Source organism: Mesocricetus auratus, unplaced genomic scaffold, assembly GCF_017639785.1.
Source record: "Mesocricetus auratus isolate SY011 unplaced genomic scaffold, BCM_Maur_2.0 Super-Scaffold_100029, whole genome shotgun sequence".
NCBI lineage: Eukaryota > Metazoa > Chordata > Mammalia > Rodentia > Cricetidae > Mesocricetus > Mesocricetus auratus.
The window spans coordinates 17,191,747-17,768,462 of record NW_024429210.1 but is presented as its reverse complement, the minus strand read 5'-3'; the positions used below and the strand labels follow the sequence as shown (position 1 = coordinate 17,768,462).

General features: G+C 38.1%; 2 pseudogenes; one reads left to right on the top strand and one right to left on the bottom strand.

Moving 5' to 3' along the window:
• Positions 1 to 135,856: 135,856 nt before the first annotated feature.
• LOC101825826 lies at positions 135,857 to 136,275 on the top strand (annotated as a pseudogene).
• A 125,886-nt stretch (positions 136,276 to 262,161) lies between these two features.
• On the bottom strand, positions 262,162 to 262,238 carry LOC121134717 (annotated as a pseudogene).
• Positions 262,239 to 576,716: the final 314,478 nt, after the last annotated feature.

Genomic DNA, 576,716 nt, shown 5'->3' with positions numbered 1-576,716 from the left:
AAGGTAACCACGTTCATAAAAGAAACATTACTAAAACTGAAATCACACATAAAACCCCACACACACAGTGGGAGACTTCAAAAAGCCACTCTCACCACTGGACAGGATTATCAGACAAAAACTTAACAAAGAAACTAACAGAAATTATGATCCAATTAGGATTAACATTCCATCCAAACACAAAAAATATACCTTCTTCTAAGTGCCACATGCTAGAGCAATAAGACAGAAAAGGTGATCAAGGGGATACAAATTGGAAAATAAGAAGTTAAATTTTCACTATTTGCAGATGATATGATAGTTTACATAAGTGTCCCGGAAAACTACATATGAACCCCACAGCTGATAAACACCTTCAGTAAAGTGGCAGGATGCAAGGTTAACTCAAAAACTTCAGTAGCCCTATTATATGAAGACAATAAATGGACTAAGAAAGAATTCAGAAAAATATCACCAATTACAATTGCCAAAAATGGCATTAAATATCTTGGGATAATGCTAACCAAATAAATCAAATACCTGTGTAGCAAGAACTTTGAGTCTTTAAAGAAAGAAATTAAAGAAGATACCAGAAAATGGAAAAATCTCCTATGTACTAAGAAAGGTAGGATCAATATAGTAAAAATGGCAATATTGCCAAAAGCAATCTACAAATTCAGTTCAATCCCCATCAAAATACCAGCACAATTCTTCACAAACATTGAAAGAGCAATATTCAACATATACAAAAAACCAAAAAACCCAGGATAGCCAAAACGGCTCTGTACAATAAAGGAATTTCCAGAGGCATCACCATCCCTGACTTCAATCTCTATTATAGAGCTATAGTACTGAAGACAGTTTGTTATTGGCACAAAAATAGACATGTAGAACAATGGAATCAAACTGAAAACCCTGATATTAACCACCCACCTACAGACCCTTGATTTTTGACAAAGAAGCTTCTTCAACAAATGGTGCTGAGATAACTGGATGCTGACATGAAGAAGACTGAAGATAGATCCTTGTCTATTTCCATGTACAAAACTTAAGTCCAAATGGATCAAAGACCTCAACATGAACTCAGCCACACTGAATCTCTTAGAAGAGAAAGTGGGAGTTACTCTTGAATGAATTGGTACAGGAGACTGCTACATGAGTATAACACCAGTGGCATAGACACTGATATTGAAAATTAATAAAAGGAACATTTTGAAACTGAGAAGCAAAGGACATAGTCTTCAAGACAAAAAGAGAGTCCACAGAATGGGAAAAGATATTCACTGACCCCATATCTGACAGAGGGCTGATCTCCAAAATTTACAAAGACCTCAAGGAGCAAGGCTCCAAAACACCAAAGAAGCCAGTTAAAACGTGGGGTGAAGAGGAAGGTCAATGCAATATGGAATATAATATAGTTATTTACCAGAGAGAGAACTTACACACAAGATGAAAGGTCAGAAGCGTGACAGGCTTCCAAAGAGAGAGACAGAGTACTTTTCTTTTCCTGTGCTAATCTCCCTATGCCTACCTTTTTGGGTAGATACTTTTTTGGCGTTAACCCCTACAGTATGGTATAGAACTAAACAGAGAATTCTCAATATAGAAGTCTAAAATGACTGAGAGACACTTAATAAAGTGCTCAACATCCCTAGCCTTCAGGAAAATTCAAATCAAAACAACTCAGAGATACCATTGTACTTCTTGTCAGAATGGTTAAAATAAAAAATTCCTATGACAGTTTATGCTGGAGTGATATGGAGAAAGGGAAATACTCCTCCACTGCAGGTGGGAGTGCAAACTCATACAACTACTTTAGAAATCAGTTTGGAAATTCCTCAGGAAAATGGGAATCATTCTACCACAAGATCTATCAATTCTACTCTTAGGTATATTCCCAAAATGTGCACATTCATACAACAAGGACATCTGTTTCACTATGCTCACAGCAGCATTATTTATAATAGCCAGAACCTGGAAGCAGCCTAGCTGCCCCTCAACTGAAGAGTGGATAGAGAAAACATGGTATATTTGCACAATGGAGTACTACTCAGCAGAAAAAAACAATGGAATCTTGAAATTTGGAGGTAAATGAATGGCACTAGAAGAAACCATCCTGAGTGAGGTAACCTAGTCACAAAAAGACAACCATGATATGTACTGACTCATCTATTGGTTTTAGACTTGGAGCAGGGGATTGCCAGCCTACAATCCCACTACCAGAGAGTCTGGTAAACATGGAATACCCTAAGACAGATATGCATTGTACCCAGAAGAAGGGGAATGGAACAGAATCTCCTGAGTGGATTGGAAGCATGGGGGGAGGGGAGAGGGATCTGGTAGAAATAGAGAAAAGAGCAAGGGAGATGAGGATGTAGAGGAGCAACAAATCTGAGTAGGGAAAGAATAGAGAGCAGGATGAGAGATACCATAATAGAGGGAGTCATTATAAGTTTTAGGAAGATTTGACAATAGTGAGATTTCCAGAGTCCTACAAGGATGACTCCAAGTAACTATCTAAGCAATAGGGGAGAGGGTACCTTAAATGCCCTTCCCAGATAATGAAATTGATGACTATCTTATATGCCATGCTACAGCCTTCATCCAGTAGCTGATGAAACAGAGGCAGACACCCACAGCTAAACACTGAACTGATCTTGTGGAAGCCAGTTGCAAAGAGGGATGAGTAATGAGCAAAGGGTTCAAGATCAAGCGGATGAAACCCACAGAAACAGCTGATCTGAAAAATTGTGTGTTCATGGACCTCAGACTGTTGACTGATAGGACAGCATGGGACTGATCCACACCCCCTAAATATGTATGTCAGTCAGGAGGGCTCAGCAATCTATGGGGCCTGGGATAGTGGACCAATATGAATGGACTTTTGGACCCCATTCCACATGGAGGGATGTTCTCTCAACCAAAACATGTTGGGGAGGGCCTGGGCCCTGCCTGGGATGATGTAACAGACTTTGGTGATCCCTCATGGAGGGCCTACTATCCCTGGGGATTGGAGTGAGTATAGGGTGGGGGGATTGGTGTGGTTGGTGTGGGACTCGAGAGGAGGAAATGAAAAGGGAGATGTCATTGACATGTGAAGCAAGCTCATTTCTAGTTTAAATAAATAGTAAATAATAAAATTAATAAATAAACCAACAAAAACTGTAGTGTATAATTAAATACAGATTATAGATAGTCACCTATAATAATAAACCTGGAGCTATGTTAGGTTTTCTAGATATGCAGGCATATATTTCAAATGGATAAGTATTCTTCAAAACCTTTCAAAGACCTACAGAATATGGCATTTAAATGGGTTTACTAGAGTGTCTTGACAATGAGACAAACCTGGTCCTGACAACACCACTTACATCAAAGAGGAAGAATGGAATCAAAGAAACTTGTTGTGACATTTGCCTTCTTCATGTTATGGATGGCAGTTTGGACAAGAAACTGCTCTTGCACTTCAGGAAGCATGACCATCCCTGACTTCAAGCTGTACTATGCAGCTATAGTAATGAAAACAGTTTGGTATTGGCACAAAAACACACTTGTATACCAAGAGAATCGAATTAAAGACCCGGATATTAACCCACACACCTTGGAACACCTAATCTTTGACAAAGAAGGTAAAACTATACAATGAAAAAAAGAAAGCATCTTCAACTAATGGTGCTGGCATAACTGGATGTGGACATGTAGAAGATTATAGATAGACCATATCTATCACCATGCACAAAACTTAAGCCCAAATGGATCAAAGACCTCAACATAAATCTTGCCACACTGAACCTCTTAGAAGGGACCCCTGAACAAATTGGCACAGGAGACCACTTCTTGAGCATAACACCAGTAGCACAGTCACTGAGATTGACAATTAATAAATGGGACCTCCAGAAACTGAGAAGCTTCTGTAAGGTAAAACAGTCAAGAAGAATAATCGGCAGCCCACAGACAGAAGGCTGATCTCCAAAATAAACAAAGAACTCAAGAAGCTAGCCACCAAAACACCAAATAATTCCATTACAATGTAGGGTGCAGAACTAAACAGAATTCTTAATAAAGAAATCTAAAATGGCTGAAAGACACTCAAAATCCTTAGCCATCAGTGAAATGCAAATCAAAACTACTCTGAGATACCATCTTACACCCATTAGAATGGACAAAATCAAAAACATCAAAGACAATTTATGCTGGAGAGGATGTGGAGAAAGGGGGACACTTCTCCATTGAGGGTTGGTGTATACACTAGTACAGCCACTTTGGAAAACAGTATGGTGGTTTCTCTGGAAAATGGGAACCAGTGTACTTAATTCCAGCTATTCTACTCTTAGGCATATACCCAATGGATGCACATTCATACAACAAGGACATCTACTCAGATATGTTCATATCATCATTATTTGTAATAGCTGGAACCTGGAAGCAACCTAGATGTTCCCAGCTGAAGAATGGACACAGAAAATGTGGTACATTTACACAGTGGAGTACGACTCAGTGGAAAACCAAACAATGGAATATTGAATTTTGTAGGCAACCATCCTAAGTGAGGTAACCCAGTCACAGAAAGACAAACATAGTATGTACTCACTTATATATGGATATTAGATATAGAGCAAAGAATTATCAAGCTACAACCCACACATCCAGTGAAGCAAGGAAAAAAGGAGGAGAGTAAGAGAGACATGCATGGTCCCCCAGTGACGGAGGAAAGACAAGAGACCCTGAATAAATTGGGAGCATGCATAGAAGAAAGAGAAGAGGACAAGAGTAGCAGGGGAGGAGAACATGAGAGATCAGGAAGATTGAGTGTGGAGAGGAATAGAGAAAAACAAGAAAAGAGACACATCAAGAGAGGGAGCCACTATTGGTTGAAAGAGAAATCTGGCACTAAGGAGTTGTACAGAGATTCACAAGAATGACCCCAGGTAGGAACCTAAGCAATAGTGGAGGTGCTATCTTAAATGCACCTTTCCATATAATGAGAATCTTGACTACCTTAAATACCATCCTAGAGCTTTCATCCAGTAGCTGACGGAAGCTGAAGCACAGATCCACAGCTAAGCACTGAGTCAAACTCCTGGAATTCAGCTTCAGAGAAGGAGGACTGACCAACAAAGTGGTCAAGAACATACTGGGAAAACCTGAAGTCACAGCTTACCTATGAAAATGGGATCTCAATGGACACCAGTCTGACAGCTGGGGAATCAATATAGGACCAAACCAGGCCCCCAAAATGTGGGTGTAAGCTAGGAGCTCTGGACAGTCTATGGAACCTCTGGCAGTGGAACCAGGATATATTCCTAATGAATGAATGGGGTTCAGGAGCCCATTTCCCATGGAGGGATACTCTCTTAGCCTAGATACACAGGGGAGTGCCTAGGCCCTGGCCCAAATGGTTTGACAGATTTTGATCCCTCATGAAACTCCTCACCCTCCCTGGGGAGTGGATGGCAGATTTGATTTGATTTGGGGGCTGATGGGGGGCATGGGAGGGTGGGAGGGAGAGGGAACTTGGATTGATATGTAAAATGAGATCATTTCTAATTTAAATACAATTCATAAAAGAAAATAAAAAGAAACTGCTCTTGCTTGGACTGTTTGAAAGCATGCTGTCCAAACTGGACAAGCAGGTTACTAAGAAAAGTGACTACTGAATTTGCCAAGGGACAGGATGGTCTTTATCAAAATATCTGCCAGACATCCTGAGCCTACAGGTTGAAGAGGGATGCCCCAACATTACAGAGGAACTTTGATGACTGTCGAAGCAGTGAGATGTCTCTGTCAATTCTAGAGTTTGTATGTTATCCTTTTGGCATCTCTGATGTAGTTGAAGATAATTATGGTTGTGATTTCCTTAGTTATGATAAAAGATAAGCTATATATAAACTTTATACTCACAAAGATAGGATAGATGATAGAATATATTCTTTAAATTTTGCCAAATATTAATGGAAAAAATATTGTTAACTATACTCCTTGCTTGATAAACATTTTGTCATATGTAATTTTAGTATGTTAAAACCTTCCTTTTTATTTAGACAGAAAACAGGAGGTGATGGGGGAATAATTTTTTGCATGCTCTGAATATATGTTTATCTCATTGGCTGATGAATAAAACTGTTTCAATGGACAGGCAGGATGTAACCAGGCAAGAAATATAGATGGGGCTACCAGATTACAAGAATTCTGGGAAGAGGAACTGAGAGAGTGAGTCATGGCAGAGATACCATGTAATTGCCAAAGAAGCAAGAGGTTTGGGCATAACTAGTAAGGCAATACCATGTGGAAATACATAGATTAAAAGAAATGTGATAATAATTAAGAGAGAGATAGCCAATAGGAGACCTGAGCCATTAACCAAACACATTATAATTAATATAAGCCTCTGTGTGTGTTTTTTGGGACTAAACTGCAGTCCCACCAGGCAGGACACAAATTTCCATCCACACCTTTCCATTGGTGAGAGGAGGGTGTTAAGGTATCCTACTATTAATGTGAGAGGTTTATTTTGTGATTTAAGCTTTAGTATTATTTCCTGAACAAAATGGGTGCCCTTGAGTTTGAGTCATTGATGTCAAGAATTGAAAGATCATCTTGGTGAATTTTTCTTTGATGATTACAAAGTGTCCTTTTCTGTTTCTTTTGATTAATTTTAATTGAATTCTATTTTCTTAGGTATTGGAATGGCTACACCAGCTTATTTGTTAGGTTCATTGCTTTCAAAATTTTTTACAACTCTTTATTCAGAGGTAATGTCTACCTTCAGTGTTGAGGTATGTTTCTTTTATGCAGAAGGATGGATTCTGTCTTCAAATCCATTCTGTTAGTCTGTGTCGTTTTTGGAGAATTGAGTCCATTGACATTGAGAGATATCAATAACCAATGATTGTTAATTCTTCTTATTTTGTTGTTGGTTGCAGTGTGTTTGTGTGTGTGTGTTGTGTGTGTGTTGTGTGTGTGTGTGTGTGTGCTTCCCTTCTATTGGTTCTGCTGCTGTGGGACTATTTATTTTATATATTTTCCTGATGTAGTTGACTTGTGGGGACTGGAGTTTTCCTTTTAGTATCTTCTGTAGAGTTGGATTTGTACATAGCTATTGCTTAAATTTGACCATATCATTGAATATTGTCTTTTCTCCGTCTTTGATCATTGAAAATTTTGAGGGCTATAGTAGTCTGTGCTGGAATTTCTGGTCTGTTAGGGCCTTCATGACATCTGTCCAGGCCCTTCTGACTTTGGGAGTCTCCATTGAGAAGTCAGCTATAATTATAGCAAATCTGCCTTTATGTGCTACTTGAAGTTGTTCCCTTGCAATTTTTAATATTCTTTCCTTTTACTCTATGTTTAGTGTTTTCATTAATAGGTGGTTAAGGAACTTTCTTTTCTGGTCTAATCTATTTGCTGTTTTTTAAGATTCTTGTGCTTTTATATGTATGTCCTTCTTTAGGTTATCAAAATTTTCTTCTTTTCTTCTATTATTTTGTTAAAAATATTTTCTGGGCCTTTGAGATGGGATTCTTCTCCTATTCTTATTCTTATTGTTTTGTTTTATAAGAATATTTTTTGAATATGAGAAATTTGCCTGTATGTAGGTAAGCATATCTAAAGTGTGTAGTACCTACCATGGAGGCTAAAACACAGCACTGGATCTCCTACAACTAGAGCACATGCAATTATGGACAATTTTTTTAATTTAGGAAACAAACCTAGGTCCTCTGGAAGATAAAAAAGTGCCCCTAATTGCCAATTCATCTCCCCACCTCCAATTTTTGATTCCTTAATCTTAGCCATTTTGACAAAGGTAAGACAAAATAGTGACCATGGGATTCTCAACCACAGGTGGAATATCTGTATCACACAAACTCTTTCTCCATGGCTCAGTGACATCTGTGTCAGATAGGAAAATGCTGTACAAATGTTGTAAGCAGAGGTTAGGAAGAATAAAACAAAACAGCATCTTCTGGACAAGATAGGACCATTAAACTTCTGAACTCACAGCAAATGAGATTACATGCTCAAAGCCTACAGAAGATCAAGACAGTCACCATTCTAGCATTATGGAAAATGATTCATAAGCCCTCATACCTAACTAATGACAGTTTATGGGTTCTGAGGAGAAAAGTCAGGGTTTTTAAAGGGTATGGCACCTTGTAGCTTGATAATGCTCCAGTGGATAACTCCACACCCAGGAATTTGAATACAGAGAACAGCATGAATTTTGGGGATGGGTTATTAAAAAGAGGAAGGGAAGTAAAATTGGGTTGAGGTTAGGAGGAGGAATTTGGGTGAATATAACCAAAATACACTATAAGTAATACTCAAAGAATAAAATATTTTAAAGATAATATTAAAATATATCTACCTAGTTTTCCTGGGGTTGTAGACTGTAGCTTTGTTATCCTTTACTTTACAGCTAAGAAGAGGACCCAAAGAGGGATTCATGGATTTTCCTGGAAGGGTAAATAGATGAGATCCCCTAGGTAAACTAGATAAATTGCAGGTGGCGGTGGGAGTTGAGGGATCAGAACAAGTGGATCTGGTTGGGCAGATTGGGGGCATTACAGAGGGAGAGAATAATGAAAGAGTTATCTTGGGGGGTGGCATTTTGGGGTTAATAAGAAACCTGTTGCCACAGAAACTCCCATGAAACTACAAGAATGACCCTAGTTAAGATTTCTAGCAATAGTAGAGAGGGAGCCTGAACTGACCTTCTGCTATAATCAGATTGGTAACTACCTCAAATGTCATCAGATAGCCTTCATCCAGTAACTGGTGGAAGCAGAAGCAGGAATCCACAACCAAGCACTGGACCAAGCTGTAGGAGTCCTACTGAAGAAAGGGAGATAGGATCATACTAACCAGGGGGTCAAGGTCATGACAAGGGACATCACAGAGACAGCTTATAGACTCTGGGCAGACACCAAGGGACCCTGAATGGGACCAACCAAGGCCCTCTGCATGTGGGTGACAGCTTTATAGCTTGGTCTATTTGTGGGTCTCCTAGAAGTGAGATCAGGACCTATTCTTGGCTCTTGATCTGGCTGTTTAGCACCTGTTTTCCATGCTAAGCTGCCTTAAACAGTCTTGATGCAGTGGGAGGATATTAGTACTGACTCAACTTTATGTCCATGCTTTGTTAACTCCCATGGGAGGCCTGGCCCTTTCTGAATGGAAAAGGAAAAGGAAAGGATGGAGGTAGAAGGGAGGTAGGGGGAGGAATAGTAGGAGAGGAAGGAGGAGAACCTGTGGCCTGTATGTAAAATAAATGAAAAAATAATATAAAAATGAAGTAAAATAGTTTTATAATATACTTTCTAAAAAATGACCCACATTGCCCATAACTTTAATTTGAAAGGCCAGTGACTGTACTACTGCATAAAAATTATACAGTATCAAGCAAGTCAAAATTCTGGCATACATGTGGTAGTTGATCTTCAGGTCTCATTTTTCACTCAGGAGTTATTAGCAGTTTATATTTGCTATGTAAGGAAAAATTACACTTTATTGAGGATATGACCTCAATACTCAAGTGAATGGCTATACACACACACACACACACACACACACACACACACACACACATGCACACATGCTCATGCACATGTAGCTCTAGAGCATATCATAAAAATGACATAAATTTAGCAGGAAGGTACATTCCAAGCAGTATAGAGGTAGTTGAGGTGGGAAATATGATCTTATTTTGTTATTATCATGTATGAATAAAGAAAACTACAAATAAATTAATTTTGAAAAATTTTTCTTCACATTATTTGTACACAGTCTCTGGAGAGCAAGGAGTGTTGTGAAAACATTCATTGTTCAGTGTTCTGTTAAGTTTTTTTAAGGTAATTAGCTTATGAGCATCTATCTATGTTCAAGTCTGAATTGGTTAAGTTCCATGATGCTAGCTAATGACAATTTGTTTCCCTCCCACCCTGTCCATCATGTCTGCATGGCTTTCACATCTCATTTTTATAAAACTGTGATTCTGATCTTGGCTCTACCCCCACCAGAAGAGGTAAGCACTGGGCCTTCCCCTGCCCCTATTCACTGGAGCTGCTTGACCAGGGCTCATTGTCCTGCCCTCCTCACCACATACCCAGGAACCTGTAAACAACCCCAAACCATCCAACACTGCATCTTCCACCATTGAACTCTTGGTCCAGCTCTCCATCACCACAACAGGTGAGTGCCAGGTGTTCTCCTGCCCACTCTCTCCCCTCATTAGAGGCCCTTGACCAGGGCATATCAACCTATACCTCAAATTGAATCTCTAGAGACCTGGAGACAGTCCGAAATCATCCATGTTGCATCTGCATCAATTGGAGACTTGACCCCACACCAACCCTGAGGGGTGAGTACTGGTCTTCTCCTGCCCACCTCCCACCCCTCCTAGGAGACTCTTGACTTTGGTATGTTGCCCTCCCAACCACCAAATCCCAAGAGACTTGAGGGCAATACCAAACCATCCAGCACTACATCTGCTCCCATCTTAGCCTTAGCACAGCCCCCACTGGAAGAGAACTGCATCTCCCACCATTGGAGTCTTGCCCTTGCCCCAACTGCAAGAGGAAGATCAACCATCTAAGCCACAGTCCTCATTTATACCAATTGGAGGAGAAGAGATCCTATGGACAGGCACCCCTGTACCCACTGGAGAAATAGGAGGGTGCATGACAGTGTAAGAACACATTAAACAGTAATATGGCACAACCAGAGTCTAGGGGTTCTGCACAAGCAAGACGTGAACACCCCAACACTTATGAAGGAGAAGAAAATGACCTTAAAAATAACTTTATGAAGATGATAGAGGTGCTTAAAGAAATGGAGGAAAAGACAAACAAAAATGGAAGAAATGGAGGAAAAGTTGAACCAAAAAATGCAAGAAATCACCAAATCTCTTAAAGAAAGGAAAGCAAAGGAAAAACAATCAAAAGGTGAAGGAAAAAATTCAACAGTTCCAGACTTGAAAACTGAAATAGAGGAAATAAAGAAAACACAAACCGAGGGACTATGGGTAAATAGAAAATATGGTAAACAATCATAGGTGTCAGGAGTTCCAGAACCAGGATCCAGGCACCCTGGGAGTGGCTGCTCATCCTCGGCCCAAACACTGCTGTCTCTAGGCACACATGGACTCTGCTTTTGGTAAGTTCACCACCACTTTGCTCGGCAAGGCACAATTCCTGCCGCCCCTACCACTGCTCACAGCTGAGGATCAGCACCTTCTACCTGCCGGTAAGGTTACATGGTCTTCCAAGATTTCTCTTACAGCCATGTGTTCCTTTAATGATAGCCTGCAGAATTTGGTCTGAATAAAAATCCACTGGTTATAAACTTAAATGCTTTATACAATGGTGACTGACATTATAATGCAGGACATTAAGAATTTTCTTGTTTTTTGTATGCATGGAATGTTAGAAAGGGTTGAGTACCTACCTGGAAGGTACTTTCTACCCACGATGATGATTATCAGTTTGATAATCCATGTAATGTTTCAAAAATAGGGTGAAAAATGTCAAACTTATACAGATCATATGGTCATCACAAAATGGTTATGAAATCCTAGTACAAAGAATTCAGAAAATGCAAAATTCCTTGCAGGATAGTAAGGAAGGTTTGGTAAAAAATATATATTCAGAATATTCAAAATGATAATGTGGATCTAACAAACAAGTTTAAAGAGATGGAACATAAACTTGAATTACTTTCAGGAAAAATGTGTTCCATATCTATTGATTCAACAGGCAGAATAGAAAAAGTCGTATATAATGTTGAAACATTTAACCAAAAACTGTTCTGTGTTTGATGATTTCAATAGCAAACTACAAAGACTGGAACATAAGATTGAAATGCTAACAGAAAAGATTTGTTCCATGTCTGAGAGCAATGACAAACTAGCTGATAGAACATTATTTCTGGAAGGCAATTTACATGATATTAAGGTACTTTCTAGGGATGTGCATATTAAATATATGGAATCACATATACATAATTAATGCAAAAAAATGAACATTTCCATGAAGTCCTTGGAAAATTATTTGGCACATGAACTTCAAGAGCTCAGAGAAACAATGATAAATACATTTGCAGGTCTCAGAAGACATTCAATCCGATACTTCAGAATCAGACATACAGGCAACAGGTCAGGACAGAGGTTTCTCTACACCTCTCAGATGCTGGGAAGGCCTCCCTAAGGTTGTTATGCCCTATCCTATGGTCTTCCCAGTATCTGTAACTGAAAAACCAGAAATGAAAAAAGCACCCAAATGGTTTTGTTACTTATCAATGGGAACCTATAAGATGAAGGACCTAAGGGAATCAAGGATGCCATTTTTTCATATGGTCTTCATTCTCCCTATGTCAGAGAGCTACTGACCTCAAGGGCCACTGCAAATAGAGTAACCCCCAGAGGTTGGAGCCAATTGGCTTCAACAGTGCTCGAAAATTCATGTCAAATTCAATGGAGAGATTTATGGAGGCAAGAGGTGAAAACCCTAGAGATTCAGGGATTAAAGAATATCTATGAAGCATCCCAAGACAAGATTCTTGGGGAGGGTGCTTATGCTGACCCACAGGTTCAGGTCGCATATGATGAGCACATGTTGTCTTTATGCTGTACAGCCGCTTTGACTGCTTTAAAATAAGGTTTATGAAACAGGAGAGACAGTGAAACCCTATACCAAAGTAGTACAGGGTCCAAGGGGAAGGTTCGCTAAATTTTTAGAAAGATTGGCCAGAGTAATATAAGTACAAGTAACAAATCCAGAATCTAGGCAAATCCTTATAGAATCTTTGGCATATGAGAATGCAAATCCACAATGCAAGCAGGTACTTTGGCAATTAAAAATGAAATCAGCACCATTGGAGGAATGGGTACTATATACAAATAACCTTGAATACAAAAGTCAGGATAGAGGAGCTTTGGTAGGTGAAGCAATTTCTACAGGTTTGAGGAGGCACCAGGAAGCCAAATGCCTTACCTGTGATGATATAGAGGCCTTAGTAGGGGAGGCAATCTCCAATAATTTCAACACACATAAAGATACTAAGTGCTTTAACTGTGGTAGAATAGGACCTCTGAGTAGGAACTGTAGACAAAACATTCCTAGAAATAATGCTTCTACCAGGAATGCTTTGGAATAAGACCTCAACTTTCTGGTTCTCTGCAGGAGGTGTGGCAAAGACAGACACTGTACCAAGGAATGCTGTTCGACCACAGACAGGCAAGGTAAACCCTTACAGCTGGGAAATGGGTCTAGGGGCCTCTTGAAGGCCCCAAGATCTAAGGTATTGTGGTCTTTTCCAGTAACATTGGAGGACAGCCTCTCCCAGGACTATAAAAATATCCACTGCCCATTGTAAATAATACGGTGTTGGATAATACATTAGCTACAGAGGATGAATCAAATATATCAGGAGGAAATACAAAAAATATATTTTGGCAAACTTCTATACAAGATCATAGACCCAAGTTAGCAGTTAAAGTAAATAATATGATGATTAATGGCAGTTTAGACACTGGCGCTCACATCACTATCATAAATAAGAAGTCTTGGCCCTTGAGATAACCTCTAAAAGAGGTTAACATTCAATTTGTAGGGATTGAAACACTATCTCAAGTTAAACAAAGCACTAGATGTATTGACTTTATTGGGCCAGAAGGACAGAGAGGAAGGTTAAAGCCATATGTTGCAGATATTGCTATAAATCTCTGGTGTCGTGATCTATTATAGCAATGGAATATGCAGATTAACAATCCTCCTGTATCAGATATGAACTATAGACAAGCTCTTGGTGATAGAAAGAATATTGTAAGGCATTACAGAAAACAGATGCCAAACATACAGGCTGTACAGAAACAGGATGCTAGTGCCAAACCTACAGAGCAATGAAAGCTCTACCCTTAAAATGGCTAACACATAAACCTGTCTCAGTAGGTCAATCAAGTGACTATGACCTCTGAAAAGTTAGAGGCTTTGGAGAATTTAGTTCAGGGACAGCTAGACCCTGGATATATTGAGTAATCAACTGGTGCATGGAATTAACCTGCTTTTGTTATCAAGAAGAAGTCGGGTAAATGGAGAATGGTTACTGATCTTAGAGCCATCAATAAGGTAATTCAGCCTATGGGCTCTCTACAACCTGGGATGCCACCAACTTCTCTAATACCTAAGGATTTGCCAATTATACTTATAGATTTAAAAGATTGCTTCTTCACTATACCATGACAAGAAAAAGACAGAGAAAAGTTCGCCTTCACAAAACCTACCTATAATAATTCCTAGCTGGTATGGGTAGTCCAGTGGAAGGTTTTGCCTCAAGGTATGTTAAATAGCCTGACTTTGTCTCAATAGTTTGTGCATAAATCTCTGGATATAATTCATATTATATGACATATTACTGATTCAAATAAAGATACTTAGAAAAAGGTGTTTGAAGCTTCAAACATCTTTTCCAAAGTATTCTTATTTGAATCAGACAGTAATATGTCATCCATATAATGATATATGGATGAACTGCCCCGTATCATCAAATCCACCTGACAAGCCCCATCCTGAAACCAGCTTGGAACTACCTCGCTCCACACATCTCCAGACCAAGGAACTGATACAGTGCACCTTCTAAAATCTGACCAGAGCTTCAGTCGAGAGCTTCTTGGATATCTGTATCAACATAAACAAAATAGCAATCTTACCCAAGGCAACCTATAGATTCAAATGCAATCCCTATCAAAATCTCAGCCCAATTCTTCACAGACCTTGAAAGAACAATACTCAACTTTATATGAAAAAAACCCTGGATAGGAAGTGATTTTACACATCTGTATGCACTGACCACTCCTGTGTGGGTGTGTTCACGGGTATGTAGAGTGTTAGGTGGTAAACAGAGTTAGGGGGAGGGGACTCTCTCTGAGTTTCGGTTTCTACCTGGAGAGCAGCTGTGACCTTTCGTTCTCAGATTTCTTGGTGTTCAAGTAAGTGATTTCTTTTTCAATAAATATCTTCTTTTGTGTAGTTTAATATTTCTGCATTATTTGGTGTGAGCCCTCAAATCTTGGGCTCAGTGAGGCAAGCCCCAGGGTGCCAAAGTGTCCTGAAAAGTGGCTGTGCTGCTGTTTCATCTTTCTGTGCACTCAGCTATGGAGTGATTCTATCACCTCCCCTCCCTGCTGTGCTAGGAAGTCTTGCTGCTCAGTCTTGAGGAGTTTAACTTTTGCTGGTAGGGCACAATTCACTGGTAAGCCAGGCACATTTGCGATGCGCTGCTAGTGCTATGCCCTCCCTCTCTCCAACCTGCAACTAAGCACCTCTAGTTCACACCCCGCTCCTGTCTCTCAGCCTGCAGGCCTGAGTGTGCTTCCTCTGCTTGTGCAGAACCACACAGTTCACCAGGAAGCCAGGCCGTGTGGCTTGCATTCCTTGTTCTGCCTGCAAATATTTACGGCTGTTTTCTAGGCAAGAGTCTCCCAATCTTCATAGGCTTTTGCCTTCACAAATCTGTTTGTTAATTTTCCCTACAAGCTGTTTAGACTCTTTCAGTTGATACTTGAAAAAATACTGAGGTTTCACGGAGGAGCTGTGCTTGGCGGCTCACCTGTGCCACCTGCCTGCCAAGCATATTCATTGCAGGTAAACATCCTTTGCTCAACTGGAGATCATTGGAGGTAAAATTTTGCATTCTGGTAGTTAAGTTTGTGATAAGATTCCCTACTCTATACCATGGCAGATAATCTTATGATGCAGAATGTTAGAGATCTTATTGCTTATTACATGAATGACATCATGGGAGAGGATTATAACATCCCACAAATATATTTATGTCTAATGCTAACAATTAGCTTCATAATCAACAAAATATCCTGGAAGAGAGGACTTGATCATAGGTCAGAAGGCAGGGAAGTTATGCAAACAAGTGGTAAATTAGAGACAAAAATTCAAAATCTTCATGTCAATGGGGAAGTTGTACAAATGATTCAAAACTTAGAGTAAAAAAATCAGGATCTTCAGGAAAACGGGGACTTAGTCACCAAAATGGATAATTTGGAATTTAATCAGAACAATCTTCTAGACACATTTAATTCAATGTCCACTGAATTTATGGATAATATAGAGTCCAGCCAGGAGGAACTTATCAAATCAGCAGGGACAATTCACTATGTGTCTGAAGACAGTGATTATCTAGCAGACAGGATAATATTTGTAGAAGGCAAAATAGGATACTTTTAGAGCATGGTGTGAAAGGCTTGGAATCACACTTAACTGGCCTGTCCAAGGAATATATCAACTCATTGGAACAATTTTTGATGCAGGAAATCCAAGCCCTCAGAAATGACATGGTCACAAAACTGCAATCTTTAGAAGATTCACCATCTGAAACATGAGACACTGAGGTACTAGCCACTAGGCCACCAGGCAATGAATTAAGTATACCTACTAGATACATAGAAGACCTTCCTAAGTTGGCCTTTCTAGTAACTGTGACAGAAAGACCAGCATCATGGAGGAATTAAACTGGTTCTAACACTCACCAGTGGGAAACCATTCCAGTGAAAGATATGAAAGAAATTAAGCAAGCTATCATAGCTTACAGGGTTCACAGCCCCTATGTGAAGGAACTCTTGAATTCTTGGGTAAGAATAAATAAGATCATGTCCACAGATTGGGATAATTTAGAATCAGCTCTACTGGACCATTCTTCCCAAATACAATGGAAGGCCCTGGAACTTCAAAGCTTGAATCAAGGTTTTGAGGCTTACTAAGATAAGATTCTTGGTGAAGGGGAATATACTGATTCACAGATGCAAGCTGGTTTTGATGAGCATACACTTTCTTTATGTCATACAGCAGTGCTAAACGTGTTGGATAAAGTTCATGAACCAGCAGAAAAAGTTGAACAATATTCAAAAGTGGTACAGGGTCCAAGAGAAAGGTTCTCTGAATTCTTACAAAGATTATCCAGAACACTAGACTTACATGTAACTGATTAAATTACTAGGCAACTTCTTATAGAATCTTTAGCTTGTGAGAATGCAAACCCACAATATAAACAGATACTGTGGTCATTAAAGATCAGATCAGCACTACTGGAAGAATGGGTCTTGTATATTGCTGACATTGATTATAACAGTCAAGAAAAACGAATATGGGTTGGAGAGGCAATTTCTAAAGGCTTAATGAGGCATCAAGATGATAGAGAAGTTTAAAAAGATATCCAGATACTAGATGTTTTAACTGTAGTAGAATAGGGCATTTGAGTAAGAACTGTAGACAAAGCATACCTAGAAATAATGTTTCTCCCAAGAATGCTTCAAACAGAATGCCTCAGTCTTCTGGTTTGTGTAGGAGATGTAGTAAGGGCAAACAATGGACCAATGAATGTAGGTCAATCACATACAAACAAGGTAACCCTCTACAATCTGGGAACTCCTCAAGGGGCCTCTCGAATGCCCCCATATCAAGAGTGGTCCAGACATTCCCAGTCACTGTAGAGGAAGATATCCCTCAGGACAATTAGAAGATCCACTGCCTACTGTAAAGACTAATGGCACTGTGGATGACAGATTAGCTAATTAGGAGGAACCAGTTGAAACCAGAGGAAACAAAAAACATATTTTGGGAAACTTCTGTTCAGAATCACATACCCAAATTACCAGTTAAAATGAATAATAAGGTATTTTCTGGGTTTCTGAACAATACTGCTGATTTCACCACAATAACTAAAAATTGACCTTCAATTTGGCCTTTAAAAGAAGTAAATGTTGAAATTTTAGGAATCTGGACACTATCTCAGGTGAAACAAAGTACAAGATGGATATAATGTTTTGGTCCAGAAGGACAGAGAGGAAGATTGAGGGCATATGTCATAGGTAATGCTGTGAATCTCTGGGATCATGATTTCTTACAGCAATGGAACAACTAGATTAACATTCCTCCTGTGTCAGATATGAATCATAAGCAAGCTGTTAGTGGTAGAAAGAATATTGTAAGGCACTATGGTAAACTGTTGCATAATATACAGGCTGTACAGTTACAGGATGCTAGTGTTATACCTACAGAGGAACAAAAACATTACCTTTAAAATGGTGAACAGATAAACCTGTCTGAGCAGGGCAATGGCCTTTGGCCTCTGAGAAGTTAGAGGCTTTGGAAAAGTTAGTTTAGGAACAGTTAACTGCTAGACATATTGAAAAATCAAGTAGTCTTTGGAATTACCCACTATTTGTTATCAAAGAATTCTGGTTAATGGAGGATTGTTACTGATCTGAGAGCTATCTACAAGGTAATTCAGCCTATGAGCTCTCTACAGCCTGGGATGCCACTACCTTCTCTAATACCTAAAGAATGGCCAATTGTAGTTAAAGATTTAAAAGATTGCTTCTTCACTATACCTTTAAAAGAAAAAGATAGGGAAAAATTCACCTTCTCAGTGCCTACTTATAACAATTCTCAACCTGTACAGAGATTTCCGTGGAAGGTGTTGCCACAAGAAATGTTAAATAGTGTGATCTTGTGCCAGTATTTTGTGCATAAACCCTTGGAAAATTTTAACCAATTTCCACAATCAATAACTTATCATTATATGGATGACATATTGCTGTCTGATTAAAAAAAAGGTACATTGGAAAATATGTTTGAGGCAGTAAAGGAAACTTTACCTGGCTGGGGATTACAAATTGCTCCAGAAAAACTACAAAGAGGAGATTCTAGTAGTTATTTAGGTTATAAAATAGTCTTACTGAAAATTAGACCGCAAAAGGTACAGATCATAAGAGATTATTACCAGATACTTAATTACCCTCACTAACTACTAGAAGTAATTTATCAACTACAGATAATTATTGGAGTAGAAGGGCATGATTTAAAACACCTGAAAATGGCCCTAAAAAGAGACAAGGACTTAAATAGTCCTAGAATATTATCAGCTGAGGCTCAAAAAGATTTTGAATTTTAGAACAAAGAATATTGGAAGCAAATGTGTACAGTGTGGACCCAAAACTGGACTACATTATAGTTATTTTACCATGTAGAGAGTACCCCTCTGGACTATTAATGCAGAGGGAAGACATAATACTAGAATGGGTATTTCTGCCACATAAACAGAATAAAAAACTGAAGACATATATAGAAAAGATCTCTAATTTGAAATGGAAAGTTAAGTTTAGGCTTCATCAACTAACTGGGAAGGACCCAGCAGAGAATGAGGAAATTTCCTCCTTATGGAAGGATAATGAATATTGGCAAAGGGCTTGCAGTGACTTTTTGGTAAAAATCAGTAACAATTATGCCAAAACAGAGCGAATCAAATTAATAAAGAAAACAATTTGGATTCTTCCACATATTGTAAGAAAAACGCCTATTTCTGGAGTTCTTACTACATTGACACAAATAAATCAGGTAAGACAGGTTATAAATCAGCAAATATAAGTAAAGTAGTTCAAAGCCCTTAAAACTCTGTGCAAAAGTGAGAGTTGTAAACCATTCTCATTGTACTCAATATAGTTACAGATTCTCTATATGCAGAGAGTGTTATCTTACACATTGTTCCTGATGATACAGAATTAAACTCATTGTTGGGGAAGTCCTGTGCATTTGTCAATAAAGCACTGTCTGGCCTATAGGGAATCTAGATAGGAGGGACTCAGAGTCCAGGAGTACCCTGGGAAGGAGAAACACAATGAATTCAAGATGCAACCACCTTGGGGTAGGAAGCCCGGAACGTCTCCGGTAAGAGAAATACATAGATTAACAATTATGGGGTAAATACTTAAGGCAGAGCTAGCCAGTAAGAAACAAGCAAGGCCAACAGCTTCATAATTAATATAGCCTCCTGTGTGTTTATTTGGGACTGATGTGGCTCTGGAACCAGGCTGGCGAGAAGGCTTCTCTCAAGGAAAAGGCTTCTCTTTACAGAATGGTTGTCAGAAGCGGGATTGAATTTCCACATAGAATGACAAAAGCTTTAAAGGAATTTTAGAAATAGAAGAACGGAGAGAAGCACAGATTTTTGGTAGCAGCATTTTCTCAGGCGAGCTCTGTTTTACTAGCAGCAAGCAGAGACTCGAGGCTTGATTAAGGCAGTCTTCCTGACTCGGCACACACACACACAGAAAAAAAAACCAGCAAGGTTCTTTTAAGAGACTCTACTAACAATTGAAAAGTTATTCATACAGTTGCAAGTGGCAGTGACCACATCTCTGAGCCTGCAGCTTTTTCTGGATGTCAGACTGAGACAGTATGCTGGAATCACACTTATGCCCGCCATCTTGAAAAAAACTTCAGTTTAAACGGCCGCGGTTTTAACAGATAAGACACATGGCCAGAAAAACATAAAGATTTACAGTAAAATCAGACTTGGATAAAGAAAAACCTCTAAAGGTTTACAGTGTACTTAAAAATATACGTGAGATTGAGAGAGAAAGTGAAGCGGCAAAGTGGTAAATAGAAAAGCCGGCGTTGTGGTGGAGCATGCAGGTAGGAATTGCTTCAGAGGTAGAGGCAGGTGGATTTCCAAAGAGAAACCCTGTCTCAGAGAAAAATAAATAAAAGTAAAATAAATAAAGTAATAATAGATAAATAAATAAGCCACGTAAAGATGGAAAATACACAGAGAGTCTAGATACTGTACCCTATTGTGTGTTTTTCGGTTTTTTCATTGCTAAGGAAGGAACAAATGCTAAAGTACACTTGATTATAAATGCTGCTGAATTAATTCAACTTATATCTTTTGAAAATGCCTTGACTTCAAAATTTAAGTATAAGGATATGTTACTTGGGAAAGGAGATTTTACTTATGTTTCTACAGAAAATGAAAAGATGAGGATTCCTTCCAGGCTTCTGTGGTTTGACGAACCGAGACCCCCGGAAGCAGTGGATCAGATGTTCCAACAATTAAAACAGCTGAGATGATGGAGCTTTATAGACCACGAAAATAAGGACTTATACAGGTTTCTGAGTTTTGTCATGATCTCCATGGCATGAACAGCGCCCCATTTCAGCACGAAGCAGTTTGGAATGAGCGACGTCCTAATTCCAATCTTGTTTATAAATCTTTATTTTCATTTAAATGGGGTTGTTTATAATTGGCTAATAATCACAGCCAATTTTTTAATGGTAAAAAAGGGAATTATGGTATAGGTATTGTTTTTCATTTATTGAGACAAAATCAAGGTCAATTTTGTGATGCTTATATTTCTCCTCTTGATTAAGTATTGTGCTTATACTGATCTTTTAAAACATAATGCATAATTGAATACAGACTATAGATATTTACTTATAATAGTCAGAACTTATAGTTAGGTAAGTTAGGTTTTCTAGATATATAGAGATGTATTTGAGACAGATAGATAGTCTTCAAACCTCTCAAAGACCTTCAGAAAATGGCATTTAAAATGGTTTATGGTTTTTCTTGACAATGAGAAATGTCTGCTCCTGGCAGCACCAATTATGTCTGAGAGGAAGATGGGCATCGAAGAAACTTGTTATGGAGTTTGCTTTCAACATGGCAAGGTTAGCCATTTGGGAAAGAGCCTGGACCGCTTGACTGTTGCTGTATAATCTGGATATGCAGGACCCACAGGAAAATGACTGCAGAACTCAAATAGTCCTTCAGGGTTTCTGCTTCATGAAAGAGTCTATGAGACTTTCTGCAGGACACAGAAAAATGACTGACAGACTGCTGATGCAGATGGACAGTTTGAAATTTCCTGCTTTGCTGAGAAGTGTTCCAGACACACTGTGGCCTATGGGCTGAAGATGGATGCCCCAACGTTACAGAGGAACTTCGGTTGACTGTCCAGGCAGTAAGATATCTCTGTCATTCCTAGTGTTTATATATTATCCTTCTGTGGTCTTTGATGGTGTTGGAGACAGATAGTTATAATTATAGTTTTCCTTAGTTATGATAAAAGATAAGCTACATATAGAACTTTAGACTCACAAGGATGGTATGGATGATATTTTCTTTAAATCTTGCTAAATGTTGATAGACAAAGTATTGTAACTGTATTCTTACTTGATAACTGTTCTGTTATATATGATTTGACTATGTTAAAGTTAAGACCTTTATTTTTATTTAAACAGAAAAGAGGAGATGTTGGGGAAGTCCTGTGCATTTGTCAATAAAGCACTGTCTGGCCTATAGGGAATCTAGATATGAGGGACTCGGAGTCCAGGAGTACTCTGGGAAGGAGAAACACAAGGAATTCAAGATGTAACCACCATGGGGTAGGAAGCCCGGAACGTCTCCAGTAAGAGAAATACATAGATTAACAATTATGGGGTAAATACTTAAGTCAGAGCTAGCCAGTAAGAAACAAGCAAGGCCAACAGCTTCATAATTAATATAGCCTCCTGTGTGTTTATTTGGGACTGATGCGGCTCTGGAACCAGGCTGGCGAGAAGGCTTCTCCCAAGGAAAAGGCTTCTCTTTACATCTCATAGTTTTTACAATTGCAGGAAACCATCAGAAATAGAACTCATCCTATATATATATAACACACATCAGATCACATATGTTTCTGCCAAGTCTTCTAGCACAAGGCAATGATGAGATTGATCCTTTATTAATAGGAAGTGTGTTGGAAACTTGAGAATTTCATAAGAAACACCATGTTAACAGCAAAGGTTTAAAGAAGGATTTTTCTATCACTTGGCAACAAGCCAAGGAAATGGGAGGAAACTGCCTCACCTGTTCATTCTGTAATCAAACTCTGTTAACAGTAGGCAGAAATCCCAAAGATGTTAGAAGAAATGAAATTTGGCAGATAGATGTATTTCACTCAACATACTTAGCCATCCAGGAAATGTAAATCAAAACAGCTCTGAGATACTGTCTTACACATGTCAGAATGGCTAAGTCAAAAACACTGTTGGAACTGGGCTGTGCCATTGAGGCTTCCATCCTGGCAGAGTTGGAAGGAGTCAAGGTACTGTAGTTTCCTGCTCCACCCCCGGAACTAGGACTAGACCAGCTGCAGGTGCTTGTTGACTGCCACTGGGGCTTCCATCCCAGAGGCAGGAACAAATTCACCCCAGCATGCTAGTCTCCTACTCCACCCATGTGACTAAGACTATCAGGGCCTGTCTCCAGGCCACAGTCCTGTGCCTGGGGTATAGCACTGTGGCTCCCATCCATTACAGATGGATCCAAAGCACCCCGGCATCCTAGTCCATTTCTCCACCCACAAGACCAGGAAGTAGAGAGTTACCACAAGAGTGAACTTGCCTACACCCATCAGAAGGAAACCTTGGTCCCACACCCATCAGGAGAGGAAGATCCACCCTCTGGAACCCACTGCAAGAAAGGATGGGAATGAGACAATATAAAAACACAAGGAACAACAGAAAAACCAATATGACACCGCCAGAGTCCAAAGACCCTACACCAACAAGACTGGAAAACCTCAACACAAATGAACCAGAAGAGAATGACATAAAAAATGACTTCATGGAAATTATAGAGGCCATCAAAGATGATATAAGAAAATCCCTTAAAGAGATGGAAGAAAAAAACAATCCAAAAAATTCAAGAAATGGAGCAAAAGACAAACCAAAAATTGCAAGAAACAATTCAAACAGTGCAAGAGCTGAAATCTAAAATAGAACAAAAAACCACAGTCAGAAGGAATGCTGGAAATAGAAAAACTAGGAAAATGGTCAGGAACTACAAATGTAAGCCTTACCAACAGAATACAAGGGATGGAAGAGAGAATTTCTGATGTTCAAAATACACTGGGAGAATTAGATTCAACGACCAAAGAAAACTTTAAATCCAACAACCCTTACACAAAAATATCCAGGAATTATGGGACTCTGTGAAAAGATCAAATCTAAGAATAATAGGTATAGAAGAAGGTGAAGAAATCCACCTCAAGGGGCCAGAAAACATATTCAACAAAATCAGAGAAGAAAACATTCCCAACCTAAAGAAAGACATGCCAATGAAGGTGCATCAAGCTTACAGAACACCAAATAGAGTGGACCCCCCAAAAATCCCCTTGACACATAATAATCAAGACCCTAAGCATATACAATAAAGAAACAATATTAAGAGCAGCTAGGGAAAAAGGCCAAGTTACATACAAAGGCAAACCCTTCAGAATTATACCTGACTTCTCCATGAAAACTATGAAAGCCAGAAGGTAATGGACAGATATTCTACCAACATTAAGAGACAACGGATGCCAACCAAGACTGCTATAACTAGGAAAGCTTTCAATCAATATAGACAAATAACAAAACCAGACTAAAACAATATATATCCACTAATCCAGCCTTACAGAATATTCTGGAGGGAAAACTCTTACCCAAGGAGGTTAACTACAATCAGAAAAACACAGGCAATAGATAATCCCACTCTACTAACAGGCAAAAAAGTGGTGGAAATCCAATACAATTCCACTACCAACAACCATTCCAAAACAAACAAGAATGAACTATCAATGGTCATTAATTTCCCTCAATGTTAACGGTCCTTACTCTCCCATAAAACGACACAGATTAACAGAATGGATTGGAAGACAGAATCCATCCTTCTGCTGCATACAGGAAACACATCTCAGCTTCAAAGACAGATGTTATTTCAGAATTAAGGGTTGGGAAAAGATTTTCCAATCAAATGGACCCAAGAAACAAGTGGAGGTATCAATCCTAATATCTGACAAATTAGACTTTAAACTAAAATCAATCAAAAGAGATGAAGGAGGCCACTTCATGCATATCACAGAAGAAATTAACCAAGATGAAGTCCCAATTTCCCAATTCTGAACATCTATGCCACAAATACAAAGCCATCCACCTTCATAAAATAACATTTCTAAAACTCAAAGCCTATATAAAACCTCACACACTTGTAGTGGGAGAATTCAACACCCCACTTTCACCACTAGACAGGGCCAAAAGACAGAAACTTTACAAGGATACGAAGGACCTAATAGATGTTATATCCCCGTTGGGTTTAAAAGACATGTATAGAACACTCCATCCAAACAGAAAATATATACCTTCTTCTCAGCTCCACATAGAACCTTTTCAAAAATCAACCACATACTTGGCAACATAGCAAAGTGCAACAAGTACAAAAAATTGGAATGACTCGATGTATATTATCAGATCGTCGTGCCTTAAAGTTATAATTCAACAATAACACAAATCACAGAAACCCTGAAAACTCATGGAAATTGAATAATACACAATTGCACCACTCTTGGGTCAAAGATGAAATAAAAAAAGAAATTAAAGACTTCCCAGAATTCAATGAGAAAGAAGACACAACATATCCAAGCTTATGGAACACTTTGAGAGCAGTGCTAAGAGGAAAGTTCATAGCACTAGGTGCCCACATGAAGGAACTGGAGAATACTCACACTAGAGAATTAACAGCACAACTGAAAGCTCTAGAACAAAAGGAAGCAAACTCACCCCAGAGGAGCAGATGCCAAGAAATATTTAAATTGTGGGCTGAAATCAATAAAGTAGACACTAGGAAAACCATACAAAGAATCAATGTAACAAAGAGTTGGTACTTTGAGAAAATCAACAAAATACACAAACCTTTATCCAAACTTACCAAATGGCAGAGTATGAACATGCAAATTAACAAAATCAGAAATGAAAATGGAGACATAACAATGGACAGTGAGGAAGTCCAGAGAATCATCAGGTCATATTTTGAAAAGCTATACTCCACAAAATTCAAAAATTTAAAGGAAATGGACAATTTTATGGATAGATATCATTTACCAAAATTAAATCAAGAGCAGGTAAGCAATTTAAATAGTCCTATAACACCTAAGGAAATAGAAACAGTCATCAAAAGTCTCCCAATAAAAAAAGCCCAGTCCCAGATAGCTTCAGTGAAGAATTTTACCAGAAATTCAAAGAACATGTTATACTAATTCGCCTCAAAGTATTCAATGCAATAGAAGAAGAAGGATCTTTGCCAAAATCTTTTTATGAGGCTTCAACTACATTGATACCCAAGCCAGACAAAGACACAACTAAGAAATAGAACTTCAGACCAATATCGCTCATGAACATTGATGCAAAAATACTCAATAAAATACTAGCAAATTGGATGCAAGAACACATCAGAAAACTCATCCACCATGATCAAGTAGGCTTCATTCCAAGGATGCAAGGATGAATCAACATACGAAGATCCACCAATGTAATCCACCATATAAATAAGCTCAGAAACAAAAATCACATGATCATCTCACTGGATGTTGAAAAAGCCTTTAATAAAATCTAACACCCCTTCATGATAAAGGCCTTGGAGAAATCTTGGATAACAGGAACATACATAAACATCATAAAAGCTATATACAGCAAACCAACAGCAAACTTCGAACTGAATGGAGAGAAATTCAAGGCAATTCCTCTAAGATCAGGAAAAAGGCAAGGTTGTCCCCTCTCCCCATACCTTTCAATACTATTTTGGAAGTTCTAGCTAGAGCAATAAGACATCCAAAGGAGATCAAGGGGTTACAAATTGCAAAAGAAGAAGTAACACTTTCTCTATTTGCAGATTATATGATAGTTTACATAAGTGACTCAGAAAATTCTACCAAGGAGATCCTATAGCTGATAAACACCTTCAGCAAAGTGGAAGGATACAAGATCAACTCAAAAAAAAAACAGTAACCCTACTATATACAGACGATAAAAGGACTGAGAAAGAAATCACAGCAACATCACCCTTTACAATTGCCGCAAACAACATAAAATACCTGGGGGTAATGCTAACCAAACAAGTGAAAGACCTGTTTTGGAAGATCTTTGTGTCTATAAAGAAAGAAATTAAAGACACAAGGAAATGGAAAGATCTCCCATGCTCTTGGGTAGACAGGATCAATGAAGTAAAAATGGCAATCCTGCCAAAAGCAATCTGCAGACTCAATGAAATCCCCATCAAAATCCCAGCACAATTCTTCAAATACCTTGAAAAAACAATAATCAACTTTATATGCAACAAAAAACCCAGGATAGCCAAGACAACCCTGCTCAACAAAGTAACGTCAGGAGGTATCACCTTCCCTGACTTCAAGCTGTATTACAGAGCTATAGTCCTGAAAACAGCTTGGTATTGGCAAAAACATAGACAGGCAGACCAATGGAATTGAAGTGAAAGCCCTCAGATTAATCCAAAAACCGATGAATACCTGATTTTTGACAAAGAATCTAAAATTATATAATGGAAATATGATAGAATCTTCAACAAATGGTGCTGGCATAACTGGATATTGTCATGTAGAAGACTGCAGATAGATACATGTCTGTTGCCATGCACAAAACTTAAGTCTAAGTGGATCAAAGACCTCAACATAAATCCAGCCACACTGAACCTGTTAGAAGAGAAAGTGGAAGGTACCCTTGAACGAATTGGTACAGGAGACTGCTTCCATATCATAACACCAGTAGCACAAACACTGAGATTGATAATTTATAAATGGGACCTCCTGAAACTGAGGAGCTTCTGTAAGGCAAAGGACACAGTCAGCAAGACAAAAAGACACCCCACATATTAGAAAAAGATATTCACTAACCTCATATCTGACAGAGGGCTGATCCCCAAAATTTACAAAAAATCAAGAAACTAGTCTCGAAAACACCAAAGGATCCAATTAAAAAGTGGGGGACTGAACTAAAAAGACAATTCTCAATAGAGGAGTATAAAATGGCAGAGAGACACTTGAGAAAGTGTTCAAAATTATTAGCCATTAGGGAAATGTAAATCAAAGCAACTCTGAGATATCTTACTCCTGTCAGAATGACTAAAATCAAAAACACCAACTACAATTTATGATGGAGAGGATGTGGTAAAAGGGGAACACTCCTCTACTGCTGGTGGGAGTGCCAACTCATACAGCCACTTGGGAAATCAGTATGGAGAGTCCTCAGAAAAATGGGAATAAATCTACCACAAGACCCAGCAACTCCACTCTTAGGCATATATCCAAAAGATACCCATTCACACAACAAGGATGTCTTTTCTACTATGTTCATAGCAGCATTATATGTAAATAGCTAGATCCTGGAAGCAACCTAGATGCCCCACAACTGAGAGTGGAGAGAGAAAATGTGTTACCTTTACACAATCGAGTACTATTGAGTGGAAAACAATGGAATCTTGAAATTTGCAGGCAAATGGATGGCACAAGAGGAAACCATCCTGAGTGAGGTAACCCATACACAAAAAGACAAACATGGTATTTACTCACTCATATATGGATTTTAGATATGGATCAGGGTAGTCTCAGCCTATAATCCCAGTGCCAGTGAGTCTGGGAATCAGGGAGGTTCCCATGAGAGATGCATGATAGTCCAGAGAAGTGGTATGAGGCAAGATCTCCTGAGCAGATTTGGAACATTGGGGGAGGTGAGAGGAAGCCAGGAAAAAGAGGGGAGAAGAAGATATTGGATAGCAGAAATATTGAGTGGAGGTAAGAATAGAGGAGAGCAGGATGGGAGATACCATAATAGATTGAGTCATTATAGGCTTCAGGAGAGAGCTGACACTAGTGACATCTCCAGAAATCTACAAGGATAACACCACCTGGTAAACTAAACAATATTGGAGAGACTCCATTAAATGTCCCTCCTTGATGATAAGGTTGATTACTACCTTATATGCCATTCTAGAACCTTTATCCAGTGACTGATGGAAGTAGAGACAGATACCCACAGCTAAACACTTAACTGAACTCCTGGAACCTAGTGACAGAGATGGAGCAAAGAGGTCAAGACCATGATGGTGAAACCCACCAAGACAGCTGAGCAGATAAGGGGGAGCTCTTGAATCAAATCCCAGAATGGTGCCTGAGAGGCCAACAGGGGACTGATCCAGACTCCATGAATGTAGTCTCAGTGAGGAGGCCACAGAAATCACTGGGACCTTGGGTAGTAGATCAGTGTTTACCGTGGTTTATGAATGATGTTTGCAAGACCATTCCAAACAGAGGGATGCTCTCTCAGCCTGGGCACATGGGGAAGGATCTAGGTCCAGCCCTGGATGAAAGACTTTAGAGACCTCCCAAAGGAGGGCCTCACCCACCCTGGGGAATGATGTAGGGATGGGGTGGGGGGCTGGGGCGGCTGGTGGAGGGACAAGGGAGGAGGCTTGGGGGAGGGAGCTGGGATTGACAAGTGAAGCATTCATGTTTCTAATTTAAATAAAAACATTACAAAAAATACCACCAATGACAGTTTATACTGGAGAGGATGTGGAGAAAGGAGACTATTTCTCCATTGCTGGTGGGAACACAAGCTTGTACAGCCATTTTAGAAATCAGTATGACAGTCTTTCAGGAAAGTTTAAAAGGCCTGGTCTTAAAGGCCTATTGCATGTAGATGTTTGTAAATCATTCCATAGGGTGCTTTCTTTATGATCCAGTCACATTGTGGAACTAAAATTGAATAATTAATAGTATATTATCTTCTTTCTAGCACACTGAAAATTTGATTTCTTCATATTTCCCTTTAGATAAAAGAGGGACAAATAATGGAATCCATGTCTCCAAGCCCAACAAATAGATTGTTCTCAAAGATTCAGCTACTGACATTGACTCAATACTGACAGGGGTCCATAGCTCTGAGCAAGTTTATCTACAGCACTCCCATATTGCTACAATTATAGATTCACTATATTGTATGCACATCACAGCAAAAATGGGATAACACTTCTGCCTGACCTGCTAAATCCTCATGGTGACTCTCACAGCCATAGCCTACATTTAGAAGATACCGAATCTTTTTATGATTTTGAAATCAGTCCTCTGTTAGATGTAGGGCTGGAGAAGATCTGTTTCCAGGCTATAGGTTGCTGATTTGTTTTCTGTGTCCTTTGCCTTACAGAAGCTTCTCAGTTTCAGGATGTCCCATTTATTAATTGTCAATCTCAGTATCTGTGCTACTGGTATCAGTAAGTAGTCTCCTGTAACAGTAACAGAGGGCTGGTCTCCAAAATACACACAGAACTCAAGAAGCTATTCAATAAATCATCGAAAATCCAGGTAAAAATGGGGTACAGATCTAAATAGAGAATTCTCAACAGAGGAATCTCAAATGGACAAATGGCACTTAAGACATTTCTCAACATCCTTAGCCATCAGGGAAATTCAAGTCAAACAACTCTGAGACACCATCTTACACCTATCACAATGGCTAAATCAAAAGTACTTATAACATCTAGTGCTGGAAAGGACATGGAAAATGGGGAACACTCCTCCATTGCTGGTGAGAATGGCACTTGAACAATCACTTTGGAAGTCAGTTTGGCAGTTTTTCAGAAAAATGGGAATCAGTGTTCCTCAATACTCAGCAATTCCACTTTTTGGCATATACCCAAAGAATACACATTCATACCACAAACACATCTGTTCTACTATCTTCATAGCAGCATTATTTGTTATAGCCAGAACCTAAAAGCAACTTACATGCCCCTGAACTGAAGAATGGATAAAGAAAATGTGTAAATTTAAACAATGGAGTACCACTCATTGGTAAAAATCAATGACATCTTAAAATTCACAGGCAAATGGATGGAACTAGAAGAAACCCTTCTGTGTGAGGTAATGCAGAGACAGAAAGGAAAACATGATATGTACTCACTCGTAAGTGGATATTAGATATAGAGCAAAAGATAACCAGCCTAAAATCCACAACCCCAGATAAGCTAGGAAACAAGGAGGACCCTAAGAGTTTGACCCCAAAGAAGGGCAAGATCTCCTGAGTAAATTGGGAACAGAACTGGGAGGGAGGTAGAATAAACAGTAGGGGAGAAGGGGAGGGGGAGGACAGCATGAGGGATTTGGAAGGTCTAGTTGGGGGAAGAACAGAGGAGAGCAAGGAAAGAGATACCTTAATAGAGGAGCCCTTATGGGCTTAACGAGAAACCTGGCACTAAGGAAATCTCCAGGAATTCACAAGGATGACTCTAGCTAATATTCTAAGCAATAGTGGAGAGGCTACCTTAAATGCCCTTCCCCTATAATGAGATTGAAAACTAATTTAATGCCATTCTAGAGCCTTCATTCAGTACCCGATGGAAGCAGAAGCAGAGACTCAGAGTTAAGCATTGAACTGAACTCCTGGAATCCAGTTGTAGAGAGGGAGCAATGAGGAGCAAAGAGTTAAAGACCATGGAAACAGATAATCTGAGGAAGTGGGAGGTCACTCACCCCAGTCTGACAGCTGGGGAACCAGCATAAGACCAAATCAGGCCCCCTGGATGTGGGTGTTAGTTGGAGGGCCTGTAGTAGTGAAACCAATATTTATTGCTAGTGCCAGAATATGCTTTGGGAGCCCATTCCCTCTGGAGGGATACTCTTTCAGCCGGGAAACATGGAGAAGGGCTTATGTTCTGTCACAAAATGTGTGACAGACTTTGATGATCACCCATGGGAGACCTCACCTTTCCCAAGGAGTGTAGAGGGGGTGGGATGGGAGTATGATGGGGAGAATGAGAGGATGGAGGGAAGAGGGAACTTTGATGGTGTGTAAAGTAAGATTGCTTTTAATTTAAATAAAATCTATTCTTCTGATGTGTGAATCAACAGTGAAACTCAATTACGCAAGCTGCCTATAACATGAACAGAGCTAACATTCTTTGTGTTCCATTAGCCACTGCTCACTGCGAGCTGGCATTGCACAAGGGAGCATCTGTCCATTCCCACAAGGTGTACCTTGAAAATCAGAAAGTTAAATCAAATTTTTAGTGACAAAGTTGTAAACTCAAAAGGAATACAAGGATGCTTTTGAATTAAAAAATTTCTTACTATTATTGCTTTTTCTAGTGATCCAAACAGTTAATATGTGTGAAATATTCTGTATAACTAGAAAATTAAACACACACACACATTTTCCCCAAGTCTTCAACATAATATCAGTGTATTATGGTGTTGGCTGTCTAAATATTACAAGAAAATATCCTAAAGTATCTGAAATCATTATTAATAATCCATTTACAAAAGTTCTTTTCCACTTCATTTTCATGAGGAATATACACTAAATCCCAACGGATACCTGAAACTGTAAGTGTAAATACCTTCTCTATGTATTTTATCTATAGTCAACTATGATGTAATTTAACTTTTAAAATGGGTGCAACAAGAAATGAACTCTAATTATATTTATATTTTGTAATATATACTTAATTAGTATAGTCTTTCTTTAGAGACAAAACAAACATATTTTTGCGCTGTACTTATCCACAGGTAACAATTTCTAGAGACCAATCTATAGATAATGGGGAAGGGGTTATTGCACCCCAGAGCCCATATTGAAAGTGTTTACTAAATACCACTCTTGTCAGAAAGGGTAAAAATGAGAAGCAGAAATCTCCTTCATGGAATATTCACTGTAGTGGTGACAGATGCAATAAGGGAGCAAAATATTTCATATACTATCACACTATTAAATGTTTGCTGAACATGCATATATCCAAATATTTAGAAAGTGTCATAAGATTTAATGTTTAATATATACAAACTTAAATGTTGAGATTTATCTTAACTCATTTGAAATAATTTAGAGTGTTTATGATTAACATAAAACTAAGGTAATGCCATCATCAAACGATAGTGATAACAACCTTAGTCTGTTATGACACTTAGGCCACTTCTGTTAACTCACACTCCATAGGGATGTGAAACTCAAGTGGTCCTCTCCCTTTGTCATGCTGAGACTCAGAGGGATAAAGTGATTTGCTTATTTTCAGGACAGGGTGTGGGACACATGCAATACTTAGGCATAGTGAGGTACACATGTATGGCAGGAAGGCTGGCTGTGACAACAGCACAAATGGAGACATACAGGGTTAAAGAATTCAGATTCAAAATGCATGAAACCAAAACTACTCTAAAAGAGCCTCCTAACGCCAACTTACATTTTCTCTCTACAATACATCCTCTCATCACATATTCTTGAGAAGTATTTTTGGAGGATAGATTTCTATTTCTGCAAGTGTGTTCTTCTTTGTTACATACATTCTTCCTCTTTTAATTCATGGAGAATATCTTGTGAATGTTCTATTTCGTAGTCCTTTCATTTTGTCTAAAGATTACCTTATCTCTCTTCCCAAATAAATTTCCCTTTAATGACAATCTGTATATGTCTTCAACCTCATTATTGAGGCTGTAAACATATATTCCATCTTTTCTGTCTCCCCCATTTTTATTCTCCCTTTACAGAGAACAACAAGTTGCCAGCAGTTATTTTCATTTGATAGTATATTCCCATTAACATCACTCCAAAGTTAAACTAAAATCTCAGCACTTTGTGTTCTGTAGGTTTTAGTAATCACAGGCTTAATTTAAATTATTCATTTAATATATCACTCCCAAAAATTCCCACCAAGTTACCATGATGAAGAATGAAACTGCTGATGTATCAGTGACATTTCAGTTTCTCTTTTATTTTTATCACAAGGGTAGGTGACTTGTCAGACTTATTTATAGGCCTTATGACTAGACTATAGATGACTCATAGTATTTACTCCTGTCTTAGCAGGTGATCTCTGCCTAATGGGTTTTACTTCTCCCTAGTAAACTGTGGACGGGAAATATGATTACATCAGAGAAGATTACAGTACCTCCCATCTTTCTTGACAAATAGTATTAACTCTGTCCACTGCTAGTTTTAATGAATCAAGCTCCCATATGAAAGAACTACATGGCAAGGTGGTCTCTGGTTCAGAGTTTATATTTCCCAACAATTCTACCTAACTACATGAAGAGATGAGAGTCCTCTCGGTGCTCATATCAGATTACAAGTAGCAGATTCTTCCCCACTGAAGATTCAAATAAGACCTCAGCTCCAGCCAATTCCCCGAAGAATCTTGTGTGAGATAACTAAGGCAAAATGTTCAACTAAATTACACTGTGATTTCAAACCACAGGAATTATTGGAAAGTAAACATGTATTTCTTTATTTCATTTCTTTCGAGAAAGGGATTTTCTGTGTAATAATCCTAGCTGTCCTGGAACTAGCTCTGAAAACCCATCTGACGTCAGACTCACAGAGATCCTCCTGCATCTTCCTCCTGAGTCCCGAGATTAAAGGAATGTGCCATCACTGCCAGTTTAGCATGTAATTCTTAAGGCTGAAAAGTTTATGGTAATTTGGTACTCACTAATATATAATCATTAATTCTTGGTAATTAAGAAACACTTGTCAATTGAATAAAATATTTTGTTTCATTATAAGTCAAAGTGTATGTGTGTATACACAATTAAAATGTTTCTAAGTTTAGCTTAAGAATAATCCTTCCATTTCAAGGCATTTTTTTCAGTGTTTGGGGAATTTTTAAAAAAGGAATTAAGGAAAATAAGACTTTAAGTTATTGCTTTTGAAGTTTGCTTGTTTTTTGATGGCTAAAAACTCTGATGCCATTTAAAGTGTTTAATTAAATGTGTGATGTGTGATTTATGTATTCACAAAATAGTTAATTAAACCCATGTCTGTAGATATAACATGAACACTTCTTTTATTTTCTCAGAGAAATTTTGAAGTTCCAAAATCATTTTTGCTGTAATTCTTGAAGAGAATGCTTAATTAAATTTGTAATGCTTAATTAAATTTGTAATGTTTAAAATATCCTTACTACCATCAGCACAGTGTATCACCATTCATAAAGAAAAATAACCTTATAATTGAAATGTTCCTAATACATATTGAAATTTAATTCTATAGAAGTTACCTTGCTTGGAGAAGCTTATTGTCAGTAGATATATCTTAATATTTCATATTTCCCATTAAATATTTAAAATTCACAATTCTCTGAGTAGAAAAAAAGAATTCTCAGTAATCTCAATGTCTACAAAATATAGTAGTTTATATGATAAGTATTTTGTTGTAAGTATTAAAGGGTCATATTGGGGGCAATATATATATTTTTTTGTTTTTTTTGTTTTTTTTTTAATTTTATTTTCCAGTTTAAATTTAGATAAAAATCAAGGTTGCTTCACAAGTCAGTTCCAGGTCCCTCTCCCATTCCCTCCCTTCCTCCCGTGCCCTCCCCCCCCGTTATCCCCTCATTTCTCCAGGGAGGGTGAGGCCCTCCATGGGAGTGTCCATAGTGTGTCATTTCATATAGGGCAGGGCCTAGACCCTTTCCCTATATTATTATATTATTATATTATATTATTATAGGGAAATATATTAATGAAGGTGGAAGGTACAGTTTTTTGTTTGTGTTAGATATTTGTATAAATTTTGAAATACTGTTAAATGCTGGCCCCTTTAATACTTGGCAAGTTGCTTGCATTTGTCACTGTTCTATTGCTATGAAGCAACACCAGGACCAAGAGTACTAAAGAAAGCATTAAATTGGTGTCTGGTTACCAGTTTCAGAGGGTAAGTTCACTATAATCATTGCAGGGAATGTGCTGGCATGACAGCAAGCATGGTGCTGCAGAAGGAGCTGAGAGCTACAACCTGATCTGTAGGAAGCAGGCAGAAAAATAGACAGAACAGGCCTGACTGGGGTTTTGGAAATTCCAAAGCCCAATCCAAGTGGCACATCTTTTCCTAGTCAACAAGCCACACCTCCTCATCCTTCCCAACAATTCAACTGGAAGCTGAGCATGCAAATATATGATGGGTGGTGTGGTGTGTGTGTGTGTGTGCATGTGGTGTGTGTGTGTGGTATGTACATATGTGTGTGTGCACACATGTGTGGTTTGTTTTTGTGTGCACAAGAGTGTATGCTATATGTTTGAGCAAGGGTGTGATGTGTGTACATGTGTGGTGCTTGTGGTATGAGTGGGTGTGGTGTGTATGTGTGCATGTATGTGGTGCATGTGTCTAGTGTGTGTGTGTGTGTGGTGTGTGTACCTGTGTGGTGTGGTGTGTGTACCTGTGTGGTGTGGTGTGTGTACCTGTGTGGTATGGTGTGTGTGTTTGTTTGTTTTACTGAATTCAACACATTTTACCCCATCTGATTTCATGTCTTCACATCTCATCATTATAACATGAGAGTTTATGACTGATCACTACGAACAGGAAACAATATTAAACTGCATGACTATGCTTTAAAATGTCATTTTAGATCTAAGATCTAATTCATATTGCTCTGACAAAATATCTGGCAGAAAATCTCAAGGGAGAAATCATTTATTCTCCTCGTGGTTTTAGGTCATGACAGTCCATCATGAACAGGAACCTTTGGGCGGCCTCCTCGGGAACCTTACTTTTAGTTGGGTTTACCTGCTAAACCACCTTCAAAATAATGCTACCAGTTGATGACCAGCTAGCTGTACAGACAGAAGGAATAAGAAACAAATATACAAATAAGGGCCTTTATATTTATTTTTTGATGGGGAACCACTTAACAAAACCAAGCCAAAAAAACAGGAGATGAAAAGTTAATTCAAGGAGCTGGTGAAGTTCATTTTATGTTCTTGAAAGTGGCAGTCATAAATCAAGTCACACTGAACCTCTTAGAAGAGAAAGTGGAAGGAACCCTTGAATGAATTGGCACAGGAGACCTCTTCCTGAGCATAACACCAATAGCACAGATACTGAGATTGACAATTAATAAATGGGACCTCCTGAAACTGAGAAGCTTCTGTAACACAGAGGACACAGTCACCAAGACTAAACGGCAGTCCAAAGAATGGGAAAAGACCTTCCCCAATCCCACATCAGACAGAGGTCTGTTTTACAAAATATGCATAGAACTCATGAATCTAGTCACCAAAACACCAAATAATTCAACTAAAAAGTGGGGTACAGAACAGAGAATTCTCAATAGAGGAATCTAAACTGCCTGAAAGACACTTAAGAAATTGCTCAATATCCTTAGACATCAACAAAATGCAAATGAAAACAACTCTGAGATACCATCTTATACTTGTTAGAATGGATAAAATCACAAGCACCAATGACTGATTATGCTGGAGAAGATGCAGAGAAAGGGGAACTCTTCTCCGTTGCTAGTGGGAGTGCAGACATGTACAGCCACTTTCGAAATCAGTATGGCCATTTCTTCAGAAAATGGGAACCAGTCTATCACAAAGTCCAGCAATTTCACTTTTAGGCATCTACACAAAGAATGCACATTCATACAACAAGGACATCTGTTCAGCTATGTTCATAGCAGAATTATTTGTCATAGCCAGAACATGTATCCATTACACAGTGAAGTACTACTCAGCAGGAAAAACAAAAACAATGGAATCATGAAATTTGCAGGCAAATTAATTGAAGTAGAAGAAACCATCTTAAGTGAGGTGATTCACTCACGGAAAGACAAACATGGTCATATATAGTTATTACACATAGAGAAAGGGATAAACAACCTATAATCCATACCTCCAGAGAAGCTAGGAAACAAGGATGACCCTAAAAGAGGCATATATGGTCCCCCAGTGAAGCAGAAAATAACAAGAGGCCCATCACAATTCGGGAGCATTGGGGGAGGTGGAGGGAGGTAGGGGAAACAGGAGGGGAGAAGAGGTGGCAGGAGAACACATGGAATAAGGAAGATTGATTGGGGAGAGGAACAGAGGAAAGAAAAAAAGCGACAAATCAATAGAGGGAGCCATTATAGGTTTAACGAGAAATCTGGATCTAGGAAATTGTACAGAGATCCACAAGGATGACTCCAACTAGGACCTTAAGCAATAGTGGAGAGGCTACCTTAAATGTCCTTCCCCTGCAATGAGAATAATGACTACCTTAAATACCATCCTAGAGCCTTCGTCTAGTAGCTGCTGGAAGCATAACCAGAGAATCACAGCCAGGCACTGAGCCAAACTCCGGGACTCCAGTTTCAGAGACAGAGGACTGATGAACAAAGGAGACAAGACCATGCTGGAAAAACCCACAGAAACAGCTGACCTGAGCAAGTGGGAACTCATGGATCCCAGTCTGACAGCTGAGAAACCAACATAGGACCAAATCAGGATCCTCTGAATGTGTGTGATAGCTAGGAGCACTGGGCAGTCTATGCAGCCTCTGGCAGTGGAACCAGGATGTATCCCTAGTGCATGTATAGAATTAGGGACCTATTGCTCATGGAGTGATACTCTCTTAGCATAGATACACAGGGCACAGGGGAGGGTCTAGGCCCTTCCCCAAATGACTTGACAGGTTTTGATGATCCCTCTTGAATGACCTCACCTTCCCTGAGGATTGGAAGGGGGATGAGGGTGTTGGTGGGGCACATGGGAGGGTGGAAAGTAGAGGGAACTGGGATTGATATATAAAATAAAACTGTTTCTAATTTAAATAAAATGCAGAAAAGGAATATATGTATATTCCATGTATCCCAGAATAATGTCAAACTTGCAATGCTTTTAGTGATGTCTTTGAATTTGTGATGACAATTTAAAAGCAGAGCCCCTTCTTCCATGGAAATTGCAAAGAGTTCTTTGTTCCCCTAGATATTTGGTCATAGAAATCCGTATTCCTCTTAGGAGATATCCAAAAATCGTTTTTCACTTAGACTCCACTGTCAACTTGAATGACAGGCATATAAACAAATCTTGGGTGTGTTAAACCTGAAGGGGAAATAATTTATTAACATTGTTTCCTCCACCATGGATCACATTTAAATGTTCCAGCAAACAGGTGGCCCTACAGGTTTTCTGTGAGGGCTATTTGAAATGCAGGTATGATGCTCAGCTAAACAAAGTAGACATGAAATTTCAGCAGATGTCAGAGAATTGAAAGAGGTGGCACACTTAGAATAGGTCACTCTGAAAGAACAGAGAAGTCCCAAGATTACAGGTTTCTCAGAAGTCTTTCAGAGCACACTTTCTCTTTTAAAGCAGTCAAGGATGGAGGCAAGAAGCCAAGAGGTTTTTGAACTTGCATGTGAGAGCTTCAGGCAAGGACATTTGGGGAACACTGTCTTAGAGCTGTGTTACTTAGTGCCAGTGAAGGGGATGGACTGGGATTCTGATGTACAGAGTAGAGAATGATGTAATTGGCGTGGATATCATAATGGCAAGTGGGTAGTCTCAAGAATAAGGATCTGTGAGACAAGCTAAGAAGTTTGGCAGTGTCAGGGATGAAATAAATTAAGAATAGACTATAGTGAGCACTTTAAAGTGGAGGAGTAAACAAAGTGACACCGGAAACTTAAGTAGAAAATATCCTTCCAATTCCTAGATCAAAATCATTTTGCAAACATGGAATTCATTGATCTTAAGGACACCCAAAGTCTTCAAAATCGCAAGGAAACTTCTTAAATGTATTTCCTGTTTTGTTCCCTAAAAGGATATGTGATGTTTCCCAGGCTATAGTGCCCTGGGAATGGGGTTAACATGGATACTTAAAGATGGTTCAATGTGATATTTTAGCTTACACTGACATCAGGGTATTTAGATTATCTCAAACAGTGCCATTGCCCTCCATTTATAGAAGTGTATGGAAAACAAGTTACAGAATGGCCATAACAGCTTCCTCACTTCTTCTTGCCTGAAGTGTGTTTCAGTCATTGGATTTTATGATTTTATGGCTTTTTTTAGAGAAGTAAAAATATGAAATCACAATGTCGAGGAAGATTTTACACTAGAATAACAAGATAAACTGCTAGATAGTGATTTCTAGACATGACAGGAAGCCACATCAATGAAATCGTGACAACATATTGCCTAAACAACACCTGCACAATGACCATACCACTTAACATGGCATCAGGTATGGGATAAATTTCATGAAGTCCCACACCTAGATGAAGAGCTGAATAAGGTACGATCCATTTCCTCAAGGGAAGAACTCACCAAAAGGTAAGGCAATCCCAAGTTCTCAGGCTTAAACAATGTACATGAGCAACATTAAATGGGCTCAGTTGATTTCATTAATATATGCATGAAATTTGTTGTATAGATGCATATATTATATATGTATATATATGTTTATGTGTTTCTGTACATGTTTATATGTATTTAGCACCCATGTCCTGCTATTCCAAATTCTTCCTGCCACGGCATCATTTTTATTTCTAAATTTCAGGTGCATGCCAACATATATGGGAGAAATCTCACAAAGCTATGCCTCTAGGTAAGAGTTGTCAACATACTGAGAGAGGGAGAATCAGTCTTTTCCAATAACAAGCCTCCTGATAGGTAATCCAATTCCATATGATCATGCCCAAACATATAGACATATGAATAATACCAAAGGAACTCAGAAGACAATATGTACATATATATATATATACACATGCATGTATCAATAAGAAAAAAAGAAGTCATAAATTTGAAATAGAGTGGGGCACAAGAGGATCTGGAGATATGAAGATGGAGGAGTGGAACTGATATGAATACAGTACTCATGTATTAAATACTCAAAAACAATTTCAAATTTAAAAAAGGCAATTGTAATTCAGTTTCCCAGTATCAGAGACAGATTCTTTTCATTATTATTATTGATCTCTATTTATTTTTAAAGTTTTCAGTGTGTGGCAACAATCTTTTTACTTTTTCTCTCTTTTTAAATCTAAATCAGAAACAATCTTGTTTTACGTAGCAATCCCAGCTCCTTCTCCCTCCCATCCTCCCATTTCCCATACTGACCCACATCCCCTTTTTGTTCCCCAGGAAGGGTGAGACCTTCCATGGAGGATCTTCAAATTCTGTCATATCATTTGGAGCAGGGACTAGGCCCTCCCCTGTGTGTCTAGCTGAGAGAGTATCCCTCTAAGTGGAATGGGCTCCCAAAGTTCATTCCTATACTAGGGATAAATACTGATCCACTACCAGAGACCCATAGATTACCCAGGCCTTATAACTGAAACCCACGTACAAGGGACCTGGATTGGTTCTATGCTGGTTTCCCAGCTATCAGTATGGGGTTCATGAGCTCCCTCTTGTTCAGGTCAGCTGTTTCTGTGGGTTTCCCCAGCGTGGTCTTGACCTCTTTGCTAATCACTCCTCCATCTCTGTAATGGACTCCAAGAGTGCAGCTTGGTGCTTAACTGTGGTGTCTGCCTCTGCTTCAATCAGGTACTGGATGAAGGCTCTAGGAAGGCATATAAGGTAGTTACCAATCTCATTATTGCTTAGATTGTTAGTTGGGATCATCCTTGTAATTCTCTGGACATTTCCCTAGTGCCAGATTTGTCTTTAAACCAATAATAGCTTCCTCTATTAAGATAACTCTTTTTTTTTGCTCTCCTCTATTTTCCCCAAATCAAACTTCCTGCTCCCTCATGTCCTCCTCCCCTCTCCTCTTCTCCCCTTCTCTTTCTCCTAACTCCCTCTCCTCTCCCTCCATACTCCCAATTTTCTCAGGAGACCTTATGCCTTTCCCCTTCTTCAGGGGACAATGTATGTCTCTCTTAGGGTTCTCCTTGTTTCCTAGCTTCTCTGGTGGTATGGATTGTAGGCTGGTAATACTTTGGTGTATGTCTAATATCCATATATGAGTGAGTAAATAGCATGTTTGCTCCTGTCAGAATGACTAAAATCAAAAACACCAATGACAGTTTATGCTGGAGAGGATGTGAAGAAAGGGGAACACTCCTCCATTGCTGGTCTGAGCGCAAACTTGTAAAGCCACTTGGGAAATCAGTAAGGTGGTTCTTCAGAAAAATGGATACCAGTCTACCTCAAGATCCAGTAATTTCAATCTTAGGCATACTCCCAAAGAATGCACATTCATATAACAAGGACATCTGTTCAACTATGTTCATAGCAGCATTATTTGTAATATCCAGAACCTGGAAGCAACAAGATGCCCCTCAGCTGAAGAGTGGATAGAGAAAATACAGTACATTTACACAATGGAGTACTACTCAGTGGCAAGAAACAATGACATCTTGAAATTCACAGGCGAAAGGATGGAATTGGAAGAAACCATCCTAAGTGAGGCAATCCTGTCCCAAAATACAGCATTTTAATCACAGCTATATTGGGTCAAAGAAGACCTGCTGTGCTGGGTGCTAGGAGGTGACTAGCACTGTGATACATTCTCTCCTAGACATTTAGTCCCTTCACTATCTTTGTTAGTCTTTATTTCGTTTCCTACCGATTCTATTGCTTTTTTTGTTCTTTTTTATCACCAATGTACTAATGTTTTTGGATTCATATGAAGAATGCTGCCTGACTCAGTTTCATACAATCTGTTTCTTATACCTGCCCTGGTCTCTTAGCCTTTATCTGAATGGGGATGGAAGAACATTCTTTCAGTCTCCCTTGGATTTGTTCCATGAAGCTTTATCCACCCCTGTAATCATTTGTTTCATTATTTTGCTATTGATTTTTAGCACATGTGTATCATTGTAGTCCTTCATTGATTTATAGTGGTATGCTAACTCACTCATGAGCTCCTTGAGAGATATGTCTCATGCTTCTTTCGATCCCTAAATTCAAAAAAATGGCCTCTGAGATGCCATGCAATTATGACATTTTGAAATGAGCTAATGGGTTAAACAAATTGGAGATTAACACTATGGTAATGTTTAACAATTTGTGCAAATGCTGAAGCAGTTTCTAAGAGCTGAAGGTTTGTACTGCACAGGTGCTTCTCACATAATTATATGTAAACACACAATGTCTAAAAATAACTTATTTTTAAAAGAAACAGTTTTATCTATATAGTTAGAGATATTCTACCTAACTCTCTCTTGTCTGTGTATAGCATCCCTTTAAGGATATGAAAAAGAACAGGCCAGGGTCATTGACGAAGCAATAGAACATCAGATTATATGTTCCATGTCAAAACACTATATTCTTTGGAGAGATGATTTTTATTGCTTGAGTGGGGAAGTGAGCTTGCATTGTTCTTTTGTTTGGGTCCAGTGTGCTTTGCTTCTGGCAGAAACTATGGTGTTATAATGGTCTCACTGCAACACTAAAACTAGAAATAGCAACTGTAAGAAATGACGTTATTCTTCCCAGTAACTAAGATGACAATAAAGAAATTTCATTTGTTGCTCCAGTACTAGGAAGTGCATGTCAACTATGAATTTGTGAGCACATTAATTTATTCAGAGACATACTCTAATACATCATTCTTCTTCCACTTCCATATTTACCAAGACATCATTCCCATTCTGGTTTGTAGGTGTTGCCTCTTTTCATCTATGCCGCAGGCCACTTTACTAGTCCATACTATTATTACATAACTACCACCTCCATCCTATGTAGTGAGAGTAATGTCTGCCCATATCCAAAGCTTAAATAGCTATCAACACATTGTGTTTTTATCACTTTCAAAGTGCCTTTCAGTTTTTGCTTAGTTTAGCCTCTAGGCTTCTCTCTCCAAAAATCTCCAAAACCATCACCAAATATAGGGTTCAAAAATTTAGTTTTGTTTCTGTGTTCTAGAAAGTAGTTATGTTCAGAAAAGATACAATAATAATCTTATACACAACTGGGGACAATATTAGCATCTTATTATGTTTCTAACATGAATTATTATTTATTCACGGGCAAAAACAAAGATAGAAAAATCACTCTTAGTTTGTTCAATTTAATCTCTCCTGCCTTATCCAAATTACTAAAGTTAGAATTTTCATGTCTTTATTGCTACAGTTTGAGACAATACATTATATCTGAATGTATCTATGCTCTGTTTGTCCAGAGCATTATCTGGGATGAACTGCATCTCTTTGAAGGCTCTATTATTTACTTGATGTATCATTACTCCAGATTTTCTCACTTCCTTGTAGGGTAGATGCCCAATTTTTTCCATTCTTAGTTTGATATAAAATGCCACACAATTATTCTTGGGCATCATGTTCAATCCTTATCCTGAAAAGGAAGAAAAATATTCATTAATGATGTGATTATGACCATCTTCTTTAACTTTATCAGTTCATTTGCAATTTCCCATTCAATCAAACTACTTAGAAGATATTATAAATAGATGGAGCTTGATAATTACCCAATATGAAAACTTCATAAATTTATATCATTTTGAAAAGATCATGTAAGTTTAGCAAAACAAATCTGAAAGTTGCTTATGGAGAGCTACAGAATTTTTGTATGTATTTCCCATTTTTTAGTGTCTAAAAGGACAGCACACTTGATGCAGAAAAGAATAACTATTCATTAATATAAGGAAATACATTACCTAAATATTTTTAATGGATGACTTACCAAGCAATTACTATAGATTCACAGGTGTATGTGATTTCTAAGCTGTTATCAAGTAAAAAAATAAAAATCAAAAGAAAAATTTAATACATTTGTAAAAGCAATCTAACTTGCCCTGTTTTCCACACTTTGCATTTATCTGAAGAAATGGCAGATTTCTGTAAGTTCCAAGGATAAATATTGCCCCTGGAGAATGATCAAATACAGATTTAGCTTCATTGTTTGAGTTTTTGTAGAGATCCTGATGTAACCGTCTCACAGTGCCTATTCTGCCCATAATGCTTTAGACTCAATACAAGTAATAGAATGAGAGGATGAAGACATGGTTTCTGAATTGGCAAACTTCAGTGACAAAGAGAGAAATATATACCCCCTCACTGAAGACATACTAATTTTATGTGTACATGCCTCCATAGTTCAATTTTCCACCACGACAGCAGATAAACACATGACTTCACCTACTTATGAAGTACAAAGAGGTTTAATCTCACTCATAGGCTTGGAAGTTGAAGGACTTATATAGGGATCTACATTAATTTGGTTATTTGGCAGGGTAGTAGAAGACAGGAGTACATTTTGAAACAAATGATTGTATTTTGACATGGAATGGAAAGATGAACCTCAGGCTGGAGAGATGGCTCACTGGTTAAGAGGACTGGATACTCTTCCAGAGGTCCTAAATTCAACTCCCAGTTTCTACATACTAACTCATAACCATCTATAATGGGATCTGTCCCCTCTTCTGTAATGCAAGCATACATGCAGACAGAGCACTGAAACATAACAAATAAATATTGAAAAATGAAGATCCTATTTTTCTATATAATATATACATTTTTTGTTGTTTTATTTTGCTTTGTTTTAAGATGAACCTTTTCTGATAGTCAAACTTTGAGGTGAAGGCAGCCATTCTGGTCTTGTATTTGTTTTCAAGACAGGGTATCTGTTTGAAAAAGTTCTGGCTATTGTGGAACTCATTCTGTAGACCAGGATGGCCTACCAACTCACAGAGATAACCTGTCACTGCCTCCCAAATGTAGGGTTTAAATGCATGTACCACCACCGAACAGTCTGGGTCTTGCATTTTGAAGAGGTCTCAGAAGCCTTCTCTGTGACTATTTTCAGGAGTTACCCATGATCCTGATTCTCTGTCTCTGACCTGGCTGGATTCCAGTACCGATATCTCTATTGACGCTTGATATAACACTTCCTTAAACATGGTTCCCGTAATTTTAAATGCCATTTCTCCTAGTCTAATATGCCCATATGGATCTGTGAAATAATTAAATTACCTTAAAGAATTTCCAACATAACTCTAATTACTTTTCACACCACTTGCTTGAATTAATAAATACACAGCCTTATCTCACATGCCATAGACAAGCTTCAATACTGTACATATAGTCAATTTTTGGAGAAGCACTATCACAGAAAATATTTACTGTACAAGGAAAATTAATTGTTATGGTTTGTGAACATTTCAAAGACTTGAAAATGATTTTAATTTGTATAAATATATATATTTTTATCTCATTTCATTATTTATGGCAGTGAGACTTAACCACAGTATTCAAGGATTTTAGCACTGCACCACATCCCCAACTCAGATAACTGTTAATGATAGTTTAATATCATACCACAATGAGATATTACCTATATAAGTATAAAACAAATGATGAAACAGCATAAGATACTTAATAATCATTGTATATTATTACAAGATTGCAGTGTAATACAACTACCCCATGTTGATGATAAGGGAAGCAAGGCTACAAGGTCTGTTCTTGGCTTTGTGATCTCATTTCCAAGCACAATATGTGTATTATTTATACCAGTCACATAAAACACATTTATTGCTCTAAGAACTGCATTTTACATGGCTTATTACTAGTCAAAAGTGAGTTTTAATGCCCCATAACACAAATAAAGCACTTTAAGGTGCATTTATCATGGTGCAGTATAGCACAGAAATCCTATCACCAAGTATACTTTTTCTACTCAATTAGAATCAAATCTGGAAGTAAGAAACTGAAGAAAAACTCTTAAAAGTACAAATCAAAACATATATGGTGAACAAGGTTTTAAACTTTATAAGAATCAATTTGAATTAAATTGGATACTGTCAAGAGAAAGAAAATATGGATTCAGGGCCAGTAATGTGATATGTCTAAGATACATTGCCATATTACCTGTGGATACATTTTAATTAATTATATCAGTCTAATAAAGTAAAACACCACGAAACACAGCAACATTTATAACCATGTTCATGGGTAGTTCCCTCATAATAGGCTTTTCATAAAATATAACATTTAACTGATAAATCTAGCAAATTTTCTAGAAACACATCTTCTGAGTTATTGGGGAGTCACAACATTAAATATGTAAGGGAAAATAACACCTAACTAGAACTAGCAAAAAGTATTCATTAACAATAATGGCATTTATTTTGACCTTTTCTATACTGGATAGCATATGGTCATGGATAAAAATATTATATATTTTAGGTCTTTTTAAAGTGATTTGGATAGCAGATAACAGCCTCAAAGTAAAAAATGGTTCCCAGGCATCATCATAATTAGTCTAGGATGATAATAATTTTACACTCTTAGTTCAATTTTGTGGACCTTTTCTTCTTTATTTTTATATACATTTGTCAATTTTATTATTTGCTAAATATACAAGAGAAAGGTACTTTTAAATGATTACACTAATCATTTCTTTCTTTTAAGACAAGGTAATAGGCAAGAATTTTCTTCCAGGCATGCTTATCCATAGTCAGTTACATATATTATTTAAGACAGGTTTATGCCAGATGGGTGCATGAGATAGGGTGCACATTGTTAGACAGACTCTGTGGAGAGTTTGGAAATGCAGCTTGAGACTCTGAAGCTCACCCAGCTCTCTGCTGATCTAGTCAGCCTGAGACCAGATTTGTAGCATTGAGACCTTTTCTGCTTGAATGATTGTGCTAATCTATCTGATATTTCTGCTTTAGGATTCCCACATTCACAGTGGGGAAATAATAGGGAAGCTGAAGTATATTGATTAATATGACTAATCGTTTGAGTCTACAGAGTGGAGACAGCCTACAGATTGAGAGAAAAGTTATTGCCAGCTATATACCTGGAAGGACTGATTGTCTAGAACTTGTAAAGAACTCCAAAAATTAAATAGTACTCCTAACACATCAACTAATAAACAAATGGGCAAGTGCATTTGGCAGTTCTACGAAATACAGGTAGCTAATAAATATTTTACAGTGCTCAGCAACCTTAACCATCAAAAAAGCAAATTAAACCTATGATTGGATTCTATCTCAGCTTAGTAAGAGGGTGAGAAACTAAGGAGACAAATAACAGCAAATGCTGACAAAGACGTGAGCAACAAAATGTTTATACATTATAATTATACGTGGTATGATTGTAATAGAAAGAAGAATGGAAGTTGCTCAAAAAACTAAAACTACAATGGTAACCCAGCTATAACACTCTTGACTATAAACATAAAGGAACCTCAGCAGTACAAAATATAAGTTTTGAATATCATTATTTATTGTTGCATGATTCAAAATAACCAAGGAATGAAACCAGTGGCAGTTTTACATTTTTAGTTGATAATCAAGATATAATTTACTTGCTCTACACTTCACCCATTTAAACTGGTACCTTTGACATAATCTGAATTCTACAATTATCACCTCAATACTTTTAGACAAGTTTTATCATCCCTAGACCCAAAACTCAACTGTTAGTATCATTCACAGAAATTTGATATTTCTTCACAATAATACAATTTGCAGAAAGTGGATGGAACTGGAGCAGATTATGTTCTGCAAAACAAGTCAGACTCAGAAAGACAAATAATGCAAGATTTATATGCATACTACACAAATGTTTTCATGACACAAAGGAACCAGATAATATATGGGGGGAGGAAGAGACCTGAAGAAAAGGAGGGGTAGGAAAGGGGAGAGTTTAATAGGGAAATTAAACACAAACTATCTTCTGCTTTACCTCAGATATGAAGTCTATACATGCCATGAAAACAAAAGGACTATTGGAGGGAAAATAAGAACAATCAAGTGTGGGGGACAGAGATAAAGAATGAGAGTGAAGGGAAAATATGACCAAGATACAGTGATGTTTATGAAGGTGTCATAATTGAAGCCTATTGTATTGCATAAGTAGCTACTAAAAAATACAATGCTTCTGGTATCGGGTGGCCTGCCTGTGTTTGACTTTCAGCTTTCTCACATACTTACCTGTAAGTTGTCATATTTTTCTAAAACTTATTAGTCTGTTTTTAAAGGTATTTTATTATATGCTCCTGTATCATGGGATTGTTAGGGGATAATATAAATAAATTCCTTGGCTGCTAGTTGGTATTAGTAAATACCAAAAATATTAGAAATTATAATTCATATTAAAATTCCATGAATTTGATTAGACTTCAAGAAGTTAGGGAATGTGGCACCCCAGTTTGAAAAACATACATTTTCAAAGATTTCTTTTAACTTATGCGTATATGAGTGCAAGCCCCTATAGAAGACAAAAGGGGGCATCAGAGCCATGGGGGTAGGAGTTATTGGTGCTTGGGGCTTTATCTAAGTGAGTGCTGGGAACTGAACAGTTAAGTATTTTTACCTGCTGAACCAAATTTGCAGTCCTTGTTATAAGGATACCTCATTTTTATAGATTGAAATGTCAATATACACACAAGTCAAACTTCTCTTAGATCAATAGGCAGGACATATTTAATAACCATGATGGGTCCTATCCAAATGAAAACTTGAAGGGCTAGAGACAACTAAAACAAAGATATTAACTTCTGCAGACTAATTCAAGAAATAAATCGAGCATCTCCCACAGTGTTTAATAAATCTGTAGAGGTCAGTGAGTATAATTATATATTTTTTCAAAATAATTATGTAATTTTGGAATCAGTTTTAGTTAAATGAAGTTTTAAAGTGCAAAGAGAAATTGGCATACTTCAGAGAGATAGATAACATCATATTTTGATGCCTGACACATCTTTTGTTCATCTTGGGCTGGTTGCCTATCACTGCCTGTCTCATATAATGAAAAGACGTGTATTTTAATTCTGTTTTACCACTTTATTCTCTGAAGATAGGTTGATCTCTTAGTCCATATCTTGATGATTTCATCACTATAAAGTAGCATTTTTTTCCTGCAAGCATTAAAGAGAGTTTTGGGTGTTGATTTAAATAGTTTTATTATTTTGACTTCGTAATTATAATAACTGCTCAGAAGAAGATTAAAGCTATGACTAATCTGAGTATTTCTGCAGTCAGTGTCTTCCATGGTGTCAGAGTGAGGACTCCCTGTCTCTACATGCTTAAGTGCTAAAAAACTGAGAAAGTGAGCAGCAGTTATCGACTTTGTGCAAGCCAATTTGCTAGTCATATGTATGAAAACATGATTTCCTTTGACATAAACATAAAGCTCCCTGTATCACTGCAAAATATGGTGATGTCCAGAAAAATCTTGAAAAATAAATTAAAATCATTATAGTGCAGATAAAAAATATCTATGAATCTTTCCAAAGAACTTTCTCATAACTTGAATTGGAATGACTACTGTCTTGATCTATGTCTTTTTTTTGCCTCTTTCACACAAAAGGACATTAAAATGTAAGTATGAGTAGATACAAAGACCTTCTTAATACATTTGATCCTCAACACTTTATTAGATATGGGCTTTTGATAACAGACTTGTATATCTTATTAGGAAATACATCTCAAATTTTCAACTTAATCAAGGTGTATATTCACATCAACAGAGTGACTCTCATAATTAGAAAACCAGTTTTGCAGACACAATGTATCAGCTCAAGGAGAAGTATGAAAGACATTTAATTCTGTGAAAGGTCTGTTAAGTGAGCTCTACAGGAAAGTATTTGGGAGTTTTCAGATGGACTTTGAGGATATTTCCTGAATGCCTGTATCTTAGGGTGTGTAGATCATGTGCCCTAACCAGCATTTGTTTTTTGTGGAACACTGAGGAACACGAAGAAAGCTTTATTTGTGTGTTTATTCATGTATTCTTAGTACTGGTTCACAAAAATGGAAAAACCTTGGCCCCTGGATAGGCAGCATAGCACCTCCCTAAGTCTATTCAAAGAAAAAAGGCAATTTGAATTTTAGAGGACTGAAAGGCATTCTTGTCTCCATGATTAAGCTATTTCTTAACTTAGAAATCTTTGGTTTTTAAACATGTGCTATGATATATTCTACATAGAAATGCCGGTGAGGATCAGCATCCGCTTACATTTTTCTAGGAGAATTCCGAGGTGTCTGGAATCTCAGGTTGTGGTCTGCCTGGGATAAAGCACTATTACTATATAATGTTTACTCATTCTTAAAGAGCAAAATTAGAGGATGGACTCATTCTTGCATGTGTATTTCTGTGTTTCTGTGCTTTGTGTGTCTCTAAAACCATGGAATTCTTAGAAAAACATTAATCGAACATAAAAATAAAGCGTAAACGAGGGATATTTTTGGAAATTTTAATTAAAATGGGATTTGGGAAAATTTTGCAATTCACTATTCTGATATATATGTACATAGTGTGTGTGTGTGTGTGTGTGTGTGTGTGTGTGTGATTTTTTTTTATTTGAGTCATAGGAAGACTCTGGGGTGTTTGAGTGGGCATGATAATCAGCCTCACTAGATGCCTGAATTCTAGTAAACATAGACAGAAATGTTCTCTACTGACAAATCACTTTCATTTGCTATCTCAGTGCTGAAGGAGGAAAGACTAAAAGTTACCAAGTGAATATGAAAAATGTCATTTTTGTAAGTACACAAGAAAACATTGTTTTATGGCATAATGATTTTCTGTTGAAGAAGGTAACCATCCCCTAAAAAGAAAAACTGGCATATATGAATGTTTGCTGTGGGCAGAGCTTGAAAGTTGTTCAATTTAGGAAAAAATCCCTACCATTAATAGTAAAATTGTTCCATACAGCTTCACCAGGTTTTAGAATCTAGCATGGGTCCAATTTGAGCTAATATTAGTACAAGGACCCCCACAGTTCATTGTCAGACTGCTTTACACAGTTCAGGGGAGCAGATGCATAATTTGACTTAAACTAGAATCTGGCTTTGACCCAAAATAATTCTGTCACACAAAAAATGGTTTGATAGTCTTTCTCTGCCCTATATTTGTTCAGTGGTGATAACTTGTCCCTTTGGAACTATCAGTGGAATGACTGGGCTCTGAAGACTGACTCTGTTAGTGTTTCCTGTTATAAGGCATCCAATCCTCTGGAAAGCAGAAACATTGCCCACAGCAGATCCCAAGATGAAATATTAAAAGTAGTCATAACTCACAATCTCAAGTTTCAGTATTAAGAAACCACATTGTAATTTCTAGGATGCTGTGTTTGTAAAATATTACTCACACATATGAAGGTCTTATGCCTGTGCAGGAGTATAAAACGCTCCTGCACGAGGCATTGCCTTGAAGAAATGAAGGAAAGGTCACATTGTTCCCTCTGACAGAGAAGACTCTGGGGTTTTGTTGACTTTCACTGCTTTGGTTGCATAACTGCTAAAAGCAAGACTGGGACTTTCTTATTCTTTTCACACTTGAGAATTGCAGGATGAACTTCATGTGGCAGTTGGGACTAAAATGTGTTGTCATCCACCAGCCTTAGACTGAGTCAGACATTTCTCCAACATGCACATTTCATTTCTGAACACTGAGTAGATTTGGAAAAAGCAGTTGTTCTTAAAAAAGTTCATCAAAATTCAAAGTTGTTAATAAAGGAGATATTTCAAATGAAGGGAAGCTAGGGATAATCAGGTTTTCTATTCTTCCCCAATATGTAAAAGAGTTGGGACTTTCAGTTATTAGGAAAAAAATGTGTTAGGTGAACATCCCTGGGAGGCCTGCTCTTTTTTTTTTTCATTTTTGAAGGAAAATCAAGGTGGAATGTTTGAAAGAAGAATAAAAGTTTTAAAAAATTGTGATTTATCATTAAAATGTTTATCTTTTATTTAAGGACAGAGCTTTACTATGTAACTCCATTGCCCCAAGATATGTAGTCCCACTGTTTTATCCCCATCCCCACTACTATGAGGACCAGCTGGTGCCATTTTATTTAACTTATATATTATATTTGAAGTTAAAGATGAGAACTAAAGCACTGTCTAAATATTATATGCAGGAACCTTAGAGATTCACATTAAAAACAGAAGTAAAGGATTTTATTGGTATATGCCTATAAATATTGAATTTTGACCTTTTGAATAATTGACAAAAAAGCTACTATTTTAACACACTTGTGGTTGGAGTTTGCTGCTGTCACATATTTTGCAAATGCTTTGTTGTAACAGGAAAGAATTTTTCATTCATTCTGTTCTTGTGCTCCAGTTATAGATCAAGATCAAAAGAGCACTTTATCAAGTGACCACGGCCTCTCTTATCACAGTTAAGATTAATTTCTTACTAATTAAGAGGGAACCAGGCCTAAGAACCTGTTTATCAAACAGTAGACATCAGGCTGCCCTGCCTAATCCATGTACACTTCTACAGTTGCAAGTCTGCTTTCCTCCAGACTTGAGAGAAAAGCAAGGGTGGTGAGAAATGTGCTGATGCAAATCGTGGTGTGGTAAAGTGAGTACTAAAGTCACTGTTGTGAAAATGTTGGTACTTGAAGCTCACTGGTCACTGTTTCTCAAAAATGCGATCTGTTTGCCTAACAGAGCCACCACTCCTTTCTACTAAACCTTAGAGTGTTAGATATCGGTAAATCTACACTGATGTTTGTCTGTTCCTCATTTAATCCTGAGTCGTTTGAGTACTTCTGCTCGAAGATGGTTACACCATCATCACCATGGTCAAAATTATACTATCAAAAGCTTATTGGGGGTTTATTTCCTGCAGAACCTCATGCTCTGTAGGCTTTATCTCCCTTAATTTTTATGGTAGTTATGTAAACTAGGATGACAGAAGCTATTGAAAGAAGAAGTAAGCATAAAAACTGAAGTACTCCCATGATCACAAGAGTTACTAAGGCCCAGAAATGCGCCCTCTTTTGTCTGGCTGCAGGCTTTCATTTTCAGTACTCTGTATATTCATAATTTGCTTTCTTAGTAGACTCTAAAACAAGATGAATGGTAAATGTAAGAGGAATTATATCACTAATTTAGATACATAATAGATATCTTAAAAAGTTTAATTTCATGTACTTTGTTGTATTATTGGAGACTTTGATGTTAGTCATGTGTCATGTGTTACAAGAAAAGAACATGGAGCTTACATGAGTCCAGCAGGCACTTTCATAAACCTTTTGGAGAAGTTGAAACTGAGGCAGGAAAATGGCAAGCAAAGAACAGGGAAAATAATGCTAGTTCCAAATTTAGAGTTCTCATTAATATGCTTCCATTCATCTTTTCTGCAAGTTAAAATACCTGGTGTGTTACTCTACCATAGGACCAGATGCTCTCCAACTGTCAATAGTTCACATCAGGCAACTTGCAGCGTGCCAAAGAAGACCTAGCAGAAGATGACTCAAATGATTTGAAATAGTCATAGGCCATGCAACACAGTTCTGATTTATCTTTCTCTGTGTAACTTCCCTTTCTCTGAGGACTGTATGATCTCATAATATACATGACACCATGAGCTACTGTTCATTAGGAGACATCAATCATGCCTCCATGGAATTTTCAGAGCCAGGTTTCTACATCAGGAAAATTGAAGCCAAAATTGAATTTTGTAACTGTCAGTTATCTTTTTTCCCTCAAAATATGTTTTTATTTAAATTAAAAACATGAATGCTTCACATGTCAATCCCAGGACCCTCTCCAACTCCTCCTCCCTAGTCCCTCCACCAGCCTCCCCAGCCCCCACCGCATCCCGACATCATTACCCAGAGATGGTGAGGCCCTCCTTGGGGGGATTGCAAAAGTCTGTCATTTCATCCAGGGCAGGACCTAGGCCCTTCCACATGTGTCCAGGCTGAGAGACCATCCCTCTATTTGGAATGGGCTCCCAAAGATCATTCATACACCATGGTAAACACTGATTTACTACCCAAGGCCCCAGTGATTTCTGTGGCCTCCTCACTGGCAGTAAATTCATGGAGTCTAGATCAGTCCCCTGTTGGCTTCTCAGGCATCAGTCTGGGATTCAAGAGCTCCCCCTTATCCGGTCAGATGTCGGTGGGTTTCACCATCATGGTCTTGACCCCTTTGCTCATCACTCCTTCATCTCTGTCACTAGGTACCAGGAGTTCATTTCAGTGTTTAGCTGTGGTTATCTGTCTCTGCTTCCATCAGTCACTGGATGAAGGTTCTAGGATGGCATATAGGGTAGTCATCAACCTAATCATCAAGAAGGGGTATTTATGTAGTCTTTCCACTAGTGCTTAGTTTGCCAGTTGGTGTTATCCTTGTAGCTCTCTGGAGATCTCACTAGTGTCACCTCTCTCCTCAAGCCTATAATAACTCCATCTATTATGGTATCTCTCATCCTGCTCTCCTCTATTCTTACCTTGACTCAACCTTCCTGCTCCTCCACACCTTCTCCCATCCTCTTATCACCCTCTCTTTTTCCTTATTCTCTCTCTCCTCCCCCGATATTCCCAATCTACTCAGGAGATCTTGCCACTTTCCACCTCTCTGGGGTATCATGCATCTCTCTTGGGAAACTCCCTATTTCCCAGACTCACTGGCACTGGGATTGTAGGCTGACACTCCCCTGATCCATATCTAAAATCCATATATGAGTGAGTAAATACCATGTTTGTCTTTTTGTGTCTGGGTTACCTCACTCAGGGCAGAGCCCAGGCCCAGGCAGGTCATTTGGAAATGGGCCCTGGTTTACCTGGACCTGTGAGTGTAGCAGGAGGCTAGGGAGCATTGGCCCCTGCTGCTGGGATGGATGAGGCAGTGAACTGTTATCTTGATTTTCTAAAAAGTGCATTGTGTTTTCTCTGTGGTTCTCACTAGTGTCACACTGGAGTCTCATGATCAGAAATCTTTGTGAAATGCTATGCAATATGCCATGTCTTTTGTAATATTACAGTGTCTAATTTAATACATTAAAAGTCAGTGTACATCAACTCTATCTTGGAAAATCACAGATTTCATAAGAATATTTATCACAGTCACTCTGGCTCCCATAATTCTGGATACCCATGCCCTCCTGTGTACTGTGTTGTAGTACTCTTTTCTCTCACTACTCAGTATCCTTTGGAATTAGGATCCAACAAATTCTATAAGGGAATAATTTTGTTGATATCTGGATGTGAGGTTGTAGTATTTATTGGGGTGCAGTAGTTTCTCCTTCATCTTTTCTATCATGTTGTTTATTGGAAGAGGTTGTTTTTTCAGCTTTTCATGCTTATCATTATGCTTTGTTATATAAGAAGATTCCTTGAAGTAGCTGTCCCTCTGGCATCATCAGGTAAACAGGCCAGCTTCCCGGCCTGTGTTCCAGAGCCTGCAGATCGCCTGGGAACTGCACAGAGCTCCCAATCCCGGAGGGAGCCAAGCACCCCAGACTCCAGATCTTCTCTCCCACCAAAGAGACCAGGAAACTACAGGAGCCAGGGAGACCAGGGGAGTAGCAGTTCCGGATCAGGTACAACAGGACACAGCATAGGGTCCAGGGGACCAGGTAGGAGGCTAAGTGCCCCAGATTCCTGTTCTTCTTCTCTACCCATGGACCAGCATTTGGACAAGGCATAGAAGAACCACCAGATTACTGGACTTACTAGCACCCACCAAAAGGGAACTCTGGTCTCCAGACCAGGAAGGGGCTCTTTCTGCACCCACTAGAAGGAGAGATGGGAAAGAGACAATACAAAAACACAGTCAGCAACAGAAAAACAAATATGACACCGCCAGATTCTAGAGACTCCAACCAGCAAGACCCCAATATTCCAACGCGAAGGAAGCAGAAGAGAACGACCTTAAAAGCACTTTCATGAAAATGATAGAGGCCCTAAAAGAGGATATTGGAAAATCCCTCAAAGAAATGGAAGAAAAAACAAACCAAAAAATGCAAGAAATGGAAGAAAAAACAAACCAAAAAATGCAAGAATTGGAAGAAAAAACAAACCAAAAAAGGCACGAAATGGAAGAAGAAATGAAGCAAAAAATGCAAGAAATGGAAGAAAAAGCAAAGCAAAAAATGCAAGAATTAGAAGAAGAAACATACCAAATACCATACCATAAGGCAGGAAATGGAAGAAGAAACAAAGCAAAAAATGCAAGAAGTAGTAGAAAAAACAAAGCAAAAAATGAAAAAAATGGAGGAAGAAACAAACCAAAAAAGGCAGGAAATGGAAGAAGAAACAAAGCACAAAATCCATGAAATGGAACAAAAAGCAAACCAAAAAATGCAAGAAATGGAAGAAAGAACAAACCAAAAAATTCATAAAAGGCAACAAACGGACGAACAGATAAACAGAAAATTGCAAGAAGCAATGCAAACGCTGCAAGGGTTGAAAACTGAAATAGAGTCACTAAAAAAAACACAATCTGAAGAAAGGCAGAAAATAGAAAAGCTGGACAAACAGTCAGGCACTACCAATACAAGCATTACCAACAGAATAGAAGAGATGGAAGAGAGAATCACAAGTGTTGAAGATACATTAGGAGAAATGGATTTATCAACCAAAGAAACCTTAAATCCAACAAATCCTTAACACAAAACATCCAGGAATTATGGGACACCATGAAAAGACCAAACCTAAGAATAATAGGTATAGAAGAAGGAGAAGAAATCCACCTCAAAGGGGCAGAAGGCATATTCAACAAAATCATAGAAGAAAACTTTCCCAACCTTAAGAAAGACATGCCAATGAAGGTACAAGAAGCCTACAGAACACCAAATAGAGTGGACCACAAAAAAAATCCCCTCGCCACATAATAATCAAGACCCCAAACATACAGAATAAAGAAAGAATATTAAGAGCAGCTAAGGAAAAAGGTCAAGTAACATATAAAGGCAGACCTATCAGAATTACACCTGATTTCTCCATGGAAACTCTGAAAGCCAGAAGGTCCTGGATAGATATTCTACATACACTAAGAGACCATGGATGCCAGCCCAGACTACTATACCCGGCAAAGCTCTCAATCACTATAGACGGAGAAAACAAGATATTCCATGACAAAACTAGATTCAACCAATATGTGTCCACTAACCCAGCCCTAAGAAAATTTTGGAAGGAAAACTCCAACCCAAGGAAGCTAACTACAACCAGAAAAACATAAGCATTAGAGAATCCCTCTCTACCAACAGCCAAAAGAACAAAGGGGTGAAATTCCACCCATAATTCCACCAACAACAACCATCGCAAATCGAAGAAGGATGAGCAATCAATGGTCATTAATATCCCTCAATATTAACGGCCTTAACTCACCCATAAAAAGACACAGACTAGCAGAATGTATTCAAAGACAGAACCCTTCCTTCTGCTGCATACAAGAAACACACCTCACCCTCAAAGACAGACATTACTTGAGAGTTAAAGGTTGGGAAAAAATTTTTCAATCAAATGGACCCAAGAAACAAGCAGGGGTAGCAATCCTAATATCTAACAAACTAGACTTTAAAATAAAATCAATCAAAAGAGATGAAGGAGGTCATTACATACTCATCACAGGTGAAACCCACCAAGATGAAGTTTCTATTCTGAACATCTATGCCCCCAATACAAAGGCATCCACATTCGTTAAAGAAACATTATTAGAACTTAAATCTCATCTAAAGCCCCACACAGTTATAGTGGGAGATTTCAACACACCACTCTCACCACTAGACAAGAATACCAAACAGAAACTCAACAAAGAAGCAAAGGGTCTAATAGAAGTAATGACCAAACTGGGATTAACAGATATCTATAGAACATTTCATCCACATAAAAAAGAATATACCTTCTTCTCACCACCACATGGAACCTTCTCAAAACTCGACCACATACTTGGCAACATATCAAACCTCAGCAGCTACAAAAAAATTGGAATAACTCCATGCATCATATCAGACCACCATGCCTTAAATTAGAATTCAACAACAACACAAATTGCAGAAAACCTACAAACTCATGGAAATTGAATAATGCTCAACTGCACCATCCCTGGCTCAAAGAGGAAATAAAAAAAGAAATTAAAGACTTCCTCGAATTCAATGAGAATGAAGACACAACATACCCAAACCTATGGGACACTTTGAAAGCAGTGCTACGGGGGAAGTTCATAGCACTAAGTGCTCACATGAAGAAACAGGAAAACAGTTATACCAGAGAATTAACATCACAGCTAAAAGCTCTAGAACACAAAGAAGCAAACTCCCCAGGAGGAGTAGACGCCAGGAAATAATCAAATTGAGGGCTGAAATCAACAAAGTAGAAACCAGGAAAACAATACAAAGAATCAATCTAACGAAGAGTTGGTTCTTTGAGAAAATCAACAAGATAGACAAACCTTTGTCCAAACTTACCAAACAGCAGAGAGTGAACACGCAAATTAACAAAATCAGAAATGAAAAGGGGGACATAACAACAGACTCTGAGGAAATCCAGAGAATCATTAGGTCATACTTTGAAAACCTGTACTCCACAAAATTCGAAAATTTAAAGGAAATGGATGACTTCCTGGACAGCTATCATTTGCCAAAACTAAATCAAGAACAGATAAGCAATTTAAATAGACCTATAACCCCTATGGAAATAGAAGCTGTCATCAAAAGTCTCCCAACCAAAAAAAGTCCAGGTCCAGATGGCCTCAGTACAGAATTCTACCACAAATTCAAAGAACAGCTTATACCAATTCTTCTCAAAGTGTTCCACACAATAGAAGCAGAAGGGTCTTTGCCAAACTCTTTCTATGAGGCTTCAATAACCTTGATCCCCAAGCCACACAAAGATACAACCAAGAAAGGGAACTTCAGACCAATATCCCTCATGAACATTGATGCAAAAATACTCAATAAAATACTGGCAAATCGGATCCAAGAACACATCAAAACAATCATTCACCACGATCAAGTAGGTTTCATCCCAGGGATGCAGGGATGGTTCAACATACAAAAATCCATCAACGTAATCCACCATATAAACAAGCTGAAAAACAAAAATCACATGATCATCTCACTAGATGCTGAAAAAGCCTTTGACAAAATCCAACACCCCTTCATGATAAAGGTCTTGGAGAGATCTGGCATAACAGGGACATACTTAAACATAATAAAAGCCATATACAGTAAACCAACAGCCAACATCAAACTAAATGGACAGAAACTCAACGCAATTCCTCTAAAATCAGGAACAAAACAAGGCTGTCCACTCTCTCCATACCTTTTCAACATGGTACTTGAAGTTCTAGCTATAGCCATACGACAACAAAGGGGGATCAAGGGGATACAAATTGGGAAGGAAGAAGTCAAACTTTCACTGTTTGCAGACGATATGATAGTTTACATCAATGACCCAAAGAACTCTACCAGGGAACTCTTACAGCTGATTAACACCTTCAGCAAAGTGGCAGGCTACAAGGTCAACTCAAGAAAGTCAGTAGCCCTACTATATACAGATGAAAAAAGGGCTGAAAGAGAAATCAGAGAAACATCACCCTTTACAATTGCCACAAACAACATAAAATACCTTGGGGTAACGCTAACCAAACAAGTGAAAGACCTGTATCGTAAGAACTTTGAATCTTTAAAGAAAGAAATTAAAGAAGCCCTCAGAAAATGGAAAGATCTCCCATGCTCTTGGATAGGTAGGATCAATGTAGTAAAAATGGCAATCCTGCCAAAAGCAATCTACAGATTCAATGCTATCCCCATTAAAATCCCAGCACAATTCTTCACAGACCTTGAAGGAACAATAATCAATTTTGTATGGAAAAACAAAAGACCCAGGATAGCCAAAACAACCCTGTTCAACAAGGCAACATCCGGAGGCATCACTATCCCTGACCTCAAGCTCTATTATAGAGCTATAGTCCTGAAAACAGCTTGGTATTGGCACAAAAATAGACAGGCAGACCAATGGAATCGAATTGAAAATCCGGGTATTAACCCACACACGTACGAACATCTGATCTTTGACAAAGAAGCTAAAAATATACAATGGAATAAAGAAAGCATCTTCAACAAATGGTGCTGGCATAATTGGAGGCTGGCATGTAGAAAAATGCGGATCGATCCATGTCTATCGCCATGCACAAAACTTAAGTCCAAATGGATCAAAGACCTCAACATAAATCCAGCCACACTGAACCTCTTAGAAGAGAAAGTGGGTGGTACCCTTGAACGAATTGGTACAGGAGACAGCTTCCTGAACATAACACCAGTAGCACAGACAGTGAGATCAACAATTAATAAATGGGACCTCCTGAAACTGAGAAGCTTCTGTAAGGCAAAGGACACAGTCAGCAAGACAAAAAGGCAGCCCACAGAATGGGAAAAAATATTCACTAATCCCACATCTGACAGAGGGTTGATCTCCAAAATTTACAAAGAACTCAAGAAGCAAGTCTCCAAAACAGCAAAGGACCCAATTAAGAAGTGGGCTGCAGAACTAAATAGAGAGTTTTCAATAGAGGAGTCTAAAATGGCTGAGAGGCACTTGGGAAAGTGCTCAACATCCTTAGCCATCCGGGAAATGCAAATCAAAGCAACTCTGAGATACCATCTCACTCCTGTCCGAATGGCTAAAATCAAAAACACCAATGACAATTTATGCTGGAGAGGATGTGGTGAAAGGGGGACACTCCTCCATTGCTGGTGGGAGTGCCAACTGGTTCAGCCACTTTGGAAATCAGTGTGGAGATTCCTCAGAAAAATGGGAATAAACGTACCACAAGATCCAGCAACTGCACTCTTAGGCATATATCCAAAAGATGCCCATTCATATAACAAAGATGTCTGTTCCACTATGTTCATAGCAGCTTTATTTGTAATAGCCAGAACTTGGAAGCAACCTAGATGTCCCTCACCCGAAGAATGGATAGAGAAAATGTGGTACATCTACACAAGGGAGTACTATTCAGCAGAAAAAAATAATGGAATCATGAGATTCGCAGGCAAATGGATGACACTAGAAGAAACCATCCTGAGTGAGGTAACCCAGTCACAAAAAGAGAAACATGGCATGTACTCTCTCATATATGGATTTTAGACATAGATCTGGGGAGTGCCAGCCTACAATCCTATTGCCAGAGAGTCTGGGAAACAGAAACTTCATTTACTGGCTGGTTAAGTACTGAGCTGAGCTCAAGAAAGCCAGTATCAGAGAGGGAGGACTGATGATCAAAGGGATTAAGACTGGGCTGGTTGAACCCCCAGAAACAGCTGACCAGACAAAGGTTAACTCTTGAATCCCAGGCATCAGCCTGGGAATCCAGCATGGGACTGATCAAGACCCCCTGAATCTGGGTGTCAGTGAAGAGGCCTAGGTAATCTATTGAGCCTTGGACAGCAGATCAGTACCCATCCCAAGTATACACACGGTCTCTGGACTCCCATAGAACAATGTGAGGTGCACTCTCACCCTGAACTCTTGGGGAAGGGTCTAGGCCCTGCCCTATATGAAATGACAGACTATGGACACCCCCATGGAGGGCCTCACCCTCCCTGGGGGAATGAGGGGATAACGGGGGGGGATGGGGGGGAGGGCACGGGAGGAGGGGAGGGAAAGGGAGAGGGACCTCGTACTGACTTGTGAAGCAACCTTGTTTCTTATCTAAATTTAAAATGGAAAATAAAAAAAATTAATAAAAAAAATTTGAACACAAAAAAAAATTAGCAAGACCCAACTAAATTATAAGCACACAGATTCCATCTCACTCCAGTCAGAATGACTTATCAGGGAACAACAGCCATAAATGCCAGTGGAGATATGGAGAAAGGGGACCCCTATTCACCCTTGATACAGCTGCTGTGGAATAGAGTACGGAAGTTCCTGAAAGAAAGTAGCACTGCCCTGTGAGCCAGCCACCCCACTGCCGGTGTCTGAGCGAATCTGAGACAAGCACATCACAGTGACATTCACAGTGCCCACAGACAAGCTGATAGACAAAGAGGACACTGAAATGGGGGAGGAGCTCTAGATGGATGGGAGAGGCTACAAGAGAGGATGAGGAGGGGAGCAGAAACAACACTAAGACGGGTGACCTTGATTTATACATACTTAAGTATATCTATACGTAAGTACACACATGTACAAATGCACTTGAAAGCAAAGGGGGGTACTTAGGGGAGGTTGGAAAAAAAAAAAGAAGATTCCTTAATGTATACAGTGCCAAAGACAAGACTGCATTTCTGTGTAGATGATAGTTAAGGCAGGGATGCATGAACATTTAAAGGAAGATCTGGAAGATGTATAGGAACTAATATGAAGAGATACTATTCACTGTGTGATCGTTATCAAATGTTGTATTTAAAAGATGGCCTGGTTGTGATGAAAAGCAAATCTAAGTAAAAATTCAAAGTAATGAAATGTTAATACCTAGAACAGAAAACTCAATAAGAACTGCTTCCAGATAAAATTCTGTGTGATGCTTTTTAAATTCTGGGATGACATACCTAATATTAACATTTATAAAATGTCATGATGAATGCTTAATTTGTAGGGATAAGAATACATGAATTTTTATATTGTATAATGTATAGATTGACAACATTTTAGAAGTCATGTTATAAATGGATGACTGGGATTCACTGAGATTTAACTAGGAAACAAGAAAAATTATATTTTCTCGCATGTTTACATAATGTCAGATATATTATAATAGGAATTTAAGCTGTTTATGCATGATATGGAATAACCAAATGAGAAAAATAAAGAAAATTAACCAATCATTGTTGAATATGTAAACATCCAGATGTCTGGCACTGAATAGATAAAACATCTGGCTCCTGAACTGAAAATTTACTTTAAATAGACAAGTTCAAATAGCATTATTTAATGCATATTTCCATTTTTTTCTTTCCCGAAATAACATGTGTATAATTCCTACAAAAGAAATGTAATACAGAATAGGGAAAACATTCTAATTATCAGTAGTTACATGTGAGCAATTCACAAGTCACTCTGGAGATTAATATTTCAATGACAGTAGATACAGCAAAGCACAGTAGGGTCTACACAATAATCCTTTAGCCAACAGAAATGATGAAGTGCTGCACAAGGGATGAGGTGTCGCATGGAAGACAGGTTGTACTTGTGGGGGGAAATGCAATTCATTATCAAGATTTTGAAAATCTACTTTATGAAAATGGAAAGACACATAGGACATGATTGCAGAGGTATAAATGAAGTAAAAGCAATCTGATTTCGTTCTATTGAGAGTGATGAGTGGCAATTGAGCAGTTTCCAGATGTTTTTCAGTTCCTTATGGAACAGGTAAGTATTGGCATCTCTATTTAGTATAAGAAAGGAGGCCCGATGGTGGTGACACATCTTTCATCCTAGCACTTGGCAGCAGAGGCAAGTGGATCTTTGTGAGTTCTAGGCCAACCTAGTCGGCAAAGTGAGTTCCAAGACAGCCAAGACTGTTAAACACAGAAACAAAAGGAGAAATATCATTACTTATGTGGGTGAATATGATGAATTTAACTCTTGTTATTCATGTGAAAGACATATGAAAGAAGGAAGACATATGGAAGACTATGAAAGAAGGAAAATGGTGTCAAAAGTGAAGTCATTTTGCAGTTGTCGAAATTTAAAGAAGAAAAAGGAGAAAGACAATATTTTTTTTAATTTTATTTTCCAGTTTAAATTTAGATAAGAAACAATGTTGCTTCACAAGTCAGTTCCAGGTCCCTCTCCCATTCCCTCCCTTCCTCCCGTGCCCCCCCCCGTTATCCCCTCATTTCTCCAGGAAGGGTGAGGCCCTCCATGGGGGTGTGCATAGTGTGTCATTTCATATAGGGCAGGGCCTAGACCCTTCCCCAAGAGTTCAGGGTGAGAGTGCACCTCACATTGTTGGATGGGAGTCCAAAGTCCGTGTGTATACTTGGGATGGGTACTGATCTGCTGCCCAATGCTCAATAGATTCCCTAGGCCTCTTCACTGACACCCAGATTCAGGGGGTCTTGATCAGTCCCATGCTGGCTTTCCAGGCTAATGCCTGGGATTCAAGGGTTAACCTTTGTCTGGTCAGCTGTTTCTGGGGGTTAAACCAGCCCAGTCTTATTCCCTTTGATCATCAGTCCTCCCTCTCTGTTACTGGCTTTCTTGAGTTCAGCTCAGTACTTAACCAAGGGAGTCTGCCCCTTCTTCGATCAGCCACTAAATAAAGTTTCTGTTTCCCGGACTCTCTGGCCATAGGATTGTAGGCTGGCACTCCCCAGATCTATGTCTAAAATCCATATATGAGAGAGTACATGCCATGTTTCTCTTTTTGTGACTGGGTTACCTCACTCAGGATGGTTTCTTCTAGTGTCATCCATTTGCCTGCGAATCTCATGATTCCATTATTTTTTTTTCTGCTGAATAGTACTCCATTGTGTAGATGTACCACATTTTCTCTATCCACTCTTCAGGTGAGGGACATCTAGGTTGCTTCCACGTTCTGGCAATTACAAATAAAGCTGCTATGAACATACTGGAACAGACATCTTTGTTGTATGAATGGGCATCTTTTGGATATATGCCTAAGAGTGGAGTTGCTGGGTCTTGTGGTAGGTTTATTCCCATTTTTCTGAGGAATCTCCACACTGATTTCCAAAGTGGCTGAACCAGTTGGCACTCCCACCAGCAATGGAGGAGTGTCCCCTTTCACCACATCCTCTCCAGCATAAATTGTCATTGGTGTTTTTGATTTTAGCCATTCTGACAGGGGTGAGATGGTATCTCAGAGTTGTTTTGATTTGCATTTCCCGGATGGCTAAGGATGTTGAGCACTTTCTCAAGTGCCTCTCAGCCATTTTAGACTCCTCTATTGAAAACTCTCTATTTAGTTCTGCAGCCCACTTTTTAATAGGGTCCTTTGGTGTTTTGGAGACTTGCTTCTTGAGTTCTTTGTAAATTTTGGAGATCAACCCTCTGTCAAATGTGGAATTAGTGAATATTTTTTCCCATTCTGTGGGCTGCCTTTTTGTCTTGCTGACTGTGTCCTTTGCCTTACAGAAGCTTCTCAGTTTCAGGAGGTCCCATTTATTAATTGTTGATCTTACTGCCTGTGCTACTGGTGTTATGTTCAGGAAGCTGTCTCCTGTACCAATTCGTTCAAGGGTACCACCCACTTTCTCTTCTAAGAGGTTCAGTGTGGCTGGATTTATGTTGAGGTCTTTGATCCATTTGGACTTAAGTTTTGTGCATGGCGATAGACATGGGTCGATCTGCATTCTTCTACATGCCAGTCTCCAATTAAGCCAGCACCATTTGTTGAAGATGCTTTCTTTATTCCATTGTATATTTTTAGCTTCTTTGTCAAAGATCAGATGTTCATACGTGTGTGGGTTAATACCCGGATTTTCAATTCGATTCCATTGGTCTGCCTGTCTATTTTTGTGCCAATACCAAGCTGTTTTCAGGACTATAGCTCTATAATAGAGCTTGAGGTCAGGGATGGTGATGCCTCCGGACGTTGCCTTGTTGAACAGGGTTGTTTTGGCTATCCTAGGTCTTTTGTTTTTCCATACAAAATTGATTATTGTTCTTTCAAGGTCTGTGAAGAACTGTGCTGGGATTTTAATGGGGATTGCATTGAATCTGTAGATTGCTTTTGGCAGGATTGCCATTTTTACTACATTGATCCTACCTATCCAAGAGCATGGGAGGTCTTTCCATTTTCTGAGGGCTTCTTTAATTTCTTTCTTTAAAGATTCAAAGTTCTTACAATACAGGTCTTTCACTTGTTTGGTTAGCATTACCCCAAGGTATTTTATGTTGTTTGTGGCAATTGTAAAGGGTGATGTGTCTCTGAATTCTTTTTCAGCCCTTTTATCATCTGTATATAGTAGGGCTACTGATTTTCTTGAGTTGACCTTGTAGCCTGCCACTTTGCTGAAGGTGTTAATCAGCTGTAAGAGTTCCCTGGTAGAGTTCTTTGGGTCATTGATGTAAACTATCATATCATCTGCAAACAGTGAAAGTTTGACCTCTTCCTTCCCAATTTGTATCCCCTTGATCCCCCTTTGTTGTCCTATGGCAATAGTTAGAACTTCAAGTACCATGTTGAAAAGGTATGGAGAGAGTGGACAGCCTTGTTTTGTTCCTGATTTTAGAGGAATTGCGTTGAGTTTCTGTCCATTTAGTTTGATGTTTGCTGTTGGTTTACTGTATATAGCTTTTATTATGTTTAAGTATGTCCCTGTTATGCCAGATCTCTCCAAGACCTTTATCATGAAGGGGTGTTGGATTTTGTCAAAGGCTTTTTCAGCATCTAGTGAGATGATCATGTGATTTTTGTTTTTCAGCTTGTTTATATGGTGGATTACGTTGATGGATTTCGTATGTTGAACCATCCCTGCATCCCTGGGATGAAACCTACTTGATCGTGGCGAATGATTGTTTTGATGTGTTCTTGGGTCCGATTTGCCAGTATTTTATTGAGTATTTTTGCATCAATGTTTATGAGGGATATTGGTCTGAAGTTCTCTTTCTTAGTTGTATCTTTGTGTGTCTTGGAGATTAAGGTTATTGAAGCCTCATAGAAAGAGTTTGGCAAAGACCCTTCTGCTTCTATTGTGTGGAACACTTTGAGAAGAATTGGTATAAGCTGTTCTTTGAATTTTTGGTAGAATTCTGCACTGAGGGCATCAGGACATGGACTTTTTTTGGTTGGGAGACTTTTGATGACTGCTTCTATTTCCATAGAGGTTATAGGTCTATTTAAATTGCTTATCTGTTCTTGATTTAGTTTTGGCAAGTGATAGCTATCCATGAAGTCATCCATTTCCTTTAAATTTTCGAATTTTGTGGAGTACAGGTTTTCAAAGTATGACCTAATGATTCTCTGGATTTCCTCAGAGTCTGTTGATATGTTCCCCTTTTCATTTCTGATTTTGTTAATTTGCGTGTTCACTCCCTGCTGTTTGGTAAGTTTGGACAAAGGTTTGTCTATCTTGTTGATTTTCTCAAAGAACCAACTCTTCGTTGCATTGATTCTTTGTATTGTTTTCCTGGTTTATACTTTATTGATTTCAGCCTTCAAGTTGATTATTTCCTGGCGTCTACTCCTCCTGGGTGAGTTTGCTTCTTTGTGTTCTAGAGCTTTCAGCTATGATGTTAATTCTCTGGTATTACTGTTCTCCTGTTTCTTCATGTGAGCACTTAGTGCTATGAACTTCCCCCGTAGCACTGCTTTCAAAGTGTCGCATAGGTTTGGGTATGTTGTGTCTTCATTCTCATCGAATTCGAGGAAGTCCTTAATTTCTTTTTTATTTCCTCTTTGACCCAGGGATAGTGCAGTTGTGCATTATTCAATTTCCATGAGTTTGTAGGTTTTCTGCAATTTGTGTTGTTGTTGAATTCTAATTTTAAAGCATGGTGGTCTGATAAGATGCATGGAGTTATTCCAATTTTTTTTGTAGCTGCTGAAGTTTGAAATGTTGCCAAGTATGTGGTCGATTTTTGAGAAGGTTCCATGTGGTGGTGAGAAGAAGGTATATTCTTTTTTATGTGGATGAAATGTTCTATAGATATCTGTTAATCCCAGTTGGGTCATTACTTCTATTAGACCCCTTGCTTCTTTGTTGAGTTTCTGTCTGGTATTCCTGTCTAGTGGTGAGAGTGGTGTGTTGAAATCTCCCACTATAACTGTGTGGGGCTTTAGATGAGATTTAAGTTCTAATAATGTTTCATTAACGAATGTGGATGCCTTTGTATTTGGGGCATAGATGTTCAGGATAGACACCTCATCTTGGTGGGTTTCACCTGTGATGAGTATGTAATGACCTCCTTCATCTCTTTTGATTGATTTTATTTTAAAGTCTAGTTTGTTAGATATTAGGATTGCTACCCCTGCTTGTGTCTTGGGTCCATTTGATTGAAAAAAATTTTTCCCAACCTTTAACTCTCAGGTAATGTCTGTCTTTGAGGGTGAGGTGTGTTTCTTGTATGCAGCATAAGGAAGGGTTCTGTCTTCGAATCCATTCTGCTAGTCTGTGTCTTTTTATGGTTGAGGTAAGGCCATTAATATTGAGGGATATTAATGACCATTGATTGCTCATCCTTCTTCGATTTGCAGTGGTTGTTGTTGGTGGAATTATGGGTGGAATTTCACCCCTTTGTTCTTTTGGCTGTTGGTATAGAGGATTCTCTAATGCCTATGTTTTTCTGGTTGTAGTTAGCTTCCTTGGGTTGGAGTTTTCCTTCCAAAATTTTCTGTAGGGCTGGGATAGTGGACACATATTGCTTGAATCTAGTTTTGTCATGGAATATCTTGTTTTCTCCATCTATAGTGATTGAGAGCTTTGCCGGCTATAGTAGTCTGGGCTGTCATCCATGGTCTCTTAGTGTAGGTAGAATATCTATCCAGGACCTTCTGGCTTTCAGAGTTTCCATGGAGAAATCAGGTTTAATTCTGATAGGTCTGCCTTTATGTTACTTGACATTTTTCCTTAGCTGCTCTTAATATTCTTTCTTTATTCTATATGTTTGGGGTCTTGATTATTATGTGGCGAGGGGATTTTTTTTTGTGGTCCACTCTATTTGGTGTTCTGTAGGCTTCTTGTACCTTCATTGGCATGTCTTTCTTAAGGTTGGGAAAGCTTTCTTCTATGATTTTGTTGAATATGCCTTCTGCCCCTTTGACGTGGATTTCTTCTCCTTCTTCTATACCTATTATTCTTAGGTTTGGTCTTTTCATGGTGTCCCATATTTCCTGGATGTTTTGTATTAAGGATTTGTTGGATTTAAGGTTTTATTTGGTTGATAAATCCATTTCTCCTAGTGTATCTTCAACACTTGAGATTCTCTCTTCCATCTCTTCTATTCTGTTGGTAATGCTTGTATCGGTAGTGCCTGACTGTTCGTCCAGCTTTTCTATTTTCTGCCTTTCTTCAGATTGTGTTTTTTTTAATGTCTCTATATCAGTTTTCAACCCTTGCAGTGTTTGCATTGCTTCTTGCAATTTTCTGTTTATCTTTTTGTCCATTTGTTGCCTTTTATGAATTTTTTGTTTTGTTCTTTCTTCGATTTCTTGCATTTTTTGGTTTGCTTTTTGTTCCATTTCTCACATTTTGTGCTTTGTTTCTTCTTCCATTTTCTGCCTTTTTTTTGTTTCTTCTTCCATTTTTTTTGCATTTTTTGCTTTGTTTTTTCTACCATTTTTTGCATTTTTTGCTTTGTTTCTTCTTCCACTTCCTGCCTTTTTTTGGTATGTTTCTTCTTCCAATTCTTGCATTTTTTGCTTTGTTTTTCTTCCATTTCTTGCTTCGTTTCTTCTTCCATTTCCTGCCTTTTTTGGTTTGTTTTCTCTTCCATTTCTTGCATGTTTTCGTTTGTTTTTTCTTCCATTTCTTTGAGGGATTTTCCTATATCCTCTTTTAGCGCCTCTATCATTTTCATGAAAATGCTTTTAAGGTCATTCTCTTCTGCTTCTTTCGCATTGGAATGTTGGGGTCTTCCTGGTGTGGAGTCTCTAGAATCTGGCGGTGTCATATTTGTTTTTCTGTTTCTGAGTTTGTTTTTGCATTGTCTCTTTCCCATCTCTTCTTCTAGTGGGTGCAGAAAGTGCCCCTTACTGGTCTGGGGACCAGAGTTCCCTTTTGGTTGGTGCTAGCAAGTCCAATAATCTGGTGATTCTTCTATTCCTTGTCCAAATGCTGGTCCCGTGGGTGGAGAAGAAGAACAGGAATCTGGGGCGCTTAGCCTCCTACCTGGTCCCCTGGACCCTATGCTGGGTCCTGTTGTACCTGATCCGGAACAGCTACTCCCCTGGTCTCCCTGGCTCCTCTGGTTTCCTGGTCTCGTTGGTGGGAGAGAAGACCTGGTGTCTGGGGTGCTTGGCTCCAGCTGGGATTGGGAGCTCTGTGCAGTTCCCAGGCGATCTGCTGGTACTGGAACACAGGCCAGGAAGCCGGCCTGTTTACCTGATGCTGCCGGAGGAACAGCCGCTTCCCTGGACTCTCAGCCTCCTCTGTTTTCCTGGTCTCGTTGGTGGGAGAGAAGACCTGGAGTCTGGGGTGCTTGGCTCCCACTGGGATTGGGAGCTCTGTGCAGTTCCCAGGCGACCTGCTGGTTTTACGAGACAAGGTTTCTCTGTATTGTTTTGGAGGCTGTCAGTCTAGCCTGGCCTCGAACTCACAGAGATCCACCTGCCTCTGCCTCCCGAGTGCTGGGATTAAAGGCGTGTGCCACCACCACCCGGTGAGAAAGACAATATTAACACTTACTATGTTCATGTATATTCCCTCCAATCCTATGCTCTCAGACCTTTATCATGAAGGTGTCTTAGATTTGGTTTTGCCTGCCCCTATTTAGACAATCATGTGTTTTTATCTCTAAGTTATAATGAGCACAAATAAATGATTTAATGATGAATGTCAAAATTTTTGAAAAATAGGAAGAAACCAAACCCAAACCATGTAAAAATCAAGAAATAATAAAATTCAAGCATAAATTTGGGAAATACAAAAAAGCAACAACAATGCAATGAAAAGAATCAATATATAACTCACTGAAATAAAGAGATGACCAAAATTAGCTGAATTAGAAGTGAAAGGGGTGCATTTCAACAGACACCAAAGAAATTCAGAATATCATCAGGGAATATTTTTAAAAGCCTGTACTCCATTATGTTGGGAAATATAAAAGGATAAATATCTTGATTTATATAAACTACTGAAGTTAAAACAAGAAGATGACAACAACCTAAATAGACTCATGATAAATGAGGAGATTAAAACACGAATAAAAAGACTTCAAACTAAAATGATCAGGGCCAGATACATTCACACGAGAATTTTACAAATCTTTCATAGAAATACAACTAAATGAAATTTAAAGTAAACCAAAATGGTACAAATAGGAAAAGAGGCAGTCAAATTATCCTCATTTTCAGATGATATGTTATTACACATAAGATATCCCAAATATTCCACCAGAAAACTTGTAGAAACAACAGAAAATCAACAATGTATAAAATCAAATTACAAAAATAATTTACCTTTCTATAGACTATCAGAAAACACACTAAGTAATACTTCTTGGACACATTCTTTTTTTACAACATCATAAAAGACAATAAAATATCTTAGAATAAACCCAAACAAAAATGTGAAAATACAACTTTAAATCTCTAAAAAAAAGAGGTGGGAATAACACTAGAAAATGGAAATGATCATCTTGACTATTCTTTACATGAATAAACAAATACTAAAATGCATATAGAGTCAAAAACGATTCCATATACCCAAAGCAATACTTAGCAAAAAGAATTAACCTGGAGGAATTACCATTCCAGACTTCAAGATATTGCATACAGTTATACTAATAAAAACAATATGGGCCGGGTGGTGGTGGCGCATGCCTTTATTCCCAGCACTCGGGAGGCAGAGGCAGGCGGATCTCTGTGCATTCGAGGCTAGGCTGGACCGATAGCCTCAGAAACAATACAGAGAAACCCTGTCTCATAAAAACAAAAAAAAACCAAAACAAAACAATATGGGTCTTGCACAAAATAGACATGAATCAAATTCAAGACCTGAACATGAATACATGTAATGACAGGCATCTGATAATCAACAAAGAGGCAAAAATCATATCCCAGGGACAACATAGCATTTTCAAAAATTGGTGCTTAGAAACTTGGATGTGCATATGTAGAAGAATAAAATCAGACCTACCTCTAACACCCAAAGGAAGTAGCTTAAAGGCTTCAATTTATAACCTGAGAAAATAAAAATACTGGAAGAAAGCATAAGTAGAACCTACATACATGTTTTAGGTATAGAAAAGAACTTTCTGAATAGAAATCCATTTGAATATGGATTAAGACCAACAAGTGTAGCAGTAGGACCTTGTAACACTAAAAGTATCTGTATATGAAACGAAATAATCAATGAAGTGAAGGACAAAAATCCTACAGAATAGGAATGGATCTTTGCCATCTATAACTCTGATAGAGGACCAATGTATAATATACAAAGAACTCAAAAAATACAAACTGCCAAGAAAACTAGTGACCCAATTAAGAAATAGGGTTAAAATCACTAGAGTTCTCAATTGTAGAAACAAAAATGGATAAGATGGACTTCAAAAATTGTTTATCATCCTTAATAATTAGGTAAGTACAAAGGAAAACAACTTTGAGTTTTCAGCTTCCCAAGTAAGAATGGCTAAAATCCAATCCACAAAACAGCTGACAACAAATGCTGGTGAGATCAGTGGAAAAGGGGAATCCTTATTCATCATTGATAGGATTTAAAACTGGTTGAACCATTGTGGTGATATGTTGCAGAATCCTCAAAATCCAAAAATGTATCTATCATATGACCCAGCTATACAAATCCTTGGCTGTGCCTAAGGAAATTGACATTCTGCTATATAGTTTCTCAGTCCTGTTTATTGCTACCTAATTGAAACAGTCAGGAAATGGAAACAAACAAAATGTCCTCAACACATGAATGGATAATGAAAATGTTGTTCATATACTTCATGGAATATTTTGCAGCTGTAAAGAAAAATAAAACTGTGAAATTAGCAGGTAAAAAGGATGGATCTAGAAAGAGTATGGAGTAAGGTACCCAAACTCAGAAACATTTATCTCTCATCTCATGTTCCTAACTCCAAACCTTCTTCATATACAACATTCAGTAATTCCAGCAACCAGGGAAGTGTAAAAGGAATACGGGGAGGGAAACAGTAGGATAGAGGTGATATGAAATAGGAAATAGAAAAATGCAAAGGTCCTCCAGCTAGGGAAGATAACTGAAAGAGAAGGAGGGACAAATAATACCAAGGTTGTTTAACAAAGCCTAATTTATATTAACCTAAAACCATACTTGACAGATATAGCTTAATGTGAGCACACACACACACACACACACACACACACACACACACACTAAAGAAAATTAGGTCACCAAGGCTGACAATGCTCCCTAGAAACATAGACCAATAAAAACTCTACTATCAAGTATTAGAAATTTTCTTTAGTGTGACTGGTTAGAGTAATTCAACTGAGCTACCAAAACAATATAGAATATAGCATCTGCTTGCTTGCTTCTCAGAATTCATGGTAAACTACAATTGCTGAAAGTACAGCATACTTAGGACACATGACTCTGGTTGTTCAATCTGGATTTAAACTAAAACCCTCCTTTCTGCATTCTAACTCCCATGTCACCAGAAAATATTATGCATTCTGTCAAGGGAGAGAAGCTATCAATAGGTCCACCTACCTGTGACATCTATAAACCACAGCAATGACAAGTATGATCAGATTTCTATAAAGGTTCGGGAAATGGCACTCAGATATTGGTGGTAAACAATAGCATTCTAATTATACTTGAGTTCTATTCAAACCTTGCCTTGAATTAGATACCTAGTCAACATCCCAGGGATAGGGTAGTTAGGTATCTTAGATGAGAATTTATGACTACCATTTTGATAGACTGGTGTAATATCTAATTACCTTCTGAATCTTATCTTTTTACCCAGTGTAAGTGAGTATCAGTCCCTATCAAAGAAGCTTATGTTTACAGTAACTGGAGACTATTAAGAAAAACCACAACTGGACACAATGTAGAGATCAGTGAATTGTGGGTGATTTCAGCCTTAACTTATACATCTAAAGAACAGCTCCTGTATCTATGCCTAGGGGAACATCACAGAAGAGGAGGTGGAAAGACTGGAAAAGCAAGAGGATCAGGAAATATTGTGTGAAACAGTCCCTTCTAGAAAAATCTGTATAATCAAGTCCTGAACAATGGCTGTTATCATTAGACATGCTAACTCTGAAGGAGGTGGGAATTTCATAAGACCATAGGCCTGGGCAAAGAACTACAAGTAAATAATGACTACAGATAGAGGATAGCAGCCTTTCCCAGGTATGAGTCCATGATTTGGTTGAACAATACAGAGTGGTAGGAACTGAAACCACATACAAACAACACAAAAATAATAGAGAGATACACAATCAATAATTTAAGAAGATAAAGGAGAAAAGAAGGATACAAAGATCTGAAAGGCAAACAAAATATATTAAGTATAATAAACTCTTTTCAAGTTAATGTAACTGTTAACTGTTTTATCAAGAAAGAAAACACCATTGTCATTAAACATGTCACAGTAGATTCAATATTGTGTCTATAAAGGTTGGGGATAACAGCAGGGGTTGAGAGGTCTTACCAAAACTAATAATGTCATAAGGAAACCTATTTGTTAACTGAGTTTTAAGACGAAAGGCTTTAAAAATAAAACAAGAGGAGTTTAAACCAAAGTGTTCAGCATAGATGGGTAACACTGTTCCCCAAAGTCATAGATTATTGAATCAAAACTTTTCTATGACCTGTTGGTCAGAGAGAATTCAATAGCTCCCAAATAATGAAACTGTAGCTATTATTCTTTGTTGCCTGTCAGAACTGGTTGATAAGACCCCTATTGGTGAAGACGGTACACACTTCCATTTAGTTATAGGACACTAAGGAATTCAGTGGGGACTGAGCTATAAGTCTCCTCCTTAATAACTAATTTTCACAGTGTCAGAAAAAGCAAGGAAAGGTAGAAGACAGTACAGAAGAAAAAAATCACCGTTTATCTTACTATATGCTGTAGACCCTGCATGCTATAACACTAACTTGCCCTACAAGATGGTCCTAGTGGTAGAATAGTGGCACAATCAATATGTTCCAGGTGGACTTGACGGCCCTACCACTGTTAGGAAATCATGAATGGCATTGTAAACATAGTCAAAACTCCATGAATGGGAAGTTCATAGATTCTAGAGAAGAATTTACTACTGATGCTTGTTAATTAACCTGTTACAAAACTGATTTCTAAACATCTAGCTACCAATTGATTGGTGCTGGCCTTAGCTGTGGGCAAAGAAGTGTCATTTTCAGTATGCAGTAGCTTATGAAGAGACTCACAGTTGGTCAAAATGCTAAGAATAAGTTGTTGGGTACTTGGTCCCAAGTGGGGCATCTATGTTATCCCTGCAATGTCAAGAGAACATCTCAGAAGAGGAGATAAAGACAAAGCCCCGAACCAAACAACCAACAAACACCCCTTCCCCCCGCCAAGAGTCAGAGAATAGAAAATGTTATCCTATAAATATGGCATATCGTTTTTATTACAGAACTCCCAAAAGCTTTGATTAACCTGCACAAGATTGGCCTATCTACATTCCATTCTGGAGTTCTATCCTGCACGAGATTGGCCTAACCACATTCTATCCTGAGGCTTTATCCTGCCTTAGGAGATAAATACAACTAATGCTTACCCAGAGAGAGTGAAAGTCCTTAGTGGCATAACTACAGGTAAAGTGTTCTTGCTCAAGTAAATAATACCCATCCAACCTCACTTCTTGGATCCCAGGTAAATGAATCCAAGTCAAACAAAAAACATGCAAGTGAAAGGGAGGCTTGTTAGGACAAGTTCAGCAGGAGTGGAAGGAGACATGGGAGTGGAAGGGGACATAGGAGCATAAGGGGGCATAGGAGAAGTTATTGAGATAGCAAGTATGATAAGTTCATTCGTAAGCATGGAATTGTGAAAGAATAAATTGAAAAGAACTGTATTTAAATCATGAAAATTAACACAAATGTACAACAAAAAGATAAAACAATGAAATATTTCTGGAAAATCCTTAAACCACACATGTATACACACACTTGGGTGAAAGAACAAATCAGAGATAGAGATAATTTATAAGTGAATACAATTTAAAATAGCAGCAGAATACTTGGGAAACACATGACATCAGATACAACAACAAAGATGCTAAGCCTCACTGGGCAGTGGTTATGGATGCCTTTAATCCCAGCACTTGTGAGGCAGAGGCAGGTAGATCTATCTGTGGGAAGATACACCAGTATAGCTACAGAATGAGTTCCAGGATAGAAAAGTCAACACAATGAAACACTATCTTGCAAAAAATAATAAGTTAATTCTCACTATAGAGATTCAGAACTCATTTTCACGGTTTGAGGACAAAAGAGCAAACACAGATAAATTTAAGCAGGAGAAGGGCAACAAAAAAGATGACCAAGATAATGGCAAAATTAGATAGACTATACAATGGTGAAGAAATAAAAAAAGCAATGAAACAGAAAGCTGAATATGTGATAAGCCACTAGCTGGATTAACAAGGAAAGGGAGAAAAGATGTGCTCCTAATATCAGGAGTGAGCCTAAAATGCCACATACTCAAAAATGTTTTAAATAATAAAACAGAAAAATCAAAAGATACAAACTACAAAAGTCTCATTCTAGGAATTGATGGTTAAACAGTCCTGTAAATACAAGAGGTTTTGATCTGCGTAAAAAACATTCCCAAATGAAAACTTCCACTCCAAGATTTTGCAGATGAGGTCTACAAATTTCATGCCAACTTCCCCTTCCACCTTTTACTCTGTAGAAAAGATTATCAAGAAAACAGAAGCAAAGACTTTACATAAGACCAAAGACATGCCAACATCCTTCAGAGCTAAGACCTAAAATGTCCACATGTGTATTGATGTCTTCTCCTTGTTCACATAACACTTCTATTTAAGCAAATCAATTTAACTACAGACACAAATATACATATACATATATATGTTTGTGTGTGTGAGTGTATGTGCACGAGTCTGTGTGTAGTTAAACTTGATTTACTTAAAACTATATACATTTTAACTGAGGTTGATAATAGAAAGTCTTCAATATACAAAATTCTGGCAGTATAAACTACTGCACTGAATCTAAATAAAACATCATGACCATATGGCTATATTAGAACTACTTCACAACATTTAACACTTGGTAATGATAATAAATACTCTCTGCAATGGCAGTAAAACCTTCTTCAAGTTTATGAGGATAATGCAAAAATGTTGAAAGCAAAGACTATGCTTAATAGAGTGTGTTGTTTTTCAGTAAGATTGACATTTCAAGTATCTGTCTTCAACCAGTTTGTAACGAACTATAGAAATGATCCCTGAAAGTATAGTCTTTCAACCAGTTTGTATTCAATATTGTACTGACAGTTTGACAAGTGATAAAAATCAAGAAAAGCAAGTAAAACACAAAAATTGAAAGAGGAGAGTTGAATTGTTTTTATTTGCGTATGGCATGATTACCCATGTGGGAAACCTGAAATGCCTATGGAAAAAAGACAGTAAAATTTAGTAAGTTTAGCCAGGTTTCAGAAGTTAAAGGCTATACAAATATTAATAGAGAGAATTGGTTTAAATTATGTGTTTTACAATGCCAAGGCAAGCAGAAATGGGAATTTGAAGATAAATTTATATTAAGTAGTTTAAAATATGAAATCTCTAGGGATGAATTGGGTAAAAAAATCCCTGAATATTAAAAGTATAAAATATCATTAGTATAGTGAAGAGATAAGTGATGGAGAGCAGACCTGAGTTCTCAGTCCCCAGTCTCTTAACACTCATATAATATTGCTTCTGCTACTATAGTGTGCAAATTCACTGTAATCCAAACCCCTCTAAAATTTTGATAGGATTGTCGGGTTAATCTTATATAAAACACAAATAGAATAGACAAAACTTAGGCAGCATATTCTTACCTAACACTATTCACAGACAGGATGCAGTAATGATAGTATGATTTACGCACAAAGACAGACATGAAAGATAAGCTTCAGCATAGTATAACAAAACAGGGTAGAAAACCTGAATGTAAATGACTGATTCAATATTTGCAAATGTGCCACAGCAGTTTATTGCAGAAAACAATGGTCTGTTAGTTCTCTATGTATGGAATGTTGAGCAGCCATTCAGAATGACAACTCAATCCATCATTCCACTCCACCAAGCTTCAGAATAGTCTTACACTTTAAAGCTAAAGCTATGGGACTCCAAGATTAAATGAGAGATGTTTTCACAAAGATTTAAGCAAAGCCCATGGAAAATTAGATTTTATAAAGATTTTCTTTGTTCTCTGAAAGGCACTATCAGAATGAGAAGACTCAACTTTTAGGGAAGATGTTAACAACAAAACATGAATTCGACAAGAGGTTTTCTTCTACATATCTTACAGAACCTTTTGAACTTAATTAGAAGCACATTGAGTGTGCCGGAAGATACAGCTCAAAGGTTAAGAGCACTGACTGCTCCGCCAGAGGTCTTGAGTTCAGTTCCCAGCAATCACATGGTGGTTCACAGCCATCTATAATGAGGTTTGGTTCCTTCTTCTGGCCTACAGGCATACATGGATACAGAATGTTGTACACATAATAAATAGAAACACATTGAGAACAACAGAAGAAGCATCTTACTAGTAAGGGGGTGGTAAATGGTAAGTGAAAATATACTCCATATTAATCAGTGCAGAAACAACAGTGCTCAGCCCTCTGAAGTGACCAAAATTCGGAAGATTTATTCTTTGCAACTGTGCTATGGAAGATGTGACACAGCTGGTTCCCCTCACACACAACTGTAAATGTGCCAAATGGTTTAAAAACCAATTTAAGAGTTTCTGGAAAAGGTAAGCACACAAATTGTCAAATAATCCTATGTTCATTATGCAGTAAAATGAATATAATCCACTTAGATAAACAGTGCACATCAATGGTTTTGTCACCTTTATTTTTACTGACAACCAATACAACTTACATAAATGTCTAGTAACTGGTTATCAAGTAAATTATGAGTGGACTCTGCCATGTGACTCAATTATTTTATTGCTAATATTTGGATATGCTGCTTTTGATTTTTTGTATGATGACACACTATTTATAAAGAGCCATCCTCTATTATGTCAGAATTATAAACTATTTATTCTGTCTCATTGCATCAAATACTATGGGGCAATGATAACAAGAACAACACTGGTGCTATGTCTTACCTCCAATCACTTCAGTGGGAATAAGTCTGGTATTCTTGTGGTTCTTGCACTAAAATGCGTGCACACACACACACACACACACACACATACACACACACACACACATACACACATCCCGACCCGCGGACGTCAACCAGGAGTAGGAGACCTAAGGAATTGGGATGGAAACAAGAGATACAAAAGAAAGATCACAAGACAGGTATCTGATCAAGTGGCAATTTTTATTTTTCTTAGGCCAGCTAATACACTTGGCAGAGCAGGAAAACGGGGATGGGGGTGAGGGGGTGAGAGGGTTGATTTGCGTATCAGGTATGTATGTAGCAGGGTATTGTTTAAGTACATAGAGCAGGATATTGGCAAAGTAAAAAGTTCAGGAGGGAGAGTAATTGTTGGGCTAATGGCCGTTGCCTAGGTGATTGTTAGGGTTGGCTGAATTTGGACAAGCTTTCTGGGTGATGGTGTTCCTGTGTTCTACCTTTGTGGTTTCTCTTCTGAGTACCCCCCAGAAGTCTCCTTTGTTAGAGCTATAAGCCAATTACATAAATCTTTAGACTTTAGAAAGTACAAGTTTGGCTCCAAAGGATCAAGGTACCTGAGGTGCTCCCAACACACACATAAGCACACACACACATACACACACCCACACCCACACCCACACACACAAACACACACACACACGGAGAGAGGAGGCAGAGAGAGTTATGTGAGTTAGATTATACATATTTAAGGATTAAATACTGAAAGATACAAGAGAAAGAAAACACAAGTCAGACATAGAAGAAACACCATCAAAACAACTGATTTGTCGCCTGAAAAGCCAGAATAGCCTGGAGTAAAAATGTCAAAATTCTAAGACTATGACTGACAAAATACCCTACTACACAGAAAACTACTTGCCATTCTTGAAGCAGGATGAAAAACTTTCCATGATGCAAATAGCCTAAAATTTTCTTTTCCTTGATTACTTTTTCCTCAGATTTTTAAAATTTAAATTAGAAACAAGCTTGTTTTACATGGCAATCCCAGTTTCCTCTCCTTCCACTCCTCCCCTGCCTCCCACCATCCCCTTTCTGCTGGGGGGGGGGAGGGAGTTGAGGTTTTCCATGGGGGAACCTTCAAAGTCTGTAATATCATCTGGAGAAGGGCATAGGTCCTCCCCTATCTGTCTAGGCTGAGAGAGAATCCAAAAATTCATTCCTATACTAGGGACAAATATTGATTCACTGCTAGAGACCTCATTACTAACATCCATGATCAGGGGTCTGGGTCAGTCCTATGCTGGTTTGCCAGTTACCAGTCTGGGGTCAATGAGCTCCCCATGTTCAGGTCAGCTGTTTCTGTGGGGTTCCCCAGCCTGGTCTTGACCCCTTTGCTCATCATTCCTCCATTTCTACAAATGGATTCCAGAGGCGCAGTTCAGTGTTTAGCTGTGGGTTTCTGCTTCTCCTTCCATCAGTTACTGGGTGAAGGCTCTAGGATGCCATATAAGGTAGTCATCAATCTCATTGTCTCGGAGAAGGGCATTTATGGTAGTCTCTCCAGAATTGCTTAGATTATTAGTTGGTGTCATCCTTGTAGATCTCTGGACATTTCCCTAGTGCCAGATTTCCCTTTCCTGCTATAATGGCTCCATCTATTAAGGTATCTCTTCTTTCACTTTCCTCTATTTTTCCCCTGACTCAACCCTCCTGCTTCCTCATGTCTTCCTCACCCATCCTCTTCTCCTCTTCTCTTTCTCATAACTCCCTGTCCACTCGCCCCATGTTCCCAATTTGCTCAGGAGATCTTGTCCTTTTCTTCTTATCCAGGGGACCATGAATGTCTCTCTTAGGGTTTTCCTTGTTTCCTAGCTTTTCTGGCAGTGTGGATTGTAGGCTGGCAATCCTTTGCTCTATGTCTAAAATCCATATACGAATGAGTACATACCATGTTGTCTTTTTGTGACTGGGTTATCTCACTCAGGAAGGTTTCTTCTAGTTCTAAACATTTGCCTGAAAATTTCAACATTCTAATGTTTATTTTCTACTGAATAGTACTCTATTATGTAAATGTACATTTTCTCCATCTATTCTTCAGATGAAGGGCATCTAGGTTGCTTCCAGGTTCTGGCTATTATAAATAATACTGTTATGAACATAGTTGCGCATGTGCATCTTTTAGGTATATGCAATCCCACAAGCAGTGGAGTAGTGTTTTCCTTTCTTAACATCATCTCTAGCAGAAACTGTCATTGGTATTTTTATTTTAGCCATTCTGACAGGAGGAAGATGGTATCTCAGAATTGTTTTGAATTGAATTTTGCTGATGACTAAGGATGTTGAACACTTTTTAAAGTGTCTACCACCTCAATCCTCTATTGAGATGTTGAACACTTTTTAAAGTGTCTACCATCTCAATCCTCTATTGAGAATTCTCTTAGTTCTGTACCTTACTTTTTAATTGGATTATTTGGTGTTTGGGTGACTAGCTTCTTGAATTCTTTGTAAATTTTGTAAATCAACCCTATGTCTGATGTGGGGTTGGTAAATATCTTTTCCCATTCTGTGTGCTGCAGTTTTTTATTGTTGACTGTGTCCTTTGCCTTACAGAAACTTCTGAGTTTCAGGAGGTCCTGTTTAGCAATTGTCAATCTTAGTGTCTGTACTACTGGTGTTATTTTCAGGAAGCAGTCTCTTGTAACAATTTGTTCAAGGGTACCTCCCACTAGCTCTCCTAAGACGTTCAGTGTGACTGGATTTATGCTGATGTCTGTGATCCATTTGGACTTAGGTTTTGTGTATGGCAATAGATATAGGTCTATCTGCAGTTTTCCAGTTGTGTCAGCACCATTTGTTGAAGATGCTTCCTCTTCTCCACTTTACAATTTTAGCTTCTTTGTCAAAAACCAGGTATTTATAGGTATGTGGGTTAATACCAGGATTTTAATTCGAGTCCATTGGTCTAGTTGTCTATTTTTTTGCCAATCCCAAGCTGTTTTCAAAACTATAGCTCTATAATAGAGCTTGAAGTTAGTGATGGTTATGCCTCAAGAAGTACCTGGAAACAATATGAAACTGAATGGAGGAATAAACATAGCTAAGAGACTCTGAGGGGAAACAAGCTATAGTTAATTAGTGAAAAATGCATCAAAATAAGAATGCCATCCGTTAAAATTATTGCAACCTACCCATAATTTTCAATAATAATGTTAAATATTGACAGCATCAACTCAACAATTAAGAAACACAAGGTAACAAAATGGATTAAGAAACACATTTTTTCTACCTATTGTCTATAAGAAACTCATCATAGTTTTAAAGAGGGGCAACTGTAAATTAAAAAGAGAAAAAGTATTCCAAGCAAATGTGATTAAGAAGCAACCAAATGTGGCTCTTCTAATATCTGATAAAATAGACTTCAAACTAAAATGAACCAGAAGAGACAAATAAGGTAATTTCATCCTAATCAAGTGATAAGTTAATCAGAAAAAACCACAATACTAAACATATATGCACCACAAGTTGATAAATCTTATTTCATAAAATGCATGCAAATGAAATTAAAGACAAGTTAAAACAAACTTAATAATATTATGCTATTTCAACACCCTGCTTTTTCCAACAGATGGATTATCAGGACAAATAAATGCAGAAATCTAATAACTAATTGACTACCTTAAATGGACTAAACAGACAGCTATCGAACCATTGTACCCAAGTACTTAGGAACTTACACTCTACCTAGCTGGAAATTCAACTCTTAGGCATATAACCAAAGGATGCATATTCATACAACAAGGACATCTGTTCCACTATGTTCATAGCAGTATTATTTGTAATAGTCAGAACCTGGAAGCAACCTAGATGCCCCTCAACTGAAGAGTGGGTACAGAAAATATGGTACATTTACACAACAGAGTAGAATAGTGAAAGTTTGACCACTTCCTTTCCAATTTGTATCCCCTTGATCTCCATTTGTTGCCTTATGGCTCTAGCTAGAACTTCAAGTAAAATATTGAAGAGCTATGGAAAGAGTGGACAGCCTGGTCTTGTTCCTGATTTTAGTGGAATCTCCTTGAGTTTCTGTCCATTTAGTTTGATGGTGGCTGTTGGTTTACTGTATATAGCTTTTATTAAGTTTAGATATGTTCCTGTTATCCAGGTTCTCTCCAAGACCTTTACCATGAAGGGGTGTTGGATTTTGTCAAAGTCTTTTCTTAGCATCTAGTGAGATGATAATGTGATTTTTGTTTCTCAACTTGTCTAAATGGTGGATTACACTGATGAATTTTCATATGTTGAACCATCCATGCATCCCTGGAATGAAGCATGGTGGATGAGTTTTCTGATGTGTTCTTGGATCCTATTTTCCAGTATTTTATTGAATATTTTTGCATCAATATTCATGAGGGATATTGGCCTGAAGTTGTATTTCTTAGTTGTGTCTTTGTGTGGCTTGGGGATCAAGGTTATTGAAGCCTCGTAGAAAGAGTTTGGCTAAGACCCTTCTGCTTCTATTGCATGGAATCCTTTCAGAAGAATTAGTATAATCTGTTCCTTGAATTTCTGGTAGAATTCTGCATTGAGGCCATCTGGACCTGGGCTTTTTTTGGTTGGGAGACCACTGATCACTGCTTCTATTTCCATAGGGGTTATAGGTCTACTTAAATTGCATATCATTCTTGATCTAATTTTGGAAAGTGAAAGCTATCCAGAAAATTTTCCATTTCCTTTAAGTTTTCAAATTTTGTGGAGTACAGATTTTCAAAGTATGACCTGATTATTTTCTGAATATCCTCAGTGTCTGTTGTTATGCCCCCCTTTCATTTATGATTTTGTTAATTTGCATGTTCACATTTTGGTGTTCCATAAGTTTGGATAAAGGTTTGTCAATCCTGTTGATTTTCTCAAAAAAACCAACTTTCCGTTGCATTGATTCTTTGTATTGTTTTCCTAGTTTCTACTTTTTTAACATTTTTTTATTTTAAATAGCTTGTTTTACATGTCAATCCCAGTTCCCTCTCCCTCCCCTCCTCCCGAATTCAGACCTCTATTTGATTATTTCCTGGCATCTACTCCTCCTGGGGAAGTTTGCTTTTTTTGTGTTCTAGAGCTTTCAGCTGTGCTGTTAATTCTCTAGTATAACTATTCTCCAGTTTGTTCATGTGGACACTTAGTGCTATAAACTTCCCTAGTAGCACTGCTTTCAAAGTGTCCCATAAGTTTGGGTATGTTCTGTCTTTATTCTCATTGAATGCTAGGAAGTCTTTAATTTCTTTTTTATTTTTGTTTCTTCTTTGACCCAGGAATGTTGCAATTGTACATTATTCAATTTGATCAGGGCAGCACCTAGTCCCTCCCTCATGTGTCCAGGCTGAGAGAGAATCACTCAATGTGGAATGGGTTACCAAAATCCATTTGTATGCCAGGGATAAGGAGTGATCTACTCCCTGAGGCCCCATAGATTTCTGAGGCCTCCTTGTTGACTCCCAAATTTAGAGGGTCTGGAACAGCCCCATGCTGGCCTCTCAGCCATCAGTCTGGGGACTAAGAGTTCCCCCTTGTTCAGGTCACCTGTCTCGGTGGGTTTCACCAGAAAGGTCCTGACCACTTTGCTCATCACTCCTCCCTTTCTACATCTGGATTCTAGGAGTTCAGTTCAGTGTTTGGTTGCTGGTATATGCTTGTACCAAACTCTTTTTTTCTAGATTACAATTACCTTGGTACCCAAGCCACACATAGACACAACTTAAAAAGAGAACTACAGACCAATGTCCTTCCTGAACATTGATGTAAAAATACTCAATAAAATACTGTCAAATCAGATCCAAGAACACATGAGAAAACTCCTCCACCATGATCAAGTAGGCTTCATCCCAGGGATGCAGGGATGGTTCAAAATAAAAAAAAATCCATCAATGTAATCTACCATGTACACAAACTGAAAAAGGAAAAGCACATTATCATCTCACTAGATGCCCAAAAAGCCTTTGACAAATCCAACACCCCTTCATAATAAAGGTCTTAGAGAGATCAGGGATAACAGGAATATACCTAAGCATAACAAAAGCAATATACAGAAACCAATAGCCAACATCAAACTTAATGGAGAGAAATTCAATACTATTCTTCTAAAATCAGGAACAAAACAAGGCTGTCCACTCTTTCCATATCTTCAATATGGTATCTAAAGTTCTAAGTAGAGCAAAAAGACAACAAAGGAGATCAAGAGGATACAAATTGGAAATGAAGAAGTTAATCTTTCAGTATTTGCAGATGATGTGACATTTTATATAAGTAACTGAAAAACTCTACCAGGCAAGCCCTATGGCTGATAAACAGCTTCATCAAAGTGGCAGAACACAAGATTAACACACACACACACACACACACACACACACACACACACACACACTAAATAAATAGTAGCCCTACAATATACAGATGATAAATGTGCTGAGAAAGAATTTTCAGAAACATCTCTACTTATAATACCCACAGTCAATATAAAATATCTTGGGGGGTAATGCTAACCAAACAAGTGAAATACCTGTATAACAAGAACCACGAGTCTTTAAAGAAAAAATCAGATCAATATTCAGATTCAATGCAATCCCCATCAAAATAGTAGTACAATTTTTCATAGGCCTTGAAAGAACAATACTTAATTTTATATGGAAAACAAAAGACCCAGGATAGCCAAAATAATCCTATACAATAAAGGAACTTCCAGAGGCATCATCACCCCTAACTTCAAGCTCTATTATACAGTATATCCCCCCAAAAGCTTGGTATTGACATAAAATATATAGGTGGACCATGGAATAAAATTAAGAACACCAATATTTACCTCCCCACACACGTAGGAACATCTGATTTTTGACAAAGAAGCTAAAATTATACAATGGAAAAACGTAAGCATCTTCAACAAATGGTGTTGGCATAAGTAGATGATGGTGTGTAGAAGACTGCAGATGGGTCCATATGTATCATATCTATTGCCATGCACAAAACTAAAGTCCAAATGGATCAAAGATCTCAACATAAATCCAACCACACTGAACTTCTTAGGAGAGAAAGTGGGAGGTACCCTTGAATTAATTGGTACGGGAGACCACTTCCTGAGCATGACACCAGTGGCACAGACACTGAGATGAACAATTAATAAATGGGACCTCCTGAACCTGAGAAGCTTTTGCAAGGCAAAGAACACAGTCAACAAGACAAAATGGCAGGCCACTGAGCAGGAACAATACTCATCAACCGCCCATCTGGCAGAGGGCTGATCTACAAAATATACAAAGAATTCAAAAGCAAGTTATCAAAACATCAAATAATCCAATTAAAAAGTGGGGTACAAAACTAATTAGAGAATTCTCAATAGTGGAGGGTAAAATGGCCAAGAGACACTTGAGAAAGTGCTCAACATTATTAGACATAAGGGACATGCAAATCAAAACAACTCTGAGATACCATTTCACTCCTGTCAGAATGGCTAACATCAAAAGCACCAATGACAGTTTATGCTGGGAGAGGATGTGAAAAAAGGGAAACACTCCTCCACTGTTGTTGGGAGTGCAATTTCATGCAGTCACTTTGGAAACCAGTATGATCATTTCCTCAGGTAAATGGCAAAGAGTTTACATTACAGCATTACAGCAATTCTACTCTTAGGCATATACCCAAAGTTTCATAAATCAAGGACATCTGTACATCTATGTTCATAGCAGCATTACTTGTAATAGCCTGAATATGGAAGCAACCTAAATGGTCCTCAACTGAAGAATGGATAAAGAAAATGTGGTACATTTACCAAATGGAGTACTACTCAGTGGAAAAAAATAACCATGGAATCTTGAAATTCAAAGGCAAATAGATAGAACTAGAAGAAACCATCCTGAGTGAGGTATCCCAGTCACAAAAAGACAAACATGGCATGTACTCCCTCATATATGGATATTAGACATAGAACAAAGAGTTGCCAGCCTATAATCCACACTATCACAGAAGCTAAGAAGCAAGGAGGGCCCTAAGAGAGACATATATGGTCCCCTGGAGAAGGAGAAAGGGAAGAGATCTCCTGAGCAAATTGGGAGCATAGTGGGAATTAAGGGAAACAGAAGGGGAAAGGAGGAGGGGAGAAGAGGACATGAGAGAGGGGGAACATTAAGTCAGGGGAAAAATGCTTGAAAGCAAGAAAAGAGGTACCATAATAGAGAGAGCCATTATAGGTTTAAAGAAAAATCTGTCAATATCGAAGTGTCCAGAGATCTACATGGATGACTCCAACTAACAATCTAAGCAGTTGTGGAGAGGCCACCTTAAATAGCCTTACCCTATAATGAAATTGATGACTACCTTATATGCCACCCTAGAGCCTTCATTCAGTACCTGATGGAAGGAGAAGCAGATGCCCACAGCTAAACACTGAAATGAACTCCTGGAAACCAGTTGCAGAGAGGGAGGAGTGATGAGCAAACGGTCAAGACCAGGCTGGGGAAACTCACAGAAACACTTGACCTCAAGAAGGGGTAGCTCATAGACCCTACAATGGTAACTGGGAAAGCAGCATAGGACCAACCCAGACCCCTGAATGTAGGCGTCAGTTAGGAGGACTGTGCAGTCTATAGGGCCTCTGCCAGTGGATCAGTATTCATCCTTAGTGTATGAATGGACTTTGGGAAACCATTCCACCTAGCAGGATACTCCATCAGCCTAAACACACTGGGGAGGGACTAGGCTCTGCTCCAAATGATATGACAGACTTCATCGATCTCCCATGGAAGGACTCATCTTCCCTGGGGATCAGAAAGTGGATGGGATAGGAAGTCAGTGGGGGGCAGCAGAGGAGGGGAGGGAGAGGAAGCTGGGATTGACATGTAAAACAGGATTGTTTCTAATTTAAATTAAAAAATAGTAAATAATATAAAGATGGTGAAAATTCACAGGAATATTCTAAGATCTTGTCTTCTATTAATATATCATCACTTTATCAAAGCAGAAAAGTTGTCATCCATTATGGGAATTCCTGAATTTCTACTAATTTTAAAAGTCATTTTAACATTACCTATATCTTTTAAAATGGTAAGGGTTTTGCCAGCATGTACAAGTCTGTCTTTTTATTTTCTGGTGTATTGTTGAGGAGCATCAGACTTGCTGTTCATACAATCTGCCTTCTCTACCTTTGTAAATTATTCTGAACAGCTGTACTATTCTTAATGTACTTCCAGCCAGTTGGCCTTGGTGTGGGCAGCATTTTAGTAAGTATATATGCCAATCTTCTCCTAAAAATATCTTTATCATTTATTTTGTGCTATAAAAATGACCACACATCCATGAAAGGGGGGTTGCAATAAAATACAAGAAGACAGAAAATGTAGATAACAGGGACTGATGAGATGGAAATGCACAATGTGAATTCAGGAAATCCATAAAAATAAAAAGATTTAAAAAGCTAAAATCATGATTACAGCATCAAAGCAAAGAATTAAAGAAGGTTTAATAAGCAACATAACAAATAGGTTGAGAAAGTAAAACAAAGGAATGAACAAAAGGAACATATGCCCAATAGTAACGGGACACTCATTATGTAACCTATTTTGATCACTGACTTAGATGTTTTTGTTAGCAAATGTAAGTTTCAGACATTTACGTATGAGCACATGTGAATTATGGAAAATAGACTACCTTTTGAGATTTTCATGCCATACCCCCCATACATTTTAGCCACTATGAGGGTTAGAAATCAGCAGGGAGGGTGGGCCTTTGGGAATATGTATGTGGGCTTCTCTTGAGTGTGCTTATTGAAGTGAGGTCAACCCACTGTATGTTTCATCATTCCCCAGGTAGTTCCTGGACTCTACATGAAGGGAGAATGGAAGGTAAGCTCTAGGGTACATAAACTCATTCCTTTCTGTTCCTCTTTACTGATGCAGGTACACTGGCAACTCAAGCTCTTGCTGCTGTGGCTTCCCCAGCTATACTGGACTCTGACTGGGAAATGTGAGTCCAAAAACCTTCTCTCCACAATTTGCTTTTCTCTAGGTATTTAAGCACAGCAACCTGAATAGAAACTGGTACCTTCTTTGGATCCCAAATTGTCTCCCTCTTTTCAAATAGTCTTCATATATTAATGTGTTATTTAAAAGAAGATTTATAGTTTAATGAGATTTGTTTAATTTTAATTATGGTTGTTTATGAGCACATTTGAGGTACTATTTACAGGAATATAAACAACTGATCAGTGACTATACCATGGAAGAAAATTTGTTACTCTCCCAGCAAATCTCATGGACTGTCACCAGCCCTTCCCTATCCTAGGACAGAGTGATGATGAGCCCAGTATTGCACAGGTCTCATGCAGGTCACCACACTTGTTGTGAGTTGGAGAGAGGAATGGCCATTGTCTGCCTAAAGAATAGTGTTTCACAATACTCATTGAAGTGTCATGAAATACTTTGATATTCCTTATTCCAGCTCTTGGTACTCTGTCTGGATATTCTACAATGTGCTTTGAGCCTGGGAGAGGGTGACATAATTATTCTCTTAGTGATAAACATTCAATGACTCTGTGATCTTCATGCTTTTGCCACTTTCAAGTCTATGGTAACTGCACACAGATAGAAAAACAAGATCCTTGACCAAGGCAGACAGCAGCACTAACCTGTGAGCATATAAAAACCTTAGGTAGCAATTTAATAGACACATTCTGTTTACCAAAGCAATGGCAGGGACCTCTCCAGTAGAATCCTTGACTTACCCGTGTATGGGCTTTTGACCAGATTTGTAATACCAGGCATGACATTTTTTTCCTCCCCTGTGGAAGAGGCCTCAAATCAAAACATAAAGGAGTTCATTTCATTAACCCCATAATCATTATGGCATTATTACATCAATGGGAAAATTTGGTTTGGCAGATCTGTAAGTGAGGCTATCAGTGACAATTTCCCACAAACAGCCTGTGTAGCACCTATCAAAGCAGTCAGGCATGGATCCTGGCTGGAATCCTACAATCAGTTCCAACTAATTTCTCTACATCTTGCAACTGAAGTAAGTGATATACTCAGCAACAGGATCTTACCATCTACTTATTGTGTATAAGAAACAGCAGAAGGAATGACACCTAATTTTATGGGGATATAAGGTGCCTCATTGGAGCATAGCACAACAGCCCTGGCAGGGGGATGGTATTTGATAACCTATGGGATCTGAGAGCACACTTACAACATGCAGGTGTGCCTTCATTTCAACTGTTTTTTATCATTTTTTATTTTAATTTTAAATAACTTGTTTTACATGTCAATCCCAGTTCCCTCTCCCTCCCCTCCTCCCGCACTCCCCTTCACCCCCTCCCTCCCACCCTATTGCCAAATCCTTCCACATAGGGGATATCTAGAGTCTGTCATTTTACTCTTGGTAGGGTCCAGGCACTCCCCTAAGAGTCCAGGCTGAGAGAGCATCTCTCTTTGTGCTATAGGCACACGAAGACAGTTTGTATACCAGGGATAGACACTGATCCACAGCTCAGGGCCCCATAGGTTGCCCAGGCCTTCTCACTGACACTCACATTTGGGGGATCCAGATCAGTCCCATGCTGGCCTCCCCGCTGTCGGTCTGGGGTCCAAGAGCTCTCGCCTGTTCAGATCAGCTGTCTCTGCTGGTTTTGCCAGCCCATTCTTTGCTAATTTGCTCATCACTCCTCTCTCTCTGTCACTGGGTTCCTTGGGTTCAGTTCAGTGATTAATTGTGTGTTTGCCTCTGCTTCCATCAGTCACAGGATGAAGGCTCCAGGATGGTTATAGACATCAAGTTCATTATCATGAATGGGCATTCGAGGTGGTCCCTACACTATTGCTTAGCTTTCCAATTGGTGTTAACCCTTTAGATAACTCGAGGTCCCTCTGGTGCCTGATCTGTCTTCAATCCTATGATTCCCTCTTCCCCCTATTCTACCCCCACCCCCTCAACTTCCTGTTCCCCCATGACCAACTCTCTTCCTCTTCACCCCCTCTCTTCTTCCCAGGTCCCACTCCCCCCACCCCTCGACGTGTTCCCCATCCATTCAGAGGATCTTGTCTCCATCCTCTTCTCTTGGGTACCATGCATATATGCATATCTTTTAGGTTTTTCCTGTTTCCCAGACTCTCTATCTGTGGATGTGCAGACTGGCACTATCCTGATCCATGTCTAAAATCCATATATGAGTGAGTACATACCATGTTTGTCTTTTTGTGACTGGGTTACCTCACTCAGGATGGTTTCTTCCAGTGCTATCCATTTCCCTGCAAATTTCAAGATTCCATTGTTTTTTTCTGCTGAGTAATACTCCATCGTGTAAATGTACCACATTTTCTCTATCCACTCTTCAGTTGAGGGGCATCTAGGTTGCTTCCAGGTTCTGGCTATTACAAACAATGCTGCTATGAACATAGTGGAGCAGATGCCCTTGTTGTATGAACCTGCCTCATTTGGATAAATGCCTAAGAGTGGAATTGCTGGGTCTAGTGGAAGATTAATTCCCATTTTCCTGAGGAATCTCCATACTGATTTTCAAAGAGGCTGTATCTTTGGAACTCCCACCAGCAGTGGAGGAGTGTTTCTCTCTCTCCATATCCTCTCCAGCATAAATTGTCTTCGGTGTTTTTGATTCTAGCCATTCTGACAGGAGTAAGATGGTATCTCAGAGTTGTTTTGATTTGCATTTCCCTGATGGCTAAGGATGTTCAGCACTTTCTTAAGTGTCTCTTGGCCATTTTAGCCTCCTCTACTGAGAATTCTCTATTTAGCTCTGTACCCCACCTTTTAAGTGGATCCTTTGGTGTTTTGGAGACTTGTTCTTGAGTTCTTTGTAAATTTTGGAGATTAGCCCTCTGTCAGATGTAGGGATAGTGAATATCTTTTCCCATTCTGTGGCCTGCCTTTTTGTCTTTTTGACTGTGTCCTTTGCCTTACAGAAGCTTTTTAGTTTCAGAAGGTCCCATTTGTTAATTGTCGATCTCAGTGCCTGTGCCACTGGTGTTATGTTTAGGAAGTGGTCTCCTATACCAACTCGTTGAAGAGTATCTCCCACTTTCTCTTCTAAAAGTTTCAGTGTGGCTGGATTTATGTTGAGATCTTTGATCCATTTGGACTTAAGTTTTGTACAAGGCGATAAACATGGATCTATCTGCAGTCTTCTGCATACCAGTACCCAGTTATGCCAGCACCATTTGTTGAAGATGCTTTCTTTTTTCCATTGTACAGTTTTAGCTTCTTTGTCAAAAATCAAGTGTTCATAGGTGTGTGGGTTAAAATTAGGGCTTTTGATTCAGTTCCATTGGTCTACCTGCCTATTTTTGTGCCAATACCAAGCTGTTTTCAGCACTATAGCTCTATAATGGAGCTTGAAGTCAGGTATGTTGATGCCTCCTGAAGTTCCTTTATTGTATAGGGATGTTTTGGCTATCCTGGGCCTTTTGTTTTTCCATATAAAGTTGATTAATGTTCTTTCCAGGTCCTTGAAGAATTGTGATGGAATTTTGATAGGGATTGCATTGAATCTATAGACTGCTTTTGGCAAGATTGCCATTTTTATTATGTTGATCCTACCAATCCAAGAGCATGGGGGATCTTTCCATTTTCTGGTATCTTCTTTGATTTCTTTCTTTAAAGACACAAAGTTCTTGATATACAGGTCTTTCACTTACTTGGTTAACATTATCTCCAGATATTTGATGCTGTTTTTGGCTATTGTAAAAGGTGATGTTTCTCTGATTTCTTTCTCAGTCACTTCATCATCTGTATATAATAGGGCCACTGATTTTTTTGAGTTTACCTTGTATCCTGCCACATTGCGGAAGGTGTTTATCAGCTCTAGGAATAACTTGCGGAGTTTTTTGGGTCACTTATGTAAACTATCATATCATCTGCAAATAGTGAAAGTTTGACTTCTTCTTTTCCTATTTGTATCCCCTTTGTCTCCTTTTGTTGTCTTATTGCTGTAGCTAGAAATTCAAGTACAATATTGAAGAGATATGGAGAGAGTGGACAGCCTTGTCTTGTTCCTGATTTTAGAGGAATTGCTTTGAGTTTCTCTCCATGTAGTTTGATGTTAGCTGTTGGTTTACTGTATATTGCTTTTATTATATTCAGGTACGTTCCTGTTATCCCTGATCTCTCTAGGACCTTTATCATGAAGGGGTACTGGATTTTGTCAAAGGCTTTTTCAGCATCTAGTAAGATGATCATGTGGTTTTTCTTTCGCAAATTGTTAATATGGTGGATTACATTCATAGATTTTCTAATGTTGAACCATCCCTGCATTCCTGGAATGAAGCCTACTTGATCATGGTGGATGATTTTTCTGATGTGTTCTTGAATCCGGTTTGTGAATATTTTATTGAGTAATTTTGCATCAATGTTCATGAGGGAAATTGGTCTATAGTTCTCTTTCTTAGTTGTGTCTTTGTGTGGCCTGGGTATCAAGGTAATTGTAGCCTCGTAGAAAGAGTTTGGCAGTAAGCCTCCTGCTTCTATTGTGTGGAATACTTTGAGGAGTATTGGAATTAGCTCTTCTTTGAATTTCTGGTAGAATTCTGCACTGAAGCCATCTGGGCCTGGGCTTTTATTTGTTTGGGAGACTTTTGATGACTGCTTCTATTTCATTTGGGGTTATAGGTCTGTTTAGATTGTTTATCTGTTCTTGATTTAGTTTTGGCAAGTGATATCTTTCCAGGAAATTGTCCATTTCCTTTAAATTTTCAAATTTTGTGGAGTACAGATTTTCAAAGTATGCCCTGATGATTCTCTTGATTTCCTCAGAGTCCGTTGTTATGTCCCCTTTTTCATCCCTGATTTTGTTAATTAGAATGCTTTCTCTCTGTCTTTTGACTAGTTTGGACAGAGGTTTGTCTATTTTGTTGATTTTCTCAAAGAACCAACTCTTTGTTTCATTGATTCGTCTCAGTGTTTTCCTGGTTTCTACTTGATTGATTTCAGCCCTCAATTTGATTATTTCCTGGCATCTGCTCCTCCTGGGAGAGTTTGCTTCTTTTTGTTCTAGAACATTCAGCTGTGCTATTAATTCTCTAGTATGACTGTTCTCCAGTTTTTTCATGTGGTCACTTAATGCTATAAACTTTCCTCTCAGCACTGCTTTCAAAGTGTCCCATAAGTTTGTGTATGTTGTGTCTTCATTCTCATTGAAATCGAGGAAGTCTTTAATTTCTTTTTTTTTATTTATTCCTTTACCCAGGGATGGTGCAATTGTGCATTGCTCAATCTCCATGAGTTTGTAGGGTTTCTGCGATTTGTGTTATTGTTGAATTCTAATGTTAATGCATGGTGGTCTGATAAGATGCAGGGGGTTATTCCAATTTTTTTGTATCTGTGGAGATTTGCTATGTTTCCTATTATGTGGTCAATTTTAAAGAAGGTTCCATGTGGTGCTGAGAAGAAGTTATATCCCTTTGTATTTGGGTGGAATGTTCTATAGATGTCTGCTAAACCCAGTTGGGTCATAACTTCTATTAGTTCTTTTGTTTCTTTGTTAAGTTTCTGTCTGGAGGTCCTGTCTAGCGGTGAGAGCAGAGTGTTGAAGTCTCCTACTATTAGTGTGTGAGATTTTATGTGCATTCGTTTCTTTCACGAATGTAGGTGCCTTTGTATTTGGGGCGTAGATGTTTAAAATTGAGATTTTGTCTTGAAGTATTTTTCATTTGATGAATATGAAGTTCCACTACTTCATCTCTTTTGATTGATTTTAATTTGAAGTCTAATTTGTTAGATATTAGGATTGCTACCACCGCTTGTTTCTTGGGACCGTTTGATTGGAAGATCTTTTCCCAACCCTTTACTCTGAGATAACGTCTGTCTTTGATGTTGAGATGTGTTTATTGTATGCAGCAGAAGGAAGGGTTCTGTCTTCATATCCATTCTGCTAGTCTGTGTCTTTTTATAGGCAAGTTGAGGCCGTTGACATTGAGGGATATTAATGACCATTGATTGGTGATCCTTGTTTGTGCTTGATTTATTGTTAGTGAAGTTATTTTGTGAAGTTTCTACTCCCTTTTTCTTTTAGTGTTTTGTAAAGTGTGATTATATATTGCCTATGTCTTTGTGAATGTAGTTATCTTCCTTGGCTCTAGGTTTTCCTTCTAGCATTTTCTGTAGAGCTGGATTCATGGATACGTATTGTTTAAATCTGGCTTTGTCATGGAATATTTTGTTTTCTCCATCTATGGTAATTGAGAGCTTTGCTGGATATAGTAGTCTGGGCTGGCATCCTTGTTCCCTTAGCGTTTGTAGGACATCTGACCAGGATCTTCTGGCTTTCATCATTTCCATTGAGAAGTCAGGTGTAATTCGGATAGGTCTGCCTTTGTATGTCACTTGGCCTTTTTCTTTAGCTGCTCTTAATATTTTCTCTTTACTCTGTAGGTTTGATGTTTTGATTATTATATGGCGAGGTGACTTCTTTTTCTGGTCAAGCCTATTTGGTGTTCTGTAAGATTCTTGTACTTTCATAGGCATATCTTTCTTTAGGTTAGGGAAGTTTTCTTCTATGATTTTGTTGAATATGTTTTCTGTACCTTTAAGTTGAATTTCCTCACCTTCTTCTATACCTATTATTCTCAGGTTTGGCTTCTTCACGGTGTCTCATATTTCCTGGATATTTTGTGTTAAGGATTTGTTGGTTTTGAGATTTTCTTTGGTTGACGACTCTATATCCTCTAATGAGTCTTCAACTCCTGAGATTCTCTCTTCTATCTCTTGTATTCTATTGGTGATACTTGCATCTGTAGTTCCATATCGTTTACCGAGCTTTTCTATTTCCAGCATCCCTTCATTCTGTGTTTTCTTTATCGTTTCTATTTCAGCTTTCAATCCTTCAACTGTTTGAGCTGTTTCCTTAATTTTTTTGGTTGTTTTTTCTTGGTGCTCTTTAGATTCTTTGAAAGATTTGTTTATTTCTTGAATTTTTCCCCCCATTTCATGGATTTTTTTGTTTGTTTTTTCTTCTATTTCTTTAAGGGATTTCCTCGTTTCTTCTTTGAGGGTCTCCATCATCTTCATGAAGTAATTTTTAAGGTCTGTCTCCTCTTCTTCATCTATATAGTGCTTTTCGGGTCTTGCTGGTGTTGGATCCCTGGATTCTGGTGGGGTCATGTTGGTGTTTCTATTGCTGAGTGATCTCTTATTCTGTCTTCTTCCCATCTCTTCTTCCAGTGGGTGCTGGTGGGGTCTTTCAGTCTCCACTAGTCTCCTTCCTTCCTGCAGCTGAAGCTGGGGATGCGGAAGCTGGACTCGCTGGGGTTGGGGTCTTGGAGGGGCTGATGTCTTTCCTGACGCTGGACTTGCTGGGGTTGGGGTCTTGGAGGGGTTGATGTCTTTCCTGAAGCTGGACTCGCTGGGGTTGGGGTCTTGGAGGGGCTGATGTCTTTCCTGAAGCTGGACTCGCTGGGGTTGGGGTCCTGGAGGGGCTGATGTCTTTCCTGTGTGGGCGGGTCTTCTGGATGCTGGGAGCGGCCCGGAAGATCAAGGGGGATGGGTGATGGGCGGGCTGTCCCCGCCGGAGACCCAATTTCACCTGAAGCTGGACTCGCTGGGGTTTGGGTCTTGGAGGGGCTCCATTTCAACTGTTTTTTAAATTATATTCCTACTTATGTACCTAATGGTATTTAAAATAATATTCATAAATGGTTATGATATGTCTGAATCTAAGCTATTCCTCCTATATATCTTCCACTTTCTCCTTTATACACCCCAGCTTTCTCCCCCAAGTTTATGTGCTCCATGCCAATATCCTGTACTGTTATTTTGAATCTACAGGACACCTCTGGTGGACTTATGGAATGAAGGTATTCCTTAGCTAATAAAAAGTCTTATAGAGTTACTGGGGAAGGCAACAGAGCTTCCCATCCCAGCCAGAGCAAAGCACCCCAGAATCCAGATCTTCTCTTTCACCAATGAGACCAGAAAACCAGCAGATCCAGGTAAACAAGGCTCCCACATCCTGGCATGCATTCCAGTCACTGGGGAGGGTCACAGAGATTCCCATCCAGGCAGGAGCCAGGCACCGCAGACCCCAGGTTTTCTCTTCCACCAAGGAGACTAGGGGACCCGCTGGTCTGGGGGGACCAGATAAAACAGGCCCTCCATCCAGGCCTGCATTCCATTACCTGGGGATTGCCTGGGAACTGCCACAGAGCTTCCCATCCTGGTGGGAGCCAAGCACCTCAGATTCCAGGTCTTTTCTTCCATCAACAAGACCAGGAAACCTGCAGATCCAGGTAAATAAGGCCCAGCATCCCAGTGTGCCTTCCAGTGACTGGGAAGGCCACAGAACTTCCCACTCAGGCAGGAGCAAAACACCTCAGATCCCAGGTCTTCTCTTCCACCAATGAGACTAGGGGACCAGGTAAAACAGGCCCTGCATCCAGGCCTGGATTCCAGTGCCTGGGGATGGCCTGGGAAATGCCACAGAGCTTCCCATCCCGGTGGGAGACACACACCCCAGATCCCAAGACTTCTCTTCCACCAAAGGGACCAGGGGACCAGGTGGGAGGTTAGGCACCCCAGATTCCTGGTCTTCTTTTCCGCCAATGGGACCAGAACTAGGATGAGGAATAGAAGAACTACCAGATTATTGGACTTGCGGGCACCCACCAAAAGGGAACACTGGTCCCCTAACCACCAGACCAGTAAGGGGCTGTTTCTGCACCTACTAGAAGAAGAGATGGGAAAGAGACAATACAAAACACACTCAGCAAAATAAAAGCAAATATGACACCGCCAGATTCTAGCGACTCTGCACCAGCAAGACTCCAATATTCCAACGCAAATGAAGCAGAAGAAAATGACCTTAAAACAACTTCATGAAAATAGAGGCCCTAAAATAGGATATAGGAAATTCCCTCAAAGAAATGGATGAAAAAACAACCAAAAATGCAAGAAATGGAAGAAAAAACAAAGCAAAAATGCAAATAAAGGAAGAAAAAACAAACCAAAAAATGCAAGAAATGGAAGAAAAATAAACCAAAAAATACAAGAAATGGAAGAAAGAACAAATAAAAAATTCATAAAATGCAAAAAATGGATGAAAAGAAAAACTGAAAATTGCAAGAAACAATTCAAACAGTGCAAGGGTTGAAAACTGAAATAGAGACAATAAAAAAACGCAATCTGAAGAAAGGCTGGAAACAGAAAAGCTGGGCAAACAGTCAGGTATTACTGATACAAGCATTACCAACAGAATACAAGAGATGGAAGAGAGAATCTCAGGTGGTAAAGATACACTAGGAGAAATAGATTCATCAACCAAAGAAAATCTTAAGTCTAGCAAATCCTTAATACAAATCATTCAGGAAATATGGGACACCATGAAAAGACCAAACCTTAGAATAATAGGTATAAAAGTAGTTGAAGAAAACCATCCCAAAGAGGCAGAAAACATATTCAACAAAATAATAGAAGAAAACTTTCCCAAACAAAAGAAAGACATGCCAATGAAGGTACAAGAAGCTTACAGAACATCTAATAGAGTGGATCACAAAAAAGGCCCCTCACCATATAATAATTAAGAAACCAAATATACGGAATAAAGAAAGAATAGTGAGAGCACCTAGTAAAAAGGCCAAGTAACATATAAAGGCAAACTTATCAGAATTACACCTGATTTCTCCATGGAAACTCTAAAAGCCAGAAGGTCCTGGATAGATATTCCACAAACACTAAGAGACCATGGATGCCAGCCCAGGCTACTATATCAGGCAAAGCTCTCAATAAGTACAGATACAGAAAAAATATATTCCATGACAAAACTAGATTCAAGCAATACATATCCACTAAACCATCCCTACAGAAGGTCCTGGGAGGAAAACTCTAACCCAAGGATGTTAACTACAACGAGAAAAACATAGGCATTAGATAATACCACTTTACCAACAGTCAAAAGAAAAAAAGGGTGGGATTCCACACATAATTCCACCAACAACAACCATTCCAAATCAAAGAAGAATGTTCAATCAATGGTCATTAATATCCCTGAATATTAATGGCCTTAACTCACCCATAAAAAGACACAGGCTAACAGAATGGATTCGAAAACAGAACCCATCCTTCTGCTGCATACAGGAAACACACTTCACCCTCAAAAACAGACATTACCTGAGAGTTAAAGGTTGGGAAAATATTTTCTAATCAAATGGACCCAAGAAACATGCAGGGGTAGCAATCCTAATATCTAACAAATTAGATTTTAAAATAAAATCAATCAAAAGAGATGAAGGAGGTCATTACATACTCATCACAGGAGAAATCCACCAAGATGAAGTTTCTATTCTGAACATCATTGCCCCAAATACAAAGACATCTACCTTTGTAAAAGAAACATTACTAAAACTCAAATCACATATAAAGACCCACACACTTACAGTGGGAGATTTCAACACACCACTCTCACCACTAGACAGGTATACCAGACAGAAACTCAACAAAGAAGCAAAGGGTCTAATAGAAGTAATGACCCAACTGGGATGAACAGACATTTATAGAACATTTCATCCACATAAAAAAGAATATAACTTCTTCTGACCATCACATGGAACCTTCTCAAAAATCGACCACATACTTGGCAATGTATCAAACCTCAGCAGCTACAAAAAAATTGGAATAACTCCATGCATCTTATCAGACCACAATGTGTTAAAATTAAAATTCAACAACAACACAAATTGCAGAAACCCTACAAACTCATGGAAATTGAATAAAGCACAACTATTCCATTCCTGGGTCAAAGAACCAATAAAAAAGGAATTAAAGACTCCCTAGAATTCAATTAGAATGAAGACACAACATACCCAAACCTCTGGGATACTTTGAAAGCAGTGCTATGGAGGAAGTTCATAGAGTTGGTTCTTTGAGAAAATCAACAAGATAGAAAAAACTTTGTCCAAACTTACCAAACAGATTGTGAACATGCAAATTAACAAAATCAGAAATGAAAAGGGGGACATAACAACAGACCCTGAAGAAATTCAGAGAATCATCAGGTCATACTTTGAAAACCTGTACTTCAAAAATTCGAAGATTTAAAGGAAATGGATGATTTTCTAGATCGCTTTCACTTGCCAAAATTAAATCAAGAACAGATAATCAATTTAAATAGACCTATAACCCTTATGGAAATAGAAGCAGTCATCAAAAGTCTCCTAACCATAAAAAGCCCAGGTCCAGATGGCTTCAATGCAGAATTCTACCAGAAATTCAAAGGACAGCTTATACCAATTGTGCTCAAAGTATTCCATACAATAGGAGCAGAAGGGTCTTTGCTAAACTTTTTCTACGAGGCTCCAATAACCTCGATCCCCTAGCCATAAAAAGACACAACTAAGAAAGAGAACTACAAACCAATATCCCTCATGAACACTGATGCAAAAATAGTCAACAAAATACTAGCAAATAGGATCCAAGAACACATCAAAACAATCCGTCACCATGATCAAGTAGTTTTTATCCCAGGGATGCAGGGATGGTTTAGCATACTAAAATCCATCAATGTAATCCCCATATAAACAAGCTGAAAAACAAAAATCACACATGATCATATCACCAGATGCTGAAAAACCTTTGACAAAATCCAACACCCCTTCATGATAAAGGACTTGGAGAGATCTGGGATAACAGGAATCTACAAATATAATAAAAGTTATATACAGCAAACCAAGAGACACCATCAAACTAAGTGGACATAAATTCAACACAATTCTGCTAAAGTCAGGAACAAGACAAGGCTGACCTCTCTCTCCATACTTTTTCAATATTATACTTGAATTTCTAGCTAGAGTCATAAGACAACAAAAGGAGATCAAGGGGACACAAATTGGAAAGGAAGAGTTTAAACTTTCATTATTTGCAGATGATATAATAGGTTACATAAATGACACAAAGAACTCTACAAGGGAACTCTTACAGCTGATTAACACCATCAGCAAAGTGGCAGGCTACAAGATCAACTTAAGGAAATCAGTAGCCCTACTATATACAGATGATAAAAGGGCTGAGAAAGAAATCAGAGAAACACCACCCTTTACAATTGCCACAATCCACATAAAATACCTTGGGGTAATGCGAACCAAACAGTGAGAGACCTGTATTACAAGAACTTTCAGCCCTTAAAGAAAGAAATTAAAGATGCCCTCTGAAAATGAAAAGATATCCCATGCTCTTGAATAGGTAGGGTCAATGTAGTAAAAATGGTAATCCCGCCAAAAGTAATCTACAGATTCAATGTAATTCCCATTAAAATACCAGCATAATTCTTCACAGACATTGAAAGAACAATAATCAATTTTGTATGAAAAAACAAAAGCCCCAGGACAGCCTAAACAACCCTGTTCGACAAGGCAACATCCGGAGGCATCACCATCCCTGACTTCAAGCTGTGTTATAGAGCTATACTCCTGAAAACAGCTTGGTATTGGCACAAAAAATAGACATGTCGACCCTGGGAATCAAATTGAAAACTGTGATATTAACCCACACATGCATGATCCTTTGACAAAAAAGCTAAAAATATACAATGGAAAAATGAAAGCATATTCAACAAATGGTGCTGGCATAACTGGGTAATGGTATGCAAAAGATTGCAGATAGATCCATGTTTATTGCCTTGTACAAAACTTAAGTCCAAATGGATCAAAGACCTTAACATAAATCCAGCCACAATGAACCTCTTAGAAGAAAAAGTGGGTGGTACCCTTGAACGAATTGGTACAGGAGACAGCTTCTTGAAATAAAAACAGTAGCACAGACAGTGAGATCAACAATTAATAAATGGGGCCTCCTGAAACTGAGAAGCTTCTGTAAGGCAAAGCACACAGTCAACAAGACAAAAAGGCAGCCCACAGAATGGGAAAATATATTCACTAACCCCACATCTGACAGAGAACTGATCTCCAAAATTTACAAAGAACTTAAAAAGCAAGTCTCCAAAACACCAAAAGATCCAATTAAAATGTGGTCTACAGAACTAAATAGAGAATTCTCAATAGAGGAGTCTAAAATGGCTGAGAGTCACTTGAGAAAGTGCTCAACATCCTTAACCATCTGAGAAATGCAAATCAAAACAACTCTGAGATACCATCTCACTCCTGTCAAAATCAAAAACACCAAAGCCAATTTATGCTGGAGAGGATGTGGAGAAAGGGGAACACTCCTCCACTGCTGGTGGGAATACCAACTTGTACAGCCACTTTGGAAATCAGTATGGAGATTCCTCAGAAAAATGGGAATAAACCTACCACAAGACCCAGAAACTCCATTCTTAGGCATATATCCAAAAGATGCCCATTCATACAACAAGGATATCTGTTCCACTATGTTTATAGCAGCATTATTTGTAATAGCCAGAACTTGTAAGCAACCTTGATGCCCCTCAACCGAAGAGTGGATAGAGAAAATGTGGTACATTTACACAATGGAGTACTATTCAGCAGAAAAAAAAACAATGGAGTCCTGAGATTTTCATGCAAATGGATGGTACTAGAAGAAACCATCCTGAGCCAGGTAACCCACTCACAAAAAGAGAAACATGGCATGTACTCTCTCATATATGGATTTTAAACATAGATCTCGGGAGTGCCAGCCTACAATCCCACAGCCAGAGAGTCTGGGAAACAGAACCTTCATTCTGTTGCTGATGGAAGCAGAGGCAGCCTCTGAAGGCTAAACACTGAGCTGAACACAAGAAATCCAGTGACAGAGACGGGGGACTGATAAACAAAGGGATTTAAACTGGGCTGGTTTAACCCCCAGAAACAGCTGACCTGACAAGGGTTAGCCCTTCAATCCCAGACTTATGCCTGGGAAATCAGCATGGGATTGAATGTGGGTGTCAGTGAGGAGGCTTAGGTAATCTATTGAGCCTTGGGTAGTAGATCAGTATTTATCCCGGGTATACAAATGGACTTTGGACTCCTACCCAACATTGAGAGATGCACTCTAACCCTGAACTCTTTGGGGATAGTCTAGGCCCTGCCCTGGATGAAATGACAGACTATGGACACCCCCATGGAGGGCCTCATCCTCCCTGGGGAAATGAGGAGATATTGGGGGGGGGTTGGTGTGAGGGCACAGGAGGAGGGGAAGGAAAGGGAGAGGGACCTGGAATTGATATGTGAAGCAACCTTGTTTGTAATTTAAATTTAAATTAAAAAATTATGTATATATACATATATATATAGTCTTCTATTTGTCAATCTATAGCTTATAGGAGAATGATGATGCTCTGATTTGAATAACCCCAAGCTAATTAAGCTCATATCTCTGTAATATATTTTAGCTTACATGTATACATATATATCTTAGAAAATAATTTATTTCTGTGTATTTTTTCAAGTTTGCAAGCTTCATAATTGTTAGTTATCTTTCCACTCCCTTCCCTTCTCTTTTGAGTCTCCATCCCTCTTTTCTCTTCATATCATCTGTGTTCTATTCTCCCTTCTCTAGTTCCCCATCTCCACCATTGGTTTCTTTATGAAGCTTTATAAGTGACCATGCTCTCCTGGATAGCCCCACACATAGAAATGTATGGATTTTACAAATTGGTGTTGGTGTCTTACTTTAAAAAATCAAAAGAAAACAGGAAGTTGTGGGATAAGTGGAGTAGGGCATGCATATAGGAAGAGTAATTGTACTTTCATCTTCTGACAATGTCAAACATAGATTTCTACGAGTCTAAACCAATTCTCCGTTAAAAATAATAAATCCAAGCTTAGTCCTAGGGACTGCCACTACAGATCTCATCCCTGCAGGAGCCAACACACCCTATCATCTTAGTCCCTTTCTCTACCTAGGAGACTAGGTAAACCTAGGCCAGTTTATGGGCTGCATTCCTGTGCCCTGCAGGTCTGTTTCCTATTTGCATTCCTATGCCCTGAGACCTGGGAACTGCCATTGTGGTTCCCACCCCAGTGGGGGCCAATGCACCCTGAAGACTGCCAGTGTCCTAGTCCCTTTCTCCACCTCCACGATTAGGTAAACCTGGGACTATCTCCATGCTGCCTTCATGTGACTGGGGACTTCCACTGCTTTTTCCACGCTGTCAGTTCCAGCCCACCCTGAGACTGCCAGCATCCTAGACTTGTTCTCCACCAGAAAGAAACTTAACAAAGAAACAAAGGAACTAACAGAAGTTATGACACAATTTGGTTTAACATACATCTATAAATCCAAACACAAAAGAATACGCCTTTTTCTTAGCACCAACTGGAACCTTCTCTAAAATTGACCACATAGTTGTCAACATAGCAAACCTCAACAGATAAAAAAAATTGGAATGCCCTCCTGTATCTACAGATTCAATGCAGTGCCAATCAAAATATCAGCCCAATTCTTCACAGAACGTGAAAGCACAATACTCAACTTTATAATGAAAAACAAAAGAATCAGGATAGGCATAACAACAAACAGTAAAGGAAATTCTGGAGAGATCACCATCCCTGACTTCAAGCTCTTTTATGGAGATATAATCCTGAAAACAGCTTGGTATTGGCACAAAAGTAGACAGGTAGACCAGTGGAATCAAATTGAAAACCCTGATATTAACCCATACACCTATGAACACCTGATTTTTGATACAGAATCTAAAATTAATTACACAAAGGTAAAAAGAAAGCATCTTCAGCAAATGGTACTGGCATACCTAGATGATGGTGTGTAGAAGATCGTAGATGCATCCATATCGATTGCCATGCACATAACATAATTTAAATGGATCAAAGACCTCAGCATATTTCCTACAACACTGAACCTCTTAGGAGAGAAAGTAGTAGGTACCATTGAAAGAATTGGTACATGAGAGACGGTTTCCTGAACATAACACCAGTAGCATAGACACTGAGATCAACAATTAATAAATGGGACTGAGAAGCTTTTGTAAGGCAAAAGACACAGTCAACAACTCAAAATGACAGACCACATCCTTAGCCATCAGGGTAATGCACATCAAAACCATTCTGAGATACCATCTTGCTCCTGTCAGAATGGCTAAAAAAAAAAAAAAAAAAAAAACACCAATGACAGTTTATGCTGGAGAGGACATGGAGAAAGGAGGACATTCTTCTACTGCCAGTTGGAGTGCAAACTTGTACAGCCATTTTAGAAATCAGTATTGTGGTTCCTCAGGAAAATGGAAATCAGTCTACTTCAAGATACATCAATTCTACTCTTAGGCATATACCCAAAAGACGCACTTGAATACATCAAGGACATCTATTCAACTAAGCTTACAGCAACATTATTTGTTATAGCCAGAAACTGGAAGCAGCCTAGATGCCCCTCAACTAAAGAATGGATAGAGAAAATGTGGTATATTTACACAATGTTTTTCTACTCAGCAGAAAAAATAGTGGAATCTTGAAATTCACAGATAAATGAATAGAACTAGAAGAAACCATCCTGAGTGAGGTAACCCAGTCACAAAAAGACAAACATGGTATGTACTCACTCATATATGGACATAGAACAAAGGATTACCATCCTACAATCCACACTGTCAGAGAAGCTAGGAAACAAGGAGGACCTTAAGAGAGACATACATAGTCCTCTGGAGAAGGGGAAAGGGATAAGATTTCCTGAGCTATTTAGGAGAATAGTGGGAGTGGAGAGTGACTTAGGAGAAAGAGAAGGGGAGAAGAGGTGACCGGAGGAAGACATGAGTGAGCTGGAAGCTTGAGTTGGGGGAATAATAGAGGAGAGCAAGAATAGAGATACATTAATAGAGGGAGCTATTATAGGTTTAAAGAGAAACCTGGCATTAGGGAAATGTACATAGATCTACAAGGATGACCTCATCTATGAATATAAGCTACAGTGGAGAGGCTGCCTTAAATGACCTTCCCATATATTGAGACTGATGACTAACCTGTATGTTATCGTAGAGCCTTCATCCAGTAGCTGATGGAAGCTGAAGCAGAAACCCACAGTTAAGCACTGAGAGGAACTTCTGGAATCCTGTTGTAGAGAGGGAGGAGCGAAGAGCATAGGGGTCAAGGCTATGCTGAGGAAACCTACCGAAATATTTGATCTGAACAAGGATGAATGTGGTTGTCAGCCCCGAGGCCTGGGTAGTCTATGGAGCCTCTGGTAGTGGATCAGTATTATTCCTGTTGTATGAATGAACTTTGGGAAGCCATTCCTTGTAGATCGATACTCTGTCAGCCTAGACACACAGTGAAGGGCCTGGACCTGTCCCAATGATGTGATAGGCTTTGATGATCACCTACTGAAGGCCTCACCCTCCCTGTGGAGCAGAAGGGGGTGGAATGGAGGATTTGTGAAGGGTATTGGAGAATGGGAGGGAAACTGGAATTGATATGCAAAATTAAATTATTTCTAATTTAAATTAAAAACTCTGGAAAAAAAGAAAAAGAAAAATATATGTTAAATGTCTTTTACACATAAAAATATTTTTTTGCATACAAAACTTGGTGGGCTTCATGTAGCCTTCATCTAAAAGCTAGCCTTTACTCAAGAATTTCCAATTTCTAATGTAGTATACCTTAAATTTATTTCTGAAATCTAGACCTATAGGATAGTAGTTGGGGATTTCAAAACTAAAAGAGGTTTCCACTTTGCAGCTCACCTTGTTCTGTATATATTATTGTATCACCTTACATTCCTGACTAGACTAGACATGTCGATCAATTCGATTGCTGTATCACATGTTTAATGCATAGCTCTAGCCATTTTCTTTGTTATATTAAGGCATTTAACTTTCCTATCTTGTAGCAAGGTCACATCTGACTTAAATAGATATTGACCCAATTGCATGGCACATTTAAGAAAAACATTTTTATCATTCTGTTATACTTTTTTTTTACTCTATAAAAGACATTACAGTACACATATAAATGATTTGAAGGTTCCATTGCTTTGATTTTATTGTCTTGGCCATGCTGTGTCTCAGGGTTTATGTGGTTGCATCACCTAACTTGGCATGAAAGCTGCTCCTTTTGTTTCCAAAGGAATCTCCTAGGTCACAAAGTAGAAGTCAATTATAATATACAAGTCGTGCTCCCAGGATAGAACTTAATGAGAACACTATTACCTAAATGTTCTGCTTCTGAAGAATATGTATAAATAAGATTTATACAAATCATGCTTTCTAGCTTAAAATTTAAATATTTTCAGCATATTGTTTTAACAATTTAGGATTGAGATACTAAATATATGATTGAACCTTTAAGATATTTGCATTGAATTGGTGTGGCTATAAAGAAATGAACATGGAAAGCACAGAATGATATTTGTCAAATTGAACTTGACCTCTTGTGTTTATTTTTATTTACATGCAAATGGATTAACAGTTGTGTTTTCAAGGAGAAAACATAAGAAGTTTAACACAAAAATCAAGTACCTAAAAATGTCAAATATTTTCTTTTTCCATTATAATATTTTGAATATAAAATAATTGTACAAATGTTAGCCCTAGGTTCATTTTGATGTGTTCTGAAGAATGATAGGGCTATAGTGTTTTACATTATTTGACATGATGTACTGAAGACCTTACTGTGAAATTTTGTAATCATTAGTGTGTGATAGGTAATAAAAATAATCATCCTATTGTATGCCTTTGTATAATAATGACCTTTGCTTGTGGTTTTGCTTTTCTTCTGAAAAGAAAAGTGATCTTAATTTTTCTCCTTCTTAATTAGCCTGGCTTTTAACACTCATCTGGTCCACAATTATGATCTTCACATCAAAATTATTTTCATTTGTTCATTACTGATATCTGCAATGAGTATGATAAAATTACAAGAATGATAAAAGACATTTTAACCTTCCATTTTGAAATTATTATATATTCACAATTTACTGAAAAGCTGTTAAGATAGTACAGGTCTCCCATAATTCCTCATTATCAAAACTAAGACATTGACAGCTCCTGTGAAACAATCAGTATGACAGTTTCTCAGAAAATCCATCGACCTTAAGACCCAGCAATACCACTTTTGGTCATATACCCAAAGGATGCACACTCACACCACAAGGACATTTGTTCAACTCTGCTCATAGCAGCATTATTTGTAATAGCCAGAACTTGAAAACAACCTAGATGCTCCTCAACTAAAGAATGGATAAGGAAAATGTGGTACATTTACACAATGGAGTATTACTTAGCAGCAAAAACAATGACATCTTGAAACTTGCAGGCAAATGGACAGAACTACAAAAAGCCATCCTGAGTGAGGTAACCCAGACCCAGAAAGAGAAATATAATATATACTCACTGCTAAGTGGATATTAGACACAAAGCAAAGGACAACCGGACTACAGGCCACAACTACAGAGAAGCTAGGTCACAAAGAGGATTCTCAGAAAGACATACATCTATTTACCTAGGAAGGGGAAAAAGACAAGTTCTCCTGAGTAAACTCAGAGTGTGGTGGGCAGAAGGAAGGATGGAAGGGAAGTGGGGAAAATGTGTAGATCAATAAAAATGATAAAAAATAATATTTCTATACCAGCATCATTCTCAATTGCATTCAAAATGCTTATCCTCAAGCACAAAGATAAGTTTAGCTCATTCTTCATATCAAAGAGGCTCCTCTTTGAAGAACATGAGGAACATATATATCACAATCCTGTAACAAGGCTCAAGAAACGTGACAGAGGAGGAGCTGAAAAGAATAACAGCCAAAGGATTATGAAGTCCGCTTTGTGATTTGCGTCTCCTGGAGATAATAGGGAAGCTACACCCAAGATACTTAAAAAAATGCCTGCCTAATAATACCTAGCAATGACAAAATTGATAGAGATGATAATATGTAAAAAAGAAACATCAAGAGGTCCCTGCCCCAGGCAAAGAACTCCAGGAAGCTAATAATTTCAGTAAGAGAATCATCCCCAGAGTTGATCCTCTCCCAAGTTGTTATCAAATATGGTGTGAGAGCCCTGAAATCTTTTACGGTTAAATGACACAAATTAGACTCAGCAGGTTATATTTATATATTTAAGTTTGTGCATGTGTGAATAATACAGAATATAAAGGTAATGACATGAAGTAAGAGGTTATGAGAGGGGCTCAAGGGAGGTTGGAGGGAAGAAAGAGGAGAGACATATTGTAGTTATAATTTAATTATTTAAAATATTTCATCACAGTTTTTCTTTTACTATGTTTCATGAGTTGATGATTAACTTATGAAAACACTGATATTCTTTATAGCTTGTGCCATTTATCTTGTAGATAATGAATAAATATTGGTCTGTCCCTGCTACTTATTAAAAATTCAGATGGATACTGCTTTTCAAACTTGAATGAACTATGGGGTGTTGTCAAAATGGGTAAGTAACCACTTTCACATGTACACACACTCATACACACATCCGTACCAACAGAGGAGGGGGGGAGACAAAGAAAAACTTGCACATGTAAATGTGTAAATAAAAAGGAATAAAGAAAGGAAGGAATGAAGGAAGAAATTATACAAAATTCCAGGCTTGATATTATGTATTTTGAGTAAGAGTAACATAGTTGTGGTATAAAATGTGAAATCTGTTTCCTAGCCTCTGCAATATTATTCAATCACCTCCTTCATCATCTCCTGGCCATAAACTCCTCCATACTCATTATCATTTACATAAGCCCAGTGAAATTAATAAATTCATTCTCAACCTGGAGCTATGACATAAATGCATAAAGACTATAATTCTATTAAATATTACAGAAACATGGCATTCTTTTAAGCTGTGTGAATTTTTTTTTTTTTTTTTGGTTTTACGATACAGGGTTTCTCTGTATTGTTTTGGAAGCTGTCAGTCCAGCCTGGTCTCGAACTTACAGAGATCCGCCTGTCTCTGCCTCCCGAGTGCTGGGATTAAAGGTGTGCGCCACCACCGCGCGGCGCTGTGTGAATATTTATAATGCCTTCACTTCTTCACTGTTGTGTTGAGTAAGCAAGCCTATCTTATCTGTCAAGCTAATCAACCATCATATTATTTTTGAGGCCATTACATGATCAATAGACTCCCATGTAGATTGTTGCATTTCTTGCAAGAAATACAGGAAGCCATGAATTTTTATAAATAAAAATTTTAAATATATGTTTTCCCTACAGATTAAGTTAGAGTTCACAAGACTAGTTTGGCATATTTGTTTCTGCCAGCATTGGGAATTAAAATACATCCTCACCATTTTATTATACTTATGGGCAAGTGTTTTCTTTTCATTTCAGTTAGTCTATTGTATCTTTGATTCTACAGCAGGTGACCTCCTGCAGACAGCTCAGATAACAATATTATGGAACTTCAAAATGATATGCATATTCCCACTCCGTTCTTATATTTATTTTTCTAATTTGCAACATAAAGCCTTCTGTTCCCTGAATTTGCTTTGTGTGATCTTAGGATTTTTTTAATGTGACTTGCCTATTAAGTATATCTGAATGGATTCTATTTCTTTTCTTGTGAAATCTTAATCATTATTCAATATTGTACTCACTATTAGTAATGAACCTTGGTGTGCATATGCCATGTTTCTGTGTCATATAAACTAGTCTTTTAGGCATAGGTTCACAACAACATAATTACATGAGCTGTGTTGTTGGAAGTCAGGCTCCAACACAGACAGATATTCATGTATAATGAGTTCATGAAAGATAAGTTTAAAATGATATCTGTAAGGTAATGACAGATTCTGTTACCTGTTGGAGAGAAGCATGTTGATAATATTTTCCATCATCCCATTTGTACGCTCCATATCAGAGTCAGCATTTAAGATGTAAAAGGCGCCTTCTCCAGATTTAATTTCACTCCCCAGGCATTTAAAAATTATGACATCCAGCTTTCGTTGTGAAAATATATTTCACAGCATTATTTGTTCAGACCGAATCATTGTTTTGAATAAATTTTTTACTTACTTGCCCCTAAAGCAGCCATTAATTTTTTCCAGAAGTATAAGGGCATAATCTGAGACTTGAAGAGTTCTTAGACTGAAAATCACTGGGGCCATTGAATAAATTACTCTCTAAGGTAACTTCTGAATGACTGATTATTATAGTCAATGTTTTACTGACTGTCTCCTAAACAACAATGGGCTCTTATGTCTTTACAATATATTGAATATGGCAGGTCTGAGCTGATCTGAGGAGCATCAGTAATAACAAAAATGTTCTCATTTTTCTGGGTTCCAATGAACAAATCTTAGTAACAGCCTAGTGCGTTATAGATGACTATTTGTAAGAGTAAAAGCTGACTAAGTAGAACCCAAGAAGACCCAGTTGCATGGATGAGGGGACTTAGGCTAGAAGAGAAGTTTCTCAGTTGCCTTTTCTAGAGCCTTCTCTCTCTTCTCTGCCTTCTCCCATTTAGCCTCCATGTTTGTTCAGTTTTTTTTTTGTTTTTTGTTTTTTTTTGGTTTTACAAGACAGGGTTTCTCTGTATTGCTTTGGAGGCTGTCGGTCCAGCCTGGTCTCGAACTCACAGAGATCCGCCTGCCTCTGCCTCCCAAGTGCTGGGATTAAAGGCATGCGCCACCACCGCCTGGCATTTGTTCAGTTTTTTATGTGCTTAATACCCTTCTTTTGTGGTTGAATTAGTATATTAGCTTTGGCTTCATAAAATATATCATGAAAAGATGCTGTGTGGATCAGTAGTTAAGATTGTTTGGAGAGAGACAATTTAAGATCAAATATGACTCTGTTACCCTTTCTACTCTGAGCAAGTTCAGGACTTTACTGAATTACTTCCTTCTTCAGGTCACTAAGTTGACTTAGTCAAAGAAGCATGGGACAATGAAACAAATTAATACTTCAGTGGGTTGTCACATACTTTATAGGTATTATGGGTATAATGAACACTGGGCAGTACATACATCTTTTAGATTGCTATGTTGACTTCTGAGAAGAAGAGAATTTTAAGACAGTAACAGTTAAGTCATTTGATGTTCATTCATTTAAGCAACACTTGGAAGTAGAAACATTATCAAGAGAGATGTCTTTCTTGGTGCCTCTGACATAAATAATCAGTTTGCAAGTCCTTGAGATTAAACCCACCCTCAATAAGGTGATTTAACTTTATATATCATGTGATTCTCATAATCCACGTGATCTATGAAAAGTTACTCTCACATATTTTTAAAGAAAGCATCACATACATTAATGTTAGGCTTTGAGAACCAGGAAACGCCATCCCCAAAAGCATTTAAACTGATTAGCAGTCATTCTCCTCATGGTAACTGTGTAGAACTTTGAGGACGATACTTCACCACTCATTTTATAACTGACTTCCTGCTGCTTTAAATCCAGGTGGTTTTAAGTCCCAAATTTATAAGGGAAACAATTGTTTGCAAGAAACACCATATATGCAGAATCTTTGTCCGTATCTTAGGAGCCCTTATAGTGCTTGACAGGCTCCTTCCAGCACAGAGGTTGTTCTGGTTGACCATTTACAATGATGTTAGAAGGGATTGTGAGCAATTTACACATCAAAGTTCTTATGTCAGGAATGGTTGTTGAGAAATAAAACCACTGTTAACATTAGATTCATGAAACTTCTTCAGGGACAGAATTACAATTTTAAAAACACACAGGCCATTTGACAGAACACCAGAAAGTATTAACTCAGAAGGAAACACAAGTGAGGACAGACAGAAGCCACAAAGCACAGGAAAGTAACAGTGTGCAACTTTTTGTATAAATATTCTCTAAATACAAAATGAAAAGAAACAAAAACTCCATTAACCATTTGCTACTCCATAACTGTTGTCATAAATAGGAGAAAATAGCAGGGAAGCCATTTTTTAGTATATAAGCACTTTTAATTTGGCAAATATTTTTTCACACCAGATCTAAGGCCAGTTACAGGATTGTGGCTTTGCTTTCAAATTATTGTCACTTTTTATTATACTTTTAAACCCATTTGTATGCCATTGCCACTTCTAACCTATGTCCAGGTGTAGAATAAAGGGGAGGGATAATTCTTACAGTCAGACGGGCACCTTATACTCACTCAAGTCATTTCTGTATATTGCTAGCAAGAAACTTACTGAGTAACTTCAGCAAGAATACTGCTGGTATCATATTTCCCTTGTATCTCCTGGAATTCCCCACACTTATCTTGGTACCACTTAGACATTTTCTATCCTTTACTGCAACCTTTGTATTAGTGTGGTAGAAAATTATTTTAAGATGTGTTACATTAGTTTGTGCTGTGGAATATTTGTTAATAATGCAAAGATGTGCTGCATTCTTTTATGCTGCATTTGCTTAACTCTATGAAGCTGTATGGCTTTGCCTGTCAAAAACACCTGATTAGTCTAATAAAAAGCCTAACAGACAAGAGCAAGGCAGGACAAAGATGAGTGGGACTGTAAGACAAAGAGAATAAGCAGGAGAAATGTGGGGAGAGAAGACTGAGGAGTGAGAAAAGGAGGAGGGGAAGATACCAGATGGCAGCCACCCAGCTACACAACTAGCAATGGAGTAAGAAAGAAAGGTAAATAGAGTAGAGAAAGATAAAAGCCCAGAGGCAGAAGACAGATGGGATAATTTAAGTTAAGAAAAGCTGGCTAGAAACAAGTAAAGGCCAGGTATTCATAAGTAAGAACTAGCCTCTGTGTATATATTTGTGAGCTAGGTGGCAGGACCCCAAAGAGCCAAAGAGTAAAAAAAAAAACTATTACATATTAGCTACAGGTACATTGCCATTTGTTCTTGTATTCATGGCACAAGTTTCTCTTTTACTACATTATCTCTTCCATAGTGAACCTCTTCTTTGCTATATTTTAATAAATATGATTTTCTGTTTAAAATCATCATCTCAATGCATAGTGGTACTATGAATGTGCTGCTTATGTAGCCTCTTTCTTCCCTCTGATAATTCAGAGGTTCTCATAGCTATTTCCCTTTATATTTATCCTCGGATTGTTTTTATATGACTTCTCTTGTTTGAACTTGAGAATCTTGCCAGTGGCCATGTTAGAGGAATAGCAGTTGACTTCACGGGATTAGTGCCCCAGGAAACAAAACTCTGATGGGTGAATCTCTGTTGGGCAAGGCCCTGAAAGCCTCAGCTCCAGAATGTTTCTTGCTACTGCTGTGTCTTTGCCTGTTTGCCACTGCAATTCTTCTCTGGTATCTGATATGACGTGAATGGGTTTGGGGATAATCCCCATTGCCCTTAATGCAAAATTATCCTCCTGAAAATACCACATTCTCCTTTACATTTTTTCCTCTGAAGTGAAGACAATTTCTGCCTAAATTGTACTGTTAACTGAAGCAATGATTTTTTTTACAATAGTAGTGTTGCTTTACATAGGATTTTGATGATTGAAGGTTTTTAATAAATATAGAAAGGAGTTATGAAAGAGATTGGTTTAGTGGAAAATTAACGTAGATGAAGGTAAGATAAAATGTTGTCTCTGTTTCAGATAAATCAGAGGCTCCAGAAGCTAAAAATAAAACAAGGAAGTGTCTCACAACTAGAACACATGAGTTTCTATTGAGGATTCATGTAGACAGTGGCTTAGGTTGATGATTAAGAAAAACACCTGAGTCCCAGTAGCCCAGATAGCTTAAATTCTTTTAACCTCAATGTTGGGGATGTATGCACTGATTTGGGGATGCATCATAGTTCAAACAAAGCTTTGAAAATAATGTTAGACTAAGATGTTTTGTCAAATATCTTTGAGGTTAAATACCCAAGAATCCAATCTAAAATTTTAGAAAGACACATAGCTGAGTGATAGAGTCATTAAAATTAGAGATAAAAAAGCAGCCCAACTATTGTTAGCTGACGTTCCTTTATTACTAGGATGGGATGATGGCTAATTCGTTATGCCCATTTCTTCCCTAAACTTCCTTGTGTAAACCACTGTTGATGAGTGGGTATGCACACTCAGGATTTAAAAATAAAAATTACTGATTTTTTCATATTTTAAAATTTTAGATTTGTGATTCTTCTAAGATTTTGTATAAGATTACCTTTTGAGTTAAATAATAAAATGATTGCTTCTTTCTTTCTAACAACAAATTGCAGCCTGCCAGCAAAACAACTGGCTGAGAAAAAGACCTTGCACACACTGTTAATCTATAACAAGTTGCTTGGACATGTGGGTTCTTGGAACAACATGTGTTTCAACTGTAATACGTAAAATGTTAAATAATATAAGGGATATGGAAAAGATGCTGTATTTTTACTTGTATTCATTGTAATCACTCACCTGAAAAATAGAATATGACCACATTTTAATTTTTGCATTGCTTGAAAGATCTACTGGGGTATATAAGCTATAAGAGAAAAAAATAAAGTTAGTTAGAAGAAGAACCTCAAGAATGAGAGAGTTAGAAGGAAAACATCAAGAATGAGAGAAGGAATACATCAGGAAAGATGTAGAGCAAAAATAAAGAGAAAGAGAATAAATAAAAACCATCAAGAGAGTTGTGTCTTTTCCCTTACTTCTTCAGATAAAAAAAGTGTTAGTACCTTAGTATTCCAACTCCATGGAACCTCAACAAGCCCTGCACTGCTGGAGGTTGGTCATCAGATCATCATTAGAATCTTCAGGAAGAAGGAACACTTTCCTTTCAATGAAATTTTATGCATGTATGCATATGTATATGTATATGTATGCAAACCAAATACTTTCTGTATATAAAAGTATTAATCACACTATCTATAAGTAATAAGAAAATGATTGATATTGAATTTTATGGCCATTTAATTAGCATAGAATATTTTGGTTGTTTTGTGCCAAATCTGTATGTCTATACCCATTTGTTTAATGCTACTGGCAAACCAACTGCAAATAACCTAAATATTAAACAGCATCATCATGTATGTTGTAAGTAACATGAGAATGAAACAAAGAAACTATATGTCAACCCATTACCTATTTGTCAATGGTGACTATGATGTTGCAGATAGGATCCTAGTGTTTAAATAATGTTTAAATATTGGAACATTATCTGAACTATCTGCATTGTTTACATTGTTGTAGATTTAAAAGTATGTACACATTTATAATGTATTATAATTTCTAAAATTTAGAGTAGAAGACATATGCATCAGGCTTTTTCCTTTTGGGGGGATTACCAGCCTGTTCCCAATCATGGCATAGAGACTTATTACTAGCTTTGAATGCTTGGCCTAGCTTAGGCATGTTTCTGGTCAGCTCTTTTAACTTAAATTAACCGGTTTCTCTCTACCTTTTGCCTCCATGCTTTTTGCCTTTTCTTTCTTGATTGCTGTCTCTATGTCTGTCTGTCTGACAGCTACCTGGCTTCTGGACCTTGGAATCTCCCCTGTTCTCTCCTCCTCTAATTGTTCCTTCTTTTCTTATTCATCCTATATTTTACCTTCCATTTATTCTCTCTGCCTGGAAACAGTACCAACATTTCCTCTTGAGCAGACCAATCAGGTGCCTCAGGCAGTCAAGGTGAAACAATGCAACACATCTTTTCATAATTAAACAAATGTAGCATAAGCAAAAGTAACACATCTTTTCCCAGTTAAAATAATATTCATCAACATATGTTTAACTAGTTAAGTTTTATTGACATTAATTTTAACTACATTTGACACAGTTGACATTCAAACAACAAATTAAGCCTTGATTTTCAGATTCATGAAGTCACATGATTCTCACAGTGTCCAATTTATTACTACTATGGAACTGAGATACATACTCCTATAATGATATACATGCACAAAGCTATTTCTACCAAAGTTATTCAAGTGACAAAAATTACCTTGGCCATATAATAATAATTCAAGTTTTGAATTTCACTTTTTTTCTCACAGAATGACTATAATTATATTCATATGCTTCATGTTTAATATTAGTACACCGAAAAGTCAGTTTTCATAATCTATAGAAACATAAGCACTAATTCAGTGAACCTGTGGGAACCAGCTGCAGCACAACAGGTGTGCTCCTTCTGTTTTCCTCACGTTGCAACTTGTGCTGTATACTCTATTCTAAACATGAAGGATTTTGTCTATTGCTATCTGATGCCTAAGATCCAGTACGGAAGGAATACATAAAAAGTTTGAGACAATGGAAGGACATTCAACATTATAAATAGAAGTGATTATAGATGAAATTTGAGCACTTCTTTTACAGAGATAGCCTAAGATTACAGGTTAACATAATGGAAACACAAGTAAAAGTTGCTTGTCAAATCTTGAGGACTCATGTTCCTGATGGAGTTTAATTTTTTTATAAAATAATCTGTCTTGGATGGGTACCTATTCCTTCTGATGAATTACTGGCTATTTTTAAATTTTGAGAGAAAGAAGTCCTTGCCTTCAGCTGAGTACCCACTAGTGAGAGCACCAATACAGATGATCACCATCATAAAACAAAACCAAAGCACATGATTTCTGAACACAGATTAGTAGGGATGGCAGGAAGCTGACTCGGTTGTGGATGAGATAAGAAAGGGTGTAGATGACAGTAATTAAAATGCATTATATACATGCATCAAATTGTTAGAAAACAAATATAATTAACACAATTTTAAACATTCAAAAATTTGTAGTAAATGTCTGCTAGTATCTATTGTGAGGCAGACTCTGGAACATTCCTTAGGGAGTGAAGTCACCTTCACAAGTTTCCTAAGCAGGACTATATAGCCACCCTCATTTTAGAACTCAAAAGACAAACTTCAGAAACATTATTCAAATTAGAGAGTGATGAGCACAGACCAAGTGGGATAAACTGAGCCAAAGGCCTGTTTCCATCATTGTCTTTTGCACTTCATGAGTTAAAAGAGATTTTCTATTTGTCAATTAATTTTGATTTTTAATGTTTAGGAAACAATCTTCATATGTCCTCAGTTTGCCTTTTTCCTGCAAAACCTAAAAGCATTTACCATCTGGCTCCTTGAGAAAAAAAAAGTGTCATCTTCAGGAGACCCAATCATTGGGCTGCAGCTAACACTCCTGAGTTTTTATTATGATTTACAATCAGCTGTGACTCAGCTTGGTGACTGTGATTTGAGGCATGTGATTGGAAAGGGACTGTAGGGTACATCATTGGTGTAGAGAGGAAATTCAGGCAACTTGTGTCTTTTATTGCTTCTGCTGCTCCTTGTAAATGATATCCACTAGACAGTATGTGTCTGTATCTTCTCATTTTACTTTCTAGGATAAACTGATGACATCCCTCCCATTCTTTTTAGTTTTTTTTAATTTTTAAATTTAAATATTTAAATTAGAAACAAGGTTGCTTCACATGTGAATCCCAGATCCTTCTTCTCCCTTTCCATCTTCTCCTCCCACACCAACTCCCCCAATACACCCTCCTTTACCCCAAGAGGGTGAGGCCCTCCATGGGGGTGTCCATAGTCTGTCATTTAATTCAGGGCTGGGCCTAGACCCTCCATCAAGAGTCCAGGGTTAGAGTACATCTCCCATTGTGGGATGGGCACCCAAAATCCATTTGTATGACAGGGATAAATACTGATATAATACTCAAGGCCCTATAGATTGCCTAGGCATCCTCACTGATACCCATACTCAGGGTGTCTTGATCAGTCACATGCTGGATTCCCAGTCATCAGTCTAAGATTCAAGAGATACCCCTTGTTCAGGGCAGCTGTTTCTAGGAGCAAAACCAGTGGAGTCTTAATCCCCTTTGTTCATCAGTCCTCCCTTTCTGTCAATGGGTTCCTTAAGTTCATCTCAGTGTTTAGCTGTGGGAGTCTGCCTCTGCTTCCATCAGTCATTAGATAAAAGTTGCATTTTCCAGACTTTCTGGACATGGGATTTCGGGCTGGCACTCCCCAGATCTTTGGCTAAAATCCACATATGAGAGAGTACATACCATGTTTGTCTTTTTGTGAATGGGTTACCTCAATCAGGATGGTTACTTATAGTGCCTTCGGTTTGCCTGGAAATTTCAGGATTACATTGTATTTTTCTTCTGACTAGTACTCCATTGTGTAAATGTACCACATATTCATTACCCACTATTCACTTGAGGGGCATCTAGGTTGCTTCCAACTTCTAGCTGTTACAAATAATGCTGCTATGAACATAGTGGAACAGATGCCCTTGTTGTTTGAATGTGCATCTTTTGGATATATGCCTAAGAGTGGAATAGCTGAGTCATGTGGTAGGCTGATTCCTATTTTTCTGAGGAATCTCCATACTGATTTCCAAAGCGGCTGTACGAGATGGCACACCCACCAGCAGTGGAGGAGTGTTCCCCTTTCTCCACATCCTCTCCAGCATAAACTGTCATTGGTGATTTGATTTTAGCTATTCTGACAGGAGTAAGATGGTATCTCAGAGTTCTTTTGAGTTGCATTCTCCTAATGGCTAGGGATGTTGAGCGCTTTCTCAAGTGCTTCTCGGCCACTTTATACTCCTCTATTGAGAATTTTCTATTTCGTTCATTTCTTCACTTTTTAATTGGATCCTTTGATGTTTTGGAGACCTGCTTCTTGAGTTCTTTGTTAATTTGGAACATCAGTCCTCTGTCAGATGTGGACTTAGTGAATATCTTTTCCCATTCTGTGGGCTGCCATTTTGTCTTATTGACCATGTCCCTTGGCTTACAGAAGCTGCTCAGTTTCAGGAGGCCCATGTATTAATTGCTGACCTCAGTGTCTGTGCTACTGGTGTTATGTTCAGGAAGCAATCTCCTGTACCAATTTGTTGAAGGGTACCACCCACGTTCTCTTCTAAGAGGTTCAGTGTGGCTGGATTTATGTTGAGGTCTTTGATCCATTTGGACTTACGTTTTGTGCCTGGTGATAGACATGGATCTTTCTTCAGTCTTGTACATGCCAGTATCCAGTTATGCCAGCATTGTTGAAGATGTTCTCTTTTTTCCATTGTATAATTTTAGCTTTGTCGAAGATCATATATGTATGGGTTAATAGCAGGGTATTCAATTCAATTCCATTGGTCTTCCTGTCTATTTTTGTGCCAATACCAAACTGTTTTAAGGACTACAGCTCTATAATAGATCTTGAAGTCAGGGATGGTAATGCCTCCAGATGTTGCTTTGTTGAATAAGGTTGTTTTGGCAATCCTGGGTCTTTTGTTTTTCCGTACAAAGTTGATTACTGTTCTTTCAAGTTCTGTGAACAATTGTGCTGGTATTATAATGGTGATTGCATTGAATCTGTAGATTGCTTTTGGCAGGATTTCCATCTTTACTACATTGATCCTACCTATCCAAGAGCATGGGAGATCTTTACATTTTCTGAGGGCTTCTTTAATTCCTTTCTTTAAAGACTCAAAGTTCTTGTGATACAGGTCTTTCACTTGTTTGTTTAGCATTACCCCCGTATTTTATGTTGTTTGTGGCAATTTTAAAGGGTACAGTTTCTCTCATTTCCTTCTCAGCCATTTTATCATGTGTATATAGCAGGACTACTAATTTTCTTGAGTTGATCTAGTATTCTGCCACTTTGCTGAAAGTATTTATCAGAAGTAGGAGTTCCTGGTAGAGTTTTTGGATCATTTATATAAACTATCATATCATCTACAAATAGTGAATATTAGACCTCTTTCTTTCAAAATTGTATCCCCTTGATCTCCTTTTGTTGTCATATTGCTCTAGCTAGAACTTCAAGAACAATATTTAAAGGGGATGGAGAGAGTGGACAGCCTTGTATTTTCCTGATTTTAGTGGAATAGCCTTGAGTTTCTGTCCATTTATTTGATGTTGGCTGTTGGTTTGCTATATATAGCTTTTATCATGTTTAGGTATCTGTTATCCCAGATCTCTCCAACCCCTTTATCATGAAGGGGTGTTGGATTTTGTCAAACGCTTTTTCAGCATCCAGTGAGGTAATCATGTGATTTTTGTTTCTCATCTTGTTTATATGGTGGATTATATGCATGGATTTTTGTATGTTGGACCATTCCTGCATCCCTAGGATGAAGACTACTTGATCATGGTGGATAAGTTTTCTGATGTGTTCTTGGATAAAATTTGTCAGTATTTTTTTAGTATTTTTGCATCAATGTTCATAAGGGATATTGGTCTGAATTTCTCTTTATTAGTTGTGTCTTTGTGTGGCTTGGGGATCAAGGTTATTGAAGCCTTGTAGACACAGTTTGGCAAAGACCCTTCTACTTCTATTTTGTGGAATAATTTCAGAAGAATTGTTATAAGCTGTTCTTTTAATTACTGGCAGAATTCTGTAGTGAGTCCATCTGGACCAGGGCTTTTTTTGTTGGGAGACTTTTGATGACTGCTTCTATTTCCATAGGGGTTATAAGTCTATTTAAATTGCTTATCTGTTCTTGGATTTAATTTTGGCAAGTGTATTTATCCAGAAAATTGTCCATTTCCTTTAAATTTTCGAATTTTGTGGAGTACAGCTTTTCAAAGCATGACCTGTTGATTATCTGGATTATGTCAGTGTCAGTTGTTATGTCCTCTTTTTCATTTTTGAATATTTTCATCCGGAGTATATTATGAATACTACTTTAATTGAATGTTACTAGTAATTTCATATTGAGACAAAAGACAGGGATATGTTTACATAAATATAAGAATTTTTAATTAAGTGCTGTTAGAAACTTTCTTAGAAGCCATAATATGCTGATGTCTGATTTCAGTCCATCGTGGAGAAAATGGCATGCAGTATTCCTTACATATCAGGAGACATACTGTTTTACCTTGTTGTTATGCTTTGTTTTAATCAAATAACTTGTGCTTATGAGAACAGGGATCTAGAAGAAGTAGTTTAGATAAATGTTGTCCTCCACCACAAGCACTTCCTGCATTATCTTTCTGTACCAGTTGATGATAGACAGAGCACCGTCCCTTCCAATGTACTTATAAATGCACTGGCCATTCCCCTTTTTCATTCTAGTTTCCATTCAAACCCCAGCCTTCTGAGTGTTCTTGACATTGTATCATTTTTTCTCCTTCCAACAGACATTTATTTTGAAAGCTTTATTTATTTTATTCATTTTCATATTTGTGAAGCTGCTTGAGTATATGTGTGTCATGTACATGCTGTGGCCAGAGAGGCCAGAAAACACTACTGGATTCCTTAAAACCGGCATTGCAGATGGGTTTGAGCTGCCACGTGTGTACTACAAACTTAACTTGGTTTCTCTGTGGGAACAGAATGTGCTCTTTAAGTGTTGCACCATCTCTCCAGACACCTACATATTTTGTAAGTACATAATTTTCCAATTGACAGATCATTCCACACAGTCCTGGTTATCCTGGAACTCATTCTGTAGATTAAAGTGACCTGGAGTTCACAGAGATCTGTCTGCCTCTGCTTCCTCAGTGTGGGGATTAAAAGCATGAACTCCAGGCCCAGATACCTTTGTTGCTCTTGGTTTCCTTGTCTTGTGTACACTTAATTTGTTTGATCTAATCAACCAGCTTTTCCTGAATCTCCATGTCCCAAACACAGTGGTGAGTTTCTGCTAACTCAGATTTCAGAATTCCTGTGTGAGCCACAGTCTTCTCAGACCTTGCATCGAGGTGTCAATTATTTTGACAACTCATCCCATTGTTCAATCACAGTAAAAATTGTCACCTGAAACAGACATCACTAATTTTTAAGTCTGTTTTACATTCTGCTCATGGACTAATTGAAATGGATTTGGGTGGGTTCCTTTTCTTTCTTTCTTTCTTTCTTTCTTTCTTTCATTCTTTCTCTTAAGTAAGCAGTCTTCAAATAAGAGAAAGTTACTGAATTCTCTAAATAAAGAATTGCCTTACCTGCTCTAACAACCTCTGGCATTCCTGTCCCTACGTCTATGTAGTAAAAATCAGCTTCCCTGATTTACCACAGGTCCTAATGAAAAGAGCAATATGCTGTGCACATCAATTTCTATTAAGCATAGATATTGTGTCACAGAGAAAGTGGAAATCTAATAGATACTGGTTGTTACTATCTCTTGGCAGCATAGCCCCAGACCATCAAATTTGTTCCCTGTGTCACAGAGTTAGGATGGGCTGGGGTCGGCCTGAGGAGGTGTTGCTCACATTTGCAGAACTCATGCTTCCTAACCAAGTTGCCCTTTTCAAGAACAAGGTTGCCGAGTGATTTGGTGTTTTAATCAGTTATAAATAGTATCAAATTCATACTGGAAAAATAAGTGAAAATAACTGTATGTTTGGTAATAAATCCATTAAGATTTTTCTTTGTTTTATGAGAGAATGCCATACTCCATTGTGCTACAATTTGCTATCTCTATTTATCATTCTGTTTCAGATTGAATCAAGTGAGAGACAAGATTCTCACCACCAAACTTCAATATAGCTACCAAGAAACCACCACACCCACAGATTTTATGTGGCAGCTAGTTAAGTTCTAAGTGTTACCTTTACTGTTCCAAAGGTTTTACTTCTGTCTCTTTGTAGAGATAGCAGATTTCTAAATGATAAAAGCTAGGACTGTACCCCCACTTTTTAATTGGATCCTTTGGTGTTTTGGAGATTTGCTTCTTGAGTTCTTTGTAAATTTTGGAAATCAGCCCTGTCAGATGGGGGGTTGGTGAAGATCTTTTCACACTCTGTGGACTGTCTTTTTGTCTTGTTGGTTATGTCCTTTGCCTTACAGAAGCTTCTCAGTTTCAGGTGGTTCCATTTATTAATTGTCGATCTCAGGGTCTGTGCTACTGGTGTTATGTTCTGGAAGCAGTCTCTCCTGTACCAGTTTCTTCAAAGGTACCTTGTGGCTGGATTTATGTTGAGTTCTTTGACTCATTTGGACTTAAATTTTGTGCATGGCGATAGACATGGAACTATTTGCAGTCTTCTACATACCAGCATCCAGTTATGCCAGCACCATTTGTTGAAGATGCTTTCTTTTTTTCCATTGTATAATTTTAGCTTCTTTGTCAAAAATCAGGTGTTTGTAGGTGTGTGAGTTAATATCAGGGTATTTAATTCCATGTCATTCATCTACCTATCTATTTTTTAGCCAATACTAAGCTTTTTTCAGGACTATAGCCCTATAATAGAGCTTGAAGTCAGGGATGGTGATGCCTTAGGATATTTCTTTGTTGAACAGAGTTGTTTTGGTTATCCTTAGTCTTTTGTTTCTCCATATAAAGTTAATAATTGTTCTTTCAAGATTCGTGAAGAATTATGCTTAGATTTTGAGGGGGATTGCATTGAATATATAGATTGCTTTTGGCAAGATTGCCACTTTTATTTTTTTGATCATACCTAGACAGGAGCATGGGAGATCTTTCCATTTTCTGGTATTTTCTTTAGCTTCTATAGATAACTTTCAATAGAGGAGTCTAAAAAGGCTGATAGACACTTAATAAAGTGCTCAACATCCTTAACCATTAGGGAAATGCAAATCAAAACAACTCTGAGATACCATCTTAATCCTGTCAGAATACCTAAAATCAAAAACAGCTTATGCTGGAGAGGATGTGGAGAAAGGGGAACATTCCTCCATTGCTGGTGGGAGTGCAAACTCATACAGGCACTTTGGAAGTCAGTATGGAGATTCCTCAGAAAAATGGGAATCGGTCTAACACAAGACCCAGCAATTCCACTCTTAGGCATATATCCAAAAGATGCACATTCAAACAACAATGCCGTCTGATCCCTATGTTCATAGCAGCATTATTTATAATATCTGAAACCTGAAAGCAACCTAGATGTCCCTCAACTGAAGAATGGATAGAGAAAATATGGTACTTTTACACAATTGAGTACCATTCAGCGGGAAAAAAAACAATGGAATCTTGAAATTTGCAGGCAAATGGATGACACTAGAAGAAAACATCCTGAGTGAGGTAACCCAGTAACAAAAAGACAAACATGGATCAAGGGAGTGCCAGCCTACATTCCCACTGCCAGAGAACCTGGGACACAGGGAGGACCCCAAGTAAAATATACATTGTATCCCAGTAAAGGGGAATGTGACAGGATCTCCTGAGCAGATTGGCAGCATGGGGAAGGGAGAGGGAGGTGGGGAATAGAGAGGGGTGAAGAGGAGGTGAGAGGAAGACATTGGGGAGCATTAAGTTTGAGTCAGGGAAGAATAGAGCAGAGCAGGATGAGAGACATCATAATAGAGGGTATCATTATAAGTTTGAGGAGACATCTGCACTGGTGAGATTTCCAGAGATCTACAAGGATGTCACCAACTGGTAATCTAAGCAATAGTGGAGCGGCTACCTTAAATACCCTTCCCTGATAATGAGTTTGAGGACTATCTCATATGCCATCCTAGAGCCTTCTTCCAGTGGCTGATGAAAGCAGGGCAGACTCCCAAAACTAAACACTGAACTGAACTCCTGGAACCCAGTTGCAGAGAGGGAGGAGTGATAAGCAAAGGGATCAAGACTGGGCTAGGTGACCTGAACAAGGAGGAGCTCTTGGACGCCAGACTTCTGGCTGAGAGGCCAGCATGGTACTGATTCAGACCCCCCTAAATTTGGGTGTCAGTAAGGAGGCCTTGGCTATCTATGGGGTCTTTGGTATTAGATCAGTATTTATCCCTGGCATACAAATGAACTTTGGGAGCCCATTGCACATCAAAGGATGCTCTCTCAGTCTGGACTCTTGGTTGAGGGCCTAGGTGCGCCCTGGATGAAATGACAGACTCTGGAGATCCCCCATGTAGGGCCTCACCCTCCACTGGGGAGATGAGTGGGAATTGGGTGCAGGGTTGTTGTAGCTTGGTGGGGGAGGAAGGGAGGGAGAGGGAACTGGGAATGACATGTGAAGCAAGCTTGTTTATAATTTAAATAAAAAAATATTAAAAAGCAGCTAGGAAGCAGAGACAGATACTCAAGGTAAACACTAAACTGACCCCCTGGAACCCAAAGACAGAGATGGAGGAGCAAAGAGGTCAAGACCATGATGATGAAACCCCCAAAGACAGCTGACTGGAGAAGGGGGGAGCTCTTGAACTCCAGACTGATGGCTAAGAGGCCAACAGGGGACTGATCCAGACTCTATGAATGTAGTGTCAGTGAAGAGGCCTCTGAAATCTCTGGGGACTTGGATAGTAGATTAGTGTTCACCATGGCATACAAATGAAATTTGGGAGCCCATTCCATATGGAAGGATGTTCTCTCAGCCTGGACACATGGGGAAGGGGCTAGGTCCTGCCCTGGATAAAATGATAGACTCTGGAGATAGACCCAAGGAGGGCCTCATCCTCCCTGGGGAATGATGTGGGGATTGGCCTGGGGGCAGGGAACAGGCTGGTGGACGCACAAGGGGAGGGGAGCTGGGATTGACATTTGAAGCATTCATGTTTCTAATTTAAATAAAAAACAAACAAAAAAACAAAAACAAAAAGCAGCTAGGACTGTTCAGTATAGTTGTACCTGTTCAAACAGTTGTTCAATATTGAAATCACACTGCATGTTAAATGAAATCAATTTTCAGAGCAAACTAAATTCCTGAATGAGGTTGAGTATCTTCTCAGAGGAGGGGAAAGCCTGAGGAAAGTTGTGTATATAAGCACATTCTGAGGAAAGTAGCTGTATTGTCTGTAGAGGAGTTGTGCCGTGATGATGTAATCATCTTTTTTCAAGTGATTTAAAAGTAAAATGCGTTTAAAGAAAGTTCAAATATGTAGGAGAGTAGACAGATTTTGAAAATTCAATGGCTTTCATCTGATATCCAGTTGGTAGTAACATTTTAAAATGTCTAAATTGACTTTCTTCCCTCCCCATTAGGAGGCTCCCTTTCCCATTTTCCTGATGATATTACTTGTACCCCGCTGTCTCGTCTTTATTGCTCTCCAGATTCCTTTTCCTGACAATGGTCCTATTTTACTTCCTTGGTTTCTGTAGTTACTACAGGCTACGTACTCACAGCTGAAAATTTGGAACTAGGAGCCTCCAATAAGAGAGAACATAAACACTTGTCTTTCTGAGATTGTACCACCTCATGTTCAACATTTTTATGATCATTCATCATTTGTAAGACATTTAGATCATTTTTATTCCATAGCTATTGTGAATAGTGCAGCAATGAACATGGCTGAGCAAGTACCAGTGTTGGAGGAGGCTGATTTTTTGGGGAAAAAATCAAGGAGTTGCTAAATCTGGCTCTTAACGGTAGATATATTTTTAGCTTTTTGAAAATTTTCCACATCTATTTCATAATCACTGTACCCATTTGAAATCTCACATTATAAACCCCAATGTGAAAATAGGTCCACTTTCCCATATCCACTGACATCATTTGTTTTCAATTGTTTCATTGGTATTGGCCATTCTGACAAGAGTAAGATGAAATCTAAATTGTCTACATTTGCATTTCCCTAGTTACTAGGTATGATGAACATTTTTTGATAAATATCTTAGACAATATATATTATTCTTTCAATAACTCTGTATTCAGGTCTCAAGCTTTATTTTCTGAATGGATCAATTGTTTGACTATTTGTTTTTTGAATTCATTGTATTTTCTGAACAACAAATCTCTGCCAGATGTACAGCTGGTAAATATTCTTTCCCATTCTGTAGGCTTCTTCTTTACCTGTTGAATTGCCTTCTGCTTGGGTTTTTTCCTGTTAATAAGCATTTCAGTTTTATTAATTTTCATTTTTCAATTGTTGACCTTAAATCTTGGGCAAATGGAGTCACATTCAGGAAGTCATTTCCTACTCCTAGATGATATTAGTTGCTGCCTGTGTTTTCTTCTAGGTGCTAGAATCTAGAAGTTTTAGGGCTTTTTAATCTTGTCTCATTTCTTCTGTGTGGTGATATCAGTTTTTTCCAGCATTATTTGTTGAAGATGGTTTCTAAGGTATCTGATATGGGAAATGGGAATGGGGGTACTTCTGGGGGTGGTAAATAGAAGAAGGTAGGATGAGAATAAAGGGAAATAGAATAGGAGTGATTTCATGGGGGCTGAGAAAAGAGGCTACTTTAGAGGGATGTCATTCTGCATGCTGTGAATATCTGTTTTGGCCAATGGACTTGCAGAACATAGCCAGATAGGAAGTATAGGAGGGAGTACCAGACTAGGAGAATTCTGGGAACAGGAACGAGAGGGTAAGTCACCAAGGAGACACCATGTAGCTTCTAGAAAGATAGGATGCCTGGGCATTTTCCAGTTAGCCAAGACCACATAAAGATACATAGTTTAATAGAAATGGGTTAATAATTAAGAGAGAGCTAGCCAATAAGAAGCCTGAGCCATCTGCCAAACAGTTTATAATTAATAAAAGCATCTGTGTGTTTATTTGGGACTAAACAGCTGTGGGACTTGGCAGGACTGAAACTTCCATCCACAGTGATCTCAAATGGGGGGTCAGAGAAAAGAGGCTACTTGAGGAAGGAGGAGGCAGGTACATACAGAAGAAGGAAGGTAGAAAAATAATAACATGGATGGTTAAATATCAGATATTTACATTATCATTCATTACAGTAGCAAATTTAGTAATGAAGTGGCAATGAAATAATGCTATGGTTGGGTGTCACCATAAAATGAGGAAATGTACTAAAGTGTGTCAGCATTAGGAAGGGTGAGAACCAGTGGGTCTAAAGCCAAGTGAATACAGAATTTTTCTCAATGTCCTCAAACTAGTAGAAAGTCATGAAGTTGAAGTGGGAATGTCTACAAATCAATTATTACGTTTTAGCTAGCCCGTTGATGGACAGATTCCACTTGCAAGTTACAAGATGGACAGATTCCACTTGCAAGTTACAAAATACTTAGCATTGTGCATTCTTGTCAGACACATGCTATTCTCTACTAAAATAGCAAACTTTAACTTTTTCTACCACAAATGGGTTCACTTTCTCCATTCCTATTCTTCTGCAGAAGTCTACTTAGACAGATTTTAATTATTAATTTCATTTTATTTTATATAAAGCCTTTTTATATTTATGTCTATTTTGTGGTTATTTGTAAAGAAAATGGAAGAATGAACAATAGTAAACAGTATTCTCTCTCTCTCTCTCTTTCTCTTTCTTTCTGTCTCTCTGTCTCTCTCTCTCTCTCTTTCAGAAAGACAGGATTTCTCTGTAACTTTTGAACCTGTCCTGAAACTTGTTCTATAGACCAGACTAGCCTCAAACTCAAAGGGTTCTGCCTGGCTCTGCCTTCCAAGTGCTAAGATTAATAGTGTGTACCACCACTACCCAGTTTAATAGAGAACAGTATTAATTAATAAAATGTTATATTATTTTATTTTTTATTTAAATTAAAAAAATTTTTACGTACCAATCTCAGTTCCCTCTCCTTCCAGGCCTCCCACTTCCCCCATCAGTTCTCCCTTCACTTCTCAGAGAGGATGAAGCCTCTCATAGGGGATCATCAACGTCTGTCACATCATTTGGGGCAGGACGGAGAACATCCCTTCCCCCGTATCTATAGTGAGAGAGTATCCCTCCATAGGGAATGGAATCCAAAAAGACAGTTCATGTGCTAGGGATAAATACTGTTTCTGCTGCCCCACAGACTGTCCAAGTCCCCCAACTCATACCCACATGCAGGGTGCTTGGTTCAGTCTTATGCTGTGAGTCTGGAGTCCATGAGCTCCCACTTGCTCAGGTCAGGTGTTTCTGTGGGTTTCCCCAACATCGTCTTAACCCGTTTGCTCATCACTCCTCCCTTTCTACAACTGGACTCTAGGAGCTTGGTTCAGTGCTTAACTGTGAATCTCTGCTTCTGCTTCCATCAGCTCCTGGATAAAGACTCTAGGATGGCATTTAAGGTAGTCATCAATCTCATTATAGGGGAAGGCATTTAAGATAACCTCTCCGCTGTTGCTTGGATTCTTAGTTGGGGTCATCCTTGTGGAATTCTGGGAATTTTCCTAGTGTCAGTTTTTCATTAGGCCCATAATGGCTCCCTCTATCAATGTATCTCTTTCCTTGCTCTCCTCTGTATTTCCCCCAACTTGACCTTCCTTATCCCTCATATTCCCCTCCCCCTCCCCTTCTCAAATCCTCTCTCTCCTACCTACATCCCTACATCCCTATGGTTTAATGTGACCATAATTGTAATTACTATATAAGATATAGACATTATAAAATATTAATATTCACAAACACAAGATGCTCCATAATTTTAAAACCATTTTGTTAACATATTATTATGTAATATAACTAGTGACCTAGTAAATACCTGTTATATGTTTGTGGTAGGTTAAGAACACAGAGATAAGATCTCTTACAGCTTCCCTTGATCCCCCATTCCTTTGTTTCATTCAACAATACACAAAGTACTCTGTCCCTGGAAATCTGCTCATCATTCCTGTCCAGCAATCAGACAGTCAATAGTTATTCTCCACCCTATACTACATTTCCAGTTCTCCAGTCTCATCACCGGCCCCTTACTAGAATACTTTCAGTGAGATGTCTTGCCTCTCTCCCTTCATTCACCATAGATAGCACAGCAGATCCAGGTTTCCTCCCTCCTGCAGGCTGTCTCATATCCCTGCTCTTTTAGCCCATCACCACATTCATTCACCTCAGTTTCCAGTATTTAGAAGCAAGTTGTACTTGAGAACCCAAGGATCACATCTGACACAGACTCACAAGTACCCTTATCTGACCACCAGCATCTACAGCATGCCCCTAAAGATTCAAAGAATGCAATAGACAACAGCAAAAACCCTCCCAACGAACACAATAACAGATATTAACACTGAGAATTACAATCACTCTGAACCCAGATGCTAAAATCGTAGTGTAAAAACACAACCAATAACAGTCTGGATACTTCATTAGAACCCAGCAACCCTACAACAGCAGGCCTTAGGTAATGCAATCTCGTTGAAACACAAGAAAAGGACTTCAAATTAGCTATTATGAATATGTTCCTTAAAGGTGGTATTAATGAATCCATTGATATAATGCATAAAAACAGAAACAAATAATGAATAACACGAAGAAAACTATTGTAGACATGAAAATAGAAAGAGAATCATAAAAGCAAATAAACCAAATAAGTGAAGAAAAACTGGAAATGAAAAATTTAGGAACTTGAACAGGAAGCTCAGAGGCAAACCCTGTATTCACCAATAGGATACAAGAGAGAAAGAAAAATCTCAGGCACTAAAGACAAAATAGAAGAAATAGGTACCTTGCACAAAGAAATGTGAAATCAAAAAGAAAAAAACTGTAGAAACAAAACATACAGAAACTGTGAAAAATCAAAGTGTTCAAATAATGGGACTGGAAGAAGGTGAAGAAGCCCAAATGAAGGCACAGAAATTGTTTTCAGCAAAATCATAGAAGAAAGTTGTCCTCAACTAAAGAATGGGTTGTCTATCAAGGTGAAATATATAGAACACTTAATAGGCTGAACAAGAAAATAAATTTCCCTTGGTACCTAATTAAAACATCAAATAACAAAACAAAATAAGAATATTAGAAGATACACGGGGAAATGGTTATAAATAACACCCAAAAACAATAGATGCCAAGAAATAATCAAACTCAGGGCTTAAATCAATAAAATGCAAAGAAACAACAATAGAAACAATGAAACAAAGAAAAAATGAAACAAATTCTTTATTATTTGAGAATATCAACAATATTGACAAACCTTCCACCACCTTAAGCAATAGGCAGAGAAACAAGATCCAAATTAACAAAATTAGAGACAAAAGGGGAGATGTAACAATAGATGAGAAGGAAATCCAAAGAATCCTAAGACATACTTTAAAATCCTGTATTCCACAGAAATAAAAGATCTAAAAGAAATGGATTATTTAATATATCTATATGTGTGTGTGTTTGTGCATGTGTGTGTGTGTGTGTGTGTATGTATGTGTGTTTCAGACTTACCAAATTTAAATCTAGATCAGATAATCAATTTAAAAAGACCTATAACCTCTAGTGAAATAGAAACAGTAATTAATAGTCTCTAAACGAAAAAGCCCAGGTTTTAGATCAGAAGTCTACCAGACTTTCAAAGAAGAGTAAATGCCAAAGTTTCTCATGTTATTCCATAAAATAAAAGGAGAAGGAATGTTGCTTTATTTGTTTTACAAGTCCACAGTTTTCAAGATTTCTAAGCCTTTTAAGGACTCAACAAAGAAAGAGACCAATTTCTCTTAAGCACACATGTAAAGATTCTTAATAAAATTCTTGTAAACCAAATCCAACAACAAAACCAAAAGATAATCCAATGCAATGAAGTAGGCCCCATCCCTGAGATGCACGGATAGTTTAATACACATAAATTGATAAATGTAATCCACCACATGAACACACTGAAAAACAAGCATACATGAACATCTGGGTAGATGCAGAGAAGCTCTATTACAAGATCAAACGCTGATTTTTGATAAAAAGCCCTGAAGAAATTAGGTATACAAGGGATACAGCTGAACATAATAAAGACAGTTTTCAGAAGTCTTTAGCCAGCAACAACTTAAATGGAGTGAAACTAAAGCTGCCTCTCTATCTCCATACCTATTAAATGCTGTACCTCAACTTAGCTAGAGCAAGACCACAACTGAAGGAGATGAAGTGGATGCAAATAGGCAAAGAATGAGGCAAAGCTTCCTTAATACAGGTAACACTGTATACAAGAGCTACCCTAAAATTTCAACAGGGAACTTCCAGAGACAATAGACACTTTCAGCAGTACCTAGATACAAAATTAGTACATAAAATCAGTAAGCCTCCTCCAGATAAACGGAAAATTGATTGAGAAAGAAATCAGGGTACCAACAATTTTCCCAACAGCCTCAAATAATATAAAATATCTTGGGTTAGCACTAAACAAGTGAAAGAGCTGTGTGATAAAAATTTAAGACAGTGAAGAAAGAAGTTGAAGAATATGTGAAAAGGTGGAAAGGATAGCTGCAGCTGAGTTGGAAGCTTGGTTTTTTCATTAGAAATACACAGTGATGTCTTCAGGGCTCCGGCACTTACTTCTAGCCACAGCAAACTGGGCATGGAGTAGTGGGTGTGTGGGGTGTAGATGTATAGCTGTAATAATGCCTGCATGGTAAAACTACAGGAATAGAATCTAGCAGGACCCTGTCAATGTGCCCTGGAAAGTGTTTTCTTGTGTTGATGTTTGAGATCTTCCACAATAAATACCTGAGAAAAATGGTCCATTCATCACGCCTGGATTTCTGCCCAGGAGTTTCACCTCTGTAATCATCCCCTGGTTTCTTCTTCCCTGTGGGACAGAGAAGACTCACTGCTTCAGGTACCAAAGTCTTCTTCTCTATAGGACTGCTAACTCAAAACAGGCAGTTTCAGTGTGGATCCCCTTCTAAACAGAAAATAACCCACTTACCTCATAAGGAGAGAACACTTGCCTTAGTAACTTCATCTCACTTTTACAAGTGCCTTAGCACTCCTTAGGCATCCTAAGCCATTCTGAACCAACACATCAGTTTTAACAGTAGCCACCTATCCTCCAAACTGTTGCCTAGCTCTTGGAGGCTTTCCTCCATTTGCAATCACTTTTTTGGCCCTTGTCATCTGCCTCTGCCTCCCTTTCAACTCTGTTCTCAGCTTCAAGGCTTTCTAATCCCTGAAACACACAAGATTCCTCTCAGACAAAGCCAGCAGTTAAGCGGACTTCTCTATGGTTTTACCTTTTTACTTATCAGGCACCTACAATCTGCTCTATTGTGCTAGCTTCATCCTACTTTTCATTAGAATTAGTGATATCATATGTCTTTCTTGATTATAAGAACTTCCCATCTCTTTTTATTACTCTGTACTCACCCCTCCATTTTTCAGACTGACTCTGTACATGAAATCGGGGCTGACCTTGAACCCACAATACCCTTAAGTCTCTTCAGCACACTACTATGCTTCATTCCATATATATTTTCACAGGCTGGATTAGTAAGAACTCTTCCTGTTAATCCCACCAGTGAGAATAAAACCACCATTACATTTAAAAGCCAATTTTAAAGCAAACTTTAATTAAATACTGGCAAGGTTGATGGATTCTCCACAAGGTCCATGTCTGGTTTCCCAGAAAAATGTCCCCAAGTCACAGTCATGTTTTGCAGGACCTTAAAAAGGCAGAATCCAAAATGCACTGCATTTATCATGAGGTACAATCAGGGGCAAGCATGCTTCCTGACATATTTCCTGTCCATGTACCTCCTACCCACATGTGACCAAACACATGCAGTACACATAGGTCAAAAAACCTTGTTTTGGGGAGGGAAAACTTGTGGCTTGTTATCTCCCATAAACATTAGCCTCCAGCATTTTAGAACTATCTGTCCTTGAGCAAGAGGCTTGCAGATCAGAGGCATTTTTGTTTCATGGATCTCTTAGACATAGTAGTTAAACCTTAAAATGTAAGTTTGGCTCTTACACATAGATGTAGAATCTGGCTAAGGTTGCAAATGATCATATATTTATTACCTTCTGTGTGCATTTACAAAACCACATTCTTCTGGGGGAATCAGTCCACTAACAGCACACAGCTTCCTTTGATGTGCTTAGGGTATGAAGGACACCTTTGCAAATGAGGAATCTGAAGCTCAGGAGGAGCTTGTATCTGGGTACAACAACCAGGTAGTGACTGCCATCAGTGGCAGTGCCCTTCCAGATATCAGAGTGGGCTTAGCATGTGTGGCTCCACAGGACAAATGACAGCATCCAGCTGAGGATTCTAAGGTTTGGAGAGTTGAAGATAGTGAAAGGTCCAGACCTTCACCCAGGCCCCTGCTTTGGCAGCCATGACAAGTAGAAAAGACCTAGCAAGATGTAGGCTCCTGACTCAGCAACATGTGCTGAGCCCCTGACATTACCCCAGTCACTAGGAAGCCAGATACCCTTAATGCGGCAAGGAACCAATCAGAAGTTAGCTGGCGGCTCTGGATGTGCTTTACTGGTAATAGTGGAACGCAGAGCATAGCAACCACCCTGGGCTGGCCTCTTGGCGTAGCAACCTTTTTGCAGCTGCAGCTGACCAATCAACACAGGACAGATTGCACAGGCTCAGAGGTGCACCAATCCTGAGACTGTTGCTATATAACTAGAGGACCCCCAGACAATCCCCTTGCTCTACCCCAATATATTCCCTGCCCCACTCTGCTCAAGGTCCCCTCCTACTCTGCCCGCTGTATTGAATAGATGGAGGACCCAAGTTATTTCCAGTTAGCTCATTAATTATAAAGACTCTTTATTTTTACATCAGATATGGTCTCATGGTGGTTTTGGAGGTTCAGAGTCTTGGCACAATAGGCACAGCAGTAACTATATAAAAGGACAGGTAGAGTTAGAAATTAGTCTGCATCTTCTGGCTTCACCTAATTTAGCAAATAGAAAGCTTCTTTAGATGAACTCACAAGGGGAAACTAGGAGTATCTCACACTCTTAAGGCATCCATATATCACCCTGGTTTCCAAAGCAGTTGGTAAATCTGGCACAAACTGAGTGTTCCCTTGTCTTGAACATTTAGCTACCTACTCATAACCCACAGGTTCATCATGCAGCCTGGATATAACCAGTGGTTTCTTGTGTTACACTTGGCTACTGTGCAGGGAATCTCTCAGACTGAAGCAGCATTGATAGTTGTAGTTTAAATGTAGAAATAAGAAGTGGGTGGGAGTGTGCAGCCAGCCCATGAGGAACAGGACCCAGTATTGCTGGATACATGAGCCTTATTGCACCTTTCATCTACACCTTTCTGATTAGGGATCAATGGGAGTGCAGATGTTAATTTCTTCCCTGACCTGGTTTGTACTAATTTCATGCAGATATCATGCGTTTAATTATCAGGTAGATTTAGGATATAATTCTTCACCATCCAAGTATGAAAGATCATTCTGAGACAAGCATGGAAGATCAAAAACAGCAGTATGAATGTGGAGGCAGGAGGGTTGAGAGTTCAAGCTCATCCCTGGCTTCATAGACATTTTAGACAAGCCTGCGTTCCTTCCTTGCCTTCACTGGAATAACTGAATGTAACTTGGAAGCATAAACAAAATAAAACCCTTTCTTTAATAAAACAAAAAGTAGATATATGGACATTCCAACTTGAGCCTATAAGAATGACTCCCACATAGAAGGGTGGTGAGAAGAAGGGCCTTTCTGCCATCAGTGAAGTGATGGCCTGAGACTACACCATCAACATTCACAAGAGCATTCATCCATGGCCAGAGACTACACCAGCAGCATTCACAAGAGCATCCATGGCATGGGCTTCAAGTAGCATGCTCCTCAGGCACACAAAGAAATCTAAAAATTTGCCTTGAAGGGGATGGGGACTTCAGATGTGCACATTGATACCAGGCTCAATAAAGCCATATGGACGAAAGGAATAAGGAAAGTTCTTTACCATATCTGTGTGCATTTTTCCAGAAAACATAATGAGAATGAGGACTCATCAAACAAGCTATTTACATTGGTAACTCACCTGCCTGTTACCACATTCAAAACTATTCACACAGTCAATGTGGATGAGAACTAACCTGCTGATTGACAAATATAGTTGGAGAACTGCCCTCCCCAATAGATAAATATGAAGATAGATCTCCCATGATCATAGTTCAGTAGGATTGACATAGTAAACATGTTCATTGCTGCTTTATTCATAAAAGTCAGAAATAGGAAACAGACTAGATGTGCATCAATGGGTGAATGGTAAAAGAAAATGTAGTACAGATACCCAATGGTATATTGCTCAAATATCAAAAGAATGAAATCATAGATGGGCAGGTGTGGTTCGCATCTTTAGTCCCAGTACTTGGGAGTCAGAGGCAGGCAGATTTATGGGTTCAAGGACAGATTTGTCTACATAGTGAGTTCCAGGACAGCCAGTGATATACAGAGAAACCCTGTTTCAAATAAATATGTAATTCAAAAGTTAATGGATGAAGCTAGAAAAAAAGTCATTCTGAGTGATGTAACCCAAACCCAAAGTGCAAATATGGTGTATATTTCCTTGTATGTGGATGTTTTCAGTTAAGTCTTCAATAAGCAGGTTCCAATCTATATAACCCCAGGGATCAGATATAGAGTAAGGGACTAGGGAAAAGTGTTGGATCACCCTAGGTAGCAGAAATAGAATAGATGGTTACGGATGGAGGGACTGGAACAGGTTGATCAAATGGGGAAGGTGGGTGTGTGTGCCACAGGCACTGCAGGGAGACACAGCTATAACTAAAGGCCAGTTGAGAGGTTGTATGGAAATCTAATACATTAGAAGCTTACTAAATCACACACATATATGGAAGTGATCTAAAAGGAATTACCAAAAAATGGGGGAGATGGAGCCCCAACTGGACATGTCTTGTCAGTAAATAAAACCTTCCTTTCTAGGAGTGGCTTGCATCTAGTAGGGTTGTTGGTCCCATGGGAACCTCCAAACAACCCAGTTTATTGCTAAGGCTATTGGTTCCTCTCAACAAACAGATGGTAAAGCCTTATTGCTGAAATCAACATTTACACAACTCGTTAAACATAGTTGAGCTGATGCTTACCTAGGGCCTTCACCCCTACTGAGTATTCATGGTACTGGAAGGTATTTTGCAAACTAGAAGGTATTTTGTATACTACCAAAGGATAAAGGTAAATACCAATCCATTTGCAAATCCTTCAGTCTACAATTTTGGTGACTTGACTGCAAGATATGCTAATGCAAGAACAGTACAAAGCCTGTAGGATTAATTGTTGTAATTTAAGAAAAGTGACTTGAGAGAGAAAGACACCATGTAACAGAGTTCAAGCAGACTTTTTGTTGGGGATGGGGGCTAGGGGTTGCAAAAAGGGGAAATGGGAGGGGGAAGAGCAGCCTCTAGGAACAAGACCAGCAGGAGAGAGGAAAGAGGAGCAGAGAGAGGGAAAGAGACAGAGACAGAGAGAAAGAGACAGAGAGAGGGAGACAGATAGAGAGAGAAAAAAAGAAAGAGGATAAGAGGATGGGATGTAGGCAGGGCCCTTTTAAAAGGGAACATACTGAATATGTACAGGTGGTGCTCTTAGTGGCTGTAGCTTAGAGTGTACCCTGTCAGTACCCCAAGGACAGACCGGAACAGATGCCTGAATACTAACACTAACTGATGAATATTTGATTGGATTTAAGGTTTATTCCATGACATGGAACCCATCCTCAACACTGCTCAAATGGGTCAGAACCTAAGACCAGATGGTGAGGGATTTAGAAGAAAAACAAATACTACTGTGGTTCTAAATGATTCCTAATAAATAAAAGGACTCCTAAAAACTTCCTGCTACACCAAGAACCAAGATCAGTGCCTTGCACAGCCATCATAAAAGAAGCTTCCTCCAGCAGTAGATGGGAACAAATTACAAAGACCCACAGTCAGACAATATGCAGAGTAGTCATCAGTCCTAAAGGGGATGTCTTGAAAAATCCCTCCCCATAGAGCTCAGGGAACAACATGGAAGAGAAGGGAGAAAGATTGTAAGTGCCTAAGGGGATGGAAGAAAATAAGCACAGAAGGCCTTCTGAACATAGTAGGACCGATCTGCATATGAACTTGCAGAGGCTATGACAGCATTCATAGGGCCTGCAAAAGTCTAAAACAGATGGGTCCTAGCACTGAGACCGGTAGAGGACACAATCCCAAGCCATCTCCTATGAATAGCTGCTTGAAATTAATTTTCTTCAGTGGACTTATACTTAGTATACAAAGCACTCTTAAGGCCAGGACCATGCCAAGCAGCAAATGAGAAACACAAATGAACTCAATGGTACTTTTGGGAGGTTCTTTATCACATAGTTCTTCCTCAGGCACTGTTTTTATTAACCTTAAAGGTCCTTGCATATATAGTATGGTGTCCTGTTTTGTGGTTTTATGTGATTTTTGTTTATGTGAATATGAGTTTATCTGAGACTAGATGTGTGTGTTAAGCTTTTTAATTGACTCTTTTTCATGTGTTTTCTTCTGTTTTGTCCTATTTTATTTGTTTTATTTTTATCCAGGATCGTTGTCATCATCATCATCATCACCATCACTGTTTTAGTTGCCTACTTGTACCCTAATATGAAAGAGAAAGAAATGGTATGGATTTTGGCAGGTGGGAAAGTAGGAGGATATGGAACAAGTTTGGAGAAGGAAATCATAATAATAATATGCTGTATTAAAATTCCATTTTCAATTAAAAATCCAAATTCTGTCATTGAAATATTCCAAACACTCCAAAATTGTGTTGTTTTTTGAGACAGGGTTCTCTGTGTAACCCTGGATATCCTGGAACTCACTCTGTAGACCAGACTGGCCTCTGTCTCCAGAGTGCTGGAAGTAAGGCATGTGTCATCACTGACTGGCTTAAAATATCAAATTTAAAAATAAATTTAACCTTATTTTGTCATCAATAAAAAGGAAATGAGAGAGCTATAGAGATGGCTAAATTCTATCTGTGGACATACTATATACTCATTGTCCAAGCAAGAGAGATTGGCTCATGAGAAATAGTAAATGGGTCTGTGCTTAGACCTGTGTATGGTAGGGAGGATCACAATATCAGGCAAAAGGTCAGTCATGTAAAGACTATTCTAAACACAAAGACCAGAGCAAATGCCACACTCTCATAAACAGAATTGCGAGAGATGGATAAAGGCCTGTGAATGACTCTCCTGAGAACAGGGCATTGCTACTTCCTCTCTGAGAACCAGTAGTGTGGAAGGAGGGAATGCCACACAATGAGAAAGCATTAGAGCTTAAAGGGCTTAGCAGAGAGTATGCACATGGATTTCACAGATAAGGTGAGAGCAGCATTTACCTTAGAATTTGCTGAAATCTGTTTTCTATTCCTTCAGGCAGTCCCATATCACAATTTCAGTTGGATGATGACCAAACAAATATGCGTGTATTTCAAATATTCTTGTCTTCAATAATTGCTTGTCTGAAATGCTATTTTAGCATTTGTATTTTCATTTGCTAAGTCTGTCAGTTACAGGTAAGGGCTATTGCCCCTGACTGTTAACATTGTTAATGGTACCATTAAAGAGCCAGTAACTGCCAGAGTGTGTTCTAATGTCTGGAATGAAGCTAAAGTGGCCATTTACTAGACTTGTGCTTGGCTATATCACTTATATGCCCTGAACCTTCAATTCTTCTGAATATGATGTAATTAAATGCATTCAGTGAAAGTAGTATTCACCCTAAACTCAGTAAGCACATGTGCTGATTACAGAGATCTCAGATATTTTCTACAGAATGTTCTGATTTTACAGAATGTAAGCCATGTGCAAGAGGTAAAGTGACTTTTCTAAAAATCAGAAATTCTACTTGTGAAGTCCAGTGTGTGTAATGTGGGTATCTCATTGTGACAACCTGTTTGTAGAAACTGGGTACCTACTTTCTCCATTCAGTGCTTTGTTCCTTTTCACTGTCTTCTAATACTATTGGAACAGTGTGTTTTTTGTCATTCTAGACTCTTTTTATAAGCAATAGAAATAAACTTCTTATTTATTTTCATTCACAGTGTTCCTGGAAAAATATTTGAGTTCTAGCATGCCAACTATCCAGAGTTGAAATCTTTCTGGAAACTACAACTTATGAATAAAAGTAAAATTATATATATTAGTAGTCAATTCTAGATGTATAAAAACCTGGTCCTATAGGAAACCAACTGTAGGTATCTTAGGCAGGCAAATATGCTTAGATTCACCATAAAGAGCCTCATTCAACTTACTGTTGGCAATTCAGGGTAGATGTACAACTTTCATGTTGCTGCTGTCTGCCTTATAGGAAACAGATTCTGTATTGTAAAGCAATTGATATTCCTGCTAATATTTGTACCTGCTTTGTCATAATGGCAGTGGCAGGCAGATACTACCAGATGTTAGGGAACTTCTTCCTACCCTTTTAATAAAGGGTTAAGTGGGGAATGGAGAAAAATGTGACAGCATTACTGTCCAGACAATAGTTAAAAGAGGAGGGGATGATTTGAAAGAGAAAGAAAGCCATGAATAACATCTAAGATCTGAGAATACTTCAGAGTCTCTTCCTGGGAGACATGAGCCTTTTTGCTTTTTATATAAAAACCATTGCCTATATTGTACTGGCCTCATAAAACTTGACCAATTTTAGGAGAACTTCAGCTTAAATTGAAATATATAGCCTCTGGTAGTGCAAATGATTCATGGAAGTTGAGTTTATTTTTATCTTGCTAAATGCTGCATTATATATGTAAATGAAATTTAGTTTGAGAAATTTATAATGCAAGTTCTTTAAAAGATATGTAAAGCTTTTAATCCAACATATTATTTTGGAAATAAAAGAATGCTTCCTCCTGTGTCCCTTATTGTTTGCTCAAATTATGTATTCCTTATACAAATACCATGCATAAACTCACAAAGACTCAACACAGCACAGAAATTTATTTCTTACTGAATAGTATTAATAAAAACTCAATTCCCTTATATTCTTTGGCATGTGACAAGTTGTTTCTGTAACAGAAATTTGGCATCTGGTTTTCATCTGAACTGCCCTTTAGTGATAGTTTTTAGTTCGTTGTAATTATGTACAGCTTTTGAAATTTCATAAAGCTTTCTTTACTCGATAAGCATCAGGAGAATTGATCTCAATCTACAGGTTTTATCTGTGTCTTCTTTTAAAGTGTCATACCAAGTTATAGTCACTATTAAGGGCTTGTTCTTCTGAACCCAATTATCTCATTGTAAAGAGAGAATATATTGCTAAGCTACACTGAAAAAAAAACATTTGGGGAGAGTTGGATAAGTATAGCTGGTGGGGCTAGTTTCATTGATCACTGTATGGGAATAAGTTCACCTGTAGGGAAGTTTATTCCCTTAGAGGAAAAATAATGGTGCATACACACATTCATAAAAGCAACACAACAAAATTGTGTCTATGTGAATAGACTTGAACTTATATACAGAAAAATCAGATTTTATCTGAAACAGAGTTTGCGCCTATTGGTTAAATGTGTGAATCACTATACCGAGTAACTGATGAGAAGTCTCAGTGATGAAACTGGTCTTGCATTTCTTCTAAATTAGCTTGATGCCTTGGAGGTTCTTTGTACCTTTAGTGGGTAGGTTATGTTTGTAGTTAGAAAATTAGCACTGAGAAGCACGCAGCATTGAGCGTGCTTGCAAGGGACTAAGGCATTACTTCCTGTGAAAATACAAAGTGAATATTTATGCTGGTTATTTATTGTTGTGGAGAACTGTTGTCTTTCTCTTACTTCTTTGCTCCTCCCCTGTCGCATGATAAATAAAAGACCCAGAGACAGATATTTAGGTGCATGCTTCAAGCTGAAGATCAGAGAAGCAAAACAGTCAAGCCACTAACTCTTACCTCTACCTCAGGCTGAAATGGCTGAGCCTGTCACCACAAATCCTGAGGAGCTAAAGTGTCTCTATTCCTGTCTCCTCCATTTATTCCTTTCTCTGCAAAGTCATATTACTGCTATCTCCACATCTCTAGTGTAGGATTAAAGGCATGTGATCCCAAGTGCTAGGATCAAAGGCATGAGCTCTCTTACTCTTCACTCTTGTGTAGGTCAGGGTGTCCTTGAACTCAGAGAAATCCATCTTCCTGTCTCCCAAGTTCTGGTATTAAAGGTGTATGCCAACATTGGCTAGTTTCTATAGCTAACTGCTTTGCTATTTTGACTGCTTTGATATTTTGATCTCCAGTGGTTTTAAACTAACAATATATCATCACACTCTCCACATTAAAAATGTTTTTCAGACTTATTTTATGTGTATCGATATTTTGCCTGCATGAATGTCTGTGTAAATTTTTGTACAATACATGCAGAAGACAGTGGAGTTCACTGTATCTCCTGAAATGTGTCTCCTGGGAATAAAACCTGCCCTGTGAAAGAGCAGTCAATGCTCTTAACTACTTTAACATCTCTCCTGCCCCAACTCACATTTTCACCAGACACTTCACAAAACCATTCTGAGGAATACTGTCTTAATCCAGTTCCATATCTCCAAAATCACCGAAATAAGTTGTCAGTAATTTCTTCTCATTACACTGAATACAATAATAGGCAAATTTTCTCAAAAAACAGAAAAGCATTCCTTACAGCATTTTTGCCATACCGAAGTGAAATAATTTTTGCTTTTAATATAAATAGCCTTTAGAGGATCCCATGGAGAATTCCTAAGTTTCATGGAGAGCTGAGTTTTAAATTGCATAACACAAAACTCAAGAGCAGTACTCTCTGCAAACTGACATGACAGTATTAGGAGTTCATTTGAATCTGGCTCTGACCTCAGAAGAATCTGGGTTCTGTAGACATAAAAGAACATTTCTAACATGAGAATCACAAACATGTGTGGGATGATCATGAAATGATGCTCTAAGTTTTATCTTAAAAGGATATAAAAAACGTGAAACCCAAACATAATTCCACCACCAACAACCATTCCAAATCAAAGAAGAATGAGCAATCAATGGTCATTAATATCCCTCAATATTAATGGCCTTAACTTACCCATAAAAAGACACAGGCTAACAGAATGGATTCAAAGACAGAACCCATCCTTCTGCTGCATGCAAGAAACACATCTCAGCCTCAAAGACAAATATTACCTCAGTGTTAAAGGTTTGGAAAAGATTTTCCAATCAAATAAACCCAAGAAACAAGTGGGGATAGCAATCCTAATATCTAATAAAATAGACTTTAAAATAAAATTAATCAAAAGAGATAAAGGAGGTCATTACATACTCATCACAGGAGAAATCCACCAAGATGAAGTTTCAATTCTGAAAATCTATGCCCCAAATACAAAGGCATCCATGTTCGTGAAAATAATTACTAAAACTCAAATCACATATAAAGCCCCACACACTTATAGTGGGAGACTTCAATACCTTACACTCACCACTAGACAAGAATACCAGACAGAAACTTAACAAAGAAGCAAAGGGTCTAATAGAGGGTATGACTCAATTGGGATTAACATATATCTATAGAACATTCCATCCACATAAAAAGAATATAACATCTTCTCACCACCACATGGAACAGTCTCAAAAATCGAACACATACTTGGCAACATATCAAACCTCAGAAGGTACAAAAAATTAGAATAACTCCATGCATCATATCAGACCACCATGCATTGAAATTTAGAATTCAACAACAACACAAATTGCAGAAACCCTACAAACTCATGGAAATTTAATAATGAAACATTGCACCATTACTGGGTCAAAGAAGAAATAAAAAATAAATTAAAGACTTCCTAGAATTCAATGAGAATGAAGACACAACATACCCAAAACTATGTGACACTTTGTAAGCAGTGCTATGGGGGAAATTCATAGCACTAAGTGCCCACATGAAGAAACTGCAGAATAGTTATACTAGAGAATTAACAGCACAGCTGAAAGCTCTAGAACACAAAGAAGCAAACTACCCCAGGAGGAGTAGACGCCAGGAAATAATCAAACTGCTGGCTGAAAACAATAAAGTAGAAACTAGGAAAACAATACAAAGAATCAATGCAACGAACGGTTGGTTCTTTGAGAAAATCAACAAGATAGACCAACCTTTATCCAAACTTACCAAACAGCAGAGTGTGAACATGCAAATTAAAAAAATCAGAAATGAAAAGGGAGACATAACAGCAGACTCTGAGGAAATTCAGAGAATCATCAGGTCATACTTTGAAAACCTGTACTCCACAAAATTGAAAAGTTTAAAGGAAATGTAAAATTTTCTGGACAGCTATCACTTGCCAAAATTATATCAAGAACAGATAAGCAATTTAAATAGACCTATAACCCCTATGGATATAGAAGCACTCATCAGAGGTCTCCCAACCAAAAAAAGGCCGAGTCCAGATGGCCTCATTGCAGAATTCTACCAGAAATTCAAAGAGCAGTTAATACCAATTCTCAAAGTAATCCACATAATAGAAGTAGATGGGTCTTTGCAAAACTCAATAACCCTGATCCCAAGCTGCACAAAGACATAACTAAGAAAGAGAACTTCAGACCAATATGCTTCATGAACATTGATGCAAAAATGCTCATTAAAATATTGGCAAATTGGACTGAGCTGAACTCAAGAAAGCCAGTAACAGAGAGGGAGGACTGATATCCAAAGGGATTAAGACTGGGCTGGTTTAACCCCCAGAAACAGCTGACCTGAAAAAAAGTTAACTCTTGAATCCCATGCATCAGCCTGGGAATCCAGCATGGGACTGATCAAGACCCCCTGAATGTGGGTGTCAGTGAGGAGGCCTAGGTAATCTATTGAGCCTTGGGCAGCAGATCAGTACTCATCCTAAGTATACACATGGACTTTGGACTCCCTTCCAACAATGTGAGATGCACTCTCACCCTGAACTCTTGGGGGAGGGCTAGGCCCTGCCCTGGATGAAATGACAGACTATTGACACCCCAATGGAGGGCCTCACCTTCCCTGGGGAAATGAGGGTATAATGGGGGGGGGTAGGGGGAGGGCACGGGAGGAGGGGAGGGAAAGGGAGAGGGCCCTGGAACTGACTTGTAAAGCAACCTTGTTTCTAATCTAAATGTAAACTTAAAAATAAAAAAGAATAATAAAAAATACTGGCAAATTGGATCCAAGAACACACCAAAACAATCATTCACCATGATCAAGTAGGTTTCATCCCAGGGATGCAGGGATGGTTCAACATATGAAAATCCATCATTTTAATCCACTATATAGACAAGCAGAGAAACAATAATCACATGATCATCTCATTAGATGCTAAAAAAGCCTTTGACAAAATCCATCACCCCTTCATGATAAAGATCTTGGAGAGATCTGGGACAACAGGAGCATACCTAAAGTTAATAAAAGCTGTATACAGCAAACCAAGAGCCAGCATCAAACTAAATGGACAGACATTCAACACAATTCTGCTAAAATCAGGAACAAGACAAGGCTGTCCACTCTCTCCATAGCTGTTCAATATTGTACTTGAAGTTCTAGCCAGAGCCATAGGACAACAAAAGGAGATCAAGGGGATAAAAATAGAAAGGAAGAGGTCAATGTTTCACTATTTGCAGATGATATGATAGTTTACAAAAATGATGTAAAGAACTCTACCAAGGAATTCTTACAGTGGGTAACACCTTCAGCAAAGTGTCAGGCTACAAGAACAACTCAAGAAAATCAGTAGCCCTACTATATACAGATGATAAAAGGGCTGAGAAAGAAATCAGAGAAATACCACCTTTTACAACTGTCACAAACAACATAAAATACCATGGGGTAATGCTAACCAACCAAGTGAAAGACCTGTATCGCAAGAACTTTGAGTCTTTAAAGAAAGAAATTAAAGAAGCCCTCAGAAAATGGAAAGATCTTCCATGCTCTTGGATAGGTAGGATCATTGTAGTAAAAATGGTAATACTGCCAAAAGCAGTCTACAGATTCAATGCAATCCCCATTAAAATACCAGCACAATACTTCACAGACCTTGAAAGAACAATACTCAATTTTGTATGGAAAAACAAAAGACCCAGGATAGGCAAAACAACCTTTCTCAACAAAGCAACATCTGGAGGCATCACCGTCCCTGACTGACTTCAATCTCTATTATAGAGCTGTAGTCCTGAAAACAGGTTGGTATTGGCAAAAAAATAGACAGGTAGACCAATGTAATCGAATTGAACACCATGATATTAACCCATATATATATGAAGAACATCTGATGTTAGACAAAGAAGCTAAAATATACAATAAAGCATCTTCAACAAATGGTGCTGGCATAGCTGGATGCTGGCATGTAGAAGAATACGGATAGATCCGTGTCTATTGCCATGCACAAAACTTAAGTCCAAATGGATCAAAAACTTCAACATAAATCCAGCCACACTGAATCTCTTAGAAGAGAAAGTTGGTGGTACTGTTGAATGAATTGGTACAGGTGACAGCTTCCTGAATATAACACCAATAGCATAGACAGTGAGGTCAACAATTAATAAACAGGACATCCTGAAACTGAGAAGCTTCTGTCAGGCAAAGGACACAGTGAGCAAGACAAAAAGGCAGCCCACAGAATGGGAAAATATGTTCACTAAGCCCACATCTGAAAGAAGGCTGATCTGCAAAATTTACAAACAACTCAAGAAGCAAGTCTCCAAAACACCAAAGGATCCAATTAAAAAGTGGTCTACAGAACTAAATAGAGAATTCTCAATAGAGGAGTCTAAAATGGCTGAGAGTCACTTGAGAAAGTGCTCAACATCCTTAGGCATCCAGGAAATACAAATCAAAACAACTCTGAGATATGACTCCTGACAGAATGGCCAAAATCAAAAACACCAATGACAGTTTATTCTGGAGAGGATGTCGCGAAAGGGGAACACTCCTCCACTGCTGGTGGGAGTGCCAACTCATACATCCATGTTGAAAATCAGTAGAGATTCCTCAGAAAAATTGGAATAAACCTACCACAAGACCCAGCAACTCCACTCTTAGGCATATATCAAGAAGATTCATACAACAAGGATGCCTGTTCCACTATGTTCATAGCACCATCATTTCTAATAGCCATAACTTGGAAGCAACCTAGATGCCCCTCAACCAAAGAGTGGATAGAGAAAATGTGGTACATTTATACAATGGAGTACTATCAGTAGAAAAAAATAATGGAATCCTGAAATTTGCAGGCAAATGGATGGCACTAGAAGAAACCATCCTGAGTGAGGTAATCCAGACACAGAAATAGAAACATGGCATGTGCTCTCTCATATATGGATTTTAGACATAGATCTGGGTAGTGCCAACCTCAATCCCATGACCAGAGATTCTGGGAAACAGAACCTTCCATCAATGGCTGATGGAAGCAGAGGCAGACTTCCACAGCTAAACACTTAGCTGAACTCAAGGAATCCAGTTACAGAGAGGGAGGAATGATGAGCAAAGAGGTTAAGACTGGGCTGGTTTAACCCCCAGAAACAACTGATCTGACAAGGGTTAGCTCCTGAATCCCAGACTGATGGCTGGGATTTCAGCATGGGACTGATCAAGACCCTCTGAATGTGGGTGTCAGTGAGGATGCCTAGGTAATCTATTGAGACTTGGGTAGTAGATCAGTATTTACCCAGGTATACAAATGGACTTTGGGTGCCCATCCAACAATGAGAGATGTACTGTCACCCTGGACTCCCATGGGAGGGTCTATGTCCTGCCCTGGATGAAATGACAGGCTATGGATACCCCCATGGGCCTTCCCTGATGTATAGTTGATATGTTCAATGACTTACCATTGGAGAAAACTAATTTTCCCCTTTACTGTCAGGTATCAAAATTACAAATAGCTTTTGCAAAGAGGAGAAAATTTGTGTTTATTTCCTCTTCCCATTGCTGGGACATTTTGGAATGAACTTGTGCAAGTCAAATGTATGCCTTCATAGTCTCTCTGAGTTCATATGTTATTCAATGTTTTTGTGTGTGGAAGATGTTCTTTTGTAGGTATCCACTACTGCAGGCTTTTACACCTGCCTCCTTTACTACATAGCTCTCTGAGCCTTGAAGGGAGAACTTCAGTGAAAACATTCCATTTAGGACTGTGTGCTCCAGAATTACTTATTCTGTGAATAGTGTCCTGTTGTGGATCTCTGCAAGAAAGACACTCTGATGAAGGCTGAGTATGTTATTAGAAGTCATTTTATTGCAATGTTCCTTGAGCACAGTGGTTCTTAACCTCCTTGATCCTGTAACCCTTTCATACAGTTTCTCATGTTGTGGTGACTCCAGTCCATAAAATTATTTTGTTGTTACTTCATAACTGTAATTTGATACTGTTATTAATTATAATGTATATAGCTGTAGACTGAAGTTTCTGTCCCACCTTGTCCCACGGCCATTTAGTACCAAATAAACACACAGAGGCTTATATTAGTCACAAACTGGCTGATGAACCAAGATTCTTATTATTAACCCCTTTCTATTAGTCTATGTACCTCCACATTGGTGGGAAAAAGCATAGTGCAAGAGATATAAACTATGAGTTGGAAAAACCAAATACTTATAAATGTATGGCAATGTGATTCCACCATGATGAAAAAATACCAGAAAAACTCAAATTGGGGTAAAATGAAAACCCAACATTGATATGAATTAGATTCTAAAACGGTAATTATTTAGCATACATGAAAGTATGTTTTCATTTTCACGTTAGAAGCCTATAATTGTAGAAAAGACTATTCTTATGGCTCGTTTGTTTAGTTTACTGGTGTCCTCTTTTTATTCTGGCTAATCCCAGACCCATCAGCTATCCTGAAGAACTCGGAATGCTGTTTTTGGAGCCTCCGATGCACCTCATATCTGCTTCCCAAGTTTATTTCTCATAGGACAACTTTCCTACTATTGCATGTACAATAAATTTCATTCCAGAGGAGTCTGCACAGAGAAGCTTCCACACCCCACAATCTGTCCATTCATTCGCTAGAACACATACATACTGTAAGTTGCTGCCAGCACACTGAAAGTGAACTCATAGCCCAAAGTTTCCAAACTGAACTTGAATGGAGGTCAGAGGTATCAGTAATCATCTCCAAACTTGGAAATAATTGGCAAATGGATTCCAAATGGATCACCATCTAGCTTACTGCAACCATATAAAATGGTAACAGAGAGTAGACTATACATTTTAGAGTGCTAGTTTTTACATAAGGACATCAAGTACTAACATTGCAGAACCTTTCTCTGACATTTTAGAAGAATTTGCTCATTATTCAAGTAAAAACATGAAGTCTGAACTCTGATTGGGAGGCAAGGGAGATTTAGGAGTAGGGATAATAATTTAATTAATAAGACAAGTCAGATGTGGAAACTTGGTCCTTTTACCCCAACACTTGGAAAGTAGAGGGAGATGGGAAATCTCTGAGTTCCAGACTGGCCTTGGCTACACAATGAGTGCTTGTCAATAAACAAACAAGCAGAAAAAACAAACAAAACAGAAAAACAAACAAAAACCAAAAATAAATTAACAGAATTCTAGTCAGTGACCATGAAACGAAGGAAACCCTGTTTAACAGTTTGAACAGATGGACATGTTTCAGTTCATATGCTATGTGGTTATTTTGAGACTAAAATTGTCAGAGACTGTGAAACTAAAGTTGTATCCTACTTAGAGTGAAACTCTTTATGGTGAAGGAGCATAGTCATGTTTTACAAAAGTCTATAAATAAATCATTATTTAGTACTTATAAAATCAACACAGTAGGGTGGGTATATTTATTTCAGAGAGCATACTAAGTGAGGGATTTTTAAACACTGGTACTATTACGTACTATTAGTAATAACAAAGTCTTCTAAAAATTTTACTCACATTTTCTCTTTAGTTTCACAGTGATGATGTGAAAATAATCTTATCATTTTTACTTAGAAAAGTGGAAATCTGTTATTGGCCTGTGGGATATGCTTGGATCACATGCTTTGCTTCAGGGAGAAAGATATACACTGTTGGATAGGAATGACTGCCTTATGTGTTCTGTGACAGGATTGCACTTGCTACTGGATAGTTAGGCAAAAGTGTTTCATCATCAATTTCTATGATTTTATGGTACTAAAATCTGAAATTTCAATACAAATCTGGGAAATGCTAAAGAGACTAAAACCCAATGAGGGATTACTGTTGACAGTAAGTACAAGAAAGCATATGATATCTGGGGCTAACACACCACATGGCTGCTTCATCTGCAAGATTCATTTCATGTCAGGAAAGTTGTCCAAGTGAAAGCAGCCAATTTCAAATCTGAAAGCCATGCAAAGGCCAAACCCCCAGTGCAATATTATCTCATTAAGCAGAACTGTTTCTGTAAACTAACCATCTTTTACAAGATAAAATTATGTATTTTTCTCTAAATATAAAATTGATAACATTCGAAACAGCTGTCGGTGCACAGTCAGCTTATGTGATGATATGCTTCTTCAGTATGGGGTAATTGTTGGAAAAACAGGAATTAACACTAGTTAATACTAATTACTCATCTTCTTCTTACTTTTTAAAATTTATTTGCCCTCGCCAATATGCAGTGATGAAGTTAAACAATTGCTCAAATACTGAAGAATGTTGTAAGCTCGGCCTTAACATGGACTATTGTTACATGAAAAAAAAAAGATCCATAGACTGATAATTAGGGTTCAAGCTTCAAGCTGAAGATCAGAAAATCAAGGCAGTTGGCCATTAGCTCTTAATGCTACCTATGCTCAGACCAAAGAGGAGATCCTCAGACTGCTCCCAACTTTGCTGCTCCTCAGATTCACTCAGACTGTTATGCTTTCCTCAAAGTGGCTAGAGGGTTAACTCTCAAACTGAATGCCTCTAACTTTTATACCTCTCAAATCCTGAGATTCAAGTAGGTAGCCCAGAGTGGTCTTGGACTCAGAGATCCCTCTACCTCTTAATCCTGAATCCTAGGATGAAAGGTGTGTACCATCTTCATCTAGAGAAAAAACCATGGGAATGCTTAGACTTATAAGAAATGGGTTAGTAATTAAGATGGAGCTAGGCAATAGAAAACCCTAGTCACAAGCCACCAGAATAATAATTAATATAGTGTCTGTGTGTTATTTGGGGGGCTCAGAGGTAGATGAGGAGAATGTCTTTCAGACTCTTACATGAAATAGGAACTGCTCAGGACTGTCCCATCAAGTTCAGCAGTCACTTTCTTGTAGGTCCTGCATGTCCACTTTATACAGCATACTGTCAAATGGTCTAGGCAAAAGTGGTTTCTTGCACAAGTGGCTAGTCTCATCATATTGAAAACAAACTCCATAATTAGTTTCTTTGATGCCCATTCTCCTCTCAGACTTAATTGGTGTTGCCAGGAGCAGTTGTGTCTCACTGTTGTGAAAGACCCTAAACCATTTTAAATTCCATGTTGAGTAGGTCTTTGAAAGATTTGAAGCCTAACCATCTCAAATATATCTCTGTATATCTAGAAAACCTAACTAACATAACTATAAGTTTTGACTATTATTATACATAATGAAGACTTAATTATACATTTCATTTTTAAGTGAGCTGTATAAACACAATACCTAAAGAAGAGGAGATATACACATGTAACATAATTGTCCTTAAATTTGTATCAATAAATGAAAATCCATTCGAATACAAAGTATTCATTTCTATATCAGATGACAGTATGGACAACAACAGAATTCTCACCCAAACAATCAAACAGCTCCCAGGATAGCCCTAATAATTTTTTGGTGGCGGTTTCCATTTATTAATTGTTTCTATGGAACCAAAAATTTAAAAATATAGCATAAAATTTGAGATACAATAACACTCTTGATTCATAACCTCAGAAATCACAGCTTCATGTCTTTTTTCCTCAAATACAGATAAACATTAGAAAAATACAAATGAAAGTTGAAAATTTTTACTGTGCTATATAGAAACAAAAGTCTCTTGGGGGCATGAATACACCAAACCAGCCAGTGTGTCCCAGCACTCTTTTAGGAGGTAAATGTCTCATTAAACAATAGCTGACTCATGCTCCCCAAGTAGAAGCTACTGGTTTTAAAAAGCAAGATGGACAGAATGGGTTCATATTAACCTTTTGGCAGAATGAAAATATTGTACAGAATTTCCACTTGAGCCTACCAACCCTAGAAATCAAGTCTTGCTAGACCATGGTATATTCTCATCTATAGGGGGTTTGATAGAAATAGGACAAAAGTAGGGGAGATCAGGGTGCCCAACCAAAGAGATTCCACAAGTTTCTCTTTCTTTTCATAGATAGATACACACATTCAATGTTTAGGGAAATTTCTTACATAGGAAGTCTTGGGAAGATAATTTGGTATCCAGAAGTGGGTTGTATTGATTTGTTATGATCATTTGTCAAAAGTTATTTTATTCATTTAAAGAAAATAACAATGAGAACAAAATACATTGAAGATTATTCCCATCCTCTTATGTTGATGTCTCAGATTTAAGTGGGGCACTTCAAACACTCCTTCTTAATAAGAAATCCTTGTATTATGTCATCTATCCAATTTATTAATACAAAAAAATTTCTGAGTATACTAAACAGTAGGGTTCTCCTTTCCATTCCCTCCATTCCTCCTTCCCAGCCCCTCTCTTTGTTTCCTTGCCTCTCTCCCTCCAAAAAACTATGCTTAGTTTTAATTTCATTTTTATAGGAAGTCTCACTATGTAGCCTTTGTTGACTTAGAACTTACTATGTAGACCAGGTTGTACACAAACTCAGATCTGCCTGCTTATTCCTCCTTGATGCTGGAATTAAAGCCAGGTGATACCACACCTGAGTGTTTTAGTTAATTTTTTAAATGCAAAAGGAAGAAAACCAGAAATTATAACAAAAATACATTTTATGCACAAGTTATGACCATAAGAAACTTTTATGTTGTGTCGTAGATCTTATTATGTGTGGATCTGGGGTAACTTTTCTTTCATAGGGAGAGAAACCCTTTACTGTGTAGTTTGCTAATAACTATATTCTAGATGATGTGCTCATGATCTCCTTCTCTGTATATTTGTTGGTGTATAGAAGAATTATTGACACATGCAAATTGATTCTGTGTCCTGCTGCACTGCTGAATTTGTTTATAGTTTCTAGAAATTTTCTCATAGAAAATTTGGCCTACATAGGGATCATGTGATAGCATGGATACATTTTTGTTTATCTGATGATATTTTTTGTTTTCCTTTAGAAACAAAATAGTTTAAGATGAATTCTCAGAATTTATTTCCTACTGTTGATTGTCTAAACCACTGGAATTGAATTGCAAGTCCTTAACATCTCCCTATTGGCACTCGTGGAATTAGGAATGTTTTCCACAGTGTGAGGCTGTATTTGCATTGCCCATTAGCTTTGATTTTCATTTTCATCTATTGCTGTTTGGGGGATATTGATTTCCCTAATTCAAGATGGCTACAGTTCTGTTAGTCCTAAATCTTTAGGTGCGGTTTGTCTTGTGTATGATGAGCTGGGGAGCATGGAAAACCTATCAGTCTATGTCTCTTGGAGACAGAGCATTCATATTGGCATGAGGCAAGGATCGGATGGCTAATCTATGCAGGAAAATCAGCTAATGTGTTCCTTCTGTCCTTCCCAGAGTAAGTCAGCTAAATGTAAGTGTGCTTACTGAGATTCAGGATACATGTCAAATGTGTCTTATTAGCCTCTGGATAATGGCACAAGGAAGGAAGGTGGAGCACACTCTCCAAAATATATCACTTGGCTTAAGGACCTCTTTGGATTGAGGTCATTTGATAACCAAGAAGTCATTAAGGGCATTGTGAGTTTTCTGAAAACAAATAAAAAATTATATTGAATATTTTTCACTACCACGAGAAGAAGGCAGGAATGTGTCAGTGGGGAACCATGCAGAGGATGGTGCATAAATAATTCCTGTTCATTCTGTTTATTCTTTAGCCTCCACACACACTTTAGATACTTTCTAAACAACTGCCTCTCTTTGTTCTACCTTATAGGAAAACATTTAGGTTACCCACTGTTGGAGAGGTGGGCAGAGTCACAAGGCTTAATTTAAATTGGTATGTTTTCTTCTGCTAATCTGCTTCGCATAAATTTAATTCTGAGATTCAGTTGAAAACCCTAAAATGATATCAGTAAGAGTTTCATTACAAAAACAAAGTAAAACATGTTTTTTCCTTTTCTTATCAAGACCAGATTTTATTCCAGGTCATAGCTTTCTTCCTGGGTTTTCTTTCTTGAGGTTGTTTCGCAGAGTTTTAAGGGTGTGTTGGTGTTCTGGAGACTTGCTTCTTGAGTTCTTGTAAATTTTGGAGATCAGCCCTCTATCATATGTGGGGTTTGTGAATATCTTTTCCTATTCTGTGGGCTGTTGTTTTGTCTTCTTGACTGTGTCCTTTGCCCTGCAGAAGCTCCTCAGTTTCAGAGGTCCTATTTATTAATTGTCATTCTCAGTGTATGTGCTACGGATGTTATGTTCAGCAAGTGGTCTCCTATACCAATTTGTTCAAGGATACTTCCCAATTTCTCCTCTAAGTGACTCCATGTGGCTGGATTGATGTTGATGTCTTTGTTCCATTTGGATTTAAGTTTTGTTCATGGTGATATATATGGATCTATCAGCTGTCTCTTACATGCCAGTATCCAGTTACTCCAGCACCTTTTTTTTAAGATGCTTTCTTTTTTCAATTGTATAGTTTTAGCTTGTTTGTCAAAGATCAGGTGTTCAAAGGTGTGTGGGTTGATATAAGGGTCTTCAATTCGATTCCATTGGTGTACCTGTCTGTTTTTGTGCCAATACCAAGCCATTTTCAGGACTACAGCTCTATAATAGAGCTCTAAGTCAGGGATGCTGATGCCTCCGGAAGTTCCTTTATTGTACAGGGTTCCCTTGGCTATCCTGGGTCTTTTGTTTTTCCATATAAAGATTAGGATTGTTCTTTTGAGGTTGGTGAAAAATTATGCTGGTATTTTAATAGGGATTGCATTGCTTTTGGTAAGATTGCCATTTTTACTATGTTGATCCTACCTATCCAAGAGCATGGGAGATCTTTCCATTTTTTGTTATCTTCTTTAATTTCTTCCTTTAAAGACTCAAAGTTCTTGTTTTATAAAATGATTTATCTGTGATTTTAAAACTTTTTTTCATCAAGAAAATATAATAGGAACAGCAGTGTTGACACCCTCATAGAGGTCAAGACCAGTAAAATATGTCCTCATATTTTAAGTTGTTTGCATGTGTATTGCAAGTTTGGCTGTCAGCAGCAAACAGAGAATCTTACTAAATCAAATGTTGCCTTTACACAACCATTTTTTAGTTTTACCCCCCCAAACCAAATAAAATTGTGTATTCGTTTTAAATTTGTTATTAGTTTTGTTGTGTCTAGAAATATATTCAAGTACGGATTTTAAATCTATGGATTACTGAACAACAAAGTTTGTCATTTATCTTAAAAATGTAATAAGCATGAAATAGGGAACATGTTGAAAGAGGAAATGGTAAGATGTGCGGTGGGGAAGAGAAAAGAAATAAGAACATATCCTTAACAGGCATTTTTATTAAAAGAAATATTTCTGAAGATGGAAAGAGTGATTTGTCATAAGCACATGGGAGTTACCAGATTTTATCTAATATTAAAAACCATGACATGTCTGATATGGTGTCAGTATTCTGAGGTAATATTAGCTGATGACATTTCTCTGCCACCACCACTTTTACATTTAACATCAAGTCTTTGTCATCATACACCTTCAGAATCCAAGATTTATTGATATGGTGTTAATCAAAAATGCCTTGTTTTCTGAGTCATCACATTACCTTTATGTCGGAAACCCTTTGAAGAGACTATTAGTGCTGAACTGACTATGAAGGTTCAGCATGTGGACAAAGTTGCTTTTGTGAGTCGGGTTAGGTTATTTGGAGCATTAATGCTGCTAGAGTGAGTTCTATGTCAAGAAGCTTCACCTGAAAGGAGAGTTAATGGGAAGAGTCTATGCAAATCGGCAAATACATCAAGAAATGGTTCTTCCATTTTTCCAATGGCATTGCATTTCTTATATTGTATGAATAAAGTAAACATGAATTTATTTTTAAAGTAACATTGTAATTATTGTTTTCCATATTCTAACACTTGAAAAATTAAAACATTAAAATTAAAATACCTTTTCAGATGTAAGATGCCACCCACTGAAGGCAATCTTTATTCTGTGGTTCACAGTGACTAGAGTCTTTCTATCCTTGGAATACAGAGATAATAGAGAGCAGCATCCTTCAATGTGGCTGGTCCTGTTGCCCTTCAACAGCCCTTGTTTCCTCAACAATAGCGGTGCCTATTATTTAGTAGTTTCTATGCTCACAAAGGCATGTTAGAATTCTATGTATAACTTTCATTTAGATTTTTCATCATTATTCCTAAAGATGTAGTCATGCCCCTAGCTTTACTTTCCCCAACTTCGACATCTGTCAGTACCAGTATCCCACACTAAGTCCTGTTTCTAATGTTTGGTATAATGTGAAGTAATGGTGAAGAAAATATAACAAGTATTGGAGGTGCTGGGCATTGCAAGGCTCAGCGACATGATAGGATTTGGCACTGAGATGTTGGGAATAGCGATAGGGAAAGAAGAGGAGTCGAAGCAAAGGCCACTAAAGACCAAGAGAAAAATACAGTTCAACTACTGGCCAACATCTCAGCATTTTCATGTCACATTAGAAGCACAAAACTGTGAATCTGAAAAGTATCAAGCCTGAGGAAGGCCAGTTTCAATCTTGGTAGTATACTGGCAAATGTGAGAATACCAAGTCTGGTCTCATTCCCAGTTGGACCAGGATTTAGCTTTGTCTTCACATTTTACATCTTCAATAAATTCTAATGTAAGGCCAAGAATAAGAATTACATTTATTAGTGAGTAACAGAATTTTGAAAGCATAAGCAGTAAAAGGAAGGTTCAGTGATTATATTTATTATAATGTAGGATTGAAGCCATCTTTAAGGTGTGTCTCCCAGATGCCAGACCCAGGTCTGAAAAGTTATATTTCCATTAAAAATCACAGAATACCATTTTGTGCCACTTGATATTTCATACATGTATAGAATATATTTTATCATATTTATAACCAACCAACCCTCTCCACTCCTCCAAATCTCTCTCAACATGTTCTTATATCCATCCCTCCAACTTCTTATCATTTTTATCCATAAAAAAAAACACTAAGTCTAATTAGTGCTGCTAATATGTTCAAAAATGTAGGACCACTTACAGGAGCATGGACAACCTACCAAAAATCTTAGCCCGGAGAAAAAGAATTACTCTCTTATTAGATAACTAAGCCTCAATTTCCCTGACAGTCTGCCTAGACTGATAGTAAGGGCATGTGCAGTAGACGTTTCCTGACAGCAAGCCTGGGTCTGCCAGAGGGCCTTGAAAACAGCAGCTGAGTCTGAGTAGAGATGACGTAGACCTATGGACAGCACTCATATCACCTCAGCAGTTGTCAGATTAGTGGATGTCCTGAAACAAAATGAGATTGTTTCAACTTGTTTCTGCTATCTGTGTCATTGGTTCTGCACCTACTTTCCCCCACACTCAAGGGACACCCACAACACTTCCTGCCCTGCAACATGGAGCCCAACATGAATATTGAGTCCTCCTGGATTGCTGCCATTGCTTCAGTAATTTTTGAGCCACCATTTTTGCTCTAGTGATGTAATCTTGCATTTGCCTTGTACTTCTTCCAACAGATCCCTTCTTGCTGGAGGTGATGAATAGTGACCCCCTGATGAGTGTTTTTCAGTGAGTAGGCTCCTGTGTGTTGAGTGTTCCTTTGGTCATGCTGTGGGACCCTGTTACTTCTTTTCCATGTTTGTCTTTGTTTGTCTCATGAAAGTGATAGAAGACATGGATTATTTATCCTGGTCCACCCAGCATTTCAACACAAGAGTTGACCCATCAGAAAATGGGCTCAAGGTCAAACTCCTGACAGTCAACCCCTGTCCAAAGTTACAATGTGGGCAGGTGGCCATGACTTAAAACACCACAGAAGTCCCCCACTAAGCACAAGAAATTTGGGTAGACACAAACACGTTCCTTATTGTTCATCAAGCTTTGTTGCTTTGGAACATCTCCCAAATATCTCATTGTAAAGAGGCTCATACAGGGTCCTCAAGTCCCTTTTAAGGAGCCAAGGGCTTTGGATCAGAACTGCAGACATGGGAAAAGTTTTGACAGAGTCCATGGTTTTAGTGTCTTGCATCTCTCCAGAGAATATGTCAGACCCTGATCTCTGGATGCAGATTTTTTTCTGGCTAGGAAGAGAGAAGTAAGCTTGGGAGTGACCCCTCAGTTATCCTTTATTCCTATCTTGCTGGTAATAATTGATAGCTTAAGATCCTTCATGACAGAAGAAGTGTTTAAGACCTGCAATGAACACTGTCAGGAACTATGCAATGTCAATTTATATCACCTCCATTCTACCAATGTCTGCTATCTCCTCTAACTCAGATAATGAGGAAAAGGCTTCAGGGAAAGAGAAAGGAAAAGAAAGGGGAAGGGAAAATGAAGAAAATTGCAGAGGAAAGTAAGGAGAGGAAAGAAGAAAATAAGTCCCCCAGGTCCATGTCATTATACCCCTCTGCTCCTCCTGTACTGTGGGCGGCTATGCATCCCCCACTGTATCCATTGGGGGACCTACCATGCCATTTGCCCATCACAGCAAACACTTTGGCAGTCTCTCAACACATCTCAGCTGTGATCCAGAGATATTTGTCCTCCTATGGACCAAGGAGCCTTGCCCAAAGAAACTATGGATGGGTGACATGTATTTGTATTACCGTGGCTCTTTATGAAGCTGTTTGCTGAGGATTTGTGCATCCTTGTCCCACTACCCCCCATTCTTTTGCTCATGGCTGTTGATTCCCTGCATACCCAGTTTTGTTTACTTCTAATGTAAATCTGGAGTTGCCTTTCATGGACATACTAACTACACATAGATAGCTGGAAGATATATGGTCCATGGAAGAGATACTCTGCTTTACTATAAATGTATCCTCTCTCAGTCCCTGTGTCAAATCATATAAATAATCATGGGAGACTTTCATGGCAACCTCACTAATGGAACCACGTTGGACTTGGAGCTTCTTTCCCCACTTACCAATTACAAACACCCATTAGTTCATTCAGTAATACCCCGGCCTCCTCAATGTTCAGTGGTGTCTGGACTGCCCACTTATATAGGGCTCCCCATCCCTTGGGGAAAATGCTAACCTGTTTCCTCCTCTAGATTTGCAGCTTATCCAGTATGACCTGATAACTTCCAGCTTGGTGTGTGGAAGCTCATTACACTTGATTTCTTTTACCTTACTGCACATATCTGCAGAGCTCCAAAACATTGTCAATCTGACTCTATCATGGGCAATTGGGACTCATGTGGGACATGTAGTTGTTTTGATTTAGGCCCTTTAACACCCTGTAAATGGTGGTAGACTTTTTAATGGGACCTACCTCCACGAAAAATATAATGGTCAATGGACTGGAAGGAGTGCTGTAATGTGACACAAAGACCAAATTAACTGGAAAGCCACCCCAGTTTGTGTCCAACTACCCTGCTTTCTAGTAAGCAATGCTTCTAACATAAATGATACCCTCACTTGCTCCCTAACAGCCTGCTGGCTGGGATACTCAGAGTCATTCAATGAGAGAACCAGCAGCCATCTGGGTACCCATTGTCAACACTATCCACTTCCATGCCATTACCAGTATGGTTCAAATACAATTAAAGGAGGTGTGCAGGACAAAAAGAGACCTTGGAATCATGGTTGCTGTCATTATGGCCATTATTTTGGAAGTGGGAGGGATGGTGGCTGGAATAGAATAACTAAAACAAAGGGCAACCATGGTAGAAACTTTAAACTAAGTCTGCCGGGGCTCTATATTCTCAAGAGATAATTAATCAACATCTTTATCAGGATATATATATATCATATGTATGATATATATACATATATATATATATATATATAGAGAGAGAGAGAGAGAGAGAGAGATCTCAAATTGACCTTTTGGCTGAAGAATTGACTCTGATAAAGAGATGACATAGACCTATGGACAGCAACCACATCACATCTGCAGATGCCTGCTCAGTGGATCCCTCCCCACTGGCAGGGTGGGAGGTATATAAAGCTTACTCCTTCCTGAAACGAATTGAACTTGTTGTTTTGGCTTGTTCATGGTATCTGTGCCATTGGTTCTGCACCTAATTTCCCCCGCCTCCAAGGGATACCCACTGGAACTCGGCAACACTATCCCATATTATTCATCACCTGCCAATAATTAATTACATAGGGGTGAATCTTATACAGGGCTTTATATTCTCCCTCTTCTATCCATAATGTAATGTTGACTGTCTTGATCTTGTACAGGTGAAAAGTGTTGTCTGTTCAGGAATGTTTTTCATGTCCAGTAGATACTGATAATTCAACAGTCTTCCCCAACCTCTGACACTTACAATCTTTCCACCATCTTTTCCCCTATGTTCCTTAGGTCTTGGAAAAGGGAGATGTAATGTGGATGCCTGTTTAGGCATGAGTACTACACAATCACTTACTCAGTTCTTTGACCATCTGTGAATCTGCATTAACCATGCTCATGGCAAAAAAGCATTCTCTGATTAAAGCAGATAGCTTCACAAATATCTAAGAATAAAGGTAAATATTTGCAAGGAAATTTGATATTATGTCTACTGAGCACATTAATAGTAGATTCTCCTTGTGATTTATAATGACACCAGACACAAGTTCCTGGCCTGGTTTAAAGTATGAACCATGTGTTCCCTCCTATAGAGCAGGCATTATATGTAATAAAAAGCAGTTAGTCATTCCTGTAGTGTTGTACCAATGAGGATATTTTGTCAGACCAGTCATTACTGTAGTTAACATTATTCATTACCCTGATGGAATTTTTTACCCAGAAGCCTGAATTATACCAGTCAGCACAGTGTAAGCTGGCCATCAAGGAGGAAGGTTCCAGTTCAGTAGTGTCTTGTTTAGGTGTTCCTTTGACAAAGTGTGTGGTATCTTCAGGTGTAGGGTCTTACCATAAAGTTCTATTGGGAAAACAGGAGCAATGGAAATTGCTTGAGTTGTCTGGTGAGTTGGGGTGACCCTCTTGATCAATGCTGCAAAGAAAGATATGTCACACCTGGCACTGCAATTTCTAATAATCTATGACTTCTTGGAGGAGTATTATTCTTCTCATAGGGTATCTCTACTAAAAAAATGTTACTATCATAGGTTTACTCATGGTATACAACCACTGGTTTCCATATGGCCTTTTCAAATTCCTTAGCCTCTCTATACGTAGGGCTGGCAAAACCAGCAGAGACAGCTGATCCGAACAGGGATAGCTCTTGGACCCCAGAGCGACAGCTGGGAGGCCAGCATGGGACCTATCCAGACCCCATGAATGTGAGAGTCAGTGAGGAGCCCTGGGCTACCTATGGGGTCCTGGGCAGTGGATCAGTGTTTATCGCTTGAATACTAACAGACATCGTGTGTCCATAACACAAAGAGGGTTGCTCTCTCTGCCTGGACTCTTAGGGAAGTGCCTGGACCCTACCCTGAGTGAAATGATAGACTCTAGATATCCCCTATGGGGAATGAATTGGCAATAGGGTGGGAGGATGGGGGAGATGGTAGGTGGGTGCGGGAGGAGGGGAGGGAGAGGGAACTGGGATTGACATGTAAAACAAGCTATTTAAAATTAAAATTAAAAAAAGAAAAAAAAGAAAAAATTAAGTTTGTTGAAAACAAATAAATTTTTAATATTAATGGCTTTTTTTCCAGTGCAACCAAGGTTGGAGTAGCAGTGAAGAAGATAATATGGCATTGAAGTCCAAAATATATATTCTCTTGCTCTTCTAAGAAAAAAAGGTGAAACCATTTGCTAAAAATCAAAGTACTCCCAGAAAACTGAATGGAAATGTGGCATTCATTGTGTAGAGTCTTGAGATATATCTATATTTTTATCTCTTTATTGGGTATCTACATTAGTTTGACAATGCAAAGCAATGCATAGAACTCTCTATGCTGTGTCTTCTAAGTGCCTATGAGCACTGATTTAACGATCACTAGTTTCTTAGAGAAAACTCAGCCAATGTGGTACCTAATATTATTTACAGATAGAAAATACCTCACTAAATGACATCACTAGTAACTTAGGATACATTGTGTATATCCTTTCAATTAATCTTTAATTGTAGAAAAATCATTAAACAGTTTTTTCACATTTTGATCTTAAATGAATTTTTAAAAAGAAAATTTCTATTTAAAATTACATTGATGGGTACATTATTGGTGTCAGACATGCACCAATTCAGTAATATGCTATTTTTATTGTAGCAATAATCCTAAATTTTCTCAATGTATTCTGGTCTTTATATTAGAATAATGCATAAAAACATCAACAACACTTCATTTATTATAAACTTTATTTGATATAATTTTCCATATTTATGAGTTAACATGTGAAATTTCTACACATGTATAAATTACTTATTGGTCAAATCATTATATAATGATTACTATCTTCCTTCACATTCATTATTATTCAAAACAGGAATCATATTTAAGATACATGTTCTAAGGCTCGTTGCCCAAAAATCAGATTCAGAAACCCAGGGTTAGGAATCAGGAGTTTATGTTTTAGAAAGTTTCCCAGGTGAGTCTCTCATGCTAGTAGCCTGAGAATATTGATGGCAGTGTTATGAAAATAGGTCTAGAACAATGGTTCTCAACCTCTGGGTAGTGACCATTTTGAGGAATAAGGATTCTTTGAAAGGTCCTATAAGACCACAAGAAAAGACAGATATTTACATTACAATTCAAAATAGTAGCAAAATTAGAGTTATGAAGTAACAATTGAAATAGTTTGTGGTTGGGGATCAGTATAACATGAAGAATTTTATTAAAGGGTAATAGCATTAGGAAGGTTGAGAACCACTGATTTAGAAGAGAAAGAGCAACCAGAGTGTGAAGACTTCTGAAGAGCACTAGAGCTATACAAAATCTCAATATTCTCAGTGTATGTTATTGGAAGGAAATGTTGACAACATTTTACAAATAAAAAGGAGATTCATTCAACTGGGCAGACAAAAGGTGTATATGAGGGAATCTCTTGGGTATTATAGGACTGGAGAGATGACTCAATGGTTAAGAGAAGATATTATTCTTCTAAAGGGCCTGAAATTGGTTCCCAGAATATAAGTACTGCCGTAATTCCTGTCCTAGTTTATCTAACACCCTCTTCTTTCCTTCATGAGAACCTGCAACACACACACACATACACACACACACACACACACACACACACACGGGGAGTGGAGACTGAAGAATTTTTTAAAAATTGAAATAATAATGAATATCAAGATAGAGAACTGTTGATTTTATCTGCTTTGAGAATATGATTTGTCTGCATCTGTCTTGGTACCGTGGAGATTGCCAAGAGTGTGGACACTTTTATATTTGCTCCTCCAGATGTGGAGTTTCTAGTTGGGGTTATCAATGGGCGTCCTGCACATATTATGGCAGAAGGGGAGAGTGAGAATTCGCCATCTGTGTCCAGACATATTGCCATAGCTCCATTGAAAGCAGCCATTTCTCTATAAAACTCATTGTCAGGTTCTGTGGTATCATCTAAAGGTGGTAATCACATAATATCTTTGTGATGCCAACTCAAGGTTAACTATAACACCTTTAGTATTCCTATACAACCCTCCTTCAGGTATATAAATATTGAAGTGCCCATGAATTACATTAGTATAACTATGTCACTTGTTTCTTCTTTGGCTCAGCTGGACCAACCACCAAATATCACATGTCCAAATCAGAAACAAAGATGAGGTTATCAAATATGACAAACTCTTTTTGCTTTGAATCCTGTGTTCTATTTCTCTGCTCCAACCTCTGCTAACTTTTAATCTAGGAAGTCCTTTTTAAAATCATACTTTATATGCAAATTTTGCAAAGTTGTCTTAAATGTTTATTTGCAACTAAGCTTGTTTCCTATGATACTGTCTCATGATGCCATCACTGTAGATGTCCATCTTAGAAGTAACTTTCTTACATACCCTTCATTATGGGTATTTCTCATAGAAGTCTATATTGCTCTGCAAACTATGATGAGTTCATGTTCATGACATCTGTCCTCTGTAGTTTTTAAATATTTTTGTTTAAAATATGAGAATAAGATACAGTTATATTAGAAAATTTCAATGCTCTTAAAACTTCATACCTATTCATTTTACCAAGTAAACCAATGCTCATATAAATCTGAAAAACTCTAGGTTAATGGTACTTAGTTTATCTGTTCATAGCTTGGTCACTTATAAAACATATGCTATAATAACAGGGGTAGAAACCTACCATTAAAGAAACTGTCAATGATAAGTCAAGCTCAGAGGAAAAGAATCAGGAAGATTTGACCACTATACATCAGTGCTAGAGTACATGCAATGATTCTCGGCTACTATCTAGTAGAAAGTAGACAAAGACTATTAGTACCTCTACTACCCTTTGCTTGTAGCCCTGGGGTACCAATCATACATCAACAAATATCTATATAAATGAAGTATTACTCTTTTGAGAATTACAACACCAGAGAATTTTAAGAGGTAAGTCTAGGATTTACTATGCAAAGTTAATAGGTTTTCATTTGTTGCAAGATAACCTTCTTGCAAATGTAGTAATGATTTTCTGAATGAATTCACTGGACTAGAGGAAGAAAAAAAGCACAAGCAACAACCAAAAAACATATTTACCCCAAATATTTAGTGATAGAATAACTATTAAGAACAGTTACTTAAGAGTCTGTTCACTAATTCTGTTTTTCCTTTCCAAGTCATGTAACATTGGCTTCAATGTATTTACACCCTGAAGCTTGGAGTCAGAGAGGTTTACGTAGGTGAGTGGCCACATATCATGCTGAAATCTATCTCACTATCGCTCATATTTCCCATTTCATTTACTCAGACCCCACTCCATTTCGGGTATTATTACCTCCTTGCATGGAGCAAAAAGGGAGTTTTTTACTTACACAAAGGACTGATATCAGTGAAATTTCTCTAGATTCGTGCTGCCCCATGCTAAGAAATCACACACTAAGCTGCCCTTCTCAAAGTCATAACAAATCCAGGGGCAATCTTTCTGCCTTGGTCCAAGTGCCTTGGTGAAGGAAAAGAAAATCAATCACATCCATTCTGTATTTCAATATTAGCCCCTCTTCCTATGGTTTCAGTCTTGAAGAGAAAAGTATCAACCCTCTTCCCACATATTTACTAATACTTGAAATTATGTTGTTAAAGGTGTAAATTTAACAGTTAACAAAGTTGTTGGCTGTGCAAGTTTGGTGACCCAATTTCCATGCCTGGAACTCACATAAAGGTGGATTAAGATAACTGATTCCATCAGTTGTCCTGCTACTTCCACACCCACAGCAGGGAATGAAAATGTACTTCCCCCAACATTATGTGCATGTATGCATGTGTACAAAGACATGCGCTCAAACATGCATGCATTCATGCAGACACACATATACATAAACACTAACAGTAAACATAAATGGAAAGAGATAAAAATTCCCTCTATGTGTTAATCATAAATTTCATTATCTAAAGCTATCAAATGATGGTTGAGAATGGATATTTAGAGGGTATGGGTGGAAGACCCTGCATGAATACACGGACATGAGTAGAGAACAGACTTCTATATTCAAATGTCCCTTCCTTCCACCTGAATTTCAACTAACACTATTGCATTTTGTTAGTTGTTGAAGGCATCTTAAGTAAAAAGTACAATAAAAACGGTTTTTGACTAGGCCATATAAGCATTTTTATCTTTGCTAACAATCTTTCAGTGTATACACATATTCAGAACTAGCAAGAATTTATGGATTTTAGATTTGTCATTATTCATATAACATGTGTGTGTTCCCTTTTCAATGAGCTAAAGCAATGCATTCACTCAGCATCATCCTGGCATTAAGATTTAGGGACACTTGGGAAGCAAACACTAACAATATTACTTTGAACCCACTACCTTTCAGGAAGTTCAGACAAGGGACATTTATTAGGCACTTCACATTTTGTGCCTCCCCCCTAGTGGCAAATGACAGAAACAACATATTTTTAACCATCTCATTTTGTAGATACTGGAAAAAGATAAATTGAAAATAGTTCTTGGTTTACAGGCATCTGTTATCAATTCAGAAATACCCTGGTATAAATGGAAAACATATAGTAAAGATAGACATTCAGTAGGCAAGGGAGAACCAAAAACTCTAACTCATGAATAGTAGAATGGAAATAGCATAGTGAAAGCCAGACTTTATAACAGTATTTGCATTTGGGAACTCACATAAGGTGAAAGGATAGATGGTTTCTGTTAAACAGGAAGAACACAGCCAGATATTTCTCTTGGCTGTTTTCTTTGGAGTATACAAGACCATTGCCTAATGGTTAGCTTTTCTGAGACCTTTCCAGTGCCACTATCCAGTGACAACTCTGAGGAAAGGTTATTTTTCAATATGAAGGAACCCATTCTTTTCTATAAGTTCCTCACCTAAAATCTCTAGTGGAAATTTTAATAAGATTACATCTTAAATCAACTCAGATTAAGGGACACCTGTCTCCAGTCTCTGGGATTTCCAAGGATATTGAGAGCTGGACCAATCCAAGCTTCTGTCAGAGATCCTGATGAAATAACAAAAAGAACTTAGTCTGTGTCTGAGGCCAGGAGCAGGCTTGATGAGGCCAGTCAGAGGCTGGAGCCAGAGCCTTGAAGGAATTAAGGTTTCAGTTCCTGGGCACAGTCTTTCCCCTGAAGATACTAGTTCTCTCCCTCAGGAACTGTCATTGAAGATCAACCTACTGGTTAATGTTACAAGGAGAAAGTTAGGAGAAAATTATATAGCTGAAACTTTCCCCGAGTCTTTTTCCAAAGACCTTTACAAAAGACAGGTATGGCCCACTTCTGGGCCAGCTGACTGTACCAGGGGTCTACCACTGTGGCTTCCATCCCAGCTGTGGGAGCCAACACACCCCACCATCCTCATCTTATGCTCTACAAACAGGACTAGGTAAATCAGGCCCAAGAATAGGCTGCTTGCCTGTGCTTGGGGTCTGCCACTATGGCTTCCATCCCAGCAGAGGGAGTTAATGCACCCCACCATCCTAGTCTACTGCTCCATCCACAAGACTAAATCAACCAGGGCCAGTATCCAGGCTGCCCTCCTGTGTCTGGGGTCTACCACAAGGGCTTCCATCCATCCCTGTGGGATACAAAGTACACCAGTATCCTAGTCTACTTCTCCAACCATGAGGCCAGGCAGAGGAGAGCTACCAGAGAATTGGACTTGCCTACACCCACCTGATGGACACCTAGTCCTGTGCCCAACATCAGAGGAAGAGTCTCATTCTGCACCCACTGGAAGAAGGAATGGCAAGGAGGCAATATAAAAACACACACAGCAACAGAAAGATCAGTCTGACACTGCCAAAGTCTAGAGACCTTACTCCAACAAGACCTGAGCATCCCAATGCAAATGAAGCAGAAGAGAATGACATTAAATACAACTTCACAAAAATGACAGATAATACGAGAAAATCCCTTAAAGAGATGGAAGAAAAAACAAACCAAAAAAAATGCAAGGAATGGAGGAAAAGGCAAAGCAAAAATTGCAAGAAACAATTTAAACAGTGCAAGGGCTGAAATAGAAATGATAAAAAGCACAGTCCAAAGGAATGCTGGAAATAAAAAGCTGGGCAAATGGTCAGGTACTACAGATACAAGCATAACCAACAGACAGAATACAATAGATGGAAGACAGAATCTCAGGTGTTGAAGATACACTAGGGGAAATAGATTCATCGACCAAAGAAAATATTAATTCCAACAAATCCCTAACAAAAAATATCCAGGAAATATGGGACACCCTGAAAAGACCAAACCTAAGTGTAATAGGTATAGAAGAAGGTGAAGAAACCCACCTAAAAGGTGCAGAAAATATATTCAACAAAATCATAGAAGAAAACTTTACGAACCTAAAGAAAGATATTCCAATGAAGGTGCAAGAAGCTTACAGAACACCAAATAAGGTGGACCACAAAAAAAATAGTTCCCTTGACACATAATGATCAAGACCCCAAACACATATAATAAAGAAAGAATATTAAGAGCAGCTAAGGAAAAATGCCAAGTAACATATAAAGGCAAACCTATCAGAATTACACCTGACTTCTCTATGGAAACTCTGAAAGCCTGAAGGTCCTGGATAGATATTCTACCAACAGTAAGAGACCACGGATGCCAGCACAGACTACTATACCGAGCACAGCTCTCGGTCAATATAGGCAGAGAAAGCAAGATATTTCTTGACAAAACCTGACTTACGAAATACATATCCACTAACCCAGGCCTACAGAAAGGAAGGAAAACTCCACCACACCGAAATTAACTACAGCCAGAAAAACATAGGCAATAGATAATCCCACTTTACCAATGGGCAAAAGAAATAACAGGTGGAAATCCAATACAATTCCAACAACAACAACCATTTCAAAACAAACAAGAATGAGCAATCAATGGTCATTAATATCCTTCATTATTAATGGACCTAACTCGCCCACAAAAAGACACAGGCTAACAGAATGGATTTGAAGACAGAATGCATCTTTCTGATGCATACAAGAAACACACCTCAGCTTCATAGACAGATGCTACTTCAAAGTTAATGGTTGGGAATATATTTTCCAACCAAATGGACCCAAGAAACTAGTGGGAGTAGCAATCCTAATATATAACAACTTAGACTTTAAACTAAAATCAATTAAAAGAGATGAAGGATGTCATTTCATACTCCTCACAGGAGAAATCCACCAAGATGAAGTCTCAATTCTGAACATCTATGCCCCAAATACAAAGGCATCCACTTTCGCAAAAGAAACATTACTAAAACTCAAATCACATATAAAACCTCACACAGTTATAGTGGAAGACTTTAACACCCCCCTCACCATTAGACAGGACTACTAGACAGAAACTTAACAAGGAAACAAAGGAACTAATAGAAATTCTGACCCAATTGGGTCTAACAGTTATCTATAGAACATTCCATACAAACACAAAAGAATATAATTTCTTTTCAGCACCATATGGAACCTTCTCAAAAATGGTGCGCATACTTGGCAACATAGCAAACCTAATCAGGTACAAAAAATTGTAGTAACTCTGTGTATCTTATCAGACCACCATGCTTAAATTTAGAATTCAACAACAAAACAAATTGCAGAAACCCTGCAAACTCATAAAAATTGAATAACGTGCAATTGCACCATTCCTGGGTCAAAGAAGAAATAAAAAAAGAAGTTAATGTCTTCCTAGAATTCAGTGAGAATGAAGACACAACATACCCAAACCTTTGGAATACTTTGAAAGCAAGGCTAAGAGGAAAGTTCATAGCACTAAGCACCCATGTGAAGAAACTGAAGAACACTCACACTAGAGAATTACCAGCACAACTGAAATCTCTAGAACAAAAGGAAGCAAACCCAGCCCAGTGGAGCAGATGTCAGGAAATAATTAAATTGAGGCTGAAATCAATAAAGTAGAAACTAGGAAAACTATACAAAGAATCAACGTAACAAAGAGTTCGTTCTTTGAGAAAATCAACAAAATAGACAAACCTTTATCCAAATTTACCGAACAGCAGAGTATGAACATGCAAAATTAACAAAATCAGAAATAAAAAGGGGGACATAACAATGGACAGTGAGGAAATCCAGAGAATCATCATGTCATATTTTGAAAACCTATACTCCAAAAATTTGAAAATTTAAAGGAAATGGACAGTTTTGTGGGTAGATATCATTTACCAAAATTAAATCAAGAACAGATAAACAATTTAAATAGTCCTATAACACTCAAGGAAACAAAAGCAGTCATCAGAAGTCTCCCAACCAAAAAAAAAAGCACTGGGCCAGATGGCCTTAGTGATGAATTTTAATAGAAATTCAAACAACAGATTATACCAATTATCCTCAAAATATTCCACACAATAGAATCAGAAGGGTCTTTTCCAAACCCTTTTTACCAGGCTTCAATAACGTTGATACCTAAGCGACACAAAGACACAACTAAGAAAGAGAACTTCAGGCCAATATCCCTCATGAAAATTGATGCAAAAATATTCAATGAAACACTGGCATTGAATACAAGAACACATAAGTAAAATCATCCACCATAATCAAGTAGGTCTCTTCTCAGGGATACAGGCATTGTTCAACATATGAAAAATCCATCAATGTAATCCACCATATAAAAATCTGAGAAAAAAAACACATGATCACCTCACTAGATGCAGAAAAAGCCTTTCGCAAAATCCAACACCCCTTCATGATAAAGGTCTTGGAGATATATGGAATAACAGAAACATGCCTAAATAAGATGAAAGCTATTTACAGCAAACCAACAGCCAGCACCAAATTAAATGGAGAGAAACTCCAAAAGGCATTTCCTCTAAAATCAAGAACAAGACAAGGCTGTCCCTTCTCCCCATACCTCTTCAATATTGTACTTGAAGTTCTAGCTAGAACAATAAGACAACAAAAGGAGATCAACGGGATACAAATTGGAAAGGAAGATGTAAAACTTTCACTATTTGTAGATGATATGATATAAATGATCCAAAAACTCTACCAGGGAACACAGCGCTGATACACACCTTCAGAAAAGAGGTAGGACACAAGATCAACTCAAGAAAATCAGTAGCCCTACCCTATACAGACGATAAAAGGGCTGAGAAAGAAATCAGAAAAATATCACTCATTACAATTGCCATAAACAACATAAAATATATTGGGGTAATACTAGCCAAAGAGTAAAAAGACCTATATCAGAAAAAATTTGAGTCATTAAAGTAGGAAATTAAAGAAGACACCAGAAAAGGGATAGATCTCGCATGATCTTGGGTAGGTAGGATCAATGTAGTAAACATGGCAATCCTGCCAAAAGCAATCTATAGACTCAATGCAATCCCAGCTCAATTCTTAACAGACCTTGAAAGAACAATTCTCAACATTTTATTGAAAAACAAAAGACCCAGGATAGCCGAGACAACACTGTTCAACAAAGCAACGTCTGGAGGCATTACCATCCCTGATTTCAAGTTCTACTACAGAGCTATAGTCCTGAAAATAGCTTGGTATTGGCGCAAAAATAGACAGGTAGACCAATGGAATCAAATTGAACACACTGATATTAACCCACACACCTACGAACACCTTTGTGATTTTTCACAAAGAAGCTAAAATTATACAACGGAAAAAAGATACCATCTTCAACAAATGGTGCTGGCATAACTGGATATTGGCATGTAGAAGACTGCAGATAGATCCATGTATAACACCATGCACAAAATTAAGACTAAATGGATCAAAGAACTCAACATAAATCCAGCCACACTGAACCTCTAGAAGAGAAAATTGGAGGTACACTTGAACGAATTGGTACAAGAGACCACTTCCTGAACATAACACCAGTACCACAGACACTTAGATGGACAATTAATAAAAGGGACCTCCTGAAACTGAGAAGCTTCTGTAAGGCAAAGGATACAGTCAATAAGACAAAAACACCGCCCACAGAATGGGAAAATTTATTCACTAACCCCACATCTGACAGAGGGCTTGTCTCCAATATTTACAAAGAACTCATAAACAAGTCTCCAAAACACCAAAGGATCCAATTAAAAATTGGGCTGTAGAAATAAATAGAAAATTCTCAATAGAGGAGTCTAAAATGGGTGAGAGGCACTTTAAAAAGTGCTCAACATCCTTAGCAATTACGGAAATGAAAATCAAAACAGCTCTGAGATACCATTTTACTCTTGTCAAAATGGCTACAATCAAAAACACCAATGGCAGCTTATGGTGGAGAGGATTTGGAGAAAGGGCAACACTCCTCCACTGCTGGTGGGAGTGCCGACTTGTACAGCCAATTTAGAAATCAGTATGGAGATTCCTCAGGAAAATGGGACTCAGTCTACCACAAGACCTAGTAATTACACTCTTAGGCATATCTCAAAAGACGCCCATTCATACAACAAGGATGTCTGTTCTACTATGTTCATAGCAGCACTACTTGTAATAGCCAGATCCTGGAAGCAACCTAGATGCCCCACAACTGAAGAGTGGATAGGGAAAATGTGGTACATTTACACAATGGAGTGCTAGTCATCAGAAATAATCAAAACAAAACAATGGAATCTTGAATTTGCGGGCAAATGGATGGCACTAGAAGAAACCATTCTGTTTGAGGTAACCCAGCCACAAAAAGACAAACATGATATGTACTCACTCATATATGGATTTTAGACATGGATCAGGGGAGTGCTACCCTATAATCCCATTGCCAGTGAGTCTGGGAAACAGGGAGTTTCCCACGATAGATATACAAGATATCCCAGAGAAGGAGAAAGAATCAAGATCTCATGAGCCAATTCTAGCATGGGGGGAAGGGAGAGGGAATCAGGAGAAAAAGAGGGGGAGAAGAGGAGAGAAAAGTAAGATATGGGGCAACAGTAAGTTTGAATCAGGGGAAGAATGGAGACCAGGATGAGAGATACTATAATAGAGGAAGTCCTTATGGGTGAGGAAAGAGCTAACACTAATGGGATTTCCAGAGATCTACAAGGATGATACCAACTGGCAAAGTAAATCTTATGAACCTGACGGAACATAACACGGGTAGACTCATATGATTTATATAAAGTGCATACTGTTTAGCCCAATTCTCATTGCTGTGAAAATCTAATGATTGTTCTACATATACTGGTTGCTCTTTCAGCTAAGCCTATATTTTGGAAGACAGTTGCGGCAAAATCCACTCTTCAAAAATCTTACCTCAAATTCTAAGGATATTTAGGCAATATTTTTTAAATAAATGTACCTGTAAATTTATAATTTGATAAGTAACTACACTGATTCTCAGCCTGGCTTTGTTTAGCCAATCATAATACGAATCATAATACGATAGTTTTATCCATAGCATCGTGATTTTCTCTTAAATATTACACTGGCTGATCCAAACATTCACTGTGTTTGATATGGTTGAAAGAATGGCTTCTGATTAAAAACAATTTGGCCTGACACATAATTTGCTGTGTGTATATATATTTTATTTAAAGAGTTCACACACACACACACACACACATATATATATATGTATATATATATATATATATAGAGAGAGAGAGAGGGGGGGGAGAGAGAGAGAGAGTCTCGGATTGTGATCTTAGAAAACAATCCTTATTGGAGGCAGGTGGAAAATCTTTGTAGACACTTGTTTACAAATATTTATACCAAACTGTAACAACTCATTAAGATTTGCCTTTGATAATGTATTCCCTTGTTTACATTTTGAAAGGCATAAGGGGTTAGCCTGTTTGCAGTTGTTACTTACTATCCTTCTTCCAGAATTCTGCCTGCTATAAAATTCCCACCTTTACCAGTGCTTACTTACCTAATTCTGTCCTTTTGAAGTTAGAGCACTCTGCCCCAAAGCCCAGCTATGACCTGACAGGTAGCTAAGCAAAGCTGTTTGTGGAGGTCTCTAAAGGAGCTGGAACACTTAGGCTAGGATGCCTATGTTGAGTATGAAAAGGCAACTATAGTGCTCCACAAAGCCAGGGTAGGGAGAAAACGGGAGTAAGCAGAAGGCTACTAGCGGGTAGTCAAACATTTCATGTGCAATAAAGCGGAGGCTTTTATAGAGCTTGAGAGGAAAAGCTGTTTCTTCACAGTCAAGTTTTTCAAATCAAGTGTGTTGTGCTGACCTGCTATTGTATGTTCTGTAGCCCTGGAGTTTCTGCGCATGGATATGAGAGAGCTTTCTAAAGTGCTACCTCTCCTATGCTCCAGTATGCTTGCCACCATTGCTCTCCTTAGATACTCTGGATCTTCTTCTCTACCCTTAAGCTTCTTTGATGCTATTCCTCTTGGGTGCATGAAACTCCTGAATCCTAAGCAACAACTTGCTGCCCCACTTTGACTTTAATGCCGTCTTGCAGGGGTGAGGAAAAGCTGCAATTTGTGTCTCCTGATATTTTTAAGAATTGTGGCATGAAATAACTCTTCCTGTGTTTATGCACATGAGTCCAGTAGATACAGAAGATAGACTGGCAAGGCAAAAACATTAAAGCTAAATAACTGGCCTCATTCATACAGAGGTAAGTGACAGACTATGTTTAAGGGCTGGGAATGTTGCCCAGTGTTAGAGAGCTTGCCAAGCCTGTGAGAGACTGTGAACTCACCACCTCCCCACAAAAAAAGATTATATTTAAGACCATATTTATAATTTCAATCTTGTGCCTTTATATGCAGTAACTGACAGGCACTTGGCTTCCTTCTGTTAACATTCAATTATTGTCTGAAATCACTTGCTAACTGTCCTACTTATATATATTTGACTTTTGTCCTAAGACTGAGCATCTGAGGGTCAAACATTGTCAGAGCACTTTGTCTCCCAAGTCACATGGAATAATACTGAGAAAATGATAGGTTATCAGAATAAGCTATTGGATTTTCTAAACTTTGTCATTGAGGAAATAATATGCTATGTCAAAGACAAAAGACTGTAACATCAGAAGAACACATAGATTCCCAAAATATTGTTCACTGCATGGAAGAGCTTGGGCACACTGCTTAATCTAAGCCTTTGTGTCTTAACCTCTAAAATGGATATAGTAAATAATTTAAATAGTGGGGTGATTAAGATAATTGAACAGCACAATCTAGGAAAAGTGTTGAGAACACAAAATGGCAGCAACAAGTATTCTAACTAGCAGTATCTTTTAATCAAATTGCAGAAATCTCATGGCTCATACTCTTTTTTCGTTTTGTTGAGTTGATTACTGTAAAGACCATGGACAAGTAGTCACTTCAGGGCTGGTCTACCTACATCATCACCATCTGTTCTGCTTGGCTGATATTTTGATGATATATTCAGTTCATTACATTTAGACATACTAAGAGTATGCCCTGTCTGAGTGATGTGGACCATGACAACCAAGTGTATTCATTTTTGGGAGTGAAAATTTCATTCTCAAGTAGTTGGGCTAGTTTCAGAGCTTCTTCATAGGCCACCACAAGCAATACCCAGACATCTAAGTAATCTCAAGCTCTGAGCCCTGAGCCTTCATTATTTGAAAAGCTCACTCATTCCCACAGTGCAGTAAACCAGTCTGCAATGTCCTCTTTCTTAAGAACTGGCATTTCTTACCTCTCTTATGAGCAACTGTATAAAATGCATTTGCCTGTTAGTGGGACCAACAGGAATCAATTGCACCAATTCATTCTAACTCTGAAAACTTAACACCACTTGTCCTGGCTAGCGTTATGTCAACTTGTCCCAAGCTAGAGTCATCGGAGAGCAGGGAGCTCCAATTAAGAAAATGTCCTCCGGCTAGGCAGTGGTGGTGCATGACTTTAATCCCAGCACTCAGGATGCAGAGACAGGCAGATCTCTGTGAGTTTGAGACCAGCTTGTTCTACAAGAGCTAGTTCCAGGATAGCCTCCAAAGCCACAGAGAAACCCTGTCTCGAAAAACCAAAACCAAAACAAACAAACAGAACAAAAACACCCAAACAACAACGACAAAAAAGAAAATGTCTCCATAAGATTGGGATGTAGGCAACCCATAGGATATTTTTTTAAATTAATAATTGATAGAAAAGGTTCCAGTCATTGTGGGTGGCACCATTCCTGAGCTGGTGGTCCTAGCTTATATAAGAAAGCAGGTTGAGAAAGCCATGAAGAGCAAGCCAGTAAGCAGCCTCCCTCCATGGCTTCTGTATTAGCTCCTGCCTCCAGGTTCCTTCGTGTTCAAGTTCTCTCCTGCCTTCCTTTGATAATGGACTATGCAGTAGGAGTATATGCCAAATAAGACTTTTCCTCCCCAAGTTATGTTTGGTCATAGTGTTTTACCACAGCAATAGAACCCCTGAGGAAGACACCACTTATCATGGCAGAGTCTTAAAACAAAAGTAGACGCATCCACCACAATAAGAATATCTACATACATATGAAATCAGTGATAAAATTTCCTCAGATCCTCTGTCATTGTTATTAGTAGTGTTACTTGACAGTTATCTTCAGAATTTTGCCTGCATCTCCTGTTGGTCTCTCAATGATAAGTACTGGCCTGTAAACCCTAGGCAGCAAAGCTTTTCTTGGACTCCTCCTTCCATGGTTGTATCATGTTTGATACAGGTATGAGATGGGGCCACCTGCCAGTTGAAGAAATATATTTAAGAAACTGACTACATTTCAACATTTATCTTTCAGCTCCAGCTATAACTTTTTTCTGTATAAAATAAAAGACTGTGTTATGCAGCTGACAGAGTGAGTATAATGCGCTTTGTTTGCTGACAGAAATAAAATGTGCCTTGTCATAGGTGTTGCTATCACACATTATGTGCTTCTGTTGGGGAACATGGGCACCCTGGTGTGATGTGTTGTAGATATTAAAATATTGATATGATCACCCTAATTGGCAGGATATTGGGGACTCTATGAGACCTATACAAGATTTCCATAAAGATGGGCTTAGTCGCTGTCCGTCCTCATCATTCTTTGTAATTCGCATATATCCAAAAACATGCTTTCCTATTCAGATCCATCCAGACTGGAGAGAAAGGAAGAAGGAAGAAGGAAGGAACTGTTCCTGGGATGTGGCTGTGGTTGTATTTTACTCTCAGACTACCAAATCCTTTTGTCATTTGTACTACATGTCCTTCAATAGCAGCTTGCTGCTTCCCCCAGCAGGCTGCCTGTCTGGTGGGTGAAGGGCTGCCCAGCATTAGCTCCTGGGAAGGAAAAATTCAGCCATTTCAGCTGCACAGGCAGAATTTGTGCTCTGATATTATTTTCAGTTCAGAGCACACTTTCCAGTAATCAAGTTGACAGCCTTCCTCAAGTCACATTCCGATCAGAAAACTGTTCTGTTTCTGAGGAGCCAGTGAATACTGATGCTTGCAGTGGTAAATTGCCAATTATCTTGCTGCAGGTTTGCAGTTTTGTTTTTGTTCTTTCACTGTTTACTTATGATTACAATCTTTAAGGCGGTCTGCACTGTTATCATTTTAAGGCCAAAATAGAATTTTTCCGTTTAATCACAGAATGTTACTTGGGCAGCCTACATTCAACACTGATGGGGAAGTCCTGTGTATATGCCAATAAAACACTGTTGTCCAATAGAGAAGCAAGATAGGTGGGACTAGGAGTCAAATAGGACTCTGGGAAGGAGAAAAACTGGGAGCCACCATGTAACTGCCATAGGGGTAAGAAGTCTGGACCCTATTCTCCGGTAAGAGAAATACTTAGATTAACAATTATAGAGTAAATACTTAAGTCAGAGCTACCCAGTAAGAAACAAGCAAGCCCAACAGCTTCATAATTAATATAGCATCCTTTGTGTTCATTTGGGACCGATGCGCCTCTGGAACCAGGCTGGCGGGAAGGCTTCTCTATACACTACACTAATACTGTAGCATGGTATTTTACTTTTTAGATAAAAATCTGTTTATTGAGGCATTATTTCAATTGAGACAATGTTACACATATGTATGGTGTACCCTATCATGTTCTGAAATGAAAGTTTTAGACCATATTCTCCCACTATGGAAGCTCCAGCAAGCTTGGTTCAGCCACCTTTTACCCCAGTATGCTAACTAAAGAATAGTGGCTAAAAGCAGATAAATGAAATGTGACCAATGGCATGTGCTTTAGGTTTCTTTCTTTCATCCTTCTAGTCTTTCCTTATTTTGTTGTTGTTTTGATTTTGGTTTTTGTTGAGACAGGGTTTGTATAGCACTGGCTGTTCCTGGAAGTCTCTCTGTAGAGCAAGCTTGCCTCAGCCTCACAGAGATCCCTCCGCATCTGCCTCTGGAGGAGTGCTAGGATGAAAGGCTCTATGCTCCCTAAGCTTTAGGTTTAAATACAGCTTAATTGTACCATCCTTCCTTTCCTGTCAGCTAAGCACAGCTCACAGGATCTTAGATTTCCAAGTGTGCTTCAGTTATCCTAATTTGACCATGAAACATCCATTTTAAGTATTGCATTTTTTCATAAAATATATTTTTATTATAATCTCTCCCCTCTCCCAACTCCTTTTAGATCCGTCCTATCTACTTACCCACTAAAATGCATGCTCTCTCCCTTTCTCTCTCCCTTTCTCTCTGTCAAAACAACAAAGAAATCAGGATCCACTCTTGCAGACATAGCAGGCAGGCACTGTTTAACTTTACCCTTACATACTCATGAGGCAATCTAAACAATAGGAAGACAGTTAACAAATGATTTGGAACAACAACAGGGTAAATGGAGACAGTAGCAAGCTTCTATCCCTAAAATCTAAGGTAACATTAAGTTTTGGTCAGTGTCTTAATCCACAGCTTTGAATGGGGATAAGGTAGTTTAGACAGAAAGAAACTGTTTAATTGATGTAGAATCAAACAGCAACCCATCTCAAATTGGAGGAGAAGAAACAAAATGGAGGCTGAGTTGCCAGGCTTTTATTCCACTCTAAGTTAGGTTATCAGGCACAAGTGAGAGGTCAACAAGAGGTCTGTTTGTTTGATCACTGTAGCTTCTTTGTGCTTACTGCATTTCAGTGCATATGCACCACAGGCATACTGTTTATTATCAGTTCCCAGATATGCATATCTGGTTGCTCACTTCTCTCACCCACTTACTGAAAACACTCAGAATCCTATCTTCAAGCTTTATAAAATGTGCAGTGCAAACGTATGTTATTCATTGTCCTACCATGATGTAGATGCAAGTATAACTTTAGTGGGAAGATTTCAATGTTGCATCTCACAAAAGTGCCTCCAAGCAAACAAAGGAGGAAAATATTAATTAAGATGTATTTGGAATGTTAATATAGAGTATTAAACTGATAGTTCCATGGGGGTAGGGTCTGGAACAGCCTGAAATGCAAGCTTCTCATATTAGCACATTAGCATATTATGGTCAATTGTTCTAGGCAGTTCAATAAGCACACCCAGATTTTATTGTGTGGTATCTGACATTTTTGAACAACAGGCAGAAGCCATGCTTGGCTGAAGCCGTTTGATATGGACTGACAAGAGAAGCAAAGCTGGTTGAGGGTATGAAGAAAGACAATGAAAGAGCTACAGGGAGCTACAAACACCTGGGTAAAAGGGAGTGTTCAATGAGAGTTTACAAAGAATTTTATGCCATTTAATAGCAGTCTAGGTACATGGACAAAAGAAGATAGCAAGTCTACCCATTCTCAGGGCCAGACTGCTGTTATTTGGGGTGACCCTATGACAAATCTCCCACAGGCACTCTGTTTATATGTGTCTGTAAACCTTCAGTCTTTTCATAAACCCACAAGTCTCGAAGGGAGTAACAAGTACTTGGTGCCACTTTCTTATTTCAGCTTGAAAGGCTGAAGCATCTGAAAAGCTAAATGACAGCTAAATAGCAACCAACTGCTGTATATTCCAACAACCCAATGGGCATGGAAAGACAGGGTTTCAGGTCATGAGAGACACACAACTCGAAGTATTGATTAAAATTTGCTTTATTTTTTTCAAGTTTTGGAAAGAGACATACTACAAAGGACCATGATGGGTTGCAGTGAACCTAGTTGTCCTTCCTTTGTAATCCTAGTAATATGCTTATTCTATAAAAATGAAGATTGATTTTCAATTAAAGAGGAGGATGTGGTTCCTGTTATTACCTCAGTGAAATGCACAAAGACAAGTCATATTTACTGAATTTGTCTGATTGTCTGAGGAGATTTTATTGAGGGAAAGTTTTTGAGTTCAGTTATTTTCTTCTGAATCCTATCTATTCTCTCAAAATTTCTTCAGGGGGTGTGACAATTAATTAGGTGAAGGTTCATTTCTAGAGAGGATCTGAAAGGCAATAAAGTTACTTTTAAGGTAGGATGTAGCTTAAGGGGATTTTTCTACATGTGGTGATTGATAATGACTGCTATCATTTAAATGACAACTGTAAAAAGTTCTCATATTTAAATGACAATTGACAGCCTGAGGAACACAAGTTGGATCCCTGTGTCTTTCCTCAGAAGTTTCAACTTAAAGAGATCAAATAATTCTGACTGAAGGCCATATAAAAGTGGATAGCTAAGGTGGGAAATAGTCTGATCTTAGGCTCTATGCAGAAGATGAATTCCATAGATATAATATGAAATGTACAAAACAATGGATTTAACAGCAGAAGGACTTGACAATAGTTACAAGTGCATTTGCCAGAGTTTCGAAATATTGCCTACTTTAGTTTAAGTGACAGATAAGTGAAAAGCTAAGTATTTGATATCAACAACTTTTCACTTAGATGAAAATGACATTAAATTATTTTACAAAGATCCTTTCTATGGCTGTGAAAAACTATAGCCCTTTGGGTTGATCCTAGTCTTTGTAATACACTTTCTTTTCTTGATTGCTCAGGTAGTAAACATCTATGAATTTATCTTGTCCCTGCTGAACTTGAAGAAAAAAGAATAGACATTTTGATACTTATTACATCTTCTTTTCCCTGGGCCTTCTGACCTTTCAGAAATGGAAATGCCAATCGGATTAAATATTTTACCTAGTACGTCTAGCACAGGGGCCTGTGCTTAAGGAGAGATGACAAAATGAGTAAGACAAGGTGGAAAGTAGAGACAGGGAAATCCTCTTGTCTATTAGCTATCACTACCTACATATTTCATATCACCTTAAATGCTCCTCATCTCAGACAAATTTAAAGCATCCTTTTCTAGAACTCACATGGGCAATGTCATTCCTTCTTTCTTCCCCCACACTTTATCACCATTCACTCAGCAATGCCTGTCAAACAAGTTTCCTCTAAATTGTCAGTTTTTACTCTCCCATTGAAACTGATTGTTTATGTTCCTGGACAACTTAGTGACCAAACAATTCCAGGATGTTTGTGTACCAGTGCATCATTGGTAACTAGTTTTTTTTCTTAAGAAGATTTTCTTTTATACTGGGGTAGCCCTCTTAGTATTTGAAAAGTAAAATTTTTCACAGTGAAAGTTTAAAGAATATGGCATGTAACAATAACATGATTCATAGAATGCTTCTTTTGCTCCCTGAGGCTGTGTGTAGACTGTTGGATTTATTCTTACAACCATCAAACAAGTAAGCACATTCCAGTTGTACTTTAAGGTTAACAACATTTAAAAATTTACCTTAATAGGCTAAAATGTTTGGTGATTTATAGAAACATCATTTTAAAAGAATTCTGAGTTGGAAAAGTAAATTTTTTGGAGCTTATAAGCTAATTATAATGAACTGAGTAATTGAAAGTTAATTTGAACACAAAATGAAACAACTTCTGTTAAATCATAGGTTATCTTGGACAGCATCATTATAAATGCTATATCTGCCAATTATGGAGATGGTCTGATGATAGTTTGTAGAATATTTTACTAAACTTCTGTCACAATAAGAGTGTTTCCAACATTTTTGTTCAATCAATAAGGCTTGAAGATAAGTTATAAGCTATTATATACATCAGAAGTGATTGGGGACTCTCTCTGAGAGTAACATTATGTGACAGGGTGAAACTACATATTAGAGCTTCATGAAGATACAGTGACAAAAATCTGGTGTTAAAAGGAACAGTTTAAGGGAGTTCTGGAAACTTAAGTCAGAGGAACTAGGAAAGCATTGATGCTGAAATCATCTAAGACAGCACTGATTCCAGGAGACACACTGGGATAACCACAATGCCAGTCATTGGAGACTAAGAATGCAATAGTTGTGTGTTATTTGCTGTGTTTTTTATGATTACTTTCCTGTGTTCAAGCAATTAGAATTTCTCTTAGATCTATCCTTGATCTATGTCTATATCATTTTCAGTCCTTACTTCACCATCAGTATCTACTTAAGGAAAGACTAGCATGCATATAAAAACATGTCATAGCACGTGTGTAACTTTCAGAATAAAACTTGTGGGAACTCTTTATCCCCTCTCACCTTGTGGTTCACAGGATCAAACTCAGGTTTTCAGGCGTGTAGGCAAGCACTCTACCCACCAGGCTGTGTTATCAGGCTTAGCACGGATTTTTGTTAATAGGACATTTATATTTTAATTCAATTTTTAACTTAATTCCCAATAATTCAATTATGTCTTCAAACAAAACACACATCTTAAACTATCCATATGACAGAAATCTGGGAATGACTTAGCTGGGGCATATACACTTACTCACTTAGATAGCTACTGTCAATATTGAGTTTCTTTTTAATTTAAATTTCATGCTACTTGTTTTTTTTTTCAAATCTTGAAAGGGGAATCTGGTAGTAATACCAAATTTCTACATAAGGTAAAAAGTGAAGAGTGAAAGACAATCCAATTGCCACATTCTACTGAGATAGATGCAAGGAAGAAACCCTGCTATCAAAAAAAGACATTTCTAAGAATATGAACTTTAGAAGAAAGGAATCAAGAAGTCAATCTAAAATCTGTCTATCACTATAAGAATTGATGATTATTTTATTGTAATTTAATTATTTGTCATATCTCCTTCAAGTGAACACATTAACATAGGTTAATGAGGGTTTGTTACCATTATCGACTTTCAGTACATGCTCTCATTAATGAGTTGTTTTATTTAGCATTTTAAGGTCTTAGTTCTAAGTGCAATAAAAGCTATCAAAGAAAAGAGTAACAAGTTAGTAAATCAGATTAAAAAAAACAAACAAAAACGTCAAGCAAGCAAAGAAATACAACACAATGTGAAGCAGAAGTGACAGACCCTTTTCTGGTCTCTACTGCCTCTGGAGACACACTCAGCATATGTACATTGCTGGTAAATATGGGTTTGGGAGAATATTTACTATCTACATTCTGAATAAGTAAATTTTCTAACTATAACAGTACTTACAGAACCATCTATGACATAGGTCCAACCTCCAGTTTATCCACAAACTTGTCTCTACTAAGAAAACTTAATCCACAGGAGAGCAGAAGCAAAAACAGGTCTCATAAATAAAAGGATCTTATGATTAGATATTTAATCAAACAGAAATATAGGTTACTTTCTGAGCATTTAACTTCAGAATGTCTGTACCATGGGAGAATGTTTTGTGATTGAGGAGAATTGTGGGAGAAAAAGCAAATGCTTTGGCATTTCTTTAACATTTACTTTATGATTTGGCTCTCATAAAAATCTTCAAGGTTGTAAACTTCAAAATTTTTGTTTGTGTTTGGTATATTAAGTCAGTAACATGAACAAATCAAGTCATAAGAACTTGAGGGAGAACTTTGGCTGGAATGTAAAATGAAGTTAAAAAGTAAACAAATTTAATTAAAAACGAAAGAAATTGAAAATTGGTTCTGTTGATTCAGGAGACTGCTTGCATTCCTCATCCTGTCTGTGTCATCTTCATGGTTCAGGTATGATTACTTCGAGAATGTCTTCTAAGTTTCTCCAAATGAAGGAGGGTCCAGAGGGCCATTGCAGATGGCATTAATTCACTTTCTAAGTTTTTTTTTCGGTGTTACCATAGTGCTAACAGTTACTGTGCTAAATTTGCTGTTTGGCTGACATGAGAGGATGGTGATGCTGCTTCTCTCCCCTTTGTTTGGGCAAAAGTCATGGCTGCTGCAGATGGCACTCTCTTGATGTTCCTTCAACCATTATTAATTCCCGGCTACAGATTTTGCTATAATTTATAGTGACAGAAACACTCTCAGTTAAGTATTGGAAACAATGGACAATAATAATATGTCACACCAGACATTGTTCTCTTCATGATTTGATATTGAAATATCAAGCTGTGATATTTACTGGATTCATTCAAATATGTACTTGTGAGATGACATCCACTGATGCTAATTAAGATTGTAAACAAAAAGTCAAGTTATATCACTTTTCACTGATGCTAACAAATGAGACTAGGTACAAATGAAATCTGAGATCTTCAATATCAACACCAGACTTTATTCACTCATAATTCTATGTTCTGGTAAACAAAGTTTTTATTAAGAGTGACAAAATGTACAAGCACCCTTTGCCTACTACATGAAGCACTTGCAAAACCAGTCTTGTTTCTTCTTGAAGGCTAGAACCTTCAATGGTTTTTGAGAGGATGTTTCACCACAAAATTAGGTTTATACAAATTGAACAAAGACAGAATGGCTGACAGAGCCACAACATTGGAGCGAACATGTCCTAGTCTTCCCTTGAACTTGCCACACAAATCCACAAGCAGCAGGATTGTTTGTGGGAGAAAATTCCTGCCAGACCTTTGATTTACCCTGGCAAACTTTTGTTTCTGGACAGGATGGTGAGGAAAAAACTGCCGTCTTGGAAGTTAACAATCTTTATTATATGGTTTGGCCCCTCTATATCTAGGTGCCTATCAAGGAGTCTACCCAATGTCTGGTCCCTATTAACTCTCTTAGTTTTTACACTTACTAAAAGCTTTTCATTCATCCTTTGTCTAGTGTGGCTTGCAATTTAGACTGACCTTCTTCTACCCCACTTCCCTCAGAAGTAGATAAAATGTATCACGTTGGCCTCACACTAGTTTACATCATTTATAATCTATCTAGGAAATAATTTAATGATAGTATTTAAAAAGAAGTATGCTAATGATATTTGTTATCATTTTTTATTTTAATTTTAAATAGCTTGTTTTACATGTCAATCCCAGTTCCCTCTCCCTCCCCTCCTCCCGCACTCCCCTTCCCCCCCACCCTCCCACCCTATTGCCAAATCCTTCCATATAGGGGATATCTAGAGTCTGTCATTTCACTCTGGGTAGGGTCCAGGCACTCCCCTAAGAGTCCAGGCTGAGAGAGCATCCCTCTTTGTGCTATAGGCACACGATGACTGTTTGTATTCCAGGGATAGACACTGATCCACAGCTCAGGGCCCCATAGGTTGCCCAGGCCTTCTCGCTGACACTCACATTTGGGGGGTCCAGATCAGTCCCATGCTGGCCTCCCCACTGTCGGTCTGGGGTCCAAGAACTCTCCCCTGTTCAGATCAGCTGTCTCTGCTGGTTTAAAGTTTAACATTATACTAATTTATTCTGATGCAAATCCTGTATTTGTAGGAAGGTATCCATTTTGTCGCAACAATAAGGTGAATATGGATAAAAATTTAAAAATCATTGATGTACAGGATGGCTGCTTTGTGAATGACAAGAAAATCAGCTCAATGCCAAATTTCTTCTTTCTAAGTAGTTTCTTGGCTTCATAATGCTATTAAACACCCAAAAAGACGAAATGTGACTTCTATGATGACAAAAGAAGGGAACAATATTAATGAGATATAGATGAGTGTTTACAAAGATGCTTCACGTGCTCTTCTCTGTCTTCACTGGGAAGTATTGTACTCCACGGAGAGCTGTGCTTTGTGCTTTCATTATAAAGTGTGGACCTTAGGCTAAGTCTGAGACTGTAGAAATATAGTATAATCACCTATTAACATTAATAAAACTATCCTGTATGGTCTTCATCGTACAAAAGAAATAGAAAGACACATGTGGCTTTGAAAACGAAGTCTCCAGAGAGAAAGATTTCAGGAAAATGAGCACCTACTAAACATCATAAGGAACAGTGTTAGATGCTATATTTAATAACACTTGGAAATAGATATGCTCGCATATATAGAATTTTTAAAAGTATTCTAATATATTCTGAAAAGTGAATGATGTGGGGTAAGAGCATGTACTGTAGCTTCAGATGAAATTTGTTCTTAGTCCAGCTCTGCTTCTTTTTTATATATTCTTTTCATTTTAAAATTTAAATTAGAAAAAAGGTTGCTTCACATGTCAATTCCAGATCCCTCTCCCTTTCCCTCCCCTCCTCCTGTGCCCTCCCACCAACCCCCACAATATCCCCTCATTTCCCCAGGGAGAGTGAGGCCCTCCATGGGAATGTTCATAGTCTGTCATTTTCATTCAGGGCAGGGCCTAGACCCTCTCTCAAGGGTCCAGGACCAGAGTGCATCTCTCATTGTTCGGAGTCCAAAGTCCATTTGTATACCCGAGATAAATACTGATCTATTACCCAAGGCTCAATAGATTACTTAGGCCTCCTCACTGACAACAATCCCATGCTGAATTCCCATGCTGAATTCCCAGGCATCAGTCTAGGACTCAAGAGCTAACCCTTGTCAGGTCAGCTGTTTCTGGGGGTAAAACCAGCCCAGTCTTAATGCCTTTGGTCATCAGTCTTCCTCTCTGTCACTGGATTTCTTGAGTTCAGCTCAGTGCTTAGGCATGGGAGTCTGCCTCTGCTTCCATCAGGCACTGAATGAAGTTTTTGTTTCCCAGACTCTCTGGCCATGGGTTTGTAGGCTGGTACTCTCCAAATCTATGTCTAAAATCCATATATGAGAGACTCCATGCCATGTTTCTCTTTTGGGGACTGGGTTACCTCACTCAGGATGGTTTCTACTAGTACAATCCATTTGCCTTCACATATCAGGGTTCCATTGTTTTTTTCTGCTGAATAGTACTCCATTGTGTAAATGTACCACATTTTCTCTATGCACTCTTTGGTTGAGAGGCATCTAGGTTGCTTCCAAGTTCTGGCTATTACAAATAATGCTGCTATGAACATAGTGGAACAGATGTCCTTGTTATATGAATGGGTATATTTTAGATATATGCCTAACAGTGGAGTTGCTGGTTCATTTGGTAGGTTTATTTGCATTTTTCTGAGGAATCTCCATACTGATTTCCAAATCAGCAGTAGAGGAGTGTTACCCTTTCACCGTAACCTCTCCAGCATAAATTGTCGTTGGTGCTTTTGATTTTAGCCATTCTGACAGGAATAAGATGGTATCTCAGAGATACTTTGATTTGCATTTCCCAGATGGCTAAGGATGTTGAACACTTTCTCAAGTGCCTCTCAGACATTTTAGAGTCCTCTATTGAGAATTCTCTATTTAGTCCTTTAGCCCACTTTTTAATTGGATCGTTTGGTGTTTTGGACACTTGCTTCTTGAGTTCTTTGTAAATTTTGGAGATCAGCCCTTTGTCAGATGTGGGGTTAGTGAATATCCTTAACCATTCTGTGGGCTGCCTTTTTGTCTTGCTGACTGTGTCCTTTGACTTACAGAAGCTTCTCAGTTTCAGGAGGTCCCATTCATTAATTGTTGATCTCAGTGTCTGTGCTACTGGTGTTATGTTCAGGAAGCTGTCTCGTTCAAGGGTACCACCCACTTTCTCTTCTAAGAGGTTCAGTGTGTTTGGATTTATTTTGAAGTCTTTGATCCATTTGGACTTAAGTTTGTGCATGGCGATAGATATGGATCTATCTGCATTCTTCCACATGCCAGCATCCAGTTATGCCAACACCATTTGTTAAAGATGCTTTCTTTTTCCATTGTATATTTTTAACTTCTTTGTCGAAGATCAGATGTTCATACATGTATGGGTTAATATCAGGCTGTTCAATTCGATTACATTGGTCTACCTGTCTATTTTTGTTCCAATACCAACTTTTTTCAACACTAGATCTCTATAATAGAGCTTGAGGTCGGGGATGGTGATGCCTCCAGATGTTGCATTATTGAGTAAGGTTGTTTTGCCTATCCTGGGTCTTTTGTTTTTCCATACAAAATTGAATATTGTTCTTTCAAGGTCTGTGAAGAATTGTGCTGGTGTTTTAATGGGGGATTGCATTGCATCTGTAGATTGCTTTTGGAAGGATTGCCATTTTTACTTCATTGATCCTATCCATCCAAGAGCATGGGTGGTCTTTCCATTTTCTGAGGGCTTCTTTAATTTCTTTCTTTAAAGACTCAAAGTTCTTGTGATGCAAGTCCTTCACTTGTTTGGTTAGCGTTACCCCAAGGTATTTTATGTTGTTTGTGGCAATTGTAAAGGGTGATGTTTCTCTGATTTCTTTCTCAGCCCTTTTATCATCTGTATATATTTAGAAAATTTAACAAGGAAATGAACAATTTTCTGGATAGCTATCATTGCCAAAATTAAATCAAGAACAGATAAGCAATTTAAATATATCTATAACCCCAATGGAAATAGAAGCCATTATCAAAAGTCTCCCAACCGAAAAAAACCCAGGTCTAGATGGCATCAGTGCAGAATTCTACCAGAAATTCAAAGAACAGCTTATACCAATTCTTCCCAAATTATTCCATGCAATAGAAGCAGAAGGGTCTTTGCCAAACTCTTTCTACAAGGCTTTAATAACCTTGATCCCCAATCCACACAAAGACACAACTAAGAAAGAGAATTTCAGACCAATATTCCTCATGAACCTTGATGCAAAAATACCTAATAAAATACTGGCAAATCAGATCCAAGAACACATCAAAACTTTCATTCACCACCATCTAGTAGGTTTCATCCCAGGGATGCATTGATGGTTCAACATCAATGTAATCCACCATATAAACAAGCTGAAAAACAAAAATCACATGATGATTTCACTAGATGCTGTAAAAGCATTTGAAAAAATCCAACACCCCTTCATGATAAAGGTCTTGGAGAGATCTGGGATAACAGGAACATACCTAAACCTCATAAATGCTATATACAGCAAACCAACAGCCAACATCATACTAAATGGACAGACACTCAACGCAATTCCTCTAAAATCAGGAACAAGACAAGGCTGTCCACTCTCTCCATAGCTTTTCAATATTGTACTTGAAGTTCTAGCCAGAGCCATACGATAACAAAAGGAGAATACAAATTGGAAAGGAAGATGTAAAACTTTCACTCTTTGCAGATGATATGATAGTTTACATAAATGACCCAACAAACTCTACCAGGGAACTCTTACACATGGTTAACACCTTATGAAAGTGGCAGGCTGCAAGATCAACTCAAGAAAACCAGCTCTGCTTCTTATGACAGAGACTGACAGTACATCTGTGTCTGGTATGTTAGTATTTTCACTTGCAAAGGAATGATAATTCATGCTATTCAGAGATGTTTTGAGTTCTGCCTTAGTTATTTTTCTATTGCTGTAATAAAACATTGTAATCAATGTATCTCACAAAGAAAGCACTTAATTAGGGCTCAACATTTCATGGCGTTAGTGCCCATGGCCATCATGGAAGGTAGCAGGGAAACCAACAGGCAAGCTTGGTACTAGAGCAGTACCTGAGACCTCAAGACTTGAGACACATCTCTGAGGGAGATAGTGAGAACTTGGAATGGTGGATGCTGAATCTTCAAACCTTGTCCTAGTGAGATATCTCCTTCAACAAGACCTCACATTCTAATCATTCCAAATTAGTTTATCCACACAAGGACCTGTAGAAGCCATTTTCATATATTGAATCAAAAGTGTCAAGTTAAAAGGATGCTAGGCTTTCAGAGAAGTGGTGTTCACAAAGTATATACACAATAAATTTGTGCTTTCTGTTATTTTTATTTTGCAGAAGTGGGCACTGAGCCACCCAGTACTAGTTTGAATGACACATAAGTAAGATAAGGGGTTTTGTTCATGATACTACACAGCTGGGTTCATCATGTGTGGTTTGGAATCTAAACATATACCATAAAGAACATTATTGCAAATCTATGCCAAGGATATATATTCTGTAACACAAACACAAACACACACACACACACACACACATACGTTAGAAAGGAAAACTTGTTCCTTTACTAGAAATACATTGTATTGTCTTTCTACATGGGGTCATTTCCTTCACACTTTAATTCTTTTCCATAAATGTAATGGCAATAGCAATTAAACTTTCATTCAATTTTAAATGAACAAAAGTCAGACAATTATAAATATCTTAATCTTGGACTGCAAATATAATCTACACTGTTTGAATTTGTCTTTATTTATGAATGGAAAGCTGTAACTCTGGTCTCATAGCAGCTGATGTATGTGCTGACCACTGCTCTAGAGGGAGCTATATATAGTATAAAACACTATTAAACCTCATTTAGGAAGATTATATTATAAAATGTTAATTGTGATATAAACTCTCAAAATTTGTGAAAGTGAGAACATAGTGATACTTAATACAATAAATACCACCTTTTCAGCCACAACAGGAAAGGGCATGAGAAGGAGTAGAACCTCAAGGTCATTTTCTTATTTCCTGGCAGTATAAATGATAATAGTAAGACTTAGAATGTTGATGGTAAAGATGCGATATCATATGTCATGTAGCTAGTTCCTCATAAATAATCATGCTGTGGTCTTCTCTGTGTGGTTCATATGTACATCACTCTTCAAAAACAAGAATTTCTTTGGAAATATATTATTCTGGGTAGTAGTAATAAGAGATGTCCATAGATAACTCCTTGACCTGAAACAGATACATGAATGCAATAAACACAAAATTCGAATCCATCAGATAATATAAGTTTTTGTTGTTATTGTTGTTGTTTAGTTTAAATTGTTGTTTATTCCTTAATAATTTCCTGTAGTGTGTCTTCTTAAAATTACAAAGACTCACTTTTGTCTATATCAACAATGTAGATAGAACTCACTCATCCATTATTTCAGCCCATTATGGATCCATGCTTGCATCTCCCAACTAGCAGAATTAGATAAGACTTTAAATGGAGTAGCAGCGTGTCTGCATGCCATACAGTAATCTTATGTCATCAAAACTTTTCATTGCTTTGCGTATTTGCTAACAACAAAACAAATTGGTGACTGAGATAAATCAAGAGATGGTGTAATTATAGAAAACTGAAGAATACTTGATTATAAAACCAAATCACAACTTCCGTAACCTGTATTTTTAACCTATGATTCTTAATTGGAAAATCTACCTTCTTCTGACTTTCTTTACAAAAGTTAGATATCAGTTTCAGACTGGACTAAAACAAAAATACTAGAATAGATGGAGAACTTAGAGTGACACTTCAAAAGTCTTTTGTTAAGTAGTCATATTTAAGTTTTTTATTGGAATGAGTTACAGGAGATGTGAAATCACTTGGTGGATTAATGACAATCTTCCATTAAGGATGGGATGTGACTTGATCTAGCTCCACTCCCAGCTCTCAAATGTACAGTAACTGTTTTTGACAACCTAGTATATAGTTAATACTTCTTTTAAAATCCAGTCCACCATTTCATGCAATTAAAACACCTTTCTTTCAGGGTTCTCTTACCTGTTCCATCTCAGCAAAATACTGTTAGTTTCAAGAAATGAAACTGGAAACAGGAGCTGATTCAAAAACTGTGGATGGGTACTTCTTACTGGCTTTGGCCTCATGACTTGCTCAAGTTGTACTCTTACAACACCCAGAATCACCTGCTCAGAGGTTTCAGTATCCACAGTGATCTGGGCCCTCCCACATCAATAAACAATCAAAAAAATACACTACAGGTTTTCCCACAGGCTGATCTGGTGGAAGAATTTTCTCAATGACTATAGCTTCTGCCAAGTTGACATAAGACATCAGGCAAGACAGTTTTATTGCTTTTAGCCTGTTCTGAGGCAGTAATCATACTGAGGATCATGTGCTAGAAAACTTGAGGCCTACTCATAGCCAGGAAAATAGAGAGGATTGGCAAGGCCCACTATCTACTTCAAAGGCATGCTCCTACATGACTCCATGCCTTCCAGTTAGCCTACCCTCATTTATTTACTTATTTATTTATTTTTTTTATTTGTATATCTATCTATTTTATTTTTTATTTATTACATTATATTTGTTTCATTACCTGAGATTTTCATGTGTGCTGCATATTTTGGTCATGTTCGCCTCCATTTCCCTCTTAACTCCTGGTAGATCCACCCCTCATCTCCTACCACCTAATGTACTTTCCTTTCCTTTCTTTTTACATTGTGATATATTTACAACATTTTTCCTTTCCATCTCCCCCATTTAAACCATCCTTGCTTTCTTTCAAATAAATGGCCACTTTTTTATTAATTGCTACATGTATTCAGTAATCTTACATGATAAATTATCCACAACTTCCCAACTGGACCACGGTAGAGATCATACCTTTAGTAAATATGCCTTGTGCAGAAGCATAGTCAGAAGATTGCAACTCAAATGCTTTATTTTTAATGCAATAATTCTCATGATACTGAACATTAAAAACACTACTTTTATTATGACTTTATAAAGGTGATTAAAAATCAAGGTTGAAGGAAGAATGAAGTAAGTGACTTGCAAAGAGTCCCAGTACCAGGGAGAGAATTTTGGATAGTTTTTTTCATATTTAATAAACCAGATATGATCAGAAACATGATGCAGCTAGTCACAAGGAATCCACAGTGAAGAAACTAACAAAAGACAGGGACTGGGTCCAGGTTATGAAACCTCATGGCCTATTCTTAGCTGCTTCCTCCATGAAGGCTTTGTCCTCTAAATGTTTGACAGCTTTCCAAATCATCAGTACCAGTTGCTGAACAAGAATTCTAACACATGTGTCTATGGGGGGCATTGTCGTACAACCATCTTACAAAGAACTTCTTTTTAAGTTAGCAGGAATTACTGTGGAAACTGGTTAAGATGCTGAGAATAAGAAGCACTCTATGCAAGGAATGATAAATATCCTCCTCTAAAGGCCAGACTATATATGGAACGGTAGGGAGAAAGAGCATAACATCAAAGTAGGAGTGGCGTATTGAGCAGCTAATCCCCTGAACTGCAGCTTTTCCTCATAGAGGATTGACTGTCCTGAGGCTCAAGAAATTGCATGGGATGTATAAGCTATAAACTGTAAGACTTCTCTCACCCTGACTTGAGATTGTACAAGGACTAAAATGGGATGCTCCTCAGTGAAGTGCTTTCATGGAAGTTGGGCAGGAAACTCCAGTGGTATAATTTGCATGAGATGACATCCATGTAACACTGGACTTCTCAGAAGTTCACCTGCTTGAGTTACCCACTCATCTGTGAGGATGCTTAAAAAACACACTGCTTCGCCAAGAATTATTTCTAACAAATATCATTACCATCTCTATTTGGAACAGCTAGGCAATTCTGTGCTTCACTCACTCAGGGGAAGTCATGTTACTATCTTGCTTATAACTGATATATTTAGGGCCTGCTGTAGACCACTAAAGAGAGTAGCTACTTGTATGCTCGTGTCATTTACTAATACAAGTCTTTACAAAATTGCTCTCTGTCTTACATATTGCATCAGCAACCCATATTCATATTCAGTTTCTCAGGCAATGCTAATCAAAGGATTTAGGATTAACTTCTCTGCCTTTGATCTTATAGGTAGGCTATGGTTGCTCTCTTTGATATTATTCCCACATCCTGTCTTTGTCTGAATATGCCTTTGTATGATTAGAAGTTATTTCCCCAGGAATGGAGTTTAAATGCCAACATACAAAGTAAAAGCTATAGTACACAATATTCCAAGTTGTATTAGAACAGAAAAGCTTCCCAAGTAAGAAAGAACCTAAGGCAATGAATGAAAAGCTTGTTTCAAGGAGTTTAGATCTTAGAAAAAAAGATAAAGAGAACTAAGTCAAAGTTTAAGACTGAGGAAGTAGAAGAACTTCAGAGACATATGTAAGAATAAACCTGGAGAACAGGACATCTGAGGTCAGCGAGATGGTGTCACAGGAAAGCTCAATTGTTTTAAAAGTGACACAATCTTCTAAACCATTTGCTTTTGTTTATGAAAAGTAGATGTATGTGGGTGCACATACATATGTTTACAGGAGTGCATATGCATATGTGTGTGCATGAGTACAGAAGCATGTTGTGAATTTGTACATGTGCTCACACATGTGTTTAGGGGTCCATGATATTTAATTGTTCATTTAATAATGGGTTGTACATGTGTGCTCGTGTATGTGCATGTGTGCTCACCCAGGTATGCTTAGGAGTTATTTACTTCATTCTTTAAAAAATATCCATATTTGGGAAGGGTAGGTGGTTTGATGTATACCGGTCTTATTGCACAAATGCAGGATCCATGTTAAGCCAGATGTAGCAATGTGGGTCTGTAAGCTCACTGAGTCTGTGGTGAGATGGAGGCAAAAAGAAACGAATTTGGGGAGGCTCATGGGCCACCTAGCTTGTTGAACATAGCAGGGAATATACTATACAACAGACAGAGGTTCCAACACCAACACCCGATTTTGTCCTCTGACCACTAAATGTGCACTGTGACACATGCACATCCATAGTTATACTCACATGCATGCTCACACCCATCCTCACACCCAAGAGCACAGTGCATATGCACACGCACACTACGCGAGCGCGTGCCACTAGAAACACATACGACACTTTCTATTCATCCACACACTCATTTATCACAAGGAATGTCAAGCAAAGGACTTTCATTTACTCTTGCGGGTGTGACACACAGACACTAATTAAGTAATCACACAAACTTAATCATTCTTAAGACCATCATTAAAAATTCATGAAAGGCATTTACAAGGGAAAAACAATACAGGAGGTAGAGTTAAAATTCAAAACTTTAATCACCTAAAAGATGTGAGACATGGTTAAAGGAATCAGAAAAGAACACAGATATAAGGCATATTTGAACCAGTGTCCTTGTTGTATGGCAAGGAACAAGTACACAAGTGCACAGGTTATCAGAGGCCAATGGCACAGAAATTGATATTAAGTGATGTCAGCTAATCCTTATAGGATGATTAATGTGACCTCAATGCCACAAAATTACGCTGTGTAGTGTAACGGTGAGGTAGTTTCACACACATACGCACACATTATTACTTGCATTATAATTTTGTGATGTACATATAGACACTTACACATAGTATAAATGAATTTATATTATTCCAAAGGCAAATTTAATGACAAACATAGTGCACAATGTGCATAATGACAAACTATTATGCACATAGTTCAATAAAATAATATGATTTCTTCTCATTTACTTAAGCCTCAAATTGTCAATAAAGGTCAGGCCTCCTGTTCAAAAGTAGTCTTCCTGTATATAATGGACTCCACAGATTTTGGTGTGCTTTTATTTGCTCACAGTTTAGTGGGTTTGGGGGTGAAGGAATTATTTTGCTTTCTTGGTCTTGGGGGATTACTGAATTGGGCTTTTGTTTGTTTTTTTGAGAAACAACTTAAATTTGGGTGCATAAGGGGTAGATATTGAAGGACTTAGATCAGTGCCTTCTTCAGCCATCATCAGAGAAGCATCCTTGTGGAGCAGATGGGACTGTATATAGAGACTCACAGCTAGACATTACTTAGAGAGTGAGAGACCTTGGAATACTTAGCAGTAAATCAGTTGTCTCTATCAAATCTCAGGGAACCCCAAAAAGGAGGAGGCAGAAAATGTGTATGAGCCAGAGGGATGAAGGATACCAAGTAAACCAGACCTCTATATCAACATGAGTAAATCACATATGAACTTACAAAAACTGAAGCAACATGCATAGGGCTATCACTGGTCTACACTAGTTCCTCTGCATATGTATTATGGCTTTTAATTTAGTATTTTTATAGGATTACTGAGTGTGCAAAAAAGTGGGTCTCTGCTTCTTGTGCCTTTTCTTGGGATATTTTTCCTCTGTTGGTTTGTCCAAGTTTGATGTGATAGGTTTTTTTGTTGTTTTGTTTCATCTTATTATATTTATTTTGTTCTATTTTTAGAAAAATGAATGGATGGATGAGTGAATGAATGAAAACCTAGTCACTAGGGTAAAGACTAACAATTAAACACCTATTAAGAGAGGAAAAATCAGTATTCTTCACTAGAGTAAACTGGATATATCAAACTCTCCTGGGAAGGACTTGTGCTCAGGAGTAGTTGACCAACATATGATGGAATCCATAGATTATTTGATATGTCATTTTATTTGACTACAGCTTGGAGGTTATATTTTGGGGGATGCTTCTTTATGTTTTCTTGGTTTTGGGGGGTATTGATTTATAGAGTTTATTTTTTTGAAAAAAAATTCTGGTGAGGGGAAGAATAAGATTAAAATATATATAAATTTAAAATATATTTTAAATAACAATAAAGAAAAATACTATTAAGCACATGTTCCCACACTTCTGTGGGAAATATCTGGTAGTCCACAATAAAGAAAAATGTTAATGATCATTATTGGTAAGTGTCTTTATTGAATTGAAAGCATTACAGTTTTTTCTGCTCAGTTGAAATTTTAGTGAGAGCAGTGAATTTTATCAATTTCAGTGATTCTATAAAATGTATTTGTAAATCATAAAGTAAGTCTACAATTATATAAGCTCATTCATACAATGAAATACTTTAAATTATTTTCTAATGTTAAAACAATAATAGCATATAGAAAGAAATTCCACTAAACTATGAAACAAAAGCACAATTTTTGAGAGTAAAATGATGGCCTCAGAGGCTAGGACAGAGGGGATTATGAAGGGATGCAGACAGGTGATCAATAAATACCTAGTTCTAAGGGACAGTTCTTCTGTCCTAGTGTAGAGTTCTGTGACTTTGACAATGAACTAAGCATTTCAAGAATTTCATATATATAATCTCCTTCTTCGATTTAATGTTTAATGTGTGTGGTAATGAATATGCTTACACTCAGTTAAACATCATAGGATGTTTACAGGTATAGGGACACTGCATAAGATCATGAGGCCATTGAGAATACAAGATTAAGAAACACATTTCCAAATTTTATTTGAACAAACCAAAGAAAAGGAAGCCTAATAATGTTTTCTTTGTTAGACAAAGGTTTCTGTTTTAGATACTTCTAAATATGAATTGTTAAGCATACATATCCCAATAAAGGGTAGAGAAAGATAAAAGATTTCTCTAGGTAAATTTCATAATTAGCTGAAAGGCCAGCGGGGAAAATTCCTTATCCATTGCCATATTATTACAAGTTAAAAACAAAAGACGTCAGTGTGACTAGAAATCAAAGTTATGATAGCAAAGATTAAGAAAAGATAAACTTGTGGGTCCTATAGGGCAGCTGGAAGGAAGCCTCAGGTGCTGCACTTTGGGTGCAGAATAATGCAGTCACTTTGGAAACACTTTCTCAGTTTCTTGAGAGTAAAAACATATATTTGTTGTATGAATTCAATTTCCATATAGTGTTTCAAAAGAAATGTAAGTAGGTCTTTTACAGGTGCTGTACAAAGAATGCTTAAAACAGCCTCATTCATACTAGTCAAAAGCCAGAGCTCACATGATTCTATTATTAGTTAGTTGTGCATTTATACATATAAAATTGCTTAGATTTAGAATGAAATAATTGATTGGTACATGTTTATATCTAAGAAATACTGTGTTGTATAAAGGAAGCCAAAATCAAAAATAAATCTGTTGGCATGGAACTCTACAGCAAGCAAATACACCTGCATTTTTAGGAACAGCTTTTTATTTCAAATGTAGTGACTGAGTAGCAAGAGTCACCTGAGAATGTTCTGTACTGATGGAATGTTTTGTGGTTTGTTATTCACTTGCTAAAACACACTAAATAAAATAGCCAAGACTCTCCATTTCCCTATGTGTAACTTACATGCATCCTTATATGCAAACCAGTGAAAGTTTCAACTTTAATGTAAAAAAACAGAAAACCTGAGAGAACCCAGAGTGGTTAAATAGAAAAAACAAGGGGAAATTCTAGTGATAAATATACAATTTACATTTTATAAAGGAAATAAATAAATCAGTGTAGAATATTCAAGCTGAAATAAATGAATGTGGGATAATTAATCAAACCAGAAGCTAACATTAAACGGAGATAATGACAAGGTAAAGCAATTGTACTTCTAGTTTTTTTCAGGCTGAGGTCCTCACTCACACTAACTCACTGTTTCACTCAAACCGTTCAGGGTGCAAATTTAGCATAGTGACGTTTTAAGACAGACAAAAGTCCCTTAGAAATGAGCTGTGGGTGAAAAATCAGATCATCCAAGGCCACAAGGACAAAGCATAACAGAGGGACAATATGAGCTCTGGTAATTTGTCTCTCTCTAAAGTCTATGGTTTTAATGTATTTTACATTGATTGCTTTGCTTTCTATATCTAAGTGAAAACAAAATATAAAATCTTAAACTTAATTGACACTTTTATGCATAAATGAACAGGAATCCTATGCAATCTGAAACAAATTAAATTCAACAAATAGAAAAAACTTACTATGAAATTTTAGCCTATGTATTTTTAACATATTTCTATAAATTTTCATTTGTGAAACAATTTATACTCAGTGTAATGAGTGATTGCTGCAGATTTCTAGAACCCACTTACCAACCAGACAAAATAGTGTAATTTCTCTAGTTTCAGCATGTTCCTGCCCTGTCAAGGAGATGGGAGACAGGGGCAGGAGAATTGCTGAAACCAAGGATCAACAGATCTTCATTAAGAAGCAGTAAACAAGAAGATACTATTTCAAACAAGGTGGAAGGCAAAGGTTGACAGCAGAGATTCCACACAAGCTTCATGTCATGCGAGTACCTTTTCTCTCATACACAAACACAGATATTGCACTCACACAAGTGCATGTATGTGCACATACACACACACACACACGCATGCATTGATGCACACAAGTACACATGACCATATATGTGAACATACACAAATTAATGGAGAAAATTTTAGTTTCACTAATATTATTTCCAGATACCTGAAATGTGTAAATATTACCTGACTTGTTACTTAAAAGAGGAGCCAAACTTTCAAGCCTGATAAAGAAGAAAACAGCAACAAAAAATTGATAGAACAATATCAGTAAGAGTCATTAATTGAAAAATATTAAAGCAAATAGTAAATTATAATCAAATTACAATCCTGCATTTGAAAATAAAATTTGTTGTATCACGAACAGATTAAGTATTCTCTGGTACTATAAAGTATAAAATATCACCTTGGAATGCCAATGTAACATTAGAAAGTCTGTAAGTGACATTTTAATGAGTTTATGTATAGAAAAGCAAAGCATGTAATTATATTGAGAGAGTATTTTATAAAATTCCTGGATTTGAAAAATACATCTACTTAAATTATACATAAAGTGAATTTTCCTTTTTATAACAGAGTAAATACACAAAAGAAATGGTAAGCACTTTCAAAGTATTAACATCCCCAAAATATTATCCACTCATATCAAGATTACTTTATTACTATTCCCATTAAGGTATTATTCTATTCTAGTCATGGTAGCATACAAGATATAAGATAAATGAGGTAATAAAAATTATCTTTATTGTCTCTGTCTCTCTGTCTCTGTCTCTCTGTCTGTGTGTATGTGTGTATGTGTGTGTGTGTGTGTGTGTGTGTGTGTGTGCACGCGTGCCCCACATAAACAAAGGTATACTTAGAGGCTCACTAAGGGTGTTGGCTCTCTTGAAGCTAGGCAAGTTGTGAGCCTCCATATTTGGAGAACAAAACTCACTTGGGATCTCTGAAAGAACAAGTCCTCTTAGCCATTAAGCTAGATAATCAGTGCCCAAGATAAGTAAATAGCAACAAATTTTAGTCAGTGAATAGCCATGAAAGGAATAAAATTATTGTTTTTATCATTTCTCTGTTTTATGTAGAGATAATATGTTGATAAACCATTAAAATAAAAAGTAAAGAATTCCAGATAGCCAAAAACTGAATGAGTTCGACTTCTTAATTTAATTTTTCTGGGAACTATGACACTAGCTAGATAGTATCAGAAAAAAAAGCTACAAGTTAAAGGCAAAAAATGGGATTTTTACAGTGACCAGCTTTATTTGCATAAAAATTGTGATAGCATGTTACAAAACTCAATATTTGGTAACAACTAATACATTTAACAAAAGAAGAATGGACATAAAGTTGTATGGCATGAGAAACTCATCACCAAGCTGCCTAGGAAGAAAAGTAATCAATAGTCATACACAGCAGTGACACCAAGAACCCCAATATGAACAGCATGTAATTGTATCCCTAAAGGTATGATAGCAGCATTTGTGTGTTGGATACAATCAATAGCTTCCCAGCTATACTTAAGACCTACTCAGAAGGAGATTAGATTCATGCCTGGTACAATCAACCTAACCAGTTCTTGAAGGTTGGTGAGACCATGCAATCTAGTGAAGTTACTACTGCCAGTTTTCAAAGTCAATATTCTTTCTAATCACATCCTATTTACTTATACCCACAGATAAGCTTTTCAGTGCTGAAGATAGATACCACTACAGAATTCTACAACCGTTTAAAGTGTAGAGAACAAATGGCTATGGAATGTTCAAGTCCATCAAATAGATCTATTTAAACATTGTTCCTACATCATTGTAGAAGAGGGGTAAAAAGTTTGTAAAATCAGAAAACTGGGTCATCTACTGTGAGAATACACACACACACATACATAAATACATACATACATACATATTGAGAGAGAAACAGGGCATGAATTTGAGATAGAGTGGGGGGAATGCAGGAGAGTTTAGAGAAATGAAAGGGAGGGATATTGATGGAAATATGATATTCATATATAAAATTTTAGAAATGAATATATTACCCTTAAATTACTCTTAGGGAGCTATTGTATGAAGTAGGTAGGTAATTTCTGAATTATTCACTCAGAACTGCTGTGTGCACACAGTAAGTTAAATTACAGCACAATTTATAATATAGCATTTATAATACATTGAATGCAAAATCTTTTTAAACAATAGAGCTTAACTGTGGTGGAGACGGGGCTTTGGTGGTGACATAGCCATTGATGCAGGTGGTCAAATGTGCAATGGTGTGTAGTAACTGGGGAAACAAGTGGATTTCTATAGTAATTCCATATATACTTTACAATCCTGTGGTATGCTATACACACACGTTTAATGGTTGTACATTGCAATGTTACACAATGTGACTTTTATACAGTATATTTTATGTTGCCCATAAAATACAGGAGTGTAAGGGAAAGATGTAAGATGGTAGCATTTTTCTCTTTTCTTGGGTACTGACTTAATCCCATGATTGTTGAAATCTACCATCTATTAAATACAGAGACAACTGTACTTACAGGAATTCCCAACATCTGGGACACAATCAATAAATACAGTGTGTGTTTTTAATTCCCTTTATATTACAACAATTTAAACAAATTCTATGAGAGGAAAACTCTCTATATCCTGAAGTGTTGAAATGTATCCCAGTAAAATTAACCTATTATATAAAAAGTTACTAACAGAATAATGTATCTATATTGTAGTGTAAGAAGGGTCCAGGTGGGTGGCTCAGTGAGAATAGGTACCTCCTTTTGAGCCTAATGGCTTTCGACCTACACTCAAGACTCACATGGTAGAAGGAGAGAACTGAATGCTACAGATTGCCCGATGACAATGGCGCCATGGCATCAGGACATGCACTAGCTTTTATTTATCAGTTTTAGTGGTAATCACATCATGAGTTTTGTTCTTATCCTGCCAGAAATATTGCAGAATGCCTTAAAGGAATATTTTGTTACTTGTTTTATCTTTATTTTTTGATGACAATGTAATTACATCATGTGCCCCTGTGGATAGGTCCTGCATAACAGTGGAAGAGCCAATTGGGTCCAGATCAATGAGTGGGATCTGTGTTGAAATCGTATTAAATTGTAGAAGTAAGTTCAAAATGCTCATGAGTGAATTAAGTTTCCATTTGAAAATATAAGCAAAGGTATACAAAAATGCAATGGTGTTACAGTGTTTGGAGGAGTCTGGAATAAAACAAAGAATTAGACTCTTCCAGCATGTGATACAGGATGCCGTGTCTAACTTTGGTAGATATTGCTTCTGGCTGATTTTTCTTGTGGAGTCACTTATGTCTGCATGGGACTTGACATTTTTGGTAATGTTTATCAAGGTATGAAAGTGGAAAGAAAATATGATTAAAAGTATTTTTAACAATATGAACAGTTTACATGCAAATAACTTGGTGTAATCTTTATTCTAAGGAGAGGAAAGAGAAAATAGTTAGAAGTTGTGAGTAACAGGTGTGCATCAAATGTTAGTACTCATTAAGTGTGTTAATATTGTGGTTACTTGCAGTTATGGCCATGTCTCTTCTAGAAGTCATTCAGCTCTTCCTGAGACATCTCTACCCACATGTGCTTTATTCCTCTTTCAAACAATATCACAAACCATTTGAATTCTGTTTTATTTTTACCATTTTACTTTATTCTGATAACCAAGCTCAGCAAAAACCTCAGTATGTGGTTGTACTTACTATAACTTTAATCTTCCCATCTATATTAAAATGCTTATTAACAAACGGCTAGAGTCAAAGCAATGCACTTTTATTTAATAAGATGAGCAGATGTGAGATTTCTTACAAGAAAGATATTTCTGTGGCTTACTATCAGAAATTGTGAAAATTAATTCGAAATGGCAATATACTGAATGTGAGAATCACTTTTCCGATATTTTTACCTTTTATCATTATATAATTTGATGGTTTGATGGTCTTTCTTGTTTTCACCAGAATATTACCTCTGAGAGGAGAACCAATGCAATAACACATGGAAGGAGGAAGCAAATATGTGTAGGTAAATTAAGTTGTTTAAGATCTTACACCAGTGTGGCTGGCAACAGTAGCTAGAGCTGAATAGACTGTGATGATGAGGCAGTGTAGGAGTTATGTCATGTAAAACTTGAAATTTGTTCTAAGAAGTTTGATCTTGATTCTAATCATAGTAAGAAGACATTACGGTGTGTGTGTGTGTGTGTGTGTGTGTGTGTTTGTGCTGTGTACATGAATATGAATTCATGTTTATATGGGTGCATGTATATAGATGCATGTGTATATGTATACATGTGCACATAGTGTCCAGAAACCAAACTTGAGGGTGGCTCCTCAAGAAATTTGCTAGTTAAATATTTTGTCAAATTAACATATGCAAGAATCATTTTGAATATGGAACCACATCTGAAAAATAAATGTCTTTATGAAATTGAGCTGTAGGAAAGTCCATAGGATACTTTCCTTATTAATGGTTGACATGGAATGGCCAAGTATTGTGGGTGGTGATACTATCCTTGGCACATGGTTCTGGGTTGTATAAGAAAATAAACTGTTTAAGATATGAGATGAAATTCAGAAAGTCACAGTCCTCCATGCCCTCTGCATCAGGTCCTGACTGCAGGTTCTGGCCTTGAGTTGGTGCCCTAACTTTCCTTGATGATGGACCATGATGTAGAAATGTAAGGGAAGGAAATCCTTTCCTTTTAAACCTCTTTTGGTCCTGGTGCTTTATCACAGCAATAGAACCTTTAACTAAGACAAGAGTCATTCACCTTGTCTTTTAAGACAGATTTTTGGTGCACCAGTGAAGCCCTGAGTAAACATGTAAACACAGATAAGTCTTGAGTGAATGTGTATTATTGATACAGGCATAGCCATGTCAAGGACCCAAAGCCTCAGACCCACAGAAGTGGCAAAGAGGGATGGTGAATCCTTCCTTTGGTCCCAATGAGAATGTTAAGAGTCTATGAAAGTCTGAGTATTTAGGAATTATTGATCAGTGTGGCCAAAACTAGCAACTACAGCTTCCAATTCTGAATTTCCAAACCTGAGATTGCTAGTGCTCAGATATCTCCTACTAAAACTAGTTAATTCCTTCTGCGGAGTTGCATAGTAATATCACTGATTTCTGGGTTGTTGGAGTAATGGCACAGGCCACTTGATCCCAGACTTCTGTACATGTCTATGTGTCTTGTCTTAACTTTATTACTAGGACATCTGTCTGCATGGTTCTCCCCCCTCCACTTAAGAGGATGGGGTTTTAAAAGAAAACATCAAGTACAAATTTCAGTGACTGTGAAAGGCAGGTCCAGGTTAAAAAAATGACAAGGATGCATTGAACATTTCCTAAGTCAAAAACATACACTGTACTAAGAGTGAGTGTTCAGAAGTATTGAGCACCACTGAAATGTTCAGGGACTACATGAATGTGAAATGCAGCTTCGTGTTGACCTTGTGTGGAGAGCTCAGATGGCGGCTGAAAGAGGCTGTTTCTGCCCACATGAGAGCATAAAGACACTCATTTTACACTTCAGGATTGGCAGGAGGAAATTCAGGCATCTGTGGAGGGTTACAGAAAGTTTACTGACTTTCTAGGGCAAGTGTGATGACACAATTTGTGACCATGGGAAAAAAATCCAAGGAAAGGGAGATAGAAATCCCAAAAGGAACCACTGACCGGCACTGGTGTTATATTAAATTTCCCGTGTTTTTGCTTACTAAACCTAGGTTTCCATAACAACCAAGTTTAGACGCTTTGTTAAATGAACAGGTCAATAAAATTATAGCCACCTGTCATACTGTTCTTACCAGTCAGGTTAAGAAGACTATTTTTTGTTTAAGAGTCTAATGAAATTTTGTAAAAACTTTCATTGCTTCCATAGAAGTGCTTAGAAGTTATTTTCCAAGTCGAAACATACACTGTACTAAGAGTGAATGTTCAGCAGTATTGAGCACCACTGAAATGTTCAGGGACAACATGAGTGTGAAATGCAGCTTCGTGTTGACCTTGTAACAAGTAGTACAGTATATAGGAGTAACTGAACTTTGGGTAGTGTATTAATATGAATTTTAGTAACAGAGAACACATTATATCCTGTTTGAGAACAAAATGTCCTACATCTGATGGCTTCACCAATGAAACAGAAGGACTAGAGAGATGGCTGAGTTACAAAACTGTGCACCATGCAAGCATGAGGATTGATTATGATTGCCAGAACCCATCTATAAAAGCTGCGTGTTAGGAATGAGCCTGTATCCTCATAGCCAGGGAAGTGAACTCAGGTAGAACCTCAGAATTCAGTCTGGTGAGTTCCTGCCAATAGGACACCCTGCCTCAAAAACCCAGGTAGAGAGCTCTGGAGGAACCCTACCTGATGTTGACTTTCATATGCATATACACATATGTCCACAGACATGAAAACAGATATTCCCACCATATACACACAGAAAAAGTATATCAAATAGTAGTCACAACCAAAATAGCTTTTAAGCCTTATATTACATTTATATATTGATTATTAATGAAGACAGTGAAAAACTAAACTGAGAATATAAATTGTTTTTAAATTTACAGAAAATATTTACTACATTGATGTTCATCTTGTTACTAATTACTACAAATATTTTACTGATAAAATGGGTATTGGCAAAGTAGCTTTGGGTAATGAGGATGCAAATGTACAAACTGCTCTGTAACCTGGTCAAGTCAATAAACCATAAGCGACTGTTCCATGTTTTAAGAAGTACCAGTTACACTGCATCCACAATTCATGTACCAAGTATTTGGGAAGAATACTAAATGGTTCTGTCTTTGATTTTAAGGAAAACATGTAAATAAACTGTGAGTCTAGTATTTAACTTGTGGTCCCAAAAATATCTTATAGAGTGTAGCTGACTGGGTCCCTCTGCCATCTCTGTCCCCAAATAACACACAAGACACTGTATTAATCATGAATCTATTGGTAATTTGCTATGGTTTCCTAATGACTAGCTCTGACTTAATTATTAAGCCATAATTACTAATATATTTCTATAAGCTCTTATCTTACCAAGAACGCAGCCTCATGTGTCCTCTATTTCCAGGATCACATGGCGACTCTCTACTCTTGACTACATTACGCAGAATCCTCCTCAACTCCTAGTCCCACCTATCTTGCTTCCCTATTGGCCAACAGTGCTTTATTTATTAACCAATGAGACAACATATACACAGAAGGACTTCCCCCATCAATAGAGATCTTTTATGGTTTCTAGCTCTCATGTTCTTTGAAGTGAAAATGAAAAGTTCAGTTGTCTCAATTTAATTTTTATTCTCTGAGAAAATGTAAACAGAATCTGCACACTTCAGAAATCACAGGCCATCAGTGAATTATAGAACTGAGAAAAAATGAAAGTCTAGTTATTCGTTGAATATTTATTATAGTTCAGGCATGCTTTGATTAAGCTGTGCTTATTTCATGGAAAGATAACACAAGTTCAGATTTCTCTGAGATCCTGATTAGCGTTGATCATTTGTTTTGAACGTTATAAGTATTTGCAAATGTTAATTTATGACAAAACAAGTGAAATTATTCACTTATGAAAATGTATTATTTGTCAAAATTTTTCATTAAAAGTCAATGCATCTCACTTCAGAAAGTAAAATTCTGTGTTTCTCAGAGAACCAAAAATTTGACCAATGAGAGACTTTAGTGTTTTAGAAAACTAATTAGAAAAAGGTTTCTCTGCCTTAGGAGGACTGTGAAGATAGTCAGGCAGTCATCATAACACTTCTCCAATTCACTATTTCAACAGTTTTATATGGTGCTGTCTCTAACAGGAAGCATTCACAATGTGCCGTGAGGTTTTGCTCTCTGTGCGTCCTTCTGATTCCTTCTGTCTCTGTATCTCTTTCTCTCTCTGTCTTCCCCACATAAACTCAACTCTAGTGTTTTTGGGCCTGTCAGGAGTGTGTCAGTGTAAGAGCATGTGATGTAGCAAATTCTCTTGCCTGTTGATGAGGGGGGAATAGAGAGTGAGGGGATCAGAGATCCATAGTCCCCTTTCCAAGCCATTACCACAGTCATCTCAAACTCCTTGCTATGCTTCATCCTGTAAAGTTGTTCTTCACTACCCACAGTAACCCCAAGCTTGGGGAATATGTTTGTAATTCATGGGCATTTGGGAGACAGTCCAGGTTCAAAACAGAGCATCTTTCATGACTTTTCACCCTTCATTCTCAGTAGTTTCTTGTGACAGATAATGGTAAGCTTGTTTTCTACTCAAATGTGTTGTATGTAAAAAGACCCTCTTTCCTCATAATCAGAATACTTTATTACATATGACTTAGGTTTTGAAACTCCAGTATCATATCTATAGCAACACCCTTTATTGTAAATAAAGCAACTATCTCTTCATTGCTTTACAACCTCCCTATGCCATTAACCTCTTTCATTTATTCTATACCATTTCAGTATTTGAAATATGTATTTACTTTTCTTGGTTTTCCTCTTCTCTCATAATCTTCACAGGTACAACGTCTAAATGTGCCTCCTGAGTCTAGGACAGAGATTAGAGACAATTTTTAAGTCACCAAATACATAAAATTTAATGAATAATATAATAGATTTGGTTCTGCACAAAATTTTAGAACATTTCGTCAGTATAGAAAGGAACCATGTATCATTTGACAACCCCTATTTCCCATTCTCCTAGCCTGCCTAAATCCTGGCCTGTCTTTATGAACCAGAGATTGATTGATTTTGGAAATCTGTTCTTCCTAAAATCATATAATATGTGATATTGGTATTTGTGTGACAGGTCCTTTCATTTAGAAAATATTTACACACACACACACACGAGGGGGGCATTCCTTTTTATGGTTGAAAATTACAGTTGTATAGGAATATTACATCTCATTTATCCACTAATCAGTTTATAGACTATTTTTTCCTCACTGCAGGCTAGCAAATAAAATTGTGTATTATGTAATTATACAGAAGGCTTTAAGTTTTCCATTGTCATATGCTACTTTACGTACTTTAGAGTATATGTAATGCTGGACTCAGTGTAAGATATGTGATCAATCATTTGAGTGTCCACTTACTACTTTCATAGACACAGCATCATTTTACAAACTAAGCAGTAGAATGGAGCGGTCCAACTTTCCACATCCTCAAGAACAATTTTTAACATAAATGATTTTATGAGAAACATCATAGGAACTGTGAAAAAAACATTTTTTGCTATAAAGCAAAACTGTTTATTTGGGCAAAAATTAATACTAAAATCCTGAATATTCAATCAAATCTTTGGAATTTTTTCTTTTTTTAAGTTTTAAAATTCAGTGCCGTAAGTGCAGGAAATAACTTGAACATTATTTTTTTTCAGAATAAACCCATTAAGAGAATGGCATTACTTATGGCATATTACATGGTATTAAAACAGATCTCAATTTGGTCATGGGAAGAGAAAGTTTAATGTGGTAAAAATCTTTAAATCTAAAAGGTATAGAGAAAGCAGTATACTTGGGGAAAGACTTCAGATGGTGGCACAAACCTGCAATCCTAACAAACCTTGGCAATCAGATGTTGTCAGTCTCCTCTGCATAGTGATCTTAAGGCCATCAAGAGCTAAATAAGACCCTACCTTTAAAAGCAAATACAAGCAAATTCAAACAAGAACAACCAACAGAGAAGAACTGTCTTCTGTAATTTGTGCCTTGTGATGTGAGCTTCTATAAAGACTGAGGCAGGAAAATCTTAAGTTTGAGGCCTGTTGATGAATTCAATGCCAGGTGAGGAATTTCTCCCTAGTCTCAAAATGGGCAAGAAAGATCTGCGGCCATAGTTTTGTGGTAGTTGTACTTGCTAAATTTGTGCTACAACAACTGTAACTGGCTCCTAGATATTGCACAAAGAAAACAAAGAACAAGGAACATTAAAAGTTTAATCTCCCTTAAAAGAAGAAACATGATTGAAAAGCATTCTATTTAGTCACCTTTTTCTTTCCATTCTGGCCTTAGTAGTTATGGGGAGACTTAGTTTCTAATGAGAGCAAAGGGTACAGATATTCACAACTGTGATATATTCTGAGGTGCTAGGACACACATATGTGCAGAAGGATTTCAATATTCTATAGACAGACTATAATAAGGATCATTTTTAGAGTAATATAAAAAGAAATTTAATCTAATGAAGATTGGATAATATTAATAACAATTTCTAGAGAACAATAAATTGCCAAGTTCTTCTTTTACAATTGATATATACCAAAAGCAGCTCATGAAATTTAGATAATGTATAAGGCAATACATACTCTCTTCTCTCTTTATATGGCAATGAATATAAAGAATTCCTAAATAAACAGTTTACTGAGTAGCAAAATGCTTTTAGCAGCCATAAAAAAGTGTGGTTTTCCGCAAAATGCAATGTTGTATGACAATAATACTCACCAAATATAAGCACAGGAAAACATCACATATTATTCACTCACAAACATCTTAATATTCTATTATCTTTGGACTGAGTTTTGGGAATAGAAGAACAGATTAACTATTGTAGATGTGACATTCTGCATTTTGGTCTTATCTATATACGTAATAAATGCAATCTTCCAATTCCACTTATCTTCATTCTCAACTCCATCCCAGCTATCCTTACTTTATTGAGCTGATTCTAGATAATTAGAAAGAAAATTAAATCAGATGACAAATGAATGTGAATGTGTTTTTCATGAAAAAAAAACCAGTGATGAGACTGGTGAAGAAGAAAGGACATATACCTGAACAGAATCCTGGTAAGTAGAGAAAGAATGATTCAGCCAGAAAAATTAAGGTAGTGTTGAAGTTTCCCACTAAAAGTGTGTGGGGCAGTATATGAGATTTGAGTTTTAGTAAGTTTCTTTTATGAATGTGGTTGCCTTTGTATTTGGGACATAGATGTTCAGGATAGATACTTCATCTTGGTGGATTTCCCTGTGATGAGTATGTAATGACCTCCTTCATCTCTTTTGATTGATTTTATTTTAAAGTCTAATTTATTAGATATTAAAATTGCTACCTCTGCTTGTTTCTTGGGTCCATGTGATTGCAAAATTTTTTCCCAACCTTTAACTCTCAGGTAATGTCTGTCTTTGAGGGTGAGGTGTGTTTCTCATATGCAGGAGAAGGATGGGTTCTGTCTTCAAATCCATTCTGCTAGCCTGTGTCTTTTTATGGGTGAGTTAAGGCAGTTAATGTTGAGGGATATTAATGACCATTGATTGCTCATTCTTCTTTGATTTGGAATGGTTGATAGTGATGGAATTATGTGTGGAATTTCACCCCTTTGTTCTTTTGGCTGTTGGTAGAGAGGGACTGTCCAATGCCTATGTTTTTCTGGTTGTAGTTAACTTCCTTGGGTTGGAGTTTTCCTTCCAAAACTTTCTGTAGGGCTAGGTTAGTGGAAAAGTATTGCTTGAATATGGTTTTGTCATGGAATATCTTTTTTTCTCCATCTATAGTGAATGAGAGTTTTGCTGGGTATAGTAGTCTGGACCAGCATCCATGGTCTCTTGGTATTAGTAGAATATCTATCCAGGACCTTTTGGCTTTCAGAGTTTCCATGGAGAAATCTCGTGTGATTCCGATAGGTTTGCATTTGTATGTTACTTGACCTTTTTCCTTTGCTGCTCACAATATTCTTTCTTTATTCGGTATGTTCTGGGTTTATACTATTATGTGGCAAGGGGATTTCCTTTTGTGGTCTACTCTATTTGATGTTCGGTAGGCTTCTTGTATTTTCACTGGCATGTCTTTCTTTAAGTTGGGAAAGTGTTCTTCTATGATTTTGTTAAATATGTTTTCTGCCCCTTTGAGGTGGTTTTCTTCACCTTCTTCTATACCTATTATTCTTAGGTTTGGTCTTTTCATAGTATCTTATATTTCCTGGATATTTTGTGTTAGAGATTTGTTGAACTATTTAGGGCTGAAATCAATAAAGCAGACTAGTAAAACAATACAGAAAAATCAATGTAATGAAGAGTTGGTTCTTTGAGAAAATCAACAAGATAGACAAACCTTTATGCAAACTTACCAAACGAATATGAACATGCAAATTAACAAAATCAGAAAAAAAGGGGGATATAACAATGGACACTGAGGAAATCGGAAAATCATCAGGATACTTTGAAAACCTGTACTCCACACAATTTGAAATTTTAAAAGAAATGGACAATTTTCTGCACTTGCCAAAATTAAATCAAGAACAGATAAGCAATTTAAATAGACCTATAACCTCTAAGGAAATAGAAGCAGTCAGAAATTCTTCCAACTAAAAAAATCCCAGACCCAGATGACCTCAGTGCAGAATTCTACCAGAAATTCAAAGAACAGCTTATACCAATTCTTCTGAAAGTATTCCACACAATGGAAGCAGAAGGGTCTTTGCCAAACTCTTTCTATGAAGCTTCAATAACCCTGATATCCAAACCACACAAAGACACAACTAAGAAAGAGAACTTCAGACAAATATTCGGCATGAACTTTGATGCAAAAATACTCAATAAAATACTGGCAAATCAAATCCAAGTACATATCAGAAAACTCATCTACCATGATCAAGTAGGCTTCCTGCCAGGCATGCAGGGTTAGTTCAACATATCCATCAATGTAATCCACCATATAAGCAAGCTAAGAAACAAAAATCACATGATCATCTCACTGGATGCTGAAAAAGCCTTTGAAAAAATCCAACATTCCCTCATGATAGAAGTTTTGGAGAGGTCTGGGATAACAGGAACTTATCTCAACATAATAAAAGCTATATACAGCAAACCAACAGCCAACATCAAACTAAATGGACAGAAACTCAATGTAATTCCTCTAAGATCAGGAACAAACTACCAATACAAGCATTACCAACAGTATGGAAGAGATGGAAGAGAGAATCTAAAGTGTTGAAGACACATTAGGAGAAATGGATTCATCAACCAAAGAAAACCTTAAGTCCAACAAATCCCTAACACAAAACATCCAGGAAATATGGGACACCATGAAAAGACCAAACCTAAGAATAATAGGTATAGAAGAAGAAGAAAACCACATCAAAGGGGCAGAAAACATATTCAACAAAATCATAGAAGAAAACTTTCGCAACCTTAAGAAAGACATGCCAATGAAGGTACAAGAAGCTTACAGAACACCAAATAGAGTGGACCACAAAAAAGTCCCCTCGCCACATAATAAGCAAGACCCCAAATATACAGAATAAAGAAAGAATATTAAGAGCAGCTAAGGAAAAAGTAACATATAAAGGCAGACCTATCAGAATTACACCTGACTTCTCCATGGAAACTCTGAAAGTCAAAAGGTCCTGGATAGATATTCTAACAACATTAAGAGACTATGGATGCCAGCCCAGACTACTATACCTAGCAAACCTCTCAATCACTATAGACGGAGAAAACAAGATATTCCACGACAAAGCTAGATTCAAGCAATATGTATCCACTAACCCAGCCCTAAAGAAAATTTTGGAAAGAAAACTCCAACCCAAGGAAGCTAACTACAACCAGAAAAACATAGGCATTAGAGAATCCCTCTCTACCAACATCCAAAAGAACAAAGGGGTGAAATTCCACACATAATTCCACCAACAACAACCATTGCAAATTGAAGAAGGATGAGCAATCAATGGTCATTAATATCCCTCAACATTAATGGCCTTAACTTCCCCATAAAAAGACACAGGCTAGCAGAATGGATTTGAAAACAGAACCCTTCCTTCTGCTCCATACAAGAAACACACCTCACCCTCAAAGACAGATATTACCTGAGAGTTAAAGGATGGAAAATTTTTGCAATCAAATGGACCCAAGAAACAAGCAGGGGTAGCAATCCTAATACCTAACAAACTAGGCTTTAAACTAAAATCAATCAAAAGAGATGAAGGAGGTCATTACATACTCATCACAGGTGAAATCCACCAAGATGAAGTGTCTATCCTGAACATCTATACCCCAAACAAAAAGGCATCCACATTAGTAAAAGAAACATTATTAGAACTTAACTCACATCTAAAGACACACACAGTTATAGTGGGAGATTTCAACACACCACTCTCACCACTAGACAGGAATACCAGACAGAAACTCAACAAAGAAGCAAAGGGTCTAATAGAAGTAATGACCCAAGTGGGATTAACAGACATCTATAGAACATTTCATCCACATAAAAAAGAATATACCTTCTTCTCACAACCACATGGAACCTTCTGAAAAATTGACCACATACTTGACAACATATCAAACCTCAGTAGCTACAAAAATATTGGAATAACTCGTTGCATCTTTTCAGACTGCCATGCTTTAAAATTAGAATTCAACAACAACACAAACTGCAGAAAACCTACAAACTCATGGAAATTGAATAATGCTCAACTGCACCATTCCTGGGTCAAAGAAGAAATAAAAAAAGAAATTAATGACTTCCTCGAATTCAATGAGAATGAAGACACAACATACCCAAACTTTTGGGACACTTTGAAAGCAGTGCTATGGGGGAAGCTCATAGCTCTAAGTGCCCACATGAAGAAACTGGAGAACAGTTATAGTAGAGAATTAACAGCACAGCTGAAAGCTCTAGAACACAAAGAAGCAAACTCCCCCAGGAGCCATAGATGCCAGGAAATAATCAAATTGAGGGCTGAAATCAATAAAGTAGAAACTAGGAAAACAACACAAAGAATAAATGAAACAAAGAGTTGGTTCTTTGAGAAAATCAACATGATAGACAAACCTTTGTCCAAACTTACCAAACAGCAGAGAGTGAACATGCAAATTGAGAAAATCAGAAATGAAAAGGGGAACATAACAACAGACTCTGAGGAAATCCAGAGAATCATCAGGTCATACTTTGAAAACCTGTACTCCACAAAATTCGAAAATTTAAAGGAAATGGACAACTTCCTGGATAGCTATCACTTGCCAAAACTAAATCAAGAACAGATAAGCAATTTAAATAGAACTATAACCTCTATGGAAATAGAAGCAGTCATCAAAAGTCTCCCAACCAAAAAAAGTCCAGGTCCAGATGGCCTCAGTGCAGAATTCTACCGGAAATTCAAAGGACAGCTTATACCAATTCTTCTCAAAGTATTCCACACAATCTATGCCGAAGGGTCTTTGCCAAACTCTTCCTATGAGGCTTCAATAACCTTGATCCCCAAGCCACACAAAGACACAACTAAGAAAGGGAACTTCAGACCAATATCCCTCATGAACATTGATGCAAAAATACTCAATAAAATACTGGCAAATTGGATCCAAGAACAAATCAAAACAATCATTCACCACGATCAAATAGGTTTCATCCCAGGGATGCAGGGATGGATCAACATACGAAAATCCATCAACGTAATCCACCATATAAACAAGCTGAAAAACAAAAATCACATGATCATCTCACTAGATGCTGAAAAAGTCTTTGACAAAATCCAACACCTCTTCATGATAAAGGTCTTGGAGAGATCTGGGATAACAGGGACATACTTAAACATAATAAAAGCTATATACAGTAAACCAACAGCCAACATCAAACTAAATGGACAGAAACTCAATGCAATTCCTCTAAAATCAGGAACAAAACAATGCTGTCCACTCTCTCCATACCTTTTCAACATGGTACTTGAAGTTCTAGCCATTACCATTCGACAACAAAGGGGGATTAAGGGGATAAAAATTGGGAAGGAAGAGGTCAAACTTTCACTGTTTGCAGATGATATGATAGTTTACATCAATGATCCAAAGAATTCTACCAGGGAACATTTACAGCTGATTAACACCTTCAGCAAAGTGGCAGGCTACAAGATCAACTCAAGAAAATCAGTAGCCCTACTATATACAGATGATAAAAGGTTTGAAAAAGAAATCAGAGAAACATCACCCTTTACAATTGCCACAAACTACATAAAATACCTTGGCATATATTCAAAAGATGCACATTCATACAACAAGGATGTGTGTTCTTGGATGTTCATAGCAGCATTATTTGTAATAGCCAGTACTTGGTAACAACCTAGATGCCCCTCAACCAAAGAGTGGATAGAGAAAATGTGGTACATTTACACAATGGAGTACTATTCAGCAGAAAAAAACAATGGAATCCTGAGATTTGCAGTCAAATGGATGACACCAGAAGAAACCATCCTGAGTGAGGTAACCCAGTCACAAAAAGAGAAACATGACATGTACTCTTTCATATATGGATTTTAGACATATATCTGGGGAGTACCAGCCTACAATCCCATGGCCAGAGTGTCTGGGAAACAAAAACTTCATTCAGTGGCTGATGGAAGAAGAGGCAGACTCCCTCGGTTAAGTAATGAGCTGAATTCAAGAAAACCAGTAACAGAGAGGGAGGACTGATGACCAAAGGGATTAAGACTGGGCTGGTTTAACCCCCAGAAACAGCTGACCTGACAAAGGTTAACTCTTGAATCCCAGGCATCAGCCTGGGAATCCAGCATGGGACTAATCAAGACCCCCTGAATGGGGGTGTCAGTGAGGAGGCCTAGGTAATCTATTGAGTCTTGGGCAGCAGATCAGTACTCCTCCCGAGTATACACACTGACTTTGGACTCCCTTCCAACACTGCGAGGTGCACTCTCACCCTGAACTCTTGGGGGAGGGTCTAGGCCCTGCCCTGTATGAAATGACAGACTATGGACACCCCCATGGAAGGCCTCACCCTCCCTGCAGAAATGAAGGTATAATGGGGGGGTTGGGGTGAGGGCACGGGAGTAGGGGAAGGAAAGGGAGAGGGACCTGGAACTGACTTGTAAAGCAACCTTGTTTCTTATCTAAATTTAAACTGAAAAATAAATTAAAACAAAAAGATTTCATAACAATCTGAGGCCTTTAGTTTTAACTTTCTGTGTTTTAAGGTTCACTAAAACTGTTATGGATTTAATGTTTTAAAAGGAGCTGAGTACCGGTTTGTAGGACAATACAAATTACTAGTTCTTATAGTTGGAAGATATGAGTGTGCTGCCCGCTTACTTCTGTATCTGTTGCTATATAACTGTTGTATGACCTTAGAAAGCACATATATGCATACATGTGTTGCTTATTCAATTAATATACTTAATAATACAATATATATTCAGAAAATTTTAATATTAAACAAATTAGTTTTATTTGATATTTTGAAAATTGTTGGTTTTTCAAGACAGGGTTTCTCTGTATACCCTGGATATCCTGGAACTATCTCTGTAGACCAAGTTGGCCTCAAACTCACAGAGATTTGCCTGCCTGGGATTAAGAGTGTGCATTGACCACTGCCTGGCTAATGTATTTATTTATTTGTTTGTTATATATACGGTGTTCTGACTGCATAGATGCCTGCACACCAGAAGAGGCCACCACATCTCATTACAGATGGTTGTGTTCCAAAATATAGTTGTTGGGAATTAAAATCAGGACCTCTCGAAGAGCAGCCAGTGCCCTAACCCTCTGAGTCATCTCTCCATCAAAAATGAAAGTCACTTCCTCTGATTCTTCAGCCATGCTGACTGATAACTTTGCTACATGTACTTTGGATACTCTCTACATGAAAACAAGGCCATCATTGCTAAAATACATCTCATCAGACATTCATCCATTAAACTTTTTTCTTATACATTTTGAAATATACAGTATATTATCATCATCATCTATAGTAAGTTTATTGTGGGATAATGAACCAGGCCTCTTACCCTGTGTTAATGCCACAAATTCACCATTGACCAGCGTCCACATGGCCCTTAGTCCCCAAGTTTCTGGTAACCACTTGAGGTGGTTTGACTAAAAATGGCCCCCAAAGGCTTCCGTATATTTGAATGCTTGGTCATCAGGGAATGGCACTACTTGAGAGGGATTAGAAGGTGTGGCCTACTTTGAGTAGGTGTTGCCTTTTGGGAAGAAGTGTTTCACTAAGAGTGGAGTTTGAGCTTGCAAAAGTCTTCCTGCTGCCTGTGGATCCAGATGTGGAACTCTCACCTACCCTCCAGGACCCTGCCTGCTTCCTGCCATGATGATAAGGGACTAAATTGAACTTTAAACCAGTCCCAGTTAAATGTCTTCCTTCGTAAGAGTTGCCATGGTCATGGTGTTTCTTCAGAGCAACAGAACACTAATACACCACCATCCTACCCTCAATTTCTATGAGATCACCTTCTTAATATTCCACATATGGGTGAGATAATATAGTGCTTATCATTTTGTGACTGGCTTATTTCATTTAGATTAATGATCTCCAATTATGTCAGCTTAGTTGCAAATGTTATGACTTCATCCTTTTTTATTTGTGTGTGTGTGTCTGAGTTTGGGTGTGATAACCTGTGTAGCCAGTACAACCTTAGGCATCTCCATGAATACTGCTCATCTCCTTTGAGACCAGGTGTGGGGACAACAGACCTTGACCAGAGACCCACTTCCCCATCAGCCTGGGAGTAGTCAGCTGTAAGACAATGTTTACTAAAAAAAATGTTTACTAAAAACAATACAGTCCCTGGGGCAATAAGTTCCTGAAAAGGGCTCGCCGACTGGAACGCCCTGACCTGAACCTTTTCCAAAGACCCACCCACTGCCGCCTCTGGTATATAGTAACCAGCCAGGGTAGGAATAAAGGAGAGACTTCTTGAGGAGCCTTCTGGAAGCCACCGACGGGTCTCTATGTCATCAATCCCGATGATACCCTCGCCACATTCTCAGATACAGGCTGCACAACGGGCAGGTGTGGATCAATGTAGTAAAAATGCAATCTTACCAAAAGCAATATATAGATTTATTGCAATGTCCATTAAAATCACAGCACAATTCTTCACAGACCTTGAAACAACAATAATCAACTTTGTATGGGAAAACAAAAGACCCAGGATAGCCAAAACAACCTTACTCAACAAAGCAACACCTGGAGCCATCGCCATCCCTGACTGCAAACTCTATTATAGACTTGTAATCCTGAAAACAGTTTGGTATTGGCACGAAAATAGACAGTAGACCAATGAAATTGAATTGAACACCCTGATATTAACCCATACATGTATGAACATCTGATTTTCAACAAACAAGCTAAAGATATACAATGGAAAAAAGAAAGCTTCTTCAACAAATAGTGCTGGCATAACTGGATGCTGGCATGTAGAAAAATGTGCTTAGATCCATGTGCATCTCCATGCACAAAACTTAAGTCTAAATGGATCAAAGTCCTCAAAATAAATCCAGCCACACTGAACCTGTTAGAAGAGAAAGTGGGAGGTACCCTTGAACGAATTGGTACAGGAGTTAGGTTCCTGAGTATAACCTCAGTAGCACAGACACTGAGATCAACAATTAATAAATGGGACCTCCTGAAACTGAGAAGCTTCTGTAAGGCAAAGGACACAGTCAGCAAGACAAAAGACAACCCACAGATTGGGAAAAGATATTCACTACCTCTACATCTGATATCCAAAATTTACAAAGAACTCAAGAAGCAAGTCTCCAAAACACCAAAGGATCTAATCAAAACAATGTTGTATAGAACTAAATAGAGAATCCTCTATAGAGGAGACTAAAATGGCTGAGAGACACTTGATAAAGTGCTCAACATTCCTAGCCATGCAGGAAATGCAAATCAAAACAACTCTGAGATACCATCTAACTCCTGTCAGAATGGCTAAATTCAAAAACCCCAATGAGAGTCTATGCTGGAGAGGATGTGTGGAGTGGGGAACACTCCTCCACTGCTGCTGGGAGTGCCAACTTGTACAGTCACTTTGGGAATCAGTATGGAGTTTCCTCAGGAAAATGGAATCAGTCTACCATAAGAACCAGCAACTCCACTCTTAGGCATATACCCAAAAGATACAGTTTCATACAACAAGGATATCTTTTCCACTACATTCATAGCAGCATTATTTGTAATAGCCAGAACCTGGAAGCAACCTAGGTGCCCCTCAACTGAAGAGTAGATAGAGAAAATGTGGTACATTTACACAATGGAGTACTATTCAGCAGAAAAAAAAAAAACAATGGAAACTTGAAATTAGCAGGCAAATGGATGGCACTAGAAGAACCCATCCTGAGTGAGGTAACCTGATAGTGTAGTCCCGTGTATATGTCAATAAAACACTGTTGACCAATAGGGAAGCAAGATAGGTGGGACTAGGAGTCCAGGAGGACTCTGGGTAGGAGAAACACAGGGAGTCAAGATGTAACCGCCAGAGGGGTAAGAAGCCCGGACCTTTTTCTTCAGTAAGAGAAATACTTAGATTGGCAGTTATGGGGTAAATACTTAAGTCAGAGATAGCCAGTAAGAAACAAATAAGGCCAACAGCTTCGTAATTAATACAGTGTCTTCTGTGTTATTTGGGGACTACAACTTGGCAGAGCCCAGGTAACTGGTGGGGAAAAACCAAAGCGGCTGGCAAGGAAAAGTCTTCACTCTACAAACCCAGTCACAAAAAGAGAAACATGGTATGTACTCACTCATTTATGTATTTTAGACATGAATCAGGGGAGTGCCAGCCTACAATCCCACCGCCAGAGAGTGTAGGAAACAGAACCTTCATCCAGCGACTGATAAAAGTATAGGCAGATACCCACAGACAAACACTGACCTGAACTCCTGGAATCCAGTGTCAGAAAGAGAGAACTGATGGGCAAAGGAGTTAAGAGTGCGTTCTTTTAACCCACAGAAACTGTTGACATGAACAAGGGGGAGCTCTTGGACTCCAGATTGACGGCTGTGTGGAAAGCATGGGACTGACCTAGACCCCCTGAATGTGGGTGTCAGTGAGGAGGCCTAGTTAATCTATGGGGCCTTGGGTAGTATTTACCCCTGGCGTACAACTAGACTTTGAGTGTCCATGCCACATTATGGGAGGCTCTCTCAGCCAGGACTCTTGGGGGGAGGGCCTAGACCCTGCCCTGACTGAAATGACAGTTACTGGAGATCCACCATGGAGGTCCTCACCCTCCTTGGTAAACAGAGTGGAGATTGGGTGGGGGACTGGGTGACTTGCTAGGGAGGGTGGGGAATGAGGGGAGGGAGAGGGAGATGGGATTGACATGTGAAACAAGATTGTTTCTAATATAAAGAAAAAAAAAGAAAAATTTAAGGTAGGAGTAAGATTGAAACACATAAGGAACATCAAGATTACCAGTGGAGCTAAAAGAATTGATAGAAGATGAAAGTGGGTGGGGGGCAAGTGCCCTAGGATTGTTTGAAACTGATAGGTGACAGAGCATATTAGGCTGCAGTAAAAGTGATTTACCAAAACCCATTTGAAAATTGTTACTTTTTTATTAGAGTATAGGAAATAGACCAATGACAAGAATATGCAGGGCAGCACAAGAAAAGTTAGCATTTCAAGATGGCCTATATGTTGTGGGGTGATATTATTATTATTTTTAATGGTATGTCAAAAAATGAAGACAGGATTCCCATGCTTAATCTTTCCTGGGAGGAAAATGGACACTTTCCCATGTATAACCTCATTAAAATAGTAACTCAGGACATGATAAATTATGCTAGAGGTAATACCCAACAGCTGTTTTCTATTGCTCAAATTATAATCATTGCAAATTTTATGGTTCATTATTGCCTCAGAATAATAAGTAGCAAACGTGTGTTACTTATTTAGGTAAGTAGGCACCTTATAGGAATCTCATTTGTTCTTTCATGGTCAATGCATTAGCAGGAGATATAGGAATACCTATGCCAAGGCCACAGAGAATCTTGTACATCTTTCTTAAATGATGCAGACATTTGATCATGTCCCAGACCACTATTAGTGTTCTGGCAACAGAAATGAATTAAAGCAGAGCAAAATGACCAGTGACTTAGTAAGTAGAAAACATTTCATAGTACATGCAACTGTGCTTCTCTTTCAATTAATAATATAATTAATTTTAAATATTAAGATTGTTAGAGAAATTCTCATGTTCACAAACTCCATTGTTCATAGATTTTAATGAAGCAGAGTTCTGCTATTAATGAACTTGAGACTGAGAAAGTTGTGTGACATCCAGGGAAGTTTCCTTAAGCAATGTTACTAAAAAAAGAAGAAATAGTCTTTCTGCTTCTGGACATTTCTAGAACTTATGCTGACTACCGTATTATTTTGAAGGTAAAATTTAGAGCAAGGAAAGAAATATGAATTATACATTCTAGCACTCAAGCTGTCCTCTCTCAGTTCAGTGGAAAATGAAATTCCACATGGTTCTCTTCCTGAAGTATTATTGATATTATTGCAGTAAGACTCAGCATTACATAGGTGGTGTCTACTTTGTTGAGTGGGATGTTGGGAAACATAGACCAGTGTCTATTCATCACCCATGGTAATGCCATCTACTTAGAGGGGTGACAGAGTAAAATGTTCATTATCTAGGACTTTGCAGTTAAGTTTTCAGACCTGTGATCTGTGCTATGATTTATCCAGTCTCCCCAATTTGTCTGGTTTTATAATGACATCAGCTAGGGCACATCAATTGTCTCTAGCCTTTGCACCAATAGAAGGCATGAATCTTTATGGTTAATATGACTAAATATAATGAAGACCAAATACTGATAGTAAGCAAAAGGTTATCCAGTATAAAGTGATCAACTGTATACATATGAGAATTACTAAATGGGCTCAGACAGTTTTATTAATATATTCATATGTACATATCTATACATATATAATATGTGTTTATATATTTAAGTGTGTGTATTCAAATTTAAAGAGGTCATGAATTTGAGAGTGAGTGAAGTGGGGATATGGGAGAGACTGGTAGTATGAAATAGATGTGGGAATGCTGTAATTTTATTTTAATTAAGATTAAAGAATAATATTAAATGAGCTGGCTGGTAGTGGCACATGCCTTTAATCACAGGAATCAGGAGGCAGAGTCAGTCTGATCTCTGAGTTCCAAGTTAGCCTGGTCTCCAAAGTGATTTCCAGGACAGCCAGAGCTGCGTAGGAAAAAAAAGCAAAAATCAAAATGTCTAATTTAAAATGTAAGTTTTATTAGTCAAGGTTCTGTGTGGAACAGAATTGATAGACTCTATCTGTCTGTCTACCTATTTATCATCTATTTATCTATCTATATGCAATTTATTAGAATAATTTACAGGCTGTGTTCCAGTTAATCCAACAATTGCTCTCTACCAACAGAAAGTCTAAGAATTCAGTAGCTGTTCTGTCCATGAGGCTGGGTATCTCAGGTGGTCTTCAATATATTCTGGAATCCCAAAGAAGTAGACAGTAATGCCCATGAAGGAATGAACAAGCCAGTGCTAGCAAGAGCAAGTAATCAAAGAGAGAGCTTCTCTCTTCCATATTCTTTACATAGGCTGTCACCAGAAGGTATGACTCAGAACAGTGGTGGATCTTCCCACCTTAAAAGATTCAGCTTAAACATGGATCTTCTTACTTTAAATAATTTAGTTAAGGTTAAATTATCTAGGTCTATCCAGTGGTTTGGGTACATACTCACGTTGACAAGCAAGAATAGCCACCACAACTCTTCCCCTTGTCAGCTTGACACACAATCATATCTCCTTTTGTCATGCTTAACGTCCAAATTAAAACAGTGACCAGATTATAATTACACCTAACATGATATAATAACCTTATGACTGCAAACACATTATAAATTTTATAGCAGGTGGCAATGTCCCTTGAGGGACATTTTAATATCTCAAACTTAAATATGATAACCAATGATATTCTGTTAATTGATGTTACACCACATAACAAAACTGAGGAAAAAAACACAAAAATCTGTACATGTCATGTCACATATCTTGTCACATCGTCTAAGAAGCTATTTGTAACCACCTTGCTACTACTGCCCATTCTGTAATTTCTTTATACTTGGCAGGTACATCAGCAGGTTTTGGATCTTTTCCTGGAACAGTGGTTCATAGCTTCATTCTTAAAGGGTCTGTGCCATTTTTCATCTTTCCTGTATTAGTCTGTTGTACTTTTCCATTGACTCTAATAGTAGGATATTGTAGCACCAATAGACACTCTAAAGCAGTGTTTTTCAACCTTTCTAATGCTATAAATCTTTGATACAATGCCTCATGTGGTAAGCCACAAACACAAAATTATTTTCATAGCTATTTCATAACTATAATTTTCTGCTACTATTATGAATTATCTGTGTCTTCTAATAGTCTTAGGTGCCTCCTGTGATATGACCATTTAATGACCAAAGGGGTCATAACCCACAGGTTGAGAATCACTGCTCCAAAGGATCTTTTGTAATCCAGACATGATTTTTCTTAGCCCCATTGTGGAGAAGCAATCCAATTTCCTCTTGATAATCTGGATCAATCACCCCCCTTATCACTGTTTTTACTTTCTTAAACTGTTAGCATAAAGGCATCAGAATGTCAAAGTAGCCAATACAAAGTCTGAGCTTCCAGCTAATGGAATGTTTGTTATGTTAGGATCGTTCTTACCACTAGAACCAAAATATGTAGGCAGGCAGAAATTGTTGCTTCCAGGGCAGGAAGTGACAATTTTCCTAGTGGGTCACCCGGGGTGATAGTGAGTGGAAATGTTCAGTTTTCCATACCTTGATTCCTAGACTTGTGGATCTTGGCTATGCAGGAAACCATACCATTTGTTAACCACTGATTCAAAGTATACACTATTTTACGAAGAATTCTGGCACAGCCTTCATGCCTGATGTTGATACAGGATATCCTTTTTATGCTGCTAATATGTGTTGCTTTTATTGATTGATAAATAAAGATGATTTGGCCAATGACCAGGCAGAATAGAACCAGGTTGAAATCCAAAGATATGGTAAGAAAGAAGGTAGAGTCCAGGAGATGCCATTTAGCTCCTGGAGAAATGAGATGTGAGATAACAATTTACAAGCCTCATGGTAAAATATAGACTAATAGAAATGGTTTGTAATATGACTGGTCACTAATATGACTGAGTCATTGGCCAAAATATTACAATTAATATTAAGTCTCTGAATGTTTGATTATGAGAGCTAATCAGTAATATTACTGAGCCACTGGCAAAAATATCATAATTAATATTAAGCCTTTGAGTGTTTTTTGGGGAACTGGTGGTTGGGAGGGAAACCTGCTTTTATATATGATACCAACAAGGGTCACTTACATCCACCTAATGCCTAAAAATATCTAAAAAGTGGTTCTAAATGCAGCGAACATATCTGCACTGTTCTTCGTAGTCTCACAGTCACTTACAGGGCACGAATCAGACACGTGCACCATTTGAGCACAGCATGGCGGATTCTAATCACAGTACAGAGAAGCTCCAAGACACAAATGGTATATGGCAGATTTAGCTTTTACTCATACAGACAAAAGAAAAGGTTTATGGATGGTGATCTACAAACTGGTGGTGCATAGACCAGAGCTAGAATGGCAAGCATGGCTCCCAGAACTGGTGGTAAACATGGTATAGTGCCAGTAGCCAACACCACTGGTTATGTTCTAGCCAGATTTGTTTACCATTTTAAAAACTGTCATGGTCAGAAAAGGATTACAGACACAATAAGAACAGATTAAGAAAGCAAAGGCCTCTAAATGTGTCACAATGTGTTTGATAAATGTGCATGGGTTTGGGGAGAGAGGATATAAGATAAATAGAATCATAGATAAAAAATTTAAGGATAATAAACTGATGTCCTTAAAGGACAAATAAAATATATATATGAACATGTGAAGAGAGAAATACAGAGTGTGGATTATGTATACTATTATGTTTTATTTAATTGCACAGAGATATTTGATTGTGGGGACTACTAAGTTAACCAACATATATATTTTAATGGTATCTTAACTTCACAATATTAGACTAAGGATATGTTGCTTTGATGTTTGTGGGAATTGCTAAATGAAACCAACATAAAATTATATTTACTTCAGAATTGGGACCTAAGGATATGTTGTTTTGGAAAAGAGGTTCTGTTTTTATTTCCACAAAAGATATAAACTTGTACATTCCCTCCAGGCTAACATGGTTTGATCAAGCAAGACCCCCTGAAATGATGGCACAAGGGATCCAACATCCATGACACTTTCAGTACTGGTGGCTGAGATGGATCAAACACAAAAAGTATCCCAATAGTTGACCATAGTTCTAAATTTCCTCAAGATCCCCATAATATTTCCAATTGCCCCAATCAGCAGGAAGTAGTCTCAAAACTATGCCCAAATTAACAAGTATTATTCATAAATGCTTGTTTTCATTTAAAATAGATTATTTAAAAAATGGTTCGTGATCTCAATCAATATCTTTCTAAAGAAAAAAATGGATATGATATAGAAAAGAATGTTCTACTTTGGTAGGGATTTTGGTTTATTGATATATGTGAGGTCAATTTTGTTATATTATATGTATATTTCTACTCTTATTTTTGATACTATGTTTATGCAGCTTGTTTAAAACATATTATATAGTTAAGAAACACAAATTAATAGTCATCTCTAATAGTCAAACTTACAACCATGTTAGGTTTTATAGATATGCAGAGATATATTTCAACCACTTCAATGACCAATAGGATATGGAATTTAAAATGTTTTAACAACTTTGACTTTTCATGACACTGAGACATGTCTGGTCCTGGCAACACCAATCTACTTCAGTGAAGATGATGGGCATTGAAGATACTCCATAAGGAGTTTGTTTTCTTTATGGAAAAAGCTAACCATGTGGGCAAAGAAACTGCTCTTTCCTAGACTGCTTGACAGTATGTTGTATAAACTGAATATGCAAGATACACATAAAAGTGATAACTGACCCGACTAAAACAAGATAAGACAGATTCTTATGATTCTTGCTTAGTGGAAGAATCTGTCAGATATTCTGCAAGATGCAGAAGAAAGAAACTGACCAACTTTGCAAGTATTTGGCGGAACAGATCTTCAAATTTCCCAAAGATGGATGTCCCAACATAACAGAAAAACTTTGGTTCTCTGTCCATGCAGCCAAATACCTTTGTCATTTCTAAAGTTTTGGAATTTGCTAGCAATGTGCTTGCTACTGACTTAGGTAATATTAAATCCATTTAGGATCTTTGATGAAGTTGAAGACTAGATAATCATAGATTTCTTTAGTTATAATAAAGATTAAAGTAGATACAAAACTTCAGACTCACAAGGATAGGATAGATGATAGAGTATTTTCTTTAATTTTGCCAAATAAAATGGACTAAATATTGTAACTGTAATTCTTACTTGATAACTGTTTTTGTTATATGTAATTTTTACTGTGTTAGAGTTAAAAACTTCCTTTATAATTAGACAGAAAAAAGGAGGTGATACGTGAAGTCCTTCTGTATTCTGCAAATATGTGTTGCTTTTATTTGTTGATAAACAAAGCTGATTTGGCCAATGGCCAGACAAAATAAAGCCAGGTGGTAAATCCAAACAAAAATATGGAAAGATGACAGTATCAGGGAGATGCCCTGTAGCTGCCAGAGAAGCAAGATGTAAGGTAACAAGCCACCATCCTTTCAGTAAAATATACACTAAAAGAAATGTATTAATTTGATTATGAGAGCTAATAAGTAATATACCTGAGCCATTGGCCAAACAATTATAAGTAGTATTAAGCCTCTCAGGGTTTTTCCAGAACTGATGGCCAGAAGAAACACCTCCATTTACATGCTGTCACCTAAGTGGCCCTATAACTGTGTCTTCAAAATGTCATTTCTTCTTTCTATCAAGCCTGCTGCTTCAGGAAGGTGGGGAGCATGATAGGACCAGTGGAATCCATAATAGTTGGCCCACTGTCTTAATTCCCTGGCTGTAAAATGAGTTCTTTGGTCACAAGTAATACTGTGTGGAATACCATGGTGGTGGAAAAAGCATACTGTAATTACACTCACGGTATTTTGCCAGAAGCATTACATGCAGGAAAGATAAATCCATAACTAGAATAAGTATCTACTCTGTTAAAGACAAAAGTGTTAACACTTTCCACAAAGGAAATGGTACAATGCAGTTTATCTGCCACCTTATCACTGTCATATCGTTCTTTGGAGTGGTATCATATCTGGGATTCAGTATTGGTTTCTGCTTTTGGCAAAACAGCAAGTCTCTGCTGTTGGCACTCAGCAGTAGCTGTAACTATGTCAGCCTTACTGCATTTAAGTTCATGTGGTTAAGCCCATGTATAACCATAATGTTTGTATTCATGGCCACTTTGTTCATGGGTCCTTTGGGCAGTGACAGTGATAGCCAGGGAAAGAGGCTAACTGTCTACATAATGTGGCATCCTTTCTAGTTGATTATTGAACCCCTTGCTGAAGTTATCTTTTGATGAGCATTTACATGGAAAAAGGATATCTTCTCATTGTTTGCCCATTTGCAGATATTTATCCACATACTTCTTTCCAGATGGCTTTGTCATAAATTTTCTATTTATGCTTTTTCCAAGTCCTTGACCATACAGCCAGCCCACTGGTGACAGACCATGGGTCAGTGAACAATCATGTATCTGACCAATTTTCCTTCTACCAAATTGTAATACACATGTATTGCCACAGTTCTACCTACTGTAATGATATCCTTTGCTGATGTTCTTTCTGATCTGTCACTAAAAAGGAGTTGTAATACTTAAGCTTTTCATTTCTGGGTGGTGCCTGTAAAACATGCAGAACCATCAATAAACCAGGGCCTGTCTTTTTCTTCTTTAGTCAACAAATCATAAGACACACCAATGAGTGATGTAGGATGTCTTTCTGTATGCTGTGAACATGTGTTGCATTCATTGGTAGAGAAATAAATCTACTTTGACCTATGGCAAGGCAGAATTGAACCGCAGGGGACTCAAAACAGAGACACAGGAGAAGAAAGGAAGAGTACGAGAAATACCAGTACTGGCCCAAGGAGCATCTTGACAGAGCACCACTGGTAAGTCATGGGTCATGTGGTGATACAAAGATTAATAGAAATGGGTTAATTGAAATGTAAGAGCTAGCTATAACAAACCATAGCTATTGGCTAATTATTTATAATTAAATGAAGTCTCTGAGCGATTATTAAATTAAAAATAGCTGTGGGGCCAGGCAGGACTTCAGGTTACACTTAAGGATATAGGTACATACTTAAGAACAAGACATTATTATAATGATAGTAGAAATAACAGGCATTTCGGGCAATTTCTTCATGTAACTTTCTTGTGCCTTCAAGAAATGCTTTAATCCCTCTTGTGAAATTGTATTGTCTTTGATCCACTATTTTCTCTGATAGAGGCAATGGCTTCCATTTAAGTTTTCCAAGCATAATAGCTCTCACTCCACAGGTGAGGAAATCAACACCAGAGATCTGCTAATTCACAAGTATAATCTTTCTTAATTATGCATTCTGAAACTTGGGGAACGAAACTGAACCTAAACGTCTATTAATTTTTTGACGTTTATAATCCCCTACTTTAATCAGAGTGCCACAATGCTTTATGGAATGTACCAGAATCTATGCCAATTCTGAACCAGTATACAATAGACCCTGAAAAGTCTGTTTTTTTTCCCTTTGCCCACTGTACAGTTAATCTTGTAAAAGATCCATAGGTCCTTCTGAGCAAGGACTGGAGAAAGGATAACAGTAAAACTCTTAGGTATTCTATCACAGTCTTTCCTCAGGGGAATCTGGCCATCCTTTCATTCAAGGGTTTTGGGTCTCAAAACTGGCTCAAGTCTGGAAATTGGTTCATGATCTGAGATTCCTTTTTGGCATGATCAAATAGAAAGGTTTTTCATTTGTTTGAAAATTGTTCTAGTTACACAGATCAAATAGACATACAATAGGCTTCTCATCTATTTCATGCTTGAAAACCCATAATGATTAATAGATGCATACCATAAAATTTACTTTGCCTGTGCTGACCATTACATGTGAGGCCATTATGAACTTTCATTTGTATATACTGCACATTAAAATATCTATGGTGACCTTGTCTCTGAAGATTTGGTGCTGTCACCTGACCTTTGCTACTTTGGGGCTCAATAAAATTTACATTCAATTCATCCACCTAAGCAGCAGCATCCTTAACACTAAGGTCTGGCACAAGAGAAAGGGCAGCAACAAAACTCTTCAGATGTGCTGACATGTCTTCTGGGTTCCCATGGTGGAGGATTAGATGTTATGTAGTGTTCCTATTTTAACTACCTTAAAGTTAAAACCTTAAAGTCCCTTTTTCAACACTAAGCAAGTGGATATCAGGTACCTCCAACTCTTTTTTAGTAGGCCATCTTTTGGTAAATGTTTCAGTCAACCATTCAAATCAACTTATGACACCTTTATTTTGACTGAGTATGCTTTCATGTTAAAAATAGAATCTCTACTCAGAGGGTTCCTATCAATAAACTCAGCCAATTTTATGTTTCTTTCATCATTATACCACACCATTAAAATTCATTCTCAGGCTTCTGCTTGAATGAATTATCAAATTAATTAAGTTCTTTTATGGTGAAGCACACCTCCTTATGTACAATACTTCCTACATCCTCACCAGGAGTCTGCTTTTCCTTAAATCTAGTATATAGGTCTTGAGGCAGCTATTTTTCGGCCTTGAGTGACATTGGTATTGTCTTGTTTTGATTGTCCTTCAGAAAAAAAGTAACTGATGTTGTAGCAGGCAATGAAGGGTTAATTACCTCAGTCAAACATTAAAAAGACAATATTTCAGGGGATTGGAGTGTGGGTACACCTTTGGCTGAGGATAGAGACACTGCTTCCTCAGGTGAGGTAGACCTTTGAAAATATGAGGATACAAAGTTCTCAACTTCACTGGGGTCTTCCCCCACATTCCCATCCCAAGTTACAGCATCCCATTCGTTACCAATCAATGGTTTTGCTTTAAATGCTGACAAGATCTGAGGCTGGGATTTGAATTTTCTTTGTAATTCATCCAACATTATACTGAAGGCTTAGGTTAATTTTTTCAGGGATAGGGGTTAGCTCCCTGATGGCTGGCCTGATTCTATTTCAGGGCAAACTTAGCAACCTTTAGATTGGTTATGCACATCTGGAACTGATCAGTTTTATCACTACAGTCATTGTCCTTCACTACAGTTTGAGATGGTGAAAGTTGGCTAGTTTCCTCACCAAAATCATTCTTTTCCTTCAAAATTTATCCATAGATGCTAGGAACAACCAAGCAGCATCATCGTCTTCCTCATTTTGTATCACATATTATCAAAGGAATTATATACAGAGTCACCAAATCATTTGCTCCTTATAATAGTTGAATCAGAATAATACACTAGTCTCTGTAAGTTCATAAAATAGTACACATGGGCTTTCACTACTCTCTGAACTTCTAGGAGAGTCTTGAGTAAATGAAGGGGCTTCAGTAACAGTAGGCATTGCCAAATTGGAAAGCCTATTCCCAATACTTAAAAAAATTAATCTGCATGCTTCTCTTGCTCCAGAACCACTTCTGCTTACAAAATCTGTATTAGTCACAGTTCTCTAGAGGAACATAACTATTGGCATGAATCTATATAGAGGTATAGAAAGAGGATTTATTAGAGTGGTTAACAGACTGGTCCAGCTAGCCCAACAATGGTTGCTTGCCAAATGAAAGTCTAAAAATCCAACAGTTTTTCCATCCACAAGCCTGAGCATCAAAGCTGGTGTTCAACAACATATGCCAGGGTACCAAAGAAGCAGGCTACATTACCAGAAAATGAGTGGCCTTGCCAGTGAGAGTGAGGGCAATCAGGCAAACAGAATGCTTCTTGCTTCTATGTAGTGCATATAGGCTGTCACTTGAAGGTGTGGCTCAGAATAAGGATGGACACTCCCACCTCAAAAGATCTGAACTGAAAGAGAATCTTTCCATTTTAATTATTTAATTAAGGAAAACATCCCACAGTCCCTGAGTAGCTTCATAAGAATGTGAATAGGAACCTATATTAGGACACAACACCCTAAACAGTCTTTGGTGAGCATTGGTGTATTTGAATGTAAATTTATTACTTAATAGCATAAGTGTCCACAAATTCAACATTTTACAACTTCTCCACAACTACTAATTTTTGCCACTATATCCTGAAGACAACCACACATGATATATAAGTAATGGATATGATTGTGTTCTAATTGTTTATAGTCCTGGGTCATGGGCTGATTGAGGTTGACATACCGAAATATAATTGACCAGCACTATATTCAAACTCCTCTTATTCTAAAATTATCTCCAACATTCTTTACTCATGCTCTTATGGATATAGGCATGCACAAAAAATGTGTTGTCATTTGTACAATGGGGCTTACTGATACTACCTCCATGGTATATATGAATAGAAGAGTGGGCATGGGACTTAAAATACTACAAAGGAAACATATGTGGTATTATAATGTAAAATACTGTGCTCATCTATTGCCTACTATGATTTTAAATGTTACTTCTTTTAATCTTCTACTTAGTTTATTGATACAAATGTAAATAGGAAGGTCTGCATTCACTTTATTTTTCTACAGTTACAGTCAATGGCATCTGACCACCTCAGGTGTATTCGATAAACTTGACCCCTCTCATCAATATGGTGATTGCCAATTTGACTACCTCTGGAATAAATTAAAATCCAAGATCCTGGACAATCCTATGAGGTAGTTTCTTAACAAGACTACTTGAAGCTAGAAGTCCCTAAACCTAGGTCACACTGGTGGCAGCCCACATAAAAGGACTCTGAAGAAGGAAGCTTTTCTTTGTATCTGATAGCCCTTATTCTTGGGGATAATTTCATCTATTCTGCTACTGAGGCATTACTTCTCCGGTGTTAATCAAATTCTTTGGCATTCCAACATAGTAGACTGAAGACCAACAACTCTCCATGTATCTTCCAGGACAAAAGCCTTCTGGACTGAACAATTGTGGGATCCTTTGCCTTCCCTCCATGAGACAGTCACTATAAGAAACTGGGCCACATCCTGTAAGCCAGTCTAATGAACTGTATGCATATATATATATATATATATATATATATATATATATGCACACATTCTCTCAGTTCTGTTTCTTTAGAGAATCCTAGCAAATAAAAATATTTATATTTCTCCTAGGAAATAACCCTCACATCCCAGATGCACATGACTGTAGCTTTCAGTAGCATAGCAATAGTATCACCTCCTCTTGGGTCATTCTAGCCACAGCAGCCCTTTCTTGTCTCTCATCCTACTTGGCAGGCTCCCTTTACTATCCCTCAGTATCTTTGTTGCCCTGCTTTTCGAATGTTTCTCTTCTATTTTTGTTCAGTCTCAGCTATCGCCTCTTTAGATTGCCCCTTGGGTATGACTTCTTCAAGATTATCTCCCTTGTCCTCCCTGAAGAGTTGAAACTCAAAATTACAAAGTCTTGTGTCACTGATGTTCCCCATTTCCCCCCTTTATTTTATGATTTTTCAAAGAAACACCCTAAAATTTTTGTTTGATGTTATAATATGGAGGGTGTGTCTGTTGCTCTATGTCAAATCTAAGAGGGAGCAAGCTAGTTTTTGCTACTGCTTTATCTTCTGAATAAAGTTTAGTATCTCATATATTAAATCTCAACTCAATAAGTTGAACAGAGATACAGAATGAATGAATGAGTGAATTTTTAATGTGCTGGGAATAAGAAGTCAAATACATAGAAAATACCAGAGTTTCCTTTAAAGTGAAAGCAGAAAGTGTGAAGCAAGAAATGTTAACTTATTATTGCTAAATGAAACTTAAAGGTGTAGCTATCACTGGAAGAATGATTTGCTTTTAAATCACCATGTTTGTTAATAGAGGAACAGAAATTGATGTATAAAGTGGTGAAGTGCTGTGGACGGTTTGCATTGTGATGTTCACTGGTGTATAAACAAAGTTGATTCCCATAGTGCTATATTGTTAGCACATCACAGTAGCACCAATCACCATAATTATCTTGTTTTCCTTTGTTGGGGCTGCTGTGAATGTTTCTTTCTTTGCCAACACAGTATTACATAAGAATTTCTCCTTAATAATTATGGGATATTGGAGTTATTTCTTTTTCAGGATGACTCACTAAGTATTTACTATTTATTATCTGTCACTGTGTGCTGTGTCAATAAAAGGCAATTTAAATTGCAAACTGTGCATCCATTTCAGTACAAAGCAAGATGGTCTCTGTAGACCTGTGCCATATAAGGAACCTCAGCAGGAAATGAGCAAATGAACTCTGAACACTTGCCTTTATCCTGGTCCAAGCTTTTGTGACCATGACACACATTCAAGTAAGTAGCCACTGCTTCTTTAAAAAAGCCCTGCAGAAACTTTACTCATTAGGTGTTAATAGTTAATATTCATCTTGTTTTTTTATCCACTGATGATTTTGTGCAATTCTGAAATTACTATTTAATCAATATAAGAAATGACATGTGTGGTGTGGAGTGCTTTGTAATTCACCCCCAATTGATTCTAATAGGCAGCAAAGAGATGTTTGTGTTTTTGTTTGTTTGTTTGTTTGTTTTGTGAGATAGGATATAGCTCAGTGGAATGGCACTTGCCTTGCTTGATCAAGGCCCTGGGTCATATTCTCAGCATTGAAAACAGAAAACAAAACAAAAATCAATGTAGCAAATTATAAATACTCAAGGTATAAGATGAAAATTCAAGATCTAAAGCCAACAAAATAACCAATAATCTATTGACAAACTGACCACCAAAATAACTGCAATTGCTAATCAAGTAATTCTCCTCACTAGAATGCTTCCACCCCATCTGGAACCATATTAGCAACGCAATCTTATCCCCAACCACATATAGGAAATTAGTCAGTCCTTTCATACATTCTCCAAGTCTTTCAAATGCAAGAATAAATATGGCTACAGCACTTTCAATTTTCTGCTGCTTCACTTCCTAATTTTTGATTTACACCCCTCCGTAGCCTGCTTGTCTTAGTTGGTAAGTGAACATCTCATGTCACTGAAATGCATGGCTGGTACTGATTTATTCTTAAAGTAACTGATCATTTCTTTTGAATCTCCTAAATTGAAACCTCTTGAGACAGAAATTGCCTGTCTTCATATACATTCTGAGTTAAGTATGGAAAATAGTTGTAATTATGAAAATACTTTCATTATAATTTTATTTTTTATTGTGGAGTCTGTTATATGCTAGTCAACTACTTCTGAGCATGATGCCTTTCCTGAAGTGGTTGATATACCCACTGTCACTCTGTCTGAGGAAACTGATTTTCTCTCCCACAGCAGGTATAAATGATGGTTAAGTAGTTAAACTTTACCTTAATGGCTTAGTGGCTAGGTTTTCATTCATTCATTCATTCATTCATCCATTCATCCATTTAATTTTTAAAAATATGCAACAAAGTAAAATACAATGAGATAAAAAAAACTATGACATCAAACTTAGTTAAGACAAATCAACAGAGGGAATATAGCTCAAGAGAAGGCACAAAAATCAGAGGCCCTCTTATTTGCACACTTGGAAATCCCATTAAAACACTAAACTGCAAGTCATACTATCAGCACAAAGGACCCAGTACAGACCTGTGCAGGACCTCATTAAAATTTTCTAAATAAAACTAACCTTTTGGTTTGATTCTGCATAGCTCCTATGGTGGCAACAGTTCAAATATACTTGAAGCATTTTGTGTTTCAACATCTGACACATTTCCATAATGAAGGGTACACCAGGACTTCTGTGACTTTCCATTCTGAAATCTGATCTTTCAAATTTAAAAATGAATTTGAATCCTTCTGAACATTTGCTTTGAATCCCCAACAGAGATGTTCTCAGATGGGTCATAGTTACTTGTGAAAAATGCTTTGGCATGTTCGGTTACTCTTTTATAGCCAAATGAACATTTGTACCCGATTGGGTCATTTTGTTATGTAAATTAATTCAGTAGTAGAATGTTTCTCTTATGGCTTAATCCAGACCTCAGCATAGGTGGTCATACCTCTGGGGATATTCCAACTTTTGGTCAGAGGTCAGAACACAGCCTAACAGCTAACGAGCGAAGATCCCGTGCTTGTTAAGATCAGTGGCCAAAGACTTAAATAGATACTATGATCACTAGAATCCGACCAGAATACTTATAGAACTGATTAGATGAGAAATATTTTTAAATAATTGTGTCTATAGTTTAAAGGATTTTGAAATTATCTCTTTCATACCAATTGAGCATTACCACTAATTGCAGTTACTGTCTATGTTGACATTTTATTTCCTCTGCTCATTCCTACTGACATCGTACTAGGACTATGTTCTATAGTTTAAACTGAAAGGATCAACATGACACACACTAGACTGACAATCTGTAGTAACAAACATTATGTATTATTGAGAAAAAATGATGCATTGTCTGTTTCCAACCGTGTGGAATTGTCATACACGTTATGGCATTTTATAGCAGTTAGTTCATGGATAGTAGCTTTTTAAATTATCATGGTGCTAGGTAGTGGAAACCATTTTTTTTGCAATTCAAGTTGTTTACCATATGTGATAAGGAGAGATGGGGGCCATTCAGGAAAGGAGAATATTTGTTAGAATGTGAAGCTTTCTTTGACTTTCAGATTGATCATTTTATTGAATGACATTATTTAGACATAAATATTTTTCATGAAATTATATGAGCTCTTACTTCATTCCTAAATTCCTGAGACTTAAATTAAGCCTGATTTCCTGGTAATCCTGTGCTACATAGAGAGAAAAGTCAAGTATTGCATGATTAGTGAGAGGTGTTCATGCTCCTAGACTCTTTTCCAGAATTATACTGTTACATCCCTTTATTTCTTATCTTTGATTTTTGCTTTCCATCCTCTGCTTTTTGACTATTGACAATTTGGAAGCTGAATCTGGGTAATTTTACCAGTTTACCTATATCAGCGTTTTACACTGAAACACCCAAAACAATAAGACAGCTTCCTGCTTGTCTTAGAGGAGGAACTAGCCCTAATTTGAGCCTCCAGTAACCCTGAAACTTCAAGACACTATATGTCTGAATTCTGCCCTAAACCTTTCTAGCTATTTTTCTAGTTTGATAATCTATGCATATTAAAAGTGGTCAATGAATGGAAATGTGATCTCAAGGTCTTGCTGTTGAAAGTCTTTCATATTAACCCCTTTGCTAATTTCCCATGTTTCCCTTTTCCCATTTGCATGTATTACAATGAGGGACTCAGTTTGCAAACCTTACTTGTAAATTTCACTCAAGCTAGAATATGTTCTTCATGTTTCAGAGTATATACTTAATCACATAACTAATACATCAAAAACTCAGCTTGTTATTAGTGATTTCTGAAATGCATATAGTAAAGTGACAATAAAGACCTGTATTCATGAATTCTTGGATAGAATGTTTTGAAATAAATGCATGTCTCCTTTGGTTTTAATTTACACAAATATACCCAATGTCAAAGAAACCTGGAGGTCAGTGTCCTTCCTTGTAACAGGACAGTTTTAATACTTGGCACAGTTTTTCTGATAGCATTTTTTGTGTACATTAGTATCATGTAATTAATGATTGATATGTATTAGCCTGAAATTAGCTGTATATTCTAATTATTTAGCATAGACCAAGTATCTTCTAATAATTGATAATCATTAGCACATTTGATGAATACTCTCTGCCATTCTTTTCTAGCTCAGATTGGTGACAAGGTTTGACTACCTGCTTTAGAGACTATGGATACATCATGTTTTACTTCTAGCTACAGCTTTAACTGTTTTCAAGGAGATAGCAATGGCCATGGTGCTCATCTCTCTCCTTTACCAGAGGTTATAATGAAAGACCTTGAAATCACCACAACTGTCTTAAATAATGCATTTTATAGTTAAAGTAATCATCAGGGTCATTGCACAATGTGAATAAAATAACTGAAACAATAAATGAGATATATAGATATATTTTCAATTTTGGGATGAGAATAATGTAAGAGGGAACACTGAATCTAACCCAGAGATAGGGACCTTAACCCACGACTAAGTGGGGGAAATTCTATTAACTATTTCTAGCATTTCTTATCTTCATCTTTTTATTCACCAGGAGTTCTGAAAGAATTTCACATTCATTTTACATTTAAACTGTCCCAAAGTAGTTATATCCCTCTCCATCTGACTGGCAGAAATTGTGAGAAGAATGAATCCAAAAGAGAGACTATAAAAAGATTTCAATTTCCTTTACTGAATCATATTACAGTGATTTTCACAGTTTCCTTCAAAGGACTAGAACTAGCTTCCTGCTCAAATCTCACTGTGCAAGTGGGCAGCCCTGAAAGATCCAACATTCTGAAGCATTGCTTTCAGTGTTGCTTATTTTCACAGCTATGAAAAGAACAGAAATGAAAGGAAGGCTGCCTCTGAATCCTTCAGCTGATTCCTATAACTGAAGAAGAAGGGATCTCAATAGTATTACATATCTGTCTGTAATGCAGGGTCAAATTAAAAAAGTTCTTTTTATGATCTGTCAGGAACACTTATTTTTACAAACTCTGTTGATTCAGTATTAGTCAGAATAATTTAGAGAGTTTTATTTGTTTGCTGAGATGAATTTCTCATTAGGCCCAGGATCAAACTGATAAAAACATCTATTTCTTATATGAATTAGTCTCTGAAAGAAAGTTTGTAAGATGTATGCCAGTTTCAAATACTATGACTATTACTTATATAAATAGACACATAATTTAATTATGTAGATATTTAGTGTAAATTGCTCACTGAATGATTGCTAAATTCATGTGACTTAATAATTTATTTTATAGGTTACAGATATTTAAGTCTTTCATTATTTACTCTAGCATTTATTTAAAATCTACAAGCAAAGGTATTGGCTTGTGTCACATTCAGAAAGCTGAAATTATCAGAGAAGGGTTGCACCATTAGATTAAATGATAAAGAATGCAGTCAGGCATTGCTGCAATCTCACAAGGTTTACATCATTCTGAGAAACAAGAGAAGACAAGATTAGGAAGAGAAAAAATTCTGTTGGTAACTGTAGATTTGGGAGATTAGAATTTGCTACTTACTGAGGTAAGGACCTATTATTCTAGGTTTCATACAGAGCTCTGTTCAGGTATGTTGACAAGAACTTGAGCAACTTTAATGAGCAATTTATTAACTGAAGAAAGCAGTGCTTACACACCAAGCCAGGGTTACCTGATAATCTGTGGGAATGAAAATCAGGCCAGTATGGAGGAGCCATAGCAAAACTGATGATATACCAAGTTTATCCCAAGAAATCAGGTATTTTAAAGGTTTATCAGAAACAAAACATAATGGAAATTGTGAGGATCAATACCATGGTAACTGTCAGAATACAATGATGTTTGTAAGCTATACAGTGCATACAAGATTAAAGTCTAAGACCAATTGTCCTGTCAAGACTATATATTCTTTGCTGACTTCTAGGGAATGCAGAGTAAAACACAAGGCAGTCTAAATGCTTCACTGCCTGAGGGTAGCCTTGGTTTTTCAGAAACAGAAAAGAATATAGTACCCCATGTGGTTATTATTATTATTATTATTATTATTATTGTTTATTTTTAAATTTAAATTTAAATTAGAAACAAATTTGCTTCACATGTCAATTCCAGGTCCCTCTCTGTTTCCCTTCCCTCCTCCTGTGCCCTTTCCCCAAACCCCCCAATATCCCCTCATTTCCCCAGGGAGGGTGAGCCCCTCCATGGGCGTGTTCATAGTCTGTCATTTCATCCAGGGCAGGGTGAGAGTGCATCTCTCATTGTTGGATATTCTAATGTGAAAAAAAAACTATGGGGCATGCTTCTCAAGGCAACTATATCCATGATCCCCCACAACTAACAAAGAAAAAAAGATGGCTATAGAAGCAGTCAAACAAGATATGAGGGATTTAGTAGCCTAAATTTATTCATATATTTCTGTTCTCCAGTATTAATATTATAGTATGTTTTAAAATGTAATCAACCTTACATCCATTGTACTTGTATTCACGATGGAAATAAAGGAGCAATAGAGCCTCCAAATAACTGAAGAGAAGAAAAACCATGAGGAAACTAAAATATATATCACTAAGTGGAAGTCAATCAGAAAGAACTAAATATTGTGGGATTCTAGCCAGATGTTGTTCTAGAAAACATAGAAAATATACAGACAGTAAAAAAAAAATCAATGTTTGCCAAAGGTTAGATGTGAAGGTGATGGGGGATGGCCTCCTGTATATATGTTTTCTTATTGGTTGATGAATATAACACTGTTTGGCCAATAGCTGATGGAGACAGGAAGATAGGTGAGACTAGGAGAGAGGAGGATTCTGGGAAAGGTAGGCAGAGAGTCAGCTTGAGGAGTCACCAGGTAAAGGAGTAAGGAGTAACAGATACAGACCCTTCTCCAGTAAGATAAGACTATGTGAAAATACTTAGATTAATAGAAATGGGTTAATAATTAATACAGAGCTAGCCAGTAAGAAGCCCATGCCATCAGCCAACAGGTTTATAATTAATACGTAGCATACATGTATTTATTTGGGACAGAGTCAGTGGGACCTGGTGGAACAAAAGAAACTTCAACAACAAATGGTGCCATCAATGAGGGTTCCACTAATTTCCTCATAAAACCCAGCAAAAGATTGAAAAGGGATTTTAGAAATAAAAGCAAGTCAAGCATGGCTTCTTGGTAGCAGCATTTGGTCCGGTAGGCTCTGTTTGCTAGAGACAAGCAGAGGCTCATGGCTCCTTATGGGAGGCTTCCTGACTCAGCATAAGCAGAAAAACTCACATAGTTCTTTTAGTAATGCTGTTTAACAGAAAAGACTTATCGGGAGAAGAAGTTAAAGATATACGGTAAAGACTGATTTAGATGAAGAAAACCCTCTGAAGGGTTTACAGTGTGTTTAAAAGTATACATAGGCTTGGGAGAGAAAAGAAAAAGGATAAACTGGTTAAAAAGGAAATAAAATGGCTGGATATGGTGGCACATGCCTTTATTCCCAGAACCCAGGAGGCAGAGGCTAGCAGATCTCTGTAATTTTAAGGTCAGCCTGGTCTACAGAGTGAATTCCAGGACAGAAAAAAAGTACACAGAGAAACCCTGTCTTAAAAATGAAAAAAAATAAAAGTAAAAGAATAGAATTTTTAAAAAAGTCAAGTAAGGATGGAAATTAAACAGAGAATCTGGATACCTTATGTTATTGTGTTGTCTTTGAATTTTATCATTGCTAAGGAGAGTGCAACAGCTGCTAGCAGACATTTGATTATAAATGCTGCTACTGAGCACATTGTGAACATTGGGGGAGGGGAGAGGGAACCAAGAAAAACAGAGGGGGATAAGAGGAGGGGAGAAGAAGGCATAGGGGAGCAGGAAGGTTGAGTTGAGGTAAGAATAGAGGAGAGCAGGTTGAGAGATACCATAATAGATTGAGCCATTATAGACTTGAGGAGTAAGCTGACTAGTGAGATCTACAGAGATCTACAAGGATAACACCAACTGGCAAACTAAACAATAGTGGAGAGTCTACACCAATAGCCCTTCCTTGATGATAGGGTTGAAGGCTATCCTATATGCAACCTAGAACCTTCATCCAGGAACTGATGGAAGCAGAGAGAGATACCTACAGCTAAACACTGAACTGAACTCCTGGAACCTAGTGACAGAGATGAAGGAGTGATGAGCAAAGGGGTCAAGACCATGATGATGAAACCCACAAAGACAGCTGACTGGATAAGAGGAGACTCTTGAATCCCAACCTGATGGATGAGAGGTCAACAGGAGACTAATCTAGACTCCATGAATTCAGTGCCAGGGAGGAGGCCACAGAAATAACTGGGGCCTTGTGTAGTAGATCAGTGTTCACCATGGTTTATGAATGACCTTTGGGAGCCCATTCTAAATAGAGGGATTCTCTCAGCCTGGACACATGGGGAAGGGCCTAGGTCCTGCCCAGAATGAAACGTCAGACTTTAGAGATCTCCCCAAGGAGGGTCTTACCCTCCCTGAGGAATGATGTGGGGATTGGGGTGGGGGGTTGGAGGGCTGGTGGAGGGACAAGGGAGGAGGGGTGGGAGAGGGAGCTGGGACTGACATGTGAAACATTCACGTTTCTAGTTTAAATGAAAACATTACTGAGGGAAAAATTAGAAAGAATATGTGTAAGAAAATAAAATATCTGAAAAATATGCTGAAGGTAAAGCATGGAAAATGATTAGGAATGAAGTAAGATGCAAAGAAGAATTAATGAAGTAAGGACAAAAGATATTAAAGACAGTTAAACAAGAAGCTGGTATTTATTTGCTGGAAGGTAGATATTAATATACATATTCATATATATTGTTTTTTAAATATTATCAAATAAAAATGGCAATGAAACTAGAGGTAAAGTAATATTTGAAATATAGATGTCTCTCCTAGGTGATCCAAGGATTATATCCTGTTTTAAGCTAGGCTTCTGACGACTTTTGCATCTATACATTGCTTCCACTGGAGACCAGTCTTTGTTCTGTGTTAACTATTAGAAAGGTGTAATAGTAGATGTGGTGTCCTGCATTTAGTAGTTACAAGAATCACTGTGATATGTCTCTTACAATTTCCTCTGTTAGAATTCCTTTCTAGAGAATAAAAAATTAGTTCAAGATCACTTAAAAATAAAAGAAAGAAAATGCTACTGAATCAATCAAGCTTATATAATTCTAAAATGCTTCAACTTCAAATTTTATGTCTAAGGACAGGTCAGCTTGGAAGAGAAGTTTTGTTTTTGTTTCCACAGAAAATGAAAAGCTGTGGATTCCTTGCAGACTAATATGGTTTGATGAAGCAAAACCCCCAGAGGCAGTGTCCCAGATGATCCAGCATCAAAAACAGCTGAGATGATACAGCCTGGCAGACTACTACAGCCAGGATTTTGGCAGGTTTCTGAATTTTCTCAGGATTCCTGTGGTATTGGAAGTGCCCCCAAGCAGCAGGATGCCGTTTGGAAAGAATGATGCCCAAATTCCCAAATATTGTTTATAAATGTTTGTTTTCATTTAAAAGAGTTTGTGATTAATGGTTAATAAATACAGTCAATCTCTTTCTTTAAAAATAGGAATTTGATATAGAAATGAATACATTGCACTGGTATGGATTTGGTTTACTGATACAATTTTAAGGTTAATTTTGTTATATATATATATATATATGTATATATATATTCTCTTTTTAGGTATTGTGCTTAAACAGATCTTTTAAGAATATAACGCATGACTAAATACAGATTGTAATCACCTATAATAGTCAAAACCTATAGTTAGTTAGATTTTCTAGATATAAAGAGATATTTGAGATGGAAAGATAGTCTTCAAATGCTTCATAGACCTACAGAATATGGCATTTGAAATGGTCTAGAGTTTTTAAAGACAGTGAAACACAACTTCTCCTGGCAATATTAATTACATTAAAGAGAAATATAGGCATCCAAGAAACTCAAAGGGTTTACCTTCAACATGGCAGAAATAGCCATTTAGGCAATAAACTTATTACCTGGACTGTTTGACTATTCGCTGTCCAAACAGGACATAGAGGACCCACAGGAAAGTGACTGCTGAACTTGACAAAACAAGATGGGACAGTCCTGCAGGGTTCCTGCTTCATCAAAGAGCTTACCAGACATTCTGCAAGACTGACAAACTGTCAATATATATGGACACTTTCAAACCTGAGAAGTCTGCCAGACACAGTAGGCCTGTAGTCTGAAGATGGATGCTCCAACATTACACAGCACTGGGTGACTGTCCAGAAAGTGAGATGTCTCTGTCAAGTCTAGAGTTTATATATATCCTTCTGAGGTCTATGATGTAGTTGAAGACAGATAGTTATGGTTTTCCTTGGTTATGATAAAAGATAAAACACATATAAGACTTTAGACCCACAAAGAAAGGATAGATGATAAAATATTTTCTTTAAATTTTACCAAATGTTAATAGAGTAAAAGTTGTAAGTATATTTCTTGCTTAATAACTGTTTTATATATATATGTATATAATTTTACTATGTTAAAGTTAAAGCCCTTCTTTTTATTTAGACAGGAAAGAGGAGATGATGGGGTTTGTACTTATGTATATATGATTCTCTAATTGGTTGATGAATAAACACTGTTTGTACAATAGCCAATAGAGGCAGGAAGATAGCCAGGACTAGGAGAGAGGAGGATTCTGGGAAAAGTAGGCAGACAGGAATCCTGAAGAGTAACCTTGTAGCAGAGGAAGGAGTAACAGGTCCAGACCTTTCTACAACAAGATAAGACCACATGGAAATACTTAGATCAATAGAAATGGGTTAGTAATTAAAAGACAGCTAGCCAATAAGAAGCTCTAGATATTGGCTAACAATTTTATAATTAATATACAGCAAAAGTATGTTTATTTGGGGCAGGGTGACAAGACGTGACAGGAAAGTAACTCACTACAGGAAGGCATGAGGAAGAAGAAAACCAAGGAATGTTGGAACAATGAAGTTTTCTGTGGGATGCGATAATGGTGGACAAATGCCTTTGGAACCCTGTACACTAAGAATAAGCCCCATTACAAACTATGAACTTTGTTTGACAATCATACTCCATTGTTGGTCCTTTGCTTATAGTAATTTAAGTATTTTGTCATGAAACATTGGCAGTGAAGGAGCCTGTGCGCATATGGAGTCAAGAGATATATAAAAGCTTCTATTTTATATGAAACTAATGTTGCTGAGAACCTAATACACACTTCAAACCTGGAATCTTTTTAGCAGTATAAAAATGTAACCAGTTTGCATTGCTATACCTAGATATAGTAAACATATTTATACTAATCATACATCTGGCTCTTATTATCTGGACCCATGGATGATCAAAGGGCCTATAAACTCAATTATTGGGAAGAAGCAGGCATCAAATCTTATTATTCATTATCTAATATCATTTAATAGAAATTAACACTATTGAGAAAAACATATGTACAGCAATCATTAAAATATTTGCATTATTTTATAACCCATTAACTATAAATAATGGTATATTCTGTCAGTAATGTAGCAGTGCACAAGAATAACATAAGAAAATCAGTATCTCTTGGACAGGTAGGTTCAACAGAGTAAAAATGACAATCATACCAAAAGCAGTCTACAGATTCAATTCAATCCCTATCAAATCCCAGCACAATTCTTCACAGACCCCAAAAGAACAATACTCAACTTCACATGGAAAAACAAAAAACCTAGAACTTTCATCCAGGAACTGATGGAAGCAGAGAGAGATACCTACAGCTAAACACTGAACTGAACTCCTGGAACCTAGTAACAGAGATAGAGGATTAATAGGCAAAGGGATCAAGACCATGATGATGAAACCCACAAAGACAGCTGACCGGATTGGGGAGCTCTTGAATCCCAGCCTAATGGATGAGAGGCCAACAGGGGACTGATCCAGACTCCATGAATGTAGTGCCAGGAAAGGGGGCACAGATATCACTGGGTCCTTGAGTAGAATATCCATGTTTACCATGGTTTATGAATGACTTTTGGGAGCCCATTCCAAATAGAGGGATGCTCTCTCAGCCTGGACACATGGAGAAGAGCCTAGGTCCTGCCCTGGATAAAATGACAGACTATGGAAATCCCCCCAAGGAGTGCCTCACCCTCCCTGGGAAATGATATGGGGATAGGGTGGGGGACTGGAGGGCTGGTGGAGGGACAAGGGACGAGGGGTGGGAGAGGGAGCTGGGACTGACATATGAAACATTCACATTTCTAATTTTAATAAAAATATATATTGAGAAAAAACCCAGGATGTCCAAAAAATTGTGTCCAATAAAGGAACTTCCAAAGACATCACCATCCCTGATTTCAAGCTATCTCATAGAGACATAATAATTAAAACAACTTGATGTTGGCACAAAAACAATCACATAGATCAATGGAATCAAACTGAAGAACTGACATTAATACACACACCTATGGACACCTGAGCTTTGACAAAGAAGCCAAAGTTGTACAATGGAAAAAAGACAGCATCTCCAAAAAATGATTCTGGCATAAATGGATGTTGATATTTTAAAGAATGCAGATAGATCCATATCTATCACCACACGCAAAGCTCAAAATCGAGTCGTGCTGAACCTATAAGAAAAGAAGGTGGGAACTAACCTTGAACACATTTGCACAGGAGAACACTTCCAAAATATAAGACCAGTATCAGAGAAATTGAGAGCAACAATTAAATAGGACCTTCTGAAACTGAGAAGCGTCTGTAAGGCAAAGGACATGATCAATAAGACAAACCACAAGCTACAGAATAGGAAAAGATCTTCACCAACCCACATCTGACAGAGGGATGATCTCCAAAATATGTCAAGAACTCAATAAACTAGCCATAAAAACACAAAATAATCCAGTTTAAAAATTGGGTACATAATTATCAACAGAAGAATTTCAAATGGCTGAAAGACATTTGCAAAAGTTCTCAACATCCTTAATCATCTGAGAAATGCAACTCAATAAAACTTTGAAGTACATCTTTCTGCCGGGCAGTGGTGGCACATGCCTTAATCCTAGCACTCAGGAGGCAGAGGCAGGAGGATCTCTGTGAGTTTGAGGCTGGGCTGTACCGATAGCCTCCGAAACATTACAGAGAAACCCTGTCTCGTAAAAAGCAAAAAAAAAATACATCTTTCTGAATGGGGAAGATTAAGAATACTGATGACAGTTTATTCTATAGAGGATATGGAGCAGGGGGACCACTCCTCCACTGCTGGTGGGAGCACAAACTTGTACAGCCACTTTGGAAATCAGTAGGGTGGTTTCTCAGAAAACTGGGAATCAATTTACCTCAAAACCCAGCAATTCCACACTTAGGCATATACCCAAAGGATGCTCAATCACACAACAAGGACACTGATTCAGCTATGTTCATATAGTCATTATTCATAACAGCCAGAACCTGAAAACAACCTAGATGCCCCTTAACCAAAGAATAGATAAAGAAAATGTGGTATATACAAACAGAAGAATATTACTCAGTTGTTAAAAATAATGGCATCCTAATATTTACAGTCAAGTGAATGGAACTAAAAAATTATCCTGAATGAGGTAACACAGACCCAGAAAGACAAACACAGTGTGTACTCATTTATAAGTGTATTTTATATGTAAAGCAAAGGATAACCAGGCTGTAGTTCACAGTCCCAGAGAAGCTAAGTAACAAGGAAGACCCTAAAAGGGACACACGTTGATAGCCATAGGAAGGGAAAACATGTAAGATCTCATCGGTAAACTGGGTATGGGGAGGAAAAGGGGAGGGAATGGGTATAAGAATATGAGGGAGCAGGGATGTTGGAGTTGGGGGCACAGGGAAGTAGAAAAATGAAACAGAAACCTGGTGCTTGGGAAATTCCCAGGAATCCACAAGGATGATCCCAGCTAACACTCCTAGGAAAGGTGGAGTGGTGCATGAGTGGGCCTTACCCTGTAATTAGATTGGTGAATGCCCTAATTGTCATTCTAGAACCTTCCTCCAGTAAATCATGGAAGCAAATGAAGAGATGCACATTCAAGTACTGAGCTGGGCTACAGGCCAGTTGAAGAGAGAGGAGAGATGACCTGAGCTGATGGGAGCTTATGGACTCTGGACTGAGAGCTGGGAAGCCTGTATGAGACTCAAGAAGGTCTCTGAATGTGGGTGAGACTTCTGTGTCTTATTCTGTTTGTGGGACCCCTGGAATTGGGACCCAGATCTATCTCTCATGGCTGAGCTAGGTTTTTTGAACCCATTCCCTATGATAGATCCCTTACTCAACCTTAATTCAAGTGAGAAGGACTTGATTCTGTCTCAACTATATAAGCCAGGCTTATATGACTCCCCATGGGAGGCCTTACCCTTTCTGAAGAGTGGATGAGGCATAGGGGGGAGTTAGGTAGAAGTGGGAAGAGGGGAGGGAGGATAGACTGTGGTTGTTATGTAAAATGAATGAAAAATTTTAAACAAAAATTAAGTAAATGAATATTTAAAAATAACTGTGTATTGTCTTAGTATTACCTTTCTAATTTAACTTATCTAAAGTTATCCAGAATTATTTAAATATATTTGCATTTTACTTATATCACCTAGAGGGAATTTAAAAATTTAATGGTCATCACTTTTTTCTGATTTATTAGAGAATTTCAGGTAATGTAAAATTTGAATGTTCATGATTAGTCATGGTGAAAAAATTGTATTTTTATTTATAATATGTGAGATACTTGCTATGTTCTGTGAAATTTTAATTTTTGAGATTTTAAAAACATTGCAATATTTATATCTTTCATTTCTCCCTCCTGGCACTCCATGCAGCCCTCCTTGCTCTTTTTCAAATTCATAGCCTCTTTTTACATCACTTGCTACATGCATATATGTATGTATTTACATTTATATTCCTAAACGTGATGTGCTTAGTGTGTATAAAGTTACTTGTCATTGGAGTTTTCAGGATTGGCCACTTGAAATTGGATAACCAATTGTGGATTTTTCATAAATAATAATACCAGAGATAAAGTGAACTGAATACCTAAACACATTATATTACTTTGACAAATAAATACACTCCATAGCTAAATTATTTCTATTTGTTCTATCATAGATGGGATGAGTTACAAGAAATGGAGATTCTGCTATTTAAAAACACCTAAAACTGGAAATAAGTGGAAGATATATTGATAGCATGTATACACCTTTACTATTCTACCTAGCCATTACTTAAGCATTTCTTACCTTTTTTTTTTTGTATTACTATAAACTGTCAGAAGGACACTATTCAGTAAGAACTGTAATAGAACACTTTTGGGCATTTCTTTTTATACTAGTCTCAGGATCAGATTACTGGTGTTGGTGGTACAAAACAAAATGAATTAGTTTGACTAGGGAGCTGAAGAGTCTTGCCTGGCAGGGTCTCGTGTTTTACGTGGACACATCACAAAGCAATGATGGATATCAAGAGCCCTGAGGCAGTTCCGTGTTCCCTTTATACACCCCTCTTTCTTTGTCCACATTCACTGTTACTTGTCATATTCCTGCCTGATGAAAAAGGGTGTTCTCTGTCATGAAACTCTGATTCAGGAAAGTCAAACATAATGGGAATGGAGTGCTATCTTGCCACTACATTTCCAAATGGCCTCAGCTCCATAACACACAAAGATTTTGCAAATTCATAGGAAATCAATAATAACATTAAATGTGCTGGTTAATATGTGTTTTGTTTTTGTGTGTGAATATTTGTCACATGAATGTATATATGTAGGGGTGTACCTGCATGTACACATGTTTGTGAAGAGTAGGTAGGGGTCAACATCTTCTCTGTTCTCCTATCACACACCAGCCAGCAATACTATTTCCACATGCCCTCCCAACCTTGCAGAGCAGTGATGATACTGATGTCCAACACTGCACTAGCCCTTTACATAGGTGCTCTTCCTATGCTCTAACATCTGACCTCACTGACATGTTAGTGTGACATGCTATGACATCTTCTTCTGCTGACATGTCAATTTCACATACTCTAACAAGTTCTAGTGTGAGTTTTTGTGTTTTCACCTACATGCAAGTCATCCCAGTGAATCTCATGCTAAGTTAATGGTAGTAATTTTTGTTTAAAGATGCGGAAATTCTAAATAAAGTCAATATATTACTTTTCCTATAAACAGTTTTATTAGAGATTTGTTTCTTGACCAAAAAATTTGCTTCCAATATCCATGTTGCTTTCTCTACACAACAGTACATTTTCATTAGATTAAAATTTTACTGATATTAAATAAAAGGATTCATTTACTTTCTTCAAGTATTCTAAATAAATAAACATTATCTAAATATTCCTTTAATGCCTTGTGTTGCGCTGGATGATTTGAGAGACTACAACTGAAGACAATAAACATTGCTGTTTAAGCAACTCCATAATAGGAAAATTATAAGCTTTCTTTGGTATCTTCCAGTTATTGTGTTTCTCATTATACTCATCTGACTTCCCTTCATTTCACAAACATATTTTAAATTTTGATAACAGTAATGATATGCACTAATCAATTTTTTACAGATGTTGACTATCATAGAAAACCTGAAACCCATTTTTATTTAACACAACAGAAGACACATGAGTTTGGGGAGGAGTTGAGACTGACTGCAGAGAAGCTCATGGGAAGTCCTGTACGTTAGTCATTCAGGGATTAAGCATCTGCATTTGTGGCCTGATCCTCTAAACACCATATCCAGGGATGAAGATACAGGAAAATCATCTGTGAAAATCAATTTTAATCCACATACTACTCTTCACAATGCAGCTGCAGAGCCAAAATGCCTAGGTGTTAGACAATAAAGATTCTGTGAATAAAAACATTCCTCCTGGTATGAGTAATTTTGCCTAGTGCAATTTTATGATGTTTGATTTACAGATAACATTTAGCTTCTAAATTCATGTAGACTTTAGACACACTCAGCTTCTCCTTTTTAAAATATCCATATATATATGTTACAAGTCTACTGGTAGTTTAGAGAGAGATGATAGATGAGAGACAGACAGACAGACAGATTGCTGATAGATACTAGATTACAAATAATGGTATATATTGTAGAAATAATAAATACATGATGGAAATAAAGATAGATAAGATATAGAAATAGATCTTCATGGTGTCAAAATAAACATAACTTTATTTTTTGTAAATTAATGATTACTGGGGAATAGCTCTTACTCAAAGCACTTTATGAAATGAGTATACTTTTGACAAATACGCCACATTTATGAGGAAAATATTGATTGTTGTGCAGTAGATTATCAGTTAAGGGTCCTAATTCAGGTAATGTGTAGGTGCAATGGAAGAAGTGGGAAATAAGTAGGGCAGTTGGCAAGGAATTTCTGAGCACAGGAAGTCTTTCCAGTACCAGTGCCTCCCTCCAATTACTGCTTTTGATGAAGCCATAGATCTTGGAATAGCAATCGTATGTCTAATTTTTTCTGCATTTTGAAGACAGGAGAGATTTTACTGAAGAAACTTTTCTTTAGTTTCTGTAACTATTGCCTATTTCTATTTGCTCCTAAGTAAGTCTCCTTTCACTTTTTGTAGAAATTGCATTGGAAAAATTGCTTATATCATTCTTTGGAATTCAACTGTGAGTCAGTTATAAGAACAAGTGCATGAAACTATATACTCATTTATGCACCATGTGATATTTCAAACAACAAAGAAGTAGTGCAATGACCCATCAAGAGTACAGGATGAAACTGCATAGGCAGCAAGAGCATATTGTAATTGTAAAGACAACTATAGATAATTGTGGGGACTGGGTAACAGCTGTCGAAAACTGCCATCAAGAGTAGATTAGTGATTTAAAGGCTTTAACTTTAGTTCATTTGTAGAAACTTTAAAAGTGGGATCATTCATACAAGTACAATTCTGATTACAGGTATCAACAGCCAAAATAGTACACAAAATTTTAATTCTTATTCCAAAATATAAGAAAGCAATTTTCTAGCAGACTTAGGAAATTCAAGCACAGCTGGAATTGCAATGGATAATAATGGCTTGTAATAGAGAGTCAATTAGATAAATAAACATTTTAATTTGTCCTTGGCATATGAATAGAGTGGATTTAATCCAAACTTTTTGGAGACCAGCTGGCATTGTGCTTTTATTCTAGCAATTTTCAGGGTCAAAACACTTCCAACCAGATGGTAGTGGCACATGCCTTTCGTCCCAACACTTAGGAAGCAGAGGGAGGTAGATCTCTGTGAGTTTGAGCACAGCCTGATCTACAAAGCTAGTTGCAGAACATGTAGGGCTGCTACACAGAAAAATCCTTTCGGGGGCGTGTCAATCTTTACTTTCGCAACAAGTAAAAATATTTTGCTGGGCAGTGGTGATGCACACCTTTATATCCAGCAATAAGGAGGCAGAGGGAGATGGATCTCTGTGAGTTTGAGGCCAGCCTGGTCTATAGAGCAAGTTCCAGCACAGGTTCCAAAGTTATACAGAGAAACCCTGTCTCAAAAAACAAAACATAAACAAAAGCCAAAACAATCAAACAAAAAAAAAACACTTCAAAATTTATTTTTATTACATTGTTCCTTTTGTTCAAATTATTTTTTTCATAAAATAATTAAGAACTTATTCAGGTATTTCAAATTCCAGGATAACTATGACCCAAATAAAAAGAAATGCATTCAAAGATTTCAGAATAAAAATGTTAATGAATTATGTTACCTTCAGTAAACATAACACCAAATATAAGCAATCAGAAAGTTATTTTATCAACTGTTGCCTATCAGCTAAGGGCTTTGGGAAACAGATTTTTCCCCTCAGAGTAAGTAACTATCACTTTGTGTCACAGTGTATCAAAATTGCTTTTGTGATGGTACCTAAATGAGTCTTCCCTTGTTAGACCAGATAAAGAACTATATGAGAGAGAGAGAGAGAGAGAGAGAGAGAGAGAGAGAGAGAGAGAGAGAGAGAGAGAGAAACAGTATGGCATGAACTGCAATGTCTTATTAATTTACATAAATAAACCAGTCAAAGCTAAATGTTAAGTTTGATTTGCTTCACACATTTTAAGGCCAAGACTCCATTGCTGCATGCCTTTTACTCCCCCAAATTCTCCTTTGTCTTTGTGGAGCTGGCAGTCTTTTCTCAAAGCTCTTAGGGAAGTATGCATTCCTCCAATCAGCATGTTTTTATATTCACATTTACTAGGATAGTAAAGGAGTGAATCATTTCTCAACTGTGGTCATTCTTTAGGGACCAAATTAAGAAAATAGCATGGCATTAGACTTGAATAGACCGTATTGTTCTCCATTCATTTACTGGGGTAGTCAGGTCACCTTCAGCTCTGGGTAGGTATATAATCAGGTTTTATACACCAAATACTGTGTGGAGAATCCAAACACATCTAACAAAGGAGACCCTCTTGGCTAGTTCTTAGTTTGATATGCAACATTTTAAACATATGTTTGTTAAAATACTACCCACACTGTCAACATAACTTTATTTTAAACTCTAATCTGCACAGAGCCTAATAATTAATCTGTAATTTAGTAGCTTGCACTCTTCTCTTTAGTTTTCTAGGTGCACAGTTTGTTTGGGCTGCAGAGGGAAGGGCAATATCATAATACCCAAAATGTTTGCCACCTCTGTTAACAAAGAAAAAAGTTAAAAATAGTCAAAGGAGCAAGAAAACTTTGCATAGCCTGCCAAAACATTAAAGTGGAAAAGGATTTCACTTTGGCATTATTTTTATATAGTCTTTGTTATTTTTTAAATGTTTATGGACACTTGCACATTGCTGGTATGGCTGAAATGAATTTTCAGTGGCCTTTAAAAGCAAATAAATCAAACTTCTTGAAAATTTATTAAAATTATAGTTTGATCATACTGAAGATTCTGTCCTAAAATAACAACATCCTTCAAGAGCTAAATGAAATTTCCAGAGGAGCAGCATTTGTTCCAGCCCAGTTAATTATATATTATACAACTTGCCTTTCCTAAAATATGAGCATGGAGAGAATTTCAATTACTATTTCTATGGATGGTTTCTTATCATATGGATGAAGACATAAAACATTGTTCATATCCAGAGAGATTGAACACGTATGAGGTACTCATATAACCAAGAAAAGATATAAAAAAGTATGACATTCAATAAAGCATGACATAACCAGAAAGAAACAAAAATAAATGCTGTGTGGACTTGGAACAAGCATGTGATGGCATACATCATTATTTTGTGTGTGTGCCATCAACAGTTTGTCTAAATGCATGAATGAAAACAATGTGCTTCCTAACCAAATGTAAACAGTCAACAAAATTCAAGTTTTAGAATGAACAACAGTAACAGTAAAATAAAGAATATAGTCACACCAAGGATGCCAGGAAAAGGTAGCTGGATATTTATTCAGATAGAGAGAAGTAATTTACATGAGAATCTGAGAACCAGGTCAGTGCTCTATGATCTCTGAACCTTGGCCAGAATCCAAAAGAGAGCCAGAGCCCACTCCTGTCCCTCTTTTGTCCCTGATTTCTCCCAGGTGCGGCTGACCACCCTGCTCCCCCACTTGTGGCGTGCTCAGTGCTGCAGGTACCTGATCTCTCCCTACTTTGAAAGTATTAATGTTTCCCAATATAAATTTAGGGGGAAGGGAGGGAACAATAAGAGGAAAAGGAAGGAAGAGGGGGAGGAAGGGAAAAGGGAAGGGAAGAAATACCTGATTAGCTTTCCCTTGTTTAACTTGTACCTGAGATAATCATCTTAACAAGAAATTTATTTTGGCTGGGTTTTGGAGGTTGTATTTCATGAGTTGTTTGTGCTATGGGCCTGTGGGAATGGTCTAAGTTATGGCAGAAGCACATGTCAGAGTACAACTATTCATGTTATAGCCAGGAAGAGTGCTAGCAAAGCGGCCCTGAAGTTCCATATTCCCTTTCAAGAACATCCCATGATTTGAAGTACCCCCAGCACCAACTCCTTAATTTTAGTGAGTTTCCCATGGCTCCCATTTTGATAATAGGCTTTTGGAAAATATTCATGATTTAAACTACACCTGGAAGAGGGGAACAAAGAGGAAAGGAGAGAGAGGAAGAGAGGGAGGGTAAAGGGAAAAGGACCAGAGAGAAGAGAAATAAAAGGAAAGAGAGCAGAAATGTTTGCAGAGGTATTTTACAGCAGAATCCATTGCCCACTGCAGCTTTTCAGTCATGGTAACAGAGTTGAGTCTGCTAGTCTCCCCTAGCTTCTCTCAAGTGTCTTTGGGTCTGCTAGTTAAAAAAATCAATCAACTTTGACATTGGGTGACAAGACCTGCTCCTTCTAACTCTAACTCTTTCAGAGCTAGTGGGAAGCTTAAGGGTACTTTTCTTGTGGCAGCTAAAGTACAATAAAATAGTAAGGCAAGGTCTATTAAAGCTAAATACCATCTGTAAGCCACAATTTCTCCTTTTTTCAATAACCCAAATCAAAATTTAAAACTGTAAAGCATATTTGTCCTAGTTTTCTTCTCTGTTACTGTGCTGAAAACATGATGAAAAGCAACTTATGAAAGTGAGAGTTTACTTGGCATAGAGTAACTGCTTACAGTCCATCCTGAGAAGTCAAAACATGAATTCAAGCAGGAACATGGAGGCAAGATCTAAAACAGTGACCAGGAAGGATTGCTGCTTACTGCCTTGGTCTCCTGGCATCACCAGCAGGCTTTATTGTACAACCCAGGATCACCCTTTCAGGATGACACCACGTAAAGTAGGTTAGACACTCCCACATCAACCATCAGTCAAGAAAGTGCCATACAGGCTTGCCCATAGACCAGTTTGATAGAAATAGTCCCTCACATAGAATTTGCCCTTCCCAAGGAAATCTAGTGTGTGTCAAATTGACAAAAACCAAATCAGCACAGGCAGATAGTGGTACAGGGGAGTAGGACATAGAATATGGATAGAATAACAACTATTAAAACAATATAACAAAGTCTGCTCTTTTTGTGATATTTGAAGTTATTATACATTAGTCACAAAATCAATAATTAGGAATAAAAACACACAATTAATATGAAGACGATGGTTGATAAACATAAAAATTCCATTCTTCAGCCATATTTATAATGAAGATAATGTACACTATGTTAAGGAGATGCTTTTTATTATTCCAGTGGGCCTGATAAAGTCAATGTGTGGTAGATAGTGCTGTTTGGGTGTGAAGGGGACATTTTCTATTACTTCTGGGCATGAATATAATTAAAAAGATGTTAATATAATTTGCATATTTCTATCATAATTTGAAATTAATGTATTCTTTCAAACCAACCATTTTCTTTAGGAGTTTATATTCTGGGTAAGTATGTGAAATATGAGCAAATATATCCAAAACAATGTTGAGTGTCTGTAGTGAGGATACAACTAATCCAAATATTTGTCAATTTAAGCATGTTTCTGTCAATCATGGTGCATCCACTCAGCAGGAAAGCTTACAAACTGAGACAGTCATGTCAGTCTTGCATTGAATTCTATTTTCTGCCTATATGTGTGGCTTTCTTATTTCTATTTATTTGGTGTTGGAGGCACAGGTGACATAGTGTGGATGGAGGTCAGAAGTCAGCTTTTGGGAATCAGATCTTTACTAATATTATATGGCTCACCAGGAGTAGAACTGGTATTTTCAGGCATGCAGGCAGACACTCTAACTCAGGGAACATACTACTTGTTTGTGTGTGTTTTCAAAATTAACTTCAAATTGAATGGCGCTGGATACAACATAGCATATACCACACACACACACACACACACACACACACACACACACATGTTTACACACTATTTGCAGCCTCTAGAATACTTCTCCATCCTGAAGATGTAGCATTTGGTCGAAAATGCTAAGGGTCCTTGGAGAAATCTAATTGGGTCCCCATAGGGCCAGAGAAGACACAAGCAATACATAAATGAATAAACAGTATAATTTCATATAGTGACAAATACATTTGATCACTTATGAAACACCCCAGTTGGCTTCCTGTTCCAAGAAGTTCATTCTGTTTTAAGTAACATTTTTAGATAAAACTTTACCTTCCTAAGACATCTTTGCATATTCCTCTTCTCTAAGACAAATAATGGATAAAATATTTTTTCATGACATTCATAATTTTTGAGGTAGCAGTCCTTTTAAAAATAATTTTAAAGTACTTAATTTTATGTATCCATGTGAGGGAATGCACATGAATGCAAAGGAGATGAAGAGGGTGTCAAGTCTCTGGAGTTGGAATTATAGGCATTTGTGAGCTTCCCAATTTGGGCACTGTAAACCTATCTGGGTCTTCTGGAAGAACAAACAGCAATGCTCTTATCCATTGTGTCATCTCATCAGCCCTGCTCATGTTTTTTGTGGCTGTTATATTTCTCAAAATAAGGAGCTGAAAAGTTCAGTGGTGCTCTGTGGGAAATTAGAAGCATGGAAAATAAATTAATGTTTTATCAATTTACATAAGGCAGACTTGTATAATTTTATTCCACACATATTATTGGGGAGGTATTCAATAGCTACAATCCATGAATAAATGGCCATCTTCCTAGGGGTTTCACAAGTGATAGAAGAATTTTCCAGGTACTTGTGGTATACTTCCCTGATTAGGGACTGCAAAGCAACAGATCAAGAACAATTCTAAATAAGAAATCTCCTTATCTCATTTATACAGCTAGTGCAAATAAAAGAACCTATAAAATTTATGACTAGGTCTCTGTTGATTAGTAAATAATCCTGTACATAGGAATTTACCCTCAGAGAAATGTCTGTCATGGTTCTTTATGTTTAGAAATAATTATACTGAGTATTTATAACAAATATGACTTCTAAAGAATGAGGGATATAGTTATCCCTCCGAATATCAAACACAATTCCAGACAACAAGTCAGAAGACTCAATTAACTGTGGTGGTGTGAATAAAATACCCCTCCATAGGCCCATAGGTAGTGTCAATGTTAAGAGGTATGGCTTTATTTGAGGAAGTATGTTGCTGTGGGTAGGCTTTGAAATCTAAGATATGGAAGCAAGGCCCAGCATGGCATTCTCTCTTCGTGCTGCCAGTCCATTTTGGTGTAGAATTCTCAGCTACCTCTCCAGTACCATGTCCATGTTCTTTGTCATGATGACAATAGACTAAACCTCTTAACTGTAAACTATTAAATCATTACATTTATATGAGTTTCTATGGTCATGGTGTCTCTTCACAGCAAAAGAAACCCTAACTAAGACAAGAACACAAGTGTCAGCATCCTTTTTCCCATCTCAATGGTAAAACAACAGAGTAATTTTCAGCTTATTGTTTCAAGAAAGACAAGAAGGATGATTTGACATTGGTGTTCACTGCCCAAAAAATACAGAGAGGAAGAATCAGAGGAAAGAATGAGAGAGCATGAATATGGATGAAAAGTAACTCCAAGTTATCATATATGCATCTGCTGAATCATGTATCCATGTCCAATGTTGAGTGTAGTCTTACCACATTTCCTCCCTCCTGTTTCCTGGACCTAAATAGCTTTAGGCCTTGTTCAAGGGCACACATTAATGACAGGAGATTGGTGGTTTGTGCAATCTAGAACATTCAACTATAGACTTTTATTGAAAATGGAAATATATTTCTAATCATTTCTTTTAACTTATTATTCAGCTTAGTGTCTTTGACAGGAATGCTATGGGTGCAAAAGAAGGTAGCCTAGGACCCTGAGGGCATATCCCTTTTTTTCTGTTACAGAGAGGTAGAAGGGACAGGTTAGGTTCTGGTAGATGGAGCACTGGGGCCTGGAGAGGGGCCCTGTTCGAGCTTCTTAAAGGGCTTAGTAATGGGAGTGAGGAAAGGTTCATGTGAGCAGCCAAGAACTGCCTCATATAAAGGACAGGCAAGGAGGGGAAAAAGTGGGGATCTGGGAAGGTAAGAAACCTCCTATTCAGTATAGGGGATTGTGAAAAACTGGATTAGGCATTTTATACCCAAGGCAATGACTTTGTGGGTTGGGTTAAGGGTTAGTCCCAAGTAGGTGACCTGAGGAGTGGAAAGTTGGATCTTAGAAGGTGAGACTCTATAGCCCCAGCTGGACAAGAAATTTAGAGGAGCAGAGGTGGTAGTTTGGCTAATTTGTAGGGACAGAGTGAAGAGGAGGAGGTCATCTACTTTCTGTATAAGTTTAGATTTGGGGAGAGACAAAGGGAGTAGATGAGAAGTCAGGGCCTGGCCAAATAGGTGTGGGCTATCTTGTAAACCCTAAAGTAGGGCAGTCAAAGTGAGCTGGGTAGACAGGTGGTTGTCAAGGTTAGCCTAGGTGAAAGTTTAAGTGTTTTTGTTTATGTGATGAGACAGCTAGTGAAGAAAGCATCCTTGAGATCCAGGATTGTGAAATGAAAGGTCCCTGAGGGCTTAATGGAAAGAAGTGTCCAGGGGTTAGTATGCATGCCAGGGTAGAGCAGAACCACTGCAGCATTAACAAGCCAGAGATTTGAATCAAATGGTAGATCCCATTGGGCCTTGTAACTACAAGTGCTAAAGAGAGAACATGTGGGACGATGTAGTTTTGTTTTTGTTTTTGTTTTCCCATAGGTCAGAGATGATAGGTTTAAGCTCTCTGAGGTTCTGAAGTAACAGTGGGTACTGGGTTTGGGTGATATAATGGATAGTGTCCTGTAATTGGATGATGATGGGGTAATGGTGTTTAGCAACAGAGGGGTTCTGGATGTCCAGATTTGGGGGTCTACTTGAGAGGCTGGCAGATTCAATGACCTGTTGGAACCAGTAGGTTGGGTGGCTAGGAGGAGAGGGGCTGCTGGTGAGTCTGACGTCAGGCAAATGGGGCAAACAAAAAAAAATAGTAGGCTCCTACTTTGGCTAAAACATCTCTTCCCAGTAAGGGGGTAGGACAAGTTTGAGTGGTGGGGTCTGGTGAGCTAGAAAAGGCTCTCCTGCTGACCTGACAACAGGGAAACCAGAAGAGGTGGGTAACCAAAACTGCATCAGGACTTTTTCATAGTTAACTGGTTTAAATGTAGCCTTATGAGACCTGTCAGGAGGCAGATTATAAACTGATTTCTAGCTAGAATGTCCCCTGGCTTATAATACTCCCATGGGGATCCCAGTTGGGAGCTGATTCTGCCTTGACCAGATGTGCTGTGTTTGCTTGTTGGATTTCATCTGCATGTGCTCTAGCCTGTTCCCAAACTCACCTACATTCCTCAGGAAGTAAATATCTCATGGAAAGTGAGGCTGTATGATTGAGTTATATATTGGAATTCTTTAATGAAAGGGGTAGATTTAGACATATAATACCCTGGTTTTCTTTTTCTCTGTTCAGGGAATTTACTTAATGAAAAGATGACATGTATCTTAACCATTTCATCTACATGAACGACATCTTGCAAAGGGAGAATTGTGGCCAGGTTGGGTAGAGAGAGATGGAAGAGTCCCACAGTGGAGTGGGAGTCAGTAACAGGGGGAGTAAAAGTAGGTTCCAGAGTCAGAAGTTTAGATTGGCCTGTTACTGAAGAAGGGAGAGTGCTGATGAGCTGAAGTACATGAAGGAGGGGCAGTTGTAGGTGGAGGTAGAATGAGTGGAGGTTTTCCAGGAGGCATCCTAGTGGGGAGCTTAGAGGTATTGGTGATGACATGATTTCCATGAGTTAGGCAGACAAGTAAAATCCAATAGCCTGCCATCCTTAGAATCCCAGGAATTCAGGGAGGATGAAATTAAGTAGACACAGGCTTTCCAGTGTTTTATCATGCAAAGAACAGAGGTAAGGGATCTAAGCCTGACAGAAGGATGTGGTTGCCTGCTACCAGGGCTTGGGAAGACTGAAAGGTGAAAGAATCCATGCTCTAGAGATTAGGATTCACTTGTGGGAAGTGGCCAGAGATAAGTGTCAGCAAAGAGAGCCAATCATATCCTTGAAGAACATGGTTAGGTGTTTTTTCACTTCCAAGAATACTGGAGCAGTGTCATATGCTCAATGGTCACTCTCACAAATCCAGGGAAGCATTTTCACCAACCAGGAGGAAGGAAACTTACTGATTATGCCAGTGTTGGGTGGAGAGCCCAGCGATAGGTCAGATGAAATGTGAGTCTGTCCTATGGAGACTTGGAGCCAGCATCTCAGAATGCCTCAAACTGCCTGTGGGTTGGGATGGTGTGGGGTGTGGGGTGCCAGGAGAGCCTGCCTGAGTCTCATGGCACCAATGTTGCTGTTTTGCAGTAGCAGCATGGTAGTAGGAAAGCTACACCATACAATAAAGTAACGTTGGAGGTTTCCTGGGGGTGTGGGAAATGGGGAAGACTGGTCTCTGGAGACAGAAGCTGAAGAGAGAGGGAGAAAAATGAGGGGACTCCTTTTTATAAGAGGGTGTAGTGAATGAACACAGGGAAAGCTCTTAGTGGCTGCAGATGAGGGCCCCAAGGGTGGGTTTGCATAATAACTGAATTCTAGTAAGTGTTTTGTCTGTATGTAGGTCTGTGTAACAGGAACACGCAGTGCCACAGAGGCCAGAGGTAGCAATTGGATTCTCTGGCAATGTAGTTACAGCCAATATTAGCTGACATGTAGGTGCTGGGAATCAAATTTGGATCCACTGGAAGAGCAGCCAGTGTTTGTAACTGCTGAGCTGGCAAAGACAAACTTCATGTTTGTAACTGCTGAGCTGTCAAAGACCAGCTTTGGCAGGGGTTCAGATCCAAATAGGATGTGTGGAGTCAACTGGGATAGGTCAGCTTGTGGGGTGGGAGGCAGACAGCATTTGAGGGTAAATTGGGATGCCTGCCAGGAGCATTTGTTGAAAAAAGATTATACCTTTTATACTTTAGAGTTTCACATAGGATTAAATGGGAAAGGGGGAAATGTAAGCTGAAGTGTGGCTTGGGAACAGGAATTGAGGAAGCTAGCATTGATTTTGACAATTGGCCCCAGTCATTTGTTAATGAAAGGACACAAGTTCTCTTGCCAGAGATAGGGAGAATGACTGTTTTAGAAAACAGAAACTTATCTCAACAAGCCCCATAGGGAACTGAGGCTGCTGTCCAAATGCCTGACCTTGGGAAAAGGACAAAGAACTTTTGTGAACCAGAAACTACACTATAATTTAAGAACAGTTTTCATCCCTCAAGGGGATTAGCACTGAGCTTTTCCCTAAATGTGTCCCTTTGTGTCTTAGTCTTTCTGTGTGGGCATGCTCTCCTCATAAACTCCCAAAAGGGAAGGTCCTGATGACTTACTCTTTTCCCATTATACTGCACCATTCTGATTTCTCTACACTAATTTACTGAACTCTTGCCCTTAATTGCCTCAGGCTGTGTATCTGAATTGTGGGCATTTCATCCTTGGGATCAAGTGTGTCTAGAAAATCTTTAGCTTTCCTGTTTTTGGTGTAATTAGGAGGTCATAATGGGATCCCTGATTCGGTGGTGGGGACTGTTTTCCAAATAATTATTTTGTTTAGAAAGGCTACAATTGTACACATTTTCACCCTTTATCAAAGCCCACACAAACTAAAACTGAAAGTGAAAAGGTTCTAGAGAAGGGTGGTCTGCAATGTCAACATGCTGGAATTTTTTCAAGCTGTAGTGGTGGCCATGCAGTCCATGCCACTGAGCCATCTCACTAGTTTTGACACTTAATTTTAAATAGCTCCCTATAAAATTTGAAATTGATGGGATTATACATTATTTGTTACTATTAAGTCAAAATGGTGGTTATTAAATTAATTACTACTAAATATAAATAATGTGGAAATGGTTCATGACTGAATCTAAAGTACACAGTGTTGGATGGAATATAACTCATCTTTGTGTAAATGTGTGAGCTCTGCCTTATGTATCTGTGGTCAGTTCTATTATCTGTAGTATTAAATACAGAATTTTAAGTCTCAGTGTCCAATGACACAGATTCCCTGCATGATTTTTGACCTTTAAAATCAGCTGCAATCTTTATGGATTAGGAGCTTCCAAATAAAATAGGAAATTCATTTCTTAAGTATTATTATTTATCATGATTGAGAACGAACCACAAGATACATAACAAAACCCACTTTACAAGTTTTATTAGTAAAGATTGTGGAAAGGGCCTGTGCAGAAGAAATGTGTCTGAGAGAGAGAAAGTGTGGTGGGAGTGTCTGCTTTTAAATGTCACGTGCGTATGGGGGCTTTTGTAGCCATGCCATGCTTTGCATAGATTATGTGGCCAGGCTATGAATACACATAAGGCCCTGGGACAATTAGGCATTTTGCCTAAATGTCGACCAGTGCATTTGCTACTGTGGTACCTAGGATATGAACAAATGATAGCATTAATCCTTCTCTAAATGAGAACACCATTAACTTGTAGAGTAATTATTTTTCATATCATATGATAAGAATGTCCTTTTGTATATGTTTCTCTTATTGGTTGATAAATGAAACACTGTTGACCAATAGGGTAGCAAGGTAGGTGACTCTAGGAGATGAGGAGAATTCTGGTTGATATAGGAAGAAGAGGAGTCATTATGTGAGTCCAGCAAGAAAGGACGCAAATCAGGCATTCTCTGGTAATATAAGATTTTATAGAAATAGATTAGTAGTGATGGTTTAATAATTAAGACAGAGCTAGCCAATATAAAGCCCTAGTCATTGGCCAAGAGATTCATAATTAATATAAGTCTGTGCGTTCATTTGGGTTCAAGGGCTGCTGAACCTGCTGGGCCAGAAAACTCACATAACAAAATGATTCCAGAAATGTGTGGTATGATTTTCCATGTAAAACCTCACAAAAGCTTAAGAATGTATGGCCAAAACAAAAGAACAGAGACAAGCACAGCTTCTTAGTAGGAGCATTTCTTCGGGTGGGGTTTGTTTTGCTAGAGACAAGCAGAGACTCCCAGGACTCTTTTAAGAGAGGTTTCCTGACTCAGCAAACAAAAATTGGGTATATGAGAAGATGGCATCATAAATAACAAGCATGCTGCATGGCAGATTTAGCTTTTATCCACAAAGTTTTAAAAGCTGAGGCAGTGAGCTCAGCTCCCAGTGCTGGTGGCAAACTTATGCCCGCCATGTTGGAAAGCCAGCAGCTAAAACATCCTCTTGCACTGGGGCCATGCTAATCTTCTCTGTATCGTTCCAATTTTAGAATATGTGCTGCTGAAGCAAGCACTAAAACATCCCCTTTACTTAGCAATGCTGTTTAGCAGAGTAAGACTCATGGTTAGAAAAAGATAAAGATATACAGTTTGTTTAAAAAAATGTATGCTTGGGAGAGAAAAGGAAAATGGATAAGGGCTTGAAAAAGGAATATTGTAGCTGGTTGTGGTGGTGCACACTGGTTGGATTTTCTGACAGAGGCAGAGGCAAGCAGATGTTACCAATTTCAAGACCAGAGTGTACAGAGTGAATTTCAGGACAGGTAAATGTACACAGAAAAAAAACTCTATCAGAATGCAGAAAAAAAAGAAAAGAGCTAGAGTAACAACAACAACAACAAAAAAGCCACATATAGATAGACAATACACAGAATGCTTGATAGTGTATGTTATAGTGTTATCTTTAAATTTTTTGATTCCCGAGGACAAAACTACAGGTACTAAAATACACTTGATTATAAATGCTGCTGGCAGACAAATGAAAGTTACATAACAAAAAGAAGCAAACTGACCTCATAGGAGTAGATGTCAGGAAATAATCAAATTGAGGACTGAAATCAATAAAGTAGAAACAAAGAATAAAATACAAAGAATCAACATAACAAAGAGTTGGTTGTTAGAGAAAATCAGCAAGAGAGACAAACCTTTCTCCAAGCTAACCAAAATGCAGAGAGAAAACATGCAAATTAACAAAATCAAAAATGAAAAGGGGGATATAACAACAGACACTGAGGAAATCCAGAGAATCTTCAGGTCATATTTTGAAAACCTGTACTCCACAAAATTCGAAATGTAAAGAAAATGTACAACTTTATGGATGGATATCAAATAACAAAATTGAATCAAAAATGGATAAACAATTTAAATAGACCTATAGCCCCTAATGAAATAGAGGAAATCATCAAAATTCTTCGAACCAAAAAAAGCCCAGGGTCAGATGGTTTCATTGCAGAATTCTACCTGAAATTCAAAGAGTTAATACAAATACTCCTCAAATTTTTCCACACAATAGAAGCACAAAGTTCATTGTCAAACTCTGTAGGAGGAAGCTGTGTGGCATCATTAACCATGTGACTTACTAGAGGTGCATACAGATGAGGTAATAAAAGAGCGGTTTACCACACCTCTAACCACACCCACTTTAGGCATGACTAAAGACGTACATGGACAGACGTAAAGACATATACGGATATAGGCGGTGAACTACGTCACTAGCCAGGCCCACTTTTGGGCATGGCTGGGGGCGTTACGGGGAAGACATAAAAGACTGCATAAAGGAAGTCTTGGTCTCTTTTCCCAGATTTCGGCTTCCGGTACAGCAGCACAAAACTACTGGGCTCATCTGTGTTACTTGTTTGGTATCTTGTGAGTAATTTCTGCAATAAATACTTAGTTTTACTTTCAGTAAGTGTGCCGTTTATCGTTACAGTGTCATTTGGACCATCGAAACTCTTTTTTTTATCACTTTTCATTTTAATTTTAAATAGCTTGTTTTACATGTCAATCCCAGTTTCCTCTCCCTCCCCTCCTCCCCCACTCCCCATCCCCCCAGCCTCCCACCCTATTGCCAATTCCTTCCACATAGGGGATATCTAGAGTGTGACATTTCCCTCAGGGTAGGGTCCAGGCACTCCCCTAAGAGTCCAAGCTGAGAGAGCATCCCTCTTTCTGCTATGGGCACACGATGACTGTTTGTATTCCAGGGATAGACACTGATACACCGCTCAGGGCCCCATAGGTTGCCCAAGCCTTCTCACTGACACTCACATTCGGGGGTCCAGATCAGTCCCATGCTGGCCTCCCCGCTGTTGGTCTGGGGTCCAAGAGCTCTCCCCTGTTAAGATGAGCTATCTCTGCTGGTTATGCCAGCCCATTCTTTGCCAATTTGCTCATCAAGTTCCTTATCAGGAATGGACATTAGAGGTGGTCTTTACACTATTGCTTAGCTTGCCAATTGGTGTTACCCCTTTAGATCACTAGAGGTCACTCTGGTGACTGATCTGTCTTCTAACCTATGATTCCCTCTTCCCCCTATTCTACCCCCACCCACTTAATCTTCCTGTTCCCCCATGACCTACTCTCTTTTCCTCTTCTCCCCACTCTCTTATTCCCAGTTCCCACTCCCCCTCACCCCTTGCAATATTCCCCATCCATTCAGAGGATCTTGCCTCAATCCTCTTCTCTTGGTTACTATACATATATATGCATATCTTTTAGGTTCTTTCCTGTTTCCCAGACTCTCTATCAGTGGAAGTGCAGACTGGCACTATCCTGATCCATATCTAAAATCCATATATGAGTGAGTACATACCATCTTTGTCTTTTTGTGACTGGGTTACCTCACTCAGGATGGTTTCTTCCAATGCTATCCATTTACCTGCGAATTTCAAGATTCCATTGTTTTTTTTCTGCTGAGTAGTACTCCATTGTGTAAATGTACCACATTTTCTCTATCCACTCTTCTGTTGAGGGGCATCTAGGTTGCTTCCAGGTTCTGGCTTTTACAAATAATGCTGCTATGAACATAGTGGAGCAGATGCCCTTGCTGTATGAATTTGCCTCATTTGGATATATGCCTAACAGTGGAATTGCTGGGTCTTGTGGTAGATTAATTCCCATTTTCCTGAGGAATCTCCATACTGATTTCCAAAAAGGCTGTACGAGTTGCCACTCCCACCAGCAGTGGAGGAGTGTTCCCCTCTTTCCCCATCCTCTCCAGCATAAATTGTCTTCGGTGTTTTTTATTTTAGCCATTCTGACAGGAGTAAGATGGTATCTCAGAGTTGTTTTGATTTGCATTTCCCTGATGGCTAAGGATGTTGAGCACTTTTTTAAGTGTCTCTTGGCCATTTTAGCCTCCTCTATTGAGACTTCTCTATTGAGTTCTGTACCCCACCTTTTAATTGGATCCTTTGGTGTTTTGGAGACTTGCTATTTGAGTTCTTTGTAAATTGTGGAGATTAGCCCTCTGTCAGATGTGGGGTTAGTGAATATCTTTTCCCATTTTGTGGACTCTTTTTTTTCTTTTGGTTTCTCAATACAGGGTTTCTCTGTGGCTTTGGAGGCTGTCCTGGAACTAGCTTTTGTAGATCTGCCTGCCTCTGCCTCCCGAGTGCTGGAATTTAAGTGGTGCACCACCACCCACACCCGGCTTGTCAAACTCTTTTTAACAAGGCTACAATTACCTTGGTACCCAAGCCACACAAAGGCACAACTAAGAAAGAGAACTACAGACCAATCTCCCTCATGAACAGTGGTGCAAAGATACTAAATAAAATATTGGCAAATTGAATCCAATAACACATCAAAAAAATCTCCTAGGAATGCAGGAATGGTTCAACATATGAAAATCTACCTATGCAATCCACCATATAAACAAACTGAAAAAAATCACATCATCCTCTCACTAGATGCTAAAAAAGCCTTGGACAAAATCCAATACCCCCTCTTTATAAAGGTCTGCAGAAATCAGGGATATCAAGAACATACCTAAAGATAAAAAAGCAATATACAAGAAACCAACAGCCAGCATCAAACTAAATGGAGAGAAAAACAACATGATTCCTCTAAAATCAGGAACAAGAAAAGGCTGTTCACTCTCTCAATGTCTCTTCAATATTGTATTTCAATATTTTCCCATTAACATACTTCTGTTGTTCTTGTGTCAATTAAAAATTGTTTATAGATCAGTTCTAGGATTAGATGAGTCAGACATCAGCAAATACATAGTTGTCTGCTCTTTGCCTTGATTAAACTAAGACAGAATGTTCTTGTTTGTATCTGCTTCGTAGCTTTTCTTATTGTTACACCTCAGAAAAAGGACTGTTTTGACTAAGCAAAAATACAATCTAGTCACTGTTATCAGATTGTCCTCCTTCCAGCCCTCAGTGAAGAGACTTAATGTCTATACCAGAGCTTCATTGACCTCTGTTGGCCAGTGATTCTGAGTTAACAATATCTGCAGTGACCATTTCTTTTTTGAGAAATTCAGTAAAATTATAATTGAGTTTTAAAACTAAAATTTGGATTGAGACTTTAACTTTTTTTGATTTCTCGAGACAGGGTTTCTCTGTAGTGTTTTGCAGGCTGCCCTGAAACTTGCTCTGTAGACCATACTGTCCTCGAACGCACAGAGATCCACCTTCCTCTGCCTTCCAAGAGCTGGGATTAAAGGAGTGTGTCACCAATGCCCAGCTGAGACTTTAACTTTCTAAACACAGAATTATTCTAAAATGCAGGCTTAGACTGTTCCATAAATCCTATGTGGTTGACAATTCATGGTAGTAATTTTTTGTTCATCTTATTAATGATAAATCTTGGCTCACATAATAGAGGGTTATAATATATAACCAATACCAGGATATAAACACCCTGACTATTTAATTTGTATCTATAAGAGCTCAATAGAATTAAATTGCTTTGCAGATTGAATTCAATGAAACCTACCTAAATAAAATTTTAAAAATTTAATCAAAGAAGTAATATCTTAAAACCTTTCCCTGTTTGAAGAAAAAATGTAAACACATTTAGACAGATCAGAACCTAATGAAAAAGCATATCAAAATGAATTAAATATTGTGATTCAGTCTAGAGAAACTACAAATTTAAGTGTTCATTTTTTTCAATTTTTATTTTTAATTTTAAAATAGAAACAAGGTTGCTTCATATGTCAATTCCAGGTCCATCGCTGTTTCCCTACCCTCCTCCCACGCCCTCCCACCAACCCCCCCAATATCCCCTCATTTCCCCACGGAGGGTAAGGCCCTCCATGGGGGTGTCCACAGTCTTTCATTTCATCCAGGGCAGGGCCTAGACCCTCCGCCAAGAGTCCAGGGTGAGAGTGCATCTCTCATTGTTGGATGAGCATCCAAAGTCCATTTGTATACCCAGGATAACTACTGATCTACTGCCCAAGGCTCAATAGATTACCTAGGCCTCCTCACTGACACCCACATTCAGGGGACCTTGATCAGTCTGATACTAGATCAGTCTGGAAAACAAGAGCTAACCCATGTCAGGTCAGCTGTTTCTGGGGGTGAAACCAGCCCAGTGTTAACCCTTTTGCTCATCAGTCCTCCCTCTCTGTCAATGGATTTCTTGAATTTAGCTCAGTGTTTAGCTGTGAGAATCTGCTTCTGCTTCCATCAGCCATTGAATGCAGGTTGTGTTTCCCAGACTTTCTGGCCAAGTGATTGTAGGCTGGCACTCCCAAGATCTTTGTCTAAAGTCCATATATGAGAGAGTACATGCCATGCTTCTCTTCTTGTGACTAGGTTACCTCACTTAGGATGGTTTCTTCTAGTGCCTTCCATTTGCCTGCAAATTTCAGGATTCCATTGTTCTTTTTCTGCTGAATAGCAATCCATTGTTTAAATGTACCATATTTTCTCTATCCACTCTTCAGTTGAGGGGCATCTAGGTTGCTTCCAAGTTCTGGCTATTACAAATAATGCTGCTATGAACATAGTGGAACAGAAAGTCCTTGTTGTATGATTGTGAATCTTTTGGATATATGCCTAAGAGTGGAGTTGCTGGGTCTTGTGGTTACCTTATTCCCATTTTTCTGAGGAATCTCCATACTGATTTCCAAAGTGGCTGTATGAGTTGGCACTTCCACCAGCAGTGGTGGAGTGTTCCCCTTTCACCATAACCTCTCCAGCATAAATTGTAGTTGGTGTTTTTGATTTTAGCCATTCTGACAGGAGTAAGTTGGTATTTCAGAGTTGTTTTGATTTGTGTTTCCTGGATGACTAAGGATGTTGAGCACTTTCTCAAGTGCCTCTCAGCCATTTTACTCCTCTATTGAGAATTCTCTATTTAGTTCTGTAGCCCACTTTTTAATTGGATCCTTTGGTGTTTTGGAGACTTGCTTCTTGAGTTCTTTGTAAATTTTGGAGATCAGCTCTCTGTCAGATGTGTGTGCGTTAGTGAAAATTTTTCCCATTCTGTGGGCTGTCTTTTTGTCTTGCTGACTGTGTCCTTTTCCTTACAGAAGCTTCTCAGTTTCAGGAGGTCTCATATATTAATTATTGACCTCACTGTCTGTGCTACTTGTGTTATGTTCAGGAAGCTGTCTCCTGTCCCACTTTCTCTTCTAAGAGGTTCAGTGTGGCTGGATTTATGTTGAGGTCTTTGATCCAGTTGGACTTAAGTTTTGTGCATGGCGATAGACATGGATCCGCATACTTCTCCATGCCAGCATCCAGTTATACCAGCACTATTTGTTAAAGATGTTTTCTTTTTTCCATTGTATATTTTTAGCTTCTTTTTTGAAGATCAGATGTTCATATATGTTCATATAATATCAGGGTGTTCAATTCGATTCCATTGTTCTACCTGTCTATTTTTGTGCCAATACCAAGATGTTTTCTACAATAAAGCTTGAGGTCAGGGATAGCGATGCCTCCAGATGTTTCTTTGTTGAGTAAGGTTGTCTTTGCTATCCTGGGTCTTATGTTTTTTCATACAAAATTGATTATTTTTCTTTCAAGTTCTTTGAAGAATTGTGCTGGTATTTTAATGAGGATTGCATTGAATCTGTAGATTGCTTTTGGTAGCATTGCCATTTTTACTATATTGATCCTACCTATCCAAGGATATGGGAGATCTTTCCATTTTCTGAGGGCTTCTTTTTCATGTTATTTTGCTAACATCTATCATTAATGAGTTAGTAACATTGTTTTTGACTAAATTTTTATTACTGGTTGTATATTAAATGATTTCTATTACTGACACTTGCTTGTAGGTTTGGTTTGTACTCAAAACAATCATTGCTATTTCTTATAAATATAAAACTAGCATGTGAAAAAATATTGGTAAGCAACACATAACTAATATAAAAATAAAAAAGAACACGTACATATTTACTGATTGTAAATAATATTGTATTTTGGTAACTGGCTCATAGTCAACATAGAAAATACTTTTGTGAACTTTTATAAATTTTCTAAAGACAGTTTCAAATGTAGAGTCAGAACTGAGTGCTTGGCTTCACATTTTTGTAAAGAAACATGAGACTTGATCATTTTCATGTCAGTTGGTAAGGAAAAATACACTTTCTTTTACATCAATGACACATTTTTTTGCTTATTTATTGCAAGATTTTTAACTCAGGCTCCACAGAATAAAAGAAAGCTGATAATCCAGAGTTCCAGTAGTTTACTGAAGGCCAGACTTGTCTTATTCTTAGGGATCCCAAGTAAAACATTGCCCACCACCCACTAAACCCCTTTAAGCCTGCCCAACAACCTCAAACTGCCCCCTTCCTCTGGCCTCCACATCCTAGACTATAACATCAGAAGTAGATTTCAGCTTTACCTGAATACAGGCTGTATATAGGGACCCTAGTCCCTGCATCTTTCCTGGAGTCCAGGCTGAGACACTAGATATGACACATCCTACTAACCACAAATATTCCTTAAAATATGCCCAACAACTCTAGACTGCAACCCTCCCCTGAGCTCCACTCAAGACCCACAAACCCAGCAGCTATGCTGGAGGCCAGGCTGGTCCTAGAGACCTCAGGTAAGACACCATTTACTTCTCACTAAGTTCTTTTAAGTCTTTCCAACATCCTCAGAGTGCACACTCTCTCCTGTGATCCATTTCCTGGTCTACAACTTCAGAAGAAACTTTTGCTTACAGAATAACTTCAGGACCCCCCAAATCCCGTGGAGACACCCTACTGGATCCAAAGACTTACTAGTCACCAGAACCCTTTATCACTTATGCAGAAGAACAGAGAGGAAACATAAACCAAGAATCAAAACACCGAAACAGCAAAGATAAATACAAGATCAACACCTAGAGCTATAATTATCCCCAATCTAGATGCCTAAATGCAAGTGGAAGAACATAAACAATAACAGAAAGAGCAATGTTGCATCACCAGAACCAAGTTATCTAATGACAGCAAGACCTGAATAATACAACAAAGCTGAAGAAATTAAAAATAATTTTAAGATGATGACAGAGTTCCTTAAAAAGGAAATGAAAAAAATCCCTTAAAGAAAGTGAGGGATTCATCCAAACAGAACATTGGATGAAATCAATAAATCCCTAAAAGAATTGCAAGGAAATCAGGAAAAAAACAATTGGTCCAAGGATACAGTTTAAGACCTGAAAATCAAAATAGGAGCAATAAAGAAAACAAAAATGGAGGGAATTCTGGAAATGAAAATTTGGGTAAGTGAACAGGAATTATAGATGCAAACATCTCTAATAGGATACAAGAGATAGAAGAAAGAATATTGTGGTAATATGTTGTTTATCATCCAATAAAGCTACTGGAGATCAAATTGCAAAGATATTTAATCTCAGCACTTGTGAGGCAGAGGCAGGAGTATTTCTTTTAGTACTAGAATACTCAAGAGAGGATCAGAGCTCACACCTTTAATACCAGGATATGAGAGGTATAAAAAGAAGAAGCAACGTGTCTCATGTGAGAATTTATATTGAGACAGGGAAGGCTTGGTGGAAAGCAGTGAAGTAAGCATTGTAGTCTGAGGATTTGTGAAGACAGGACAGCTTTTTCAGCTTGGGGTAAATGTAAGGTTTAGTGGCCAGCAGCTTTGCTTTTCTTACCTTCATCTTGAAGCTTGAACCCAAATATCTGTCTCTATGTATTTGATATTTATGTTACAGAATCTCAGGGATTGAAGACACAATAGAGGAAATAGATTCATCTGTCAAGAAAAATGTTAAATCTAAAAATATGCCTAACACAAAACATCCAGGAAATTTGGAATAAAAAAAAAAAACCAAACCTGAGAGTAATAGAAATACAAGAAGGGGGAGAATTCCAGCTCAAAAACCCAGAGAATATCTTTCACAAAATAATAGAAGAAAATTTTCTCAAACTAAACAACCTACACATGTATAAAAGTACAAGAAACTTGAGAATAAGACCACTACCACAATTGAAAACCAAATTTGAAGCAAGTTTTCATTGAATACTGAACAGGTATATAAGCACTGGCCAGGGGCATCTCTGGGTTTCCAGAAAATGGACCACATTCATGGTTTTTAGCAGTTCAAAAATTTCCTATCAGGTGCAATCACGAGCAAGCATACATCCTGACATATTGCCTGCCACTGTACATCCCAACCACATGTGATCAAGCATATCCAGAGCAGGTGTGTCAAACAAACTTGTTTTGGGGAGTAACAATTATCATGGAAATTGTAAGCTACACAAAGTAGGAATGTCATATGATATTTTATTGAGGGAGAAGTCACTTACATGAGAAGTCAAGAAAGTGGAGAACCAAACTTTAGCTTGCTGTTCTCTGAGACACAACCAGAACCCAAAGAGAGCCTGTCTCCTTCTCCCCCTATCCCCTGTATGCTCCACCAACCTGTGATCACAACTAAACAGGCATGGTCAATGCTAGGGGTGCATAAGATCTCTCCCTACAGACAACACATGAATTGTTATCTCTGATAAAAAATACCCTCCAGCATTTCATGAACTATCTGTCCTTGGGCAAGGGGCTTGCAGATCAGAGGCATTTTTGTTTCATGGATCTCTTAGGCATAGCAATTAAAGCTAAGAGTATAACTTTTGCTCTCACAAGACCAAATAGATGGGATCAGAAAAAAACACCCTTCTCACAAAACACCAAACATACAGAAAAAATGAATATTAAAAGTGGCAGGGGTAAAAGTCCAAGTAACATATAAAGAAAGTGCCGCACCCACTGTGCAGCCTTAGTGCAGCCTTAGTCCAAGAATGTGGCAGGGTGTTGGGGATTGACAACACTGAGACCAGAAGGCTCCTCAAGAAGTCTCTCTTTTATTCCTATTATGGCTGGTTATTATATGCCCTGACACCAGAGTTGGAGGTGGGTGGGTCTGAAGAGGTGGTTAATCTTTGATAAAGTTTGAGGACAGGGAGGTTCCCGTGGGCCAGCCCTTTTCAGGAACTTATTGCCCTGGGCATTGCATTGTTTTTAGTAAACATGTTTTTAGTAAACTGTCTTACAGCTGCCTACTCCCAGGCTGATGGGGAAGTGGGTCTCTGCCCAAGGTTTATTGTCCCCACAAGGAAGACCTATTATAGTCACATCTGACTTCTCCACAAAGGGATTTGAAATCTAGAATAGCCAGAAGTGATGTCTTACATACTCTAAGAGGCCACAGATGACATCCCAGACTACTATACCCAACAAAACAGTCTGTAACCACAAAAAGACTCAACAAAGAAAGAGAATTGCATAACAATTCCATTCATGAATATTGAGGCAATAATACTCAATAAAATACTGGTTAAAAAAATACATGAATACATCAAAAAGATCATCCACCATGATCAAATAGGTTTCATCTCAAAGATGCAAGGATGCTTCAACATATGAAATCATCAATGTAATTTACCATCTAAACAAACTGATTTTTAAAATCCCACATGATCTCATCATTTGCTGAAAAGCGCTTGACAAAATCCAACACCCATTCATGATAAAAGTCTTGGACAGATCGGAGATAAAGGGGACATACTTAACCATGATAAATGCAAGATAGCAAGCTAATTGTTAACATCAAATTAAATAGAAAGAAACTCAAAAAAATTCCACTAAACTCAGGAACAAGACAAGAATGTCCACTTTGTCCATATCTGCTCAGTATAGTACTTAAAATTGTAGCTACAGAAATAAGACAAGTAAATGAATCAGGAGGATATAAAATGGAAAGAAGTTAAAGCATCATTGTTTTCAGATGATATGATAGTTTACAGAGGTGACTCCAAAACTCTACCAGGGAACTCCTACAGCTGATAAACACCTTCATCACAGAAACTGAAATAAGATTAACTGAAAAAAAATCATACAAAACCTTCCCTTCTCTTTCCTGAACAGAAATAGAGGGATTGGATTGGAGAATGACATCAGAGGAGGGTGGAGAAATGGCTGGGAGATAAGAAAGGAGGGGAAACTTTTGCTGGGATGTAAAGTAAATATGTAAGTAAATATATAAATAAGTAAAACTAAAGAAAGTGAATTTAATTGTTTCCTGAGGAATTTCAGACTTACTTTACTTAATCATTCAAATTTACCTGTTAAAAATGCTACATTTCTGCATGAAGTGAGATTGTAAAAATTCTGTACCATTTAAAAAAATTATCTAGCCTGAGAAATAGCACTTTTCAGAATATTATTTGGATACAGATTCTTTCTTAGTAAAATAATGAAAATTCATGGCAAAATAGAGCCAAGATCTAACAGCAAAACACCTCTGTATGCATAACTAACTGTCAGAGAAAATATTCATGTTGTATCGTAAATACATCAACTAGATTCAGAAACTTCATATTTGGCAATGAAAAAATGTTTAGAATTATAAAACCTACTTAAGTGGTACACTATCATTGTGACTTTTGATAAGTTGTTTGAAACTTTTTTGTTTTTCTATGTCTATTATTCTATTCATTTAAAAATTTTTATATTGACATAAAGATGCCAACTCTATAATAGTCATAATATTATATTTAAAATATACCAATGAGAAAATTCACACCAGTATTATATATTTATATTTTTGAAGATGACTATTATAAATCCAAGAATAGATAATTATAATTGTAGAGATCAGTAGGGGAAGTAAAAAGACTTTGGAATGGAAAACCATATTTGTCAACTCTTATGCAAATATAAAATCCCAGCATAATTGGTAATTCTGACTATTTACTGATTCACGTAGCAATAATTTAAATTATTGGGATAAATAATGCCAAAACTGCATTATAGTCATAAGGGTAGAAATTTAATGTGAGGTAAAATATAAAGAAAACATTCCTTTATAAAATGAAACATCAAATGTATTAATCATAGACAAAACATATTTGATAAAATTTTAGGAGTTACATTTGGGATAATGTAAGGAGGAACAGTCAATACATTCAAATAACTTTCACATCAGAAGAGTGCATTCCCAGTTGACATAAATGAAAACATCTAGAGTATGCAACATGGACTAAGAAGAATGCTTTCAATACAATCAGAATCTGAAATGTTTATATATAAATATTTATATATAAAAGGACAGCAATCTTACCTTGACAGAGTGTTCAGAAGTAACAAAATAAAGAAGGAAGTGTTATTTCACTTTAGGAAACACTAGAAGAGCATTTGTGTGAACAAATTGTGTCTGCACATTTCTATAGTTTGAAAAGTGAGAACTGAGTGAAATATCTGAGTAGAAAAATGAAAAAACAGGTATGGGGATATAGAGGAAGAAGATGAATATTTGATTTGAAAGAATAGCTGGAGATTCTTCAAATTAAATTATTTTATCACGTCTTTCTTCATTAAAGACATCAGGTTAATGAAAACGACTTTTGGAATCCTTAAAGGGACTACTGAAATTTAATAAATTATCTTTCCAGTGTTTACTAAAAGGATGTGAAGGTTTGCAGTGCACAATTAGGCCCATTCATTTAGCAGTACACAGGGATGGAGCCAATATGTCCTATGATTTTCTTGCTGTAGTGTATGACCTCACTTCGGTGTTTTGGCACATAGAGATGTTGTTAAAGAATTCAACCTGGCTCTAGAAAATAAACTTGTCTTTGGGGATTCACATTTAATTCTTTGTTTTAATGGGCATGTATATATATATATATATATATATATAGCAGTGTTTCACAGCTTGTGGGTCACAACCCCACCGGGGTCACATATCAGATATTTAGATTAGAATTAATGACAGTAGCAAATTTAGATTTATGGAGTAGGAACACAACAATTTTATGTTTGGGGTCACCACAACATGAGGTGTTAAAAGTTCACAGCATGGGGAAAGTTGAGAGACATGGCTTAAGAGATAGCATTCTTTTCACAGAAATATTGGGCTGTGGATTTGGAAAATCTGTATTTGTCACTTTTCAGTCTTGTTTCTGAATGCTTGATTAGTAGAAATTTCATGGTCATGGTGACTGAGTGGTTGAATTCCTACATGACATTCATGTAAACAGCAAACAATGCATTTAGCTTACAGCTTGCCTTTTTATCAGAGCACAGAAGAGTAGCAAATGGCAAGCTTCTGACACAATTGAATAAGATCTGACATCTAGGTGTAAAATGACTTGAGCTTATATAAAAAACAGTTTTGTGTGGGACAGTCTGCACATTCATTGTTAGCTCTCTTGTACTTCTGCCTGCTTTTTTCTTGTATAGTGATAGGAGTAAAAGCTTATGTTTTATTTTAAAAATTTAAAAGGGACTCACATTATTCACTTCATAAGTCACTGAGCAGCTTTGGAAAATGTCCCGCGCTACCGTCTCGCCAGCAAGAACGACGCAGGACACTCGGATCCTTCTGCAGTAAAGCTTTAATACATCTTGAGAGATAGATGATCAGCTTCTGAGAGGGAGACCCCAAGCTAAGAAACCCAGCCCCTTATATAAGCCTAGGAGCTCAGAGTGAGACATGTAGAGCCGGGATTGGTGGTTTGCTCATCACCCCAGATGACGCCACAGGAGAGGCACAGCTTAAACGGTAAACTCCAACTGACAGCAGACGTCAGCGCCATTTTCTAATGGCGATAGCAATAGCGAGGGGCGGCTTCTCACATCTCCCCCCTATTCATTTATTTTTGACGCCATAGGACACCCACAACTTTGGAGTGGAGATAGAGGTCAAATCCCCATGTGCAAATTTGGAACATGTACAAAGCTCCTCTCCAGGGTCTTATCCCCAGAGGGAGCCCTGACCAGTCCCGATGTCGTTTTTCTGGGGGAAGGAGATCATGACATAGAACCTTCATGCAAGATGACTTATCTCCCAGGAGAAAGTCGTTATACCGCAGACCTCTCCTGTGCAGTGCTTAGCCTTGCAACTCCTTGGGCTGCTGAAGCCTACCCACTCTATCCCGTGCAATGAGACTAGTCTCGTGGGGTGCAAGAGCCGGGAGGCCAGCGACCTATTGCTTTAACATGGTTAACCAAATGTCAGGGGAGGCTCCGTGTTCTAAAGCAGCAAGTGCTTGTGCCACCATCACTTTGTCTCTTTTGTTTGGGCTCTGAGCTTACACACCATCCAAAGCATCAACACTATTCCACAGCAGAGAACTAGGCTAAATGATCCCACCCCAACCCATTCCTTAAAATAAGAAAATGCAGATGAAATCCAGGAGGAGAGGCCTTCCATCAGAGAAAGATCCAGACGCGTTGAATTCACTTGCAGGATCGCCACTCTCAACTCACGGAGTGTCTGCTCAAACTCAAAAGTCCAATTCTGTAATAAATGTTGAGACAGAGCTTTTGACAGGTTAGCTGCTCTTGTAAAATTCTCATATTGTACTGAAGTGAACACAAAGGCCAGGCAACTTTTGTTCACATCCCAATTGGGCCATCTGCCACAATATATCCAATTGTTCCTGAACCAAATTAATCTGTTGGTTTACCAACATCAGGCCTCCTTGTATCTGAGAATTGGCAGTGGCCTGTTTATCTAGGGCCATGGTCACAGTGGCCAATAGTTCATTAATGGTTTGAGTTGTCTGCACAGTGGTGGAAAGTGCAAGGGCCAAGGCAGTAACCGAAGCAGTAACCGCGGCGGCGGCTATCAGGCCCACAATAATAGCAGAGATCCCAAAAATCTCGCTTTTCCCTAAACAAACTCAAACTACTTGGCACCTCAACAGGAACTGGAACAAATTGAGGCATGCGCATTACCAAAGCAAAAGGGTGCTTAATAGCATCCCAGCATAATGCATAAAAACAATTCTAAGCAGAGCAATTTATTTCTTTCTGATTCTTACCTAAGGTATCATTACTCACAACCCAAATAAAGGGCAGCCAAACACAAATTGGAGCAGCTGAATAATTAGTTCTCTTAAAAGGGGTATACTTAACATTGGAGGAGGACCAATCAGAGGATCCAGAGCTCTGTCCCTCACTCAGACTGTTGCCTAATGCCCCTTTCCAATCAAAAGTAATCTGTCCCTTCTCACTATATCCTCCAGCAATCATTGCCATAGGAGAAAGATCAGTACAGCTCCCATTAATTCAAAAGGATTAGCATTAGATCTTTCTGGATCCATATGAATAAAATTATCCTTTAATGAAGAAATCACAGTAAAGCACAAGCTTCCTACCAATGACAAGGTTCTCTCATCCTGAAAACTCTGTATCTGAGGATCTAAAGGCAAAAGGCAAGCCCCAACTCTCTATTAGTTGTGAAAAATCTAGGGAACACTTGGGCATTATGCATCACTGGCATCGGTAGGGGAAGGTAGACATGATGGCCCACCATAACTCTCCCATCATACTAGGAACCATCATCCCGAGTAGGAGAGTCTTCATCACCCACTTGGCCTCCATCCTTCTTATTCTGGAGTTGTGAAGGAGCTCTTCGAGTGAGTCTTTCAGGGATCCACAGGGGGTTTTCTTCCTCCTGTGGAAAAACACACACAGCTCCCCTGGATCTTATAAGAATAGGATCCGGGCCTTTCCAGAGATCAGTCAAGACATCTTTCCATTTTACCATTTCTTTTGGCCTATCAGGCTCTAAACTGTGGCGATCGGCCGCAGTGTGGCCTTGGGCATCAGAGTTCAAGAAATTAAGGGTAAAAAGTGCCATGGACACAGCAACTCTTGGTACCGAGGGTAGAACATCCTCAATACTCCCCTTTTGTTTAATCAGATATGATTTGAGTGTACGATGGGCACGTTCCACAATGCCCTGTCCTTGAGGGTTATAAGGTAGGCCAGTTAGATGGGTAACATCCATTTGCCGACAAAACTGTCGGAATTTTTGAGAGGTATATGCTGGTCCATTGTCTGTTTTTAAAATTCTGGGTTTTCCCCAAGCACTCCAGGCCTCAAGGCAATGTTGAATCACATATGAGGCCTTTTCCCCTGTTAGGGGTGTGGCGAACATTACGCCAGAACAGGTGTCAACAGAAACATGAACATATTGAAGCCTTCCAAAAGAGGGAATATGAGTAACATCCATCTGCCACATCTGCAATGGTCTAATGCCACGTGGGTTTATTCCCATGTGGGGAGCAGGTAAGAATTCGCAGCAATTCTGGCATTGAGTAACAATTTCCCTAGCCTCTTTCCTGGATAGAGCAAAACGACGGCGCAAGGTCTCAGCCGTCACATGAAAGCGCTGATGGAATTCTTTTGCTGCTTGTGCGTGGGTAGACAAGGCAGCGGCCACCAGCTTTGTAGCCTTGTCTGCTAAGTCATTCCCTAAGGACATGGGACCTGGGAGTCCAGAATGTGCTCGGACATGGGTAATGAAAACAGGAAATCTCCTATTTAACAAGGCAGCTTGTATCTTCTGAAAGATGTTAGCAACTCTGCTGGAGGATCTTATTATTCCAGCTATCTCAAGGAGATTAACTGCATTAACCACATAAGAGGAATCTGACACAATATTGAGGGGTCCTGGAAAAGCCTCAAGAACCTCCAGTACTATCAGACATTCTACAACTTGAGGTGAAGTTTCATTATATTGTTTAGATATAACCCTATCCTTGACCACATAAGCTCCCATACCAGTATTTGATCCATCAGTGTACACCACAGTCCCATCTGGGAGTGGGTCTTTAGCTGTCACTTGTGGAAACACTATAGCCTGGTTTAGGGCAAACTGTAAAATTGGATGCTTCCTGAAAAGGAAATAACTAAAACTGCCCAATCACTAGATGTGGCTGCCAAGGTCTGAACTTGTGCAGCAGTATAAGGCACAATCAAGGAATCAGGATCCCTGCCAAAATACGTAACAGCTGCTTTTATTCCGCGAAGCACGAGCTGTGCAACAGCATCAGGGTAACAGTCAATAATCTTAGCAGGGGAAGCATTTGGATGAATCCAAAGTAATGGTCCATGTTGCCACAGGACTGCAGTTGGCAATTGAGCTGTCTTAAAAACACACAGATTAAAAGGTAGTGACTCCTCAATATGTTGTAATTGTGCTTCCTGTAAGGCCTCTTCCACCATTTGTAAGGCTCGGTGGGCAGCAGGGGTAAATTTTCTGGGTGAGGAGATATGAGGCTCACCCTCCAGGAGATCGAAGAGGGGTTTTAGATCAGCAGATGGAATGTTTAAAAAGGGCCTCAACCAATTTATATCTCCCAGAAGTTTCTGAAAATCATTTAATGTTTGTAAGTGGACTTTGCGAATTTCTATTTTCTGAGGAACTATATTTTTGGGAGTAATCATTGAGCCCAAAAAGAGGCCTGTATCTGCAATTTGAACCTTTTCTGAGGCAATCTCTAATCCTCGCTGTTTTAATTCAGCCACCAGCATGGAAAAAGCCTTTTGTAAAACATCTAACTCTTTGTGACAAATAAGAATAACGTCCATATAATGGATCATGATTAAAGATGTAAATTGCTTCCTAATTGGCTCCAAAGCCTCCTGCACATACAGCTGACATATTGTTGGGCTATTGGCCATGCCTTGCGGCAGTATCTTCCACTGAAATCTCTTGTCTGGTTCCATATGATTAAGAGAAGGGATAGTGAAGGCAAACCTTGGTCTATCCCGTGGGTAAAGTGGAATAGAGAAGAAACAATAACCTTCCAATCTTGAGGAAGTGCAGAAAGCAAAGGAAGTCCTCTTTGAACAGGGCCAAAAAGATGCATCTGATTGTTAATGGCCCGCAGGTCGTGGAGTAATCTCCACTTCCCAGATTTCTTCTTAATAACAAAAATTGGTGTATTCCATGGGGAGGTAGAAGGCTCTAGATGCCCCAGCCGTTCCTGTTCTTGCACTAATCTTGTGACAGCCTCTAATTTTTCAGAGGATAGAGGCCATTGAGAGACCCATAACGGCTCCTCTGTTTTCCACGGTATGGGTCGTGAAGCCTCAACGGCCCCTAAATAAAACCCAGTCCTTTTCTACCCCGATTTCCATGTTGCATAATGGGTTTTATTCTGCCTTGTTCTTGCCTACCCAAGCCTCTACCCTTTGTATACCCCATCTTTGCCATAATGGCTGATGCCTGGGGGGAGTATTCATTAGTTAGGGTCATGCCCATGGCTTGTAACACATCCCGTCCCCATAAATTTACAGGGAGTGGCAACACATAGGGGGTAAAACATCCCTGTTTGCCCTCAGCGTTCCTGCCAGGTTAAGGCTGAGGCACTGATGGCAGGAGAGGACTGGTATCCAAGACCTTGTAGAGAATGAGATGAAACAACAGTGGGCCAAGACTTCGGCCACCAATGGAGTGAAATAATGCTTTTGTCTGCTCCCGTATCCATTATCCCTTCAAATTCTTTTCCATTAATTAACAATTTTATTGTAGGTCTCTCATTTAGGGGTATAGCCAGATAGGCTGAATCACTTCCAGAAGATCCCATAGCCCTTTTTTGTAAAGTGTAGGTTTCTCCATCCCTGAGGGAGGGCAGCAACACCAGTTGTGCAATTCTATCTCCCTGCTTTATAGAAAATACACCCCGAGGGCTAGAACAGAGAACTTGAATCTCCTCTTTATGATATGGGTCAACAATCCCAGGATATATAATGAGTCCCTGTAAAGTTAAGGAGCCACGGCCCAGAATAAGCCCAATGGTGGCAGGGGGCAAAGGTCCAGGGGAATGGACTGGAACTGGTTGAACATTCATTTGGGGCATGAGTAAGAAGTCGGAGGCGGCACGCAAGTCCATTCCCGGGGTTCCTCGGAAGCCTCTACTTCCTCTTGATTGCTTTTCTGAAATCGGTTCCCATATTTCTGAGGGCCCTGGGACCATGGGCCCCGTGACCCGTTTTTTGATTGGGGTACCTTGGGTTCTTCAACAGGGGGCAGAAGCCTTCCTTTCATATCCCGGACTGACCTGCATTCACTAGCCCTATGATAACCTTTACCACAACGACGGCAAAGCTCCAGTTCTCTTGTTCTTTCAGGGGCTTCACAATCTTTCTTAAGGTGCCCCATTTTCCCACAATTAAAACAAGCTTTTCGACTAGATAAATCTCTACGCCTGTGCGTTTGTAAAATGGCGGCAGCTAGTCCTGCATTGGTTAGGGGTCCCCCCAGCTCCCTGCACACTCTGAGCCAATCTTGTAAACCTTTGCTTTTGCGAGGGGCGATAGCCGCTCGACATTCCTGGGTTGCTTGTTCATAGACAAGTTGCTCAATTAGGGGCATAGCTTGTTCTGAATCACCAAAGATGCGACCGGCGGCCTCGGTCATTCTGGCCACAAAGTCTGAAAATGGCTCTTGGGGTCCTTGGACAATCTTTGTAAGGTGTCCACTGGATTCTCCCCTTTTTGTGAGGGCCTTTCATGCTTTAATAGCAGCGGCCGACACTTGACCATAGACGCCCCAGATGTAGTTGGTTTGATTAAGGGCATGTTGACCCTGACCTGTCAGCATTTCAAATGTCCACTGCCTCTGATTCTCATCTTCAACTGTGGCATTAACTCCAGCTTGCGCCTGGGCTGCATCATACCAGAGAGCCTTCCATTCCATGTATTGTCCCATGTTGGGAAGCACTGCTTTCACTGTCGTCTGCCAGTCAGTGGGAGTCATGGCAAAATTAGCAAGCCTTTCCACCTGTATTGTGGTAAAGTTAGCATTGACCCCATAATTACGAACGGATTCGGCCAATTCTTTGATTTGATTGTAATCTACGGGGGTATGTACTCTTCCGCCTTCCGCATTCTCGAATACTGGAAAAGCCATTTGTATTTTTCTCCGTTCCTCTAAAGGTAAAAAGGAGTCAGTACCAGTATTCAGCTGAAGCTCATATGGCGGAGGCGCCGAAGGGCGTGAGCCCGCCGGATTTATAGGCAGTGGCCTCACATTCATTTTTGTTTTCAGCGGCCGGTGTCTATTAGGGTGTTCAGGATCAAGCATACCTCTCTGAACTTACGTCCCTGCAGTTCTGAATCCGCCCCATCTTCCGAGGGGTCTCCCGCGGCGCCGGCGATGTTGAAGAGTTCCCGGGTTTCGGCACCAGATGTCCCGCCCTACCATCTCGCCAGCAAGAACGACGCAGGACACTCGGATCCTTCTGCAGTAAAGCTTTAATACATTTTGAGAGATAGATGATCAGCTTCTGAGAGGGAGACCCCAAGCTAAGAAACCCAGCCCCTTATATAAGCCTAGGAGCTCCGAGTGAGACATGTAGAGCCGGGATTGGTGGTTTGCTCATCACCCCAGATGACGCCACGGGAGAGGCACAGCTTAAACGGTAAACTCCAACTGACAGCAGATGTCAGCGCCATCTTCTAATGGCGATAGCGATAGCGAGGGGGGCTCCTCACAGGAAAATATCACATCCCATTTTGTTCATAACTAGAGTGAATAGATCTTAAAGTTTAGTGTGTGTAACTGGTTATAGTGGTTAGACAATGCTCTGGCTGTCTTTTAAGGTACATTCAGTCATATGAACATGAATATTTCTTCACCCTTGTTGTAGTTTTAATGATATAACACTCAGAGTGATAGCATTACACATTTCATAAAGCATTAATCACATGACCTCACAATGCATGAGCTATGTTGTTGTGGAATACTGTTTTAACTGTGCAAATGTGTATTACATTTGTTTACCACTGTTTTTGTTGATGATGCAAAGACATGTAACATTTGTTTGATCAAATAAATTAACATGGGGTCATAAGGTTGAGTCAGCAACTAGCTGACAGGAAGTGGCAGGGCAGAAACCTGTGTAGCTAGAGTTCATTAGTAAGGGCTGATCAGAAGGATTCCCTTTTGAGGGAGATGAGAGATGAGCATGGAGGGAAGATTAGCTATTTGCTTTTCATTTTCTCTGAGCTGCAGGAATTTCCACTCAGTCTTTGAATTCTGAGTTCTATAGAAGGGTAGAGAGTTACATAAAGATTTCCTTAGTGGTAATGATAGAGTCCATGTCTGAGGGAATAGAATTGCTACCTGGATAAGGTCCATGCAGCCAAACCTCTGTTTGTTGGGACAGCAAATGCTTAAGGTGCAACTATGATATCAACTGCAAAACATTATGCCCTCACCAGTTATAGACATCTCAATTTTGTGCATTGGGGAAATCAATACATTGTATATTTTTAACTTAAAAAACACTGCAAAGGGAAGTCATGACATACAACAGGACTCACGTTTATTCGAAGAGGAGAGACAAGGGGCAGAGAGGGGCACAGAGACTGGTCCCTGGAGACAAGTGTGTTGGAAGAAAAAGAGAAATATATAGAGAGAAATGGAAAGAGGGAAGGAGAAAGAGAAAGAAACGGGATGGGTAGGGTCCTTTTGAAAGGGAATACAGGGAATATGCCTTTTTTATCCTGTTTGTCCAAGTTGGACAGCATATTGTCAGCAGTCAAGGCTAGAGTACTTTCTTGTCTAGTGGCTTACTTTTGTCATGAAGAAAGTAAACTCCATGTAGATTTTCTTTGGTGCCCATCATCTTCTCTGAATTATTGGTGCTGGCAGAAGCAGACATGTCTCATTGTCATAAAAATAATCTATGTTATTATAACATCTTAAGTAGCATATTCTGTAAATCTCAAAAGTTTTTAAAAATGACCTGTCTATCTAAAATATTTCTCTGTCTTGAAAACATACATAATTTGACCACAGATTCAATTGCAATAGGTAACTAATTGCTAATCTTCATTTCCTTATTTTCCTAAATAGTTGGTAATAATACATTTCAAGAACTAGAAATTTGCATTACATTGTCAAATGAGCTGTACAGGTACAATACCTTGAACAAGGTTAGAAACTTATGTACAATATGCTTTAACAAAATTAATTTCAACTTTGTTTCAATATTACACTATCATATATGTATCCCCCTTTTTTCTTTTCAAAACAAGAATATTGAATCTAATCTCCTGGGTTTAGCATTTTCCTGACTATTACAAATAACAACTTGCAGCCAATTTCCCTCAACAATGACAAATATACTTGACCTATTTAATGACAAAAAACTACCCACCCCATCTCTTGGGAATGTGGGTGCTGTGTGCTGAAGTTTACTTCCTGCTGTCTGGGGACAGCTGTATCTTTAGGGGATCCTGTAAAGAAAGATTTGTGTTAATTGTCAAGTCCTGGGAGAGGTGACTCTATTGTTTATTATCCAGTCTCTGTGTAATGGGAAACTACAGGAGTTGTCTCATGCCCTGGCTAGGTATCCACCTCAAAATTGTCCTAAGCAGTTTGCAGTTCAAAGCTGAACTTTAGGTAGTATTTCTCAGTTTAGTAGTATTACCACAATACTGGTAGAATCATTTTTTTGGGACCTCATCATCCTCTTAGAGACGTCAAAGGTTGTCGTTAGGGTCATATGCAGCAGATCTCAAAGAACTTAAAGAATTGATATTGTTTATGCACATACAGAGTTCAAAAACTTCTTAATTTCTAATTACCTGATAGAGACTCAAACCTGAGGTCATGTACAGGAAGCTAGGTGAAGCCTTTCCTAGAATTAGTTGGTACTCTATGTAACCATTAAAAAATTTGATAGACATATATTAATCTCATAAATTTTGAGATAAAATTTATATCTTAAGAAAATCTTTAAAAAGGAAAAATAAACCCAAAGGATTATGAGATTAATGGCAATAAAATAGCCCCAATGTTTTGTTTTTCTTCTGTGCCATATCAGGTTACTCTTCTGACATGAGAAAGGTATTGCGGATTATACTTTAACAAGAATTCTTGGGTTTAAAGAGGGAGAGAATCACATTCCAACTCCAAAGTCAGTTTTAATTTTAATTGGATTGGGATTGTAAAAAGACCAATTTCATTGTATGTCATTAGAAACTAGCAGAAATAAACATTCTGGATGATATGTGTAATTTTATTCTGTTGAAATTGTGATATATCAATGGTCAAATTGCCATTTTTCTTGGGACTACTTTTACTGGATGATTTGTCCTTTTTCTTCAAATGTTTCCTTTGTCCAGTTGTCTTTAGATTCTTTTCAGGCTACATTCTCCTGTAAAGACAAAAACAATACTCTTCCCCAACTCTAATTTTGGGAAGGTTCCCTCATTCTATGATATATGTGATAAAATGAAAAGCATTTGTTAGTTTTGAAGCTAGAGTAGATCCAATGGCCATCCTGTTTGATGAACTATTATCTTTTCTAATTAAGAGGTATATCTTGTTCAAATCTAATGTTTGTGTGTTTCAATAGCATCCATACCTTTTCTTCTCCTGTGGAAACAAAAGTAAAACATCTTTCAAATGTAATACGTTTGGTTCCATTCTGAGGTCAACACATCTTTAAAGTATACAGACTAATTCAATTCCATAGTTTTTTCTATTATCCAGTGTTTCTGTGCAGAGTCAGCCAGTTCAGGGCAGGCATGTCTTGCTGGTGCCTTTGGAGCCCAGGTCCTTCTGGAGTTTGGGACCTGTGGAGTTTATTGCAGAGCAGCTACAATAACGACAAATCCCAAACTCAATTAGATACTTAGGGAAGAAAAAGAAAGAAAAATCTAGCTACCAGGGCAGTGACTCTGGGAGGAATCCCACATGCAGCTGTGACCTGTGCCGGTGGCTACAAAGCCACCAGGAAGCAGGTTTTTCATGAATTTATGACCCATTTAGGGGGACCAATTGTTGCATGTTTTCTAGTTGGTCTTAATAAAAAAAAGCCTGGATTCAGATATATAAGGGTAAATGCAGAAAAATCAGAGAAGTAAAGGAGCCAGCTACAGTCACACGTTACCTAGCCACCTCCTCAGAAAGGAAAGGGACCAAGCTCCTGTCTCATTCAAACTTATATTCCTCTCTCTGCCCAGCCATAACATTTCCTGTCTGTAAGATGTCCAGAACTCTTTGGTTAACTAGTGCTGCCCCTGCCCTTTGATCTTCAGGCAAGCTTTTTTTGTTAGAACACAGGAGGCTTTAAACATGAACTTCAGGGAGGAAAGCCTTTTAGAAATCCATTAAGAGAGCAAGATGGAAGACTAGGAGGTAAAGAGTTCTTCAGTTGATCATGTCTGTCTGAATCAATTTTCTTGGAGCTAGAGAGAGGCTGGGAAAATTATTACTTCTATATGTTAAAATATAATTTGCTGAAATAAATTGAATAATCTATACAATTCATTTGAATCATACCCTAAATGCATTTATTGAAGGAAAAAAGCCTAATTTTAAGGTCATTCCTCCTTAAAATAAATCAGCTTACTTTGCTTGCTCTTATGATAGTTGTTTCCTACTTGGCCTGTACTAGCAGTTATAAAGTTATTTTAATGAATCTTAAAATTAACTTTAGCTGTATATGATTTTCATTGAGAAATATAACCATTTTCTAAATTTGGTTTTCATCATGATATAGTTTATTGGCAACTAAATTTGGGACTAACTGATTTCACATTTTGAAAATTAATTCAAGATGCAGCAGAACAAAATGCTATGGAATTTTGATTTTTGTTCTGTGACCTAGGGGAAGTCATGAAGTAAAATATCATTACCATTAATTACTATTGTCATTGTGAAATGACCTCCCCACTTTTTGGCTTGAGATCCACCTTTGAATGAGAAACTTGAGTTCTAGACAGTTTCTTGTTGGGTTTGTTCTCCCATCTTTATCTTTATGACAACATGTATGAAAACATTTATTAAATGGTGGTAGTAAACTTCTTTTTAGAATCTTTAGCCCAGTTAAGAGAGAGATCAGTATGGAGATTCCTCAGGAAAATGGGAATCAGTCTACCACACGATCCAAAATAATGGATTTCTAAAAGGCTTTCCTCCCTGAAGTTCATGTTTAAAGCCTCCTTATGTTATCTCCAGCTCCCTTCACATCCACTATCAACTGAATGCTCATTGGTTCTTCTCAGAGGACTCATGCTCTATTGCTCATATACCCAAAAGATGCCCATTCATACAACAAGGATGTCTGTTCCACTGTGTTCATAACAGCATTATTTGTAAAAGCTAGAACATGGAAGCAACGTTGATGCCCCACAACTGAAGAGTGGATAGAGAAAATGTGGTGCATTTACACAATGGAGTACTACTCAGCAGAAAAACTCAACGGAATATTGAAATTTGCAGGCAAATGGATGGCACTAGAAGAAACCACCCTGAGTGAGGTAACCTAATCACAAAATGACAAACATGGTATGTACTCACTCATATATAGAATTTAGACATGGATAAGGGGAGTGTCAGCCTACAATCCCAGGGCCAGTGAGTCTGGGAAACCTTGAGGTTCCCAAGATATATGCATGATACCCCAGAGAAGTAGAAGGAGGCAAGATCACCTGAGCAGATTGGGAACATGGGGGGAGAAGAGAGGGAGCCAGGAAAAAGAGAGGGGAATAAGAGGAGGGTAGGAGAAGACATGGGGGAGCAGGAAGTCTGAGTCGGGGTATGAATAGAGGAGACCAGGATGAGAGATACCATAATAGTTGGAGTCATTATAGCTTTAAGGAGAGAGCTGACACTAGTGAGATTCCCACAGATGTACAATGATAACACCAACTGGAAAACTAAGTAATAGCAGAGAGACTACATTAATAGCTCCTACCTGATGGTAAGGTTGGTGACTAACTTATGTGACACCCTAGAACCTTCATCCTGTGACTGATGGAAACAGAGACAGATATTCACAACTAAACACTGAACTGACCCCCTGGAATCCAGTAACAGAGACGGAGGAGCGATGAGCAAGTCGGTCAAGACCATGCTGGTGAAACTCACAAAGACAGCTGACTGGACAAGGGGGAGCTCTTGAAGCCCAGATTGATGGCTAAGAGGCCAGCAGGGAACTGATCCAGACCCCATGAATGTAGTATCAGTGAGGAGACCTCAGAAATCTCTGGGGCTTTGGGTCGTAGACTAGTGTTCACCATGGCATACAAATGAATTTTGGGATCCCATTCCACTTGGAGGGATGCTCTCTCAGCCTGGAAACATGGGGAAGGGCCTAGGTCCTGCCCTGGATGAAATGACAGACTCTGGATATCCACCCAAGGGTGGCCTTACCCTCCTTGGGGAATGATGGGGGGATTAGACTGGGGATGTGGGGGTAGGGGAGGGGCTGGTGGAGGGAGAAGGGGGGGAGCCGGGATTGACATTTGAAGCATGCATGTTTCTAATTTAAATAAAAACATACATAAAATAAAAAAAGAAGAAAAAAAAGAGAGACATGAAATTGTTTTTCACCAAATCATGTTCTGTGTTGGTATCCTTAATGTTAAAGGAATTCTTTCCAGAATATCAGAAGTGATAAATTGTCTCACATGAAAACAGAAGGGCTAATGCAGCTTGGGAAACATGTAGCCTTTATTTACCAAATTATTTCAAGTTCTTCATTTATTTTCTCTGAAGCATAAACAATATTTTCTTCCCTTTATTTCTTTAGAAAACTCTGCAGCATGTAATTTAAGGCTACTCAAAGTGTAATATGTAAATTAAATGTATGTATATCTCTATGTAGTAGAACTCTATGCCCTGCTATTTTAACAGACAGAACTGTTTTTCTGTCTTAGGTATGGAAAAGCATAGGGAGATCAAAAGTAAATACAAATACAAGGCATAGAGAGAAGGAGTTTCTCTTGAAAAAATATACTATTCTGTCATAAAAATACATTCTCCCAAGTAAAAACTTTCTATCGCATAACATTCAGTGATTTAATTCTTCAAACAGCATTTATTTGGGGGGCAGGTTTGAGACAGGGTTTCTCTGTGGCTTTGGAGACTGTCCTGGAACTCACTCTTGTAGATCAGGCTGAACTCACAGTGATCAGCCTGCTACTTTCTCCTGAGTGCTGTGATTAAAGGTATGGGCCCCCACCGCCCAGCATCAAACAACAATTTTAAACAAAGATTTTCATTTATAGATTAATTAATCCTCTGATACAAAGCAAATAGGATAATATTTACTAAATGCTCATTGGATGTTATGTCCAGGTGGTGTGCATCTGAAAGTCCCTGAACATCAAGAGATCACATAGTCATGTGAACTGGACACATTGGGCATGGCTGAGAACTCACTGATGCACATGATTTGTATGGTACTCACCCTTGAGAATTACCAGTTAGATTACTTTTTACTGAAGAATGGATTATCTCCATTATTACTTTTGCCACTTTTTGTCTTTAATATCTTTGATTATTAAAAAAATCCAGTTTCAAAATGTGTGACAGCACATTAACTAGATGTGTGATGTGTTTATGGTATTTATAAGATATTTAATTGTAACCCAAATGCTTTAAATAAATACTCACATAATTAATTTATCTTATAAGTCCACTAATTAAAAATACAGTATTCAATCTACTATGGTTCTTTCTTCTGAAACAAGAACCTAGTTTTTTACCAATTGAATATGAGTATCATGACATACAGTGCAAACTCAATGTGATGATGGGGTTATCAGGTTAAGAATAAATTTTGCGCTGAAAATAAGACTCTTTTATCCTCATCTGTGTTGTAAATTTTCTCACTGTAATTTATATATATTTTTCCTTTCTGTTCACCAATATCTTTCACCACACAATATCCCCTAGTAGCAGTAGAATATTTTGCTTTCGCAGCATGTGGGGTGATGGTGGGGGAGATCACAGCAAACATAAAACCTACCCTTTCCCCATTTGTTTATGTTTGTTTTCTGGTACCATCAAGTATGACAAATGATATTCACTCCCAAGGCATTTCCTTCTATAACATATCCTGTTATTTCAAGTCAGGAATATAACTGAGTAATCAAACATTTGCTTATCATGATTGAGGTCATGGGTTTTATCCTGAGGATGAGTGAGCTATAGACAAAAGAAATGGAAAAGACTATTGTTTTAATGTGTGCACCCATGTATAGTGCACATGTACATATGTGTGATTGCAGAGGCCAGAGTTCTTCTTCAAAAACAGCCCACCTTGTTGCATGAGACAGGATCACTCTGTGTGACGTAGTACTCACAATTTAGGTTAAGATGGCTGACCAGCGAGTCCAAGGGATCATTATACATAAAGTACATTGACTTAACTTATATAGAACCTATAATATGCAATAAAAAATATATATATATATCTGGACTGTTTCTAAAAACTATTTTTCCCAGAGATCAGAGTATTTTCTTATTTTAAGGTCCTCTATAGCTGTTATGACACATAGGCATGGGTAATGGCAGAACTCCCTGGCTGAGCTACTTGCTTCTCTGTTATCCATTTTCTTGCCTGAAATCCAATGTTATAAAAATTATTTTATTACATATCTTATCTGTTTTTCTTTGTAAATCAGGTCCCTCCTTCTCTTCTTTTCATTTTCTTACAATCTGTTGATTTTCTATGCCATTTGAGACAACAAAATATTGGAAACATGGAGATACGCACAATGATTTTTTGTCATAACTGTTGATGATCTCTTTGCGCCTTTTTGTCTTTTTTCTGACTATTTTATTGTTTTTATTTTATTGTATTTTTTAAATTTAAATTTAAATTAGAAACAAGATTGCTTCATATGTCAATTCTAGGTCTCTCTCCCTTTCCCTCCCCTTCTCCCATGCCTTCCCACCAATGCCCCCAATATCCCCTCATTTACCCAGGGAGGGTAAGGCCCTCCATGGGGGTGTCCATAGTCTGTCATTTCATCCAGGGCAAGACCTAGACCCTCCCCCAAGAGTCCAGGGTGAGAGTGCATCACTCATTGTTGGATGGGTGCCCAAACTCCATTTGTATACCTGGGATAAATACTGATCTACTGCCAAAGGCTCAATAGATTACCTAGGCCCTGACACCCACATTCAGGGGTTCTTGATCAGTCCCATGCTGGATTCCCAGCCATCAGTCTGGGATTCAAGAGCTAACCCTTATCAGGTCAGCTGTTTCTGGGGGTTAAACCAGCCCAGTCTTAACCCCTTTGCTCATCAGTCCTCTCTCTCTGTCACTGGATTTCTTGAGTTCAAAAAATGATCAACATGCTCATGAAATGTATTTCAGAAATAACTATTCTAGTATGAAATTAAGACCATATGAGAAGGATCAGGGGTGACATTTGGAGAACAGCTTGAGTGAAGAAAACTTAATGAATCTCTGAAGATACATTTTTTAATATTATAAGGGTACTTTAGAAAAAATATAGTTATGCTTTCTCTCAAGTCTACAAACTAATAAAGGATGATATTTTGTACTATTTGTGTAACCTTTGTTTCCTAGGCGATACCATGCATTTCCTAAGTCATGAGGTCTGCAAATCTGACTTATCCTTTAGGCTTCTTGAAATCTGTTCTCCCAAGATGAATGTTATGTCTACATAGTTAGAGTATAACAAAAGCCTTACTTAGGTGGATAATAATATTTTCTGTCAATCAGCAATGATCTGTTAGAATTTTAAAATATATTAAAACATTTCAAAGTTTAATTTAAAAGTTAAAAGTTTTAAAGATTTATTGATTTTTATTTATTTTTTATTACTTTCATTTTAAATAGCTTGCTTCACCTGTAAATCCCAGTTCCCTCTCCCTCTCCTCCTCCCACATCCCCTGTCACCCCACCCAGCCTCCCACCCTATCCCTACTTCCTTCCACATAGGGGATATCTACAGTCTGTCATTTTACTCAACGCAAAGTCCAGCCACTCCCCTAAGAGTCCAGGCTGAGAGAGCATCCCTCTTTGTGTTATGGAAACACAAAGTCTGTTTGTATGCCAGGGATAAACACTGATCATCCAGACACTTCACATTTATTGAAACATCAATCACTGTCTATATGTAGTATCCTATATTTCCATTAGCAAGTTATCAACTTAAATAAATAGGAGTGGTTTCTGTAAAGAAGTACAGCTGAAATGTGAGCGTTGCATTTGGTAGAGACAGGTTAAATGCATTTAAGAACACCCAGATGTAATTACTCCATAATGTTATGCTGTATCTAATATTCTTGTACCAGCCCAGACAATAATTATAAAAGGCAATAATATTTCTGTGGAACTCAAACAAGTTCATATTTTTGTCACTTTTTGTCACATAACTTTGAACCCAGAATATTCTGGGGGCAACAGTAGAATAGCAATGACTACTTAACTCAGCAAAAGGGTACAAATAAATTATATGAAAATGAAAAATATCAAATAAAATATTTTCAATGACTGAATTAAACAAAGTATCATCATTAAATTATTCAGTGAACAAAGTTGAGAATTATTTTTTTAATATTTTGAGATTTTATTTAAATTAGAAAGAAGCTTGCTTCACATGTCAATCCCAGCTCTTTCCCTCCCCTCCTCTCCCACCATCCACAAACCCCCAGGTCCCCATCCAATCCCCACTCCACTCCCCAGGGAGTGTGAGGTCTTTCATGGGGAATCTCCAAGAACTATCATATCATCTGGGGCAGGGCCTAGGTCCTCCCCCATGAGTCCAGGATGAGAGAGCATCCCTCCATGGGGAATGGGCTCCCAAAGTCCATTCATATGCCAGGGATAAATACTGATCTACTACCCTAGACCTCATAGATTGCCAAGACCTTCTCATTGACATGCAAATTTAGGGGGATTGGATAATTCCCATGCCGATCACTCAGCCATCAGTCTGTGATCCATGAGCTCCCCCTTGTTCAGGTCAGCTGTTTTGTGGGTTTTACCAGCCTTGTCTGGACCCCATTGCTTGTCACTCCTCCTTCTCTGCAACTGGGTTCCAGGAGTTCCTTTCACTGTTTTGCAGTGGGTGTCTGCCTCTTCTTCCATCAGACATTGAATGAAGACTCAAGGATGGCATGCAAGTTAGTTATCAATCTCATTATTAGGGAAAGACTTTTAAGGTAGCCTTTCTACTATTGCTTAGATTGGAACAGATATCCTTGTATGAATGCTCATCTTCTGGGTATATGCCTAAGAGTGGAATTGCTGGATCTTGTGGAAGACTGATTCCCATTTTCCTGAGGAATCTCCATACTGATTTCCAAAGTGGCTATAGGAGTTGGCACTCCCACCAGCAGTGTAGGAATATTCCCCTTTCTCTACATCCCCTCCAGCATGAACTCTCATTGCTGTTTTTGATTTTAGTCATTTTGACAGGAGTAGGATGGTATATCAGAGTTGTTTTGATTTGCATTTCCCTAATGGCTAAGGATGTTGAGCACTTTCTTAAGTGTCTTTCAGTTATTTTAGACTCCTCAATTGAGAATTCTCTATTTAGTTCTGTAGTCCCCTTGTTAATTGGATCCTTTGATGTCTTGCAGACTTCTTGAGTTATTTGTAAATTTTGGAGATTAGCCCTCTGTCAGATGTGGGGTTAGTCAATATCTTTTCCTATTCTGTGGAATGCCTTTTTGTCTTGTTGACTATGTCCTTTGCCTTACAGAAGCTTCTCAATTTCAGGAGGTTGCACTTATTAATTGTCAATCTCAGTGTCTGTGCTACTGGTCTTATGATAAGGAAGCAGTCTCCTGTACCTTTTCATTCAAGGGTACCTTGTGTTGTTGGATTCAATTTGCATGTATTTTATTTAGTATTTTTGCATCAGTGTTCGTGAGAGATATTGATTTGTGGTTCTCTTTCATAGTTGTGTCTTTGTGTGGCTTGGGTACCAAGGTAATCATAGCCTCATAAAAAGAGGTTGGCAATGAACCTTCTGCTTCTATTGTGTAGAACAGTTTGAGGAGCATTCTTACTAGTTCTTCTTTGATTTTTCTGGTAGAATTCTGCACTGAAACCATCTGGGCCTGGGCTTTTTTTGGTTGGGAGACTTTTGGTGACTGCGTCTATTTCATTAGGATTTATAGGCCTGCTTAAATTGCTTATCTATTCTTGTTTTAATTTTGATAAGTGATATTTATCCAGAAAAGTGTACATTTCCTTTAAATTTTCTAGTTTTGTGGAGTAAAGGTTTTCAAAGTATGACTTGATATTCTCTGGATATCCTCAGTGTCCACTGTTATGTCTTCCTTTTCATTCCTGTTTTTGTTAATTTGCACGTTCTCTCTCTGCCTTTTGATTAGGTTGGATAAAGGTTCGTCTATCTTGTTGATTTTCTGGAAGAACTAAGTCTTTGTTACATTGATTCCTTGTATGTTTTTCTTTGTTTCAACTGTATTAATTTCAGCCCTCTGTTTGATTAGTTCCTGGCATCTACTCCTCTGGGGTGAGTTTGCGTCTCTTTGTTCTAGAGCTTTCAGTTGTGCCGTTAATTCTCTAGTGTGACTATTCTCCAGTTTCTTCATGTTAACATTTAGTGCTTTGAACTTTCCTCTTAGCACTGCTTTCAAAGTGTCCCATAAGTTCGGGTATGTTGTGTCTTCATTTTCATCGAATCCTAGGAAGTCTTTAATTTCTTTCTTTCTTTATTCCTTGATCCAGGAATGGTGCAACTGCACATTGCTCAATTTCCATGATATGGTAGGGTTTCTGAAATTAGTGTTGTTCTTGAATTCTAACTTTAAACCATGGTGGTCTGATAAGATACAGGGGATTATTCCAATTTTTTGTACCTGTTGAGGTTTGCTATGTTGCCAAGTATGTGCCTGATTTTAGAGAAGGCTCCTTGTGGCACTGAGAAGATGGTATATTCTTTTGTGTTTGGATGGGGAGTTCTATACGTGTCTGTTAAACCCAATTGGGTCAAAGCTTCTGTTCGTTACTTTGTTTCTTTGTTAAGTTTCTGCCTATTGGTCCTGTCTAGTGGTGAGAGTGGGGTGTTGAATTATCCCACTATAACTGCCTGAGTCCTTATGTGTCCTTTGAGTTTTAATAATGCTTCTTTTATGAAAATGGGTGCCTTTGTATTTGGGGCATGGATGTTCAGAATGGAGACTTCTTTCTGATGAATTTTTTCTGTGATGAATATGAAATTATCTTTGGATTGATTTTAGTATGAAGTATAATTTGTTAGAAACTAGAATAGCTACAGCAGCTTGTTTCTTGAGTCCATTTGATTGGAAAAACTTTTCCCAACCCTTTACTCTGAGGTAATGTCTGTCGTTGAAGGTGAGTTACACTTCTTGTATGCCACTGAAGGATGGATTCTGTCATTGTATCCATTCTGTTCGCCTTTATATTTTTATAGGCAAATTAAGACCATTAATATTGAGGGAAATTAAGGACCATTGAGAGTTACTTCTTGTTTGTTTATTATTTGTTGTTAGTGGTATTGTTTGTGGATTTACCACGCCTTTTCTTTGGCTTTTAGTAAAGTGGGATTATCTATTGCCTATGTTTTTGTGAGTGTAGTTAACTTCCTTTGCCTGGAGTTTTCCTTCCACTACTTTCTATAAGACTGGAGAAATGGATATGTATTGCTTAAATCTGGTTTTGTCATGGAATATATTGTTTTCCTCTTCTATAGTGATTGAAAGCTTTGCTGGGTATAGCAGTCTGGGCTCATATGCATGGTCTCTTAGTGTTTGTAGAATATCTGTCCAGGACATTCTGGCTATCAGAGTTTCAATGGAGGAGTCAGATGTGATTCTGATAGGTTTGCCTTTATATGTTACTTGGCCATTTTCCTTTACTGCTCTTAATATTCTTTCTTTATTCTGTATGTTTGGTATTTTAATTATTTTGTGCTGAGGGGACTTTATTGTGGTCCAATCAATTTGCTGTTCTGTAGGCTTCTTGTACTTTCATTGCCATGTCTTTCTTTAGGTTGGCAAAATTTTCTTCTATTATTTTTGTTGAATATGTTTTCCGCACCTTTGACTAGGGTTTCTTCAACTTCTTCTATATCTATTATTCTTAGGCTTGGCCTTTTCACAGTATCTCATATTTCCTGGACATTTTATGTTAGGGATTTGTTGGACATAAGATTTTCTTTGGTTAATGAATTTATTTATCCTTTTGTATCTTCCATGCTTGAGATTCTCTCTTTCATCTTGTATTCTGTTGGTTATGCCTGCATCTGTAGTTTCTGATCATTTACTCACCTTTTCTAATTCCAGCATTCCTTCAACCTGTGTTTTTGTCTCTATTTCAGCTATCAAAGCTTGTACTGTTTGGATTGTTTTTTGCAATTTTGTTTTGTTGTTTCTTCCATTTCTTTAAAGGAGTTTCTCATTTCCTCTCTTAAGATCTCTATCATCTTCATGAAGTTGTTTTTAATGTCATTCTCTTCTGCTCCATCCATGTTGGGATGTTCAGGTGTTGGTGGTGTAGAGTCACTAGACTCTGGTGGCATCATATTGGATTTTGGTTGTTGAATGTGTTCTTATATTGTCATCTTCCCATCCCTTCTTCCAGTGGGTATAGGTGGAGTCTCTTCTTCAGCTGGTTGTTAAGGGTCCAAGATTCTCTTCCAGTGGGTGAATACAGGTTCAATACTCTTATGGGTCTCATGGTGTGTGCAGCACACTTGAGGTACTCCCTCTCCCAGTGGGGGACCCTGGATAGGACAGTGGCATCATCAGACTTGAGCTTGCTTGGCAGTCAGGGAGCCAATAGACCTGCCTACAGTCTCCAGGCCAGCAAATCCCAGTGAAGTTGGGTCCGTGTCTGGAGGCAGGGCTGGGGTTCACACTTGCCATGAGTGGGACCGGAGAGTGATCCAGCAATCTCAGCAGGCTCACGGTTGCATGATCTGCTGTGGGCAAGTAGACTTGCCTGCAGTCCCCAGGCCAGGAGATCATAGAGTGGGAAAATGGAAGGAAGTCAGGCCTAAGGCAAGTTTCAGAACCCACCTCTGCCCTAATATTTTTAGTTTTAAGTAACTCATCAATTGTTTCATCTCCTAGTAGACAATAAATAATTGTGTTATAATGAAATTTTGACTTTATTGTTCTGAACTAAGAAAAGGATAATTTCATGAAAATACTAAAATAATGGTTTTTCAAATGGGCAATACTATAAACAAACACATGTTTAAATGCAATGTTATTCCATAATCTGAAGCAAGCAGTCCAGAAACCCATTCCATTAAGTACTTCAAAAGTCATAACTAAAGGCCAGGACTTGATAGTCACTTTCCTATTTTTGTTCCTGGTATCAATGTGGGACACAAATGTTAATTCTGCACTGTCATCACATCACATAGAATGCTTCTACTAGTCTGTAATCTATATATACCTTTCTTAAAACAACATGTTCCAGTTAGTGGATATCTGACCACTTCCCTATGTTTCTTTCTAAAAAGTTCTCATTCTGCCTTTTTGTCACTGCTAATTATTCTCTCTTGATTGACCTTAAATGACTTCCCAAATGTCATTTCTGCCTTTGATTTGTGGAAAAATGCATGGTTTATCTAGATTGCATAAAATCAATATGAGTTATGGTATATCACTACTCACATAGTTATTTATGAAATTGGATAATTCTGATATTTTTGGAAATATGAATGCCCTATGAGCTGTTTCTTTCTTTCCTTTTTTAATGCAAGTAAATTCTTTTTTATTTTTCTTTTTAATGAATTAACTTATTTTGCATACTCCCTCCTCAACTCCCACTCTCATTCCTTACCTCCCATATGCACACCCCAATCTACCACTTCTCTGTGTTTGCTGAGAAAGGGCATCAGGAAAGCATGACATATCAAAACACAGAGAGTTCAAAACCACATCCCCCTGTATTCAGGCTGGGTAAGGCAATCCAGCATGAGGAATAGTACCCCAAGAGTCAGAGAAAACACCAGGGACAGTCCCTCATCCCATTGCCAAGAGTTCCACAAAACTGACCAAGCTACACAACTGTTACATATATGCAGGCCTAGTTTGATCCCAAGCATGCTCTCTTGTGAATTCCAATGAGACATGCTATGTGTTATGAGTTTTGCTCAATGTTTCTGATGACTCTGGCTATTAAAATCCCTTCTCCCTCTCCTCAACAGGACTCAGTTTGCCCAATGTTTTACATGGGTCTCTGAGTCTGCCTGCATCAATCACTTCTGTCGGAATGAAGGCTCTACCCTAAGGGCAAACTGGAGTAATCATCAGTCAGATCACAGGGGATAAGCAGTTTAAGCTATTTGCCCACTGCCTCCAGGAGTCTTAGTTGGGGCCGTCTTGGTAGACTCCTGGGAGCTTCTCTTGCACTAGGCTTCTACCTGACCTTTCTAGTCATCTTTCTCCACACTGTCCCAATCTGTGCACCCCCTGATCTTTCAAGAACCAGTGCCCACCCACCCACAGTTTATCCAGGAGATCTCCTCTATTTCCCCTTCTAAGGGAGATCCATGCTTTCTTCCCTTGGGCCTTGCTTGTTATCTAGTCTCTCCTGGTCTGGAGATTGTAGCATTGAAATTTTTTACTTCACAACTAATGAGTGAGTACATACCATATTTGTTTTTCTGGGTCTGAGTTACCTCACTCAGGATGATTTTTTTCTATTTAATTTTATTTGGCTTAAATTTTGTGATTCCTTCTTTTTTAACAACAGAATAATACGCCATTGTGTAAATGTACCACATTTTCTTTATCCATTCTTTGGTTGAGGGGCATGTATGTTGTTTCCAGGTTCTGGCTATTATAAGCAAAGCTTGTGATCAAGTGTCCTTGTGATATGATTGAGCATTTTCTTTGACTATATGTCCAAGAGTAGTATAAATAGGTTTGAGGTAGATTAATTCCAATTTTCTGAGGAAGAGCTATACTGATTCCCAAAGTGACTGTACTAGTTTGCACCCCTAACAGCCATGGAGGAGTCTTCCCCTTGTTTCACATCCACCCCAGCATGAGTTGTCATTTGTGTTTTTTATCTTGGGCTAAGATTTCTTAAGTAACTGATAGAAATTGAGCTGTGAGATAGCAAAAAATGATTGTCCTCTAAAGTAAGATTCATAAGATTCAGAGGTCTTGATCAGCATGAGTCTTCATATGATTTCAAGAATATAACTCATGCAAGGACAGGGCCAGGGCACGCTGAATATCTGGAACCTGGAATGATCCCTTCCACACTGGGTTGCACTTCATAGGTCAGTTAATATACTGAGCATTTATGATGAGATTACTGGGTCTGTCTAACATATAGGGAATACTTTATGCTTATAATTTTTATTTTGTTCCTTGGTATATTATATAAGTTATTTGGAATGTTGTAGGGAGTCTTAACTTATATATATAGATTACAAGTTTATTTGAAATTATAAATCATATAGTAAGGATTTTCTGATGGTTTCATTTCAAGAAAAATGAATTCCTTGATAAAATACATTGGGGGTCTACTTAGCAACACATACTTTAATTTGCAAGACAATTTAAAAAGATCACTTTCTTTTTTTCTTTTTTTAAATTTAAATTTAAATTGCTTCATATGTCAATTTCAGGTCCCTCTCTTTTTCTCTCCCCTCCTCCCATGCCTTCCCACCAACCCTTCCAATATCCCCTCATTTCCCCAGGGAGTGTAAGGCCCTCCATGGGGGTGACCATTTCATCCAGGGCAGTGCCTAGACCCTTCCCTAAGAGTCCAGGGTGAGAGTACATCTCTCATAGTTGGATGAGCACCCAAAGTCCATTTGTGTATCCGGGATAAATACTGATCTACTACCCAAGGCTCAATAGATTACCTAGGCCTCCTCACTGACACCCACATTCAGGGGGTCTTGATCAGTCCAATGCTGGATTCCCAGCCATCAGTCTGGGATTCAAGAGCTAATCCTCGTCAGGTCAGCTGTTTCTGGGGTTTAAACCAGCCCAGTCTTAACCGCTTTGCTCATCAGTCCTCCCTCTCTGTCACTGGATTCCTTGAATTCAGCTCAGTGTTTAGATGTGGGAGTCTGCCTCTGTTTCCATAAGCCATTGAATGGAGGTTCTTTTTCCCAGACTCTCTGGCCATGGGATTGTAGGCAGTACCAATTACTAATGAAAAGACAATTAATCACACCTTGATCCTTTAAGTTTTACTCTCTTCAACTTTTATACTCTTAAGAGAATAAGAGACCACTTGGAGAGGTCTTAGCAAAATACTTAGTTGTTGATTTTTAATAAAATTCCACAATTTAAGTTTAGAATACCTTAATATGTTAGAAAATATTATATTCACTGACTAAATTGCTTAGATTTTGATCCTTTTCATTTTTAAAAAGTAAACATTGAGGAAAATCAGTAGATAAAATATAATCATTGCTCTGTTGGTTATTTTTAGAAGATAATGCCACACTCCTGTTTTCCAATAAAAAAAACTTTGTAATATGAAACTTTAGCCTCATCAACAGAGAACTACCCTTTTGAGCATTTCTTTCTGTTTTCCCACTGCACTCATGGAAGAACCCATATTAGAGACAATAGCTCATGTCCATTGAATGCTTCTGTGGAGACACATATTTTTCATTATTTCTATGCCTAAAATACATGTCCTCAGGAAATCTAAAATATATCATGTGCCTCCTCTGTGTTCGATACACTACTTTTCCTTGGGATATATGAACAAATTTCTTTTATTTGCATTAGGGCAATGAAAACAATCTAAAGACATTCTCCCTAAGTTCATCCTGGCAAATAAGTATCTATTGAATTTTTCACAATGGTAGAGAATGAGTTAATTACAGGCTGCTGCATCACCCAAAGTTTCATCCCAACATGAGTGAGAACTAAGAATGCTTTTTCCTTGTGGCTCCTTGTGCAGCTTTTAGGAAGCTCCTAGAAAGGGCCTACCCAACCCAACAATTGTCTACTACTACCACTTGTGTAACCTCAGCATTTGTGTGAATTCTTCCAACTTTCTTACAATCCTGAGCCTAGTATAATTCACCAGCTTTGATCTACTGGGCTCAATGGCAGGAAAGCAGGTAGGTTATTTTTACATTCCCTCTATCCCACCAAACTCAATCTTGGAGTTGCATCCACAACAATGTGGTAGATCACCTTCTTTGGCCTCTATTCTCTCTCTGTATCCATTCTTAGTAGACTACACAGGTCCTGATGGGGTAACCTGTTTTCCTCTCTCTTGCAGACCCCCTCTCTTGCCCCACTTTTAACCCATCCCCATTACTAAGTGTCAGTTCCAAATATTGAAAAACATGTTTTAACCAAAAATCTAAGTGTCATACCTATACTAACTCAGAAGAATTCCCTTCAGGGAAAACTTACCCTGAAGAGGTTAACCACAGTCCAGAGAGCACATCAAATAAATAATATCAGAACAGAAATTCAAAGGCAGAGGAAACAAGAAAGCACACACCACAACCACAGCACAACAGTAATAAAAAACATTACTCTTTGATAGTTCTCAAAATCAATGGTCTTATTTCCCCAATAAAAAGATGTAAACTAAAAACAGGATCCATCCTTCTTCTATAACCAAGAAACACCTTAACTTCAAGGATAGAGGCTTAGAATAAGATATTCCAAAGAAACAGACCTAAGAAAAAAGCTTGTTTAACCATTTTAATATTACAAAAAATAGATTTCAAATCAAAATTAATAAGACTACTTACTCATCAAAGGAAAAATACACCAAGAGATCATTTCAATTCTGTGCATTTATACATTGAACCAAAGGATACCCAAGTTTGTTAAAGAAATACTAATTCAGGGACTTCTACAGCTTTAGTTACATATGTAACATAGTGATGGCTATAACTATAGTATCTACCCTTGCTAATGGACAGGCCATCCAAAGAAAAACTAAGCAAAGAAAGGCAGGAGGGAACTGACAACATAAATAAAATGGACTTGGCATATATTTATAAAACATTTCATCCACTGCAAATGTATACACCTTCTTTTCAGTACCTCATGGAACTTCCTCCAAAATTGACCACATATTCAGATACAATGAAACTCAACAGATATATGAGAACTGAAACTATACCCTGCATACTATCTGACTACCACAGATTAATGCTGGATATCAACACCAGAAAACACAGAAATCTTACAAACTCATGGAAACTGAACAACTCAATAATGAATGAAAAAAATGGCTAAGATAAAAACTAAGGAACATGGACCAATGAGTCTGTGGGGTTACCTGAGTAAAGGCATGATGACTGAAAAAAAGGCAGATAAGAGAAACAGAGACAGAAACACAGGATATATTCTGGAAGGCCACCCTGTCCATGCCTTTCAACACACTGGGTATCCCCAAGTTTAATTTAGACTCTGCTTATATACAGACCAGAGACAAAGCAGAACAAAGAGCAACATAGTCCTTTAACCAGATTCCTACACTGTTCTTGAATCAAGGAGCAGCTTAGTTCACTATCATTTGGCTGGCATTAGAAGTTTGTTAGTTAGCTACATTGTTAGTTAGAACTTTATCATGGCTCTCTAGGAGTGTGAAACAAGCAAGCTTGAACTCTTAATGTCTTATAAGTCAGAATAGACTTCAGATAGAAATTGAGTCTCTTGTGTACTCCCACAAGAAAGGAATTAAAAACTTTTTAAATTAAATGAAGAAAAAAACACAACATACCCAGTTCATGAGATACAATGAAATAACTTTGAAGAGGTAAGTTCATTGCACTAATTGCCTACATAAAAAATTCTGAAAGCTGTAGAACAAAAATAAGAATTCATAGCTTAAAGAACTATATGGTGAGAAATAAAAAAACACAGTGCTGAAATAATAACATAGAAATAACCAAAGCCAAAATCAAATAAAAAATTAACCAATAAGTCAAACAAGCAAACAACAACAACACTACCAGCAACAAAAACAAACAAGGAATCAAAGAGCTGGTTATTTGAGAAATAAATATTATTGAAAACCCATTTTGCTATTAACTAAAAGGCAGAGAGAGAATATCCAGATTAATAAAATTATAAATGAAAATGAGGACATGACAACAGATGCTGAGAAATTCCAGAGAACCTCAAGCACTCACTTTAACCTGTTCTCCAATGAGTTGGAAAATTCAAAAGTTATTTATAATTTTCTCCATATACATCCTTACTAAAGTCAAATATAGATCAGATAAGCAATTTGAAATTCTGCCAATCAAAACTACCCCAGGCCTGATTGTGCTACTCAGATTCTACCAAACTTGCAAAGAAGAGTCAATGCCAATACTCTTCAAATTAGTTCACAAAATAGGAACAACATAATCATTTATTTAAGAGGCCACAGTTAGCCTGATACTTAAACAATATAAAGACCCAACAAAGAGAATCACAGATGACAAAATTAATCTTTCTCAGGCTGTAGATTCAATGACATCAAGGGTCAGGACCACTGTTTCAGGGGATCTCATTCGAATTGTCTTGGGCAGGCTCCCATGATCTCAGGTCAGGTTTTTCTCTGCTCCATGCATCTCACCAATTTCATTTCTTTCCCAAACTTGTTCTTTCCCAATCTCGTTTCTTTTCTTTCTTGAGTCCTGTCTTTTGTTTCCCAATTTATAATTGGCACCTATTTTCAATTCCTGTTGACCATTCATGGTCAGGCACTGGGTATCTGGAACTCAAAGCTATTCTGGCAGTGGCAGCACCTGAAGCAGCTCGAGCGCCTCCATGCCAATGGTTCAGGTCTCTCTGACTTTCTTTGCTGATCTCAGTGGGACCTCCACTTGTGGCATCCGTACCATGAACAAGTCTGAGGTATTGGGAAATGAAAGAAAAGATGGCCAAACATTTGCGCTGAGACTGTGTCTGCCACCTTTATTGTCAGGAGAATGTGTGTGTGTGTGTGTGTGTGTGTGTGTGTGTGTGTGTGTGTGTGCATGCGTGTGTCTTTTTGCAAGTGCTAAGAGGTCTCTCTCTTTTGTAGAGAGGGACCAGGCTTACATATAGGTTTAGAGCACAGTGGAAAACCCCAGGTAGAAGAGATTGTCATGTTTTCCTCATGCTAGATGTTGATGTCAGTGAGGCAAGTTGGGGTACTAAGCCAGCACTAGAAAACAGGATGCACTTAGACTGGATAACAGTCTTCTTGACTGACCAGCAAATCACAGAGAACCCATGAGGGCTGGGACCCAACAATTCACTAAGGTATTTGGGTATTTGGGGTGGTTTTCCAAGGAAGGGAAATGAAATAGATATGGAAGGATGGGAGATGGGTGCTGGAACAGTAGAATCAAATAGAAGATAGGAATGGGAAATGGCTCAGGGAGTGACACTTAAAACTAAAGGCCATTTATCGAGTTGTATGGAAAACTGGTGTAGTAGAAGTTTTCATATATATACATATATGCATATGAAGTCATTTCAGATAAAGTCACCAAGTAATGGCAGAAACAGAGCACAACTGTACATCTCTTATCAAATGAAGCCTCCAGTCCAAGGAATAATTTGTATCTATTCAAATTGTTGGTCAAAGTTGTCCCATGGGAATCCCCAAACAACCAAGGCTATTCCCAGGACTTTTGGTTGCTCTTTAAAACCTGACTCTAAGGCCTTGTTAATGAAGACTCATTTAACATGGATGAGTCAACTGGTGCCTACATATAATCGTCATCCCTATGGGCAGTTCATGTCCCTGGAAGGTATTCTTCATGCTAATAAAGGAGAAAGGTAAACTCCAACCTAGTCAAAAACCTTTTGATCCATAAAAGTTACCTGTCTGCAAAATGTGCTGGTGCTTTAATGGAATGAAGCTTATAGGAGTAACCAACCAAGATCTGATATGATTTAATGACTATTCCATGATATAGAACCCATTTCTTACACCCATTTGGTGGCCATGGGCCTGCATATACAGGGCTGTGTAGGAGAAAAACAAATACCAATAAAATGACTCTACTCATAGGCTAAAGCCTTGTTCAGTCATCATCAGAGAACTTTCCTACTGCAGTAGATGGGAACAAATATAAGGACCCACAGACAGACAATGTGTACAGAACTGAGAACACTCCTCTGTAAATGGGATTTCTTCATAAAAAAGCTCCCTTTAAGGCTCAGGGAACTCTGAGGAAAAGAAGGAGTGAGAATAAGATTCTGAGAGGATGAAGGACATCAAGGAAACATGGACTTATACCATCTCTGACTGGCACAAACATGAACTCACAGAGAGTATGGCAGCACTGCACAGGGCCTGCATGTGTCTTTACAAGATGGGATCACAGAGCTGAAGGGAAATGGGGACACATGCCTCCACTGTATAATGCAAAAGATATCTCCAATCGATACCACTTTCAAATGAAAATTAGTTTTCTTCAAGGGAGTATCCTTGAAGAAACTAACTACTGTTAAGTGTAGGCCCCATTTCCAGCAGTAGATGGCCACCATAAGACAAATTCAGGCATCGTTGGAAGTTGTCTCATAATGTCACATCAGGAGTTGGGGAATTTTCTTTTATAAACCTTCCAAGTCTTTCCCATATGTATTATGACTTCTGGATTTTTGGTTTTCTGAAATTCATGTATGTCTGAAAGCATGTGTTTCTGTTTCTATGTGTGTTTCTTTTGCAATTTTTTCCTTCTGTTGTTTTTGCCCTATTTTGATTTGGTTTTTATCTTACCTTATTTTATTATTTTTTCTTAGATTCTGATTTGTTTTATGTAAAGAGACAGAGAGACTATGGATCCAGATGAGAAGGAAATTGGGGAGAAGCTAGGACTTAGTAGAGGGAAAAGTATAATCAGAATACATTGCATGAAAAAAAATCTTTTCTCAATAAAAGTAAAAAATACAAATTAAATTGTAAAAGCAATTTAAAACCACATATACATAAGCACATTATATAAACATTCATAAAGTGGTTGTGTCCTTCTGTTAGGATAAAGCTTGAGGGGGAGCTTGGTGAATTCCTTGGCAGTTGAGGGTGACTGAGGTGGGGGACAAACATGCCAGGCAGACAAAGTTTAGTAATAAGTTATATTGAAAAGGGGAGGGAAAGGGGAAGGAAAGAGAAAAGAGGTAAAGAGACTCAGAGACACAGAGAGGACAGAAAGAAAAAGGAGACAGGAAAAGTTCTGTCTGCCCCAGAGGAACAGCGGGAAAGAGAGGAATAGGAAAGAGGAGAGCAGGAAAGAGAGAGCAGGAAAGAGAGAGCAGAAAGAGAGCATAATTGGGCAGAGGTCTTTATTTTGAAGGGGTCCTTTGCACTGGGCTCACCAGGACACTGCTTGAATGCATTCTTCCAGATGACTGGAACAGGCCAGCATAATGCATGAATCCTTACACCTTCTGTTCCATACATGAATCAATGTTTCAATTGGGAATAAATATTCACATGACAACATGCCAAAGTAAGTGTGATGATTTAAAAATTGTCAGGCAAGATGCCAGTGTCACAAAAGCAAACCATCATCATGACATGTGAGGTGATGACAGTGAACAACAGGGTAAAAAATGACAGTGTGAAACAGTTGAACAGATGCACCAGCAGGAGAGGATGGATCCATTGAACACAGTGCTCTGTCTATGTTTAAACTGAATTTTTAACAGATGTTATTTTCTGTGTGTCTGTGATGTTAGTGTAGCATGAATAACAAAACCCAGAGACAGATATTGGAGTTCAAGCTGAAGATCAGAAAAGCCAAAACAGCAAGCCTCTAGCTCTTACCTCTACCAAGACTGAAAAAGTGATCCTGTCTTTATGAGTGGAAGTTGCTCACGAACAGCCTCTAAATCAGCATTACCATAGAACCTTTGGAATAATATCTGCACCAGAGCCCACACAAGACAAAATTAATTACAGTTTCTGGAGTGAGCCCTTAGAACAGGTCTTCTGAAGTCTACCTAAATGATTGAATATTGCAGCCAAATCTACCACTCACTTTGAGTTTACTCACCAAATTTTATATTACAGTTTTACAAAATAAGGTGTGCACCAACCTTTGTTGTCAACAAACACTGCCATTAAATTAACTTCATTTTGATTTGCCCTTTTGTTTCTGTAACTGAAATTTTGTGTGTTTACATGTTTTGTTTGGACACCTGGGTGAACGAACAAAGCTATATTTGACTCTTGCCAATCAATCCTCATAGAATGTGTTGCTGTATTGTAAAAGTTCCATCTAATTGAAGTGGAAGAATTTGAATATATGCTCAGGTTTCACATAATTAAATTATTTCTCAAATTTTCTTATAGTAGTAGTCCATAAAACCCAGAATAAAACTATCAAGAGTTCCATATATTTTCTGCCCCTGAATAATTAAGAACTTTGTACATGTTTACCATGAAGAGATGAAATCCTCCTGGAAAATATGGATTCTTTTGAGTCTGGACACGTTAGAATCTGACTCTACATTTGAAACTGTCTTTGGAAAATTTATAAAAGTTCACAAAAGTATTTTCTATGTTGACTATGAGCCAGTTATCAGAATACAATATTATTTACAATCAGTAAATATGTACATGTTCTTTTTATTTTTATATTTGTTATGTTTTGCTTGCCAATATTTTTTCACATACTAGTTGTATATTTATAAGAAATAGCAATGATTGTTTTGAAAACAAACCAAACATACAAGCAAAAGTTAGTAATAGAAATAATTTAATATACAACCAGTAAGAAAACTTTAGTCAAAAACAATGTTACCAACTCATTAATGATAGATGTTAGCAAAATAACATGAAAAAGAAGCCCTCAGAAAATGGAAAGATCTCCCATACCCTTGGATAGGTAGGATCAATGTAATAAAAATGGCATTGCTACCAAAAGCAATCTACAGATTCAATGCAATCCCCATTAAAATACCAGCACAATTCTTCACAGAACTTGAAAGAAAAATAATTAAATTTGTATGAAAAATCATAAGACCCAGGATAGCAAAGACAACCTTACTCAACAAAGCAACATCTGGAGGCATCACTATCCCTGACCTCAAGCTCTATTGTAGAGCTGTAGTCCTGAAAACATCGTGGTATTGGCACAAAAACAGACAGGTAGAACAATGGAATCGAATTGAACACCCTGATGTTATATGAACATATATGAACATCTGATCTTGAAAAAAGAAGCTAAAAATATACAATGGAAAAAACATCTTTAACAAACAGTGCTGGCATAACTGGATGCTGGCATGGAGAAGAATGTGGATCCATGTCTATCGCTATGCACAAAATTTAAGTCCAACTGGATCAAAGACCTCAACATAAATCCAGCCACACTGAACCTCTTAGAAGAGAAAGTGGGACAGGAGACAGCTTCCTGAACATAACACAAGTAGCACAGACAGTGAGGTCAATAATTAATATATGGGACCTTCTGATACTGAGAAGCTTCTGTAAGGCAAAGGACACAGTCAGCAAGACAAAAAGACAGCCCACAGAATGGGAAAAGATTTTCACTAACACACACACACATCTGACTGAGAGCTGATCTCCAAAATTTACAAAGAACTCAAGAAGCAAGTCTCCAAAACACCAAAGGATCCAATTAAAAAGTGGGCTAGAGAACTAAATAGAGAATTCTCAGTAGACGAGTCTAAAATGGCTGAGAGGCACTTGAGAAAGTGCTCAACATCCTTAGCCATCCAGGAAACGCAAATAAAACAACTCTGAGATACCATCTCACTCCTGTCAGAATGGCTAAAATCAAAAACACCAACTACAATTTATGCTGGAGAGGTTATGGTGAAAGGGGAACACTCCTCCACTGCTGGTGGAAGTGCCAACTCATACAGCCACTTTGGAAATCAGTATGGAGATTCCTCAGAAAAATGGGAATAAGGCTACCACAAGACCCAGCAACTCCACTCTTAGCCATATATCCAAAAGATTCACATTCATACAACAAGGACTTTATGTTCCACTATGTTCATAGAAGCATTATTTGTAATTGCCAGAACTTGGCCAACAGTGATTTATTGACATATACATAGGACTTCCCCCATCACAGGAGTCCTGCCATCACTCTTCAACCTGAGGTTTTTCTACTGTGTTGTAAGACTATATATATGACTGTTCCCTCCTACAAGAGAGAGACCTCTTAGCACTTTCACAATAAAGACACTTCTTAGTACAAACAGCTGGACATCTTTCTTTTCCTGATACCTCAGAGTGGCTTATGGCATGGGCACAACAGCTGTGATTATTGTCCTATTCTGTAAAATCCATCTTGTGCATAGTACAATCTATCTAAGATAAGAGAGGATATTAGCTATGACTGTCTAGTCTTCAACCTCAACAAAGACCTGAGAAGGAAAATAACATTACTAAGGTAAGCAAGAAGTGCAAATGTGTGACTTCCTAAAGGTGGAAGCAAAGACAGAAAGAGCAGGCCTCTGGACAGTCACCCAAACTTCCACAGTAACTTCAGGACAATCAACTTTGCCTAAGTCTTAGAATATCTGATAGACCATCTCAGAAGCAAAAAAACTGAAATATTGTCCTACCCTGACTTGGTAAAGTTCAGCAGTCTCTTTAAATTTATCTCCTACTAACCCAGTTAAGACAGTGTGTCCATAGTCAGAGGTCGAGGTCAGGTTAGCTCTTTGCCCAAACAGCCAGTATAGCCAAGAAGAAAATGAACTCCAAATTGAGTGTCATTGGTGCCCATCATACCCTCATGAATAACTTGGTTTAGAATATAGTTAATTTTTATTAAAGTCAAAGTAGTTTCAATACAAACCATGTTTAAGGCTGTTGTACAGCTCACAGCTCAACAATTGTGCTCAAGCAATATTTCCAATTTATTTTATCTCTCTACAATATCTATCTTCTATTTATTTTGTTATTAGTTCTAATTAAAACTCCATAAATCCTTGGTTTAAGAGAGAAGTGAATTTATTTATTTATGTATTTAAAATTTTTATTCTGTGTCCTTCATATCATTTATACTGATCCCATTCATTCCCTATTCCTTTACATCCACCATCTGCCCCTTCACATACCAAATAAAGCCAAATTCAAGAGAAAAAAGGAACAAAGAATTATATTAAATAAAATAAGTAGAAAAATTAAAAATCTTGTCATGGTCCTTCAGTGGGATCCAACAACTAACTCCGTACACCCATTTGTCCATACATCTCTCCTTGCAAGCGTTGATTACAAAGATGACCTGTCCAGTGGGGACAGTCAATGTAAGACCAGAGACACCTAGGAGAAAATGGGGGACAAGGGGTACAAGAAACTGATGGCAAGACAATACTCTGATCAAGCCAACAACCATTATTAATTTCACTTATTCATTCCAAAGGGGTTTATATAGGGCCATAGGTGGGAAGTGAGGAGGGGAGAGAGTCAGGAAAGCCAGTGGGGCAAAAAGGTGAGTGGGAGGGGTAGGCCATCTTGCATCGCCTGGTAGCCTACCTGCTGGTTCCAATTCCATCTTTCACAATCTACCCTCTATTGCTAAAGACTATCGCTCCAGAGACTTGGTGATTTTCACTAGGCTTAATCTTAACTGATGGATAAGCTGCGAGTCTGTTTCTTGGAACTTGCTTCATATCTAAAGAGGTGGAATTTTTTCAAGGTAGCCTGGGCTCACATCCTCCACATGACAGGGTGAAGGGGTTTCTAAGTAACATAACTACAGGAAGAAGAGTTGTTAAGTGACCTAGCTGCAGATTGCTATCAGCTATTCTTGTAAGCCCTAATTCTATTTGTCAATGAGTGGGAAGGGGCAGGAAAGTTGATAACAAAATGGGCTACACTTAAAAGACTTGGCAGTATTTACAGGAGGTCCTAAGTAACAATGACTGCTCCCCACACAAACACATTGGTCTGATTCAAGAACCCTGTTCTCCACTACACATTCGATGCTGAGGCCCCACTCAGACTTGTCCTGGACATCCTGCTCCTGCCCTGTAGCTTGGGTCTGTGGGTGAGGTCCCTTCACATGCTCCAGGAGATGTTAGATGGGATGGATGATGTTAGGGCAGGCCAAATTATTACCTTGAGTCTGGGCCTGGGCAGATGTAGGGTTGGTCCACCAGATGAGAAATGTGGACAGAACTCCCATGGTCACGTCTTCAGAGGTGATTAACCCATACCTGAACTAACACCACTGGCTCTATTGGGCTGGTCTCGTGAGATGCAGGGCCTGCTCTCCCAAGTGTTGCAGATGGTGAAGATCAGGAATAGCTCTCTCTCATTCTTATGACCACAGGAGCATGTCTCCCACCTTCCTCAGGTATTGATGGGCAGGGAATGGGAACAGCTATCCATACTCTAAACTTCAGAGATGACTCACACACACCTGGGTTGTGCAGCTTTGTTGAGATGCAAAATCTGGTCTCCTGAGTGTTGCAGCTGGTGGGTGTTAGGCAGCTCCCCCACTCTTATAATGTCAGGCCAGCTTCCCACCTGCCCTCAGCATTGATGGGTAGGGAGAGAGGGCAACCATCCCTCCTGCCCATGCCATCTCAGCAGATGATTAATGGCAGAGCTGTCCTTTGTTCACTACCTCAGGGCTTCCTTGTCCACACCTCCACCAGGGGAAGGTGCAGAGCTTCCTGAATACTATAGCTGGTAGGGGACAGGTACAGCTCTCATGTTCTTGTGACCTCAGGGTCAGCTCTCTCACCTGCCTCAAGTATTGATGGGCAGGGGGAGGACATCCTTCCCTCACCCATACCACCACAAGACAGATGAGAAATTCAGCCATCTCTCCCATGCTCTCATCTCTAAGGCTGACTCACCCATGCCTGCACTAACAGGGTTGGTTCTATTGTGCTGCCATGGCAAGGTGGAGGGGCTGCTCTCCTGAGTATTGCAGCTGGTGGGCGTCAGGGATGGCTCTGCCATGCTTATGACCACAAGGCCAGCACTCATACCTGTCCAAGGAGCTAAAGGGTGGTGGCAGATATGGAGTGACCCTAAATCTCCCATGCTCACATCTTCAGTGTTGGCTTACCTCTGCTCCCATCAGCAGGGATTTCTTTGTTGTGCAGCACAGATAAATTGCAAGTCTTGCTTTCGCGTGTGTTGCCACTGTAAAGGGGTCTGCTGTCTCACCATCTCAGCCTGATCCCTTCCTGTGGTCTCTTCAAACACACCTGTGTCCACAGGACACAAACCACTCTGCCCCCACCACTGCCACTTGTAAGACTATCCTGTACCTCTGCTCACTCCTATAGTGCCCATCATGGACCCTGGTGTGCCCATGTTTTCTCCTTGGAGCCTGGGGTGGGTATCCCCAGTCCCAAAGTGTGTGTCTCCCTGTCTCACTCAAGTCCCCGGGATGCCGGTCTGGACAATGCTTTCTTATCACAAGGAGATCATTGTAGCATCCAACCACCCAGTGCTATAGGTGTTTGGCTGCATTCTGCCCACTCCAGCCACATGGAATAGGGTAAGCACTTGCTTGGAGTTGTGCTGGGGTGAGGGTTACAATCCCATTCCCCTGCTTGACTGCTCTATCCATCACTGATTCAGGACCAGGTTGGGCTGGTAGCTCATACTTGACTGTGGCCCCCACAGACCCAAGAGTCTGAAGAAAGATTAGTTGATATAGCACTTATACAATTCATTAACGGAGACATAATAAATTACAATATGATAACAAATGAAGTATGTATACACAAAACACTTATTAATTGATACAGACTCATGTGTGTACAGGTTTGTGGTCTGTATGTGTGTGAGTGTGCATGTGTATGTGTGTGTGTGGTGTGAGTGTGTGTGTATAAAGATATTAAGCAACTAGGATAAGACTCAAATCACCTAGGTTATTTTTTAAAAAGAAAGGCTCCCTAAGTAACCCTGGTTAGCCTGGAACCCCCCCCCATTAGGATCAACTTGGGCTCAGACTCACAGAGATCCATCTGATACTGTCTCCTGAGTCTTGAGATAAAAGGTATAGATCACTACACCTGGCTGTAACCTAAGCCTAATTGACAAGAATAGAAAACATTTCTGAAATTGAAATGGGCTAGAAATAAGTCTTGGCTTCAGATACAGATTGAAGTAGACTAGAAATAATTGTTAAGTCTTGGAAAATACAATACTTTTGTTTTATAAATAACACCATTCACTCACACTAATTCAAATCAGTTCAGCTTAACAGTTATCCATTGCCCTTTAAGGGAATACAGCATAGAAATAAAGTTCATACACTTGACGGTACCACCTGACATATAATTATAAATTCAGTGACATGTACTATTTGAGAGAAGAAACAGATTAAAACAAATAATAAAGCCTTATTACTACATTCTAACGACTTTTCCTTGCATCATATTTCTCTAAGAAATTGGCCTATTAGTGAGTACTCAATCTAAAATTTCCTGAACTATATCAATTAAGGCCTTTCTAATAGCTACCAATCATTTTTTCTCCACAAAAGTATTTTGTGCAGCAAATAGAATATAAGCTGATTGTTTTGTACTATTTGAACACAGAAGTAAAAGATAAAATTATCCTAAAAGTTATCAGCATTCTGTTAAAATTGGCTTGGTAGTTAAGAAAAGAAAATGTAAAGTAAGCTTTTTTTGTATGTTACTGAAAGCGTATATATTAGCTTTTGTTGTGAGGAGTACATTTTTCCTGTGAAGTGAATATAAATCTACCGAACTTTTAAATGTATATACAGTTCAGCCAGTGAGTCATTTCTCCTTAGAATACAACTATGCTTTGAGCAGAGGACTTTCCCACTCAAGCAAATCCTAACTGTATGTTCAGCTGTTTTACAGATGATTCCATCAACTGCTTTTCAGTTGAAGAGAAATATGTGTTTCTTATTCATTAGTCATTCAGTTAAAAAGTGTTTCCTTTTCCTTGCTGAAGCACCAGTTATTTTTTTAGTTGTAAGATATTTCACTCACTCATAAAAATATCTGTCTAAATATCCATGTTAATTTATTTTCAAGTATTTTACCTAGATCTTAAAATGATTTCCACAATAATCCTAACTACTTAAAGAAACATTCTGAGAAAAATACGGTTCATAAATTATCCATGTGTTTACAAAGATTTAGAGGATTTTTGTTCTGAATAATTTATGCCAAAGTGAATTTTAACCTTAGTAATCTAGATAATGACCCTTATACTTTACTTTTATACAGTCTGCCTGTATGATGGCGTAAGTGACTACACAGATGAGTGTTCCTGCTCTACTACATAGTTTGTTTAAAATAGCATAAATAGCACAGTTGTTCTCTTTACACATGGTGAACATTGATCACTCTGTGTGATGTCTCAGGAAATAATTGAATCACATTTTTGTAACCATGTGAGCCACGATATTTAAAATAATGATTATTTATCTATTATGTATTTACATATAATATTAATATGAAGCAAATGCAAAAATAAAATCTCCATGCACTTTGATTTCTTTCAGATAGATTTTTAATACCATTTCTCTTATGCATATCTTTTGACAAATTCAAAGACATCTGAGCTAAACATTATTCTGCAAAAAATATTCTGGATGATATTGGTAAATGGTGCCACAAAGCAGAGAATGATGATTTCCTGCTATGATAATCACTCCATCAAATGATTACATGGAATTGAAATCCCTGAATGCTCCTTGATCACAAGATGCTGTCTGTCCTAAGCATTCAAGGGCAAGTTGGTTCCAAATCCTCTTCCTCAACTAACTTTCACAAAGCAACAAATGAGTGCATAACATGGACCACCTTAATGAGTCAGGTAGATGGAGTGTCTTGCGGCATGATGAATAAAAAAAAAATAGATTGGTATTGAGGTTCAAGCTTCAAGACAAAAATCAGAAAAGCAAAGCAACAGGTTGCTAGACCTTACCACTAGCTCAATCTGAAAGGGCAGATCCACAAGCTCTTTACCAGGCTTCAAACTGCTGCCTCTCCTCAGTGTGGCTGGAAAAAAAACTATCTCAGAATGCAGTGTGAGACACAGAACTCCTGTCTTTTATGTACTTCTCTAGGACTGGGATTAAAGTTGTCTGATCTCAGGTTCTGAGATTATCTTAGTGTAAGCTGTTTCTCTTTAAGATTGGATCAATTTCAAGTAGCTCAGTGTGGCTTTGAACTATCAGAGATCTGCTTACATCTACTTCCCAAGTGGTGGAATTAAAAGAATGTACCACCACTGCCTGATATCTACAGCTTGTAGCTGACTTTGCTTTCTGGATCCTCAGGTAAGATGTAATAAATCATAATATATTACCACACTGTCTGTTTTCAAAGCAGCACACTGTAATGAAAACAAATTCTATAAGTGGTTTCAATTCATATAACAATTATCCTTTTGGCTCTTAATATTCTTTCTTTATTCTGTATATTTGGGCTTTTTAATGTTATGTGACTAAGAGACTTCCTTTTGTGGTCCACTCTATTTGGTGTTCTGTAGTCTTCTTTTACTTTCATTGTCATGTCTTTCTTTAGGTTGGGAAAGTTTTCTTCTCTGATTTTGGTGAATATGTTTTCTGTGCCTTAGAGGTGCTTCTCTTCACCTTCTTCTATACCTATTATACTTAGGTTTGGTCTTTTCATGGTGTCCCATATTTCTTGGATGTTTTGTGTTAGGGATTTGTTGGACTTAAAATTTTCTTTGATCGATGAGTCTATTTCCACTAGTGTATCTTCAACACTTGAAATTCTCTCTTCCATCTATTGTATTCTGTTGGCTATGCTTGCATCTGTAGTACCTGACCATTTGCCCAGCTTTTCTATTTCCAGCAATCCTTCAGACTGTGTTTTTTTATAGACCCTATTTCAGCTTTCAAGCTTTGCACTATTCGATTTGTGTTTTGCAATTTTTTTTTTGGTTTTTTGAGACAGGGTTTCTCTGTGGCTTTGGAGGCTGTCCTGGAACACACTTTGTAGACCAGGCTGGCCTCGAACTCACAGAGATCCACCTGCCTCTGCCTCCAAAGTGCTGGGATTAAGGGCGTGCGCCACCAACGCCCGGCCGTGTTTTGCAATTTTTGCTTTGTCTTTTTTTCTCTTTCTTGCAATTATTGGGTATTTTGTGTTTGGTTTTTTTCTTCCATTTCTTGTATTTTTTCATTTTCTGTTTTGTTTCTTCTTCCATTTCTTGCCTTTTTTGCATTTTCTGGTTTGTTTTTTCTTCCATTTCTTGCATTTTTTGGTTTGTTTCCTCTTCCATTTCTCTAAGGGATATTCTCATATCCTCTTTGTGGGCCTCTATCATTTTTCTGAAGTTGTTTTTAAGGTCTTTTTCATCTGCTTCATCTGCAATGTCCTGTTCAGGTCTTGCAGGTGTTGAGTCTTTAGTCTCTGGAAGTGCTTTATTGATTTTTCTGTTGCTATGTGTGTTTTTATGTTGTCTCCTTCCCATCATTTCTTCCTGTGGGTGCAGAAAGGAGTCTCTTCCTCTCCTGGTTGGTACTTGATCACGGTTGCTTTCCAGTGGGTGGGAGCAGGTTTAGTACCCTGGTTGCTTTCCTGTTGTGTGGATGGTGGCTGGCCTAGTATGAGGGCCTTGGTAATCTCTGGGTAGCCTGGACCTTGCCTGTCTAGTGGGTAGAGAATGGGACTTGGATGCTGGCAATCTCTGGGTGGACTGAGGAGCTGCAGGGTGCAGTGTCCTGAACTCAGCTAGTTGTGCTCAGATCACCAGAAGGCAGGCTGTAAACAGGCCCAGGCCTTTCTAGCCCTGTGAGTAGAGAAAGGGACTATGGTGGTGGCAGTCTCTGGGTGGGCAGTACCCATGTCTCTGGCTGTTATGTTCACCTGGAGGTAGTCTGTGAACAGTCCCACACTTACCTTGCCTGTCCCATCAGTGGAGAATGGGACTTGGAAGCTGCCAGTCTCTTTGCGGGCTGAATCCCTTTGGGCTGGAATCTACCATGTGTAGTTACCAGGTCTCCCATGTTTCTGCTCAAGCCACAATTTACTGTTTTAAAGAAGTTTAAAAATCTCAACTATGTATTTGGAAAATATCAAAAAAATAAAAAAATACTTTTCTTTTCTTTTTTTTAAAATTCTGGATGGAGAATGTCTTGAATACAACCTAGAAAAAACCAAAGCAAAACCAAACTCCAACAGTGAAAATAACTCAATGTCCATTCTCTGAGGTTCACTCAGGGTCCTCTGGTCTTTGCCAAGAGGCTTGGATAACTTCCCCAGCTCTGCCCTCTGAAGCACAACCAGCTGTCTTCTAGCATCTAGCCAGCTTCATTGCACTATGTTTGCCAGTCCTCCTGGTGGCCATCATATGACATTAATATTTCCAAAACAACTGAGGTCTCCCATTGCAACTGGACTCTCTTTAGGAACTCCAACCCTGGCAAACAATGCCAAAGCTTACCTGTTCTCCATAACCTCTTTGTGACTTTAAAACCAATATCATGCCTGTGATTCTTATATTATAAAGTTTGGCTGCCAGCAGGAAGCACTTTCTTGTATAAACTCATCAAGGTACAGCTATAATACTTTATTAAAATTATTTTTTCTTTTTGGTTTAAATTAGAAACAAGGTTGCTTCAAATGTGAATCCCAGTTCCCTCAAACTCCCTTTCCCCTCCACCCCCACAAAAACCCGTACCCCCACCAACACCCTCATTTCCCCACCCCATGCCCAAAGGAGTTAATACATGGCTGATAAAATCCACAGAGGCAGCTGACCTGAACAAGAGGGAGCTCATGGCCCCAGCCTTGTGACTGAGAGGCCAGCATGGAACTGATCCATACCCTGTGAACATGAGTTTCAGTGAGGAGGCCTTGGCCATATATGGGGTTTTAGATAGTAGATCAGTATTTATCCCTGGCACACAAATGAAGTTTGGGAACCCATTCCACATGGAGGGATGCTCTCTCATCCTGGACACAGGGAGGAGAGCCTAGGCCCTGCCCAGGATGATAAAATAAGAATTATTTTTAAGCCCCATCTTTCTTCTTTAAAGAAATTTTTATTTCAATTAAAATCAATCTTATTTTACAAACCAATATCAGTTCCCTCATCCTCCCATGCCCCCTCCCAACTCCCCATTCCCCCCTTATCTACTCCTCAGGGAGGGTAAGGCCTCCCAAGAGGGATCACAAAAGTCTGCAACACTATTTGGGGCAGAACCTAGGCCCTCCCCACTGTATTAGGCTGAGAAAGAATCCCTCCAGAGGGATTGGGCTCCCAAAGTCCATTTGTGCACTAGGGATAAATACTGGGTACACAGCCAAAGGCTCCATACCCCAACTGACACCCACATTCAGGGGGTCTGGTTCAGTCTTATGCCAGTTCCCTGTTGTCAGACTGGGGGTTCATGAACTTCCACTTGTTCAGGTCAGTTGTTTTTGTGAGTTTCCCCAGCATGGTATTGACCTCTTTGCTCATCACACCTCCATTTCTACAACTGGATTCCAGGAATTTGGCTCAGTGCCTGGCTGTGACCTTCTGCTTCTGCTTCCATCAGTTACTGGATGAAGGCTCTAAGATGGCAATGAAAGTAGTCACCAATCTCATTTTAGGTAAAGGGCATTTAAGGTAGCATGAAGATTCCATCAGGGAAAGATTAAAGGAGAGCAAGAAAAGGCATACCATAATAGTGGGAGCATTAATAGGTTTAAGGAGAAAATTGGCAGTAGGGAAATGTCCAGAGATTTACAAGAATGACCCCAACTACCAATGTAAGCAATAATGGAGAGGCTACCTTAAATGCCCTTCCCAGATAATGACATTGATGACTACCTTATATGCCATCCTACAGCCTTCATCCAGTAGCAGATTGAACTGGAAGCAGATACCCATAGCTAAATATTGAGCTGAACTCCTGGAATCCAGTTGCAGAGAAGGAGGAGTGATGAGTAAAAAAGTCAATGCCAGAGAGTCTGGGAAACAGAAACTTCATTTACTGGCTGGTTAAGTACTGAGCTGAACTCAAGAAAGCCAGTATCAGAGAGGGAGGACTGATGATCAAAGGGATTAAGACTGGGCTGGTTGAACCCCCAGAAACAGCTGACCAGACAAAGGTTAACTCTTGAATCCCAGGCATCAGCCTGGGAATCCAGCATGGGACTGATCAAGACCCCCTGAATCTGGGTGTCAGTGAGGAGGCCTAGGTAATCTATTGAGCCTTGGACAGCAGATCAGTACCCATCCCAAGTATACACACGGTCTCTGGACTCCCATAGAACAATGTGAGGTGCACTCTCACCCTGAACTCTTGGGGAAGGGTCTAGGCCCTGCCCTATATGAAATGACAGACTATGGACACCCCCATGGAGGGCCTCACCCTCCCTGGGGGAATGAGGGGATAACGGGGGGGGATGGGGGAGGGCACGGGAGGAGGAGAGGGAAAGGGAGAGGGACCTCGTACTGACTTGTGAAGCAACCTTGTTTCTTATCTAAATTTAAAATGGAAAATAAAAAAATATTAATAAAAAAAAAAGTCAATGCCAAGCTGGAATAACACAAAAACAGCTGACCTGAAGAAGGGGGAGCTCAAAGATCCCAGACTGATAACTGGGAAACCAGCATAGGACCAACCCAAACCAATAAATATGCGTGTCAGTTAGAAGACCTAGGAAATCTATGGGGCCTCTGGCAGTGGATAAGTATTTTTCCCTAGTATATCAATAGATTTTGGGAGCCGATTTCACATAGAGGGAGAGTCGCTCAGCCTAGACACAATGGGAAGGGAGTAGGCCCTGCTCCAAATGATATGACAGAATTTGAAGATCCCCCATGGAAGGCCTCACCATCCCTAGGGAACAGAAATATGATGCGATTGGGGCTTGGTGGGGAGCAGGGGAGGAGAAGAGGGAGAAGGGACTGCGATTGACATGTAAAACAGTTTTGTTTCTAATTTAAATAAAAATATAGCCTCTCCACTTAGATTTCAAGTTGGGGTCATCCTTGTGGATTCCTAGAGATTTCCCTAGTGTCAGATTTCTCTTTAAATATATAATGGCTCCCTTTATTAAGGTATTTGCTCTTATTCTATATTTTCCCCTTAACTTGATCTTCTTGGTCCTTCAGGTTCTCCTCCCTCCTTCTCCCCTCCTTTTTCTCCTACATCCCTCCCCACCCCCTCCATGCTCACAATTTGCTCAAGAGATCTTATCCCTTTCCCCTTCTCTGGGGAGACATGTATGTCTCTCCTAGGGTCCTTTTTGTTTCCCAGCTTCTCTGGGGATGTAGATTGTAGGCTGGTTATCATTTGCTGTATGTATACTAGCCACTTATGAGTCAGTACATACCATGTTTGTCTTTCTTTGTCAGGGTTACCTCACTAGGGATGATTTCTTCTAGTTCCTTTCATTTTTTCCCCTGTGGAGTAGTACTCCATTGTGTAAATGTACCACATTTTCTTTATCAATTTTTTGGTTGAGATGCATCTAGGTTGCTTCCAGGTACTGGGTGGCCATATTTTGTCATAAGCCTTGTCTTTATGATTTTTTTGTATTTAGGATAAGAATAATCATCTAAAAATCCATCCTAACATAAAATATCTTGAAATCCTGTTGTTTCCTCCTTGGTTGGTTTATACCATGTGGTCACCTTACTCAATATGGTAGTGAAGTCATATGACACTTATTCTCTCTAACTTTAGTAAAGATGGCTTCCATCCATGGGTTTTCTCCATTCTATTAGGGGTCATAAGCTAAGATTGTGGCAAGCCACATGATGCTTGTATCTTGATGGGATCATCAGTTTAGTTGTTATCATACCACATGGTTCCTTTAAGATTCCCTTTATAGAGAGTTTATCTACCAACCATCTGTGTTGTGAGTTTTAAGTTTTTGTTACATATTTCCTTGTGCAAGGTTTTTACCTGATCCCCAATGTCCCACTTTCTAGTGGTCTCCTTTACTACTCACCCCCTTCTCACTCCAACCTGACTTCTCTCTTCCCATCCTCACCTGCCTGCAGTCCACTTGAAAAAAATCTCTCTGAGTTTTCCTTTCCAGGGAGTTCTGGGTGGCCCCCCACTTGAGATGTCACTGTTGTATAGTCTCATTTATGAAACCAATTGCAAACATCAGATTAAGTGGAGAGAAATTTAAAGAATTTTGACTAAAATGAGAAAGAAGACAAGGCTGTCCATCCACTCTCTCCACATCTATTCAATATAGTTCATGAAGTTCTAGCTAGAACAATAAGACACCTAAGGGAAATCCAATGGATACATATTAGAAACAAAGAAGTCAAAGTGTCATTATTGACAAATGATATGATGGTGTACGTAATTCTACCAGGAAACTTCTACAGTTGATAAACAACTTTAGTGAAGTTACGGGATTCAAGATTAATTCAAATTTCAGTAGCCCTCCTATACATAAATGACAAATGGGTTGAGAAAGAAATCAGAAACTCAATACCCTTCACAATAGCCTCAAATAATATTAAACATCTTGTTGTAATTCTAACCAAGCAAATTAAAGTCCTATATGACAAAATATTTTAAGACTTTGAAGACAGAAATTGGAGTAGACCAGGAGATGGAAAGATATTCCATTCTCATGGATCATTAAGATTAACAGCAAAAATAGCAATCTAGAGATCCAATGTGATCCCCATTAAAATCCCAACAAAATTCTTTACAGATCTTCTTAGAACAGCACTCAGCTTCATGTGAACAAACAAAAGCAAACCCAGAATAGCTAAAACAATTCTAGAAAAAAAAGAACTTAGAGAAGCATCACAGTTTCTGATGTCAACCTCTAATATAGAGCTATAGTAATAAAAACCACATGGTAAAAACACAGATTAATCAAGGAAATCAAATAGAAAACGCAGACATTAATCCCCACACCTTCGAACACCTGATTTTTGACAAAATAAAAAAATTATACAATGGAAAAAAGAAAGAAAGCATCTTCAACAAAGGGTGCTGGTATAACTTCACGTTGGTATGTAGAGGGATGCAAATAGACCAACATCTATCACCCTTCACAATACCAACATTCAACCACATAAGAGACCTCGACATAAATCCAGATGCATTTATCATGACAGAGGAGAAAGTGCAAATAACTTTGAATGTATTAGCACAGAAGATTCCTGAACAGAACACAGATAATTCCAGCAGTAAAATCAACAAAAAATTAAAAATGTGACATAATAAAACTGAATAGTTTCTGTAAGGCAAAGGATACCATCAATGGAGAAGTGTTCCCCTTGCTCCACACCCTCTCCAACATAGGCTGCTGCTTGTGCTTTTGATCTTAGCCATTCTGAGAGATGTAAGATGGAATCTCAGAGTCACTTTAATTTGCATTTCCTTGATAGCTAAGGATATTTCTCAGACATTTGGGATTCTTCTTTTGAGAATTCTCTGTTGACATCTGTACCTAATGTTTAAATTGTATTCTTTGGTTTGTTGGTGTCCAATTTCTTGAGTTCTTTATGTATTTTGGAAATCATTACTCTGCCAGATATGAGGCTGGTGAGGATCTTTTGCCATTCTGTAGCCAGCAACTGGAAAAATTATATGTCCATCAGCCAAGAAATGGAAAGGAGGTGTAGTACATTTGCACAATGGAGTATTATTCACCTGTTAAAAAGAGTAACATCAGGAAATTTAAAGGCAAATTAATAGTACTAGAAAAAATTATCTGGAGTGAGATAACCCAGACACAGAAAGACAAACATGTTATGTACTCATTCATAAGTGGATATTACCTGTAAAGTAAAGGAAAACCAGGCTAACATCCTTAGACAAAAATAGAGATGCAGCCCAGAACTTGAGGAGATGAGCTTTTCCTAAGTCTAAGTGACCACATTAAGGAGTGATCATATCACCCAAGACCCGCAAACAGACACACACACACACACACACACACACACACACACACACACACACATACACACATACTTCAGGGAACTCCTCTTTGACCTGGGTGCAAAAGGCCCCACTGTACTCTGTTCAACAGTGAGAGGCTTGCAATAGAAGCACCCTTCCTTTAGGCATACTATAAAGAACAAATATTCAGCACGTAAAAAGTTCCCTTTCTATCAGGGGAAGGTAAATAACAAATACTAAAATTGGTCTTGTCATTTTGGTCCAGGCTCAGGCTGCAGAAGAAAGCAGTCAGGTAGACACTCTTAAGGAGGTGATTGCAGCTGCCTACATGAAATGAAGTTCTTTTGAAGGATGCTAACAGTGCCTTCTACAGTCCCTTGGGAAAACATTTTATAGTAGAATCATTTGGGATTTTAAATGTCGATCTATGCTGTGCACACTGAGTGAGTTGTGTTTGTCATTGGATAAGCACCAATACAGGGTAATTTATTAGTTAATTATTTTTCTTTGGAACAACTTACTTTTCTTCTACAACATCTTCTAAACACAATGAAAGTTTACACAATAGGAGTATTCTCATGAGAAATAGTCTGTAGGTTATAAAAACTCCATTTTAATTTTGAATATAAAAAAGATCCACTTGAATAATTTCATTGCTTTATCAGTGATTAATATACATTCTGTCTCAGCAAACTTTATTATTTATTATTTTACTGAGCAAAATAGCAAGCTTTTCATTCCACATGTATAATAACTCATTATAAGGTTATGTTCCATCCAGTGGAACACCTACAAGAAAATATTCACACAAAGACAGGGAAAAATATATATTATTGTGTTTCTCACTGAAAACACACTTTAACATCTTTAAGCAGTTTTTAAGATTACTGATGTACATATGTTGGCCTTACTCTTTTTATTATAAAATATTATTTCCTTATTAGATATTTATTTACAATTCTTTCTGCTTTTGAAGTATAATATCTAAGACCTACCTTTTATTCTCTGTCCATGTCCTCAACCTGTTCTGAACAGTATGGAAAGGATTATACTAGAAGATTTAACATTATCTCCACTCTGAAGAGTCCAAGCATTTCTAAAAAACTTAGCTTTGTACCTTATTCCTGTTTCTTTTTGTGTTTTTGTTTTTTAACAATGCAGAAAAATTATTTATGTATTTATTTTATTTTTTATTTTATCATTTTAATTTTAAATAGCTTGTTTCACATGTCAATCCCAGTTTCCTCTCCCTCCCCTCCTCCCACATGAACCACCATCCCCCTGTCAGCCTCCCACCCTATCGCCACTTCCTTCCACATAGGGATATCCAGAGTCTGTCATTTCCCTCAGGGCAGGGTCCAGGCACTCCCCTAAGAGTCCATGCTGAGAGAGCATCCCTCTTTGTGTTATGGACACACGAAGTCTGTTTGTATTCCACAGATAAACACCGATCCACTGCCCAGGGCCCCATAGTTTCCCCAGGCCTCCTCACTGACTCTCACATTCAGGGGGTCTGGATCAGTCCCATGCTGGCCTCCCAGCTTTCGGTCTGGGGTCCAAGAACTCTCCCCTGTTCAGATCAGCTGTATCTGCTGGTTTTGCCAGCCCATTGTTTGCCAATTTGCTCATCGCTCCTCTCTTTCTCTGTCACTGGGTTCCTTGAGTTCAGTTCAGGGTTTAACTGTGGGTGTTTGCCTCTGCTTCCATCAGTCACTAGTGGGATGAAGGCTCCAGGATGGTTATAGACATCAAGTTCATTATCAGGAATGGGTATTCGAGGTGGTCTCTCCACTATTGCTTAACTTGCCAGTTTGTGTCATCCCTTTCAATCACTCGGGGTCTCACTGGTGCCTGATCTGTCTTCTAACCTATGATTCACTCTTCCCCCTACTCTACCCCCCCACTCAACCTTCCTGTTTCCCCATGACCTACTCTCTCTTCCTCTTCATCCCCTCTCTTCTTCCCAGCTCCCACCCCCCCCTACTCCTCACTGTGCTCCCAATCTGTTCAGAAGATTTTGCCTCATTCCTCTTCTTTAGGGTACCATGCATATCTCTCTTAGGTACTTTTCCCATACTCTCTGTCAGTGGAAGTGCAGACGGGCACTATCCTGATCCATGTCTAAAATCCATATATTAGTGACCATATACTATGTTTGTCTTTTTGTGACTGGGTTACCTCACTCAGAATGGTTTCTTCTAGTGCCATCCATTTACCAGCAAATTTCATGATTCCATTGTTTTTTCTGCTGAGTAATACTCCATTGTGTAAATGTATGACATTTTCTCTATCCACTCTTCAGTTGAGGGGCATCTAGGTTGCTCCCAGGTTCTGGCTATTACAAATAACGCTGCTATGAACATACTGGAGCAGATGTCCTGGTTGTATGAATATGAATCTTTTGGATAAATTCCTAAGAGTAGAATTGCTGGGTCTTGTGGTAGATTGATTGCCATTTTCCTGAGGAATCTCCATACTGATTTCCAAAGTGGCTGTACGAGTTGGCATTCCCACCAGCAGTGGAGCAGTGTTCCCCTCTCTCCACATTCTCTCTAGCATAAATTCTCATTGAAGTTTTTGATTTTAGCCATTCTGACAGTAGTAAGATGGTATCTCTTAGTTGTGTTGATTTGCATTTCCCTGATGACTAAGGATGTTGAGCACTTTCTTAAGTGTCTCTTTGACATTTTAGCCTCTTCTATTGAGAATTCTATATTTAGTTCTGTACCCCACCTTTTAATTGGATCCTTTGGTGTTTTGGAAACTTGCTACTTGAGTTCTTTGTAAATTTTGGAGATTAGTGGGGTTAGTGAATATCTTTTCCCATTCTGTAGACTTCCTTTTTGTCTTGTTGACTGTGTCCTTTGCCTTATAGAAGCTTCTTAGTTTCAGGAGGTCCCATTTGTTAGTTGTTGATCTCAGTGTCTGTGCCACTGGTGTTATGTTCAGAAAGTGGTCTCCTATATCAATTCATTGAAGAGTATCTCCCACTTTCTCTTCTAAGAGTTTCAGTGTCGTTGGATTTATGTTGAGATCATTATCCCATTTGGACTTAAGTTTTCTACAAGGCAATAGACATGGATCTGTATTCAGTCTTCTGCATACCAATACCCAGTTATGCCAGCACCATTTGTTGAAGATGCTTTCTTTTTTCCATTGTAAAGTTTCAGCTTCTTTGTCAAAAATCAATTGTTAATAGGTGTGTGGGTTAAAATCAGGGTTTTCAGTTCGGTTCCATTGATCTACCTGATTCAATGCAATCCATATCAAAATCCAGGCACAATTCTTCACAGACCTTGAAAGAACAAAAATCAACTTTATAAGGAAAAACAAAAGGCCCAGGATAGCCAAAACATCCCTATACAATAAAGGAACTTCAGGAGGCATCACCATACCTGTCTTCAAGCTCTATTATAGAGCTATATTCCAGAAAACAGATTGGTGTTGGCATAAAAATAGACAGGTAGACCAATGGAACCAAATTGAAAATCCTGATTTTAACCTTATTCCTATTTCTAGAAAGATTGTGTTGTTTTAGTAACCCTGATGATGGAATTTGCTCAGTTGTCATCAATAAGCTGCATTTGATAGTCTCGGGGAGTAGTGGGGTAAAATTCACCAAGTTCATAGGAAAACAATGACAACTTTTGATGATAACTTTAAAAAACGAGCTAATGAAATAAGGATTTCTGTGTAAATATGTCACTAGGAAGTCGAACATCTAAACTTTACTGAGTGTATTAAAAGAAAATGTGATACAAATTATTTTCTTGAAAGTATGAGAAATATAATAATCAAGTCTTCATTTATGACACTGCTTCTGTTGTTAAAATAGCAAGAAACAGAGTAGAGAGGAAAAGCTTTCCATTGTTTCTAGATGATGCTTAACATTAGATTTCATGTGCTCATTAATCAATTTATGAATAATTAGCATAGGTCATTAGTTGAAACTGTTTGATACAAAATAGTAAGTTTGCTATTGTTGCTCTTTTATACTTACTTAAAAATGTTGGATAGAATTTAAGGAAACATGGGCGAGCATAAAATCCATTGACTAAAAGTATAGGGGATATGAGAAGGTTCCACACATAAGAGAATGATATGAAACCACACAGGTCAGGAACAAATCAAGCTTCCAATGTAAGGAGGTATTCAATATAATTCTCTCAGGTATGATACCTATGAGCCAATAAAATGACTACCAGGGTGCAATAGTGATGTGCATAGTAATCAACTTGAAGGTAACCAACAGCCTTCCAGACCAACACCCCTTCAACCACAGGGAAATCATACCTGGTACTGGAAACCTAGTCAGTTATCTGGGGCTAGTGAATTCATGGTCTTGAAGGAAAACCTCCAAATGTCAGTTTATTAAAGCAGTGTTATTCCTAACTACCTTCTAAGTATTTGCCCTTATATATACAATTAAGTGTACTTCTCACCACTCATCAAAGAAACTCCACTTTGAAACAGATAAAGACTATTAGAGAAAACCACACTGATCAGAATGCAGAGAAGAATCACATGGTGTCCAGTCTCATCTGGTACATTTACAATACAACTTCACCTAAATCTCAGTGAACATTGAAGAAGAGTAGGCAGAAAGATTGTAAGACACAGATGAACAGAGCATCTTCTGGGATATTTCATCTCCTAGAAATCTGAAGATACTTATAACCATAAATTCTCAGCAATGTGACTGCATCAACAAGTCTAAATAATGACATCAATGGACCCAATAACATGGAAATGGAAACATTCATAGGATGTTTGCTCAGAGAACTACAAGCAACTTTGGAATGCTGAGAACAAGGCAAATGGTCTTTTTTGGGGAAGAGTCCCCCAAATGACTATCACATATGAAGTGGTCATCCCTGAGATAATATACATACTGGTAACATTGTTCAGATTGAGAAAGTTGTAAAATGCCATCTATATGTTTATGATGAAACACACACACACACACACACACACACACACACACAGTCTACCAGAGAAACTAGTAAACAAGGAGGACCCTAAGTAAACATACATAGATTCCCTGAGAAGGGGAAAGGGACAAGATCTCCTGAGTAAATTAGGAGCATGGAGGATGGTGGTGGGAGGGACGGTAGAGATAAGGTGAGAAGAGGATGGGGGAGGAGAACATGAGGGACAGGAAGATTGAGTTGCTGTGAGGACAAAGGAGGAGAGCAAGGACAGAGATATCTTGATAGGGTTGCAGGAAGAAAAAGCAAGTATTTTCTGAATGGTCACTAGGGGTGATAATGAGTGGAAATTATCCCATTTACACATATTGATTCTAGAACCTATGAATCCTGCCTATGGAAAAAGCCAGTACCATGTATTGGACACTTATACACAGCATATATTGCCTTTTGGAGAACCCTGGCCCAGACCCCCTCTGCAATGGTTGCTGCCACCTAATTGGTGCTAAACTGTGTCTTAAAGAGCCATTCAACCTTCCTGTCATGCTAGCTGCTTCATGATGGTGGGGAAGATGGCAAGATTGGAAATATACATATATATATATATATATATATATATATATATATATATATATATATATAGACACACATGCCTTTAATGCCAGCACTTAGGAGGCAGAGGCAGATGGATCTCTGTGAATTTGAGACCAGCCTGGTCTACAAGAGCTAATTCCAGGACAGGCTCCAAAGATACATAGGGAAATCCCGTCTTAAAAATATATTAATTAAATTTAGATATTCATGGATCTATATAGAATAGATAGGTCAACCAACAACTCTCAGTCAAGCAGAAAATCTATTATTGTTCTTTAATTGACTTGATCTTTTTCTTTCACCCCCCCCCATTTTTCCTTCTCTACAAGGGAGCCGATGTATCACTTTTTGATCACTATCACTTTAAAACAATGGATTTAAACTCGAGAAACAGATTTTAAAGATTCTATTTAGATACTAAGTTAATAAGTATATGAGTAAAAAACAAGCCAGTGAACATTTGGGCTCCATAGCATTCTATAGCATAATGCTAGTCTTATTAGTATTGGTTGTTTATACTTATGGCCAATTTTTGTTTTTAGTTAGAATAAATACATGCATGTAGAAAATAAGCTGTGATGTCGTTTTTTCTCTTGGACCTTTGACCTCTTCAGTCATAGGCTTTTGACCAGGTTTAAACTCATACATTCCTTCGCTTAATGTGGGCCTCAAATCCAAGTGGGAACGGATTGTTTCAAGGACAGTCAGGAGTTGGCACATTGTAAGCAGTGGTCAGTAAACTTCCATATCAAGAAGCAGAGGTATCAGAGTAAGGGGTTAGCAGGTAATCAGGAGAGGCAAGAGTTTTGGTGAAAGACTAGTGGGCAGAACAGGTAGGATGTCTGTACATAGTGATGGAAAGAGCTTGCTTGGGGGAGCCCATAGCTTGAGGTGGGGCAGTGGCAGGAAATTTACCAACCTAGGTGAACTTCTCGTGACAGTTTGACAAAGGAGTTTTTAAAGGAGCAGTAGTTTATTCTATCTTTCCTGAAAAAAAGGGGATGGTATGGAATTTGGAAAGGTCAAGAGGTGTTGAGGGCTTTGGATAAGGTTTGGGAAACAGGAGAGGTAAATTCTGGGCTATTGTCCAACTGGAGGGAGTTCCGGATCCCCAGCAGGGAATGAGATCCTAAAGGAGGAGTTTGTCGACTCTCTGAGCCCTTTTGTTGGTGGTTTGTAATTTTTACCACACCCTTAGAAGGTGTTCACCAAGACTAGGAAGTACTTAATACATTTGACTACAGACATATGGATAAATTCAAGTTGCCAGTCAGTCCCCAGGAGGGATCATCTGGGCTTCTGAGTAGGAAAAGTGGAGCTGTGATAATTGGACTTGGAGTCTGACAGTAATAAATAGCCCTAAAGAAATGTAAATTTTCAGTGGTTAGCTGCAGATGAGCCTTGAGTAAGTGAGACAGGGTTTGGCCTTTAAGGTGAAAGAGATGGTGTAGATAGAGCAGAATTTGTTAAGTGTCAGGACTTGCAGTAGGTGTGTGGGTTGTAGTGCAATGATGGTCTGCAGTGGGTGAGATGGGTCTGGGCCTCCAATGGTCATAGCTCTAGACACCTCATAAGCTTGATTATTTCCCTTAAAGGTGACAGAAATGTCAGTGTGTTGGGAAAAAGTGGACAATTCTTATAGCTGCAGGCAGATAGGAGGCTTTGAGCATGATAGCCTGTTGATTCTCCTTTTGTTGTAAGTATTCTGTGTTTTTTCCAGATGACAGTATGAGACAGGCGGATGTGAAAAGCATATTTGGAGTCTGCAGATGTTTAGTGATTGCCATTCTGCCAGTTGGAAGGCATGAGTGAGAGTTGTTGGTGCAGCCTATTGATTAGTGGTATTGGCTGGGAGAGCCTGTATCTCAACATTAGTATCTTACACTATGGCAAAGAGTACATTTAGGGTCCCCCTTAATTACAATAGGTAACCCAAAGTCTGTGTTTTTGGATTCATGAGTGAGGGGATTGAATGCTGCTAGAGCATGTGTGTAGGGTGCCCATTTCTTGGTACTAAGGTCTAATTTTTTAACAGGTATGCCATGGGTGCAAAGGAAAATCCCAGTTGATGGCCTAGGAACCTCATGGCATATTTGCCTTTTTCTATTACATAGAGGGAGAAGGGACAGGTTAGATATGGGAGGTAGAGTACCAGCATCTTAAGACAGGCATTTTGGAGCTTCTGACATGGCTTAATAATGTATTTGAAAAGGGGTTCATTTGAGAAGCTTAGGGTGGCTTCATATAGGATGTGGGAAACCAAGGAAAAATAGTTATCTAAGAATAAAAGAGATCATATAATCCTAGGAATGAAAAAAACCTCCTCTTTGGTAGAGGGGACTATAAGGGATTGGATTATGTGTTTTCTGTTTAAGGTAATGGCTTTCAGAGTTAGGGTAGTCGTTAGTCCCAAGTAGATAACCCAAGGAGTGGACAGTTGGAACTCTATAGTTCTAGCTGGATAAGAAATATAGAAGAGCTAATGTGTCAGTTTGGTTATTTTGTATGGGTGAACTACAAAGTAATCTGCATACTGTATACATTTAGATTTGGGGACAGAAAAAGAGTAGACCGTGGCCAGGGCCTGATCTAATATTTGTGAGTTATTCCAGAACCCCTGGAGTAGGGCATTCGAGGTGAGTTGTGTATACAGGTGGGTGTCAGGATCAGCCCTGGGGAAAACAAAAATATTTTGTGGCTGAGTGTCAACTGGAAGTGAGAAGGTGTCCTTAAGATCCAGGACTAAGAAATGAGAGGGAGTGGAAAGGAGTGTGTAAAAGTTAACCACAACAGGGTATAGTGGGACCAGTGCAGAATTGATGAGCCAGAGATCTTGAAACAGGTGGTAGGTCCCATTGAGATTTATAAAACTGAAAGTATAGGGTGTTAAAGGTGGAAGATGTGGGGCAAAGATTTTCTTAGGATGTCAGAGATGATAGACTTTAAAGATCACTAAGGCTCTGGAATGAGAGTGGGTACTGGGCTTGGGTGATATGCCAGGTAGTGTCATATGACAGAATGACCATAGGAGAATGTTGCTTGGCAATAGAGGGGTATTAGATATCCCAGACTTGGGGGTCCATCTGGGAACCTGACATAAGAAATGACATGTGGAAACCTGTATGTTGGGGGCTAAGAGAAAGAATAAAGTGATTTCTGAGTTCATTAAAATGAGAGGAACAAAGGAAATGGAGGCCCCATTTGGCTATAAGATCCCTTCCCATTAAGTGGACGGGAAGGGGGAATAGCATCAGGAAAGAATAAGTGAGAGGAATGCCCCTGAAAATTAAATTGACTGGTGAGGTCTAGCAATATTGGTAAAGCCGTCCTCCTATCCTTACAATATATAAAGTTGAAGAGGTAGATTCCCAAAGCTCCATCAGGATCAAGTGCCCAGGAGGAAGGAGATTGATCACCCTAATACCATAATGATTACCTGGAGTAACTTATCAGGGATGACAGTGGCTGGACAGATTTGCCTGGACTCCTTCATTTTTCCATGGCCAGGCCTAAAATGTCACATGGAGGGTTATATGGTTTTGATTTCCCAATGATGCAATAGACATAGGATCAGTTAACAGCACAATCTCCCACTTGATAAAACTTTGGATATGGGCATGGTGGCCTGTAAGACTTAAGGGAGGAAAGGACCTATAGATCCTCCTAACTACATTTGAAGCAGAAACCTGGTGGTCCTTGAGCATAAGGAGGAAAGAGAGCCTGGGCAGTTGCAAAGCTGATCTATTAGATTTGGTACTTCTGTGTAAGTGCTTTTTCTTCACTCCCACAGTACACCTTAAAGATCAGCACTAAGACTTCTGCCTGTGGAGTTGGGTGTCCTCCCTCCAGATGCTTAAGCTTGCCCCTAATGTCAGGGAAACTCTGGGAAAATAAATAGATCATGAGGATTGTTTACCCTTATGGTATACTGTAAGTGGACATTTGTGAGGAATTCTAGGAGTTCAGATGGGTTTTCATGTTTGTCCTAAATGACCTCTGGAAGTTTCTCATAGTTTACTAGCTTAAGGGCAGCCTTATAAGTCCTGAGGCAAATTATCAACCAAACTCTTGCTAGAATGCCACCTAGGGTATTATAGTGCCATTTGGGATCCCACTCAGGGACTACCTTAGTCCAAGCTGCATGTACTGTGTTACATTGGCATATTTCATATGCAGTGCCCTAACTTTCTATGAAATTTGCATGAGTTTTTGGAAAGTAGGTTCTTAGTATGAATCATATATATGTCATGGAAGGTGAGAGGATAAGATGGGCTAATATATTGAAATTCATTTTCTGATATTTACTTTTTTATCTTTTTTAATTTAAATTAGAAACAAGTGTGCATCTCATGTCAATCCCAGCTCCCTCTCCATCCTCTCCTCCCTTACACCCCCACAATTCCTCCAACCCACCCACCCAATCCCCCCCTCTGCTCCCCAGGAAGGGTGAGTAATTCCATGGGAGATCTCCAGAGCCTCTCATTTCATCCAGAGCAGGGCCTACAACCTCCCACATGTGTCCAGGCGGAGAGAACATCCCTCAATGTGGGATAGGCAACCAAAGTCCATTAGCATGACAGGGTTAAATACTGATCTACTACCCAAGGCCCCATAGATTGCCTAGGATACCTCATTGGCACAAACATTCAGGGGGTCTGGATCAATCCCATCCTGGCCTCTCAGCCATCAGTCTAGGGTCCAAGAGCTCCCCCCTTTGTTCAGGTCAACTATTTCTGTGGGTTTCACTAGTACAGTCTTGACAACTTTGATCACCATAAATCGCTCTCTGTCACTCTGTTCCAGGAGTTCAGTTCAGTGTTTAGCTGAGGGTGTCTGCCTCTGCTTCCATCAATCACTGGACGAAGGTTCTAGGATGGCATATAAGGTAGTCTTCAAACTCATTATCAGGGAAGGTCATTTAAGGTAGCATCTCCGCTATTGATAATATTGCCAGTTGGTGTCATCCATGTACATACTTGCATATATTACTAGTGCCAGATATCTCCCCAAACCTTTAATGACACCCTCTACTATGCTGTCTCTCATCCTGCTCTCTTCTATTCTCCCCCCAACTCAAAATTCCTGCTCCCCCATGTCTTCCACTACCTTCTTCTTCTCCCCCTATCTTTTCCCCTGCTCCCTCTTCCCTCCCACCATGCTCCCAATCCACTCAGGAGACATGGGGTACCATGCATATGGCTCTTAGGGACCTCCATATTTCCCAGAGACTTGGTCAGTGGAATTGTAGGCTGGCACTCCCCAATTCATATCTAAAATCCATATATGAGTAAATATTTACCATGTTTGTGTTTCTGTGACTAGGTTACCTCATTCAGGATGGTTTCTTCTAGTGCCATCCATTTGCCTACAAATTTCAAGATTCCATTTTATTTTTTCCACTGAGTAGTACTCCGTTCTGTAAATGTACCACATTTTCTCTATCCACTCTTCAGTTGAGGGGCACCTAGGTTGCTTCCAGGTTATGGCTATTAGAAATTGTGCTACTATGAACATAGTGGAACAGATGTCCGTGTTGTATGAATGTGCATTTTACTGTACATTTAGAGTAGAATTGCTGGGTCTTGTGGTAGACTGATTCTCATTTTCATGAAGTACCTCCACACTGATTTCCAAAGTGGCTGAGTTGACACTCCACATCCTTTCCAGCATAAACTGCCATTGATATTTTTATTTTAGCCCTTCTGGGAGGAGTAAGATGGTATCACAGAGTTGTTTTGATTTGCATTTCCCCAATGGCTAAGGATGTTAAGCACTTTTTTATCACTCAGCCATTTTAGACTTCCCTATTGAGAATTCTCTATTTAGTTCTCTACCCCACTTGTTAATTGGATCCTTTGGTGCTTTGGAGACTTGCTTCTTAAGTTCTTTGTAAATTTTGGAGATCAGCCCTCTGTCAGAGGTGAGGTTGGTGAATATCTTCACCCATTCTGTGGGCTGCCTTTTTGTCTTGTCTGTGACCTTTGCCTTACAGAAGCTTCTCAGTTTCAGTAGGTTCCATTTATTAATTGTTGACCTCAGTATCTGTGCTACTGATGTTATGTTCAGGAAGCAGTTTCCTGTACCAACTTGTTCAAGGGTACCTTGCATCTTCTCTTCTAAGAGGTTCAGTGTTGTTGGATTTATTTTGAAGTCTTTGATCCATTTGGACTTAAGTTTTGTATATGGTGATAGACATGGATCTACCTGCAGTCGTCTACATGCTAGCATCCAGTTGTGCCAGCACCATTTTTTGAATATGATTTCTTTTTTCCATTGTATAATTATAACTTCTTTGTCAATGATCAGATGTTGATACCTTTATGGGTTAATATTGGGGTGTTCAATTCAATTCCATTGGTCTACCCGTCTGTTTTTGTGCCATTATCAAGATGTTTTCAGGACTATAGTATTATATTAGAACTTGAAGTAAGAGATTCCAGAAGTTTCTTTGTTGAACAGGATTGTATTGGCTACCTTAGGTCTCTTGTTTTTCCATATAAAATTAGCAACTGTTCTTACAAGGTCTGTGAAGAATTGAACTGGGATTTTGATGAAATTGTGTTAAATCTGTAGAATGATTTTGGAAAGATTGCTATTTTTACTTCGTTGATACTACCTATCCAAGGGTATGGGAGATCTTTCCATTTTCTATTGTCTTCTTTAATTTCTTTCCTTATAGAGGCAAAGTTCTTCTGATACATGCCTTTTACTTGTTTGGTATTTTATGTTTTTTTGTGGCAATTGTAAAGGGTGATGTTTCTTTGACTTCTTTCTCAGCCATTTTATCATCAGGGCTACTAATTATTTTGTGTTGATGTAGTATCCTGCCACTTTGCTGAGGTTGTTTATCAATTGTAGAAGTTCCCTAGTAGAGTTTTTTGGATCACTTATGTAAATTATCATATCATCTGCAAATATGGAAAGTTTGACTTCTTCCTTTCCAATTTGTATCCCCTTGATCTCCTTTTGTTGTGTTATTGCTTTAGCTTGAATTCAAGTACAATATTGAAGAGGTATGGAGAGAGGGGGCAGCCTTATCCTGTTCCTCATTTCAGAGGAATCACATTGAGTTTATCTCCATTTAGTTTGATGCTGGCTATTGATTTGCTTTACATAGCTTTTATCATGTTTAGGTGAGTTACCGTTTTCCCTGGATCTCCCCAAGATCTTTATCATGAAGGGGTATTGGATTTTGTTGAAGGTTTTGTCATCATTTAGTGAGATGATCATGTGATTTTTGTTTTTCAGCTTGTTTATATGTAGATTACGTTGATGGAGTTTCATATGTTGAACCATCCCTGCATCCCTGGGATGAAACCTACTTGATCATGGTGGATTCCTGATGTGTTCTTGGATTTGATTTGCCAGTATTTTTTTGAGCATTTTTGCATCAATGTCATGAGTGATATTTGTCTGTTGTTCTCTTTCTTAGTTATGTCTTTATGTGGTTTGGGTATCAATGTTATTGAATCCTCATAAAAAGACTTTGGCAATGATCCTTCTGCTTCTATTGTGTGAAATAATTTGAGGAGAGTTGGTATAAATTATTCTTTGAATGTCTGGTAGAATTCTGTACTGAGGCCATTTAGCCCCAAGTTTTTTTTTTTTTGGTTGGGAGACTTTTGATGATTACTTCTATTTCATTAGTCATATTAGGCCTATTTAAATTGCTTATCTGTTCTTGATTTAATTTTGGTAAGTGATATCTATTCAGAAAATTGTCCATTTCCTTTAAATTTTCTAATTTTGTGGAAACAGGTTTTCAAATTATGACCTGATGATTCCCTGGATTTCCTCAGTGTCCATTGTAATGTCCCCCTTGTCATTTCTGATTTTGTTAAATTTGCATGTTCACACTCTGCCTTTTGGTAAGTTTAGATAAAGGTTTGTCTATCTTGTTGATTTTCTCAAAGTATCAACTTTTTGTGACATTGATTCTTTGTATTGTTTTCCTAGTTTCTACTTTATTGACTTCAGCCTTCAATTTGATTATTTCCTGGCATCTACTCCTCCAGGATGACTTTGCTTTGGTGTTCTAGAGATTTCTGTCATGCTGTTAATTTTCTAGTGTGACTATTCTCCAGTTTCTTCATGTGGACACTTAGTACTATGAACTTTCCTCTTAGCAGTGGTACCAAAGTGTCCCAGGAGTTTGAATATGTTGTTTCTTCATTCATATTGAATTTACGAAGTCTTTAGTTTCTTTTTTTCCTTTATTCTTTGACCCAGGATGGTGCAATTGCCCATTATTCAACTTCCATTTAGTTTGTAGGGATTTTGCAATTTGTGTTCTTGTTGAATTCTAACTTTAAAGCATGGTGGTCTGATAAGATACATAGAGTTATTCCAATATTTTTTACGTGTTACTGTTTGCTATGTTGCCAAATATGTGGTCAGTTTTTGAGAAGATTCCATGTGGTGTTGAGAAGAAGGTATATTCTTTTATGTTAGGATGGAATATTCTATGGATGTTTGTTAAATCCATTTAGGTCATAACTTCTATTAATTCCTTTGTTTCTTTATTAAGTTATTGTCTGGTAGTCCTGTCTAGTGGGAAGAGTGGGTTGTTGAAGTTTCCTATTAGGTGTGTGAGGTTTTATATGCGATTTGAGTGTTATTAATATTTCTTTTATGAACATGGATGCCTTTGTATATGGGGTATAGATGTTCAGCACTGAGACTTCATCTTGGTTGATTTCTCCTGTTCTGAGTATAAAATGACCTCCTTAATCTCTCTTGATTTATCTTAGTTTAATATCTAATTTGTTAGATATTAGGATTACTCTCCCTGCTTGTTTCTTGGGTCCATTTTGTTGGAAAAACTTTCCCTAACCCTTTACTCGGAGGTAATGTCTGTCTTTGAAGCTGAGGTGTGTTTCTTGTATGCAGCAGAAGGATGCATTCTCTCTTTGAATCCATTTTGTTATCCTGTGTCTTTTTCTGGGCAAGTTAAGATCATTAATATTGATGGATATTAATACCATTGATTGTTCATTCTTGTTTTGGAATTGTTGGTGGTGGTGGAATTGTGTGGATTTCCACCTCTTTTAACTTTTGGCTGTTGGTAAAGTAAATTTATATATTGTCTGTGTATTTCAGGTTGCAGTTAAATAACTGGGTTGCAGTTTTCCTTCAAGTACTTTCTTCTTTTTTTATTTTATTTAAATTAGAAACAAGTTTTCTTGACATGTCAATCCTAGCTCAAGAAATTTCTGTAATGCTCGGTTAGTGAATATGTTTTGTTTAAATCTTGTTTTGTCATGGAATATCTTGTTTCCCCCCATCTATAGTGATTGAAAGCTTTGCTGGGTATTGTAGGCTAGGCTGGCATCTGTGGTCTCTTAGTGTTGGTTGAATATCTATCCAGGACCTTCTGGCTTTTACAGTTTCCATGGAAAAGTGAGGTATAATTCTGATAGCCTTGCCTTTATCTACTCTTAATATTCTTTCTTTATTCTGTATGTTTGGGGTCCTGATTATTATGTGGTGAGGGGATTTTTTGTGGTTAATTCTATTTGGTGTTCTGTAAGCTTCTTGTATATTCATTGGCATGTCTTTCTTTCGGTTGGGAAGTTTTCTTCTATGATCTTGTTGACTATTTTTTTCTGCTCATTTGAGGTTGGTTTCTTTTTTATTATTTTTTATTATTTAATTTTAAGTTTAAATTTAGATTAGAAACAAGGTTGCTTCACAAGTCAGTTCCATGTCCCGCTCCCTTTCCCTCCCCTCCTCCCGTGCCCTCCGCCTAACTCCCCCCATTATACCCTCGTTTCCCCAGGGAGGGTGAGGCCCTCCATGGGGGTGTCCATAGTCTGTCATTTCATCCAGGGCAGGGTGTAGACCCTCCCCCAAGCGTTCAGGGTGAGAGTGCATCTCACATTGTTTGATGGGAGTCCAAAATCCATGTGTATAGTCGGGATGAATACTGATCTACTGCCCAAGGCTCAATAGATTACCTAGGCCTCCTCACTGACACCCCCATTCAGGGGGTCTTGATCAGCCCCATGCTGGATTCCCAGGCATCAGCCTGGGATTCAAGAGTTAACCCTTGTCAGGTCAGCTGTTTCTGGGGTTTAACTAGCCTAGTCTTAATCCCCTTGGTCATCAGTCCTCCCTCTCTGATAGTGGCTTCCTTGAATTCAGCTAAGTGCTTAGCCATGGGAGTCTGCCTCTTCTTCCATCAGCCACTGAATGAAGTTTCTGTTTCCCAGACTCTCTGGCCATGGGATTGTAGGCTGGCACTCCCAAAATCTATGTCTAAAATCCATATATGAGAGAGTACATGCCATGTTTCTCTTTTTGTGACTGGGTTACCTCACTCAGGATGGTTTCTTCTAGTGTCATCCATTTGCCTGCAAATATCAGGATTCCATTGTTTTTTCTGCTGAATAGTACTCTATTGTGTAAATGCACCACATTTTCTCTATCTACTCTTCAGTTGAGGGGCATCTGGGTTGTTTCCAAGTTCTGGCTATTACAAATAATGCTGCTATGAACATCCTGGAACAGACATCCTTGTTGTATGAATGGGCATCTTTTGAATATATGCCTAAGAGTGGAGTTGCTGGGTCTTGGGGTAGGTTTAGTCCCATTTTTCTGAGGAATCTCCATACTGATTTCTAAAGTGGCTGAACAAGTTGGCACTCCCACCAGCAATGGAGGAGTGTTCCCTTTTTACCACATCCTCTCCAGCATAAGTTGTCTTTGGTGTGTTCGATTTTAGTCATTCTGACATGAGTGAGATGGTATCTCAGAGTTGTTTTGGTTTGCATTTCCTGGGTGGCTAAAGACATTGAGCACTTTCTCAAGTGTCTCTCAGGCATTGTAGACTCCTCTCTTGAAAATTCTCTATTTAGTTCTGCAGCCCACTTTTTAATTGGATCCTTTAGTGTTTTGGAGACTTGCTTCTTGGGTTCTTTGTAAATTTTGGAGATCAGCCCTCTGTCAGATGTGAGGTTAGTGAATATTTTTTTCCATTCTGTGGGCTGCCTTTTTGTCTTGCTGACTGTGTCCTTTGCTTTACAGAAGCTTCTCAGTTTCAGGAGGTCCCATTTATTAATTGTTGATCTCACTGTCTGTGCTACTGATGTTATGTTCAGGAAGCTGTCTCCTGCACCAATTCGTTCAAGGGTACCACCCACTTTCTCTGCTAAGAGGTTCAGTGGATTTATGTTGAGGTCTTTGATTGATTTGGACTTAAGTTTTGTGCATGGTGATAGATAAACATGGATCGATCTGCATTCTCCTACATGCAAGCCTCCAGTTATGCCAGCACCATTTGTTGAAGATGCTTTCTTTATTCCATTGTATATTTCTAGCTTCTTTGTCAAAGATCAGATGTTCATACTTGTGTGGGTTAATATCAGGGTTTTCAATTTGATTCCATTGGTCTACCTGTCTATTTTTGTGCCAATACCAAGCTTTTTTCAGGACTATAGCTCTATAATAGAGCTTGAAGTCAGGGATGGTGATGCCTCCGCATGTTGCCTTGTTGAACAGGGTTGTTTTGGCTATCCTGGGTTTTTTGTTTTTCCATATAAAATTGATTATTGTTCTTTCAAGATCTGTGAAGAATTGTGCTGGGATTTTAATGGGGATTGCATTGAATCTGTAGATTGCTTTTGGCAGGATTGCCATTTTTACTACATTGATCCTACCTATCCAAGAGCATGGGAAATCTTGCCATTTTCTGAGGGCTTCTTTCTTTAAAGATTCAAAGTTCTTGCGATACAGGTCTTTCACTTGTTTGGTTAGCGTTTCCCCAAGGTATTTTATGTTGTTTGTGGCAATTGTAAAGTGTCATAACTTCTATTAATTCTTTTGTTTCTTTATTAAGTTTTTGTCTTTACCCTTTTCTATGCCTATTATTCTTAGGTTTGATCTATTAACAGTGCCCTATTTCCTGGATATTTTGTGTTAGGGATTTGTTGGTCTCAAGATTTTCTTTGGTTGAAGAATATATTTGTCCTAGTTTATCTTCAACACCTGAGATTATGTCTTCCATCTCTTGTATCTGTTGGTTGCACTTGCATTTGTAGTACCTGACCATTTGCCCTGCTTTTCTGTTTCCAGCATTCCTTCAGACTGTGTTTTTTTAATTGTGTCTCTTTCAGCATGCAACCCTTGCACTGTTTGAGTTGTTTCTTGCATTTTTTGCTTGGTCTTTTCCACCATTTCTTTCATTTTTCCCAGTTTTGTTTGTTTTTCCTTCCATCTCTTTAAGGGATTTTTCTCTATCAATTGCATGAATTTGTTTTTAAGGTAATTCTCTTTCTCTTCATTTGAATTGGTATGTTGGAGTCTTACATGTGTAGAGTCTGTAGACACTGATGGTGTCATATTTATTTTTCTGTTGCTGAGTGGGTTTTTATATTTTCTCCTTCCTATCTCTTCTTCCATTGGGTGCAAAAAAGAGCCTCTTCCTCTCCTGGTGAGTACAGGACCAGGATTCCCTTCCGGTGGTTTCAAGCAAGTCTAATAATCTGGTATCTTTGCTCTTCCTGGTCCTGCTAGCCTAGTAGGAGATTAGGATCCTGGGGTGCATTGGCCCCACTGGTATGGGAACTACAATGGCAGTCTCCAGGCACAAGACTAGATTTCTTTAGTTAAATATACAAGTTTGGGGTATAAGACTCCAAGTGTTTTTCTACTAGAGCTTTCCCTTAATGAAAAGGTGTCATGTACCTTGACTAGGCTGTTCCCCACATCAACTTCCTGGAATGGGAGAACAAAATCCAGGCAAAGTCTGATGGGGTGAGATAGAGGAGGTATTTCTCTAGAGCAGTGATTGGTTGCAGGTAGACTGAATGCTGCTGATGGGGTGAAAAGAAAGTGGGTTTCAGAGTGGGATGATTAGAGTAGCCTGTTGCTGGAGAGGGAGAAGAGGGGATTAGAAAGGCCAGAGGAGGAGAAGAATCTGTTTCCGGGTAGTAAAGGGAGAGGGCTTGAGAGCAGGGTCAAGAATAGTAGAGAATCCTTCTGGTTCAAGCTTCATGGCTAGAAGGAGCTGAGTAGGAGAGTAGAAAGAACAGAGGGACTCAGGTAAATATCAGTTTTCTTTATTCACCAATCAGACAAGCCTTATATACCCTGTTTCCAGTTCCCAGTCTGTGTTTCAATCTGTTGACATTGTGTGTTCATACCTCATTGGCTAGGCACAATTGGACCTCTGACAGTGCCTGTTGCTAGGCCTTCTGGAAGACACCAGGTTGCCTCATCTTTTCCCCTTGACCTTATCTTCCTACATATTTACCCTTTTTAATTTACTACATGGACACTCAGTGGGAGCCAGAAATCTTTGCTCAGGTTTCGTTGACCTCATCTCAGAAGGGCTCAGCAACTAGACAATACCTGTCTTAGTTTGGCTTACTAAAAAAGCTTTAACCTGTCATTGGTTACCAGCCCTCAAAGAACATCCATTCCTGGAGAGCTGCCTGGGTAGGGGGACAAGGCAGTAGCCTTTTGAATCTCAGATAACCAGGCATACATAACCTTAGACAACCTTAGAGGGTTGTCTAAGAGCCATTAAAACCTGAGGATTTGCCTCTGTTGCTGCTGCTTTTGTGGAATATGCTGCAGGAGACATTTAAAAAGAATAAGAATTCCATTGTTTGTTTTTTTTTCTGCTGCTTAATACTCCAGCTTGTAAATATACCACAATTTCTTCATCCATTCTTCAGTTGAGGGGCATCTAGGTTGCTTCCATGTTCTGGCTATTACAAATAATGCTGCTAAGAACATTGTTGAATCAATCTCCATGTGGTATGAATCTTGAAATTCGCTGGCAAATGGATGGAACTTGAATAAACCATCCTGAGTGAGGTAACACAGACACAGAAAGAAAAACATGGTATGTATTCACTCATAAGTAGATATTATACATGAAGGAAAGGATAACTATTCTACAATCTACAATACCACAGAAGCTAGGAAACAAGGAGGAACCTAAGAGAGACATACATGGACACCCCTGCCTCTGAGAAGGTGAAAGGGGCAAGACCTCCTGAGTAAATTGAGAGAACTGGGGAAGAGGGAGGGAGGGAGGAAAAACAAGAATAGCAAAGGGGAAGGGGGAAGAGAACATGAGGGATCTGGAAGGTTGAGCTGGGGGTAAGAACAGAGAAAAATAGGAAGGAAAATGATACCTTGATAGAGGGAGCCATTATTGGCCTTTCAAGAAATCTGGCACTAGGGGAATGTCCAGAGATCGACAAGGATGACTCCAACTAAGAATCTAAGCAGTAGTGGAGAGGCTATTTTAAATGCCCTTCCCCTATGAGACTGATGACAATCTTTTTTTTTCTTTTTTTTATTTTAATTTTAAATAGCTTGTTTTACATGTCAATCCCAGTTTCCTCTCCCTCCCCTCCTCCTCCACTCCCCCATCCCCCCAGCCTCCCACCTTATTGCCAATTCCTTCCATATAGGGGCTTCATCCAGTGACTGATGGAAGCAGAGGCAAATGCCCACAATTAAGCACTGAACTGAACCCAAGGAACCCAGTGACAGAGAGAGAAGAGGGATGAGCAAATTGGCAAAGAATGGGCTGGCAAAACCAGCAGAGACAGCTGATCTGAACAGGGGAGAACTCTTGGACTCCAGACTGACAGCGGGGAGGCCAGCATGGGACTGATCTGGACCCCCCTGAATGTGAGTGTCAGTGAGAAGGCCTGGGCAACCTATGGGGCCCTGAGCAGTGGATCAGTGTCTATCCCTGGAATACAAAGAGACTGATGACAATCTTAAATGACACCATAGAGCCTTCATCTAGTAGCTGATGGAAGCAGAAGCAGAGATTCTCAGCTAAGCACTGAGCAAAAATCCTGGAATCCAGTTGTAGAGAGGGAGGAATGACAAGCAAGGGGATCAAGACCATGCTGGGAAACCCACAGAAACAGCTGACCTGAACAACTGGGAGCTCACAGATGCCAGTCTTACAGGTGGTGATCAACCATAATGCCAAACCAGACCCCCCAATATGTGTGTCAGTTGGGGGCCTTGGGCAATCTATGGGGCCCAGTATTTATCCCTAGTGCACAAATGGATTTGGTGGCCAATTCCCTATAGAGGGATGCTCTCTTGGCCTAGATACAAAGGGGAGGGCCTAGGTCCTTCCCCAAATGATGTGACAGATTTTCACGATCCCACATGGGAGGCCCCACCCTCCCAGAAAAATGTATAGGGGTGGGATGTGGGATGAAGGGGATTGGTGGGAAGAATGGGAGAATACGAGGGAGAGGGAACTGAGATTGGCTTTTAAAATAAGATTGTTTTTATTTTAAATAAAAATTAATAAACAAATAAGTACTAACAATACAACCTCACCAATTAAGGCATATGTGAGCATCCAGCAGGAATCAAATAGCTCTTCTATATTATTCCAAACCTTTAAAAAATTGAGAGTCAAAGGCCATAACCTCTGCCATTATCTGATTTAATTGAAAAATTTCCTAAATTTAGTTGATCATGGGCCTTTAATATATATAGCCAGGTCCTGGCATGCTAAAGTAACATTTCTCATCTCAAAAGGCATCATACAAAATAAGGAAAAGTGAGAGTCACAACTGAGATTCATCAAGGTATTTAAAGTACCAATTTCTTCTGCTAATAAACCAACTTGTTTACAAGAGCAATGGGAACAAGAAATAAGTGTATATACATTATTCATCCTGTATTATTCCCTCCTTCGTAGAAGCAGACTTATCCATGGGAAGCCATATAACCAGGACCCATATTGGTATAGTGGAAGTGTGAGGAAAAATACAAGCATACCCTCACCCATGTCTTAAGGGTGGCTGGTGGCTGCCATTGGAGGGAGATAGGATTTCTCCATATCACCAGGGGCAGGGGTGTGTTCTGTGGCAGAGACATCCAGTGCTCATATGGAAAAGAACCTCTCTTAAGGCCAGATGAGGATCTCTCCTAGCCTATGCAGAGATAGACATAGACAACAGCTCCTTAAGAGCTCTGTTGGTTCTCTCTACAGTGGCTTGTCCTGTGGATTTTAGAGGATGCCAGTGGTATGAGAAATCTTCCATGACCCCAGAAAGTCATTGAATTGTTGAGAGACATAGACAGGGCCATTGTCATTCATAAGTGCCCAAGGTACACCCATAACTACCATGGCCAACTTAAGGGCCTTGATAGCAATGATAGCTTTCTCACCATAAAGGGTTACACCATATACAAAGGAGGAACAGGAATCTATTGTCATATAAATATATTTATGATGGCCAAGGGGGGCACAGTGTGATATATCCATCTTCCAGATGGTGTTAGATAGTAAGTCCCAGGGATTAACTCCTTTGTGTTGAAGCAGCCCTGAGGAGGCAAGATGGGCACCAGTGGCACATTTGCAGGACAAATGTTTACATTGGAGAACTGGAATTTTGGAAAAAGTCTATGCAAATTCTGTGGAGACAAATGGAACTGCTGGTGAATAGCCCGAAATCCATAATTGATACTGGCTGTTAATATAATAGTATCTGTGGCCTCATTTCTTCTAGTCAATATTTCAGGTAATTTGGAATCAGGTCTAATCTGTAACATGTACCAGGCCTTACTCCTCTGATTTAAGGCATTTTGTATGAGTAGCATAGTGCAGGTAATGATGTCAGTTAGTCTTTGATTCAAGAAAATGCCAGCACATAGAATTCCTGTACAGTGTACTATTTGTCAGAAAAAAATATTAACTAGCTCTCCACTAGAACCCTGAGGAGGGCCAATAGCTCACCGAAGTGAATGAAACTAGGGTTAGGGCTAACATATGCAACTTCATTGGAGCTAGGATGCTGGATAGGAACACCAGATCTGTTTTATTGTAATCTGAAAAGGCAAGGGTGGCATGAGGGATGGGAGTGTAGAAGGGGACTATTGTGGGACTATATCTTTATGGGAAGTGTAGGGAGCATTGCTAGGATATTGCTTTTTGGCAACTTATTTTCAGTAGTTCCTGTGAATCATTCAATAACTTCCTGCAATGAGATGGAGTCTACCCAGAGGGATTGGGTGTTCTTTAAAGAAAAGCAGAAGACAAGTTTTTCTGGCTCTCATCTATGTGTTCTCTATGCCACCATTTGTGCCTTAAAGTCAAGTTGAAAGGATTGATGTATCCATTATAGGGGCCCAGATTCCCATAATGCTCCCCCAAAACCCCTGGGTATCCGGAGGATTATTACTAATAAAGGCTTCTGAAAGTCATGGTGTTACAGGCTAGAGGTAGTTACAACCTTTTGTAGTTGATCTCTAGCCTCATGAGTAAGCCCAACCTTGATGGACAGGCAGCTGGGGTTCTACAACAATAAAATGAGGTATCTCATCTCTTGATCAGGGATGGGGAGAAAGTGTTTAAGCCACTTATCTATGCCACATGATTGTTGCAATTCTGAGAATGAGTACAATGCCTTCATTTACAAGTTAAAGTAAATATTTTGAACCTGTTTATTAATGGAAAAGTCTAAAAAGTCAAAGGGTGGGTGCCATTTGAACCTTATCTGGTGCCACCATCAAATGTAATGACCTTGGATCATAGAAACATTTTGGCCATCTTTTGCAGATAGACTACATCCAGATGTGTCAGAAGGAGACCATACATGTAATAAATTAAGAGAACATCTTTAGGAATATTTACCAATGTGAGGTTATTCTTAATTCTCTGGGGTATAGCCATTCATTAATATCTCTTCATGTGCTTATGCATATTAGGTTCCCATACTATAAAGGCAAGTGATCTAGACTCTGTGGCATTAGGGGGAATTTGAGAAAAGCAATCCTTAATATATAATGGTAAAATATAATGAGATGGAGAAATAGCACTAGGGTTGGAGAGGCCAGGTTTCATGGACATCATTTTTTTCACTTTTATCATGAAGTGCACAAAGATCCTGTAGGAGATGATGGTAGCCTACCAATCTTTTGGGAATAACAAATATTGGAGTATTATATTTATTTGTGTTCAATTCAATTTGTCTCATATTTAGCTGTTCTACAGAAAATCCTTTAGCATTGAAAGCCTGGGTTCAATTATAGCCCACAGTTCCATCTGAATGTCTTGATTTGAGAGCCATGGCAGGGGAATGGGGCTAGGAGGCTTTAACATGGTGGGTTTCTGAGGTACAGTGAATCTTAGAATTGGGTGTGCAACTCATATAAGATTGTGATTTGAAAAACTAGTCTTTTCATGGACCTGCAGGTCATCAAAGAACATTCTATTGTCAGTAGTTATGACAGCACTCATCTCCTCCATGATGTCTCTGCCTCAGAGGGTTCTGGTTACCACAGAAACCCTAGGGTGAATGGTTCCCTTGTTGCTATCAAGTTCTTTCCAATGGAGGGAATGGGTGGTAAGTTTTGAAAATTGTTGGCCTCCTACTCTACTGATGGGAGGGCCAAATTAAAATTTTAAGTGAGGGAAGTGGAAGGCCCCAATTTCTGTTAATATAGTGACATCTTTACCTATCTCCAGCAAGCTCCTAACAGCTTGTTCATCAAAATAGAGGGTGAGAATTGGGGAGCATGGAAAAATGGGCAGTGTCCTATAGATTTTTGAACTACCAGAGCCTCATCTTAATGGCAGAACTGAGAAATGCCCTGTCTGGAGTTTAAAGTGACTGTGCTTTTGGCAGGCTGTGATTTACAATCATTTTGCCCAATGCAATCCCATATTGCATCTCGTACATCAGGTGCTAGGTTTTGCCTGGGGGCAGTCACACCACAGATGGCCTGTTTTACAGCATTCTCTGCAAGAACTATCTATTTGTGGGCCCTTGGATGTGTCATTGGCATGCTGCCTATCCACAAGGAGGGCATCTGGGGAAGCAGTGAGCACATAGATAGGACCATTACTAGGGTCAAGATCTCTTGTAGCAAGTACCTACTTGTGATTGTCCTCAGTGAGGACTGCTGCAACCACATTATAGGTGGGAGCATTAGTCCTTCTGAAACAAATTGTGGGGCCTGGATCTACTCTCTTTTCCAGTCAATGACAAGTGTGAGAAACTCAGTAAAAGTTTCCCTGGATGTTGTATAAGATTACAGAAGTAAGTTGACAGGTCTTGAAGGGTGCATGCCTTAAGAGCCTTGAATGTCAGGTCAGAAACCTGTTGGTAGTTTGTTTGATGGCAATCTGTGCCTGATGGAAGGGATGGACCAAGGAACCTCATCCAGTTAGCATGTTGAGGGACCCTGGAACATTGATTAACTTGAGCTTCTACCTGATCATCATAAGCTGATTTCCATCTAGGAAAGGCAGCCTGCTCCAGCACAGCTGTGATCAGAATATATCAGTCTGTAATTGCATTGCTCATTGAGTGAGGACCAGTTTGAAATTAGGTACATCTGGGAATGACTCATTAGTGACCTTCTGAATAAGGGAGAGTTCAGCTATGGGGAGTGGGGATCCAGGATTGGTTAAAGGTATTTTGTCCCAGGTTGATCAAAAAGGCTTCTGTCAGCTTTTGAGGCCTGAGATGGGGAGTGGGGGCTACAGAGGTTGAGTATCATACCACAGCACAAGGGAATTACTGCCATCAGGAGAAAGTGACCCTTGAGGCACTTCACACCTGAGTACCATGGCAGAGGTGTATCCTAGTGTGGCTAGAATGGAGCTGTATTGGCACATGCAGTCTTAACTGTAGACTTACTCTCCCTAGCATTCTTTGTGGTTTAAACTGTCTGTCTCCTCATCATCAGATGCCATAGAGAGATCAGACATGAAAGGGTTGGAGGTGAAGAAACTACCCATTAACCCATCAAGTAGAGGGAGACAGCAGGGGCAACAGTCAGCATGGGTGTAAAATTGTGTCAGACTTTTATGTTTTATGCTGAGTGGGGGACTTCTGTGGTATTTTTAGGTCACAGTTATATGCACACATGGTGTCTCTGATGAAAGAGAGCATTTGGGAGCTGAGACTTGGTTCCATCTCCTGGGGGCATCAGCCCTAATATGGAGGTGCTGGGAAAATCAAAACAGAAAAATAAGCCTTCCTAAACAGATGGGCAGACAACTACTACAAACAACACAAAAGAAGGAAAGAAAGAGTGTCCCAATGCTTATCTTGCGAAGGGACCAAAACCACGGAACATCAAGAGGCCTCCTCCTCACAGAAACACACCATCTTGGGGGCACTGTCCAGCACTTCAAACAAGGAGAAGGAGACAACAAACATTTGTTCAGGTGCCAGATGTTACTGGGTTCTAAGTGATTTCTCAGGGGAGAGAATAAGAATAGTCAATGGCACAGACATGCGGAGTCAGGTAAAAGGCAAACAGAAGACTTGCTATTTCTACAATGGGGAGAGCCTTACATCCCCTCCTCCCAGCACCCAGGCTGTGCTTTGATCTCTTGAAAATGTGTGGTGGCCCCTCATTGACTAGGCACTATCAGGCCATCTTAGAATGCCTGTTGCTAGGCCCTCAGGAAGACTCCAAATTGACTCATCCCTTAACTTTATAGGCCTTATCTTCCTAAAATTTATAATGGAGAAAAATAACTCAATAACTCAAAATTACCAAGATAGTGAAATTAAATGGATATATTATTAAAATATTTATATAAATGCTCAAGAAATTTCATTAAAGAATGAAAAATGATAAAAGAAATATGTAATTAGAGAAGTTAACATGAAAATATTTCCACTGAAAATATTTATAGACTAGGCTTAACCACAGAAACAGATAATCCAGAGAAAGAGAGACTGCAGTCAATTTAATTTCAGCAAAGACATCATAATTGAAACAGAGATGAGTGTCAATAAATATCACCAAATCAACCCAACTAATACATGAGGAAAAACTGAACCTCTATCTATACCTTGTACCAAACATTCAGGTCCAATTGATATATGTGAAGGCTAAAACTATCTATCTTCTGGACAATGGGATATATTCCATCATTGGAAAAGCCACTCTTTCTTAGATAAACAACTGATGATAAAAAAGAAATACAACTGATTTCATTAAAATCAAAATATCATAGAAGAAACACATTTATGAAATTGGAAATGTTAGTTATGGACAAAAAGAAAATGTTTTCAGATGATCCCAATATATGATATTCATGAATAGACAAAGATAACTTCCTGTGATCTTGTGGTATTCATGAGAAGTGGAAACAGATTGATTGGATGCATAAAGGCATCTCTTCTTGGATGATACTTATTTTTATTTAATGCTTTATTTGGTTTATAATTCTATCTATATTTATTAAACATTTTACCTATAGTTTTATGTATACACATTTCAAAGCATAATTTTATATTAATATAAATTTGAAAAGAATAAAAATATCACTAATGATTTAAGTTGTATGGTATAGGCTATTCTATACCTGTGGTTCTCAGTCAGGGGCCTTTAACCTTAGTAGATTGTTTAATAATCAGATAGTTTTCAATTACCATGACTGATTGAGGTATTAGTGGCTTCTGATGGTTAGACCAGATATTATAGAGCATGAGAGGTCTTCTGACAAGAAAGGATTATTTAGCTAAGCCAATAGTGCCACTGTGGTGAATTTGTGTTCTCTGCAGGTGTTGTGTAAGCATGAGAGCATTTCCATTGTTCTATAAATACAGTAAGCTAAGAGTAATTGGTTCTTTTAGTCAATTAACATTAACTATTATGAGAACACATAAGAATCACAATATTTCATATAATATCTATGGAGTTTCCAGAATTTAGCAGAATATGATTGGTGTTTGATTTCTAGTTTAGCATGAGAAAAAAACAATGTCAGTGAAATGGACCACTTATCTATAAGTTGTCTGATGATTCACATGTAAAACACCGAGTCTTTTTACTCTTTGAAACAAGAAGGAAGCAACTAAAATTCTACATTCCAAACTATATTCCTCCTATAATTTCCTCTTTCCTGGTTTGACAATATCATGTGTACAAAAGAGCCACCAAAAACAACACAAAAATTCAAAGAAACACATAGTCCCAATCCACATTTTTAATTCTCTTGCTTATAAGGTTGCACTCTTTGTAGAACTTGCTTTATATTTATTAATTTTATCTCAGTAACTCTTATTTGTATAGCTATAACTATTTACACTTGAGACTTCATGCCTGACATGTAATTTGTTTAAGAGTTTTTGTCTTAGCATGAAATGCCAGTGTGTATGTGTGACTTCTGCTATTGATTTTCCCTCCGGACACCAGAGAAGCGTACTCAATTCATTTCACCTTACAAATGCTTCTGAAGTCACAGTTGGTTTGGAGCATTTGCAAAACATCTGTGATTTTCCACTAGGGAAGAAAGTGAAAATTTAATTTTTAGGTTCAGCAGTTCAGAAAATCTGGGCTAAAAATACAGACACTTTATTACAACACACTGAATCTACCTACCAATATTTCTTGTGTCTCTCTTTTCATTGACCATTTCTCTTTGTCATGTCATAATCCTCTTTTCCTGTACTTTCCCTAGATCTATTCAACAGTGAAGATATAGATCCAATAAACAAATACCCAGCTGCAGGGTCCTGGCACAGTATTTAAGTACTCCAAAAGAAACTTATTTATTTTTCTCTCTCATAAGTCTTAATTCTACTTGGGATTTACAGTTAGAAGTTAAAGTCCTGTCTAAAAGACCAACTGAAATAATAGCTTTCTCTATGTCATATTTTGGCTCTGACTTCACACAGTATTTCTTCTGTGTCTCCAGCTCTTGTCATCTGAACAAAGTCCCTATAACATAATTTCACTTCTTTCTTTCTTCCTTTCTTCCTTCCTTTCTTTCTTCTTTCTTAATTATTATTTTTGGTGTGTACATTTTGCAAGTATGTGTAAACATTTATAGGTTCACAGATATATGATTGAGTGGCATGGATGTGTGTGTTGAAAATAATGTGGGAAAATGAAAATAAGAATTTATTTGCCAAAATGAAGGATTACACATAGAATAAGAAGCCATTGAATTAAATAAAAATAATCTTAAACTCAGGAGACTATTCTGAGACTCAGGATTAAATGGGTATGCTTAGTAACTAAATAGACACAGATGAGTACAGGATGGGTAAATTAAATATCAAACAGATACCTAAGAATGAGATACTGGGAGTCCATATTTTAGAAATATGTTGTTAAACATAAAATTATGAAGAGGAAGATCAAATCCATGATTGTCTAATTGGATAGGGTTTTATTAAATACTGGTCAGGAAGACTGACATTGGCCAAGTCCATACCCATGACTCCTAGGAAATGGTGATGAATTATGTCACTCTGCTCATAAAGGCAGAACCCACAATGCTATGGTAAGTCCAACAGTAGTTCACTTGGGAGCTGTGGTATTTCCTGCCAGCATCAAATTTTGTGCAGGCATGCATCCTGAAGTACTTCATGCCTACATACCTCATACCCATGTGTGATCAAGCATATCTTGTGCAATTGGCGCAACCGACCTTGTTTACTAAAGTGAAAACATGTGACTTTTTGTCTTACATGAACAACAGTCCCTTGCATTCCAGAAAATTATCTGTCTTTGAAAAGTGCAGCTTAGAGGTATATTTTAGCCCTTACAATGACTCTGTCTGTGTTAGTGTATGTACTGTGTACATGCATTGTTGTTTGTATGAGTGCTGATGTATATATGTAGGTACACATGGTATGTGGTAGCCAAAGGTGGACATCAACTGTCTTCCTCCTTTGGTATCCATTTCATTTACTGAGGCAGGATCTCCTACTTACCTGCTGTTAGTGATTTAGCTAATCTAGCTAGACAATTTGGCACAGGATTTCCTGTCTCCATCACTGTAGTGCTGAGAATGCAGACAGATCATCATTCCCACCCAGCTTTTTTCTGTGGGTGCTATGGAACCAAACCCTGGCCCTTTTTGTGGTGGAACCTTTTCTTTAATCACTGAGTCACATTCTGAGCTCCTTATATTTATAAAGTGCTTTAATCACAGAACCCCATTCCCAGGCCCTCACATTTGTGGTAAAGTGCTTCAATCATCAAGCCACATTCCCAGCCAACTTCTGAAGAGTTTATACACTTTCTTCCTAAAAATCTTTATGACCTCTATGATTCTTGAAAATAAAATGTATTCTGTTTACTCCAATGCCACGGTGGAGAGCCTGTTTACGAGTGAGAATCACTGGGGAATGTTCTTCAACCATTATATGGGAAAACACACAGCTGCATGATGATGAAGAGTAAGTGATGTGGCAGTGTGGAGACACGAATTTAAACAGTAACATAAGAAGTAATAACCCATGACCTTTGGACGACAGGAAACGCTGCAACAATCAGGCATCTCTGTGGTTCTTAATTGTTTTAATTTAAAACACCAGTGTAACAAACCTGAAAAAAAAACAAAGAAGAAAATCCACAATTGATTTAAGTGATCTTGATATTTCATCAAGCCTTTAATAAAAATGATCAATAGTCACATAATTCATACTGTGAACAATTACTTCCTGTGGAAGACAAAATGTCAGTCGCATTGACAGTCTGAAGGAAAAAAAGGGTGTGCTCTTGAGAGAGTTTAAGATGATCTCTGAATCCACCTGTTACTGCTGCATTCTGCTTAGGTTATGCTGCTTTTACCTTAACCCTATGTCCATTAGCAGAAACAGCCTTATTCATCAAGCAATAAGAGAAACACATTCACAGCATACAGAAGGACATTCCTCATCATCCCCCCTTTTCTGTCTAAATCAAATGAATGTTTTAACTTTAACATAGTAAAATTATATATACCAGAAACAGTTATCAAGTAAGAATTATAGTTAATAATATTTAGTCAATTAATGGCAAATTTTGAAGAATATGTTCTGTCTCTGTCCTCTTTTAGTGAGTACAAAGTTTTATGTGTAACTTATTTTTATCATAACTAAGGAAAACCATAACCATAACTATCAGTCTTCAATTCCATCAAATACCTCAGAAGGATAGCATATAAACTCTAGAACTCACAGAGACATCTCAGTGCCTGGACAATCACAGAAAGTATTCTGTTTGGAATTGTGCTTTCTGTCAGCAGATGAGACAAGGGGAGTTCTTTGCTCAATACGACAGTTTTGCCACATTGAAGGCAAACTCCATAATGAGTGTCTTCAATGCCCATCTTACTCTCTAACGTAATTCATGTTGCAAGGAATAGTTGTGTCTTAGTGTCATGAAAATTCCCAATAAATCATTTTAAATGCCATATTCTGAAGGTCACTGAAAGGTTTGAAGACTACCTATCCATCTCAAATATATCTCTGTATATCTAGATAACCTAACGAACATGACTATATGTTTTGACTATTCTAGATGACTACATATAATCTATATTTAATTATACATTTTAAAAGAGCTATATGAATACATAATATACAAAAAAGTGTAAAAATATACCTACAACAAAGTTGAACATAATTTTGTATCAATAAATCAAAATCCATACCAATGCAAAGTATACATCTCTATATCATGTTCCCTTTTGTTCTTTAGAAAGAAATTGACTCTGATCATTAACCATTACTAATCAACCCCATTTAAATTAAAACATTTATAAATTATATTTGGGAATGTGGGCATAATTCTCTCCAAACTGCTTCCTGCTATTTGTGGGTGCTATTATTCGCTAGAGGGTCCTGAGTAAACCCAGAAACCTGGCTAAATCACAGCTGTAATGGTTTGTGAATCTGCATGGTCTCAGCTGTTTTATATATTGGATTACCTGGGCCACTGCTTCAGGGGATCTTGCAATACTACAGCTTTTCACTTTCTGTGGAAACAAAAGCAGAATCTCTTTTCCAACATAACATGTGCTTAGACTTAAGTTTTGAAGTCAAAGTATTTTCAAGATTAATCCAACAGCACTTATAGTCAAGTGTCTTTTAGCAGCTGTTACTCCTTTCTCAGTAATCAAACAATTCAAACACAACCCAATAATATAGGGCATCCAGACTCTCTGTGTATTTTCCATCTTTACATAGCTGCTTTTTAAAACTCTTTTTCTTTTATTATTAGTTTTTTATTTTTCAGTTTTTTGAGAAAGGGTTTCTTTGAGTATCTTTGTGCCCTGAAACTCACTCTGTAGATGAGACTAGCCTTGAAATCACAGAGATTCACCTACCTCTTCCTCCAAAATGCTGGGATTAAAGGCATGTGTCAACACACCCAGCTCTTCTATTTCTTGTTTAAGAACTTTCTATATACTTTTTCCTTTCTCTACAATCCTATGTATATTTTTAAATCCACTGTAAACACTTTAGAAGATTTTCTTCATCTGAATCAGTCTTTCCTGTATATCTCTATCATTTTCTGACCACACGAGTTTTTCATCTGCTATGCAGCATGCATAAAATTAAAGAGGAGGCTGGACCTGCCCTATTCCTTAGATTTCTAATAGCCTAGCTTCATGGCAATTGAAGCTGTGCTTATTGCCACAACTCTGCGTAGTTTCTAGTTTCATGTCACTATTAAGAAGCATGAAGTCAGCTGCTCATGAACACCATTTAGTTTTTTGGTAGCAGGGCCACTTAAAATTGCCATGAAGTGAGCGAGCCCAGCTTCAGGTGAGATTGGGTGTCCGGCTGGGATCCCCCCCCCACTCCCATCCCTTGATCTTCCGGGCCACTCCTGGCATCTAGAAAACCCGCCCACACTGGAAAGACATCAGCTCTTCCCAGCCCCAAACCCCAGCGAGTCCAGCTTCATGTGAGATTGCATCTCCGGCTGGGATCCCACCCCACTCCCACCCCTTGAACTTCCGGGCCACTCCTGGCATCCAGAAGACCCACCCACACAGGAAAGACATCAGGTCTTTCCAGCCCCAAACCCCAGCGAGTCCAGCTTCAGGTGGTGAGATTGGGTGTCCGGCTGGGATCCCCGTGCAACACCCATCCCCTTGGTCTTCGGGCCGCTCCTGGCATCGAGAAGACCCGCCCACACAGGAAAGACATCAGCTCTTCCAAGCCCCAAAACCCAGCAAGTCCAGCTTCAGGAAAGACATCAGCTCTTCCAAGCCCCAAACCCCAGCTAGTCCAGCTTCAGCTTCAGGAAGGAAGGAGACCAGTGGAGACCGAAAGACCCCACCAGCATCCACTGGAAGAAGAGATGGGAAGAAGACAGAATAAGAGCTCACTCAGCAATAGAAAGACCAAAATGACCCTACCAGAATCTAGGGATCCAACACCAGCAAGACCCGAAAAGGACTACATAGATGAAGGAGAAGAGACAGACCTTAAAAATTATTTCATGAAGATGATGGAGACCCTCAAAGAAGAAACGAGGAAATCCCTTAAAGAAATTGAAGAAAAAACCAACAAAAAATCCATGAAATGGGGAAAAATTCAAGAAATAAACAAATCTCTCAAAGAATCTAAAGAGCACCAAAAAAAAAAAAAAACCAACCAAAAAAATGAAGGAAACAACTCAAACAGTTGAAGGATTGAAAGCTGAAATAGAAACGATAAAGAAAACACAGAATGAAGGGAGGCTGGAAATAGTAAAGCTGGGTAAACGATCAGGAACTACAGATGCAAGTATCACCAATAGAATACAAGAGATAGAAGAGAGAATCTCAGGTGTTGAAGACTCATTAGAGGATATACAGTCGTCAGCCAAAGAAAATCTGAAAACCAACAAATCCTTAACACAAAATATCCAGGAAATATGGGACACCGTGAAGAAGCCAAACCTGAGAATAATAGGTATAGAAGAAGGCGAAGAAATACAACACAAAGGTACAGAAAATATATTCAACAAAATCATAGAAGAAAACTTCCCTAACCTAAAGAAAGATATGCCTATGAAAATACAATAATCTTACAGAACACCAAATAGGCTGGACTAGAAAAAGAAGTCACCTCGCCATATAATAATCAAAACATCAAACCTACAGAGTAAAGAAAAAATATTAATAGCAGCTAAAGAAAAAGGCCAAGTAACATACAAAGGCAGACCTATCCGAATTACACCTGACTTCTCAATCGAAACGATGAAAGCCAGAAGATCATGGGCAGATGTCCTACAAACTCTAAGGGAACAAGGATGCCAGCACAGACTACTACATCCAGCAAAGCTTTCAATTACCATAGATTGAGAAAACAAAATATTCCATGACAAAGCCAAATTTAAACAATACGTATCCATGAATCCAGCTCTACAGAAAGTGCTAGAAGGAAAACCTAGATCCAAGGAAGATAACTACATTCACCAAGACACAGACAAGATATAATCCCACTCTACAAAACACCAAAAGAAAAAGGGAGGAGAAACTACACAAAATAACCTCACTAACAATAAATCAAGCACAAACAAGAATCATCAATCAATGGTCATTAATATCCCTCAATGTCAACAGCCTCAACTTGCCTATAAAAAGACACAGACTAGCAGAATGGATACGAAGACAGAACCCCTCCTTCTGCTGCATACAAGAAACACATTTCAACATCAAAGACAGACGTTACCTCAGAGTAAAGGGTTGCGAAAAGATCAAATGGTCCCAAGAAACAAGCGGGTGTAGCAATACTAATATCTAGCAAACTAGACTTCAAATTAAAATCAATCAAAAGAGATGAAGAAGGACACTTCATACTCATCAAAGGAAAAGTACATCAAGATGAAGTCTCAATTTTAAACATCTATGCCCCAAATACAAAGGCACCTACATTTGTGAAAGAAACACTACTAAAGATCAAAATGCACATAAAATCTCACACACTAATAGTAGGAGACTTCAACACTCCACTCTCACCGCTAGACAGGACCTCCTGACAGAAACTTAACAAAGAAACAAAAGAACTAATAGAAGTTATGACCCAACTGGGTTTAACAGATATCTATAGAACATTCCACCCAAATACAAAGGGATATACCTTCTTCTCGGCACCACATGGAACCTTCTCTAAAATTGACCACATAATAGGAAACATTGCTAATCTCCACAGATACAAAAAAATTGGAATAACCCCTGTATCTTATCAGACCACCATGCATTAAAATTAGAATTCAGCAATAACACAAATAGCAGAAACCCTACAAACTCATGGAGATTGAACAATGCACAATTGCACCATCCCTTGCTAAAGGAAGAAATAAAAAAAGAAATTAAAGACTTCCTCGATTTCAATGAGAATGAAGACACAACATACACAAACTTATGGGACACTTTGAAAGCAGTGCTGAGAGGAAAGTTTATAGCACTAAGTGCCCACATGAAACAGTCATACTAGAGAATTAATAGCACAGCTGAATGTTCTAGAACAAAAAGAAACAAACTCACCCAGGACGAGCAGATGCCAGGAAATAATCAAATTGAGGCAGGAAATCAATCACGTAGAAACCAGGAAAACACTGAGAAGAATCAATGAAACAAAGAGTTGGTTCTTTGAGAAAATCAACAAATTGACAAACCTCTGTCTAAACTAACCAAAAGACAGAGAGAGAGCATGCTGATTAACAAAATCAGGAATGAAAAAGGGGACATAACAACGGACTCTGAGGAAATCCAGAGAATCATCAGGGCATACTTTGAAAATCTGTACTCCACAAAATTTGAAAATATAAAGGAAATGGACAATTTCCTGGATAGATATCACTTGCCAAAACTAAATCAAGAGCAGATAAACAATCTAAATAGACTTATAACCCCTAATGTAATAGAAGCAGTCATCAAAAGTCTCCCAAACAAAAAAAGCCCAGGCCCAGATGGTTTCAGTGCAGAATTCTACCAGAAATTCAAAGAAGACCTAATTCCAATACTCCTCAAAGTATTCCATACAATAGAAGCAGGAGGCTCACTGCCAAACTCTTTTTACGAGGCTACAATTACCTTGATACCCAAGCCACACAAAGACACAACTAAGAAAGACAACTATAGACCAATTTCCCTCATGAACATCGATGCAAAAATACTCAATAAAATACTCACAAACCGGATTCAAGAATAAATCAGAAAAATCATCCACCGTGATCAAGTAGGCTTCATCCCAGGAATGCAGGGATGGTTCAACATTAGAAAATCTATCAATGTAATCCACCATATAAACAAACTGCGAAAGAAAAACCACATGATCATCTCACTAGATGCTGAAAAAGCCTTTGACAAAATCCAGCACCCCTTCATGATAAAGGTCCTAGAGAGATCTTGGATAACAGGAACATACCTGAATATAATAAAAGCAATATACAGTAAACCAGCAGCTAACATCAAACTAAATGGAGAGAAACTAAAAGCAATTCCTCTAAAATCAGGAACAAGACAAGGCTGTCCACTCTCTCCATATCTCTTCAACATTGTACTTGAAGTTCTAGCTACAGAAATAAGACAACAAAAGGAGATAAAGGGGATACAAATAGGGAAAGAAGAAGTCAAACTTTCACTATTTGCAGATGATATGATTGTTTACATAAGTGACCCAAAAAACTCCGCAAGGGAACTCCTAGAGCTGATAAACACCTTCAGCAATGTGGCAGGATACAAAGTAAACTCAAAAAAATCAGTCGCCCTACTATATACAGATGATAAAGTGACTGAGAAAGAAATCAGAGAAACATCACCCTTTACAATAGCCAAAAACAGCATCAAATATCTGGGGATAATGTTAACCAAGGAAGTGAAAGACCTGTATATCAAGAACTTTGTGTCTTTAAAGAAAGAAATCAAAGAGGATACCAGAAAATGGAAAGATCTCCCATGCCCTTGGATTGGTATGATCAACATAATAAAAATGGCAATCTTGCCAAAAGCAGTCTACAGATTCAATGCAATCCCTATCAAAATTACATCACAATTCTTCAAGGACCTGAAAAAAATTAATCAACTTTATATGGAAAAACAAAAGGCCAAGGATAGCCAAAACATCCCTATACAATAAAAGAACTTCAGGAGGCATCACCACACCTGACTTCAAGCTCTATTATAGAGTTATAGTCCTGAAAACAGCTTGGTATTGTCACAAAAATAGGCAGGTAGACCAATGGAACCGAAATGAAAACCTTAATTTTAATCCACACACCTATGAACACTTGATTTTTGACAAAGAAGCTAAAACTGTACAGTGGAAAAAAGAAAGCATCTTCAACAAATGGTGCTGGCATAACTGGGTACTGGTATGCAGAAGACTGCAGATAGATCCATGTTTACCACCTTGTACAAAACTTAAGTCCAAATGGATCAAAGATCTCAACATAAATCCAGCCACACTGAAACTTTTAGAAGAGAAAGTGGGAGATACTCTTCAATGAGTTGGTACAGGAGACCACTTCCTAAACATAATACCAGTGGCGCAAACACTGAGATCGACAATTAACAAATGGGACCTCCTGAAACTAAAAAGCTTCTGTAAGGCAAAGGACACAGTCAGCAAGACAAAAAGGCAGTCCACAGAATGGGAAAAGATATTCACTAACCCCACATCTGACAGAGGGCTAATCTCCAAAATTTACAAAGAACTCAAGAAACAAGTCTCTAAAACACCAAAGGATCCAATTAAAAGGTGGAGTACAGATCTAAATAGAGAATTCTGAACAGAGGAGGCTAAAATGGCCAAGAGACACTTAAGAAAGTGCTCAACATCCTTAGCCATCAGGGAAATGCAAATCAAAACAACTCTGAGATACCATCTTACTCCTGTCAGAATGGCTAAAATCAAAAACACTGAAGACAATTTATGCTGGAGAGGATGTGGAAGGGAGGGGAACACTACTCCACTGCTGGTGGGAGTGCCAACTTGTACAGCCTCTTTGGAAATCAGGAAAATGGGAATTAATCTACTGCAAGACCCAGCAATTGCACTCTTGGGCATATATCCAAATGAGGCAAATTCATACAAGGGCATCTGCTCCACTATGTTCATAGCAGCATTATATGTAATAGCCAGAACCTGGAAGCAACCTAGATGCCCCTCAACTGAAGAGTGGGTGCAGAAAATGTGGTAAAATTTACACAATGGAGTATTACTCAGCAGAAAAAAACAATGGAATCTTAAAATTCGCAGGTAAATGGATGGCACTGGAGGAAGCCATCCTGAGTGAGGTAAGCCAGTCACAAAAAGACAAACATGGTATGTACTCACTCATATATGGTTTCTAGAGAGTCTGGGAAACAGGAAAGAACCTAAAAGATATGCATATATGCATAGTACCCAAGAGAAGAGGATTGAGACAAGATCCTCTGAATGGATGGGGAACACGGTGAGGGGTAAGGGGGAGAGGGAGCTGGGAAGAAGAGAGGGGGAGAAGAGAAAGCCAGAGTAGGTCATGGGGGAACAGGAAGTTGAGTGGGTGGGGGTAGAATAGGGGGAAGAGAGAATCATAGGTTAGAAGAAGGATCAGGCACCAGAGTGACCTCTAGTGATCTAACGGGATAACACCAATTGGCAAGCTAAGTAATAGTGGAGAGACCACCTCGAATGCCCATTCCTGATAGTGAACTTTATGCCTATAACCATCTGGGAGCCTTCATCCAGTGGCTGATGGAAGCAGAGGCAAACACACAGTTAAACACTGAACTGAACCCAAGGAACCCAGTGGCAGAGAGAGAGGAGTGATGAGCAAATTGGCAAAGAATGGGCTGGCAAAACCAGCAGAGACAGCTGATCTGAACAGAGGAGAGCTCTTGGACCCCAGACTGACAGTGGGGAGGCCAGCATGGAACTGATCTGGATCCCCCCAAATGTGAGTGTCAGCGAGAAGGCCTGGGCAACCTATGGGGCCCTGAGCTGTGGATCAGTGTCTATCCCTGGTATACAAACTGTCTTCGTGTGCCTATAGCACAAAGAGGGATGGTCTCTCTGCCTGGACTCTTAGGGGAGTGCCTGGACCCTACCCAGAGTAAAATGACAGACTCTAGATATCTCCTATGTGGAAGGATTTGGCAATAGGGTGGGAGGGTGGGGGGGCAGGGGTGTGCGGGAGGAGGGGAGGGAGAGGGAACTGGGATTGACATGTAAAACAAGCTATTTAAAATTAAAATAAAAAATGATAAAAAACTGTACTAGAGAACTCCTACAGCTGATAAATACCTTCGGCAAAGAGACAGGATACAAAATCAACTAAAGAAAATCAGTAGGCCTACTATATACTACTATATACAGATGATAAATGGGCTGAGAAAGAAATCAGAGAAACATCAGCATTTACAATAGCCACAAAGAGCATAAAATATCTAACCAAACAGGTTAAATTACCTGTCCAGTAATAACTTTGAGTCCTTAATGAAATAAATTAAAGAAGACACCAGAAAATGGAAAAATCTCCCATGCTGTTGGATAGGTAGGAATAACATAGTAAAAATGGCAATCTTTCCAAAAGCAAACTACAGTAAACATTTTAAACAATAAAAAAATTGCCATGCAGCTTTTGCTGCAAGCACTGTGTCAGGAAGACTTTCTTAAAGAAGCAAAGGGCCTCTCCTTACCTCTAGCAAACAGCCCACTTATGAAAATACTGCTACCAAGAAGTCATGCTTGACTTTGTTCTTTTGTCTTTTAGAATCCCTTATTAAATTTTTGTCAGGTTTGATGTGGAAATTCTTGCCTCATGTTGGGGGAGCCATTTGTAGCTGGAGTTTCTGTCCCACCTGCTTCCACAGTCATTCAGCCCCAAATGAACTCACAGTTTATTAAGGATAAATTGTTTGGCTGAAAGCTCAGGCTTCTTATTGACTAACTTTCTCTTAATTATTTACCCATTTCTATTAATCTGTATATCTCCACAAGCTCTTCTCTTACCAGGTGATGCTTGGACCTCTTGCTTCCTTAGTAGCTACATTGCATATCTCCAGTGGCCTTTCTCTGCCACATCTCCTCATAATCATCCTCGTCTGGTAGGCCTGCCTATTTTCCTGCCTGGCCAATCTGTGTTTTATTAATCAACCAATAACAGAAACATATATACAGAAGGACATTCCCCATTAGGATCACAGGAATAGGAAGAAAAAATTTTCTAGTGGATCACTATGGTTAATAGGGAAAATATTCCCTTTTTCACTCCTTGATTCTTGGAACTGTGGATACTGGCTATGGGAGAAACTGTACCATATTTTAGATGTTGATTCAAAGCATATACTGACTTCTGAAGAACCCTACCCCAGTCTTCCATGTTGCTGCCTCCTAATTGGTATTGTAACTATATCTTCAAAAGATTCATCGAAACCACATTAAAATCCACAGCAGCTCCAGAAGCTAGGTAATAAGAAGGACCCTAAGATGGACACATGGATCACATTGAAAAAGGAAATTAGATGATATCGATGGAGCAAATGGAGGAGGAGGGTAGTCAGGAGGAGGAGAGGGCTGATGAGAACAGGAGGGAATTAGATAGCCTAGGCTGTGAAAGATACAGTGGGACAGCTATGAAAGAGATATCTTAACAGAGATAGCCACTGTGGGTTTTGGGAGAAGCCTGGTGCTAGGGTAATGTCAAGGAATCCACAAGGAGGACCTCAGCTAAGACTCCTAGAAATAGTAGAGAGGATGCCTGAATTGGCTCACCACTGTAATCAGATTGATGAGTACCCAACTATCATCATAGATCCGTCATCCAGTAATTAGTGGGAAAAGATGCAGAGATTCACAACCAAGAATCAGGCCGAGCTCCAGTTGGAGAGAGGGAGAAGGGAATATATGAGAAAGGGAGGTCAAGATCATGATGGAGAAATACACAGACATCTGAATCAAGCTCACTGAAACTCACAAACTCTAGACCTACAACTGTGGAGACTCTGGGAAACCAAACTAGGTCCTCTGTATGTAGGACACAGTAGTGAAACTTGGACTATCCGAGGGGCCTCTGGCACTAAGACCATGATACGAACCTGAGCTAACTTGGGCTAATTTGTTGGAGCCCATTCCCAATGGTATGATACCAAACTATTCTTAATGCATGGGAGAGGGGCGTGACCCTGCCCCAACCTATAGTATGAGACTATGTTGACTCCTCATGGAAGCCCTTATTTGTGAGGAGTAGACTAGGGGTCAGTTACAGGGACAGTGAGGGTTTTGGAGGAGGCAAAAGCAGGTGGGAGAAGAAAAGGGGGTGGGTGGAGGAGTGGGAGGGAGAACTGTGGGTGTAATATAAAATAAAATTAAAAAGAACTTTTTAAAAGGCCATTTCTATCAGGCCAGCTGCTTCAGAGTAGTGAGGAACAGGGTATGGCCAATGTATTCCATGATGATGGGCCCACTGTAGCACTTTCCTGAGTGTGACATGAGTCCTTGGTCAGAAGCAATACTATCTGGAATGCCGTGAGAGTGAACAACATATTCTTGACAGTCCATAGATCATGATTTAGGCAGAAGCATTATGTGCAAGAAAGGCAAACCCATCATCAGAATAAGCATCTATCTAATAAGGACAAAGTGTTCTTCTTTCCAAAGAAGAAGTGGACCAAGGTAGTCAGCCTGACCCCAGGTTACTTCCCGATTACCCCGGAGGCACTCAGCAGCGAATGTAACCAGGTCAGCCTTGATGAGTGGAAGTCCATGTTGTTGAGCCAATGCATAACCCTCATCTCTGCCACAATGGCCACTTTGTTCATGGGCCCATTTTGCAATGGCAGGAAAGACTTGAGAAAGAAGATTGCTATGAACAGAATGGGTCCTCCTATCTACTTGATTATTAAATACCTCCGCTGAAAATATTTTCTGATGAGCAATTACATGGGAAGCAAGTATCTTCACATCCTTTGTCCATTTGCAGAAATTTATTCACATATTTTTCCCCACATGTCTTTCTTACCAATTTTCCAATCATAGTCTTTCCAAGTCCTTGATCATCCAGTCAATCCACTGACTACAGTCCATGCATCAGTGAGCAATTGCACATCTGGCCATTGTCCTTCTAATAAAAACTGTACTGCCCAATGTTCTCCCCGATGTGAAGATTTCCCCTTGCCATTATCTTTCATGTTTATCCTAGAAAGGAGTTATAATGCTACAGTGTCCATTTCTGGGTGATGCCTGCATAATGTGCAGAACTATCAGTAAACCAGGCCCTAGTCTTCTCTTCCTCAGTCAGCCAATCATGGTGAACATCACAGGTCCAAATATCTATGCAATTTTTCAACTTCTATCTTTATTATATAGAAAGTTTTATCAAATAGAATTTCTATCACATTACTTGCCTCTAAATTGTAGTGATTTTACATTAGCTAAATGTGTTAACTAAACTTGAAATGAATCTTCATCACTGCCACCCTTTCAACATCTACTATAAAATTATTGATATTCCTGTGATTGCATCCATCTGGAGTCACCAGAACACCTATTCTATATATAAAGAATTTTATCTTATGGCATTTATCTCCAATCTCATTTTCTCCTTACGGTTTTTTCCTGATAAATTTAGATATTCTTCTAGAAAATTTGTGCACTTATTGTATAAAATAGATTAGTTGGGAAAACTTTGTATTATGGTTTTTACTATGTTTTATATTTCCATCTTGTAGACCTTCCATCATATCTTCCTTTGTAGAATATTTTTGGTCTACCTAGTAAGAAGAGAAAAAAGCACATTTTAATATGAAAGATTATGTGTGGTTAAACAACCAACTCAGAAGATGATTTTGATTATAAGGATGTGAAGGTAAATTGCTTTTAAGAATCTTAAATAAAATAACTTGCCTAGAGGACATATGGAAGACTGTTTCAGAAGCACCATCAGCTTTGAATAGGTCCTATTGTTAGTTATCAGGAAGTATTGATAATGAAAATACTCTTCTGTGTACTTCCATGCTTAAATATATTTTCTTGATGTGCAAATAGCTGTGCAAGTATGTATGTGTTCTCATGGTCACAGAAGAGGCCAGTTTTAGCAGTCAGAGAGAGATATGTCATAATCTCCAAGTCACCTCTGCCAGCCACTGAAAAATTCCATAACTGAAAATTATGGTCCCTCCATCCCAAGAACCATATGTTAACAATACCCTGGTACAAATCATGAGGTAGCCCATTTCTACTTGTTAGTCGGAGAAATCTAAGTAACTCTCAAAGCAATATAAGCTATTTCTATTATTCTTGGTTGCTTCCTGGAAGTTGAAGTTATGTCCCCATTGCTAAAGGCACCACACACTTCAGAAACAGGACATGGAGGAATCCCTAGGACTGGATTGGATTTAACTTGGAAGCCTCCTCCCTGAGAACTGGCTCTCATTGTACCAGAAAGAGTGACAAAAGGTGACACAAGAGAAAGTTAGTTAATAGTTATTTTCAAGTGAGATGCCTGTGTTCAAAACAATGATCAGAAAATTAAGATATTCCTTGTATGCTACAGAGCATAAAAGTAGCCATTAACTGTTTAATTAGACTTCAAACCTACTCAAAAGGAAGAAAAATTTTGCCTACTCCTGTGAACCTAAACATACTCATCAGTAATAAGGCCATGGGGCATAGAGGAGGCCCTACTACAGTTTCTTTACCAATAAAATTCTTAACTGCATTTTTAAAACTTCTGATTATACTCAGAGACAAGTATAGCTTTCATCCTTCATCAAATAAAAAATCTTAGCTTTGTGTCTGATAGAAACAAATGCAGAAGGTTACAATTATTCAAAAAGAACAGAAACTAACTATGGGATGCCCATTCCCAATTGATTCATGTACAATGCAACTCTTACCTCTAAGGCCCAGGGAACATAATGTAAAAGGGAGTGGAAATATTCTAGGAGTCAGCGGACCAGAATATCTGTATGACATAGTTTCCTCTATATCGAACATCAACTTTCAACTGGGCCCTGTACCTAACTCTAGTGGAATACCAGTCAACCAGTGGATAAGTGACTTGTCTGCTAGCTGACCTGCTGACCTGTTGATGCCTACTGGAGTCTATTCCCCCCAAAACATAGCACAACTCAATCCCTCATACCTCATCATCTTGCCTATGACTACCCTTTCCCATGACTCCTGGCAGAAACAATAAACCCTGGTACAGTCCCCACCAGTCCAATGAATAGTCCCAGGACCTTTACCATTGTCCATACTCATCCTACCTACTCCTGAAGGAGACTCAGGCTTTACTGGAGGCCAGGCCATTACTAGAGACCCAAGAAGGCTTTGGCTTTACCAGAGGCCCGGAAGTCTCAAGGAACACAAGATGCCATAACCCCAGCAGAGACAACCTACTGGACCTGAAGATTGTCACGTGAATACTCATGGGAACTTAGGCCAGAAGACCAGAAAGGAAACAAAAAACAAGGAGGAAAACACCCATCCAACACTGACAAACACAGGAATCAATACCCAGACCTATAATCATCCCAAATTCAGATGCCTACATGCCAATATAAGAATACAATCAGCATTAGAAAGGACAGTATGTTAACAACAGGACCCAGTTATCATAAGACAGCAAGACTGCAACATTCCAACACAGCTGAAGCACAAGAAAATTACCTTAAAATCACTTTATGAATATGATAGAGGTTCCTTAAGAGAAAATTTAAGGACTCTCTTAAAGAAATTGAGAAAAAGACAAACAAACAATTGGAGGAAATCAGTCCCTTAAAGAATACCAAAAAAGTCAAGGAAAAACAAATGAGTGAAGGAAACTATGCAATACATAAAAATTTAAATAGAAGCAATAAAGAAAACACAAACTGAAGAAATTTAGAATATGGAATATCTTGGTAAGCAAACAGGAACTACAGATGCAAGCATCATTGACAGAGTATAAGAGATGGAACAGAGAATCTCAAGCTTTGAAGATATGATAGAGGAAGAAATACAAGGAAAATGATGAATCTATAAAATTCCTGACATAAAAAATCCAGGAAACCTGAGAGACTATGAGAAGACCAAATAAAAGAATTGTAGCAATCAACCAGGCAGTGGTGGCACATGCCTTTAATCCCAGTACTTGGGAAGCAGAGGCTGGTGGATCTCTGTGAATTTGAGGCCATCCTGGTGTACAAAACTATACAGAGAAACCCTGTCATGAAAAACAAAACAAAAATGACAGGAATAAATGAAGGAGAAGAATCCCTGCTCAAATGCCCAGAAAATATATTCAACAAAATCAGAGAAGAAAACTTTCCCAACCTAAAGAAGGACATACCTATAAGGCACAAGAAGTTTACAAAACACTAGATAGACTGTACCAGAAAAAAGGGTATCTCAACACAAAATAATCAAAGCACTAAGCATGCAAAATACAGAAAGAATATTAAAAGTTTTAGAGGAAAAAGACCAAGTTACATATGAAGGCAGACCTATCGGGATTAAACATGACTTTTCAATGGAGACTCTAAAGAAGGAAGGGGCTGGACAGATGTCTTTCCAACTCTGAAAGACTATGGATACCTGCCCAGCAAAACTTTCAATCACTATAGATGGACAAAAGAAGATATTTCATGACAAAGTCAAATTTAGACAATATCTATTCACAAATCCTGCCCTGCACAAGGTATTCAAAGGAAAACTCCAACCCAAGGAAGTTATCTATACCCATAAAAACAAGGCAATAGATAATCCTCCACCAGCAAACACACACGCACACACACAGACACCACCACCAACAACAACAAAAACAGGAATCAACAATAACTGATCATTAAAATCTCTCAATATAAATGAACTCAATTCATCAGTAAAAACACAGGCTAATAGAATGGGTACAAACAAACAAACAAACAAAAAACCCAGAACCCATCCTTCTGCTGCATACACAAAACACATCCCAACATCAAAGACAGACATTTCCTTAGGGTAAAGGGATGGAAAATGATTTTCCAATCAAGTGGACCTACAAAGATAGGTGGTGTGTGATTTTTTTCCATTGGCACCATGTTTACCCCTGAACCTATTGTGGTTTCAGCCAGTAACTGTGGAGTCACTGGTACTTCTCAGGCAAGAGCCCATTGGTACTTCTATGTTCTGCCAGATCCACCTGCTGCCACTGCCACCAAGTATAGTTTTTACCTAAATCTTTATCTTTCTACTTACCAATAAAGACTCAGAAGTCAGAGGCTGAAGTGAAAGCCTGCAAGCTCAGACATGTTGTGGAGCAACTAACTGACCTTTCCTCTTACCAGTATCTCCAAAACAGTTTCTCTTCTGTAGCTCCAAATCAAAAAGTACAACCACACTCAAAGTCTCTCCCTACTGTGTCCATTTTCCCTGATGTCTGTGACTCTCTAGAATTACATTACTCCAACAAGTTGCTGGTTCTCCCTTCTGTATCAAGATTGATTTTATTTAACTTACACAAATGCAAACTGAGGGTCACAGCATGGTCATATATCATTCCTAAGCATGTATCCAAGAGAATGCATAAATACACAAATCTTTGGAAAAGCTAAACATATTAGGGTTTGTCTTATGGCAATTATGATACAATTATTATGTAAATTTAAAAATAATTTGACCTTCTGTGAAAGAGTAATACTCTAAATAATTTCCAAATCAAAACAAACAGAGGTTGGAGAGATGGCTAAGAGCTTAAGAACACTGCTGCTTATGCTGAGGACTTGGTTCAAGTCCCTGTTCCCACATCATTGCTCACAAACATCTGTAACTCCATCTCCTGGGGATCTGGAGCCCTCCACGGGCACCAGGTACATACATACTGTGCATACATTCATGCTTTCAAAACACACATACACATAAAATAAATCTTCAAAAAAGGCAAGTGAATAGAGTTTCCTGTTCTCCAAAAATTCTATCTTGTTGTTATTGTGCTGACAATCACTGATGTTGTAAACCTTTGTTTTTCAATGAAATACTTCAGGTAGCCAACAAATTAGGTTGACCTTCATAATGAAAGGAACATGAATCAGTGCCTTTACAGGATTCCAATCTTTTAAGACATCTGTTGAGACAGTTTTAAATAATGATAATTTTAAAATCACACAAAAAATGATTTTCACTGTGTTTCAAATAGGGGCCAGAACTGCATATTGTTCTTACTAATTTGTCCCTTGAAAGTGAAAACGAACAATGGTGCTTTCTTGTGGAAGTCATGGTGATTTTTAATGCCACATATTATGAAACCGTGTGCTGTTATGCTCTCTACTCTTTTAAATCTCTTTAATGTCACCATTTCCAAGGAGTATAATTAGGAAGAGTAAGCATTAGAGATCAAAAATTTAAGTAAATATTAGTTTTCGTTAACCCATCTGTAAAAACAGAGATTCAGGGGACATATTTTATATTAGAAGCCTTTTTTAATCTCATGTCATAATAGGAAGGGAATAATATAAGAAGATAACTGGAATCTTGTAAACCACTTGGATTTCCTGGTAGTTTGCCTGTTACCCAGATACATAGAAGTTTACAGTAATGATGAGTTGGTTGGACTGATAAAGCAGGGGAGGCAATGGGGGATGTTGCTGCTTTATCTCTTATAGCAGGAAAACAAGTAGAAAACAAAACAAAAATCACCAGTATCATGGTTAGTTTCAACATTAAGTGACAACAAATTAGGATCACTTACTAGGAAACCTCACCTGAAGAACTGTCCTGTCTGCTGTAACGGATGCAGAAATACCCTGGGACTGTGAGCAGCATGGTCTAGTTCAAAGGTGAAGTAAGATAAAATAAGCAAATCAACCAACAAACATGCAAGCAAATAAATCACTATAGCATAAGGAAAATCAGCAACCCTAACTTTTAAAGGCCTGTCCTTCCCTCTTGCTACTGAGTTGCAGTACTCTTCTGCTGATTCCCAGACATTGGTACCAGTGTTTCCAGGATTCCATATTGACTCAGAGTGGGCAGCTTTCCAGGAACCTCCCAAGTTTTCAGTGCCAGATCTTGACTGCTCAGGATCCCTGCCTTGTAAACTGAACAACTAGTAGGTTGCCAGCCATTCCTGTACATCTATTCTGCCTGGAGAGACCCCCAGCCTCAAAGACTGAGAAACTACCAGGTTCTTAACCACTGGTGTATAACTCAGGGGTTGCTACTTATATATTCCTCCTGCTGGTACTGTTCTTTAGCATAATTGGCCACTGCATCCTCATAAAATGAAAGCAGCCCAGGGGAGTCATAGTTTCAGTCTTATTTTGCTTATTAAGACTTTAGGCTTTTCTTATTAATTTAAAGAGTAAACTCTTAGTTGGAATTTTATAAGACTGTTTGATGCTCATTTTAATAGGAAACATATAGAAACTCTTTATGATTTTGTGGGTAAAATAGCCTCAGGAGCCTGAGGGTGTGTGTGTAGGGGTTCTGGATGTTGCTATTTTCTTGTTTAGGTTTTGGTACAGTCATGCTATGTAGGTGAAATGGCCTTGAACTCATGATCTTTCAGCCTTGCAATATCATGTTCAGATTATAAGGTATGCATCACAATGCCTAGGCCAAGAGTGATATCCTTAGCGGGATGCTTTTTCATTCAGTAATAACAAATGTTTATATTTTTAGCAAAAAGACAGATAAATTGGTTTACAAATGTCAGTAGATGCCACCCATTGAAAATTCTCTTGTAAGTGCTTATATCTTCAAATGGTACAAGGCTTTGAGACTATTAAGCTCTATTTTCAGTATAAAATAGGGTCATTACCATTTAAATGCCAATCAAATGCAACACATATTGCTATGTGCTAAGCTCAAAAGAACTGTCTGAATTTAGCAGTGCTGCTTGAGTGTAAGATTCAAATCATAAAGCTACAGCTAGAGCTGTGACAAGTAGTAAGCATGAAGTCTGGAATCTTCTGACTAGAGGTAAGGGGGAATCTTTCAGAAGCTTCATCGAGGGTAGCTGCAAACATCCCTCCAGCTGCTTCACAGTGCCAGATCCTGACTCTACCTGTCTAAATCACCACATTAACATTTGCATATTGGCTCTTCTTCCTTGAATATTTTTTCTTAATAATCTGTTGCATTGTTTGGTAAGAGAATCAAGGAGAGTACTACAGTCATTGGTCACTATTATACAAATGTCAAAGCTTTTCTAAATGATCTTTAGAAGAACTTCCTACATCATATCTGCTGGAAGCCATCCAAGTGGTCAACAAAAGATGGGGATTCAAACAGTACTCATATCTCCTGATAACCACACACGCACTCACGCACACACACACACACACACACACACACACACACACATATGCATGCACACACACAATTATGCATACACACATAAGCAACTTATGTTCATATCCATATATACACAATACGTAGTAGTGCCCACAGCTACTCATATGTGCATGCATACATACATGTCTTAATTATTCATGTGCATACATATACAGAAGCATATTCAAACACATATACACATAATCACATATTTATGGATTATATGTTGTTATATTTCAGTTTCAATACTTTATAAAAACAATGACTCGGTTCAACTATTTTGAAATGTCACTGTCATAGGCATATTCAGTGAGAATATTTTTTCATAAATGCTATTTCACTTTTAAGCAGATTCAAAATTAGATCCAGAATAAGTTTTTGTTTTGGTTTTTATGAGACAGGGTTTCTCTGTATTGTTTTGGAGGCTGTCGGTCCAGCCCAGCCTCGAACTCACAGAGATCCGTCTGCCTCTGCCTCCCGAGTGCTGGGATTAAAGGCATGTGCCACCACCACCTGGCCAAGAATAAGTTTTTGATTATAAATATACCTGTGGGAGTCAGCGTGTTGATGTTTTTGTCTCTAGATCCTTAATAGTTCAAGGTTCAGTGATGTGATTTCTTCATCTGTGATTTGCTGCTTAGGATTGCTTTGGCTGTCAGTGGCAATTTATTCTTCCATATAAATTTTAGGATTACTTTTCTGGTGCTGTGACGAATGTGACTGTGAAACTGATGGGGATTGCATTGAGTCCTTGACGTGCCTTTGATAGTGTACTCATTTTCACAGTATTGATTCTGCCAATCCAGGAACATGGAAGGCCTTTTCATCATTGAAAATTTCTTCAAACTTTTTTTTTACAATATTTTTTATTTTACATACCAATCTTAGTTCCCCCTCCCTCCTCATGCTTCCCCACCTTCCTCCTTCCCCATCCCAATCCATTCCTCAGAGAGGGTGATACCTCCCATGAAGTGTAAACAAAGTCGGTCCCATCAAGTTGAGGCAGAACCAAGGTCCCTCCCCTTGTATCTAGGCAAGGCAATTCCTTACTTTATTGTCTTATCCTGTTTTATCTGTCTCTTATCTACAGCTTTAGTTAATATTTCAGGCACCATATTGAATAATAGTGGAGAGAATGCATACCCTTTTCTTGTTCCATATGTCAGAAAATTTGCTTCAATTTTACACATTGAATATAAAGGTTATAGTAGTTAGAGATATGTAGCTTGATATTATATAGAGATGTGTTTGATTGCCAGTGTCTTTAGGGTTTTTATTATTAAATTTTGTTGAATTTTTTCAAATGACTTTTTTGTATCTATACAGACAATTATATGATTTCAGTCTATTACTGTTGTCTGTTACATGTATTTATTTTTGTATGTTAAACCAACATTCCCTCCCAGGGATGAAATAAGCTAGTCATCAAGTATGATCTTTCTAATAAAAACTTGAATTATCTTTTGCAAGTATTTTATTGAGATTTTGTTCATCTATGTTTAGTAGGAGTTTATCCTGCAAGTTTTGTTTTATTTCAGATGTGTGTGTGTGTGTGTGTGTGTGTGTGTCTGTGGTGTGTGTGTGTGTGTGTGTGTGTGTGTGTGTATTTGGGTTGATATAATCATTATAGTGGTGTCATAAAAGGAGTATATTAGCATTCCTTCAATTTCCATTTTGTAGACAATTGAAAAATATTGTCTTCCTTAATAACTGGTAGGATTCAGCAATAAGTCCATCTGGTTTGAGAAATTCTTGGTGAGAAGGATTCAGTATTGCTTCAGCCACATTGCTTGCTATAAGTCTGTTTTAATTATTTGTGTCTTCTAGATTTAGTTGTAATAGAAATTAGAATTGTATATACTTTTAGAAACTTACCTACTTTTTTTCTAGTGCTTGACTGAATTTTGCCACGACCTAATTTTCTTCTACTTTTAGCAGTTAAGTTCAGTTCCTATTAGGCTCCAGAAGTGTGAATTCTCTCTCTCTCACACTTTCTGTGGACTGGATTCTGGTGTCATTTGAGGCATTTCTGTTGTAGAAACTGAACTTCCTAGGCACTGCTGTGTGTGACTTGGTGCCCCAGCTACTTTTTGGTGGCTGTTTCTCTAATTATAAATATATTTATTTCAGTTAAAATATGATTTTATTACTTTTCCACTGTGTTTCCCCCAGCACTTCCTACAATGTTTTACTTCATGCCCTCTTCAATTATGTCCTCTTTTTCTTTAATTACTATTGTTACATATATGTATACACACACACACACACACACACACACACACACACATATATATATATATATATATATATATATATATATATATATATATATGGAGAGAGAGAGAAGGGGTAAGAGAGAGAGAAAAAAAGAGAGAACACAAAGCTTCAAGCAGCTGATTCATTAGTGTAACTTGTACATGCAAGTAATATATGTTTTAGGATGGACCAAGAAATGTAAGTTAAGGGATGTGGTGGTTTGAATGATAATAGACTCCACAGATTCATGTATTTGCCCAGTTATTTCCCAGTTGGTGGGTCTTTTTGGGAAGAAATAAGAGGTTTTACCTTGTTGGAGTGGGCACTGAGGGTGGGCTTTAAGTTTTCAAAAATCCATGCCAGACCAGTTTCCTTTCTCTTCCTGCCTCCTGCCTAAGATTCAGAATGTAAAGCTCCTTGCTCCAAACACCATGATTTTCTTCTTTGTTCCAATGGTGGTCATGGATTAGCCCTTGAGAACTACAAGAGAATACATTTAAAGGCTTTCTCTTATAAACATTTCCTTGATCATGGTGTCTCCTCACAGCAATAAAACAGTGACTAAGACAGAACTCATCTGTGGGGAAGAAGACAGGATCCTACAGCAGATGCCTAATCATTAACACTCTTTTAGCTCTCTTTCATGGTGTTCACTGAGCCTTGGGTAAAGGGGTTGTATTGTAGATGTATTGAAAAAAAGACCAAAGCAAATACTTTCATTTCTGCTTTTATTAGCACTTTTTAAAAATTTCTTTTTTGATTGTTTTTATCTTGACTTTCTTCTGCCGAAAATTCAGAACTCAGATATTCCTTGTGGTCTCATTGCTGTTATCATCCAGGGATTTTATAATAAACTGTCCAGAAAGAGGAAGGGTACACAATCCATCATGACCAGGAGGCTCTAGCACAGGCTGTTTCTTGCTTAGATCAGGAAGGAAAGATTGGAGGGATGGAGGTGGGAAGACAGAGATCTAAGTTTTTCTAACCTCTATCAATCACTCTAGTTCTAATCATCATTAAAAAATTCTGGCAAGTCTAAATGAGGTACATATTATAAAACATCTCAAAATTGTAAAAATCAACAACAAACAAGTAGAATTTCCCACGTGGAAAGAAATAAAATTAACTAAGAAAGGCAATACTAATAGAAAAAATTGGGAATCATAGCAACTTACTTAATAGCTGTATAAGAACACGGAACCATCAACTGCAATAGATGTCTCACTGAAATGTAAATTGTTAAGACCGATGAGAGATGTGCATATATAGTTTCTTCATTATTTCATTGTAAATCTAAAAATATTCTGTTTTTAAAATTTAAACTTGTTGTATACCCTTTTATGTATAATTTTTAAATATTTATTTATAGAGATTAGTATTTTTGTATAGGTATTCTGTCTGCACATATGTCTACATACCATAAGATTGCATGAGATCCCATGGATTCCAGTTATAGATGGTTGTAAGCCACCATGTGAGTGCTGGGAATTGAAACAAAGACCTGTGGAAGAATATTCAGTTCCATTATTCTCTGAGCTATCTTTCAAGGCCAAGTAGCACATTGCTCACACAGACCACACAGGCATCAAGATTTTAAAAATTCACCAAAGCATGAAAGTTGTTCTGAAGATACATTACTGTGGACATTATATTTGAGAGACTGTGTGTAATATCCAATATAATATAGTCTTGCTTACTAAAATGTACTCTTTCTAAACAAAAAAGCAAGCTGAACCTAAAAAGCAAATATAGAAAACATATGAAAATGTGAAGTCTGTTTTCAGTATAACTTAAGGATACTTTGATTACTTACTCAGCTTCATCAAACCTTAAAGCAGTATCACTTGTGCCTACAATTACATAGATAAACCCTTCTGACTCATGCATATCACCCTCCTATGCTTCACAATCTGTTAACCCACAAGGACTGGTTGAGCATATCTGTTCACAGAAGCCACCAACAAAGAACAGAAAGTAATGGCAACTCAAGATCTGCAGAGTAGGATTGTTGTCTAGGCCATATGCTAGGAAAGATTTAAAACACTGGGAGCAACATATTCTACTCTTCAAATACTCAATTCTGTGTTGTACACAAAATTAGCCATTAGTGAACATGTCCTATCAGTGTGGCTGTACAGCTACAAACCAAATTTAATAATTGTCCCAATTTGGCCTCACTGGAGTAATTTTTCAGCATATATACTAATGATGGTTGGTTTTCAGCAAGAAATTTTTAATTATCCGGTAAGCCATGGCCAAATACTGAAAGACATTTAGAAAATCTGTGATTATCTAGACAATGTAGACAATGAGTAATATTGGGTTTTTTTTTTTGGTTTTATGAGACAGGGTTTCTCTGTATTGTTTTGGAGGCTGTCGGTCCAGCCTGGCCTCGAACTCACAGAGATCCGTGCGCCACCACTGCCCGGCTATTATCTCATGAGTTGAATGTCTCAGAAATATACCCATAAAATGTGTAAATTGAATAATCAGTAACTTTTAATATTCCTTTGACAACCATGAATACTTAATTTTCCATAGTGTATTAAATAATAATTTATTATTCATATACTTTAAATGCTTTAGTTATGACATATAGGAATTAATTTTAATATCATATAACAAAGATCCATGTAGGTGTTGTCTAGCTGTAATGAAGCATCTGAAATAATCAACTTAAACCTAGTAAAACATGTAATAAATACTGACTAAACTCCCACCCTGGGAGATGGAAACAGTGGCAGTCGTGGGGCATTTAGTCTAGCTGCTTGTAGAACTGGGTCACCCTAATGCTTTGGGGCAGACACAGATGCAGACACTAGCTGGAAGTGGGGCATGTGAAGACCTTCTTCTCCAGGTGTACTGAACCTCAAAGTGTCAGCAAGTGGCTGAGTTTGTTCTCTTTCATTTAAAAATAAAAACGTTTTTGCTGTATCTTTGTCATCACTGAAGAGAGAAACAGGCTTGTGACCATCAGGTCATTAAAATGATTACTCTTTTCTTTGAAGTATAACCTAGGTTAGTTAAATAAAATAAACTGACCCCTTTGTTCAAAATATATTTTTTCTGTTCTGTCTCTGGTAAATATATATTTATAAAATATAATGAAAATTAGTTCGTTATGAAAATCAATTTTTTAAAAATCTTGACATATCAAGGATACATGAGTCTTTTTCACAACCTACAAGTAATACATATCAAACTAACAGCAAAATAAAAAACGAGTATAAAATACAGAAGAATTAAACATATGATTAAAGTTGAGACTTTATTTCTTGATCATGGTTGATATTGGTGTAGCCACCTGTGTCTTTGAAGGAAAACTGCAAATGGAAATTACCAAATACTGAAGACAGAATCCATTGCCAGGACTAAGCTATTTAAAGATCTTCAAGAAAATTCTCAAAGATGACATTGAATACTTTACAGAAAGGTTACAATTTAGTGGGTGAGCTGGAGAAGTTGTTCTGTGATTAAGAGCACTTGCTACTACTTTTGAGCATCAGGGCTGTGATCAGAGCACTTAACTGAGCAACTCAAAACTGCCTGTTACTTTAGCTCCAGGAGATTGGATGCCTGTATAAACATATGCACCACTGCCCCCCACATACCCATCTACCCACACACACGGAATTCTACAAATAAACATAAATATATAATCTCTAAATTTTAGTTGACAAGTAGAGTGTGGTATTGAAATGAAAAATGGAAAATTGATTAACTCTAATGTTGAATTATTCAGCAATTAGTAGCAGAAGAATTTGTGTTTGGAAGGTGAGTAATCTGATGTTTAAAGAGAGAAAGTGTTTAGAATTGTATTTGAGGTGAAATATCAGCAGTAACTTCTTAGGTGCCTTTTGAAAAGAAATCCAGAATGATAAAGCCTTTGTTGACTCATAATTGTCTCTATTACTGCAATACAAGAAAGAGAAATACTCCACAGATTATATACTTATTTGGTATACTTTTGCATAGAGGATTCTGGGGGGGATGTAGCAAATATTGTCGAAAGAGGAATGGATGTGGTGTCACATTTGGAAAATTGTGCATGTGCTGAAGAGTGTTGTACTATTCCACAGATGAAGAAAACAAGGTCATTTTCTATACTCTGATAAATACATAGAAATATGACTGAAACAAAGATTTTTGTAGGAAGCTGTGCTGTGTGCTTGACTAAAAGGACTGGATTTGGTTCTAGGAAAATGCTAATGAACAGAGATCAGACTGAACATGAAATTAACATTGAGTAATCAATGGTTCATTTGGTCAATGATAAGGGATAACTCATTTTGCAATGGGAAATACTGATGAGGAACTCACTTGACAGGAAAGAAACTTGCTCTGAGCACTGTAGGTGTCAGTTCTTCATCATTATATTTGAGAAATGAACTTAAAATGGGAAATATTCATTTTGGCCCACAGATTCAGTGGTTTCATTTTATTCATCTGTCTGTTCTTTGGAGCAAGATCTGGGACTAGACATTGTGTAAAGAAGCATGGAGTATAATGAAGTTCACTTACTGGAAGCCAACATTTAGAGTTCTAAAACAGGAGGGATCCAGGTCAGGGGAACTCAAAGGACAGACCTCTACTAACCTACTTCCTTCAGCCAGGAACCTTACAAACTCTACCATCCCCTACTGTGTATCCAATCATGATGTACCAATGGGTATGCTAGGTATGAATTCAGAGCATCCCATCTCTTTCTCTGACTGAGATCAATGTCTGAACATTGCTTGATTGGATACCAAATCTTAATATATGAGCCATTTTGGGAGATATTTTCATAAAACCTTAACAGTTTTTATATTGCACACACAACCATAGAGACAAAGTGCACTACATGACAGTAGGTATTGACTCTTTGTTTTTCTTCGTTTATCTTCCTAGGATTGGAGGCTACTTGGATTTTTGATGATAAATTTTTATATGGTAGGAAGAAACATTCATGCTTAAAATTCATACCACATTTTACATGTTGGAAGTTTTTTACTTACATATAAAGTCTCTTCAAAATTCAAAATTATCTGCACCATTAACTATTCCAGGCATTGTACTCAAACCTCCCAGTAAACTCTAAATCAAGTGTCTGATGTTGGTTACAGCACAATCAAGTTAACTTTATAGATATGTCTTAAAGTATACATTTGCTGTCTTAGAAGTTGATATAACAGATGATTCCCCATTGGCATTCTAATGTAAGTAATGTTTAAAAACCTCCAACTCCTAACATAAATCTTTCATGACTTCTGTTCATTACATTTTTTCATAATAAAATTGCTGCTAATAATGTGATAATAGTTACAGAGAAGTTTTTATCTTAAAATTTTTCAGCTGAGCAAATGAACTCTAGTAAGCCAGGCACTGATGCACTCTTGTAAGTAACCACATTCTTTATAGTCAACTTCAGAAAAAAATGTCTTTAGGCTAAACAAATATGTCAGAAATTCCACTCTTGATTTATATCTATTAATGATAAGAGACTTCTATCTCCAGATATGGATTAGAACAAATCATTCCCAAGCCTCATGTTATTTCATGATTTCATGATTTGACAGAGAAGAGCTTTCTGAGAATTGTAATTATTTGTAGTCATAGAGATAGGGAAAATTGATGGTTTATTTTTCAATTGGTCAAGAAGCTGTTCAGTCTAGGGCCTGGTATTTAGACTCTTGGCTCTGCAAACCAGAAATCAATTTCTCATGGAATGCACTCTGTTCTGAGTGTACTTGTTCTAACATTATGGGTGGAATCTTGATGACTAAAGTAACATGATTAATTGAAGCAACAATTATTGCTATTATTAAGTTGGATTATCTCCTTTAAACTGTTTAATCAAGAGAGCATCAAGGAATCACAATCCGCTGACAATGGGATTGGGATTGCATTTGATTTGCTCATATAATCTATTGTGGACTCATTTTTAATTTTACAAGATGGTCCAAGTTCTGTTAAACAGCACTGTTACTTTGAGCCTAAAACCTTTAGTGATCAAAATTAGAATTTCAGTAATCAGATAAGTTGAGGCCTCCTCACTGACACCCACATTCAGGGGATCTTGATCAGTCCCATGCTTGATTACCAGGCTGATGCCTGGGATTCAAGAGTTAACCCTTGTCAGGTCAGCTGTTTCTGGGGGTTAAACCAGCCCAGTCTTAATCCTTTTTGTCATCAGTCCTCCCTCTCTGTTACTGGCATTCTTGACTTCAGCTCAGTACTTAACCGAGTGAGTCTGCCTCTTTTTCCATCAGCCACTGAATGAAGTTTCTGTTTCCCAGACTCTCTGGCCATGGGATTGTAGGCTGGCCCTCCCCAGATCTATGTCTATAATCCATATATGAGAGAGTACATGCCATGTTTCTCTTTTTGTGACTGTGTTACCTCATTTAGGATGGTTTCTTCTAGTGCCATCCATTTGCCTGCAAATCTCAGGATTCCATTGGTTTTTTTTTTCTGCTGAATAGTACTCTAATGTGTAAATGTACCACATTTTCTCTATCCACTCTTCGGGTGAGGGACATCTAGGTTGCTTCAAAGTTCTGGCTATTACAAATAATGCTGCTATGAACATAGTGGAACAGACATCCTTGTTGTATGAATGGGCATCTTTTGGATATATGCCTAAGAGTGGAGTTGCTGGGTCTTGTGGTAGGTTTAGTCCCATTTTTCTGATGAATCTTCATACTGATTTCCAAAGTGGCTGAACCAGTTGGCACTCCCAACAGCAATGGAGGAGTGTTCCCCTTTCACCACATCCTCTCCAGCATAAATTGTCCTTGGTGTTTTTTATTTCAGCCATTCTGACAGGAGTGAGAGGGTATGTAAGAGTTGTTTTGATTTCCATTTCCCGGATGGCTAAGGATGTTGAGCTCTTTCTCAAGTTCCTCTCAGGCATTTTAGATTTCTCTATTGAAAATTCTCTATTTAGCTCTACAGCCCACTTTTTAATTGGATTATTTGGTGTTTTGGAGACTTACTTCTTGAGTTCTTTGTAAATTTTGGAGATCAACCCTCTGTCAGATGTGAGACGAGTCAATATCTTTTCCCATTTTGTGAGCTGCCTTTTTGTCTTGCTGACTGTGTCCTTTGCCTTACAGAAGCTTCTCAGTTTCAGGAGGTCCCATTTATTAATTGTTGATCTCACTGTCTGTGCTAGTGGTGTTATGTTCAGGAAGCTGTCTCCTGTACCAATTCATCCAAGGGTACCACCCACTTTCTCTTCTAAGAGGTTCAGTGTGGCTGGATTTATGTTGAGGTCTTTGATCCATTTGGACTTAAGTTTAGTGAATGGCGATAAACATGGATCGATTCACATTCTTCTACATGCCAGCCTCCAGTTATGCCAGCACCATTTTGTTGAAGATGCTTTCTTTATTCCATTGTATATTTTTAGCTTCTTTGTCAAAGATCAGATGTTCATACGTGTGTGGGTTAATATGCGGGTTTTCAATTCAATTCCATTGGTCTAACTGTTTATTTTTGTGCCAATACCAAGCTGTTTTCAAGGCTATAGCTCTATAATAGAGCTTGAGGTCAGGGATGGTGATGCCTCCGGACGTTGCCTTGTTGAACACGGTTGTTTTGGCTATCCTGGGTCTTTTGTTTTTCCATACAAAATTGATTATTGTTCTTACAAGGTCTGTGAAGAATTGTGCTGGGATTTTAAAGGGGATTGCATTGAATGTGTAGATTGCTTTTGGCAGGATTGCCATTTTTACTACATTGATCCTACATATCTAAGAGCATTGGACATCTTTTCATTTTCTGAGGGCTTCTTTAATTTCTTTCTTTAAAGTTTCAAAGTTCTTGTGATACAGTTCTTTCACTTGTTTGATTAGCATTGCCCAAAGGTATTTAATGTTGTTTGTGGCAATTGTAAAGGGTGATGTTTCTCTGATTTCTTTCTCAGCCCTTTTATCATCTGTATATAGTAGGGCTACTGATTTTCTTGAGTTGATCATGTAGCCTGCCACTTTGCTGAAGGTGTTACTCAGCTGTAAGAGTTCCCTGGTAGAGTTCTTTGGGTCTTTGATGTAAACTATCATATCATCTGCAAATAGTGAAAGTTTGACCTCTTCCTTCCCAATTTGTATCCCCTTGATCCCCCTTGGTTGTCATATGGCAATGGCTAGAACTTCAAGAACCATGTTGAAAAGGTATGGAGAGAGTGGACAGCCTTGTTTTGTTCCTGATTTTAGAGGAATTGCGTTGAGTTTCTGTCCATTTAGTTTGATGTTGGCTGCTGGTTTACTGTATATAGCTTTTACTATGTTTAAGTATGTCCCTGTTATCCCAGATCTCTCCAAGACCTTTATCACGAAGGGGTGTTGGATTTTGTCAAAGGCTTTTTCAGCATCTAGTGAGATGATCATGTGCTTTTTGTTTTTCAGCTTGTTTATATGGTGGATTACATTGATGGATTTTCATATGTTGAACCATCCCTGCATCCCTGGGATGAAACATACTTGATCGTGGTTAATGATTGTTTTGATGTGTTCTTCGGTCCAATTTGCCAGTATTTTATTGGGTTTTTTTTGCATCAATGTTCATGAGGGATATTGGTCTGAAGTTCTCTTTCTTAGTTGTGTGTTTGTGTGGCTTGGGGACCAAGGTTATTGAAGCCTCATAGAAAGAGTTTGGCAAAGACCTTCTGCTTCTATTGTGTGGAACACTTTGAGAAGAGTTGGTATAAGCTGTTCTTTGAATTTCTGGTGGAATTCTGCACTGAAGCCATCTGGACCTCGGCTTTTTTTGGTTGGGAGACTTTTGATGACTGCTTCTATTTCGATAGGGGTTATAGGTCTATTTAAATTGCTTATCTGTTCCTGATTTGGTTTTGGCAAGTGATTGCTATCCAGGAAGTCATCCATTTCCTTTAAAATTTCGAATTTGGTGGAGTATGACCTGATGTATCTCTGGATTTCTTCAGAGTCCGTTGTTATGTCCCCCTTTTCATTTCTGATTTTGTTCATTTGCATGTTCACTCTCTGCTGTTTGGTAAGTTTGGACAAAGGTTTGTCTATCTTGTTGATTTTCTCAAAGAACCAACTCTTCATTGCATTGATTCTTTGTATTGTTTTCCTAGTTTCTACTTTATTGATTTCAGCCCTCAATTTGATTATTTCCTGGCGTCTACTCTTCCTGGGGGAGTTTGCTTCTTTGTGTTCTAGAGCTTTCAGCTGTGCTGTTAATTCTCTAGTATAACTGTTCTCCAGTTTCTTCATGTGGGCACTTAGTGCTATGAACTTCCCCCGTAGCACTGCTTTCAAAGTGTCCCATAGGTTTTGGTATGTTGTGTCTTCATTCTCATTGAATTCAAGGAAGTCTTTAATTTATTTTTTTATTTCCTCTTTGACCCAGGAATGGTGCAATCAAGCTTTATTCAATTTCCATGAGTTTGTAGGTTTTCTGCAATTTGTGTTGTTGTTGAATTCTAATTTAAAAGCATAGTGGTCTGATAAGATGCCTGGAGTTATTCCAATTTTTTTGTACCTGCTGAGGTTTCATCTGTTGCCAAGTATGTGGTCGATTTTTAAGAAGGTTCCATGTGGTGGTGACAAGAAGGTATATTTTTTATGTGGATGAAATGTTCTATAGATATCTGTTAATCCCAGTTGGGTCATTACTTCTCTTAGACCCTTTGCTTCTTTTTTGAGTGTCTGTCTGGTATTCCTGTCTAGTGGTGAGAATGATGTGTTGAAATCTCCCACCATAAATGTGTGGGGCTTTATAGGTGATTTAAGTTTTAGTAAGTTTCTGTAGGGCTGGGTTAATGGATACGTATTTCTTGAATCTAATTTTGTCATGGAATATCTTGCTTTCTCCATCTATAGTGATTGAGAGCTTTGCCGGGTATAGTAGTCTGGGCTGGCATCCATGGTCACTTAGTGTTGGTAGAATATCTATCCAGGACCTTCTGGCTTTCAGAGTTTCCATGGAGAAGTCAGGTATAATTCTGATAGGTCTGCCTTTATATGTTATTTGGTCTTTTTCCTTAGCTGCTCTTAATATTCTTTCTTTATTCTGTATATTTGGGGTCTTGATTATTATGTCCAAGTGGAATTTTTTTGTGTTCCACTCTATTTTGTGTTCTGTAAGCTTCTTGTACCTTCATTGGCATGTCGTTCTTAAGGTTGGGAAAGTTTTCTTCTATGATTTTGTTGAATTTGTTTCTGCCCCTTTGAGGTGGTTTTCTTCTCCTTCTTCTATACCTATTATTCTTAAGTTTGGTATTATCATGGTGTCCCATATTTCCTGAATGTTTTGTGTTAAGGATTTGTTGGACTTAAGATTTTGTTTGGTTGATTAATCCATTTCTCCTAGTGTATTTTCAACACTTGAGATTCTCTCTTCTATCTCTTGTATTGGGTTGGTAATGCTTGTATCGGTAGTACCTGACCGTTTGCCCAGCTTTTCTAAATCCAGCCTTTCTTCAGATTGTGTGGGTTTTTTTTTCTCCTTTTCAGTTTTCAACCCTTGCTCTGTTTGCATTGTTTCTTGAAATTTTTCGTTTATCTTTTCGTCAATTCGTTGCATTTTATGAATTGTTTTGGTTTGTTCTTTCTTCCATTTTTTGCATTTTTTGTTTTGCTTTTTCTTCCAGTTCTTGTATTTTTTGGTTTGTTTTTTTCTTCCATTGCCTGCCATTTTTGGTTTGTTTCTTCTTCTATTTCTTTCCTTTTTTGTTTTGGTTATTTTTCCATTTCTTGCATTTTTTGCTTTGTTTCTTCTTCCATTTCCTGCCTTCTTTGGTTTGTTTTCTCTTCCATTTCTTGCATTTTTTGGTTTGTTTTTTCTTCCATTTCTTTGAGGGATTTTCCTATATTGTCTTTTAGGGCCTCTATCATTTTCATGAAAGTGCTTTTAAGGTCATTGTCTTCTGCTTCATTTGCATTGGAATGTTGGAGTCTTGCTGATGTGGAGTCTCTAGAATCTGGTGGAGTCATATTTGTTTTTCTGTTGCTGAGTGTGTTTTTGTATTGTCTCTTTCCCATCTCTTTTTCTAGTGGGTGTAGAAAGAGCCCCTTACTGGTCTGGTGGTTACGGGACCAGAGTTGCTTTTGGTGGGTGGGTGCTTGCAAGTCCATTAATCTGGTAGTTCTTCTATTCCTTGTCCTCGATCTGGTCCCTGGACCTGCCAGAACAGCTGGTCCCCTGGTCTCCCTGGCTCCTATGGTTTCCTGGTGTCGTTGGTGGGAGAAGAAACCTGGAATCTGGGGTGCTTGGCTCCCACCGCGATTGGAAGCTCTGTGCAGTTCCCAGACGATCCCCAGGCCTAGTAAATATTTTTTACCTTTGAAATACTTTCTTCTAAGCAAGGCCTAAAGGAAAATTTAAAATGTGTTGAAATGATGCAATTATTAGGATTATTTCATATCTGATTAAAATAAACTTCAAAACTAAAGATAAAATGTAAAGAAAGCTAAAATAAAAGTAGACTAATAGTTTACTGATAATAAAATGAAAATATAGACACCAAAACATTTGCAAAAGCTACTGAACACTTATTAGTACTAGAAATCATGTCTGTAAGGTTTAGTCTTTCAACTGCTTCAGTCTTTCATATTCTCATCTTAGTCATGAACATGTCACCTTTAGTCATTTTTGTATCTTTTCAGTTATCTGTTCTTCAAATGCTCACACTCAAAATTTTAATATTGATTAAACTTCTTTCTTAAGCCTAAGTTAAAGAACTACCTGCTTTGATGAAGGAGCTTGTGCTGCTGCCAGAGTAAGTTGGAAACATCGATTCTCCTTACCATGTATGGATAAATATGTCTGTATGGGGAGACTCTGGGTGTCTAAAATGATTTTCACATGTATCTGATGCTATTATTCACATCAATGCTCAATTATTTGCTTTTCAACAGTCAAATAGGAATATGTCTTTTTAATTTAACTCTTTCAAAACAAAAATTCATAGAAATGTATCAAGTGCATGTAAGTTGTTCAGTAATTGTCATATTTTTTAACTTAGCTTGTCATGTTTCATAATTTGTACACTGCCAAACTTCCCAAGTTTTCTCTTTCTGTCTTTGCATCCTGTAGGCCTCAGTTTTTTTGAACATAAATGTGCTGTTCAATGATTCAAATTGGTCACCTTAGAATTTATGTTGTCTATCCATGTCATAATTGTTAAATTATAGGACTATACTCTACACATATGAGGTATATTGAATTACCAGCATATATTCAAGCTGTTTTTAAATATAATATTTATATCAGATTTACTAAATTCTCTGCATGTAATGTCAAATGAATGAACACTTCTCCCCTGCTCATTTATCAGTTTTCAGGATAACCTGTCCGTTCATTTTTCAAGGAATAAATTTAAAATGTGTAGTGATAACATAGTCCCTCTCAAGAACATAGGGATTAAATCCTAGAATTAGAGGCTGCTGGTTCAGTCTTGATTTAAAAAAAAAATAAAACAAATCTTTATTTCAGATATTACATACTTGACATACCCAAAGGGATAATTGCTTTTACCTAGCACTGAAAGAGAAGGGAATCCTGAGAAGGGGCCAGCCCTAAGCAGGTCAGAGAAACTGAAGAGGAGGCATGGAGTCAGTGAACCACTGGCCATACAGACACATGGATGTCCTTCCTGAGGAGTAAAGTTTAGTTCTTCATTTTTATAGTTCTTTTTCTTCTGCCTCTTCCCTGTTTTGTTTTTCTACCATGATGTTGTCTTTCTAATTCCACTCTGATGTCCTTCTTCTACTTCTTCTGTGATGTTTTCCTTCCTTGCTGTTTTCCTTCTACCTCTTTTATTTTTCTATTATCACTTTTATACTTCCAATGAGAAAATATTTCTATGCTCAAAAGATTACCTCACAAAGTTACATATTTGCCAAAAACACATTAAAAACTTTTACAGAGGAAGAAATCACATTATTACATGTTTTTCTTAGAAACACACAGGTAGCTAAACAATGTTCTTGCATTAATTTTCCCATCATAACAACTTCACCACAAAGCAATTATTCTTTTATAATTGATTAATGAAATGTAAGAATGCAATGTCATCTTCTTAGCCAATTCTTTTACTAGCAGACTGTATTTTTAGGTTGCAAAGAAAGGATCAAAATTGTTATTTATTTCAAAAGGTAATATTATAAAAATCTTAAAATAATCACAAATATAAGCATATATATGTATATATAAAACAATCATTCATTTCTACTTTCTATTTTACATCCTCAGAGTACATACCTACTCATCAACAAATTTTATTAAGTTATACCAGGAAGCAGAGGGCCAAAATGAGTAAGAAATTAATAATTGTCTTTTGTCACCAAGCCATAGCAAGAAAGGCATTTCAGATAGTAACAAGCAACTTGCCTTTGTTCTTTTCCTTGACCTTACTGAGTCCCTTGGTCAACTAACAAAAATCTAACTTTCTAAACTTTAAATTCTTCCCCAAGATTTTCTGCATGAAAGTCATTAACAAAAACACCTTAGCCTAACTTTATTAGCAATTTACATCTCTAAATTTTTTATAAAGGTGGTGCTTGAATCGTTAATGTCTCCCAGCAGCAATGCTTGGGAAAAGTCCATTGCTATTATTGTAAGTACCAGTAACACTGGCCAGTGAGGGGCTCAAAAACCCCTGAGAGGTGTCACATAACTCACAATATAAGGGGCACATAACTCACAATACAAGGGGCAAATGATATGTTGACCAGGAATACAGAACTATGCTCACTACCAGCATGAGGTCATCAGGACACTTAGTCCTGAGAGCTCTACATCTCCAAGGCACACCCACCATTATCACAATGACTGGTCTGGTAAGCTGTTTTCCCTGAGTCCTGAAGCTGCTTGCTTTTCCTCTCACATGGCCATGAACAGGATTCCATGTGGATATGAATGGTAGGAAGCAGACATCATTAAGAGCCATTTTAAAAGCTGTTCACTACATGATAAAGAAAAACACTGAAAGAAAAATATAAATATTTAAGGAACAACTACAAAATTAGCAGAAACAAATTACATAAAAGGCAGTCATGAAAAAATACTGAAATCTTAAATGTGAAAATTATGAGGATTAACCTATGAAAAACTTAAGAATGTAGAAAATGGAAAGTCCTAAAAGAAATGTAGTATAAAAGCCAAAATTAAAGGGAAAATCATCAAAATGAGAAAAAAAATGTTGGTTGATTTGAAAATGGTTTAAAATAGAGATTTAGTCTATAAATGAAGTTAAGAGGCTTGTTTATCCATATCTTTTATTTATAATAATAATTCTAAATAAACATATATAAACTAAAATTCTTAATTTTTAGCAAGCTTAATATGAAACATATTCTCAGAATGATATAACTTAGTACAAGAGAAACTTGATCAAGTACATATATTATTTATTTGTCAACTGGCACTATTCTCTTGAAAAAGAAAACATGAATTCATGATGAAAAGTGAAAAGGCACCTTCAAAATAGTCCATATCTTAGTAAGTGTAACATTGAAATACATCAAAATGACAAAAGAGAACTATAGTCCCCCAGCGGTTAGGCTGCAAATATGGATATTCTTTTGGCCTGCGTGGCTGGCACAGTGTTCAGAGTCTTGTTAGTAGAAGACAAAGCCAGAAAGAAGGAAACAGGAAAAGAGATGTGAGGGTAGGAAAATAGAGGAGGGCTCATTCTTTGGTCTCACCTGAGACCTGATAATTTTTCCCTAATATTCTCTGATACATTCTTATATTATTACATTGCCATCTGAAGACGCTGCAGGCTGCTGTCTTAGAGATATCATGTTCTGCTATATTACTCTCATGAAACCTGAGTTTTTCTTCTCTAAAATATTTTAATCTATAAATTACTGATAAAAGCAAATGTAAATAAAGAAGTATATCTAATAAAGATGTTTACATATATTTTCCTAGGAATAGGGATCGGGGCTTAAATGGATTTAAAGGAACATATGTAGACAACCAAGAAACTCTTAAAGACATATAACTTGATTCATTGTTGAGGGAATACAAATTAAATCAATGATTGCTATCATTACATACAAAAATCAAGTACAGTTAATATAGTTTTCTTGTGTGTATGATGGCAGATGCCCTTCTATATGTTTCTCTTATTGGTTGATGATTAAAACATTGTATGCCCAATAGAGGCAGATAGATAGGTGAGACTAGTTAGACAAACAAAGGTAGGCAGAGAAGGACCTAGAGAGGATGCCATGTAGAGACCAGGAGGATAGGACAAATCAGACATTTTCTGGTAATATAAGGGCATGTGGACATAGATAGATTGGTACATATGGATTAGTAATTAAGAGACAGCTAGTCAGTAGTCACAGCCATTGACCAACAGTTTATAAATTAATATATCTCTCTGTTTGCTTATTTGGGGTTGAAGTTGTGGCAGGACCTGGTGGGAAAGAAGCTGCCAGCAATATGTGTATGTGGTTTTTTAATCAAAAGAAATACAATCAAATGTCTTTTATTGACCCTGACTCTATGAGTAATAAACAACCAAGGAAAAGGAAGGAGAACCAAATATGGTATGTTCATGAATATGTGTTTACAGAAAGAGCTAAATAGACAAGTACAGCCACTACAACAGTTAGGATCTAGAAACACTGGATGGAGACAGACAGATGACAATTAGGGCTTTTATTAATAAACAATACAGCCCCTTCCCCCTCAAAAATAAAACACAGTTTAGAAAGGTCAGAGTCATTGGGGATGGAATTGTTTAGAGACTGACAATTAGGATAAGCTTACTTACTTTCTCTGCTAATCAAGCTTCCTGATTTGGCAGGAAAGGGAAAGCTTACAATATCCAAAGGAGACCTGGAGACACATCAAGCCATCCAGCATCTCCTGTCATTCCTATCTTGGACCAGCACTGGCTGGAAGAGGTGAATACTGGCCCATTTCCTGTCTACATTACCCTGGTTGAGTTCCCTGAACTGCTTCTCCCAGGCTTATACCACCACCAAATACCCCAGAGACACCTGGAGGCAGACAGAGCCATTCAGCATCTGTTGCCATTCCTATCATGGAACTGCATGGGCTAGAAGAGGTGAGTGGTAGGCTGTTTTCTGCCAACCATTCCCTGTCTGAGTTCCATGAATTGTAGCCCCACCAAATCCAATAGAGAGTCTTCAAGAATCTGCTGCAATTGGAGTCTTGGTCCCACCTGCACCCACTGGAAGAAAGCCTTGGGACCATACCCACCAGGATAGGGGGAGAACCCACCTGCACCCACTGGAAGAAGTGGTGGGAAGACAACAGAATAAGAACAGATGCAACAAGAAAGACTAATACGACATCAACAGACTCTATGTATTCTACACCAGCAAGACCTGAACCTCACAGTGTAGATGAAGCAGAAGGGAACAAACTTAAAAACAACTTTATGAAGATGATAGAGACTCTCAAAGAGGAAATGAGAAAATCCCTTAAAGAAAAGGAAGAAAAATCAAAAGAAAAATGGAAGGAATGGAGGAAAAGGCAAACAACAAAAAAGTAAACAGTCAACAAGCCTCTTAAAGAAAGCAAAGAGCCAAGAAAAAAGCAATCAAACAGATGAAGGAAACATTTCAAACAGTTCAAGACCTGAAAACTGAAATGGCGACAATAAAGAAAACAGAAATTGAGGGACTTATGAAATAGAAAATCTTTATAAATAATCAGTAACTATAGATGCAAGCATACCCAACAGAATAGAAGAGATGGAAGAGAGAATTTCAGGTGCTGAGTATAAACTAGAGAAAACAGATTCATCAACCATAGAAAATCTTAAGTCCAACAAACACTAAACACAAAATATTCAGTAAATATGAGAAACCATGAAAAGACCAAACCTAGGAATAATAAGTATAAAGAAGGCAGAGAAGCCCAGATCAAATGTACAGAAAGCATATTCAACAAATATCATAGAAGAAAACTTTTCCAACCTAAAGATGTAAATAAGGGTATACCTATGAAGCACAAGAAGCTTTCAGAACACCAAATAGACTAGCACAAAAAAGTCCCCTTGCCACAACATAATCAAATCACAAAACATGCCGAATAGGGAAAGAATATTAAGGCCAGCAAAGGAAGAAGGCCAAGTAACATATAAAGGCAGACATATCAGAATTAAACCTGATTCTCCATGGAAACTCAGGAAGCCAGAAAGTCCTGGATAGATGTTTTACAAACACTGAAAACCATGGACGCCAGCCCAGAATATTATACACAGCAAAGCTTTAAATCATTATAGATGGAGAAAAAAAGGATATTCCATGATAAAACAAGATTTAAACAATACATATTCACAAATCCAGCCTTATAGAAAGTAATGGAAGGAAAACTCCAACTCCAGGAAGTTTAACTACACTTAGAAAAACATAGGAAATAGATGATCCCACATTACCAAAAGCCAAAAAAACAAAAAACAAAAAAGGAAATCCATACATAATACTACCACCAAACACAAATAAAAAAGAAACAAGTATCAGAATCAATGGTCATTAATGTCCCTCACAATCAGAGGTCTTAACTAACCTATATAAAGACACAAGCTAAAAGAATGTATACAAAGATGGAATTCATCCTTTTGTTACATACAAGAAACACACCTCAACTCCAAAGACAGATGTTATCTCAGGGTAAAAGGTTAGGAAAAGATTTTTCAAACACAAGGTCATAAGAAACAAGCTGGTGTAGCAATCTTAATATCTGAAACATTAGACTTCCATAAAAATTAATCAAAGGAGGTGATGAAGGTCATTTCATATTAATTACAGGAAAAATCCATTAAAATTAAGTCTCAATTCTCAACATCTATGTCCCAAATACAAACATACCCACATTCATAAAAGAAGCATTACTAAATCTCAAATCACATATAAATCCCTACACACTTATAGTGGAAGACTTCAACATCCTATTCTCACCATTGGACAGGACTACCACACAAAAACTTAACAAAGAAACTGTAAAGAGAAGCCTTTCCGCCAGCCTGTTCTCGAGCTGCATCAGTCCCAAACAACACACAGGAGGCTATATTAATTATGAAGCTGTTGGCCTTGCTTGTTTCTTACTCGCTAGCTCTGACTTAAGTATTTATCCCATAATTGTTAATCTAAGTATTTCTCTTACCAGAGAACTTTCCAGGCTTCTTATCCCTATGACAGTTACATCCTGACTCCCTGTGTTTCTCCTACCCACAGTCCTCCTGGACTCTTAGTCCCACCTATCTTGCTTCCCTATTGGCCAACAGTGCTTTATTGATATATACACAGGACTTCTCCCATCATCTCCTCTTTTTTGCCTAAACAAAAGAAACGTCTTAAATTTAACATAGTCAAATTATATATAGCAGAACAGCTTTCATGTAAGAACACAGTTACAATATTTTATCTATCAACATTCAGCAAGATTTAAAGAAAATATCATCCATCCTATCCTTTTGAGTCCAAAGTTCTATATGTATCTTATCTTTTATCATAACTAAGGAAAACTATAATTATCTGTCTTCAACTCCATCAAAGACCACAGAAAGATAATATATAAACACTAGAATTGACAGACATCTTGCTACCTGTACATTCAACTGAAGTTCATCTGCATTGTTGGGGCATCCATCTTCAGCCCATAGGCCACAGTGTGTCTGGAAGACTTCTCAGCAAACAGGATATTTCAAACTGCCCATCTGCATCAGCAGTATGTCAGTCATTTTTCTGTGTCCTGCAGAAAGTCTTGTAGACTCTTCCATGAAGCAGGAACCCTGAATGACTATTTGAGTTCAACAGTCACTTTCCTGTGGGTCTTGCATATCCAGTTTATACAGCAACAGTCAAACAGTCTAGGCAAGAGCAGTTTCTTGCCCAAATGGCTAATCTTGCCATGTTGAAAGCAAATCCCACCAGCGTGTGCCACCACAACTGGCTTCTCTATTTACCATTATGCCATTTCTTTTTCTCCTCTCAATCTTATGTATATTTTTAAACACACTGTAAACCTTTAGAGGTTTTTCTTTTTCCAAGTCTGAATTTACTGTAGATCTTTATGTTTTTCTGGCCATGTGTCTTATCTGTTAAAACCACAGCTGTTTAAACTGAAATTTTCCAAGATGGTGGGCATAAGCATGATTCTAGCTCACTATCTCAGTCTTTGCTGATATCCAGCAAAAGGTGTCAGCTTGGAGATGTGGTCACTACCACTTCCAACTGTATGTACACACCTTTCAATCATTAGCAGAGCCTCTTAAAAAAAAAAAAAAACCTTTTTTTTTGCTGAGTCAGGAAGACTCCCTTAAGCAAGCCACATGAGTCTCTGCTTGTCGCTAGCAAAATAGAGCCCACTTGAAAAAAATGCTGCTACCAAGAACCCATGCTTTTCTCTGTTCTTTTGTTTCTAAAATTCCTTTAAAGCTTTTGTCATTCTGTATGGAAATTCAAGATCCCACTTCTGATCACCATTATGTAAAGAGAAGCCTTTCTGCCAGCCTGTTCTAGAGTTGCATCAGTCCCAAATGAACACACAGGAGGCTATATTAATTATGAAGCTGTTGGCCTTGCTTGTTTCTTACTCGCTAGCTCTGACATAAGTATTTATCCCATAATTGTTAATCTAAGTATTTCTCTTACCAGAGAACTTTCCGGGCTTCTTATCCCTATGGCAGTTACATCTTGACTCCCTGTGTTTCTCCTACCCAGAGTCCTCCTGGACTCTTAGTCCCACCTATCTTGCTTCCCTATTGGCCAACAGTGCTTTATTGATATATACACAGGACTTCCCCCATCAAGAAACAAAGGAAATAACCAAAGTTATGATGATATTTGGTTTAACAGATACATATAGAGCATTCCATCCAAATAAAAATGAATATACCTTCTTCTCAGCACCACATGGAACCTTTCTTAAAATTGACCACATACTCAGCAACAAAGCAAACCTCAACAGACACAAGAAAATAGAAATAACCCCTATGTATCCAATCAGAACACCATGGTTTAAAGTTAGAATTCAACAACAGCACAAATTGCAGAAATGCTACCAAATCATAGAAACTGAACAATGTTCAATTACATTAATCCTAGGTTAAGGAAGAAATAAAGAGAGAAATTCAAACTTCCTAGAGTTCAAAGATAATGAAGACACAGTATACCCAAACTTATGGGCACATTGAAAGTAGTTTTAAGAGGAAAGTTCATAGTACTAAGTGCCAACATGAAGACACTGCAGAATAGTCACGCTAGAGAATTAACAGCACATCTGAAAGCTCTAAAAAAAAAAGAACCAAACTCATCCAGACATAGACTCCAGAAAATAATCAAATTGAGGGCTAAATAAATAAAGTAGAAACAAAGCAAACAATATAAAGACTCAGTGAAACAAAGAGTTGGTTCATTAAGGAAATGAACCAGATAGACAAAACTTTATCTAAACCAAAAGTCAGAGAGAGAACATGCAAACTAAAATCAGAAATGAAAATTGGGACATAACAACAGACACTGAGGAAATCTAGAGACTATCAGGTCATACCTTGAAAACCCGTACTTCACAAACTTGGAAAATATATGGGGAAATGAACAATTTTCTGGATAGATATCACCTACCAAAATTAAATCAAGAACAGATAAGCAATTTAAATATACCTAAAATTCCTAATAAAAAGATGTTGTCATCAATGGCATCCCAACAATAAAGGCCCAGGGCCACATTGTGTCAGTGTAGAATTCTGTCAGAAATTAAAAGATGAGCTAATACCAATATTTCTAAAATTGTTCCACAAATAGAAGAAGAAGGGTCATTTCCAAGCTCTTTTTATGTGCCTGCATTTAGCTTGGTACCAAAACCACACAAAGACACAACTAAGTAAGAGAACTACAGACCAATATACCTAATGAAGACTTACACAAAAATATACAATACAATACTGGCAACTTTCTGTAGGGCTGGGTTAATGGATACGTATTTCTTGAATCTACTTTTGTCATGGAATATCTTGTTTTCTCCATCTATAGTTATTGAGAGTTTTGCTGGGAATAGTAGTCTGGACTGGAATCTCTGGTCTCTTAATGTTGGTAGAATATCTATCCAGGACCTTCTGGCATTCATAGTTTCCATGGAGAAGTCAGGTGTAATTCTGATAGGTTTGCCTTTGTATTTTACTTGGCTTTTTCCTTTGCTGCTCTTAATATTCTTTCTTTATTCTGTATGTTTGGTGTTTTGATTATAATGTGGCAAGAACATTTTTTTGTCCAGTCTGGTGGTTGTTCAGTAATCTTCTTGTACTTTCAGAGGCATCTCCTTCTTCAGGTTGGGAAAGTTTTCTTCTATGATTTTTTGACTATGTTTTCTGCACCATTGAGCTGGGCTTCTTCTCCTTCTTCTATATCTATTATTCTTAGGTTTGGTCTTTTCATGATATCCCAAATTTCCTAGAAATTTTGTATTCATAATTTTTTGAATTTAAGAGTTTCTCTTGTAGACAAATCTATTTCCTCTAGTGAATGAGATTCTGTCTTCTATCTCTTGCACTCTGTTAGTTATGCTTGCATCAGTAGTTCTTAATTGTTTATTCAGCTTTTCTTTTTCCAACATGACCTCAGTTTGAGTGTTTTTTTTTATTGTCTGCATTTCCATTTTCAGGTCTCGAACTGTTTGAATTGTTTCCCTCATCTGTTTGATTACTTTTTCTTGGATTTTTTTTAGAGATTTGTTATTTTTTGCATTTTTAGTTTGTTTTTTCTTTAAGGGATTTTCTGATATCCTCTTTGAGGAACTTTATCATTTTGATGAGGTCCTTCTTTTCTGTTTCATCTTTGTTGGGATGCTCATGACTTGCTGGTTTAGAGTTTCTAGACACTGGTGAAGCTCTACAAGGGGACCTCTAACCCATGGAAGTTAACTACACTCAAAATAACATGGGCAATCAATAATTTTACTTTACCAGATGTCAGAAATAGGGGAAAATCTCACACACAAAACCACCACCACAAACATATGCAAAGCAAACAAGAATCAACATTCAATGGTCATTAATATCCCTGAATATCAATGGTTTTATCTCACCTATAAAAAGTCACAAGATAACAGAATGGATACAAAAACCGAATCTATCCTTCTGCTGCATACAAGAAACACACCACAATTTCAAAGACAGATGTTACCTCAAGGATGAGGGCTGGAAAAGATTTTCCAATCAAATGGTCATAAGAACCAATCAGTTGTAGCTAATCTAATATCTAACAAAATAGACTTCACACTAAAATTAATCAAAAGAGGTGAAGAAGGTAATTTTATATTCATCATAGGAAAGCAACATCAGGATGAAGTCACGATTCTGAATATACATGACCCAAATACAATTAGAATTCAATGTCAACACAAATTGCAGAAACCCCAGAAACTCGTGAAAATTGAATAATGCTCAGTTCAATCACCCCTGGGTAAGGGAAGAAATAAACAAAGAAACCAAAGACTTCCTAGAATTCCATGAAAATGAAGACACAACATACCCAAATATATGGAATATTCTGAAAGCAGTTCTAACAGGAAAGTCCATAGCACTAAGTGCCCACATGAAGAAACTGGAGAATTGTCATACTAGAGAGTTAACATAACTCCTGAAAGCACTAGAAAAACATACCCAGGATGAGTAGACACAAGGAAATAATCAAATTGAGAGCTGAAATCAATAAAGTAGAAATAAAGAATCAATGAAACAAAGAGTTAGTTTTTTGAGAAATTCAACAAGACAGACAAAATTTATCCAAACTAACCAAAACACAGAAAGAGAGATCAGGCTAATTAACTAAATCATAAAAGAAAAGGGGGACATAACAACAGATGCTGGGGAAATCTAATGAATCATCAGGTCATACTTTGAAAACCTGTACTCCATCAAATTGGAAAACGTAAAGGAAATGGGTGATTTTATGGATAGATATCACTTACCAAATTTAAATGAAGAACAGATGAAAAATTTAAACAGATCTCTAATTCCTAAAGAAATAGAAGCATCCATAGAAAGTCTTCCAAACAAAGCAGTTCGGGGTCAGTTGCTTCAGTGCAGAATTCTACAAAAAATTCAAGGAAGAGCTAATACCAATACTCTTAACATTTTTCCACATAGTAGAAGCAGAAGGATCACTGCCAAGCTCATTTGAAAGCCTGCAATTACCTTAGTACCCAAAACACAAAGATTCGACCAAGATAGGGAAATACAGACCAATCTCCCACATGAACATTGATGCAAAAATGCTGAATAAAATACTCCCAAGTTGTATCCAAGAACACATCAGTATAACCATACACTATGATCAAGTAGGCCTCATCCCAGTGATGCAGGGATGGTTCAAAATACAAAAATACATGAATGTAATCCAATTTATAAAAAAATCTGAAAAAGAAAAATCACATGATCATCTCATTAGCTGCTGAAAAACTGTTTGACAAAATCCAACACCCCTTCATGATAAAGGTCTTGGAGAGATCAGGAATAATATGTATACACCTAAACATTATAAAGCAGAAACAGCTGACCAGACAAAGGTTAACTCTTGAATCCCAGGCATCAGCCTGGGAATCCAGAATGGGACTGATCAAGACCCCCTGAATCTGGGTGTCAGTGAGGAGGCCTAGGTAATCTATTGAGCCTTGGACAGCAGATCAGTACCCATCCCAAGTATACACACGGTCTCTGGACTCCCATAGAACAATGTGAGGTGCACTCTCACCCTGAACTCTTGGGGAAGGGTCTAGGCCCTGCCCTATATGAAATGACAGACTATGGACACCCCCATGGAGGGCCTCACCCTCCCTGGGGGAATGAGGGGATAACGGGGGGGATGGGGGGAGGGCACGGGAGGAGGGGAGGGAAAGGGAGAGGGACCTCGTACTGACTTGTGAAGCAACCTTGTTTCTTATCTAAATTTAAAATGGAAAATAAAAAAAATATTAATAAAAAAAGAATGAAATAAAAAAAAAAGAAAAACCCAAGGGGGGAAAATGTAGTTTAGTCCCTTTGTTTTTAAAATTGTATGAAAACACAAAGTGGGGCTATGAAGGTGTTCTTGTTAGTAATATAGAGTGTCATGTTAGTGCTTAATATTCTTCCCCTTTGAACTGACAATTGGCTTTATTTTTCCTATGAACTTCATCTCGTAATATGATTCCATTTGTTACAGATGTATGAAAAACATCAATAAAAAGGATGCATGTGTTAGATCTAAAAAAAAAAATTAAATATTTGGTGGCTGGATAAATGGCTCAGTGGTTAAGAGCACTGGCTGTTCTTCCAGAGACCTGAATTTGATTCCAAGCACCCACATGATGGCTCACAATTGACTGTAACTCCAGTTCTAGGGACAGCTGACACCCTCTCTTGCCTCCACAGGTACCAGGCACACAAGTGATATATAAATATACATGCAAGGCCAAACACCTGTATACATCAAATACAATAAATTTTAAAAAACAAAGCATCTGAGTATTTGGAAACAGAAAACTAGAAGCCAAGAACACATTTCTTCTTTTTAAAAATATTTTATTTATTATGTATACAGTGTTCTACCTGCATGTATGCCTGCAGGCCAGAAGAGAACACTAGATCTCCTTATAGATGGTTGTGAGCCACCATGTGGTTGCTGGGAATTGAACTCATGACCTCTGGAAGAACAGTCAGTGCTCTTAACCTCTGAGCCATCTCTCCAACCCCAAGAAACATTTTTTTAAAGTTAAATATTTAACAGCCAAACCTGGCAACCACACAGGGAAATGGGCATTTATATACTAGTTGAGGAATTGAAAATTGGTGCAAACACCTTTGAGAGTAATTTTGCAATGTCTGCCACTGGCCTTAGGAATTTACCCCTGGACATATTTTCAAAACGTTCTCTTCTTACAGATACTAGATTGTTTCTGGTAGCATTGTAAACAAACAAACAAAAAAGATGGGTCTAACTCTTAACTGCTGTCAGTTTGTGCCTCAGATCCCTGTAGGAAGCTTAGCCCCAAGTGAGATAGCGAAGTGACAGAACTAGAGTGGACAGGGACCTGCGGGAAGGTAATTGGGTCACTGGGCTCCACCCTCTTGATGGAATAATGTTGCTTGGGGGACAGGCAAGCCCCACAGAACTGAGTTCTTAGGCATACAAATTTCCACTCAGAGTGAGAAATAAGAACTTTTAAGGAAATAAGATCTGGGCGTGGTGGCATCTGCCTGCAATCCCAGCACTCAGAGGCTGAGACAGGATTCCCGATTTGATGACATCCCCAGCTATACAGCATAGCCTGTTTCAAAACGATGAGATAGTTATGTTTAATTTGATTAAACATTATACAGTGTAGACACTTGTCATGTTTAAGGTGTCCTTTGGGTTAGAAGTGATCAAAGTTTCCTAGTGATACATTATAATGGATTTACCTTAGTTATGGTTTCTATTACTTTTATGAAACACCATTACTTAAAAAAAATTGGGAGGAAAAGGCTTTTTTGACTTATAATTCTACCTTGTAGCCCATCATTGGAGGAATTCAGGAGAACTCAGAGCAGGAACCTGAAGGCAGGAGCTGATGCAGAGGCCGTAGAAGCGTGCTGCTTACTGACTTGCTCTATATGGCTTGCTCAGCCTTCTTATAGAACCCAGGACTACCAGTCCAGGGGTGGCCCTACCCACAATGGGCTGGGTCCTTCCATATAAGTCTCTGATTAAGAAAATGCCCTGCAGGCTTGTCTACATCCTGGTCTTATGGAGGCAATTTCTCAGTTGAGGCTTCTGTGGTGGTTTGATAGAAAATGACCCCCAAAGGGAGTGGCGCTATTAGGAGGTCTGGTCTTGTTGGAGCAGGTATGGTCTTACTGGAGAAAGTGTGTCACTGAGGGGGTGGGCTTTGAGGTTTCTTTTCCTCAAGCTTTCCTACATGTGATTGTCTGCCAACATCCTGGTGTCTGTAGGATGTAGGACACTCGGCTATTTCTCCAGCACCATGCCTGTCTATGTACCACAATGCTCCCTGCCATGATGGACTGAACCTCTTAACTGTAAGTGAGCCCCCTCAATTAAATGTTTTCTTTATAAGAAAAAAAATAAAGCATAATATACAGCAAACCAACAGCCAACATCAAACTAAATGGAGAGAAACTCAATACAATTCCTCTAAAATCAGGAACAATACAAGGATTCCACTCTTTCCATATCTTTTCAATATTATACTTGAAGTTCTTGTTAGAGCAATAAGTCAACAAAAGAAGATCAAGGGGATACAAATTGGAAAGGAAGAAGTCAAATTTTCACTATTTGCAGATGATATGATAGTCTATGTAAGTGACCCAAAAATTATATCAGGGGACTCCTTCAGCAAAGTGGCAGGATGCAAAACTAACTCAAAAAACCAATATCCCTACTATATATAGACAAGAAAGGGGATGAGAAAGAAATCAGAGAAACATCACCCTTTACAATGACCACAAACAACATAAAATATGATGTGTTAACTCTAACCAAACAGGTGAAAGATCTGTATAACAAGAACTTTGAGTCCTTAAAGAAAGAAATTAAAGAAGATACCAGAAAAATGGAAAGATGTCCCATACTCTTGCATAGGTAGTATGAGCATAGGAAAAATGGAAATCATACCAAAAGCAATCTACAAATTCAATACAATTCCTATCAAAATACCAGCAGAATTTTTCACAGACCTTGAAAGGACAATCCTTAACTTTATAAGGAAAAACAAAATACCCAGGATAGCCAAACAACCCTGTACAATAAAAGAACTTCAGGAGGCATCACCATCCCTGACTTCCAGCTCTATTATTGAACAAAAACCAACAGTAGACCAATGGAATCGAAGCAAAGACCCTGATATCGACACACACACCTTTTAACACCTGAACTTTGACAAAGAAACTAAAACTATACAACGGAAAAAAAGAAAGCATCTTAAACAAATTGTGCTGAAGTAACTGCATGCTAGCATGTAAAAGACAGTAGATAAATACATATCTATCAGCATGCAAAAAAAACTTAAGTCCAAATGGATCAAAGACCTCAACATCAACCCAGCCACACTGAACCTCTTAGAAGAGAAAATGGGAAGTACCCTTGAATGAAAAAGTACAGGAGACTGCTTCCTGAACATAGCACCAGTAGTACAGACAGTGAGGTCAACAATTAATAAATGGGATCTCCTGAAACTGAGAAGCTTCTGTAAGGCAAATGAAATAGTCAACAAGACAAAATGACAGCCCACAGAATGGGAGAAAATATTCACCATCCCCACATCTGACAGTGGGCTGATCTCCAAAATTAACAAAGAACTCAAGAAGCAAGTCTCCAAAACACCAGAGGATCCAATTAAAAAGTGGGCTACAGAACTAAATAGAGAATTCTCAATAGAGGACTCTAAAATGGCTGAGAGGCACTTGAGAAAGTGCTCAACATCCTTAACCAGCAGGGAAATGCAAATTAATTCCATCTCAATTCCATCAGAATGGCTAAAATCAAGAACACTAATGACAGTTTATGCTAGAGAAGATGCGGAGAAAGGGGAACACTCCTCCACTGCTGGTGGGAATGCCAACTTGTGCAATGACTTTGAAGATCGGTATGGAGATTCCTCAGGAAAATAGGACTCAGTCTACCACAAGAGCCAGAAATTCTACTCTTGGGCATATACCCAAAAGACACCAATTCAGATAACAAGGATGCCTGCATAGCAGCATTATATGTAATAACTAGAACCTGCAAACAACTTAGATGCCTCTCAACTGGAGTGGATAAAGAAAAGGTGGTCATTTACACAATGAAGTACTACTCAGTGGAAAAACACAATGGAATCCTGAAATTTGCAGGCAAATGGATGTCACTAGAAGAAGCCATCCTGAATGAGATAACACAGTCACAAAAAGACAAAAATGATATGTACTCACTCATATGTGTATTTTAAACATGGAACAGGGGATTGCCAGCCTACAAAGCTACCACCAGATAATCTGGGAAGCAGGGAGGACCCTAAGAAATATATGCATGTTAACAAATAGAAGGGTTATGGGAGGAGATCTCTTAATTGGATTGGGAACAGGGGGGCAGGAGGGGAGAGGGAGATGGATGAAAGGGAGCATGAGAAGAGGAGGGGAGAGGAGAACACTATGGAGCAGGAAGGTTGAGCCAGGGCAAGAATTGACAAGAGAAGTATGAGAGATACCATAGCAGAGGGAGCCATTGTAAGTTGGAGGAGAGTTCTGGAACTAGTGGGATCTTCACAGATCTACAAAAAAAGGTAGCAACTGGCATTAAGGCTACCTTAAATGTCCTCCCCTGATAATGAGATTGATGACTACCTTATATGACATCCTAGAATCCTTATCTAATGACTGATGGAAGCAGAGGCAGACATCCACAGCTAAGTCCTGGAACCAAGTTGCAAAGTGGAGTGATGAGCAAAGAAATCAAGACCAGGCTGACACAACCCACATAGGCAGTTGACCTAAACAAGGGGGACACTGAGATTGACAAATAATAAATGAGACTATAGGACAATGATTATCATACATGGGATAGGGATGTCATAGTTATTTTTTTTAATTGGGGAGAAATCCCTTACATGAGAAACCAATAACCCAGGGTCAGCACTCTAAGCATCCAGTCACTGCTGCTTTCTGAGACCTGACTGGAATCCCAAGAGAGACTGAACATAGCTCTCCTCAGGGCTATATTGCACATGCCCCTTATGCACCAAATGGGCATGGTCAGTGTCACAGATACCTAGTATCTGTGTCACAGATACCCCTCTACCTGCATGCAATCTCTTGAAACTGAGAAGCTTATGTAATGAAAAGGACACAGTCAACAAGACAAAAAACAGCAGCCAACAGAATGGTGAAAGACTGTCACCAACCCCTCATCTGACAGATGTCTGATCACCAAAATATACAAAGAACTCAGGAAGCTAGTCACCAAAACATGAAATAACCCAACTAAAAAATAGGACAGAGAAGTAGAAAATTCTGAATACAGGAATCTAAAATGGCTGAAAGGCACTTACAAAATTGTTCAACATCCTTAGCCATCAGGGAAATTCAAATCAAAACAACCCTGAGATCCTGTCTAACACTTGTCAGAATGGTAAAAATCCAAAACACCAATGACAGTTTATGCTGAAGATGATATGGAGAAAGGGGAATACTCTGCCATTGCTAATAGAGTATAAACTTGTATAGCCTATTTGAAATCAATATGGCAGTCTCTCAGGAAAATGGGAATCAGTCTACCTCAAGATCCAGCAGTTCAACTCTTAGTCATATACCCAAAGAATGCACATTAATAGAACAAGGATGCCTGTTCAACTATATTCACAGCAGCAATATTTGTAATAGTCAGAACCTGCAAGCAACCTAGATCCCCCTCAACTGAAGAATGGATAAAGAAGGACACAATGAATACTAATTTAAAAAATCCGACAATGCAGTCTTGGAATTCACAGGCAAATGGATAGAACTAGAAAAAAATCATCCTGAGAGAAGTAACCAAGTCAGAAAAAGTCAAACCATGGTCACTCACACATGGTTATTAGACTTAGAGAAAAGGTTTCCCAGCCTACAATCCACACCTCCAGAGAAGCTAAAAAACAAAGAGGACACTAATAGAGACATACATATACCCCCTCTCCCAAGAAGGGGAATGGGACAAGAGCTCCTAAACACATTGGGAGCATGGAGGAGTGAAGAGGGAGAGGCAGGTGGGAGAAGGAGGAGGGAAGATGTGGAGGAGAGAGGAGAACATGAGGGATAAAGAAGATTGCATCAGGGATTGAATATAGGAGAGCAAGAAGATAAATATCTTAATAGAGGGAGCCATTATAGATTTAAAGAGAAATCTAGCACTAGGGAAATGCCCAGAAATCCACAGGGCTGACCCCTATAATGAGATTGATGACTACCTTAAATTGATATCATTGAGCAATCACCCAGTAGGTGATGGAAGCTGTAATAGAGATTCACAGCTAAGCAGTGAGCCAAACTCCTGGAATGCAGCTGTAGATAGGGAGGAGTGATGAGCAAATGAGAATATATCATGCTGGTGAAAACCACAGAAAGAGGTGACATGAGCAATAGGAGCTCATGGACCTCAGGCAGGCAGCATGGGGACTGAACCAGGCCCCCTAAACATGAGTGAAAGAACTGGGCAGTCAATCTGTCCTCTTGCTGAGGAACCAGGATTTATTTCTAGTGCGCAAATGGACTGTGGGAGCCCATTCACCCATGGAGCGACACTCTTTTAGCCTAGCTATACAGTTGAGGCCCTAGGCCCTGTACTAAATGATGCAGAAGACTTGATGATCCCCCAAGCAGGCCTCAATCTCCCTGGGGGAGTGAATGGGGATTTAGGGGGTGGTCTGGGACATGGGTGGATGGGAGGGAGAAGGAATGGGGATTGATATATAAAACAAGATTGTTTCTAATTTAAATAAAAATAACTAAAAAAGCAATATCCAAAGTAGTAGTAACTATAGGCAGAGGGCTCATGGTGATTCATCAATGCTTGCCTCTGCCAGATGCAGATGTTCTCTTACTGATTCACTTACATGGTCTCTGTCAGCTTCATCTTGTTGGCATCCCTGGAGCTTGCTCTGAGGAGTGTCCTACTTCTTCATGTCTAAGGTTGTTTCATACAGAGAATACTTGCAGTCCTTGTCTGGCAGTAGTATAGACAATCTGTACTGTGTCAGTTAGCAAGATGTCCTACCATCCTCCTAGATGATCTTACTGCAAAAGAGGACAGCATTCCTGAATTTTTTTACTTCCTCTGGTATTGGTGATTTGTGAACATTCATGTTATTTAACAATGACACTGTGAGATAGGCAAACCATAGGTTATGTTTTCTGTAATGACATGAAGATAAACAGCCACAAAGGAACTGAGCTACTTAAGGTACTTTACAGATCTGACAACAGAATTTTCAGTTCCACACATTGGCCTTAATGAATGACAATGACAGCAAGAACATATAACTACTCACACTACTTTGACAAGTTATTTGCATGTTTCTTTCATTATAGACATACATTTCCTATATGGTCATCAAACTCCACTCACAAGAAAAATGACATTAAATTCTCATGAAAACAAAACAAACAACAAAAAACTTGCATGGAAATATCCACTGGGATTTATCTGTGTAGCACTAGACTGCATGCAGCTCAAGTATCCATCAACTCAAGAGATATAATAACTTCAAAAGAATTAGCTTAATCCCATTAATACTATAAAGTAGAAAGGAAAAGTCTAATTATGTTTGCATAAATAGATGAATTATTTCAGATTTATGTAGGACAAAAGTAGACAGGAAAAATATTACATACAGTGCTTTCATTTTCATGGCATTCTATGATGGTAGCCTTAGAACACAGGAAAATGACAAAGAGTAGATCTCAGAGATCTTTCTGGGTATGTGTCAGATGGCAATGAAAATGATGTGAAGTAGGTTATAGTAATGTGGTGTCTTTCCCAAGGCCATATTGTACAGCTAAAATCCATGATGACAAATAAAAATGAAAGATTAAAATGTGATAGAATAATCTAGAAGTACAATGCACATTCAAATGCAAGAAGCAAAGAATATCACACCTACTCATCTAGATTCAAGAAAAACATACATATGGTTTTATTTATATTTTGCCTCCAGATAGAAAGAATATGAGAGAGAAAATTTTGTTATTTAAATTATCTAAATATTTTATCTCAGAAAATGGAAGTTTGTACAACAAGATTTTCCTCTTCTATACCAGAAGTTGTGATTCACTCCAATGCCTCTGTATTCACTTGTGTGATAACAGGCGATATTGCTTTATAAGTGCTCAGTGGTTGGAGAGGTGGGGTTCTTTCTGTGATCAAAGCAGTAATTGGTTTTCCTTGTGACTTAGTGGGAAGACATTGATAATTTAGAGATTGTACAGCTGCCTTTGTTCTCATTTTCACAGAACTTGCTTCTTTGATAATTATTTGAAACTAGATGATTCTGAAAGTCAGCAAACTAGAAACTCCCAGTTCCATTCATGTTTCCCTAATAATAACTGCAGAGATAAGTTATTGAAGGAAGTTGTTTTGACAAAACAGCTGACAGGTGCAGAGGAGTAATAGAAACAGCTGTAGAGAGTTCTAGGAGAGATGGTGGAAAACTTAAGTATAAATCCCTAAAGGCTTTTATATAACAACTTTAAATTTTTGAATTTCTAGTGTGTGCTGGAATGCTGTGTCCTGGAACAGGTTCCCATATAAAGTTGAATCATTGACAAGGCATTGAACTAAAGGCTTCATCTAATTAATGAAAAATACAAAACTTTTGCATTGCCCACTACTTCCTCACCCTTGGTGTCTTGTCTTCCTGTCCTCTCTCACTCATTGTGACATCCCACTGCCAAAACAAACAAAGAAAAACTGAATTGGTCATGGAGCTGATAAAATTTGCATCCTCTGTATAAAAGGATTACTAACTGAAAATAAGTGCTCTCAAAACAAGCCCCAGTCTGCTTGAATGCCCCTGTAGAGCCAGGGAATCACTGACTTAGAAAACAGAAGGGCAGTGCAGACTCTAAATAAATCAATGAGGTCTGCCTGGAGAAGTTATTGCCTTAAATAGAACAGCTCACGTCCTGAGGATGTATCAGTTCCAGCCAACTTCCCCTGAAGCAGAACCTACAATTGAAAGTTGTAATTTTCCCCCAAGCCAGAGAAATAAACATGATCATGACCTTCTCTAAATTTCCCTAACTGGGTCTGCCTAGCTCAGACATCCCTTTGAAATGTCTTCCATCATGAAGGAAACTTGACAGGACAATTTGAATGGAAATTTCTTTCTTTTTCTTCTTTCTTTTCTTTGTTTTGCTGTTGTGGTTTTGATGGGGGAAGTCCTTCTGTGTATATATTTGATTGGCATAAATAAAACACTGTTGACTAATAGGGAAGCAAGATAGGTGGGACTAGGAGTCTAAGAGGACTCTGGGAAATGTAGTGAAGAGCATCGTTGCAATGTGATCCCTGGAGGAGAGAATGCTAGTCTGGCATTCTTGGGAAGATAAGTCCTTACAAAAATATATATTGGTGATTATGGGTCAATGATTAATTCAGAGCTAGCCAATTAGATACCATAGCAAACGTCCAACAGCTTTATAATTAATATAGTGTGTTGTGTGTTATTTGGAGGTTGAAAGTGACAACAGGATCCAGGTGGCAGGCAAAAAGATTAAATGTTATAGTGGTTTTGTTTTGTTCTTAAAGACAGGGTTTCTGTATATGTAGCCTTGGTGTCATGGAACTCATTCTGTAGAATAGGCTGCCATCAGACTCAGTAATCCACCTGCCTCTCCCTCAGCAATGCTGAGATTAAACTCAGGCACTTAAAAGTTTCCTTAGCCAGTCTAGTAGGTGTAAGATGTTATTTCAGAGTCATTTTGATTTGTATTTCCCTGGTGATTAAGGATGTTGAGGACTTCCTTATATGTCTTTTGGTCATTTGAGATTCTTCTGGTGAGAATTATCTGTTTATCTCTGTACCACATTTTTCAAATGGGTTATCTTGTATTTTGAGTTCTGTACATATTTTGAAGATCAGCCCTCCCGCAGATGTGGGGTTGATGAAGTTTTTTTCCCATTCTGTAGGTTGTTTTTCTGTCTTATTGACAGTGTCCTCTGTCTAACAAAATTTTTTTCAGTTTCAGGAGGTCCCATTTATTGATTGTTGTTTCATTGTCTGTGCTACTGGTGATATATTTAGGAAGTGTTCTGGGCCAAATTCAAGGCTACTTCCTACCTTCTCTTCTATGACAGCAGTAGAAACTCCAGGGGAATGAATTAGGCCCTCCATATGTAGTAGGCAGTCGTGAAGCTTGAATTATCGGAGAGGCCCCTGAGAGTAGGACCCTTTCTGCTCCCCAGGGAGGGTGAGGCCTTCCATGAAGGATGTTCAAAGTCTGTCATATCATTTGGAGCAGGGCCTAGTCCCTGCCCCTTGTGTCTAGGCTGAGAGAGTATTCCTCTATGTGGAATGAACTCCCAAAATCCATTAGCAGGCTAGGGATCAATAGTGATCCACTACCAGAGGCCCCATAGATTACTGAGGCCTCCTCACTGACACCCACATTTAGGGAGTCTGAGTCAGTCTTATGCTAGTTTCCCCGCTTTCAGTATGGGGTCCATGAGCTCCCCTTTGTTTAGTTGAACAGTTTCTGTGGATTTTACCAGCCTGATCTTGACCCCTTTGCTCATTACTTCTTCCTCTCTGCAACTGGATTCCAGGAGTTCAGCTCAGTGTGTAGATGTGGGTGTCTGCCTCTGCTTCTGTCAGCTACTGGATGAAGGCTCAAGGATGGCATATAAAGTAGTCATCAATTCAATTCTGGAGAAGGGTATTTAAAGTAGCCTCTCCACTATTGCTTAGATTGTTAACTGGTATCATCATTTTAGATCTGTGGAGATTTTGCTACTGCCAGATTTCTCTTGAAATCTATAATGGCTCCCTCTAATATGGTGTCTCTTTTCTTGCTCTCCTCTATTCTTCCCCTGATTCAACTTTCCTCCTCCTTCATGTACTCCTCTCCCCTCCTCTTCCGTTTCTCCTAACTCCATCTCCCCCTCCTTCCCCCGCCCCGTGCTCCCAATTTTCTCAGGAAATCTTGTCCCTTTCCCCTTCTCCATGGGCCTGGTATAGACCTCTTTTTCTCTGGCTGTATGGATTGTAGGCTGGTAATCCTTTGCACTATGTCTAAAATCCATATATGAGTGAGTACATACCATCTTTGTCTTTATGTGATTGGGTTAACTTGATCAGGGTGGTTTCTTTTAGTTCCATTCATTTGCTTGTGAAATTCAATATTCCATTGTTTTTTCCCCACTGAATAATAATCCATCTTGTAAATGTACCTCATTTTGTTTATTCATTCTTTAGTTGAGGGACATTTAAGTTGCTTCTAGGTTCTAGCTATTACAAATTAATGCTGCTATGAACATAGATGAGCAGATGTTCTTGTTGTATGAATGTGCATATTTTGGGTATATACCTAAGAGTGGAATTGCTGGATCCTGTGGTAGACTGATACCCATTTTCCTGAGCAATCTCTGTACTGATTTCCAAAGTGCTGTAGAAGTGGATTAGTTTTCCCCTTTTCCCACATCCTCTCCAGCACAAACTGTCTTTGAATTTTTGTTTTAGCCATTCTGACAGGATGGTATCTCAGAGTGGTTTTGATTTTCATTCCGCTGATGTGTAAGGATGTTGAGCACTTTCTTATGTGTATATCAGCCATTTTAGACTCCTCTATTGAGAATTCTCTATTTAGTTTTATACATCACTTTTTAATTGTCTGTTTCTGAGCCAACAACACATTGTTTTTATTACTGTAGCTCTGAAGTGCAGATTGAAATTTGTCATAGTGATACCGATAGCAGTCCTTTAATTATTCTGAAAATTTTACCTAACCTAGGTTATTGTGTTTCCATATGAAATTTAAAACAATCCTTTCAAGCTGTGGGAGGATTGTATTGAATTTGTAAGTTACTTTTGGTAAGAGGGTCACTGCTTCTATGTTAATCTTGCCAAGCCAAGGGCCTGGCAGATCTTTCTATCTCTTAATATTTTTTCACAATTTCTTTCTTCAAAGACTTGAAGTTATTATCATATAAATATTTTGCATACTTGCTTAGATCTACCACAAGATATTTTTACATTATCGATGGCTATTTTGAAAGGTACTGTTTTCTTGATATTTTTCTCAGTCTATTTGTCTTTTGTATAAAGAAGGGATACTGACCCTTATGAGTTAATTTTGCATTTACATACTTAGTTAAAAGTGATTATTAGCTGTAGTTTATATTCTGGTGGGGTTTTCTGGGGTTACTTTTATAAACTATAGTCATCTGCAACTATAGATACTTTCACTTCTTCCTTTCCAATATATGTCCCCTTCATCTCCTTTTTGATGATAAATTGTTAATGACCTAATGAAACTAGCCTGAAGATCAGAATGCAAAATTAGCCACAGTCATACAGGTCAGGCAGTACTGACATACACACCTTTAATTCCAGGACTACAGACACAGAGACAGGTGGATCTCTGTGAATTGAAAGCCACTCAGGGCTAAAGGAGAATGAATTATTCTAAAAGACAAACAGAGATCATGCCCTTACTCCCAGCACTAGAGAGGTATATACTACAAGAGCAGGGTCTCAGAACTGGCAATTAGTCTCCATTTGTAATGCAGATTTTATAACCGTGTTCAGTTTGTAATAGAATTGTCCCTAAGGACTGAATAGACTTGGTTAATGATGTCTTAGAGCCTGGACTACAATTGCAATGGGGCATCTGTTTGAGAGAAGAAGCTAAGATCATTGAACAATGGTATAGATCTAGATGTATGGAAATCACCCAGGATTAGAAGATTATCCTACTGTATAGAAAGGCAATCTTTGTATGATGGCCATGCCCTGGCTTTAGGCCATGCAGCATGTTTGAATGCTTGGAACAGAATTGAAGAACTAGGAAAGAAAAATGAGTCACTTACTAAAGTTATATAGAGCCCAAAGGAAGGGTTCACATATTTTTTATAATGATTGGCATCAGCAGTACATAGAATGGTACCAGATTCAGAAGCTAGACAAATAATACTTGAAACTCTGACTTTTGAAAATGCTAATTTTCAGTGCAAAAAAATAATTAGTTCTTTAAAGGTAAGGTCAGCACCTTTGGAGGAATGGATTAAAGATACAATCAATATTGAATTTCATTACAATGATGATGCATGGATAGCAGAGGTGATTTCAAGAGGTTTAAAGGCAATAGAAATTCCAAGTGTTTTACTTGTGGCAAACAAGATGACCTTAAAAGTCATTGTATCTAGGGTATTTCTAGAAATAATGTTTTTCTAGGCAAAATCCAATCAGAACACCCCTCTTTTCTAGATTATGCAGAAGGCGTTGCAAAGGCAAGCATTCTGCTAATGACCCTAGAAATTCAGGCCAATACTTTGCCATTGGGAAACTACAGGGAGGGACCCCTCTCAGGTCCATTTAACAAACCATTGAGTCATTTTCTGTCATCATGGAAGAAACTCCTTCTCAGACCAATTAGGTACCCTAATGCCTATTGTAAGAAACCATACTACTATGGATGATAGAATTTAGAAGATAAAACAAAAAAGTCAAGAGAAATCATAAATCAAAATTGATAAAGTTTAGATTAGGAACATTCCACACAGTTAAGTTTGGGAAGCATTTTGTTTTTGTCTTTTTAGGTAAACAAGAACAACTATCTTGAAAAATGTAAGACCTTTGGACAAATAAGCACCCAAAGAAGAAGTGAAAACTACTTGGAAAACATTACTGGGAAAGGAAATGATATGACATAATATTTTCTCTGAAATCACCAAAAAGAAGATGGTGATTGCATGCCTTTAAAAATACCACTTTGGGCTGGGCGGTGGTGGTCCATGCCTTGAATCCCAGCACTCGGGAGGCAGAGGCAGGTGGATCTCTGTGAGTTTGAGGCTGGGCTGGACTGACAGCCTCCAAAACAATACAGAGAAACCCTGTCTCGTAAAAACCAAAAAAAAATACCACTTGGGAAGCAGAAGCAGGTGGATCTTAAAGCATTTGAAGCCAGTTTGATGTAAAAAGTGGGTTTCAAGACAGCCACGGCCTGTTAGCACAGAGAAACCCTGTCTGTAAAAACAAAACAAAATAAGACAAATAGACAGAAAAAAGAAGATGGAATCCCACAATGACAATTCTGCCAGGACCACGATAACATCACTAGGCTGAAAAACACCAACTTTGACTGCAAACTGTGTAGAACAATTTGAAGTTGGATGACTGCGATGATACAATCTCTCAGACTGACTTAGCCAGAAATTGAGACAAGCCCTTCCATTTCTCATTACACAGAGAATGAACAACAATTTTTTTCAGGAGTCTCTAAAGATGCAGTTGTCTCCAGAGGTCAGGAAGTAATTTTAAGAACAGGATACTCTCATTCCCAAAATTTGGGGTGGATGGCCTTTGTTCATTCAGTAAGTTAAGGATACTTGTCATTGTTTAAGGCAATTTGTTACAAATTGTTTTTGGTAATGATAAAGCGAAACAAAGAACGAGATTCAGATTTTTGTTCTGAAAATAAAAAAGGGGGATACAGATATGAAAGGATAAAAGGGTAGACTATTGAATCTACTATAAAAAGAAAGTACTAGATTGAAATAATTTCCCTTGGATTGGATTTTTATATACTGCATACAAATTCTGTATATTGATACAAATTTGAGATTGATTTTGTTATAACATTATAGGTAGAGATCTCATATACCCACAACACTGACTATGTCCAAACAGGTATATGGGAGAAGGAAGAGATAAAGGTCAAGGAAGGAGGGGTGACTTTCTCTCTTGGGGTTCCAGTCAAGGTTATAGGCCAGCAGAGCACTGACCTCAGTTCTCAACTTCTCACATAAGTAATTTCCCCCTGATAAAATAACATACACCATCCCTATCTTGTATATTCTCATCCTCTACAGCATCTGGTGTCAGAAGTAGTCAGGAAGTAATTTGATCCAGCCCCACACACTTGAGCTCAGTGAGGGGAGTGCTCACTGTGGCAGCCACTGCCTTCTCCAGACCCATGCTCCCAGAATCCCTGCTACATTCGTGTCTGGCTCCTGCTCTGGCCACCGCTCACCAGGAGACCCTCCTGAGTTTCCAAACTCAGTCCTATTCTCCTGATCAGCACAGCACAGACGCAGCCCCACTTAGCTACCCACTAGGGTACCAGATTCCTTGTTCTCTGACCACTTCCATGTTGCTGCCCACCACCGTGGAACCACTGCAGAACCCTTGAAAGGAGCTGATTATCGGTGCTAATGCCATGGAGCTGCTACATCACCGCTGCAGAAATCAATACTCCTATGATGGTCCCCGTGGAGCTTGTGGAAAAATCATGCCAGCACCATTGGAAGAATGGGTCTTGTATACAGCTAATATTGAGTACAAAGAACAGAAGCTTGGGTAAGAGATGCAATTTACAAAGCTTTGAAGTGGCACCAAGTTACCAAGTGCATTAAACATGAGGATATAGAAACTTGGGTATGAGAAGCAATCTCCAGAGGTTTAAAAAGACATCAACATACTAGGATATAACTTTCCTCCTAGAAATGAATCAATCAGAAGGCCTCAACCTTCTGTCTTATGTAGGAGATGTGGCAAAGGCTGACACTGGACCAATGAGTGTAGGTGGAATAGAGACAGACAAGGTGACCATTAAAAATCAGGAAACTCCTTGTGGGGCCTCTCAAAGGCCCCCATGTCAAAAGTGGTCCAGTCATTCCCAGTCACTGTAGAGGACAATCTCTCTCAGGACAATTAGAATATCCACTACCTGCTATAAAGAATAATGTTGCTCTGTATGATAGATAATCTTTTGAAGATGAACCAAACATAACTTGGAAAAGCAAAAAACATATACTTTGGCAAACTTCTGTTATAGGATCACAGACACAAATTTCCAGTTAAAATAAATAATAAGACCATTATTGGCCTTGTCCACACAGGCTCTGATGTCACCATCATAAGTAAAAAATGTTGGCCTTGCAAATGGCTCCTACAAGAAGTAATCATTCAACTTTTAGGGGTTGGAACCATATCTCAAGTAAAATAACACACAAGATGGGTTGACTGCATAGGGTCAGAATGACAAAGAGGAAGACAGAGGACATATGTTACAGACATCGCTATAAATCTCTGGCATTGTGACATATTACAGCAATGGAATACCCAGATTAACCTTCTTCCAGTATTAGAAATGAATCATAAACAAGCTCTTGGCAGTAGAAAAAATATTGTAAGGCACTACAGAAAACAGATGCCAACCATACAGGCTGTACAGAAAGTAGATGTGAGTGACAAACCTACAAAGATACCAAAAGCCCTACCCTTAAAATGGCTAACAAATGAACCTGTCTGGGTAGGGCAATGGCCTATAACCTCTGAGAAGCAAGAGGCTTTATAAAAGCTGGTTCAGGAACAGCTAAATGCTGGACATGTTGAAGAATCTACAAGTCTGTGGAATTCTCCTCTATTTATTATCAAAAAGAAGTCCGGTAAATGGAGAATGCTTACTGATCTCAGATCCATCAATAAAGTAATTGAGCCTATGGGCTCTCTACAGACAGGGATGCCATTGCCTACTTTGATACCTAAAGGATGGCCAGTTATAATAATTGATCTAACAGATGGCTTCTTCACTATACCTTTACAAGAAAAAAAAGGGAAAAATTGCCTTCATAGTGCCTACCTATAACAATTCTCAAAATGTTAGGAGATTTCAATGGAAGATTTTGCCACAGGAAATGTTAAACAGTCTAACGTTGTGGCAGTATTTTGTGCAAAAACCTTTGGAAATAATTTGCAAACAATTTCTACAATCTGCAATTTACCATTATATGGATGACATACTGCTGGCTAATTCAAAAGAAGGAACATTGGGAAAGATGTTTGAAGCAATAAAGGAAATTTTACCTCACTGGGGATTACAGATTGACCCTGAAAAAGTATAGGGAGGAGACTGTATTATTATTTATGTTATAAAATATATCTACAATGAATTTGATAGAAAAAGTTGAAATCAGGAGAGATCGTTACCAGACTCTTTATTTTAATGGAAGACAACTTCGCATCACTAAATCATAAACCAAAGCAACACATCTTAAAATGATATTCCATAACAATCCAGAAATGTTTACCTAGCAGAATCACACAGCTCTTGCCCTAAGATTCACAAATATAGATTCTGATTACAGAGTCAAGACATTCTAGGCTGGGGTGTAGCTCAGTTGCTAGAGCACATGCCTACCATGCACAAGGCACTGGATGGATCTTGGATAGAGCATAAATCTGGTACAGTAGTGCATATATCAAGTACTAGTACTCAGGAAGTAGAGGCAGAGCCAGGAAAATAATAATTTCAAGGTCATCCTTAGCTACATAGCAAGTTGGAGGCAAGCCTGTGTAGATTTGTATGTTGATATTCAGTTACCTATGTACCTTTGGACAACCAATCACATTGTCGCCAACTTCCTGGCCAACCTGACATCAAGGAATGCCACAACCTCCCTTATAATGAAGACCTCCTCTGTAATAGGTCTCACATGACATTGAAGAGCCTAGGGAGTTCCTAGCTTTCTTCAGCCTTTCGAGACTCCTGTGACTTATGGTGTCTAAATACAAAAGTCATGGAGCAACTTTACCAGGTGACCACCCCCACATAGCCCTCAAAGAACATCGGTCAGTAAAGGACAATAGATGAAGGATGAAGGGATACCTGGTCATTGAGTCTATCAGGACCTGCCATTTGCCCTATCAGGAGATGTCCAATAGGAGTGACAGATCACCTGGCAATATCTTCTGAAGCTGTAGCTAGTTTGACAACACCCAATCTTGTGTTTGCCTCTGTCTTTCTCTTTTCACCTTATTCCTGTTGCTCTAGAATTTAGGTCCTCACTAAAATGTATCTGTCATATTTATCCAGAGGAATGGAACAAACAGAATGGAATAATAAAAACTGTTTTATTGTTGGGTATACACAATCAGAGACTGCTTAGTTCCACAGTGTCTGGCTGCAGGCTTCAGAACCAGGAAATAAATTACAAAGAGCACGAAGCTAGGAACCTCAGAAGAAAGGACAACATCCCAGCCCCAGATGAGAGCAAGCAGCTTGGAAGCTTGGAGCATCACTGATGCAAATCCACAGTGCAAGAGTATAAAACCCCGGGTTTGATATCCGCAGGTAATGGTAACAGCAAAACCCCCAAAAAACAATTGTTGTTTAAGAGAAATAACTTGTGCCCTCTGGCCTGAGTCCCCCTTGGCTTTTAATGATCTTCAAAAACTACTAGGAGAAATTTCTCAACTACAGATAATTATTGGAGTAGAAGGTCTTGATTTAAACACATATATATGACCCTTAAAGGAGACAAGGTTTTAAAAAGTCCAGAAATATTATCAGCTGAGGCTGAAAAATAATTAAAATGGTTAGAAAGTAGAATGTTAGAAGCACATGAGAACAGTGTGGCTCAAAATTTAGACTGCAATCTGCTTATTTTGCTATCTAGAGAATACCACACAGCGACTTTGATGCAGAGGGAAGATATCATACTAGAATGGATATTTCTGCCATATAAACTAAAGACATGTATAGAAAAGATATCTGATTTGATTTTAAAAGGTAAATTAAGGCTTTGTCAATTAACTGTATGGGACCCAACAGAAATTATTGTACCTTTAACTAATAAAGAAATTTCTTCTTTATGGAAGGATAATGGATATCTGCAAAGGGCTTGCAGTAATTTTGGGGAATGATTAGTAACAGTTGTCCCAAAATATAGAGAATCAAATTCATAAAGAAAACAATTTGGATCCTTCCACATATTATAAGAAAAATGCCAATCTCTGGAGTCCCCACATTCAATACTGAGGCAAAGAAGTCAGGGGAAGCAGGTCATAACTTAGGAAATATAAGTAAAGTAGTTCAAAGCCCTTACAACTCTGTGCAAAAGAAAGAGTTGTACACAATTCTCATGGTACTTACAGATTTTACCAAACCTCTCAAAATAGTTACAGATCCTCAATATGCAGAAAGAATCATCTTACGCATTGAGACTGCAGAATTTGTTCCCGATGATCCAGAATCAACCTCATTGTTTTTACAATTACAGGAAACTATCAGAAATAGAACTCATCCTATGAATATTTAACATGCATCAGATCCCACACGTGACTGCCAGTTCCTCTAGCACAAGGAAATTATGAGATTGTTCATTTATTAATTAAAAGTGTGTTGGAAGCTTCAGAATTTCATAAGAAACACCATGTCAACAGCAAAAGCTTAAAGAAAATGTTTCTATCTCTTGGCAACAAGCCAAGAAAATAGTAAGAAACTGCCCCACATATTCTATAATCAAACTCCATTACCATCAGGCAGTAAGTCCAAAGGTATTCTCAGAAATGACATTTGGCAAATGGATGTATTTCACTTTGTAGAATTTGGAAGTTTGAAACATGTATACCATACCATAGACACGTTCTCAGTCTTCCATTGGGCTACTGCCCTAAGCTCTGAAAAGGCTGATTCTGTTATGACACACTTAGGGATGATGACTGTTATGGATATACCTCACAAATAAAAACTGACAATGCTCCAGCATATTTCTCCAGCAAATTAGAACAGTATTTCAAATATTATAACATAAAACATGTAACTGGTATGCATCACAATCCTAAAGGACAATTAGTGGTTGAGAGGTCTAACCTCACCTTAAAAGAAATGCTTCATAATCAGCCAGGGCAAAGACCCCCAAACACAGATTACATAATGCTTTACTAACGTTGAACTCTCTTAATGCTAATGAAAAAGGACAAACAGCTGCAAAAAGACAATGAACTAAACCAACCAGTATACTTTAAGGATATTATGAGCTCAGTTTGGAAAGCAGGATATTTGTTACATTGGGGAAGGGGTTTTGCCTTTGTTTCCACAGGATATGAAAAAGTCTGGATTCCATCAAAATTAATCAAGATTTGATCCTAACAGAGGAAAGATGATAGCTTATCTACAAGGTCATATTCTACTACATGTAAGGAGACATTATTAAAGGAAAGAGAAGTGTTTTATTTTCTTCACAGAAAAACACATCTCTAAACAGTGAAAAAACACTGGACATAGGGATACCTGAAGAAGAAAGGATTGCTACCCAAGGGCCATCAAACAAACAATAATCCACTGTGTGGTAGCAATGTCTAACGTTATCTTGTTCTTATAAAGTCCATTTCTCCTTGCATCTTAATATAATAAGGAAAGAGAGTGGAAACTCTGTCTTTTTCCTGATTTTAGTAAAATTTAATTTTCTGCCAATTTAAGTCATTGTTGGCTACGGGCTTGATGTAAGTTATGCTCCTAGTATCTCTAATTTCTTCAGGGTATTATTATGAATGGTGTTGAAATTTGTCAAATTCTTTAATATGTCTATTACATGAGATGATCATGTGGTTTTCATCTTTCAATTTGTTTATATAGTGGATTATATTTATCGACTTTCATATATTGGACCATTCCTTGAATCACTGGGATAAAGCCTACTTGATCTTGGTGAATGAACTTTCTGATTTGTTCTTGGGATTGCAAGTGTTTTATTGAGTATTTTTATATCGTATCTATGTTCATAAGGGAAATTTATCTGCAATTCTTTCTTTGTTGGGTCTTTATGTGTTTTGGATATTAAAGTAACTGTGTTTTCATAAATGGAATTGAGCAGCTTTCTGCTTTTGCTTTGTGTAGTAATTAACTTTTCTTTGACACTGTGGTAAAATTCTTTGGTAAAACTCCTATGTTCCTGGGCTCTTTGTGTTTTGTTTGGAGATATTTAAAGACTGTTTCTGTATTTCTATAATTGTTACAGATCTCTTTGAATTGCTTATCTGATCTTGATTTTACTTTGGTAGATGGAACCTTTTGACAAAATTATCAATTTCATTTAGAGTTTTCATTTTGGTAGAGTAATTTTTTAAAAATATTTCTTTTGAATCTTTGAATTATATGGTGTCTGTTGTTACATGTATATTTTCACTCCTGCTTTTGTTAATTTGATATTCTGTCTCCATTGCTTCATTACTTTGGACAAAAGTTTATCAATGCTATTGATTTTCTCAAAGAAGCACGTCTTTATTTCATTGATCCTTTGTATTTTTGAAGTTGTTTTGCTTCTATTTTATTAATTTCATCTTATTTGTCCTAGAGCTTTTACTTCTGCAATTTTTTAGATAGGAATTTATTGCTCTAACCTGGCCTCTTACAACTGTCTTTATCATATTCCATGTTATTTAGGTTTTCCATTCATTTTAAGTCATTTATAGAAAGGTTTTATGTCTTTCTTAATTTTTGTCTCGAAATAGTAATCATTGAGTAGAGAGTTGCTCAGTTTCCATCAGTTCGTAAAGGTTTTTGTTGTTGTTGTTGTTGTTGTTGTCGTTTCTGTTTTTGATGGCATCCATCCTTAACATGTGATACTCAGAAAGAATGACGGATGTTATTTCTATATTTCTGCATTTGTTGAAACCTGCATTGCATTCAAGTATGTGGTCAATTATGGAGAAAGTTCCATTAGGTACTGAGAAGAAGGTATATTTACTTTTGTTTGAATTAAGAGTTCTGTAAATACCACTTAGTTCTATTTGGTTTACAACCTCAGTGAGTTCCAGCATTTTCCTGTTTAGTTTTTGTCTGGATGAACTTTCTATCAGCAAGAATGGGATATTGAATTCTCCTATATCAGTGTGTGAGGGTGAATATGTGATTTAAACTGTAGCAGTTTCTTTTACAGAGTTGGGTGCCCTTGTATTTGGGGCATAGATATTAAGCATTGAAATGCCTTCTAGGAGGATTTTTCCATTGATAATTATGCAGCATCTTCACCTATCTCTTCTGGTATTTTATGTTTGGAGTCTATTTTTTAATGGCTACACTGTTTTTTTTTTTCCTTAGGTCCATTTGCTTAAAATATCTTTTTCCAATTCTTTATTCTGGGGTGATGTCTAGGTATTTTACCTGTATGAATTATAGTGATAAATCCATTTTTATAATCCATTATGTTAGTTTATATCTATTCATTTGTCTCTAGTGGAGACAAATACCTCTGGCTGTTATTGGATACATTTTTATGCTAGGCATCTTGCATTGGGAAGATTGTAAAATAGTTGATAATATCTGATCTTGTCTTTGTTAGGTGGGTATTTTCTTCCTTGATTTAGTTTTCCTCTGTGGTTCTTAGGAGTGTGTGTTTACTGTGTGTTGCCTATAGAAAAATTGGGGCTTCCAGCTAGAATTTGTTTCTTAGTGTTGGGACCAGGGACTTAGGAATGGGGGAAGCCTAGGGGCCATGAAAGGGCTTCACAAAAGGAAATGAAGCTGCATGTACCACCAGAAACTGCTTATTCCCATTGGAATTGGGCCATAGAATGAGGAAAGTCCACAGTAGAAGGTTTGCTGAAGGGCTAGGGATGAAACAGCAGAATTGGATTCGGAGGAATCAAGGAGGAGGTGAAGATCTGCAGTTAGCTTACTTGCTTCTCTGTTCCAAGTGGCCAGTGTGTTCCTACAGAGAGCCTGTTGTTTTGGGGAACTGGAACAATGCAATCAATTAGATGTGGGAGGATTTTAGAGAGGAAGATCTGTGTGACCCACAAGATATGGTTTTGGGGGAAGAGACTGCAGCAGATGTTCTGCTGATGAGTTGGGCATGAGACTAGGGTATTGAACTTGGAGAAATGAAGGGAGAGGTGAAGATCTGCAGTAATGGTCTTCAAGCTCCCAGAGTGTCTCCTGGAGTTGGAGAATGGGATAATTAAACACAACCAGAAGGAGACTTAGGAAAATAACATTGGGTTGAGGGGAGGGCAGGCCTCAGCACTTGATTTGCTGCACTTCTAGGCATAACACTAGGGGATTCTCAAGGCCTGTGAAGAGCCATCCAGACATTTGTCACTTGCTAGTATTTCCTGGGATCAATGGCCTTGTCCCTCTCAGTATACATACATTCTCAGGAGAGCTGGTGCTACCTCTCATGGTTGAGCTGCCCTTCCACTGAAATAAGAAAAGATGGCCCCACCCCTCAGTGTGGGTGTGCCACTGATCAGGGCATCAAACTAGAGCCAAACCTATTGCCAGGGATGCAGGTGAACCAAATCTGAGGGCAAAAGAACAGGAGAGCTGATCCTGCCCCCCCCCCAATCCCCATTCCCAGAAGTTGGGAGATGGGGCAATTTTCCTCACCTGAGCAAAACAGTATGAGTGTGAGTGTGCCAGGTATGTGTATCTGAGAACAGGAGAACTGGCCCCACCCCTTAATCAGGCCTTGAATTAAGGCAGGGCTGGGGAGCTCTCCATAGTAGCAATGATGAGGGAAGCTGAAGGGTTGACCAGACCAGCTTCCAAGGGCTATGATTTAGGTCACCCCAACATCAACCTCATTTATGAACTGTTGGAGAATTTTGTTTTGTTTTGTGGGTGAGGATACATGGGTAGAGGGTGGAAGCAAGGATTCTGAGATATAGAATGTATCAAGATGCATGATATGAAATCCACAGAGAATCAATAAATGTTGAAGAAAACACACGAGAGGATTCAATTTGGAGGAGCTGAGGGAGGGGTGAAGATGTGATCTTAGACCAAACATTTCCTTGAGCAGGATAGATTATGGCTTCCCCAGGGAGTGTCTGATGGCATTGGGCTCTGCAACAAAGCCATGAATCTGGAAACCCAGGGACAGAGTAATCCTTGTCTGTCCCACTACCAATGATGTGGGTGTGAGGCTGTTGTGGTTGTTCTTCTGCAGAGGCATGGATGAGACTGATTGGACTTGGAAGAATGGAGGGAGAGGTATAGTTCTGCAGTTAGCCTACCTGTTTCCTGGGTGGAGTGCTCCTGATCATCTTTGTAACCATGTTCCTCTTTTAGTTTTGTTCTCTGTATTTCCTCTTACATTCTTGACATCTGAAAAGCATTAACCTTTTTTTTTTAGATTTGGTGATGCATGCCTTTAATCCCAGCACTGAGGAGGCAGAGGAAGCTGGATCTCTGGGTTTGAGGCGAACTTGGTCTACAGAGTGAAGTCCAGAATAGCCAAGGCTACAGAGATAAACCTTGTCTCAAAACAACAACAATAGCAACAACAACAACAATAATAATAATAATAATACTAGTTTTGTCTGTATGAAATTCAGATGTGAAAATGTATCCAAATTACTTCTCCCATTGCTCTTGCCCCTCAAACTCCTTTTGTTTTCTCACTAACATAATGGCAAATAACTTTATATACTAAAGGGGGGAATTTCCTTTTGAATAATAGTTTTCTACATGGTGCCTTGGAGTAATTGGAATAGATTGTCTTGTAAAAGCAGATCCTGTAAGTCTAACTACACCACCTTCAGGAGTTATGCTGGGCCTGCTTACATTATCTTATAGATGAAGGACTAGGAGGGGTCATGGGAACTTACCAGAGTATCCAGTTATACTTAGCACCAAGTTGTATGCCATTGTAGTTTAACAACACGTGGCCTTTGGGGAAGAGCTGGAGGGAAGAGTGGGGAGAAGGATGGGTGGAAGGATCTATACTGTGTGTATCCAGCAGGAAGCCATCATTTCTGCTAAAACATATCTCTTAGTGTGGATAGTTTTTAAGGTCACCTATACTCCTGCCCATAACATCCTGCCCTTAGCTGTATGAGGCAGTCAAATAAACATATGACATCTCAGAAGTCAACTATGGGCATTATACCTCAGTGTTTAGTTGAACCTAAAGAGGGGGTGAGTAGATGTTGTTTGAGTTTCTTACAGAGAAGGAATTTTAGCCAAATATGGTAAGATAATTGCAAATTTTTGAAATCCTGAAGAAAATTCTTCTTTTCCTTAATGCAGCCCCACAAGGACAATAGCTACCAATTTCCCTTTAAAAAATAAGAAAGTTCAAAGTAGCTACCTACTTAATTTGCTTAATCTGATATTTATACCATCACACCTAAAATTTCTACCATTTTTTTGGTTTTTAGAGACAGGGTTTCTCTGTATTGTTTTGGAGCCTATCCCGGAACTTGCGCAGTAGACCAGGCTGCTCTCAAACTCACAGAGATCCACCTGCCTCTGCTTCCCGAGTGCTGGGATTAAAGTTGTGCACCGCCAAAGCCCAGCAATTTCTACCATTTTTAAAGCATTGTAGGAACTGGACAGTTTCTGCAGGAACACACTAAAGTAAAATATAAACCAAAGTTAAAAGGATTAGGTAGATTTTATTCATGTTGTTATGATTAGGAGATATAGACTGAGCTCCCTATCAAGAAAACAAAATGTGTTGAGTACATTAAATTATTGTTGAGTTTGTAAACATTTTCCTTTGTGATTCAGACATTTGTGTTTGAAATTTGTTCTCATTCATTTAGGTCCTTATCTACTCAGAGTCACTGGGAGACAGGGCTTCTCTCCCTTGATATATTTCAAGGGGATGGTCCTTAGGTCCTGAAGAGAGATATTTCCTGAGCTATAAAATGCAACAGAGAGAAAAAATTTATATTCATTTTAAAGAAGTAGGTAATGGAAATACAATTGCAAAATTCCTAATGCAAGTAATATTGGAAAAGTCAGGGAAGAAAACAGGAAGAAAGCTACTTAACTTTGTGTCATGATTATACATGAGAACTTCATCCTACTCAATACAAATATACCCTCTCATGTATATTGGATGCAGCATTATTGTCAAAAAGGGTATAAACAGAGGCAATTTTCCTATTCCCATTCTTGGTCTCCTATCCAGACTCCCTCCTTATGGGGGAGGTGGCCCTATAGATCCCAGATTGGCCTTTCTAGCAGCTGAGAGACATATTACATTTCCTAACAGTAGTACAGATATAGTCAGGAAGAAAAGCATATGAACTGATTCTAGTTACTATGGTTACCTTTGGACTGGGGATACATAGGTAATGCAAACTCTCTGATGAGGCTGTGACCATCCTTGGGTCACCGGTACACACTGACACATTTTCTATGTCTTGTGGAAAAGGTGTAACTCACAGTGATATATGATGGAGTCATAAAGAAGCATTTAGCAGTCCTTTCACATCACTATAGCTGGCCTTCTGTTCCTACAAGGTGGTCCAAACAGTTTATTGGGCATATCAGTGAGGAAGTTTTACTAATATTTACATTAACTTCAGTGAAAGTTCAGTACAGATCGTGTGGTGTGGCCTGTCCCATAAATAATTTCAATTATGATTACAGTTAAAGGGTGACTTTCTCTGATCAAAGAGAAATTTTGAAATTAATGGCTGTCAAATTTGAACTGTAGCAATAGCTCTTTCCAGTGTCTCTGGCACCTAAGATATCCTTGTGGATTTTGCATTTTCTATCTGCCATAATCTCTTAATTACATTTCTGGGTTTTGTTAATCCAAGTTGTTCTTTGAATTTTATGCTTAAGAGATCATAAGCTCTATTTGGAACTTAACACAATTACTTACAATGTATTCTGATTTTTCCCCTCTCACTTCTCTCTTTCTGATTTGATCATCCCTTTTTGTCTCTCTCCCATGTTCATGTCTTTTGTTTTATGAACCATTGTGTTTAGCTAGGACTATTTAAGTGATCAAGTGTACGAGAATATGCAGAGGAACATGATGAGCTCACTAGTGGGTATACATATGAAGTTAATGACAATCCTTCCTTCTAGAATCCATCAGCAACCAGCAACAGTTCAGTAAACAGATTTAGGGCCACATGAGCCCCTCCTAAATATACAACTAGCTATTGAAATGTCCAGTTTTATAGGTTAAGTGTAGGTAACCACAGATATATTTTGCAATGGCTGTGTTGGGCAAGAAGGTAACATTTAATAGCCTTTTACTTTATGTTATAGCTCTTACAATCATTCTGCTCCTTTATCTGTGATACTACTTTACTTCTTGCTTATGAGTTATGTAGAAACAAAGCTGGACTTGAGCTGGCAACATCTTGTCTGCTGGCTATAAGACATATGCCAAAAAGTGATATGCAGACTTATGGAAGAAAAATCCATCAACAGTCTTACAACACCAACCCACCAGGCAGGGTATTCCTATTGCTGTAATAATGTAGCTGTTATTGGGAATAAGAAAATGATATCTAGGTTGCTTTAAGGATTAATCTTTAGGAATAAATGTATGAGTGGAGAAATTGTAAGTCCTATAGTTGAACTTACTAACATTACTTAACTAAATTGATATGAAATCAAACATCTTTCTTAACCTCTGTGGTGGTTTGAATAGGAATAGTCCTCATAGATTCATGTGTTTGAATGCTTGCCCCATAGAGAGGGTGGCACTATTAGGAGTTATGGCCTTGTTGAAGGAAGTATGACACTGGAAGGGTAAGATCTCAGGTCTCAGATGCTTAAGCTAGGAAAAGTGTCACTTTAACTTCTGCTGCCTGCAGATCAAAGTGTAAAACTCTAATCTCCTTCTCCGGAACCATGTAAGCCTGCATGCCATCATGTTCTCCCTACCCCAAAATAATGAACTAATTTGTGAAACTGTAAGCCAAACACAATTAACTATTTTCTTTTATAAGAGCTTTGTTGGTCATGGTGTCTCTTCACAGTAACAGAGACATAAACTAAGACAACCTGTATGTTTATATCCATAGGGTTTATACCCATAGATAAATACTATAATCAGCATTAATCAGAAAAGCTTCTATTTTCAATGAATGGTGGTGAACAGAAACCATTAGAGATTAAAGGAACTACTGATAAGGGAAACTTGAATAAAAAGGATGATTATAGCCCTCCCTATAGCCTCAAAGAATATCGTGGAAAATAATATATTTCTTAAATCAAGTATTATCTCCCTCTCAATACCTGCACGTGCGTGCACACACGTGCACACACACACACACACACACACACACACACACACAAACAGACACTTTGTTAATTATGGAAATTCCAAATAAAGCAATCAGTACATAAAACCATAGTCTCAACAGTAATTTTCTAATTTTTGCTCCATTTAAGGAATAATTTGTGTAAACTTATTCACAGAATCACAGCAGAGAATCAGAGCAGATCCGATGAAGAACATGTTTCAATAAAGTTGTTTGTTTTCTGTTTCTTAAGACATGTCCTCTCCATGTAGCCCTGGTTGTTGTTAATTATAGAACCAAGGCTGGTGAGATGGATGGAACACAAGCCATGTAGATCATATTAACCGTAGTTTATAGTACCAAGACTGAAGTGGGGAACAGACATGACAGAGAGAGAAAGATAAGAGAGAGAAGATGATGATAGTAAGAGACAGTAAGTGGGCAGGGGTCTGTCCTTTAAAGTGATCCTTTGCACCTGTGTGCAGACTGGTTCTCATGGAACTCTGGGCTGGCCAGAGTGCTGCCTGAATGCATTCTTCCAGGTAACAGGGCATACCAGTGTAATGCCTGTACCTTTCACTGGTTGTCCTAGAAGTCATGATATACACTGGTCTGGCATAGATCTCAGAGATCCATCTGGGTCTGTTTCTTCAGTGCTTGGAAAGTTGATTCTTTTTTTTAAGTGAAATTTAGTGTTCTTTATTGCAGGCAAACCTTTCCACACTGTACTTTTGTTTCCCATTGAAAAGGTGAATTATAAATAGTGATGGACTGCAGACACTCTGCCGAGGTACCCCTAATAGAAACTCTACCCACTTGATGTTTTGGTCCAGATGACTGTTCATGGTTCTGGCAGGACTGGGTGGTATACAATACTGAGAAGTATTACTATTTCACTGGATTCTGTGAGAATACATCAAATTTCAATAACCTAAAATGTTTCTAGCTCTTGTTGAATATTCCCAGGTGACAAATATCTTAAATATATCAAAGCTACATTATATAAAATATGAAAAATGTTGGAACTATATGTTTCATGCCAATTTTTAATTATTTTTGGTTAGGTAGTATTTATATCTACTCAAAAATAATGATGCTTCTTTAAGAAAATATACAAAGAAAAGCAATTTCATAAAACTCTTACTTGAGGTTTCCTTCATATTGCTATAATATGCCCCACAAGTTTAAGAATACCCAGAATCACTATACTTAACCTACACAGAGTCAGTGTACCTTTGGAGTTTTTTCACTGTAATCATCTCCATTACCATTCGGTAAACGCGTGTTGAAAGTGACCATATACATTCTCATTTTTTCCATTTCTTAATAGCTTGTGTGCTAATGGAATTTGAAATGTTTTCAAGAAAACTGAAGTGAAGCATGCTTTAAAATATATTTTGTAGCATTACATACCTTGGTCTATAAACGAGTGAGCCATCAAGTATATGAAAGCTAACATTTTGTATACTTCTGTGAAGCAAACTTGGGGCTACCGTGTAGAGGTTCAGAGGACTAAGGGCTCCACACAACAGCTCATTTTGACAAAAGTTTCTTGCACTCAAAGCTGCAAAAGTGACTGGCCCTCTTCACGTCATGTACTGTTTGTTCTGGTAATCATTGCAAGGGGTATTTTAAATGGATTTACTCCTTAGCAAAAGACCATATTGCTTTGGATGTTTTATTAAGTCATAACATTACGTAGTTCTAGATATATCATTTAAAAATAATGATGTAAAAATCTTCATTGTTTTATTCCCAAAGCTCATAAAACAAAAACAAAGGAAAAAATACTTGCCAAAAATGAGTTTGTGGTGATATACTGTTTTTAATATAATAAAGCTTGCGTGATGATCAGAGTGCAAAGTTAGACACAGCCATGGAGGCCAGGCAGTGGTGGTCACACCTTTAATTCCAGTACTCAAGAGACCGAGACAGATGAATCTGTGAGTTCAAAGCCATCTTTGACTACATGAGAGTGAATCAATCAAAAAAGAGAATACAGAGTTCAAATCTTTAATACCAACACTAGGGAGGTAGTGACAGCAATGATGTGGCTGGGTGGAAAGAGGAGTGTAAGGTGGGAGGAGAGAGGAACTCATGGCAGTCTCAGTAAGACTGAGCAATAGTGCAGTTGGGACATGCAATCAGAGGACCCAACTGCTCCTTCAGTCTGAGGATTGATAGCGGTGATAACTCTCTAGTGGTTAGCTGCTGTGCCTTCTTGGCCTTAACTTGAACCTTACTATTTGTCTCTGGGCTTTTATTATTTGTGTTACATCAGATTGTCACATAATCCACATCCTGAACAAATTAGTAATTTCTTCTGTACAGAATCATTGTAGGGGAATGAGTTCAGTACTTGGGGTCATAGCAGAGTGCGGTCAGTGCTTGGGGAGTGAGGTCACATGGTACAGTCTTTATCAGAGGATGGAATAATAGTGGAGTGCTTTTGTACCCACATCTTCCAGGTCTCAATGCTAACACTTTCCGTGCCTATAGGGAAGTGGATAGATGTAATCAGAATCACAATGGAAAATGTGAATCTAGAGACCTCAAGTGCCACCTCTCTAGTTCACAATTGAACAATCAGCAAAATTTTATTATGTTCATCAGACCTTAAGACAAGAGCAAACACATTTACTTTCTCATGCATCATCATGAGTAGCATAAAATTTGCACCAAATGTGATGTTGAAATGTCTATAGAAATCTCTCTATATATAAATATTTTAAGACTGATTAAAAGTATATAAAAATGAAATGCAAGCAAAGCATCCTCTCCTCTGTGAAAAATACTGGATATAAGAGAGACAAAGAATTTTACATAAACTCAGAGGTCAAAATCATGAGGAAATGTCAGATAGAGCCCAGGGCAATATGTTACAGCAGAATTCACTTATTTCAATATTTCCTCCACCCTCTTCACATTCACTTAAAAATGATCTACTGATTGAATAAAAGTAATTAGAGTTCCAAGTAATCAGAATTTTCTCTTTAAAATACCTCGGCTTTTGTCCTCATAGGAGAAGGTTGTTCTCATCACTGTTAATGCTTAGAAAAGGCACTATATAAAAAGTGTGGGTAATGTTAGGACTTATAATGCTTTGAAAATACTCTCAAGTGAGATTGAAGGGTCCAATATCAGATTTTCTTTTCATCACCTTTTGAATTGGGAAATTGTTTTAAGCAACAAAGTTCCTCTTACCACTCAGCAAATAATATGAACTGATCAATTCTACAAAAGGGGGGTGTAAAATGTTTTAAAAATTCTTTAAGAAAAATATTTTAAGATCTTCTGTTTAAAAGAAAAATTAAATTAGTAACAAAGAACAATAAACAAATTTACAAGCCCTGCGTGTCTCAATGGTTCCTCAACCACTATGGGGGTGATTGATGACTTGGGTATGCTCCCAAGGATTTTCCTAAAACAAAGTACACAATCATTAGCATCTCCTAAATATTATGCATTTGCTTGCAAGTGAAGTTATGAATCAAACAAGGAAATCAGTAAGGAGGAAAAAATAACTCACTTTCAGGAGCTTCAGAATACAGCATTGTGTTTTCTGGAGTAGTTGAAGAACAGATGGTGAAGGATAAATTTAAGTCTGCCAAAACAGCTAGTGCATCTATCAGGGGAAAGCCGCTACCAGCATGTGGAATGTGTTGCCCTTTTATTTTTAGAGAGAACTATAATGTAATTCCCTGAAATAGCAGTAGGGTATCATAAATATCCTTGTAATTATAGGGTTTTCTCAGTGTGTGACCAAGAAATCTACATGATTACTGCAAGGACTAGATAGCTAGACATAATCAAGAGAGTCTGCAGATTTTTGAAAGTCTTTTGCCATTTAAAAAAGAGGAAAAGGCAGGAAATAAAGGAAATTCATATTCAGGGATAAAGTCAAATGGTACAAAACCATTGAAAGAGGTTTTGTTTATATCCATGCAGATCTTGACAAATTTAGAACATGAAGATCAAGAGGAAAGGTAAGCTAGGGTATTCTGCTTTGAAACATATAGAGGCAGTCAGCCATCTTTCTCATCATTCATCACTTAGTGTTTTAATGATAATTAATTGTGTGTGATTTCACTGTCTCATTATTTTATATATGTTGACACATGTCTGCATATTAGATCAAAAGTGTAAGTCATTATCATGCTAAGATGAACTAAGATCTGTCATGTTCACTCTCATTTTAAGTATGGCTTATAACCATAAGTGATATTTATTTTAATTTAGATATTGATGCTGCGACGATAAACGGCACACTTATTGATAGTATAAGTAAGTATTTACTGGAGAAATTACTCACAAGAGAAAAACAAGCAATCCCGATGAGCCGAGTATTTTTCTGCTGCCAAACTGGAAGCTGGAAAGAGGGCAAGAAGTTCTGCTGCTCAGTCTTTTATTCCTTCCTTCCTACACGCCGCTAGCCATGCCCAAAATTGGGCCTGGCTAGTGACGTAGTTCACCGCCTATGTCCCTATATGTCTTTAGTCATGCCTAAAGTGAGTATGGTTAGTGGTGCGGTAAATCACCCTTTTATTATCTCATCTGTATGTGCCTCTAATATGCCACATGGCTAATGGCAGAGTACCAAATTTCACACTACAGAATATCAATTTTATGTTATATGCATTCATTACATTTTAAAGCAACCAATACTAACACAATAGTCTTCCATAAATAAACTGGGTAATTTGGGTCGACTATGGAATCTGTGTATAAAGATGTATTATCTTGGAGCAGAGTGTAGTCTTCATTAAATTACCTAGACTAATTTTAGCATGCTGAGAACAGTCAAACTCATAAAGAGCTAACAGTATATGGGATTCTTTGTTGGTTTTCTTTAAATTATTCTATAATGAGTAGTATGATCCATACAGAGATAAACTACTTAGCACTTTGATGCTGAGCAGAGCATTTGCCATTTACCAAATCAGCACCTTACTGAGTATCTTTACTGAGTGACTTAAGAGCCACAAAGGAAAGATGAGTTATTTCACTAGATTTTCTGTTCTTGTTCTTTTACTATTTAATATCTATAACAGAGTATACTAAAAATGTCTGTTATCATGTCAAAGAAAACCATTATTCTAATGTTGAATGGAAATACCACAAATGCTGTATTCTATATTTGTGATATGTTCTGAAATGTTTCTATCCATTTTTTGTTAATGAGAAAATTTGGGCATATTTTTGAATATTTTAAATAAACATGCATCAAATGATAAAGAAGAAAATACTTGTTTTATCTGAGGAAATAATGGGTAGTTACCTAATGAGAAAAGGAAAAGAATGCTAGATCTTTCTATTATGTCCTTTCACTCAATAAACCATTGTAAATATTTGCTGAGCTCTATTAGTATCTGTTATTAATTAACATCAGCACATTAAAAAGTATACCCATTGTATCATCTAGATCAGGGGAAAATTTTATTTAAGAGTTTTCATTTTCCTAAAAAGATAATGTGAAAACAGTCATTTCTTCAGCAAATATAGATCTTGCCCCATATAAGTCAGTGATATCTTTGACAGCATGGCAGGGCCCAGGCTACTGGCAAGGCAAAGTTGAAACAGGTGGAGTCGATGAAGTAGGCTCCATCTGATATCAATATGTTTTTTCTTGGGCAATAATTGCATATTTAACTATAACTTTTTCCATTTTTTTGAAAATGTAATTTAAATGTCTGTGTTTTACCTATGAAAAAACTAGGAAATTTACTAGTTTGAATGGAAACTTTTAGTTATTAAATCCTATTAACAACATAATATCTGATTTATAAAGAACATTTGGGGTTTGAAAGATGGCTCCGTGGTTAAATGTGCTGATTGCTCTTTTAGTTCCTATGCTTAAAAATACCTTTAACTCAAACTCCCTGGAATTTGACACTATTTTCAGGCAACTAAATTTACATGAACATACCCAAACAATAACACACACATGCACACACACACACACACACCATACATACATAAAAATTTCAAGGAGTTTTAAAATCTTAAAACATGTGAATGGTAGCTTTAATAGTACTCTCGCCCTGTATATTGTATCCATCTAAAAATTTAATATCTTAATAAAAATAAAATTATCTTAATTTCTTCCTAGGAAGAAGCTGTGTTAGTTTCCTTCAGTCTCTGCTGATGGAATACAGGACAGTAACAACTAGAGAGATGACTTGTGCAGGCTCACAGTCTTACAGGGGTTTTAGTACACTGTGGTGGTTTGCTGGGAAGAGTCTGTGGCTCCACGCTATCCAGCAAGAACAATCAGTAAGAAGCTGTTCTTCATATCACAGCCATATAGGAAACAGGAGGAGCTAACTCCAGCTCAGCTGAATCTCTTCCCAATGGCAGATTTGACTTTCCAAAAAGGCTTCTCTACCACTGATATAACACCACAAGGAAAAACCACATATTGAAAACATGGAAGTACAGGAATCATTTAATATTCAAACTGAATACAATGTTACAATTTACTTCAATCTTCATTAAAAATGTTGAATTTTTATATTCTGGAAACAGTTCCACCTGATATACTTATTTGGAACAGGAATTGTCTACAAAGCATTGAAAACTGGCTGTATAATTTTTCCATTATATATTTGGAGACATTTTAAAGGCTTTGTGACCTTAATTGATATTCTTCAAAGTTAGCCAGAGACACTTCAGTTTATAAATCTAAACAATTATTATACACTATGACAAGAAGTAGCAAAAAATGTAGTCACAGTGTTCTTACATTCTAGTGTTTCTTATCTAACAAAATATAAATTGCAAAATTTATTGACAGCATTATGATGGGTTATCAAGCTTATTAACATGCAGACCTCCATGAGTGTGTTCTTGAGTGGGTATAATGGATCTGTAAGCCTAGAATCAGTAAATCATTATGTAGCAGTGTCTCATCTGATTTCAGAAAGAAAGTTTTTTGAAGCACAGCCAAGCCAAGTCATTTGCATATTGCGTTTAGGGACTGCACATTGAAACTGTAAATGATGGGTAGCCTGATAATGATGTCATAGGGCAAAAAGCTTAAAATAGCCTCTGTTTCTGAAAGAAGATTTACCCAGAAATAAGTTTGGCTTTGAAGGAATGGTAATATGGGTGAAAAATAAAGTGTTAACTAGTATTTACAAACTTTGGAAGAGATGTTTGAAACATCAAAAGACTCTAAGGTTTTATTCAAAGGAGGGAGGAGGATGAAGAGGTAAAAGTACAACAGTATATAGATGTGAATACAAACACCTTATGCACTATACAGATATATTAAATGTCACAGACATTTCTGTTGTTTTTATAGTCTTATATGTTTTAATGTTGATATTTTAGCTCTATTTTCTATGATCACACAACAAATATCACCCAGTTGACAGAACAGCTTGGATTTTCAAACTTTGTAAGAAGCAGAGAAAACAAATCTTTAATAAGCTTTTATTTCTTCTTTCCTCCCTAAATGTTACATTTTATGACTTGAAACCTATTGTAAATCTTGACATTTATATGGATAAGTAATATATATTAAGAGAAATGAGTTAAATTATTACAACTATTGTATTTTTGCCTTGATACTTATGCCAAAGGAAATGAGATAAGCATGAAAAATTCTCATCAAAATACATAAATAGGCAATGTCTGTTGGGCAAAGGAAGGTAGGAAGACTCAAGAACCATGGAGAATTTACAGACAATCATAAAATTCTTGAATTAATTCAGAGTGAAGTGACCTAGTGACCCAGCAAAGCATATCTCTTTCCTGAGTTTGACAGGTGGATAGTGCATGCCTCTGCACTGACTTAACTGAATGCTTGGGAACCTTGCTGCATGACTGTGCACCTTACCACATCCCTCACCTCTAACTGCATGCCTTCATGATTGCTGCATTACTGTATACCTTACCACATGCCTCACATCTGATTATATGCCTGTATACCTGACTACATGCCTGTGTACCTTACTGCATGTCTACCCTAAAATGCAGGCCTACATATCTTTGGGATTTGCCACAGCAGAAAGAACCTAGGGTGCTATGTAATTTTAAAATGTTCATGGCTTGGGCTAACTTGGAGATGTTTACATGGCTTGCATCTCAAGCAACCAGTAATAAAGTCAATAAATATACACTTATCACCCTTACACAGTGTGGACTTTCAGTAGAGGCCAGCATCTTCCCTGCTGTCTGTAATACATTTCTCCCGTGAAGATTCAGCACCATCTGTTTCATTCACATGTTGATTTGCTTTTTCTTACTTTTCATCCAAACATTTGCTTTTTAACTGTATAAAACAACTATATTTTAAAATGGAAAATTTGTCTGCATAGTTCGCTTACGTAATTTGTTTTACCACTTCCTAGGTAAAGATTTAAGGGAAATGCTGGTTGAATGACATTTTTGAGAAAAAATTCAAATTCTTTACAGAAAATCAATACTAGCAAGTTAGGGTATTTTTTGCCCTTAATTTTTTGTTGTTGTAAGTGATTTCAAATGACAGAATACACTTAACTCAAATGAGTACACATTTTCTTCACTTGGAATTTATGCTGTTGTTAAAAGATAGATGATGGGGGAATGTCTGATGTATATGCTTATCTTATTTGTTAATGAATAAAACAACACTGATTGTCCAGTAGCCAGGAAGGAAGTATAGGTTGGGCTGCCAGACCAGGAGGCTTCTGGGGCAAGGAGGAAAAAGAGGCCACAGAGGGAGCTGTCATGTAACAACTGAAAGAGTAACATGCTGGAGCTTTCTCTGGTAACATAAGGCCATGTAGAAATACTTAGATTAATTAATAGTTAAAGGGTTAATAACTAAATGAGAGCTAGCCAGTAAGAGGCCTGAGCCATTGGCCCAAAAGTATATAATTAACATGTCTCTGTGTGCTTATTTGGGGCTAATCAGCTGTGGGACCAGGCTGGACAGAAACTCAATCTATAAAATTTCACCCACATGTGGAGCAAGAATTACCACATAAAACCTGAAAAATGCTTAAAAGAGATTCTAAACACAAAACAACAGAGACAAGCATGATTTCGTGGGAGCAATATTTTATTGGGTGGGCTCTGTTTGCTAGAGACAAGTAGAGTTGTGGCTCCTTCAAGAGAGGCTTCCTGAATCAGTTTAGCAGAAAAAAGCACAGGGCTTTTTAAGAGACTCTGCTGCCAAACAATTAAATGGTATTTATGAGCAGCAGGCTGCATGCTTCTATATGGCAGTGGTGACTACATCTCCAAGGCTCACAACATGCTTCATGACAAATTTAGCTTGTTCTTATACAGACAAAAAAGGTTCATGGGCAGTTTACTACAAGTTACTTGATGGAAGCATATAGCAGAGTTGAGGTAGTGAGTGCAACTTCCAGAGATATTGGTAAACATACCCCCACCAAGTTGGAAAGTCTAACTGGTTAGAGCCAAAATGTCTTTTTTAATCCTAGTCATGCTGTTAAGCAGATAAAAGACTGTTGACCAAAAAGAAAAAAAGATAGAGTCATAGAGTAAATACAGATTCAGAGGGAAAAAAAACAAAAACCTTTAAATCGTATATAGTGTGTTTAAAAATATGCACAGGATTGGGATACAAAAAAAGGATGGAGAGAATCCTTACTAACTAAATACAGTAGCTGAGTTTGGTAGTACAAGTCTTTAATCCCAGTACTCCATAGGCAGGGGCAGGCAAATCTCTATGATTTCAAGGCCAGTCTGGTTTACAGAGTCAATTCCAGGACAGCCAAAGTTACACAGAGAAATCCTGTCTCAAACAACCAAAAAAAGTAAAAGAAGTAGAGTAATACAAAAGCCACATAAAGATGGAAAATATACAGAAAGTCTGGATACTGTATGGTTTTATGCTGCCTTTGAAATGTTTGATTGCTGAGGAAAGAGCAATACCTGCTAAAAGATATTTGATTATAAATGCTGCTAGATTAATCCAACCTCTATATTTGGAAAATGCTGTGAGTTCAAAATTTAAATCTAAAGACATGTTACTTGGGAAAAGAGATTCTGCTTTTGTTTCCACAGAAGATGAAAAGTTTTGGATTCTTTCCAGACTAATAGTTTGAACAAACAAGACCCCCTGAAACAATGGTCCAGGTGGTACAACACCCAAGACATCTGAGATGATAGAGCCTCAGACTACTATAACCAGGATTTGGACAGGTTTCTGATGTTTCTCAGAATCCCCCATGGTAGTGATAGAACCCCCAAACAGCAGGAAGGAGTTTGGAGAGAATGACAGCCAAATTCCCAAATATTGTTTTAAAATGCTGTTTTCATTTGACTTAGTTTGGTTATAAGTGGTTAATGATCACAGTCAATTTCTTTAAAAACTGGGAATATGATATAGAAATAAAGACTTTGCATTGGTATATATTTTGATTTATTGATACAAATTTAAGATCAATTTTGTACAGGTATATTTCTATTCTTGTTTAGATAGTGTATTTCTACAGTTCTTTTATAAATTTAATGTATTATTAAATACAGATTACAGACAGTAACTTATAATAGGCAAAATTTATGTTAATTAGGTTTTCTAGATATACAGAGGTATATTTCAACTGAATAGGTAGTCTTAAAACCTTTTAAAGACCTATAGGATATGGCATTAAAAATGGTTTATTGGTGTGTTTCATGACAAAGAGACATAACTGCTCCTGACAACACCAGTTAAGTCAGAGAGGAAGATGGGCATCAAAGAAACTCAATATGGAGTTTGCCTTCAATATTGCAAAATTATCCATTTAGGCAAGAAACTGCTCTGTCACGAACTGTTTGACTATGCTTTAACTGTACATTAAAGACCCACAATAAAGTGACTGCTGGTCTTTTCAAAACAAGAAGGTGCAATCCTGCAGGGTTCTTGCTTCATGGAAGAATCTGACAGAGATTCTGCAGGTCACAGAAAAAAAGTCACTGACAAATTGCCAATACAGGTGGGACATTTTCAAATTCCCTGATTTACTGCAAGACACTCTTGACCTATAGGCAGAAGATAGATGTCAAAATGTTACAGAAGAACTTTGGGTGATTGTCCAGGCAGCAAGATATCTCTGCTAATTCTTGAGCTTACATATCATCCTTCTGAGAACTTTGGTGGAGTTGAAGACAGATAGTTATGGCTATGGTTGCCCTTAGTTATGATAAAAGATAAGTTACACATAAAACTTCAGATTCACAAATATATATGATAGAATATTTTGTTTAAATTTTGCCAAATATTAATGGACTGAATGTTGTTTTCTATAGTTCTTACTTGATAAATTTTGTTATATTTAATTTTACTATGTTAAAGTTAAAACCTTCTTTTTATTTGGACAGAAAAGAGAAGATTATGGCAGATTGTCCTTCTGTATATATGGTTCTCTTATTTATTAATGAATAAAACACTGTTTGGTCTGTAGCCAGGCAGAAAATATAGGTGGGGCTAAGAGACTAGGAGGATTCTGGGGAAAGGAGAAGAGCAAGGGATATGCCATGTAGCAGCTGATAGAGCAACATGCTGGAGCATTCTCTGGTAAGATAAGGCTATGTAGAAAAATAGATTAATATTTATGGATTAACAATTAATGGTGAGCTAGCCAGTAAGATGCCTGAATCATCAGTCAAAAGATTTATAATTAATATGTCTCTGTGTGCTTATTTGGGATAATCGGCTGTGGGACCTTGCAGAATAGAAACTCAATCTACAGATACCTGAAATTTTCTTCAACCAAAAATTTAAAAGGAAAAATAGTTTTTCATTTGTTTGTTTGTTTTTTATTTCAAGTGTTACCTTTGGAAATTCATTTCAAAACACAAAGGAGAATTTGTAATTTCCTCATGGACTCACATCTCTAAACTCTTTGTCACTAATACATACTTCTTAAGTACCTAGAAAAAGTCAGCACTTATACCCATATTATGTTATCACTTCAGGTTTTTTTCTATCAACTAATGGTACTATTAGTTCATATTACATAAATTGCAAAGCTAAAGATCATCATGACACTACATAGATATTTAACGATTCCACAACAAATAACAACTGGGAAGGGGAAGGATCTGCTTTAAGCCTAATACAGTGAACTTATGATAGTTGCAGAACAATTATCCTGAGCTCCAGAAATATGCAAGTAATATTAATTTTTAATAAAAATGTTGATGCCATATGTTTAAGTTGGAAAGAGTGGGTATAGTAGGTGCCAGGAAGCAAGAAAGGATCTTTGAGAAGGGCATGGAGAAGCTTGGAGACATCAAGGGTAGCAAATCATTGATGGGAAACTAAAGATGGAGGGAATACAAGGGGTGTAAAGGTATTGTCTTACTTAGAGTTTTCCTGATGTGAAGAAACATCATGACCATGGACTCTTATAAAGGAAAATATTTAATTGGTTCTGGCCTACAATTTAGATATTTATTCCATTATTATCATGTTAGGATAGTTAGACATGTTGCATGAGGAGTTGAGAGTTCTTCATCCAGATCAACAGGCAGCAGAAAGAGACAATGCACCACTACACCTGGTTTGAAAGTCAAACCCCAGTAATGTACATCCTTCATCAAGGCTACAGTTTCCAATAGTGCCATTCTGTATGAGCTTATGTGGGTTAATTCATTCAGACAAACCCAGGTATAAGTGGGCAAAGGGGTAGAAAGAGAAACGAAAGATAGAAGTTGGAAAAAGCATCAACCAAATACACAGAGAGAGAGAGAGAGAGAGAGAAAAGAAGCTCTTATACAAATTAGCTAAAATATAATTAAAAATATTTGCCAGGCGGTGGTGGCACACACCTTTAATCCCAGCACTCGGGAGGCAGAGGCAGGCAGATCTCTGTGAGTTCGAGGCTGGGCTAGACCGACAGCCTCCAAAACAATACAGAGAAACCCTGTCTCGTAAAAACCAATATATATATTTGGATGGAGCGTAAGTTGCTAATATTGATGAAGACATCATATATCTTGGATATAAGGTGCATAGAAATCAAGCTGAAATAGACCTGAAAGCTCCTACCTTTCTGTCTAGTAGTCATGGTATTGGTTGGTGTTTTTGTAAACTGTTGGAGGGAAAAACTGACTAATGGTTTTACCCACGTGCAGACCCTAAATGCTTTAACTTTGGCCTACCCATCAAAATGTGCTCACTGATTCAATAGTGACATGACTGGGAGTCAACATTGGGAATCAAGTCCTTTTCTTGCCTCCAGACCAATTTTCCTCATCTCTTTACCCCAGGTATTAGGGCCTCTAAAGTTAATTCTTGTAAGCCCTACAGCCACAATGTTTGAGAACCTTCCTCATTGGATTCACCTGTACAACCTCATGTCCTTTACTCCCATATCTCAAGAAAAATTCCCTTTCTATATATCAACCAAAAAACAACCATGCTCCCTTAAGTTTGAAAGCATATTGAGATCAACCACCTTGTTCCTGGTTCCAGAAGAATAAGCCTTCACCCAAGCACCCATGCTTGATTCTGTTGGACTAGACATAATTTCCATCTTTAATTTTTGTCTACTTCTGTCCAAGACAGTGCTTACATACAAAAATTCGAGGTTCAAGAAACCCTCACTGTTCTAACAAATAGTCCATCCAAATAGGGTTGGGAAATTGTTTCATAGCAGACTGTCAGGAGCCAATTAGAATTCCCATCACTGTTATATCCATCCATTCTTCTTCAGTTATTGACCTTTTCCCTTGCTTCTTCTATGACCAGATAGAAAGCTCTAGGACCAGTCATAGAAGTTATCCAGACTGACCTTGTCAATACCATTTGCCATATGTGCATTGCCATTCTGATTCCCTCATCTATCTACAATATGGAGCACTTTATCTCTGTATCATGGAACCCTGAGATCCCAGGCAGGAAACAGGTATGGTCGGGAGTTCTAAAGTTTTCCCTATTTTGGGAATCCCATGAGCACTACTAAAATCCAGAGAAACTATATTCAGATTACTCAAACCCTAGAGATAGTGGAAATATTAGAGGGGAATCAACACTTCTCCCAGGTCATAAACCTCTTTAACACTTCCTTTCCTAAATAATACAAACTTGTCATTTCATCTCCTGCTTCAGATTCTGAACTCAGTCTACTGGCAATTAGTGTCACAAAACCTGAGCATTTGGGGGATTGCTGGCTTTATGTTCTTCCTAGTACACTACCACCATCTACAGCTTCTCCTGTAATCTTATCAAGTAAACTTACCTCACCATTTATCAACTGCCCAAGCCCATTATTGCCACATGTCCCTGACTTTTTCATATCTCCCTCTTTGGCATGACACACTGTTCTAAGGCAGTTGGTACACATTTTGTAGAAGTGTTAAATCTCCTAGACCAAAACAAAGTCTTAGAGCTAGACACCCTACCTCAATTCCAATGCCCCACAGTTCATAACAGCTTGATTCTGTGCAGTAGTCAAGTGCATCACCATTTACCTGCTAGTCCATCATGACTTTCCATTCTAGTATTTCCCTTCCATAAGTTGGAGGTGATATATGGAGAAGAGCCCCTACCAGTTCTGGTTATGGACTCAATAGATACCTGACATCATAAAAGGGTGGGACAAATCTTGCTCCTTCTGGCTGTTGTAGGAATAATTGTGTGTATCGGCACCAGGGCAGCAGGACCTCCCTGAACTTATATCATCAGTTTTCTTCCCACTTTATCCAGGATCTCCAACAGGTGGCCCAAACCATACACACCCTTCATGGATAAACTGATTACTTGGCAGCAGTGGTACTCCAAAACCAACAGGAACTAGATCTTGGTAGTGCTGAAGAAAGAGGTATTTGTCTCTTATTTCAAGAGTAATGCTTCTTACATATTAAACAGACCTCCCAAAACATAAGGAACTGTAATGAGTCTTTCTTTGTTCTGCCAGCCAGCTCTCAAATTATGACACTAAAACTTATTAATTATGAATACTTGGCATATAGTTTAAGCTTGTTCCTAACTAGCTCTTATAACTTAATTTGACCCCATTTATATTAATCTATGTTCTTCATGTGGCATTATCTCTCCTCCATCTTGTATTTACTGCTTCCTCTCTGTGTCTGCTGGTGTTTCATGTGTGTCTAGATTGTTCTCCTCTTCCTTGCTTGTGCCTTCTGACTAGCTATTGACCAGCTTTTTATTACACCAGTCACAGCAAATAAATCTTCACACAGTGTACAAATGTCACATAACAACTAACAACTGTACCTCTGAGAACCACATATGGAAGTGGATATTTCCCTTCCAAACCACACTTTCTTCTGCTTTTACTAATCTCACCCTGCTTTATCAATTTCCTAAAAAACCCTCTCATCCAACAATTAGCCAATTATTGTTAAAGACTACCAACTGCTAGCCACAGACGATTACTGAATATGTCCTGATGTTGAGGATTGACAATGTCCTGAAGATATCTATTCCATGGACAACAGGAAGCAGTATAAAGAGTACAACAACCCTAATATCTGTCTCAGAAGCAATGCCCAAATATTCCCTAACCTTCTGTAATGAATAAGGAGGAGGAATGTAGTAAAAATGAACAACTAAGCCAACCTTCATTAACTCAGTAACAGCAGGAACATCAATAACATCAGCAGCAGCCATCAAAAGTGATACATTTCCATTGTCACACAAGATGTTCATGAGTTATATACCCTTATAAAAAGCCAGTGCCATCACTCCGAGGCCTTTTTCCCTTCCTTCCTCACTCAGAGGCAGTCTCTACATCATGGTTCCCCCATTAAGCCTCTCCAGGGACATCTGCTGTGTGGTATGACTTTGTGAAATTCTTTGGCTCCAACCCTCACATATACCTTCCACCACTTAAATCATAATGTGATGTCCATTTTCCAATTGTGTTCTTTTTTATTTGATTTCAATTTTACAATTTAATGGTTTTAAATTTTCTGGTAGATATGATCCACTCTATTGATCTTGGTTTTGGAGAAACTGACAAAATTAGCCCATGGTATTTTTAAAGGGAAGATTTTTGTATTGCATATAAAAGCTAGAAGGCCAGGACAACTGGAAGAGTTGAGAGCTAGGAGGGAACATAATAGACTGGCAAACAAAGAGAAGCAAGAACAGGATAGAGGGGTGGAGGGAAGTAAGCAAGAGAGGAAGATAAAGAGAATGCAAAAGAGGAGAATACAGCCAAATTGGCAGGTTTATAAAAATAAGGAGAAGCTGGTGGAAAGTGAACAAAGCTTCTGAGCTGAAGAATTTGTGGGGAGTTGGAGTTGCGAGAGCCAGTAGATCATCATGTAATCTGAAATGTAGAGCTGGTACATTAATACTGAGGTAGCCTTGGGTCTAGCATATGTTTTGGTATGATAATAGACACTACAGATAACTATTTTTACCTCTGCCAGTGAATGATGAGTGAAATGGCTCCTTTGCTTTGTAAGTTCCTACAGAGTGCTGGGTTTTGTCTCAGCACCACAATTTTGGAAAACAGTTTCCTTTGAACCTGGACAGTTTTAGAACATGGAATTGCATGGTGTTTTGAGTCTTAATGATCATTTATTTGGAATGTTGTGCTGAAATTAGGGACATTTGATGCCAGACAATCATTACCCATCAATTCTCAACCCAAGAGAGTGGTCAGTGAGTTCACTGTCAAGTTTCAGTAATAAAGATACAGACAACTGTTAGAAACAAGCAAAGCAGGATATATGCTTCATTTAAAATGACTTGAGAGAGAGAGAGAGAGAGAGAGAGAGAGAGAGAGAGAGAGAGAAACTACAGAATGAGAGCTCAGCCCAAGACAAGATGAAAACTTGAAAACTCATGGATAGCTCATTCATACTCCGTAGTCACTAGGACCCTCATATGAAAGCACCACCACTTCAGCATTCTCTAAATTTAAACTCCATGTCTTCAACTCAGTGATGCACTAAGGCTGATACTTCTCCCTTAATGTGAGTGAAATATCTCAGAGTGTACTGTCATGGAGAATGTTAAATCTATTTCCATATCTTCCCTTAAGACAAACTTTTAAACTATTCATTGAACAATCTAAAAATATTTCTTTAATATACTTTTTAATGACAAAATATGCTATTTAGGGCAATTATTTATGTATAATAGACAAAAATAAACATCTTTGTCATTAAAAATTGATTTACTAGTCATAAAATTAATATTCACTTGTTATAGAATCATATAAAATATTAATGATGTGATTCAAAATACCTAGGGATAATCCACCTAGAAAGTAGCTGCTAATATTTGGAACATTTTTATTCTTTTATTTTCTATGAAAGAATTAAAACTATTGATTTCTAAGAATTTTAGTAAAGACTTACCACTTAGGGTTCCAAAACAATGTAATTGAAAATAGAAGTTGCCTGCTGCCTTTGCCTTTGGAACGTTCTACTTCTTTTGTTTACATTTTTTTCAATGAGGAAAAATTTCATCGTCCAATATTTAGTTAAGCTTCACTTAAGTATCTCTCTATAATCATAGCCAAAGAATGGTTTCAGAACCAAGTTTAATGAATTATCCCTTCTTCCTGAGAAGTGATAAAGCAGAAATCATGCTTTGGTGCGCATTTACTGCATGGAAGAGTACTACACTTTCAGCTATGTGGGTGCAGGACATCCTCTGTTTTGATACAATTATTCACTACTACCCTCTTTTTTGATGTTTACTATGCTGTGATTTCATTGTAAAATTATTTGTCTTTCATTTAGCTTAAGTGCCATTGCTTGTATTTTGTGCGCAATGAACCCTAACTAATACAAAATTGACCATGGTGTGGGAAAGAGAAGTTCAACAGAAGAGCCTACATTCTTTTTACTCTTTGCTTTTTGGGGGGCACTGAGACTTTTTCTTACTTAAGAATGCCTGGCCTTAGCTTGGTTTATTTCTAGAAAGCCTACCTTAACTTAGATTATCCCTTCTAACTTTTGTTTGTGGGCTTTTACCTTTTACTGTTTTACAGTCCTTTCTTTCCTTTTAAATCCATGACTAGTAGAGTCGCTGTGTGGCTGGCCCCTGGCATTGTCCTTTTCTTCTCTTCATCTCACTCTTTCTTCTTCCTTTTGTCTCTCTTATCCTTTATGCCGGCTAGATTCACCTGTTTCTCTCTCCTGCCTACCTATTGGCCATTCAGGTCTTTACTAAACCAATCAGGTGTTTTAGACAGGCACAGCAGCACAGTTTTGCAGAGAAACAAATGCAATGTAAAAGAATGCAACATTTCTTTACATCATTAAACAGATATTCCACAGCATAAATGAATATAGGATACTTTTAAATGATGTTTCAAAATATTTCCCACCTTTTGTCTAAATAAAAACAAAAGTCTTAACTTTAACTTATTAAAACTGTATGCAACACAAAGTTATCATGAAAGAATTATGTTTACAACATTCTGTCAATGTATTTATCAAATTCAGGGAAAATATTCTATTATCTATCTTATTTAGTGATTTAAATTTTTATACTTAATTTACTTTTATCATAATGAAAAAAGGCTATAACTCTATTTAGTCTTTAGTCTATCAAAGACCCCAGAAGAATGTAATATTACCTAACAACAGAGGCGTCTGGCTGCCTGGACAGTTACCTAAGTTTCCTCTGCAATGTTGGGGCATCTATCTTTGGCCTACAGTCCTAGAATATTGGGCAGACATTTCAGTGAAGCAGGACATTTGAAGGACTGTCCTGTCTTGTGTTTTCAAAGATTGTCAGTGGCTTTCCTCTGTGTCCTGCAGAATATCTGGCAGATCACTCTATGCATTAGAAAGCTCTTCTCTGAATGAAATGACAGACTCTGGATATCCCCATGGAGGGCCTCACCCTCCCTGGGAAAAGGAGCAGGGATTTGGAGGACTGGGGTGGGTGGGTGGAAGCTTGTAGGGAGAGGACTCTGCTGCTTGGCAAAGCTAAAGAGACTTTTTCTATGTCTCCCTTGTCCACTCTATACAGCATAATGTCCATAGCCAGGGCAAGAGCAGTTTCTTGCTCAAATGCCTAGCATTGAAACAAGGAATGCAAACTCCACATATAAGTTCTCCAATGTCCATCATCTTTTTATGATGTAAATGGGTACTGCCAGAAGCAGATGTGTTTCATTTTCATGATAAACTTTAGGTTATTAAACATCTTAAAAACCAGGCTGGAGAGATTACTCAGGCGTTAAAGTCTAGGCTCACAACCAAATATATATATAAAAAAATCTTAAATACCATAATCTGTAGGTCTTTAAAGTATTTGAAAATCATCTATCTGTCAAAAGTATATCCACTTCTGCGATTATTTATCTTTTCATAAAATCTCCCAAGAATTTCTAAACAAAATCTTGGAGAATCAGTTAATTGCACATAGTATTACTTAAAACCAGAAACAAATGTAGGCATTGCATTTATATAGGTTCTTTAGGACTGTAGGAAATGTAGCCACATATCCCTGGTTCCCTAAAGAACTATTTTACATCCTCTCAGATTGTCTAGTGCCTTAGACAAGATTCTTTTCTATGACTGATTGTGTGACATCTGTATGTTTCCTTAGACGATATGTATGCTGTATTCCAAGTATCAATGTTAGGCTTGCTTACAGGAAACAAGTATGGAAATCTAAACTTTCCTTGTAAAAGCTGTTGATTTATAATTTGCACCCTGAATTTTTTATTGAAGAAATAAAGCATAATTCTGTAGCCAAATGTCTTAGTGAATTACCCCAAAATTTTGTACCTCATTACTAGCTGCAGTAAACCTAGTTCACTCATCCAGATTTTTAATCTCTGTATCCTCCTCTTCGATATAGTGTTTATGTAAAATTGAAGTGGATCTAATAATTTAATCACTAAAGCAATTATCGATGTAGTAATTGCACAAGATATATCAAATTACTGTTTAAAAATGAATTAGTTATGCTTGACAATCTAGTATTACTGTAGATATTTATTATTAGACTGGATTGCTTTAAAACATCTGAATAATTTAATGAATGAATTATTAATATTTCTTATATAAAATATTTGATTTATATTGTTTTAAAAATCTGAGTAAATAAATGAATTTATGAGTCTGTTTGCTTATCACAACCAATTTCAAAGACTTGGGAATTTTCAAGACTGATAATTTCATAGGTGAGAGGAATAAAACATAGTTCCTTTTATTTATTTTACTTTTAAAACATTTTTATTACTTTAATTAAAATAGTTTGCTTCACATGTCAATCCCAGTTCCCTCTCCCTCCCCTCCTCCCGCAATCTCCCACTATCCCCCCCCCAGCCTCCCACCCTATCCCCACTTCCTTCCACATAGGCAATATCCAGAGTCTGTCACTTCGATCAGGGCAGGGTCCCGGCACTCCCCTAAGAGTCCACACTGAGAGAGCATCCCTCTTTTTGTTATGGACACTCGAAGTCCGTTTGTATGCCAGGGATAAACAATGATCTACTTCCCAGGGCCCCATGGGTTGCCCAGGCTTGCTCACTGTCTCTCACACTCGGGAGATCTGGATCAGTCCCATGCTGGCCTCCCAGCTGTCGGTCTGGAGTCCAAGATTTCCAGTTACATTTATTTTGAAAGAACTTTATCTATATTTCAACATGTTGTTAACCTTGTTCTCTCTGTCCACCTTTATGGAAGTGGAAAATTGGATCATTCTTCATCTGTACTGGCCTATCATTGTTATTATAACAAATACAAATGCCCATTTCCCAAAGTTCTGTGGCCAGAAACCTCCTTTGTCTTCATAGTTGAATACAAAAGATTTCCTTTCTCCAGAAAAAGTAATCACTTTTTAAATTGCAACAGAAACAAATTTAGTATATGAGATTGCCCAAACACACACTCTATTGGTATTGCCCTTGGTTACTCCCTAGTCAAGAAGGTAAGTCCATATTGCGGATGACCCCATGTACTACAGAAACAGCACCTTGAGATACCTGAGCTGGAATTGGACTGAATTACTCCTCTGTAAGGATTAGCTTTCATGGTACCAAAAGGCTCCATTCAAGCTTCCAAAGAGAGCAAATCAACAGTCCTACATAGTTAAGAAGCCTAGGAGTCACATAAAGGCCAGCATGGCAGGATAACTCTGCGGGTTTGGTAGTGGCAATCACACTTGTGTGGTAACAATAGCTCTGTAATTGGACGTAAGACCTATTCAACAAGAGTGAAACATGTCTAGTACTGGAAACCTAGATAAATAGTCTATGCTAGTAAAATCATGGTTATTGGAGGAGAATCTATAATTACTAATCTACCAAACCAGAAAAATACCTAACAACAAACCTTGGTATTTATACCTAGAGATAAGTGTAGTCTTTATCCATTTTCAAGAAAATTTCTTTTGCAAGAAATGGAAAGCAATTCAGAAAACCACAACTAGTCAATATTCAGACTGTGGAGCTCTGTTCCAGTAGAATTATTTAAATGTATCATTACATATTAATATTTATAATACACTTTTAATAGCTAATATATTTAAATTGAATGAATTATTAATAACATTTGAAATTCAACAGCAGATATTTCCCCCACAGAACTCCAATATCTTTGTATTCCTCTCTCCGACTGCACACGATGCCCTTGTGACATTTGTTGTCAGTACTGGAAATTCCACATTATCACTTGTTTCACAGATTGTGGTTATAAAATATTGCACAAGATTGAACATTTAACACAAATCTTAAAAATCCCAAGAAGGAAATAGGTTTTAAAGTGTGACATTTTAAAATGGTTTTATAAAGCAGATTTTGTTTTCTTTCTTCGGACAGAAAAGCATTGCTGAAAATATGAATGAATGGGATAGTAAGAGAAATTTGTGATTAACAGTCAGTTTTGAAATAATCAATAATGCTCTTGTTTAAAATAACTATATCTCCTTCTAATGGATATTACATTAAAAATAAGAGGCAGACACCCTTGGTTAAGTACTGAGCTGAACTCAAGAAAGCCAGTAACAGACAGGGAGGACTGATGATCAAAGGGATTAAGACTGGGCTGGTTGAACCCCCAGAAACAGCTGACCAGACAAAGGTTAACTATTGAATCCCAGGCATCAGCCTGGGAATCCAGCATGGGACTGATCATGACCCCCTGAATCTGGGTGTCAGTGAGGAGGCCTAGGGAATCTATTGAGCCTTGGGCAACAGATCAGTACCCATCCCAAGTATACACACGGACTTTGGACTCCCATAGAACAATGTGAGGTGCACTCTCACCCTGAACTCTTGGGGAAGGGTCTAGGCCCTGCCTTATATGAAATGACAGACTATGGACACCCCCATGGAGGGCCTCACACTCCCTGGGGGAATGAGGGTATAACGGGGGGGGGGTTGGGGGGAGGACACGGGAGGAGGGGATGGAATGGGAGAGGGACCTGGAACTGACTTGTGAAGCAACCTTGTTTCTTATCTAAATTTAAACTGGAAAATAAAATATAAAATATAAAAATAAATAAAAAAAGAAAAAATAATTTAATTAAACTTAATATTTACCTTTTCAAAAAATATCAGAAATATGGTGAATTCTATTGTGATTAAAGCCACGAAGCTATTTTTGTGATTTTAATACAATTCCTTACAGGTGTGTCTGTATATCTGTGCATGATATATAGTCTTGATGCCTGTTCAACCCAGATTAGGATACTAAGTCTCCTGGAATTGGAGTTGTAGAAGGCTGTGACTGGAAATGAGGGAGCTAGGAAAACTCCCATACTCTCCAGAAGAACAACTACTGGTTTTGCTCTTTGAGCCATATATCTTGCCACAACAAAGTCATTTCACATGTCTTTTTCCTTTATCATTCTTAAATATGTTTAAGAATATAAAAATATATAAATTTTATATATTAAATGAAAAATACATAAATACAGTCTATAACTGTATGTAGAGGCATTTCTTTGTCCTGTCCAGTTCCTCAGTCACTTCAAAATAATCACTTAGAGGCTTATTAATTTTTAATTTTTTAATTTTAATTTTAAATAGCTTGTTTTACATGTCAATCCCAGTTCCCTCTCCCTCCCCTCCTCCCGCACCTCCGATCCCCTCCCCCAGCCTCACACCCTATTGCCAATTCCTTCCACATAGGGGATATCTAGAATCTGACATTTCACTCAGGGTAGGATCCAGGCACTGCCCTAAGAGTCCAGGTTGAGAGAGCATCCCTCTTTGTACTATGGGCACACGATATCTGTTTGTATTCCAAGGATAAACACTGATCCACTGCTCAGGGCCCCATAGGTTGCCCAGGCCTCCTCACTGACACTCACATTCGGGGGGTCCAGATCAGTCCCATGCTGGCCTCCCAGCTGTCGGTCTGGGGTCCAAGAGCTCTCCCCTGTTCAAATCAGCTGTCTCTGCTGGTTTTGCCAGCCCATTCTTTGCCAATTTACTCATTGTAAGGAGAGGTTTTTTCCTTTGAGAGAAGTCTTCCCACCAGCCTGATTCCAGAGATGCATCAGTCCCAAATAAACACACAGGAGGCTATATTAATTATGAAGCAGTTGGCCTTGCTTGTTTCTTACTGGCTAGCTCTGACTTAAGTAATTACCCCATAATTGTTAATCTAAGTATGTCTCGTTCCAGAGAAGTTTCCGGGCTTCCTACCGCATGGCGTTACATCTCGACTCTCTTGTGTTTCTCCTTCCCAGAGTCTTCCTGGACTCCTAGTCCCACCTATCTAGGTTCCTATTGGCCAGTAGTGCTTTATTGACAAATAAGAGGGCTTCCCCAACATCTCGTCTTTTCTGTTTAAACAAAAAGAAAGGTCTTAATTTTAACACAGTCAAATTGTATCTAAAAGAACAGTATCAAATAGGAACATAGTTACAATATTTTAGCAAGATTTAAAGAAAATATAATCGATCCCATCCTTGTGAGTCCAAAGTTCTATATGTAGCTTATCTTTTATCATAACTAAGGAAAACTATAATTATAACTATCTATCTTCAACTCCATCAAGGACCACAGAAGTATAATATATAAACATTAGGACTGACAGAGACATCTTACTGCCTGGATAGTCAGTCACCCGAAGTTCCACTGTAGTGTTGGGGAGTCCATCTTCAGCCCATAGGCCACAATGTATCCAGAAGATTTCTCAGCAAAGCAGGAAATTTCAAAACTGTCCATCTTCATTGGCATTCTATCAGTCATTTCTCTGTGTCCTGTAGAAAGTCTCATAGTCTCTTCCATGAATCAGGAACGCTGTAGGACTGAGTTCAGCAGTCACTTTCCCGTGGGTCCTGCATGTCCATATTATACAACAACAGTCAAGCAGTACAGGCAAGAGCAGTTTGTTTCCCAAATGGCTAAGCTTGCCATGTTGAAAGCAAACTCCATAACAAGTTTCTCCGATGCCCATCTTCCTCTCACACATAATTGGTGCTTCCAGGAGCAGACATTTCTCATTGTTAAGAAAAACCCTAAACCATTTTAAATGTCATTTTCTGAAGGTCTTTGAGAGGTTTGAAGACTGTTTATCTATCTCAAATATATTTCTGTATATCTAGAAAACCTAACTTACCTAACTATAAGTTCTGACTATTATAAGTAACTATCTATAGTCTGTATTTAATTATGCATATTTTTTAAATGATCAGTATAAGGACAATACTTAATCAAGAGGAGAAGTATACACATCACAAAATTGACCTTGAATTTGTATCAATAAATGAAAAACCATACCCATAACATAATTCCCCTTTTTACCATTAATAAGAGATCGGGTGTGATCATTAGCCATTTATAAACAACCCCGTTTAAATGAAAACAAAGATTTATAAATAAGATGGGAATTAGGACGTCGCTCATTTCAAAATACTTCGTGCTGGAAGGGGGCACTGTTCATACCATGGGTATCATGACAAAACTCAGAAATCTGTATAAGTCCTTATTTTTAGGGTCTGTGAAGCTCCATCATCTTAGCTGTCTCAATTGTTGGAACACCTGGCCCACTGCTTCTGGAGGTCTTAGTTCATCAAACCTGGAAGGAATCCTCAGCTTTTTATTTTCTGTAGAAACATAAACAAAATCTCCTTTCCCAAGTTGTGAGGAGCCGCCCTTGCTATCGCTATCGCCATCAGAAGATGGCGCCGACATCCATTGTCAGTTGGATTCCACCATTTAAGCTCTGCCTCTCCCGTGGCGTCATCTGGGTTGATGAGCAAACCACCAATGCCGGCTCTACACGTCTCACTCGGAGCTCCTAGGCTTATATAAGGGGATGGGTTTCTTAGCTTGGGGTCTCCCTCTCAGAAGCTGATCATCTATCTCTCAAGATGCATTAAAGCTTTACTGCAGAAGGATCCGAGTGTCCTGTGTCGTTCTTGCTGGAGAGACTGTGGCGCGGGTCATCTGGTGCCGAAACCCAGGAACTCTTCAACATCGCCGGCGCCGCGGGAGACCCCTCGGAAGACGGGGCAGATTCAGAACTGCAGGGAGGTAAGTTCGGAGAGGTATGCTTGATCCTGAACACCCCCTTTCTCGACTTTGGCCTTAATTTGTCACCACCGTAGGACGGGTCACTGGAGGCTTTGGTGCTAGTCCTGTTTGTCCTTCTTCTTCATCATGGCTGGTGCTAACAGAATGGTGCTGTCAGTCTGGTAAAGGAGTCGAGCACCATTTTTTACTTTTGCTTTGCCTCCAGCCTCGCAATTAGATAAGCCGCCAGCGCGATGGGGTCGTCACAGTCAGTGGTTACTGCCCTACAGACTGTGCTAAAACAAAGAGATCTTAAAATTGCACCACGAACACTTCAAAATCTTGTGAAGGAGGTAGATAGAGTGGCACCATGGTGTGCTTGTTCCGGGTCCCTCACTGTTCCGGGCCTCGTGGAACAAGCTAGGTAAAGACCTAGACAGGAAGCATGCAGAAGGATATCTCCGCTTAGGTACCAAAGCCATTTGGAAGCTAGTTAAAAACTGCTTGGAGGATGAGGCCTGTCACCCTGCTATAGTAGAAAGTCAGGGAACCTTAGAGGAAGTTCAGGATAGCATGTCAGAAACTGAACGGAGTGAGAGAATGGGAGCTCGCAAAAGGAAAGACATGTCTAAGAAAAAAGGCCCTCCCCACGAAGTTAAGAAAGGGGGAGAGAAAGAAGGGAGTGATCATTCACCCCCTAACAAATCTAAGAAAAAGAAAAAGCCAGAATCTAGCCTATACCCTACGGTAGAGCTAGAAGCCTTGGAGCTAGATAATTCCAATTCTGACACTCTGGATTCTAGCGAAGAAGCTGATCTAGAGAAGGAGGCGGCATGGTATGAGGAAGAAAGATATCACCCTGATAGACACTGGCCGTTGAACACAAAAATGAATGTGAGGCCACTGCCTATAAATTCGGCGGGATCAGGCCCCTCGGCTCCTCTGCCATATGAGCTTCGGCTGAATACTGGTACTGACTCCTTTTTACCTTTAGAGGAACGGAGAAAAATACAAGTGGCTTTTCCAGTATTCGAGAATGCGGAAGGCGAAATAGTACATACCCCCGTAGATTACAATCAAATCAAAGAATTGGCCGAATCCGTTCGTAATTATGGGGTCAATGCTAACTTTACCACAATACAGGTAGGAAAGGCTTGCTAATTTTGCCATGACTCCCACTGACTGGCAGACGACAGTGAAAGCAGTGCTTCCCAACATGGGACAATACATGGAATGGAAGGCTCTCTGGTATGATGCAGCCCAGGCGCAAGCTAGAGTTAATGCCATGGCTGGAGATGAGAATCAGAGGCAGTGGACATTTGAAATGCTGACAGGTCAGGGTCAACATGCCCTTAATCAAACCAACTACATATGGGGTGTCTATGCTCAGGTGTCGGCCGCCGCTATTAAAGCATGGAAGGCCCTCACAAAAAGGGGAGAATCCGGCAGACACCTTACAAAGATTGTCCAAGGACACCAAGAGCCATTTTCAGACTTTGTGGCCAGAATGACCGAGGCCGCCAGTCACATCTTTGGTGATTCAGAACAAGCTATGCCCCTGATTGAGCAACTTGTCTATGAACAAGCAACCCAGGATTGTCGAGCGGCTATCGCCCCTCACAAAAGCAAAGGTTTACAAGATTGGCTCAGAGTGTGCAGGGAGCTGGGGGGACCCCTAACCAATGCAGGACTAGCTGCCCCCATTTTACAAACGCACAGGCATAGAGATTTATCAAATTGAAAAGCTTGTTTTAATTGTGGGAAAATGGGGCACCTTAAGAAAGATTGTCAAGCCCCTGAAAGAACAAGACAACTGGAGCTTTGCCGTCGTTGTGGTAAAGGTTATCATAAGGCTAGCGAATGCAAGTCAGTCCGGGATATAAAAGGGAGGCTTCTGCCCCCTATTGAAGAACCCAAGGTACCCCAATCAAAAAACGGGTCACGGGGCCCTCAGAAATATGGGAACCGATTTCAGAAAAGCAATCAAGAGAAGGTAGTGGCTTCCGAGGGACCCCCGGAATGGACTTGCGAGCCGCCTCCGACTTCTTACTCATGCCCCAAATGAATGTTCAACCAGTCCCAGTCCATTCCCCTGGACCTTTGCCCCCTGTAACCATTGGGCTTATTCTGGGCCGCGGCTCCTTAACTTTACAGGGACTCATTATATATCCTGGGATTGTTGACCCGTATCATAAAGAGGAGATTCAAGTTCTCTGTTCTAGCCCTCGGGGTGTATTTTCTATAAAGCAGGGAGATAGAATTGCACAACTGGTGTTGCTGACCTCCCTCGGGGATGGAGAAACCTACATTTTACAAAAAAAGGGCTATGGGATCTTCTGGAAGTGATTCAGCCTATCTGGCTATACCCCTAAATGAGAGACCTACAATAAAATTGTTAATTAATGGAAAAGAATTTGAAGGGATAATGGATACGGGAGCAGACAAAAGCATTATTTCACTCCATTGGTGGCCGAAGTCTTGGCCCACTGTTGTTTCATCTCATTCTCTACAAGGACTTGGATACCAGTCCTCTCCTGCCATCAGTGCCTCAGCCTTAACCTTGCAGAACGCTGAGGGCAAACGGGGATGTTTTACCCCCTATGTGTTGCCACTCCCTGTAAATTTATGGGGACGGGATGTGTTACAAGCCATGGGCATGACCCTAACTAATGAATACTCCCCCCAGGCATCAGCCATTATGGCAAAGATGGGGTATACAAAGGGTAGAGGCTTGGGTAGGCAAGAACAAGGCAGAATAAAACCCATCATGCAACATGGAAATCAGGGTAGAAAAGGACTGGGTTTTATTTAGGGGCCGTTGAGGCTTCATGACCCATACCATGGAAAACAGAGGAGCCAGTATAGGTCTCTCAATGGCCTCTATACTCTGAAAAATTAGAGGCTGTCACAAGATTAGTGCAAGAACAGGAACGGCTGGGACATCTAGAGCCTTCTACCTCCCCATGGAATACGCCCATTTTTGTTATTAAGAAGAAATCTGGAAAGTGGAGATTACTCCACGACCTGCGGGCCATTAACAATCAGATGCATCTTTTTGGCCCTGTTCAAAGAGGCCTTCCTTTGCTTTCTGCACTTCCTCAAGATTGGAAGCTTATTATTATAGATATTAAGGATTGTTTCTTCTCTATTCCACTTTACCCACGGGATAGACCAAGGTTTGCCTTCACTATACCTTCTCTTAATCATATGGAACCAGAAAAGAGATTTCAGTGGAAAGTACTGCGACAAGGCATGGCCAATAGCCCAACGATATGTCAGCTGTATGTGCAAGAGGCTTTGGAGCCAATTAGAAAGCAATTTACATCTTTAATCATGATCCATTATATGGACGATAATCTTATTTGTCACAAAGAGTTAGATGTTTTACAAAAGGCTTTTCCCATGCTGGTGGCTGAATTTAAAAAGTGGGGATTAGAGATTGCCTCAGAAAAGGTTCAAATTGCAGATACAGGCCTCTTTTTGGGCTCAATGATTACTCTCAAAACTCTAGTTCTTCAGAAAATAGAAATTCGCAAAGACCACTTACAAACATTAAATGATTTTCAGAAACTTCTGGGAAATATAAATTGGTTGAGGCCCTTTTTAAAAATTCCATCTGCTGATCTAAAACCCCTCTTCGATCTCCTGGAGGGTGAGCCTCATATCTCCTCACCCAGAAAATTTACACCTGCCGCCCACCGAGCCTTACAGATGGTGGAAGAGGCCTTACAGGAAGCACAATTACAACGTATTGAGGAGTCACTACCTTTTAATCTGTGTGTTTTTAAGACAGCTCAATTGCCAACTGTAGTCCTGTAGCAAGATGGACCATTACTTTGGATTCATCCAAATGCTTCCCCTGCTAAGATTATTGACTGGTACCCTGATGCTGTTGCACAGCTCGCGCTTCGCGGAATAAAAGCAGCTGTTACACATTTTGGCAGGGATCCTGATTCCTTGATTGTGCCTTATACTGCTGCACAAGTTCAGACCTTGGCAGCCACATCTAGTGATTGGGCAGTTTTAGTTACTTCCTTTTCAGGACAAATTGATAATCATTTTCCAAAACATCCAATTTTACAGTTTGCCCTAAATCAGGCTATAGTGTTTCCACAAGTGACAGCTAAAGACCCACTCCCAGATGGGACTGTGGTGTACACTGATGGATCGAAAACTGGTATGGGAGCTTATGTGGTCAAGGATAGGGTTATATCTAAACAATATAATGAAACTTCACCTCAAGTTGTAGAATGTCTGATAGTACTGGAGGTTCTTGAGGCTTTTCCAGGACCCCTCAATATTGTATCAGATTCCTCTTATGTGGTTAATGCAGTTAATCTCCTTGAGATAGCTGGAATAATAAGATCCTCCAGCAGAGTTGCTAACATCTTTCAGAAGATACAAGCTGCCTTGTTAAATAGGAGATTTCCTGTTTTCATTACCCATGTCCGAGCACATTCTGGACTCCCAGGTCCCATGTCCTCAGGGAATGACTTAGCAGACAAGGCTACAAAGCTGGTGGCCGCTGCCTTGTCTACCCACACACAAGCAGCAAAAGAATTCCATCAGCGCTTTCATGTGACGGCTGAGACCTTGCGCTGTCATTTTGCTCTATCCAGGAAAGAGGCTAGGGAAATTGTTACTCAATGCCAGAATTGCTGCGAATTCTTACCTGCTCCCCACGTAGAAATAAACCCACGTGGCATTAGACCATTGCAGATGTGGCAGATGGATGTTACTCATATTCCCTCTTTTGGAAGGCTTCAATATGTTCATGTTTCTGTTGACACCTGTTCTGGTGTAATGTTTGCCACGCCCCTAACAGGGGAAAAGGCCTGATGTTGGTAAACCAACAGATTAATTTGATTCAGGAACAATTGGATATATTGTGGCAGATGGCCCAATTGGGATGTGAACAAAAGTTGCCTGGCCTTTGTGTCACTTCAGTACAATATGAGAATTTTACAAGAGCAGCTAACCTGTCAAAAGCTCTGTCTCAACATTTATTACAGAATTGGACTTTTGAGTTTGAGCAGACATTCTGTGAGTTGAGAGTGGCGATCCTGCAAGTGAATTCGACACATCTGGATCTTTCTCTGATGGAAGGCCTCTTCTCCTGGATTTCATCTGCATTTTCTTATTTTAAGGAATGGGTGGGGGTGGGATTATTTAGCCTAGTTCTTTGCTGTGGAATAATGTTGATGCTTTGGATGGTGTGTAAGCTCAGAGCCCAAACAAAAAGAGACAAAGTGGTGGTGGCACAAGCACTTGCTGCCTTAGAACACGGAGCCTCCCCTGACATTTGGTTAACCATGTTAAAGCAATAGGTCACTGGCCTCCCGGCACTTGCACCCCACGAGGCTAGTCTCATTGCACGGGATATAGTGGGTAGGCTTCAGCAGCCCAAGGAGTTGCAAGGCTAAGCACTGCACAGGAGAGGTCTGCGGTATAACGACTTTCTCCTGGGAGATAAGTCATCTTGCATGAAGGTTCTATGTCATGATCTCCTTCCCCCAGAAAAACGACATCGGGACTGGTCAGGGCTCCCTCTGGGGATAAGACCCTGGAGAGGAGCTTTGTACATGTTCCAAATTTGCACATGGGGATTTGACCTCTATCTCCACTCCAAAGTTGTGGGTGTCCTATGGCTTCAAAAATTAATGAATAGGGAGAGATGTGAGGAGCCACCCTCGCTATCGCTATCGCCATTAGAAGATGGCGCCGACATCTGTTGTCAGTTGGAGTCCACTATTTAAGCTCTGCCTCTCCCGTGGCATCATCTGTGGTGATGAGCAAACCACCAATCCCGGCTCTACACGTCTCACTCGGAGCTCCTAGGCTTATATAAGGGGCTGGGTTTCTTAGCTTGGGGTCTCCCTCTCAGAAGCTGATCATCTATCTCTCAAGATGCATTAAAGCTTTACTGCAGAAGGATCCGAGTGTCCTGTGTCGTTCTTGCTGGCGAGACTGTGGTGCAGGACACCAAGTACCATATTCTTATACATAAATTTTGAAGTTGAGGCATTTTTGAAAGATATAAGTTGAATTAATTCAGCAGCATTTATAATCAAGTGTACTTTAGTAGTTGTTCCTTCCTGAGCAATCAAAAAACTGAAAAACATAATAGCATACAGTATCCAGACTCTCTGTGTATTTTCCATCTTTACGTGGCTTATTTATTTATCTATTATTACTTTTTTATTTTACTTTATTTTTCTCTGAGACAGGGTTTCTCTTTGGAAATCCACCTGCCTCTGCCTCTGGAGTAAATCCAACCAGCGTGCGCCGCCATAATGCCAGCTTTTCTATTTATTAACCACTTTGCCATTTCATTTTCTCTCTCAATCTCACGTATATGTTTAAACACACTGTAAACCTTTAGAGGTTTTGTTCATCCAAGTTTGACTTTACTGTAAATCTTTAAGTTTTTCTGGCCACGTGTCTTATCTGTAAAACCGCGGCTGTTTTAAACTGCCATTTCCAAGATGGCGGGCATAAGCGTGACTCCAGCTAACCGCCTCAGTCCATGCTGACATCCAGCAAAAGCTGCCACTTCCAGCTGTACGTACACACCTTTCAATCATTAGCAGAGTCTCTTAAAACAACCTTGCTAGCTGTTTTTTTTTTTTTTTTTTTATGCCGAGTCAGGAAGACGCAGGTAAGCAAGCCAAGTGAATCTCGGCTTGTCACTAGCAAAACACCAGAGAAAATGCTGCTATCAAAAATCTGTACTTCTCTCCGTTCTTCTGTTTCTAAAATTCCTTTAAAGCTTTTGTCATTCTATATGGAAATTTAATCCTGCTCTGACACCATTCTGTAAAGAGAGGCTTTTTCTTTTGAGATAAGCCTTCCCACCAGCCTGATTCCAGAGCTTCATCAGTCCCAAATAAACACACAGGAGGCTATATTAATTATGAAGCTGTTGGCCTTGCTTGTTTCTTACTGGCTAGCTCTGACTTAAGTAATTACCCCATAATTGTTAATCTAAGTATATCTCTTACCGGAGAAGTTTCCGGGCGTCCTATCGCATGGCGTTACATCTCGACTCTCTTGTGTTTCTCCTTCCCAGAGTCCTCCTGGACTCCTAGTCCCACCTATCTAGATTCCTATTGGCCAGCAGTGCTTTTTTGACAAATAAGAGGACTTCCCCAACAACTCATCGCTCCTCTTTCTCTGTCACGGGGTTCCTTGGGTTCAGTTCAGTGCTTAACTGTGGATGTTTGCCTCTGCTTCCATCAGTCACTGGATGAAGGCTCCCGGATGGTTATAGTCATCAAGTTAATTATCAAGAATGGGCATTCGAGATGGTCTCTCCACTATTGCTTAGCTTGCCAATTGGTGTCATCCCTTTAGATCACTAGAGATCACACTGGTGACTGATGTGTCTTCTAACCTATGATTCCCTCTTCCCCCTATTCTACACCCCCACTCAACCTTCCTGTTCCCCCATGACCTACTCTCTCTTCCTCTTCTCCCTCTCTCTTCTTCCCAGCTCCCACTCCCCCCCCAACCCCTTGCTGTGTTCCCCATCTGTTCAGAGGATCTTGCTTGATTTCTCTTCTCTGGGGTACTATGCATATCTTTTAGGTTCTTTCCTGTTTCCTAGACTCTCTATTAGTGGAAGTGCAGACTGGCACTATCCTGATCCATGTCTAAAATCCATATATGAGTGAGTACATGTCGTGTTTTCCTTTTTGCTACTGGGTAACCTCACTCAGGATGGTTTCTTCCAGTGCTATCTATTTATCTGAGAATTTCAAGATTCCATTGTTTTTTTTTTCTGCTGAGTAATACCCCATTGTGTAAATGTACCACATTTTCTCTATCCACTCTTCAGTTGAGGGGTATCTAGGTTGCTTCCAGGTTCAGGCTATTACAAATAATGCTGCTATGAACATAGTGGAGCAGATGAACTTGTTGTATGAATTTGCCTTATTTTGATAGATGCCTAAGAGTGGAATATCTGGGGCTTGTGGTAGATTGATTCCCATTTTTCTGAGGAATCTCCATACTGCTTTCCAAAGTGGCTGTACAAGTTGGCACTCCCACCAGCAGTGGAGGAGTGTTCCCCTCTCTCCACATCCTCTCCAGCATAAATTGTCTTCAGTGTTTTTGATCTTAGCCATTCTGACAGGAGTAAGATGGTATCTCAGAGTTGTTTTGATTTGCATTTCCCTGATGGCTAAGGATGTTGAGCACTTTCTTAAGTGTCTCTTCACCATTTTAGCCTCCTCTATTGAGAATTCTCTGTTTAGTTCTGTACCCCACCTTTTAATTGGATCCTTTGGTGTTTTGGAGACTTGCTTCTTGAGTTCTTTGTAAATTTTGGAGATTAGCCCTCTGTCAGATGTGGGGATGGTGAATATTTTCTCCCATTCTGTGGGCTGTCGTTTTGTCTTGTTGACTATGTCCTTTGCCTTACAGAAGCTTTTTAGTTTCTGGAGGTCCCATTTGTTAATTGTCGATCTCAGTGTTTGTTCCACTGTTGTTATGTTCAGGAAGTGGTCTCCTGTACCAACTCGTTGAAGAGTATCTCCCAATTTCTCTTCTAAATTTGCAGTGTGGCTAGATTTATGTTGAGATCATTGATCCATTTTGACTTAAGTTTTGTACAAGGCGATAAACATGGATTTATCTGCAGTCTTCTGCATATCAGTACCCAGTTATGCCAGCACTATTTGTTGAAGATGCTTTATTTTTCCATTGTATAGTTTTAGCTTCTTTGTCAAAAATCAAGTGTTCTTAGCTGTGTGGGTTAAAATCAAGGTTTTCAGTTTGGTTCTGTTGGTCTACCTGCTTACTTTTGTGCCAATACCAAGCTGTTTTCAGGATTATAGCTCTATAGTAGAGCTTGAAGTCAGATATGGTGATGCCTCCTGAAGTTCCTTTGTTGTATATGTTTGTTTTGGCTATCCTGGGCCTTTTTTTTCCATATAAAGTTCATTATTTTTCTTTCCAGGTCCTTGAAGAATTGTGATGGAATTTTGAAAGGATTGCATTGAATATGTAGACTGCTTCTGACAAGATTGCCATTTTTATTATGTTGATCCTACCAATCCAAGAGCATGGGAGATCTTTCCATTTTCTGGTATCCTCTTTGATTTCTTTCTTTAAAGACTCAAAGTTGTTGATATACAAGTCTTTCACTTCCTTGGTTAACATCGTCCCCAGATATTTGATGCTATTTATGGCTATTGTAAAGGGTGATGTTTCTTTGAATTCTTTTTCAGTCACTTCATCATCTGTATATAATAGGGCTACTGATTTTTTTTGAGTTTACATTGTATCCTGCCACATTGCTGAAGGTGTTTATCAACTCTAGGAATTCCCTTGTGGAGTTTTTCAGGTCACCTATGTAAACTATCATATCATCTGCTAATAGTGAAAGTTTGACTTCTGCTTTTCCTGTTTGTATCCCCTTTGTCTTGGAACTTGAAGTTCTAATACAATACAATATTGAAGAGATATGCAGAGAGTGTCTTGTTCCTGATTTTAGAGGAATTGCTTTTAGTTTCTCTCCATTTAGTTTGATCTTCGCTGTTGGTTTACTGTATATTGCTTTTATTATATTCATTATATGTTCCTGTTATCCCTGTTCTTTCTAGAACCTTTATTATGAAGGGGTGCTGGATTTTTTCAAAGGCTTTTCGGCATCTAGTGAGATGATCATGCAGTTTTTATTTCGCAGTTTGTTTATATGATGGATTTACATTGATAGATTTTCTAATGTTGAACCATCCCTGCATTCCTGGGATGAAGCCTACTTGATCATGATGGATGATTTTTCTGATGTGTTTTTGAATCCAGTTTGTGGGTGTTTTATTGAGTATTTTTGCATCGATGTTCATGCAAAAATTCTTAGTTGTGTCTTTGTGTGACTTGGGTATCAAGGAAATTGTAGCCTCATAAAAAGAGTTTGGCAATGAGTCTGCTGCTTCTGTTGTGTGGAGTAAATTGAGGAGTATTGGAATTAGCTCTTATTTGAATTTCTGGTAGAATTCTGCACTGAAGCCATCTGGTCCTGGTCTTTTTTGTTTGGGAGAGTTTTGATGACTGCTTCTATTTCATTAGGGGTTATAGGTCTGTTTAGATTTTTTAACTGCTCCTGATTTAGTTTTGGCAAGTGATATCTATCCAGCAAATTGTCCATTTCCTTTAAATTTTCTAATTTTGTGGAGTACAGATTTTCAAAGTATGCCCTGATGATTCTGTGGATTTCTTCTGCAATTTGTGTTATTGTTGAATTCTAATTTTAATGCATGGTGGTCTTACAAGATACAGGGAGTTATTCCATTTTTTTTGTATCTGTGGAGATTTGCTATGTTTCCTATTATGTGGTTAATTTTAGAGAAGGTTCCATGTGGCGCCAAGAAGATGGTATATCCCTTTGCGTTTGGGTGGAATGTTCTATAGATGTCTGTTAAATCCAGTTGGGTCATAACTTCTATTAGTTCTTTTGTTTCTTTGTTAAGTTTCTGTCTGGAGGTCCTGTATAGCAGTGAGAGTGGAGTGTTGAAGTCTCCTACTATTAGTGTGTGAGATTTTATGTACATTTTGAGCTTTAGTAATGTTTCTTTCATGAATATAGGTGCATTTGTATTTGGGACATAGGTGTTTAAAATTGAGACTTCTTCTTGATGTATGTTTCTTTTGATGAATATGAAGTGTCCTTCTTCATTTCTTTTGATTGATTTTAATTTGAAGTTTAGTTTGTTAGATATTAGTATTGCTACACCCACTTGTTTCTTGGGACCATTTGATTGGAAGATCTTTTCCCAACCCTTTACTCTGAGATAACGTCTGTCTTTGATGTTGAGACGTGTTTCTTGTATGCAGCAGAAGGAAGGGTTTTGTCTTCATATCCATTCTTCTACTCTGTGTCTTTTTATAGGCAATTTGAGGCCATTGACATTGAGGGATATTCATGACCAGTGATTGATGATTCTTGTTTTTGCTTGATTTATTGTTAGTGAAGTTATTTTGCGTACTTTCTCCTACCTTTTTCTTGTGGTGTTTTGTAATGTGGGATTATATATTACCTGTGTCTTTGTGACTGTAATTATCTTCCTTGGATCTAGGTTTTCCTTCTAGCACTTTCTTTAGAGCTGGATACATGGTTACATATTGTTTAAATCTGGCTTTGTCATGGAATATTTTGTTTTCTCCATCTTTGGTAATTGAGAGCTTTGCTGGATATAGTAATCCTGGCTGGAATCCTTGTCCCCTTAGCGTTTTTAAGACATCTATCCAGGATCTTCTGGCTTTCATCTTTTCCATTGAGAAGTCAGGTGTAATTCGGATAGGTCTGCCTTTGTATGTTACTTGGCCTTTTTCTTTAGCTGCTCTTAATATTTTCTCTTTATTCTTTAGGCTTGATGTTTTGATTATTTTATGGTAAGTTGACTTCTTTTTCTGGCCCAGCCTACTTGGTGTTCTATAAGACTCTTTTATTTTCATAGGCATATCTTTCTTTAGGTTAGGTAAGTTTTCTTCTATGATTTTGTTGAATATGTTTTCTGTACCTTTGAGTTGAATTTCTTTGCCTTCTTCTATACCTATTATTCTCAGGTTTGGCTTCTTCACGGTGCCCCATAATTCCTGGATATTTTGTGTTAAGGATTTGTTTTTTTTTTTAGATTTTCTTTGGTTGATGACTCTATATCCTCTAATGAGTCTTCAACACCTGAGATTCTCTCTTCTATCTCTTGTATTCTATTGGTGATACTTGCATCTGTAGTTCCTGATCGTTTACCCAGCTTTTCTATTCCCAGCATCCCCTCATTCTGTGTTTTCTTTATCATTTCTATTTCAGCTTTCAACCTTCAACTGTTTGAGTTGTTTCCTTCATTTGTTTAGTTGTTTTTTTCTTGGTGCTCTTTAGAATGTTTGAGAGATTTTTTTTATTTCTTGAATATTTTCCCCCATTTCATGGACTTTTTGTTTTTTTCTTCTATTTTTTAAGGGATTTCCTCGTTTCTTCTTTGAGGGTCTCCATCATCTTCATAAAATAATTTTTAAGGTCTGTCTCCTCTGCTTCATCTATATAGTGCTTTTCAGGTCTTGCTGGTGTTGGTTCCCTAGATTATGGTGGAGTCATGTTGGTCTTTCTATTGCTGAGTGAGCTCTTATTCTGTCTTCTTCCCATCACTTCTTCCAGTGGGTGCTGGTGGGGTCTTTCCGTCTGCACTGGTCTCCTTCCTTCCTGAAGCTGAAGCTGGGGATGCTGACACTGAACCTTAAGTTGAAGCTGGGGTTGCTGGCGGTTGGGGCCTAGAAGGGCTTATGTCTTTCCTGAAGCTGGGCTTGCCGGAGTTTGGGGCCTGGAAGTGCTGATGTCTTTCCTGTGTGTGCGGGTCTTCTGAAGCTGGGCTTGCTGGAGTTTGGGGCCTGGAAGGACTGATGTCTTTCCTGTATGGGCAGGTCTTCTGGATGCCAGGCGCAGTCCGGAAGATCCAGGGGATGGATGTTGGGCAGGAGATAGGGGGTATCCCCGCCCGAGACCCAATCTCACCTGAAGCTGGGCTCCCAGAGTTTGGGGCCTGGAAGGCTTAGAGGCTTATATTAATTATAAATATTTGACCAGTAGCTCAGGCATATTACTAATTACCTCTTAGATTTAAATTAACCCATATTTCTTACCTATGCTTTTTCATGTGGTTCATGACTTGTTACATAATTTTCTACATGTCTTACATCCTTGGCAGCTGGCGGACATCTCATAGAGTCTGCCCTTCTCCTGTGACTCTGCTTGGATTTCCTGTCACACTCTATCCTACTTTGCAATATGCAAAAGCAGATTTTTATCATTGAGGGAGAGCAACAAATATTCACAGTGTACACAAAGATATCTCACAGTATGCCAGTCTGCACTTCCACTGATAGAGAGTCTGGGAAACAGGAAAGAACCTAAAAGATATGCATATATGCATTGTACCCAAGAGAAGAGGATTGAGACAAGATCCTCTGAATGGATGGGGAACACGGTGAGGGGTGAGGGGGAGTGGGAGCTGGGAAGAAGAGAGGGGGAAAAGAGAAAGAGAGAGTAGGTCATGGGGGAACAGGAAGTTGAGTGGGTGGGAGTAGAATAGGGGGAAGAGGGAATCATAGGTTAGAAGACACATCAGTCACCAGAGTGATCTCTAGTGATCTAAAGGGATAACACCAATTGGCAAGCTAAGTAATAGTGGAGAGACCACCTCGAATGTCCATTCCTGATAATGAACTTGATGTCTATAACCATCTCGGAGCCTTCATCCAGTGACTGTGGAAGCAGAGGCAAACACAGAGTTAAACACTGAACTGAACCCAAGGAACCCAGTGGCAGAGAGAGAGGAGTGATGAGCAAATTGGCAAAGAATGGGATGGCAAAACCAGCAGAGACAGCTGATCTGAACAGGGAGAGCTCTTGAACCCCCAGACTGACAGCGGGGAGGCTAACATGGGACTGATCTGGACCCCCCCCAAATGTGAGTGTCAGTGAGAAGGACTGGGCAACCTATGGGGCCTTGAGCAGTGGATCAGTGTCTATCCCTGGAATATAAACAGTCATTGTGTGCCCATAGCACAAAGAGGGATGCTCTCTCAGCCTGGACTCTTAGGGGAATGCGGACCCTACCCGGAGTAAAATGACAGACTCTAGACATCCCCTATGTGGAAATAATTGGCAATAGAGTGGGAGGCTGGGGGGGGGGGGAAGGGCAGTGCGGGAGGAGGGGAGGGAGAGGGAACTGGGATTGACATGAAAAATAAAAAAAAATAATAAAAAATTAAAAAAAGAAAAATCCAAAACCTTTAAGAATTCCATAAAATACAACACAATACTGAGTTAAATTATTCAGTACATTTCAAAGGTATGGTTGAAGAGGGCTTGTATTTATTGCAAACATTTGTTAGGATTTAATAATTAAATTTGTTTATATCCTTTAGTAAATTTTAAGAAGAATTTCTGATTTTTATCACTAGAATATTAATGTATTCAAAGGAACATGATATTGGCATACATATAGGACTATATGCTGGTTTTTGTAAGAATCTGGCCTTATCTTGGAATCCTGTTACATTTCATTGATAAATATGTCTGCTTTTATGACAGTGCCATGCTATTTTGATCATTGTGGCTTTGTAGCATAGCTTTAAATCAGGAATGGTGATACCTCCTTCTGTGATTTAATTGTTAAGTATTAATTTTGTTATCCTGGATCTTTTGTGCATCCATATGAATTTTGAATTTTTATTTTTCAATTTCTGTCATAAATTATTTTGGAATTTACAGGGGCTTGCATGGAATTTGTAGATTACTTTTGTTAGCACAACTTTTATCACAATGTTAATCCTATGAATACTTGAGCGTGCGAAATCTTTTCATCTTCTGCTTCTAGTTTTTTCTCTGATGTTTTAAAGTTTTCATTGCTCAGGTCTTTCACTTTGTTACATTTATTATAAGGTACTTTATTTCATTTTTTAGATTATGGTAGATGGATTTATTTCCTAGATTTGGATATGTTGTATTTTCCTTTGCTTTGAAGTCTATAAAATTTTAATTTCTTTGTTTTATTTCTTCAACCTCATGCTTGTGTGTATTTTCTATTTCAATTGATGTTTGAAAGTAACTTTATTCTACAATTGTTTTGTATTAGTTGAAACATGCTTTGTGTCTATTTGGTCCATTTCAGTGGGTTGGTGAGAAAAATGTGTACAATTATATTTGAATGGTCTATGAGATCTATGTGATCTATGATACCATTTAACTATTATTTCTCTATTCTGTTTTGTCTGGGTGTTCAGACTTTTGCTTAGCCAGGTGGGTGGTGGTGCACACCTTTAATCCCAGCATTTGGGAGGCAGAGGCAGGAGGATCTCTGTGAGTTCGAGGCTGGGCTATACCGACAGCCTCCAAAACAATACAGAGAAACCCTGTCTCGTAAAAACCAAAAAAAAAAAAACATATTGAAAAGAACATTTTGAAGTCATCTGCTATGAAAGTGTTCTGGCTAGTCTCTTGCTCTCTGTCTATTAGCATTAGCTTTATGGATTCCAGTGAACTAAGGTCTCATGCATATATGGTTATGGGTATAAAGTCTTCTTGATATACTATTTTCTTGATCACTATAAAGAACCTTTCTTTGCTTTTCTCATTAGCTGCAGTATGAAGAATATCCAGTCATCCAGATATTATAATAGCAATGCCTGCTTCTGTCCCAGCTCCATTTGCTTGATACATGTTTCTGCAGCCTTCCTACTAAGGAAGTCTACTATGGGGGAAGTCCTTCTGTGTATATGTTTGTCTGACTATTTGATAAATAAAGCACTGTTGGCCAATAGGGAAGCAAGATAGTTGGGACTAGGAGTCAAGGAGGATTCTGGGAAATGTAGTCAAGGGTAGAGTTGCTATGTGATCCTGGGAAGAGAGGACACATGATGGACATCCTCAGTAAGATAAGACCTTAAGACCTTGTTAAAACCTGTGTTAGTAATTAAGGGTTAATAATTAAGTCAGAGCTAGCCATTAAGAAACCATAGCAAATGACTAACAACTTTATAATTAATATAGTGTCTCACGTGCTATTTAGGGGTAGAAACAGTGGTGGGACCCAGGCAGCTGGCAGGAAAGAATACATAGTACATATGGCACTTGCAATATGGGGCAAGGATTTCCATGTCGAATGACAAAAGCTTAAAAGGAATTTTAGAAACAGAAGAACAGAGAGACAAATGGCTTCTTGGTAATAGCATTCTCTCGGGTGGACTCTGTTTTGTTAGAAACAAGCAGAAACTTGAGCAGTCAGTGGTGTTGGTAAAGTTACACCTGCCATCTTGGAAAGACTGCAGTTAAAACAGTCACGGCTTTGATTTTAGCAATGTTGGTTAGAAGATAACTGACATGTGGCCGTAAAAACATAAAGATTTACAGTAAAGTCAGATTCAGATTAAGCAAATCCTCTTATACCAGCACTCTAGAGGAAGAGGCTGGCAGATTTCCACAGAGAAACCCTTTCTCAGAGAAAACATAAATAAATAAATATAAAAGAAATAGAGTAATAAAAATACACAGAAGATGAAAAGAACACAGAGAGTCTGGGTAACGCATGCTGTTGTATAGTCTTTCAGTTGTTCAATTGCTAAAGAAGGAACAACAACTGCTAAAATATACTTGATTATCAATGATGCTGAATTAATACAACTTATATAGTTTAAAAATTTTTTGACTTCTAAATTCAAACAGAAGGACAGGTTATTTGGGAAAAGACTATTTGATTGTGTTTCCACATAAAATAATAGGCTGTTGCTTCCTTTCATATTCTATGGTTTGATAAAGCAAGACCCCCTGAAACAGTGGCCCAGGTGATCCAACATCTAAACAGCTGAGATGATGCAGCTGTGCAGACTACAAAAACAAGGACTTAGCCAGGTTTCTGTGTTTTGTCATGATCCCCATGATGTGAACAGCATCCCCAACAAGCAGGAAGTAGTTTGGAATGAACAAAACATAAATTCCTAAATATTGTTTATAATTTTTGTTTTCATTTAAATGGGGTTGATAATAAATGGTTAATGATCACAACCAAAATCTTTTGAAAGGTAAAAGGGAGATTATAGTATAGATATAAATAGTTTGTATTGAAATGGGTTTTCATTTACTGATACAAGTTTAAGATCAATTGTGTGTTATATATAAATATATATTTCTCCTCTTGTTTAGATACTATTTACACAGCTCTTTTAAAAATTTAATGTATAATTTAGTATAGAGTATACATAGTTACCTATAATAGTCCAAACTTACAGTTAGTTTATTTGGGTTTTCTAGATATTTAGATATATATTTGAGATGGATTGATAGTCTTCAAACCTTTCAAAGACCTTCAGAAAAAATGGCATTTAACTGGGTTTTTCACGATAGTGAGACACAACTACTCCTTGTGGCACTCACGCCATAAGCAACTCCGAGGTATCCAGAAAAGAAAGACCAGATGTTCAGCTGTTTTTACTAAGAAATATCTTTATTTTGCAAGTGCTAGGTGGTCTCTCTTTTGTAGGAGGAAGCAGTCTTATATATAGTCTTACAACACAGTAGAAAAACCCTAGGTGGAAGAGAGCATGTTTTCCTCCTGCTAGATGTTGATGTCAGTGGGACACTGCAGGGGTAGTAAGCCAGGACTAGAAAACAGGATGCACCTGTGGCTATCAGCTGACAAACAACTCAGAGACCCTGTGTGGGCTAGGCCCCAATACTCCTGATACACCAATTATGACTGAAAGGAAGAAGGGCATCGAAGAAACTGATTTGGGCAATAAACTGCTCTTGCTTGGATTGTTTGACTGTTGCTGTATAACCTGGACATGCAGGACCCACAGGAAAGGAACTGCTGAACTTAAAAAACAAGATGCACAGTCCTACAGGATTCATGCTTTATGGAAGAGACTGCCAGACATTCTGCAGGACACAGAAAAATGACTGACAAACTGTCAATGCAAATGTACATTTAAAAATATCCTGCTTTTCTGAGAAGTTTGCCAGATACTCTGTGGCCTATGGGCTGAAGATAGATGTCCCATTGTTACAGAGGAAATTCGGATGACTGTCCAGGAAGTGAGATGTCTCTGTCAATTCCAGTGTTTATATATTATCCTTCTTTGGTCTTTGATGGAGTTGAAGACAGATAGTTACAGTTTTCCCTAGTTATGATAAAAGATAAGCTACATATAAGACATTAGACTCACACAGATTGGATAGATGTTAAATCTTACTAAATGTTAATGAAGTAAATATTGTATTTGTAGTCCTTGCTTAGGAACAGACTTGGTATATATTTTGCTATATTAAACTTAAAACTTTTCTTTTTATTTAGACAGAAAAGAGAAAGTAATGCGGGAGGTACTTCTGTGTATATGTTTGTCTGATTGATTATTAAATAAAACACTGTTTGCCAATAAGGAAGCAAGATATGTGGGGCTAGGCATCAAAGAAGATTCTGGGAAAGGTAGTCAAGGGTAGAGTCACATGCAATCCTGGGAAGAGAGGACACATGAGGCTGCATCCTTAGTAAGAAAGACCTTATAAAATATACATTAATAATTATAGGTTAATAATTTGGGATTTATGAAGCTCTGATCGACCAACTAGGCTGTTGGTAAGAATGCAGATATTAGAATACCAATGCCTGCTTCTGTCCTGGTTCAATTTGCTTGAAATATTTTTCTCCAGCCTTATCACTAAGGTAGTAACTGGCTTCAGTGGTCATCTACATCTTCCAATTATAAATTTGAGAGCAATGATCCTCAAATTGAAAGATAGGTATTAATTCCTGTCATTTTGTTTGTAATATTTGTTTTTTTAGTTCTCCCTTATTTATTGACCTATTATTTTTAATTTATTTGTTCCCATTTCTTGGATAAATTTACCAGTTACAATCTGTTATTTTTAATTTATTTGTTCCCATTTCCTGGATAAAGTTACCAGTTACAATCTGTTGAGTTACAATCTGAACCATTCCTTAAATTATACTCCAAAGGTCTAGTTTGGTGCCCTTAAATTCCATGATTCTCTATTTATATTGAAAAGAATGTTTTTCTGTTTCAATCTTGATAAATTGTTTTGCTAGATATGATAAGCTGGGCTGGGTACTATGGTCTCTCAGAACTTATATTTCATTGGTCCCAGCCTTTTTGGCTTTTAATGTCATCCTGGGGCTGAAGCTACTATTCTCATAGGTTTGCATTTATATGTGACTTGGTCTTTTTCTCTTTTAACTTTTAATATTCTTTCTTTGTTCTTTATATTTAGTTCCCGGATGAAAGTTTTTTGTATTGTTGATGCTTTATGTGGCCCTATTTGGTGTTTTATATACCCTTTAGAATTGAATAAGCATCTTTTTTATTTAAGAAATTTTCTTCTTTGGAAGAAATATTGGAAATATTTTATGTAATTATGACCCAGATTTTTTTATTTTTCTATATTGTTCTGAGTTATTTTTCTTATTAGAATGCTCCATTTTTCCTGCATGTTCTGTCCATTGGGTTCTTAGACATATCATTTTATTTGTCAGAGTGATCTAACTCTTCTGCATTGAATTAAAGTACTGATACTCTCTTTTTTACTTGTCCTATTCCATTGGTGAGGTTTTCCACTGAGATTACCATTTGAATTCTGAATATTTTTAAATTTTTCTTTATTTTTTAGAATTCTTACATATGGAATAAAATGTGATCACACCTATCCCTTGCTTTCCTCATCCAACTATTCCCATACCTTTACAATATAATTCCCTCCTAATTTTATTTCTTTGTTTGAATAATCATCTAGATTTAGTTATTGTACATGTTTGGGGTGATTCACAGGAACATGAGAAACATCAATGGTCACATAGTCCAAAAATGATTGTTCTGCCCCCAACAAACCTTTACTGCCAATGTCTCACTTACCCCATATATACTGTAGTTTTGGCTCACTTGCTCTTGTGCAGTTATGTATAACTATTGTGACTTTTAAATGTCATGCCCATGCGGCATCCAGATATCATTATTTCACAGCACTTCTTCCTTTCTTCCAATTCTTCTCTATCTCTAGCCTCCTATTCTGTATTGTTCCCAGAGCCTTAATAGTGGTAATTAGTAAAGTAGTCCACTTATCCCTTCCTGATTCTCCACATGTTAAGCAATATATACATATCCATTGACTTCTGCCCATCAAAAAAAGGGGGAGATCAAAGTGATTCCAATTGAAATTTCTCTATTGGTCTGAGATTGACTTCCCTATGTTCTACAGCTAAAATTTGTGGTGTCTTCAGCACTAAAGTTATACCAACCTGATGGTGGGTCACTGCAGAATGCACCATTGCTCACAGATAAACACTGGAGAAAACAGGGATCTTAACCATGCAAGTTTGTCTCTACATTGAATGGAATTAATAACAGTTTTCCACCCAGAAGGTTGGCAGTGGATATTGTTAATGACCTAATGACTCATACGATCTATAAATCCAGACCTCACCCTAGTCCTCTAGAATTTTTATCAAAGACAATCTCTCTTTAGACCTTTATTTTTATCTTTGTTTCTTAGTCAAAAGAACACATACTTCAGGGACATGACACATGTATTTCATAGTGTCGTGATCAGAGACCACAGTGCATATTAGACTATTAAGATACAGAATCCATCTTCATGATAGAGATCACATATCCTTTGCAAAAGAGTTGATGTAGTTATTTCTTAAGTTTTACTGTGAACATGGGTTCAAGGTAGTCGATACCAGGAAGTTTTTTTTCCCCAAATTATTCTGCATTGAAATGTGTCTATAATAAATTGGGGTGGTGTCAGACTTTTGATCTTTGAACCAAGATCATCTAAGGTGGATCTGAGCTTCCCTTCTTGCTTCCCCAAAAGTTATTTTCTGTTGGCCATGATATGTGCAGGGAAGAGACCCTGCCCACAAGTAACCAAGGGAAATGTCCAGAGCTTATTTTGGTTTGGAGATTTCTGGACCTTCTATGACCAACTATACATAGGAAGTTGTTTCATTTCTCATATTTGAACATACACTTGACAATCCATGACTTTTGAGAACAACATGGTCCAATTATGCAATGTAATTCAGTTTGAATGATATTTTTTGTTATATTTTGAGATTGTCTTACTAACTATTGGGTTTTTGTAGGACCTTTTCACAATTATCACTTTCATTAACCCATCCACTATACCCTCTCCTCAATCTCCCTACCTGGAACTCTGATTATCATTTAGCTCACAGTAATTCCACTTCTTTCATTTCACATGTGTTCTAACATCCACTCTATGTAAAATGGAGTCCCTAATTGGTCCATATAATTGAAGGCCAGAGTCACATATAGTGGGAAATGCTGCAAGATCAGAAAGAAAGAGCAAGCCACAGCATACCTTACTTCCTAAGCATATACACAAAGAAGAGAGCGATTTCCTGTTTGTGCTTGCTTATGTACTGTTACTTCCCAGCTACATTGCTTCCTGCCTGTCTGATCAGACCTTCAGACCTGTATTGATAGTTAGTGGCAAGCTCCCTTCTCTGACCCCCAGACAGGCTTTATTCACCACATATCCCACTGTTTTCTCTAAAAAAGTAAAAAAGTTATAACCAATATTAGAAAAAATATGTACAATAAGAAAAATAACTATATACAATATATACATGGCAATAAATACAATGTCTAGTCCATAAGTATATGACAAATTCCAAGAAAATACTCAATCGTCTATTTTTCTTGATGAGTTCAAAATATTGTACCTAATTTACTTTCTTTTCTAATATACATATCAAAGTATCTTTTAATGTTTTTTAAACCCATTACACTTAATATATCTATAGTATTCCCCGATTCTGGTAAACAGGGAAAAGTATAACTATACTATTTAGTCTTCAACTTCCACAGAGACACAAGAAAGAAATAAAATTAACTGAGTAAACAGGAAGTGAGACAACTGACTTCCAAAGAATGTGAGAAATGACAGAAACAGCTGGCTACCTGGACAGAAACCCAAGATTGCTCTGCAACATTGAGGCATCCATCTTCAGACAGATATTCTGTGAACCAGGATAACCTGAAGGTTTGGACCACCTTGTCATGATAAGGTTTGCAGTCACTCTTTTTGGTGTCCTGTATTTCCAGTTTGGACAGCAAACTGTCAGCAGTTGAGGCAAGATCACTTTCTTGCCCAGTGGCTTACCTTTACCACATGGAGTCTCTTCATTGCCCATCAATTGCCCATCATCTTCTCTGACATAGATTGGTGCTACCAGAATCAAACTTGTCTCATTGTCATAAGAACCTATGTTATTAATACATTTTAGATGTCATATTATGTGCATCTCTTAAGTGTTTGAAGATGACCTGTCTTTCTAATATATCAGTTTGATGTTGAAAACATACCTAAAGTGACTATAAGTATGATTGTCATAGTTGACTAATTACTGAATTATATTTCCTAATTATCTTAAATAATTGAAATTAACTTTCAAGGACTAGAAGTTTATATTACATAGTTAAATGAGCTGTATAAATATAATTCCTAGAATGTTGGAGATAGTAAGTTTGCATATGGCTCTTCATCCACATTCCAGAATGATTAATTCTCCATTTCAGCCCAGTATTTCCCACATGATTCCATACCACTCTGTGATGAAGTTGCTCTTCCTGTAGTAACCCACCTCTACTTTCACTTATCTATAATCTACTATTCGCCACTCTTAACATTTCTCCTACTGACAAAAAGTCCCTTTCCAGTTCTCTGGTTCCACTGTACTCCAATTTATTACTCACAACGAATTTTAAGGTATAGTATGCATATGCGAGAAAACATAAGGAATTTTACTTTCTTGGTCTTAGTTATGTATTTAATATTTTTTCATTTCAATACATTTACCTACTAATTTCATATAAAATTGTACTGTGTATACATGCCAAAATTTTGCTACCCATTCTTCTGCTGATGGGTTTCTTCATCAAATTCATTTCCTAAATAGTGTGAATAGTGTAGCAATGAACATGAGTCTATCAAGTCTACAGATTACCAAAAGAGAAATAATACCCAACCAACCACAAAACCTTAGATATATAATCATGTTCCAGAAGGGAATGGAGAACACAGGAGATGGAGATCAGTAATATTCTACTTTGTAAATGTACCACAATTTCTCTATCTGTTCTTCTCATCTAGGTTGTTTCAGTTTCTGTTTTTCATGAATAAAGCCACAATTAGCATAGTTGAACAAGAGTCCTTGTGATAGGCTGGAGTGTCCCTTGCTTTGAGTACAAGCCCAACAACACTGGTATAGCTGGGTCTTGCAGTAGATCAATCGCCAACTTTTTGAGAAACCACTATATTGATTTTCATAGTGTCTATACAAGATTGTACTTCTAACAACAATGGATGAGTGGTCCCCTAATTTCATACCCTCACCAGTGTGGGCTGTCACTTGTGTTATTGGTCTTAGCCATTCTGACAGGTGTAAGATAGAACCTCAAAGTGATTTTGATTTGCATTTCCCTGATGGATAAGAATGCTGAACATTTTTCTAAGTGTTTCCCAGCCATTTGAGAATCTATTGAGAATTCTCTGTTTAGTTCTATAACTCATCTTTAGTTGGATGTTTGTTGATATCTAGTTTCTTGAGTTGTTTATATATTTTGGATATTAGTCCTCTATTGAATATGTAGCTGATGAACATCTTTTCCTACTCTATAGGTGGCTTTTTTTGTCCTATTGATGGCATTTGTTGCCTTATACAGATTTTCAGTTTCATGGGGTCCCATTTACTAATTGCTGATTTTAGTATCTACACTATCAGTATTCTGTTCAGGAAGTTGTCTCCCAAGACAATGTGTTCAAGGCTAGTCCTACTTTCTTTATTCAGGTTCAGGGTATCCACTTGGAATTGAGTATTGTGTTGTTTGGTAGATATGTATCTATTTACATTCTTCTTGCAGACATCCAGTTTGATTACTACCATTTGTTATATTCAATGTCTTTTTTCCCAGTATTTATCTCTTGCTTCTTTATCAAATGTCAGGTGTCCATTGGTGAGTATATTTATGTCTGGGTCTTCAATTCCATACTATTTTAAATGACAATACCATGGGAGTTTTTAATACTATATCTCTGTACTACAACTTGAAATTGTGAATGGTGAGGTCTTCATTAGTTCATATTATTCAGGATTTTTTTCTCATATGAAGTTGAGAATCGTCCTCTTAAAGTCTAAAATGAAATTGGAATTTTGATGGGAATTGTGTTGAATTTTAGATTGCTTTTGGTAGGATGGTGAATTTTACAATGTTAGTATCACTTATCCATGGGAATAGGAGATCTTTCTATATTCTGATATGTTTTTAATATCTTTCTTCAAAGAAGTAAAGATTTTATAATCCAAGAATTTCCCTTGCTGAGATAGAGCTAGCCAATATTTTATGCTATCTAAGGCTGTTTTGAAATGTGTTATTCCCCTGATTTCTTTCTCAGCCTGCTTTTCATTCATATATAGAAGGACGTCTTTTAATTTTGAGTTAAGTTTGTATCTAGCTACATTGTGGAATGTGTTTATCAGCTACAGAAGTTCCCTGGGGAAATGTTTGGTGTTGTTTATGTATACTATCATAATATCTGCAAATAAGGATACTTTGATTTCTTCCTTTCCAAATTGTATACCCTAGATATCCATAAGGACTTTTATTTTTTTTAGATGACAGTTCAAGTATTATAGTGAATAAGTATGGGGAGCGTCGGCACCCTTGCTGGGTTGCTGAATTTGAGTTTCTCTGAATTTAATTTGATGATGGCCATAAGCTTTCTGTAAACTGACTTTATTATATTTAGGCATAACACATCCGTAATCTTCCCAAGACTTTTCATCATAAAGGGGTGTTGGATTGTGTCAAAAGTTTTTTTTTATGCATGTAATAAGATGAACATGTTGTTTTTGTATTTCAGTTTGTTTATATGCTGGATTACATTTTTTTATTTTAGTTTATTAAGGCATCACAGCATCTCCAGTATAAAAACTACTTGTTCAGGTTGGATGATGATTTTGATGTGTTCCTGGATTAAATTTGCATGTATTTGATTGAGTATTATTTTTGCATCCCTGTATGTAAGAGAAATTTGTCTGTAACTCTATTTCTTTGTTCAGTGTTTATGTGGTTTGTATATTGAAGCAACTGTGGCCTTGTAACATAAAATTGCCATTATTTATTCTGCTTCTATTATGTGGAATTATTTGAGGAGTATTTGCATTAATTGGCATATTGTTCTGTGAAACTCTGGTAGAATTCTGCCTAAAACTATCTTTCCATAGGATTCTTTTTTCTCCCATTGGGGGTCTTTTATTGGCTGTTTCTGTTTCATTAGGGGCTATATATTTGTTTACAATTCTTATCTGTTTTTTAATTAACTTTGGCTAGTGCAGTACCTATGAAGAAAATTAGTCATTTCCTTTATAATTTTATGTGTATTTTTTCATTTAGAAACAATCTTATTTTACAAATCAATCCCAGTTCTCTCTCTCTCTCCCATCCTCCCATGCCCCCTTGAATCCCATCATCCTATCTCCTATCCACTCCCCAGAGATGGTGAGACCCTTCATGGGGTATTATCAAAGGCTGTCACATCATTTGGTGCAGGGCCCAGGTCTTCCACTGTGTTTTTAGGCTAAGAGAGTAGCTCTCCATGAGGAATGGGCTCCCAACCTCCATTTGTGCACTAGGGATTGTGCACTACTGGTTCTACTGTCAGAGGTCCCATAGACTGCCCAGGCCTCCTAACTAACACACACATTTAGGAGGCTTGGTTTGGTCCAATTCTAGCTCCCTACCTTTAACATTAGGAGCTATTATAAATTTAAAGACAAATCAAGCACATAAAAATATGCAGAGATCCACAAGGATGGTCCCAAAATGGACTTACTATTTTTGTGATTTCCTAAATATCTGCTATGTCTCCATTTCATTTCTGATTTTGTCAATTTTTGAAACCTTCTCTGTGCTTTTTAGTTAATTTAGATAAGTGTTGTTTTATCTTGTTGATTTTTTTCCAAAGAACAATTCTTTATCATTGATTCTCTATAGTGTTATTTTTTTATTTTGTTGATTCCAGGCCTAAATTTGATTCGTTTTTGCAATTCACTTCTCTTGGATGTATTTACTGCTTTTTTCTTTAGAACTTTCAGATGTGTTAAGAGGCTAGCCTGAGATTTCTCCAATGTTTAATGTACATACTTAGTCCTCTGAACTTGCTTAGAATTATTTTATTATGTTCCACAAATTTGGGGATGCTGTATATTCATGTATGTTGAATTCTAGGAAGGCTTTAATTTCTTTGTTGCTGTCTTGGCCTATTTTAATTAAGTAGAGAGCTGTTTGTTTCCATGAATTTGTATTATTTTGTTGTTTCAGTTGTTGATATCCAGCTTTATTCCATTATCATCTGATATGATTCAGGGTGCTATTTAAAATTTCTCGTATCTGTTGAGATTTGCTATTTCTCAGTAAATGGAACATTTTGAAGAAAGTTTTGTGATGCACAGAGCAGAAGGAAAGTTGTTTTGTGTTTGGGTAAAATGTTCTGTAGATATTTCTTAGGCACATTTGCTTTACAAAATTTATTAACTTCTGTATTTCTCTATTGACTATTTGTTTTGATGACCTGTACACTGGTCAGATTTGGGTTTCTCAAGTCTCCCACTATCAGTGTGTGAGGGCCAGTAATTGTTTAGTCTGTTAGTGTTTTATTAACATACATGAGGGCCTTGGTGTTTCTGGCATAGATGTTAAGAATAAAAACATCATCTTGGTGGATTTTTTTCCATCTTGAATATGTAGGTTTCTGCCATACCTGTTTTGGTTACTTTTGGTTTAAAATATAATTTATTAGATATTAAAATGACTATACCTGTTTGCTTCTTAGGTCCATTTTCTTGGAGTTTCAATTTGCCACCCTTTACCTGTGGGTCATGCCTATCCTTGATGCTGAGTTGTGTTTCTTGGATGCAGAAGAATGGATTCTAGGATTCTATTTTTGTATCCATGTCTCTCTCTCTCTCTCTCTCTCTCTCTCTCTCTCTCTCTCTCTCTCTCTGTCTGTCTCTCTCTGTCTCTCTCTGTCTCTCTCTTTCTCTCTCTCTGTGTGTGTGTGTGTGTGTGTATGCTTCCCTTCTTTTGATTTTTTCTGGTGTGATATCATTTTTCCCTGTATTTTCATAGGTGGAGTTACTCTCTTTATGTTAGAGTATTCCTCCTAGCTCCTTCCATATTGATGAATCGTAGATATATATTGTTTAAATTTGATTTATCATGGAATATCTTATATTTTCCATTTATGTTAACTGAAAATTTTGCTGGGCATGATAGTCTGGGCTAGCATCTGTGGTCTTTTAAATTCTGCAGCACATTCATCAAGAAACTTTTGGACTTTATAATCTCCTTTCAGAAGTCAGGTATAATTCTAATGTAACATTTATATGTTACTTTGTCTTTATCTCTAACAGCCTTTAATATTATTTCATTGTCCTGTATGTCTAGTGTTTTGATTATCACACACAAATGGAACTTTCTTTTCTGTTACAACCTATTTGTTGTTCTGTGAAGGCTTTTTTTTGTGGGGGGTATTGGGTTTTTTTGTTTGTTTGGTGTTTTGTTTTTATTTATACCTTGATAGTAATCCCCATCTTTAGGTTAGGATTTCTTCCTTGTGTATTTTTTGAAGATGTTTTCTAGCCTTTGTACTGGATTTCTTCTCTTTTTTCTATTTCTGTTATTGTGCAGTTTGTTATTTTCATAGTGTCTCAGATTTTCCTTGATATTTTGTGTCAGGAGTTTTTTTACATTTAACATTTCCTTTAACTGATATATTCACTTTCATCATATTTTCAATGTCTTTGAATCTGCCTTCCATGTTTTATATTCTGTTGGTAAAGCTTGATTCTATATTTCCAGTATGAATTTTTAAATTTCTCATATCCAGAATTCACTCTGTTTTGTTTATCTTTATTAACCATATTTCCATTTTTAGGTTTTGAACAGCTTTATTTGTTGCCTTGTACTATTTGTTTGTTTTATTATGAATTTCTTCAAGAAATTTATACATTTCCTCTGATTGTGTTTTCTTTAATTTCTTTCTTTTTTTAGTCTTTTTCTAATTCAGAGTGAATATCTCTTTTTCCCAAGGATGGCATATGCCTTCTCTGAGGCTGTGGGAGTCTAGATATGATGTATCTGATGCATATGAAGCAGAAACAGTCCTGACTCAGTGTTCTGCTCTATGAGTTTACACTAAGGAAACAATTCCTTATGGGTTTTATTTTTAAATAAAAAAATGAATCTATTTACTTTACATCTTGCCTCCCCTAGCCAGTCCTCCATTCCCCACATCATTCTGATCCCCAATCTGTTTCTTCTCTGCCTCTGTTCAAGAAGACAGGTCTTCCATGAATATCAACAAAACATGGCATACCAGGTTGCAATAATAACAAGAACCTCTCTAAGCACCAAGACTGGGCAAGGCAACCCAGCAAATAGGAGTCAGGTTCCAAAAGCCTATAAAAGCATTGGTGACAACACCTATTTAAGGGCTTTATTAATTGTCTTTTTAAGAACTTCTATCATTTTCATGCATGAAGTTTTAAGGTCTTTTACTTTTGCTTCAGCTGTGTGGGAATATTTAGGACCTGCTGTTGTAGAATTGTTGGGCTATAGTGGAGACTTATTATCCTGATTGTTATTGATTATGATTTTATGTTAGTGAATATTTGGACTTCGGATTATGATAGGTCTAGGTGCTGAATTCTGAATTTTTCTGTGTTGGGTGGGTGCTTTTTCTTTGATTTATGTTCTTTCATTGGATTTTGTGAAAGTGTGATGACTGTGTGTTGTAAGACAATATTTTTAGACCATACAGTTTTACCCATTGGAGGTTCCAAGTAATGGGTATTGGGAGCTGACAATTAGGAGCTGGGATAGGCGAGGATTTTGAAGGGGATCACAGGAGTGAGAAGAGCAGACTGTTAAACCAGATCTATTTATTTTATTTCCTTATAATGAGTAGAAACAGTGAAGAAAGAAAACACAGATGTCGCCTATAGTTCTGGGCATGAAACCTGGGTGGGGAGCATACATAGAAGAACAAAAGGAGGAAGGAGGCAACCTACATGCTTCCCTGGCAGGAGTGACCTATGGGTTAGAAGGGAGTGTCTGCTGGAGTTGGTGGACTGAACAAACAAAGCAATAAATGGCAAAAGGGAGGTAAGGAGGGAAATGTCTGTGGAACCCAGAGCAAATAGCAGAAAAGGGAAAGGAAGACTGCATCATGGGTCTGTTTCAGAGATAGTGATGAGACTGGGTGGGGGGCTTATTTGGATGAGAGAAGAGAGTGGTAAATGTCTTCAGTTCACTTTTCTGTTGAAACAGATTGCTCAGCCAGTATGTTCACTGGAATTGCCTGCTGGTCTTGGAGGCTAGGATGCTGGGAAGACTTGGGGGTAAGAATGTTGGAGGACACATACCTATGAGCCATTGAGGATGGGATCAGAGAGGAAAAAGACACTACTACAAGTGTTCTGCTGTAGAGATGAGTAAGAGACTGGGAATGGGTACTGGAGTACCAAAAGGAGAGGGGAAGATGACTTCAGCCTATCTGTTTCCATGGCAGCATACATGATTTGTTTTCTTGATGATACCTATTATGACTCAGATGAGGTAGATTCAGTTTGTGTCCTCGAAAATTTATATCTGTTCATTGAATTCTAAGTTTTTATCTTGAATTATCTTCCTTATTCCATTCAAATGCTGTGCTTTTTTTAGGAATCATTCTAGCATTTATTCATATCCCCTTTAGAGTCCTTTGAATATATTTACAATTTCTAATTTAGTTCATTGTCTTAAGTGTCTTCTAAGCTATTTTCCTCAGGGAATATCATGACAGCACTAAATTTTGGAAGCATTTTCTTTCACTCTTTCTTTTATATTTGTGATGGGGTCTGAGCATCTGAAATTAGGATATTTATAGCCCTTTTGGTATGGATATGTCACATTGCTGCTGAATGGGCATTTAGATGTTATTTGCCACTACACTGGCTAAGCAAGTTTGGGATCATTTGGAGCCATTAATTAGTGATCAGTGTGATTGAGGCATCAGAATTTGTCCTATGTTACATAGGAAGATGTGTAGAATCTAACTAGATAGATGAAACTTCCATAGAAATTCTTTCTATAAATACTTGGAAGCAAAGGTTGAAGTTCTAAATGGAAAGGTGAAGTTGATCAGTAGGGTGTAAAAACAACCACCATAGATCAACCAACAATGTTAGAATCCTTATTCAGAAGGGAAGCAAATGGTTCCCTTGGAGTACACAGGTGGTCACAGCTAGGGTTTGGGGCATGGTACTTAAGAGCAACTCAAATGGATACATGCACATAGTTTTCATTGACAGGGTTTGAGGGCCTAGAGTCCTGAAAACTTATAAAGGACCCATTCTGCTTTTTACTATTCAACACCAAAAGTAATTTTTAAAGTATGTCTTACAGGGTGAAATAATGGGATCATCTCAATTGATCTCTACAATTGACAAAAAGGTACCAAAATATATTATTATAATATAAAGATAGTTGATTAGATTAAAAGATAAAATAAATTGAAGTATTATTTCAATTTTACAGAAAAAATATGATCCCAGAAATGCAATGCTATGTTTTTAATAATGACCATGGCTTAGTTTGACCATGGCTTATTTGTAGTGTATTTCCCAAGAATTATTGGCATAGAAGGTACTGATATTACATAATAATGGAAGATTTAAGGGGTTTCTAGGTTTTTCTGGGGACACTCTTCTCAGATGAGTTTAAAGTAGTCATCATAATAAGGCCTTAGTAGTCTCTCATTCATAAAGTGAGTTACTACACAATGAAAAAGTTTGTTTCTTACCCACACTGTCTTGCCATTTGATTTGTCTCTCACAATTACTCCTAACATTGTGTAGGAACACGTGTAAATATCACTTACCATGTGATATTTCCCAGTGCTGAGCCACTATTCTCTAAATAAATTCATTTACTTCATAATGAATGCAAACACAGGCATTTTATCATACTAATAGAGTAAGTCATCTTTTCTGTCATCAATTCCAGATTGACTTAAATCTAATGTCCAAATCTGGGTCATAATTATATTCTGTTAGATAACAGATAAAGGTAATATTGGCTTTATAATCTTCTTCCCGATTGAAGAACTATAATTTACTCAATTAAACTAAGACAATATTAATGAAGTCATTAATAGCTGATTTTATATCAGATCCAAAGAGTGTATCAGTGATTTGTTTCATTAATTCAATAAATATTTCAGATATAATAACTTTCAGTCTCAGGGACTAATGATACAATAATGATTTTTAAGATGTATTAATACTAGAAGCAACTTGATGTATCTTCTGATAAGTTCAAGAGTCATGACATTCAAATGATTGATATAGAGAAGCATAAAATGTTGTGATTTCTGCAGTCTAGTTTTAAGGTAGCAATTTTTAGACTGCATCAATACTGGTATCACATGTCTCAGTGCTATAAAAGGCAATGATCTATGTAGCATACAACTACAGTGATCCAATATTTTCTTTTGCTCACTTAGATCATATTATCAACTACTAGCCTTTATTTATTTATCTTACATGACATCTAAAATAACACTGAAATAAAGAGAATATTTGTTTTAAAGAATGATGGAGTCCAGGAAATTACATAGGAATATTATTCAAATTGTTCAGATCTATTGCCTTGGTATGTAGACAATTTTTTAAATAATAATCTAATTGGTTTTAACAGGTAAACTTTTTATTAAAGGTTGTTGAATATCTTCTCAAAGAAATACAAGTGATTCTTTACTTATAAGTGTTAATTACTTGTGCATACTTATTACTTGGGTCACAAATACATCCCTCATACAACAGCATAAAAACTGTCTGTAAAACCTAGATAAGGCACTGATAACCTGCCAAAATAAAGATTCTACCAATGTCTAAGATACCGAAAAATTATGCTTATTGTCCTTATTTCTAGAGTACAGGTGCCTATTTATGTGGGTGGTACAAAAGCAGCTATATCACTACAAAGTCCCATCCCACAACATATGACTATCAAATGGATGCTGCATTATGGAGTCTTTTAATTAGTCTTCCACTAGTTATGTAATCTACCATCTGCCAAGATCACTGACTACTGAGAGACAGCAAAAGATAAAGACTCATTAAGGGTCTCGTGAACCTTCTCTCCCTTCTTCTACTGATGTATGCCAATCACCCAATTACCAATTTCATACCCCTATCTGTAGTTTTGCTGTTCTCTTAAGTTAGTTTTTATGGTTTCTTGGACAAGGAAATCTGCTATGCACTGGAATAAAAGAGCCATACTACAATGCTGTCATGCCTGTCCTCTAGCCCTTATATTCTTTTTACACTTGTGTCCTGGAAAGGATAGTATGTTCATAATACTTCTGTGGGAATTGGACAGACATGCTACCTCAACAGTCATTTACTCTCAGTAATTTAAGCAGATATATATCTTTTGGTCAGTAATCACCAGCTACAGTAAGAAAATTTTCCCTATTAACAAGTCAGACAAATGCAACAGTAGCAGCAATTATCTACACTCACAAATGTTTAGGAGACAATTAGACAACCATATAACATCTATTCAACAACAGTTACTGTTTCCTCAATGGAGCCCAACTTTTGTCCTGGCCTAGAGTTCCAGATGTCATTTCCTTTGGTATAAGAGGGCTTAATATTTATTGGGAAATTGTTGTTGGCACCCATAAAACATAATGACTATAAAACAGGTAAGGCATCTTACCTTTTCATGGAGTTTTTGATGGAGTTTTGATATAGTTAAAAGAATCTACAAATGAGAGCTGTAAGTAATAATTTACCTTTGGAACCCTGGTTGGTACCTTCCAGCACTACAAAAGTTAATAAACATGGAAGGAGACCCAAGCTCAAGCCCAGACTGACATTTCTATACAATAAAGTCAAAGTATCCAGTATCATCAATAACTAATAGAATCTCATCCTGTAATTCAGATATTCAAGCAATGATTTTATCCATATGTCCTTTGAGAAAAATGCCTTCTAAGAAAGCAAGCAATAATGGTTAATAGAAAAGAGTTATTCAATATAGCTACCCACACTGGAAGATGAATAGGACTGTCCTGGCAGCAATAAAGATTTTTAAGGAGATGTTTGTGAACATCCCTTTGTCTACCTGCCCATTGAGACAATATACCACAAATCCAGTTCTAGCCACAGTTGGTGCTTGTCTCCTCGAAGTTTTTTGCTGTTCTGGCATCTGGGAAGATCACTTTTCTGAAGTTTGGGTATGATCACAGGTATGTGGGAGAAGACAGGGCATAAAGGGCATAATGGGCAAGGAGGAAGGTGTCACCTTCTCTTGGAGTTCCAGTGGAGGCTCAGAAACCAGCAGATTGCTGATCTCAGGTTCTCAGTTTCTCAGGTGTCTTCTCCCAAAAAAGTGACATATAACTTCGCTTCCCAGTATACCTCATCTAGCTTAATATTCCTCTTCAATGCAGTACAGCTCACAAGTAATTCTCTCTCCTTTATTTCATTGGCTATTTTGAGGAAGAGTTGGTAATATCTTGTAGCCTCTCAAAAGTTCACAAACATGGCATTTCACTTTTCATCAATTTCCCCCCAGGAAGTCTATACTGACACAAATCTTGTCACATTTGTATTTGAATGACCCAGAGAGGTCTCTTTGCTTGACTATCCCATCCTTCATCTTCCATTGTTTGCTGTATATTTATATGCTAATGTAAGTCACTTAGATGCTAAAGCCTTTCCTGTTTTATATGATCATACTGCAACATGGGACTCTACAAAATCTCTAGAACTCCATGCCAGCCCTAATGTTCCATGTAAATTTACTTCTTTTTAACTCTTCAGTGTACTCAGTATCACACATGCCTTCCCTCATAAGCAGTTCTCTCACTTTCTTCTTGTCTCCCAATTCCTGATGTTCATGGTTTTCTCAGCCAATGACCATCAAGTATCCTGAATGTCTTGATGGCTCTCATATTATTTCAGATTATGCATCTTCTGTCTTAAGAAGGGAAAAGCAGTGACAGTACTGAGTTTCTCTGCTTCCTTAGAACTCAGGCATCTTTCATCTATCCTCAAGCCCCGCAGTCACACAAATCAGACAACACATGACTCTTTCACCTCCTGAGTCCTTCACAACTCAGAAATTTTAGAGTCAGATTAATCCGTGTCATGCTTTCCTGCACTGAGTAGTTATTCAGGCCTATATCTGCATGATTAATTGGGAATATATTCTTTCTTCTCTATTAAAGATCAAACCTTAGGATCATCTTCTGTCACTGCTATTAAAGTGTCTTTCTCTTTATAATTTGATTATTCCCATCTACTAGTTCAAAACTTTTGGATACCAAGAATGCCTCTTTCACACAAGTCTCATTTGTTCCCATTCCTGTTTGCTTCCCTTACCATTAGAAATGCCAACCTGGTAGCCACAGTTATTCCTAATCTTTATGCCATTTCTGCACCACATCAGAAGTCAGCATGGAACATGTGAACCACATGTGTCTTTCTGTTTAATGTCTTCCTCACATAAACAATTTCCTAATGGGCTGCCATCTTGTGCTTGGCCATCTGCCTTGTTACACAGACTTCTGGCAAACCAGCAGCTGACAGGGCTTGGTGGCAAACTTGTCTCATATGTGATAGTCCAGTGACAATGTGTTCTCTTTTCTTTCTACTATTTCCAGAGGGAAAGGAGAGGCAGTTTGATAGGGACACACACAAAAATGTCCCATTCAAACAAAAGAGCCTTTAATAACAGCATGTGTACAGTGTTCTCTGAAGCTGAGAGATTAAGGCATGCCAGTAAAGCAAGGTATCTGCTCTAAAAGGTTTCTGGGGGAAGGAGAGTTCTTACATTGCAAGGATATAGAGACTCTGGGCATAAGAGCGACTTTGGCTCATTTATGACTTAACATTAGTTTTCCTTGGACACCAGATGGCAGGAGGGCTAGATGTTGTTCTTGCCTTTCTTGAAAAATGTATCTGTTCAGCATCTGTTTTCATGGAAGACCTGGGTTTTCTTTAATATACCACATGTCAAAGAAAGCCATCAATTGCCTCATTGGCTTAAAGACATATTTCAAATCTAATTACACTCACTGGCAAGTACAATGAGAATGTGGCAACAACAATTAGCCTATTAGATATCACTTCAATAAGCATAGTCAAACATCATTAGTTTTTATTGCTTGGGGATTTGGAAATTCATTTTTTTAGAAATTGTGTTTAGTGGAATACTGGGGAGGTTTTTCATTTATTTCTTATAATTAACTTTAGAAGAGGAGAAACATCTTGTAATTTACTATATAGCCAGGAATAAAACAGAAAATAAGACACAATAATGCCAAGATTAAATTACAAGAAGAGATATAAATGGCCTTGAAAGAAATAAGTGCTTTAACAGAAAGGGGAAAGTTATTGGTGAAAGTACATTATGAGAGTAAGTACTCCTATTCAAAGAGGGTTGCTACCTCATATGATGGCTGTCATTTTGCCAATGTTCTACAATACTTATGTAAATTAAGTAGGTATTACAGATGTCATATTTGTATCTTGTCCTCTAACTATATAAATATTACTCACACAATAGTGTGGCATTGCATTTTTAATACAAACAAAAACTTCTTTTTTTTTTTTTTGGTTTTTTTGAGACAGGGTTTCTCTGTATTGTTTTGGAGGCTATCGGTCCAGCCCGGCCTCAAACTCACAGAGATTCACCTGCCTCTGCCTCCCGAGTGCTGGGATTAAAGGCATGTGCCACCACCGACTGGCTGCAAACAAAAACTTCTTATGAATAAAAAAAATATTCCTTGAATTTAGATTTAGACAAAAATATTTTAACTGTTAAGTTGGTACAAATTACGATGTACTTTGTCTTTCAATTCACATATTTTTAAGTTTGTGTAATGATCAGTTCCATTCTTCTTGCTTTCTTTCTTCTGTTATTTTTATAGTACTCAACTTATTTTAGGACTATTATAAGTCACATAGCAATTTCTGCTTATAGATTGCTATTAGTAAGCCAAGCATTTTATACCTCTGCAGAGAAAAATATTATATAATAATTAAATAATATATAAAAATATGGACATTGATTTTTAAACAGAAAACTTACCATGATAGGAAGGTAAAAAAGATTAACAGATGAGAACATTTATTTCCTCATTGCTATTAACCATGGCTCCCCATTACAAAATGTGGTTAGCGGGTCTTAAAGTAAGTTACCTTCTGAGGTCATAACTCTGCTATAAAATTTATTTTGATGTAAAACTTCATACACAGGAATTTGGCTTGGGAGATATTTATTGTTTAATTCAAGTTTAGTTTAAATTCATTAAAATATCTCTAAATGGCATGAAAATAGTAAAATCTGAATAAGAATGAAATTTGTCTCAATTTTTCATTTTTATAAGTAGGGAATTAATATTTTTTCTAAAGTATGTGCTTTTCAGAGTATCCATAGGTTATGTGATATTACTACTTGAGAATAAGACATCAAGAATGCTAAGTTTGCCAGAAACTCTCATATGAAAATATTTAGATGAAAATTGAGAAAGAGAATTATTTAGGTCTTTCTGTTGGCATTACTTTTAAGACTAAAACATCAGACTCTAGGAATGTCCAAAGTGTCAATTAAGTAATTACTTTATTACAATAACTTTGAATGCTTAGGAATATAAATGCTCATTTGCAAACATTTTAAATATTGCCTTCACTTAGATAAAAATTAAGTCAACATTTACTAAGATTACTTAACCAAGGCAATTTATTAGACAATGGTATACATATATTTAGTTTATGCAATTATTGGGTCTAGGTCAGATATTTAAAGATAGAGTTGAATATCACACTCAACTACAGATCTTTGTAAGAGATTAGTGAAACACTGGAAGCAAAAACATGAGAAACTTAAGGCTGCATGCCTGAAATGCATGATTTTTAAGATCTCTAAGACAATTTTAATTTTACAACCACTTAAAATTATTAGCAATTAATAAAATAATAGTATTTAATAATTAATCAGTTTCAATGAATATCCCATTCATTGATTTGGGGTTTCAGACTCCTACTTCTGGAGGATGCCAAGTTCATGTATGTATTGAAATATGGTTTTCGCCGGGCAGTGGTTGTTCACGCCTTTAATCCCAGCACTTGGGAGACAGAGGCAGGTGGATCTCTGTGAGTTAGAGCCTGGGCTGGACCGATAGCCTCCAAAACAATACAGAGAAACCTTGTCTAGTAAAAACCAAAAAAAAAAAAGAAATATGGTTTTCATTTTTTATTATGTTCATTATTACCAGAAACTATTTAAGTAACTTGGATAAAATACCTCCTCCCCTGTCAAATTGTTGGAGAATACATCAGGTTTATAGCAACACAGGTGTAGAAAAATAGAACTAAGTTATTAATAGGGGTGGGTGAAGATAATACATAGTCACTTGAGCAGTTGAACTGTAGACAGACAATCAAAGGTAGCCAATTTAAAGGTCTCAGAACTTTCCTCTAACAAAGAAGAAACAGGTCAAAATTGAATTGAGTTGTAGCAAAGAAAGATCTCTAACAGTAGGCAGAAGGTAATTCTAACAGGCTTATTTTCCAAGTCAATGCATATAGATTCCCATTGAGACTTTCATCTTGGGTAAGTGAATAGTTTGATGTCCACTAAAAAATGAGGCTGTTCAGGACCTAATGTGTTAAACAAGTAGAACTGGAATCAGAGAATCAAGGACAATATTTGTATAGCATATGATACTATGATAAGTGGTTTCATCTAGTATCAGTTTGAAGAAATAAGTGATGGGAATAGGTAGAAGGAAGCACAGGGCATCTTTAAATTTTAGCTGCCAATCCTCACTTAAATTTTCATGCAGACTTGAGAAAAATAAATGATGAAGAGCACCAACTGAAGTATGGCTTCAATAAGAGGACAGGAAAGAAAACAATCCAGACTGGAGGGAATGAGAATTAAGTGACCAGGAAATCAGGAATAGAATTTTGTTAGTCTGTGTCAGGTTAGAGATACTATTCAAAATCAATAACAATGTTCAAAGGACATTGTTGTGTGGAGAGTTCATATAAGCAATAGCAAATTCGAAGCAGACTTTCTTGAGTCAAATACACTGAAAATTGACCCTGACTCCTGCAATGTATGAGGATAATGGAGAAACTATACTTCAAAACACTTTAGAGGTGGGCTGTTGTCATGAAAACCTGCGACAATAGAAATTGAGTCCAGAGTTAGAGTTAGCAGAAAATTGGAGATTAGAAATTTTATTTTGGTATAGATGGAGAACCAATAATAAAAATTGGAATACAATAGGCAAATGGTAAAAGTGGTAATGAAGATAATAAAAGTTTAGTTGAAAAATGTGGTCCTGCATCAGCAAGTGGAAGGTCTTGTAACTCTGTTTCTTTTAACTGAAGAGGATACATTCAATTCTGGAGTGAGGGAAACCTAATAATAGAAAGTGAAATGGAAGGTGGCCAGGAAGACTGTCATTTAAATTAGTTTGAAGTGCAAATAAGTTAGACAGACAGGAGCTTTACAAAGCTGGGAAGTTGGGATATGTGACTTGGTCAGATATCCTAGAAAAAATATTTGTGTCGTCTTCACAGAATTCTGCATATTTCACTAAATCAAGGAAGATGGCTAACTGGGTTGATCAAATATCAAAGCAATTTCTTCAGAAAATGGTACTTACTCCTTCTGCAGATACTTGTTCAGCAACATATAGGTTTGTCAGTGACTGTCATGTGGTGATATCTTGCTTGAACTAATAAAGCTTCTTTGGGGGTCAGAGAATGGAGCATGACTGTCTCTGGAGTTCTGTGTAGATATAACTGGGCAGAAACAGGATACAATCAGTGAGAAACAGGAAACCTTACTCTTATCTGCTAAGACACTAAGGAGGTAAGGTGTACTGTGGCTTGCTCCTCACTGATCTCTCAGCATGTCCCTCTGTATCTGACTCCAGCTTTGTCTTACCTAGTCCAATTAAGAACTCTATTTACATTGTTATAATACCAGAAATAACAAAAGTATAATTAAAAGGAGTAAAATGATATAAATCCTTTGATTAAATTGAATTTATTGTTGCATAAACCCCTTTCTCTTTTCTCCAAGTCCATTTTATATGAAACTAAAACAAATGAAGAAAATTGCTTTGCAGGTATCTATGTGATAGTCAAGGAAGAATATACAACTTAAGATCAGTAATTCTTTCTGGGATAAACCTTTTATATAATAAGCCACCTATAAGCAGCTGATGAGCCTCTATGTTTTTATTGACAAAGAAATTCTTGTTGTTACTCTAGACCCAATTCTCAGGGTCTCCCATAATGCTTCAACAAAACACCAGGTAACCCCCCCACACATACATTCACACCTACTGTGGTTCCCACAAACTGTCACACCCATACCTACCCATGCATTCTCTCCCTACTTGCTGCTGTGTTCCAGACCCAAACTAGGGAAGACATGCCCTATTCAACTTTATACCAAGCCTTCCAGATGCCAAGGAAGGATGTCTTCAGACCTTCTCTGCCCTCTCTGTTCTGTAGGTCCAATTCCCAGAGTTGTCCCTAGCACTGGAACAGACCATCTCCCTCTGGGCTTCCTTTCACCTACTCTAATACTAAACCTTACCCTCACTATAACCATAACCATAAACCCAACCCTAAAAATATCTCTATATAAACACAGTGATATGAGCATTCTTCCTGCCAGACTGGTCCCACAACTGCATCACCCCCAAATGAACACACAGAGACTTATATTAATTAGGAAACTGTTGGCCAATGACTAGAGATTCTTATTGGCTATCTCTGCCTTAATTATTAATCCAGAAATATCAATATAAGTATTTCTACACGGTCTTCTCTTACTTGAGAATGCCTCACTCGTGTCCTTTCTTAGTGGGAATCACATGATTACTGTGCTCTGCCTATACCTCCCAGAATCCTCCTCTTTTCCTAGACCTGCTTATCTTTCTGACTCATTGGCTTAACAGTGCTTTATACATTAATCAATAAGGTAAACATATTTACAGAATGAAATCTTACATCAAAACAGGTTAAAAGAAGGCGCTAGAAGAAAAAGTATAACCAAGGAGGTTAACTTGAAAACACGGGAAATAAATTACCTCACAACAGCAAAATCCAAAAGAAGTACACAGACACACTCAAGTATACCAACACACCACCACTATGACCAACAACAACAATAACCCACCACCATCAACAACAACACAAACAAAAAAGTTACATTAATTAATGTTCATTGATATGTCTAATTTCAATTCTCAAATAAAAAGACACAGACTAACAAAATGGGTGTGAAAACAGGTTCCAAGCTTTTGTTGCATACAAGAAACATACCTCAACATCAAGAATAACCATTACTTCAGCGTAAAGTTTTAGAAAAAGTTATTATGAGCAATTGGACCTAAGAATCTAGGTGGTGAAGTCTAACAAAATAAACTTCAAATCAAAATTAATCAAAAGTCATGGGTAAAGAACACTTGATATTCATCAAAGGAAAAATCCACTATGATGACATTTCAATTCTTAACATTTATGCCCCAAATATGAAGGCAACCATTTGTGTAAATAAACACTACTACATCTTAAATCACACATTGACCCTCATATACTACTAGTGGGAGACCTTAATTCCCAACTCTCAAAAAATTGAAGAGAACTCATATTAAAAATTTAGCATCACACCTGAAAGCTCTAAAAGTCAAATAGGTATTCCAACTGAAATGAATAGATATCAAGAAATAATAAAACTTAGTGCTGAAATCAATAATATTGAACTAAAGAAAAACAAACAAAAATCAATGAAACAAAGATTGAGTTCTTTAAGAAAATCAATAATATTCACAAACCCTTATCAATATTAAATAAAGGCAGAGAAACCCACTCAGCACTAGGGTATGTAAACAAAAAAAATCTATGAATGAAGTGAGGGCTAGACTTTTCTACCTGAGGGGAAAGATAAGGAAACTGATACTTTCTATTGGCAACTTTCTCTTCAATTCATCTTGGAAAATCCTCTTTGATAAATCTATCTCTCCTCCCAATACTCTGTTCAGCAGCTTCTCCATAATTAGTTCTACATCCTTCTCATTGTTCTCTCCTTCTCTCCCTCTCTGGCCTGCCTTTGCTACTTTTTTTCCGTGTATCACCACTGATGTCTGCTGCCTCTCCCTTTCTGCTTCCCCACTACATTGCTGCTATCTTTACTGCCTCTGCCTTCTTCCTCTCTGCTTTGCTGTTTTCTTCTCTGGCTCTCCTCTCACATAACCAAACTTTGAACAATTATAGATTGCTTTTCAGAGCCAAACACATACTTAAAAGTCACATAGTTTTGATCAGGCTAGGAATATCACAATGATCAGCCAGTGAATAAGTGACCATGCATGTAACACTAAGTTGGTGAGGGTTCCCAGAATAAGGTAAAATATCACAGTATTATGTCTCCTCATCAGAGTTACACAGCCTAAGAATCATCTTCTGACTATCTAAAGCTATAAGTGTGCCCAAAACTAAAAAACACACCACCAGAGGGCTGTGCAAAGAACCCCAGAGCTGTTCTTGTTAGGGAGGCATAGAAGTATGATTTGAGAAAATTACAGGAACAGCAAGTCATCCAGTAAATTATTCCATGGCTTTTCCACAAGGGTGTCTGTGACAACATATTGTTTATGATTTATTAAAGCTTGCCTGAGGATTCAGAAAGTAAAGTCATCCATAAGCTATAGAAGCCAGGCACACACCTTTAATCCCAGCATCCACAAGCTGGGAGGTGGTGGTACATACCTTTATGTATTAAGAGATAGATGGATCTCTGTGAGTCCACAGCCACACAGATCTCAATTTAATCCCAACATTAGGGAAGTATATAATAAAGAAGCAAGGTCTTAGAAAGGCATGCGTTCTCCAGTCATGTTGAGGAGGGGTTACAGTCTGAGGCTTGGTGAGAACTCGTGGAGACAGAAACAGTCCATTCAGTCTGAGGTAGAGGTAAGAAGCTAGTGGCCAGTTGCTTTGCTTTTCTGGTATTCAGATTGAAGCTTTAAGCCCAATATCAGGCTCTGTGTCATTTATTTATTCATGTTACACGGGTCTGCCATAATGTCTGGTGACTCAGCTTTGTTAAGTAGGACTTCCTAAAAACATCTAGTACAAAGACATGTTAAATGCTAGCTGTCATTGCTATACAGTCCAACTGACCTCTGCAGAGAACGAATATACAAATTAACAAAATTAGAAACAAAAAGGTAACATAACAACAGATATCAAGGAAATCCAGAGATTCAAAAAAGGTTGTATTTTAAAAAGCAATTATAAATTGGAAAATTTAAAAGAAAAGAATAATTTTCTCAATAGGTACCAATTACCATTGTTAAATCAATAGCAGATAAGCAATAAAAATAGACCTATAGAGCCCCTCCAAGACCCCAACCCCAGCGAGTCCAGCTTCAGGAGAGATTGGGTCTCCGGTGGGGACCGCCTGCCCATCACCCATCCCCTTGATCTTCCGGGCCACTCCTGGCATCCAGAAGACCCGCCCACACAGGAAAGACATCAGCCCCTCCAAGACCCCAACCCCAGCGAGTCCAGCTTCAGGAAAGACATCAGCCCTTCCAAGACCACAACCCCAGTGAGTCCAGCTTCAGGAAACACATCATCCCTTCCAAGACCCAACCCCAGCGAGTACAGCTTCAGGAGACCTGCCCACACAGCAAAGAAGTCAACAATTCCAAGACCCCAACCCCAGCGAGTTCAGCTTCAGGAAAGACATCAGCCTTACCAGGACCCAAACTCTGTGTCAGCATCCCCAGCTTCAGCTGCAGGAAGGAAGGAGACCAGTGGAGATGGAAAGACCCCACCAGCACCCACTGGAAGAAGAGATGGGAAGGAGACAGAATAAGAGATCACTCAGCAATAGAAACACCAACATGTCCCCACCAGAATCCAGGGATCCAACATCAGCAAGACCCGAAAAGCACTACATAGATGAAGAAGAGGAGACAGACCTTAAAAATTATTTCATGAAGATGATGGAGACCCTCAAAGAAGAAAGGAGAAAATCCCTTAAAGAAATAGAAGAAAAAACAAACCAAAAAATCCATGAAATGGGGGAAAAATTCAAGAAATAAACAAATCTCTCAAAGAATCTAAAGAGCACCAAGAAAAACTAACCAAAAAAATTAAGGAAACAACTCAAACAGTTGAAGGATTGAAAGATGAAATAGAAACGATAAAGAAAACACAGAATGAAGGGATGCTGGAAATAGAAAAGTTGGGTAAACGAACAGGAACTACAGATGCAAGTATCACCGAATAGAATACAAGAGATAGAAGACAGAATCTCAGGTGTTGAAGACTCATTAGAGGATATAGAGTCGTCAACCAAAGAAAATCTGAAAACCAACAAATCCTTAACACAAAATATCCAGGAAATATGGGACACCGTGAAGAAGCCAAACCTGAGAATAATAGGTATAGAAGAAGGTGAAGAAATTCAACTTAAAGGTACAGAAAACATATTCAACAAAATCATAGAAGAAAACTTCCCTAACCTAAAGAAAGATATGCCTATGAAAGTACAAGAATCTTACAGAACACCAAATAGGCTCGACCAGAAAAAGAAGTCACCTCGCCATATAATAATCAAAACATCAAACCTACAGAGTAAAGAGAAAATATTAAGAGCAGCTAAAGAAAAAGGCCAAGTAACATAAAAAGGCAGAACTATCCGAATTACACCTGACTTCTCAATGGAAACGATGAAAGCCAGAAGATCCTGGACTACAAACGCTAAGGGAACAAGGATGCCAGCCCAGACTACTATATCCAGCAAAGCTCTCAATTACCATAGATGGAGAAAACAAAATATTCCATGACAAAGCCAGATTTAAACAGTATGTAACCATGAATCCAGCTCTACAGAAAATGCTAGAAGGAAAACCTAGAGCCAAGAAAGATAACTACATTCACAAAGACACAGGCAATATATAATCACACTTTAAAAAACACCAAAAGAAAAAGGGAGGAGAAACTACACAAAATAACTTCACTAACAATAAATCAAGCACAAACAAGGATCACCAATCAATGGTCATTAATATCCCTCAATGTCAATGGCCTCAACTTGCCTATAAAAAGACACAGACTAGCAGAATGGATACGAAGACAGAACCCTTCCTTCTGCTGCATACAAGAAACACATCTCAACATCAAAGACAGACGTTATCTCAGAGTAAAGGTTTGGGAAAAGATCTTCCAATCAAACGGTCCCAAGAAACAAGCGGGTGTAGCAATCCTAATATCTAACAAATTAGACTTCAAATTAAAATCAATCAAAAGAGATGAAGAAGGACACTTCATATTCATCAAAGGAAAAATACATCAAGAGGAATTCTCAATTTTAAACATCTACGCCCCAAATACAAAGGCACCTACATTCCTGAAAGAAACATTACTAAAGTTCAAAATGCACATAAAATCTCACACACTAATAGTAGGAGACTTCAACACTCTGCTCTCACCGCTAGACAGGACCTCCAGACAGAAACTTAACAAAGAAACAAAAGAACTAATAGAAGTTATGACCCAACTGGGTTTAACAGACATCTATAGAACATTCCACCCAAATACAAAGGGACCACATATTAGGAAACATAGCAAATCTCCACAGATACAAAAAAATTGGAATAACCCCCTGCATCTTATCAGACCACCATGCATTAACATTAGAATTCAACAATAACACAAATCGCAGAAACCCTACAAACTCATGGAGATTGAACATGGCACAATTGCACCACCCCTGGGTAAAGGAACAAATAAAAAAAGAAATTAAAGACTTCCTCGATTTCAATGAGAATGAAGACACAACATACACAAACTTATGGGATACTTTGGAAGCAGTGCTGAGAGGAAAGTTTATAGCACTAAGTGCCCACATGAAAAAACTGGAGAACAGTCATACTAGAGAATTAATAGCACAGCTGAATGTTCTAGAACAAAAATAAGCAAACTCTCCCAGGAAGAGCAGACGCCAGGAAATAATCAAATTGAGGGCTGAAATCAATCTAGTAGACACCAGAAAAACACTGAGAAGAATCAATGAAATAAAGAGTTGGTTCTTTGAGAAAATCAACAAAATAGATAAACCTCTGTCCAAGCTAACCAAAAGACAGAGGGAGAGCATGCTAATTAACAAAATCAGGGATAAAAAAGGGGACATAACAACAGACTCTGAGGAAATCCAGAGAATCATCAGGGCATACTTTGAAAATCTGTACTCCACAAAATTTGAAAATTTAAAGGAAATGGACAATTTCCTGGATAGATATCACTTGCCAAAACTAAATCAAGAACAGATAAATAATCTAAACAGACCTATAACCCCTAATGAAATAGAAGCAGTCATCAAAAGTCTCCCAAACAAAAAAAGCCCAGGCCCAGATGGCTTCAGTGCAGAATTCTACCAGAAATTCAAAGAAGAGCTAATTCCAATACTCCTCAAAGTATTCCACACAATAGAAGCAGGAGGCTCACTGCCAAACTCTTTCTACGAGGCTACAATTACCTTGATACCCAAGCCACACAAAGACACAACTAAGAAAGAGAACTATAGACCAATTTCCCTCATGAACATTGATGCAAAAATACTCAATAAAATACTCGCAAACCGGATTCAAGAACACATCAGAAAAATCATCCACCATGATATAATAAAAGCAATATACAGTAAACCAACAGTTAACATCAAACTACATGGAGAGAAACTCAAAGCAATTCCTCTAAAATCAGGAACAAGACAAGGCTGTCCACTCTCTCCATATCTCTTCAATACTGTACTTGAAGTTCTAGCTACAGCAATAAGACAACAAAAGGAGATAAAGGGTATACAAATAGGAAAAGAAGTCAAACTTTCACTATTTGCAGATGATATGATAGTTTACATAAGTGACCCAAAAAACTCCGCAAGGTTACTCCTAGAGCTGATAAACACCTTCAGCAATGTGGCAGCATACAAGGTAAACTCAAAAAAATCAGTGGCCCTATTATATACAGAAGATGAAGTGACTGAGAAAGAAATCAGAGAAACATCACCCTTTACAATAGCCAAAAACAGCATCAAATATCTGGGGATAATGGTAACCAAGGAAGTTAAAGACCTGTATGTCAAGAACTTTGTGTCTTTATAGAAAGAAATCAAAGAAGATACCAGAAAATAGAAAGATCTCCCATGCTCTTGGATTGGTAGGATCAACATAATAAAAATGGCAATCTTGCCAAAAGCAGTCTACAGATTCAATGCAATCCCTATCAAAATTCCATCACAATTCTTCATGACCTGGAAAGAACATTAATCAACTTTATATGGAAAAACAAAAGGCCCAGGATAGCCAAAATATCCCTATACAATAAAGGAACTTCAGGAGGCATCACCATACCTGACTTCAAGCTCTATTATAGAGCTATAGTCCTGAAAACAGCTTGGTATTGGCACAAAAATAGGCAGGTAGACCAATGGAACCGAATCGAAAGCCCTAATTTTAACCCACACACCTATGAACACTTGATTTTTGACAAAGAAGCTAAAACTGTACAATGGAAAAAAGAAAGCATCTTAAACAAATGGTGCTGGCATAACTGGGTACTGGTATGCAGAAGACTGCAGATAGATCCATGTTTATCACCTTGTACAAAACTTAAGTCCAAATGGATCAAAGATCTCAACATAAATCCAGCCACACTGAAACTTTTAGAAGAGAAAGTGGGAGATACTCTTCAACGAGTTGGTACCGGAGACCACTTCCTAAACATAACACTAGTGGCACAGGCACTGAGATTGACAATTAACAAATGGGACCTTCTGAAACTAAGAAGCTTCTGTAAGGCAACGGACACAGTCAATAAGACAAAAAGGCAGGCCACAGAATGGGAAAAGATATTCACTAACCCTACATCTGACAGAGGCCTAATCTCCAAAATTTACAAAGAACTCAAGTATCCAAAACCCAAAGGATCCAATTAAAAGGTGAGGTACAGAGCTAAATAGAGAATTCTCAGTAGAGGAGGCTAAAATGGCCAAGAGACACTTAAGAAAGTGCTCAACATCCTTAGCCATCAGGGAAATGCAAATCAAAACAACTCTGAGATACCATCTTACACCTGTCAGAATGGCTAGAATCAAAAACACCGAAGACAATTTATGCTGGAGAGGATGTGGAGAGAGAGTAACACTCCTCCACTGCTGGTGGGAGTGCCGACTCATACAGCCCCTTTGGAAATCTGTATGGAGATTCCTCAGGAAAATGGGAATTAATCTACCACTAGACCCAGCAATTCCACTCTTAGGCATATATCCAAATGAGGTACGTTCATACAACAAGGGCATCTGCTCCACTATGTTCATCGCAGCATTATTTGTAATAGCCAGAACCTGGAAACAACCTAGATGCGCCTCAACTGAAGAGTGGATAGAAAAAATGTGGTACATTTACACAATGGAGTATTACTCAGCAGAAAAAAACAATGGAATCTTGAAATTCGCAGGGTACATGGTATGTACTCACTCATATATGGATTTTAGACATGGATCAGGATAGTGTCAGTCTGCACTTCCACTGATAGAGAGTCTGGGAAACAGGAAAGAACATAAAAGATATGCATAAATGCATAGTACCCAAGAGAAGGGGATTTCGACAAGATCCTCTGAATGGATGGGGAACACGGTGAGGGGTGGGAGGGAGTGGGACCTGGGAAGAAGAGAGGGGGTGAAGAGGAAGAGAGTTGGTCATGGGGGAACAGGAAGTTGAGGCGGTGGGGGTAGAATAGGGGGAAGAGGGAATCATAGCATCGAATAAAGACCAGGCACCAGAGTGACCTTGAGTGATCTAAAGGGATAACACCAACTGGCAAGCTAAGCAATAGTGGAGAGACCACCTTGAATGCCCATTCCTGATAATGAACTTGATGTCTGTAACCATCCTGGAGCCTTCATCCTGTGACTGATGGAAGCAGAGGCAAACACACAATTAATCACTGAACTGAACCCAAGGAACCCAGTGACAGAGAGAGTGGAGTGATGAGCAAATTGGCAAAGAATGGGCTGGCAAAACCAGCAGAGACAGCTGATCTGAAGAGGGGGAGAGCTCTTGGACCCCAGACCGACAGTGGGGAGGCCAGCATGGGACTGATCTGGACCCCCGAATGTGAGTGTCAGCAAGAAGGCCTGGGCAACCTATGGGGCCCTGAGCTGTGGATCAGTGTCTATCCCTGGTATACCAACTGTCTTCGTGTGCCTATAGCACAAAGAGGGATGCTCTCTCAGCCTGAACTCTTAGGGGGAGTGCCTGGACCCTACCCAGAGTAAAATGACAGACTCTAGATATCCCCTATGTGGAAGGATTTGGCAATAGGGTGGGAGGGTGGGTGGGAAGGGAAGTGCGGGAGGAGGGGAGGGAGAGGGAACTGGGATTGACATGTAAAACAAGCTATTTAAAATTAAAATAAAAAATGATAAAAAATAGACCTATAACCACTTGTGAAATAGTTTGACTTAAAGTCTGCCAACCAAAATAAAATGAACATGACCATGTGGTTTTAGGGTAGAATTCTACCAGACTTTAAAAGAAAATTGAATAAAAATGCTCCTCAAATTATTCCACAAAAGAGAAACAGAAAGAACACTGCCAAAATCATTTTATGAGGCCAAGGTTATGATATCCAAAAATATAAAGACTCAATAAAGAAAGAATTAAAGACCAATTTTACTTATGAACACACATGCAAAATTATTCAATAAAATACATGGAAACATAATCCAAGAGCACATTAAAAAGATTATCTAGTATGATTAAATAAGCTTTATCTCAAAGATGCTGCAATGATTCAACATGAAAATCAGTAAATAAAATCCACCATATAAATAAACTAAAGGAAAAAAACAAGATAATCTCTTTAGATGCTGAATACACCTTTGGTAAAATGCAATTCCCCTTCATGATAAAAGCCTAAAGAGATTAAGAGTTCAAGGGATATACTTAAACATAATGAAGGAAATTGCAGCAATCCTATAGCTAACATCAAACTAAATAGAGAAACACAAAGCAATTCCTCTAAAGTCAAGAACAAGGCAGGGTTGTCCCCTCTTTCCATATATTTTCAACAGAGTACTTGAAGTTAAGACAATGGAAGAAGATCAATGGGATAAAAATTGGAAAAGTAAGAAGTCAAAGCATTATTATTTTCAGATGACAGTATATGTATATGACCCCAAAATCCTACTAGTTAACTCCTTCAGCTGATAAACACTTTTTAAGCAAAGTAGCTGGATACAAGGTTAATGAAAAAAAATCAGTAGCCCTCCTATACACAAATGATAATTGGGTTGAGAAAGAACCTTGGAATCAATACCCATCACATTTACCTCAAATAATAAAATGTATCTTGCGTATCCCTAATCAAGCAAGTGAAAGACCTGTATGACAAGTATCTCAAGTCTTTGAGGAAACAAATCTGAGAAGATATCAAAAGATATAAAGACCTCCCATATTCATAGATCAGTAGGATAAACATAGTAAAAATGACCATCCTACCAAAAGCAATCTACAGATTCAATGAAATCCCCATGAAAATTCCAACACAATTCTTATTAGACCTTGAAAGGACAGTTTTCAACTTCACATAGAAAAACATAAGGCCTAGCATAGCTAAAATGATCCTTAACAATAAAAGAATTTCTGCATTTCATACCATCCCTGATTTCAAGTAGTACTACATAACTATAGCAATAAAAAATCATTGCACTGGCTTAAAATCTTCTTGATCAACGGAATTGAAGACACAGACCTAAATCCATTCCTCTATGGGCACTTGATTTTTGGTAAAAAAAAAAGCCAAAATTATACAATGGGAAAAAGAAAGTATCTTCAACAAACAATCCTGGTCAAACTGGGTGCTGGCATGTAGAGAAATGCAAATAGACCATATTCATCACTCTGCACGAAATTCAGGTCCAAGTGGATAAAATACTTCAACACAAACCTGAACATACTGAATCTGTTAAAAGAGAACATGGGGAATGGCCTTCAGTGAATTGGAATAGGAGACAATTTCCTGAATAGAACACTGATCATACAGGCACTAACATTAAGAGTTAGTAAATAGGACTCATGAAATTAGAAAGGTTCTATAAGGCAAAGGATACTGTCAATGGAACAAAAAGACACCCTACAAAATGGGAAAAGATTTTTAACAATCACACATTTGTCAGAGCTCTAATACCTAAAATAGATTAAAAAACTCAAAAAAGAAATTACAACTCTCAGCTGCCATATATCACAGATCAGGATGTTCCTTAGGCCCAGTCAAGTTATATCCAAGTTGTATTTGACCTACTGTTTGGCTCTATCAAGTAGTATATATGTCTTTTGGGGGCTTTTTAACTTCAATGTTAGTTAGAATGCTAGATTGAGGGTCTTCCTAGAGATACAGCTGTCAACACTAGGGGAGTTCTGGTCAAAGTTTGCCAGTTTAGGAGATTCCATTTCATTCTACTGTCCTTTCTTTAAACACACCATGATAAGCCTAATAAAGTTACTGTAGTTGAGACTTTATCTTTTCTCTGGAAACAGATGCATGTTAATAATGATGAAAATATTAAATGGACAAAATTAAAATGTAGTATTAGATAAAAGTACAGCTCTTTAATGTAAAACAGTTCTTTCACTGTTGACAAAGTTTTTAGACCTTGACTCATGTTCCTTGATTTCATTTCTTTCCAAATTTTTTACAAATACATGGTACAAATATATGATATTTTTCCAGCTTACAAAGTCTTCATAACTTAGACTACAGTAAAAAAATCTTATTTTTTGTGTGGTAACTCACTCCCAGTATTTTATAGCATTGGCCCATGTTGACATTCTTATTTTAGTATAGTTTTGCAGGTGGAATTATTCAGCACCTTCTCACCATGATGCATACCTATGCATAACTTTGCTGTATTTTGTGGTTTGAAGTTCTTTCCTCAGCTGTTTATAAATTATGTCAAGACATTTTCTGATTCACGGGGAACAGTTAGATATACATGCATGTGATTATGCTTATATAGGAAGGACATAACATTTTATTAAACATTCTTAGTGTTTTAAATATAATGTTTTCATTTATTATAGAAGCTATATCATAGAGTCTTTGGCCTTGGTATCTTATATCTTCAGCATATTTTTGGATTAAGTTTCTAACATTTCATGAGAAACATATAAAATTCTAAGCAAGTGCTTTTATTTGTGCAGACAAAATCAACGTTACTGAGTAAGTGGTGCATAATTTTAGTCTCAGCACGCAGGTGGCAGATGCAGGTGGATCTTAAAGTTTGAGGCCAGCCTGGTCACACTGAACTCCAAGATGGCCAGGGCAACACAGCGAAAACTTGTCTCAAAAATCTAAAAATCTAAAAATCCAATTCCATCTTCAGTATATACTTCCTCTACTAGTGAACCAGAACAAAACTCTGCTTCTTTTACACTACTTAGCTCACATATTCTGTATAGTAATATAAAGTAACTAATAAACTAAATAACTTAGGAAAATTGTGAGGTATTGTTTTATAAAGATCTTGAGATGTCATCTCAAAACTTTTTGAATACCTACATAATTGCAGAAAAAAGAGAAGAAAACATGTAGAAAATCAATGTCACTCAGCTCCCAAATAAATATACATGAAAGCTTATTCTTTCTTACAAATGTCCAGCCTTAGTTTGGTTAATTTCTATCCAGGGTTTCTTAACTGATTCCATCTACCTTTCACCTCTAGGACTTTACCTTTCCTCTATTTGTGTATATATTTTCTTTCCTTTTTTATTCTGTGACTGGCTGTGTGGCTATGTGGCTCTGTGGCTGTTTGGCTATGTTGCTGGGTGACTGACCCCTTCTTATCTCTCTCCTTGACCTCTCTTGCTTCTGCATCCTTCTTTTTCTCTTATTTATTCCCTCTGCCTGTCAGTCCCTCTTATCCTGTATCCTGCCTAGCTATTTTCCATTCAGCTTTTCAGTAGACCATCAGTGTTTTAAACAGGCAAAGTAACACAGCTACACAGAGTTAAACAAATGCAACATAAAATTATACAACACATCTTTGTATCGTTAAACAAATGTTCCAAAGTATAAACAAATTTAGCACATCTTAAAACAATATTCTGCATCAACAATGTATGTTAGTATAGACATTATGGAAAAGGATGTGAGAATTCATTGAAAATAAAGGACAGGATAGAGAAAATGTCATATATTTACACAAAGAATATTGTGGCTAGCTAAAGGAGGAAATGCTCCTTTTTTAATAATCTGGATGAACCTAAAGGATATTATGCTATGTGAAATAAGTGAGAAACAGAAAGTGTAGCATCACAGATGCGTTCTAAGAAAGAAAAACAGCTCATCAAAATCACAAGAAGAAAGAGGGATAGTTATCTAAATGTTGAAGACTTAATTAGATGAAAGAGATGATTTCAGATACACAATAAAGTATTACAGTCTTGATAATTATTATTTATTTTTATTTTTATTTATTTTTCAGTTTAAATTTAGATAAGAAACAAGGTTGCTTCACAAGTCAGTTCCAGCTTCCTCTCCCTTTCCCTCCCCTCCTCCTGTGCCCTTCCCACAACACCCCCTTATCCCCTCATTTCCCCAGGGAGGATAAGGCCCTCCATGGGGGTGTCCATAGTCTGTTAATTCATATAGGGCAGGGCCTAGAACCTTCCCCAAGAGTTCAGGGTGAGAGTGCACCTCACATTGTTGGATGGGAGTCCAAAGTCCTTGTGTATACTCGGGAAGGGTACTGATCTGCTGTCCAAGGCTCAATAGATTACCTAGGCCTCCTCACTGACACCCATATTCAGGGGGTCTTGATCAGTCCCATGCTGGATCCCCAGGCTGATGCCTGGGATTCAACAGTGAACCCTTGTCAGGTCAGCTGTTTCTGGGAGTTAAACCAGCCCAGTCTTAATCCCTTTGGTCATCAGTCCTCCCTGTCTGTTACTGGCTTTCTTGAGTTCAGCTCAGTACTTAACCGAGGGAGTCTGCCTCTTCTTCGATCAGGCACTGAATGAAGTTTCTGTTTCCCAGGCAAATGGATGACACTAGAAGTCTTGATAATTATGAAGCAAAAACTTGTGTGGCTTTTTAAAAGGGATAGAAATGTTGATTGATTATATCTCAAATGAAACATAATGCTATAAATGAAAACTGTAACAATTCTCATATAGTTCTCTTACTGAATCATGGAACCATGGGAAGTTTTGGAAGCTCACATAAAAACAGCAGATAACAATTCATTCCTAAGATCCCTTTATGCATCATTATTATTTGCAGTCAGTTGAACTTTGTGCTTTTTTTATCTAAAGTCCCATTTAATATATAATATTCCATGTTTTTGGCACTTATATGCCAAAAACTCATAAGAGAATGATGAGCCTTGAGCTGTGTGTTCCTTTGGTAAGGTAGCACCATTACATATAAAATGGTCTCTTGTAAATTCCAAATTTTAAAAATTATGAAACAGCAAGAGAGTTGGTAGCAACTGCTTTTGTTGTCATTTGGTGGGAAATCAGAGTGGATAATTAATCTGCTATACTATAGTCACATCCAGAGACACTACCACTGACTTTGGAAGACTTTGGATTTAAAATATCTTGTGGAATTGTATATCTCAGCAGAGTTCAAAGAATCTAAATACCAGGGGAATGCTTGTACAGAAAGTTACATGATTTATGCTTGATTATATCCATTAATACCATATGTATTTCTTTTCTAGGCAAACAAATATTTAGTTAAACCATGATTGCAGTTCTATATTTGCTTTGTAATCTGATCTCAACTATCCTTTTTGTAGACATGAAATTAAATAATCACATAGTCCTAATGCATGCTATCATTATATACAGGAATAATTTCTTTCTAAGTTTTCCTATGTGACAATTTATCTTTATCTTGTGGTGACTTGATCTGAAGAACATTTGCTCTGGTGATGATTAATCAAATTTGAAAATATAAAAACAAAGTTGTTTAAGGAAGAAATTTGAAACTCTTATTTTTATACACAATTGAATTTTTAGAGATTTTGCTTATTTTATGTGTATGGGTATCTGACGGAAGAGCTTATCAGATCCTCTGGGATGAGATTTTCAGGAAGTTGTGAGCTGACATGACATGCTGGAGGTGCAGTTATGGCTCTTAATAACTAAGCCATCTTTCCATCCATGAAACAAATTTGATTCATTTTCTTTAGCCACAAATGTATTAAAAACAAAGATTCAACTTAAACATTTAATTTCCTTGTCAATATTGACAGTTGTAACAAACAATAGCAATAGATTAAATCTTTCTAAATCAAGATTTTATGTTCAATTCCTGGGCATGTCTAAAAAGTTTAATGTAAAAATTGAATGTTTCATATCCAGTGTTATCTAAGATTCTATAATTTTGTACAGAAGAAGCATCACAATACAATGTTTGTTGTGTATGGTGTTATGTACCGAGCAATGTAGTTTCTAAAATTTTGTGGAAAACTCAGCAAAGACACAGGACACAGCCCTACATTTAAAATAGTCTTTAAGAGTTTCTGTGATATCAAATTTTAAGATTTTAAAGGACCTTTCTATAGCATCCTTGAAAATGCTGTTTAAAATAAAAACATAGCTTAGAATAAAACACATATTTACTTAAATACCTGAAGTCTTTAAATGAGTAACCTTCACAGCATGATTTAAATGTAGTTTATAATCAGTCTTATGTATTTTAAACCTACATCACTTAGAAATAGAATCTGTCTCTAAGAGAGACAGTTACTTAATTTGCCAGGAAAGACAATATGGGGTTTCTGATTAGAAATATAATTTATCATTTATTGCAACTGCAACACTAAAAATCTTTGCTTCTCTTCTGGTTGCTCCAGAGGTGTAATAAGAAAAGGTGTCACAATGCAAACATAAATGTCTATCATACAGGACAGTACAGAAACTATTAAGCCAGGTGTTTCTGTAGGAGTTGGACTGCTGTCTGAAACCTTGCCTCTGAGACAGGAAGGAAACATTTTGACATTAGCAAATGAATTTTCTATGGGTGGATAAAGAAAAAAGCTCATAGAAGAAAGGCATCTATCCAACACTTGCAGAAAGGAGATCTATATCCCTTTCTATTCATATCAATGAAAGGTGCTGGCACTGGTGTACAGAGCCTGTGGTTCCAAGTTAGACTATTTTAAAGTAAGGAGTAAGAAGAAAGTCTTAGACAGAATGAGTCTTAGAAGAAAGAGGTGTTACAGAGACAGACAAATTTTATTTCATTCTAAAATCTTTTTTTTTACCAGACCATGAACAATAATGTACATTAATTCATAGCAGTGGAAGGATTAAGAAGGGCTTTCATTATTGCATTCAAAATAGGCAACAGCTTTATAAATGCTATTTAATTCTTATTGCATTAAGAAATCTCTCCCTCTTTGGAGTCTCCTGACCTGGGGACTGCACATAGCAGTCCCATCAAGGCAGAACAAACCATCCAGAGTCTGCTACCATTGCAGTATTAGACCCACCTGCACCCATCAGAAGAGAGACCTGGGGGCAGACCAAACCTTCTAGAGACTTCAATAATCAGAGTCTTGGAACTGCCGGCACACACCAGAGCCTTGGATCTGTACCAACTGGCAGACTGAGAGACCCTACCTGCACCCACTAGAAGGGATACGAAGATGAAAATAGAAGAACATATTCAAAAAGAGAAAACCCAATATGACATCATGAGAGTCTAGAGATTCTACACTAGCAAGACCTCAATACCCCATGAAGATAAAGCAGAAGAGAATGACCATAAAACAACTCTATGAAAATGATAGAGACCATCAAAGAGAAAAGGAGAAAATGCCTTAAAGAAATGGAAGAAAACCTAACAAACAAATGCAAGAAATGGAGGAAAAGACAAACCAAAAAATGCAAGAAATAAACAAATCTCTTAAAGAAAGCAAGAAAAGTTAAGAAAAACAATCAAACAGGTAAAGGAAAAATTCAAACAGTTCAAGACCTGAAAGCTGAAATAAAGACAATAAAGTAAACACAGACTGAGGGAATGCTCAAAATAAAAAAGCTGAATAAACAATCATGAACTAAAGACACAAACATAAACAATAGAATACAAGAGATCAGAGAGAGAATCTCAGGTGGTGAAGATACACTAGAGGAAATAGATACATCAATGAAACATAATCTTAAGTCCAAAACCTTCCTAACACAAAATATCCAGGAAATATGGGACATGGTGAAAAGACCAAACCTATGAATAATACGTATAGAAGAAGGTGAAGAAATCTATCTCAAAGGTACAGAGAACATATTTAATGAAATCATAGAAGAAAACTTTCTCAGCTTAAAGAAAGACATGCCAATGAAAGTACAGGAAGCTTACAGAACACCATATAGACTGGACTACAAAAAAGTCCCCTCATCACATAATGATCAAAACACCAAACATACAAAATAAAGAAAGAATATTGAGAGCAACAAAGGAAAAAGAACAAGAGACCATGGATGCCAGCCCAAACTACTATATCCAGCAAATCTCTCAAACAGTATAGAGGGAGAAAATAAGATATTCCGTGGAAAAAATCAGATTTGCACAATACTTATACATATCCAGATCTACAGAAAGTAATGAAAAGAAAACTCCAACACAAAGAAGATAACTACACTCTCAAAAATGCAGGCAATAGATTAATGCCACTTTATCAAAAGCCAAAAGAAAGAAGGAAAGGAAGAATCCCCACACAATTCCATCACCGACAACAAATCCAAAACAAAGAAGAATAAAAAATGAATTTTCATTAATATCCCTCAACATTAATGCTCTTAACTGGCCTGTAAAAAGACAGAGGCTCAAAGAATTTATACAAAGGCAGAATCCATGATTCTGCTGCCTACAAGAAACACATCTTAACTTCAGAGACATATGATACCTCAGAGTAAAGGATAGGGAAAAGATTTTCCAATCAAATGGACCTAAGAATCAAGCTAGTATAACAGTCCTAATATGTAACAAATTTAACTTCAAACAAAAATTAATTAAAAGAGATGAAATAGTACATTTTATATCAAGATGAATTCTCATTTCTGAACATATATGCCTTAAATACAAAAGCACTCACTTTTGTAAAAGAAACATTACTAAATTCAAATCACACATAAAAACCTACACATGCCGGGCATTGGTGGTACATGCCTTTAATCCCAGCACTCAGGAGGCAGAGGCAGGCAGATCTCTGTGAGTTTGAGGCCAGCCTGGTCTACAGAACGAGTTCTAGGACAGCCTCCAAAGCAATACAGAGAAACCCTGTCTCGAAAAACAAACAAACCAAAGAAGCCTAAGCACTTATATGTGAGACTTCAACACCCCACTCTAACCACTGGACAGGACTACTAGACAGAAACTAACAAAGAAACAAGTCAAACAAACAGAAGTTATGACACACTTGGGTTTAACAGACTTTTAAAACACAAAAGAATATACCTTTTTCTCAGTGTCACATGGAACCTTCCCTAAATTCAATTACATATGCAGCAACAAAGCAAACCTCAACAGATACAAAAATTGGAATAACCTCCTGAATCTTATCAGATTACCATGGCTTAAAGTTAGAATTCAGCAATCGCACAAATTGCAGAGAACCTACAAACTCATGGAAATTGTACAATATACAATTGAATCACACGTGGGTTAAGGAAGAAATAAAGAAAGAAATTAAGATTTACTAGAGTTCAATGAAAATGATGGCATTGCATACCAAACCTTTGGGACACTTTGAAAGTAGTACAAAGAGGAAAGTTCATAGCACTAAGTGCCCAAATATAGAAACTGGAGACTAGTTACACTAGAGAATTAACAGCATGACTGAAAACTCTAGAACAAAAAAAGCAAACTCACCATGTAGGAGTAGATGCCAGGAAATAACCAAATTGAGGGTTGAAATCAATAAAGTTGAAACAAAGAAAACACAACAAAGAAGCAATGAAACAGAGTTGGTTCTTTGAGAAAATCAATAAGATAGACAAAGCTTTATCCAAACTAATCAAAAGTCAGAGAGAAAACATGCAAATTGACAAAAGTATAATGGAAAAGAAAAGGAAAGGAAAGAAAAAAGGAAACGAAATGGGGGACATAACAGTGGACATTAAAGTAACCCAGAGAATCATCAGCTCATACATTGAAAACCTATACTCCACAAAAGTAGAAAATTTAAAGGAATTAGAAAATTTTCTCCATAGATAACATCAAAAGTAAATCAAGAACAGATAAGCAATTTAAACAGTCCTGTAAACAATAATGAAATAGAAGAAGTCATCAAAAGTCTCCCCAACAAAAAAAAAAAAGCCCAGGGTCACATGGTTTCAGTGCAGAATTTTACTAGAAATTCAAAGAAGAGCTAATACCCATACTCCTAAAATTGTTTGACATAATAGAAGCAGATAGATAATTGCCAAACTCTTTTTACAAGGTTAAAATTGCCTTGGTACCCAAACCAAAACACAACCAAGAAAGAGAAGTACAGACTAATTTTACTCATAAACTGCCTCATCCACACAGCCTATGGAGGGTGTCGGGATTGATGACAAAGAGACAAGTTGGTGGTGACAGAAGGCTCTCTTTATTCTTACCCCAGCTGATATATACCCTGACACCAGAGGCAGGGGTGGGGGGGGTCAGGAAGAGGCAGTTAGTCATCGGAAAGGTCAGGATCAGGGTGTTCCCATGGGTAAGCCCTTCCTAAAACATCAGGAACTTATTGCCCCAATAAACATGTTTTTCTTTCTGATTATGGACACTGGGTTGTTTTTTGTAAACATATTTTTAGTAAACATGTATTCTACCGGTTACAGCTGCCTGCTCCCAGGCTGATGGGGAAGTGGGCCTCCAGCCAAGGTCTCTTATTCCCACAATGAACATTGATGCAAACATATTCACATGAAATACTGGCAAATTGAGTCCAAGAATACATCAGAAAATTCATCCACCACCATCAAGTAGGCTTCATCTCAGAGATGCATGGATGGTTCAACATACAAATATCTGTCAATGTAATCTACCATATAAACAAACTGAAAAAGAAAAAAAAGATATGATCATCTCACTAGATGCTGAAAAAGCCTTTGACAAAATCTAATACTCCTTCATGATTAAGGTCTTGGAGAAATCAGGGATAACAGGAACGTACCTAAACATTAAACAAGCAATATACAGTAAACCAACAGCCAACATCAAAATAAATGTAGGAGAAACTCACTGTGATTCCTCTAAAATCAGGACCAAGACAAGGCTGTCCACTCTCTCCATACCTCTTCAATATTGTACTTGAAGTTCTAGCTGGAGCAGTAAGACAACAAAAGGAGATCAATGGGATACAAATTGGAATGGATGAAGTCAAACTCATTATTTGCAGATAATATGATAATTTACATAAGTAATACAAAGAATTCTACTAGGGAACTCCTACAGCTGATAAACACCCTCAGGAAAGTGGCAGGATACAAGAATAATTATAAAAAAATCAGTAGCCCTAATACATATATACAACAATTGGGCTGAGAAAGAAATGCCACAAACATTATAAAATACATTGGGGAAATGTTGACCAAACAAGTGAAAGACCTGTATCACAATTACTTTGAATCTTTAAAGAAAGACATTAAAGAAGCCCTCAGAAAATGGAAAGATCTCCCATGTTCTTGGATAGGTAGGATCAATGTAGTAAAAATGGCAATCCTGCCAAAGGCAATCTACAGATTCAATCCAATCACCATTAACGTCCCAGCACAATTCTTCACAGACCTTGATAAAAAAATAATCAACTTTGTATGGAAAAACAGGAGACCCAGGATAGCCAAAACAAACCTTCTCAACAAGGCAATGTCCGGAGGCATCACCATCCCTGACTTCAAACTCTATTATGGAGCTATGGTCCTGAAAACAGCTTGGTGTTGGCACAGGGGTGGACAGGTAGACCAATGGAGTTGAATTGAAGACCCTGATATTGACCCACACTGATCTTTGACAAGGAAGCTAAAAATATGCAATGGAATAAGGAAGGAATCTTCAACAAGTGGTGCTGGCATAACTGGAGGCTGGTATGTAGAGGAATGTGGATTGATTCATGTTTATCACCATGCACAAAGCTTGGGTCCAGAAGGATCAAAGACCTCAACAAAAATCCAGCCACACTGAACCTCCTAGAAGAGAAAGTGGGTGGTACCCTTGAATGAATTGGTACAGGAGATAGCTTCCTGAACATTACACCAGTAGCACAGACAGTGAGATCAACATTTAATAAATGGGACCCCCTGAAACTGGGAAGCTTCTGTTAGGCAAAGGACACAGTCAGCAAGCCAAAAAGGCAGCCCACAGAATGGGAAAAATATTCACTAACCTCACATCTGACAGAGGGTTGATCTTCAAAATTTACAAAGCACTCAAGAAGCAAGTCTGCAAATCTCCAAAGGATCCAATTAAAAAGTGGGTTGCAGAACTAAATAGAGAATTTTCAACAGAGGAATCTAAAATGGCTGAGAGGCACTTGAGAAAGTATTCAACATCCTTAGCCATCTGGGAAATGCAAATCAAACAACTCTGAGATGGTAATCTCACTCCTGTTAGAATGGCTAAAATCAAAAACACCAACAACAATTTATGCTGGAGAGGATGTGGTGAAAAGGGAACACTCCTCCCTTGCTGGTGGGAGTGCCAACTGGTTCAGCCACTTTGGAAATCATTATGGAGATTCCTCAGAAAAATGGGAATAAACCTACCACAAGACCCAGCAACTCCACTCTTAGGCATATATCCCAAATATGCCCATTCATACAACAAGGATGTCTGTTCCCCTATGTTCATAGCAGTATTATTTGTAACAGCCAGAACTTGGATTCAACCCAGATGCCACTCAACTGAAGAGTTGATAGAGGAAATGTGGTACATTTACACAATGGAATACCATTCAGCAGAAAAATACAATGGAATCCTGAGATTTGCAGGCAAATGGAATACACTAGAAGAAACCATCCTGAGTGAGGTAACACAGTCACAAAAAGAGAGACACGGCATGTACTCCCTCATGTATGGATTTTAGACATAGATCTGGGGAGTGCCAGCCTACAATCCCTTGGCCAGAGAGTCTGGGAAACAGAAACTTCATTCAGTGGCTGATCAAAGAAGAGGCAGACTCCCATGGCTAAGTACTGAGCTGAACTCAAGAAAGCCAGAAACAGAGAAGGAGGACTGATGACCAAAGGGATTAAGACTGGGCTGGTTTAACCCCAGAAACAGCTGACCTGACAAGGATTAACTCTTGAATCCCAGGCTAATGCCTGGGAATCCAACATGGGACTGATCAAGATCCCCTGAATGGGGGTGTCAGTGAGGAGGCCTAGGTAATCTATTGAGCCTAGGGCAGTAGATCAGTATTCATCCTGAATATACACATGGACTTTGGACTCCCATCCAACAATGTGAGATGCACTCTCACTCTGAACTCTTCGGGGAGGGTCTAGGCCCTGCCCTGGATGAAATGACAGACTATGGACAGCTCCATGGAGGGCCTTACCCTCCCTGGGGAAATGAGGGGATAATGGGGGGGTTGGAGGGAGGGCATGGGAGGAGGGGAGGGAATGGGCGAGGGACCTGGAACTGAGTTGTGAAACAACCTTGTTTCTAATCTAAATTTAAACTTAACAGTAAATTTTAAAAAAAACATTTGCAAGTAAAAGTAATAGTATACGGAAGATACCTTGTGTGAAGATATATGGTTTAAATGTAACAGCCCTCTTTTGTGTGTTGCATTTATTTGTGTTGAGTGGCAAGAAAATGCAAGTAGGAAAATCCAAATGCATTGCCCAGCATTGTTGAGCTCATAAGTGTGACGTCTGTTCTACCTCAATGTCTGTTCTCTTTTCACTAACTGAAAACACCAACAAAGAAACATCTTGATATTAAAGATGGCAAATATGTACTTCTGGTGGTAGATGGGGCATTTTATGACAGGCAGAGTCACAATGCATATTCTTAGAACTTGTACAATAAACCTTCCTATTTTATAACAGGGTTTTCTTTGTCTTATATTTTAAATTGTTCCTTCTTTGATAAGTAATATTTAAGACTCAAATTTAATACAATATTAACAGCTAAAATAATTTACTTGCTAAACAAAAGTACAATTCACTTACAAAGATCAATTATCCTTTTTATAAATTTCTGAGAAATTGAAAGTAATGCAATATGCTATCTCCTACTTTGATACTGTTTATTGATTCCATGTGAAAACAGGATGTTCATATAATTAATTAACTAGTAATGAAACATTGCTATTTCAGGAAATTACTTGTTTATACATAAAAATCCAGTCATGTTAGTTTAACAAAGGACTCCTTTAGATGGAAGATTTTGTCATCAATTTAACCTATCTGTAGGGTTTGTGGAATCCATAGGAATTGTACTGCAGCATAGCTTCCTTTTCCCTAACCCCTGATACATATAGCACATTGAAGATGACTGGAATACTGCTTGCACTGAGAAGATCTGCAACAAAAGATTCAAAAGGGCAAATATTACATTGTGACAGATATAAACATTACCTATACACTCAGTATCTCTTTATGTCACATTGTGACACATAATTACACAAACATACATGTGTATATGAAATGTATGCATACATGCTTCAGGTTTTCTATTAAACATTATGAGTGTTTTTTAATCACTAAGTATTTTAGATAAACCAATGATTTAAATTAGTCCTATTGCACAGCAGTGCTTTGTTTTTGATATTTTTTCTGGTCTCTCTTTGGACATTTTCAAGGAAAAGTCCATCTTCTCTCTACAAGCCTTGTGCTGAAGAGCCCCTTTAAGCTTCCTATGATAATTCAGTTTCATGTGTATTGAAATTTTGTGATTTTGAAAATGAAAGCAATTAAATATACTTTAATTTGTAGATAGGAGTATTGCATTAGTAATAAATTGGTCCAATAAAATGCTAACAAAGAGCAAAAAAGGAGCCTAGAAATTCAACTTATTATAAAACATTGTGTATTGTTTTGGATGTACAATTCATCATGAGCTTTTTATCTAGGCTTTATATATTGGTAAAATAATAGTAATTTATAAACCTGATATCTCTATTCTCCAACTATTTGCCTCATAAAATTTTTTACATAATTAATGTGTGTTGGAAAGAATAAAAATTCTTAAGGAAAACCCCTTCTTCCTTATTTTTTTATTTTAAGAGTACTTGTTAGAGGCAAACTGAAGCAGTGCTTTGTAAAGTGTAATTTTTTCAATGAAAATCAATAGCACTAATATTTAATTAGCCCTAGATTAGTTTTGTATTTGTTAGTTCTGTCCTGTTATTTTTAAAACATATCTTAATTTATCAAATTAAAGAGGAAACTCAGTTTTCAACAATTTTAGTTGACCCTACTGCATGATGACTAGGTCAAGTTGGTACATGATGATGAGGAAGGTTCACATCATGGTAGCTAGGGCATGAAGAGAACAGGCTACAGTCGCACTATCCCTTTCAAGCTCAAACTTTCAAAAATTTAAGCCTTACAACTAGGCTCTGTGTCTTAAATATTCCATCACTTCTCATTTACGTCAAATTGGGAAGCAAGCTATTAGCATGGGCCATTAGGGGAAATTCTAGATCCAAGCTACTATGATTAATAAAGCAGCTAATAATGTGTTCCTTCATCAGCTATTCCTAAACATATTCTCCACCTCCTGGTGATGTTACACTTACACTGGGATCTGTAATCCATTACTATAGAGGAACGACTTTGTAACTTTAATTAGCAAATGAAAACTGTGGTGGTTTGAATGAGAATGACGCACATAGGCTCGTATACTTGATTATTAGGTCTCCAGCTGATGGGGTTTTTTGGAAAGGATTAGGAGGTGTGGCTTTGTCAGAAAGGTGGGGCACAGTGTCAAACTTTGAGATTTCAAAAGACTCACACTGTTGCTTATGAATCAAAATTTGAGCTTTCACTAGTGCTTAAGCGTCATGCCTGCCCACCTCCTGCCATGTTTCACACCATGGTGGTCATGGAAACAAACCTTGTGAAACACTCAATTCCCAAATACAAGTTTTCTTTCTCTAAGTTCTTGGCCATGGTGCTTTATCACAGTAGTAGAGAAGTAACTAAGATAAAGACCAATATGAGCAGTTTATTAAGATGCTCAAAATTCTCCTTGTTATAAATTTTCTTTGTCAGTTGTTATTTTGAAGATTAAATTGATTCAATTTATTCAGTAGAAATGGACCTATATACACAAATTAATTCTTGTATAAGTTTTGATGGTTTGCATCTCTAAAGGAATTAGTTTCTTGATTTATTAAATTTCCAGCCATAGAATTTTTCATAGTAAACCTTCACTGTCTTTGAAATGTATAGGCACTAGCAACTCTTTCATTTCTTATATTGTTTGTTTGTGTATCCTTTATTTTGTTGATCAGTTAGGAGGTTTATCAAGTAATAATGTTTTCTAATGTTAAGATATTTATTTGATTAATTTTAAAGCATATTCATATTTAAAAAATATTATTTACCTCCTTTACTGCTGATCAAAAATGTATCATTAAAATAAAATATAATTGGTTAATTTAAACACAATTTATTATAACATTCTAATATTTATTTGCTATACTTAAATGATTCATATTTACACTGATCAATTGATATTTTGGGGTTAATATTTGATGACTGTTAATCTATATTTTATTCATCATATTTGTTCCTTTGGCTTTTGCCTTTTTATTTCCCTCATATGCAATAGTTTTGTTTTAGGGATTTGTATGTTTTCAACTATATTTCCTATATTATCATTTTAATTATTTTTCTAACAAAAATGTTTCAGTAGATAGTTGTAGAGACACATACATGTAATCCTAGCACTCTGGAATTACATGACAGATGATCATAAGTTGAAAGGAAAGGCTAAGCTACATAGTGAAATTTAAGGATACATGAGCTTCAGTCTAATATAAGACAAAACAAACTAGTCCAAATCCTCACAAAACCCAGAAGAGATTTCTAATATATATTTAAACTTATATGTTGAAATCTCTCCCATGCTTCCTTTATGTCTTTGCTTAACCTCATTTCCTTTATCCAGTAGCAGTATCATTACAATCAGTAATTCAAAGGAACAGCCAACTATTAGATTAATTAAGGATAAGAAAACTCACAAATTTGCTTCACATTAATTTCCTCTGAACACACACTTTATGGAGACTGGTGTTTCTATTTCATGCTCCTGTCATGTAATGGGAAAAAATTCACTTATTTTGCTGAGTACATATGGTAGAAATCATTTCTCCTAGTTTTTGTCTGAGAAAATCTGTAGTCATCTACTTTTGAAGCAGCGTTTCACAAGTTGTACATCCAAGTTTGGTTACTTTTGTGTGCCAACACTTGAAATGTTTTGCTTTCTTCTTTCCTTTATGTCTTCTGACAAGAAGAAGCCTATGTCTCCTGTTATTCCCCTTTGAAATGTGTTAGATTCCTACAGCTGTCATAATAAATTACTACAACTGATGTGACTTTTAAAACAATGACATTTTCTTCTCATTGCTTAAGAGAACACAAACTTGAAATCAGAGCAGGATTGGTTCCTTCTGAGCATGAGGCTTCTTCTGGAGCTATGAAATTTCTTCCCCAGCATCACTGAACATCTGTCTTTGTGTCTGTACCCAAACATCTTTCTTTTGATAAAATTAGCCATTCTTTTTCATCCATACTCAGGCATTATGATTTCATCTTAACTTGATCACACATTCAAGGGTCCTTTATTGAAATTAGGCCATCTTGTTGGCATCAAAAGAAAAGACAGAGGCATATGTTTTGAGAAGACATTTAATTTTTAAGTATAGGAGTAAAATGTTACTCTCTGGCATTAGTCAACATATTTCAATAATATTGTTTTGCTTTTGCATTTTATTGGTTTGAATAAAAGTATATAAAAGGGTACAATTTTCTTTTATCTTGTTTTGTTTCCTGAGATTTTTAAAGCTATGTTTTGGGATAGCCATTATTTCTTCAAGTTTTTACTCTGCTCTATCTTTTGATCTCCTGATGTTGTAATTGTGTATATACTATGCCTTTTAAATTTTTCTGTATTTTTTCTCTTTCTATTTGAGTCATTTTTTGTTTGAGTAGTTACTGTCTACTCTCAGTTCCCAGAAATTCATTACTATTCCAATTTGAATGTTCCATCAGTTTACAGTTCCAGAAACCTCTACCTTAGGAAACCCAATATCAGTCAGTAGTGTCTCCTTCACATCAGTTGTCATTCCATTGTGCACAGAACACTGTGTTATTATATTCAACATATTATCTTTTCATCTTTCACCCCATATAAAGAACTAGTGACAGACCAAAGTAAGGAAGCCACCAATGTTCAACATGGTGAGCCAGTATCACTGTTATTTCTAGTGAATTATGGGTGACAGTCTTAAAGAAACAGAAATGAAAATGACTCAAAGATGGATGTCTTCAGGCAACCCAGCCTGTAAAATATGCCTCTCTGTAATCCTTAGCTCTTATATAAGTCTGGGGAGGGAGAAGGTCATATGATCTGGTCAGTTTCAAGACTTCATAAAACTTGTGAGATGTTTATTTCCTGGGCTTAAGGAGCTTCCTTGAAATATGTAATGTTTCCACTTTCCTTAGAATATCATATGTCTTGTGTAGCTGCCCTCCATTATGGAATATTTTATCTTGGAGGAAATTGCTACCAATATACCTAGACCACATTTTGTTAATTTGACATATGATTTTTACTTAAGTTTTTAAATTCTACTTTTCTTGATTCAAAAATTAAAGTCAAAACTTAAGTCTCTTGACACACAGAAAAGACACTCTTGAAGTCCTCATTATTGTTGCTTTTCCTAAAATCTTACTACTGATTTACATCTATGAGTATGTGTCATTTTAACTAAATACAGCTGTCATCTCTCTCTGAAAATAGTTGCCTAACAGTGTGGATAACTACTTACACAATCATTAATCTACATTTCCTTCCTTTCTTCATGTGCTTGGCTGAATTTTTTATTTTAAATATACCAAACACTGAAGGTATTTGGAGTTCACAAATACAAAGTGAAAAATGGAAAGTATGTTTCTAGAAGGTAATAAATGATCTACCCACATAAAGAAAAGGAAATTCTATACTGCAATTTGTCTCCTGTGCAAAAGCCTATACCATGTACAAGTTACAGATATTGTCATCAACACAAGATGGCTGCCACCATAGCTCTTAAATTGGAAAGCAAGTTGGAGATAACTTCTGATATATCTACTAGGCAACATCTTAGTTTGCGTAGTAATTCAATAAAATGTTTATGTAAGTCATTCCCATTAGGAGAAATGAAACAGTAAGTTGATTTTAATTTCCATTTTCTTAAATGTTAAGGTTGATAAACACTTTTTGAGGTATTTCTTAGCCCTTTTAATTTCTCTATTGAGAACTTTCTGTTCAGATCTCCAGTACATTATATTTCATTGTGCTGCTTGTTTTTTCCATCTTTGTTTTTGAGTTCTTGTTTAGCCTGAACATCATCCTTCCATTAGCTGTAGAGCTGCAATTATTCTCTTCCACTCTACTGGCTTGTTCTTCAAACAATTTATTTTCTTCATAGTTGCTGCAAAGTTTATAAAAAATTTATAAAGTTCAATTTTGCAGTTGTTGATAATAATTTCTGTGTGAATAGAAACCAATTAATAAAGTCCTTCGCCATGCCTGTACCTTTTAAGCTATTGTCTATACTTTCTTCTAGCAGTTTTAATGTTTCATCTTACAAACTGAGTTCTTTGATATACTTGGATCTAATTTTTGTTCAGGATGACAGATATTGTTCTAATTTTATTATTCTTCATTGGATATCTTCATTAGGTATCTATTGAAGATGCTGTTGTTTCTCCAATGTATGTTTTCACTTCTGTCAAATAGCACATGGCTATAGCAATGTGCACTCATGTTGGGTCTTCTATTTTATGTCGTTGGTCTACATGTCTGTTTTTGTGCCAGTATTATATTGGTTTCATTAGACTAGTGCTATAATATACTTGTGAATCTCAAATACTATCCCTCCAGCCATGCCTGCACATCAGGATTTGACTATGCAATATTTTTTCTAGTTTTAATTGGATATAAAAAAAGATGCTTCCAATTTGAGGATGGATGGGGGAGCATGGGGGGAGTTTAATAGAAGAAAGGGAAATGGGAAATGATATATTTTAACTTTAAAATCTATTTCTCAAAGAAATAGACTTACACCAGTGGAATCATAAATATCCTCCCAAAAAAGAATGAATGTTTTTTGGCCCAGCAGGGTCCCACTGTCCTTGTCTGCCGCATGGAAACACACAAATGCTTTATTACTTATAAAGCTGTTGGCTGATGGCTAAGGTTTCTTATTGATTAGCTCTGTCTTAATTATTAAACACTTTCTACAAATCTAAATTATTTCCATGTGGTGTTATCTTACTGTGGTGTGCCAGACCTTCAATTCCTTTGCCTGCTAGATCACAACCGTTAAGCCTCTCCACACAGAAGGGAATAATTTCCTTTTTGTACCTTCTTCTATTCTTATTCTGCCAAGCTATGTCACTTCCTGTCTGTCTGTACAGAACTCCAAACCTCTATGGTTGGCTAGTGGCAACTATTGCTCAGCTTCCTGGGATCATATAACTCCTCTCTGCCTACACTTCCTAGAATCCTCCTTGTCCCCTAGTCCTACATATCACCCTGCCTGACCAACAGTGCTTTATTCATCAACCAACAAACAAGCATATATACACAAGAATATTCCCTATCATCTCCTCCTTTCTGTCTAAATAAGAAGAGCTTTAACTTTAACATAGTAAAATTACATATAGCAAAACAGTTGTCAAATAAGAACTATAGTTACAATATTTAGTCCATTAATATTTAGCAAAAATTTCCATCATTTATCCTATCTTTGTCAGTATAAAATCTTATATGTATCTTATCTTTTATCCTAATTAAGAAAAGTTATAACCATAACTGTCTTCAACTCCATCAAAGACTGCAGAAGGTTAATATACAAACTCGAGAATTGACAGAGACATCCCTCTGCCTACACAGGCACCCAAATTTCTTCTGTAACATTGGGAAATCCATCTTCTGCCTATAGGGCAAAGTGTGTCTGGCAGACTTCTCAGTGAAGCAGGAATTTTTAAATTGTCACACTTGTATTGGAAGTTTGTCAGTCATTTTTCTCTGTGTCCTGACAGACACTTCCATAAAGAAGGGACCCTTCAAGATTGTCTATCTTGTTTTATAAACTCAGCAGTCACTTTCCTGTGGGTACTGTATGTCCACTTTATACAACATACAGTCAAACAATCTAGACGAGAGCAGTTTCCTGCCCAAATTAGTCAAAGGCAAACTGTGTAACAAGTTTCTTAAATGCCCATCTTCCTCTCAGATGTAATTGGTATTGCCACAAGCATTTTTGTCCCACTGTCAAGAAAACCTTAAACCATTTCAAATTCCATATTCTGAAGGTCTTTGAAATGTTTGAAGACTATCAATCTATCTCAAATATATTTCTGTATATCTAGAAATCCTTACATAAGTTTTTACTATTATTATAGCTATATACAATAAATAAAAATCCATACCAATGCAAAGTATTCATTTCTATATCATATTCCCCTATTTTTCTTTAAAAAAGAGATTGACTGTGATCATTACCATTTATAACCAACCCATGCATAGTACAAAGTATTTTCATGACAATTAGAAAGGGACATTTTTAACTTACAGAAATAAAGTCACATAGAACGGATAAATTACAGAAATTATTCTTTGAGTTTTAAAATGTAAAAATACATTCACCAATTAACTAGCATGAATATTTTTAAAGATAATAAAAATTTTATTCTATATTCCATTGGACAAAGTACAAAAGCAATGAACTATGAAACGGGTTGTATTTAAGTCCCTCTGTATTCACAGTAAGTATTATAAAGTTTGATAAAGTTGAATATAGCAATTTCAAGAGGTCTTGAAGGAATTAGGAATGTACCAACTGGAGAATTAGTCATTTACAGAATGTTAAGAACAAAAATAAGGAACAAAACCAATATAAATGCTAAAAGTGGTAATACAGCAGTCTAGGAATCATCTAGCTTTAAGCACACAGGTGCTAAGCAAATAGCAAGCCATCTTAGGATAGCAGCTTTTAGTAATCACATCTTTGTGTACAAGTCCCATCAGGTGCTGGCTCCATGTGTTAACATACTTCCAAGAAACAGGAACCTTAATTTACTCTGTATATAATGAAGAAATAATGTCATTTCTATTTTATTAAATATCTATTATTTGTCTACATAATCTGTTGTCTATGTATATATCAACATATTTATCATTTATCTATCTATCTTCTATCTATGTATCTATCTATCTATGTATCTATCTATCTATCTATCATCTATCTTCACATGTCTCCTTCAGTCACTCTGAAGTAGCTCATGTGACAAAGGCCTTATCTGGCAGTATGGTTTTGCAAAAATCTACCCACAGACTTATGAGCTTGAACTTTTGAATCCAAATGAATAAGCTTTTCTTTTTTAAGTTGCATTTTTACCCAGTATTCAGGTACCAAAGCAATCAATACATAGTTTGTAGTCAGCATTCAGGAAAGAGAGAGAGACAGAGACAGAGGAGACAGAGAGACAGAGACAGAAAGACAGAGACAGAGACAGAGAAAGACAGAGAGAGAGAGAGAGAGAGAGACTGAGTTTCCTTCAGAGTGTAAATCCACAAGTAAAACCAGACAACAAAGAAGAATTCAAAAGAAGAATTTACCTCAGATAAATCTGGGCACTGATTTTTGGCTGCAGGTCTATGAGAGTGCCAAAAGCAAAGCTTCCATGTTCCAACAAGGAGGTGTACTGTGTGGGCAACTAATGAGTCTTCGAGAGGGGATTAGAGGCTCAGACCTCTAATGGTTGGCTTGAATCATTGAGAAGTATCTGGAAAAACAACCAACCAAGCAAGATACAACCAAAATATCAAGACAAAAGTTTGGCTTCAGGGGAAAAAACAATGTTATACACTGAGCTAATACCATAACTCTCTGGATTGTGTGTAGAATTTACATAGCAAAAATGAGTGAATATTGAATAGTCACTCAAAGAAAGGATTTTAGGATGTTGACTAAATAATCGTACTGGTAATTCTAGCTACAGAAATTAGGCAAGAGAAGGAAATATAACACCTAGACTAAGAACACAAGATGTCAGATTATCTTTGCAGCAAAAGATGTCTTTTTCTAAAATTTAAATTAGAAACAAACCTGTTTTACATACCAATCCCAGTTTCTTCTCCCATGTACCCCACTGACCCACCCATCCAAAACCCCCATGCACACCCTGGAAAGGGTGAGGTTTTCCATGGAGGAATCATCGATCTCTGTCATACATCTAGGCCCTGCCCCATGTATCTAGGTTGACAGAGTGTCCCTTCTTGGGGTATTGTCTCCAAAATCCATTCATGCAGTAGGGATAAATACTGGTTCCACTGTGAGAGGACCCATAGACTGTCCAGACCTTCTAACTGACGCCCACATTCAGGGGCTTTGGTTCAGTCCTATGCTGGTTTCCCAGCTGTCAGACTGGGTCCTCGAGCACCCATTTGCTCAGTCAGTTGTTTCTATGGGTTTCCTTAGCATGGCCTTGACCCCTTTGTTCATCACTTCTCCCTCTCAACAACAGGACTCCAGGAGTTTAGCTAGATGCTAACCTGTGGATTTCTGATTCTGCTTCCATCAGCTACTGGAAGAAGGCTCTTGAATGCCATATAAGGTAGTCATCCATCGTATTATAGGGAAAGGGCATTTAAAGTAGCCTCTCCACTACTGCTTAGATTCTTAGTTGGGGTCATTCTTGTATATCCTTGGATATTTCCCAGTGCCACATTTTGCTTTAAACCTATAATGACTCCCTCTCCCAGGATTAATCTTTTCTTGCTCTCCTTCCTTGTTCCCCCAACTCAGTCTTTTGATTCCTCTTGTTCTTCTCCCCTCATCTTTTCTCCCCTTTCTCCTCCACCCCCCACGCTCCCTATTTCCTCAGGGGATCTTGTCCCTTTCCCCTTCCCTGGGGGACCATGTATGTCTCCCTTCAGGTCACACTTGTTTCCTAGCTTCTCTGGAGTTGTGGATTGTAGGCTGGTACTCCTTTTCTATATCTAAAGTCCATATGTGAGTACATGCCATATTTACCTTTCTGTGTCTGCGTTACCTCACTGAGGATGTTTCTTTTAGTTTTTAAACTATTTTTTCTATGTCTCTCTATATCCACTTTTTTTCCGTGTATCTGTTTAGTGATTTTCTTGGTATGCACTGCTTTACTGCATGCCTGCAATATCCTCTGACTATGTGAGATAAGCTTTAAACCTGCCTGCTACTAGGCTTTGTGCTGGTGGTTGACTCTGTCCTACTCGGTTGTGTGAGAGCCCAGCCTTTTACCAACCAGCATTTATCTGCCCCAGCTCTAGGAATTTAGTTCACATACCAGCTGCTCAAGTGCTTGTTGTACAATAGCCATGCCTCTTTAAGCCACAAGCACTTGGTTACTAGGAAGTCACATCTTTGTGTGTGTGTGTGTTTCTATATATGCTTAAGATATTTTATGTATTGATACAATTTAGAATATTTATATCATGCTGCACTATACAGTTCTAACTCTGTTCAAGATATTTCAGTTCTACCTATGTTTTAGAGATTTACATATATAAATATATAGTTACATATTTGAGGTTATTGTCCTTATGCTTCATATCTGTTTAAGGATTGTTTAAATAATATATGGGAAGCTTCAGTCAGTAAGCAATATATGTTCTTCATAATTACAAATTATAGTTACCAATGTTTCTGATATCTAATGATGTTAGTCAGGTTCTCTATGTGCTCAGCAATGTACCCAGTATAGACCTACAGAATATGGTATTTAATTTTTTTTAATAATTTAGAACTCTGTTGACAGGAGACACAATTGATCCTGACAGCACTACACTATTTCCAAGTGTATGATGGGCACCAGTGACCCTCCATTTGGAGTACATTTTCTGTCTTGGCTATATTGCCCTTTTGGGCGAAGAACTGTTCCTACCTTGGCCACTGACTTTAGACACGCTGTCCTAACTGGATTAGGTAAATCAGGGTAGGACAGCCTTTCAATTTTTCTATTCCTGAGATGGTCTGTCAAATACTCTTGTCCTTAGCCAAAGTTGGTTGCCCCAATGTTACTGAGAGAATTTGGGTGGCTGTCCAGGTAGCTTGCTGTTTCTGTCATTATATGTCCCAATAGGAAGTCACATGCTTGTACTTCTTTTTTTATTAATTTTTTTATTTTTATGTTTAAATTTAGATTAGAAACATGGTTGGTTAACAAGTCAATTCCAGGTCCCTCTCCCTTTCCCTCCCCTCCTGCCATACCCTCCCCCCAACTTCCCCATTATCCCCTCATTTCCCCAGGGAGGGTGAGGTCCTCCATGGAGCTGTCCATAGTCTGCCATATCATCCAGGGCAGGGCCTAGACCCTCCCCACAAGAGTTCAGGGTGAAACTTGATTTCACATTGTTGGATGGGAGTCCAAAGTCCATGTGTATACTCGGGATGAATACTGATCTATTGCCAAAGGCTCAATAGATTACCTAGGCCTCCTCACTGACACCCAGATTCAGGGGGTCTTGATCAGTCCCATGCTGGATTCCCAGGCATCAGCCTGGGTTTCAAGAGTTAACCCTTGTCAGGTCAGCTGTTTCTGGGGTTAAACCAGCCCAGTTTTAACTCCCTTGGTCATCAGTCCTCCGTCTCTGTTTCTGGCTTTCTTGAGTTCAGCTCAGTACTTAGCCTTGGGAGTCTGCCTCTTTTTCGATCAGCCACTGAATGAAGTTTCTGTTTCCCAGACTCTCTGGCCATGGGATTGTAGGCTGGCACTCCCCAGATCTCTCATATATGTCTAAAATCCATAAATGAGGGAGTACATGCCATGTTTCTCTTTTTGTGACTGGGTTACCTCACTCGGGATGGTTCCTTCTAGTGTATTCCATTTGCCTGCAAATAATCAGGATTCCATTGTTTTTATCTGCTGAATAGTACTCCATTGTGTAAATGTAACACATTATCTCTATCCACTTTTCAGTTGAGGGGCATCTAGGTTGCTTCCAAGTTCTGGCTATTACAAATAATGCTGCCATTATGAACATAGGAGAAAAGATATCCTTGTTGTATGAATGGGCCTCTTTTGGATATATGCCTAAAAGTGCAGTAGCTAGGTCTTGTAGTAGGTTTATTCCCATTTTTCTGAGGAATCTCCATACTGATTTCCAAAATGGCTGAACCAGTTGGCACTCCCACCAGCAATGGAGGAGTGTCCCCCTTTCACCACATCCTCTCCAGCATAAATTGTCATTGGTGTTTTTGATTTTAGCCATTCTGACAGGAGTGAGATGGTATCTCAGAGTTGTTTTGATTTGCATTTCCCGGATGACTAAGGATGTTGAGCACTTTCTCAAAGTCCTCTCAGCCATTTCAGACTCCTCTATTGAAAATTCTCTATTTAGTTCTGCAGCCCACTTTTTAATTGGATTTTTTGTTGTTTTGGAGACTTGCTTCTAGAGTTCTTTGTAAATTTTGGAGATCAACCCTCTGTCAAATGTGGGGTTAGTGAATATTTTTTCCCATTCTGTGGGCTGCCTTTTTGGCTTGCTGACTGTGTCCTTTGCCTTACAGAAGCTTCTCAGTTTCAGGAAGTCCCATTTATTGATTGTTGATCTCACAGTCTGTGCTACTGGTGTTATGTTCAGGAAGCTGTCTCCTGTACCAATTCATTCAAGGGTACCACCCACTTTCTCTTCTAAGAGGTTCAGTGTGTCTGGATTTATGTTGAGGTCTTTGATCCATTTGGATTTAAGTTTTGTGCATGGATCGATCCACAGTCTTCTACATGCCAGCCTCCAGTTATGCCAGCACCATTTGTTGAAGATGCTTTCTTTATTCCATTGTATATTTTTAGCTTCTTTGTCAAAGATCAGATGTTAATACATGTGTGGGTAAATATCACGGTTTTCAAATCGATTCCATTGGTCTACCTGTCTATTTTTGTGCCAATACCAAGCTGTTTTTAGGACTATAGCTCTATAATAGAGCTTGAAGTCAGGGATGGTGATGCCTCCAGATGTTGCCTTGTTGAACAGGGTTGTTCTCACTATCCTGGGTTTTTTGTTTTTCCATACAACATTGATTATTATTCTTTTAAGATCTGTAAAGAATTGTCCTGGGATTTTAATGGGGATTGCATTGAATCTGTAGGTTGCTTTTGGCAGGATTGTCATTTTTACTACATTGATCCTACCTATCCAAGTGCATGTGAGATCTTTCCATTTTCTGAGGGCTTGTTTAATTTCTTTCTTTAAAGATTCAAAGTTCTTGCAATACAGGTCTTTCACTTGTTAGGTTAGTGTTACGCGAATGTATTTAATGTTGTTTGTGGCAATTGTAAAGGGTGATGTTTCTCTGATTTCTTTCTCAGCCCTTTTATCATCTGTATATAGTAGGGCTACTGATTTTCTTGAGCCGATCTTGTAGCCTCCCACTTTGCTGAAGGTGTTAATCAGCTGTAAGAGTTCCCTGGTAGAGTTCTTTGGGTCATTTATATAAACTATCATAGCTTGTATTTCTTCATTACCCTAGTAATATTATTTTCCTTCTCATTACTTTGATGAGCTTGAAGACTATATAGTCACAGCTACAATTAATATCCTATCTTATCTTAGGTAGAACTGGACAGAAATCAGAGTAATCTCTGTTATATGCCATTACCCTAGGACTGGACATTTACTACTTGTTTCTTGTTTAATGTTGGTCTAGCTGGTAGTAGGTCTTAATTGGTATATGTTTTACCTTTACTTTTCCTGGACTACACTTGATATTTGTTGTCATTGAATATAGCATTTTTATCAGGCTTAAAACCCTCTTATTTAGACAAAAGAGGGATTGTAGTGGCATCTTGCCTTTCCAGTAAACTTGTGGTAGTGGCCAGATCCCTTGGGCAGGGATTCAGACATGACCCACTATAAATTAGAGGAAGGACTGACTCATTTTCTCTTGGGTTGTGGAGAGCTTTGGAAGGTCAGACACTGTATCTTCTGGAGCAGGAAGACAGAGGTGGTTATTAACTCTTATCTGTGTAAATGCTTCCCTAATAAATACATTATTATCATTTCTCGGGTCTGGTGGACTCATTTAAACCCTGCCTTCACAAATGTAAGTACATTTAATTCCAGAAGTCTGATACAAAAAGTCAAAACCAGACCATGGTTAAAAGATATCATCTTCAAAAAATGGTACTGAAATAATTAGGTTTCCCCATCTCAAAGAATAAAATTAGATCCATGTCTATTATCTTGCAAAAAACAACTCATAATGGGTCAAATACCTTAATGTGAAACCTGAGGCATAGGTATAGGAAAGGACTTTTCGGGTAGTACTCCATTTGTCCAGGAAGTAAAGTCAACAATTAGCAAATAGGACCTCCTAAAACTAAAAAGTTTTAGCACAGCAAAGTAAGCAATTACTGGAATCAATAGAAATGTGTGTGTGTGTGTATTTTATGTAGACATAAAATAATACAATTTCCCTGTGATATTTGGAACATTCTTAGTGTTATTTATATAGTAGTGGGAGAGAAATGCATTGATTAATATCTAGGAAAAAACTTAAATACAAAGAAAAAGTAAAAATGAGTCATTTAGACTGTATGGTGTGATGGATGGATCTGAACAGAATTCTCAATAAAAAAGTAGCAAATTGGCTAAGAAGTTTCTCAAAAAGTGTTCAGCCACATTAGTAAGTAGGGAAATGCAAATTATAACTACTTTGAGAATTCATCTTACCCCAGTTAGAATAGGTGAAATCAACAAAGCAACCAAAAAGAATTCTAGAAGGTATTTGGTAAAAGGTGACGACCATTGTTAGTTGGATTGAAAACAGGTACAACCTCTATTAAAACTGGTGTGAAGAATTCTCAAAAACCAAAAGGAAACCCACCATATTACCCAGCTATAACAGTACATGTCATAAACCCAAATGACTCAACATTCTACTCAATGAATAAGTATTCAGCAAATTGGTTTTTAATCACCACCAAAACATGGGTCAGTATACAAAATGAAGAGTCAGCTTGGTGTCACAGATTGGAGAGGTTGTTAATCTGGAAGAATATGCTCATATACTGCTCTTTAACCAGCCCTCACGGCTGTGATTTTGTAATTGGAGGTTGAATAGCACCTGTGAGGGTGGGTGGCTAGTCTGGTATAAGGGTACACTACACAGTGAAATATCAGCTTGATCAGAACCCTCAAAATTCTAGAACTAAATAATTTAAATACAAATACTTTATATAAAAGCCCATTTGAAAAACTCGATCTATTAATCTGTCTATTTCTCTATTTTCTACCCATCTGTTTTATCTGTCATGTATCTACCTATCATTGATCTATCCATATCTGTGTTTTATCTGCCTAAATCATTTCTCTCTTTAGAAATATTTATCATTAATATCTCTTTGTTATCGTTTTGTCCTAGAATAAACTGAGCTATCTGGGCAATTCATATTCTGTACGAGTTTTTCAAATTTCTTTGTCTAAGATCTCCATTGTAAAGATATTTCTAAAATGAGTTTCTCAAAGTATTTAATCCAAATTCCAAGAAATAATGGTATTTAACCTATTTAGAATTGAAATACATGCTTTTCTTATTAATACTATTATATAGTTTAAGCTTTATAAAAGCCTTTTAATCTTTATCTTAGGAATTATTTTAATTTAAGATTATTAATATGAAATAAGTTATAGCAAGAATAATGTAACAATTAATTTTATATACTCACATTCCCCAGTAAATGTTAAGATAAAATTTCTGTAGAGTTTGGTTTTTCAATTGCATTCTTAAGCATAACCAAGTAAATCCAATTTATAGAGCAATTATGCAAAACATTTTTATTAGCACCTGGATTAAGTGTATTACAGGAAGTAATCTAATCAAACAGTAACTAAGTCACAGCATGTCTTCCAAATGAGAACATAAAAACTGGGTAATTTTTATTCTTTTCTCAAGTCCTGTTTGAGTTTCTTTGACCTCTGGAAACATACCTCTCTGTCCCCAAATGACTACAGCCTTATTAAACACAACCTCATAAGAAAATGACTCAGCTTGTAGTATTGCTGGCCTGACATATGACTTATGGAAGTCACCAAATATTTCAAGCAACAGGTAATCTTGCAGAATCCCAGTCTGTTGTGTATATTGAATCTATCCAGATGTTCTGGAGAATTCTTTCATTATTTCCATATATGTAACTCATGAACAGAGAAAATTGTTGATGAATTTATTTCTACTCTAAATTCAAAGCTGTCCAACTAATCATCCCTAAATTACAATTGTGCTAAAGATGCCTGGGATGATTCAGGATAGAATTCTGGGAAGGACATGGTATTAGAACTTTATGTATCTGAAATACTTCTTTGTGCTTATCATTTCAAAATATTTTGGAAGTTTATATATGGATCATATATATTAACATTATTATAGAATCTAAATTTATTTAATCTTAAAATACACCATTGAAAATCCTTATCTTTTGGAACAAAACAAGCATACATAATTAATATGCAATTACAATATATACTTATGTAACAAATCTTATTTAACCCTGATATTTTAAATGATGTTTACTGATAAATTGTCTCTTCATTTACGATTACAACAGATCTCTGAAAATATGTGAACATTTTAAAACATAAAATATAACTAAAGTTTATCTCTTATAGACTTTCATAGCCTATGTTTGTGGGCCTTTATTCAGATCCAGCTGACTTGCTTGGTTTGTACCTAAGACGGGGAGTATGAATTGAGAAATGGCAGGTAAAGACTCTAAGAAAAAGACAGAGACACAGGATAGAGTCAGGAGGGCAATCCAGTGAATATTGAATGCTACAAGTTTATTCTTTAACATTCTTAAGTACCTCAACCAAAAGGGAGATATGGCAAAAGACTTCTTTATCCTGTTAAAGAAGCAGACTTTCTTTCCTTCATTCTCCAAGCATTTGGTAACCACCTTAAACTCAAATTCCTATTATCTGGCCTTGACAGCCAAGTCACACCTCAGCCCAAGTTTGTTGTTATTTAGATAAGAGATCCTCTACCAAGATCAAAACTTCTTACACATTTAGGATTTTTGACTTACTAAGGACAGGTCTAAATTCTTAGACTTGAGAACTGATGAAGCAGGGATATCTTTATGGACATCAACAATAGACAAAGTTGCCAAAGTTGATTTCAAAAATGTAAGTACAGATTGTTAATATGCAGGTGGTTAATTTTCTCTTTGATTTTGATAAGTCTTCATAATCTTATGAATGGAATTAGAGCTAATATAGTACTATGCTGAATATGAAACAATGACCAGTATCATAGTTATTTTTGATCACCAGTATGTTAGGAACACTGTTAATCGCTGTAAATTTTGTTGAAAATTCAATACCAGTAACTTATCTTGCAAAAAATTTTAATCAATATTTATAGTTAACCAATTTCTCAACATAATTGATAATAATTTTATCTATTTATCTTTGCGAAAGGGAAAAAGACTAAGGAAAGTATATAGTATGCATTAACAATCAGTGAATTCTCAGGAAGCCATTGCTATGAAAAGTAACATAAATGGAAATTTGGATTTTTTATTTAAACTAAAAATTTTAATTAAAGTTCCTTAAGACTTTAATGCATATGTACTCCTAGGAAGATCTTCATGCATTTCAGTGGGTATTTACAACTGCATTTACATTTACTGGAGTAAAAAATTGCCCTGAAGGATTTCTTTAATTTCAGATTTTTCAAAACTGAGTTATACTTGGAAAATGTCTCCTGAGCCACAAGCACTGACAACAGATTGTACTTACGTTTCTAACAGGTGTGCTTTTGAATGGAATTTATCAATGTTGTACCCAAATTCTGAACCCCAAAATCATCAAAGAGTCTTTTATTGTAGTTCTTTAATGAGCTAACCCCATTAGCTCAGGACTTTCATCCATTCACCACAGCACATGGCTGGAGAAAGGCCCCGAGAAACCTCGAGGGAGGGATCTTAAAGGGCACCATAAGGGGAGTGTCTAGGGGTACGCAACTGCCTCAGGATTGGTGTGCTTCCAGGCTTGGACAACCTGCCCAGTGTTGGTTGGTCAACTTGTTGTTATGACACAACTGCCCTCCCAGGGCAGTTACTATGCTCTGCATGTCATTGTTTCTATGTTCTACATGTCACTATTGTGCAATTGTCTGTAAAGCACACCCAGAACCATAAAACACAGCCCACAAGGAGGACATCTGACCTCCTAGTGACCAGGAAAGCACAGCAAAGTCATATGAGCACATGTTAGCCTGTCATGGCTGCTAAAACAGGGGGGGGTGAGGCATCCCCCTTCTCAAAGTACCCATGATAGGACTCCACCTGAGTCCTGCCTGTTATTAGCTGACAGATTATTCTGGGGGAGTGATATTTATATCTGTTGTCATATTATCCCCTATGTAAGGGAGTTTCCTTTTGACTTAGCATCTCAACCAGGGAAACGGTGAGATGTATTCTTTCCACATGCTGCTTCCTGATGACTTTGGGATGCAGTTAGGGACCCAAGAAGGTTGAAATGGTAGTCAAAAGCAAAAAGGGAATTCAGACAATGGGGTAGCTATCAGAAGCAGCTGGTTGGCAGACACTGTTGAAGAGACAGGGGGTGTCCACATTGGCTGGACTGGTTCAAATCCAGAGCATGTTCAAGATTCACAGTCTTTAGGAGCTGGATGTAGTCAGTAACTGATGCTCAGATGTGTTTTCCCGAAGTGGAAACATGTTTAAGACATGTTTAAACTGGGAACAGAAGTTAAAACTTATGTATTTAATTGGAATGCTTTAGACCCATAGTTTTAGTGACCAGACAGGGTGGGAGTTCCAAGACCAAGGGAGAAAAATCCCGTCCTCAGAAACAGACATGTTGAGGGAGCCAGGTATACCTTAGGCCTGATAAAAACCCCATTTTAGTTTATACTTAATTGACAACTAATGAACTTTTATATCTTTAAAACTTATGTTCTTACATCGTCAGATTTTTTTTTTGGTTTTTTGAAACAGGGTTTCTCTGTATTGTTTTGGAGGCTGCCCTGGAACTTGCTCTGTAGAACAGGCTGGCCTACAACTAACAGAGATCCGCCTGCCACTGCCTCCCAAATGCTGGGATTAAAGGCGTGTGCCACCAACACCCAGCTCATCCTCAGATCTTTATTGAGGAGCCATATTAAGGCTTGATTTTTATATAAAATGAACTACCAAGCAGACTATAGTCTTGTGGATTTGGCTGTCTGATGCTGACAATCATTAATATTTTTAGAGATCTGAGAAGGATAAATTTTATACAGTTTCCAAACCTATTAAAAAGTGAGAACTACCAGTCCATACAGAGCGGTACCCAAGTCTCCTTCATTAGTATTGGAGGCAGAAGTATCTAAGAAGAGCATCACTGTTTGCCAGGCCTGTAAGGTGAGAGTTTTCTTTTTCTCTGTGGAAGAGGGACATAGAAAAGACTGACCATGATTTTTCTAGGCAGAGGGGGTGCAATCAATTTTCCAGTGTCTAGCAGCAATGTCCACAATCTGGGCCAGGTTCTGGCAGGTAGCTGAACATCTTGATCACTGGTCAGAGTCAACACAATCCAGGTGCAGGAACTGGGGAGCCTCATAATATTATTTGGAGACTGTGGGTCACTGTCAGGATATGGCAGTCTGTCTGAAACTAACTTTTAAATTAACATTTTAAATCCCACATGCTGAAGATCTCTGAAGCATTAGAGGTGTGTCTGCCTTAAGTTTAAGTGTTGGAAACATAAACTCTATTAACTTGTATTTTTAACATCTTACATCAGGTTAGCAGCTTTTATAAAACTAGGACTTTACATTGTCAGGTTTAGCTTTAAAAACAATGATTTTTACCTGTGGATGTCTGCCTCTGTTTCCATCAGTCACTAGATGAAGGTCCTGGGATGGCATATAAGGAAGTCATCTCCTAGAACCCAGTGACAGAGAAGGAGGAATAATTTGCAAAATGGTCAAGACCAGGCTAGTGAAATCCACAGAAACAGCTGACCTGAACAAGGGGCAGTTCTTGGGCCCCTGTCTGATGACTGGGAGACCAGCATGGGATGGATCCAGACCCTCTGAATGTGGGTGTCAACAAGGAGTTCTGGACAACCTGTGGGAAGTAGATTGGTGCTCATTCCAGGCATACACATGGACTTTGGCTGCCTCTCCCACAGTGAGGGATGCTCTCTCAGCCTGATCACTTGGGAAAGGACCTGGGCCCTGCCATGGATGAAATGGCAGACTCTGGGGATCCCCCACAGATGGTCTCACCATCCCTAGGGAATGGAGTGGGGTTGGGTGGGGGTCTGGGGCATCTGGTGGAGGTGTGGGGGAGGACGGGAGGGAGAGGGAGTTGGGATTAACTTGTGAAGCAAACTTGAAATATAAAAAATGTAGAAAAAAACAATGATTTGAAATTGAATCTCTTCAAGTACAAACATTATTCATAAAAACATTTTAAAATGATAATATCTTATAATTTTATAAAATTTAACATTTTAAAAACTGTTCTAAAAAGAAATTTAAAGACCACTTAATTTTTTTGTAATATCCGTGTAAAATGAGAAAGATGCTAAAGGTAATAGAAAGTGCAGAGCATTAGAGGACGTGAACTATTTGCTGTGTCCTTTATACCTTTAAAACCATTATCATCTGGGTGACATGTAAATTACAAATCTTAGCATTCCTGTGCATAGAAGCATTAACATTTTAAATATTAATTTATAAAAAAACTTGTTTATAAGATGATACATCATAACTTCCATGTCAAGATGGCAGTCCGAGTATCCTTTTTGACTTTAGCAAAATGGCTACGAGCCAGTCATGTGGCCAGCTTGCCATGTGACTGATTGCAAAATAGTGGTGACCTGCATGGTTTAGATCCTTGCTTATAACAAACTTTAAATTATGCCAGAAAACACAGATAGAACTTTTTGACAAAACAAGCATGCATAATTTTCTTTTGAGACATAAACAGAACTTTTAAAATTAACCTAATATGATCAAAATTTTAACTTATACCACCAACTTTAGTATTCCTAAATATGAAAAAACACAGCAAACAGAACACTCATTAACAGGGTTCCTGTGCTGTTTACATTAGTTGGTGATGATTTCTAAAATTGGAGGAAATCAAAACCCTTTTCATTTTATCCTGACCAAACCTCCCTTGGAGATAACTAATGGTTCAGCTTCCAAACAGAGGACCAATGGCTGCCCTTGCTGGGCTTCTGTCTTCAAACCTAGAGTTTGTACTTCAGTAGCAAATTTACTCTTCTTTATGCATGGTATTGTTTGCTACTTGAGTGCCACATTTCTTTGTTCTCACTGTTATGGTGGATTATCCACCTTCCTGCATTTATTTACCTGCAATACACACACTAGCCTTTTTATTATTTCCTTATGGTGGATTACCCACCTTCCTCTTTCACCCCCTCTGCCTACCATCCCTACATATCATTCCATGCCACCTCCTTGTCCCCATCTACACATTGCTCTATGCTTGACCTAGCCTCCCCAGTGGGAGGCATGATCCTGGGCAACCATTTCATTTCTCAATCAGTATCAGATATTAGAAACAATTTTAAAAGGGTTGTAAAGGCTCTTCAAACTTCCCTGCAGGAATTGGTGAAAATGGCTTTTAAAGTTTTCAATGCCTGAGAAGAGGTATCCGAGACCTCCAGACAGACAAGGCTATTCTACAAGTCCAAGCCTTAGCAGCTGCCCTGAAGCCACAAGGGGTACAAGGGAAGTTGGCCACAATGAAACTTTATCCCACTGGAGCTCAACCCAAGTCAACTCCACCAGAAGCCTGCAACAAATTAGATCAGGATGGTTATTTGGCAAGATATTGTCTGAACACTTTTCTGTCATCAGCCTAGCACTGGAAATCAGATTGCCCCTGTCTGATTTCAGGTTTGTTCTCTATGCCATACCACAGAGGTCTACCCTCATCAATACCAGCAGCTGAGACTCTGCCAACTTTCAAACTACTCAGCCAGGTGGAGAACTGATATAACCCAGACTCGGTGGTTCCCATCGCCCTCTCTGAGCCTAGGGTAACACTGAAGGTAGATGATGAGTCCATTACTTATCTTTTGGACACAGGAGCTACCTATTCTATTTAAACCTCTCACTCAGATTCCATAGTTTCCTCTTCATATCCTGTAATGGCAATGGATGGGACCCCCTCCTTTCCATTTCAGTTAAACCGAGGACTACTTTAGCTGAAAAAGCTGTCTTCTGTTCATCTACTTACCCTCTCATATTTGATGGTATTTGATGACTAGGGTACAGATGGCTCATTAGTTCATTAAGATTAGTTTCCAGCTAAAAGTACAGACAGGTGTGCCTCTTTTACAGGCTTCATAGTCAGGGATTAGCAGGTTTCAGATGTAACTTCAGAGGTTCAGATTTGTGAATTTCATTAGATTCTCTTCAAAAATGTTCATGCCTTTTAACCTAAAGCCATATCCTTTTACTCTAAAACCAATATGTAAGCCTGTTCCAGCTCTCTTACAGATACCTTAAATTTCCTTGGAGAAGTTCTGCTTCTATATCAAGAAATCTGGTCTGATAAAAATGGTCTCCAGGACCTGGTCTTACCCCACCCACTTTTAGGCATATCTTGCAGCTGTATTCCTCTTACCTGGGCAAAGGCAAACCCACAGAGGGTCCTCCAGATAATGCTAGCACATGCACAATTGGTACCATATCTCCAGACTTAAGTGGGCTCCTCTTTAGGATACTTGGTCTGTCCAACAGCTGGGATCATCCATGCTCCAGTTTTCAAAGATATTTCCAAAGAAGGATATATCTGCTTTCCTGTCTCATTCACCCTTGCCTCTTCTGTGCTACCAGGACACTTTCCATTCCCTTCATTCTGTCAGTTATCACGCTTCCCATGGCTAGTCCCATTCATAGGGCCAATCTATTTTTTCTCCTAGTAACTTGCATTCTCTACCTCCTCAAGGAACAGGTGAATGAGGTCTACAGGATGACACATAACTTGAAAGCTTCTTCACTCATACCACCTGCTGAGTGTGATCCAACCAACTCCTGACTCTCCCCCTTCCCCACATTATTCCTTGCTAGCAGGAAGAAGCTGAACATAAGCCAGTGTCCATATATCCAAATAGTCTGGGACATATTGTGGAGGCTATGGATCCCAGCCCTGGGCATCAATATACCCAAATAGTCTGGAATATCATGGTGGAGGTTCCATCCAAAACCTTTTCACCACCTTCCTCCAAACTCTGATGCAACTCAAAAAGTCTGCCAAATGATGACCTCTCCCCTCGGAGATGCTCAAGACCATTCCAACAGGGTATTTAAACAGCCTCCCAGAAAATAGACAGGTGATATTTTTCAGTCACCCTTTCCAGTCTCCTCTCTAAGAGATTGGAAGGCCATCTGGGAACACTATATCCATTAAATATGAGCTTTTTGTAATTCAGTTTGATTTAGCCAGATTTGTACTGTGCACTCGCAGAGAGGCTTATCAGAGTATAGAAAGTTTTAACTCGCAATCCTGAAAGAATTAATGGGGCTGCTGGTATTTCTTGAATTTTTTCAATAATTTTTTCCCAGGCCCTTCATTACTTTTCTACTGAGATTGCTTTAATCAATCTCTAAATTCAAACTCATGCTCCTGATATTCTCCCCATTTCTGTTGGAAATCGTGGAGGTAGGATTTTGTCTTGAATTGTCAATAGTCCTCAAGAAGCCAGACAAGAACATTCATCATGATGACTAACATCACTTTCACCCTACAGGAAAATTTATTGATATCATGGAGTTTTATATAGTGTTGACAATCAGCCAGAAATTGGTGGAGAATGCCTTTAATCCCAGCACTCGGGAGGCAGAGACAATCAGATCTCTGTGAATTCGAGACCATCTTGGTCTACAGAGCAAGTTCCAGGACAACCTCCAAAGCAATAAAGAGAAACCCTGTCTAAAAAAAAACAAAAAACAAAACAAACAAACAAAAAAACCAAAGTGTTGACACTCTAATCCATGGCTCTGATTTTTTGGGGGGAGTAAAGAAGACTGGGTATGATTTTTCTGAAGCTCTTTTACACAATGTAATATATAACAATGGTTAGGAACCACAACACGGTTCCTCTAAAATCAGGAACAAGACAAGGCTCTCCCCTCTCTCTCCATACCTCTTCAATATTGTATGTGAAGTTCTAGCTAGAGCAATAAGACAACAAGAGGAGATCAAGGGGAAACAAATTGAAAAAGAAGTCAAACTTTGACTATTTGCAAATGATATGATAGTTTACATAAGTGACCAGAAAAACTCTACCAGGCAACTCCTACAGCTGATAAACACCTTCAGCGAAGTGGCAGGATACAAGATAAACTCAAAATTAATCAGTAGCCCTACTATATGAAGATGATAAAAAGGCTGGAAAATAAATCAGCAAAATGCCAGGCATTGGTGGCACATGCATTTAATCCCAGCACTCAGGAGGCAGAAGCAGGTGGATCTCTGTGAGTCTGAGACCAGGCTGTCTCAGACAGAGACACAGAGTGAGTTCCAGGACAGCATCCAAAACAATGCAGAGAAACTCTGTCTCAAAGAAAAACAAACGAACAAACAAAAAGCAAACAAACAAACAAAAGAGATGAGAGAAACATCTCCCTTTACCATTGCCACAAAAAACATAAAATACCTTGGGGTAATGCTAACCAAACAAGGAAAAGACCTGTATCACAAAAACTTTGAGTTTAAAGAAAGAAATTAAAGAAGGTACTAGAAAATGGAAAGATCTCCTATGCTCTTGGAAAGGTAGGATCAACACAGCAAAAATAGCAATCTTTCCAAAAGCAATCTACAGATTCAATGTAATCCCCATCAAAATCCCAGCACAATTCTTCACAGACCTTGAAAGAACAATATATGGAAAAAAAGACCCAGGATAGCCAAAACAACCTTGTTTAACAAAGCAATGTTCAGAGAAATCACTCATATATGGATTTTAGATATGGATCAGGGGAGTGTCAGCCTACAATCCCAGTGCCAGTGAGTCTGGGAAACAGGGAGGTTCCCAAGAGAGATGCATGATACCCCAGAGAAGTGGAATGAGGCAAAATCTCCTGAGTATATTTGGAACATCGGGGGAGGGGAGGGAAAAACAAAAAAGAGAAGGGGATAAGAGAAAGGGAGAAGAAGGCATGGGGGAGCAGGAATGTTGAGTCGAGCTAAGTATTAGAGGAGAACAGGATGAGAGATACCATAATAGATGGAGTCATTATAGATTTGAGGACAGAGCTGACACTAGTGAGATCTTTAGAGATCTACAAGGATAACACCAACTGGCAAACTAAGGCAATAGTGGAAAGACTACTTTAATAACCCCTCCTTGATGATAAGTTTAATGACTACCTTATATACCATCCTAGAACCTTCATCCAATGACTGATGGAAGCAAAGACAGATCCACAGCAAAACACTGAACTGAACTCCTGGAACCCAGTGACAGAGATGGAGGAGTGATGGGCATATGGATCAAGAACATTCTGGAAAAACCCACAAAGACAGCTCATTGGACAAGGGGGGAGCTCTTGAATCCTAGACTGGTGGATGAGAGGCAAACAGGGGACTGATCCAGACTCTTTGAATGTAGTGTCAGTGTGGAGGCCTCAGAAATCTCTGGGGCCTTGGATCAGTGTTTACAATGGCTTATGAATGAACTTTGGAAGCCCATTCCAAATAGAGGGATGCTCTCTCAGCCTGCTCACATGGGGAAGGGCCTAGGTCCTGCCCTGGATGAAATGACAGACTCTGGAGATCCCCCCAAGTAGGACCTCACCCTTACTGAGGAATGATGTGGGGATGGGTGGGGGGGCTGGAAGTGAACAAGGGAGGAGGAGTGGGAGAGGGAGATGGGATTGACATGTGAAGCATTCATGTTTCTAATTTAAATAAAACATATACTGAGGAAAAAAGATGAATATGGAAGAAACTGGCTTAATCTGATTGCATTAATATTTTATAGGCAGCACCTAGGCAAATTGTTGAGTACTTGTAAACAGCATATAATCAGTGACTACTAAAAAGCCTGGCATCCCACAAGCCAGCCTCCTTAACAATCAGTAACATATTGAAGAAAAATAATGCAAACTTTTCATTTCCTAATTTAAATTGTATAACTCATCTAAACCATTTAGCTGATTTTAATTATGAGAGCATGCTATGGTGTGGCAGCAACTTGCAAATTTTCCTGTGGTCCAGATTACTAGTAGATTCAATTTTACTCTTTTTCAAAAATAAATATCAATGTCAAGGTTTTTAATAAATGAAAACAGTGACAGTGAGATGAAAAAGGGTCTTGTATTTTCTGTACCAGTATGGCAGTTTGTAAAACAATTATCACTGCTTATTACTTTGCTGTGCTTTCAAATATATGGTACTTTAATTAGGACATCTGGAGTTAATAAATACAATTGAAATTTCTTAACTTAAATGCTGAGTCATTGTGGCCCAAGAGTACATTGCCTTAGTCTGTAATGGTGCACAGCGCTTTCATAGGGAAATAAAGTTTATGCCCAGGTTGGAAAACCAGTTACCAAGGCAAAGAAAGAATGCCTTCATCTTAGTGGCTGCTGCTGTTTACAAAATGTTTTCTTTGTATTAGTGATGGTATAATGAAAGTGAAAATAAGAATAAGTTTACTGTGCTATGCTTAGGTAGATTACAGGTGATAACTGTAATACAGAATCAAGTGGAGTGTTTCTGAGGATAGAATCTGACCTGCAGCCAAAGGGACACTTTTAAATAACAGTAAGGTTAATTTCTTCTTAACTATAATTGAGCTATTCCAGAAAAAGCCAGAATTTTCCCTGTCTTATTTCATTCTCCTCTTCTTTACATTAGGTTCTTAGCATTGAAGATATTTGTACATGCCAAGAAAGCCTACAGATGTTTGGAGCTCTTGACTTTCCAAGTTGTATTTTCTTTTCCCAACCCCCTCCCTACTTTCCTATAAAGATTGGTTCAGTCTCTGAGGTCAAAATCATGATCTTGACATTCTCCCCACTCCCACAGCAGCTGCTCACTCATGGTTCTGCGGTCACACAGAGATATCTCTTTGATGTGCTTTTCCAATTCCTGGACCTTTCTTATCCAAATTCTTAATAAAAATGTCTCTCTAGCATTTCCCATGCCACTATTCTTGTTATGTTGAATCTAGATAGAGTTCCTAAAATACACATCTGCTCCACATTTCTTTTAATGATTTATCTATTTTTCTAAGAATACACACTAAAGTTATAGAATCCTTTATAAGAAAATCAAGTAGGCATTGATAGGTCCTGAATTAGTTAAATACTGTTATTGTTCAACCTCGTTATCTACCACATGCCTAGAAATAGTTCTCTTTTTTTTAAATACATTGTTTCCTGTACACTACACATATATGAGGAGATAGAACGTCTTAGTAGATGAATGGAAATTTGGTTAAAAGCTCACATGGAAGGCCTCACCCTCCCTGGGGAACAAAATGTGGATGGGATAGGGAGCTGGAGGTGGCAAAGGGAGGAAGTGAGGGAGAAGGAACTGGGATTGACATGTAAAATAAGCTTATTTCTAATTTAAATAAAAATAATAAAAAACCTATTATGTGTAAAACTGTTCAATGTATCCTCAGATCTTCTTCATGCTCAAACACATGAGCAAAGAACATTACATTTATCTGATAATATGTTAATGTGTATGTCTTATATCATGGCCTATTGCAGCTCCAAAAGTTACTTAAGTTGTTCAAGAACATATAAAATAATTTACCTTCATACTGGGACTTTTCTTTCTGTGAGGCTTGGTTATAAACTACTTTGTAGAACAAATTATTTGAAACAATAATAACCAACTACTTTTCCCATAGCAAAACAGAGGGATATCATACCTAATATGTCAAATATTTCTATTTCCCCAAATTTTTAAGGTAAGTAACAGGTATATTCAATATTTTATTACCACTCAAACCAGTGTAAATAATAGTTTACACAAGGAATCTTCTAAATTATTTTAGATTTATGGTACATTTTTATTTTTTATTTATTTATTTTTATCTTTTTATTTAAATTAGAAACAAGCTTGCTCAATCCCTTTCCATCCCCTTTTCATCTTCCCCCAACCAATGCTCCCAGCCCCCAACAAATACCCACTCTGCTGGGGGGATCTCCAGAGTCTTTCAGTTCATCCCTAGCAGGGTGTAGGCCCTCCCCCTTCTATCCAGGCTGACAGAGAATCCCACAAGGTGCAATGGGCTCCTAAAGTCCATTTGTATGCCAAGAATAAATACTGATCTACTACCCATAGATTGCCAAGGCCACATAGTTGACACCCAAATTTAGGGGGCCTGGATCAGTCTCCTCCTGATCTCTCAGCCATCACTCTGGGGTCCATAAACTCCACCTTGTTCAGGCCAGCTGTTTCTGTGGGTTTCTCCAGCCTGGTCTTGACCCCTTTGTTCATCACTGCTCCCTCTATGCAACTTGGATTCTAGGAGTTCAGTTCAGTGTTTAGATGTGGGTATCTGCCTCTGCTTCCATCAGCCACTGTATAGAGGCTCTAGGATGGCATTTAAGGTAGTTGTCAATGTCATTATCAGGAAGGGGCATTTAAAATAGCCTCTCAACTGCTACTAAGTTTGGCAGTTGGTGTCATCCTTGTAGATCTCTCTAAATCTCACTAGTGCCAGATCTCTCCTCAAACCTATGACTCCCTCTATTATGGTATCTCTCATCCTGCCCTCCTCTATTTTTTGTTGACTCAACCTTCCTACTCCCCCATGTCTTCTCTCCCCTCCTCTTCTCCCCTTCTCTTTTTCCCAAGCTTCCTCTCCCCTCCCTACTTGCTATGAATTTGCTCAGGAGATCCTGTCCCATTCCCCTTCTCTGGGGTAACATGCATATCTCTCTTAGGATCCTCCCTGTTTCCCAGACTCTCTGGCAGTGGGATTGTAGACTTGAAATCCCCTGCTCCATGTTTAAAACCCATATATGAGTGAGTACATACCATGTTTGTCTTTTTGTGACAGGGTAACCTCACTCATAATTGTTTCTTCTAGTTCCAGCCATTTGCCTGCAAATTTCAAGATTCCATTTTTTTCATTGAATAGTACTCCATTGTGTAAATGTACCACATTTTCTCTATCCACTCTTCAGTTGAGGGCATCTAGGTTGAGTCCAGCTTCTGGCTATTACAAATAATGCTGCTATTAATAGAGTGGAACAGATATCCTTATTATATAAATTCTTTTGAGTATATGCCTAAGAGTGGAATTGCTGGATCTTGTGGTAGACTGAATTCCATTTTCCTGTGGAGTCTCCATACTGGTTTCCAAAGTGGCTGTACAAGTTTGTACTCCCACCAGCAATGGAGAAGTGTTCCCCTTTCTCCACATCCTCTCCAAAATAAACTGTCATTGGTGATTTTGATTTTAGCCATTCTGACAGGAGTAAGATGATATCTCAGAGTTGTTTTGATTTGCATTTCCCTAATGGCTAAGGATGTTGAGCACTTTCTTAAGTGTCTCTCAGACATTTTATACTCCTCTTTTAATTTTTAATTTAATTAATTTTTAATATTTAATCCACTGTTTAATTGGATCCTTTGGTGTTTTGGAGACTTGCTTCTTGAATTCTTTGTAAATTTTGGAGATCAGCCCTCTGTCAGATGTGGGGTTAGTGAATATCCTTTCCCATTTTATGGGCTGCGTTTTTGTCTTGTTGACTGTGTCCTTTGCCTTACAGAAGCTTCTCAGTTTCAGGGGGTCCCATGTATTAATTTTCGATCTCAGTGTTTGTGCTACTGGTGTTATGTTCAGGGGGCATTCCTCTGCACCAAATCGTTGAAGGGTACCTCCCACTTTCCCTTCTAAGAGGTTCAATATGACTGGGATAATGTTGAGGCCTTTTATCCATGTAGACTTAGGTTTTGTGTTTGCCGATAGACATGGATCTATCTGCAGTCTTCTACATGCCAGCATCCAGTTATGCCAGCACCATTTGTTAAAGATGCTTTATTTTTTCCATTGTATAATTTTAGCTTCTTTGTCAAAAATCAGGTGTTCAAAGTTGTTTGCATTAATATCAGGGTTTTCAGTTCTATTCAGTTGGTCTGCCTGTCTATTTTTGTGCCAATAACCAGCTGTTTTCAAGACTATAGCTCTATAATAGAGCTTGAAGTCAGGGATGGTGATGCCTCCAGATGTTGCTTTGTTGAACAGAGTTGTCTTGGCTATCCTGGGTTTTTGTTTTTCCATATAAAGTTGAGAATTGTTCTTTTAAGGTCTGTGAAGAATTGTGCTGGGATTTTGATAGAGACTGCATTGTATCTGTAGATTGCTTTTGGCAGGATTGCCATTTTTACTACATTGATCCTACTTATCCAAAAGCATAGGAGATCTTTCCATTTTCTGAGGGCTTCTTTAATTTCTTTCTTTAACGACTCAAAGTTCTTGTGGTACAGGTTGTTTCCTTGTTTGGTTAGCATTACCCCCAGGTATTTTATGTTGTTTTTGGCAATTATAAAGGGTGATGTTTCTCTGATTTCTTTATTAGCCATTTTAACGTCTGTATATAGTAGGGCTACCGATTTTCTTGAGTTGATCTTGTTGGATCCTGCCACTTTGCTGATGGTGTTAATCAGCTGTAAGAGTTCCCTGGTAGAGTTTTTTTGGGTCACTTATGGAAACTATCATATTATCTGCAAATAGTAAATGTTTTAACTCTTCCTTTCCAATATGTATCCCCTTGATCTCCATTTGTTATCTTATTGCTCTAGTTAGAACTTCAAGTACAATATGGAAGAGGTATGGAGAGAAGGGACAGCCTTGCCTTGTTTCTGATCTTAGAGGAATTGCCTTGAGTTTCTTTTCATACAGTTTTATATTTGCTGTTGGTTTGCTGTATGTAGCTTTTATGATGTTAAGGTATGTTTCTGTTATCCCTGATGTCTCCAAGACCCATATCAGGAAGGGATGTTGGATTTTGTCAAGGCTTTTTCAGCATCTAGTGAGATGATCATGTGATTTCTGTTTCTTAGCTTGTTTATATGGTGGATTACATTGATGGATTTTTGTATGTTGAACTATCCCTTTATCCCTGGAATGAAGCCTACTTGATCATGTTGGATGAGTTTTCTGATGTGATCTTGAATATTTTTGCATCAATGTTCGTGAGGGATATTGATCTGAAGTTCTCTTTCTTAGTTGTGTCTTTGTGTGGCTTGAGTATCAATGTTATTGAATCCTCATAAAAAGAGGTTGCCAAAGACCCTTCTGCTTCTGTTGCATGGAATATTTTAGGAGAATTGGTATAAAATCTTCTTTGAATTTCTGGTAAAATTCTGCACTGAAGCCATCTTGCCATGGACTTTTTTGGTTGGGAGACTTTTGATGACTACTTCTATTTCCTTAGGTGTTATATTGAAATTGCTTATCTGCATCTTGATTTAATTTTGGTAAGTGATATCTATCCAGAAAATTGTCCATTTCCTTTAAATTTTCAAATTTTGTGTAGTATAGCTTTTCAAATTATGACCTGATGATTCTCTGGATTTCCTCAGTGTTCATTGTTATGTCTCCCTTTTCATTTCTGATTTTGTTAATTTGCATGTTCATACGCTTTCATTTGGTAATTTTGGATAAAGGTTTGTCTATCTTGTTGGTTTTCTCAAAGAACCAACTCTTTGTTACACTGATTATTTGTATCATTTTCCTAGTTTGTACTTTATTGATTTCAGACTTTAACTTAATTATTTCCTGGCACCTGCTTCTCTGGGGTGAGCTTCCTTTTGTTCTAGAGCTTTCAGTTGTTCTGTTAATTCTCTAGTGTGACTATTCTCTAGTTGTTCACATGGGCACTTAATGCTATGAACTTTCCTCTTAGCACAGGTTTCAAAGTGTCCGATAAGGCTGGGTATGTTGTGTCTTCATTGTCATTGAATTCTAGGAAGTCTTTAATTTCTTTTTTTTATTACTTCTTTGACCCAGGAGTTGTGTAAGTGTGTGTTATTCAATTTCCATGAGTTTGCAGGGTTTCTGCGATTTGTGTTATTGTTGAATTTTAACTTTAAGGCATGGTGGTCTGATAAGATACATGGAGTTATTCCAATTTTTTGTACCTGTTGATTTTTGCTATGTTGCCAAGCATGATTTTTGAGAAGGTTCCCTGTGGAGCTTAGAAGAAGGTATATTCTTTTGTGTTTGGTTGGAATGTTCTATAGATGTCTGTTAAACCCAATTGAGTTATAACTTCTATTATGTCCTTCATATACTTGTGAAGTTTCTGTCTTGTGGTACTGTCTGGTGAGGGTGGGGTGTTGAAATCTCCCATTACAAGTGCATGAGGTTTCATATGTGCTTTGAGTTTTAATAATGTTTCTTTTATGAATGTGGATGGCTTTATATTTTAGGCATAGATGTTCAGAATTGAGACTTCACCTTGGTTGATTTCTCCTGTGATGAGTATGAAGTGACCTCTTTCATCTCTTTTGATTGATTTTAGTTTAAAGTCTAATTTGTTAGACATTAGGATTGCTACCACCGCTTGTTTCTTTGGTCCATTTGATTGGAAATTCTTCTCCCAACCCTTAACTAAGTCTTTGAAGATGAGGTATGTTTCCTTTATGCAGCAGAAGGATGGATTCTGTCTTCAAATCCATTCTGTTAACTTGTGTCTTTTTATGGGTGAGTTATGATGATTAATATTAAGGGAAATTAATGACCGTTGATAGCTCATTCTTGCTTGTTTTGGAATGGTTGTTTTTGGTGGAATTTTATGTGGATTTCTACCACTTTTTCTTTTGCCTGTTGGTAAAGTGAGAATATATATTGCCTATATTTTTCTGGTTGTAATTAACTTCCTTGGGTTGGAGTTTTCCTTCCAGAATTTTCTGTAGGGCTGGGTTAGTGGATATGTATTATTTAAATCTGGTTTTGTCATGAAATATCTTATTTTCTCTATCTATATTGATTGAAAGCTTTGCTGGGTATAGCAGTATTGGCTGGCATCCATGGTCTCTTAATGTTGATAGAATATCTATATAGGACCTTCTGGCTTTCATAGTTTTTATGGAGAAGTCAGGTGCAAGTATGATAGGCTTGCCTTTATATGTTACTTGGCCTTTTTCTCTAGCTGCTGTTAATATTCTTTCTTTATTCTGTATGCTTGGGGTCTTTATTATTATATGTTGAGGGGATTTTTGGGGGAGTCCACTCTATTTGGTTTTCTGTAAGCTTCTTGCACCTTCATTGGCATGTCTTTCTTTAGGTTGAGAATGTTTTCTTCTATTATTTTGTTGAATATGTTTTCTGGCCCTTTGAGGTGGGTTTCTTCACCTTCTTCTATACCTATCATTCTTATGTTTGGTCTTCTGATGTTGTGCCATAGTTCCTGGATATTTTGTGTTAGGGATTTGTTGGACTTAAAATTTTCTTTGGTCGATGAATGTAGTTCTCCTACTGTATCTTCAACACCTGAGATTCTTGCTTCCATGTCTTGTATTCTGTGGTTTATGCTTGCATCTGCAGTACCTGACCATTTTCCTAGCTTTCCTATTTCCATCATTCCTTCAGACTGTGTTTTTTATTGTTTCTATTTCATATTTCAGCCCTTGCACTGTTTGAATTGTTTATTGCAGTTTTTACTATATCTTTTCTTCCATTTCTTTCATTTTTTTGAATTGTTTTTTCTTCCATATTTTAAGGGATTTTTGATATCTTCTTTGAGGGCCTCTATCATTTTAAGAAGTTGTTTTAATGTCATTCTCTTCTGTTTCACTTTTTGGTGTGTTCCCAGTGGAATCCAAAGCACCCCAGCATCCTAGTCCATTTCTCCACCCATGAGACCAAGAAGTGGAGAGCTATCAGAACATTGGACTGACTTGCATACACCCACTAGAAGGGAATTCTGGCCCCAAACCCACCAGGAGAAGAAGAGGCATCTTCTGGAACCCACTGCAAGAACAGATGGGAAGGAGACAATATAAAAACACAAGGAGAAACAGAAAAACCAATATGATACTGCCAGAGCCCAGAGACCCTACACCAACAAGACTGGAACATCCCAACAAAACTGGATGGGAGCACCAGGGGTATTTCCCAGGCAAAGGAGTGTGGCCTCGAGATAGGCCCTGATAGTCTTAGTTACCTTGGTGGAGCAGGAGACTAGGATGCTGGAGTGTGTTGGTTCCTGCCACTGGGATGGAAGCCACAGTGGCAGAGGCCAGGCACAGGCAGGCATTCTGGAAATGTGTCTTGGTTTACCTGGTTCCGTGGGTGGAGCAGGAGATTAGGGTGCTTTGGCTCCTGCCTCTGAGATGGAAGATGCAGTGGCAGTCTCCAAGCACCGGCATGCAGCCCAGAAATGAGCCCTGATTTACCTGGACTTGTGGGTGGAGCAGGAGACTAGGGAGCCTTGGCTCATGCTGTTAGGGTGGAAGCTGCAGTGGTAGAGCCCAGGCGCAGGCACAGGCACAGGTCCTGGTTTACTTCTTCCATATTCATCTTATTGAGGCAAAGTGTTTTATTAAAATAAGCCAAATGTATTTCAATTTAACTGTACATGTGCAAATACAGAAATACCAGACTCAAGCAGTCAATATTTTTGATATTTTTCTCATTTTATTTGGATTTATTCTTTATGGTCATTATAGAGTTTTCAGCAAAGAGTTGTTAGACATACTGGTGTATCAGGCATTAGGACACTGCTAAAGGGTATGTTATGAATTTCTGGCACTTATAGATTAATTTGGAAATAATAGTGCATCATGCACACACAAAGTCAGAAGAGAAGAAAATGCTTCTCAGGAGGTGCTAATGTGCTGATGCTCTGCTATGCATAACTGATATTATATTGAGCCTGGGTCAGGCTTACCAGATGTTTTACTGAGCCTAGTAATGACTAATGTGCTCCTAAGGTTTCTATGTCATCAGAAAAATCTACATTTATCAAACAGAGAATTGCAAGACTAGCTCCATACTATTCCTATTTTGTATAATTGTCATGGGACACTGGCTTCCCAAAACTATGGAGCTGACAGTCATTTGGTTAAATACCGTCTTACATCATGCAATCAGTTTTTGATTTAATGCAGAAACTGATATCATATCAAGCACCCTCTTGGCTTATGAATGTCTTGTTATGTCAATATATAATACTTCTACTCAGGGCTCAGAGAAGGCCATTAAAGTTGGGGAGGAAAGATTGTAGGCATCTGAGTGGATAGAGGTTACCCAAAGAACACAGCCCACTGAATCAATTGAGCAGAGCTCATATTGACTCACAAATACTAAAGCAACAAACAAAGGTCTTCACTAGTTCCTCTGCATATATGTTATGGCTGTCAACTTGGTGTTTTTGTGGGACTCCTAATAGTGGTAGGAGATATGTCTGATTCCTTTGGCTACTCTTGGGACTCTTTTCCAAATAAATTGCCTTGTCAAGCCTAGATGTGAGGGCTTTTACCTTGTTTTACTGTATCTTGTTTGGCCGTATTTGGTTGTTCTCTCTTGGAGGCCTACTATTTTCTATAGCAGAATAGAGGGGGAGTAGACATAAGAGAGGAGGTGGCAGGAGTTGAGAGGGATAGAGGAAACTGTTTGCAAAATGTATTATGAGAGAAGCATCTATTTTCAATAAAGAAAGCCCTGTTCAACCAGAGACCAGTCAGCATCCAAAGCCACAGAGAAGCTCAACCCCATACACCACCAACACTTCCTCAGTGCTCAACCAGCCTACCCCAACTGCTTCTCCTGTACTGTCACCATATCCTGGTTCATAATTCTGGCAGGAGGCCCCTAATCCATGAGAGATCAAACTGGAACCTAGAAACCCAGGGAAAACCCCTGTCTGTGGGTTAACAACACTAGCTCTCAGTCTATTCCAGCCACTCCTCCTCCCCTCATTAATATGTCCTAGCCCATAATACCTGTTTAAGCCCCTGTCCTAACAGATGCTAAACTGGCTGCCAGAAGCTGAAGTAGGCTGCTTACCCATGGACCACACCTACTTTCTCAGTGCCTCCCTAGCCCACCCTAAGCAGCCCTCCTATCACCATAACTTGGGCCCCCAATTCCAGTGGAGGTACCATGCTAGACCAGAGAACACATGTCACCAGAACCACATGTAGGCCACCTGCCTGGGCACTGTCCTCACTCAGTGCTCAATCAGCCTTCCCCAAATTGGCCAGCCCCTCTGGACCATTATGTCTTGACTCCCAAATTTTGTTGAGGACCCCTAGCTAGACCAGAGAACACATCAGATGCCAAATTTCCAGAACAGAACTCAGGCTGAAATGTCCTGTTCAGTAAGAGGCCACCCTGACAATCAGAAATCAAGCCCCTAACAAGGGTAGAGACAAATAGAAACCAAGGGTAGAGGAGAGGAAACAGAAACCAAGGAACAAAGACAAATTCAGAAATCAGCCCCTAGACATATAATTACCAAAACATCCAAATGTCTAGACCCCAACATAAGTACACAATCAATTGCACTCAGAACAGTATGTAGTCACCAGAACCTAGCTATTCTAGTATAGCAAGCCATGAGTATTCCAACACAGCTGAAGCATTAAAAATCTACTTTAAAACTATTTTAATGAAGGTGACAGAGGTTCTTTAAAAAATCCAGGAAAAGATAAAAATAGGACAGAATCAGTAAATCCCTTAAAGAAAGTGAAGAAAACACAAACAGTAGGATCAAAGAAATAAAACTATTCAAGACAAGAAAATGAAAATATAAGCCCTTCCCCCAACCCCCCCTGTTATCCCCTCATTCCCCCAGGGAGGGTGAGGCCCTCAATGGGGGTGTCCATAGTTTGTCATTTCATATAGGGCAGGGCCTAGACCCTTCCCCAAGAGTACAGGGTGAGAGTGCACCTCACATTGTTCTATGGGAGTCCAAAGTCCATGTGTATACTTGGGATGGGTACTGATCTGCTGCCCAAGGCTCAATAGATTCCCTAGGCCTCCTCACTGACACCCAAATTCAGGGGGTATTGATCAGTCCCATGCTGGATTCCCAGGCTGATGCCTGGGTTTCAAGAGTTAACCTTTGTCTAGTCAGCAGTTTCTGGGGGTTAAACCAGCCCAGTCTTAATCCCTTTGATCACCAGTCCTCCCTCTCTGTTACTGGCTTTCTTGAGTTCAGCTCAGTACTTAACCAAGGGAGTCTGCCTCTTATTCGATCAGCCACTAAATGAAATTTCTGTTCCCCAGACTCTCTGGCCATAGGATTGTAGGCTGGCACTCCCCAGATCTATGTCTAAAATCCATATATGAGAGAGTATATGCCATGTTTCTCTTTTTGTGACTGGGTTACGTCACTCAGGATGGTTTCTTCTAGTGTCATCCATTTGCCTGCGAATCTCATGATTCCATTATTTTTTCTGCTGAATAGTACTCCATTGTGTAGATGTACCACATTTTCTCTATCCACTCTTCGGGTGAGGGACATCTAGGTTGCTTCCAAGTTCTGGATATTACAAATAAAGCTGCTATGACCATAGTGGAACAGACATCTTTGTTGTATGAATGGGCATCTTTTGGATATATGCCTAAGAGTGGAGTTGCTGGGTCTTGTGATAATACTTCATTTATACTATACTTTACAATTTTATTTAATCCACCCAGTACTTGAGTAAATAAATCTTTCAATAATGATTTAATTGAATAATGGGAATTACACTCACAGTCTTTTCATAATAACTATAGCAGTAGCAACACTATTCACTTGTAACCTATATCAAACTAATTTGTCTGGTGACTACAAACATGTAGTGTACAAAAAAATAGGAATGGTTTTGATTTTTAAAACTGCTATGCAATAATTGCTCATTGTACAGATCACGGCTGGCCCTAACTGGAGGTATGATTTCAATAAAAGCCATAATCATACTAGAGAAATAATATTTTTAAAGATTTACTATCTAATATATGTGGTTACTGCATCTGAATCTGAAGAATAGATCCTATATATTCAATAATAAAACATGTTAAAATATTTGTATGTGTGTGTGTGTGTGTGTGTGTGTGTGTGTGTGTGTGTGAGCCACAGTGAGGTGGAGCCCAGAGGAGAACATTTCAGAGTAAATGTTCTTGTTTTAACATTATATTTTTTCAACATAGAATTCCAGTTGTTAAGATTGTGAGGCAAATACTGTCACACACTGAATTACACTTTTAGTCACTCTAAATAGAAAAGTAATGATCATATGTTAAAAACTCAAGATTACATAGGAAAAGTTTCTTAGAACGTATGTCAAGCAAGAAAGATGATATATATTCAAAGGTTATGATGCTTTTCTAATTAGTTTTTTGTGTATGTAAATTTCAGTTTGTATTTTTCTGTGAGTATTTAAGAGGAAAGAGAGATTATGCTAACAACAGACAATTTATCATAGCTAAACATAGTAATCACATAGGAAGAACATCCAATGCAGAGTTTGAGAAGGATGAGTCAACTACCTACAGCAATATGGGAAAGAATAACACAGGTATAGTCTCTCTCATCTAAAGGGAAAGCCTATCTCCTATCTTGTTAGGAAGGATGCTTTGGTAATACCCATGTTGCGAAAAATAGAAACCAAAGAGGACACACCTTGATGGACTTAAAGTGATCTGGAATGTGGTGAAAGGAAGTAAGTTGAAAGTTGGAAAGCTTTGAACAAAAAGAAAGTTTCCTAATTTCACATTAATGAATGGAGTTCTGTAGCTGGTCGCTATTCCCATTTTAAAATCATAATGCTAACAAAAGTCTCAAAGGAAGAATTTGGAGAGATTTCAGTGTCCCAAACATGAGAGCTAAAACATTAATATCATTCATCAAAGTGAGAATTAAACACAATCAGTAGCATTCCTTGGTTGTTTCAGGGATGATCTGGTTGTAAGCCTTATGTCTTAGGAAGTCCTACAGATATCAGCAACACATACACACACACACACACACACACACACACACACATCAAGGAATCTGAAGGCACTCAAACCTAATGAACATGAATAAGTTTGCTTAAAAATCACTAAAATTGTTATGCCCAAGTCACGAAGATCCCCAGAGACCACCAGGGAGACAGACTCACTGATGCAAATGCACAAGGTTTATTGTTCTATCCTACCGAGGGACGGACTCTATCTAGCAAGCTGACACAGCAGCCTTCAGAGGGAGCGGAGTTCCTTGTCTACTGCTAGGTTTTTTAAAGGATAAAATTGCAGTGTTACATCAGTGGAAGGGGAGATGTACAGGTTGGTTCCTGATTGGCTGACATATGGGGAACAATTAGGGGAATTTTCAAAGTCATATTTTGGCATGAAATGCCTGTATGTCAATTATTCTCATGGATGGGTGCTGAGAGGGAGCGTTCTGTGATGTTTATGGCTTTGTCATGTTACTTGCAAGTGGCCTGTTGTACATAGATACCAATAGTTTTCAGAGCTGAATATCCTGGAGACTACAGGTGTGGTTTCATTCTCTCCTGGAGTTTCTTTGTGGCAAAACACAGTTTTCAGGAACTATGTGACCAGGAGCCTAGGGGGTCTGGAGTTTCTTTGTGTTCAGTTTTGGCCCTTCAAAATAATTGTATTTTAAGAGTTATGCCAAAAAGAAAGAAATAGCATGCTGAAATGCTGATGTAAGTAACATTCCAGTTAAAAATAGGACAAATAGAAAACAGAAATGAATCCAAATAGCATATAGGAAATAAGATTTGTGCACGAATAATCTCAACACTGATTTTTATATAAAACAGTGTGTGTGACAATTAGAGATGAAAGGATGGGTATAAATTTTCCCAGTTTGATCAACAGTTGTTTCCATTTTTCTTGTAATATTCTAACAGGAAAGCATGTGAAAGAAGAATGTAAACATTAATATATGGAATTCAATATTGCTTTTAAGAAACAATAAAATTTATGAGGCATTTCATCATTTTCCTCTGATGGTGGCAAGATCTCACTAGTTGCTATCTATTGCAATGCTGAATCTGATTATTTAAATTTCACGGCTTATTTCTTTAATCCAAATGGAAAAGTAAAGGCATTTTTGACAACTGTAGCAGCATCTATCTTAGTAGACCAAATTTTTCATGTTGAAATAACAAATCAAGAACAGCTGGTGCTATAATTTCTGCATGAGTGTACCAGGAGGGGCATCTACAAAGTGGCTTCGAAGAACATTTTAAAGGGATAGAAATATCCAATAGGAAAACTAGCATCTTTGTGGTTACTTGAGTCAACTTGTCAACTTAAGTAGAATTGAATAACTGAGAAACCTGGGTATCCAGCTGGGCATTTCTGGTACATTCTTTTAATCTCAGCACTCTGGAGCCGGAGGCAGGAGGATCTCTGTGAGTTTGAGGCCAGCCTGTTCTACAGCATGAGTGCCAAAATGGACTCCAAAGCTACAGAGAGAAACCGGTCTAGAAAAAACAAGAAACTTGAAAACCAAAACAGTGACTTATAAAAGAAAGCCACTTACATGCATCATAGTGAGTATGGCAACAGATGATTTAAAGTAATTTGTTTTTACAACTTACCTAGTTTGAAATGCATACTTATCAAAAATAGTTATATTGGTGACATGAAAGCTACATTGTATTGAATACACAATGTATAGAATGCATAAATACACAGAATGCACACACATACATGTGTGTGTGTACACGCACATGCATTTCCATTGTACAGGTATTTGCTACCTTGATTGAATAAAAGATAAGCTTTAGGAAATTAATGTCTGCTTAGAAAGTTTAATTTAGGATTTTCTAGTGACCAGTTGTCTGACAGTTATTCCAACTCCAAGTTGTTAGCACTAAACCCATACATATAAGCAACATTAAACGGATTCATCCAGTTGAATTTACATATATGCATTAGTTTGCATATATGTAAGTATATGTCCAAGCATGTGTTTATTTATATGCAAATATTGTTTCTATTATGGTTCATATATATTATATATAGTATACAAATGACTACATATATATATATAAACACTTATAATTAAAAGATTGTGAATTTGAGAGGAAGTCTGGAGGACATGAAGTTGTTGGGAGGGAATGTGGTGAAAATGAAATTGAGGAAATGGTGAAAATTATGTAAATATTGTTCAAAGCTAAAATAAATGTTAGAAAAGAAGAATACCATGATTTGAGTCTCCCATAGTTCATCTACCTGGCCAAGAACATAGAATTGCCTACAAAGACCTCACCTATATACATATAATCTGGAAAAACTCAAAAGTGTGTATTCTCTCTTCCCTACTGGAAATATGCTTACACCAAATTTATATATCAACTAATGTGCCACCAGCCACAAAATATGATTTTATATAAAACCCATAATTATTTAGTTAATTCATGTGAAACCATTCCCAGTTAGAAATATGAACAGTGCTGCACAACTTCACGATGAATTACCAATTAGAATAACTAATGGTTTAAGTCAAATTGTTTGATAAAGTATTTTTAAACATCATTAAAGATTAGGAAAGTCAATTAGCAATGTTTGACCAGGCAAAGTTGGCTATGATTGAAATATGAGTCTTCCATTTAACAGTTTAGGCTACAATTGGAACTATATTAACAATTGAATGCCAGTTATCTTTTATTATCAGTATTTAATTAGGCACATTAATGTCTGAATTTTATGTACATCATATTAGTTTCCTGTAAACTTATTCATATACATGAATCCAATTATACTTAAATATCCTTACATATGAACTAAAGAGCTCAGAATCTTATGCCATTCTTGGTGAGAATGGAAACACATTGATCTCCTGAACATTTTTATTGCTGGTTTATGGGGAAGAGACACTTAAAATATGTGATTACGTGATATAAAACCTATTAGAATAAAGTTATTTTTGTAATTATACACTGGTGATTCATTATCATAGCACTTGAAGTACAATCTGATTGTGACTAATTATGAACTTAGTAATTTTTCATTTGCCCAAAAGAGAAGGTTTATGGTTTGTATGTCTGGAAAATCTGTAAAGAAGCATAGGAATTTTCAGTGACCTCATAGTAGCTGTGTTTTGGTTTTAGAAGTTCTTTCATTTGACTCTCAGGACCATCCAGTACCCCCCACACTGAAATACAGGAGACTTCTCTAATTAATACTCAAATGTGATGTGTGTTTGTGGTGTCATATTACTTAAAAATATACTAAGAGTATCCTTTTAATCACACACTCATTTATTTTCTATAGATATGCTTGAAATGTTTATCTAGGGAGTTATACCAATGTTTTACATTGGCTATATATATGGCACTTTTTGAGAATGATAATTATACTAATAGCATTATGAGGGACTATATGTCCTCTTGACACATAATGTTTGGAAGGGTCATGATACGTTATTCAGGTTATGGTAGTAAATTCCTTAGGGGATGTAATGTAACATTAGCAAAAATAAAAATAGAAGGATGACAAAATAAAGTAAAGGCAACAACACAACAGTAAAATCAAATGTGAGTCTCTCGAGGTAGGAATGACAAATGAGTAAGGTAAAATAGGTATTTCTCAAGGTGGGTCTTAAGCAGATCTCCTTATAATTGAGCATAGGGTTTAGTGGCAACAATCTAGGATTCAACTTTTTGTTAACAAATAATATATAGACAATGAAGGAAAACCATTCTACATGCTCAGTATACTTTTTGAAGAAATAACTGACCTGCCCTAAAAAAATTCCATGGAAATTAATTTGGAGAACTGCAGTGAAATACCCTTTTGTACCGTGTAAAGATGTGTTGCTCTCAAAGTTAATAAAAGGCTGACATAGAAAGTTAATAAATGAAGTAAACTAGCCTCAGGGCAGCACATAGATGGGTAAAAATTGGTTCATTTAAGTTGTAAGAACTGGTGGAAGATAAGCCTAAGCTACAGTAAGTCTCTGCTTGGTTAGTAGGGGAGTGGCTAGAAGGACAGAGCTGATTGGAGGTTAATGTGGAAAACTCCACCTACAGAGAGCAACATCAGAGCACTTGGGACAGACTCTGAGAAATAGAGTGTGAAAATGTGAAAAGTTAAAGAGTAGAAGTATTCTGTAAATCTAAATGTCAGACAAATTTCCGGGGATTATAATGCACTAGGAATCATGATACTGATACACTTTTGAATTAAACAGAGAACAGTTCTTTAAATAACTATAGAAACACCCAGAAAAACATCTCACCATGTAAAATCTCACCATGTAAAATAGCATTTACTGTATTTATGGATTTTAAGACAGTTATAGGATTTAAATGTCAATTATTTTCACAAATACTCCATGAATATTCATGTTTAAATAATTTTGGAAAGAAAACGCATTGAATAGTGTCAGGCAAATTATCACTCACTCCATCCTACTCAAAGTCATAAAGCAAGATTCAAAGATATGAGAGATGTGCATGCTTCATTCTCTCTGTCAGTATGAAGAGCTCAACAGCTAACCTACCCACCAAGGCACAACTATGTTCTTCCTGACTGTCAGCTAAACCTAACCTTAACCCTAACCCTAACCCTAACCCTAACCCTAACCCTAACCCTAACCCTAACCCTAACTTCCATATAAGTAACATGACACTTTTGTGTTGCTATATTGTACTAAAGAAAATCAATGTCTACTTCTAATATTTCATTTCTCATAATACAATTTTTCTCATCTCAAGTTTGTAAAACTAAACTCTCCAATCAATTCTCAGGGGACATTACTTATGCCACGTTTGCCTTTTCCCAAATAGCTATCATTATGTCATTGTGACTACAATTGCATTAAAAGGTCCCTTTTAAAAACAATGCCCTCTGATCAATGAAACAGTGCAAATGTTGGTTTCAAGAAAGCAGAGCAGTAGTCCATAGACCTCATAAACAAGTGGAAAAAGCCATGGTTGATTCATTCTTATTACTTGTTTACTTATTGGGATTTGGGTTATTTGCCTTGAAATTTTTAGAAAATTATGACTGAGTAGAAATAGTGTAGGGATGATTAAGAAATAACATCTTAAAAAAAACAGAAACAAGCCAGGCGGTGGTAGCACACGCCTTTAATCCCAGCACTCAGAGGCAGAGGCAGGTGGATCTCTGTGAGTTCGAGGCCAGGCTGGACCGATAGCCTCCAAAACAATGCAGAGAAACCCTGTCTCGTAAAAACCAAACCAAACCAAAACAAAACAAAAAAGAAATAGCATCTTAAAATAGCAAGAGGACGTATCAATGAGAGAGAAACCCACAGAGACATGGGAGGGCACTGGACTGAATTGATAGAGCATTGCAAAAAGAAGAAGGATTCACAAACTAAAAATTGAACAAGAACAGGGAGGCTTAGAAGTTATATCAGGTAATTGATTTGTAGGTCCAGACACAGTATTTCATTCTTCAAAAATACTTCTACTTTTGAATATATCAGGTACATTCAAAATTAGAAAAAGCATCCTTACATCCTTATTAGATTTTTCTCAGGGTCAAAAATGATTCTTGATCTCAAGACAAAGAAGGCAAGAATCAACTGGCTGGGCATGGAGTTCAAAATGTATGTCATCATGATGTTGTCTGGACCTGGATGTAAGGGTAACCTGTGTGTATAGAAAGGTCATGAGTAAAGAAGGCATGATTTAGCCAAAGATGAAAGTTTCCTCTTTCTAGCTAGTGTTCATTGGATGTGTTTCTCCGGGTGGAACAAACAGAATTCAGGGATGAGGGGAACTTAGGTAGTGTTTTAAATCCTCTTCTGTTGTTTGGGAAAGATCTCAGAAGTGTAGTCTATGAACAAAACTTAAAATGACCAGTTGATCCCCTGGGAGTTACATACTTGCAGTCTGATGACATAACAGCACAGGATAATTAAGTTATCTCCTTTACTTTTTGAGATAAAAAATAATCCCTATTTTATACCTTTGGCAGTGGCAAATGAAGTTATGTCTGACCTTAAGGAAAAATAAGGGGGACAACTTCAGAGGAAGGGCAGTATTAGTAATTCTAAGAACTGATAAAATATAGAAACAGAAAATGGTTACTGTTTATTACACTGTAATATGATGTCACTGGTGATTTGTAGAAAGGAACATCAATGAATTTTGTTTGCTGAGAAAATATATGATAAAATTATGAAGCTAGGACAAGTATACCTTATTCTATAAAATAAATCTGAAGAAGATAACATGTAAGATTGGATCTTTGGCCACAAATGGATATAATAAGCATATTAACTTTTATTGTTAGAAGAAATTTGAAGGAATGGAAGCTTCGACTTGAAGGCACTGCTCATGAGAGACACTGAAAGGAGAGTGTGGGCTGTGCTCCACAGGAATGAACAAGACAAGTTGGAGATGAGAGGAAGTGTGGCATTTCCATAGAAGCCAGATGATGAAAGAACAGAAAGAATGTTTCTAAGAATTTCACTTTGAAGGAACTGCAGCTCTAAAGGACTCATTGGTCATCTAAAAAGGAAATTGAGAAGAATGGGAGTCTGAGGAGGTGTGCACCCTGTCTGAAATTAACAAAATTTACAGTAAGTATATTGAAGGAAAGAAATATATAAAAGACTCCTATTTAGCTCAAGTTATTATTCAAGAGTAGAACCCTTACCTCTCATGTGTGTGACCTGTCTGTTCCCTAGCTACATAATGAAAAGACAGAACAATAAAGAGATAGGTAATTGGGTAAACTTTTAAGCAAATGCAAATTAACCTTCAGACACCAGGGAATCAGAGAATTTTGACAGGAGAGGTAAAGAGGTGGGTTTATTGTTATTGTTTAAGTTATCTGCACTAACTTGAATAAGGACACTAATGAGGAAGATAAATTCCAGAAGTTATAATTTCACTTTCTCCTAGAGGAATGTGGGCAGAGGTTGGTAAAGAGGATTCTTAGTGTCACCGAATTACAATTGGCACATATGGAGCTAGTAAGCCAGGTGACAAAGGGTATGCTTGCATGACTATTGTAGTCGATCGGTGTAGTTTTATGCTCTGCCTCCGACACATCTGAAATCCTTAAAATAGGACCAGTGTCTTAATTTTCAGTTTCCTTACCATTAAAATAGTAAGCAACTGTAAAAACAGTAGAGTGATTTACTGAACCAGTGGCAACCATATGGAACCTGCCTCATCACATTAAGCATCCCATAAGTATTTGGAGAAATTGCACTGCATGCAAATCTTTCACTCAGATTCAGTGCACACTATGGGTACAGAAAGTTAAAATTACAGAGAGAATGAAGTCAAGAGGGATCTTTTGATTTTTCTATTACAAATAATATATGGAGCTTGCCTTCTCCATTAAGTAGGAAATGAGAGTAAAGTTCAGAGTTAATTTTTTAAAAAGCAGTTAGTTTGCTCTGCTAGTGACAGAATCTATTAACTTATTGCCACTTACTCCATTTCTTTACACATGGGGAAAATATTAATTCAACCCTGAATACAACCCCAGTGCCTGGAAACAGTTTTATCACCAGATCATTAGATTGCTACTTGACGTTTCTTATTGAAATATGATTTTTAAGTAGCAAAAGATCTGCATATCCTTGGTGGAATGAGATGTTGAAATTTAAAGAGAATGTACTCTCCTCTCTAATTAGTGGCAGTGAGACACTGAAATAAAGATGATTGGTGTGTCTTTACCAAATCATTTATAGGTCAAGAGAATAAACAACTTCTAAATGTTCACTACTTACTAGGTTTTGTTTGACTAAGTTGGGGGGTATATTTCAACTGCGTGTTAAAGTAGGCAAATGGCACAGAGTCTATGAGACACAGCGCCCTGTTTAAGAGGAGCAGGAACCTCAGCATGAGCATCAAGGGAGATGCATCCCAAGCACTATTTTAGAGGCAGCCGAATTATTTTGCCTGCAACACATGTTTGGGAAATGCGCATGCTCATTCAGTTTTCGAAGGTTTGTAAAATCTGCTCTTGGATGTCTCTCTAATCTGTGCTTTGCCATGCTAATTAGAACTCGTGGCTTTTGAGCAAAGATAACCACTATTATATCAGACGTTGAGAAGCAGAGACACAGTTCAGAAAACACTCCAAAAAGCCATGCGCATTTCAGGGAGACTTTCTGAATTTTCTTGCTAATTCCATGTTTTCCTTTCTCAAAATGAGGTGACAAAGGCTCTGTATGCTCACCTGCCATCACTGCCACCAAACTTCATCTTCTGGAAAAGACAGATCTTTTGCTTGAAGACACAAGATGTCCATGTTGTGTTTATCAGTGTAGTTCATCAATTTTACCAACCACAGTTTTTGAAAAAATATAGTAAAATATGACTGAGCATACAGTTTTAAGATGGGGTATAAATTTTTTATGACAAGAACAATTTTTAAATTCATAAGTTTGTACTTGGTGATATGTGATTTGTCAGAAATGACAATTGTGTTGAATTATCAGTCCAGGGGTATTTAAGCAAGCAAGGAGGGAATTGGGCAACACAGTCATGACATATTTAAGTTATAAATTTAGTATATTCTTATCACTGAATACTCCTTAACATTTAGAAGGGAAAAAGTAACAATGTGTTATTTATTTAAAATGGGATTCAGAATGAGAACCGGGTTTGCAGCTCTGCCTATCATCTGATATGTTTATAAAAAACTGGAATTTTGGTATTTTCAGTAAGTGTTAAAAACAAACTAATTTAAAAATTCTTGAGTTGGAAATGGAGAGATGGCCCAGCAGTTAAGAACCTTTTCTGCTCTTGCAGAAGAGCTATCCAGGTTTGGTGTCCAGCACCCACATGAATAGGTTCACAGACACCTGTAGTTCTAGTCCCCACGGATGTTAGACCCTCTTGACTGATTGTAATTGCAGTCAAGATAGTAATGTACCACGGTTGGACTTTTAGTCAAGAACATTCTTAGGAAACGGATGGCCAAAAATTTTAAATAAAATTATCAATTTCCAGGAAGAGGACTTATACTTCTTTATTAAATACAATACCTAGCTATGAATTTAAGTGAATAAAAGTCACCCTATAAATCTGTAATCATAATATCTCCAGGTGAGGCAAATAAATACTAGTTTTGGGTGAAAGAAAAGTATGAAGTCTGTGGATATTCTCTTTGTGATGAGACTTATTGATCTCCTGCTTCTCACTCTCACTGGTACAGGAGATATTTCCCTTTAATTTTTTTACAAAGAAAAATGATTCTTGTAAACATACTTCCAAGAAAAATTAGACTACAGCTGTCAGTTTAGATGAGACCATGGTTTTCAAAGGATTGTTATGTGTGCTTTGCAATTGTGGTTAGTCACTAAGGTGTCACTCTTTGGTTTGTAATATAATTTTCAATTGGTGAAAAACATTTTAACACATTTCTTGTTGAAACATAGTGTTTAAGTGGCACTGAGATGAGATGTTATCTGTGCTTATGGTGCCTTTCCTATGTCCTTGAGGAGGCAAAGGAAGAGATATGTGCTATGTATATTAATTTTCCAAACTATCTCAGGAGCTATAATTTCAAGAAAGAGTAGGCTTTATTGGTGTATACAGTAAAGAAATTATTAGAGAGCACATATTTGAGAGTATTACACCTCAAATAAGTAAAACAAAGCTTACTTTAAGAATTTTTAAGACTCAGTGAGAACAAGGAAAGAAATGTCAAGGTTAGTCACTATAGTTTACTAAAATTAAAGTATGTATAGTACTTACATGTGTACAATGATATTCAATGACTAGAAGACTTTATCAAAAGTTACAGAATAATCATGAAAAATTTTAGTATCCTATCCTAAAATGAGTAACTGTAACTAATAGCTTTAGACAAACTCAAATCTGCAAGAAAGTAGTTTTTAATATATGTGTAGTTTACATAAAAGTTGAAATCTTCATTATTCTCCTAGTAAGTTATTTTTGTAGACATTTATCATTCCCTGATTACTCAGTCAGGGAACAGGAAGAGGCTGGTGATTCAAGAGAAGGAGGTATAGGTGTCAGGGCCGTTACTAAGCAGGAATCCAACATTAGTCAGTCACTGAAGAAGAGGACAGAAAAGGAAAATATACTGCAGACGAGGCTCCTAGGGCACAAGGCAAAGCTTTATGCACGAGAAGCTCCTCACAGGACAAAAGAAAGAACTACAAGACAACACTTCAAATGAAAAACCTGAGACACCCAAGAATTTACAAAAACAAATACCCAAAAAACAACAAACAAAATAGCAAGGGTGTGACTAATTTCTAAGTTTAAATTTCATTTCTTAAAGGTCAGGGGACAGAACGTAACAGGAGAGGATTGTGAGAGTAATACAACAGTAATAAGAAAAGCAAATAAATGTGTAAGGAGCCACCCTCGCTATCGCTATCACCATTAGAAGATGGCGCTGACATCCGCTGTCAGTTGGAGTTCACCGTTTAAGCTGTGCCTCTCCCGTGGCATCATCTGGGGTGATGAGCAAACCACCAATCCCAGCTCTACACGTCCCACTCGGAGCTCCTAGGCTTATATAAGGGGCTAGGTTTCTTAGCTTGGGGTCTCCCTCTCAGAAGCTGATCATCTATCTCTCAAGATGCATTAAAGCTTTACTGCAGAAGGATCCGAGTGTCCTGTGTCGTTCTTGCTGGCGAGACTGGGGCACGGGACATCTGGTGCCGAAACCCGGGAACTCTTCAACATGCCGGCACAGCGGGAGACCCCTAGGAAGACGGGGCGGATTCAGAACTGCAGGGACGTAAGTTCAGAGAGGTATGCTTGATCCTGAACACCCCCTTTCTCGACTTTGGCCTTAGTTTGTCATCACCGTGGGACGGGTCAGTGGAGGCTTTGGTGCTAGTCCTGTTTGTCCTTCTTCTTCATTGTGGTTGGTACTGACAGAACGGTGCTGTCAGTCTGGTAAAGGAGTCGAGCGCCGTTTTTTAGATAAGCCGCCAGCACGATGGGGTCATCACAGTCAGTGGTTACTGCCCTACAGACTGTGCTAAAACAAAGAGATCTTAAAATTGCACCACGAACACTTCAAAATCTTGTGAAGGAGGTAGATAGAGTGGCACCATGGTATGCTTGTTCCGGGTCCCTCACTGTGGCCTCATGGAACAAGCTAGGTAAAGAACTAGACAGGAAGCATGCAGAAGGAGATCTCCGCTTAGGTACCAAAGCCATTTGGAAGCTAGTTAAAAACTGCTTGGAGGATGAGGCCTGTCACCCTGCTATAATAGAAAGTCAGGGAACCTTAGAGGAAGTTCAGGATAGCATGTCAGAAACTGAACGGAGTGAGAGAATGGGAGCTCGCAAAAGGAAAAACATGTCTAAGAAAAAAGGTCCTCCCCAAGAAGTTAAGAAAGGGAGAGAGAAAGAAGGGAGTGATCATTCACCCCCTAACAAATCTAAGAAAAAGAAAAAGCCAGAATCTAGCCTATACCCTACGGTAGAGCTAGAAGCCTTGGAGCTAGATAATTCCGATTCTGACACTCTGGATTCTAGCGAAGAAGGTGGTCTAGAGGAGGAGGCGGCATGGTATGAGGAAGAAAGATATCACCCTGATAGACACCGGCCGTTGAACACAAAAATGAATGTGAGGCCACTGCCTATAAATTCGGCGGGATCAGGCCCCTGGGCTCCTCTGCCATATGAGCTTCGGCTGAATACTGGTACTGACTCCTTTTTACCTTTAGAGGAACGGAGAAAAATACAAGTGGCTTTTCCAGTATTCGAGAATGCGGAAGGCGAAATAGTACGTACCCCCGTAGATTACAATCAAATCAAAGAATTGGCCGAATCCGTTCGTAATTATGGGGTCAATGCTAACTTTTCCACAATACAGGTGGAAAGGCTTGCTAATATTGCCATGACTCCCACTGACTGGCAGACGATAGTGAAAGCAGTGCTTCCCAACATGGGACAATACATGGAATGGAAGGCTCTCTGGTATGATGCAGCCCAGGCGCAAGCTAGAGTTAATGCCATGGCTGAAGATGAGAATCAGAGGCAGTGGACATTTGAAATGCTGACAGGTCAGGGTCAACATGCCCTTAATCAAACCAACTACATCTGGGGCGTCTATGGTTAGGTGTCGGCCGCCGCTATTAAAGCATGGAAGGCCCTCACAAAAAGGGGAGAATCCAGTGGACACCTTACAAAGATTGTCCAAGGACCCCAAGAGCCATTTTCAGACTTTGTGGCCAGAATGACCGAGGCCGCTGGTCGCATCTTTGGTGATTCAGAACAAGCTATGCCCCTGATTGAGCAACTTGTCTATGAACAAGCAACCCAGGAATGTCGAGCGGCTATCGCCCCTCGCAAAAGCAAAGGTTTACACGATTGGCTCAGAGTGTGCAGGGAGCTGGGGGAACCCCTAACCCATGCAGGACTAGCTGCCGCCATTTTACAAACACACAGTCGTAGAGATTTATCTAGTCGAAAAGCTTGTTTTAATTGTGGGAAAATGGGGCACCTTAAGAAAGATTGTCAAGCCCCTGAAAGAACAAGACAACTGGAGCTTTGCCGTCGTTGTGGTAAAGGTTATCATAAGGCTAGTGAATGCAGGTCAGTCCGGGATATGAAAGGGAGGTTTCTGCCCTCTATTGAAGAACCCAAGGTACCCCAATCAAAAAAGGGGTCACTGGGCCCATGGTCCCAGGGCCCTCAGAAATATGGGAACCGATTTCAGAAAAGCAATCAAGATAAAGTAGAGGCTTCCGGGGAACCCCCGAAATGGGCTTGCGTGCTGCCTCCGACTTCTTACTCATGCCCCAAATGAATGTTCAACCAGTCCCAGTCCATTCCCCTGGACCTTTGCCCCCTGCCACCATTGGGCTTATTCTGGGCCGTGGCTCCTTAACTTTACAGGGACTCATTATATATCCTGGGATTGTTGACCCGTATCATAAAGAGGAGATTCAAGTTCTCTGTTCTAGCCCTCGGGGCGTATTTTCTATAAAGCAGGGAGATAGAATTGCACAACTGGTGTTGCTGCCCTCCCTCGGGGATGGAGAAACCTACACTTTACAAAAAAGGGTTATGGGATCTTCTGTAAGAAATTCAGCCTATCTGGCTATACCCCTAAATGAGAGACCTACAATAAAATTGTTAATTAATGGAAAAGAATTTGAATGGATAATGGATACGGGAGCAGACAAAAGCATTATTTCATTCCATTGGTGGCCGAAGTCTTGGCCCACTGTTGTTTCATCTCATTCTCTACAAGGTCTTGGATACCAGTCCTCTCCTGCCATCAGTGCCTCAGCCTTAACCTTGCAGAACGCTGAGGGCAAACAGGGATGTTTTACCCCCTATGTGTTGCCACTCCCTGTAAATTTATGGGGACGGGATGTGTTACAAGCCATGGGCATGACGCTAACTAATGAATGCTCCCCCCAGGCATCAGCCATTATGGCAAAGATCGGGTATACAAAGGGTAGAGGCTTGGGTAGGCAAGAACAAGGCAGAATAAAACCCATTACGCAACACGGAAATCGGGGTAGAAAAGGACTGGGTTTTATTTAGGGGCTGTTGAGGCTTCACGACCCATACCGTGGAAAACAGAGGAGCCGTTATGGGTCTCTCAATGGCCTCTATCCTCTGAAAAATTAGAGGCTGTCACAAGATTAGTGCAAGAACAGGAACGGCTGGGGCATCTAGAGCCTTCTACCTCCCCATGGAATACACCAATTTTTGTTATTAAGAAGAAATCTGGGAAGTAGAGGTTACTCCACAATCTGCGGGCCATTAACAATCAGATGCATCTTTTTGGCCCTGTTCAAAGAGGCCTTCCTTTGCTTTCTGCACTTCCTCAAGATTGGAAGCTTATTATTATAGATATTAAGGATTGTTTCTTCTCTATTCCACTTTACCCACGGGATAGACCAAGGTTTGCCTTCACTATCCCTTCTCTTAATCATATGGAACCAGACAAGAGATTTCAGTGGAAGGTACTGCCACAAGGCATGGCCAATAGCCCAACAATATGTCAGCTGTATGTGCAGGAGGCTTTGGTGCCAATTAGGAAGCAATTTACATCTTTAATCATGATCCATTATATGGACGATATTCTTATTTGTCACAAAGAGTTAGATGTTTTACAAAAGGCTTTTCCCATGCTGGTGGCTGAATTAAAACAGTGGGGATTAGAGATTGCCTCAGAAAAGGTTCAAATTGCAGATACAGGCCTCTTTTTGGGCTCAATGATTACTCCCAAAAATATAGTTCCTCAGAAAATAGAAATTCGCAAAGACCACTTACAAACATTAAATGATTTTCAGAAACTTCTGGGAGATATAAATTGGTTGAGGCCCTTTTTAAAAATTCCATCTGCTGATCTAAAACCCCTCTTCGATCTCCTGGAGGGTGAGCCTCATATCTCCTCACCCAGAAAATTTACCCCTGCCGCCCACCGAGCCTTACAGATGGTGGAAGAGGCCTTACAGGAAGCACAATTACAACGTATTGAGGAGTCACTACCTTTTAATCTGTGTGTTTTTAAGACAGCTCAATTGCCAACTGCAGTCCTGTGGCAACATGGACCATTACTTTGGATTCATCCAAATGCTTCCCCTGCTAAGATTATTGACTGGTACCCTGATGCTGTTGCACAGCTCGCGCTTCGCGGAATAAAAGCAGCTGTTACGCATTTTGGCAGGGATCCTGATTCCTTGATTGTGCCTTATACTGCTGCACAAGTTCAGACCTTGGCAGCCACATCTAGTGATTGGGCAGTTTTAGTTACTTCCTTTTCAGGACAAATTGATAATCATTTTCCAAAGCATCCAATTTTACAGTTTGCCCTAAACCAGGCTATAGTGTTTCCACAAGTGACAGCTAAAGACCCACTCCCAGATGGGACTGTGGTGTACACTGATGGATCAAAAACTGGTATGGGAGCTTATGTGGTCAAGGATAGGGTTATATCTAAACAATATAATGAAACTTCACCTCAAGTTGTAGAATGTCTGATAGTACTGGAGGTTCTTGAGGCTTTTCCAGGACCCCTCAATATTGTATCAGATTCCTCTTATGTGGTTAATGCAGTTAATCTCCTTGAGATAGCTGGAATAATAAGATCCTCCAGCAGAGTTGCTAACATCTTTCAGAAGATACAAGCTGCCTTGTTAAATAGGAGATTTCCTGTTTTCATTACCCATGTCCGAGCACATTCTGGACTCCCAGGTCCCATGTCCTCAGGGAATGACTTAGAGGACAAGGCTACAAAGCTGGTGGCCGCTGCCTTGTCTACCCACGCACAAGCAGCAAAAGAATTCCATCAGCGCTTTCATGTGACGGCTGAGACCTTGCGCCGTCGTTTTGCTCTATCCAGGAAAGAGGCTAGGGAAATTGTTACTCAATGCCAGAATTGCTGCGAATTCTTACCTGCTCCCCACGTGGAAATAAAACCACGTGGCATTAGACCATTGCAGATGTGGCAGATGGATGTTACTCATATTCCCTCTTTTGGAAGGCTTCAATATGTTCATGTTTCTGTTGACACCTGTTCTGGCGTAATGTTTGCCACGCCCCTAACAGGGGAAAAGGCCTCATATGTGATTCAACATTGCCTTGAGGCCTGGAGTGCTTGGGGAAAACCCAGAATTTTAAAAACAGACAATGGACCAGCATATACCTCTCAAAAATTCCGACAGTTTTGTCGGCAAATGGATGTTACCCATCTAACATCCTACCTTATAACCCTCAAGGACAGGGCATTGTGGAACGTGCCCATCGTACACTCAAAACATATCTGATTAAACAAAAGGGGAGTATTGAGGATGTTCTACCCTCGGTACCAAGAGTTGCTGTGTCCATGGCACTTTTTACCCTTAATTTCTTGAACTCTGATGCCCAAGACCACACTGTGGCCGATCTCCACAGTTTAGAGCCTGATAGGCCAAAAGAAATGGTAAAATGGAAAGATGTCTTGACTGATCTCTGGAAAGGCCCGGATCCTATTCTTATAAGATCCAGGGGAGCTGTGTGTGTTTTTCCACAGGAGGAAGAAACCCCCTGTGGATCCCTGAAAGACTCACTCAAAGAGCTCCTTCACAACTCCAGAATAAGAAGGATGGAGGCCAAGTGGGTGATGAAGACTCTCCTACTCGGGATGATGGTTCCTAGTATGATGGGAGAGTTACGGTGGACCATCATGTCTACCTTCCCCCTACCGATGCCAGTGATGCATAATGCCCAGGTGTTCCCTAGATTTTTCACAACTAATAGAGAGTTGGGGCTTGCCTTTTTGCCCTTGGATCCTCAGATACAGAGTTTTCAGGATGAGAGAACCTTGTCATTGGTAGGAAGCTTGTGCTTTACTGTGATTTCTTCATTAAAGGATAATTTTATTCATATGGATCCAGAAAGATCTAATGCTAATCCTTTTGAATTAATGGAAGCTGTACTGATCTTTCTCCTATGGCAATGATTGCTGGAGGATATAGTGAGAAGGGACAGATTACTTTTGATTGAAAGGGGCATTAGGCAACAGTCTGAGTGAGGGACAGAACTCTGGATCATCTGATTGGTCCTCCTCCAATGTTAAGTATACCCTTTTTAAGAGAAATAATTATTCAGCTGCTCCAATTTGTGTTTGGCTGCCCTTTATTTGGGTTGTGAGTAATGATACCTTAGGTAAGAATCAGAAAGAAATAAATTGCTCTGCTTAGAATTGTTTTTATGCATTATGCTGGGATGCTATTAAGCACCCTTTTGCTTTGGTAATGCGCATGCCTCGATTTGTTCCAGTTCCTGTTGAGGTGCCAAGTAGTTTGAGTTTGTTTAGGGAAAAGCGAGATTTTTGGGATCTCTGCTATTATTGTGGGCCTGATAGCCGCCGCCGCGGTTACTGCTTCGGTTACTGCCTCGGCCCTTGCACTTTCCGCCACTGTGTAGACAACTCAAACCATTAATGAAGTATCGGCCACTGTGACTATGGCCCTAGATAAACAGGCCACTGCCAGTTCTCAGATACAAGGAGGCCTGATGTTGTCAAACCAACAGATTAATTTGGTTCAGGAACAATTGGCTATATTGTTGCAGATGGCCCAATTGGGATGTGAACAAAAGTTGCCTGGCCTTTGTGTCACTTCAGTACAATATGAGAATTTTACAAGAGCAGCTAACCTGTCAAAAGCTCTGTCTCAACATTTATTACAGAATTGGACTTTTGAGTTTGAGCAGACACTCCGTGAGTTGAGAGTGGCGATCCTGCAAGTGAATTCAACGCGTCTGGATCTTTCTCTGATGGAAGGCCTCTCCTCCTGGATTTCATCTGCATTTTCTTATTTTAAGGAATGGGTGGGGGTGGGATCATTTAGCCTAGTTCTCTGCTGTGGAATAGTGTTGATGCTTTGGATGGTGTGTAAGCTCAGAGCCCAAACAAAAAGAGACAAAGTGGTGGTGGCACAAGCACTTGCTGCCTTAGAACACGGAGCCTCCCCCTGACATTTGGTTAACCATGTTAAAGCAATAGGTGGCTGGCCTCCCGGCTCTTGCACCCCACGAGGCTAGTCTCATTGCATGGGATAGAGTGGGTAGGCTTCAGCGGCCCAAGGAGTTGCAAGGCTAAGCACTGCACAGGAGAGGTCTGCGGTATAACGACTTTCTCCTGGGAGATAAGTCATCTTGCATGAAGGTTTTATGTCATGATCTCCTTCCCCCAGAAAAACGACATCGGACTGGTCAGGGCTCCCTCTGGGGATAAGACCCTGGAGAGGAGCTTTGTACATGTTCCAAATTTGCACATGGGGATTTGACCTCTATCTCCACTCCAAAGTTGTGGGTGTCCTATGACTTCCAAAATAAATGAATAGGGGGGAGATGTGAGGAGCCACCGTCGCTATCGCTATCGCCATTAGAAGATGGTGCTGACATCTGCTGTCAGTTGGAGTTCACCGTTTAAGCTGTGCCTCTCCCGTGGCGTCATCTGGGGTGATGAGCAAACCACCAATCCCGGCTCTACATGTCTCACTCGGAGCTCCTAGGCTTATATAAGGGGCTGGGTTTCTTAGCTTGGGGTCTCCCTCTCAGAAGCTGATCATCTATCTCTCAAGATGCATTAAAACTTTACTGCAGAAAGATCTGAGTGTCCTGTGTCGTTCTTGCTGGCAAGACTGTGGCGCGGGACATAAATGAGTGTGTCTAGTGACTGACTCCCCTATATATTTTGTCATAAGTTTTTAATTTATACTTTTTTATGATATCCTTCCATTTCTCTGCTTCTGCTGTAGTCTTGCTAATGATTACATAGAAAAGGAAGTGAATTTTGTTGCAAGTCATTGATTTTCCCTGGTATGCTGGCTAGATTTATGTCTATTGGACACAAGATAGAGTCATTAAAGAGAGGGTCAGGTTCAACAGAGAAAATGTCTTCATAAGGTGAGGCCATAAGCAAGCATGCAGGGCATTTCTCAGTTAGTGTTTGATGGGGAGGGAACAGACAATTGTGGGTGGTATTACCCTAGGCACCTAGGTCTTTGTTTCCATAAGAAAGCAGACTGAGCAAACAATGGAAAACAAGCCAGCAATCAGCATTGCTCCATAGCCTCTAGATTAGCTCCTGTCTCTAGGCCCTTGCCCTGTTTGAATTCCTTTCCTAACTTTGATCATGGATGAACAATGTGTGGAACTGAACATGTAACCCTTTCCATCCCATGTTGCATTTGGTCATGTTGTTTTTCATGCTAATATTAATCTTAACTAGAACATCAGGGTACTTCCCAGTGAGCTTTACTATTTGAGAGCTGGTAGTGCTGGTGACAAATTGCTTTTTGACTTCTATGGAAGCAGCAATTTTCAAACCAGTCTTCTTGCATGTTGACTGACAGATACAATTTTTTGATGACAGCTCTCATTTTAACTGCCTAACTAATGTATACCAGGCAACACTATGGTACCCAGGTCACCAGTAGAATGTAGGCATGTTTGCTACAGGAATTAAGGCTGGTCTACTTACCCCACCCAAGTCAATTCCCAAGCTCTTATCAAGCTCATCCAGACTTGGCATTTGCTTCTTTTGAAGCCTGGTTCTTCTGCATCCCTCACAAATGATAATTCCAAAAGCATTGCCTTATAAACTTTGTGTACATTGCTTTCAACCTAAATGTCCACTGCATCAGTATTTGGCTCACAGTTAATTGTGTTTTCCAATAGACTAAGAAAGAAGAAAGACCTGATCATTTATAGTCAGCTGAGAAGGAGCAAGTCACTGGTGGTAGACAGAACTTGGGTACCCATGCAACAGGTCAGGAGCTAGACTTATGTAACATAGTAACCTGATGAAGATGAAATCAGTGGCAGCCTTGTATATGGAGAAAGGACATGGGGAGGAACTGATGTTGCTGGTAACCATGGCAACAGCAAACTTCCACAATAATGAAGTCTATGAGCTGGCTCTTACCAGTTTAAAGTAGGTGCTTCATAAGGATAAGGACTGGGTTAGCAGCCAGAATACTATGGCAGACAAAATGTCACAGATACAGCTGATGAGACACAGCATTCTGGATGTCAAATGTTCAGCTAGTGCTACTCTGTGTCTCCAGCAAAAACACGTGGCTCTGCTGGGTCTCCCTCTTATGTCTCCTGGGATTGGTTCAGTGGCTTCTATGTATTTTTACAAGGACACTTTCTGTACTCAATTTGCTCAATACATACAGTTCTGCAAAAGCTATCTATATAACCCAATGAGTACCATTTCTCTTATGAACTTTTGTTCCTCTTTATTTATAGCCACTATCTGGTCCACCCAAAACAATTTACATGTGTTGACTACTCATAGTAACAAGACAGCTTGAAATACCGAAGTAACTGTAATTTCTAAAGATAAAACTAATGTATCAAATATAATAGGAAATACTGAGTTAAATCCAGATTTTTTTCCTGATGATTCTGAATGAAGACTTTTGTCCTAAGGCAACAAAGGTTGGGAAATTTTTACTAAGTAACAGTAGATGGTCTGTGCACATCTGGGATATTGGAAAAGAGATTTCTCTGTTATACTTAACTGTTATATAATGCTAATTCCATCAACATAACTTCTTGCACTTTGCCTTGGCAGCCAAGACAAATAGAGCAGAAGAATACAGTGGTAGCTGGTTCTGCATTACCAAGAATAGAGCTATTGGCTCTCTCTAAACACAATCCGAATACTTTCTCCTGGAATTCCAGGTGTTACTCAAACATCTTGGGGACACTAGACTATATGAGGAACAGAAGGTGAATAAAATTGGAATGCCATGACACAGCTTCCATGAAGTCAGTATTCATGATGGCGGTGGGGGGAGCTCTGTGGTGATACAGCTGTTCATTGAGTCACCATCATCTGTAAGAAAGCAATCCTTTGTAAGAAAGTCCAATAAATTCACAGCTTTCACAGTGCCATCCTTTGATGAAATCATACTTTAGTCTGTGGTTGTTGACTTTCTTCCCAGGAAATGTCAATGCAACACTAGTACACATTTATTGTATGAAAATATATAGTTTGTATGGTATCTCATAAGTTGTATGATATACCTTGGTCCTATCTACTCTATCCATTAGTTGCACAAAAGAATTCTTATAGAAATGAAAATTTAAAAGGAATTTGGAACTTTTCACTTCTCCTAACCTAATTATGACTTCCTTTCTTTCACCTGAAGTTTTCTGTCCTTTCTTTTCCTCTGTAGAAGCTCAAATATTCTTTAAAAATCAAAGTAATTCTTGGGAATCTTCTCTGCTTTCATGCCTCTAAAGTCACATTGGGAGTAAAACAAAACAAAACAAAACATGCTGAAAACTACCTTCATAGGAACCTGGAAGAAGATTTATAAGAATTAGAATCTTAATAAAACTTGTATTCACACATTAAAGGCACATTTTCTCAGTAATACTCTCACATATATATCATCATGAAATACAAAGTGCTTGGCCAACCCCCTCAGTGAATGTAAATATAAATGAACACATTTATGAAAAATCTAGCTTGGTGATCTGGGGTCAGTTCTCTAGGGATCAAATTTCTAACTTATAAAATGAGGGTGGTAGAGCAAGTAATCTCAAAGGACTCAAAGTCCCCAAAAGCTGTCTCTATCTTATTGAAACTGTATGAAGAAATCCAACCCAGTGGGGTGGCAACTTATGAAATTCTTTGCTTATTCCAGCGGGTGTTTCTTTTTAGCAGATTTTTGTCACAATGGAAACAGATGTTATTTGACTTTGTAATTTGGGTTTAATTGATTTACAGTTTCATGGTGCCCTGCAGTGGAATGACTTATCTACATAGGAGATAAGTGCTACTCTAACAGATGTTTCACCTCTCTGAAATGAAATTATGTTTATGAATCCTCCTGAAATTGCTATTGTGTTATGACTTTCCAATGCTTGCCTTGGCCTCCTTGCTTCTGCTCCCTGCCCTCTTTCTCTTTTCGTGGCCATTCCCGAGGTTCTATCCCACCCATTTAAAAGCTGAGCTGTGATTCTCCACCAATTTCCAGAGTTCCTGATGCATGTATACTCTTTTATGACAAATAAATAATGTAAGATCAGCAGTTAAAAACAGAACTCACATGTTCTCACTAATTACATGATCATTACAGATTTTCAGTCACTAAGGCAGGAAAAACTCCATTATGCCATAATATAGTCTTTTTCACCTGCCACCTTCCTATTAGCACCAAGTTCAGAAAGAGTACAAATGCTCCCAGTTCTGGAAATTTGTGGAGAAATATGGATGTCAATTTGAAGGTCTGGTTAATGTTTGGGGCCTCTGGTAGTGAATCAATATTTATCCCTACTACATGAATGGACTTTGTGAGCCTATTCCATATAGAGGGATACTCACTCAGCCTAGACACATGGGTGAGAGTATAAGCCCTCTGCCAAATTATATGACAGATTTTGAAGATCCCCCATGGAAGGCCTTACTCTACCTGGGAAGCAGAAAGGGGATGGGATAGGGGACCGGTGGGGGATAGGGGAAGAGGAGAGAGAGAAGGAACTGGGACTGACATGTAAAACAAACTTGTTTCTAATTTAAATAAAAAAAATGACAAACGATGCCTGTGTGGCTCTTGTTGTAGATGAATCCCCTAATAAGCAAGAACTATGATTCCACTTAGGTCACAACCTTTGCAGTACAACCTGTCTTAACCACCATAACAAGATCTTCCTTGCCACACATACCACCATTTTCTCTTTCACCTTCTTTTGTTGTTGTCTTAATCCATCCCTTACCATAGCAGTGTCTATCTTCCTATTTCCTACTAAACAGGAATATTCTATTGTCCAGCATTTCAGAGTCCTCACTGTATGATCTAATATCATTTCCACACTCATCTTCAATAGCTTATTATTACCTGTAACTTGGTAAAATCAGTTTTAAATGTTTTCATTCTTTCCACTGTATATAGCTTGTCCACACAATAGACTCAGTCAGTTTCTTACATTTTCTTTACATCTGTCTTCAGAGCCATTGTCTGCTCATTCCATGGAGAGTCTGCATAGCAATAGAGGTTCTATAACTCATCACTACTTGGTGCTTTTTCTTCCTCTCCTCTCATTGCTGATAACTAACCTGTTAATGTCATGTATAGTACTCATTTTTCCCACTATGAAGTTAGTTATATATCTAGTCAATCTCCCATGTTTAATTAAAAATTTCTTCAGCAAGGAAATCATTTTTGTGTGGACTGGCATAATACAAAGAGTAGATATGTAAGCAATATTTTTTAAATGAGTGAAAACAATAGACAGATATACATTTTAAAAACAAATACATGTATGAAAGACCTAAAAGAATACTGTGCTTTATAAGTTGAAAGAAAATTTAAATCATTTTTTTTTACAAAAAGGATATCTTCTAAGTAAATGAAAGAAAACATACTGTAAAGGGCACTGTTGATAGATTGAGACAAAGGACAACATAGCAAATGTCAACCCAAGTAATAGAAAGAAGACTTTATCTTTCCCTCTACCATTTATCTCTTTACTCACTTGCAGAACTTGCATATATGAACAATTTTATCATACCACATTATTCCTTGAATTCAGCCATTGGACACTCATGTTATACATGAAAAGTACTAGGAAGTCCCATTGCCCACTGCTATAGAATTCTCTGGTAGATTTTTTACAATGTGTATTGTGTCATTTTTTAATCTTTGCAATGATTAACCTTCTGATACAAAGTTTGGGTTTGTGGTATTTTCTTTTTCTCTATTTGACTAGTGATTTAATACCAAAATGAAGATTAAATTGTCTAGCTACTTGTTAATGTATGTAAAGGTCGAGTCTCAGATGTAGTCATAAATTATGTCTGTTCCTGTGAGGTAGTGGCTACCTATTCAAATTCAGCAAACTAAAGAGATAGATGTATATATTACTGTCATGACAACAAACTCCTATTCTGACTACTACTATGTTTAGGCAATATAGTAGCTTCAACTCATCAGGTTGCCATCACCATTCTGTGCAGGCTACACATGACAAAGAAAGAAGGTCCTTCTGCAGATTCTTCACCAATGTTCCAGTACTTCAGAATCCACACGACAAACCTGCTCTAATGATATGTACTCACTCATAAGTGAATATTAAATGTAGAGCAAAAGATGTTCAGCATACACTCCACAACCCAGAGAAGATAGGAAACAAGGAGGCCCTAAGACAGACATACATAGATTTCCAAGAAAGGGAGGACAAGATATCTTAAGTAAATTGGGAGCATGAGGTAGGGGGGATGGACTTAGTAGAAAGAAGAGTAAAAAAGGGTGCGGGGAGGAGAGCATGAGGAATCAGGAAAGTCGAGTTGTGGGAAGAATAGAGGAGAGTAAGGAGATTGATACCTTAAGAGAGGGAGCCATTATAAGCTTAATGAGAAAACTGACACAAGGGAAATTCCCAGGAATCTACAACTGTGACTCCAATTAAAAATCTGAGCAATAGTGGAGAGACTGCCTTACATGCCCTCCACTTATAATGAGATGGGTGACTACCTTAAATGCCATCATAGAGTCTTCATCCAGTAGCTGATGGAAGCAGAAGCAAAGATTCACAGCTAAGCACTGACCGGAACTCATGGAATCAAGTTATAGAGAGGGAGGAGTAATAAGCAAAATGGTCAAAACCATGCTGGAGAAACCCACAGAAATAATTGACCTGAGTAAGTGGGAGCTCATGGACTCCAGACTGATAGCTAGGAAACCTGCATAAGACTGAACCAGACTCCCTGAACCTGGGTGTCATTTGGTAGGCTTGGGCAGTTTATGGGGCCTTGGGCAGTAGAATCAATATTTAACCATAGTTCATGAATGGGCTTTGGAAGCATATTCCTGATGGAGGTATGCTCTCTTAGCCTAGACACACAGGGGAGCCCCTAGGTCCTACCCCAAATGATGTGACAGAATTTGATGATCTCATATAGAAGGCCTCACCCTTCCTGAGTAGGGCATAGGGGGTGTGATGGGGAGATGGTGGGGCACAATGGGAGGACAAGAGGGGGAGGGAACTGGGATTGGTATGTTAAAGAAAATTGTTATTAATTTAGGTATAAATTAATAAACAAAAAAGAATTCTGTTGTTCCTCTGTAGCTGGCTTACTTCCTCCTTGGAGGCCATTTCTTCTGGATGATTTGAGTCCTGAAGACAGGTAGCTGCAAGACTATCAATAATAATGTTAAAACCTTTGTGAACTTGGGATAGACAAACATTGCTTTAAAAAAAAATTGTTCTCAACATTGCTTCACTGTACATCAAAAGTAAAATTTAGTCATCTTTGAAAGACATTACTAGGAAAATGAAAACACTAGCAAAAACAAAATATTTTTAAAATGCAATAAAACGATTCCATGTATCACAACAGTTATCCAGAAGTAAGCTGTCATTCTGTAAATATGTGTCAGATTGGTTTGAATAAAACACTGTTGGCCAATAGGGCAACAAGATAGGTGGGACTAGGAGTCTAGTATGATTCTGGGAATTGTAGTGAGGGGAGGTCTCGCCATGTGATCTCCCAGGAGCAACCGGCACTCAGGAGTGCGTCCTCAAAAAGATAAGTTCTTATAAAATATATACTAGTAATTATGGGTTAATGATGAAATCAGAGCTAGCTGCTAAGAAACCAAGCAAACAGCCAACAATTTCATAATTATTATAGTGTCCTGTGTGTTATTTAGGGCTGAAAGCTGCAACAGGAATCAGGCGGTGGGTAGGCAGGAAGACTAAATGTTATAGTAAGCAACCTAGATGCCCCTCAACTGAAGAATGGATCGGGAAACTATGGTACATTTACACAATGGAGTACTACTCAGTGGATGAAAAAATGGAATATTGACATTCTCATGCAAATGGATGGAACTAGAAGAAACCATCCTGAGTGAGTTAACTCAGTCACAAAAAGAGAAACATGGCCATGTACTCATATATGGATTTTAGACATAGAGCAAAGGATTACCAGCCTACAATCCACACCACCAGAGAAGCTAGGAAATAAGAAAGATACTAAGAGACATACATGGTCCTCTGGGGAAGGGGAAAGGTAAAAGGTCTCCTGCGCTAATTGGGAACATGGGGGTAGGGGAGAGGGAGTTAGGAGAAAAGGAAAGGTGAGACGGAGGGGAGAGGAGGACATGAGAGAGCAGGAAGATCGAGTCAGGAGAAGAATAGAGGAGACCAAGAAAAGAGATACCATAATAGAGGGAGGCATTATAGGTTTAAAGAGAAATCTGGCACTAGGGAAAATTCCAGAGATCTACACGATTGACCGAACTAACAATATAATCAGTAGTCGAGAGACTACCTTAAATTCCCTTCTCTGATAATGAGATTGAAGACTACTTTATATGCCATCCTAGAGCCTTCATCCAGTAGCTGATGGAAGTAGAAGC